The sequence below is a fragment of the Pongo abelii genome, chromosome 1, assembly GCF_028885655.2.
Source record: "Pongo abelii isolate AG06213 chromosome 1, NHGRI_mPonAbe1-v2.0_pri, whole genome shotgun sequence".
Lineage (NCBI taxonomy): Eukaryota > Metazoa > Chordata > Mammalia > Primates > Hominidae > Pongo > Pongo abelii.
This window is the reverse complement of record NC_071985.2, coordinates 14,912,514-15,489,229: the sequence shown is the minus strand read 5'-3', so window position 1 is coordinate 15,489,229 and position 576,716 is coordinate 14,912,514. Positions and strand designations below refer to the sequence as shown.

The following is a 576,716-nucleotide window of genomic DNA, read 5'->3' as shown; positions in this document are numbered from 1 at the left end:
AGGCGGGTGGATCACGGGGTCAGGAGATCGAAACCATCTGTCCAACATGGTGAAACCCCATCTCTATAAAAATATAAAAATCAGCTGGGCATGGTGGCGCTTGCCTGTAATCCCAGCTACTCAGGAGGCTGAGGCAGGAGAATCACTTTTATCCAGGAGGCAGAGATTGCAGTAAGGCCAGATCACGCCACAGCACTCCAGCCTGGCAATAGAGTGAGACTCTGTCTCAAAAAAAGAAAAAAAAAAAAGAAACTGGGCATAAGACAGAGTGCCAGGGAGGGACAGTTCAGTGTAGATAAAAGGACACTGGCAGTCTGGATGAGAGACCCTGTCTTCGTAAGTCCTGAAATGCTCAGAGCAGCGCCCCTTTCCTCACTGGTGACTCCAGAGCTCCCACACTCAGCTCTTCTCTAACGCAGGAAGTAAAATTAGGTCCGAACAGAAGACAGTGAGAGTTGCTTTATCTAATTATTCATCTTGTTCTCAACCAGTTTCTCCTCCCCTCCAACATTCACCTCCAATGTTGTTTCTGTTTTTTCTGTAAACCTCATTGGGGACATTGGGGACTGAGAGAGCCCAGGCACAGTCTAGGGAGTCCTAAGTCTATGGAAATGTTAAAAAATTTGTTAAAAGCTTTTATTTACAAAAAGTCAGTGACCTCAATAATTTCACAAAATATTTTGACAAAAAAAAAAAAACCCAAACTGGTGTTACTTTGTACAAGAGAAAGTTTTAGACTCACTTGGTTATGTTCTAAGAATTGCTAAGATCAGTGGTGTCAGTGCTCTCATATTCAAACCCATACATGAAGGTACTGAAGGAACATATCTCAAAATAATAAGAGCCATCTATGACAAACCCACAGCCAACATCATAGTGAACGGGCAAAAGCTGGAAGAATTCCCCTTGAAAATTGGCACAATAAATATGTCCTCACTCACCACTCCTATTCAACATAGTATTGGAAGTCCTGGTCAGGGCAATCAAGCAAGAGAAAGAAATAAAGGACATCTAAATGGAAAGAGAGGGAGTCAAACTATTCCTGTTTGCAGATGACATGATCCTATATCTAGAAAACCCCATAGTCTCAGCCCAAGAGCTTCTCAAGCTAATGAACAACTTCAGCAAAGTCTCAGGATACTAAAGCAAAGTGCAGAAATCACTAACATTCCCATACACCAACAATAGTCAAGCCGAGAGCCAGATAAATAATGCAGTCCCATTCACAATTGCCACAAAAAGAACAAATAACTAGAAATACAGCTATCCGGGGAGGTAAAAGATCTCTAGGAGAACTACAAAACACTGCTCAAAGAAATCAGAGATGACACAAACAAATGGAAATACATTTCATGCTCACAGATAGGAAGAATCAATATCTTAAAAATGGCCCTACAGCCCAAAGCAATTAATAAATTCAGTGCTATTCTTGTAAAACTATCATTGAGATTCTTCACAGAAGTAGAAAAAACTATTTTAAAATTCATATGGAACAAAAAAAAAGACCCCAAATAGCCAAGGCAATACTAATGAAAAAGAAAAAAGCTAGAGGCATCACCTTACCGAACTTCAAACTATATTACAGGGCTACGGTAAATAAAACAGCATGTACTGGTAGAAGAACAGATGCATAGACCAATGGAATAGAATAGAGAATCCAGAAATAAGGCCACACACCTACAACTATCTGATGTGACAAAAACAAGCAATGGGGAAAGGACTCCCTATTCAATAAATGGTGCTGGGATAGCTGGCTAGCCACATGTAGAAGATTGAAACTGCACCCCTTCCTTACACCATATACAAAAATTAACTCAAGATGGAATATAGACTTAAATGTAAAACCAAAACTGTAAAAACCCTGTAAGACAATCTAGGCAATACCATTCAGGGCATAGGAATGGGCAAAGATTTCATGACAAAGTTGCCAAAAGCAATTGCAACAAAAGCAAAAATTGACAAATGGGATCTAATTAAACTGAAGAGCCTCTGCACAGCAAATGAAACTATCAGCAGAGTAAAAAGACAACCTACAGAATGGGAGGAAATGTTTGCAAACTATGCATCTGACAGAGGTCTAATATCCAGCATCTAGAAGCAACTTAAACAAATTTACAAGAAAAAAAAACAACCTCATTAAAAAGTGGGCAAAAGATATGAACGAATGCTTTTCAAAAGAAGACATACATGTGGCCAAGAAGCATATGAAGAAAAGTTCAACATCACTGATCATTAGAGAAATGCAAATCAAAATCACAATGAGATACCATCTCACACCAGTCAGAATGGCAATTATTAAAAAGTAAATAAAACAACAGATGCTAGTGAGGTTGCAGAGAAAAAGGAATGCTTATTTACTGTTGTTTGGAGTGTAAATTAGTTCAACCATTGTGGAAGACAGTGTGGCAATTCCTCAAAGGCCTAAAGACAGAAATACCATTTGACCCAGCAATCCCATTACTGGGTATATACCCAAAGAAATATAAATCATTCTGTTGTAAAAACACATGCATGCATATGTTCATTGCAGCACTATTCACAATAGCAAAGACAGAATTAATATAAATGCCCATCAGTGATAAACTGGATAAAGAAAATGTGGTACATCAACACCATAGAATACTATGCAGCCATAAAAAAGAATGAGATAATGTCCTTTACAGGAACCTGGATGAAGCTGGAGGCCATTATCCTTCACAAACTAATGCAGGAATAGAAAACCAGATACCACATGTTCTCAATTATAACTGGGAGCTGAATGATTAGAACACATGGACACATAGAGGGAAAGAATACTGGGGATTACCAGAGAGTGGAGGGTGGGAGGAGGGAGAGGATCAGGAAAAAGAACTAATGGGTACTAGGCTTAATACCTGGGTGACAAAATTATCTGTAAAACAAACCCCCAGGACACAAGTTTACCTATATAACAAATCTGCATTTGTACCCCTGAACTTAAATAAAAGTTAAAAAACCCCACAAATCCCTACATGAAAAGACAGGCCTAATTAGCTAATTGGTAGTAATACTATTAGCAGTGTTTACTGAGTGCTTGTATCAGCCAGACACTGGTCTCAGAGCCTGAGATGCTTTAGCTCATTAAGTTAATTGGCCCATGAGTTGGGTACCATTACTGCCCTCCACCTTACGAACAGTGAACCTGAAGCAAAAAGAGTTTAAACTCAAGGTCACCCTAGTGGACATCTTGGATTTTGAATATAGGCTTTATGGTTCCATCTCATCAGCTTTGGACCAACCCACTGCCCCTCTCACATGATAAGACAGGAATCACCCCCTTTGGTGTTGTGAGGACACTCAGGCCAGCCTGTGTTGCTATAGAGAAGTACCTGAGGCTTCATGATTTATAAAGAAAATAGGTTGATTTTGTTCTTCAGGCTGTACATGAAGCTTGGCACCAGTCTCTGCTTCTTCTGAGGACCTCAGGAAGTTGTAGCAGAAAAGGCAGGGAAGCTGGTGGGCCACATGATGAAGGGAGCAAGAGAGAGGGGGACGGTCCCAGGCTGTTTTGAACAATCAGCTGTACCTTTTGGGGTGAACTGACTGCACAGAAATTTATAGATGATCTTTCTTACTGTGAGAGTGGTTATGCACAAGGACTCTGTTCCTAGCTGAGCCATCATAGTACTTGCAGAGAGGCCAAACACTGGTACTCAAGGTTGTGTCTTTTTAAATGTCACACAGTCTCTAGTGTGGGTGAGGACTTAGTTGCCAAAGAGAGAAAAATTTTGTTGAGTCTCTGATTGGCAGCTTTACCAATAAGGACACTTGAAAGCATGTTTTTTAACCCTGTGGTTGAAATGGCCTAGACACACCATGTTTGCCTCTGTCCAGGGACGTGATCTGTTGGGCAGGTTTCACGTTCTCCTTCACTGCCTTCCAGTTCTCTATCACCAGCCCATTAGCTTTTGTCAGCTGGAGGATCCCAGATGAGTTGCCTTCAAAGGCTGCTGCTGTTGCCTTTAGAAATGTATGAGTCCCTTCTGTCATCCTTCCCAAGATGGTGCATGGCAAGGCCTGTGGTTGTTGTGAAAGCAATACGTAGAATGAATGGTTGGCAAGGCAGCATTCCTTACTCTCTAACCAATTCCAATAAATCACATTCACAGGACAGTTTCCACAATGAGAAATGGGAAATCATAGTTTCTCCAGCTTGCTTTTCTGTCCTGAGGAATGTTAGAGAGATGCTACTTGCAAAATGAAGTCATCTCTCGGTGTCTACAGGGGATTGGTTCCAGGAGGAGGCTCAAGTCTCTTATGTAAAATGACATGGCATTTACATATAACCTACTCACATCCTTTTGTATACTTTAAATCATCTCTATATGACTTATAATACCAATACAATGTACATGCTATGTAAATACTTGTTATATTGCATTTTTAATTTGTATTATTTTTTATTGTTATTTTAAAATTTTTTTTTTTCTAATGTTTTTCACCTATGGTTGTTTGAATCCATGGCTGCAGAAACTGAGGATACCAAAGGCTGAGTATACTTAGGGTTACCTTAGGAAAATGTGCCTGGGGCACTTTCAACATGAGTGTTTATGATTTTGGACGATTTACTTTCACCAGGCAAATTTAAACTGATCCATATCCCAGAGCCAATCAGAAGTTAAAGGAGGCCCAGAGAAAATCATAAGAAGAAAATCATAAGAAAAATGTGGGCCCATTCCTGCGACATAACTCTTCTGCATACTTCTCCTAGGGCCACCATCAGTGGTGGCTGTACCCAGAGGTGGGCTCCCACCTGTGGCAGGGTCTTAAATCCCCTGCATCTGATGGCAGCCCTGTCCTGGGTTGCTTCATGGCGTTTGCCACCCTCCTTTCAAGACCTCATCTCACAGCTGGCATCAAAGAAAAGGTTTCCTTGCTTTTTTGGCCTTGCAAATGCTTCTCTCCCTGATATAGACACCCCTTCACTTTTCCTCACTGTTTCTAGGTTCTTTAGTCATCCCAAAGGGCAAGCCTGCTGTGTGTTCAGGTGTAGCTTTGCCAGGGAGGTGCCTTTAGTTTAAGGGTCAAAGGCATAAAGGTCTACAGTAGGAGTTAATCTGGAGAGGGCTTGGATGCTGGGCAAAATTTCTTCTTTTTTCTTTACTATTTTTTTCTTTTAAGTTCCAGGGTACATGTGTAGGATGTTCAGGTTTGTTACATAGGTAAACGTGTGCTATGGTGGTTTGCTGCACCTATCAACCTAGGCAAAATTTCATAGAGGGGCAATTTCTGGGTTTTCTAAAGCTGGCCAACTCTCCATGAATAGTTAAAGCTGGTTTAGGGTTCCAGACTCATTCCAAGGGCCTCCCTGTGGTGCATGGATTCCTAGAACTCTGTGATGTTCAACACTAAGTTCATACTTCAGGTTAATAACATTTTCTATTAACCATTATTGCATCATAAAACCATAATGGCCATGGGCTAAAAGAGTGTTGAATAGGTCTGTGCAACCTGGTGACACTAAGATGAGACTGAGACTTTTAAAAATATTTAATAAAAAAAGAATGAAAAATAATTGGTCTAAACAAGGTGAAGCCCAATCTGAACCCAGAGTGGAGCCTCTAAGGCTGTTTCTGGTTTGGGGGTATGTTCCAAGGCTTGGTTATTGCATGATTGTTTTGTTGGAACCACAAAGCCATTCCAGAGCCCCTGGGTGTAGGTTCAAGTTTCTTGGAGGGAATGATTTTATGCTATTAATCGTTCTGGAAAGAGATCATTCTTGTGCCAGAAAATGACTCTAGAGGCTGGTCTTAGACTAAAGGAAAGGAAAAATGTCCTTTTTCTATGGCAGATAGAGTCACTGCTACAAGGGACTCATCATGGATATACCAGCATGCTTTCTAGCAATGAAAGAGTGGGCTGCTTCCCAGCATTATGAAGAGAAAGTAGAACAAAGAGACAGGCCAAGGGGAGCTCTGAGATTGAGAGTCTTTGTTGCAAGTACAGACTTGTCTTTGTATCATGAACTTCCCTTCCATCAATTTTTGTTAGAGATTAAATCCAGGTCTCAGGCAGCTACAGTAGATGAAAGAGAAAACCTTAGTCTTCTGATTTGCTGCTAACCTGGCTCTCCCAATCTCCAGCACTTGCCAATTTCTGTGGTGTAAATACTCCCACTGCAGCCTATTTCAAGCTACCAATGGTTTAACATCTGGCTTCAGAATTCCTCATTACTTAACAATGTGTCCTTGTGAGCCAGCACATGCTGAGGAAACCACCTCCTCCTGACTCCTCCATCCAGGCCAGAATGGACACAGCAGGGGTGTAGGCAGGGGACAGCTGTGTCCAGAGGGGCAGCCCCTCATGAAGTTCATTACCAGAGGAGGTAGAAGAATTGGTGTGGGGTTATTATCAGGGGAACCTGCCCCGATAATTTAACGTTATTTCACGTAGGTTCTTTTCTATTTCCCTAAGTGTCGGCCGGTCTGAGAAATAAAGGGAAAGAGTACAAAAGACAGAAATTTTAAAGCTGGGTATCTGGGGGAGACATCACATGTCAGCAGATTCCATGATGCCCCCCAAGCTGCAGAAACAGCAAGTTTTTATTAGTGATTTTCAAAGGGAGGGAATGTGCAAATAGGGTGTGGGTCACAGAGGTCACATGCTTCACAAGGCAATAAAATATTACAAGGCAAATGGAGGCAGGGCAAGATCACAGGACCCGGGCGAAATTAAAAATACTAATGAAGTTTTATGTCCCACTGGGCACGCATTGTCATTGATAACATCTTATCAGGAGACAGGGTTTGAGAGCAGACAACTGGTCTGACCAAAATTTATTAGGCGGGAATTTCCTTGTCCTAATAAGCCTGAGAGCGCTACGGGAGACCAGGGCTTATTTCTTCCCTTATCTGCAACTGTAAAAGACAGACATTCCCAGAGTGGCCATTTCAGAGGCCTATCCCTAGGAACGCATTCTCTTTCTCAGGGCTGTTCCTTGCTGAGAAAAAGAATTCAGCGATATTTCTCCTCTTCGCTTTTGAAAGAAGAGAACTATGGCTCTGTTCTGCCTGGCTCTCAGGCAGCCAGACTTAATGGTTATCTCCCTTGTTCCCTGAACATCACTGTTATCCTGTTCTTTTTTCAAGGTGCCCAGATTTCATATTGTTTAAATACACATGCTTTATGAAAAATTTGTGCAGTTAACGCAATCATCACAGGGTCCTGAGGCAACATACATCCTCAGCTTATGAAGATGATGGGATTAAGAGATTAAAGTAAAGACAGGCATAGGAAATCACAAGAGTATTGATTGGGGGAAGTGATAAATGTCTATGAAATCTTCACAATTTATGCTCAGAGATTGCAGTAAAGACAGGCATAAGAAATTACAAAAGTATTAATTTGGAGAACTAATAAATGTCCATGAAATCTTCACAATTTATGTTCTTCTGCCATGGCTTCAGCTGGTCCCTCCATTCAGGGTCCCTGTCTTCCCACAACAGGTTAGGAAGCTGGAACAGGTCATGGTTTGGGCAGCAAAGCTGCCGTGTGCTGATAACCTTGAAATCTGGGCCATATTCAATGTTGAGCTAGAGTTGGCCCATACAGATTCCTGAGTGCTGCTTGGTAAGTATCTTCAGGGATTCTGCCAGCTTATGCATGGCACATGAATCACTTGAAATAAACCATGGTGGAAGTACTTACTTATACTGGGAAATGGTCAAAAGCTAGACATACAAGGCCTTTTATTTTTTTGGAAATAGCTTTTTTGTTGTTGTTGTTTTCCTATCAGGCTAGTTTTGGTTGCTGGAAAAGGTGACTTCACAGGTATCAGAGTGAGATAAATACAAGACAAACACAAGGAATCTCTCACACTTCCATTATCTCATTTAATCCTTGCAACAATCTTGTCAGATACCCAGAACAAATATTAACTTCCCCATTTTATCATACAAATTACTAAGGAACCGTGAAGGGGGAAAAAAGAGGAAAGAATACAGAAACTATTTGTAAAGATTACTATTTGTAAAGAACACAGAGACTATTATAAAGAAGGGTCAGTGATGAGTTCAAGCGATAGGAGGGAAACAGTTCCCACAGAGCTGGTGACATGCAATGAGAATGAGAGTGGTCTGAGATGTGAAGGGATGGAATGGGAAATGACTTACTGGGAACTATGTCAGCCTGAAAGCTCTGAAAGAAATTCTACAGCCTTGTTTGTGAAGCCCCATGGAATAGAAAGGTAGATTCATGCATTGGAGCTCTGCATTTCCAATATGTAGTACAAAATTGTGGAAATATACATGGTGCACAGCCTGGATGAATCAGGTGGTGGCCCAATGAGCTTAAAAAGTGAGGCAAGTCTCCCAGCAGTCTCCTTCCACCTTTTTTCACTTAAAGAGGGCTCTGTCTTGATTTCCTGGGAGCAGATCTTGTGTTCTCTGTGGTCTGCCCTGTCCATAGGAGACCAGAGGACAGCTTGAGGGAGAAGGGGAGGTGGGTATCTGCTTGCTTCATGACTGGGCCTGAGACCAGGCTGTCAGTCCATTGATTTTTGCAAATCGTTCTAAAGCTTCATTAATACAGAACCCAATTCTCTGGAATTGTAGGCTAATTCAGCCAGATTTACAGAGGTTTGCCTTTTTAACCATGTGACTCTACAGATGTAAGCAAGATTGTGATGGGAAAATTTTACATGAGAACATATTTTAAAGAACATCAGTGACTCATATTCCCATAAAAACAAGAGCGTGCTAACGACACCTTCATGAAAACAGGCTCAGCAACCTAGATAACTCGAAAGCTCCTGTTATTGTAAATACATGGAAGTAATAAAATGTCCATTAAAATTGGTCTGCAATTCAAATTCCCACAACTCTTAGCTGGTTCTTATCTTTTCAGACTCAGTTCAATTTAATAATTAGATATTGGAAACAAAAGAGCCATCCCCCCCACCACACACACACACACACACACACACACACACACACACGAGCTAACAAACAAATGATACTTATTTGACTCCTTTCCCTCAAGTGATGATGAACACGTCTTAAAACCGCTTCTCGTCTTTGATGTGGAATTACTGTTTTTCCCCAAGCATCTTTAATTCTTAATTTGTAAAATAGAAAAAACAATTTATGATTGCTCAGGAAACAATTATAATTTTTAAAAACTTGTACAGCATATCTGGAAGAGTATTTTAATCTATGAAAGTACTGACTCGTTATAGATAATGTCTGAGAAAACAAACACTTTTCTGCTTTTGAGGGAGAGTGTCTCACGATAAATAATCATGTTCCTGGCTAGGGTTTGATCTCATGTGTGCTCCTAAGGGAACTGAGAGAAAAAGAGAATTTAATCTTTATTCATGATCCTCTTTATTTCTCTGAGAGAAAAAAAAAAGTAAGATGAACTGAAATGGTTCCAGTCTTTTGGAAATGTTCCAATGAAATGAGTTAAGATAGCAACAATTATTTTGAGCACAGAGGCTTTTTTGCTTAAAAGTTCTATAATTTTCACCTGGAGGGGAACAGCGGGGTCAAACATCTATTGAAGCAATCTGTGATACTGTTTGTTCACAGAAGTTCAGAATTAGAGCAGTAGTGGGTAAACGGCCTCCCAGCATTAGAGACAAGAGGGATGACAGGCTGACTGTTCTGACAGACCCTCTCCAGGATTCATCTCATGCCCCAGTCCTCATACATGACAGTCCGCATCGGTGACGAAGCTGCCGTAATGGATGAATTGTCTACCACAGAATTTCTGGTCTCACAATCACTGGCATCACCAAAAACCTGGGAAAGGGCCAGACTCATTTCATTTCAGTTGGTAATATAGATAGAGCAGTGCTTATTTCTCCAGACACCAATACCATTATTATAAAATATTTCCTAAGGGCACAAGGACTTCCTGCCACTTTGCTAAATTATTTTCCAGCAGAGTTCCTTAAGATTTCTGTGTTCTGGCTATACTCTATTTTATGGGAGTTCATGTTCTACCAGAGTTTCTTGTCTTCTCCTAGAGAGTATTTCTCTCACAAAGATACTCACAGACTTGTTTTCTGATTTCAGTAGGAAACCTGGAACATAGTGCTAGGATTGGTAATGAGAACTGCTTGGCTCTGTTTGAGATGCACCCCTTCCTCCAGCACACTTGCTAACTAAATCAGTATCTGCTCTCATAGTGGCTTTCCTGACATCTCAGTAGAACAGCTGTTCTTCTTTCTGGGATCTTCCACATGATTCTGGAAAAGTGGAATCTGGGCACTTTGGCAGATCTGTCCCACTTCTCAGGTCTGATGGCCCAGTCTTGGGCTGTGAATGATGAGGACTCCACTAAGTTTCTCTTGTGTGTGTCCAGTCACTAGCTTATTTCAAACATTGCTTGGTCATCACATTCACCCAGTGGGAGAGGAGGAGAAGGGGAGCCAAGAACACCTGAGCTGAGCTGAAGTGCTTCCTGCTCCCGGGGGAAAGACCTTTCACTCTTGACACGACTGCTCCACTCCTCAGACTGTCAATAGTGTGCCTTAAAATACCTGTAGATTCAATGGGATTCGGATAGGAAGTGACAGTTGTTTCATTGAAGTAAATAAATTGTCTTTTCATCTCTTTTGTTGAAGGTAAGAATTAAAGGCAATTTGAAAAGGGATTTAGATTGAAAACAAGAAATCAATGAAGAAAAATCAACAAAACTAGAAGCTGGCTTTTGGAAAACATCTAATAAAATTGATAAAGTTTTAGCCAGGTAAGAAAAAAAGTGAGAAGGCACAAATTACTGATATTAGAAATGAAAGAGGCAGTAGCCACTGATTTCATGGACATTAAAAGGATAATAAAGGAATATTATTAAGGAAATCTATGTCCAATTTTAATCTAGATGAAGTGGGCTAATTACTTGAAAGACTTGAAAGGCAGAATCTACCAAAACACACACAACGATAAATAGATAATCTGAAGAGAGCCATATCTATTAAAGAAATTAAATCAATGATCAATTATATTTCAAAACAGAAAACACCAGGCCTGGATGGGTTCACTAACAAATTCCACGTTTAAGGAAAAATTAAAACCAACTCTCTATATTCTCTTCCTGAAAATAGAAGCAGAGGAAAACTTTAACTTATTCTATGAGGCCAGGCTTACCCTAATATCAAAACCAAATAAAACCATTACAAGAAAGAGAAACTAAAGACCAATATATCTCCTGAAAATGGATTCAAAATCCTCAACAAAATATTAGCAAATCAAATCCAATAATTTATTTTTCAAAATTATACATCATAACCAGTAGGATTTATTGTAGAAATACAAGGCTGGATCAATATTTGAATAGAAATTAATGTTATCAATCATATCAACAGATTAAAGAAGAAAAATTATATGATCATATTAATAGATGCAGAAAAAGCATTAGACAACATCAACACCCATTCATGATTTTAAAAACTTCCCAGTAAACTAACAATAGGGGAAAACTTCCTCAATTTGATAAAGAATATCTACAAAAAAATACCCTATAGCTAACATCATATTTAATGGTGAAAAACTCCAAGCTTTCATCTGGGCGCAGTGGCTCATGCCTGTAATCCCAGCACTTTGGGAGGCCGAGGAGGGTGGATCATGAGGTCAGGAGTTCAAGACCAGCCTGCCCAAGATGATGAAACCCTGTTTCTACTAAAAATACAAAAATTAGCTGGGCACAGTGGCATGCGCCTGTAATCCCAGCTACTCAGGAGGCTGAGGTGGGAGAATCGCTTGGACCCAGGAGGCAGAGGTTGCAGTGAGCCAAGATGGTGCCACTGCACTCCAGCCTGGGTGACAAAGTGAGACGCTGTCTCAAAACAGAAACAAAACAAAACAAAACTCCAAACTTTCCCTCTAAGATGGGAAACAAGGCAAGAATGTGCCCTCTCATCACTCCTTTTTAACACTGTACTGGAAGTACTAGCTAATGCAATAAGATAAGAAAAGGTATACTGATTGGGCAGGAGCAAATAAAACTATCTTTGTTTGCAGATGACATATTATGTAAAAAAAAAACTCTCAAAAATCAACCAGAAGTCTCCTAGAACTAATAAGAGATTATAGAAAATTTTCAGCATATGACATTATTATACAAAGGACAGTACTTTCTTATATACCAATGATGAACAACTGGAGTTTAAAATTAAAAATGTAATGACACTTACATTAGCAATAAGAAATTAAATATTTAAGTATAAATCTAACAAGATAGGTACTAGACCTATATGCGAAAAACTATAAATCTCTGATGAATGAAATCAAAGAAGAGCTAAATAAATGGAGAGTTATTCCATGTACACAGAAAAGAAGACTCAATATTGCCAAAATGTCACTTTTTCCCAACTTGATCTGTAGATTTAATGCAATCCCAATCAAAATCTCAGAAAATTAGTTTGTGAATATGAATAAAATGATTTTGAAGTTTATATGGAAAGGCAAAAGATTCAGAATAGACAACACAATATTGGAGGAGACAATCAAAGTTGGAAGACTGACATTATGAAATTTCCAGGCTTACTGTAAAGCTGTGATAATCAAGACCATACATGTTAGCAAAAGAATGCATGGACAGATCAATGGAGCCTGATAGTGAGCCCAGAAATAGGCCCATGCAAAAATATCTAGCTTATCTTTGACAGAGGAGCATAGGAAATTCAATGGAAAAAAATAGTCACTTCAACAAATGGTGCTGGAATAACTGGACTTTCACATGCAAAACCGAAAAAAAAAAAAAAAGAAGACACAGACCTTATACCTTTCACAAAAATGAACTGAAATAAATGTAAAATCCAAACCCATAAATCTCCTAGAAGATAAAATAGGAGAAAATAGGTGTCCTTGGGTTTGGCAATAACTTCTTAGAACACCAAAGACAAAATCCATGAAAGAAACAGTAAGTTGGAAATTATTAAAATTTAAAACTTCTACACTGTGAAAGATATTGTTAAGAATATGAAAAGACACACCATAGACTGAGAGAGAATATTTGCAAAACACATATCTGATAAAGGACATCTCTCTAAAATATGCAAAGGACTTTTAACACTCAACAATAAAGAAATAAACAATCCAATTTAAAAAACAGATGAAATATCTGAACAGACACCTCACCAAAGAAGATATATAGATGGCAAATAAGTATATGAAAAGATACTCAACATCTTATGTCATTACTGAATTACAAATTAAAACAGTAAAAGAATACTACACGCTTACCAGAAAAGATACTCAACATGTTATTTCATTACTGAATTGCAAATTAAAACAACAATAAAATACTACTACACACTTACCAGAATGGCCAAAATCCAAAACACTGACAACGTCCAATGCTGATGAAGATGTGAAACAACAGGAATTCTCTATTCTTTGCTGGTGGGAAAGTAAAGGCCGCTTTGGAAGAGAGTTTGGACATATCTTACAAAACAAAACATACCCTTATCATATGATCCAGCAATCATGCTCTTTGGTATTTACCCAAATTAGCTGAAAACTTATGTCCAGGCAAAATCATGCACATAAATGTTTATAGCAGCTTTATTCATAATTACCAAAATGTGAAAGTAACCAAGATGTTCTTCAGTATGTGGATGTATAAATAAAGTGATACATCCAGACAATAGAGTACACATGATTTTGTGCTAAAAAAGAAACGAATTATCAAGCCATGAAAAGACACGCAGACATCTAAAATGCAAAATGCTAAGTAAAAGAAGCCCATCTGAAAAGGCTTGTATGATTCCAACTATACAACATTCTGGAGAAAGCAAAGGTAGGGAGATAATAAAAAGATTAGTGGTTGCTGGGGTTGAAGGAGGGGGAGAAAGGGATGAATATGTAGAGCACAGAGGATTTCAGGGCAGTGAAATTATTCTGTATGATATTATATAATGGTGGATACATGTCATTATATATTTGTCAAAATCCATAAACTATACAACACAGTGAACCCTAATGTAAACTATGAACTTTAGTTAATTAATATTAATGTATTAATATTGGTTCATTCCTGGGAGACAGAGGTTGCAGTGAGCCAACATCACACACATATGTGTGTGTGTGTGTGTGTATATATATATGTGTGTGTGTGTGTATGTGTATGTGTATATATACACACATATTTTTGCATTGCATTGGCATATATATATATATATACGTTTATTAATTGTAACAAATATTCTACACCCATGCAAGATGTTAATAATAGGGGGAAATTACAGGGTGGGCAGAGGCAGTGTATGAGAACTCTCTGTACTTTCAACTGAATTTTTCTGGAAACCTAAAACTGCTAAAAAAAAAAATTAGTTTTTGAAGATTTTGTACTTATTCACATGTATGAATTACACATATCCTAGAATCCTTGAATGCTTAATTTTATTTCTTTTTCAATGTTTTCTGCAGACACAGGCACAATCCTTCTCACTGAAACCATGTTGCAGCTGCCAGTTTTTACAGAGTCTAAAGGCCTTTCCATAAAAATGGGTAGAGTAAGCCAGCAGAAATTCTTGTGATTTGTCATGGAGTAATCCTTGTGTACCTGCCACCACATATGTTTTCTGATCATCACTGCAAATTCTCCTTCCCAGGTGTCCAAGAAAAGGATTTCATTTCTGGGATGATGCTTCTGAACCTGCCCATTTAGCTAAGGTAAGAAGTATGAATGCTATCATTCTTTCTGCTAACAGGGACTTATGCATTTAGTCCAGGGAGTATGATTAGAGCGTGCTAATAGACAATCCTGTCCTTGTTCAAGTTCATTTCTTCATTCCCAAAAAAGTGATGAATTTTCGCCTTACTGTTTACATGCTTATGTGGTCTTTTTATCTATCTGCAGGCAGTTTTCAACCCTTATTAATAAACTTAACTAACTTCCTTTTTTCCTCTGCCAAAGAAGATCCTTTACTAAAGATCATTCCTAAAATGATTTGATCTTGCAGCTTTGCTAATGAAGACCTGAGATTCTTTTTATGAAGTCTCTTTCAAGAAATGAGACTCAGTTTTTTTGTCTTTTTGTTATTGCCCTTGCCTTCCCTTCCCTTAGAACTGAAGATAATAGATTGAGAATCTTCTTCGTCACCATATAGATGAACATTTGGAGGAATTTGATATCTAAAATGTTGAAGTGAGGTTCATTAGCGACACTTAGGAAGTACACATTCTGTGCAAAAGTTGTACTATTCACCCACTAATACAAATAGAAATATCAAGAAAAATCTTGTTCTTCTAAATATTATAATGAAAAGATAATGAATAGTAGAGAAAAAATGGGGAAAAATCAAATGTTTACAAAGGACCAAATAAACATAACTTGTAAATTACAGCTATTTGATTCTTTCTCCAAAATTCTACCATACGTATTTCTTCAGTCTAACGCTCTCCCAACCGAGCTATTTCGACAAAGACAACCATACATATTTCTATTCTGATTTTGAGGCTTAAAGTGTGCTATTTTATTTTTTAATTGTTTCATATGCAAAAGACATGAGCAGTACAGTTCTTCAATGAGAACCTTGTCCAGGCTTCCAGAGTATTCCCTGAAACACCTAGTAGGATGCTAAGCACATATAGACAGATTCTTGATTGACTAACACAATCTATTGAGTTTTAAAGCCAAATGGTGATTATCTTATTTAAAGAGGATTACAGCTCTGGAAAGGAAGCCTACCTCCCATTAAGAGCATTGGTAGGTAGTACAAAATGTTTCTCTTTTCTTTCTCCTTAAGGAAATCTTATACCTATTCTTCAAAATACAGTTCTACTGTCCCCTTCTTTGTGAAATCTTGCCAGATACTCCGGCAAAGAATTTTATGTACCTATTTTCTCAAATGCAGTTATATTCTAGCACATTTAACATTGCATTGAGATTATTTGTGCTCAAGTTCCTTGCTTTCAAAGACAAAGGCAGTGTACGTATTTTTCATCTTTATAGCCCTACCAGCTTGGCACAAGTAGAACCTCACTAAAAGTCTGTTAAATTCATGAATAAAATAATAATACAAGTTGAATTTCATCTTCATGTTGACCAATTCACTTTTCTCTTATCCTCAGTTACAGACTGTGCCTCTAATCCTAGTCCCATTTTGGATCTTAGTGAAGTAGCCAATATGCACATTATCATTCCTAAGGGATTGTGGACATTTCTCTGAGAATCTGTCATCATGGCTAAGCAATGGCAAAAGTGAACGGACAACGATAATAACCACAAAACCCAAAAACAACAGCAATGACAAAAAAATGCCAAATAAATATTCTCCTAATGTCAGATCAGTAGTGCCATCTTTATGTAGGTAGAACAGATTGTATTATTTATTTAAACGGACAAGTCATAACTTTTAAGCCTGAGTGATCCTAGTTTCCTTAGGACTTCCCAGCCTATGCGTACATTTTTTTTAAAATGTTACTACCTCCAGGCCCTGCCCACATACCATAGACACACCTCACCTCTTCTCAAAGTCCCTCAACTCAAAAGGAATTGCTTGAGGTCTCTAAATGCACGTCTTCCCTCAGGCCCCACATTGGTGTCCACACAGGTGCAGTCCATGATGCACACCAATGGTGGCTGTTCAAGCAGGCGGTGCTGATAGACTTGCACCAGCCCTTTGCTGGTCCTTTGAGGTCACCCAGTGCAAAGCCTCACAATGTCAAAGCAATATCACACTCAGAGCTGCGGCCAAGAGGAGAGAGTCTTCCTCCATCCTCCATGAACCATCTTGCTTTTGTTTCTGGTTTCACCAAGCTCCTGTGAAGACTCCTTGACTTTGCATGTTGCTTGCTCTCTACAGGGCTCATGAAATAGTTCAGGGAGTAGGGTTAGTCCAAACAGGAGAGAGAGAGGTGCCCTCTCCAGATCTCACCTCTCTTACCTGCCAGTAGGAACTCATGTACGATCTACCTTGATAAGACTTCTAACGCAAAAAAGAAAAAAAAAAGATTGATTTTGCCTTGTCCATGTCTGAATTACAGTCTAGTCTCCATGAGGACCGCTTTCGCAATCACAAAGCTTACTGTGTCTTTACATATGAATGTATGGATTTGATAGTCTTAGATATCCTAACAGCATGAAACTGGGCCTTCTGGGTCCAGCCTTGATGCCAGTCTCCCCATTGTGTAGCATCCAGACGAAATACAAAATAGACCTTCTAAAGATCATCAAGAACTCATCTTTTTCTAAGATTCTTTCATGAGGAGTGAAGAGAGTGTTTATGTTGTACATCACCCAGCAAGACTTTCAGGAAATACACTTTAGACATCTCTATCTGTTCCTAAGATCTAATCCTCAGAGAAGCAGTTGTCTTTCTCAAGTTTCTAACAAGTCCATGGCTGGGGCTGGAGTAGGTTGCACCCAGCACAGAAGTGGCTCTCTCAACAGCCTCATGTGCTTTTGGCATCAGGAAACTAAAGGTACCACATTTCTATTTGGAGAAAAACCTTGGTAAAAGTATCCCTCTCTTAAAATCATTGATTGTTTTCTTCTCAAAAACCCCACCAGCAAGTAGAAAGCTGTTAATTTTTTTAACTACTAAATTTTAAGGACAAAAATATGTGCATTTCATCCCAATCCAAGATATTCAAACAATTTTCACATTTAATAAATACAAATTTCGATAAGTTAACACACCAGCCTTGGATGGCTGTCCTGGGAAGGGCACCCTGTGGAAGGTTCCAGGACATGCTGTGCAGGTAATTCCCCTGGTCCCAGAGTCTAAGCCATCTGCTAGAGGAGAAAGATGGATTTTCACAGAGTTCTTTCCTCTTGAAGACAATCTGCCACCAGGTGTTTCTTTTCACCACAATCATGCCAGACTGCACGAGGATATATCCATTGTCCCAAGTCATGAGCAGTGCTGGGTTTCTTACTGAATATGTTCCCTGAAGTTCTAGAACATGAAGCAACAGGGACTTAGTGACCAGGTATTTATTATTACCCTTATTACCTGGAAGTGAATTAGAGGCACAGTGTATGATCCAAACCAGATGGCTTACGGGTGGAAGGCACTGATTTGGTCTGGGAGAGACACCCTTTTTTTTTTTTGAGACAGAGTTTTACTCTGTTGCCCAGGCTGGAGTGCGGTGGTGTGATCTCGGCTCACTGCAACCCCCGCCTCCTGGGTTCAAGTGATTCTTCTGCCTCAGCCTCCCAAGTAGCTGGGACTACAGGACCCCACCACCACGCCCAGCTAATTTTCATATTTTTAGTAGAGAATGGGTTTCATCATGTTGGTCAGGCTGGTCTCAAACTCCTGACCTCAGGTTATCTGCCCACCTCGGCCTCCCAAAGTGCTAGTATTACAGGCGTGAGCCACCGTGGGAGACACGCCTTTTACCATTTGTTAAGTCTTTGTCTGTCAAAAGTTTGCCTTCAGCAGGCTGTGTCACACATATGACACTTTCCCACCAGGTCTACTCTAGCAATTTTGATCCCAGTGCTGTCATTTGCTCTTGTTTTCTGAATACAGCCATTATCATCTTTGTCTAAATTAGCTTTGGAAGTGTTCAGAATTCATACAGCTTTTGGAGAAGAATAAGTGTTTAATGTAACTCCCAGCTATAAACTGCTCCTGCAGTGACCTGATGCAGCTATGTGTAATCTTCCAAACCTCGCTCCAACACAGGAGTTCTAAACCTACTGGAGTCCATGCCCTCATGGCAGCTCAGCAGTGGTCTCAGCCAGGATACTGGGCAATGGATCCAAAGGCAATCAAACACCTATTCCCTTCCTATGATGAATCCAAATCTACAGAATCATCCACTCCCCCAGAATTCTGGACAAATACTAATTTCCAGCCTGCATTCTTGTGAAGAATTTTCATAGACTTTCCTAATTTTGGAGTGATAAGTTACACGTCCAAGCAAAGAAATATTTGCTTCTCATAACATACATGCAGGCACTCACCATGCATTCTCCCAAAAATGCCATTCTGAATTCAGATTAGTTTCCTCGCTTCCCCTTGTACTTTGAGGGGGACTCCAAGGGATATCCCAAATTGTGCTTGTTACTGCCCAAGCCTTCACACTGTAGGTCCAACAGTTATGGTGAAATTGCTCTCTTGACCCAGTTCTAGGTTGACGATTTAAACAAAGGTATGGTTGGGTACTTAGGTTCCAATTCCTGGTTGACAGTCCACACAAAAACAAACAGGCTCTTTCCTCCTGCCTTGAAGGTAGGAGCACAGCATGGCACAGCATCTAAGGAGACAAAATCCAATACAAGAAAAGCACTGAAAAACAATGTAGGTTTTTTGTGGAAGTGTCCTGGGAGCTGTGGAGTGTAGGTGAGGTGGAACTTACTTCCTATAACATAGAGACACTTCCAGAAAGCCTGCTTAGATATCTCTCTCCCTGCAAAATATTGTATAGCAGCTGTCCCCAACTCCTCCTGCCCTCTGCCTCCAAACATTCCCAAGCCAAGTCACCGTTTTCTACTCTCTCTTACTTTGGCCAACCTTCTCTAAGTCTCTCCCTGCCTTTCAAATTATTGTCGTGGTTGCTGTTGTTATTGCTCCAGGTATCTGTCTTGATGACCTCTCTTATGTAGATCAGTTCAATCTTTCTCATCTTCTCCAAGCCTGTATCTCCAGCTCTCACCCTATTCAGGGGAAACAAGACCTAGTGTGTGAGACATGAAAAAGTGGTTTCCTCTGAAGGGATTCGAGGCTACACACAGTCAGAATTTCTGTCCCAATCATGCTGAGTTAAACTGCACTTTGAAAGGCTAGGTGAGGGCTGGTAAAAATGTTCACAAGCTTTTCTTGCCTATGGACTGCTTAAAACTCTCTCGCTCTATTTAGCTGATGAGAAACAACTTTTCCCTCCCACCGATGAAAGAAATCTGCCCAAGCACTGCTACACTTCTTGGCTCTCAGCTTGCTTTCTGTTTCACACCTTTGCTACAGTTGAAGGATGTGATGAAGTATTTTGGTTGAGAGATGTACTCCCCCAAAACTCCTTCCTTTCTACTTTTAACAGAGTGGAGGCATCATAAATAGTGTTACTTGAGAAGTGGAATTAATAATGCCACACAGGAGTTGAAAATAATGGGTACAGTCACTAGGCCAGAGTGGAGGTAAGAAATTGCCAGAATATGAGGAGTTCCATATGTCAGTTTGAGTGCAGCAGAGATACTCGAAAGACCCTTTAATAAGGGCCGACTGAGATTTGTTTGGGAGAGCTTCATGGAGGTATGGTTTGATCAGTATTTCAAAGAAAACAAGGTGGTGTTTTAAAAGAAAGAGGTGGAAAGCAGATTTCAGTGATAGATGCATCGCCCCATAGAATTCTTTATCTAAAATCTTTGTACCTTACAGAATGATTGACATACAGCAGGTATCAGGAGATGATCATGAAGTGAATTGGTTAGTAACTGAGATTGCATGCTGCCTAATTAGTGTTCTAACCTGTGCCCAGAACTGGGTCACATGAGGAGAATGAGACTAACCAGGTACAGGGACAAATGAAGAGACATTTAATGAGGGTCTTTGGATAACATTTGCTGGTTCCACTCCAATGTCAAAGGAACTTCAATGTCAAACATATTTCCTATTTATCTCACCTTAGACAGATGCCCTAGGATGTAACCACTGAATTCTTAATTTTCTGGACATCAAGACAAGAATTGTTAAAAGAATGCTGTTTGAATTGTAAATGACAGAGATGGAACTGAGTGAAAAATTGCTGAGGCTGGTGGGCTGGGGTGGGCAGGAGAGTAGTGTTTGGTGGGAGTTAGTTGAGAAAGACCATATGGCCCCTCTCGAAACTCAGTATTACAGCAAGCTTCTTCCAAGTTTCCTCCTGGCTCTCCCTAGAATTTTGGTGTTAGTGCCATATGAATACAACTACTACTTTACGAAGGGTATAAGAATAGAGTGTTGATTTAGATTATTTTGGTCAGTATTCGTCAGTTCCCCCACTGCTATAAAGAAATACCTGGAACTGGGTAATTTATAAAGAAAAGAGGTTTCCTGGGCTCACAGTTCCACAGGCTGCACAGGAAGCATGGCTGGGGAGGTCTCAGGAGACTTACAATCACAGCAGAAGGTGAACGAGAAGCAGGCACATCTTACACGGCAGGAGCAAGAGGCAGAGAGAGAGAGAAGGGGGAAATGCTGCACATTTTCAAACAACCAGATCTTGTGAGAACTCTATAACAAGACAGCACTAGGGGATGGTGCTAAACCATTAGAAACCATCCCCATGATCTAGTCATCTCCCACCAGGCCCCATCTCCGGCAATAGGGATTATAATTCCACATGAGATTTGGGTGGGAATACAGAGCCAACCCGTATCAGTCAGTCTTTGTCTCCTTTGCCATATTTAGAATATTCTAAGGATTAATAGTGTGTGTGATAATATTAATATCTCATTGCCTATAATAATTTTAGATGCAATTATGAAGGATAATGGGATTGCCTCTGGATAAGGAAGAGGAAAAGTAAGGGGCATATTGCTGGATGTTAAGATGGAATCTGTGTGTGTCTAGGGGAGTGGGAGGGCAGTCTGTAAATGCATACACAAGTCAGCTGACCTGTGGCCAATTTTCAAAGAGAAATTTTGCTGCTATGGTTAGAGTGGTTAGTTACCAACTTTCCTTTTCTTTCTACTTTCTTATTCACTTATTGTCTAATTGGGGTAAAACTCTTTCCCCTCGATGTGATCTTTCTTTCACCTTATCCTTTGGATTAGAGGAAAATATATCTATCTCTACATCTATCTTTGCTACTGTGCTTCACAATAAAGACTTTTTTCAAAGATTAAAAAAAGCTACTTTTGTCTTCTCACACATTTCTAGAAAATTATCCAAAATCAATCATCTTGTCCTACCTCATTCCTTTCAAATAAATTTAGATTTTTACTGTTCATTCTCACCTGCATACTCATAAAATAACTAAAGTGGCATAGCCTGGAGGTGAGAGCTTGAAGCTGCTGGCCAAAGCCAGTGGGTGTGAATGGCATTGTGGAAATAAATGGAGACCCACCAAATGAGAACAAACAAAGGCTGTTATTATTCAGAGCTTGCTACAGCAAGGGAGTCAGCCATCATCACGTGTGTTTTAGCAGAGGCTAAAAAACTGGCAGAGGACTAGGAGAGCTTCATTGGAAACATCCTTCGGTGGAAGGCTTCAGGTGTGCCCTGATTGGAGGCTGCTGGGAGAGGGAAGCTGGAGGTGGCTGGCTAGAAGCAGGCAACCTATGTGATTGGTTGGGGGAGTGTATTCTACATTCTCTGGTCAGTCCTAAATTAGAAGTGGAAACTCAAATTAGGGAATTTGTCAATCAGGAATCACATTAAAATGGTCAATAAGTATTTGAGAAAATGCTCAACATCACGAATCATCAGGGAAATGCAAATCAAAACCACAATGAGGTATCATCTCACCCCAGTTAGAATGACTATTATCAAAAAGCCCCGAAATAACAAATGCTGGCATAGATGTGGAGAAAGGGAACTTTTAAAAAATTTTTTATTTATATTTATATATTTTTAAGAGACAGGGTCTTGCTCAGAAGTGCAGTAGTGCAATGATACATATCTCACTGTAACCTTGAACTCATGGCCTCAAGTGATCCTCCCTCGGCCTCCCAAAAGTGCTAGGATTAAAGGCACAAGCCACTATGCCCAGCCCCAAAGGAAGATACACAGTTGGTGGGAATGTAAATTAGTGCAGCTACTGCGGAAAATAGTATGGATGTTTCTCAAAAAACTGAAAATAGAACTACCATACAATCTGTCAATTCCACTATGGATATTTATTATCCAAAGAAAAGGAAATCAGTATATATCACAAGGATACCCGAACCTCCATGTTTATTGCAGCACTATTAGATATAGCATAGATATGGAATCAACTTGTGTCCATCCACAAATGAACGGCTTTTTAAAAAATATGGCATGTAAGGAGGAGCCAAGATGGCCGAATAGGAACAGCTCTGGTCTACAGCTCCCAGCGTGAGTGACACAGAAGACGGGTGATTTCTGCATTTCCATCTGAGGTACCGTGTTCATCTCACTAGGGAGTGCCAGACAGTGGGCGCAGGTCAGTGGGTGAGCGCACCGTGCGGCAGCCGAAGCAGGGGCGAGGCATTGCCTCACTCGGGAAGCGCAAGGGGTCAGGGAGTTCCCTTTCCAGGGGTGAGAGACGGCACCTGGAAAATCAGGCCACTTCCACCCGAATACTGTGCTTTTCCGACGGTCTTACGAAACGGTGCCCCAGGAGAGTATAGCCCGCACCTGGCTCAGAGGGTCCTACACCCACGGAGTCTCGCTGATTGCTAGCACAGCAGTCTGAGATCAAACAGCAAGTCGGCAGCGAGGCTGGGGGAGGGGCGCCCGCCATTGCCCGGGCTCGCTTAGGTAAACAAAGCAGCCGGGAAGCTTGAACTGGGTGGAGCCCACCACAGCTCAAGGAGGCCTGCCTGCCTCTGTAGGCTCCACCTCTGGGGGCAGGGCACAGACAAACAAAAAGACAGCAGTAACCTCTGCAGACTTAAATGTCCCTGTCTGACAGCTTTGAGGAGAGCAGTGGTTCTCCCAGCACGCAGCTGGAGATCTGAGAACGGGCAGACTGCCTCCTCAAGTGGGTCCCTGACCCCTGACCCCCGAGCAGCCTAACTGGGAGGCACCCCCCAGCAGGGGCAGACTGACACCTCACACGGCCGGCCAGGTACTCCAACAGACCTGCAGCTGAAGGTCCTGTCTGTTAGAAGGAAAACTAACAGAAAGGACATCCACACCAAAAACCCATCTGTACATCACCATCATCAAAGACCAAAAGTAGATAAAACCACAAAGATGGGGAAAAAACAGAGCAGAAAAACTGGAAACTCTAAAAAGCAGAGTACCTCTCCTCCTCCAAAGGAACGCAGTTCCTCACCAGCAACGGAACAAAGCTGGGTGGAGAATGACTTTGACGAGCTGAGAGAAGAAGGCTTCAGACGATCAAATTACTCTGAGCTACGGGAGGATATTCAAACCAAAGGCAAAGAAGTTGAAAACTTTGAAAAAAATTTAGAAGAATGTATAACTACAATAACCAATACAGAGAAGTGCTTAAAGGAGCTGATGGAGCTGAAAACCAAGGCTTGAGAACTACGTGAAGAATGCAGAAGCCTCAGGAGCCGATGCGATCAAATGGAAGAAAGGGTGTCAGCCCTGGAAGATGAAATGAATGAAATGAAGCGAGAAGGGAAGTTTAGAGAAAAAAGAATAAAAAGAAACGAGCAAAGCCTCCAAGAAATGTGGGACTATGTGAAAAGACCAAATCTACGTCTGATTGGTGTACCTGAAAGAGAATGGAACCAAGTTGGAAAACACTCTGCAGGATATTATCCAGGAGAACTTCCCCAATCTAGCAAGGCAGGCCAACATTCAGATTCAGGAAATACAGAGAACGCCACAAAGATACTCCTCAAGAAGAGCAACTCCAAGACACATAATTGTCAGATTCACCAAAGCTGAAATGAAGGAAAAAATGTTAAGGGCAGCCAGAGAGAAAGGTCGGGTTACCATCAAAGGGAAGCCCATCAGAATAACAGCAGATCTCTTGGCAGAAACCCTACAAGCCAGAAGAGAGTGGGGGCCAATATTCAACATTCTTAAAGAAAAGAATTTTCAACCCAGAATTTCATATCCAGCCAAACTAAGCTTCATAAGTGAAAGAGAAATAAAATACTTTACAGATAAACAAATGCTGAGAGATTTTGTCACCACCAGGCCTGCCCTAAAAGAGCTCCTGAAGGAAGCGCTAAACATGGAAAGGCACAACCGGTACCAGCCACTGCAAAATCATGCCAAAATGTAAAGACCATCGAGACTAGGAAGAGACTGCATCAACTAACGAGCAAAATAACCAGCTAACATCATAATGACAGGATCAAATTCACACATAACAATATTAACTTTAAATGTAAATGGACTAAATGCTCCAATTAAAAGACACAGACTGGCAAATTGGATAAAGACTCAAGACCCATCAGTGTGCTGTATTCAGGAAATCCATCTCACGTGCAGAGACACACATAGGCTCAAAATAAAAGGATGGAGGAAGATCTACCAAGCAAATGGAAAACAAAAAAAGGCAGGGGTTGCAATCCTGGTCTCTGATAAGACAGACTTTAAACCAACAAAGATCAAAAGAGACAAAGAAGGCCATTACATAATGGGAAAGGGATTAATTCAACAAGAAGAGCTAACTATCCTAAATATATATGCACCCAATACAGGAGCACCCAGATTCATAAAGCAAGTCCTGAGTGACCTACAAAGAGACTTAGACTCCCACACATTAATAATGGGAGACTTTAACACCCCACTGTCAACATTAGACAGATCAACGAGACAGAAAGTCAACAAGGATACCCAGGAATTGAACTCAGCTCTGCACCAAGCAGACCTAATAGACATCTACAGAACTCTCCACCCCAAATCAACAGAATATACATTTTTTTCAGCACGACACCACACCTATTCCAAAATTGACCACATACTTGGAAGTAAAGCTCTCCTCAATAAATGTAAAAGAACAGAAATTATAACAAACTATCTCTCAGATCACAGTGCAATCAAGCTAGAACTCAGGATTAAGAATCTCACTCAAAACCGCTCAACTACATGGAAACTGAACAACCTGCTCCTGAATGACTACTGGGTACATAACGAAATGAAGGCAGAAATAAAGATGTTCTTTGAAACCAACAAGAACCAAGACACAACATACCAGAATCTCTGGGATGCATTCAAAGCAGTGTGTAGAGGGAAATTTATAGCACTAAATGCCCACAAGAGAAAGCAGGAAAGATCCAAAATCGACACCCTAACATCACAATTAAAAGAACTAGAAAAGCAAGAGCAAACACATTCAAAAGCTAGCAGAAGGCAAGAAATAACTAAAATCAGAGCAGAACTGAAGGAAATAGAGACACAAAAAACCCTTCAAAAAATTAATGAATCCAGGAGCTGGTTTTTTGAAAGGATCAACAAAATTGATAGACCGCTAGCAAGATTAATAAAGAAAAAAAGAGAGAAGAATCAAATAGATGCAATAAAAAATGATAAAAGGGATATCACCACCGATCCCACAGAAATACGAACTACCATCAGAGAATATTACAAACACCTCTACACAAATAAACTAGAAAATCTAGAAGAAATGGATAAATTCCTCAACACATACACCCTCCCAAGACTAAACCAGGAAGAAGTTGAATCTCTGAATAGACCAATAACAGGAGCTGAAATTGTGGCAATAATCAATAGATTACCAACCAAAAAAAGTCTAGGACCAGATGGGTTCACAGCCGAATTCTACCAGAGGTACAAGGAGGAGCTGGTACCATTCCTTCTGAAACTATTCCAATCAATAGAAAAAGAGGGAATCCTCCCTAACTCATTTTATGAGGCCAGCATCATCCTGATACCAAAGCCTGGCAGAGACACAACCAAAAAAGAATTTTAGACCAATATCCTTGATGAACATTGATGCAAAAATCCTCAATAAAATACTGGCAAACAGAATCCAGCAGCACATCAAAAAGCTTATCCACCATGATCAAGTGGGCTTCATCCCTGGGATGCAAGGCTGGTTCAATATATGCAAATCAATAAATGTAATCCAGCATATAAACAGAACCAAAGACAAAAACCACATGATTATCTCAATAGATGCAGAAAAGGCCTTTGACAAAATTCAACAACCTTCATGCTAAAAACTCTCCATAAATTAGGTATTGATGGGACGTATCTCAAAATAATAAGAGCTATCTATGACAAACCCACAGCCAATATCATACTGAATGGGCAAAAACTGGAAGCATTCCCTTTGAAAACTGGCACAAGACAGGGATGCCCTCTCTCACCAATTCTATTCAACATAGTGTTGGAAGTTCTGGCCAGGGCAATTAGGCAGGAGAAGGAAATCAAGGGTATTCAATTAGGAAAAGAGGAAGTCAAATTGTCCCTGTTTGCAGATGACATGATTGTATATCTAGACAACCCCATTTTCTCAGCCCAAAATCTCCTTAAGCTGATAAGCAACTTCAGCAAAGTCTCAGGATACAAAATCAATGTACAAAAATCACAAGCATTCTTATACGTCAATAACAGACAAACAGAGAGCCAAATCATGAGTGAACTCCCATTCACAATTGCTTCAAAGAGAATAAAATACCTAGGAATCCAACTTAAAAGGGATGTGAAGGACCTCTTCAAGGAGAACTACAAACCACTGCTCAAGGAAATAAAAGAGGATACAAACAAATGGAAGAACATTCCATGCTCATGGGTAGGAAGAATCAATATCGTGAAAATGGCCATCCTTCCCAAGGTAATTTACAGATTCAATGCCATCCCCATCAAGCTACCAATGACTTTCTTCACAGAATTGGAAAAAACTACTTTAAAGTTCATATGGAACCGAAAAAGAGCCCGCATCGCCAAGTCAATCCTAAGCCAAAAGAACAAAGCTGGAGGCATCACACTACCTGACTTCAAACTATACTACAAGGCTACAGTAACCAAAACAGCATGGTACTGGTACCAAAATAGAGATATAGATCAATGGAACAGAACAGAGCCATCAGAAATAATGCCACATATCTACAACTATCTGATCTTTGACAAACCTGAGAAAAACAAGAAATGGGGAAAGGATTCCCTATTTAATAAATGGTGCTGGGAAAACTGGCTAGCCATATGTAGAAAGCTGAAACTGGATCCTTTCCTTACACCATATACAAAAATCAATTCAAGATGGATTAAAGACTTAAATGTTAGACCTAAAACCATAAAAACCCTAAAAGAAAACCTAGGCATTACCATTCAGGACATAGGCATGGGCAAGGACTTCATGTCTAAAACACCAAAAGCAATGGCAACAAAAGCCAAAATTGACAAATGGGATCTAATTAAACTAAAGAGCTTCTGCACAGCAAAAGAAACTACCATCAGAGTGAACAGGCAACCTACAAAATGGGAGAAAATTTTCACAACCTACTCATCTGACAAAGGGCTAATATCCAGAATCTACAATGAACTCCAACAAATTTACAAGAAAAAAACAAACAACCCCATCAAAAAGTGGGCAAAGGACATGAACAGACACTTCTCAAAAGAAGACATTTATGCAGCCAAAAAACACATGAAAAAAATGCTCACCATCACTGGCCATCAGAGAAATGCAAATCAAAACTACAATGAGATACCATCTCACACCAGTTAGAATGGCAATCATTAAAAAGTCAGGAAACAACAGGTGCTGGAGAGGATGTGGAGAAATAGGAACACTTTTACACTGTTGGTGGGACTGTAAACTAGTTCAACCCTTGTGGAAGTCAGTGTGGCGATTCCTCAGGGATCTAGAACTAGAAATTCCATTCGACCCAGCCATCCCATTACTGGGTATATACCCAAAGGACTATAAATCATGCTGCTATAAAGACACATGCACACGTATGTTTATTGTGGCATTATTCACAATAGCAAAGACTTGGAACCAACCCAAATGTCCAACAATGATAGACTGGATTAAGAAAATGTGGCACATATACACCATGGAATACTATGCAGCCATAAAAAATGATGAGTTCATGTCCTTTGTAGGGACATGGATGAAATTGGAAATCATCATTCTCAGTAAACTATCGCAAGAACAAAAAACCAAACACCGCATATTCTCACTCATAGGTGGGAATTGAACAATGAGAACACATGGACACAAGAAGGGGAACATCACACTTCGGGGACTGTTGTGGGGTGGGGGGAGGGGGGAGGGATAGCATTGGGAGATATACCTAATGCCAGATGACAAGTTAGTGGGTGCAGTGCACCAGCATGGCACATGTATACGTATGTAACTTACCTGCACATTGCGCACATGTACCATAAAACCTAAAGTATAATAATAATAATAATTAAAAAATAAATAAATAAATAAAAAATTCAAGCAGAAAAAATAAATAAATAAATAAATAAATATGGCATGTATACACAATGGAATACTATTCAGCCATAAAAAAGAATAAAATTATGTCATTTGTAGCAACATGGATGGAACCAAAGGTCATTATGTTAAGTGAAATAAGCCAGGCACAAAGAGAAAAATATTGAATGTTCTCACTCACATATGGAAGCTAAAAAATGTTGACCTCGTGGAGACAGAGAGTAAAATGATAGATACCAGAGGCTGGGAAAGATGATGTGGGGGCAGGGAAAAAGAGAGGTTGATTAATGAATACAAAAATACAGTTAGATAGGAGGAATAAGTTCTAGTGTTTGATAGCACAATAGGGTAACTATAGTTAACAAAAATAGATTGTATATTTCAATAGCTAGAAGAGAAGATTTGGAATGTTTCGAATGCAAACAAATAACAAATGTTTGAGCCAATGGATGTCCTAAATACCCTGATTTGATCATTACACATTGTATGCATGTATCAAAATATCACATGTATGTACAATTATTATGTATCAAAAATTAGTAAGTTTTAAAAAAAGACTTATAAAGCAAAAAAAGATTAGTCATGGCTTTTTGGGGCCAATTGTTACAGGGGTTCTTGTTTGGCTTCCTGGACTGTTGCTAGACAAAGCAACCTGACTTCCCACAAATCTGACACAGCCGGCTGGCTTCCTGGGCTGGCTACTGTGTTGGCTTCCTGGGCAGGTTGCTGCAGGATGTAGGTCAGAGTTCTGTCTTTTAGGCATGGTCTGGCTGTTTTCTGTTTATCTATTCAGTCTCTCATTAGTGTTGCCAGAACCAGGAGGTAGAGCTTTGCCCTACCAGGAAAGGCTAAAATTCCTGAAGGCACAGAAGCTCGGACTGGATTATTCATCTCTTTACATCACTTCATGTGTCAGCCATCAAAGCGAAGTTGATGCTTGAGTCTTGGGATCAAGCCCTCACTGACTCACCCCACCCCAGGCTATTGGTGGTAGGTTAGGAAGGGCAGTTATTCTCTCTGAGACCCACTCACACTGTGACTTAAGTAGCTTCTGAGCCACAGCAGTGCTCAGCAAGGTAGTGGGAAAACTCCTATCCCTTAGGCTGTAATTGCTCTGTAATTTATTCAGAAGGAGGGCACAGTGTATTCGCAATGACAGGCAGCAGTATCGAAAAGCTATCAGCAGACCATGAGCATGTTGAATGCAGCTCCTAATCTCCTTTTCCATCTGCCTGGGTTGGCCTGACAGTCTGACTCCCTGAAAATAAGAGAGCATACTGGGGAAGCTGTTTTTCTTCTTAATTTCTTAATTTGATCTGGCCTGCATCATCTCCTTTCTGTGTCAAACTCTGGGATTCTGAGGTTTTAAAAAATAACAGCAAAGATTTGCTTGGTGCTAGAGATTTAGTATCTGATCAGATGGCTAAAGAGCAATTGTGAAGCAATTAATGTAAATATTCATTTAATAAATGACAATAAAAAATGAACTGAATAAATGACTGAATTCAGCACTCATCTTAGATTTCACCGCACCTCTGGGAAGTCTGTCACACCTTGCTGGTCGGAGGGGTGCCCTGTGGTCCCCCTGGCTTCTGTACCTTAGTGTTGAAAGACAGCGCTGTTGAGTGGCTATGGTGTTCCTACCACTCTCCTCCTTTACTCTGTAAGCTACTTTTTTGGAACAAGTATTCGTATTTTGTTTCTGCATCCCCAGCACTTGTCAGTGAAACTGCACAGAGCAGGAATGAGTCTAGTGTTCATGAAAGGAACATGGAAACAGTACAAGAAAAAAGTTTGGCAATTTGGTAATACTGAAGAGAATTTTCCTAGTATCATCACCATTCCTTTCTTCACTGCCTTTAAGGATTAGCCACTTTTTTTTGTAAAATTTCAGTCTGCAGCACATGAATCATTTATAAAAGGCTACCAAATGATAAAATACTATCTTATCTCTGTGAGGTAATTGGATCTGAGCAGGAAAGTAGGCTCTGTCGATAGATTCAGGTAAACAGAATTAGTGCCAAATGAAATGTCTATATGAAGAAGTGGTTGCTGGGGTGTGAGGCGTTTGGGTAGGCAAGTAAGAGAGAAGGTTTCCAGCTGGGCCATCATGGTGCCATCTGGAGAAAGAGGAACGCAGGAAGTTGGGGAGACCAGGACAAAATCGATCCTGGACATGGTGAGTTGGAGGTACTTATCAGACATCAAAGCAGAGTGCAGAAGAAAGATTGTGCTGGAGTTATTGATTTGGGAGTCAGTAGCACTGAAGAGACCATTGAAGCCTCAGAGTGAGTGCTTTTGTCCATGTACAGTGAAAACTGGTAAAGAAGAAAGAGCAGAAAGCCCAAGGCTGTGCCCTGAGAAATACCTGTTTCAGGGACAAGAAGAGGGACCTGCTACGGATACAGAAAAGCATCCAGAAAAGGAGAGGCCAGATATAGGAAACCAGGAGACATAATGTTTGGAGATTGTGAAGGAGAAGGCTTGGAACTGTAATTGCCCCCAAACAAAGAGGCTGAGGGTCAATCCTGACCTTTATGATAAGAGTTGCTTATACTGATCAGTAATTTCTGCAGGAAAGAGAAAGACATGAACATCTATTTCTAACTCAGATGACTCTTCTAAAAGCCCAGCTGGCTAAAAATATAGAAGGTAGTTGAAAAAAATACAAATAGGCAATATGTAAGTTTTCTTTGCCTGTGAAATTCTAATATATGCAATCACCTACTGTTCCTAGATAACCTGTCAGTGAAGTAACATGTTGTTTCCTTTCATTTTATTTTATTTTTTTGTATTGATGGGGTCTTGCTATGTTGCCCAGGCTGGTCTCAAACTCCTGACCTCAAGAAATCTTCCTGCCACAGCCTTCCAACTTGCTGGGATTACAGGCATGAGCCACTGTGCCCAGCCCTGTTTCTTTTAAAACCAGAGAAAATAGTACAAAATAACTCACATAATTCCTATAAAACATAAGATCAATCCAGACATTTTATAAGATTCCAGTGGCCCATAATGAAACCAACATTGTCTATACAAATTGTGTTCCCTTGGTACAGATCAGAAACTGAGCTATATTTGCACAGTAAAAGACTGTCCTAGAATAAACCCTATGGCCTGATGTTTCCTGTTATTTGACAAGATGGTGAGCTAGGAGAGATATAATAGATAGATATATATAATATAGTAGATAGAATGCAGTATTGGTGGAGGCAGAGAGTCCTCTACTGTGGCCAGGGACATGGAGGAAAGTGTGTGAGAAGGTGCAGAAAAGATGATTGGTTTGGTAGTAGGAATTTCAAGGACATTTTTTCTGATAGCTGCTATTTTCTTTGAAGTAGGAGGTGAGGTAATTTGTTGAGAGTGAGCAGAGTGGGAGTAAAGATGTATGTATGCAGAAAATGCAAACGGTTTCAATTTTTGGTTTAGTTTTTTTGTTTTTTTGTTTTTTTTTTTGGTGGAGATCAGAAGAGGAAGATGACTTAGGAAAACTTAGGATGGGTAGGTAGTTAATTTAGAGGGGCACCAGCCTTAGACTTTCCTCTTCAACCAATACAATTTTAAGTCCTTCTGTCTACCTCCACAACAACTGAGTTTAACCTCCTTTTCTTACAAATAATACTTACGTGTGTTTCTGAAGAATTGCCCTTCTGCCAAGGCACCTGTGGTTTAAAGCAGCTACCTTCCTTCTGATGGTTCATGATGCTTCTCTTTGTGTAACTACTCAGATGTATAGGCTCTCCTTGCCTTCCATCATGAGTAAAAGCCTCCTGAGGCCCTCATCAGAAACTAGGCAGATACTGATGCCATGCTTCTTATACAGCCTGCAGAACTGTGAGCCAAATAAACCTCTTTTCTTTATAAATTACCCAATCTCAGGTATTCCTCTATAGCATGTAAAATGAATGAAGTAACATATTACTCCTGTCTAGTTAGTATCACAGATGACAGTTATACATATTTATGGGGTACAATGTGATGTTTCAATGAATGTACACATAGTATAATGATCAGAGTAATTTCCATATTCATCATTTTAGACATTTATCCTTTCCTGGCAGTGATGACATTCAAAATCTCTTCTAGCTGCCTTGAAATACATACTACATTGTTATTTGCTATAGTCACCCTGCTGTGTAGTTGTGGATATTTTTAGTGATATTGAATTTCCTGATGGAATAGGAATAAAGCTTTATATTTCTTTCCTACTGATTTCTTCTACCATGTTGCACTAGAGAACACGAAGTGCAAATGATGATGATAATAATGACGCTCTTGCTATTTTGAAAACCATCCAAAATACAGGCAATATCAACTGTGAATGCAAAGAACTTTCACTTTTAAACAGTATCTAACTGGTAAACCCTTTGCAACCTCTCTCATAGACACACTAAAATATTTGTAAAAATAAAAAAAGAGATAACATTCTTTTTTATTGCTGTAAGAACACTTAACATACAATCTACCCTCTTAGCAAATGTTTAGGTGTTATAATATATTATTGTTAACTATAAGCCCAATATTGTACAGCAGATCTCTAGAGCTTAATCATCTTGCATAGCTGAAATGTTACACCCATTGAATAGCAGCTGTTCATTTCTTCCTCCTCCCTGCCCCAGAAATCATCATTCTTGGTGCCCACTTTATATATCTCATAAATATTGCTATCATGCTTATTTCACTTAGCATAAAGTCCTCAAGGTTTATTCATGTTGTCACATATGCCTCAAGGTTTATTTATGTTGTCACATATGACAGAATTTCCTTCATTTTTTAAGGCTGAAAGATATTTCATTATATGTGTATACCACATTAATATGGTTTGGGTCTGTGTCCCCAAATCTCATGTCAAATTGTAATCTTCAGTGTTGGAGGTGGGGCCTGGTGGGAGGTGATTGGATCGTGGGGGTAGATTTCCCCTTTGGTGCTGTTCTTGTGATAGTGAGTGAAAGATTGTGAGATCTGGTTGTTTAAAAGGACGAATAGGCACATTTTCTTTATCTGCTCATCCATTAATGAAGATTTAGTTGTTTTTACAACTTGATTACTGTGAATAATGCTGTAATGAACATGGGAGTGCAAATATCTCCTCAAGTTCTTTTGGATAAATACCCAAAAGTAAGACTGATCATGTGGTGTTGCTATTTTTAATCTTTTGAAAAACCTCCATATTGTTTCCCATAGGGGCTGCACAATTTTACATTCCTACCAACAGTGCACAAAGGTTCCAATTTCTCCACATCCTCATCAACACTTACAATTTTTTCTTTTTTTTTTTGACAATAGCCGTCCTGACAGGTGTGAGGTTATATCTCATTGTAGTTTTTCTTTATATTCCCTTGATGGTTAGTGATATTGAGCACCTTTTCTGTTCATTTGATTCTTGGTCGGTTTGTTTGTTTTGAAACAGAGTCTTGCTTTGTCATCCAGGTTGACTGCAGTGGTGCAAACATGCCCACTACAACCACGACCTCTTGGGCTCAAGTGATCCTCCTGTCACAGCCTCCCAAGTAACTGAGACTACAGGTATGATGACCACACCAGGCTAATTAAAAACAAATTGTAGAGCTGGGATCTTACTATGTTGCCCAGGCTGGTCTCAAACTCCTGGGCACACACAATCCTCCTGCCTCAGCCTCCCAAAGTGCTGGGTTTACAGGCAAGAGCAAGTGTGCCTGGCTGAGCATCTTTTCATGAACCTCTTAGTCATTTGTATTCTTTGGAGAAATGTCTATCAAGTCTTTTGCCCATTTTTTAATTGGGTAATTCATTCTTTTGCCATTGAGTTGAAGAATTTCTTATGTATTTTGAATATTAACTATTTATCAAATATATGATTTGCAAATATTTTCTCCCATTCTGTAGTTTGCTTTTTCACTCCGTCAGTTGTTTCTTTTGCTATGCAGGCACTTTTTAGTTTGATCTAGTCCCAAATGTCTATTTTTGCTTTCATTGCCTGTGCTTTTGGTATCATATCCAAGAAGTCATTGGATGAAGCTTTCCTTTATGTTTTCTTCTAGAAGTTTTAGTTTTAGGTCTTATATTTAAGTCTTTAATCTATTTTGGGTTTTGAGTATAAAGTTTAAGTTTAAATTTCATTCTTCTGCATGTGGCTATCCAGTTTTCAAACACCATTTGTTGAAGAGACTTTCCTTTCCCCATTGTCTATCTTTGGCATCCTTCTCAAAGGTAAGTTGACAAAGGTAAGTTTCTGGGCCCTTTATTCTGTTCCGTTGATTTATATGTCTGTCTTTATGCAAATACCAATTTATTTTAATTATTGTAGGAAGCCTGATACCTCCAGGCTTTGTTCTTATTTCTCAAGACTGTTCTGGCTATTTGTGGTCCTTTGTGATTCAATATGAATTTTAGGATTCTATTTCTGTAGAAAAATGTCACTGAAATTTTGTTGGGAATACATTAAACCTGTAAATCACTTTGGGTACTATGGACACCTTAACAAACATAAGTCTTCCAATCCATAAGCACAATATGTCTTTCCATTTATTTGTATCTTCTTTAATTTCATCAATTTTTAAAATAGTTTCTGATGTACAATTTTTTTTCACCTTCGTGATTACATGTATTTTAAATATTATATTTTTCTTAATGGAAATGGAATTATTTTCTTAATTTTTATTTTAGATAGTTTCTTTCTAGTGTATAGAAATTGAACTGATTTTTGATATACACTGTGGTGGCTGGCAAGATGGCCAAATAGGAAGAGCTCTGGTCTGCAGCTCCCAGCGAGGTTAATGTGGAAGGCAGGTGATTTTTGCATTTCCAACTGAGGTACCTGACTCATCTCTTTGGGACTAGTTAGACAGTGGGTGCAGCCCATGGAGGGCAAGCTGAAGCAGGGTGGTGCATCACCTCACTCGGGAAGCACAAGGGGTCAGGGAATTCCCTCCCCTAGCCAAGGGAAGCCGTGAGGGACTGTGCCGTGAGGAATGGTGCACTCCAGCCCAGATACTATGCTTTTCCCACGGTCTTCACAACTTGCAGGCCAGGAGATGCCCTCAGGTGCCTACACCACCAGGGCCCTGGGTTTCAAGCACAAAACTGGGCGGCCATTTGGGCAGATACCAAGCTAGCTGCAGGGGTTTTTTTGTTTTTGTTTTTTTCTCATATCCCAGTGGCGCCTGGAACACCAGTGAGACAGAAAGCCTCACTCCCCCAGAAAGGGGGCTGAAACCAGGGAATCAAGTGGTCTAGCTCGGTGGATCCCACCCCCATGGAGCCCAGCAAGCTAAGATCCACTGGCTTGAAATTCTCACTACCAGCACAGCAGTCTGAAGTCAACCTGGGATGCTCGAACTTGGTGTGGGGAGGGGCATCCAGGATTACTGAGGCTTGAGTAAGTCATTTTCCCCTCACAGTGTAAACAAAGCCGCTGGGAAGTTTGAACTGAGTGGATCCCATCGCAGCTTGGCAAAGCCGCTGTAGCCAGACTGCCTCTCTAGGTTCCTCCTGTCTGGGCAGGGCATCTCTGAAAGAAAGGCAGCAGCCCCAGTCAGGGGCTTCTAGATAAAACTTCTATCTCCCTGGGACAGAGCACCTGGGGGAAGGGGCAGCTGTGGGCACAGCTTCAGCAGACTTAAACTGCCAGCTCTGAAGAGAGCAGTGGATCTCCCAGCACACCACTCAAATTCTGCTAAGGGACAAACTGCCTCCTCAAGTGAGTTCCCAACTCCCATGCCTCCTGGCTGGGAGACACCTCCCAGCAGGGGCCAACAGACACCTAATACAGGAGAGCTCCAGCTGGCATCTAGCAGGTGCCCTTCTGGGATGAAGCTTCCAGAGGAAAGAACAGGTAGCAATCTTTGCTGTTCTGCAGCCTCTGCTGGTGATACCCAGGCAAACAGGGTCTGGAATGGCCCTCCAGCAAACTCCAGCAGACCTGCAGCAGAAGGGCCTGACTGTTAAAAGGAAAACTAACAAACAGAAAGGAATTGCATCAACATCAACAAAAAGGATGTCCACATAGAAACCCCATCCAAAAGGTCAGCAACATCAAAGACCAAAGGTGGATAAATCCACGAAGATGAGGAAAAACCAGCACAAAAAGGCTGAAAATTCCAAAATCCAGAATGCCTCTTCTTCTCCAGAGGATCACAACTCCTCACCAGCAGGGGAACAAAACTGGACACAGAATGAGTTTGATGAATTGACAGAAGTAGGCTTCAGAAGGTGGGTAATAACAAACTCCTCCGAGCTAAAGGAGCATGTTCTAACCCAATGCAAGGAAGCTAAGAAACTTGAAAAATAGTTTAGAGGAATTGCTAACTAGAATAATCAGTTTAGAGAAGAAAATAAATGTCCTGATGGAGCTGAAAAACATAGCATGAGAACTTCGTGAAGCATACACAAGAATCAATAGATGAACTGATCAAGCAGAAGAAAGGATAACAGAGACTGAAGATCAACTTAGTGAAATAAAGCATGAAAACAAGATTAGAGATAAAAGAATGAAAAAAAAAAATGAAAAAAGCCTCCAAGAAATATGGGACTATGTGAAAAGACCAAACCTGTGTTGGATTGGTGTACCTGAAAGTGACAGGGAGAATGGAACCAAGTTGGGAAACACTCTTCAGGATATTATCCAGGAGAGCTTCCTCAATCTAGCAAGACAGGCCAACATTCAAATTCAGGAAATACAGAGAACACCACAAAGATACTCCTCGAGAAGAGCAACCCTAAGACACACAATCGTCAGATTCACCAATATTGAAATGAAGGAAAAAATGTTAAGGGAAGCCAGAGAGAAAGGTCAGGTTATGCGCAAAGGGAAGCCCATCAAACTAACAGATCTCTCTGCAGAAACCCTACAAGCCAGAAAAGAGTGGGGGCCAATATTCAACATTCTTAAAGAAAATAATTTTGAACCCAGAATTTCATATCCAGCCAAACTAAGCTTCATAAGCAAAGGAGAAATAAAATCCTTTACAGACATGCAAATACTGAGAGATTTTGTTACCACCAGGCCTACATTACAAGAGCTCCTGAAGGAAACACTAAATATGGAAAGAAAAAACCGGTACCAGCCACTGCAAAAACATACAAACTAATGCACAAAATAATCAGTTAACATCATAATGACAGGATCAAATTCATACACATAATATTAACCTTAAATATAAATGTAAATGGGCTAATCCTCCAATGAAAAGACACAGACTGTCAAATTGGATAAAGAGTCAAGACACATCGGTGTGCTGTATACAGGGGACCCAACTCACATGCAAAGACACACATAGGCTCAAAATAAAGGGAGAGAGGAATATTTACCAAGCAAATGGAAAGCAAAAAAAGCAAGAGTTGCAATCCTAGTCTCTGATAAAACAGATTTTAAATCAACAAAGATCAAAACAGACAAAGAAGGGCATTACATAATGGTAAAGGGATCAACACAACAAGAAGAGCTAACTATCCTAAATATATTTGCACCCAATACAGGAGCACCCAGATTCACAAAGCAAGTTCTTAGAGACATACAAAGAGACTTAGACTCCCACACAATAACAGTGGGAGACTTTAACACCCCACTGTCGATATTAGATCAACAAGACAGAAAATTAACAAGGACATTCAGGACTTGAATTCATCTCTGGACCACGTGGACCTAATAGACATCTACAGAACTCTCCACCCCAAATCAAAAGAATATACATTCTTCTCAGCCCCACATTGCACTTATTCTAAAATTGACCACATAATTGGAGGTAAAACACTCCTCAGCAAATGCAAAAGAATGGAAATCATAACAAACAGTCTTTCAGACCACAGTGCAAACAAATTAGAACTCAGAATTAAGAAACTTACTCAAAACCTCACAACTACATGGAAACTGAACAACCTGCTCCTGAATGACTACTGGGTACATAATGAAATTAAGGCAGATATAAATAATTTGAAACCAATGAGAACAAAGACACAACATACCAGAATCTCTGGGACACAGCTAAAGCAGTGTTTGTAGGGAAATTTATAGCAATAAATGCCCACAGGAGAGAGCAGGAAAGATCTAAAATCGACACCCTAACATCACAATTAAAAGAACCAGAGAAGCAAGAGCAAACAAATCCAAAAGCTAGCAGAAGACAAGAAATAACTAAGATCAGAGCAGAACTGAAGGAGATAGAGACACAAAAAACCCTTCAAAAACTTCGAATCTAGGAGCTGGTTTTATGAAAAGATTAACAAAATAGATAGACTGCTAGTGAGACTAATAAAGAAGAAAAAAGAGAAGAATCAGATAGATACAATAAAAAATGATAAAGGGGATATCACCACTACCCCACAGAAATACAAACTACCATCAGAGAATAATATAAACACCTCCATGCAAATAAACTAGAAAATCTAAGGAAATGGATAAATTCCTGGACACATACACCCTCCCAAGACGAAAGCAGAAAGAAGTCGAATCCCTGAATAGACCAATAACACATTCTGAAATTGAGGCAGTAATTAATAGCCTACAAACCCAAAAAAAGTCCAGGACCAGATGGATTCACAGCCAAATTCTATGCGAGGTACAAAGAAGAGCTGGTACCATTCCTTCTGAAACTACTCCAATCAATAGAAAAAGAGGGACCCCTCCTTAATGCATTTTATGAGGCCAGCATCACCCTTACACCAAAACCTGGCAGAGACATAACAGAAAAAGAAAATTTCAGGCCAATATCCCTGATGAACATCAATGCAAAAATCCTCAATAAAATACTGGCAAACCGAATGCAGCAGCACCTCAAAAAGCTTATCCACCATGATCAAGTGGGCTTCATCCCTGGGATGCAAGGCTGGTTCAGCATATGCAAATCAATAAACATAATCCATCTGGTAAACAGAACCAATGACAAAAATCACATGATTATCTCAATAGATGCAGAAAAGGCTTTTGATAAAATTCAACACCCCTTCATGCTAAAAATTCAATCAACTAGGTATTGATGGAACATATCCCAAAATAATAAGAGCTATTTATGACAAACCCATAGCCTATATTGTACTGAATGGGCAAAAGCTGAAAGCATTCCCTTTGAAAACTGGCACAGGACAAGGATGCCCTCTCTCACCACTCCTATTCAACATAGTATTGGAAGTTCTGGCCAGGGCAATCAGGCAAGAGAAAGAAATAAAGATTATTCAAATAGAAAAAGAGGAAGTCAAATTGTCTGTGTTTGCAGATGGCATGATTGTATATTTAGAAAACCCCATCATCTCAGCCCAAAATCTCCTTATGCTAATAAGCAACTTCAGCAAAGTCTCAGGATAAAAAATCAATGTGCAAACCTCACAAGCATTCCTATACACCAATAATAGACAGAGAGCCAAATCATGAGTGAACTCCCATTCACAATTGCTACAAAGAGAATAAAATACCTAGGAATACAACTTACGAGGAATATGAAGGACCTCTTCAAGGAGAACTACAAACCACTGCTCAAGGAAATAAGAGAGGACACAAATAAATGGGAAAACATTTCATGCTTATCGATAGGAATAATCAATATTGTGAAAATGGCCATACTGCCCAAAGTAATTTATAAATTCAATGCTATCCGCATCAAGCTACCATTGATTTTCTTCACAGAGTTGGAAAAAACTACTTTAAATTTCATATGGAATCAAAAAAAGGCCCACATAGCCAAGACAATACTAAGCAAAAAGAACAAAGCTGGAGGCATCATGCTACCTGACTTCAAACTATACTGCAAGGCTAAAGTAACCAAAACAGCTTGGTACTGGTACCAAAACAGATATATAGACCAATGGAACACAACACAGACCTCAGAAATAACACCACATGTCTACAACCATCTGATCTTTGACAAACCTGACGAAAACAAGCGTTGGGGAAAAGATTCCCTATTTAATAAATGGTGTTGGGAAAACTGGCTAGCCATATGCGGAAAACTGAAACTGGACCCCTTCCTTAAACCTTACACAAAAATTAACTCAAGATGGATTAAAGATTTAGATGTTAGACCTAAAACCATAAAAACCCAAGAAGAAAACCTAGGCAATACCATTCAGGACATAGGCATGGGCAAAGACCTCATGACTAAAACACCAAAAGCAATGGCAACAAAAGCCAAAATAGACAAATGGGAACTAATTAAACTAGAGAGCTTCTGCACAGCAAAAGAAACTATCATCAGAGTGAACAGGCAACTTACAGAATGGGAGAAAATTTTTGCAATCTATCCATCCGACAAAGGGCTAATATCCAGAATCTACAAAGAACTTACACAAATTTACAAGAAAAAACAAACAACCCCATCAAAAAGTGGGCAAAAGATATGAGCAGACACTCCTCAAAAGAAGACATTTATACAGCCCACAAACATATGAAAAAAACTCATCATCACTGGCCATTAGAGAAAGGCAAATCAAAATCACAATGAGATACCATCTCACACCAGTTAGAATGACAGTCATTAAAAAATCAGGAAACAACAGATGCTGGAGAGGATGTGGAGAAAGAGGAATGTTTTTACACTGTTGGTGGGAGTGTAAATTAGTTCAACCATTGTGGAAGACAGTGTAGTGATTCCTCAAGGATCTAGAACCAGAAATACCATTTGACCCAGCAATCCCATTACTGGGTATATACCCAAAGGATTATAAATCATTCTACTATAAAGACACATGCACACGTATATTTATTGCCACACTGTTCACAATAACAAAGACTTGGAACCAACCCAAATGCCCATCAATGATAGACTGGAAAAAGAAAATGTGGCACATATATACAATGGAATACTATGCAGCCATAAAAAAGGATGAGTTCATGTCCTTTGCAGGGACATGGATGAAGCTGGAAACCATCATTCTCAGCAAACTAACACAGGAATAGAAAACCAAACACCGCATGTTCTCACTCAGAAGTGGGAGTTGAACAATGAAAACACATGGACACAGGGAGGGTAACATCACACACCAGGGCCTGTCGGGGGATGGGAAGCTAGGGGAGGGATAGCATTAGGAAAAATGCCTGTAGATGACGGGTTGATGGGTGCAGGAAACCACCATGGCAGGTGTATACCTATGTAACAAACCTGCATGCTCTGCATATGTATCCCATAACTTAAAGTATAACAATAAAAAGAAGATAAATATTTAAAAAGAAATTGAAGTGATTTTGGTATGTTGATTTTATATTCCACAATTTTATTGAATTAATTTATTACCTTTAGCAGTTCCTTGTTTTCTTTTTTGTTTGTTTGTAGCCTTTAGGATTTTCTACATAGAATATTATGTCATCTGCAAATAAGATAATTTCATTTCTTCCTTTCTGATATGTATGTCTTTTATTTCTTTTTCTTGCCTAATTGCTCTGGTTAGGACTTTCAGTACTGTTTTGAATAGAAGTGATAAGAACGGGCATCCTTGCCTTGTTCCTAAATGAGAGAAAAAAATTTTCAGTTTTTAGTCACTGAGTATGATGTTATCTGTGAGTTTTTTATATAAGACCTTTATTATGTTAAAGTATTTCCTTCTATTCCTGGTTGTTAAGCCTTTTTATTATAAAATAATGTTGAATTTTATCAAATGCTGTTTCTGATGTGGGTTTTATCCTTCATTCTTTCAATGTGGTGTATCACATGAATTAAGTTTTGTTTGTTGAAACAGTCTTGCATTCAAGGGATAAATCTCATTTGAGAATTGGATAATATTGTAAGATACTTTTTAATGTGCTGTTGAATTTGTTTTGTCAGTATTTTGTTCAGGATTTTTGTATCTATGCTCACTAAGGATATTGGCTTGTAATTGTCTTTCTTGTAGCATCTTTGTCTGAAATTGATATTAAGGTAATGATTTCTTTATAAAATGAGTTTGGAGGTGTTCTCTCTTCAGTTTTTTGGAAGAGTTTGAGAAGGATTGGTATTAATTCTTCTATAAATGTTTGGTAGAATTTGCCAGTGAAGCTATCAGGTCCTGAGCTTTTCTTTGTAGGAAGGTTTTTGACTATTGATCCAATATTGTTACTCATTATCATCTGTTCAGACTTTCTACTTTTCCATGATTCAGTCTCAGTAGATTGCATGTTTCTAGAAATTTATCTATTTCTTCTAGGTTATTTTTTTTTTGGTGTAGAACTATTTATAGTAGTCTCTTATCATCTTTGGTATTTCTGTGGTATCAGTTAAAATACCTCCTCCTTAATTTATGATTTTATTTATTTTTGTCTTCTCTTAGTTGAGCTAAAGGTTTGTCAATTTTACTTATCTTTTAAAAAATCAACTCTTACTGTTGTTGATTTTTTTCTTTTGATTTTCTATTCTCTGTTTAGTTTCTCTGCTCTATTCTTTATTATTTTCCTTCTACTAACTTTGGTCTTAGTTTGTTTTTCTTTTTGTAGTTCTTTGAGGTATAAAGTTAAGTTGTTGGAGATCATTTCCAATGCAAATATTTATTGCTATAAGCAGTCCTCCTATTTCTGCTTTTGTTGCATCTCATAAGTTTTGACATTTGTGTTTTTGTTTTTATTTGTCTGGAGACATTTTTCTAATTTCTCTTTTGGTTTCCTTTGGCCTATTTGTTGTTTAAACATGTTTAATATCAACATATTTGTGTATTTTACAGTTTTTCATTTGCTATTGATTTCTACTTTTATCCCATTATGGTTGGGAAAATTAATTTGTACAAATTTAGTCTTTGTAAATTTGTTAAGACTTGTTTTATGACCTAACATAGAATCTATTTTGGGGACTATTCCATGAGCACCTGAGAGTATATTTTGTGTTGCTGTTGGGTGAAATGTTCTGTTTATATCTGCTAGATTCATTTGGTCTATAGTGTTATTCAAGTCTGCTGTTTCATATTTATTTTCTGTCTAGATGCTTTATCCATTATTGAAAGTGGGTGCATTAATCTGTTCTCACACTGCTATAAAGAAATACCTGAGGCTGGGTAATTTATAAAGAAAAGAGGTTTAATTGGCTCACGGTTCTGCAGTCTGAACACGAACTATGACTGGGGAAGCCTCAGCACATTTACAATCATGATGGAAGGTGAAGGGGAAGCAGGCACATCTTACATGGCAGGAGCAGGAGAAAGAGAAAAAGGGGAGGTGCGTCACACTTTTTAAACAACGAGCTCTTGTGAGAATTCAGTCACTATCACAAGAACAGCAAGGGAGAAATCTGCCTCCATGATCCTGTCATCTCCCACTAGGCCCTTCATAAAACATTGGGGATTACAATTAGACATGAAACTTGTGTGGGGACACAAATCCAAGCCATGTCAATGAGATATTGAAGTCTCCTAGTATTATTGTGCTGCCAGTTCTCCCTTCAATTTTATCAACATTTGCTTTATGTGTTTAGGTGCTTTAATGTTGAGTGCATATATATTTATAATTGTTATATCTTTCTGGTGAATTGATTCTCTTGTCATTATATAATGTCCTTCTTTGTCTCTTGTGGCAGTTTTTGACCAACAGTCTGTTTTGTCTAAGTATAGCTACCTCTGCTTTTTTTTGGTCACTGTTTGTATGGAATATCTTTTTCTGTCTCTTCACTTTCAGCTTACGTATGTTCTTAAATCTAAAGTGAGTCTCTTGTACACAGTATATAACTGAATGTGAGTTTTTAAAATTTATTCAGCTATTCTGTGTCTTTTGATTGTGGAGCTTAATTCACATGCGTTCAAAATAATTATTGTTAGAAAAGGACTTACTACTGTCATTTTGTTAATTGTTTTCTGTTTGTCTTGTAGTTCGTTTTTCTTTACCTCTCTTGATATCTTCTTTTGTGTTTTGTTTATTTTTTATTGATATGGTTTGATTTCTTTCCATTTTTTTGTTTATCTTTTATAGGTTATTTTCTATGTGGTCACCGTCAGCTTTACATGAAACAACTTATAGTTGTAAAAGTCTATTTCAAGCTGATAACTTCAACAAATGCAAAAATTCTATGTTTTTACTCCTCCTCCCCCCACACTTTGTTGTTGATTTCATAATTTTTATCTTTTTCTGTTGTGTATCTACTAACATATAGTTTTAATTTTTGATACTTTTATATTTAAACATTTACACCAGATTTAAAAGTGACTTACCTACCACTAGTACAGTATCACAGTATTCTGTATTTGTCTTTATATTAACCATTACCAGACAGTGTTGTACTTTTACATGCATTTTTATTACTATTTAGCATCATTTTGTTTCAATGTAAAGAACTCCTTTTATTATTCTTATAAGGCAGGGCTTGTGGTGATAAACTCCTTCAGCTTTTTCTTACTGGGAAAGCCTATCTTTTCATTTTTTAAGGGCAGTACTGCCAGGTATTATGTTTTCGGTTAGCAGTTGTTTATTTATTTCAGCACTTTGAATATATCTTCTATTGTTTTCTGGCCTACAATATTTCTACTGAGAAATCCACTGGTAGTCTTACTTGTACTTGGTATGTCACTTTTCTCTGGCTTCTTTTAAAATTCTCTCTTTGTCTTTGACTTTGGACAATTTGATTATAATGTTTCTCATTGATGGTTTTTTTTAATTTTACCTCATTTGGATTTCACTGGGCTGCTTGGATCTGGATGTCTATGTCCTTCTTAATATTTGGGATGTTTATTATCACTATTTATTTGAATAAGCTCTCTTTCTCTTTCTCTCTCTCTCTTCTCCTTCCTAGATGGCTATAATGAGTATATTGGTCAGCTTGAAGGTATCGCATAACTTCCTTGCTTCACTTTTTTCTTTTTTTTTTTTTGCCTCCTCTGACTGAATAATTTTTTTCAATAATCTTTTTGAGTTATCTGATATTTTCTTCTACTTTATCTAGCCTGCTATTGAATTTTTAGGTTCAGTTATTGTATTCTTCACCTCTATAATTTCTGTTTTTTAATATACTTTTTTTACACTCTCACTTTTGTTTATGCATTGTTCTCCTGACATCATTAAGCATCTTATGGTTGTTTTCAGTTATCTATTAAATATATCATATATCTCTGTTTCATTAGGGTCAGTTTCTGGAGATTCATTTTATTATTTTGTTTGGACCATATATTCCTGTTTCTTCAATTTTTTTGACTCTTAGTGTGGCTCTGCCTGTTAGACAAAACAGCCAACTCTCTCAACCTTCATGCATTTTTCTCATATGCAAAAGACCCTTAATAATCAGCCCAGTCAGAGATTCTTGGGGCCTCTTAAACCTTTGTGCTAGTTCAAACCACCATCTTTATTCTCAGTGCCCCTCAAGTGTCTAGAATATGCTGAGTCCTGTAAGCACTCTAAGACAGGTAAGATGAAAGGCAGTGCCTTGGGTAAACTTTATTTAAAAAATAAATATATGGTTTCTTCCTTTTTTTCCATCCCCTGAGAGTAGCCAAAGAGCTGTCATTTTTTTCACTTGCTTGCTTAACACTGAGCTAGGGGGTGAGACTGTGGCACCTGCTGGCTTGCTACTTCAATTTATGGTCTTTATTCTTAGTGGTCCCCAGGTGACTAGAGTTTGCCAGGTCTCTTAAGTGCTCTGAGACAGGTGAGACAAATTCCAGTGCTTCAAGTAGCTTCTCAAAAATGAGAATATTGGACATATGGTCCAGCTTTTGCCTTCCCTCTCCCATGGAGAAGTTGGAAGCTGGGGATTCCCTTCTGGTCATATGGTACCATGTTGCGAGAAAGGCTTATGGCAAAAGGGTGTCTCAGATACTCCCACCAGCTTTGGTGTTGCTGGTTTCACATTTGCCTGGGATGCAGGAGCCTCTCAACTAGTTTCTTGATTTCTCACTCTGTATATTTTTGCTAAATTGACATATCTTGAGGGAGAAGGAAGGGTCAGGATTTCCTATTTTGCCATCTTGCTGACATCACTCCAGAAACATATTTTTATCAAAACTGAAGTTTAATACATACAGTTAAGCTATTGCCATTGTATTTGATGTGGCCAAAGCCTGTAATCAGAGACAAATTCATAGCCTTGAACACTTTCGTTATTTAAAAAAACAAACAAGGAAAGAAAGAAAAAGTGATGACAGAGGTATGAACTACCCATTCTATGCAAAATGATAGGAAAAGGATAATAAATATGACAATAGTAGGGAAAATGTGTCAATAAAGGTAAAATGAGAAATTAATTCATCAAAAATGTTCAAAATAATTGTTCAATATAATTGTTATAATAAAAAACCTTTCCAGGAATTGAGTATATTCTTAAAAATATGATTTGGCTGAATTGACTCCAAATAAAGCTGAAAACCTAAACAGAGAAAAATCTATGGAAGATTTTGGGGAGAACCTTGAGAAAGTTTTTTCTCTGCTGATCTTTTTGGTATTTAATATTTCATATGTACTTTGAATCTCTCTGGATGGGTTAGTACATAGAATTCACAGGGTTATTTGATTTTGAGAATTTACTGTAGAAGCTGTGTTCATGAAACAAATTGGGAAATGCTGCTATCGATAGACTTCACTATGAATGTAGAAAGGGTGATTACAAAGTACTAGAAAATTAAATTCAATGGTATATTAAAAGAATTCAATGGCTGTTTAATATTAGGCAATCTATTAAATCATCACTTTAATACCACCATATGCTAATCTTAATATATTGCCTAAAAGTGAGTAAAATTTCTTTATTTATACACTTATTTAAGATTTCTTAAAGCTTTTAGAAAATAAAGAATATAATATACTCTTCATGTGATTCTCTTTTTTTTGAGATGGAGTTTTGCTCTTGTTGCCCAGGCTGGAGTATAATGGCGCGATCTTGGCTTACTGCAACCTCTGCGCCCCGGGTTCAAGCGATTCTCCTGCCTCAGCCTCCCGAGTAGCTGGGATTACAGGCATGAGCCACCACGCCCGGCTAATTTTGTATTTTTAGTAGAGACGGGGTTTCTCCATGTTGGTCAGGCTGTTCTTGAACTCCCGACCTCAGGTGATCCACCCACCTCGGCTTCCCAAAGTGCTAGGATTACAGGCATGAGCCACCACGCCTAGCCTTCTTCATGTGAGTCTTAATCCAACAAACAACAACATACTGAATAGTAAAGAACACTTTAGAGCATAATTTTCATGTAATATTTTGGGAAGTTCTGGCCAATGAAATATACATGAAATGAAATGAATGCTTCTGAAAATAAGGCAGAAAATTTTAATTTGCTTATGTTTTGTGGGATAATATATCTAAAAACAGAAAGTCAATTAAAAAATGCTTACAAGCTTAAGTTTAAGGGGCAAAACATGAGATAGATATGTAAACAGTAGTAGTTTCTTATGTTAGTAATAAGTTATTAGATGGCATAATAGGAATAGATTTCTTTTATCAAAGCTACAATGAAAAAAATTTATAAAATACCTGGGAATGATCTTGAAAAGCATAGGGTTTAAAAGCAATGAGTGGATAAAGAAACTGAGGAAGAGAGAGAGAGAGAATTATGTATTATATATTCCATCCAATATATTATATATAATATATATTTATATTCAATTATATATTTATATAAATATTAATATATTATATATTATATATAATACATTTATATTCCATTTTATATGTAATATTTATATATGATATATATTTATATTTACCCTTTCCGCCAAGTTCCCAAAGTCCATTGTATCATTCCTATGCCTTCGCATACTCATAGCTTAGCTCCCACTTATGAGTGAGAATGTACAATGTTTGGTTTTCCATTCCCGAGTTACATCACTTAGAATGATAGTCTCCAATCCCATCCAGGTTGCTGTGAATGCCACTGATTCATTCCTTTTTAGGACTGAATAGTATTCCATTTTATTTTATTTTTAAAATATCTCTAGTTGTATTTTTATAACTCCCCAGTTTATTTTGAGATATATGATTTTGACATTATCTCAAAATACACATAAATTACCTATATCTGCCTATACATTTATTAAAAACTGATGAAGAATACTTAATCAATATTTAAGCATGCCAAATAATAAAACTATTCCCAACTTTTTAAATTTAAATTATTTTAAAAAATAAACCAATTTATATTGGACATTTGGGTTACATGTGCATATAAAAACAGTCATATTCCTCAACTGACCATAGATAGACTAGCATACAAGTGTCCTTCTTTCTGGATGTAATTAAGTTTCAGAGGCAAAGTGGTTCGGATGGAAGCCAATGAGCTGACTTCCTCATGAAGTAAACTCAACAAAAATCATGAAGTATTGAAGATGCTAATGAGTGATTCCATAAATGTTTCCCTCTTCCCTATCTTTTCAATATACAAGTGTGCACTATGGGTGTGTATAAATTAAAACACTTCTAATCTAGACTGAGAGCTCCTACCGAGGGGACTACTGTCAATCCATAAAAGGCCCTGGGGAAGAAAGAGGTAGCATACGGGAGCAGAGGGCACCTGCCCTCCATCAGGCCATCCACACAAACCTACTGAAGAGGTAGACTCGATTATCTAAGTCTCAATGGACTTAGATGTTGACTTGGGCCTTCAAGTGAGGTTTTCCTTCATTGTGTTTTATGTTGCTTTTTCTACTGTTTTTGTAATTGGGGCAAGTGAGATGTTCAACTAGTCTAAGAATGCTTAATATATCCCATAAACTGTCTGAATCAAAGATTTTTATTTACTCTTCTGCCAAACACAACTGATTTCCATCTACAATTATTTTTTAAGGTAAGAAACAGTAAGTCAACTGAACAAAGAGCTGGGGCTTTGGGCTCTGGAACATGATTACACACTGACTGAGAAATGCAGCACCTCAGGGTTGGGTCTAGTCAGGCTGGCCGCAGCAGGGCACAAACCTGCCTCAGTGGGCCTTCTCCAGGAACGCTCTGCAGCACCTGACACACTGCTGGTACACCATCTCAAACTGAGAGTCATTCCCATAATAGGGATCTTCAATAATAAGTTGTTTTTCTGGATCATAGCTCCCAAGTAGTTCAATTTTAGCTTTGCAGGTTTTAACTTGATTACTTTTTCTATTCAAATCTCTCAGATTGCTGTCATCCATACATGGTATATAATCAAATGTGGCAAAATCTCCTTTGGTAATCTGCTGGGCAACGTGGCTCATGGGAATGCCGTGCCTCTCCGTGAAGCTCTGCCCTCGGGAGTCAGGAGGGGTTCCCTGTCTCCTACCCAGAAGTCGCTGGGTAAGAGATAGGGAATTATAATTACATATAATATAAACATATATTATATATGATAATATAATATATTATATATAAATATAATATAATATATTATATATAAATATAATAATTTACATAAATATAATATATCTAAATATAATATGTTATATATAAATATAATAATATAGTATATATAAATATATACTATATTATCTATAAATATATAAATATAATAACATATATAAATGTAGTAATATATTATATATAAATATATAAATATAATAATATATATAAAAGAATAATATATTATATATGAATATAATATATTATATTTATATTGTATTATATAAATATAATATATTATATATAAATATAATATAATATGTTATATATAATATCATGTATTATACAAATATAATATAATATATAAATATAATATATTACATATAATTGTATATACATATAATTATATATTATACATATTATACATATATATTATAATATATACATATACATATATACATATGTATATGTATATATACACATATAATACATATGTATGTATACATACGTATATACGTATGCATATGCATACGTATATACATACATATGTATATATACATACGTATATACGTATGTATATACGTATGTATATACACATACATATATATACATATATGCATACATATATACATACGTATATGCATACATATATACATACGTATATGCATACATATATACATACGTATATGCATACATATATACATACGTATACACACGTATATATACATATATACATACATATATACACACATGTATATATACATACATATATACACACATATATACATACATATACACACATGTATATACATACATATACACACACATGCATATATACATACATATACACACACATGCATGTATACATACATATACACACACATGCATATATACATACATATACACACACATGCATATATACATACATATACACACACATGCGTGTATACATACATATACACACACGTATGTATACATACATATATACACACGTATGTATACATACATATATACACACGTATGTATACATATATACACACTTATGTATACATACATATATACACACATGTATACATACATATATACATACATGTATACATACGTGTATATACATATGTATGTATATATACATACGTGTGTATATATACACATACGTATATACACATACATGTGTATATATACACACACGTATATACATATGTATTATGTGTGTGTATATGTATATACGTATATACGTATATGTATATATACACATACATATAGACATATATACATATATGTATATACGTATAGACATATATACACATACATATAGACATATATACATATATGTATATATACACATACATATAGACATATATACATATATGTATATATACACATACATATAGACATATATACATATATGTATATATACACATACATATAGACATATATACATATATACATATATACATGTATTATATATACATATAATACGTATATAATATATGTATATATAATACATATTATAAATATGTATAATTTATATTATATGTATTATGTATATAAATATACATATAATATATAATATATAAATATGATATATATAATACTATATATAAGAAATATGATATATAATGTAAAATTATATAATATATAATATATAATTATATAATATATAATATATAATATATACTTATATATAGTATATAATATATAATATATAATATATACTTATATATAGTATATAATATATAATATATAATATATACTTATATATAGTATATAATATATAATATATACTTACATATAGTATATAATATATAATATATACTTATATATAGTATATAATATATAATATATAATATATAATATATACTTATATATAGTATATAATATATAATATATGCTTATATATAATATATAATATATAATATATGCTTATATATAATATATAATATATAATATATGCTTATATATAATATATAATATATAATATATGCTTATATATAATATATAATATATAATATATGCTTATATATAGTATATAGATGTACAATATATATTTAGATATTTTATATAATATATAATAAATATAAAAATATGTATAATGTGTAATATAAAAATATTATTATATAATATAGAATATATTATATTTATATTTATTATATATAACATATATTGTATATAATAAATGTAAATACATATTGTTTATATATTGTTATATGTAACTATATATAAATATTATATATAACATGGAATATAAATATAAAAAAGGAAAGAAAATAAATATATATTATATATATAAAATGGAATACTACTCTGCCATAAAAAGGAATGAATCAATGGCATTCACAGCAACCTGGATGGGATTGGAGACTATCATTCTAAGTGATGTAACTCAGAAATGGAAAACCAAACGTTGTACATTCTCACTCATAAGTGGGAGCTAAGCTATGAGTATGCGAAGGCATAGGAATGATACAATGGACTTTGGGGACTTGGGGGAAGGCTATGGAGGGGTAAAGGATAAAAGACTACAAACTGGGTTCAGTGTATACCACTTGGGTGATGCATGCACCAAAATCTCACAAATCACCACTAAAGAACTTACTCGTGTAACCAAATACCCTGTTTCCCAAAAATCTATGAAAATAATTTTTTTTAAAAAAAGCAAATAAAAGTTACTAAAGCTATTAAAAAATTGAATGTCTCCCATTGCAGATGAAAATCTTTGGTAAATACATAAAAAGATTTATGCCACAGTGGAAAAAAATGGACAAAAGCCATTTAAAAATAATTCCCTGAAGGAATACAAATGGTCAATCAATATAATGAAAATATTCAACCTCTTAATCAGAAAAATAAGAAGTAAAATAAAATGGCTATAAATTGCTAAAATTAGATAATTTAAAGTATAATACTCAGTACTGATGAAGATTAAGAGAGAGGAGCATTCCACTATACTGCCAATGGAATTACAAATCGGGACAGTTTCTCAGGAAAAATAAATTGGCCATATAAGTGAAGAATCTTCAAAATGTTCCTAGCCTTTGATCAGTAATAACATTCCTAACAATCTAACTCAAAGAAATAGTGAGAGATGAGGTCAAAGAGTTATGTGCAAGGTTTTAACTGCAATATTTATGACAGGGAAAAGCAGAGCTAATAAATTATACAACAATGGAGAAATTATATAATAAATTGAAATACATTCAAAAATGAAAAATTGCATAGTCATTATAATTTCATTTTTAGGGAATATCAATAGAAATGGAAATTAACCATCATATAATTAAACTAAAAAGTGCTCTATATAATTAAATATATATTATGCATATTATATAATAAATACATAAAATTAAAGTTTTGTTCAAAAATTGTATGTGTGATTAAAATTTTAACCCTTTAATTAAGATACAAAAAGAGGCTTAAATTATATTTTTATTTTATTATTTATACTTGTCCTGCTCTATAAATGTCTAGAATGAGCATGTAATACTTCTAAAGGAAGAATCATGCTATAAATTTTTTAAGTATCTATAATCTATTAAAAATAAAATTGGGGATAATGAAGATGGCTATAATGTATAAAATAACTGAAAAACAAGCATTTGCAAAATGAAAAGACAGTAAGATGGAAGGAAATTAGCTTAAAGACTTTTAAACATGAACATTGGGTATAATAGTACAATGAAATATAATTTGACTCAGCAATCCCATTTTTGGGTATACACCCAAAGGATTACAAATCATTCTTCTATGAAGACATATGCACACATATGTTTATTGCAGCACTGTTCACAATAGCAAAGACTTGAAACCAACCCAAATGCCCATCAATGATAGACTGGATAAAGAAAATTTGGCACGTATACACCATGGAATACCATGCAGCCATGAAAAAGGATGAGTTCATGTCTTCTACAGGGACATGGATAAAGCTGGAAACCATAGTTCTCAGCAAACTAACACAGGAACAGAAAACCAAACACTGCATGTTCTCACTCGGAACTGGGAGTTGAACAATAAGAACACATGGACACAGGGAGGGGAACATCACACACGTGGGCCTGTTGAGGGCAAGGGCCCTAGAGGAGGGATAGCATTAGGAGAAATACCTAATGTAGACAACAGGGTTGATGGGTGCAGCAAACCATCATGGCACGTATATACTATGTAACAAACCTGCACGTTCTGCACATGTATCCCAGAACTTAAAGTAAAAAAAAAAAAAAAAAAAAAGCAAAAATGTTTCACAGTAATACAGTATAAAAACATCTAATAAAAAACCTTTAATACACATATGAGAGTCTTGTGAGAAAATACCAAAAATGTATCAACACTAAAAGCTTTGAAGGACTGACAACCCACAAGAAATACCGCCATTCTGTACAAAAAGCACAAGAACTTTTTCTTAATTAATAATTCTTTATCAACTACTCTGACTATATGTATGTGTATTGTAACTCTGAAAGCCTGATTCAGTCTTTATAAATACATTCATATTGCTACTTAAGGACAAAAGTTCTCCGTGATGCACTTAATATTTCTCCTTCTTTAGGGTCAGCAATCCCAGATATGACAGAAAATCCATGCAGTGGAAAATATTATATGAAAACAGCATTGTAAAGCTTTATTTGTTTATGTATTTTTATAAGAGATAAGTTCCCATGAACTTATCTATTCATTAAAAGACCTATTCATTAAAAGACCAATTTTAAATATGGTAGCTATGTATTATATTCATGTTTTACCTTTAAGGTGAGCATGTGTGGATAAGGAACTGGGAACTAACCCAAGAAAGAACACACCACATCTCTCTGCCTGGGACCTGAAGAGACAACAATCATAGTGATTCATATTTATTTCATATGTTTATTCACATTTTTCCTATTTGTTGTTTTTAGGCTAGAATATAGAATAAGTAATTCCATCTACAGGCAGACCAAAATTGCATTAACTTTAAAAAACTACATAAAATGTTTATTCACATAGACAAAATCACTTTAAATATTTCAGACACTCAGCTCCACTAAACCGTGTCTAAGTGATGATCAGTCTAATGATATCAGGAAGACTGTGGCACAAGTCAAGTAAATGACTTGCTCCACCCTAAAACAAAGTAGCAATATGGAAAGCAAATAAAAGAATTGTAAATAATATTTTCAGATGCCTTCAACTCAGTATAGTTAATGATAAAACGGTTGTCTAAGTCAGTCTTTTCCCCCTTCTCCTCTTGTAAGTTACACAAAAGCAACAAGGAGGAAAAAGTAACCCTCCAAATTGTATTTTTCCAAGCTGAGGAAGATGTAATTTACAGATTCAAAATTATATGTATGGGCTACAAAAGGCTGACATTGGGCCAAATCTATGCAGAGAGAAAGAAAGAGAAATAATGTAAAAAGTAGCAAGAGGAATCAGAGGAAGATCGTCCATAGCACACAGGGTGATCAAAGACAAAAAAAAAAAAAAAAAAAAAGCCACCTTCTCATCAGAAATAATAGATGAGAGAAAACAACAGCAAAAAGTGAATGACATTTTTAGAGTGCTGAAAGTAAAAATCAGCCAACCTAGAATACCAGTGAGAATATTTTACAAAAATGAAGGTAAACTAAAAATTCACAGTAAACAAAACCTGAGAGAATTCTTTCCCATCAGATCCACCTTGAAGCAAATGCTAGAGGACATATTTCAGGCTAAAAGAAAAGGATGTCAGTTGGGAACTCCTGCCAAAAAACAGATCCAAAAGAAGAATGAATCATTGATACGGTAAATTATTTGTGAATATATGAGAAAGATGTCTTCTTTACTTAATTTATTTAAAAGAAAATTGATTATTAAAAGCAAAAGTATTAGTAATGTGTTGTAGAATAATTAGAAGTAAAAATATGACAGCAATAGCACAAAGGGATTCTACATATCCTACATTATGTAATGTTCTTGTGATATATGAGAGGTAGTTTAATATTATTTCAACTTGAACTATAATAAGTTACAGGTAAAAATTGCAATCACTAGAGCAATCAATAAAAAATACAAATAGTTATAGGTGAAATACCAATAGATGAGATAAAATAAAATATTAAAAAGTTCTTGATTATCTCCCAAGAAACCATGACAAAGCAGAGGGGGAAGTAGGAAACAAAAAGAAGATGATAAACCTAAACCCAGCATATGAATAATTATATTAAATGTAAATGGAATAAATACTCAAACTAAAAGGAGGATTTGTTGGATACAAATTTTTGAATTTGTTGAATAATAATGTAAGTTACAAATATATACTGTCTATAAGAAATACACTTCAAATATAAAGACACAGTCAGATTGAAAGTAATATGTGAGAAAAAATATACCACACAAACACCAACCAAAAGAAATCTGGGATATTAACAATTGACCAAAGTAGTCCTTAAGAAAGGGAGCATTACCAGATATTAAAAATTTCATAATCATAAAAGGGTCAATTAATCAAAAAGTTGTAACAATTTTAACCGTATAGAAAATCCTAAAATCCTAAAAAATTTATGAAAAATCCTATTATAGCTAACGTATTAATTCAGCAAATATACAGGATACAAGGTCAACACATAGAAGTCAGTTATATTTCCATGTACTAACAGGAAATGATGCTAACAGGAAATTAAGAAAAAAAATCAATTCACAAAGAGAATCCAAAGAATAAAACACTTAGGAAAACATTTAAATAAGAAGGTGCAAGACTTGAATACTGAAAACTATAAAACTGCTGAAAAAAAATAATAAAATCTAAGTAAATGGAAAAACATCCCATGTTCATGAAATGGACAGCTTAATATTATTCAGATGGCAGTACTATCCAAAGTGATCTACAGATTCTATGCAATCCCAATAAAAATCCCAATGGCCTTTTTTCTTGCATTAATGGAAAAGCTGATTCTAAAATTCATGTGGAATTGCATATGACTTCAAAAAGCCAAAATAATCTTGAAAAAGAAAAAGAAAAATTTGGAGGACTCATAGATTCTGATTTCAAAACCTACTACAAATCTACAACAATCAGTACAGTGTGGTACTAGCATAAAAATAAACCTATAGGTCAGTATAATAGAACTGAGAGTCCAGAAATAAACCCACACATTTATGGTTAATTGGTTTTTGACAAAGATGATAAAGCCATTCAACAGGGAAAATATAGTCTCTTTAACAAATGGTCCTGGGGCAACTGGGTATCCACATGTGCGAGAGTGAAGTTGGTTCCCTACTTTACAACTTCAAAAAATCACCTATAAAACCGTAAAACTCTTAGAAAAAAACATAGGAGTAAATCTTCATGACCTTAGGTTTGGCAATAGTTTTCTAGAAATGATACCCAAAGCACAAGCCACAAATGAAAAAAAAAATAGGTAAGTTGGACTTTATCCAAATTAGAAGCTGTTGCGCATCAAAGGACACTGTCAGGAATGTGAAAAACAAAATAAAACAACAGAAAAATAAAACCACCTAAAGGGTAGGAAAAAGCATTTACAGATCACTTGTCTGATAACAAATGAGATTCTAGTATACAGAATGTATAAAGAACTCTTACAACTTGACAACAAAAAGACAACTTTATGCCTTGTATGATGGCTAAAATAGAATAAAGTACAAATGGAAAGCAAAAGCTGATAAAGATGTGGAGAAATTGGAACCATCATACATTACTTGGAATGTAAAATGATGCAGCCATAGTTTGGCAGTTTCTTAAATATTTAGCCATTAATTTATCATACAATTCAGTAATTCTTAGATATCTATCTAAAAGAAATGAAAACAAATGTCCATACGAAGACTTTCACGCAAATCTTCTTAGCAGCTTTTCAAAGACAGTGATGCAGAGAGAGCACATGCAAGATTGCTAGCTAGATGGAGGCTCATGTAAGGTAAAGTAATCATGGGATGACAACCTCCCATAGCCTTTGTTGTACTCCATCAGTTAGAGGTAAGTTGCAGGAAAGGGTGTGAACACTAGACGGTAGAATGATTAGGGGGTCACATTTGTGCCTATCTGCCAGTTTCCTTCTCAGTAAAGGATTCCCTTATTATCATTCCACCCCCATCTACTCTCATCCCTATTACTCTATGTCCTCTCTCCTGTTTTATTTCTTCTCAATAGTACTTATAAGTCCCTATCTGACATCACTGTACATATTTGTTTGCTCATTGTCTTTTTCCTATGCTAGAATACAAACACCATAGGGCAAGGATCTTCTCAGTTTACTATTATATATTCCAACCCCTAGAAATGTGCCTGATGCATAACAGGTACTTAATAGTTGAGAATGAATGAATGCATGACTTTAAAGCAAGGTATTTTTTTAAAGCAGGGCATTATGTAAACTGTATTCAGGAAAATTATTCTGGCTACTTGGGCAGGAAAGAAGAAAGGCTAAAGGCAGAGAGATCAGTCATGTGGCCATCACAGCAGTCCAAATGCCTAAAAACAGGGATTTGAAGGGAGCTGAAGCCTAGGCGATGGCAATGGACCTGAGACATAGCAGGGGAAACGAGTTTGGTGGGTGTGTGAATAGAGGTGACCAGCTGCATCAGGGCATGGGGGAGAAGGTCTAGAACTCTGAGAGGCTACCTCTTTCCCTCTCTACTACCCACTTCTGCCCCAGCTTCATCCCCATTTCCCAAGTCATGGCAGCTGTTTGGGCTGACACACTCTGCTGTAGTGAGAGGGAAACTAGCTGTGTTAAGTGAGGGCCAAGTTCTGTCCACACACTGCCCCTCTGAAGACAGGGTGGGCCTGTGATGGGTTAGGGAATTGCATCTCTTTACAGGGGAGACTTGCTGAGGCAGACAAAACCTCCCTCAAAGCGAATGTTTTTAAATTTTTTAAATGAATCTTTTAGATACAGAGTCTCACTCTTTTGCCCAGGCTGGAGTGCAGTGGCACGATCCTAGCTCACTGCACCCTCAAACTCCTGGGCTCAAGTGATCCCCCTGCCTCAGCTTCCTGAGTAGCTGGGACTACAGGTGTGTACCAACATGCCTAACTAATGTTTAAAGTTGTTTATAGAGATGAGGTCTTGCCATGTTGCTCAGGCTGGTATTAAATTCCTAGCTTCAAGTGATCCTCTTGCCTCAGCCTCCCAAAATGATGGGATTACAGGCATGAGCCACCACACTCAGCCAAAGTAAATTTTGACTGATGTCTGCAACCACCACCTAGGGAGCTTTCCAGCTTAATTACGTCATCAGATCTGGAAGCGTGATTTAGTCATGGTTCACAGGCTGTCTGCAGTCAGCAGTGAGCATCTGTCGTATTTACGGAAGAGAGCTGGAAGCACCATAAATTCACTAGCAAGACTTGATTTTGTACCAGTGGACATGTAGAAACCCCAAAGTTTAAACTCAAGGTGGTTTTTGGCACTCAGCAGCCTCAAAGATGCTTGGAGCCACTTCCTCATGAGGTCTAGCCATGCCCAGAGAAGTAGGTAAATATGCCCTGGTGCACTGACCTGGCAGAGAGAAAAGAGATGTGAGTGGAAGGTGGTGAAGTGCCGAACACAGCTTCCAGACTCTGACATTCAAAAGCTACACTGTTTAGGACTGAGACTCTTCTGAGCCAAGTGACCCTTTCACATGATGACTGTCCCCATAGTATCTCCACATTATCCAGCAGTGGCCAGAGGTGATGGAGGAGGAACCACAGATCAAAGTGCTATTCAAGTGTTGCAAGCACTTTCCCCCTGCAAAAGATTCAGTGTACTTTAAAATGTACGAGCCCATATCCAAGGCCTTTTTGTACCTACCTGCCTATTTACCTGTAGCTAAAGGCAAATATATGGACAAGCTAAGGCTCCTACTGGAAAACGGTATAATGAAGTGGTCGAAAGGATCAGGTTTTTGGAGTCAGCCTACCTGGGTCTCAGCTCTGCTATTTATTGGTTGCATGACCTTGGACAAGTTACTTAATTTTCCTCTCACTCAGCAATTTTTTAAACTTCAAACTGGGACTGATAATAATAATAGCAACTTCATAGCATTGTGGTGAGGAGTGAAAGCTTAGAAATACTGTACTTACCTTCTTTAGAACAGTCTTTAAGTGGTTAGAACCATGTCTGACAAATGAATAAAACAACAGACGTTAGTTATTTATTAAATGTTCAAGTCACTTAAACATTTAATTCCAGAATTGAAAAGAAAGAGATAAATTAGGCAGTATACCAACTTTACAGCATTCACACAAATTTGTAGGAATGAGAGGCTATGCTCACTCCTTCCTGGTCCCTTAAAAATAGATTCAGATCATACACGTGTAGGAAACCCCAAATCCCAGTCTTGGCCACAGCCATGTCTTTTGCCCTGACAAATGCATTCTCACTGTCCTTTCCTGTCTGCTGTGCTGTCTGCTGTCCCTGCCTCTTTCCTGACCTTCCTAGATGTGGCTTTGCAAACTACCTCCTGATGCAGCCTTTCCTCTGACTCTCCTCTGATTTACTGGTTTTTCCTTCCTGAGAGTTGACGTATGGGCCTCTGCTGCTCCATCCATCATAGTGTCAGCAGAGAGCTGCTTGGGTCCCATAGAACAGGGAATGCAGCCAGTCTCTCTCTGATGGGAGAGGGATTAGACAGGTAGAAGTTTCTCATGTTATGAAGAAACTGAAAGGTAACTTCTCATTGTCTTCTATTTTTTAAGATATTGAAAGACAACCAGCATATATCAATAAAAAGGGAGATGTATAAACCATGTGATAAAGATTGTACTAAAGAAGGTACATACAGTGCTTGCAAGCCTAAAAGTTTTAAAGGATGCATTATTAATTATTTCAAACCCTCAATTTTCTTATTCACTTTTTGAACTAGAGTTGTCAAAGACTGATAATGCTTAGATGTACCCTTAACATTTTTAAGTTGGAACAAAACTACAATATCAGACCCTCCTAAATATTTGAAATGTTACAGGTCAAGTTAACCAACTGTTAAATATGTTTCATGCTTCTGCATTGACAAATATATCTTTCTAATTTTTGGAAGGTCCAACTTCAAATAGAGTTTCTTTATTCCTTATATTCCACACTTGAACATGGGCATGATGAAAGGGCTGTTCCCCACCCTTTCCCTACTGAAGCTCAGACTTGCACCACAAAGAAATTTACAAGCATGCAGACCTAGAGACACCCATTCCACTCATCTAAATGTCATCCACAATGTCCCAAGGCAGCCCCCAATTAGCCACAGTCCTAGGTAGACAGAGTCTATCCTCAGGAGAACCAAGCTGGGAGAAGAGACCTGTACCGGTTCTGAAAATGTGATTGGAGCCAATTGAGCAGGAAATTCCTGGGTCCTAAGTACACAGTGAGTGACCTGGGTCTGGACCTTGGGTAGTCCTGCTCCTTCAGCTTGGTTTTCTTTTTATCCCCAGCCTGAAGGGGTCAGATGGTGGAAGACAAGAGCAGAGCCTGCTTAGCCCTGGTCTAAAACCAATGCAAGGGTAGTATATTAACCACTCTGCATGTTTTTCTTTCCAGTTGCTCTTAAGTCCCAAAAATGTTGTGTTATGTAATTTGAGTTATGGTTTTAATGTTTAACATTTATTGCAATTATGTCATACTTTTAATCTAAATGACAGGGTATTCTGTTTCATGAAAAAGAAAAACAGTAAGTAAATTGGTTTTGAAATCCCAAATCTGAAAGGGCGGAAGGGCTGGCCTTCTAATTTTATACAGAAGCTACCTATTTTGGTTTATTAATAGTATTATTACTGGCAAATGCTACATAATGTTGCATCTTTATCATCTAGAGTTATGGAGTAGACTTAGAGGTAATCGCTTGCATGGAGCCTGAGGCCATCAAACCCAGCATTTTATATTTTTTTCTCTCATAGAAAGAACATGGAATTAGAAATCCTGTCTGTTTTCTTTTAGTTTTTTCTTTATAAAATAGAAAAGGTGGATTGAAGAAGCCTACTCCTCCCTTTACAAAATGAGGTCAGAGAGTTGTGATTGTGTATCACAGAGGCCCACAATTTGTATTCCAAAGAAAGTAGCATAGGTTGTAGAATGTGGCTTTTTTCTTTTTTTAAACTAGTGCCACTGAAGCCATCGCCCTGTTGTTCTCACAGGGGCTCAACTGTACACTCCAGTGAAAACTCCTCTGTTATCCACATCCAACCAACCACGTGAACAGCATCAGCTCTGAGTGAGGCTCAGGACTTGCCAGGAGGTTGAAGAATATGGTGTCAGTGTTGCCTGTGTATTTATTCTACATTGGATGATTATGAGACAAAATTGGACCAGTTTGTACCTCTTGGTTTTTTTTTTTTTTTTGGTTTTCACTGACTAATATTTTAAAAATATTATTGAAATATCCTCTACAGTCTAGACTTCTACTTCTGGGAAAATAGATTTGGTATAACCTTCTCTATTATCCCCACTAAGTATAACTATAAATCCTGGTCATGATATACAAAGCAAATATAACAAGGTGCAGAAAGTCAAGGGGAACTATCAAGAAAATGAAAAGGCAACTCACAGAATAGAAGAAAGTAGTTGAAGTTCATGTAACTGATAAGGATCTCATATCCAAAATATATAAACAACTCTTACAACTTAACAATAAAAAGACAAATAATCCAATTTAAAAATGAGGAAAGGGTTTGAACAGACATTTCTCCAAAGAAGATATACAAATGGCCACATAAAAAGATGCTCAACTTTCTTAGTCATTAGGAGAATGCAACTAAAAAACACAATGAGGTTTAACTCCACACCCGCTAGGATAGCTAAAATTAAAAAGATAGGCAATAGCAAGTGTTGACAAGGATATGAAGTAATTGGAACCCTCATGCATTGCTATTAAGAGTGTCGAATAGTACAGTGACCTTGGAAAATAGTTTGACAGTTCCTCAAAAATATAAAAATAAAGTTACCATATGACCCAGCAATTCCTTTCCTAGGTTTATACCCAAAATAATTGAAAACATATGTTCATAGAAAAACTTGCATGTGAATGCACGTAGTAGCATTATTCACATTAGTGAAAAAGTTAAACTGAATGCCCATCAGCTGATGAGTGGATAAATAAAATGTGGTATATGCCTACAGTGGAATATTATTTAGTCATGAAAATGAAATACTGATTCATGCTACAACACGGATGAACTTTTAAAACATTATGCTAAGTAAAAAAAGTCAGACACAAAAGGCAACAAATTTTATGCTTCTATTCAAATGAAATGTCCAGAATAAGGCTGGCAGTGGGGTGCGAGGCAATAGGAAGTGATGGATAAGATACAGGTTTTCTTCTGGGGGTAAGAAAAAAGAATAGAACAGAACAAAACAGAACGGAACAGAACAGAACAGAACAGAACAGAAGTGTTCTGGGATTAGATCATGGTAATGGTTGCACCTTGTGAATATACTAAAAACCACTGAATTGTACACTTTTAAATGGTGAGTTCTGTGGTATATAAATTATATCCTAATTTAGAACAACAACAGTAATAACAAAGACTGAAAGGTAGAAGAAGGCAGACTGGCCAGTGACACTGGGAGCAGAGGAACAACAGGGTGGTGAGTTCTCTGCTGTTGTTTCTTCCTCATAGATGCCAGATCTTGAGCTGGAGAGGCTGACAACCCAGAAATGCCAATAGACAGACGAAAAATAAGCCCAACAACAGCCAACTCTCTCCAACTGAAGGATCACAGCCTAACACAACAAAAAAATAAGATAATATTAGTCCTACTCCAGTCAAACATCACTGAAAAAATTTATGGTCCCACCACCACCCATATCAGCAAAAGCCTCATAAAAAGAACAGACTTCCAGCCATTCCTAGGCTGTAACAATTTGTTTCAATACCCTCTCAGGTGTATTCAAAAAACACCAAGTAGGAAGTAGGGACTTTTATCTGCCCTGGTTTATAATGAAACCACTAGCCCCTCTCTTCTCACCAACGTGGTGTCAGTGGAGACCACATGGGAAGCCTGTCATCCGGCACCCTACTCCCACTCAGCAGTCATCAGGCACCCCTTCCCTCACTGCTGAGGTGGGTGTCAGAGGAAGCCTACTAGAAAATTAGGGCTTTCACCATCACAAAGTGGTAATGAGGCCAACTCCACTGTAGAGGCCATGTGAGGAGCCAAAACTCTCATTCTTACTCAGCAGAAATGAAGAGAGCCCACTTCATACCCGTGTGCTAACTGAGGCCAACTTCTACCTCAACTTAGCAGTAATGAGGTAGAAGCTCCCTTTCCCCTATTGGAATGGTGTCAGAAAAAGTGAGATAAATGATATTTAAATAAAATTCAGACTCTCAGGGCATAATATAGAGAATGTCGGGGTTTCAATAGAAAATTTCCCACACAAAGAATCAGAGAAGTCTCAGGCTGAATGAAAAAAGATGAACCAAAAGACAAAGATTGATAAAGTGGATTAAAAAAGCATAACCTAATTATATGCTGTCTACCAGAAACTCACTTCAAATATAATAATACAGGCAAATTGAAAACAAAAGAATACTAAAAGATATACAAGCATTAATCAAAACAAAGCAGAAGTGACAACATAAATAGCACATAAAGTAGACTTCAGACCAAAGAAAATTACCCGAAACTGAGAGGTACATTACATAAAGATAAAAGGGGCAATCCACCAAGGACACAGAGCAATCTAAATGTGTATACACCAAGCCATCAAGCTGTAAAATGCATGAAGTGAAAACTAATAGAATTGCAAGGAGAAATAGACAAATCTAAATTATAGTTGTAGGCTTCAACACCCTTTCTCAACAACTGACAGAACAACTAGAAGAAAATCAGCGAGGATATAAAAGAACACAACACCCTCAACCAACAGGATGTAATTGCCATTTATGGAATCTTCTTCCCAACAACAGCTGAATTCACATTCTTTTCAGGCACCCTGTTAATAGGATAAAAAGATGGCTAGAGAAAGAGTGAAAATATTTTCAAACCACATATCCAGCAAAGGGCTATATCTAGAATATATAAAGAACTCTCAAAAATTAAGTAACACAAGAACAATTCAATTAGACAATGGGTAAAAGTTTCAAAAAGACATATCACTGAGGAGATGTTAAATAAGCACATGAAAAGATACTCAATATCACTAGCCTTAGGATTAAGTATGGTTAAAATCACATGAGATATTAACACACACTTATCAAAATGGCTAAAATAAAAAATAGTAAAATTCCAAATGTTGGCAAGGATGTAGAGAAACTTGATTATTCATATGTTGTTGGTGGGGATGTTAAAATGGTACACCAGTCTAGAAAATAGTTTGGTAGTTTCTTAGAAAGCTAAACATGCAATTATATACTAGCCAGTAGTTGCTTTTCTGAGAGTTAATTCCAGAGAAATGAAGCCTTATGTTCACGTAATAATGTGTAGACAAATGACTATAGCAGCTTTATTTATAATAAGTATAGAAAAAACCTGATGTCCTTCAACATTTGAGTGGTAAAACAAACTGTGGTATGTCCATACCATGGAATTCTATGCAGCATAAAAAGTGATGAGCTATTAATACACACAACAACTCAGATGAATCTCCAGAAAATTACACGGAGTGGGAAAAAAAGCTAAGCCCAAAAAGTTATGTACCTACTTATATACATTTATGAAATGGCAAAATATAGAAATGGAGAATAGATTAGTGGTTGCAGAGGAATAAGAAGGGGGATATGAAGGATCCTAGTGTTGATGGTAATGTTTTGCATCTCCACTATATCAATGTCTATATGCTGGTGTGAAAATTGTATTATAGTTCTTCAAGATGTTACCAGTAGGGGAAATTATGTGAAAGAGACATGGGATCTCTCTATATTATTTTTGACAACTGCATGTGAATCTACCATTATTTCAAAATAAAATATTTAATTTAAAAAATATGATCTGATCTAGCAAGACCCAGCCCAAATTTCATAGACCCTAGAAAAATGCACCTGGAAATGCAGGCATGAGATTGAAATGAGAGGAGTGATGGAAATTTTTGATAATGATTTTAATAATTTTTAAAACAATTCTTAAAAAGTCAAAAGAGCTTCACAAATATGGACAGCCCACTCTAACCCTCATATTAGGAAATTGTCCTGGAAATCTTGTCCTTATATCCTAAGCAATGTTTTGCATCCTTTGGTTTTCATCATGTAGCAATATAAATGATGTGTAAAATCATCTGTGCATGCATTTTAGAAATAGATTTTAAAAACTCAAAGCTAGACATCTTTTTCTTCTGACTTTAGTACTCTGGACATGAAAATAAACCTAGATGTTCTGGCAAATATTAAGTGATTCCTTGGGATATAAGTTTTAAAAGTCTTGCATTTCATTCTTCTATCACATCGTGGTCATTTATAAAGACCATCAAAGGCAACATTTTCGTTTATCTTGCTCATTGAACATTTTCATACCTATGCTTGGCCCTTTGCTGGCTCAAATTAAATGATTGACCTAATTTTTCCCATACCAGTTGAAACCTTGCTAAAATTGCTTATAGTTAATCAGCCATAATGATGAAGAAATTTTTTTTTTTTTTTTTTTTTTTTTTGAGACGGAGTCTCTCTCTGTCGCCCAGGCTGGAGTGCAGGTGACGCGATCTCGGCTCACTGCAAGCTCCGCCTCCCGGGTTCACGCCATTCTCCTGCCTCAGCCTCCCAAGTAGCTGGGGCTACAGGTGCCCACCAGCGCACCTGGCTGATTTTTTTTGTATTTTTAGTAGAGACGGGGTTTCGCCATGGTCTCGATCTCCTGACCTTGTGATCCGCCCGCCTCAGCCTCCCAAAGTGCTAGGAGTACAGGCATGAGCCACCGCGCCCGGACATTATGGAGAAATTTTATCTTGGATCCAGAAGCTGGAGAAAAGATCTTGTATACCAACCAAGTTTTATCTTCCTCGTTCTTCCATATATTCAGTAACAATTGTAGTTTTCTGCAGTTTATGTCATTATTTTACTGCCCAGTTTGTGGCCATTAAAAAGGTCATCAAATTGAGATAAATTAGTGAAACTCAGGAAGGAATGACTTCTGGTTCATATTTCTTTGTAGGCGCCTACTGAAAAAAGACATTGAAAAATTGATAAGTTGTGTGTCTGGCAGAAAAGAAGCTTTGTCCTCTAGGATCAGAGCTTTTCATATGCAGCTTTTCAAGTTCTGCCTGAAACTCAGAACAGAAAATATTGCAAAGGCATATATACATATTACTAATTTAATAAAAATTATATGCAGAAAAACCCTAGACCCCTTTCTTCATCCTCACAGTTAGAAAGCTCTTTACTTCATAAGTGATTGATAAGGCTTTGCATCACAAAAGAGAGAGTTTTAGAATTAGTACTTCTCTATACGATCAATTATAAATAAGTAAATTGCAAATATATGGCTGGCTTCCCAGATATTTCAGAGTATTTTTCAAATTTGTGGTTTCAACATGGCCTTGGGCATATATACATATATGTGCAAGTGCATATGTGTGTGCACACACATTGTGTAAGTGTGTAATATTGAACAAAGCTTGTCATGTAATTCTTTCTTTCTGTGGGTACATAGTTGTTATATACATTTATGGAGTACATGAAATATTTTGATACAGGCATGCAATGTGTAATAATCCCATCATCTCATGTAATTCTGATTCCCAAACTTTCTTATTGACAACCAGTGTTCTGAAATATATCACAAAATATTCAAAAGTGTATCCTTGGAAAACATCTTGAATATTAAATATCAGTCACACATGCACTGAAGTCCCTCAAATAAATGGTTATTGATTAAAGTGCCGAGTAAATGTAATGACACAGAAAATAATTTCAGTGTTCACGACATTTATTTTTCTATAGGTCCTTCCATCAGGAGTTTACATAATGCGTATAACACACTTGGCACTTGCTGAACTCCACAACACAAGGGACTAGATCTGTTTATTGATAAATATGTAGCCAGAGCCTAGCACTGTGTAAGGTACATAGTGGGCACTCAGCAAATATTTGTGGAAAATGAATAAGGGAAGAGTCCAGTATGACTCCTGGTTTCTGGTTTGGGAGCCTAATTGGATGGCAAGGACATTAACGGATAGAAAGTGTAGAATAGGCACAGAAAGGGAAAAAAGAAAATGAATTGGTATAGCCACTTTGGAAGACAGTTTGGTGTTTCTCTAAACTAGACATACTTTCACCATGCAATTCAACAATCACCCTCCTTGATATTTACCCAAAGGAGCTGAAAATTTAGGTCCACACAAACACCTGCACACAGATGTTTATAGTAGTTTTATTCATAGTTACCAAATTACCAAAACTTGGAAATGACCAAGATTTTCTTCAGTAGGTGAATGGATAAATAAACCATGATACATCTAGACAATGGAATATTAATCAACACTCAAAAAAAATCAGCTTTCATCTATGAAAAGACATGGATGAACCTTAAATGCCTATTTCTAAGAGAAAGGAGCCAATCTGAAAAGGCTACATGCTGTATGAATCCAACTATGTAACATTCTGGAAAGGCAAAAGTAGGAAGACAATAAAAAGATCAGGGGTTGCCAGAGGTCAGTGGGGAAAGAGGAATGGCTAGGTAGAGTAAGAGGACGTTTAGCACCGTGAAACTATTCTGTGTGGTACTATTAATATAATGGTGGACACATGTCACACATTTATCAAAGCCTACATAATGTGCAACACAGAGAGAAGCCTAATGTAAACTATGGATGGTGGGTAACAATGATGTGTCAATGGAGATTCATCAGTTATAACAAATGTAGCATTCTGGTGGAGAGGTTATGCACATGGGAAGGGCAGGGACTATATGGAAAATCTCTGTACCTTTTGCTCAGTTTTGCTCTGAACCTAAAACTGCTCTAAAAAAATAAGGTTCGCTGGGCGTAGTGGTTCATGCCTGTAATCCCAGCACTTTGGGAGGCTGAAGTGGGTGAATCACTTGAGGCCGGGAGTTCGAGACCAACTTGGCCCACATGGCGAAACCCCATCTCTACTGAAAATACAAAAATTAGCCAGGCTTGTCGCTCATGCCTGTAATCCCAGCTATTCAGGAGGCTGAGGCATGAGAATCGCTTGAACCCAGGAGGCAGAGGTTGCAGTGAGCCAAGATCACACCACTGCACTCCAGCGTGGGTGACAGAGGGAGACTCTGTCTCAAAATAAAATATAAAATAAAATGTAATAAAATAAAATAAAAGTCTATTAAAATGAATTTGAGATCATCATGGAAATTTAAAGAGAAATGGTGTGTTCCACAGGGTTGAATGCTGCAGAGAGAGGAAACATGGTCTAAGGAGCCAAAGTCATCACTGGTGATTAGAATATTGTTGGTGGCAGGGGGGACATGCCTCATGTCTGTAATCCCAGCACTTTGGGAGGCTGAGGCAGGCAGATTGCTTGAGTGCAGGAGAGTAAGACAAGCCTGGGAAACATGGCAAGACCCCATCTTTACAAAAAATAAAAAAACTTATCCAGGAGTGGTAGTATACACCTGTAGTCCCAGTTACTCTGGAAGCTGAGGTGGGAGGATCACTTGAACCTGGGAGGCAGAGATTGCAGGGAGCCAAAATCATTGGTGTTTCTCTAAACTAGACATACTTTCACCATGCAATTCAACAATCACCCTCCTTGATATTTACCCAAAGGAGCTGAAAATTTAGGTCCACACAAACACCTGCACACAGATGTTTATAGTAGTTTTATTCATAGTTACCAAATTACCAAAACTTGGAAATGACCAAGATTTTCTTCAGTAGGTGAATGGATAAATAAACCATGATACATCTAGACAATGGAATATTAATCAACACTCAAAAAAAATCAGCTTTCATCTATGAAAAGACATGGATGAACCTTAAATGCCTATTTCTAAGAGAAAGGAGCCACCTTACTCCAGCCTAGGTGACAGAGTGAGACCCTCTCTCAAAAAAAAAAAGAAAAAAAAAAGATTGTTGGTGAAATGATTTGGAGATTTAAGCCCCTCCAAACCTCATGTTGAAATTTGATTCTCATTGTTGAGGTGGGACCTAGTGGGAGGTGTGTGTGTTATGGGGGTGGATCACTCAGGAATGGCTTAGTGCCATCCTGCTGATAATGAGGAGTTCTCACTCTATTAGTTCCCGTAAGAAGTGGTTGTCAAAAAGGCCACGGCACCTCCCTGCTCTCTCTGGCTTCCTTTCTTACCATGTGATCTGCATACACTGGCTCTCCTTCACCTTTTGCTACTGAGGCCTCACCAGTAGCAGATGCTGGCACCATGCATCTAGTACAGCCTGCAGAACCATGAGCCAAATCAACCTCTTTTCTTAATAAATTACCCAACCTCAGGTGTTTATAGCTACTAAGAATTTAAAGACAAGCTCATATTCACTAGAAGTTAGAGATGCAAAAAGTTTTAAAAATATGCAATACCACTCTACTCAATATTTTTAAGGTTAGATGATATCAATTTCTAGAGACATCAGAAGATACAAGGATCCTTATGCACTGCTGGAGAGAATGTAAATGGATATAGCCTTGATATGGTTTGGATCTGTGTCCTCACCCAAATCTCATATCGAATTGTAATTCTCAGTGTTGGAGGTGGGGCTTGTGGTAGGTAATTGGATCATGGGAGTGGATCCTTCACGAATGGTTTAGAACTATCCCTTTGGTGCTGGTCTTGTGATGGCGAGTGAGTTATTATGAGATTTGTTTGTTTAAAAGTGTATAGCACCTCCTCTCTGTTTCTCTTTCTCCTGCTCTGACCATAACGTGCTTGCTTCCCGTTCGCCTTCTGCCATGATTGTAGGTCTTCCTAAGGCCTCCCCAGAAGCCAAGCAGATGCCAGCATCATGCTTCCTGTGCAAACTGTGGGACTTTGAGCCAACTAAACCTCTTTCCTTTATAAATGACACACTCTCAGGACCCTCAGGTATTTCTTTATAGCAATGTGAGAATGAACTAACACAAGCCTTTATAGAGAACGATCTATAATATATGATAATACATAATGAAACTACCACTAAAGCCAAAATCAGGTGGATCCCTTGGAAATATCAATGCAACAGATTTTCCATGGAAAATGAAGCTATGATGACAACGAGGTTGACCAAGTAGTAGGGACAAACGTACCTTGCCTATGCATTGAATTGAGTGCTGGAGAATTGGAGTTCACCATATGCACAAGGGGGAGGCTTCCATGAAGTCTCAACTACATGGTGAATCCCACTCACACCCCCTATTAAGCCTACACCAGGTGATACCCCAGTATTTACCCTGTACCTGCTGCATGACATTCAATGAGAACCCCAGCTTCAGAACAACAGCAGGGGGCTTCATTTCTTTTTCCCTGCTATATCTCCAGTGCCTAGAATAGCTTCTGGCACATAGTGGCTGGGCAATAGTTGTTGGATGGATGAATAGATGGGTGGGTGGATAGATGGATGAATGAAAGCATTTTTGAATTAAACAACAAATAAGGATTGGAGAAGTAAAGTTATAGGAACAGTCACCTTCTGTGGAAGAAAACCGACACATTTTTTGATGCTAGCTCTTTTCTTGGTTTGGTAATTGGGCTTTAAAGATATAGAGTGTGTGTGTGTGTGTGTGTGTGTGTGTGTGTGTGTGTACATTGTTCTACAATGTTACATTGTGATTCCTCCCTCTCCTTTTCTTGACCTTGCCTTACAGAATCGATTATGCCCCTTTCTTCATGCAAGGCCCTCATTTTCTTTTTTATTACCTTTCAGCTCTCATTCTTTCCCCAGCACAGACTCGCTCTGTTGCACTGCATCTACAGCCTCACCATGCACATTCTAGGTGTTTATTTGCATGTGTATGCAGGCCAATATCCAATTGGCACACTGGGCACAGCCTCCCAGGAGGAGCCCATTGTGATAGGTTGACGCTCACACCACACTTATTTTTAACTATTTTAAATATTGGCCTGTACATAGCCTAATGTTCATCTAAATACAGTTGACCCCTGAACAACATGGGTTTGAACTGAGCAAGTCCACTTATATGCAGATTGTTTTCAATCAAATGAGGATAGAAAATACAGTATTGGAGGGATGCACAACCCCCGTATATGAAGGGCAGAATTTTCTCCTATGAGGGTTCCGCAGGGCCAACTGTGGTACTTGAGTATGCTTAGATTTTGGCATATGCAGGGGGCCTGGAACCAATTTCCCACTTATACTGAAGGACAACTGTATATTCTTAATATATCTAACACTCATTTAACATATTATAATGGTTATTTTAAATATATTTTAATAGTAGTGCTCATTTAATTGGAAAACATATATCTTTGTTTCTGTTTTCTTCTTTCTACTTTGTTTTCGCAAACCATCCACATTGCCTTCATTTCTTCTGACTGCTACAAAATGTTCCATTGCATGCAGCCAACATTTTACTTATTCACTCTAAGGACAGACATAAAGGTTACCACCTGTTCTTTGCTGCCATCGTTGCCAATATAGTTGGAAATTCCTAATATATCTTTCTTTATGGAGCTGTGTGCTAATTTTTCTGAGGTATGTACCCAGGATGGAATTGCTAGAGTAGTACACATGTCTGATTTCATTATGTATTATCATACATTAAAAATTGTTCTCCACAAAGGCCATATCTATTTACCTTCTCTCTAGAAGTGCATGAGGATCCCTGTATCTTCTGATGTCTCTAGAAATGGATATCATCTAACCTTAAAAATATCGACTAGAGTGTTATTGCATTTTTTAAAATAAATTTTATATCTCTAACTTCTAGCAAATATGAGGTTGTCTTTAAATTCTCATTAGCTAGTCAGCTTTTCACTTCTGTTAATGGCTAATTCATATTCTTTCCCCATATTCTAGTGAATTTTCTGATTTTTTTCTCATTTATTTTCATGAGTTTCTTCAGCGTGCCAGACATGAATCCTTGTAAGGTTTTGGAGACTGGAAATTTCTTTTCCCACCTCTTAATACTGCTTTCTCAGGATTTCTACAGAGTGGGAGCAACTGTATATCCTGATCTAAACTATAAGTAGTTTTCCTTTGTCTGCCAGGGATACATTCTAAGACTTTCAGTGTGTAAAGCAAAAAGTGTCTGAGACAGATCTCAACTGATATAGAGGTTTATTTTGCCAAGGTTGAGGGTGCACCCAGGAACAAGAGACACAAGTTACAATAAGATCTGTGTTCGGCACTTTTTCCAAAAATGGTTTTGAGAACTTCAGTATTTAAAGGGGAAAGAGCAGGCAGCAGAGGAAGAAGGAAAGAAAACAAAAGGGAGGGTAGGTAGTGAGATAAGTGATTACATTTTTGTAAGGCTTTGATCAGCACTTACTGAATCCATATGTTAAATATGAAAGGAGTGGGATAGAGAAACAGTCAATTACACATTCGTCTCATACTTAGTAGATCTGTATTTTACACAGGATAAAGTAAACAGAGAGTAGAGGAAGAAATCAAATATGCACTTATCTTGAAGGTAGGTGGAGGGATGATTTCTAGTCTTGTCTTTGTCCTGTACCTTTGAAGATAAGCTGTTGATTCACATTGTCAGGGTGAGGGAGACCACTTGGTGAGCTATGTGGCCTTCTATCTTGCAGCTGTTTAGAACCAAAAGGAAGGCAGTATTTTTGTTGTTTGTCTGTTTGTTTTGTGTGCCTCAGCTCCCAAGCTTAACTTTCCCCTTTGGCATAGTGAGCCTAGAGATTTTATTTTGCTTTCACATGTGGATGTCTGAAACCTCAGATAGAACCAAACCCCATATGTACCATGTTATTTTGACCTGAACATATACTGTGTTTTTTCTATGTAATATCTCACACGTCTGCTAACGGGTGGGTAGCATACACAGTATGGGTACATGGGACAAATGGATGATCCATGTCTTGGATAGGAGGGAGCAGAATGGCATGAGATTTCATCATGCAAGTCTGAGGGTGCACAATTTAAAACTTAGAAATTATTTATTTCTCAAATTTTTCCATTTAAAATGTTTGGACTGTGGTTGACTGCAAGTAACTGAAACCAAGAAAACAAAACCATGGATAAGGGGCACTACTGTACTCACAGCATTTGTGACACCAATTGTGTGTAGGTTTCCTTCCCCACACCAACAAATTCCCTATCTGGGTATCCTGCAATTGAATTCAATTCTGACAAGAACTACCTGGAATCGGTATCAGACTCCACAGGCTTAAGGGCTCAGTCCCACAAAACTGCCCTCACTTTGGAGGCTACTTGCAAATAGAGGGTCCCCAGGTTACTCACACTTCTGTCTGACTTGGCTACAAATCAGGGGTTCCCATGACTCCCCTTCAGTTTCAGTAATTTGCTAGAATGGCTCACAAACACAGAAAAATTATTTACTTTCTCTCACTGGTTTACTATACACAACACACCTCAGGAACAGCCAAATGGAAGAAGAGGCATAGATGAAGGTATGGAGTGGAGGTTGCACAGAGTTTCCCTTCCCTCTCCCGACACTGCCGTCCCAGCACCTCCATGTGTTCAACCCAGAAGCTCTCCAAACCCTGTCGTTTAGGGGTTTTTATGGTGGCTTGATCGATTAAATCAATGGTCATTAGTAATTGAACTTAATCTCCAGCCCCTTCCTAGAGGTTGGTGGGGAGTCTGGACATCCAACCACCTAACCACATGGTTGGTTCTTTTGGCAAGCAACCTTCATCCTAAAACCCTCTAGAGGCTTTTCCAGAGTCACTTTATTGGCATAAACTCAGGTGTGATTGAAAGGGCTTATTATGAATAACAAAAGACTCTCCTCTCATTCCTATCACTCAGAGAATTCTAAGGGTTTTAGTAGCTCTGTGCCAGGAACCAGGGACAAAAACCAAATATGTATTTCTTATTATCATACCTGGTATTTGCCAAAATGTGGGTCCAGGTACAAAATTGATGTTGATGTCTGGAACTTCCATCACTCTGGGGAAGGTGGCATCTTAAAAATGGGGACCCCTGAGAATACTCATTCATTGAGTATTCATTATTTACCTGACACCAAGGCTCCTACTTGTGATCAGCTGATAGTCTAATGGGGGAGGCACATAACAAGGAAGGAATCATCCAGGCAATGGAAAGGTATAGAAGAATAACCAGGGCAAAGTAACATGGTCACATGAAACTCCTCTTTCTGCAATGGACCTAGTAGGTCTCTGAAACAAACACATCATTTACCAGCACTACCCCTTTAATAAGTGTCTGCAGATACTGTGGTTCAGGATTGAACGGCTAGAATCTCGTGTTGCTCTAGAATATGTCGTAAAGCATCAGGTTCTACAGGCCTTCATACTCGAGGGTGGAAATCACCCCTCCAAGCACGGAGTCATACCTGGTGCCCTTGGTTCCACAACCTTAAAGGAGACATTGCTTGCTGGAAACCAGTTCTACTGTGGCTATGGCTGTTCTTCACAGTTCTTAAGGAAGGAAGCCTAGTGAGATTCATTGCAAAATCAGCCCAGCAGTTGCCTAATCCTCAGCAGCCTCCAAGCAGGAATCCATGTGCCAGGAACTATCACTTCGTTGTGTTTTCCATCAGGTTTCTTCTAAGCAGGGAGCTCAGAGACAATTATCTTGCTTCAGCTCCCAGCCTGACAGGTAATCAAAGCCCCCTGGGCTGAAATAAAGGACTAGTATACATTCTTGCTGGCTTGTACTGTAACATTTTGCCAATTCCTTTGTACACATCCACACTTTCTGTTAAATATTTTAAGTGAAGGTAGCAGCTCAAAGAGATTTTCTGTTTCTTTATGATTTCCTTTGTACATGGCCTTCTACCTTCCTTTCTCTTTTGCTCTCCCCAAGGGCACATAGGCAACTCCAATTTTTAAAGAAATAAATGTGGAGTATGTGAATTATCCAGACCTCTTACTTTTTCTCCCTGTCCTCTGCCTGATGACCTCCCCATTGTTAGTCAGGGTCCTGTTGCCTACAAATACAGGCAGAGGGAAAGCGTGAAAATGGGTTCATTGCATTATGTTTTTATATCTTTGGTTTAACAATAAATGGGGAAAAGGCAAGTTAAATCTACTAACAAGTAATGCTTGAGGTTATCTGTGGATTACAAATAAAATGGTAAATGTCTCACCCTCTCTTTTCTTCTCAGCGATGTGTATTTCTTATCCCTTTTTTGTGAGACTTTCCTGAGGATTCCAGGCTGGAACTAATTCTAAGAGACTGATGCATATGTGTAGGTGGGAAAGTTACAGTGCATGGGACAAATCTGATCAGACCCAGAATAGAATTTTTTAAGCTCTTTTAGCTCTTGGCAAAGCTAAATTGGATCTAAATTCTTTATGGTTGTCTTGTTTCTGGGTTTTTTTGTTTTTGCTTTTGTTTTTGTTTTTTGTGATGGGGTCTCGCTCTGTCACTCAGGCTGGAGTGCAGTGGCGCCATCTTAGCTCACTGCAACCTCTGCCTCGTGGGTTCAAGCAATTCTCCTGGCTTAGCCTCCTGAGTAACTGGGATTACAGGTATGCACCACCATGCTTGGCTAATTTTTTGTATTTTTAGTAGAGATGGGGTTTTGCCATGTTGGCCAGGTTGGTTTTGAACTCCTGGTCTCAAGTGATCCGCCCACCTCAGCCTCCCAAAGTGCTGGGATTACAGGCATGAGCCACTGAGCTTGGCCTTAAACTGGATCTAATTTATTGATAATGTTATCAATATCCTAAAGACATTTTGAATTTCCAAAAGTGTCAAACAAAGGGGACTCACCTTCTCCAAGCTATGGTCTAAAATCTCTTTTTGCTTTCTTCATTTGGCCATTGTCATGGGGTAATGCAAGAAGAGCAAGACAAAATAAAAATCTTCCACAGTGTTTGACTAATCTAAGGCCAATAGCAAGCCATCGTATAAGAAGGAATCACTCTTTAGTTATGGAGTAAAAAGAGTAAAATGAATCCTATCTTGGGAGAAAAAAAATCATAAACTTAAAATTTTACTTTTCCTCATTAAGAAAGTGCAAAGACTTTAGGATTTTAGAGTTGATCAAATGATTGACCACTTTGTTACACCAGAATATGACAAACTCGTTCACTACTGAAATTTTCTTTCTTATTTTGTTTGTCCAATGTATTTTAAGGAGCTAGAACTCAGTTTCTCAACCCTGAGTCTACATTATGTAGCATTGCTTGTCAGGTCATGTATATTTTTCTTGACTAGTGTTTATTTAATTCTCATTTAATAATCCCCATAGCAAAGAAAGCAAAAGGAGTGTTGAAATGATTCTTCCTTTCAATCAGAACATGGTAAAATGAACAATGTTCTCCAGATCCACTCCGAGTAGGGTTGGCAGATAAAATATAGGCTTCCCAGTTAAATTTGGAGTTCAGATAGATGATGAATTATTTTTGAAGTGTAGGTATTTCCCAAAAACTGCAAAGGATATTTTTATACTAAAAAACTCTCTTGTGTATCTGAATTTTTTTTTTTTTTTTTTTTTTTGGATGAAGTCCTACTTTGTTGCCCAGGCTGGAATGCAGTGGTGCGATCTCGGCTCACTGCAACCTCTGCCTCCCGGGTTCAAGCAATTCTCTGCCTCAGCCTCCAAAGCAGCTGGGATTACAGGTGCCCACCACCACTCCTGGCTAATTTTTGTATTTTTAGTGGAAATGGGCTTTCACCATCTTGGCCAGGCCGGTCTTGAACTCCTGACCTCGTGATCCACCCACCTTGGCCTCCTCTGAAATTTAAATTTAACTAGTTGTCCTATAATTTTATGTGCTAACTCTAGAAAGCTAGCTCCAGGAGCATATTTAGTAAGCTATGAATTAGAACCAGAGTAGTCTTTTATTATAGTTTTAAAATGATTCTATTCCAGTCGATGAGGTCTGAGTGTCCCCATGAAGGAGGAAAACAGTTTGGTGACATAGAAGTCACAGGGGCTGAGGACCTGGGAGCAATGCTGGCTTGGGTTGTTTACTGGTTGTTTGTCTTTGGGCAAAATGCTCCAAGCTCTTTTAGCCTCAACATCTTCATCTGCAAACTAGGGGTTTGAACTGTTTTCTAGCTGCTCTTGGGGGCCCTAGATTTTCTTGGCACACTCTCTAGAGTTCTCTGGATTGAGGAAGACGAGCACAAAGAGCTGAACTCCAGACCTCGATTCTGCTTCAACACGAGAAGCTACATTTTGGGTTCCCTTAGCATTAGATGTTGCTAAGATATAGTGTTTGGAGGCTTAAATTAAAGAACGAAAGATAGCAAACCATCAGTGTAGATATTTCCAAGGGTTCTCCCAGTTCTAAGTGTCACAGAGGTCTTTAAGGGACACTGCAGGGAGAAGAAAAGAGTGAGACTCAATCGCCTGAGAAACTGAAAAAGAAGCATGCATTGACTTTGACCATCATGTCTGCAAAGGAGACCATATTTGCTCCTATTTTCTGTGAGCTTTATTTTCCTCCTGTGGGTATAATAGTATGTGTTTCCTTTCCCTGTGCTGAAATACTCTGCCAAAGGAAAGTGCTCTGGGAACGCTAATGAAGTTTTATGGACAGTAGATTTGAGGATAGAAGCTGCGCAGAGAGAAAAGAGAATTTACAGGCATCCCAGGATAGAGCTTAACTGGAGACTGAGAGGAGTTTTCTAAGAAACATCTCTATGTCCAGGTTATTGAGTGCATTGCTACACCAAAGGATGACAAATTCATTCACTACCACAATTTTCCTTCTTGTTTTATTTGTTGAATACATTTTCAGAAGCTGTAACTCCATTTTTCAACCCCAGATGCACATTACAATTTCCTGGGAAGTTTTTAAATAATATTGATGCCAAGGCCTTGTTCTTGGGGGTTATTCTTTGATTAGTTTAAGTTGGGGCCCAGGTGTTAGGCATTTTTTAAAAGCTTCTATTGTAGCCTAATGTTTAGCCACAGCTGAGAACCACTCAGAATATGTGCAGATCTCCCTCTCATCGGTGCCATTAACTGGTTCGTCCCTCCTGAGGTTGGGGTAAATGGCCTCTGCTCAGCTCTAAGACTGACTGCAATGGTGTGCAGTAGGTCCCATCCACTCCGCGTGTTAACCTCAAGTTGTCCCCCACTCTCCTGTAGCATCATATTTTCTCCCTGACCTTTCTCTTCTATAGGCAAGCATGCCAATAATCATCCCCATGCTTACAGTAATCTCTCTTGATCCCACATCAAACTTCAACCTCTGCCTAAATACTCTGCCTTTCTTAGATCAAAGTTCTTTAAGAGTTTTCTGCACTAAAGGTTTACATGTTTTTGCCTCCCAGTCTCTTATTTCATTTTTGTTGCATTTTATACTTAGAATAGATGCAACACGTATGTAATTTATGAAGCCTCATAATAAAACAAATTTCTGTGACCTCTGCATCAAATTTCAGATGTAATGTTACTAGCACCATGTTTGCCCCCAATACACTTTTTAAAAATTTTATAGTTATTTTTAAAGGTGTTGAATGAGGACAAAAGATTGTCTATAACGTTTGTGCAGGTAAAAAGTGAGAAAGAATAAAAAGAAAGTGAACACTCATGTATGCACCACAGCCTGTAATACAACATTGTTAGTCTGTTGACCCCCTTCTGTGACTTTCCTATCCCACCACCTTTCCCCCATCCCAAGTAAATATTCCACTAAATTTTGTATTCAGCGTGCATTTGCTTTTCATAATAATTTACCACGGTTACATCCTTCAGCAATGTTTAGTTTGGCCTGTTTTTGTACTTTATCCAAGTTTTTCTTATCTCCCTCCAATTGAGTGTTCATTCCAACCACGAACCTGACAAATACAAGGCTAACCCTCTGGCCTTGTATTATCAGCCCCCAGCTCCAGTGGACACTCTTGATTTCTCTCTCCTTCTTGATCACATTGGATGGGGCACTCTCAGAGCCTCCCACCCACCTCACACAAGTTCCTTTTTTCTCAGTTCCCTATATTGGATGCTTCTCTTCTTGCCATATTCTATGTATTAGAATACCCAGAACTCAGTCCTCTACCTCTTGCCTGTCTAAGCTCACTTTTTGGCCAAGAAACATGTGAAAAAAAATGCTCAACATCATTAATTATCACAGAAATGCAAATCAAAACCACAATGAGATACCATCTCACACCAGTAGGAATGGCTATTCTTAAAAAGTCAAAAAATAACAGATGCTGATGAGGCTGTGGAAAAAGGGAACACTTAGACACTCTTGGTGGGAGTGTAAATTAGTTTATCTACTGTGGAAAGCACTTTGGAGATTTCTCAAAGAAATTAAAACAGAACTGCCATTCGACTCAGCAATCCTATGACTGGGTGTGTACCCAGAGAAAAATAAATCATTCTACCAAAAAGACACATGCACTCACATGTTCATCGCAGTACTGTTCACAATAGCAAAGACATGGAATCTACCTAGATGCCCATCATCATTGGATTGGATAAAGAAAATGTGGTACATGTGCACCATGGAATACTATGCAGCCATAAAAAAGAATGAATTATGTCCTTTGCAGCAACATGAATGCAGCGGGAGGCCATTATTCTAAGTGAATTAGTGCAGGTACAGAAAACCAAATACCGTGTGTTCTCATGCGTAAGTGGGAGCTTAACAATGGGTACACATAGGCATAAAGATGGCAACAATAGACACTGGGAACTCCCTGTCTATTGTTCAGGGAGTGGGGCAAGGACTGAAAAACTGCCTATTAGGTACTATGCTCACTATCTGGGTGACAGGATCATTTATACCCCAAACCTCAGCATCACACAATATACTCATGTAACAAACCTGCCCATGTACCCCCTGAATCTAAAATAAAAGTTGAAAGTAAATAAATAAATAACTCACTCACTTTTCCAGGTGACCTTATTAGTCCAGTAGTTATAAGGGACATAGATCTGCTGAAAAGACTCTCGGAATCTACTCCCTTCTGAGCTCCAATTGGTATATTCAACAGCTTCCTTGAAATCTCCACTTAGATACCTAATATCCGTTCTCAAATGCAGCATGTGGAAAATATAATTCTTTGTTTTCCTTACCAAACTGCTTCTCTCCAAGTCTTTCTCATCTCAGTAAATGGCAATTGCATTCTACCAGTTACTTGGGCCAAAATTTGAAATTCTTGGAGTCATTTTCAAATCCTTTTTTTCTCTCTCTCTCTCACAAATAGCACATCCAATCCATGGCAAATCCTGTAAGCTCTATCTTTGGAACCCATCCTGAATCCACCCACTCCTTACTTCCTTCACCACTATCATCTTAGCGAGAGCTTGATTATGTCTTGCCTGGATCCTGTGAGATCAGCCAATCTGGTCTCTCTTCTTCCATCTTGCTTGCCCTCTGCCCATCCCCACTCCAGCTAATCAGCCAGAATGATCTTTCTGAAACCTTAATCAGACATTACCCCATCCTTCTCCAAGCCCTCTAGAGGCTCCCTGGCACACTGAAGTCCAGACGCAAGGCCTTACAGGATATGGCTCCTGGATTCCTTTTCAGCTTCACATCCTACCTCCTTTTCCTTGCTCACCCACCTTAACTACTCCAGCTTCTGTTCCTCAAATGCCAAGTGCATTACCATAGCCTTTGCATTTATTATTGCTTCTACCTACAACATCAATATCTATTCTGCTGCCTCTCTCAGGTTTCTGCTCAAACATCTACTTCCCAGAGAGGCCTTCCCTGACCACTCTACCTATAGCAGCACTTCCTAATGTAAGCATTTTAGAAATCTGGCTCACTGTTGTATTCTAGGCTTCCAGCAACAGAACTGGGTGTGTAATAAGTGCTTCATAAATATTAGTTGAATGAGAATGATGTGATTCTGCTGTGGAGGTTTTACAATGGAGTTAGAGGGAATTAGTTATGCACTTACTCTATTAGTTGGGGATTTTGTTTCCAAGTAACAAACAAATTAGAGCCAATCTACATAGAAAGGGGGAATTTATCACAGAATGTAGGAATGTATTATTGAAGCCAATGATAAAAGTACAAATGAGTCTCTGAGAGAGAGAGAGAGAGAGAGACTGAGTCTAGGGGTTGAGGGACTCAAGAGCTGTCCCATTCTCTCCGTCTCTCATCTCTTCCCTTATCTCTGTGTCTGCCTCACCCACTCTGTCCCTATTGAACAATTCCCACAAGTGAGTGGATGATGTTCAGCCTGCAGTTTCCAAGCAAGTCTAATCATTTGCAGAGAGACTGACTTCTGAAATCCAAGCCTGTTAAGAAGAAATTCTTGCTTGGCCAGTGGGCATTAATTAGTGCCCCAATGTGGCTGGAAGAACAGTACCATTTTGTACTAAGAAGCTGCCCTGGGGTGTGTCACAATTAGTGGGGAAACCATGTAGGAGTTCATGAGGACTTGGGCAAACATTTTGAAAAGATGTCCATGATCTGTTTAAACTACAATCACAAGCATCAAATGACATGGGTTACATTTCTTTATTCCCCTCTGTTAGACTGTGAAATACCTCTTGTCTCCATATCCTAGAATCAAGGACTCCAAATTTAAAGAAAGTTTCCTCACTACTCCACATCTGAAGCTATCACTATGACATGGTTTCTACTACAATGAGGTAGCTAAAGCAGAAAGGCTAAGCACTAAGAATGTTTGATTGACATCAAGATCAACAGCCATTTTTCTTTCCTTTCTTTATAACAATGCTTAACAGGAGCAAACATTAAGGAGCATTATACTTAGAAGTGATGCACTCGGGCAACTATTAAAATGATTTTTTTTTTTTAGATGGAGTCTCGCTCTGTCACCCAGCCTGCAGTGCAGTGGCACGATAAAATGATCTGTATTTTTAAAAGCCATTTGTTTTCCAGAGTCAAGAAAACCTTTTTTTGCTTTTTGAGACATTTATAGCTTACCACAAATTAGGTAAAGTATACTTTTGCAAAGTACATTTTTGTGAACAAAAATTTGAAGGATTTATCTTTCTCTTTCCCTGATTTCTCCAGAACCTGGAAAGTATTCGTGAGTATTCTTAATTTATAGCAACATAGTTATTTGCATAAGTTCAATAAGAATGTTTTCTTTTGTAACAGGATATTGGGGACACCTTATTTTACCAAAGCTTTATATTTTTTCAGGTAAAGTTCCAGCAAAGCTAACTTTAAAAGAGCCTATGTGGCTAATCACTCTTCTTGCAGTACTTTATGCAAATAATCAGGCTAAATATGATAATCCTAAAACATATTTTTTACACAAATTGGTCTTACTATAATTACTCTTTGATAAGAAAGGGGAACTAGAGGAAGAAAAATAATATTTCAAAGGAAATCTATAACACACCTATTACTGGGATCAGTAAAGAAAAAACAGATTATAATATTCTTCACAGTGTTTTTAGTTGACTCCCTGATGAAATAGCGGTCTTCATTCCTATATTTCAATAATTTTGTATTTCTAGGTTGTTTTTTGTTTTGTTTTGTTTTTTGTTTTTTTGAGTCAGAGTCTCTGTCGCCCATGCTAGAGTGCAGTGGTGTGATCTTGCCTCACTGCAACCTCCACCTCCCGGGTTCAAGCGATTCTCCCACCTCAGCCTCCAGAGTAGCTGGGATTACAGGCACCCACCATCATGCCCAGCTAACAGTTTTGTGTTTTTGTAGAGACAGGGTTTCACCATGTTGGCCAGGCTGGTCTTGAACTCCAGACCTCATGTGATCCGCCCACCTTGGCCTCCCAAAGTGCTGGGATTACAGGCATGAGCCACTGTGCCTGGCCTATAGATTTTTAAAAGTATGTTTGCTTTGACATATCTCTTGTAAATAGAGTATACCTGGATTTTAAAACCTTTTTAACCCTATTTTTAATATGTAATTTTAATTTCTTTATATTTATTTTCATTACTGATATGCTTAACTTATTCCTTTTATTTTTTCTATCTAACATTGCAATATTTTATCTCTTTTTGTTCCTCTTCTACCTTTTAAAAGTATTTTATTTAATTGTAATTTCATTGTTTTATTCCTTTCACTCCCTGTAATAGTTTAAAAGATATGCTTTTTATTTCTAATGTTCTTAACTTCAATATACACATATTTAGATATGATGTCCTTTCAATAACTAAATGAGTTATTATCTACATCCTGCCTATTAATGAGAATCATAGCAGGATTTAACTTACCTTTTTCTCCCTCTCTTCTTCTGCCACTTCTATGAGATCATCTCTGATTTTAATATCAGATTATGGTTAATTTGTTTTTACCTGGTGATTGATTCTTATTTTAACTCAGCTTTGGCTGTTCACTACTGCTTCCTATATTCCACAACTTCCTCCTCTTGAAAACATTCATTTAACTGGACTACATTTTCAGTAACATTTCAGAGTGATTCTGCGGTTAGCAAACTTCATTCTTTCCATGTGCGATGTCATCTTTATTTCAGCCTCACACTTGAATAATAACTTCGCTGGTTATAGAAGTCTAGGTTCAGAGTGTCTTTCTGCAGACCTTTGAAATGATTTCTCCCATCACACTGTATTGCCCATACAAGCCTGGTGTCAGTCTAATTGCTGTCCTTCTGCGGGTATGATATGCAGCACTGTTTGCCGGCCAACATCCTGTCTACCCAGCCTACCTCTCATCACCAGACTTTCTTGTGAGTGACTATCAGTCCCCTTCATACTCCATTACTTTGGAGAAGGCTGGATATTACTCGCAGTCCCATCCACCATCACATCTTCAGGGTCTTAGGTTGGCTTAAGCCAGTCAGCCCAATGCATATCTGCAGATCCATTGGTTCAAGGGTGGGCATGTGTTTTAAATAAATGTACTAGGGTCAATTCCAGAATTCTTGTTATAATACTGAGACAAAAGCTTGCTCTCTCTCTCCTTTTATGGAAAAAAGAATGTAGCTCCAACTGAGACTGGCAGTCTGTATATAAGCCAGTCTTAGGTTAGAAAACCTAACTCTGTATAGCAGAACAGAGATGGAAAGAAAATGGGTCCTTGATGACATCATTGAATTACGGAATCAATCAATGCTTGAATGCTGCCCTACCTCTGGACTTTTCTTATATATGCCAATGCATCCTCTTTGTTCCTTAAGTCTGTTGATTGTATTTTCTATTATTTTTCAGTAGATAAAGTGAACAACATGTTCCAAGAAAGTAGTTTGTTTTCTTCTCCCTGGAAGTTTTAAAAATATCTCTTTATCTTTAATGTTACGACTCACTAACATGTAATGACTAGATCTCTTTATTTCATCTAGCTAAAATTTATGAAGCTTTTTATTCTCGTGATTCACTCCTTCATTTATTTATTAAACAAGGTTTTTAAACACTATGTGCTAGAGCATTTTATAATATACAAAGGATACATCAGTGAATATAACGAAGATACAACAAAGTCCCCATCCTCTTGGCAAGACAATACACAAATGAATATATATTATATATATGGATAGACAGATAGAATTTCAGATATTCAAAAGCTATGTGAATTTAAATAAAGCAAAGTAGAAAAATAGAGATGATTGTGACTGGGGGAAGGGCATTGCTATTTGCGTCATCAGAGAAGACCTCTCCTAAGAGGTGACATTTAAGCTGAAGGATATGAGAGTGAGTCATATCAGTTATCTAAAAAATGTGGCCTTAGTAGAGTAACTAGCAAAGCCTTAAGGCTAGAATCAATTTTGTGTATTCAAGGAATAAAAAGAGAACTATTAATAGTATGATGGGAACAAAGGTGATGAAGTGAAAGCAGTAGGAGATGTTGAACAGGTAACTGGAGGTCAGATTATTAAAGGCATGTAAGACATAGTGAGGAGTTTAAATCTTATCATGGGGGAAACCAGGAGAACATGAGACCCCAAAAGCAAAGTGACAACTTGTTCCGAGAAGGAGGGAGTAGCTAACTCTGCCATTGCTGCTGGTGTTCTGGAAAGGCAATGATGGCATATTGATCATGGGGTTTGGCAACACTGGTGTGATGGAGTATTGACCATAGAGTTTGGCAACACTGGTATTGAAGGGGTTTCCAAGGACATTGGGATGAAAGACAGATTGAATGCGTTAAAGAGAGGCCTTAAACTTGGGCCAGTCAACATACACAATTCATGCGAGAAGCTCTCTATAAAGGAAACAGAGAAATGAGAAATCCTTAAAATGGAGGATATTACAGGCCGGGCACGGTTGGCTCATGCCTGTAATCCCAGCACTTTGGGAAGCTGAGGCAGGCAGATCACCTGAGGTTGGGAGTTTGAGACCAGCCTGGCCAATATGGAGAAGCGCCATCTCTACTAAAAATACAAAATTAGCAGGGCATGGTGGTGGGCACCTGTAATCCCAGCTACTTGGAAGGCTGAGGAAGGAGATTTGCATGAAAAAAAAGGGGGGGGACATTACAGATGGTTTGTGTGCTGGTTTAGGTCTTTGTGAGAAAAATGATTCTGTTTCTCTTTTAAAAATTATTTCCTTCCCTTTCTCCCTTCAGTTCTCTCTGTTTTCTCAACTTCTACTTTCTATATCTGTCCTCCAGGTCTCCAAACTTTCTACGATAATTTGCATTGAAGAAACTTTCTACCAGATATTCAAAGAGACTCTTGAGCTCCATTTTCCATTTTATTACTCCACTCTTTGTTTCTATTTAGTTGTTCACACCATTTACTAAGGTAAATTTTTAAAAAGTCAACGCTTATATATACTTTTCTTTCTAAGATCTTTTAAAAATAGCAGTCTATTTTTGTTTATTGATGTAATGCCCTTTTGAGTCTCTCTGAGAATATTAATTATATCTGTTTACATCTTCTTTAATTGAATTATTAACTCAGTCTCTCTGCTTGTGTCTCAACCCCTGCTTTACATGGTAAATACACACACGTGAGAGACAGAGAGACAGAGGGAGGCAGGGAGAGAGATTTGAGGTTAGCATGGTACAACGCAAGCATTTTCCTAACAAAGACCCATGAGCGTTAAGCTGTGTGGCTGTCCCCACTCTCATGGAAGAGGTCTTCATAGTAAGAAAAACAAAAACAAAAACAAAAACAAAAACAGAAAGAATTGCCTAGTCCTCATGCCAGGAACAGGATCAAGCTGAAATCATTTCATTTTGCTCCTTTCTCAGGCTTCAGCAGAAGGATGTTTAGCTAATTTCTGTCTTAAAATTAATAGTATGAGCATTAGAGATATATCAGATAGGTCATTGAAGCAATGAGTTTATCAAGCAAATACATTTACACCTGGTGGGGAGGTGTAAAGCCCCATTACGAAAGACATGATATGTCTTTCGTAATGTTGGCTGAATAGGAAGCACATTGAATTCATTTTATCATTCAAGCCTCACTTAAAAGGCATAGTGACTCTGAACAGGCCTCAGTGTTCGATCTGCTCCCCTGGGCTCACAAACCAAAGACACAGCACATCCCATCTGGGAGTCCCCCTCACCTGCCCACACTCCACCCTGTACCTCTGACCACAGCAGAAGCTTTCTTTTCTCAAATACTTTTTCAATCACCTACAAAATATTAATAAAATAAAACACGTATTACATTCATGCACCACAAGTCAATGAGTTCCTCAGGTGAACATTATTTTTGTTGTCCTGCTGAAATTGCTACTTATTGTAAGTACTAGACTAAGGCACACGAGGTCTGGTAGGATTTGGTAAAATTTCAGTTGGAATGTTCCATGATGACATAGGTTCATCTGGGATGGGGAGGGTGAAGAAGAATGAAAAGATCACCTGCATGCAGCCTTGGAAAAGAGGCAACAGTTTTGTTTAACGTTGTGCCAGAGAGTGGCCGGATATAAGAAGGAAGCACAGGCAATCACTAAGAAGCATTTCTGCGGAGGCCTGAAGCCATGTCAATAAATTCTTTCCAGCGAAATCCCTTTTAATTACTTTTTCATTTAAATGCGTGTGATGCCCAGCAGCATTCATTCATGGCTGAGACTCTCTACTCACACTAAAGAAGACAAGAAGCCACAAGTCCGGGTACAGAACACTGGGCAGCCTGGTACCAAAGTACCTTTCAGGCAAGGACTGAGAGATTTGTCCCCAGGTCCCAAAGTATAAGATGTGGTTTGGGACTGGGTTGTTCATTACATTTAATTCAGCAAATATAACCATGTCTACCTGGTACCAGGCATGATGTGAGACATTTGGGATAGATTAGTGACCACAGCATACAAAATTCCTGCTGCTGCAGAGCTTACACTCCAGTAGTTAAGCAAAGTAACGAAGAAAAATATTATATTATATATTAAATGGGGGTGATTGCTGTGGAGATAAGAGATCAGAGAAGGGGGACAAGGAGTACCGAGGGGTCAACTTTAAACCTGGTGCTCAGAGACGGTGCCACTGAAGAGGGGGCATTTGAGCTAATACCCAGTGGAGGTGAGGGAGCAGGTGGGAGTTTTCAAGGGGAAACAAGGGGGTCATTGTGGCTGTAGACTGTAAACTAAGTGTAATGAGCATAAGCCAGCATAGGAGCAAGGTCAGAAAAAGCAAAGGGCTTTCTGGGCTGTTGTCAAGTCTTTGGCTTTTATGCCATCTGAGGTGGAAACCATTGGAGAATTCTGAGCAGGGAAGTAACATAATCTAACTTGTATTCTGATAAGATTACACTGAATGCCGAGTTAAGAATAGACTTTAAGTGGGCTGGGGAGGTAAAATCAGGGAGAATAATTAGTAGATTGTTGTGACTTGGACTAACTTGGGGTGGTGGTGGTAATCAAATAGTAAGAAGCTGAAGCTGATAGAACTTGCTGTTGGTTGGAACTGGGGAGTAAGAGAAAGAGAAGACTCAAGAGTGATTTCAGGCTGGGCACAGTGGCTGACACCTGTAATCCTAACACTTTGGGTGGCCGAGGCAGGTGGATCACCTGAGGTCAGGAGTTCAAGACCAGTCTGGCCAACATGGTGAAACCCCATCTCTACTAAAAATACAAAAATGAGCTGGGCATGGTGGCATGCACCTATAATCCCCAGCTACTCAGGAGGCTGAGGCAGGAGAATCACTTGAACCTTGAACCAGGAGGTGGAGGTTGCAGTGAACCCAGATCACACCATTGCACTCCAAGCTGGGTGACAGAGCGAGACACCATCTAAAAAAAAAAAAGAATGATTTCAAGGGTTTTTCCTGAGCCACTGAGAGGATAAAGTTGCTTTTGATTGGAGGGGGTGATAATTATGAGAAGAATAGATCTTATGGTGAAATGGGAAGAGCAAGGTTTTTTTTTTTTTTGACATGTTCAGCTTGTGATTCCCACTAGATACTCAGGTACAGATGCCCATTAGAGAAGTCTGGGCTGGAGATGCTTATGTTGGAAAGTCACATTGGGTAGAAAGATACTCTACCCTATGCCTACTCCTTTCAGAAGAGAAATGATGGTTTTTCCTTTTCACAAGTTCTTAAATCTACATGCCATCCACCACCACAGCCACCCCCAGGCTTAGGGTTCAGCTTTCCTATGATTAAGAAGAGTTAACAAGTTTTATCTTATGATACCACCTTTGTTCATCCTAAGTGTTGAGTGTTCCTTATTTCCTGCACCCGGGATGAGTGGCTAATCAAAATCTTTCTAGGACGTCATCATGTATGGATCTCTAATTAGTCATTTGATTTGCAGCAGCAGTAACTACAAGCAGACAATTTTCCCTTTGCAGCTTTGAGAAGCAGAGAGGGAGGGATAATAGTAGACATATGGTAACAATTAATTTTAAACTTTTGCTGATGGGAACATTGACTTTACAGTTTAGAAAATAGTATCTATTTCACAGTGAGCTTATGAAAGTTGAATGAGACAATGTATGTGAACACGTCTTTTAAACTATTCACACATGTGAAGGATAACATATTTTAAGATTCAAGTCCTGCAGGCATGGTGGCTCACTCTTGTAATCCCAACACTTTGGGAGGCTGAGGTGGTAGAATCAATTAAGCCCAGGAGGTTTAGACTGCAGTGAGCCAAGATCCACTGGGCAACAGAATAAGACCCTGTGAAAGAAAGAAAAGAAAAGAAAGAGAAAGAAAGAAAGAGAGAGAGAGAGAAAGAAAGAACAAAAGAAAGAAAGAAAGAAAAGAAAGAGAAAGAAAGAAAGAAAAGAAAAGAAAAGAAAAAAGAAAAGGAAGGGAGGGAAAGGAGGGAAGGGAGGGAAGGGAGGGAAGGGAGGGAAGGAAGGGAAGGAAGGGAAGAAGTTCCACTCCTTTCATTGATATTCCAAGAAATAAAAGGACTAGATCAAGGTCTCCAAGCAATTTAGTTGCAGTAAAATTTCAAAGTTAATGTCTTCTCACTTTTAGTTTGATACTCCTTCTCCAAGTTGAAATGGAAAATTTCAGCTTGCCCCAAATCAAAAGTACTTTTTTTACTTTTTCTTAGGGCAAACATGAGTGTATGTTGCTGTGTGGCAGGATACAAATGAGTAACCATTGATCAGAAGAAGGAATTAACATCAAATTTGTATAAAGTTAAGCCAACTTGCCAAGTAAACAGCTGGGATATTAAAAGAACTAAATGGTATAAAATGTCAAATGAGTGTTTTTGACTGGCACAGAGAGGTTTGAAGACATTTTGGAAAGATGCTATAATGACACACTGCTGCAAGTAAACATGAATCCTTATTGTTAAACTGGAACAAATGTCAAAATTTTGATTGGTTCAAATATCCTTCAAACCTTAACAATGACGGCTAAAGCAATAAAGTAAATAAAGATGCAGATCCATTACACAGGAAAGCATTGATGCCATAAAAAGGATAGTAGAATAGGATTATGAAAAGAATATGGCCATAAGAATTCAAAAACTTGGTTCTAAAACTAGGTTCTCCTCCTGAACAGTTGAGTGACTTGATTCTTCTCCATGTCTGGCTGTAACACAAAGAGTTGCATTAGCTTTGCAAATCTTGAACATTCTGTGATGCTCTGGGGACAATATTTATCAAGACTGTGCCATTCTTTTGGGTGATAATGAGAAAATGTGAAGACAGAATATTGTGATAGTTAATTTTATTTGTCAAGTTGGCTGGGCCATAGGGGACCCAGATATTTAATCCAACATTATTCTGGCTGTTTCTGTGAGGGTGTTTTTGGGTGGGATTAACATTTAAATTGGTAGACTGAGTATAGCAGATTGCACTCCATAATGTGGATGGGCGTCATCCAGTAAGGTGAGCTTCTGAGTAGAACAAAAGATTGACCTCCCCCAAACAAGCGAGAATTCTCCAGCCTGCCAGCCAGTGGACTCAAATATGGACATTGAATCTGCAGATTTTGAATTTGCCAGCCTCCATAATCACAGGAACCAACTTCATATAATAAATCTCTTAATATGTATCTTCTATTAGTTCTGTTTTTCTGAAAAAGTCTTACATACAGATTTTAGTACTGAGAGTGGTTGCAGAAAAACTGTACCTTAAAGATGAATTTTCTGAATTGCTTTTGAAGTTTCTGGAATTCGAGCTCTAATCTGATCACATTTAAAGACACTAATTATTCTATTTTCAGTAGTAAAGAAAAGCACTCATCGCCTATGGTGTGATCTGGCGATAGATATATACAAAATATCACAATTGGATATTCCTAATGAATCACTTATAAGAAGCAAGGATCTGGGAGACCATGTATATGATATTTTTGAAAATCTTTGTCAGACAAATGATTACAATGAAATTGGATGGTTGCTTTTAATGTTACTGGATGAAGTGGGGGAAGAAGATGAGCTCAGGAATACCATTCCCAGGTTAAGTGCCATATAAATGAATGGAAAGCTTCTATGTCTGCCTGAAAGAAACCCCTATCTCCTATAGCTGTAGGGCTGAGATTACTAAAAATGAAACCCAGAATCTCCTACTTTGAGTGGCTGAATTATAACAAAGATTGGCTTTGCAGTCGCTTTTCCCAGCCACTTTCGTCATTCCTCAGTGGGCTCATAAGCAAAGTAACCATGGTGGCAGGGGTGGGGGTTATGCATGAACTCAGCAACATACAGCTACTGTCCAATCTGCTAGCAGCAGAGACCAACACTGAATTCCCAATATGGCATTATTTCTGAGGTAATCTGCCAGCCACCTGGTGGCAGGTCAATTATATTGGACCACTTCCATCATGGAAGGGACTGTGTTTTGTTCTTATTGAAATAGACAGTTACTCTGGATATAGATTTGTCTTCTCTGCACACCACTTCTGCCAAAACTACCATCTGTGGACTTATGAAATGCCTTATCCACCATCCTAGATTACATACAGCATTGTTTCTGATCAAGAAACTCACTTCTCAGCAAATGAACTGTGGCAATGGGTCCATGATCATAGAATTCACTGGTCTTATAATGTTCCCCCCATCCTGAAACAGCAGTCTTGAAGTGGTGGAGTGGCGTTTTGAAGACTCAGCATAGTGTCAGCTAGGTAGCAACACCTGCACTGCTGGGACAAGGATCTCCAGCAGCATATGCTCTGAATCAGCATCTGCATATGCTGCTGCTTCTCTCATAGCCTGAATTCATGAGTCCAGGAATCAAGGGGGTAGAAATGGGAGTGGAACCACTCACTATTGGTCCTAGTGACCACTAACAAAATTTTTGCCTCCTATACCCATAATGATATACTCTGCTGGCCTTGACCTATTAGTTTCAAAGGGAGAAATGCTTTCACTAGAAGATTCAACAATGATTCTGTTGAACTGGAAGTTAAGACTGCCACAGGGTCACTTTGAGCTCATCATATCTGAATTAACAGGCAAGGAAGGAAGTTACTGTGGTGGTTCGAGTGATTGATCCTGACTACAAGGGAAAATTGGACTGCTATTTTGTAATGGAGGTAAGAAAGGGTATGTCTGAGATATAGGAAACCCTTTAGGGAGTTTTCTATTATTATCACGCTGTGTGATTAAAGTAAACGGGAAACTACAACAACCCAATCTGGGCAGGACTACTGGCCCCACCATATAAAGAACCATGACCAGCTGAGGTGCTTGCGGAAGGCAAAGGTAATATGTGATGAGTAGTGGAAGAAGATAGTTATGAATACCAGCTATGACCATGTGACTAGTTATAGAAACAAAGACTGTAATTGTCATGAGCATTTTTTCCTTATTTTTTATGAATATATGTGTGTATATAGCAAATAACTTTGTTTTCCTCCCTCTTTTATTCATTTTTCATGTAATATAAGAGGTATTTACTTTATATCATAGTATTTAAGTATTGTTAACTTTACCTTATAGTACTAAAGTGATGGAATATCAAAGAGAAGAGCAAACATTATCTAAGAACTTTGCATCCTCTTCAGGGGAAAGGACTGGTGCATTATTCACAAGGCAGTTTTAGAATGTTAGTTGGAAGTATGAACTTGTTATTGTCTTTTTTTGTTTGGAGATTAGCCTTAGTTTATGGAGATGTATATGGGCACCAAGTTGATAAGGGGTGTACTTATGATGGATAATTTTGTGTGTCAACTTGGAGGGTGTTTTTGGAAGAGATTAACATTTAGATTGATAAACTTTGTGTAAACAAATTGCCGTCCATACTGTGGGTGGGGCTCATCTAATCAGTGGAAGGCCTGAGTAGAACAATTGACCTCCTCCAAGTAAGGGAGAATTCTCCAGCCTACTGGCCTTCAAACTCAAACTGGTACATTGACTCTGCAGATTTTGGATTTGCTAGCATCCATAATAGCGTGATCCAATTTCTTATATTAAAACTAAATTAGTAATGGAAACATGGCATATCTCAGGGATCTCAGAAAGCCTATGTGGCAATATCATGAACTTAATCAACATTGATTTGTTTATTTGGCATAATGCATTGTTCATGTAGAGTTTACCCTCCATCATCAAACGGTCCAGCAGAGTTATGTAAAAACTGAAGATTCTGTGGGAAGAGAAAAGCCTGTGCCATCATTCACTGATTTCTTCTATCTTCTGAAAATTCTCCAAGAAAGTGGATATTTGTCAACTAAAGAAGGAAAAAAGAAAACCTCAACTGATTTTACTTCACCTTAATCAACCATATTTTAGCCAGAGTTTGCCCCAAATAACTTTTGTCTGTTTTCCATGAATGAAGATTGTCACCACAGAAGATGATGAAAAGTTTGTGCCATAGATTCTAAAAGACATTTTAACAGCCGAGTTCTGAAATTATTTCAAGCAATAGCAGTATGATTGAATGGAGGGAATGTCTTCCAGGCTGACATTGAAAAGAATAGCACTTACTTGGGTATATATGATATATATGATACATAGATGATATATCATATATACCCAAGTATGTGGAGATATATATATATAATGTGTGTTATATATCATATGTATACATATAACCTCTGACATAAATATGTGTGTGTATTTGTCCTTATGTACATATGCTTTCATTGTCATGGCTATTTTGTAGTGAAGTCAGACTTAAGACTCTAGAGCCACAAGTCAAAACAATGGAAGTAGGATGTTTGTGCAACATTCATCCCAGTGGGCAAGGAGCAGCAAAACCTCAGAAAGGCAATATGTGGAACACAGTCCCAGTGCCTTAGGATGGGACACTTAATCTTGCAGTAAGAATGGGAGTGACTTCTAAGTGAAGATGAAAATTTTTTCGGGTCCCACCCAGGTTACAAGCCTTTTCTACTAGCAGCCATGGGACTTCTATACTGCTTTCCATGGAGAAAGAGGAAAAGCCTGTTTTAGGGAACTGCATCAAATTATAGGCACAGAAATAGATGAGGATCTAGAAATGCAATTAAACCACTGTCAGCTGAATACTTGTAAGTCCAAGTTTCCAGCAACCGCACAAAAGCCCTTAGGAGTCTCCATAATGAACTAGCATATTGGCAATGATGACACGTGAGTGCTCAGATGCAGGTGGGCTAGTGAGGATTAACAGGCAACGTGGACAGGAGGGAGGTTCAGGAAGGAATTCTGGAGCCAGGTGGCAAAGAAGAGAAAGGCTGGGGCAGGATCACTTCCCTGGATGCTCTTGGCTAAGGGTTTCACCAGCTGGTAACACATCACACAGGGCTATAGCTTATAATATTTTATTTGTTGAGTAAGTACAGATATACATTGAAGGGTCTATGCATGTATTTTTATTTTATTTTATTTTAGATTCAGTGATAGATGTGCATGTTCGTTATATGGGTATATTGCTTGCTGATGGAGATTGGGCATCTAGTGTATTCATTACCCAAATAGTGAACATTGTACCCAATAGGTAATTTTTCAACATTCACCCCTCTCCCATCCTCTCCCCATTTGGAATTCCCATTATTTCCATCTTTATGTCCATGTGTACCAATTGTTTAGCTCCCATTTATAAGTGAGAATATACAGTATTTAACTGCCTCTTTCTGAATTAGTTTACTTAGGGTAATGTCCTCCAGCTCTATTTATGTTGTGGCAAATGACAGGATTTCACTCTTTTTTTTATGACCGTGTAGTACTCCATGGTATATATATACCACATTTTCTTTATCCAGTCAACCACTAATGAATATTTAGTTTGATTCCATGATTTTACTATTGTGAATAGTGCTGCAATGAACATATGGGTGCAGGTGTCTTTTTAATATAATGGTTTATTTTCCTTTGGGTAAATGCCCAGTGGTGGGATTGCTGGGTTGAATGGTAGTTCTATTTTTAGTTATTTGATAAATCATCATAATGTTTCCCATAAAGGTTGAACTAACTTACATTGCCACCAACAATGTTTAAGCATTCTCCTTTTTCTGCATCCACACAAACATCTGTTGTTTTCTGACTTTTATTAATAGCCATTCTGACTAATGTAAGATGATATCCAATTGTGGTTTTAATTTGTATTTCTCTGGTGACTAGTGATGTTGAGCATTTTTTCATGTATTTGTTGGCCGGTTGTATTTCTTCTTTTGAGAAATGTCTGTTCATGGACTTTGCCCAGTTTTTAATGGGGTTGTTTGTTTTTTCCTTGTTGAGTTGTTTGAGTTCCTTGTAGATTGTGGATATTAGTCCTTTGTTAGAGGCATAATTTGCAAATATTGTCTCCCATTCTGTAGGTTGTCTGTTTACTCTGTTATTTCTTTTGCTGTGCAGAAGATTTTTAGCTTAATTTAATCCCATTTGCCTGTTTTTGTTTTTGTTGCATTTCTATGCATGTATTTTTAACCTCAAATTAACGGTTTTGTTGATCATTCTCAAGTTATGCTTCTTTTTTTTGCCTTTATCATGTCTAGAACAACAAGAACCCTTTTTGCTATTATTAGGTATTCCAGGCTGCTTATGTTTCGCTTAAGCTGGGTCCTCAGGACTGTCAGGGGGATAGAGCTGCTAGAGCTAGCTGGTGGGATCCAGACATGAGTGATAAATTGCCGTCTTCGAAATTCTCTTTTATGTCTTCCCTTTTCAGAAGTCAGAGCCAAGCATTGCAGGATGTCTGTGGCTTTGAATAGATGCTTCCCTGCTTGGGTGATACTTTTGCTTGTGAAGTGATTTTAAGAAAAATTATCTGGGACAGTTCTCAATTGTAAATCCTCTTCACAGTTATCTTTCTTTCAGGAATTTGACCCACTCTTTTACCCTTTCTTCTTTGCACTCTAAGAATATGAAGGTAGAGCTTTCTTTCCAGCTGCCCTTTGGCAGGATGAATTTACCATTGCCAATTCTGTGCAATTCCAAGCAATGTCACCAAACGTCCTTGCCCTTTTATTAACTCTGGAAATAAGATCTACTTGAGCATTGGCTCTGCAGTTAAAGAGTCACCCAAATGCCATGTCATTGTTAGAGGAAAGTTACTCTGGGAATGACCTTCGAGCTCTGGTTTTGCGGAGCTGAGGGGACTACATGAGCTGGAGTGAAACACAATATTCCAACTGGTGCTAATTCACATTGGTTGATTTCTGGTCCTCAGCCTTTCCATCCAGATTATGGGCACAAGGACACAATACATAAAAAGCAATTAATTTTTGTGAAGATATTTAATGAGATTAATATTGAAAAGAAATTAAAGTGTGATGAATAAAAGAGTAAAATGAGATTAAAATTTAACAAAAGGACTCAATATCTGCAAAACCCACCTCCATCTCTGCATTTAGGGTGCAATTAAACTCAGTCCTTCAGAAATGAGTCTCTCTCTCTGTGTGTGAGAATAATGGGAAGTTCTGATTATCAAAAGATCTTAATTATTCAGAAGCTAATTATTCTGCCACTGCATTAGCTTAGTTATTCTTTCTTTCTGCTGCCTATCTCTGGATCTTTTTCCTGACGATTAGTAGATCATGACACACAAATTTTTCACTGTGCCTTCAGTTGTACAAATAAAATTGGCTTTTGTAATGATCTCCCCTCCTTTCCAACTCACTGGATAGTAGAGAAACTCAAACCTGGCCATTAACAATGTATCTGTCTTTTCCCATTTCATCAGTCTCCTTTCATGTTAAGAACAATTGCTTTCAGAGTTCTACACCCTCCCCCTTCTTCTCTTAGGAAGTACCTTGGTGTGTGAAGGAGTTGATAGGGTCCTTTGAATCTCTTTTAGTATCTTTTGCAGAATGGTGAGCTGGGCTTGGCTAGAACCAGCATCCTCTGAGGTGCAAATGGCCCCATCCAGCCTTTTGGAGTGTGATAGGGTTCATTGCTACTAACCACTGACTTTGCCATTCCCTCCAGTCATTGAGTGTCGTATCCTCAGGGACCTTCTCTTGCAGAACTTAGAACTATTCCAATCCCGTGGTTTTCTTAGCACTGGGACATGCTGCCAGCATTGGGAGACCAGGGGCTAGTCCTCCTTTGCCTTCTTTCTCTCTCTCTCTCTCTTTCTCTATCTCTCTCTCTCTCTGTTGCTTGCTTCATTATCTTTAAGTAGCTCCTAAGTCTAGAAGTAGCACACATAACTTCTACCTACATTCCCACTGGCTGCTGAAAGTACCTCAAACAGGTCATTTGCTATATTAGAAATCAACAGCCTTCCTCTGTTGTGCCTTGGGAAATAAGCCACTAACCCTGATGTTCTTGTTGTCCCCTATACTTTCTTGGAAGCTTCTATGGCACCTTGACCCTACTTCTGGAAATGTACACTCAAGTCTAGGTAGAAATGGGTTGATTCCTTATCTTGGCTATTGTGAATAGTGCTGCAATAAACATAAGAATACAGCTATCTCTTTGACATACTGATTTTCTTTCTTTTGGATATGTATCTGTCAGAGGGATTGCTGGATCATATGGTATTTTTATTTTTAGTTTTTTTTTTTTCTTTTTTTGAGGCAGAGTCTCGCTCTGTTGCCCATGCTGGAGTGCAGTGGCGCGATCTTAGCTCACTGCAACCTCCGCCTCCTGGGTTCATGCCATTCTTCTGCCTCAGCCTCCCAAGTAACTGGGACTACAGGTGCCCGCCACCACGCCTGGCTAATTTTTTGTATTTTTAGTAGAGACGGGGATTCACCGTGTTAGCCAGGATGGTCTCGATTTCCTGACCTCATGATCCACCCGCCTTGGCCTCCCAAAGTGCTGGGATTGCATGCATGAGCCACCGCGCCTGGCCTATTTTTAGTGTTTTAAAGAACTTCCATACTCTTTTCCACAGTGACTGCACTAATTGACTAGAAATGGGAATCTTGACCTTTGTCTTCTTTGTTCTACTTCTGTCTCTCTCTTGCTTCCCATAATTCATATGGGAAGCTCCCCTCTTCTTTCTGTTTGGGTAAGACTTCCCTAACAGCAGACTCTTCTTCTACTTCCCAAACTTAACTTGGCTCTTCGCCCTCCCCTAGAATTCTAGCAAAATGGCTGCCACAGAATACTGTTTACAGAGGACAGGAATGCAACACACGTTGACTTAGAAATATCAAATGATAATTCTTACTACATCTAATCTCTATCAGATTGCCAAGAGAAAAGAGAAGAGAAAAAGACAGAGAAGAGGCCATAAGATCCAAACCATTTGGTTATTAGATGGCAATCCCACTGAATGATTTGATGGGATATTAATTAAAACTGTTGGTTTAAATGGAAGTTTTAAATAATATGAGTATACCATTATATGTGTGTGCATATATATATGTACGTATGTATATGCATTTGTGTGTATATATATAGACATATATACACGTACACAAACATGCATGCATGCACACACACAGAGATACTCTTTCCTACTCCTCTGGATGACTGAGAGTTGGTTATAACTACCATTTAAAACAAATTGTTATTAAAAATAGATAATTGGGAGCCTAGTACATGGATGATTCATCAATAATGGTAGCAAGGATTTGGAAGCAAACATTAAAGAAGGGGTAGCAGAAACCACAGCAGAAATTGCGCTTACACTGATACATTCCCTGACCTCTATGTGGATTCATCCCACTGAGAACATGCTGCTGGAAGCACAGGGAAAGCCTGTCTTGGCAACAGCTCACGATTCCTGTTATTTACACAGACTCCCTCCTGCTTTTCTGTTTGAACCCACTGACTCCTGAATCTTTAATCTTCTGGTTCTGCATTCTGATTTCTGAAACCTGCTTCAACCCTCTTCATCTGAAGCTTCATTTGAATCCTCTTCTCTGACTCTGACCCTCAGAATCTTCTCTCTGTGAGCATGACATTGCTTTCATCCACCTAAACCTGTGTGCAAGAGCAAGCACCTCCTCTCCCTGCTTGCAGGAGGCATACCCGCTGGACCAGCCTGCCTGGATTTCTTGCAATTGGTGGGCTGGGAAGAACTGTGGAGTCAAGTGCTCATCAATTCTGGCAGTGACAAAATATCTCCAACAAAAAACACTGCACACATTCTTGCAAGACTTATCAACAGGCAAGTAGAAAACAAGTAGAATTGGCAAGTAGAAAACAGATGCAAAATTTAAATAACTTTGCATGGAGTCATAGAAAGAGAATTGGAATCAATCTTAGAAATCACCTAGTACAATGCTCGTTTTTCTTAAGAGTGCACTGAGGTATTTGAAAGTTGATGGAATTACTACTTAAGATTATATAGTTATTTGTTACCAACATTTACAATCCTACCATGTATGAATGTCATTAACATCATCACTTGGAGGGTGGCAAGAATGGAATGATGAATGACTGAATGTAATAGACTTACTATTGCAAGAGGCTGCCAAGTATGCCACAAATTACAACCAAATCCTTCATCTCATCTCACTAGTAGCACTGTATTCGTCAGTTCATGTTTCTTTATAGAAATACCTGAGGCCGGGTAATTTATAAAGGCTTATTTGGCTTACAGTTCTGCAAGCTGCACGTGAAGCATTGTGCCAGCGTCTGCTTCTGGTGAGGGCCTCAGGAAGTTTCCAATCATAGTAGAAGGCAAAGAGCCATCATGTCGCATAGCAGGAGAGGGCACAAGGGGGAGGGAGAAGGTTCCACACTCTTTTAAACAACCAGATCTTGCAAGAACTTACTCATTGCCACAAGGAGGGCACCAAGTCATTCATGAGGGATCTGCTCCTATGACCCAAACACCTCCCACCCACCGCCAACATTAAGGATCACATTTCAACATGTGATTTGGAGGGGATACACTCCAAGCCATATCAAAAACTTTCAGCCAAGGATAACACATAAGGGACTTCCCTATTAAGATTAAGTGTATGAACAACAAGCATGGCATATGTTCATTGCAGCATTATTCACTATAGCAAAGACATGGAATCAACCCAAATCCCCATCAATGATAGACTGGATAAAGAAAATATGGTTACATATACACCAGGGAATGCTATGCAACCATAAAAAGGAATGAGATCATGTCCTTTGCAGTGACATGGATGGAGTTGTCAGCCATTATGCTCAGCAAACTAACACAGAACAGAAAGCCAAACACCACATATTCTCACTTACAAGTGGGAGCTGAACAATGAGAACACATGGACACAAGGAGAGGAACAACACACACTGGGGCCTGTTGCGGGAGGGCGTAGATGGGGGGAGAGCATCAGGAAAAATAGCTAATGCATGCTGGGCTTACTACTAGGTGATGGGTTGATAGGTGCAGCAAACCACCATGGCACACGTTTGCCTATGTAACAAGCCTGCACATCCTGCACATGTATCCCAGAACTTAAAATTTAAGAAGAAAAAGATAAAGTGTATGTCTGTTTCCCCCTAGATGGTGTGTGTCCTTAGGGTTAGAGAGTATGCCTCATTCACATTTGCCTAAAGACTAATACTGTGTTTGACCAGAGTCAGTGTTTAGCAAATTCTCAGTAATTTAAATGGAATGAAAAGGGACCATTCCTCTGTTTTGCTGTAATGCGTGAATTCCTAATTTGAGGTCCATAGGTGATCTTCAGAATGTCTGTGAATTTCCTGAAATAACATTCTAAATTGTACATATGTGTGTGTGCACTTATACATCCCTGCTCACTCCAGGAGACATTATGGTTTTTGGCAGCAGCATCTCCAGGGGATTAAAAGATTAGTTTAGCAAAGGAAAGACTGACATGTTGAATGCATGTGTTGACTCGCTGAGTTCCCCTGCAGTCTTCGGAGGTCCTGGAGGGCACAGGGCCAAAACAGCTAGAAATGGGAATTCCTCCAAACAGAAGCTTCGGCATCACTGAAGAGAGGGAAATGGCTCAGAGTGATCATGATGGAGTGGTTGTAACTCTCCAGCACCTATTGGAGAACAAAACAAGATAAATCACAGTGAGCCTAAGGGCAAGAGGCACCAGAGTCTGACTCCACCTTTCTCCAACAGAAGAGCTGTGGACAAATATCTGTACCTTCTCTCATTCCTCTTTCTCCATACAGAGATTTGTTATTTCTCTCCACTCATATGACATTCCTGCCTCAATCAATCAATGAAGCATTATTAGAAAGAAACAAACAAACATTGAATAAAGTTCAAAATGGAAGTGATTCATGTGCTTAAGATATTTAAGCCAGATGCCACATAAAGTATTTCTCACTGAAAAAGGCCCCAGGATTAGCTGACTACTCAAGTCTTTTTTAGAAAACCTAATGTATTTAATTGTGAGGAATCTTATATTGGTTACTTGTCCATGTAGAGGGCAAAGTCACAAACACCTCCCCTAAGATGTATGATGCTTAAAGAACTTACATTTATTTGTAGACGTTCTGTTTGAAATTAGTTTCCTATTTCTACTGATATCTGTTCAGGTTAAAACTAAAATTAGTTTAATTCCCAGAGCCCATACACACTGACAAGAGTTGAAAATTTTGATACATGCTGGCAGGCAGGAATCGGCTTAGAATTTAAAATATGAAGTGGATATTTCACAAAGCAGATAAAGTGCATGTCTAGGTGATAAATTATTAGGAATGGAGGGAGGGGCAGAGTCAGAATTTTTTAAAATAATTTGGGCCATACATTTATTGCACTTAATTTGCAATATAGAAAGTAATCACTTCTTCCTCAGAATTCTTACAGAACTTTCTGTTTAACTTAAGCACCTGTACTTTTTTCACCTTTATTTTCATTATTTATGTTTGTGTCTTGTCTTCTACGGCCTTGTAATTCCTTGAGGACAGAGCTTTCAGCTTTTATAGTATTCAATGTGCCGGAAAATGTTGGAAAGATACAAGAGGATTGTTTTTTTCTGAATTAACTTTTTTTCTTTTTTGTTTTCTGTGAATCAACAAAAATGCCAGAAGCATGAACCATATAGATAAGCAGAAATACAGAGCCAAGTAAAAGGTGAGAGGAGAACCATAAAAAATTTGTGCTAGTACATTGTATTATTCAAGGTGAGCTAGATAATGCTTTTATCCTGCAGCAACAAAGAAACTTGAGAATGTCAGTGGCTTACCACCCATGAAAAGTTTTAGTTTTATATTTTAACACAATTAAAGTTTTGCTTTTTTATCGTGAAATATCCAAAGAGTTTGTTCCTGATTAGTTGGTTCTCCAAGGCAGCTCTCTTCCAGGTGAAGACTCAGGGACCCAGGTTCCTTCCTCCTAGTGGCTTCATCATTCTCAGCATCAAAACAGAGACAGCATGTAAAGTATTCCTCAAGAAGTTGCAGGGCACAAGTGTGCAAGTAGCACACATAACTTCCACACATGTTCCAGTGTCAATAATGCATTTCATGGCTTCACTTTTAAGGGACGATCAGATATGTAATCTTATGCCCAGGTTAGGGTATATAAGATGGGTGAAATAGGTTGAAAAATATGAAGCATTATCTGCCACAGTGACCAAATATTCATTTTATCACTATTTGAGCTTATATGCTCATTCCTCCCCTTAACAACAGCAACAACAAAAACTCCACATTCATTGAATCATTGTATCTATTTCAAAGTCCAGGATCTCTCAGTGATGTAAGTTTTTAACTTTCCTCTTCCTGGATTCAAATGTGACTTCTTAAAGCAATCTTCAGGAAAACGTACAAGTTATCTGGTTGTTTATACACACTCAAAACATAACATGGAATAATGACAGATGCCAGCAACAAGTACTCCCTGGTGAAAAGGGAAGGGAATAGATAGAAAACACTGGTCTAGAGCGTGATGAAATTCTGTAGAGAAGGCTTTGGAATGGCTCCCTACTGTCGGGATAGGCATAATTATTTAACTAAATCCTGCTCCTGATTTTAAGAAGAAATCTCTTGTCCACTTTTCCCCATGGCTCTTGGTTCAGTCCTTTGGGAAGTTTATTTTTTTTTTCCATTTTCCTCCTTGGCTACAACAGAAATCAGCGTTGAGGAGAATGCTCTCCATGAGATCTACAAAGCTTTTGCAGTCTGCTTCCTGTCCTAAGTCAGAGCCCAAAGATAGTATGAAGTGTCTAATAGTCAAAGGCATTTTTAGTTGGAACTTATGTTTCTATGGCTGTATATTTCTCTTAAAAATGTATCTTTTGGCTTCCAGTTGGTTCTACGTGCCATCAACTATGCCCCAATTTTTTTTGTTAGACATAGTTTTCATGTCTTACTTACTTCTTTGCCTTCTTTTCGAAAATTCTTGCCTTTTAATTTAAAGGCAGCTACACTGAAGCTAGTAGGATTGGGAAGACCATACAGGTTAATCTGAGAAGATTCACGTTTCATTTTTCAAAGCCTTCAAAGTCTCATCTCATACTCTTTGGAGTCTAGAAGCAAATGCATTTATCAGTCCTGCATGACTCTGAATTTCTAGACAGTATCTGCTTCTTTTCTTTTCTTTTCCTCTTACAAGTTGGCATTCTCTCTGGAACTCATCTCTTTCTTATAATGCCTTAATAAACACAGATGATAGTAGCCAATATGGTTTGGCTCTGTGTCCCCACCCAAATCTCACCTTGAATTGTAATAATCCCCATGTGTCATGGGAGGGACCGGGTGGGAGGTAATTGAATCATGAGGGCAGATTTTTCCCACGCTGTTCTCATGATAGTGAATAAGTCTCATGATATCTGATGGTTTTATAAAAGGGAGTTCCCCTGCACAAGCTCTCTTGCCTGCTGCCATGTAAGACATGACTTTCCTCTTCATTCACCTTCCACCATGATTATGAGGCCTCCCCAGTTATGTGGAACTGTGAGTTCATTAAACCTATTTTTCTTTATAAATTACTCAGTCTTGGGTATATCTTTATTAGCAGTGTAAGAACAGAATAATACAGTAGCCAACACAGAGGAATACTTTGAAACATGTAGCATTGTCTTTGCTACAATTATGTCACAGTCATATTTGAGGATATTGATCTTAACTGATCTGGTCAAATGTTTGCAGAATCTGAGTAAAGACTTTGTTTTCTAATGCACATTGTACAACATTAGAAATCTACTTTTCTTTCCATGATAGTGGTTAATCCACCAATAATATTTACTTAGTCATTGAGAATGGGAAGAGTTAGAAAAGATGAAAAACATGATGCTTAAATTAAAAGAGGCTGCCATTTATTGGGACATAATAAACAAAATGCAGTGCCTGTGGGCATATACCTTGTATCAGTTCATTTGCACGCTGCTGATAAAGACATACCCGAGACTGGGTAATTTACACAGGAAAAAGGGTTTAATGGACTTACAGTTCCATATGGCTGGGGAGGCCTCACAATCATGGTGGAAGGCAAGGAGGAGCAAGCCACATCTTACATGGATGGCAGAAGCCAAAGAGAGAGCGAGAGCTTGTGCAGGGGAACTCCTCTTATAAAACCATCAGATCTTGTGAGACTTATTCACTATCATGAGAACAGCATGAGAAAGACCTGCCCCCATAATTCAGTTACCTCCCACTAGGTCCCTCCCACAACACATGGGAATTCAAGATGAGATTTGGGTGGGGACACAGCCAAATATATCATACCTCTATCTATCTATCTATCTATCTATCTATCTATCTATCTATCTATCTACCTATCATAACCCATATACCTTACATAAGATATCAGAGAAATACATCACAGCAACTATATTTTCTGACCCAAAAATTGTGACATATTGTCTGACAAAGACTATACTCTTTGAAAACAATGGAACAGGGAATTTGAAATCATAACTGATTCAGAAAATTCAGGACAGTTGGTTGCTACACATACTGTCTGGGTTAAAGCCCCAGAAGAAATTGGCTGGGAAGACATTGGAAGTCTCCCCAATGCCAACCTTTTATAGAGAATTCAGTGTTAACCTAGAAGTGGATACTGACAATAGCAGATAGTCTAAATAAATTTTGTAAAGTTGCATGCAATTAATTCCTCACATAGCTTATTTTCCAATTACTGTCTCACTCCCTCAGTTTTACTCATTTCCTCATTTGTTTAACAAATAATTTTTTTAGCAGAACCTACACAGGTATTACATCAGATATGAAAGTCACAATGAAAGCAAAAGAATTTTTGCCTCATATAATTTTTAGCCTAGTGTGGGAATCAGGCACTAACCAAATAACCCTGTAACTTAATCTGTAATAATACTCTGAGAAGGGTTATAAAGGCAATTATAGAGTATCATAGGGTTATAAAGGGAAAACTTGGTCCAATTTGGGAAGGCTCAGGAAAGGCTTCCTGGAGAGAGGGAGTCTCAGCAGAAAATTCAAGGCAGGTGAAGGAGTTGACAAGGTATGGAGATGGGAGGTGGAAGGGCTTCCCAGGCAGGGAGGGTGTCTTGTGCACTACCCAGAAGGCAAGAGAAAGTAAAGCACATTCCATGGGCTCCAAGAGGCCGGTGTGGATAAAGAACAGCTACAGGGTGCAAGGCAGGGGGCAGCTCAGGAGAAGGATTGGGTCTTGATATGGTTTGGCTGTGTCCCCACCCAAATCTCATCTTGAATTGTAATTCCCGCAATCCTCACAAGTCATGGGAGGCACCCAAAGGGAGGTAATTGAATCATGGGGGCAGTTACTCCCATGCTGCTGTTCTCATGATAGTGGTGAGTTCTCATGAGATCTGATGGTTTTATAAGGGGGTTTCCCCCTTTCGCTAAGCACTTCTCCTTCCTGCCATCATGTGTAGAAGGACATGTTTGCTTCCCCTTCTACCATGATTGCAAGTTTCCTGAGGCCTCCCCAGCCCTGTGTAATTGTGAGTCAGTTAAACCTTTTTCCTTTATAAATTACCCAGTCTTGGGTATGTCTTTATTAGCAGCATGAGAACAGACTAATACAGTAAATTGGTATGGCAGAGAGTGGGGGTGCTGCTATAAGGATATCCAAAAATGTGGAAGTGACTCTGGAACTGGGTAACAGGCAGAGGTTGGAACAGTTTGGAGACTCAGAAGAAGACAGGAAAATGTGGAAAAGCTTGGAACTCTCTAGAGACTTGTTGAATGGCTTTGACCAAAATATTGATCATGATATGGACAATGAAGTCCAGGCTAAGGTGTCTCAGAGGGAGATGAGGAACTTGTTGGGAACCTCAGCAGAGGTGACTCTTGTTATGCTTTAGCAGAGAGATTGGTGGCATTTTGCCCCTGCCCTAGAGATTTGTGGAACTTTGAACTTAAGTGAGATGATTTAGGGTAACTGGTGGAAGAAATTTCTAAGCAGCAAAGCATTCAAGAGGGAGCAGAACATAACAGTTTGGAAAATTTGCAGCCCAATGATACAGCAGAAAAGAAAAACTCATTTTCTGAGGATAAATTCAAGCCTAGTGCAGAAATTAGCATAACAAACGAGGAGCCAAATATTAATCACCAAGACAATGGGGAAAATGTCTCCAGGGCATGTTAGAGGTCTTCACAGCAGCCCCTCCCATTACAAGCCCAGAGGCCTAGGAGGAAAAAATGATTTTTGGACTGGTCCCAGGGCCCCTCTGCTGCTCTGTGCAGCCTTAGGACTTGGTGCCCTGTGTCCTATCTATAGCTAAAAGGGGCCAATGTATAGCTCAGGCCATTGCTTCGGAGAGTGCAAGCGCAAGGCCTTGGCAGCTTCCACGTATTGTTAAGCCTGTGGGTGCACAGAAGTCAAGAATTGAGGTTTGGAAACCACCACCTAGATTTCAGAGGATGTATAGAAACACCTGGATGTCCAAGCAGAAGTCTGCTGCAGGGGCGGAGCCTTCATTGAGAACCTCTGCTAGGGCAGTGCAAAAGGGAAATGTGCAATTGGAGTCCCCGCACAGAGTCTCCACTGGGGCACTGCCTGGTGGAGCTGTGAGAAGATGGCCATCATCCTCCAGACCCCAGAATGATAGATCCACTAACAGCTTGTAGCTTGCACCATGTGTCCGGAAAAGCCATAGGCACTCAACACCAGCTCATGAAAGCAGCCTGGAGGGGGGCTGTACCCTGCAAAGCTATAGGGGCAGAGCTACCCAAGGCCATGGGAGCCCACCTCTTGCATCAGTGTTACCTGAATGTGAGACATGGAATCAAAGGAGATCATTTCAGAGCTTTAAGATTTGACTGCCCCGCTGGATTTTGGACTTGCGTGAGACCTGTAGCCCCTTTGTTTTGGCCAATTTCTTCCATTTGGAATAGGTGTTTTTACCCAATGCCTTTACCCCCATTGTGTCTAGAAAGTAACTGATTTGCTTTTGATTTTACAGGCTCATAGGCAGAAGTGACTTGTCTTGTCTCAGGTGGACTTTGGACTTGGACTTTTGGGTTAACGCTGGAATGAATTAAGACTTTGGGTGACTGTTGGGATGGCATGATTGTGTTTTGAAATGTGAGAACATGATATTTGGGAGGGGCCAGGGGCAGAATGATATGGTTTGGCTGTGTCCCCACCCAAATTTCATCTTGAATTGTAGCTCTCATAATCCCCACATGTCCTGGGAGGGACCTAGTGGGAGGTAATTGAATCACAGGGATGGAAACACCCATGCTGCTATTCTCATGATAGTGAGTGGGTTCTCATGAGATCTGATGGTTTTATAAAGGACTTTTCCCCCTTTTTCTCGGCACTTCTTCTTGCCATCATGTGAAGAAGGATTTATTTGCTTCCCCATCACCATGATTGTAAATTTCCTGAGGCCTCCCCAGCCCTGTGGAACTGTGAGTCAATTAAACATCTTTCCTTTATAAATTACCCAGTCTTGGGTATGTCTTTATCAGCAGCATGAGAAGGGACTAATACAGGTCTCTTGCTTAAATAAATGAGATACCATTGAAAGAGCTTTACATGGGAAAGTGACATGATCAAATGGCCTTTGCAAGGATTGCTCTGGCAAAGGAGGTAGAGGGAGTGGATGTGGGAGGGAGCCAGTTAGGATTCTACTTCAGTATTCCAAGAAGTAATAATGGTGGCTTTATTTACAAAGCTCTTTGTGGCTTCTCCACTCTCCACCTATTACAGCCTCCCCATCCATACTGTACCCTCTAAACAGGTTGCTGTCTTACACCTCCAGGCCTTTGTACCTATTACCTATTGCTTTTTCCTTCTTTAACTCCTTCTTCTTGTTTTCCTGGCTAATTTCTATTTATTTTTCAAAACTAATTTGTGTCATTGTATTAGTCCATTTTCATGCTGTTATAAGTAACTATGTGAGACTGGGTAATTTTTGAAGAAAGGAGGTTTAATTGGCTCACAGTTCTGCAGGCTACAAAGGAAGCATGACTGGGAGGCCTCAGGAAACTTACAGTCATGGTAGAAGGTGAAAGGGAAGCAAGCAGCTTCTTCACAGGGCAACAGGAGAGCGAGAGAGAGTGAGGGGGGAAGTGTCACACCTTTAAGCCGTCAGATGAGAACTCACTCACTGTTATGAGAACAGCATGGGAGAAGTCCACCCCCATGATCCAGTTGCCTTCCATCAGGTCCCTCCCCTGACACATGGGGATTACAATTCGACATGAGATTTGTGTGGGGACACAGAGCCAAACCATATCAGTCATCTAATCTAGGAAGCTTTATCTGACATCTCTCTGGTGCCCCATCTTCTTCACTGTTCCTCCAGTACTGACTTGTAAATCCCTCCTGCATGCTTCCCTAGTGTCATTTGCATGCATCCACCATGGCCCATGTTGCACTACATTGCAATTGTTTGTCTGTTTATTTATTATATTATGGGTTTGTTAAGGGCAGAAAATGACTGTCTTATTTGTATTACTAGCCTCCATCTTAGAACCTAGCACACAGCATGTACTCAATAAATTTTTATTTAATTAATTTAAAAATAGACGTATATGTAAATATCCTAAATATTTCAGGAAACTTGGACCTTTTGTAAAAAATAAATCATTCTCATGTCAAAAAACACATTTTTAATAAAGTTATTTTTAAAAGTTAATGAGTTAAACTTTCATTTGGTGATTTAAAAAATACAGTTATTATCCATGGGGGATTGATTCCAGGACAACCCTTTATCCCCCAACCCCACCAAAATCTGCAGATGCTCATGTCTGCTCAAATAATTTGCATATAAACTACACACATTCTCCTGAATATTTTAAATCATCCATAGATTACTTATAATACCTAATGCAATGTAAATGCTGTGTAAACAGTTGTTGTAATGTACTGGGGTTTTTTTGTTGTTATTTTTATTTTTATAATTTCAACTTTTATTTTAGATTCAGGGGGTACATGTGCAGGTTTGTTATCTGGGTATATTGTGTGTTATGTGTTGACTTTTAAATTTGTATTCTTTTGTATTGTGTTTTTTCCAAATATTTTTTGTCTGAGGCTGGTTGACTCCAACAATGTAGAACTCAGAAATACAGAGGGCTGACTGTAAGCTATAGAAACATATATGCAGAATATATTCCTTATTTAAAAGTAGCATATGATTAGCTCGGCTTTCAACCCAGGACTCATTGGAAGAAATTTACTCATTGAGGTTTTATTATGGGAAGAAAATGAAAAGCACATAACTTCGTTCAGGCAGTGAGTATAATTCCTTTAGACAGAGGATACAGATATATTGACTGGTTGCTATTGAAACCCTCATCTCAGAACTGAAATCAATCAAAAGTGAATACAGTGCCAGCTAAGCAAAATGAAGCCAGTGCATTATCATTTCTATCCTTGACCCCTTTCCTTCAAATTAACCCAGGGACCATGGGGAAGACAGAAGGGGAAAAGCATCTTTACATGTTACATTTCCGAATATAGCCTGATAAATGTGTTAGCCTTGATATAATTACACAGATGTTTTGAAAAAGAAAAATAGATAAACATATATAAAATTGTGTATCAGGAATATATCTACATGCAGATAGGATGTAGCAAATTTTGGAATGCCAACAATTAGAAAAGCCAGTATATAATATTTTTAAAGACATCAGAAAGCTGTGGAAGGAACATGTATTAGGTGAATTAATAATCTAGAGAATTAATTATATTCTAAGGTGAGCTGATGGTTGCCAACAGCCATTTGTTTGTGTTTTGTTGGTTTGTTTTATACCTGGGAGCACTTGCCAATTTGGAGTGCAAGCCAAAAGTTGAAAAAGACCCTGGAAGAGGGCCTTTTCCCAAGATCAGTGAAATTAGTGAGGGTTTCAGTGATTAAACAGAGCTGGGGAATAAATTGGAAACTTAAAGGGCCCCAAGTTTTCCCCATGGAATATTTACTAAGTTCTGGGGTTGGATGAGAGGTGGAAGAAATAGGTCAAAACTTCTAAAGACAGAAGAAGCCATATCTTAGTGGTGATTAAGCAACAAAGACTCACTGAGAGAGGGCCTGACTAAAAAATGCCAACAGTCTGTCTCTTAAGCTATTTAGTGATTTTTAAAGCTATAAAGATAGGTGGCTGGAGACCTAGGTTGGGAATCTCTGAAGGGCAGAGATAGATTTCTTGCTGTGAAAGCCCTGGGAGGACAATAAGCAAAGAAAAAGGGAAAAGTAGAGCTAGAACCTTACTAAAACTGCAATTAAACCTCAAGCCAGTTTACTCTCTGATTAGGTTAAGATGATCTATTTGTCATGCTACCTGATTAACAGAAGAAAATATTCTCTTCTGGGGAATACAATCATCTGAAGGCTCTATAGTGTTTCAAATCAAAACATCTAGAATAGGAAAAAATTACTAGACATGCAAATAAGCAAGAAAATATGACCAAAAATCAACAGAAAAATAGACAATAGAAGCATATTCACATATGACCTCAATATTAGAGCTAACAGATAAGAACTTTAACATAACTAGGGTGAATATGTTAAAAGAACCACAGAGAAGCTCTTTGAAAAATGCTTAAATGCAGTCCATATACAGAAGTTTCTTACTGAGGGATCTGAAGAGCAGTCTGAAATTAGCGTGTAAAAATGCTTTCACGTGGTTTTGAGACACTCCTGTCTCTAAGGGGTGTCATTCACTAATTATCTACATCAGCCTCATCAAGGTTGCTTATTAAAATTTAGCTTATCAGGCCTACTTGGAGGGGGAAACCTTCCCTATAATTGGATAGGATATGAGAGCCTACATTTTGAAGTAGCATCTGAGGTGATTCTGGAGAACTATAAACTTTAAGAACCAGGAGCATAGAGAATTTCTGCTTTGTGATTCTGAGGATTCTGAATATCCCAGGCAGAGCTGGTCTCAAGATCTTATTGATATTCTTGAGGCACCCATAATGTCTACAGGTTATAATAAAATCAACTTACACCAAATTGTACCACACATGCACAGTTATTAAACAAACAGCATCTACTGGCAAGTGTTCAGAAAAATGTTTATATGGCCTGTTTCGTAGCTCACACAAAGGGCAGCATTCTGTTCTTATAGACCCTCTAACCACAAAAAAACATAAAAAGCTCACTCAGAAGCAACAATATTCTAGAGCAGGATTCTTTGCCCAGGCTGGAGTGCAGTGGCACGATGATCTAGGCTCACTGCAACCTCCGCCTCCCAGGTTCCAGTGATTCTCCTGCCTCAGCCTCCCAAGTAGCTGGGATTACAAGCACGCACCACCATGCCCAGCTAATTTTTGTATTTTTAGTAAAGACGGGTTTCTCCATAGTTGTCAGGCTGGTCTCAAACTCCTGACCTCAGGTGGTCCACCCACTTCAGCTTCCCAAAGTGCTGGAATTACAGGCATGAGCCACTGCATACTGCTCTACTACTCTTAGAGTTGGCATCAGGCAACTAAAATTATATAAATGTTGGCTGGAAAAACGATGGCAAATTTTGGGTACTATCCCTAAGAATAGAAGTTAAATCCTGGGTAACCTGATGGAGAGGGTCTCTGAAATATTGTATCCAATCCACATACCATGTACATCTGTAATTCCCCAAGGAAAACCCATTTCTTACACTTATAGATACCATTTAAAAAGCAAAATTTTCACCAGTGAGAGCCCACTTCTGATATTCACTGTGCCAAAATGCAAAGCATTAGGTGTTAATTGACATGTGGATAATAGAAGAACCTATGGTAGCTGTTCTGCAATGTGGCATTTATGGTATAACGCTGGCCGACCACAGCTGGTTGGAAGAGTAGTTTGCTGGCCTCAACTAGTGAATGCACACCTGGTATCACATGGTCCAAGCCAAAGTATTTAACTTAAGAGTTATAGCCATAAAGAGAACTGTCTGGAGAGGTGAGGGTACTGAGGGGTAAGGAGATAAAAGAGGTTCCCCTGTAGCACTTGGTGGGAGCAGCAGCAGTAATTGCAATGGCTGACAAAGTCCAGATCCAGAAACTTCCTGAGATGTTATGGAAATTGCTACATTTGACAAGTGGAAACGATATAGAAGTGACAATAATAATCATTGCAATATTTACTGAGCACTGAACTCAGGCTATGCACTGTGCTAACTTCTTAATTGTTCAATTCATTTAATCTTTATAATAACTATTTGAGATTGATGTGAAAAATGAGGATTGGAGGAGTTCAATACCTTTCCCAGTTTGTCCAGCTGGTGAGTGGAGAAGCCAGTATTTAAGCCATTGTATTTGATTCCAAACCCCAAGCTATTTACTTTTTAAAAGGGAGAGGAGAGTGATGTGGCTTAGCAACTGCACATGTAAAAATTAAACAGAGATTTTAGTCAACATGAAACTTGGGTATGAGTCAACAGTTTCATGTGGCTGTCAAAAAGCCAAAGTCAACCTTTAGCTGCACTGCTAATTATATTAGCTCAGATCTGTTGAGTACCGGGCATGTGCTAAGCACTTTACATGTATTAATTCATTGTATCTTTACAACAGTCTTACAAGCTCTTCCCTTTTATATTGATGAGGGAACTGATAGAAAGGTTAAAGACCTTACCCAGAGTTAGAGCAGCCTGAGAGAGAATGTGGTGATTAAATGGGGGAGAGGCCTATATTCTGGTTATGCTTGAATCTTACCCTTAGTTTACCCAACGTGATTTTAAAAGCAAGGGGAAGATTTTGAGCTAACAAAACTTTGGTCGTTGTTTACATTAGTGGTTGTCAAACATTAGTGCGCATAAAGTTTGTCTGGGGAATTCAGTGAAATTTTTTTTTTTATTATTATACTTTAGGTTTTAGGGTACATGTGTGCAATGTGCAGGTTAGTTACATATGTATACATGTGCCATGCTGGTGCACTGCACCCACTAACTCGTCATCTAGCATTAGGTATATCTCCCAATGCTATCCCTCCCCCCTCCCCCCACCCCACAACAGTCCCCAGAGTGTGATGATCCCCTTCCTGTGTCCATGTGTTCTCATTGTTCAATTCCCACCTATGAGTAAGAATATGCGATGTTTGGTTTTTTGTTCTTGCGGTATTTTACTGAGAATGATGATTTCCAATTTCATCCATGTCCCTACAAAGGACATGAACTCATCATTTTTTATGGCTGCATAGTATTCCATGGTGTATATGTGCCACATTTTCTTAATCCAGTCTATCATTGTTGGACATTTGGGTTGGTTCCAAGTCTTTGCGATTGTGAATACTGCCGCAATAAACATACGTGTGCATGTATCTTTATAGCAGCATGATTTATAGTCCTTTGGGTATATACCCAGTAATGGGATGGCTGGGCTGAATGGTATTTCTAGTTCTAGATCCCTGAGGAATCGCCACACTGACTTCCACAATGGTTGAACTAGTTTACAGTCCCACCAACAGTGTAAAAGTGTTCCTATTTCTCCACATCCTCTCCAGCACCTGTTGTTTCCTGACTTTTTAATGATTGCCATTCTAACTGGTGTGAGATGGTATCTCATGGTGGTTTTGATTTGCATTTCTCTGATGGCCAGTGATGGTGAGCATTTTTTCATGTGTTTTTTGGCTGCATAAATGTCTTCTTTTGAGGAGTGTCTGTTCATATCCTTCGCCCACTTTTTGATGGGGTTGTTTGTTTTTTTCTTGTAAATTTGTTGGAGTTCATTGTAGATCCAAAAAAGAGCCCGCATCACCAAGTCGATCCTAAGCCAAAAGAACAAAGCTGGAGGCATCACACTACCTGACTTCAAACTATACTACAAGGCTACAGTAACCAAAACAGCATGGTACTGGTACCAAAACAGAGATATAGATCAATGGAACAGAACAGAGCCCTCAGAAATAACGCCGCATATCTACAACTATCTTATCTTTGACAAACCTGAGAAAAACAAGCAACGGGGAAAGGATTCCCTATTTAATAAATGGTGCTGGGAAAACTTGCTAGCCATATGTAGAAAGCTGAAACTGGATCCCTTCCTTACACCGCATACAAAAATCAATTCAAGATGGATTAAAGACTTAAACATTAGACCTAAAACCATAAAAACCCTAGAAGAAAACCTAGGCATTACCATTCAGGACATAGGCATGGGCAAGGACTTCATGTCTAAAACACCAAAAGCAATGGCAACAAAAGACAAAATTGACAAATGGGATCTAATTAAACTAAAGAGCTTCTGCACAGCAAAAGAAACTACCATCAGAGTGAACAGGCAACCTACAAAATGGGAGAAAATTTTCGCAACCTACTCATCTGACAAAGGGCTAATATCCAGAATCTACAATGAATTCAGTGAAATTTACAACTCCTATGCCCACATTGAGAGGTGATGATTCAGAATTAGCATTTAAACAACTGTCATGAGTGATCTCATGTCAGGTTGTGCTCAATGATCCCCTAAGGATACTCTGAGAAACATTCGATGAGGTGTTCTTTGTAGTAGTTCAAGACTAGCTTAAGATGAAATACTTCAGGTATAAGGAAAAAAGGAGCCTTGTCCTACAGTCTCAGAAAAGGGATTAAAAGCTTTCTGGCACACGCGAAAGTGTGCATGCATTCACACACACACACAGAAAGAGAGAGAGAGAGCACCTTGTTTCTAAGGATCTCACAAAAAGAAGAGTCAAATTTATGTAGAATTATGAAGGATCTTATTTTTAATTTATACACCCAGGTATTACTTGTTACTTTTAAAATAATGGCTTTGTAGTTTTTATTATTATAACAGCTATACAATAACAATACAGCAAGTGAGAATAATATTTTATCCAAAAAATTACTGCCCAGAACAATGTCAAGATTTCTCCCTGTGCTTTCTTTATGAGTTTGATAGTATCAGGTCTTATGTTTAAGTCTTCAATCCATCTTGAGTTGATTTTTGTATATGGTTTGAAATAAGGGTCAAATGTCATTCTTCTGCATGTGGTTATCCAGTTTTCCCAATACCATTTATTAAAGAGACTTTTCTTTCCCCATTGTATGTTCTTAGCATCTTTGCCAAAGATCATTTGACTAAATGTGTGAATTTATCTCTGGGCTCTCACTTTTGTTCCATTAGGGTATAGGTCTGTTTCCATGGCAGTAACATGCTGTTTTGATTACTATAGCTTTGCAGTGCATTTTGAAATCATGTAGTGTGATGCTTCCACCTTCATTGTTTTTGCTCAAGATTGCTTTGACTATTCAGGGTCTTACATGGTTCCATACAAATTTCAAGATTGTTTTTCTATTTTTGTAAAAAAATGGCATTGGAATTTTGATAGGGATTGCATTGAATCTGTGGATAACTTGGGGTGCTATAGACATTTTAACAATACTAATCTTCCAATCCATGAACATGGGATATATTTCCATTTATTTGTGTCACCTTAAATTTCTTTCATCAATGTTTTAAAATCAATGAACAAATCTTTTACCTCTTTGGTTAAATTTACTCCTAAAATTTTAAATTTTTGGTAGCCGTTATAAATGGGATTTACTTCTTGAAATATTTTTTCAGATCTTTGTAGATAGTGTATAGTGTATAGTGTATAGGAAAGCAATTGATTTTTGTATTTTGATTTTGTATCCTGTAACTTTATTGAATTCATTAGTTCTAGCAGTTTTTTTTGGTTGGAGATTTTAGGGAGATATATATCACATATATATGATCTATTTTATGTATATATATATATATGAGATAATGTCATCTGCCAAAAAAAGACAATTTTATTTCATTCTTTCCAATTTGGATTTCTTTTATTTCTTTTCTTGTCCAGTTGATCTCACTAGGACTTCTAGTACTATATTGAATAAAAGTGATGAGAGTGACATCTTTGTCTTGTTCCAAACCTTATAGGAAACATTTTTAACTTTTCATCATTGAGTATAATGTTAGCTGTGGGTTTTTATACATGGATTTTATTATGTTGAGATATATTCCTTTTATGCCTAATTTGTTGAGAGCTTTTATCATGGAAGGATATTGAATTTTGTCAAGTGCTTTTTCTACATTTAATAAGATGATCATGTGGTTTTTTTATCCTTCACTCTATTGATGTGGTATATTACATTGATTTGTGTATATTAATCAATTCCTACATCCCAGGGATAAATCCCACTTGATCTTGGTGTATGATCCCTTTAATATGCTGTTGAATTTGGTTTGCCAGTATTTTGTTGAGGACTTTTGCATCTACGTTCATCAGGGATATTGGTCTATAGTTTTCCTTTTTTGTAGCCTTCTTCTCTGGCTTCAGTATTATGGTAAGCTGCCTTCTTCAGATAAATTGGAAAGTTTCCCTTCTCTTCAATTTTTTGGAAAAGTTTGAGAAGGATTGATATTAACTCATTCTTAAATGTTTTTTAGAATTCATCAGTGAAGCCATTAGGTCCTGGGCTTTTCTTTCTTGGGAGGATTTTAATTACTGGTTCAATCTTCTTACTAATTATAGGTCTATTCAAATTTTCTATGTCTTCATTAGTTAGTCTGGGTAGTTGCATGTTTCTAGGAATTTATCCATTTTTTTCTAGGTTATCCAGTTTGTTGGTGTATAGTTGTTCATAGTAGTTTCTTAAGATACTTCGTATTTCTGTGGTATCAGTTGCAATGTTTCCTTTTTCAGTTCTGATTTATTTGAGTCTTCTTTCTTTTTTCTAGTTTGTCTAGCTAAAGGTTTGTCAATTTTGCTTTTTTTAAAAAAAATTGACTCTTCACTTCACAATTTTTTTGATATGACCCCCGAAGCACACTCAACAAAAGCAAAAATAGATAAATACGGTTGCATCAAACTGAAAAGTTTCTGCACACCAAAGGAAATAATAAACAGAGTGAAGACACAACATAAGGAATGAAGGAAGATACTTGTAAACCATATATCTGATAAGAGGTTAATCACCAAAATACATAAGGAACACAAAAACTCAGTAGCAACAAAACAAATAACCCAATTAAAAAATGGACAAAAGACAGGAATAGACATTTCTCAAAAGAAGACACACAAATGGCCAACAAGTATATGAAAAAATGCTCAATGTCAATAATTATAAGAGAAATGCAAATTAAAATGACAATGAAATATCACCTTACACCTTTTAAAATGGCTTTCTTCAAAAAGACAAAAGAAAACAAGTATTGGTGAGGCTATGGAGAGAAGGGAACTCTTATAAACTGTTGGGGGGAATGTAAATTAATACAGCCATTATGGGAAAATGTATGCAGGTAACTGAGAAAACTAAAAATAGAACTACCATATGATCCAGCAAACCCATTTCTGGGAATATATCCACAGGAAATGAAATCAGTATATCAAAGAGATATCTGCACTCCTATGTTTATTGCAGCACTGTTCGCAATAGTCAAGTTATGAAATCATCCTAAGTGTCAATTGATGGATGAACAGATAAATAAAATATTATATATACACATATATTTATACAGACACATGCAATGAAATACTCTTCAGCCTCAAAAAGAAAAGACAATCCTGTCATTTGCAACAACATGGATAAGCCTGAAGGACATTGTGCTAAGTAAAGTAAGCCAGGTACGGAAAGACAAATACCACATGATCTCACTTACAAGTGGAACATTTTAAAAAGTTGAACTCATAGAAGCGGAGAGCAGAATGGTGATTGCTAAAAGCTATGACTATGGGGAGGAATGGGAAGATGTTGGTCAAAGTGTACAAGGTTTCAGTTAGACAGGGTGAATAAGATCTAGAGTTCTAACATACAGCATGGTGAGTATAGTTAACAATAATGTATGTATACTTGAAAACTGCTCACAGAGTAAATCTTACATGGTCTCTTAAAAAATATTAAGTATTTGGTGTGTCAGATATGATAATTAGTTTGGTTTAATCATTTTACTGTGTATCCATACATATATCAAAACATCATGTTTTACACTGTAAGCGTATATAATTTCTATTTGTCACTTAACCTTAATACAACTGGAAAATATTTTAGAAGAACATAGTGACATAGAAAAGCAGCATAATGAAATTTTTAAAATAGACTTTTTTTTAAGAATAATTTCAGGTTCACAGCAAATTTGAGGAGAAAGTACAGAAAGTTTTTAAATACCTTCCCCCTGTCACACACCCACAGCTTCTCTCCACCCACATCAACATCCTGCACCAGTGGTACATTTGTTACAAATAACGAACCAACATTGACACATCACTATCACCCAAAGTCTATAGTTTACATTAGGGTTAACTCTTAGGGTTGTGCATCCATTGAGTTTTGACAAATGTATAATGATATATATCTACCATTACAGTATTATACAAAATCAGTCCACTGCCCTAAAAATCCTCTGTGTTCTGCCTGTTCATCCCATCCTCTCCCCAACCGTTGGGAACCAATGATCTTTATACTATCTCCATAGTTTTGCCTCTCTCAGACTGGTTTCTTTCACTTAGCAATATGTTTTCAATTTCCTTCATGTCTTTTTGCAGCTTGATAGCTCATTTTATCACTGAATGGAGTATTCTTTTGTATGGATGTACCACAGTGTGTTTATTCATTCAGCTACTGAAGGACATCTTAGCAATTATGAAAAAAATTCCTATAAACATTTGTGTGCAGATTTTTGTGGGGACTTAAGTGTTGAACGCATCCAGGTAAATATCAAGGAGCATCACTGATGGGTTGCATGGTAACAGTATGCTTAATTTTGTAAGAAACTCAAACTGTCTACCAAAGTGCTGTACCATTTTGCATTCCCACCAGCAATGAATGAGAGACTTCTTGCTGTTCCACATCCTGCCAGCATTTGATGTTGTCAGTGTTTGGGATTTTATTCATTCTAGTAGGTGTATAGCAATACAACTTTTTTGTCTTAATTTGTGATTCCCTAATGATGTATGATGTGGAGCATCTTTTCATGTGCTGATTTACCATCTGTATATCATCTCTATTGATATGTTTGTTCAGCTATTTTGCCAATTTTTTAATTGGGATCATTTTCTTATTGTTGAGTTCTAATTATTCTTATTTTTTATAACAGTTCTTAATCATGTATATGATTTGACATACTTTCTAGTGGTCTGTAGCTTTTCTTCACATTGTTTTAACAGTGTCTTTTGCAGAGCAGAAGTTATTAATCTTAACGAAGTCCAATACCAATTTTTACTTTCATGGATCATGCCTTTGATGTTGTATCTAAAATGTCATTTACAAACCCAAGGTCACCTAGGTTTTCTCCTTTTTATCTTCTAAGAGTTTTACAGTTTTGCATTTTAGATTTAGGTCTATGATCTATTTTGAGTTCATTTTTGTGAAAGGTGTAAGGTCTGTATCTATGGATCCAGCTTCTTTTCTTTTTTTCTCTCTTTCTTTCTTTTTTTTTTTTGTGAGTGGATGTCTAGTTGTTCTAGCACCATTTGTTGAAAAGATGATCTTTTCTCCATTAGATTTCTTTTGCTCCTTTGTCAAAGATCACTTGACTCTATGTGTGGGTCTATCTTGGCCTCTCAATTCTGTTCCATTAATCTATTTGTCTGCTCTTTCACCAATACCACACTGTCTTGATTACTGTAACTATAGTAAGTCTTGAAGTTGGGCAATATCAGTCCTCAGACTTTGTTCTTCTCCTTTAATATTGTGTTGGCTATTATGGGTCTTTTGCCTTTTCATATAAACTTGAGAATCAGTTTGTGATATTCACCAAATAACTTCCTGGGATTCTGATTGGAATTACTTTGAATCTATAGATGAAGTTGGGAAGAACTGACATCTTAACAATATTAAATTTTTCCATCCATGAACATAAAATATCTATTTATTTAGTTCTTTGATTTCTTTCATCACAGTTTTGTAGTTTTTCTCATATATTGTACATATTTATTAGATTTGTACTTAAATATTTCATTTGAGTGGTGTGCTAATGTAAATAGTATTGTGGTTTTAATTTCAAATTCCCATTGTTCGTTGCTAGTATATAGAAAAGCAGTTGACTTTTGTACATTAATTTTGTATCCTTCAACCTTACCATAATTGCTTATTAGTAACAGGAGAGTTTGTGTTTTTTTTGTCAATTGAGATTTTTCTACATCAACAGTCGTGTCAGCTGCAAAGACAGTTTTCTTTTACCTTTTCCTTCACAATACGTATACTTTTAATTTCCTTTTCTTGTCTAATTTCATTAGCTGAGTCTTTCAGTATGATGCTGAAAAAGATTGCTGAGTAGAGACATACTTGCCCTGTTCCTTATTTTAACAAGAAAGCTTCTAGTTTCTCACCATTAAGCATGGTGTTAGCTGTACGCTTTTGTAAATGTTCTTTTTCAAGTTGAGAAAGTTCCCCTCTATTCATAGTTTGCTGCTACACAATATGATTTTAATATAAAAAAGCAGTACATAAAATAGTGTGTACAATTTCATTCCGATTTTTGTGACAACTGTATTTTGCATTGGAAAAAAAGCCTGGAAGAGAATACGTTTATAATTGAAAGTCGTTATTTTTGGCTGGATAATGGATATTTTCTTCTCCACATACTTCTATCTTTTCTAAATTTGCCCCGATGAAAAATAATATTATGAAAGGTGATTAGGTAGTCTGAAGAGAATGCCTTTCGGCCGTCGGGGGCAGTGGGGTGGTAAGGAAAAAGATGAGAAGCTTTTAAAATGGAAATCTATGAAGAGATAACTGATTTAGTAATTGCATCATCAGTGGGAAAGTAAGCTCTCTGAGGACCAGGTCTGACTGAGAGATCCCCACAGCGTAATAGATTAATACATTTTGTGTCTCAGCGTTGCCTATGAAACGCCATTTATTCACTTGGCATGCTGAGCATGGAACCAGGTTTCTTTCTTTCCAAGTAGTTTTGCTAATTTAGAGAAAGAGAGAGACAGATATATACATATATATAGAGAGAGAGAGAGAGAGAGAGTGAGAGAGAGAGAGAAAAAGTACTGAACTGGGAGCGGCAGGGTTTGAGTCAAAAGAGAAGGGTGGAGCAGCGCGTCCGGTGCCCCAAGGCTTCCAGGCGGAGCGCGGGCGCGAGGTGCGGGCTCCGGGGCGGAGCGCACGCCCTGGAGGCGGGAGGTGGGCAGCAGCGCCCCCGCCTGGCCCCTGTGCGCCCCGACCCGACGCCTCCCTGCCGGACCAGGTGCCTCGAGAGCTCACGGCTGGGAGGGCTCTCCCGGCCTCAGCGAGACTCACGCCTGCGGTGTGCTAGGGCGGCGGCGACGGTGACGGGCGTGGGGCGCGGCGCTGCCTCGGCTGCCGGGTCGTTGCGGCGAGCGCGCGGGCCGGCCTGGACTCACCGGGCTGAACCGCCGCGCCTGCATCGTGCCGCACGCCGCTGAGGCGCTCGGGGACAGACCGCGCGGGCGCGCACAAAGCGGCCCGGGGCTGCCGGCGCGGCGCAGACCCTCGGTGGGCAGCGCACCCCAGTCTTCCCCGGCTAGCGGCTGCAGGGAGCTCCGGCCCGCGGCCCCTCCGCCTCAAGTCTGGGAGCTGCCGGTCCCACTCTGTCTTTGCCTATGGGGATCCGAGAGTTTCCCAGCGGCGCACCCAGGGGCAAGAGCATCGCTGTGTGAGTAGCGCCCCGGGCGTGGGTGAGCGAGCTGGCGGGCGGGAGGCCGGAGCGCCGGGGTAGCCCTTTGCAGCTGGGACACTGGGCAGTCTGGGGCTCGGGGAAGGGCGGCGCGCGCGGCGGAGCTGCTCGGGAAGTTTCAGTCATTCTTTCCCTCGCCACTCGCCCCAACCCGCACTGCCCCGAGGCGCCCAGGATAGGGCACTGGGGACAGCTGCCCGGGGAAGTGGGTGAGTGGCGGCGGGAAGGGAGCAGCGCGGGCTCTGCCGCGGCGCTCGCCCCCGGAGGGCCCCGGCCGCGCTCTTGCTCTTGCCCTGGGATCTGCTCCTCACGAAACCCCTCCTCTCTGTCCATGCTCCCCCTGCCCACCCACCTGCCCGTGGCGCCTGCGACCTCAGTGGCATGAGGAGGTCACCGGACGTCAGCCCCCGGAGACTGTCCGACATCAGCCCCCAGCTCCGGCAGCTCAAGTACTTGGTGGTGGACGAGGCGATTAAGGAGGATCTGAAATGGTCGCGCTCCGTGGAGGATCTCACCAGCGGGCCCGTGGGGCTGACGTCCATCGAGGAGCGTATCCTGCGCATCACTGGCTACTATGGCTACCAGCCCTGGGCAGCGAGCTGCAAAAGTAAGACCCCCTCACGTCATTTTTCTCGTCCACTGGTCCGTCTTCTTACCATTGTCACAGCAGCCTCGGGGAGCGCACGCAGTGAGGCGTCCAGCCACCCCCTCCCGCCCTGCCTGCTGATACAGACCCAGGTTTGCAACTTCGAGGAAGAGGCCCGGAGACGGAGTTCTCCTGGACCTCTGAGGCTTTCTGATGCGTTCTCTTACACCCCTTCCTCTCCCACACACAGGATCTCTCTGTATCCTTATCACTCCACCGCCAAATATGGAGGACACTCCTATGTGGCAGACCGTGGGAAACATATCAGAAACTCAAAGTATCCCAGACAGTGTAGCTTCCCCGCGTATCTGAAAGTCTCACAGGGCCCTCGGTCAGGTCTCACCAGGCTCAGATGGAGATGCTGACTGACATAGCCAGGATTTTGACTCTTCCTTGCATCTCCTAGCCCTGATGATAGAGGACAATTCTTGGGGTCTTCATTTTAGATGCCATTCACGCCCTTCTCCCCTGGATTTTATCGGTCTTCAGTAAGGAGGTTCTATAGGGATCATTCTAGATAGTGATGTTGGTCCCCGCAAGATGAATGTTTGGTGTCAGGTGGAGAAGCTGAAATGTTTTTCTTTCCGTGGGTCCTAGCTAATGGCTTTGAGGATGCTGTGATCAATTAGACAGATATTATCTTATGTCACCAGGACTAATTAGGTGGACATTTCTTTTTCTCACTTTGTAAGAGAGAGGTTGATTATGATGAAATCCAGATATCTATAAATATAACCATAATTAGGTGGTCTCATCACTGTAGCTTGACATAAGAGATTGCCATTTGCCACCTCAGTCAGTATGAGAAATGGGCCTTGACGTCTTTCATTTGTAATAAAGACTAGATTAATAGCTTGTTGATTTTGAGGTTTTTTCGACCTTTTATTGCTTAAAATTGAAACCTTATTTATTGGTCTTTAAGGGGAAAACAGGCGTTTGTAATTTAATCATATTCATCACTAAAAAAAAGTCTATCTTTAGATTATTCCTAAAACCTTCGCGTCCAAGGCAAAGGTCAGTGGTATGCTAGCAGTTAGCTGGTTAGTTTTAAATTATTTGCAGTAAGAAACAGGATTCGAATGTTTTGTTTTCATGCAACTTGCTTTTAAAAGACTGTGTTTCATTGGGTATAAGCCTTTAAAAAAATTATCTGTATATCTTCCAATCTCTTGCCTCTGCTGCTAAAATCGTAGCTGATTACAAAAGGAAGACAAGGGGCCAAATTCTCTTTTTTGTTGAAAAACCCTGGGCGTGGGATAATAAAAATTAAACCCCATTGGAAACCATATTTCTTATGGGCATGGATAGAACGCTCAGTTTTTATTTCTGCTTTCTAAATTTCTATTAGAAAATAGCAATTTTCTATTCTTATTTCCATTTTCTGCTTCCTTAATAACAAAAGACAGTGGTATAAATGACGGCCTTCATAAAGTCATCTCTTTAGTGCTTGAAGTCATAAAAAGGTTTTATCTTTATAAATCTATTTGTGACTGGCCGTATATGCTTTGTGGAAGTTATCACCAAGGTTTGTGATTTGGGGGCTTGCCAGAGAGTTTACAGCAGTGATGACTGTTTGGTACAACATATTTTGTAATTAAGACAAGAGAAGGGCCGTGTGGAAATGGAGTCCCTTGCATCACTGGAGGTATTCTTAAATGCCTCTCTCTCAGGCTTCACTGGAAGAGTAAATAGTAGCAGGCAAGGCTACAGTGATCATTGAAATATGAATAAAATCAGCTCATTCCACTCTCTGTATTCCTGTGAGGATTCTTCTTTATTCCAAGGTATTTCCTTGTTACTATAACGCTTTAGGTGACAACTGACATTTTGGTGAATTAATTAGGTGTTATGTTTAAATTTAGAGAAGGTAATGTTTTATTAATGTATTAATGTAGCAAAAGAGGTTGTCTTTTTGGGTTTTTGTTTGTTTGTTTGTTTGTTTTTTGAGAGGGAGTCTCACTCTGTCACCCAGGCTGGAGTGTAGAGTGCAGTGGCATGATCTTGGCTCACTGCAACCTCCACCTCCTGAGTTCAAGCGATTCTCCTGCCTCAGCCTCCTGCGTAGCTGGGATTACAGGCGTGTGCCACCACATCCTGCTAATTTTTGTATTTTTAGTAGAGATGAGGTTTCACTATGTTGGCCAGGCTGGTCTCAAACTCCTGACCTCAGGTTATCCACCCACCTTGGCCTCCCAAAGTGCTGGGATTATAGGCGTGAGCCACCATGCCCGGCCCAGAAGAGGTTTTAAGGCAGAACTTTTGCTGTTTGCCATTTCTACTCAATTGATAATAATAAAGAGGCTTATCTATTACCTGTAGGTATCACCTAGTTGCTTTATTTGTTGGTTGGTAATTGTACTTTATAAATGGGGAGAGATGATGGTTACAAAACAAACAAACAAACAAATAAAAAACATTCTCATGATCTCCAGAGTGAGTTATGGAAGCTCCAAGCTATTATGTCACCTTTCAGTCATCTTTCAAAGTGATTTATCTATGTCCTAACTGAAGGAGTTGCCAGTGAAAGTTTCTGGATGTAAGTCATTTGCCCTTGTAGCAGAAGAAACCATTTGAATGACCCAGTATCCTCTTCATTCTTAGATTTTGTTTGGGTTGTTAAGATAAATGAGGTAATTGTGAACAGTACAGAAATTACCTTTGCTCAGTATTCTCAACTCAGTCATTTGGATTCGCAAGTTTCACCCTAGACAAGAGAATTTTGTAAAGGATTCTTTTTTTTTTTTTTTTTTTTTTTGACAGAGTCTTATTCTGTCACCCAGGCTGGAGTGCAATGGCGCAATCTCGGCTCACTGCAACTTCCGCCTCCCGGGTTCAAGCGATTCTCCTGCTTCAGCCTTCTGAGTAGCTAGGACTAGCACCAACATGCCTGGCTAACTTTTTGTATTTTTAGTAAAGATGGGGTTTCACCATGTTGGCCAGGCTGGTCTCGAACTCTTGATCTCATGATCTGCCCACCTCGGCCTCCCAAAGTGCTGGAATTACAGTCGTGAGCCACCGTGCCTGGCTTAAAATTTACCCAGCTCCCCCAAATAATAGTATTTTTTTTTAGAAGGAGTTTTGCTCTGTCGCCCAGGCTAGAGTGCAGCGGCACAATCTCAGCTCTCTGCAGCCTCTGCCTCACAGGTTCAAGCGAGTCTCCTACCTGAGCTTCCTCCTGAGTAGCTGGGACTACAGGCACCCACCACCATGCCTGGCTAATTTTTGTATTTTTAGTAGAGACGGGGCTTCACCATGTTGGTCAGGCTGGTCTCGAACTCCTGACCTCGTGATCTGCCCGCCTCAGCCTCCCAAAGTGCTGGGATTACAGGCGTGAGCCACCGCACCCAGCCTAGGATTCTTTTTTAAAAATCCCAAAGGCTCCTAGGTCTGAAAGGGATGGCTTTTGTGAAACATTCAACTGAGAATTAAACTGTAAACAAGTAAGTAGGAAGGGCCCAGTTCCTCTTCTCAGTGGCAAGAGTCCTCCAAGCTCCACATTCCATATTTTTGAACCAAACCACTTGGCAGTATTCCTGGGAATTCTTCAAATTATCATCTGTGAGTGGATCCAGGGCCCAGAAAGCACCTGGGCTACAGGAGGGGCTCAATAAATATTTGTTGAATGAATGGATGGCTGCTGCCTGAAATACTGACCTCTGGGACAAGGAGCTTTGAATATGCCTCTGTAGTGATTTGTATCATTTACCTCTTTATGCTGACTTCCTGTTATGTGAAATTGCTCTACTCTTTCCTAGTTCTTCCATCACAAGTGCTTCCTGAACCACAGACTGGACCAGAATTCTTGGTGATAAGCTTTGGTTTAGCCCAGGGTTTCTTGAGCTCAGCACTATTAACCCTTTGTGCTGTATAAGTGTTTGTTGTAGGGAGCTATCCTGTACATTGTAGGATGTTTAGCAGTATCTCTGACCTCTGCCTATTAGATGTCAGTAGCTTACTACTCTGCCCCCTAAGTTGTAGCAACCACAGTGTCCCATGGGGGGCAGCCTTTAGTTGAGACCCACTCATTTAGGGTAACCCCCAAATTTGTACTGCAATAGAACTCTCTTCTGTTGCCCAGTAATGCTAAACAAGCAGGCCTACCTTACAAATTCCTGACCCTCTCCTTCCTTCACCTTTCTTCCTGGACCACTTTTTAGGTTTTCAGAATGGCCAGATCGAGTAATCATCACCACTGGCAGTGCAAGTGTCTTCTGAAGATTTGAAAGAGCCTGTTCTTTCCGCAGCTGGCATGATTCCACAACCAATCATCATAAATTGACACCCTGTAGGAAGTGCTTTAGAATTCAGGAGACTCTGAACAGTTTCTTTTAATAACTTCCTTTTCTTTCCTACCTTTTGCCCCAGTAGAAGAGAAATGACTGATTAGAATATCTTCTGCTTCCTTTTCCTTTCTCATTTCTCTGGGATGGACACCAATTAGGGAGGAGATGGCTAGAGAAGGGAAGAGGAGAATCAAAGACCAGGAAAAATCTGTATAGTAGATGGCCAGCCCCAGGCATCTGATAGGGTGGGGCAGCTGGTAGCATTTCCACACAGGAATGATTGAAGGAACATATCTTGGAGTTTCCAGATAGAGGCTCTGCTGCAGGATGAAGGAACATCTACGAATACTCCTTTATTTTCATTTATTCATTTAAAACACCTTTTTTCAGCAGTCAGTGTATGTCAGAATAGAGAGAGAAGTGCTGGAAGAGGTAGCTCACTGTCCAGGTGTGCCTTCATCTAGAAATACAGGTCAGCACAAACCTGCATTAGAGCACAGACATTCTAAGGGTGGGCAGGATGTTTCCCTTTCCGAAAGGCTTCCCTAAAGGATGTTTTCAAATAGTGAACTCTTAAATCCTTTTCTGGGTAAAAAGACCCCAAAACATTTTAGGAATAGCTTTTTTGAAGGGGGTCATTCTTATTGCTTAACATGAAGTGCAATTATCATTTGAGTAGATTTTTGCACTATGTTGAGTATCAACTATTATTCACTACAGGTTCTGGTATGTTGAGATTTAAATGCTTTTTTTCAGAATGTGAATGGACTGAGTTTTAAGTCATTTGTAGAATGGAGAGAGGGTCAGTCTTAAAAGACCAACTGTCTCTAGCCCACTCCAGCCCGCCATTGGCAACGTGAACCTGGGACAGGAACATGCAGGTTAATGAACAAATCCCAGCTTATGTGGGTGGAGGTTTTCTAGTTCAAGCCGAAAAAATGTAGGGCACTGAATAACACACCTGGTGACAAGGAAATTGCATGTTTCAGGATTCTCCAGGTTTAAAAGTTGTAAAGGGTTTGTATGAGGTGAGGGGGAAGGGCTCATGGAAAGGCTGTCTTCCTAGTGTCCCTGTTAGTTCACCCTGAACTGTGAGTATATGTTGCTGGCGTAGATACCAGTGCTAAATGGAGCAGTGCCTTATAGTATTATTGAATTCATGGTGAGCAACTTCTGTTTGATCCTCCTAAAATAGTAAAGGTCAGGTCAGCAATTCAAAAATGACCCACTTGTAAGAGATGTATAATTTGGTTGTAAAAGTTTATTCTAGAATGGAGCTTGGCGTATGAAATATGAGATGGAAAAGATTTTAAAAGAAAAGAGTTAGAGGGCTTGAGGGGTGGTGAGTTGAGCATTAGAGCACTGCATTTTTTATTGGGTCAGAGAATTAATTTTATTCCTAAATATGCTAACAATTTAGTAAATAGTTTCTGAGTTTTGATGTAATGAAAATGCAGAACTATTATCTTTTAAGGAAACGAGGTGACCCCAGCTCACTTAGATCATTGCCATGGGGTTATAAACCCTTCGCATCTGCCATGGGTTTAGAAATCCTTTATGCCTATTAATGTGCCTTTATTTTCATTTGTTCATTTAGCAAACTTTTAAAGCATTTACTATGTGCCAGAATACAGAGATAAGTGATGGGAGACACAGTCCTCACCCTAAAAGCTTTCCAACTAGAGCAGGTGAAATCTGAAGTACGCATATGGTGGTGATGGGGAAATGGCCTCACCTCCAGGGAAGTGAAGTCTTCCAGGCTCTAGGGAGACATGAGCAAGGAGAGTTCTCCTTGCTCTTCAGAAGTCCCTCCTGGATCTCATTAAAAAGAGTCTAGTCTAGTCTAAAACTCTCCAGCTTTGAGCCTTGGTCCTTTCCTTAAGCAGCTGGAAACATTCAGGTTAGTTGCATCAAACATAAATCTGCATGCAAATGCACCATTGATGTTTGTTAAGCATTTTACTGTAAGCTGTTAGGGCTGCTCTGGCCCTGCATCCCTGAGGGGTGTCCACTCAGTTTTTTTAATGTCTGGAGGAACAGAGGAAATAGCATTCACATCCCAGCTTCATAGCTATATGACAAGTTCACTGCTACGAGCCTCTAGTTTTGCCGCGTGCGGTGGCTCATGCCTGTAATCCCAATGCTTTGGGAGGCCAAGGCGGGTGGATCACGAGGTCAGGAGTTCAATAGCAGCCTGGCCAAGATGGTGAAACCCCGTCTCTACTAAAAATATAAAAATTAGACTGGCGTGGTGGTGGGCACCTGTAATCCCAGCTTCTCAGGAGGCTGAGGCAGAGAATTGCTTGAATCCGGGAGGCGGAGGTTGCAGTGAGCTGAGATCGTGCCACTGCACTCCAGCCTGAGCGACAGAGTGAGAATCCATCTCAAAAAAAAAAAAAGAAAAGGAGATAATAAAACTACTTTCTAGGATTGTCGTGAAGATTAAATGAAATACAGTAGTCCCGCTTTATCGGAGGGAGAATGCATTCCAGGCCCCCCAGTGGATACTGTGGATAGTACTGAACCCAATATACACTATTTTTTCTTATATAGTAGTGAGCAGGTGGCGTACACAGCGTGGATACGCTGGACAAAGGGATGATTCACATCCTGGGTGGGATGAAGTGGGAAGGTTCAAGATTTCTTCATGCAACTCAAAATGGCACACAATTCAAAACTTGTGATATGTTTGTTTCTGGAATTTTCCTTTTAATATTTTCAGACCATAGTTAACCAAGGATAAGTGAAACCATGGGAAGCAAAACCATGGAAAAGGGAGGACTCTTCCAATGTCTGTACAGCTGGCATCTATTAATGCACATTTATATCCATTTAGCAAATCTTTTGAGCATTTACTTTCTGCCAGAATGCAGAGATTAGTGATGGCAGACAGTCCTTGCCCTAAAAGCTTACTTGCTGGAGTAGGTAAAATCTGAAGTGCTTATGTGGTGTGATAACGATCAGTTTGCAGTGCCTGGAGAGCCCTTTCTCATATCAGTGAGTTCATTCTTCAGCTGGAGGAGTCATTCACAACAGAAATAGAGGGGAGGTTTGCATTCCAAGCGAAGGGGCAACATATGCACGGGAATGTAGTCAGCTATTGCTAGATGGTAATTCCGCTTGATTGGAACGCCATGGGGCAGGAACATCATGGGGCATGTAGGAAGTTGGACTTGTGAGCAGAAACAGACCACAGTACATTACAGTACCAGTCATCTGATGCCTGTCACCTTCCTCATCCAGGTCCCAGCCTAAGTGTCACCTCCTCCCAAGAGCCTTTACTGATTACAGGAGGTGCTCTTGCATCTCCTATAGTGTTGTCACTTCTTTTACATAGTCATGACTAGTTTAAGAATGTGGCTGAAGCTCTTGCAGATAGAAAGCTCTCTAGGAGCAGGGCTTGTTATTGTGTCTCCACCCCTCACTGTGGTCTCGGCACATAGAACTCTGGTGGTTCTTCCACAGTGCACAGAGTATCTCAATCAATAAACATTTGTTAAATGTACTTATTAAAGGCCTAAGTGGCCGTTTCCTCATGCACATACACAAATGGCTCCTAAGTAAGCATCTACATTTCTGTAGTATCTTCCAGAATTATCCTGCATAGAAACACTTCTAATTGCATTCCTCTGTCAAGAAATGGGACTCCCGTTGCTGGTTCTCTTCAGTCTTCACTTTAACCCTGCTAAAAACACTGACAAGTAATCACACTCCTAGAACTTACATTATCCAGTCTTATGTTGGGGTGTTCTGTCCAGTTTTGATAACTTTAAAAATGATATGGAAAAAATGAACAGGGCCCAGGGAAATAAAGAAAATGTATTGATGGAATCAAATATGTGTTCTACAGGCAAGGTTAAAGGATTAGGGGAGGAAGAAATTAGGGAAGAATGTGACATGTCTTCATGAGAACCATCAGAGCAGGCACCTTTGGAATGGCTTCCTAGCTCAAGACCCCTTAACTGCCCTGCACTACATCCTCTGTTTGGGCCCTTAGCAGCCAGACTGACATCATCTTCCTCCTGGGCAGTGTAGATTAGACCAGGGGTAGACTCCTGATCCATGCTAACTCACTCAGCTCCTCTCTCCTCCAATTCGAGATTAACACCAGAAAGTTGGGGTCTAGTCTGACAGAGCAGTCTATTGAGTGGAGGGGGCTAGTCTGTCTCCCATAAGGGTAGAGAGGCAGAGAAAGCTAGTCTACATAAAAGAAGGCAGCGGCAGGTGTGTCAAGTAACCCAGAGAGAGCAGTGGTGGTTTCCAGGACTCCATGCTGGGGCCTGTTTCCCTCCTACATCAATGTCTTGCTGCAGCTCCTCCTCCAAGCCCCTGAGACAACACTGTTGCAAAGCAACAGCCTTTTTCCTGCTAAGTGAGCAGAAACCAGGTTCTGTTGTGTGCAACTACAGGCTCCTTTCTGGATAGGATTTCAGAGCCATTTCCATTCAAACTCATGCATGACAAAATAAGGATCTACATACCGATGAAGTTTCAACTGGAAATACAAAATCACTTTCTGACTACTAAGATCATAAAGAAGGTCAGGAAGCCTCAGTCACTGGAGAGATTCACAAAGATGTGGACACCCAGTCACTTGAGCTGGATTAAGTACTTACTTGTCCCATAGCAGGAGGATGAACAATATTTCTCTTTTTTTGTACATGATGTCTTTTGGTTCAAAGCAGTGGTGAATGTGCATTGATTAATAGAGCAGGGAACCAGTTTTGTTTCATTATCTTACCGCACAGCCTAGAAAGGGACTTGTGCAGTTAGGAACCTGGTAAATTCTTCTGGTGGATAATGGTGGCAAGCACTGAAACAATTGCCTAGGACATGGGCACAGATTTTTCTTTCATGCAGCTTAATTTATGGCAGCATTTGAGATTGGAGGAAACGAATTGCTCTCCTCAGGTGATTTGCAGTGTTAAAGGCTAGAGGTTGTTTTGGACTCCTCAGACAGAGATATTCAGTGCAACTGCTCAGAACACTTTTCTGGTTTTGACAAATGTTTTCTGTGACATTCAAATTTTCTCCTTGTCAATCTGCTATGTACCATTTCCAATACTTGACTAGATCAGGATCTATCAGGAAACTATTTTTATCCTTCTTCACCATCTGCTTGTAACAGTGTACTGTTATAAAAATTAAGGTCTATCCTCAAAGTTTTATTCAAAAGGGTCAGAAGAAAAATGTTTCTTAGTGTATGTCAATTTTGCTACCTTACTTTTCAGAAATTGAGTCAGCTCATTTTTGATGAATGTAGATTAAGATGTCCTGTTCTTAGCCAGCAATGGTGGTGCACGCGTGTAGTCCCAGCTACTCTGGAGGCTGAGGTGGGAGGATCGCTTGAGTCCAGGATCTCAAGACTGCAGTGATGTATGTATGATCGCACCACTGCATTCCAGCCTGGGTGACAGAGCAAATTCTTGTTTAAAAAAAAAAAAAAGTCCCTTTCTTCTAAAAAAAAAAAAAAAAGGAATAGAATGATGATGGTAGGTGTATTAGTCTGTTTCACGCTGCTAATAAAGACATATCTGAGATTGGGCAATTTACAAAAGAAAGAGGTTTAATTGGACTTACAGTTCCACGTGGCTGGGGAAGCCTCACAATCATGGTGGAAGGCAAGGAGGAGCAAGTCACGTCTTACATGGATGGCTGCAGGCAAAGAGAGAGAGAGAGCTTGTTCAGGGGAACTCCTCTTTTTAAAACCATCAGATCTTGTGAGACTTACTATCATGAGAACAACATGGGAAAGACCTGCCTCCATGATTCGTTATCTCCCACCAGGTACCTCCCACAACATGTGGGAATTCAAGATGAGATTTGGGTGAGGACACAGCCAAACCAGATTGGTAGGTATGGGACAGTTCAGTTTTGTGCAGCATTCTGTTCATGCTGTGCACGTGTGGGAGTTTAATAAACATTTTCCATGGCAAAAGTTCATTACACTGGTGTGAGTACCAAGGAAGAACTGAAGTCCCTTCCTATATACTTTCTTTTCTTTAAATAATTGGCCAGATAAATAGTTTGAAGACTTTTAAATGCCATATTCCAGAACAACTAATTTCAAAGGTTTATTCAAACACTTTTACTTTGTTGACATTTTGTTTTATTAACTATTAAATGTAAAAATCTTTCATTTACTTATTTATTTATTTTTATTTTTAGAGGCAAGGCCTTGCTCTGTTGCCCAGCCTGGAGTGCAGTGGCACAATCATCGCTCACTGCAGCCTCTAACTCCTGGGCTCAAGCAATCCTCCTGCCTCAGCCTCTTGAGTAGCTGGGACTATAGGCTTGCACCACCACATCTAGCTAACTTTTTAAAAAACCTTTGTACAGACCAGGGCCTCACTATGTTGCCCATGCTTATCTCAGACTCCTGGCCTCAAGCAGTCCTCTCACTTTAGCCTTCCGAAGTATAAACTTCTTTTATAGGTTTATCTGATTTAGCAGTGGGTACAATTTCAAAGTTACATGTAAATAAAGTATATGTAATTACAATTAATTGTAAAAATCCTCAGAAAACATAGTACTGGTGTATAAGAAAATGTGTTTGTTCTGTCTGCAACTGACATTGTATCTGGTGATTGTCTGTCAATACATTGGAGAGTTCCTATGTGGTGGCTGGAAGGTGGAAGAAGGAATATTTTTCAACAGGACACACCACCACCATGTGGTCCCTCTTGAGAAGCCCATGGATGAGGCCGAGGCTTCAGAAAATCACTACATGAAATTTCAGACACTATTCATGGAGGAATTCATTTGTGAATGGGTTGGAAGCAGATGAAACAAAGGAACCAACTGTTGAATGTAAATTCATTTATTTGTTAATCTATTTATTCAGTGATTCATTCATTCCTTCTTCATTCAGTCATCAAATAATCCATGACCTCTAAAACACAGTAAATGTATTAGCTCCTCAGGGAAGTATATACTAAATATATGGTATGGTTGTTATTTCCTAGAAAATAACAGTGGGATTACAAGACATACACAACTCGATCCATCAGTTGGATTGGATTGGCTCCATGCCATACTTTCTTTGTCTTGGAGCCCTCTCACAGGTGCAGTAAATGTCTCTTTTTGCTCCTTCTCTAAATATCTTGGGAGTATTTTCAACCAACAATGACCAGCCTTAAACTAAACTCTATATTGTGTAGATAATTTTGCATAATATTTTATTGTAGGGCACCATAAACAGCTTCTTAGCTACAGGGGGAGATACTTCAGGAAACTTCTTTTTCTCTTCCTTTGGAAACTTGAGCTCTGCTGCTGTAATCAGAGTTCTAATTTGTTCATTTGGTGTATCCCAGTCATTAAACATTTTTTTTCTCTTTCATGAAATCACTCAACAATGAAGATTTTTGACTGGGTTGATGAGATCAAGCTACTAAACCAGCACATTTCTTCTCTAATGTTTTATGCTGCCAGCATTCTCTTTCTTTCCAGCTCTAAAAAAGCTAGCCTGAGACATTTTTCTTCCTCTAACTAGAGGCCTAGCAGAACTAACATGAACTAGAATTTAAAGGAGCTGGGATATGCTCCCAGCTCTACCTTTTCTCTCTCACACTACTGTACGTTATGTTTGTAGAGTTTCTCCAATTCCTTTAGGAGAAAATTACCAAGTTCATAGAAATGATCTTTTAAAGCTGTTTTCTTGGCTGTTCCACTTCACAGTAATAGCACTATCCAATTCATATAGATGTGAATGGAGTGATGTTTCTAAGCGGAGTCTCTACTTTTATACACTAATAAAAACCAAAATGCCCTTGTGAATGTGACTGTTACTTTACATAATGTCGAGAACAGTAAGATCTGGAGTTTTATTCAGCAATTCCATGCTTGAGTTGATCCTAGAATCACTTCCCACAGTGGATACATGTAAGACTCAGGGATTTGGCTTAGCTGAAATACAGGGGAAGGTTGGGTTGTTAAAGGATTATCCCTCCTGCTCCTCTCTTCCTGACTTGCTTGCTTCTGATCTTGATCCCCACCTTTTCTTTGTGCTGAGCACATGGAAGTCTGAGTCCCAAAGGGAAGGCTGTGCCTCTTTGGAACAGATGACTCCTAATGGTCAGCAGGTGGTCTGAGGTAACTTGAATACCCAGGGCCATGCCCTGGATTTCTCAATGGTTTTTAGGCTGATGTGGCTTCTTTGTAGGGAGGGAGGTAGCTTAGGCTGCCAGAATCTCTTGGCCACCTGTGCCTGATAAGACGGCTGTGTGTGATAACAGTTATCTTCTGGTGGCTTGGATCTCTTGTCCCGAGACCTCAGCAGTGCACTGGGACTGCCTCATTGTCTATGTGGAGGTGTCTGTGTGATTTTGGGGGAAACATAGCTATAAAAGACATTTTGGAGTCAGTTGGGAAAATTTGAAGGTCTATTGCTTATTAAATTATTGTATGGGGGCCAGGCACTGTGGCTCACGCCTGTAATCCCAGCACTTTGGCCAGGAGTTTGAGACCAGCCTGGCCAATATGGCAAAACCCTGTCCTACTAAAAATACAAAAATTAGCCGGGTGTAGTGGCGGGCACGCACCTGTAATCCCAGCTACTTGGGAGGCTGAGGCAGGAGAAGTGCTTGAGCCTGGGAGGCGGAGGTTGCAGTGAGCCAAGATCACACCATTGCACTCCAGCCTGGGCGACAAGAGTGAGACTCCGTCTCTCTCTCTCTTTCTCTCTCTCTCTCTCTCTATATATATATATATATTTGTGTGTGTGTGTGTGTGTATTTCTTGTGCTTAATAGTACCAGTGTGGTTATAGAAGGTCCTTTTTCTTAACAGATGCTGAGATATTGTCATTTTGTCTGTAATGTACTTTAAGTAATTCAACAAAAGTACACACAGATACATCAAATGACAGATGAATAAAATGTGGCCAAATTTTAATATTTGATGAATCTAAATATATATATGTTCATGGGACCATTTTTTCAACCTTTCTGTAAATGTGAACATTTTCAAAATAAAAAATGTCATTGCTTCAGCCAATGGCCTTGCGTAATTCAGGCTTGAAAGGGAAATACTTTGCCTATTTACTTCAGTTATTACAAAATAAGTTAGCCAGAACAGGGAGAATGGTGTGAATTTTGGCAAGTTGTCCTGAGGGAAGGTGGAAATTCTTTGTGACAAAGGGCAGCACTTGTCGTTACTGGCTTCAGCCACACTCAGCGCCATCTTCCAGATAGAACTGTGCCTAGGACAGAGTCCACCTTGGTTGCAACCCCCCAACCTCTGGCCACATCACTGTCCCTCAGATATGCTCATTGGTGTGTGGTGACCAATAAACATGCTTGTCTCAGGCTCCAGAATTATTTTGATAAAGGAAGTCTATTTTTTCAGAGATTTAGGCTTCTAGTTCATTTCTTTAAATGGTCTAATGTTGCACCCTAAAAATAAACATATGTCCCGATTTGGGGACCACTTGCCTTACCCAGGAGTGGGCAGGTAGCGTAGAAACTTAGTCTGCAAAATAGACGGTTTTTAAAGGACTCATTGGCCTGTAGTGCAGATTGCATTTCGTGTACTTGGTCTTCTGAATGCTGGTGTCTTATCTTCCTATTATATTTTGCATCTTTCCCAACCAATTTTCATTTATGCTCAGGCGTTTTGTCCTTCCCCCCGGCTACCAAGACTTAGGGTGAGGTCGCAGGCGGGGGTTGGTGTGGGGACGGGGAAGCCTTTTTGAGGGCTTCTCTGGAGGAAGTTGCTCTATCACTGCTCCCTGGAGAAGGATGGGGTTGTGGCAAGAGAGAAAGAATCAAACAGGCTTCTCAGTCTCCTTCCTCACTCTGTACTCCGGCCTCAGACCACTGAGGATTTCCATTTGCTTTTCGCTGCTTAGAACCCTTGGTAGGATTCACCTCATGGGTGAGTCATCTCTAGGAGGGTGTTGTTATGCTGTTTGCGGATAGAGAGAGACCTGAAGTTACAGAGTAATAAAGAGATTACACAAGAGTTCAATCAGAAATAATACTGCTTTTGTCTCAAGGTGAATATATGAGAATTGGAGGCAATATTGTAAGTTACGGGGTTACCCTTATTAAAAAGGGGAAGATCTGCTTCTTAAGAATAAGAAAAAGGGAGGTCACAGAAAAAGCAGAAATGCTATAGTATTAAAGAGCAAGTATTCATTATTCTGGGAGTGGGAGCAATTGATTGGTTTCAGAATGAAATATGCACAAGGTCGGAGAAAGGAGTATTGAGTGGAAGGCAAGAGTGGAGTTTGAATTTCAAATAGTGTTTGTGAGAGGAAGCCTGTGTGATCATGCTAACCGTGAAGGAGGAGAGATGATGACTACTCATAAAGCTGCCATGAGCATGTCTGCAGTTGTGTGAAATGCATGGAAGCACTCATTTCTGCATACACACCCAGGAGTGGGATGTCAGGGTTGTAGTGTCCTGACGGACAAACTCTAAGGTGAGCACCAGGTACCCCCTCTGGTGTTCATACCCTTGAATAATCATCTCCCCTTGAGTGTGGGTGGGACCTGTGACTAACTTCTAAGCAAAAGTATATGGCACATAGTGGGATATCAATTATGGAATTGCGTTATGTTACATGAGATTCCGTCTTGCTAGCAAATTCACTTCAGAACTTCTCTCTCCCTCTCTTCAGCCTTGATGAAACAATGGCCATGTTGGGAGGCCCATGTGGCAAAGGATGGCAGGTGGCCTTTAAGAGTTGAAGGCAGCCTCTGACCAAGAGCTAGCAAAAAAAAAAAGCTCTCAGTCCTACAACCACAGTCAACAATGCTGTAGGCAGAAAAACAAATCCTTCCCTGATTGAGCCCCTGGATGGAGCAGCCCTGGCTGCTTTCTTGATGTCAGCTTTGTGATACCCTAAACAGAGGGCCAGCTAAGCTGTACCCAGATCCCTGATTCACAGAAACTGTGAGATAACACATGTGTCTTGTTGGGTTTGTGATAATTTGGTACATAGCAATGTATCACTAATAGAAGACAAATCAGAATTCAGAGAAGCAGAACCACAAGACATATATAACTCCCTTAACCAAAATAGACTTTCAAAGGAAATCAATAAATTCTCAAAAATAACATTGTATAATGGAACACTATGTAATTTTTTAATAGACTACTTTTCAGAGCTCTTTTAAGTTCATAGTAAAATTGAGCAGAAAGTACAGAGATTTCTCATATCCACCCCACCCTGACACGTGCATAGTACTCCCTCATCTTTAACATCACCCACTAGACGGGTCCATATGTTACGACTGATGAGCCTGTACTGACACATCATTATCACCCAGAGTCCATAGTTTACACCAGGGCTCACTCTTGGTGGCACACATTCTATGGGTTTCTACAAATGTCTAATGACATGTATCCACTATTACAGTATTATACCGAATAGTTTCACTGCCCTAAAAAATCCTCCATGCTCTGCCTATTCATCCCTCCCTCCCCTCAAACCCTCTCTGGCAATCACTAATCTTTTTCCATAGCATTGCCTTTTCTGGAATGTTAGGTAGTTGAAGTCACATAGTAGGCAGCTTTTTCTTTTTTTTTTTTAATTATACTGTAAGTTTCAGGATACATGTGCACAACGTGCAGGTATGTTACATATGTATACATGTGCTATATTGGTGTGCTGCACCCATTAACTCATCATTTACATTAGGTATTTCTCCTAATGCTATCCCTCCCCCCTCCCCCCACCCCACAACAAGCCCTGGTGTGTGATGTTTCCGACCCAGTGTCCAAGTGTCCATTGTTCAATTCCCAACTGTGAGTGAGAACATGTGGTGTTTGGTTTTCTGTCCTTGCGATAGGTTGCTGAGAATGATGGTTTCCAGCTTCATCCATGTCCCTACAAAGGACATGAACTCATCCTTTTTTATGGCTGCATAGTATTCCATGGTGTATATGTGCCAAATTTTCTTAATCCAGTCTATCATTGATGGACATTTGGGATGGTTCCAAGTCTTTGCTATTGTGAATAGTGCCGCAATAAACATACGTGTGCATGTGTCTTTACAGCAGCATGATTTATAATCCTTTGGGTATATACCAAGTAATGGTCTGGCTGGATCAAATGGTATTTCTAGTTCTAGATCCCTGAGGAATTTCCACCTGTCTTCCACAATGGTTGAAGTAGTTTACAGTCCCACCAACAGTGTAAAAGTGTTCCTATTTCTCCACATCCTCTCCAGCACCTGTTGTGTCCTGACTTTTTAATGATCACCATTCTAACTGGTGTGAGATGGTATCTCATTGTGGTTTTGATTTGCATTTCTCTGATGGCCAGTGATGGTGAACATTTTTTTATGTGTATGTTGGCTGCATAAATGTCTTCTTTTGAGAAGTGTCTGTTCATATCCTTTGCCCACTTTTTGATGGCTTTTTGTTTTTTTCTTGTAAATTTGTTTAAGTTCTTTGTAGATTCTGGATATTAGCCCTTTGTCAGATGGGTAGATTGCAAAAACTTTCTCCCATTCTGTAGGTTACCTCTTCACTCTGATGGTAGTTCCTTCTGCTGTGCAGAAACTCTTTAGTTTAATTAGATCCCATTTGTCAATTTTAGCTTTTGTTGCCATTGCCTTTGGTGTTTTAGGCATGAAGTCCTTGCCCATGCCTATAACCTGAATGGTATTGTCTAGGTTTTCTTCTTGGGTTTTTATAGTTTTAGGTCTAACATTTAAGTCTTTAGTCAATCTTGAATTAATTTTTGTATAAGGTGTAAGGAAGGGATCCAGTTTCAGCTTTCTACATATGGCTAGCCAGTTTTCCCAGCACCATTTATTAAACAGGGAATCCTTTCCCCATTTCTTGTTTTTGTCAGGTTTTTCAAAGATCAGATGATTGTAGATGTGTGGTATTATCTCTGAGGGCTCTGTTATGTTCCATTGGTCTATATCTGTGTTTTGGTACCAATACCATGCTGTTCTGGTTACTGTAGCCTTGTAGTATAGTTTGAAGTCAGGTAGCGTGATGCCTCCAGATTTGTTCTTTTGACTTAGGATTGTCTTGGCAACGCAGGCTCCTTTTTAGTTCCATATGAACTTTAAAGTAGTTTTTTCCAATTCTGTGAAGAAAGTCATTGGTAGCTTGATGGGGATGGCATTGAAACTACAAATTACCTTGGGCAGTATGGCCATTTTCACGATATTGATTCTTCCTATCCATGGGCATGGAATGTTCTTCCATTTGTTTGTGTCCTCTTTTATTTCATTGAGCAGTGCTTTGTAGTTCTCCTTGAAGAGGCCCTTCAGGTCCCTTTTAAGTTGGATTCCTAAGTATTTTACTCTCTTTGAAGCAATTGTGAATGGGAGTTCACTGATGATTTGGGTCTCTGTTTGCCTGTTATTGGTGTATAAGAATGCTTGTGATTTTTGCACATTGATTTTGTATCCTGAGACTTTGCTGAAGTTGCTTATCAGCTTAAGGAGATTTTGGGCTGAGATGATGAGGTTTTCTAAATATACAATCATGTCATCTGCAAACAGGGACAATTTGACTTCCTCTTTTCCTAATTGAATACCCTTTATTTCTTTTTCCTGCCTGATTGCCCTGGCCAGAACTTCCAGCACTATGTTGAAAAGGAGTGATGAGAGAGGGCATCCCTGTCCTGTGCCAGTTTTCAAAGGGAATGCTTCCAGTTTTTGCCGATTTAGTATGATATTGTCTGTGGGTTTGTCATAAATAGCTCTTATTATTTTGAGATACCTTCCATCAATACCTAGTTTATTGAGAGTTTTTAGCATGAAGGGCTGTTGAATTTTGTTGAAGGCCTTTTCTGCGTCTATTGAAATAATCATGTGGTTTTTGTCGATGGTTCTGTTAAACTGATGGATTACGTTTATTGATTTGTGTATGTTGAACAAGCCTTGCATCCCAGGGATGAAGCCAACTTGATCATGGTGGATAAGCTTTTTGATGTGCTGCTGGATTTGGTTTGCCAGTATTTTACTGAGGATTTTTGCATCAATGTTCATCAGGAATATTGGTCTAAAATTCTCTTTTTTAGTTGCGTCTCTGCCAGGCTTTGGTATCAGGATAATGCTGACCTCATAAAATCATTTATGGAAGATTCCCTTTTTTTCTATTGATTGGAATAGTTTTAGAAGGAATGGTACCAGCTCCTCTTTGTAACTCTGGTAGAATTCGGCTGTGAATCTGTCTGGTCCTGGAGTTTTTTTTGGTTACTATGCTATTAATTATTGCCTCAATTTCAGAGCCTGTTATTGGTCTATTCAGGGATTCAACTTCTTCCTGGTTTAGTCTTGGGAAGGTGTATGTGTCCAGGAATTTATCAATTTGTTGTAGATTTTCTAGTTTATTTGCGTAGAGGTGTTTATACTATTCTCTGATGGTAGTTTGTATTTCTGTGGGATCGGTGGTGATATTCCCTTTATCATTTTTTATTGCATCTATTTGATTCTTCTTTATTATTCTTGCTGGTGGTCTATCAATTTTGTTGATCCTTTCAAAAATCCAGCTCTTGGATTCATTAATTTTTTGAAGGGTTTTTTGTGTCTCTGTTTCCTTCAGTTCTGCTCTGATCTTAGTTATTTGTTGCCTTCTACTAGCTTTTGAATGTGTTTGCTCTTGCTTCTCTAGTTCTTTTAATTGTGATGTTACGGTGTCGATTTTAGGTCTTTCCTGCTTTCTCTTGTGGGCATTTAGTGCTATAAATTTCTCTCTACACACTGCTTTACATGTGTCCCAGAGATTCTGGTATGTTGTGTCTTTGTTCTCATTGGTTTCAAAGAACATCTTTATTTCTGCCTTCATTTTGTTATGTACCCAGTAGTCATTCAGGAGCAGGTTGTTCAGTTTCTGTGTAGTTGTGCAGTTTTGAGTCAGTTTCTTAATCCTGAGTTCAAATTTGATTGCACTGTGGTCTGAGAGACAGTTTGTTATAATTTCTGTTCTTTTACATTTGCTGAGGAGTGCTTTACTTCCAACTATGTGGTCAATTTTGGAATAAGTGCGATGTGGTGCTGAGAAGAATGTATATTCTGTTGATTTGGGGTGCAGAGTTCTGTAGATGTCTATTAGGTCTGCTTGGTGCAGAGCTGAGTTCAAGTCCTGGATATCCTTCTTAACTTTCTGTCTCATTGATCTGTCCAATGTTGACAGTGGGGTGTTAAAGTCTCCCATTATTATTGTGTGGGAGTCTAAGTCTCTTTGTAGGTCTCTAAGGACTTGCTTTATGAATCTGGGTGCTCCTGTATTGGGTGCATATATATTTATAATAGTTAGCTCTTCTTGTTGAATTGATTCCTTTACCATTATGTAATGGCCTTCTTTGTCTCTTTTGATCTTTGTTGCTTTCAAGTGTGTTTTATCAGAGACTAGGATTGCAACCCCTGCTTTTTTTTTGTTTTCCATTTGCTTGGTAGATCTTCCTCCATCCCTTTATTTTGAGCCTATGTGTGTCTCTGTATGTGAGATGGGTCTCCTGAATACAGCACACTGATAGGTCTTGACTCTTTATCCAGTTTGCCAGTCTGTGTCTTTTAATTGGAGCATTTAGCCCATTTACATTTAAGGTTAATATTGTTATGTGTGAATTTGATCCTGTCATTATGATGTTAGCTGGTTATTTTGCTCATTACTTGATGCAGTTTCTTCCTAGCATCGATGGTCTTTACAATTTGGCATGTTTTTGTGGTGGCTGGTACTGGTGGTTTCTTTCCACATTTAGTGCTTTCTTCGGGATCTCTTGTAAGGCCTGGTGGTGACAAAATCTCTCAGCATTTGCTTGTCTGTAAAGGATTTTATTTCTCCTTCACTTATGAAGCTTAGTTTGGCTGGATATGAAATTGCAGGTTGAAAATTCTTTACTTTCAGAATGTTGAGTATTGGCCCCCACTCTCTTCTGGCTTGTAGAGTTTTGCCAGGAGATCCACTGTTAGTCTGATGGGCTTCCCTTTGTGGGTAACCCGACCTTTCTCTCTGGCTGCCCTTAACATTTTTTCCTTCATTTCAACCTTGATGAATCTGACAGTTATGTGTCTTGGGATTGCTCTTCTCAAGCAGTATCTTTGTGGCATTCTCTGTATTTCCTGAATTTGAATGTTGGCCTGCCTTGCTAGGTTGGGGAAGTTTTCCTGGATAACATCCTGCAGAGTGTTTTCCACCTTGGTTCCATTCTCCCTGTCACTTTCTGTTACCCCAATCAGACGTAACTTTGGTCTTTTCACATAGTCTCATATTTCTTGGAGGCTTTGTTCATTTCTTTTTACTCTTTTTTCTCTAAACTTCTCTTCTCGCTTCATTTTATTTATTTGATCTTCAATCACTGATACCTTTCTTCCACTTGATCGAATCGGCTACTGAAGCTTTTCCATGTGTCACATAGTTCTCATGCCATAGTTTTCATTTCCATCAGGTCATTTAAGGTCTTCTCTATGCTGTTTATTCTAGTTAGCCATTCATCTAATCTTTTCTCAAGGTTTTTAGCTTCTTTGAGTTGAGTTCCTACATCCTCCTTTAGCTCAGAGAAGTTTGTTATTACTGATCTTCTGAAGCCTACTTCTGTCAACTCATCAAAGTCATTTTCCGTCCAGCTTTGTTCCGTTGCTGGCAAGGAGCTGTGTTCCTTTGAAGGAGAAGAGGTGCTCTGATTTTTAGAATTTTCAGCTTTTCTTCTCTGGTTTCTCCGCATCTTTGTGGTTTTATCTACCTTTGGTCTTTGATGATGGTGACCTACAGATGGGGTTTTGGTGTGGATGTCCTTTATGTTGATGTTGATGCTATTCCTTTCTGTTTGTTAGTTTTCCTTCTAACAGTCAGGACCTTCAGTTGCAGGTGTGTTGGAGTTTGCTGGAGGTCCACTCCAGACCCTGTTTGCCTGGGTATCACCAGCAGAGGCTGAAGAACAGCAAATATTGCAGAACAGCAATTGTTGCTGGTAGGCAGCTTTTTCAAATTGGCTTCTTTCACTTAGTAACATGTACTTAAGTTTCCTGCACATCTTTTCATAGCTTGATAGTTCATTTCTTTTCAGCATTGAATAGCATTGTATTGTCTAGCTGTATCACAGTTTATTCATCCATTTACCACTGGAAGACATCATGATTACTGCTGTGTTTTGGTAATTATGAATAAAGCTTCTGTAAACAAACGTGTAGATTTTGTGTGAACATAAGATTTCAACTCCTTTGGGTAAATGTTAAAGAGTTAGATTGCTGGATTGATCTCTGTAATTTCTGATATATAAGTAGGAATGAGCTTAACTCATTGAGTAATATTTATTTCCATAAGAAAATTTTTACATTTGTATCATCTAATTTACTTCAAAATGGTTTTTCAGAATTTATACCTATAACAACAAAAAAACCCAATAAGATTGATGCTAAACTCTCTCATTCTAGCAGTAATACTCATGTATGGGCATGTGAACTACCTAAAAAAATTTCCATCCATTTTACTAAGAGATGCATTCTAATAATTTTATGTTAAATAATTATCAAACTTGTGAGATGTTTACATAATTTTCATTTAAAGTACTAATAAAAACTGAAATTGTAACCCAATTCAGAAGACATTTTTGAACACTAAAATACTTATGGACACAGAAAATTAAATAACTGAATTTCCATTCTTATACTTAATTTTTGTCTCCCAGAGTATGATCTATGTCCATGATGCTTCACAGATAAATATATAAGGGAGAAAATGGAATGGTATAAAATTGCTTGCTGCTAAAGAAAATTATTATTTATGTATTTTAAAATAGATTATTATTGGTATCAAATAACTATGGTAGTTAGATTCCTTAAATAGATATAAAAAGTAATGTAGTGGCTTTATTTTAAAATATTAATATTTATAAATTCTGAAAATCGTATCTTATAACTTTCAAATTTATTATGGAAAAGATTCAGAATGAATGAAAACATTCACACATTATACATTGTTTTTCAGAAGTCTTTTATGGAGGGTACAGAAGCCAAAATGTTTGAAGACCTCTGATAAACCCTTCCAACTTCCCTGTTCTTGGCACTGTAAATTTTCTGCATAAGCCCTAGCCCTCTGCTTCCTCACATGTTGCCAGCATTAAACAATGGGCAGCAGCAATCATGGAAGTCAAGTCGACCCATAGTGAGCGAATTTTCTGGTAAAGCCAAGGAGAAATGGGATAATTTTCTGAGCACTGAGGTCACACTATGGGTTCTGTAAGAGGTAATTTATCAAATAGTTTTTTAGAAGAAACGTCAGCACACCACTGAGTGAGTCACTGTCTCTCCCTTTCCTTTACTCACAAATAATAATAATAATTGGAACCTGCAGTTTTACACATAACCTAAATCTACTGAGAGAGAATATAGTAGAGTGATTAAGATGATGGACTTAATTAGTCATTGCTGAGTTTGAATCCCGCTACCTACTTACTGCCTGGGCTCTGGGGAAACTAGTCAGCCTCTCTGAACCTACTTTTCCTTTTCTGTAAAATGACAGTTCCAGTTCAGATAGTTGTTGAAAATATTTTGAGATAATGCATCCAAAGGGCTGAATACAATCCTGGTGTTTGGAAGGTGGCTAGTTAGTGACAGCTTTGGTTAATATTAGATTATTATTGTTGAAAGTCTTGACTTACAAAAGGAATCTTATGAAAGGGGTTCATTATAGGGTCCTTTCAAAAGGAGAGCTTCTCTAATATATTTGAAATATAATTTGACTTCCTAAAATAATGCAGGGTAGTAAGTAGTATCAGTGAGCTGTTACTGTGTAATGCTTCCTGGCAACTTACCTTGATCTGATCTGTATGCCTTACATGTATTGAAACATGGCTATGCACTCCATGAATATGTACAAGTCTGATTTGTTAATTTAAAAAATTAAATTAAATTTAAATACAGTCTTAGTGGCTTAAAGCAATAGTACAAACATTTAAAGCCTGCGTTCTTCTCATGTCTGTTAATATGTAATACATTTGGCCAAAATAAGTCACATGGTCAACCCCAAGTCAAAGGGCAAGGCAGTACTCTGTCTACCATGAAACCATGGCAATGTGCAGATATATAGTGAGGAGCAAAGATTTGGCCCAATAATACAATCTACCACAAGGGTAGATAAACAGCATTAGCCCTTAGGGCACACTTGAATTCTAGTTTTGGGGCTGCCAGTTCCATTGGTGTCATATACCAAGTCTCTTATCCAGCTTGACCAACATTACCTTTTATGTTCAATTAAGGGATTCGGCAAGATTAGATCCTGAATCTCTTCCAGCACTAAACTTTTAATGCGTCTAAGATTTATTTACAATGTCTTAGGAAATGTACTACTCTGTAAGTGAGAGTTATTGAGAAAAGTAGCCTAATCTGACCTCTTCACTTTGTAGTGGAAAAAGCCCACTACTTTACCCTGATCCTAAATCATTGGAAATGGACACACATAATAAAATAGTTCCTTTTCTTCTTACCACTCTTTTTCCTTTTCATTTCTTTAAGTATATTGACTAAAAATATATTGACGAAATCTCTTTGGATTAGTTATGTTTAACACTACGACATGGTGGATTGAGTGTTTGCATTTCAAAGCTTTGGAAATGAGAGGAATAACCACTTGGATTTCTAATGCAACCCTTAAAAAGCCTGAGAATTTCTGTTGGCCCCAGGAGCACTTGGTTCTGGGGTAGCATTTTCCAGAGAGCAGAGGAAACAGAAGAAGCAACCAAGAGACCACTCTGGTTTTCACTGGTTTGTTTAATTATGACAACTACAGGAGTTAGAATAAGTTTCTTGTAAAGGATGTTGCACCACTGTTGAAGCCATTTCAAAGCTCACTGGGATCTTTGTGGAGAGTAGCTCGCTAGAGATAGAGCAGATGCAATCAATCTGGCTGAGACCTATTCCTGGAGGTGAGGAAGATGGCAGAAATAGAGAAATTTTAAGAGCCAGGTGCAGTGGTTCACGACTCTAGTCCCAGCTACTCAGGAGACTGAGGTGGGAAGATCTCTTGAGTTTATGAGTTTGAAGCCATGATGAGCTATGATTCTGCTGTTGCACTCCAGCCTGGCTGCCAGAGTGAGACCCCATTTCTTAAAAAAAAAAAAAAAGGAAGAGAGAGAGAGAGAAACTTTGAAAGGTTCTTGAGAGGTGCAGCTCCTGAGAGTTGTCACTTTGAGAACAATTGATAAGGGAAGCTACCGCAGCTCTGGATGTAGAGTTATTTATTCTACCACTGGAGATTCCTAATGAACAGAATTGTCTCTGCCATTGCAATATGAGCTCCCTTTAATTGGGTGCTCATCAAAAATCTTTTGATTTTCTTTCTTACTGCAAAGAGGTATTATAATTTCCCACCTGGCAATCTATAGATGTTAAAAGGTGAGATGAGAACTATTGAACAATTTATTCATAGGACTCTTATATTTTTGTGTGGTTCTCAGAGTGCCATTGAAGTTTGTGAACTTTGAAAAAAGGTCTTATCTCAACATATCTCAACAGGTGACCCTTGAAAAACATGGGGGTTGGTGCACACATTCTTTACATAGTAAAAAACTGCATGTGATGTTTGACTTCCTTGAAACTTAACTACCAGTAGCCTACTGTTGACTGGGAGTCTTACTGATAGCATAAACAGTCAATTAACACATATTTCATATGTCATGTTTATTATAGTTTATTGTATACTGTGTTCTTACAATAAATTAAGCTGGAGAAAAGAAAATGTTATTAAGAGAATCTCAAGGAAAAGAAAATATATTTACTATTCATTAAATGGAAGTGGATCATCATAAAATTCTTCATCCTTGTCATCTTCACCTTGAGTAGGCTGACGAGTGGGAGGAAAATAAGGGGCTGGTCCAAAACAGCATGGTACTGGTACCAAAACAGATATATAGACCAATGGAACAGAACAGAGGCCTCAGAAATAAAACCACACATCCACAACCATCTGATCTTTGACAAACTTGACAAAAACAAGAAATGGGGAAAGGATTCCCTATTTAATAAATGGTGTTGGGAAAACTGGCTAGCCATATGCAGAAACTAAAACTGGACCCCTTTCTTACACCTTATACAAAAATCAACTCAAGATGGATTAAATACTTAAACATAGGACCTAAAACTATAAAAATCCTAGAAGAAAACCTGGGCAATACCATTCAGGACATAGTCATGAGCAAAGACTTAATGTCTAAAACACCAAAAGCAATGGCAACAAAAGCCAAAATTGACAAATGAGATCTAATTAAACTAAAGAGCTTCTGCACAGCAAAAGAAACTATCATCAGAGTGAACAGGCAACCTACAGAATGGGAGAAAATTTTTACAATCCACCCATCTGACAAAGGGCAAATATCCAGAATCTACAAATAACTTAAACAAATTTACAAGAAGAAACAACAAAAAAAAAACCATCAAAAAGTGGGCAAAGGTTATGAACCGACACTTCTCAAAAGAAGACATTTATGCAGCCAACAAACATGAAAAAATGCTCATCATCACTGATCATCAGAGAAATGCAAATCAAAACCACAATGAGATACCATCTCATGCCAGTTAGAATGGCGATCATTAAAAAGGCAGGAAACAACAGATGCTGGAGAGGATGTGGAGAAATAGGAACACTTTTACACTGTTGGTGGGACTGTAAACTAGTTCTCCCATTGTGGAAGACAGTGTGGCGATTCCTCAAGGATTTAGAACTAGAAATACCATTTGACCCAGCGACCCATTACTGGGTATATACCCAAAGGATTATAAATCATGCTACTATAAAGACACATGTACACGTATGTTTATTGTGGCACTATTCACAATAGCAAAGACTTGGAACCAACCCAAATGTCCATCAGTGGTAGACTGGATAATGAAAATGTGGCACATATACACTGTGGAATACTATGCAGCCATAAAAGAGGGTGAGTTCATGTCCTTTGCAGGGATATGGATGAAGCTGGAAGCTATCATTCTGAGCAAACTACTACAAGAACAGAAAACCAAACTCTACATGTTCTCACTCATAAGTGGAGTTGAACAATGAGAACACATGGACACAGGGAGGAGAACATCACACACCGGGGCCTGTCTGGGGGTGGCGGTCTAGAGGAGGGAGAGCATTAGGAGAAATACCTAATGTAGATGACAGGTTGATGAGTGCAGCAAACCACCATGGCATTTCTATACTTATGTAACAAAACCGCACATTCTGTACATGTACCCCAGAACTTAAAGTATAACAAAAAAAAGAAGGGGTTGGTCTTGCTGTCTCAGGGGTGGCAGAGGCATAAATAAAACTGTGTATAAGTGGACCCTTGCAGTTCAAATCTGTGTTGTTCGAAGGTCACCTGCATAATATGCTGACTATATAAAGTCCAAAAACTAGCAAAACCAATCTCTGGTGATAATGATCCGAAGAGTGGATACACTTAGATGTATGGACTGGGAAGAGGTGTGTGGAAGCCTTCTTTCTGGGGTGGCAGAAATTCTATCATCTTCTGGGTGGCAATGTATGTGTATGTAAAGGGGTATGCGTGTATGTAAGAATTCATCAAGTGCTTTGCTAGCTATGTTATACCACAATTTAAAAATCTCTTAAAAAGGTGGTATTTAGGGAAAGGGAGCCGCTCCACATACAGACATTGATCCTTGATGGATCAGTTGTTTATACAGGATGATGACCACCTAGGACCTATGGAAATCGGAACCAGAAAATGAGAACTCTGTTTCCTTTGTTAGTGGTGTTGTTCCATTAGTCTTGAATAGTGAGATAACTCTTAAACATAATCCCATTTGTTTTGGACATCTAGATGTTTGTAAATGGAAGCACATCTTATTTTCCCTTTTAAAATAAATGCTGCCTTTCTTAACTTTCTGGAAATTACACTTACTGATTTAGGTGCTGCTTTATTGCAACGTAATTTCTGAAGAGCATATGCTTAGAGAAAACCATAGGTTTGGGCTATTTAAGTAAAAAAAAACCACTATGGCCATGTAAAAATAATCAGGACTTTGTATATGCTATACCATTCCTTGCCATTATTTTACTACTTATTAGTTTTCCCCCAAAAGATGACAAAGGAGGCAGAAGAATAGTGAAGCACAGTCGGTTCATTTAAAAGTTTTATCTATGTTGATTGCAAGTTTTTATGAAAGAAGCAGCTTAAACTAAGGTTTGAGGGGTTTTCCCTATTTATATTTCCATGCTTTAATTCCAAATAGTCCAACCAAATTATTATTGTATACCATTATTTTTTTTTTTACTAAAAAGTTATTTTTTAATTTTTTTTTCTTTTTTTTTTTTTTTGGGTATAAAATTTTATTTATTTTTTTTTCTTTTATTATTATTATTATTATTATCATTATTATACTTTAGGTTTTATGGTACATGTGCGCAATGTGCAGGTAAGTTACATATGTATACATGTGCCATGCTGGTGCGCTGCACCCACCAACTTGTCATCTAGCATTAGGTATATCTCCCAATGCTATCCCTCCCCCCTCCCCCCACCCCACAACAGTCCCCGAAGTGTGATGTTCCCCTTCCTGTGTCCATGTGTTCTCATTGTTCAATTCCCACCTATGAGTGAGAATATGCGGTGTTTGGTTTTTTGTTCTTGCGATAGTTTACTGAGAATGATGATTTCCAGTTTCATCCATGTCCCTACAAAGGACGTGAACTCATCATTTTTTATGGCTGCATAGTATTCCATGGTGTATATGTGCCACATTTTCTTAATCCAGTCTATCATTGTTGGACATTTGGGTTGGTTCCAAGTCTTTGCTATTGTGAATAATGCCGCAATAAACATACGTGTGCATGTGTCTTTATAGCAGCATGATTTATAGTCCTTTGGGTATATACCCAGTAATGGGATGGCTGGGTCGAATGGAATTTCTAGTTCTAGATCCCTGAGGAATCGCCACACTGACTTCCACAAGGGTTGAACTAGTTTACAGTCCCACCAACAGTGTAAAAGTGTTCCTATTTCTCCACATCCTCTCCAGCACCTGTTGTTTCCTGACTTTTTAATGATTGCCATTCTAACTGGTGTGAGATGGTATCTCATTGTGGTTTTGATTTGCATTTCTCTGATGGCCAGTGATGGTGAGCATTTTTTCATGTGTTTTTTGGCTGCATAAATGTCTTCTTTTGAGAAGTGTCTGTTCATGTCCTTCGCCCACTTTTTGATGGGGTTGTTTGTTTTTTTCTTGTAAATTTGTTGGAGTTCATTGTAGATTCTGGATATTAGCCCTTTGTCAGATGAGTTGGTTGCGAAAATTTTCTCCAAATAAACTAGAAAATCTAGAAGAAATGGATAAATTCCTCAACACATACACCCTCCCAAGACTAAACCAGGAAGAAGTTGAATCTCTGAATAGACCAATAACAGGAGCTGAAATTGTGGCAATAATCAATAGCTTACCAACCAAAAAAAGTCCAGGACCAGATGGGTTCACAGCCGAATTCTACCAGAGGTATAAGGAGGAGCTGGTACCATTCCTTCTGAAACTATTCCAATCAATAGAAAAAGAGGGAATCCTCCCTAACTCATTTTATGAGGCCAGCATCATCCTGATACCAAAGCCTGGCAGAGACACAACAAAAAAAGAGAATTTTAGACCAATATCCTTGATGAACATTGATGCAAAAATCCTCAATAAGATACTGGCAAACAGAATCCAGCAGCACATCAAAAAGCTTATCCACCATGATCAAGTGGGCTTCATCCCTGGGATGCAAGGCTGGTTCAATATACGCAAATCAATAAATGTAATCCAGCATATAAACAGAACCAAAGACAAAAACCACATGATTATCTCAATAGATGCAGAAAAGGCCTTTGACAAAATTCAACAACGCTTCATGCTAAAAACTCTCAATAAATTAGGAATTGATGGGACGTATCTCAAAATAATAAGAGCTATTTATGACAAACCCACAGCCAATATCATACTGAATGGGCAAAAACTGGAAGCATTCCCTTTGAAAACTGGCACAAGACAAGGATGCCCTCTCTCGCCACTTCTATTCAACATAGTGTTGGAAGTTCTGGCCAGGGCAATTAGGCAGGAGAAGGAAATAAAGGGTATTCAATTAGGAAAAGAGGAAGTCAAATTGTCCTTGTTTGCAGATGACATGATAGTATATCTAGAAAACCCCATTGTCTCAGCCCAAAATCTCCTTAAGCTGATAAGCAACTTCAGCAAAGTCTCAGGATACAAAATCAATGTGCAAAAATCACAAGCATTCTTATACATCAATAACAGACAAACAGAGAGCCAAATCATGAGTGAACTCCCATTCACAATTGCTTCAAAGAGAATAAAATACCTAGGAATCCAACTTACAAGGGATGTGAAAGACCTCTTCAAGGAGAACTACAAACCACTGCTCAAGGAAATAAAAGAGGATACAAACAAATGGAAGAACATTCCATGCTCATGGGTAGGAAGAATCAATATCATGAAAATGGCCATCCTTCCCAAGGTAATTTACAGATTCAATGCCATCCCCATCAAGCTACCAATGACTTTCTTCACAGAATTGGAAAAAACTACTTTAAAGTTCATATGGAGCCAAAAAAGAGCCCGCATCGCCAAGTCAATCCTAAGCCAAAAGAACAAAGCTGGAGGCATCACACTACCTGACTTCAAACTATACTACAAGGCTACAGTAACCAAAACAGCATGGTACTGGTACCAAAACAGAGATATAGATCAATGGAACAGAACAGAGCCGTCAGAAATAATGCCACATATCTACAAGTATCTGATCTTTGACAAACCTGAGAAAAACAAGAAATGGGGAAAGGATTCCCTATTTAATAAATGGTGCTGGGAAAACTGGCTAGCCATATGTAGAAAGCTGAAACTGGATCCCTTCCTTACACCTTATACAAAAATCAATTCAAGATGGATTAAAGACTTAAATGTTAGACCTAAAACCATAAAAACCCTAGAAGAAAACCTAGGCATTACCATTCAGGACATAGGCATGGGCAAGGACTTCATGTCTAAAACACCAAAAGCAATGGCAACAAAAGCCAAAATTGACAAATGGGATCTAATTAAACTAAAGAGCTTCTGCACAGCAAAGGAAACTACCATCAGAGTGAACAGGCAACCTACAAAATGGGAGAAAATTTTCGCAATTTTTTTTTCTTAAAGACAGGGTCTCCCTCTGCCATCCTGGCTGGAGTGCAGTGGTGCAATTCTAGCTCACTGCAACCTTGAACTCCTGGACTCAAGCAATCCTCCTGCTACAGGCGCACATTACCATGCCCAGTTAATTATTTATTTTTGTGTAGAGAACTCAGATGAGGACTCTGGAACTGGAGGTGAAGAGCATTTCAGGGGTTGAGAAATAAGAAAAGGGAACTGGGCTGGGTGTGGTGGCTCAGTGTTTGGGGAGGCCGAGGCGGGCAGATGACTTGAGGTCAGGAGTTCAAGACTAGCCTGTCCAACATGGCAAAAACCTGTTTTTAATAAGTTAGCCGGGCGTGGTGACATGCGCCTGTAATCCCAACTACTGAGGAGGCTGAGGCAGGAGAATCGCTTGAACCCGGGAGGCGGAGGCGTAGGCAGAGGCTGCAGTGGGTGGAGATGGTGCCACTGCATTGTAACTTGAATGACAGTGAGACTCCATCTCAAAAAAGGAAAAGGAAGCACATGGAAGAGGAAGAAAAGGAGAGTGTCTCAGGAAGGATGTTGCAGAGGAGAGAATCTTACTTTATTTCCAAAGCACATAGAGATCATCTAATGTTTTGAGGTTATTCACTCCTCTGTTTTCTACTCTATTAGCACAAATAGTCTAGAGTTTAGCAGCAAATGCTTTATTCCATTTGAAACACGATTGCATAACTTGCTCAGCGTTTTTCACATGCTGCTAAGGATAGCATAGGATATCAGTTATTCTTCAAAGTGAATTCAGAGTATGTCTTTAGGTTCAGAAGTATGCAGGCGATGAACCGGATGCATACTTTATCCTACACATTAAAAGTGGCCTTTATTCAGGTAAGCTTCCTTAAGTGAGATTTCAGGGGAAACTGAGTGCCCCCAGGGGTTAATATTCAGTTCATTTTCTAAGACAGTTCCCCCACTTTCTAAGACATTAATTTGCTGCTTGAGTTGCCGTTACATTTGTTTCTAGGTTTTTTCTATATGTATGAATTCCTTATTCTTAAAATCAACCTTCACGAATACACCCATGTAATGCAAATAATTTCCCTGATAATAACTAGTCAGCTAGATGGGTTATACTATTGAGTTACATGTGCATTTATGTTGTTTTACAAATTACCATTAGACAAGAAAAAAATCAATTATTACAGAGATATTTTAATGAGCTGTCTTAAAAACACAGTTCTCGTTGAAGTAAAATATCCAAAATGAAATGAATGTTAATTATAAGTGTACAGCTTAATGAATTATTACAAAATGAATATACCTTTGTTTACTGCATCTAGAGCAAGAAACAGAATATTACTGGCGTGTAAGTGATTTTTTTAGATACCACTATACAGGAGATCTTACTAATTTTAAAGTAATCAAAAAAGCCACTGGCTTTCCCTCTGAAGCAAAGGTAGCTCCCTACACAGATAAACAATGTTTCAATGAAAATCTAAGTGTATCCTGTCTTTTACAAAGAAGCTGTGTCTAGCCTGGTATTTTGTCAGGGTGATCAGGATAGCTTACATACATTCTAATCAGTGTATCATGTGAAAAATGGGATCTTATCATGCTTCTTGGAAGCTTTAGGTTTACTTTGTAATTTTAATATCCCTTTGCAAGAGCTGACTTCCAGGCAAGATCTCTGTGCTGAAATTCCCATATGTTATGTATGTTTACTTGCTTTTCCACTAGATATCTTAACATTTCAGTCGTGATTATTTTAAAGTTTCTGTCTGGTAAAACCAGGTTGTCTCTTCCTCTGGTTCTATTGATGGGTTTATTTCTTCACAATGAGCTGGGTTTTCCTTTCCTTTTTTTTTTTTTTTTTTTTTGCATACCTGAAAATACATGATTGAATACTGGCTATTGTGTGTAAAAGAACAGAAGAGACTGAGCCATACATTATTGATATCCAAAAGTGGACACACATCTTTTTGTGTCAGGCCATTAGTGGAGGATTGAGTCAGTCTAGCTGGGAATTGATTTAGGTTTGAGTGTGTTGGACTGCCTCTTCTAACTTTCCCCCAGCAGCAATTGACCTTTGCCTGTATCCTGGAGGCAGGGCACTTCCTACGTCATCCTCAGAGTGAGCTGAAGTTTATCCTACTCCTAACCCAGAAGCAACAGATTTTTTTTTTCCTTGGCCCTAGGTTGAGGGAGTTTGCTGTCCAGTGACTTAAGACTTTTGCTTTCTGTAAGGGTTGAGAAAGTAGGCAGGGCTTTATGCCTGTCCCCAGCAGCAGCTATCTGATCACCTCCCACAAGCTTATGTTGCCCTGAGAGTCTCTTTCTGTCTCTTGCCCTGCCACAGTTCCTCTCATGAGCTACTTGGTGGAGGCTTAGGGGTAAGAACTTGAGCATGAGTGCAAGCTTCCCTGTGGCTGAGACATCCACCTATTCCAAATTGACACGTTACTCTACGTTTTGCCTGTAAGGATTCGTTTAAAATGTAGCTGATTCCTTGTTACTCATTGGTATGGATGCCTCCTTTTTCATTCATCGTCTGCTAAAGGTAAAGCAGACGGTGTGTTTCATATTAACTCAGGAGTGCTTGGCACTTGAATTCAGTTTGTTTGCCTTTCAACAACCTCAGCTCTTGATGGGCTCAATAAATAACATAATTTTGTTGACTGTCCAGCTTTCTCTTGTAATTTTCTCTTGGGTCTTTCTGCATCCTAAGCAGAAGTAGAACTTGGTTGTAGGTTTTAAGTAGTGTTAACTATGTGTTTGTTTTTGGTGTTGGTAAGAAGACCAGAGAAGAAGAGCTAAATATTATTACCTACCTGAGATCATTCCTTTTCAGTAGCCATGGCCCCCCCGGGGTTGCAGATTAGCCTAGTGAAGATAGAAAAGGAAGATAGGAAGAAAGGAGACGTTATTGATATTTGGTAATTGTTTATAAAAGGGGAGCAGCAGACAGAGTGACATCTCCAGCTCAGTTCAACGAGTAAACTTTTACTGGATAAGTTTTTCTAGGATACTGTCCTGTCTGTATCATAATATCATCTCTCTGTTTCTTATAGCCTGTGCCTGTCGTTATAAAAACCTACATCTCAGAACAAGAAGGGAGTGGGGAACATTTGATGCTTCCCTTCTTGAATCCTATCCAGTGCCTCTTTCACCTTCTTGTTCTCCTCCTCCTCCTTCTTTCTCTTCCTCTTCTTCTTCTTCCTCTCCTCCTCCTCCTCCTCTTCCTCCTCCTCCTCCTTCTTCTTCTTGCTCCTCCTCCTCCTCCTCTTCTTCCTTGTCTTCTTCCTCTCCTCGTCCTCCTCCTTCTTCTTCTTCTTCCTCTTCTCCTCCTTCTTTATTCCTCTTCTTTTTTTTCTCCATCTCCTTCTCCTTCTTCGTTTTTTTGAGACAGAGTCTTGCTATGTTGCCCAAGCTGAAGTGCAGTGGTGTGATCATGGTTCACTGCAGCCTTGACCTCTCAGGCATAAGAAATCTTCCCACCTCAGCTTCTCAAGTACTTGGGACTGCAGGTGTGTGCCACCATGCTGGGCTGATTTTTCAAAAATGTTTTGTAGAGACGGGGCCTCCTTGTGTTGCCTAGGCTGGTCTCGAACTCCTGAACTTAAGTGATCTTCCTGCCTTGGACTCCCAAAGTGTTGAGATTACAGGCATGACCACTGCATCTGGCCACCTCTGTCTTCTTACAGGCTCTGACATTTTGTGATAACAAGACTTGCCAGTCAGCATTTTACCATCCCTGCTTCCACTCCCATCTACCCCCATGAATCTAGCAATTCACAACACCTGGCACCAACATCAAAATAAGATACTTCCTCAAGTTTCATAGAAAGGGGAAAATCAAGAAAAACCGAACCTTAATGTAATGAAAGACAGAAAAAAAGCCTCATGGTGAATTAGGGTGCTGCTCATGTGAGAACCTAGATTTTAAAAAGGAGATTAAGGGCAATTTAGAAAATGATATCTTTGATAAAGATCAGGAAACAAAAAGTAGCTGAATGCAGATTAAATGGATGAAGAGTATTTGGGATATCCATTCTGTTAAAATCAAGATGTGATACACCTTTTGTTTTAAAGTCAAGAGAAAAATTGTTCAAGGCTGCCTGTCTGAAGACTTCTGCCCCTGCAGAGACCAGTAAAGATAATCCAGCCATCTGATTATCCTTCTGTTTATGCTTGCCCAAAATGAGCAAAATGAGGATTTTTCCTATGAATCCTGAGACATCAGTTATTTTATTTTAGTACTAAAGTGCCCCATTGGAGTTGTTTGATGTTTTGGAAGGGCAAATTTATAGACAAAGAAGAACCTTTGAAATATTTGAAAAAGGCAAGTGATGGGATTGAATTTTCATTTTGAAAAATATACTCTGAAACAAAGTGGAGAAGGGACTGAAAGCATTGCCTGGTTAGGAAGCTAATGCTATAATTTGGCAAAAGAAGATGAAGGTCATAACTAAGGCTGGGTCAGTGGGGATGTAGAAGGTGAGACAGAAGTGAGGATAGTCAGGGGGCAAGGATGGGAGACAGAGTTTGATAGTGTTGGTGAGTGCGGGAGAGGGATGAGTGGAGGATGATGTTCAAATTTCTGACTCAAGTGACTTGGTAATGTTCAAGTAGTGATGTCCATTAATTAGTTGGAAGTAGTTTGCAGAATTCAGGAGAGAAGTTTGGGTTGACAACAGTCATTAAATTATAGGTGACAGGAGATAGGTGAAGCCTTGAATCAATGCCATTGCCCACATTGATTAGTTGGGGTTCTTGGTTGAAAGCAACAGACATTCAATGTTTTCATCATAGGCAAAAAAAATAAATTTTTGGAAGTATACTAAAAATTCGCAGAAACAATAGGAGAATAGATGGCCAGACCTAAAAAGTGGGCATGATGTGGGGGCCCCAGATACTAGTGAGCAGAGAATACAATAAAGCTCATCCCTCAAAAGAAAGCCTGCAGCTGTCAAAGCTAGTCTTCAATTTGTCCCTCTGTCTTCATTGTACTGGCTTAACATTTACAGGAATCTGATTGGCTGAACCCGGGTTATATGGTCTTTCTATGGCTCTCCTAGGAGGTAGAATGTTGAAGAATCATGTACCCTTGGCTTAGGAAGCTGCAGTGAGAGGCAACCTAAGAATATTGCCTTCTGACATTGTACACAGTGGAAATTTCCTTTCAAATGGATTTTGGGATTCTAATATCAAAGGGAGGGATGCTGGAGAACAACATAAGGGTCATTATACCTAAGGAAAAAGGTAATTATACCTAAGGTCAGTGAGAAGACGAAGAGCTAACAATGGATGGATGGATGGTTGGATGGATGGATGGTTGGATGGATGGATGGATGGATGGATGGATGGATGGATGGATGGATGGATGGATGGAAGGATGGATGGATGGATGGATTGGTGGATGGATGGATGGCTGGATGGATGGAAGTATAGGTGAATGGATGGAAAGATGGGTGGATGGATAGACACAGAGGAACTAGTCTAGGGAAATGAATGATCGGAAAGGAAAACAAATACAAGAAATTGAGTCACAGAAGTGAGGAAAGGAAAAACTTATCAGAAAGCAGTATTGGTTAACAATGTCAAACTGCAACACTGCAGTCAAGGAAAATGAGGACTAAAAAGCATCCGTTTGGCTTAACTATAAGTAGATTACTGGGTCCCTGAGCACCCACTCTCCATTATCCACCATAGGGTTTGGAACTGCAAGCATATCCATTCTTCCCAATCCTTGTTATGATGCTTCTGGTTCTTTCAGGTTGCCAAGATCTGCAAGTGGTAGTCAGCTCTTAGAACACTAACTTAAATAAATAAATACCACTTCTTGTCTAATTGACATAGATACTGGTATAATTAAGTATTGTTGGCCAGGTGCAGTGGCTTACTCCTGTAATCCAGCACTTTGGGAGGCCTGGGCAAGTGGATCTCTCGAGGCCAAGAGTTCAAGACCAGCCTGGGCAACAAAACAATACCCTGTCTGTGCAAAAAAATTTAAAAAATTGGTTGGGTATGGAGGCACATGCCTGTAGTCCCAGCTACTCAGGAGCCTGAGGTGAGAGGATTGCTTGAACCCAGGAGGTTGAGGCTGCAGTGAGCTGTGATGGTGCCACTCCACTCCAGCCTGGATGACAGAGCAATATCCTGTCTCCGAAAAGAAAAAAAAATTGAAAGCATTCCTCTTGTAAAGAAGAGGCTAAATCTCAGCTTATATTAGAACTGTGTTCTTTACATGATTATGAACGGGTGTGTTCCAGAGAGTTGAGAAGAGGCTAAATCTCAGCTTATATTAGAGCTGTGTTCTTTACATGATTATGAACGGCTGTGTTCCAGAGAGTTGAGAAGAGTCATTGCTATAGCTGAGAGATGTCAGAGTGCCTTAACCATGGACAGTGCTGATCCCTGCTCCTGGCACTTATGGGCTCACTTGGGGAAGAACCACTTACAGAAGTCAGCGTGAAGCCTGTTTAAGAGAATGGTTCACTTAAGCTTTCCTGGGACTGAACATGTCCTGAATCAAGGCAGCACACAACTTCAAAGAGGATGGAGCATGAGAAACTATGGAAACCATTAAAAATTCAAAGATCAAAGGTCACAGTGGGTCCTTTATTCCATCTTTTAAGACTTTTTTCTCCTTGTCAAATTATATTAAACTTAATAATACACACGATAAATAACATCCAATAATTACTCCTGCTCAGTTTTCTAAAACCACTCCCTAGAGGTGACCACTATTTATATATTGGGATGAGCCTAATTAATTTTATTATGGGCATCCACACTCAGACACATACATTTGCATGTGCAGTTTTTGCTAGAATGGGATCATAATCTGCACTTTGTTCTGCAGTTTGCCTTTTTCACTTAATATGTGTATACACACACACACGTATAAAATATTGTTGATGTCTTTCAGTGCTGGTACCTCTCAATCACAGAGGGAAAAAAAGCAGCATATAAATATTGAACTTATTTCTATTTAACTATTTGGGTTTTAGAGGAAGAGATCCAGAAAAAGGCCAAGGGATACAGACACACACACACACACACACACACACACACACACACACAGAGAGAGAGAGAGAGGGAGAGAGAGAATAGGAATAAAACAATTGAAGTGGTTCTGCAGCCCCTGCTTGCCATTATGTTCCATCTGCTCTTTCCTTAGTAGGTCTCAATCCCTGCCTAACTCTGTGCAAAGTATGTGCACCTTGCCACAATCAACATGATTCTCCCATTCAAAGATAGATTTCTAAGCAAGGTTCCTAAACAGAAGCCAATCCCTGACGATACAGCAGTCAGGTATAATTTTGACCAAAGTAAACCTAACTCTCAAATAAGATATATTGCCTTGTGCTCCTCTATTTGCATTATGCTGTCATTTATTTAAGTCTTTCCCTATTGAGAGACAAGTAGATTGTTTCCAGTTTTTCACTGTTGCTAAAAATTTCTGCACTAACTAGCCTTATGCATTCCTTGTGTAGATTTCTCTTTGGTTTTCTGTGTGATGGATTCTTAGACATGCAATTACTGGGTCAAAGAGAATGCGCATTAATATTATTGATCAGATACTATTACTACAAAATGTCTTTCAAAAAGGGTATACTGATTTACAGCACTCACCCAACTGCCCGTGAAGATACCTACCTACTTCCTCATGTAGTGGATAGGCCATGAACTTATTTTTCATTATTTTTCCCCCGTTGTCACCACTAAGAATCCCTTGACTAACTGCTGCATCATGCTTGCATTTAGTGTAGGCAGTTGGAACAGTAAGGGAAATGAACTGCTGTCTTTCCATACACCGTATATGCTTATAACTAAGGTGCCGAGTCTCTGTGAGCATGCCTTCCTGCCTTCCTCTCGTTTTTGTAACTATGGTATTTCCACCTCTCAGTCATTCTACTGGTATTTCAGTTATTTTTCATAGCACATTAAGACCCTTTTCTAGATACCCAATTTCTCTGAGCTGATTTAACCTTGCATTATGACATTTTACTGGAATAAGTGTACAGATTTATCTTACACCTTGTAACTAAATTTTCTAGGATGCAGTAAGGGATATGTCTTTAAAGCTACTATATAACAATTGTCACTAAATATTTACTGATTTCATGTGAATCTCTCACATTAGAACAACCACAGTTAGAGGAACCTCCAGGAAGGCAGGGGTCATCTTGCTGTGCCCAATGGTACCTGGGCATCTAAAACAGTGGCTGATACACAGTTTGTGTCCAAAACACATTTGTGAAGTAAATTAACCAATTGGTTAAAGTTTTGTGGGGTTCAAAAAACCAATTATACCAAACTGAAACACACAAATGATTGTCATAACTCCCCGATGATCAGGGAGCTCTGTACTTAATGACACCAATCCTGCAATTGCTCAGAGCATTTATATATTGCACCAAAAAATAGTTTTCATTTGATTATCCCTGGGGTGGAAAATCACTAACCTTTAGGACTAGATTTTTTAACAGCTTTATTGAGATATGGTTCATATACAGAAAACTGCACCCCTTTAATGTACACAATCTGATGAGTTTGGATGTATGCATACACCCATGGAACCATCACCAAGTAAGGTAATAGACATATTCATCATCTCAAAAGTTTCCTTGTGCCTCTTGGGGTTTTTTTGTTTGTTTGTTTGTTTTAAACGGTGTCTCGCTCTGTCTCCAGGCTGGAGTTCAGTGGCACGATCTCGGCTCACTGCAACCTCCACCTCCCAGGTTGAAGCGATTCTCCTGCCTCAGCCTCCCAAGTAGCTGGGATTACAGGCGCCTGCCACCACACCCAGCTAATTTTTTGTATTTTTTAGTAGAGATGGAGTTTCACTGTGTTGGCCAGGCTGGTCTCGAACTCCTGACCTTGTGAGCCACCCGCCTCAGCCTCCCAAAGTGCTGGGATTACAGGTGTGAGCCACCGTGCCCGGCATACAGCCTCTTTTAAAGAAAGACATTGAGCTTGTGACAAAATAGAGAATGCCAGAAAGGGGGAGGGGGAGAGGCCAAATGCCTCTTGGGGTTTTTGATGTTGTTTTGTGTGTCTTATGATATGAGCACTTAATATGACATATACTCTTTATTCATTTATTTATTTTATATATTTATTTTGAGACAGGGTTTTGCTCTGTCACCTGGGCTAGAGTGCAATGGCACAATCATGGCTCACTGCAGGCTTGACCTCCTGGGCTCAAATAATTCAGCCTCCCAAATAGATGAGACTACAGGTGTGCTGCCAGCACACCTGACTAATTATTGTAATTTTTGTAGAGATAGAGTTTCACCATATTGCCCAAGCTGGTCTCAAACTCCCAGGCTCAAGCAATCTGCCCACTTTGGCCTCCAAAGCGTTAGGACTACAGACATGAGACACTGAGCCCAGACAACATCTACCCTTTTAACAAATGTTTAAGTGCAAATGCAGTACTGTTAACTCTAGGCTCTATGTTGTACAGCAGATCTAGAACTTACTTGTCTTGCATGACTGGAACTTTAATGACTGAAACCCATGGAATAACAACTCTCCATTTCTCCGTCTCCCCAGCCCCTGGCAACCACCATTCTACTCTCTGCTTCTGTAAATATGACTGTTTTAGACTCCTCTTATAAGTGGAATCAGGCAGTATTTGTCCTTTTATGCCTGGCTTACTTCACTTAGCATAATGTCCTCCAGACTCATTCATGCTGTTGCAAATGGCAGGATTTCTTGTTATTCTCAATACCCAAGATATGAAACCAACCCAATGTTCATTGACAAATGAGTGGAGGCTAGATTTTATTGTAGGAAATAGCCAAACATCATTTCCAGGGTAATTCTGGTGATGAAAATGGTGATCATAATGGATAATGCTCTGTGACATTCATTTCCTATGAAACAAGATGATTCACCTTATTTGGCTTATAAGCTAATTCGAAGAGTAGTCTATAGGTGTCCATCAATTATCAGTAATTCAAAGGGAATTTGGTAATTTTCTGCAGGGAAAGTGGTGAAATAATCTTGTTCACAGATATTTCCCTAATTTTAAAGTAAGATTCCACAATTTTGTTCTGTATAACTCAGTTAGTCAATACACAAATCATGTTTTGTTAACAAGATGCAAGTAGCTTTGCCCAGTATGTTTATGTGTCATGTTCCAGTTATTACATCTACTAAGTTTACACTTTTCATTGTTTCTGTTGTGTGATATTACATTCCTGGTATAAGAAATGGATGAGTGTTGTAAATCTGATTCATCAAAGTGTAGGCACAGGAATAAAACAGTAATAAAAATATTGCTGTCTAGAACAACCCATTGAATTTAAAAATGCAAAGGACTCCAGTGTAAATGTGGAATAAATCCATATGGGCTTGGCTGTATATATTTGGTAATGTGATCACTTTGAATAAGGAAATGAAAGGAAAGGTGTAGAAAGATAAACCTTGATGAAGATGTTTGAAATGGAAAGTTATTGTATAACACATCCATTTGCCTGTAGCCACAAGTGTGTTGTGATGCAACTTTATCAAATATTGAGGTTTAAGAAAATAATCAGCTCTCATTTTTTATTTTTATTCCTTCATTCTTCTTTGAGGTTTCCTTACATGGAAATTGAATAACCTGCTCCTGAATGACTTTTGGGTAAAAAATGGAATTAAGGCAGAAATCAAGAAGTTCTTTGAAACTAATGAGAACAAAGATACAACGTACCAGAATCTCTGGGACACAGCTAAGTCAGTGTTAAGAGGGAAATTTATAGCACTAAATGCCCTATCCAAAAGCTGGAAAGATCTCAATTTAACAACCTAACCTCATAACTAAAAGAACTAGAAAGCCAAGAGAAAACCAACCTGAAAGCTAGCAGTAGATAAGAAATAACCAAAATCAGAGCTGAACTGAAGGAGATTGAGACACAAAAAAACATCCAGTAGATCAACAAATCCAGGAGTTGTTTTTTTGAAAAAAGTAATAAAATAGACTGCTAGCTATAATGTTTTAAAGCCTTCTCAGTTGAACACTTGCTTCATTTGTTTATAAATTTTATTGTTTAATATATGTATATAAGGCTGTCAGTACCAGTTTAATTGTATTCCAAGTTTTGATGTGTAGTGCTTGTATATGCATACAATTCTCAATATTTTCCAATCATTTTAGTTTTCAGTTTTCATTTTAGTTTCTGGGTCAGAGCTTCTACATCTAGTAGAGGGTGTGACAACTGCAGCTCAAATCCATTGAAGGTGCAGCTTGGGAGTTCCCGTTCCTCCAGATTGACTGTGTTTTTACCCATTGGCTGAGGCAGACATGCAAAGCCTGTTTTGGTCAGTTTCATAGAAAGCACACTGACTTCTAGTAAGCCAGGTATTTCTAGAGGAACACAGGATAAATGTTTCCGGTATGAAAGGGTTGGATTTTGTTGCTAACAGCAGAGAAGAAACAAAAAACTATAGAAGTATTTAAAGTGCCCTGCTTGTTGCAGAAACTGGTACAAGTCTATTGCCAAGAAGCTTGTAAAACCAGCTGCAAAGTTAATGATAAACGATGCTCTTATGATTGTAGAGGGGACGGAAGGGACCACGGCAACATTCCTTAGTTAAATGACACCGATGGAACCTGCGTGATATCTGTAGCATATAATTGGAAGAACAATTGCCATTGGTTGTGCATCCTAGGAGGTATTTTGTTTTGCACTTGGATGAAACCACTGGTGTGCAAAGTGTGAATTAGTATACCTGTGAGCATATATGAGAGGCTAAGGCTTGGTGGATTTTTGTTGTTCTGTTCATAATTGAAAATCCATATAAGGAGAAGAGAATTTTCATTTGGTTAGTGATCATGTTGTGAGCCCTGACGTCAACCAGAAAAGGTGATTCAAAATCAATATTGATGGAGCACCAGTGAAATGTACAAGCAGAAAGAGCACTGCTATTTGAATAAAAGCCTTTGCTCCTGAAGGCCAGGCGGCATGCAGCCTCACTTACGGAGCACAGTTGGAAGTCCCCAGTATGCCTCCAATTGTAATTCAGCACTAAAGAAATAGTGGAAATTATTAATTCAGCAACATTATAACAATAAGTGTACTTCTTTTCAGAGGATGTTTAAGAAGCAATAAGCTGCAGGTACAAAACTGTTCTTCCACAAGGATGTCTCTGGTTATTGAAGGAAAGATGTTTTGTAATGGGGATGAAATGAAATGTTTATTCATGGTACCCATAGCATCTGGAAAAGGTTCCTATGATTTTGAGCGAATTGTTCAGGTCGCATATCTCAGGGATGTTGATACAGTTTGGCTGTGTCCTCACCCAGCTCTCATCTTGAATTATAATAATCCCCATGTGTCGAAGGCACAGCCAGGTGGAAATAATTGAATCATGGAGGCGATTTCCCCCATACTGTTCTTGTGGTAATGAGTAAGTCTCACGAGATCTGATGGTTTTATAAACGGGAGTTCCCCTGCAAAGGCTCTCTGGCCTGCTGCCACATAAGATGTGACTTTGCTTCTCATTCACCTTCCATCATGATTGTGAGGGCTCCCCAGCCATGTGTGACTGTGAGTCAACTAAACCTCAGCAATCTCAGGTATGTCTTTATTAGCACAATGAGAACAGACTAATACAGATATATTCAATGTTTTAAATAGCCGAAAGCTACCACTTTGGGGCCAAACTATGATAACTTTTAAAGTGGAAGATAGACTTTCAGAAATTCTTGAGGATACCAAGCTGGTACATACAATTTGATTGCTAAATATTTGACTCTTTCCCAGCAGTCACTGGTTTTCTTTAGTAGTTGAAGTAAGAAATTTTTGACTGTACAAATACTGCAACTGACCTGGAAGAAATACTTGGCAGAGCCCAGTGCAGAAAAGAGTTCTGGAGCAGTCATGGTGTACAACTGCTCAAGCTTTAGCACTTGAAGGGCACTGAAGATGCTGTTGATGTAGCATCTACTGAAGCAAAGATTTCTTCAACAAGATTCTTTTATCTCCCTACAAATTCAGGATCCATGTTTCATCTGAACATCCAGAACTCAGACAAAGCCAGCCAACACTGGCTCATGTTCCAAATGGCCTATAATTTTGTTTGTACTTACTAATAGAATACAAAAAAAAATTAAGAAGAGATATCGAATGAATATAATCCAAGCTCTCTGTCTTGGAACCAGATATAGTTGTAAACAATTGAAAACTATCCCATTGCTGTGAAACAATTACTATTGTCATTTATAGCGTTTTCTTATTAAATTTTTTTTTCTTATTTAAATTTTTTGGATGAACTTTTAAAGACAATTTATGTAAGACCAGTGGTGTACATGCCAATGCTTGTTATGGTCAGTGGATGTTGAGAATTTGGAAAGCATTGCTCCGAGGCACTTCATGGAGGAGAAACGTGTGTTGGACAATGGTAACCACTGAACTGACTGTGCGTGCACCTGAGGTGAAACGGGCACTGCATTTGGTAGTGCAAGTTTATGTGTAAGTGGTGAAGATGACTGAGGAAATACAGCAGGAGAACCTGTGTTCTAGTCATTTCTGCCACTGCCTGGCAGACAGGAATGTCACCTAGGAGTGTGTGTGTGACCCAGGAATGTCACTCATCCCTTCTGGTCTCAATTTTACCATCTGTGAAATGGGAGAGCTGGATTAAATTTTGGGCAAAATATTCAAATGTCATTGATAGATAAGCAAGTAAAATAAATGACTGAAGTGGGTCATTTGGGAGCAGTGGGTCACCTGCTTCTGCCATCTGTTACCGTGGATAGATCTTGGACTTTTTCAAGAGAAACTTAAAATTAGGATTTCTGGGTAAAAACTCTTAAATTTTAATATTTGCAACTAATTCAAGTTTTTAAAAGCTACTTTTAAAAACCCACTGGGCCAGAAAGAATACTTCTGTGGGCTCAAGGCTGCTTGAGATTCACCAACTTCTGATTTCTGATATATAATCCTAAAAGTCTGTGCCAACTTGAAAATATTTAACTTATAAATATTTTTCTTATTAGTTAGCTGTGCCTCGTGTGGGAACCAGGATGATCTGAATTTTAGCAAGCATCCCACAGGGCATGTGTCCATACTCCCTGGGGACAGTAAGAGGGAGGAGAGAGAAAGAGAGAGAGAGAAAGAGAGAGAGAGAGAGAGGAAGAAAGAGAATGTGTGAATGTGTACCAAGATGATTTATTCTCAAGGCTGAGAACCAAAAAAAGAGAAGTCTTAGTGGGCATTATCAAAGTTTGTTCTTCCTCCAGCCCCGTCTTTGATCCTGCTGGGACTCCCAGGAGGGATTTCCATGTCAATCTCAGTGGTTTGCATTGAGGTCAGTGTCTTCCCAAGTGAAGGGCTCAAATGGGTACCACTACAGTTAAACCACAAGGCTAGATAATTAGGAAAAATTATTTAAAAACGAGGCTGGAAACAGGCGTTTCTATGATAGACTTGCTTGCACCTCATGTGGGAACCAGGATGATCTGAATTTTATCAAGCATCCCACAGGACATGTGTCCATACTCCCTGGGACAGTAAGAGGAGGGGAGAGAGAGAGAAAGGGAGAGAGAGGGAGAGAGAGAGAGAGAATGTGTGAATGTGTAGCAAGATGATTTATTCTCAAGGCTGGGAGCCAAAGGGAAGTCTTAGTGGGTATTATCAAAGTTTGTTCTTCCTCCAGCCACATCTTTGATCCTGCTGGGACTCCCAGGAGGGATTTCCATGTCAATCTCAGTGGTTTGTAATTGAGGTCAGCGTCTTCCCAAGTGAAGGGCTCAAATGGGTACCACTACAGTTAAACCACAAGGCTAGGTAATTAGGAAAAATTATTTTAAAAAGAGGCTGGAAACAGGTGGAAAATTAGGTAAGGCATTTCTATGATAGACTTGCTTGCACCTCATGTGGGAACCAGGATGATCTGAATTTTATCAAGCATCCCACAGGGCATGCGTCCATACTCCTTGGAACAGTAAGAGGCAGGAGAGAGAGAGAGATAGAGAGAGAAAGAGAGAGAGAGAGAGAATGTGTGAATGTGTAGCAAGATGATTTATTCTCAAGGCTGAGAGCCAAAAAAAGAGAAGTCTTAGTGGGCATTATCAAAGTTTGTTCTTCCTCCAGCCCCATCTTTGATCCTGCTGGGACTCCCAGGAGGGATTTCCGTGTCAGTCTCAGTGGTTTGCAATTAAGGTCAGCGTCTTCCCAAGTGAAGGGCTCAAATGGGTACCACAACAGTTAAAACACAAGGCTAGATAATTAGGAAAAATTATTAAAAACAAGGCTGGAAACTGGTGGAAAGTTAGGTAAGGCATTTCTATGATAGACTTGCTTGCACCAATGCAAACAAGCCTGGCACAAGCATTTTCTAAGCTGGGAGGCTGGTTCTCCCTCACAGCCTTGCAGGGGGCCAGGAAGAACTTGCTGAGCTGGCATGAGGACACACAGCTGGTGGTGGAACCAGCACTAGAGCCCCCAACCTTCCATTCCAGAGCACCTTCCATCAGTAGTTCACACATAGTCTCGTCTGAAAGTTCTGTCCATTCTGTCATGTAGGATCAAGCCCATGGATCACTGGGCTTGTTCTCCCGTAATCTCACATTCAGTCCTTGGAAGAGAGATGTCTGCCATTCTTCACACTCCTAACTTTTCCTCGAAGGCCTCATTTTCGTTCCCTTTTCTCATGTCAGCCTCCACGTCACCTGATTTATATTAGTGGGGTCCTTGAGCACATGAAGCAAGTGAGCCAAGGCTCCTACATCCTCCCTGGTATGCCGGGGAGTGCTGGGCCTGATGATAGATATGGCAAGTGCTTTAAACATCTTGATGTTCATGGATAGTATTCCATGAATGTACTGCCTAGAGGGAGAGGAAGACCAATGAAAAACAGTATATTTGCTCAAGGAGCCAGGTGGGGCGATGTTATAAAAGAGAGAAAATGCAAAGATGGAGGGAATTAACCAAAAGTCAGTTCTGTTTCCAGCCTGGAGATCACCATGGCTGGTGGATGGATCAAGTGGCTGGTGAGAATTTCCCCAGGACCATGCTGTTTACAGAGTACTTGAGAAGAGTGCCGTCCAGAGAGACCTTAGCCCTTTTACAGCATTCACTGGGGCTTGTCATGTTAGGATCGCTAGGCAGGTTAATTAGTGTCGCTAGCAGCCCGAGTGAGGCTCTGACAGACTTGGATGTTTAGACCGTCTGCTGTACCGCTAAATTAAACGAGCACAGAGAATGTAAGACATCAGGGAACCCAAGCTGCTGCTCTTGGTGGGGCAGTCCCAAAGCAGAATGTTAGCAAGAAGCCAAAGTGAGAGACCCAAAAGTCGTACTTTAGACCCTGGGCAGAGATGCCCTGGGCACAGCAGACAGTTAAGATGTTCGTTGCTGGTTAAGGCAGCCTCTAGTCAGGCCTGGTGGGGAACAGCCTATTAGTCCCCAGTTTTTTTCAGACACCTCTGCACACAAGGTGAGAAAACCTGTGGGCACCAGCACTTTTGGACACAAAGGACAGCCTTCTATTTCCATTGTATTGATTGGTTCTCAAAGAGAACACTCTCTGGAGGAAAAAGAGAAAATCAGGTATTTAGGAGGCTGAGGCGGGTGGATCACAAGGTCAGGAGATTGAGACCATCCTGGCTAACATGGTGAAACCCCGTCTTTACTAAAAATACAAAAAATTAGCCTGGCATGGTGGCAGGTGCCTATAGTCCCAGCTACTCGGGAGGCTGAGGCAGGAGAATGACATGGACCCAGGAGGCGGAGCTTGCAGTGAGCCAAGATTGCGCCACTGCACTCCAGCCTGGGTGACAGAGCGAGAGACTCCGTCTCAAAAAAAAAAAGAAAATAAGGTAGAAAATGGTCAGCAAAGAATTGTTTCCTTCCTTCTTTCCTTCCTTCTTTCCTTCCTCCGTCCCTCCCTCCCCACTTCCTCCCTTCCTTCCTTTTTCCTTCCTTCCTTCCTTCCCTCCTTCACTCTTTCCTCCTTCTCCCCTGCTTCTTTCCTCCATACCTCCTTCCTCCTTCCCTCCTCCCTCCATCCCTCCATCCCTCCACCCTTTCTCCCTCCATGTGTTGAGTGCCACCTCAAACCAAAAATGTCAGAGAAAAACAAATCAGAGAGACTAGGAAAAAAATCTAAAAGAACATCTCCTATCACGCTTTATCCCTTTCCTTTGCTTTATTTTTTCTCATCAGAGTTTTAACTCCCTTGACATCTGTATTTTTATTAATTTATCTGCTTGTTTTCTGTCTTCCCTCACTAACATGGAAACTTTTGTTGGTTTTTTTTTTCCCCCTGCAATATCCCTGCAATATCCCCAGTGTCTGACTTTAAGGTTTGACTGAACAAACCTTCTAGCTTTTAGAGTAACAAGCTCTGATGACAGTAACCATAAGTAAAGAAATAGGAAAGATTTCTAATCAACACACTTCTCCCTGGACAGTTTGAGAAGGAAGGAGAAATGAAGAGTGGGGTCCAATTTATTGGCCAGAAATGCTTTTCATGTCCAGCTTCATGCTCTGTAATATATGATAACATGTCTCTTGGATCAAGTATGCCTGGACATGGTAAATCAGGGTTTTGAAAGAACATCGAGTCATGCACGATGTAACAATGTTTTGTTCCATAATGGACTGCATATGCAATGGTGCTGCCATAAGATTATACTGAAGCTGAAACATTTCTATCACCTAGTGACATCATAACTGTTGTAGCATGATTAGTTAGTGTAGCCTAAGTGTATAGTGTTTATAAAGTCTCCAGTAGTGTACAGTAATGTTCTAGGCCTTCACATTCACCCACCACCCACTCACTGACTCACCCAGAGCAACTTCTAGTCGTGCAATCTCCATTCATGGTAAGTGCCCTCTACAGGTGTACCTTTCTTTAAAAAAAAAATCCATTATACCATATTTTTTTCTGTACCTTTTCTTTGTTTAGATATGTTTAGATGCATAAATACTTTTGTGCTATAATTGCCTACAGCAGGGGTTCCCAACTCCTGGGCCATGGACCAGTTCATGGCCTGTTAGGAATGGGGGTGCACAGCAGGAGCAGTATTTAACTAGGATGTCTCAGAGCTGACTCTTCTGTGTCAGTTTCTCCTGGGATATTTTGTAAACTTTCCACATGTAGATGATTCTTCTTCTTCTTCTTTTATGTGTGTGTGTGTGTGTTTTGTTTTGCTTTTTGTTTTGAGAGAGAGATGGGGTCTCACTATGTTGCCCAGGCTGATTCCTGGGCTCAAGTGATCCTCTTCCTTGGGCCTCCCAAAGTGCTGAGATTATAGGCATGAACCACCATGCGCAGCTATCAAGACTTCTTTTATGTCAAATATATTTTAAAATATTTACTTTGTTCATTATTTGAGTTTCTGTCCTCTGGGATTTCAATTATATATATGTTGGTTCTCCTTTGCCTGTCTTTCACATCTATCATTTTTTTTTCTCTAATCCCAATAACTTTTCCTATACTTTCTTTTTATTTTGCTTGATTTTTCATTTCTAACCTCTGTCATTTATGATGTCAGCAGTGGTTATTCTTCCTTCTGTTTTTACAATTTCATTTTCTTTTTATGGTGCTTTTTTTTCTTCTACTTCTTTCATGAACTTGAAGATATAGCTTCTTCAGAGATGCTCCTACTTCATTATGCTTTGTTAAATGCTTAGGTCAATGGTCACAACTTTCATCTGCTCTGTGGGAACATTTTTTCTGTAACTATTCTTTATCTGCCATTTGCTTTTACCATGACTTTCCTCCTTTTTTGACTACTTATCTTGGAAGCAGGTGACTTTCTCTTAGAACAATTATTTGTGGGAAGCTGGGGTTGAGGTGGTGTGGGCTGTGCTCCAATATAGCTGGAAATTCCTTATAACCCAGGGATTTATGTTTAATTGTACCTAGATTTTATTTCTTCCTATCCAATGAAGATAAACTGTGTGGTTTTTCATAGGGCAAAGTCTCTTCCACACCATTGCTACAGAGATAGGCTGCTTCCTCCACACAGACTCCTACCTGTGTTTTGTCTGTGAGTCCTGTCTCCTTTTCTTCTTGCAACCAAATCACATCCAGTGTCTCCCACACACCACACCCCTGCTGTGGCAAACAAAGCATCTAGGTTTTGCAGCTCAGGATATGCCTGTCAACTTTGAGAACCATGCTTTCTTCACTCTGTTTGTAACCCTTGGCATCTGGTTTCTCTCTCCTGTCCCTCATACGTGCACTGCTGTCCATTTACCATTGACTCGGGTAGGCTTTCCACTCATTTTGGGAGTTGAGGATTTTAACTCTTAGTATCATCAAAAGATGGAATTCGCCCCCCTCCCCGCCCCGCAATTCTCTTTGTTGCTTTGGAATGATTTCCAAAAAGATGAGGGAGAAAATATTGATTTTATTCCACCATCTTTAAAATAGTAGTCCTCCCAAATGGAGGGCTCTGATCTTTAGCCTGTGAGAGATGGGTAGCCATTACAAACCTTTGAATAGTGAAACAATGTGAAGAAAGAGCTTGATAATTAATATTGTGGTTGTATTGGGAAGAATGAGCTCGAAATAGGAAAAGACTAGAGCCTGGGAGATCAGCTGGAAACCTAAAATAACATTGAGTTGTGAGAATAATGGCCAATAATAGCCTCAGATAAGCTAATAATGATAGGATTGCAAAGAAAAGATACAAAAACGTTAAGAAGGAAAAAAATCAGTAATACTTGAAGGTATATTCGATTTGATAGAGGAAAAAGAGTTAAGAATGTTTTAAATTTTGAGCCTAAGTGAGACATAATAAATGGGACTATGGAATTATAGCTGGGAATTCACTGAGGTTTGATATGTTTGATAAAATAAATGAGATTACTCTCTGAGACTGAACTTAAAAGTCAACACATCAGTAATGATTGTGGGTCTGCACAGTTAGGTTAGAATGAGAGACCAGGAGACACTTTGTAAAGGTATTGCAAGTGCCCTTCAAATCACATTCCAGAGGACAGTGATCTTTGTCAACTCTCCATCATAGTTCTGTTGGCACAGCCACCCTGTGGAGGAGATGGATGCACCTTGCTGCCTTGGCTGATGGCATCTGTTTAGCAGGCAGCTGGCTCTTCAAGAAGAAGATTTAGGAGAAAAGTGGTCACCTGCACAGATACATGCACATCCATGAAGTATCACAGGGTAGAATGTACAGAGAGAAAATCAGTGACTAAGGCTGGATCCTTTAGGAACAATGAGATTTATAGAATGGGAGGGGAAAAAAGACCTGGGTAAGTCAAAGAGGCAGGAACAGTATTGGAAGGTGCAGCATCAAAAAGGAAAAGAAATGTGTAGACCATGTGAGCAACAGTAAGATGTGGCCCAGGCTGCATTTCTGAAAAGAGCACTTCCTGACAATCATGATAGGCAATAGGCCCATTTCACTTCTTCAGTGATGGGCTGCATCCGAACACAAGTCCAAAACTAGAGCCTCTTTTTTTTTTTTTTTTTTTTTTTTTGAGACAGAGTCTCGCTCTGTCATCCAGGCTGCAGTGCAGTGGCACAATCTCGGCTCACTGCAACCTCCACCTCCCGGGTTCAAGCTATTCTCCTGCCTCAGCCTCCCGAGTAGCTGGGACTACAGGCATGTGCCACCACACCTGGGTAATTTTTTGTATTTTTAGTAGAGACGAGGTTTCGCCGTGTTAGCCAGGATGGTCTCCATCTCCTGACCTCATGATCCGCCCACCTTGCCCTCCCAAAGTGCTGGGATTACAGGCGTGAGCCACCGCTCCCAGCCTAGAGCCTCTTTTAAAGAAAGACACTGAGCTTCTGACAAAATAAGGAATGCCAGAAAGGGGTGGGGGTGTGGTGGGAGGGGCCAAATGCCCTGCACCATGTAGGAGTTAGGCCAGGGAAAGAGGATACCAAGGAGGAGGTGTTACAAGGAGCCTCAGAAAAGTAGAGTGCTTTTGTGGCTGGCTTCTCCTCCTTGTCACTCTAATGTGAAAGCTCTTCTGGCAAGCAACTCAATCCTAAGCATCCTTTGTAGCTAAGGGTGACCCATGCAGTGGTTTTGGACAATGAAATATATACAGAAGTACCTGGTATAGGAGTCGCTTTCTAAATAAAAGGGCAAAGCCTCCCAAAGATAAAGGGCTTTATCTTTTGCTCTTCCCTTTTCTCCCCTGCTGAGATTAGGACAGACATGGTACTGTAGCCTTCTTGCAGCCTTGAGGATGAAAGCTCCCTGATAAGGAAAGCAAACCACGAAGATAGAAGAAGGCTGGGTCTTTGCTGACATCCATACCAGCCTGGGACAAGGAATCCCCAGTCTCCTTCAATTTTTTTCTTTTTTTGAGATGGAGTCTCACTCTGTTGCCCAGCCTGGAGTGCAGTGGTGCGATCTTGGCTCACTGCAACCTCTGCTTCCCAGGTTCCAGCAATTCTCGTGCCTTGGCTTCCTGAGTAGCTGGGATTACAGGCACACACCACCATGCCCAGCTAATTTTTGTATTTTTAGTGGAGATGGGGTTTCACCATGTTGCCCAGGCTACTCTTGAGCTCCTGAACTCAGCTGATCCACCTGCCTCAGCCTCCCTAAGTGCTGGGATTACAGGCGTGAGCCACCGCACCCGGCCACTCTTCTTCTTATGTGAAAAAAATCAGCCTTACTGTTTCAGCCATTGTTGGCTGACTTCCTGTTATGTGCAACAGAATTGATTCTTAACTGAGACAGCTATACACTTCTGAGTTGTAGGAAGAAAGATTTAAATTCCACCAAGAAGGTCTTTCTATTGATTAGAGTAGTTCAGCAATAAAATGGACTTCCTTTATCTTTTTCTCTGAAACTGCTCTTCTTCCCTGCAACCCCCGGCGTATACCCCAATTTGATGAATGTCCCCACCAGCTGTCTGCTCATCTCGGCCAGGGACTAGTAGTCAGCCTTGATTCGTCCTCCTACAACCTGCATATCTAATTGGTGGACACTTCGGTTACTCCATTTCTGTGACATTTGTGGGCTTCGGATCCAGAGGACACGTATGAGGATGATGTGTGTGAAGAGGGTGATATTATTTTCAGGTCACCCTTCTGCCCCCCTGTCTTGCTGCTTTTGTTCAGGTTTTAAAACGTCTCTTACCTGCACTACCACAGAACACTTGCAACTGGTCTCCTAGCTTCTGATCGTTCACACTGATACTCAGTAATCCTTCCAAAATGCAAATCTGTTCCTGTGACTTCTCTACTTAAAAATCCCACAAACTGTTTTTTTTTTTTTTTTTTTTGAGACGGAGTTTCGCTCTTGTCTCCCACGCTGGTCTTTGATCAACTGTGTTTCCATTGCTGACCACAAGGGAGTCAGCAGAGGAGGTGTGGGTATCTTTTTTTTTTTTTTTGAGTCGGAGTCTCGCTCTCTAGCCCAGGCTGGAGTGCAATGGCGTGATCTCAGCTCACTGCAACTTGCACCTCCTGGGTTCAAGCGATTCTCCTGCCTCAGTCTCTCGAGTAGCTGGCATTATAGGCATGCGTCACCACGCTTGGCTAATTTTTGTATGTTTAGTAAAGACAGGGTTTCACCATGTTGGCCAGGCTAGTCTCAAACTCTTGACCTCAGGTGATCCTCCCGTCTCACCCTCCCAAAGTGCTGGGATTACAGGCATGAGCCACAGTGCCCAGCCCCGCAAACTATTAAGTTAGTTTAGAAGTTAAAAGTTGAGTGTGACTTCTCCTATTGTTCTAGAATTAGGAGCAGAGTTCATATTTTAAAGAAAGTCAGCAAATATTAGGGCCAGATCTTCCTGCACCCTCTTCATACACACACACACACACACACACACACACACAACTAACCAGGTATTAGTAGGAGGCAAAGGAGCTGGCCCCACTACAGTCTCTCACCACTCTAGTTTATATAAGGTAAGGGCCAGGGTATGGCCGTAAAACCATTTCTAGGTTCATTGCTGTTGCTGTGGTTGTGGGGGAAAGGCAATGTTTATGCTGAGACTTTTTCTCCCCTCTCCCTGGTTCTTTCTTCTTCCCCTATAGAAGAGTAGAGTGCACGTCTGCATAGGTACTAGGCCTATCTGAGCAGGAAAATGATTGGAAAGAGAGGCAGAGCAGAGGGAAAGAGGACAACAGGGGAGCAGCCTGCCAGCTGCCTTTTGAATGGCTGATGAAGTGTACCTTTTCCATGGAAGGCAACTGGGTGTGAGACATTTCCATTACCACTCCAAGGGGGCTGCCTGCCAGCAAGGGTACTGCAGCCTCAAGCAGCTGTGGATGAAACCTGGTGGGAGGTGGGAATGGCAGAGGCAAGTAAAGAACTGAAGCTGAACCCTAAACCCCTTTCCCATTAGTGGGGAAGCTTTCAAGGCCCCCCAGGAACCCACACAGGTGCCCCTGCCTAGTGGTGGAATGCCAGAAAAAGGATAGGGGTAGAGGCCAAATGGCAAGCCGTGACCATGCATCATGCAGGAGTTAGCACATGGAGGGCATTGACCACTTCTGCTAGCCACAGGAGCTAACCAGGACTGGATCACAACTGCTCCCAGTTAAGTGAAGAAGCCTTTGCCGGTTTTATTTTTCTTGGTATCCTCTCTCTTACCCTGAAGGTCCAGAAACCTAAGAAAGATGGGTAGGAGAAGAATAAAAGCTCTCACCCCTGTCCCAAGACCTGCTTCACAGTCTAGTTTCCAGAGTGGGAGGAGATTGTTTTATGTCAGTTATGAAATTGGATTTTTGAACTGGACTGAAATGTACTACTTAAAGAGGCTGAATATAAAGGAAGGTGAACCATAGCACAGGTAGGAGGAATGGCTGGAGGAAGCGATGCCACTCCATCTTCATTCTGCTAACTGGTGCGCTACTCAGTTCATCAGGGTGTGGGCTCTGTCACCTTTCTAGCTTCCTTTATTCCACTCCTTTCAGGATTCCCTGTATTCTAGCCTTACTAAATTCTGTGATGTTTTCTGAATGTTTCAGTTGGCTCTAGCTCCATAATTACATCAAAACTTAGTGGCATAAATACAATAACTGGCTGTGCATGGTGGCTTATGCCTGTAATCCCAGCACTTTGGGAGGCCGAGGCAGGTGGATCACCTGAAGTCAGGAGTTCGAGACCAGCCTGGCCAACATGGTGAAAGCTCGTCTCTAATTAAAGTACAAAAATTAGTTAGGCATGGTGGTGGGTGCCTGTAATCCCAGCTACTTGGGAGGCTGAGGCAGGAGAATCACTTGAACCCAAGAGGTGGAGGTTGCATTGAGCCGAGACTGCGTGATTGCACTCCACCTGGGGCAACAAAAGCGAAACTCCATCTCAAAAAAAAAAAAATACAATAATCATTTGATTATTGCTTGTGGTTTTATGAGATGGCTGGGCTCAGCTGGGCAGCTCTTCTGCTGGTAGTTCTTGAGGCCTTTTATATGTTTGTGGTCAAGTGGGTCTAGGGCTCAACTTTGCTGAGGCTCAACTAGGACTTGATGACTAGACCGCTTTTCCAAATGTTAGGACTTTTCACTCCATGCAGCCCTTTGTGTAGCTTCTCCATGTGCTTTCTTCACCATTCCAAAGGAATGACAGAGAACTTTCAGTCCTCTTAGAGACGAGGCAGGAAATGGACATGATGTCACCACTGCTGCCTTCATCACACTGAGGACTCTCTTCTATTTTATGATTCTAATTTTTTGATTATGATGACTCTTTTGATGATATGAACTACCTGCTCCTTAAGCCTTCTCTGAATAGCACTTATCAACTCAAGCTAGGTCTGATCACTCTCTTCTGTGTGCCCTGAACATAGGTTTTGGTTTAGTTGCCACTTTTTCCCCAGCTAGACTAGAACCTAACAAATGGTCATGCCTTTCTCACTCTTTTTCCTTAGGGCTAGCAAGAGGTATTGCTGGACACATAGTAGGCAAGTAGTAAGCATTTATTGAATCAATGAATGAATGAATGAATGAATGAACTTATTTATACCTATGAGGTCTATTCCAGCTGAGGTGATCACCATAAGGATTTTTGTAGAACACACTCCAGCAAGTTCAACCAAGTGACATCTGATATCTTTTCCAACTAAGAAATTTTATGAATCTTGGTCAAGAGAGGGGAGAGCTTTGAGGCAAGAGTGGAAGGATGTGTTGTGAGAGATAATGCATGAGGAAGTATTTTTAAAATTACAAAATGTAAGAGCAAGTATTATTAGTCTCTCAATTTCAAGATCCCAGTGGATAGCTATATCACAGGACTTAAATCCAAGATTACCTTGTGATGTTTGGAGAGGAGAGAGTTAAAGATTAGTTCCAAGTTACATAATATGAAATAAGAAAAAGACAAACAAGTTCTTTTGACCTCACTTAAGTTTTACTTGACCTTTGAATACAAAATAAACGCATGAGCAGCTGCCCCAAATGTTACCCTTTTTTCCATGATAGAAAATAGAAAAACATTTCCAACAATTGTTTATATTATGTTTTTCTTTTGGAACTGTGTGTATGATCAGGTGCCTCAGAAAACACCAAAGATAATGAAAAAGCCCTTGATTCCTGAAGGAGAAAGGTTAAGGGTCCATTTCCCTTTCATCGCTAGAGGCCATTGTAAAGTAATACATATTTAAATCGCTTATGGAATAATTTGTAATGACCTTTGTGTGTTTGAGTAACTCTAAAGCTTAGTCTCTTTTTCCTAATCACCTAATTTATTATCTTGTATAAAGTAGTGTACAGTAGTCATGCATTAAAGTTACTTATCACTGATTTAGGTGTTTTTTTTTAAAGGAGGCAGCTTAGTCTTATCTGCAGTTCCAGCAATGAATAATCTGACAGCCAGATATTTCAAAATACTTAACGACTTTTTGCCCTTAACTGCAGCTGCTACAGAAAAGAAAAAAGCAGTAAGTACACATAATGGAAATCTCTCCCCAGTGGCCTTTTCATTTCCTCCAAGCCCAGGGGAAAAGCATTTCATGGGGGAGCAGGCATACGGAGGGTTAGCAGCAAACAATATTAAGAGGTATGAAAGATATAATTTTTTTTCAGTAACAGTAGGTCACACCAGGAAACTAATGGAATTCTGTGGTTTGATCCTTGTGAGTACCGTGAATGTCAGTCAGGTTTTAAGACTAAATGGGTATAAATAACTAAAAGCTTTAAAAGTTTCATGGAACAATAAGACATGTATTGCTGAAGAAGACCTCAGCCATGGATCTTTCGTATCTTCTAAGTTTCAGCTGGACCCAAGGAGGTTAAGTGCCTTGGCCAGGATTTCTTGGTTGGTGGCAGAGTGGGGATTAGATTGATGCCTCTCAACCTGGGACTGTACCTTGAAATCACTTTGGAGTCTCAAAAATCTCAATGCCTGGATCCACCCCCAGATATCCTGATTGTAATCGGTCAGGTGTGACCTGGACATTGAGACCTGGAGTGCCCAACTTCTCTTTCAGGATGCTTTCCACATCCTCACGCACCTTGTGCAATGTTTTGTTGGGGACAGGACCTAGACATACTTGCCACAGTGTGTTTCCTCTTCAGCACATGTGCCTTTCTATCTTCCTGCCTCCTGCAGACTCATCTCTGAAGGCTAGGAACTGAGCAAGATTGTTGAAATCTAGATCCCAACCTGTCTGTCTAGGTGTGGGTTCCATTCTCATATAAACTGCATGTTTTTGTCTTTGCGCAATATGCTGATTGGTGTGCAGACCTCTGCTGTTAACGTGCCATCCGTTCTCCTTCCTTCACCTAAATGAGCAGCTGTACCCTCATTTCTGCCTTCCTGGGGAAGCAAGTCCCTCGTTTCCCCTCACCTATCACTTTGCCAGGAGAAGACACAGTGAGGAAGCTCCTCACTGGCCTTTAGGTGAGGAAATTAAACATGTCTTTTTCTCCCTTATCCTCCAATACAAGGGGCCACTTTTCTCCCCAAGCAGGTAACCGCGTGTCACTTTAAAACACAGAATTTAGAGTTGGAGAGGACCTTCAAGATAATCTGGCTCTGTGTCTCACTGGGCAGAAATCCTTTCTCTGTTCGCCTGGCAGATGGCTCTCTGGCTTTGACTTGGATGCCTACTGTGAAAGGAGCTCATTTTGTCCCATCCCAGCCCATGCAGCTGTTGAGTAATGCTAGTTATTAGCATAACTTTTTAAGTTAGATCATTTCTCATATTCCTCTGGCAGATTTCCCAATTATAAATGCCACCACTGGGTCCTAGTCAACTCTGTTTCATCACAGAAAATGGGTTTAGGAGAATGGCCAGAATGGAACCCCACTGCCAGCATTCCCCCTTGGAAGGACCAGTGAATGAGGCATGTCTGAAATGGGGTACCTAACAAGCTGTAAGTTCTTTCGACCTTGACCTTGCATAACTCATTTTCTCCATCAGCTGAGAGTATCAGCTGCATTCTGTGCAAGGGCAGGTTATTAGAGTGAGCCTGTGTCTCTCAGTGGCTCCACACACCTGCACCGCCATGCCAAGGTCCTAGCCCAGAACAAAACAACCTCACGGAGATGAGTGCATGCTTCCCCAGGAGGGTGCTATGTCTTGCTAGTGGTGCAGTTCCTCACACTGCCTATAAATCCCTGAGCTCCCCAGAAGGTTGTTTGTGAGAGAAGGATGTTGGATCAAATACGTCTTCAAAAAGCAACAAAATATTTGCAGTGGTGCCTGATTTTGCCTTAGCGATGGATGAAACTCCAGAAAGAATATAGATATAACCTACAGGTATCTGCTGAATGCTCGAACAGGTGGGGATTTTGAAAAAACCTGTGAAGGCACTCTCTCTGCCTTGCTACCCGGTGTGCGGTGGGCAGACTGGCAGCTTGTTAATCACCTGGGGGCTTGTTAGAAAGGCAAAATCTTGGGCCCCACCCAGAGCTACTGAGAAGAGCTGCTTCAGAGATCTTTCAGAACACTTGCCTTTCCACCTCCCAAATCCCGATTGACGTGTCCTCATTTCAGCTTCCTTTTTTTTCTCTCTCTCTTTTTTTTTTTTTTTTTTCTTGAGACGCAATCTCGCTTTGTCCCCCAGGCTGGAGGGCTATGGTGCGATCTCGGCTCACTGCGGCCTCTGCCTCCTGGGTTCCAGCAATTCTCCCACCTCAGCCTCCCGGGTAGCTGGGATTACAGGCGCACACCATCACACCTGGCTAATTTTGTGTTTTTAGTAGAGACAGGGTTTCACCATGTTGGCCGGGCTAGTCTTGAACTCCTGGCTTCAGATGATCCACCTGCTTTGGCCTCCCAAAGTGCTAGGATTATAGGCGTGAGCCACAGCGCCTGGCCTCTCATTTCAGCTTTTTTAGAGATCTACTGTCTGTCAGGTCATAGCTCTCTAGCTCATTATAATAATGGAAAATAGGTGCATTTCATGAAAATTAGGTGCATTTTAACTGGATGGAGACAGCATCTTAACCCAGAACAGTGGGCAATGTGGCAATGAAGTGAGTGGTAATTGGGGCAGAAGAACTTCTGGCGTGTTTTAATCCAAAGGCATAGGGATGAGGCTGCAAGATCGTGGGGGGATCATTCTTGAATTCTCATGGGGTCATTCGTTCATTCATTCGTTCATTCATTCTAAGAGTAGATGTGATCGTTGTAGCAACTTGACTAAATACAGAAGTGTATACATCAAAAATTAAAACCGTACATATTTCCACCACACCAGGAACTATTGTTAACATGTTATTTTGGTGCATATGCTTACAGATATTTTTCTATTAAAGACCTACCATTTATATAATATGGGTTTGTATGTTTGCTTAACTTTGACATAATATTATGAGCAGTTTCTATTTATCTGTATTCTTCAAGAATGTGATCCGATTTTAAATAGTTGCAATGTATATACTTATCAAACTATGCTTGTCCAAGTTCTTATTGCTGGAAATTTAGTGTGTTTTATTTACAGTTCATCTTCATTATAAGTAGCATTGGGACAAGGATCAGTGTGCATGAATCTCTGTGCACACATTGAACATTTATTGAATTCCATTGTGCCTTACACTAATTGCCAGGCAGGCAAAATTAAGTCCAATGGAATCTTGCTCTTTGTGAGGGGCTTATATGCACAGTTCGTAATAAAGTGAATCAAGGTCTTTAGTAATGTCTACAGAAAGTTAAAGTCAGTGTGTTCGTATTTTTATCCCGTGCATTTTTCTCCTTTGTTTTGTACCCTGAGGAGTTGCTTCATTCAACGTTTCACAGGTGACACACTTCTTAATTACTAAAGGAGACGGTACTGATAATAATTCCTAATTGAGCATATAGTGTTTAACATCTCAGGCAGAATCTAAACATGACATTTTCAAGATATTCTCAAAACCTCTACAGTTCGTTCCGTTTCAGACTTGAGCCTTGTGACTAGGATGGGACTGTAATGGGAATATTGCATTTTTTGGCATGGCAGTGATGAATTAATCCTCACACTTTGCACGGACCTCGTAATGAAGAAAGCCGTGACTTGCGTAGCAAAATGGCTTAGCATTCTGGAGGAGCAACAGTGAATTTTATGCATAGCTGCAATCTCTTTCAACCATGATGGGGATGTGTCCCAGACCCTCAGCTGCAGAGCCCTGCTGGAGTACAGAGACAAGCATTAGCCCTGTGACTCATTCCAGCCCTCAGTAGCTATCTTTACTTTTGCTCTTGCAGCCTTTCACTGGTAGCATTGAGGCTTTGTTTTGTACATCTTAAGTGATAGGTCACTGTCAATGTTGGGGGTGGGTACTTCTGCCTTTCACATATCTGAATCCCATTTCTCCAGTCTATTTCTCCCCATTGTGGAGAGGCTTTGGGGCAGGTCATAGCTTTCTTTTTTCTTTCTTTTTTTTTTTTTTTTGAGATGGATTCTCGCTCTGTCGCCCAGACTGGAGTGCAGTGGTGCGATCTCGGCTCACTGCAAGCTCCGCCTCCCAGGTTCACACCATTCTTCTGCCTCAGCCTCCCAAGTAGCTGGTACTACAGGCGCCTGCCACAACACCCAGCTAATTTTTTTGTATTTTTAGTAGAGACGGGGTTTCACCATGTTAGCCAGAATGGTCTCGATCTCCTGATTTCGTGATCTGCCCACCTCGGCCTCCCAAAGTGCTGGGATTACAGGCGTGAGCCACTGTGCCCAGCCAGGGCGGGTCATAGCTTTCTTTAGTGTTTGGGGCAGGTCAGTTCCATAAGAGGCAGGTGCCAGGGGTGAGGGCAGAGTTCCACAGGCAAACACAGAAGCCTGCATGCTCTTCAGCCTCTCAGATGTGGGGGAGGTGAAGGTCATGTTTCATCTTACACTGCTGACTAATCTAGAGCAGTGTCAGAGCATCTCATTGCACAGCCATAAGGGGGTCATTCACTATCACCCAATTATTGCCCCACATTTGCACTTATAGTTGGCTCTCCTTCTCAGCTGGAGTCACTTTGGGTTCTAGAGCCTAGTTTTTTTCTGGGATCAGGTTGGCCGATGCACCTGGGGGGCCCATACCCCAGATCTCAGCTTCTCCATAGCAGGTTGAAAGACTTATCATCATTTCTAAAGAGTTTAGCAGAAACTCAAGTTACTCTCTGTATAAACCTGGCAGTTCAAACTTTTCAGAGTGCCTCTGGATGGTCCTTGTCATTGGGACCTCCTAATACTCTGAGGAGTTGCCCCACTTTATGTCTGGCAGGCCAGGGCTCCAGCCTGTGAGCTCAGTGACTTGCTTTGGGCCCACACTTGCCCCACCCTGAATTCTTCCCAAGTGCGGAAGAGTGAAAATCCTGATTCTGAGCTCACAAAGGAGTGGACTGCTAGTTAGTGCCAAGAGGGGTAAATGTGAGGCGTGCTCAAAATGCACACAGCCATACGTAGAACCTGCCACCCACAGTCTCTTCTGAAGTGGCCTGGGGCTGAATGAAGGTTTCAGAGTGCACCCTCAGCTTCACTCTGCTTATTCCTTCACCTACAGATACTCAACTGGAGCTTTCCCAATGCCAGGCACCTTCACAGCATGGAGGACCTCACCATGAGGGAGGCAGATGTGGTATTTATAGAGGAATGAGATCAACAAACAAGAAGTTAAATATGGAGCAAGGTGGCTTCAGGAATCCAGTACATGCTGTAAAGAAGGCGAATCAGGGTGTTAAGACTATTCATGTGTCCAGTGAAGGCATGCGAGGAGCCAACATTCAAGCTAAGAGCTAAACAATGTGAGAAGTCAGTTGTTAGTGGATGAGTTACAGACAGAGGGACAAAGGAGTGACAGCAGAGAGCTGTGCAACAGAGAGAAATGCAATGCAATATGAGTTCTGGTGGTAGCACCTATGCCATGCTGACGAGTTCCTTTGAGGGCTGTGCCATCCTGGGTGTTATCATTGTCTGCCTGGCCATTTCCCCACTTGAGGACATGTTACCAACTGCTGTGATTGAGAATTCAGGGGACCACACTAACATCAGAGGAAACTAGTGCACACTAACCTCTTGCAGAAAGTGAAAGGAAATTGATCTACCACCAAGATTCTTATCAGTAATGTTTTTCCCAATCCCTGACCATGGCCAGTGTCATGAAGTTGTCATTGCAATTGGACTCAGAACATTAGGGGCCTGGAGAAAGAAATACAGGATTAGGTCTTCTAAGCCTTTGCTTATACCCTGGGTCCTTTTAAAATTCCTGTTTCAGACTCTGGGCCTGTGGTCCTTCCTAAAATGTACAAGTAAAGCAGTTCTCTAAGGGTTGAAGTTTTTTTAGAGGGACATTAAATGGTTGTTCTTCAAAAATTTGACTCAAAGAAGGGACCAAAGATATACACATATTCTTTGGTACTGTTACTTGCACTTAGAATCTGCCTGAAAATATTTAAATAGCTACCCCAGGCTTACAGCTTGTGGGCTGAGCTTTTTATCCCTATCTCCTGGTGCTCACCTCTTTGTCTAATTCCTTCCCCTTGAGTATGGGCAGGACCTGTGATTGCTTTTAACCAATAGAATATGGCAAAAAGGATGGGCCATTGTTCCCATGGTTCTATTATATAAGGTTTTGTTTTGGTAGCCAACATGAGAGACTCTCCTTGCTGGCTGGATGAGATAAGCAGGCATTTTGAGGAAGCCATGTGGCATGGGTTAACAGGCAGCCTCTAGGAGCTGAGGACAGCCTCCCAACAGTCAGAAAGAAGCCAAGGGCCTCATTCTCACAACCTCAAAGAAATAAATGCTGCCAATAACTGGACTGAGCTTGGAAGTGGATTCTTCCCCAGTCCAGCCTCCAGATGAGAACACAGCCAGTCAATACCTTGATTATAGCTCTGTAAGATCCTGAGCAGAGGACCCAGTAAGGTTGTGTCCAGATTCCTAACACCTGAAAACTGTGAAATAATTAATGTGTGCTGTCATAAACCTCTATGTAGGGGTAATTTGTTATGTAGCATAGCAAACTAATACATTTATGAATCTATTTAACCCAGGATTGATAAAAGCAGTGGCTTTGGCTAGGTTGGATATTTTAATGGGCAGGAGTTCTCTAAGAGACTTATGGGTCTGTGAGGTGAAATCTCCATGGTCTGGGGCTTGGCTGTGGGCAGGAGAGTGACCCAGAGTCAAGATAGAGAGTGGCCAAGACCAGCCCTTAGGCCAAACCCCAGCCTGCCTCCACCCACAAGAGGGAAATGGTCTTCCAGTAAGTTATTTATAGGTAACAGAGGCTGTTAGCAGCCAGCAGAAAAAGCTTACATTTGGGAAGAAAAAGTACCAAGATAGCAAAAGTGAAGAAAAGACTAGTAAAGAAAAAAGAGATAAGAAATGGTAGGAAAGATTTTCAATAAGAGGTGATGGGTCTGGGCTAATATGAATGGGATTACCCTACTCAGACCTAATCAGGATGGGGATACCCTAATCAGACTTAATCTCAATGGGAATACTTAAATCAGACCTAATCTAGATGGGGACACCCCCAGTGAGGGCCCATCTGGATGAGTACACCCCAATCAGACCCAGTCTGGATGGGAACACCCCAATCAGACCCGACCTGGATGCGAATGGCCAATCAGATTTCATCTGGATGGGGACACCCTAATCAGACCTAATCTGGATGGGGAAAGCCCAATCAGAACTAATCTGGATGGGAGATACCCACCAACTCCTGCTCCCTAGCCAGCTAAATTGCCCACTCCAAGAATTTATAAAGATCCTATTTAAAAATAATAAAATTAGGGAAGCAACCTCTGGCACTTACGGCAGAAAACTAGAACTCATTCATTTAAAGAACAGCTTTAGAATTTTCTAAATCATAGAAAGCCTTCCTTCTCTCACAAGCTAATTCTGCAAAGGGTCAAATACAGATTTATGGGGGTGGTTCTAGGAATTTAATTGAAAAGTAAAGGAAATTCATGACTGTGCTTCAGTTCCTTTATTTCCTTTGGAGACAAAGCATCAGTGCTGGCCCTGAATGAACAAGTATAACCAACTTCCAGCTCTGTGTGAGATATTACTGGTATTGTCTTTTTCTGCATCAAAAAGGTCCTTTGCATCTGTAGAACTTCTACAGGGTCATGAGTCAGCTTTCTACCTATACTTTTCGAGTAGGGTTGCCAGACTGAGCAAATAGAAATACAGAGCACTAAATTATATTTTGATTTCAGATCAACAAAAAATAATTTATCAGTATAATTCTTTGTCAAATATTGCTTGGGACATACTTATCCTAAAACCAAAATTCATTGTTAATCTGAAATTCACATTTTATTGGGCATGCTGTATTTTTATCTGCAATCCTATCATAGAGGCATTTCAATGAAAAATGCAAGCCCCCACCCCAGACATGTGTTTGAAATTTTCTTTTAGGAACATCATTCCACTATAAGAGCTTTAAAAAAGAAAAGCCAAGATTATTAGTAAGGATTCTAGGCATCTATATGTAGTTTTAAATTTACTTTATTAGATAAGAATTAATTTTTAGCTAGATTATCTGACTGATGAACTATGATGAATACAAACAATTGAGGATCTCATAGTACCTGTTCTTCAGTGTTTTATATAAAAAGGAAATGTAAAATTTGACTTTGAATGTCAGTATCTGCATTGCTACCTTCTATTCAACATGGTAACCGTGTTTTACTGATTATGTTTATGATAAACAGTCCATTATCATTTTATGAGTTGAGACCAATGTGGAACCCAGTAAGAAGAAATATTCCTCCAGAAACTACATGCAGGATGACTTCGCATTTAAATAATCTTTTAAAAGTAGATTTAATTTAGTCTGAGAAACAACAGCCCCATGTCTAAATAAATTTTTCCACTCCAGAGTATAGAAAGGCAAGTATTCATTCTGAGGCCTAAGACAGGTTTAATTGCTATTGAAAACAAAAACTAAGTTATTTGGTGTTTTCATTATAAATCTTGATTTTTGACTTAAAAAGGACAAACAGAAAAAACAACCCATGGCTCCAAACTGAAACTGCAATTTTACCACTGAATGGAAAGTTTTAGGAATATGCTGTGAATTGTTTCCCCAGGACTGCCATAAACCAAGTACCACAAACTGGATGGCTGAAAATAATAAACCGTGTTGTCGCATATATTTGGAGGCTAGAAGTCCCAGATGGAGGGATCTGCACAGTGGGTTCCTTCTAAGAGCTGTGAGGGAGAATCTGTCCCATGCCTCTCTCCCTCTCTCCTAGTTTCTGGGGGTTGCCAGCAGTCAATGGCATTTCTTAGCTTGTGGATCCATCACTCCAATTTCTGCCTCCATCCTCATATCTCCACAGTGCATTCTCCCTGAGTGTCTGAGTCTTCACATGGCTGACTTCTTATAAGGACACAAATCATTTTGGATTAGGGGCCCTTTCGACTCTAGTATGACCTCATCTTAACTAATGACATCTGAAATGACCCTATTTCTTTTTTTTTCCAACTTTTATTTTAGATTCAGAAGGCATATATGCAAGTTTGTTACATGGGTAAATTGTGTGTCACTGAAGTTTAGTATACAAATGTGAGCATAGTACTAAATAGGTAGTTTTTCTTTTTCTTTTTCTTTCTTTGTTTTTGAGACAGAGTTTCACTCTGTCACCTATGCTGGAGTGTGGTGGCATAATCTCGGCTCACTGCAACCTCCGTCTCCTGGGTTCAAGTGATTCTCCTGCCTCGGCCTCCCAAGTAGCTAGGATTACAGGTGCACACCACCACACCCTGCTAATTTTTGTATTTTCAGTAAACACGGGGTTTCACCATCTTGGCCAGGCTGGTCTTGAACTCCTTACCTCAAGTGATCCACCCATCTCGTCATCCCAAAGTGCTGGTATTATAGGCATGAGCCACTGCACCCAGCCAATAGGTAGTTTTTCAACCCTCATCCCCCTCCCACTCTCCCTCTTCTAGTAATCCCTAATTTCTATTATTCCCATCTTTATGATCACGTATACTTAATGTTTACCTCCCACTTATAAGTGAGAACATCCAGTATTTGGTTTTCTGTTCCTGCATTAATTTGCTTAGGTTACTGGCCTCTAGCTGCATCCGTGTTGTTGCAAAGGACACGATTTCAAAGACCCCATTTCTAAAGAAGATCCCACTATGAGGTACTAGGAGTTAGAATTTTGACGTATTTTTGGGGGGACACAATTCAACCCATAACAGAGTATACACATTGCAGCCAAGCAAAGTTTACAAAATGTTGCCTAATTTTTCCTCCTTTTTTGCAATTCTCATCTTCAGTTTTCAGACATCTGAAGGCTCCTCCATGCCGATTTTGATCTATTTCTCCTGGGATGTTTCCCCTTCCACGAAGGCCAGAGGATCTAAAGGGGCTATAGGAATGGCTGATTTTCAGTGGGCAGAGAGTTCCCTGCAGTGGCCGCATGTGCAGTCATCATGGGCACTGTCGGTGGAGAGCTGACATGGTGTGATCATCAGGAGGTGCAGCTCTGGGGACTGCCATCTGCGGTGCCTCCTCATCTTAGCGCCTCCCATCCTTTGCCCTTCCTCTTTCCTTTCTTCTCTCTGGTGCCCTTCCTGCCTTAGTGTGGCCACCTCCTGTCTTTTCTCCTGGTGTTCCTGGACCTCTGTTGGGCAGTGAGAGGAAGATTAGCTGTTTGAAATCTGTCTGTGTAGCTCCCCTGCTTCTTCAAAGAAAAACTGTCACATAAAAGTCACAAGTAATTAAGTCTGGAATGTAGACTGCAGCACAGGGCATTGGGCCTAGTGTTGGAAGACATGGCTCTTTTGAATGACTGCTAAGAAAGACCTGAAATAGTAATCGTATGAAAAGATAAGTCTCTGTTTTTCTCTCACTTCACGTGAGTTCCATAACTATGCAAGCCAAGGCTAGTAGGGTGGTGCCGTGAGATCCTGTGAGACGCAGGCCCCTTTTGTCTGTCTGCTCCACCATCGAGGATCCTGGATTCTGAGATCTGGTCATCACACCTTCCCTCCAGGCAGGAGAAATGGCTGGGGAAGGGGGAAGGATTCTCTCTCCTCTCTGAGTAAGGCTCCCTTCCAGAGCTTTCTGGGAGCCCTGACGAGTGACTTCTGCTCCTGCCTCATCGGATGCCCTCTAAGGGAGGCTTGGAAAAATACTTCTAGTGGGACAGTTTGCTACCTCTCAACAATGCAAGGGCCCTGTTTGAAAATAAAAGGAGGAAAGGAGATGATGGGCAAGCACTGGTGGCCTCTGCCACAGCCTGACCCAGCCTTATGGTGACACCTGGGCCTGGTGCACCACTAATTGTGTCTCCTTCTGTCTGCTGGATGGGCATCAGAGTTAGCACCCGGCCACCTTCTGGGGGTCTTGGGAAAGGGAACAGTGATGGGAATGCTCAGTGAGTTCTTCAGAAGAAGCCACCCCCTTCAAGGGTCTGTGATCCAAACAACGGCAAGACCCACAGCCTGAGGATGGATCAGACCTCGAGTCTCGCCTGTGCCTGATGCAGATGATATTACATGAGATTTTGGACTTAGAGTTGATGCCAGACTGGGTTAAGATTTGGGGGCTTTTGAATGAGGTGAATATATTTTGCATGAGGAAAAGGACATGAATTTAGGGGGCAGAGGGTGGAGTTTGATAGGCTGAAATGTGTTCCACCTCCCAAATTCACTTGCTGAAGTCCTAACCCCTAGTATCTCTGAACGTGGATATATTTGAAGACAGGGCCTTTAAAGAGGCAATTAAATTAAAATGAGGTCATTAGGGTGGGCCCCAATCCAATAGGCCTTGTGTCCTAATAAGAAGAGAAAATTTAGGGACAGAGACATCAAGGGAAGACCATATGAAGAGACAGAGAGCAGACGGCCGTCTAAAGGCTAAAGAGAGAGGCCTCAGAAGAGAACAATGCTGCAGACACCTGGATCTCAGCCTTCCAGCCTCCAGCACTGTGAGAGCACAAATTTCTATTGCTTAAGCTACTGTTTGTGTGGTTCTTTGTTATGGCAGTCCTAGCAAGCTAATAAGGATTTTAGACTGTGTTCAATTCCTAAACTTGCAGGATACTCTTTAGCTGGGCTTATTCAATGGCACTGAAAGAGAAGAATTGTTTTGTTTTTATCTTTATGTATGTGGCTAGCCTCTTCACTCATGTCTAGACCCTCACACAGAGGCAGAATGTTGAAAGCCAGGGACTTCCCTTCTGATCACAGGCACCATGAGCCAATGTGCAGAATTTGCTTCTGAATCTGAATGGCATTGATATACATCCGACTGGGGTGCACACATACCCTCTCCTCCAATTTCAGAGTCATCAGCCATGTAAAGGGAGCACTGGCTGCCCAGGAGGGAGAGGCCCCTTTCCAGACCCACTTCATCACAGTTCCCTCCGACTAAAACTGAACCTCATTACAAAGGAGAAGAACCACTTCTGAGAGCTGTTGGTAAACAAAATTTTAATGTAGTGTCTGGCGACAGCAAGGAAAGAGAGGAGAAAAAAACTGCTCTTCAGGTCACATCCTATGAAAATAAGGACAGTTATCAAAAGATACCCCAGCCAGGCATGGTGGCTCACGCCTGTAATCCCAGCACTTTGGGAGGCTGAGGCGGGTGGATCACAAAGTCAGGAGTTCAAGACCAGCCTGGCCAACATGGTGAAACCCCATCTTTACTAATAATACAAAAATTAGCCAGCGTGGTGGTGGTAGCCTGTAATCCCAGCTACTTGGGAGGCTGAGGCAGAGAATTGCTTGAACCTGGGAGACGGAGATTGCAGTGAGCCGAGATCACGCCACTGCACTCCAGCCTGGGTGACAGAGTGAGACTCTGACTCAAAAAAAAAAAAAAAAAAAAAGATACCCAGGCCTCCTCTGCTGACTCCCTTGTGGTCAGCAGTGGGACCACGGTCGACCGAAGACTAGTCCTCATTAGCTGGGCATCGGCTGCATGAGAGGGAGGCCGAGGCACATACTGGAAAGGATTGACCGTCCACTTACACCCTGCATGGCCCAGGCCTGTCACCCCTGAGGGGAAGGGACATCCCCCGCTGCCTGAGATCTCAGCCTAGAGCATGCTGGCCTGCACAGTGCCTCACCCTGTGCCAGTGCCGTGTGTGTGTCAGGGACCCTGGAGGTGAGGGAGCCCCAGCAGCTGGTGGCTGTCACTCCGCTTTCACCCATGGCTCCTTGGGTAACAGCATTTGAAACAATGCACAAAAGCTGTTTGGCCATGAACAACTAACGTTGCTAGCTGCAAATGCGTGATTGTCTGTTTGAAATGAGAACAGAGTGGTGGAATGTTTAAGCCCATGAGCTTTGGTGTTAGACTGCTGGCCTTCAAATCCTACCTCAGTGTCCCCAGGATTAAACAGGTGAATTGTGACATCTAGGTCAAAGGACTTATCTGAGCATTAAACGGCATAATATGTCAAGAAGCATCAAACATATTTTACATGATGGCTGAAACATCATGAACACTCAGTAAATGTGAGCTCTTTATGTTTTATGTATACGTATGGTATATTTCCCTGTTCCCAGATGGGTATAAACAGTGAAGAGTAATGATTAAGAGCACAGCTGGGATTGAGTCCTAGCTCCACCTCCTATAGTTGTGTGACTCCTCTCTGTGCCTCAGTTTCCTCATCTTGAAGATGTGGACAGTGCTGATATTACCTCATATGGCTGTTTTGAGGAGCAAATGGACAAAACCATGTACAGCATTTAGGATAGAGCCTGGCACATGGCGAGCCTGGTAAATCATGGTTATTATCATTATCATCATCATCATAATTATTACAACAGATTCAGAGGAGAGGTCAAGATGGACAATGAAGGCCTTTTTCTCATTTCTGTGTTCAAACATTACTTGGGTGAATGAGGCATCATGATGACTTACATACATTATATAATTTAATTGTCACTCAAGTCTGATAGTTGGCTGTTTTATTTATTTTAGAGATGAGAAAAGTAAGATTCAGCCATTGGGGCCATTTCACCATGTCATTAAGTAGCAAGGCTGGAAATCAATGGCAGACAGCCCTGACCCAGGGCCACCTGAGCCCACTGTGCCTTGCCCTTCCCCTGTCATCTTGGTCCCCACTGTGACTAAAAGAGGAGCCCCAGGCTCATCATAGCTCTGTGTCCTCATCTGACCACACTTCTTGTCTCTGGCAGTAAATATGCCTGAAGGCAAAAAGACACTGTCCCCTTGGGTCATGATAAAATCATGTGACTCAGCAGCCACATCTGCAGGGTGCATTAGTCATCAGAGGCACGTGGCTCCCATGTCCCCTGTAGAGTTGAGAATAATATATTTTGGTGCTGAACTCTAGGGTCTGTGAGAGTCACAGCTTGCAAAGCAGAGCCCCAGGACTTGACTTCACAGTCTGGGCACCTCTAGTGGTGAAAGGTGACATGGAAAGCTGAGCAGTTACAAGGAGGGGATGATAGATGCCCTGGGTCATTTCAAGCAGGGGTCCAGGAAGACCATGTCCAGGCACATGAGGTGGCCCAGTAATCCCGCAATCTTGAACAACTTGGGGATCGAGTATGATATTGCAAAATGGAGCCTGATGGCACTGACTGTAAACACAGATGAGCTTTCAGAAATACTCAGACATTAACGATGCTGCTGCTACTTCCCAGGTTCTTGGGAGGAATTGAGGATGCAGAGTCTTGTGAGACACAGTTCCTGTGGCTGAGAAGCTTGTGAGTTAGATGAGAGCCTGAAATCTGTAGGTACAATTTATAACCGATAGAAGGCTAAGCGAGATGTATGCACAGGTCTCTGGCCACGTGGGTGGGGAAGCAAGGCAGACGCTTCCACTGAGGTGTGGACAAAAGCACAAATGCACGTAGTCACATGGCAGAGATAGAGCAGCTTAACACTAATCTTAATGAAACTTTTATTAGCATTGTGAACAGGTTCAGCTTTTGCTGAAACTGGTAATTTCTAAGCATAAATTTTTTTTCTTTTCTTTTCTTTTTGAAACCAGTGCAGACTGTCCTTGTATTACATAGCTAGTCCAGAAGTCTGATTACAGACTTGGCTAGACAATTGATTCTGAAGAAATAATTTTAGCCTATCTAATACCTTCATACTGATTTTTGATTATTTCTTCAAGCCTCTGGCTACATGTAAATCCATACTGATGACTTGGTATGTTTGCTTATTGAATAGAAACTTTATCTGATGGCAGTGTTCTCTTTGTTCCCTGAAAACGTTAGTTTTCCAGGAAAAAGCTAAACCCACTCTTGGGCAGGAGACTATTACATTCCAGGATGTATTTCTTTTATTTCTTTTTTCTTTTCTTTTTTTTTTTTTTTGAGATGGAGTTTCACTCTTGGTGCCCAGGCTGGAGTGCAATGGCACAATCTCGGCTCACGGCAACCTCTGCCTCCTGGGTTCAAGCGATTCTCCTTCCTCCGCCTCCTGAGTGGCTGGGATTACAGGCACCCACCACCACCCCCGGCTAATTTTGTATTTTCAGTAGAGACATAGTTTCTCCATGTTGGTCAGGCTGATCTCCAACTCCCAACCTCAGGTGATCTGCCTGCCTCAGTCTCCCAAAGTGCTGGGATTACAGGTGTGAGCCACCGTGCCCGGCCTCTATTTGTTTTCTAATAAAACTAATTTGAGTGACTATACTGGAAACCAAGTTGTGTTCTTCCTCCTTGAGCAAAGTCAAGTTTTCTCATAGTGGCCCAGTTAGCACTTCCTTTCATTTTAACCTACTTTCTACCCATTTGCTGTTTCTTATGTCTTTGTTCTCATCAACTCTTGGGATTGATTTTCATAGTTTTGAAGCAGTGGCTTCATGCTCTCTACAAACATGTCAGTGACATGAATGTACTAAACGTGCAGCAAAGACATTTGCGTTTTCTCAGAAGTCAGAGTTTTGTTCATTTTTTGTCCCAGAGAAACCGATAAGAGGGATTTGGACATCTACTATGCACAAGAGATGTAGACCTTGATTATTCTGAGATCATAATGTTGGAGGGAAACGTACCACATAACATAATGTTAGAGAAGTAAATGGAATCAGATTCTAATCTGTGCATAACAAGGTGCAAAGCTTAGAAAGGCTTAGAGAGAAGACATCAAGATAAGCTATGTAGTTCAGGGACCCCCCCCTGCGGGCATGGAAGGTGAGCCAGGCTGCAAAGCAGAGGCTCTGAACAAGTGAAGACCATCATCTACAGAGAAGCCAGAATGAAGATTTCCAGGCCCCATTCCCAGAGAGTCAGAGTCAGGAAGTCAGGCCTGGCGCCTAGGAACCTGCATTTTAACAACTGCTCCATGCCCTTCTTACGTAGGTGGTCCATAGACCATATTTTGATAAATACAACCTTACAAGGTAGTTAAAGGGTTTCTGTAGATAAATAAAATAAGGGGCAGCATTTTGATGTTAAAAACAAGCACTCAGCTGGAAAGTCATAGACCCCTGTTAGTTGCTAATGGCAGAAAGTGCTCACTGATGGAACCCTCCAGATTACTGAGCCAGAGCCCTCAGGGGACCTTGGAAAAACAATTTTAGTATGCCATAACTGCGGAATACCTTTCTCCAAGAAGCTAAAATAACCTGTGTCAACCATGGCCCTGTGAGTCTGGCGGATTGTGTTTGGGGAGAGAATGAAGACAAGTTGCTCTTTCCCCATTTGACAAATGAGGAAATAATGGCAGCACCAGAGGAGCCGTCCTTGCCGACTGTTAGTGATAGACATGATATCCATGATGGGACTCCAAGGGCGCTTTGTGGCAGGAGAGGGCCACTGCTGTGGGCAGGGGCATGGTTGAACAGGGAGCAACAGGCCATCCAGTGAGGAAGTGGCTGGGAACTGCTGCCCAGGGCAGCATGCGTCGGCCAGCACCCAGAGCGGCCACGGAGGCTCAGGAAGTTCTTAGTACCCGGAGCACATGTGCAGCTCGGAGGTGCAGGTTGCCAGTGCAGCGGTGGAACTGGACAGCCCTTACACCTGCCTGTACTGGCTTTCTGCCCCTCTCATTCCAGAAAGGGCTTGAAGATGTGCTTTAATAAATGACCCAGAGGTGTACACACGTATGGTGTGTGTTTTATATGTGCGTGAGTTAGAGATGGCGTATCAGGGCCATGAGAAAGAGGAAGAAATAAGGTAATCCTGAAATGTAAGATCATTACCCTTAGTGAACCAGTGCAAAAAAGAAAATATGCTGGGTTATATAATTTTTGTTATGAAGAAGGCGAAGGAGGAGGAGGGAGGGAGAAAGGCAGAGGAGGAGAAGACAAATTTTTAAGAAAATCTACATTTTTATGGCACAATGTTTTTTAAGTAGCCTGGCTCTTTATCATAAAGATACTATAGTCTCCTTGTAGAAAATTTTAAGATGGCATGAAAAGATAAACAAGAAAAAGCAGAAATTGTCACTGATTCTACTATACAATATTAAACACAGTTCACATTTTATTCTAGTTTTAACAACTCCTTTCATTTTTCTTTTTTTATCCTTCTTACTATGGTAAATTGCAGGCTTACACAAAAGTAGAGAGCAGAGTAGAGATCTCCCATATATCCAGCACAACTTCAGCAATGGTCAGCGTTCTGCTGTACTTTAATAGCTTCTCGGCTTCAAACTATACATGAAGATGTACCTGTTGTTTTCTCAGTGCATGTCCTATTTTGAGTTTACTTTTATTGCTATGTCATTTAAAAGTATCTGTAAACAAAATCTGTAATGTTGTGCATAATTTCATAGATGGTTGGTACTCAATTTTTTTTTTTTCTTGAGATGGAGTTTCACTCTGTCACCCAGGCTGGAGTGCAGTGGCACCATCTCAGCTCACTGCAACCTCCACCTCCTGGGTTCAAGCGATTCTCCCGCCTCAGCCTCCCAAGTAGCTGGGATTACAGGTGTCCGCCACCACGCCCAGCTAATTTTTGTGTTTTTAGTAGAGACAGGGTTTCACCATGTTGGTAAGGCTGGTCTCAAACTCCTGACCTCAGGTGATCCACCCACCTCGGCCTCCCCAAGTGTTGGAATTACAGGCATGAGCCACCACACTTGGCTGGTACTCAATTTTAAAGAGAAGTTATCATCCAAATGTGATACTGGTAGCCTTTTGACAATTGCTCTCACAGTGGGTTTACAGCAAATACAGAAGCCAGTTCTGGGAGACCTTTCTGAAAGCATCCTTGTTAAAGTTAAAGAGTAGAACATTCAAATGTCACCTGGTGAAAGGGGCTCTGCGCATGCCCTTCAGGTTAGCTCAGCGGTGTCCAGTCCACCCACCTCCCCGTGGGTCTGAGAGTCAGGCTTCCATATCACAGCCCTGCACCTGCTTCTTTCTGCACTTGTGTTTTGGAGCCTGGTGCTTCCCTTAAGTAGTTGCAAAGATTCTTTGCTCTTCCTGCAATAGCTGTTTCTTGCAAGTAATTTTATTGAAGAGTTGAACAAGTCATCCACCTCCATATGCTTATGGGATTATAAAATTGCAGCTTTGTCTTTTAGAAGAGAAAATTCACGGAGAAGGCAGACGTTTGTAGTCACAGCTCTCATATTAAAGAAGCAAGGGCTCAGAGTTCAGCTCTCTCACCTCCCAATGTGCCAGAGTACCTGGTTCTGGTATCATCTGATAGAGTTAGAGGACAGGGAGCTGCCGTACAACAGTGGCCTTGCTGTTGGATTCTCTTTTTCAGGATTGCAATCATGAAGTATCTACTTCATAGTATTTCCTGAGGGCTACTCTATACTATATATTTTAAGTACTCTTGCTATGTGCTGATAAATTGTACTAATATCCTCATCATCCATGAAACATTTTGGCCACTTGCTTGCATAAATTATGGCATCAAGTCTGTCTTGGGACTGAAGCCCTCAACAGCAGTTCAGATATTTGCTTATTTAGTTGCCCATAGTATTGCAGGTGCTGCTCTGCGCTCAAGATGCAGATACAAGTCTTATAAGTCTACCAAGCAGCACTTCCAGCAAAGTAAGCAATTGTCAGGCCAGGGCGTTTGGACTTAGTGAGTGGATGCTTTTTGTTTGACATGGAAAATGAGGAGAACCCTGATGACCTCAAACAGAAAGTGGGAAAGAGCTGTACCTCTGCTTTATGCAGGTTCAGAGACAACAAGGGATGGCAACTCATAGGTTTCCTTCTAAGCCATACCATCAGGTGTCCGGAAGCTATCCCTGCATCCAGTAAAGTGTTTCTGCAGGTTGCTGGGATGTCCCACGTGCTTGACTCTGGGGAAGTTGATTGAGGTTGCTGGAGGCTAGCAGGTGTTTGCCACTGGAGGAGGCAAGGCTCTGAAGAAGGAAAAAAAAAAAGGTAGTAAAGGCAGACAGGACAGAGCAGAGAAACTGGGTTGGCAGAGGCTTGTTGAAGGTATCCAGCACACCACACTGTTTTTGACCACTATCAATCTACATTATTCATGCCACACTGAGGTTGTATGTGGAACCACTGCCTGATTGCATCAACGTGATGCGATTGCATTGATTTCTTATTTTACAAAGAAGCCGTCTTAAAGGCGTATGTAATGGTGAGGGTTTTATTGGTTCTTTTCTGCACAGACTTGCGTGCGGAATATATTTGTTTTCCAAAGAGCCTGGTTGTTACCTAAAGCCACCCCATATTATAAGGCACTAAAACGGATGATGACTATAATGACAATAAACAGCTGAAGTCTTCCTAGACAAAACCTGATGCGGGGACTGCGGCTGCAATCCAGGATCCCTGTGGGGAAGAAAGTGCACCCTTGTGTGGGTTTATGAATAATTTTCTATCAGAGAGCTCTGCTCCTGATGTCTTGCCACTGCATCATTCATGGTGTTTATAGGATGTCACCTCTGATCTCATCCAGAAAGTAAGAGAAAGTAGTTGTTAAGGATTAAATGAAGTCAGGTGCGGTGGCTCACGCCTGCAATCCCAGAACTTTAGGAGGCCAAGGCGGGTGGATCACCTGAGGTCAGGAGTTCAAGACCAGCCTGGCCAACATAGTTAAACCCCCATCTCTACTAAAAATACAAAAATTAGCCGGGCCTGGTGGTGGATGCCTGTAATCCCAGCTACTCGGGAGGCTGAGGCAGGAGAGTTGCTTGAGCCTGGGAGGCGGAGGTTGCAGTGAGCGGAGATCACACCATTGCACTCCAGCCTGGGTGACAGAGTGAAACTCCATCTCCAAAAAAAAAAAAAAAAAGAAAGAAAAGAAAGAAAAAGAAAAAGAATTAAATGAAGTCAACGGTGTGATTCAGGGCCAGCCCAGGTCCACAGAACATGGTCTACTTGAATTTCAATTCTTTCTTACACTGTTCCTTTCTGTGCTTCAGGAAGATATCTGGCCACTCAGCCTCAGTTTTCTCATCTGTAAAATGGGAGAGCTGATTCTATGTGGACATTCAAGTCTCTCTTCACATTAGGGGATTTTTAACTCTGCCAAAATGATTAGAAAAGCAATTTGAGTTTAAGGCCCTCAGGAATAATAAAAGCAAACATATGGTGAATTATTCGGGCCACACAGTACCCAAGCCTTTCAGACAGCATGATATGAAGAGAAAGGACATTTTGTCCTTATATTTGGCAGCCTAACTTCGTTCGCTCGCTTCTACGAATGACAGTAGGCTCATTCATCTTGCAGAGACCTTACCCAGGTGGACAGATGTTAAACAGTGTGTGCTCTGTGGATAGATATATTGCCTCGTCATTGGATAGGTTAGGTCAAAGCAATAAAATAGGTGGGAACTGCTTAGACTCCATGCACTGTTTAAAAAAACTTTCAGCAGCAGATAGCTGCTCTTCGTTCAGACTTTCACTTCTTGCTTCTGGGGTTAATGCAGTGGGGCCACCTGCTTCTGTAGGTGAGCGGTTATGGGTCCTGAACAGGCTGCACCAGTCTGATGCAGAAGGGTGATATGTAGCCACAGGCATATGAAAATTAAAGAAACTCCATGGGAACTCCATCTGGTTCCGTCGTTTGATAGGTGAGGGAGCCGTGGTGGTGATGGCCTCAGTCTTGTCACCATCAACTTCAGGTGACCTGGTGAGGCTGAGGTGGGTTTGGGCAACCTGAAAGCAGACAGGGCTGTCACCCCTGCACCTGATCTCCACCAGTTGTTCCCCTCTAAGATATAGCCAGGCTTCCTGGCAGGAGGTGGAGAGGACTGGTATGTTTGAGTTCCCACTATGCATGTTGTGTGCCAGCTCTGCCTTTGCAACCATTTCATTTAATCTTTACCACACACACAGCCTTGTGAAGAACATAGAATATGCCCTTGAAGGATGAGGAGGACTTTGGTGTTGGGAAGAATGAGAAGAAATTACAGATCCTCAATTCAGCAGATATTTATTTTGCAACTATTATGTACCAGACCCTGTATTAGGTCCTAGGGATTCAAGAGCAAGCAGCCTGGTTCTCAAAAGCCTCACAATACAGTGTTGACGACGATGATGACAACAACAATGATGGCCCATAAAAAGCCCAGGACTTAAAAGGCAGAATGAATTAGTGCCCAGCTGGGGCTTGGCCTTGGTCTCTTCCCCGCATCATGCTACTCCCACTGCAAGGCCTGTGTCTCCCCAGCCCACATCCTTTGCAGGGACTTTCTGACTCCCCCATGTTGAGCATGCTGAGGGTAATTGCTTTCTAGAAGCCTAAACTGCCAGAATTGGCTCTTCTTCTGGCCCTCGTGGGAGAAGGCAAGGTGTGTGACTAAAGACTGAGGGCACATCTCGGTCTTTAGTGGATTCTCAGCTTGAAATAAGCTGAGAATTTCCAAATGGAATGATGTTATATTTTCATCTTTGTACCTATGTGTAACTGAATTTTTAAAAGAATGACGATGATTTTGTTAATACACTGAAACAAGTGGGAAATTTGAGCTCCCTTCACATAGTACTGTCAACTATGATAATTGATAGTAATCATTACTATTATCAAGTAATAATAGGCAACATTCATTGGGCACTTGGTGACAAGCATTGTCTTAGCATGTTTATTGCATTAACAAATCTAATCCTCATGACAAATCTACTAGGTAATATTATTTCCTTCATTTTGAAAGTGAAGAAACTAAAGCATAGATTAGTTCATTTTTGTCCTCCTAACTCACACACATGGGAAGTGTCTGAGTTTTTATCTTTTAATTTTGAAATAATTAAAGATGGATGGAAAGATACAGAAAGAACAGAAAGAGATACTGTGTATGTCTCATTCAGTTTTCCCCGCTGGTAGCATTTTACATAACTATAGTACAATATCACAACCAGGAAATTGACTTGGGTACAATCCACAGACTTTATTAAGATTTCATCAGTTTTATGTGTACGTGTGTGTGTGTGTACTTCTATGCATTGCATAATCAAGACACAGAACAGATCCTTCATCACAAAGATCTACCTCATGCTGCCCCTTCACAGTCACGCTCACTCCTTTTTCTGCCGCCTCTAACCCTACACAATCACTTATCTCTTCCCCATCTCTATAATTCTGTTATTTCAAGAATGCTTTACACATGGAATCATACCGTATAATCTCATCTTCTGAGACTGGCTTCTTTCTCTCAGCAGAAGATCCTGGAGATTCATCCAAGTCACGTGGTGCAGGATCCTTGCTTTTTCTTGCTGAGCGGGATTCGACAGCATGGATATGTCACAATTTGTTTTACTGTCTATGCATTGCAGAACATCCATGTTGTCTTGAGTGTTTGGCTGGTGTGAATAAAGTTGCCATGAACATTCATGTACAGGTCTTTGTGTGGACAGAATTCCACTTTTCTCTGGAAAAAAAAAAAAAACCTCAGGAATGCAGTTTTTGGGTTGCGTAGTAGGTGTATGTTTAATTTTTTAAGAAACTGCCAAAGTGTTTTCCAAAGTGGTGGTACTATTTTACATTCCAAATAGCAGTGTGTGAATGACCTCATTTCTCTGCATCCTTGACAGCGTTTGATGTCATTGCTATTGTTTATTTTAATGTTCTAGTAGGTACGTAATAATATCTCACCATGTTTTTAATTTGCATTTTCCTAATAGCTAATGATGTTGGACTTTTTTTGTTGTTGTTGAGACAGAGTCTCCCTCTGTCGCCCAGGCTGCAGTGCAGTGGTGCAACCTCACTGCAACCTCCACCTTCCAGGTTCAAGTGATTCTCGTGCCTCAGCTGCCTGAGTGGTTGGGACCACAGGCTTGTGCCACCATGCCCAACTAATTTTTTAAAATTTTTAGTAGAGATGGGGTTTTGCCATGTTGGCCAGGCTGGTCTCAAACTCCTGGCCTCAAGCAATCTGCCCGCCTCGGCCTTCCAAAGTCTTGGGATTACAGGCATGAGCCATGATGCCCAGCTGTGATGTTGAACATACTTTTGTGTGCCCATTTGCCATTTAAATACCCTCTTTGGTGAACTGTACTATCAGTCCACGTCTTTTGTCCACTTTTAAATTGATTTTTAGATTTTTTTTAACTGTTCAGTTTGAGAGGTTTTTTTTAAATTATTTTTTTAATTTTATTTTTTTTTAACATAGTTTCGCTCTTGTTGCCCAGGCTGGAGTGCAATGGCGTGACTTTGGCTCACTGCAGCCTCTGCCTCCCGGGTTCAAGCGATTCTCCTGCCTCAGCCTCCTGGGTAGCCGGGTTTACAGGCATGCTCCACCATGCTCGGCTAATTTTGTATTTTTAATAGAGATGGGGTTTCTCCATGTTGGTCAGCCTGGTCTCGAACTCCTGACCTCAGGTGATCTGCCCACCTTGGCCTCCCAAAGTGCTGGGGAGAGTTCTTTATGTATTCTAGATATGAGTCTTTTGTCAGATACCCACATCTTTTTTTTTTTTTTTTTTTTTTTTGTTTACTGACTATATGCAAGGCACCGACACAGCACCTGAGGATTTGGCAATGAACAAACATCATTGTCCCTGCCTACACAAAGTTTATTCTCTGGTCGGGAGGGAGACGTTAACAACTACCCTGTTAGAAATTTTTAGCTGTGGTCATAAAGGACTCTGAGGGAGAACTGTGGGTGCTATGAGAACAGATGATGGCAAGAGGGACCATGCCTAACCAGGGGAGTTGGGAACCCTGGAGCTGAACCAAGATCTGAAAGAGCAGGATATGACCAGGAGCAGGCGCGTGCCAGGTGTGTGCCGGGGGCAGGTAGGAGTGCAGTTCCTGTAACCCTCCACATGGCTGCTTGTCATCCCCTGCTCTTACTAGAAGCTCATTTTTCATCCCTGATAAGAAAGTGCACAAAGAACGATAAAGAAACCACAGAACTTTGTATTCACCTCTGAGATCAAGTCCTCCCCCTGCCGCCCTCCCTCTCTATCTCTCAACAATCAGAAAATACATTTCAAATTTTTTGCCATCATGAAACTTGTTACATTAAGATTTAAAAAAATTAATTAAGCCAAAAGAAGGACTATTTGTTTCCTTTATTACACAATCCTTCATCGAGCTCAGGAACAAGTACCTTATTATAGGAGGAAGGTGGTAACTTCATTTACAACAGAATTGGATTCATAAATAATATCCTCCATACAAATTTAATTTTGAAAAATTGAGTAATTTCATAAAACATCTACAATCGATTTCTATTTGTGCAGTACCTCCACAGAAGCATACCAAAAGACAAGAGTATAAAACGTGAAAAATATGTCTTTGATGCTTTCGGTTTCTTAACTTTTATCCTATCTTTTACAGATAGAATTATTCCAAGTGTTTCCTCTATTATCAGTTTCTTAATTTGCATATGAAGTTTAAGGTTGCAGACTTCCTGCTTCCCTTGCTAGCCATCATTACCAGCTAGCTCCTTTGGAAACCACTTCATCAACAGAATTTAAGATGATCAGTGTCCAATATACATAACTTCAAATTAAAGTGAAATCTCCCACTGGTGTTCTCACTGTAAAAGCAATAAATAGGACCCATTTCTCTCAATCAAAATTTTAGAAGCAAATAAAAGAGCCCCACGAGGCGGCATATCTGAGCATGTGTGAGTTTCCTTTAGATTTGTAATCAATGCTTCCTGAACTGAACTAAGACCACATGGTCTGACACCAAGATACAATGTTCTAATCAAGACTATGCCGGAAAGCTCAGGAACTAGGATTATCATACCCAACGCATTTGATTTGCTAGTCACTGTTGCCCCAACCACATCGTGCGTTTTCCCTCCTCTCTGGCCTTGTTCAGGATACGTTTCTCCTCTATGCTGTCATCAGGAGAAATTAGATCAAGATGAAGTGCATAGGTGCTTGGTCCCAGCAAGGTATTCTCTTCCCTAATGTTGGGATTCAAAAAGCTACTCGGCTCTTCTCTTTTGTTCGCCTAAGCTCATCACGATATGAATATTCCGGCACTGCTGCCTCTGTAAGATTTGGGCTAAAACAACAAGTATTTTGAAAGTGTTATAGAACTGAACTGGGGTCCACTTAGTCCACGGAGTAGGACCAGATATCCACACCGAGGTTTGCAGCAGTAGAAAGGAAGGTGTTTCTTTGCAAAGTGCCAAGCAAGGAGGACCAGGCAGCTAATGCTCAATCCTGACCTCCCTGATGGCTTGCAAGTAAGAGTTTTTAAAGAGATGGGTAAGTTTTAGAAAAGCAGAAGCCACAAGCAAAATTGCAGATCAATACGCGGAGGTTACACATTGGCTGTGGCCTAAAAGAGCAGAATGACGAAGTGAGGGCTTACAGGTCAGATGTAGACTCAAAAGATCTTCTGATTTGCAATCGCTTAAGGAAGAGAAGCTTTGTTTAAAAATTTGGGGTCAGTAGAAAAGAATGTTATCTCTGGCTCATGAGTGTGACTCCCTCCAGGACCCTCAGGAAGAAATTCAGAACAAAGAATGGCAGTCAGAGTTCCGTCCTCAGTTCCCCCTTAGCTGAGGTCTACAGGCCAGTGGATGTCTTTGGTGGGGGTCTAGGATTCTGAAAAGCAACCCAGGGACATATGTTAAGATGTTATCCTTAATTTCTATAAGAAAACCAAACATCCCATGATCTAGCTTCCTTGGTTATTGTTTTAAGCTACTATTATCTTCTTGTTTATCAAGTTGCTTATTTATTTCTCAGGGCTAGCTAGGTGCCTGGAATTTCCTTTAAAGGAAATCAAGATTTTCCTTTATTTTCATGCAGGGGTGGGGGGCCCCCTAAGAGGGGTCCCTGCTCTATCTCAAAAGTGTAAAATGTCATATAAAAGGCTATTAATGATGCTGATGTTCTGGTGGTGAGGTCTGCTCAACGGCCCTTAAAGGACAGAAAGAATTCACTGTGAATTCATCAAAGTTTCTTTCCTAGAAAATCAGTGAGACCACTCAGTGGCATATGACGTCATATCTTCTGATTCCAGATGAGATTCTCCCTTCTGAAATAATAACATTTACCAAACAGCACACAGTAGAGTTTAAAGAGAAAAATTGAACAGAGCAAAACTTTTCATGTAGCTTCTATTTGTGCTCCATGCAGATTCTTTTTGTAGGGTGAATTAAATATTGCATAAATTGTGCAGTCATTTCTGCTTTTATCTGATCTTATTTTTATTGAATCTATAGTTGAAGAATCTATCAACTGTTTCCAAATTTAGAGATATGGAAGATTGATTTAAATCTTTGTTTTCTTAACATGCCATCTAAGTGGTAAGTGTGCAGTAGCCTTGTGACCATTAAGAAAAAAATTCCACTTTGATTCTTGGAGCCGCTTGAGACCCACACAGTTTTTTCTCCATCTAATTCTAATTACAATCATTGGTACATGATGTAAGTTAGTGAGAGTACATTTTCAGCACAGCCTTTCAGCAATCTGCCTTTCTTTAGACATTCTGGGGGTGCTTTATTGGAACTTTTTAAATGACCATGTTGGATAATTCTCTAAGCTAAAATCATACATAAAAGTATAAGACAGAGAATACTGGAACCATAGCTGTCCACCAATCTTTATGTGGGTGCAGACTTTGGGAAAGTTCCTGGCCCTGCCTGGAGAAACTTCTTGCAGAGGTTGATGAAATTTAATCAAACAAACGTTCTTGTTGTAGCTTTTAAGTGTCTTCCTTTGTAGTATAACAGAGAGTTGAAGATTGAAGGCTCTGGGGCCAGGCTGTGTGGGTTAAAATTCTGCTTTTACTGCTTCCTAGCTGTGCACCCTTGAGCAACTTACTTAAGGTCTCTGGACCTTAGTACCCTGGTCTTAAAAATGTGTATTATAACAATAGCACTTAGCTCATACAATTGCTGGGAAGAGAAAATGAGTTAAATCATGTAGAGTGCTTCAAACACAATATATATGCAGTAATGTTAGCTATTACTCTTACATTCTGCCCTTATTAGTCTGTTTTTATGTTTCTTTTAATTTTTATTTTTATAAAATAATACATATACCTGTCTTTTAAATTTTTCAAATAATTCTTTGAGGATTTTAGGTTTTACCCGACTTCTCTCCACCCCAGGTTCCCACTTACGTGAGGCTGCCACATTCAACTCTTCTTCTTTTTTCTACTTTCATAAATGTTTTTTCTGAATATTCTTCCAATTTTTAACATGGTGGTTTAGTTTCCAAATGTAGAAAATAAAGATTTATCTCTCACGATTTGTGCATCAACATCTAGACAGTTTATGAGCTTGGCTATAGCATATATGTATATGTATGTATTATATGTTGTTATATATTACATATTATTATAGCCAAGCTAATAAAATATACATATGTACATGTGTATCTGTTTGAGGCATTTTGTATATTTCTTCTCTTTGTTTAACTTTTTCCCTTGCAGTTCTTAATTGAATGATTTTAACATTTGCTTATTTTTGTATTTATATCTTCCTAACTTAGCCCATACCCTTCAACAGATGAAAATCTCCCCTTGATGGGTTCAACCATCTAGATCATCGATTTCTTTCACTTTTTTATTTCTTTGCAGACATTCCTTTTGGAGCCTTCTGTTCTGCTGCAACATGGATTGATTACTTCCTAGGCTTTCTGGGATCTTCCTTCATCATCCTCCTGGAAATTTCCTTCAGTTCTCTTCTGTACTGAGTCCTCTGTTTCCTCGTCTGGTTTTTTCTTTTTGTATGTGTGTTCTTTCTGATTTCATTGAGCCACATCTTTCATTAGCAGCTTAAGAAATGATGCAAGAGGCTGGGAGCATTCATGCTTGTAATTCCAGCACTTTGGGAGGCTGAGGCGGGCGGATCACCTGAGGCCAGGAGTTTGAGACCAGCCTGGCCAACATGGCAAAACCCCATCTCTACCAAAAATACAAAAAAATTAGCCAGGCATGGTGGCACATGCCTGTAATCTCAGCTACTCTGGAGGCTGAGGCACAAGAATCACTTGAGCTGGGAGACAGAGGTTGCAATGAGCCAAGATCACACCACTGCACTCCAGCCTGGGAGACAGAGTGAGACTCCATCTCGAAAAGAAAGAAAAAGAGATGATGCAAGATTGGCACAAATTTGTGACCTTGTATGTTTGAAAATGCCTGTCTACTGCCCTTTTCTTGATTGATATTTACTGAGTATGGAATTCTAAGTATCAATTTATTTCCTTTCTGGACTTTGAATGTACTTCTCCATTCCATTCTAGTTATATTGCAGTGTTGCTAAGGAGAAGTCTGAAGCTTTTTTGATTCCCCATCTTTTTATTTTGATCTACCTTTTCTCTTTGGAAGCTTTTAGTATATTGATTTTGCATCTGATATTTTGACATCTTACAATAACATGACTTGACCTTGTGACTTTTAAAATGATTTTTAATGGCTATCTGGTGGAATCTCTCAGTCCAAAAGTTCATGTTCTCTCAGCTTTGGGAATAATACTTCTTTGCTCATTCATTCCCTCCCATTTTCCCTCTTCTCTCTCTCTCTCTGTGGACCACCTGTTACTCAGATGTTGGACTTCCTAGACTAATCTTTTAATCTTCTTATATTTGATCTCATATTTTCCAAATGTCTACCTTTTACAGAGATTTCTCCAAATTTATGTTTTAACCCTTCTATTTATTTCTTCCCTCCTGTTACCATATTTTAATTTTAATGAGTTCTTTTATATTGTTATTTCAGTTTCTTCTCACTCCTCAAAGTCTTGAAGGTTAATAATTATTGCAATAGATTTTAAGTGGTCTTCTGCCTTCTTCATTGATTTTGTTTCTGTTTGCTTTTGTCTCAGTTTTATATGCTAGAATATTTCTGCTCATGTCTGTGATTTTTACTATTCGTTCATTTTTAAGCCAGAAATACACAAGGTCTGTGTGGGAGCTCTGAGAGCACAAGTGGTATTTATCAAGCGGTGAGCTTCATTTCAGGGTCACGGTCTAGGGATCAGATGGTTTCATTAAAAGACTCCAAAATGTTAGTAACTGGAAATCTTTTCTCTTGTGTTTCTCCAGAAAGCAATCATCCAGGCTCTTGCTTAAAAGGTATGAAGCTGGTTGCTACTTTTTAGGGAAATGAATGGGGACAGAGGCTCACCACTGGATATGTAAACTTGAACTTAATTCCCTACTTTCAGTTGAGCCAATTGTATATGGATATCCCAGAGCTCTTGCTTGTCTACACAGATTCAGAATCTAACTGCTTCTGAAACAGACTTGCTATCAGTTCCCCTATTTTCAACCCCACCTGTGCCTTTGCCTTCAGAAGTGCCTAGTGCTATTCGTGTCTGAGCTCTTTGAGGGTCCTGTGGCTCAAACATGCTTGCTTTCTGTCTTAATTCCCACCCTCCACATGCTCTTTCCATCCTCCACACAGGCACACTTTCAGCTTCCTTTGGGTGTCCTAAGTAAGCTGCCATTTGTCCATCTGTTGTTTACTTCTAAAATTATATTGACTTCTCTGTCTCTTATAACTTTTTCTCCCATTTTCTCTGTTCTTGTGCAGTTTTGTCCTCGTTATCGTTTACTATCATTTAAGTGAGATTTCCAGAGAATTGTAAAACTTCTGCCAAGCCTTACCAGATGTTTCTCCTTAAGTTTCAAAAGAAGATTCCAACCCTACTCCTGCCCATTTGATTGTCAAAGCAGTGCAGTAGAGTTGATTGAGAGGCAGCAGATCATGGTGGTGGAGCGCAAAGTTCTCCAAGAATGGACAGATGATCCACTGGCATTAGAAAACTATTAAAATTTCCATGTATAATTTAATCCAAAAATATAAATAATTTAGATTCACACTGTTAATATTCTAAATTTTCATGTTTGATGCTGGATTGATCCATTTGTCAAGATGGTCACAGATTACACATAGTGCCCAGGACTTCCTGGTACCAGAGGGGTATAGGGAACTCCCTGACATAGCAAGCTGGACAGTGGGGCTGCACGCATTCTCTTTCAGAATGTTTAAATACATCACCCTTTGATAGTGCTCCAAGTTAGCTTGATCTGGCTAGTTTCATTAAAACAAAACAAAACAAACAAACAAAAATACTAAATAATGTAATATTTACTAAGCTTTATAATGACAGAGAATTTCTATGAAAACTTTTTTGTTTCATAATGAAATTTTCTGTTTGTATTATAGCAAAATCCTCAGAAATGTTGACCTTAAGGATGTTATACATTTATATTTTTCTTTTGCAAAAAGTCAAGCAATATAAGCTGTGGCCTTCTCTGTTACAACAGAGGCTATCAGAATGTGGTACTAAGCAAATATTACACACAAAGAAACAAACAGATTCTATCCAATAAAGGGAAAGGTGATGTTTTCATGAGGGAGAAAATAACGTATTTTAAAAAGGAACTGGTGATTCATAGAGAACATTTTGAAACTACATGTTTTAAAATATTTCTAGTATTATATGAATATTTTCACTGAAAAAAAGTGCTACATGTTAAAACTCATACCTAAACTCTTCTTCAGAAATTAGAAACAAATTTTCTAACCAGTTTAAAGATATTCCTGAAATGAAGAGCTTTAGTAGCTTTTGAATCCATTCATGAAACATATATAAATATCTTAGCTTCTGTTTAGTTTGCAACTGAGTTCAAGAAAATTTGAAATTTACTAGCTAGGCTATCACAAAAATCTTTGACTAATGGGTGGATGAGATTAAAAAAATGATTATCATTATTTAATAAGAAACTCAGATATACATATTGCGTTTTGATCCCCATGTCTTTGTATAGAATATTTTTTAGTCATAAGTATCTGTGTCAAAGGAAACTTAAGTTATATCCAGATCTTTGGATCACTGTATCATAAACTAGCAAACCAAGGTTTTAAAAAATGATGTGTTATTCATAATATTAGTGACAGCAGAAGATTGTACTAGTAATAAAGAAAAAATTTAAATATTATTTTATTTCCTCTTTAGGTTTTTCATCCTTTAAAATATATGTTTTAGCAGTTTCACAATGGACATAATAGTATTTACTCATTAATATATAATTTATGTAAAAGTGACTTACATATACTAGAAGTGCATGCTCAAGTTTTATTTTAGTGTTTGGAGTGTATGAATTTAATAAAACACAAAAACTGAGTTTACAGCCAAGGATTTAGAGTAGACTGACCTTGATTCTAAGCTCAGCTTTGTTACTTATTAGCAATGTGAACATGGGAAAATTCACATCCAATTTTCTATTTTTTCCATTGTTTCTTTAACCTAAATAATATTCAGGAGGTGGAAAAAATGGGGCAAAGTTAGTCAAAGGGTACTCACTTTGAGTTGTAAAATCAGTAACTTCTAGAGACCTAATGTACAGCATGGTGACTGTACTTAATAACAATGTATTGCTTTCTTGGATTTTGCTAAAGGAGTAGATCTTAGGTATTCTCATCACACACACAGACACAAAGGTAACTCTGTGAGGTGATGGATATGTTAATTGACTTGATTGCAGTAATCATTTTACAATGTGTGCACATATCAGAACATTACATTGCATACCTTGAATACTCACATTTTAAAATTTGTCAATTACATCTCCATAAAGCTGAAAAAAATACTCAAGCATCACAAAATATATACAATATGTGTAAACTGTTTAATTAAATGCCTGGAAAATAGTAACTGCAAAATAACTAGCATCTACTGTAAAGTTATGTATGAAATGGTAATGAAGATTCTGTTGACAGTGATGATGGTGATGCAGCTTGCAAATCTGCCCTTATGTAATAGAAGAGTACATCTGTATTCCACATCCTTTCAAAAGCGAGCATTGTGAACTCTCCAAGGCCCCTCTTCTATTAAAATGATGTTCCTGGTAAATCTTCTAAAGAGAGACTGCAAATATGTGCGATGAGTCCCGCTTTCCATCGCTGCAGTGGTATCAGTAACTGTGCCCTTCTTCCTAAGGCTGGACCTCTGGCACAGCTCCAGCATCTTGCAGGTGGTACTCCAGAAAGCCACAGCCGTAGTGAGCAGAAGGCAGAGAAGACAGAAAGGGAAAGTGGGAGGGCAGCCTGTCTGGGCCCCTGTGGCAGCTCCCAAAAATCATCTCCTACAAATGCTTACCCTCTGTGCTGTAGATGCTTCCCAAATACACTTTGTCATTTGAATGTACTTGAAACGCCCGTACCTTGCCTAATGCTCCCTTTGCTCTTCATGTTGGGAATACTTAGCTCATCAAATCCTGCAAACTAACTTCCATGGAAGAAAAAAAAAGAAAAAGAAAAGAAAAGAAAAACAAAAAAAATAATCCAGAGGGTACAATCACCTGGCTGCTGATTCAGACTTAGAGAGTGTTCAATTTCTCCTTTGTTCTTGGATTACTCTCTCCTGTCCAAAAGTGTTGAACTTTGCCAGCTCATTGGGCCCCTTGTGCTATGGTGTTAAGGAAAACTTACCCTAATTTGTTTTTTACTTATGACCGCTACAAGTATTTTAACTAATTATTATCTCTTTTTTGCTCTGGCTACCAGGAAGCTCAACAACTAACAGTCTGTATTTTGCAACTCCAAAGGTACCTTTCATGCATTTAGAGGACTAAATTTTGCCTCCAGCTACTTTTCATCATCATCATCAGCATCATCATTATTTTGCCTATTTATTTAATTTTATATTATTACCTGTATATTACATATTTTTATGAAATACCCCAAAATCAAGTTGAATAAAACAAAATGAAAACATAAGCCTGTGAATTTTCCTAATACAAAGAAAAATAACTTCTCTTGAAATATTTAATGGAAAATTGCTCAAGCCTCCGTTGTGTTGTTAAGAAATGGGAACACTGTGGCGAGTAAATGCAGAAATTTGTGAGGTCAGTTGGAGAATAGAAGCAGACACCCAACCCACACGATGGTGAGCAACCTTCCAATCCCAGACGGCCATGGTGCTCTCTGGACAAGAATGTGAGAGGGCGGGATTGGTGGGCAAAGGGCAGGAGGGATGCCCCCCTCTGTTCATTTCTTTTGACATCATTTGTCCCATCACACTAAATAAATACAATAAGTGAATACTGTTTTATTTGGTAAAGGAACCCATCTGTCTTAGTCCATTTCTGTGTTCGTATTAAGAACACCTCAAGCTGGGTAACTTATAAAGAGGTTTATGTAGCTCACAATCTTGCAGGCAGGGAAGTTCAAGAGCGTGGCCTTGACTTTTGGCAAGGCGTTTCTTGCTGCATCACATCATCTCAGAGAAGGTCGACGGGGAAGTGGACACGTGAAGGGTGGAAATATTGAGGGGTGTCTTGGCTCTATAACAACCCACTCTCTTAGGAACTAATCTGTTCCCACGAGAACTAATGCAGTCTTGCAAAAGAGAGAACTCACTCACTACCTTGAGAATAGCACCAAACCATTCATGAGGGGTCTGTCCCATGACCCAAACACTTTTCACTGAGCCCCAGTTCTCAATGCCATCACACTGGGGATCAAATTTCAACATGAGTTTTGATGGGACAAACACACTATATCCAAACCATAGCACCATTGTTAACAATCCAAATACACAATGATTCTTACAAGAGTTCATCTCGATGGGCACTGTGGCAGGGACAGGGATTATTACAAGAGCATCTTAGAAAAGAGAGGGCATCTGGAATGAGATGTGAGGCAAAGGAGAGAAGACAGAAATGGAAAGTGGGAGGGCAGCCTGTCTGAAACGGAAAGTGGGAGGGCAGCCTGTCTGGGCCCCTGTGGCAGCTCCCAAAAATCATCTCCCACAAATGCTTACCCTCTGTGCTGTAGATGCTTCCCAAATACACTTTGTCATTTGAATGTACTTGAAATGCCCATGCCTTGCCTAATGCTCCCTTTGCTCTTCATGTTGCTCTTCAAACTCACTTCCATGGAAGAAAAAAAAAGTCCAGAGGGTACAATTAGCTGGCCACCACGCCCGGCTAATTTTGTATTTTTGGTAGAGACAGGGTTTCACCATGTTAGCCATGCTGGTCTCGAACTCCTGACCTCAAGTGATCCACCCAACTCAGCCTCCCAAAGTACTGGGATTACAGATGTGAGCCACCGTGACTGGACCAAACATTTTTACTGAGCTCTCAGTGAGCATGAGATGGTCAGTTTTACTGGGCTGGTGGTCCAGGGAAGTAGAACTCACCCTTGGAAGAGATAGTGATATGCCGAATGGGAAGATCTAACTTCCTTAACCTCGTGAGAAACTTGCTTGGAAGCCCCAACTCACTAGCTAAAAATCACAGCTTTGTTTATGATAGATTCATCAAAATTCTCTTTTAAATCTGAAAGGCATCATATAATAAATTTTTCTCATACAACTAGCCTTTCCTAGGTAATCAAAGACCTTCAGTGCTAAGGGCCCATTGAGGGGCTCTCTGCTCTAATACCCTCATTTTACAGCTAAGGAAGCAGAGATCCAGACCATTAAATGGTGCATCTAAGATCACACAGATCTTAGGTGCAGAGTAGAGCCCAGAGCTGGCCTTTTGAAGTCTAGTTCAGTCACTATTCTCAACAACACCTGACCTCCTGAAATCTCGAATCCTGGACCCGAGTCAGCATAGAGTTCATCTGCACTGGTGACTCTGTATCTGTTCTCAGCTCAGCTAATACCTGGGGAATGATTAATGGCTCTTCTCAAAACCGTGGTCCCTAATTGTACCTCTCAGGAAGTACAGATGACTCAGCTGCCCAACCTGCCGCATGCTCAGATGAATCAGAGTGAGGTCTTTTGAGCGGTTCCATTGTGTGAAAAGACTGTCAGTTGCCTGGTTACCAGAGTGAAAAATATAAAGTAATTGTGCTTCTCTGTAGCCATGGGGGAAAGGTATTTAATTGTCACCATGCAATCTGAGAATTAGAGTCAAAGGCCAAGTTCCTGACAGATAGATTTGAAACATTTGTTACTTTCTGCAGCTTTGTCTTGTCGTGTTATTGACATAGGTCGTGCAGAGACAGGCCAGTGGAGAGGAGAGTAGCAATTATATTAACGATAGATAGATAAAATTGTATGAGCCCTTACTATGGACTAGGTAGGATCTCAGTACATGATCTTTGAAACTTTATAAGAAGTTTTTGAGATAGGTGCTCTTATTATGCCCATTTTACAGATGAAGAAACTGAGGATGAGAAAGGTCATCCAAAATGGCAGACCTCATAAGAGTGCATAGGGTAGGAATTTATACTCAGGTTGCTACAACTCAAGAGTGCAGCTCCTAACTACAACCCTATTCAGCTTCTCTGTAAATGTCGAAGAGTGTTGTGTGTATCAGCCAATCCTCCTGTAGGAACACTGGCCTGTTTTCTAAATGCTGGATACTGGTTAAGTTGTGAATCAAAGCAGAAGCAGTCTGCCTTGTTTCTTCTTGACTTTCATTGGAAGAGCCTGCTCAGCCCAAGGGAGTTAATGAGGCTTCCCTACCCTTCTTTCTCCTTATTCCACAATGCAGCCAAATATTACATCTAGAGAGTTTTCCTGGTATAAAAGTATTTTATGGAATTAAGTGATTGGGTTGTAGCCCAGGCTCAACCACTGGCTCTCACATGACTTTGGAAAAGGCAGTTCCCCAGCCCTCAATTTCCTCATCTCTAGAATGGATTGTTGAATAGGCAGTTTCTAAGTTTTTCGAGCTCTTAAACAAACAAGAAAAAAAAAACCCAAACCAAAAGTACTCCAAAATTTCAAATTACATCATAACCTGATGGGAAGAATGAAGATTCTGGAGATAGCTCACCTTGGTTTGAGCCCCAGCACCTTCACATCTTGTGCGAATTTTATTAAGTTAATCTTCATAAACCTCAGATATTACATTTGTAAAAATAGAGTGATCTACCTCATAGAGTCATTAGGAGGATTAGACATGCTACCATGTGTGCAATGCACAGCACAATGCCAGCTACAAGTACATAAATGTCCAATAAATGTTAACCATCATCAACATCATCATTAATGGAAGATATGGGATTAAAACTAGTCTAGAACTCAATATTAAGTATATGTGTAAAACATATCCTTGATCAAATACTGACATACACATTTTTCCAGAGGACAGAGGCAGATATATAGGTCTGGAGGTTCATGGAGTGGGAATTTGCCATTAGTGCTTCTGAGTGAGGGCAGAGAATGGTTTGTTGTGAAGGAGATGGCAGGAGAGTCAGGCATGATTGCAAGCTATGGAGATAGAGGGTGGGAGCCCCTGGCCAGATGGATAAACCTGAGCCTGGCTGGCGTTTCTGCCTGCATATTCATGGGCGAGCATGTATTTTAAATGAAGTGTTAAGGAGGCCTGATCCCTCCACTTGTGTTAAGACTGATTGCTGATCTTTGATGGGAAAGCTGCTTTGATCTGTGATAAAGTCAGCCAGGCAGTCAGCATTCCAAATTGCTTCTACATATTTTCTGATGACTTCAAGTGGAGGCTCTTCTTGGACAAGTCTCAGTATAACAACAACAGCAGCGGAGAGGAAGGCAAAGATCCCTGCTTATCCCTGGTAAACAGCACGTGTCTCATGGCATGCATCTGGGCACCCCATTGTTACAAGTTCAGCAGCCTTCAAAAGTCGGTGAGTCTGTGACTACATCCCTTCTGCAGCAAGGAGGCAGGACTGTAACGGATGGGACCTGTGCCTACTGCTAAATCAAACATCTGCAGCCTCTTGGTTAACCCCCATTCTAGTATATTTTTCTAGCATTTCTTTCTGGCTCCTTTAGGATTAGCATAGCTTGAGAGAAGAGGAAAGCAAATAAAGTTTTTCTTATCTTTATTCTGAGTGCCTGGCAGACTTCTCAATTGAACTAAATTGAATTGTCCTCAACTGTGGGCATTTTATTGACATCTTTGAACAGTTGGAGCATTTTATTAGTATTTTATATATATACACAGTTGGCACTCCATATTTCTGGGTTTCACATTCATAGATTCAACCAATCAAGGATTGAAAATATTCAGAAAAAAAAGGTTCATTGTGTCTGTACTGAACTTGTACAGACTTAAAAAGTTATCATTATTCGCTAAACAATACAGTATAACAGCTATTTATATAGCATTTACATTGTGTTAGAGATTATAAGTAATCTAGAGATAACAAAGTATATAGGAGGATGTATGTAGGTTATATGCAAACACCATGCTACTTATCTATGGGAATGGAGCATCCTCGGATTTTGGTATTTGAGGAGGATCTCGGAACCAATCCGTCATGGATACTGAAGGGCAACTCTGTATGTGCATGTGTTATTCCTAGTGCTCGGCCCACCAGGTGTGAATTTGGAAGGGTTGCCAATTCAGGTGAGGAAAGGAGAGCTAAGAGACATCCTCAGGGGAGGATGAGGACTTGGGGGGGAATTTGTGGGTTCCCTGACAGCCTCACACTAGTTGCCAAATCCTTCCCTCTTTGGAATGTGCCATGGCAAGGCATTTATTTGCTCACATGGTGATCATTTTCACTCACACATAGGGTGTGTCCAAGGGTATTCCACTCTACAATGATTAATAATGATCAGCCATCATTGGGGGTTAGGAGGGACCAGGCTCTGTGCCGAATGGCACTTATTTGCACTCTCTCATTTGATACTCTCAGCAAGCAGGCAATCTCATCCCATTTTAAAAAGTGAGAAAACTGAAGTTCGACTTGGTTCAGAGGCTTGCTGAAATTTGAATAGCTGGCAACTGGCAGAATGGGATTTGACTCCATATTGGGTGACTCTGTGACCCCCCTCCCCTTACTCTTTGTAACCACCATTTTATATTTGACATTTTGGGGTGTTTTTAGATTTCACATATAAGTGAGATCATCTGGTATTTGTCTTTTTGTGTCTGGCTTATTTCATGTAGCATAATGTCCTTCAGGGTCATCTATCTTGTCACAAATGACAGGATTTCCATCTTTTTTCAGGCCGACTATTCCATTACATATATACACCACAATTTCCTTCTCCGCTCCCCAGTGGTTGGACACTTGCGTTGCTTCCACATCCTGGCTCTTCTGAATAGTGCTGCTGTGAACATGGGTGTGCAGACATCTGATGAGCTTCTGATTTCGTTTCCTTTGGGTATATACCCAGCAGAGGGATTGATGGGTCATAATGATCATTTGAGTTTTAATTTTGGGGGAATCGCCATACTGTTCTCCATAATAGCTGCACCAATTTACACTCCCCCCACAACAATGAAAAAAGGGTTTCCTTTTCTCTACCTCCTCACCAATACTGTCTTTTTGATGATAGTCACTCTAATGGGTGTGAGGTGATATCTCATTGTGGTTTTCATTTGCATTTCTCCAATGATGAGTGATGCTGAGCACCTGTGCGTATACCTGTTGGTCATTTGTATGTCTTCTTTGGAAAAACATGCGTTCAGATCCCACTTTCAGCCTTTCTTCATCCTCCTACCCTCATAATAAGCATCCTTCTCCCTGGGGGCACACCATTCCTTCTTGCACCACAATACTGATTCTTTTCTTTTCTATGCTCTTTCACTTCTTTTATTTTGAGAAATATAATATTCTGAGTGGGAATGAACAACTGCTAACATGTTCCTATTTTCTTTTTTTTTTTTTTTTTTTTTTTTGAGACAGAGTCTTACTCTGTCATCCAGGCTGGAGTGCAATGGCACAATCTTGGCTCACTGCAACCTCCACCTCCCAGGTTCAAGTAATTCTCCTTCCTCAGCTTCCCAAGTAGCTGGGATTACAGGCACCCACCACCACGCTTGGCTAATTTTTGTATTTTTAGTAGATATGGGGTTTCACTGTGTTGGTCAGGCTGGTCTCGAACTCCTGACCTCAGGCGATCCACCCGCCTCGGCCTCCCAAAGTGCTGGGATTATAGGAGTGAGCCACCGTGCCTGGCCCGTATTTTCTTCAAGTCTATTTTTAATTAAAAATGAAAGCATTATAGACAGATATGTGTGTATTCATATATAATATATACTATGGTTCTGTGTATTTAAATTTTAATGTCTCATACTATAAGCAAATAAAGTCTGGTTCAATCATTTAAACTGCCCCTGTGGTATTCTATCCTATGAGTATGCCCAATTCAATCATTTTCCTACCTAGCTAGCTTCTCATTGTTATATGCGTTGGATATCAGGGATTTGTCATATGTGTTGCAAATATGACAGCATCTAATTATATAATTAATATATCTCTTCTTCCTCTACGTAGCTATAAACTCTTTCGGGGCAAAAATCCTATCGGATTTTTCTCTGTGTTCCCAACACTTACTGAGTATTATACCAGATGTAGAATGACCATTTGTTGAAATGTAATGGAACAGGGCTGGAATGTGGAGGACTCTTCAGAGGAGATGCTATGCCTGACTAGCGTAGTGATTTTCCACTTAGGAAGGGATTTCTCTCAGGAAATCATACGAGATTATAAAAAAGCCCTATCAAAAAGAACAGTAATGGAGATGTTCTCTATCGAACTGTTCAACTCAGTAGACACTAGTCATATGGGACTGCTAAGCACCTAGAATGTGGCTAGTTTTATTAAGAAACTGAATTTTAAATTTTATCTAATGTTGATTAATTTAAATTTAAATAGCCACATGTGGCTTGTGACAGTTATAGCAGCAGGATTTAAAGGAACATCTAATATCTGATGATAGTGGGAAACAGAGGATTTTACTGATGTGCTCTTAAATGATCATTTTGGTACTTATTAATGATGAGTACTTTAATAAATATTTTGCAAGTATCAGCCTCTGGGTGCCAGACAGTTTCTTCACCTACAGAGTGCAGCCCTTGATGCTTACTTTATAGGATTATTGATGGAGTTAAATAGGGTAATTATGCAAAGCCCTTGAGCCTCATGCTCAATACAGACGGCAGCTGTCAGAGTTCTCATTCTTCCATTATTACTACATAGCAAGCATTAGAGATCTGGATATGACTGTCAGTTCCTGGCCTCAAGCTGGGAAGACAAGACAGGACAGATGCAACCCAGGGTATCACCTTTGTCTCAGCTGTGTTCCTAAGACAAGCTGAGGTCATCCCACGTTTTTTTCCACCGAGTCCCAATTACCCACTGACTTAGAATATAAACTCCAGGATATTTTAGCACCAATTCCGAGTGATCATTCATGGCAGAGCTTCTGAGCTCTTAATCCTTCTTGGCCTTGTCACCTTGTGTCCAGTGTCTCTCCTGTCCCCTCCATTCATTCAGCATGTCACAAGAGCAGTTTCCCGAAAGCACCACTCTTATCCTATTTCTCTGCCGCTCCATACCTTCCAAGGGTTCCTTATTTCCTGGAAGCCAAAGCCTAGGTTCGATGCCATCCAGGCTGATCTCTGCTGTTCCATGTGGGGATTCTGCTTTGCCGGCCTGTTTGCTGTCATTTCAGCACACATTCAGCTTTCCTGTATTGTGCCTTTGCTTGTTTCCTGTTTCGCTTACCATCTGCAGTGCCTCCACTTATCCCTTCCGGCCCTGCTCTCCTGCCTACTGAGACTCTATCCCCCAGTGTCAGTCAAAGGCTGCTTCTGCCTTGCAAGTGGCCAAGCCCATTTGTGCTCTGCACCACACTCTTTCATACCTCATATTTTCTGTTTGTGCTACCTTACAGTGTATTTATTTGCATTAATTTCCTTTCTAGACTTTAACATTTGTGAAAACAGGGATGGCATCTTTACCTCTCTGCATCCCTCACTGCATGACTATACCAAACATGGAAGACGATAAAGGTTTGTTAACGAGTGAATAAATAAATGAAAACCTTTCAACATTTAGGATATGATTTCTTCTTTGAAGCAAAGTCCTTTTATCATGAGAATGACCCCTGAACTCTCTCGCACAATATGACAATGTTCCTAGAAAAGGCCTTTAAAGGGCTATATAAAATCACAAAATGCATCGTCTTAATCACAAAAACTCTGATCTCTGTGTAACGAGGATATTCAAAGATTTTTAAAGTGAGTATGAATACTCACAGTGAATCACAAGGGTTCTAACTCAGCAAAGAATTAATATACGCAAAGAGTAGAAAACATGGGCTGCGTTCCATTTCATTGGTGAAAAACAACTCTCTATTCCTAGTTCAATAAGCATGTATGTAGTTAGTTAGGATTGCAGTCCAACTCAGAAACTAAAGATCTATTTGACTCCTTGCCTTTCACTTTGATTTTGCTTTCAATATAGGTTTGATATTGACATTACCATGAGAATAATTTACCTTTGTTCCCAATTTTACACAATGGCAGGGGACACATTGCTGACTAACAAGGCTCTCTGAAATCAGCAATGTATGTATTGGACATCTTGATGTGATTGGCCCAGTACTAGGTGCCATAGGAAATTATTAAGAAAGACATGGAGGTGCTCATCACATCAAACAGAGAGATGGTTTATAAACCATTGCTGCGTACAAGTAGTGCTACTGATTTCTGGATTAGGCTACAAAAGCGATTGTTGAGTGCCCCTCTGTGACCAAAAACTGGAATGGAACAGAAGCTAGGAAAGGGCTGAATTCACTGCAAATGGAAATGTAAAAATCCAGCTGTTTTTGATTTTTTTATAGTACAAATGAGAGTTAGCACATTGTCGAGCTTACAGAGGAAGTCACACAGCTACCCCTTTGTCAGGGCTTGTGGGGGACAGGCCAGAGTGGGTGTGGAGCTGTTGGGAAAGCTAATTTCTTTATTCAAGCTGAGCTCTGTTTCCTCTGGCTATTGTTGCTGTAATTGACATCAAGGGAGGATGGCTGCCACTGTTTGACAGTGACAATGACATTCTCCTCAAGGGCTAATACTTTAATTTATGAGAGACAAAGAGAAGGAGCAAGTCTTATGCCAAGAGGCAGGAGTACAAAGAGAACTTGATCTGTACAGATGTCAGCTTCTTGAAAAGAGAGTCCTGACAGGGAAGTTTGGCCTGTAACCTGTGCAGCCACATGACACATCTGGAAAAGCTCTTTTTTTGTGTGAGGGATGATGCCTATGGCTGGCCTGCTGGACCAAGATGGATGGCAAGGCAAACATCTGTGGACCTCAAAGTGTTCACACTTTCAGAGATTTTGTCATGCTTTATGACATATCAAGACCTTAAATTAACATGTGGACTTCTTTTTAATGTATCAAGGAAAGCCAGTAATGCAGGTGGCATCTTTCTTTTTAACCAGCTCTTGATCAACAAGCAACACTTACTTAAATAAGCTCTGGAAAATGCCAATGAGGCAATAGTGGTTGCTGTTCATTTACTCATATGACAAATATTGGAAATTGGATTTCTAATATTGAATGAATGGCTGTTGTCAGAATTGTTGTCAGTCATGCTAAGAAAAGTTTTCATTTATATTGTGCATTATAAGGCTCCAAGTGTTTTTGCCTAAGTATTCCCTCTGGATTCTCGTGATAATACTAGCAGGTAGACAAGGTAGGCGTCACTCCCATTATACATGCAAGAAAACTCTGAGGCTAACAGAAGTGACCAGGGGTATTACTGATGCAGTAGAGACATTATTACTGTTGGTAGTTGATTATTTACAGGTTCTGCAGTTTAAGAAATCTTTTTCTTATTCAGTGGGAAAGAAAAGAATTTAGCAAGGAAGAGGGCAAAACCATAAATTGATTTTACACTCTGCATCCTGCTGTATTTGAAATTTCTTGGATGAATCCGCTGTTCCCCCATCTTGGGGGGAAATAGGCACTGAATGATTTTCTATTTTGGCATATCCATCATCTTCTTTGCTGGCCCTCATCATCAAGCTGTCCTAAATTTCCAAAGGCTTACTATGAGCACTCAGTAACAGTGGCAAATCCATTTAAACAAGTGTGTTTGCTCCAATCGCTGAAAAGCACTCACCCTGTAGGAGGACTGGCCTCTGCCTGGGGGTGACTTGTGCTGCTAGCTGTAGGTAGGACTTTCAGCATGAACAGATAGTCTTGCACCTCTCTATTTTTTTTAAAATAAGTGTTTTCATTTTACAATACTTTTGGATTTATAGAACAGTTGTGAAGATAGTACAGAGTTCCTATACACCCAATACCCAGTTTTCCTATTATTAACCTCACACATTAGTACAAAACATTTGTCATAATTGAGGAACCAGTGTAGATGTACTATTGTTAATGTAAGGCCACATTTTATTTAGGTGTCCTGAGTTTTTCCCTAAGGTCCTTTTTCTGTTGTAGGATCCCATCCAGGACACCACATTGTCTTTATTTCCATCATGTCTCCTTAGATTCCTCTGGGCTGTGACAGCTTCTCAGACTTTCTTGATTTTGCAGACCTGGAAAGTTTTGAGAAATATTGGTTAAGTATTTTATAGACTGTCTCACAATAGGAATTTGTCTGATTTTTTTCTCATGATTAAACTAGTGTTAGGGTTTGGGGAGAAAGACCTCAAAGGCCACGTTTATGATGTTGTGTCCAGGGTACATGCTACCCACTTGACTTATACAGTTGATGTCGGCCTTGTTCACCTGGCTGAGGTTGTGTTAGTCAGATTCCCCCACTATAAAGTTACTCTTTGCTCCATTCCTTCATACTATACTCATTGGAAGGAAGTTGCTATACATAGCCCACCCTTAAAGAGTGTTGCGTCTACCTCCTTGAAGGTGGAGACTCTACATAAATCATTTGGATTTCTCCTACAAGGGAAAATTGTCTCATCCCCCATGTATTTATTCATTTACTTATGTCAATATGGACTCATGGATATTTATTTTATCCTTTGAGCTACAACCCGACACTATTTTCTTGTTTGCATTGTTCCAGATGTGCCCACTAGCAACTCTTTCAGTTGGGTACTGTGTTGCTTTGACATACCTCCATCATCGTGTCTGACATTTTTGTTGATCTTTTTGTTTTGAGCACTTTCTTAATTCCTGCCGCTACAAGATATTCCAGACACATTTTGTATGTTTCCTGCCCCAGTCCTAGAATCAGCCATTTCTCCAAGAAGCCCTGGTTCTTTTCATTGAAGAGTGGTGTTGGAAACCAAGATCTGTGTGAGTCTTTTCTTTCCATTTGTAACAATATTTTTAAATATTTGCGGCAAATGGATAAGAAATATATGAAATATTTTGCTTCTAGGGATGCTGGAGAATTAGTAATCAAGTCCAACTGTCTCCATATCAGAACCTGAGGCCTGCAGGTGTTATGTCACTTTTACAGATCACTCCCATAGTCAGTGGAAGAGCAGAAGACTCTTTATGTTTCACTATCAGAGACAATAATATGATATGTAATTGATGGTTTTTCCAACAGGAAAAAACAGATGATTCAATAAATGAGATTGCCCAATGGGTGAGCCATACAAAACAAAGTTAGGCTTCTACAACCAGCCGATTTAACCAATAAGTTAAAATCCAAACATTAAAAAATTAAACTTTATTAGAAAAAAATATGGCAGTATATTTGCACAAGCTTAGAGGAGGGACAGCTTCTTAAACAGACACACAGAAGAGGGCAAAATCCATAACAGGAAAATATTGTTAAATCTAACTACATTAGCATTTAAACCTTCTGGATTACAAAGGACAGCATGAAATCAGTTCCAGGGAAGTTGTCATGGAAGAATACAAAATGAACTCCTACACATAATAATCAAACGACAAACCAAGAAATGGTAAAATAAGAAATGCAAGCATTCGGTTCACAAAAAAAGGAAAATCAGAATGGCAATTAAATGATGCTCAGCCTCACCCCTAATTAGGAGAATGCATATTAAAGCACTAATGAAGTATAATTTTTCATTGATCAGATTGTCCAAGAATTTAGCAGTGTGATAATATGGACAGCTGGCAATGTTAAGAAAGGCAGTACTTATATATGACTGATGGGAGAATAAATGACTGCAGCCACCAGGGAGGGCAATTTGATAGAATCTAATAACACTGTCACCAAGCTTCCCCTATGCCTTAGAAAGTGAGTTTTAAAATATCTGCCCCAGAGAAATGCAAACATAGATCCACGTGGATACGACAAATGGGAATGTTCTCTACATCATTATAACAGCAAAAAATTAGAAACAATCTAATGCCTGTCAATAGAAAGATGTATAAACAAAATATACTAAATGATTACAATGGAAAACAAAACAAAACACATTCAGAAGGAATGAATGAGATCTGTCCTTTCATCCATTTTATCTATTTTCTGTCTGCATTTCAAAATGAATATATCTCAAGAATATTTCTCAGTTAAAAGGCAAACTGCAGAAGGAATCAATATTAACACACAGAATAGTGTAATATATTTTCTATGTTTATATCCATGTAGATATAAAAGTATTTTAGAGGTAGTTAATGACACTCAAAATATCATAATTTTGGTTATAATTGGGGGTGATAAGGGGAATGGGATTGGAAGTGTGGAACAAAATATATGCTGATGGTCTATTTTTAATAAGGAAAATAGACTCCTGTATTGAGTCAAATTAAAAACTAATTTTGAAAAGAAAAACTTGTACAGAAAGAAATTACAGAAAAGGAAAGATAATAAATTACAGCTCTTCATAAAGGCAAACTGCTTTTCTAACCATACTTACCAAAATTCCAAGAGCTGTCATTTATTTCTGAAGGGAAAATAGCTTTTCTTGGTTAGAAATCAGGTAATTTTCTGATAAATGCACCTGTATCATGCCCCCAGTACATGAGTCACTGTAATTTTCCTTTCTTCTTTATTTTCAAATGACTTTTCTACCTTAGAGGTTCTGAATCATCCTCTCACTTGCAAATTTACAACTCAGTCAATATGCATTAAGATGGAAATTCATTAATCATAGAAGCAATAATCTTTAGATAAAAGGCATTTATTTAACAGAATTTTAAGGGGAGAATCTTAAGCAGGAAACGAAAGAATTTTTTATTCTTGATTAAAATAATAAAATAGAAAAGCTGAAAATCTTTAAAGTCTTTTAAAAAAAATTTTAAAGACAAATTTTTATTACTTGTTGATTCCTTCAAGCCTGGATTGGAACCACAAGAGGTCAGCCACTTCAGTCTCCCGAAAAAACCTAACCTAAACCCTAGATGACATTTTGCAGATCTCTGGGAATGAAAATTTAGGTTATCAGAATGTTCTAACACTACACAGGACTAATAATAAGGAAGCAATTATTTTTTTCCTTAATTTTAATCTAAATTTTATGGTGAAACCATTTTCTTGAGCTCAGCTTCATATGAGTGACTTGTTCAATGTGGTACATATGACGTTGAGTCACCTTACAACCTGACTTTCCTTATTTCCTGATCATCATGTACTTGGAGGATTGTTTCCTTGCCTCCTGCAGATCTAATTCTTGTTAATTCACCAGGTGAAATGAAAATAAACCTCCACTAAAGCAATGGAGGCTGTTGCTGCTGCTGACAACAAATAGATAATATTGATAATGACAAATAGATAATATTGATCAGTGGTGATGTGTGGAGCCGATGGGATTTCTGTGGGGGATGACTATCTGGTGATACAAACATTTGTCTATATGCATATGCTAATTTGGATGCATATCTATGTTGTTGCTAAATGCCACAAAATTAGGGGCAGGAAGAGGCGGCCTAACCTGATTCTTGAAGTGAGAGTTACAGGAATGGCTCTTGCCATCTCTAAAGCCCAGAGCCAGACAAAGTGAGATTGAGACAGAGGTCACTAAATCAAGTTGGATGGTTTGTGTGGAAAGACTACGAAGCATTAGAGGCAGGACTCTGGCCACAGAGACAGAAGACTGGATCACCCATCCTGACTCTGCTGCCACCCCAATCTCTTAATTTTGGGCAAATTTTTGAACCATGCTTTTTTTCTCTGGGAGATGAGCACATTGACTTAGGTAATGTTTATGGTTCCTTCCTACTGATATATTCCAGGATGATGCATTGGTACTTCACTACCTCAATACTTCAGAAGAAACAGAATTAAAGAGTTTCCCTGGTTCTTCTTTTGGATCTGAGACATAGGAGAGGTTTGAATCTACTGGAGCCCGTCCTTTATCTCCTCCAGGCTGGAGACTGGGACTGGTGACATCCCTCTTCTCAAGACTCTGTTTCCCCTTATATATGACTGATGGGAGAATAAATGGCTGGTTCCTATTTGCAGTGAACCAGGCATTTTCTATGAACCAAGCCACGTAAGTTTTTAAGTACAACCCCAGGAACAAATGGACAGACTAAAATTAAGATTTTTCTGGAAAACCCAAGAGATAGAGTGATTTGTTTTGCTTCACCAATTTTATAGCCACCAAGAGCAATCTTTGGTTACCTGATCCACAGATCAAACTCCTTATCCCTATGCTTCTCAAACTGTGCAGATCCCTTTTAATGGGGAAAAAAATTCATAAACACCCAGTGTTTTTCAGTCAATATAAACACAAAAGTTTCTCACTGCCACTACACAGAGGTTTCTGTATTCCATGTGTGATACTAAAGTATATGGTGTGTGACTCAGTTTCTCCTGCTTTTCACAGGCTACACAAACAAAATAACTTTTACCTTGAAGGCACCATTCATCCATTCATTCCTTGTACAAATATTTATTTGGCACTTACTATGTTGCAGGCACTTGGGATACATCAGTGAACAAATCGATTTCCTGCCCATGTAGAGCCTTTATTCTAGACCAGCGGTTGGCAAACATTTCGTAAAGGAACATAGAGAAAATCTTTTCAGCTTTGCAGCCATTTTTTGTTCTTTGTCACAACTACTCAACTCTGCTGCTGTTGATCCAAAACAGCTATTGATAACTGCAGCCATAGACGGATGGACCTGGTTGTGTTCCAGTAAAACTTAATAAATAACAGATGGTGGGCTGGATTTGGCTCAAGCCTGTAGTTTTCTGATCCCTGTTCTAGACAATAAACAATAAACCTAATAAAAAAGCAAATTATTACTATATAATAGCTAGAAGGTAAGTGATATGGAAAAGGAAAACATTGAGCAGGGAAAGGTGATTTGGAGTGCTGAGTGAATGAGGATGCCGTTTTAATTAGGAGGGAAAGTGGTACTTGAGCAAAGCCTTGAAGAAGGAGAGGGAGCCCTGGAGCTCTCTGAGGGGAGCAAGTGCAAGTTGTAAGCAGAGGGAACACCCAGGGCCAAGTTCCTCCTGCGGAGAAGGGCCTGGTATGGGTGCAGAAGCCAGCATGGCTGCAGCAGCATGAGGGAGTGGAAGAAGAGATGAGAGCTGGGTACAAAGCATGAGGAGTGGAGGCCTGGTAAGGACTGTGCTTTTATGCTGAACGAAGTGGGGAGCTACCATAGCTGTCATTGGACCTTCCTCCTGTGACTATTCACTTGTATATTAAGTTTCCTTTGCTTCCTTTGCTCTTCAGCTACCAACCGTAAAAGTCACAGTACAGCTTGGAACCCACAGGATTGTAACCTCAGATGTAATGCTGCATGTTGAAATTTTTGGTTAATGGGCAGTCATTACAATGATCTCAATATACTTTTACTAACAGCCTTAAGATAATCATAAAAATAAAAGTGTAAAAATGCTTAGAATTGGTCATTAAAAATTCATGGATTTCCCAGGAATATGTACATGGATTCCTCTTGGATCTGCATTGTGCCATAGTCAGCTTTTTTACATGTTGCTTTATATGGAATTCAGGTTGGTGATGGGCGGCAAAGAGGAACATTACGAGACTAGGGCTAAATAGATGAATGCATTTAAGGAAAAATGAAGGTTCGTAATTAAAAATGATTAAGATTTATTTTTCTCTGTATTCCACATTCTAGAGTCCTAGGAACGGATTCCTTGGAGGCTCTGTGGTCCCAGATGCCTTTGCACTGGAACATACTCAGCATGTACCTTTCTTCTCTCCTTCCTTGTCTTCTCTCACTCATCTTTTCAGATTCTTCTAAAAACAGTTTTGGCCTCCAAAGATCCCATTATAATAGCTATTTAGTCAACACCAATGGAGGACACCATGATTGCTGGTATTAAAGTCAGGGAAGGCAAAAACATGCTGTCAGGAGCCAGGTTTTCTGAAGCTAAAATATTGTTTCAGATACTTGCTTATGATGCACCATCAATTGCCTTTCACTGTTATTTGCCTCTGTGTTAGGACTGTATGCTCTGAATGAAAGAGAACATAATTTCCTAGCCAGAAGTAGGTCCCTCTCTGGTCAGGGGTCTAAAGGTGTTCATTCTTTCATCCTTTTCTCTTCTTTTTGTCCTTGATGGTAAAGCCATTTGTTTATGAAGACTGCTATAGAGTCTCCTTTTTCTGCACTACAGAAAGTTCTTTCATAGCTTTATGTTGAAGTGTTTTATGCATCTCTACTGCTTTCTTCTACTGCTACCCTTGTTCAGGCTTAATGTTATACTTCATTAAACAGAAGCACTTGCTCTAGGAAGAGTTTCCAAGTACAGCCTGCCCTGGAGGAGTATCTGACAGTGCCATCTTTGCTCATTCCTGTTTGTGTTTCCTAAAATGGCACTTGCTTCTTCAACTAGTGTTGGCTGTCACCCAGCCCCTCAGGACCCCTTTTGTCATGACTGTTCTTGGTAGTCTCCAAGCTGAGACTCCAGATTCCTGGATGCTGCCTGGCTGATTTCTGTTCCAAGTTTTTGATGGACAAGATGAACTTCATTCAGTTCTCAGACTGATTCCTGGTGTTCCCTTTTCCTTTTTTCTGGAGATAAAGGGTAAACCTCATTTTTGGGATATCATATCACTCACCTACACAGATTACATAAAGTTAATATTCTAAAAGGCAAAGTTTGTTTGTTTTAACTAAACATAGTTTTGAGTGATGCTAAAAATCAGAGAAATGTGGATCTCTTTCTGTATGTTCCCCCAAAATTCCTACAATTTCCTGTCTATCGAAAAAAAGCAGACCAGAGCTATTCAATTTAATTTTTTAAATAAAGAGAGTAATTTAAGCAGAAAATGAATATAGGCTTTTTTCCCTCTATTTTTCAAATGTATTTTGCAAAACACTGCAGAATTCCATGCTAGGTGCCACTGGCAACTCTGTGTTTGAAGACACTTGTGGAATTTAATTTTCTTGGATATTTGTTATCAATTTATTTCACATTCAAGTTGATTCAAGTGCAATCCTCATAATTCCATTAACTTTGCGACTGTTCCCACATCAACTAGAAGGATGACATGTAATCACACAGGGCTCCTCTGAACCAGAATTTTCTTTTAATTTGCTTATCCCAGTCTAAGATTGTTTTCTGCCTTTTTGAATCAGGGCAAATAAATTACAACTCATTCCCCAGCTCTATCTCAGGGGGTTATAATGTACATCCCAACCACCCTACTCAGCTTTACTGCATAATAACATTCAGCTGAACACCAGAATTGTGTAGTTTACTGAACAGCCTTCATTTGTCAGAGTTCAGATACGTAAAGGATCTATGTTACTCTGTGAGATTTGTGTTAATTTCATATTTGTCAGCAGTCTACAAAAACTGTGATGCTTTAAAAAAAATCGGTCTTTATCACCTACAAGGGAATCCCAATATGACTATCAGCAGATTGCTCAGCAGAACCCCTTCTGGCCAAGAGAGAGTGGGATGTTATATTCAAAGTGCTGAGGGAATAAAATTAGCAACCAAGAATACTTTACCTGACAAAACTGTCTTTCCCCAGACAAACAAAAGCCAAGAGATTTATCATTACTAGGCCTGCCTTACAAGAATTGCTAAAGGGAGTTCTTCAACTTGAAATAAATTGAAATTAAAAGTAATAACATAAAACATACAAAAATATAAAACTCGATGGTATAAGTAATATAAAGTCATATTCAAAATACATTAGGACGGCAATGGTGACATGTAAAGCAATTTTATCGCTAGTACAAGGCTTAAAAGAAAAATTATTAAAGCAATTGTGGATAAAACAAATTGTCAAGATACAAATTACAAAATGATGAAAGTTTTGACATCAAAAACATTTAAGGGGGACACTAAAAGCAGAGAGTTGTTGTAGGCAATCAAAGTTATGTTGTTATCAGCTTGAAATACCTGGTTATAAGATGTTTTATGTAAGTCTCACAAAGCAAAGCTTTGTAGTAGATGCACAAAACAAATTGAAAGATTCAAAGCATATCACTATGGAAAACCATGAAACCACAAGGGAAGACAGCAGGAGAGAAAAAATGAAGCAAAGTATCTACAAAATAACCAGAAAACAAATTACAAATGACAGTAAAAAGTCCTTACCTATCAATAATTACTTTGAATGTAAATAGATTAAATTCTCCAATAAAAAGACAGAGTGGCTGGTTGAATTTTAAAAACAAATTAAAAGGACTCAACTTTATGCTGCCTGTAAGAGACTCACCTCACTTTTGAGGTGATATGTCCCTTGTTGAAAGGTGTTTGAGTCCCCTACTATTATAATATTGCAGTCTATCTCTTCCTTTAGATCCTTGAATATTTGCTTTGTATATTTAGGTGCTCCAATGTTAGAACACCTAAATATAGACTGTACGTGAAGGGATGGAAAGAGATGGAAAGAAAAGGAGAACAAGAGTAGCTATATTTACATCAGTCAAAATAGACTTTATGTCAAAAACTATAAAAAGAGACAGAAAAGGGCATTATATACTGATAAACGAGTCAATTCATCAAAAGGATATAACAATTGTTAATACATATACGGTAAGTTTTCCCTTGATGTCATCAGTAGGTTCTTGGAAACTGAGGTTTTAAGTGAAAATGTACAACCAAATCCATTTTACCATAGGCTAATTAATATAAGCAAAAGTTAAGTTCCTATGGCATATTTCTGGTCACAAAAACATCACTAAACTTCTAAACAAAGACCCCAAACACTTCTAATATTAACTATTGAAATAAATGTGAGCTACTATACATTTATGAAAGAGTAATAAAAACAAGAAAATTATCAAACTTTTTGTGAATCAGTGTAGGATGGTAGTCATCAAGGTGGTGGATTAAATCAAAGAATAATTGTTTACGAAGCAAAAATTACAAGGAATGCCTCCAACCAACATGCAGTTCAAAAATTATTACAAATATGACAGGATTGCAGAGTGCTTTCATACTGCATTGTTTATTCTTCTGCATTTGTATAATTATTGTATGCTTTGCAAATATTTATTTTACAATAATTTGTATGTATTTATTTATTCATTTTCCAATGTGTTTATTCCAGTTAAGGGTCACAAATGGCCAGAACCTATCCCAGCAGCCCAGGGCACAAGGTGGGAACCAACTGTGAACAGAACTCCATCACATTGCAAGGCATACTCACACACACCCACACCCAGACTCACTCACACTGAGACAATTTAGACATGCCAGGTAACCTAATGTGCTCATCTCAGGATGTGGGAGCAAGTGAGAGTACTTGAAGAAAATCCACATAGACATGGAGACAACATGCAAACTCTATGCGGACAGTGGCCCTACCCCAGAATTGATATTTTTCTTATCAATGTTATCATGAGATGACTTTGAATGCAACATCACTATTCAGGGACCTGCTGTACACCCAATATTGGAGCACTGAAGGGGTGGCCTGCCCCTCCACACCTGTGGATAGATCTCGTCAGGTGGGACGAGAGACTGAGAAAAGAAATAAGACACAGAGACAAAGTATGGAGAAAGAAAAGTGGGCCCAGGGGACCGGCGCTCAGCATACCAAGGACCTGCACGGGCCCCGGTCTCTGAGTTCCCTCAGTTTTTATTGATTATTATTTTCACTATCTCAGCAAGAAGAATGCGGTAGGAGAGCAGGGTGATAATAGGGAGAAGGTCAGTAAGAAAACATGTGAGCAAAAGAATCTGTGTCATAATTAAGTTCAAGGGGAGGTACTATGCCTGAATGTGCACGTAGGCCAGATTTATGTTTCTCTCTGCCCAAACATCTCAGTGGAGTAAAGAATGACAAAGCAGCATTGCTGCCAACATGTCTCGCCTGCCACCATAGGGCGGTTTTTCTCCTATCTTAGAATTGAACAAATGTACAATCGGGTTTTATACCGAGACATTCAGTTCCCAGGGCAGGCAGGAGACAGTGGCCTTCCTCTATCTCAACTGCAAGAGGCTTTCTCTTTTACTAATCCACCTCAGCACAGACCCTTTACGGGTGTCGGGCTGGGGGACATTCAGGTCTTTCTCATCCCACGAGGCCATATTTCAGACTATCACATGGGGAGAAACCTTGGACAATACCCGGCTTTCCAGGGCAGAGGTCCCTGCGGCTTTCCGCAGTGCATTGTGCCCCTAGTTTATCGAGACTAGAGAATGGCGATGACTTTTACCAAGCATACTGCTTGTAAACATTTTGTTAACAAGGCACGTCCTGCACAGCCCTAAATCCCTTAAACCTTAATTTCATACAACACATGTTTTTGTGAGCTCAAAATTGGGGCAAAGTGGCTAGGGCAAAGTGGCTGGGGCAAAGTTACAAATTAACAGCATCTCAGCAAAGCAATTGTTCAAGGTACAGGTCAAAATGGAATTTCTTGTGTCTTCCCTTTCTACATAGACACAGTAACAGTCTGATCTCTCTTTCTTTTCCCTACAAGCACCTAAATATACAAAACAAATATTAAAGGATCTGAAGGAAGAGATAGACTCAATATTATAATAGTATGGGACTCTAATACCCCATTTCCAACAATGGATATATCATCTAGACAGAAAATTAATAGGAAAATATTGGCCTTGATCTATAAAAGATCAAATAGAACTAAAAGACACATACAGAACATTTCGTCTAACAGCATCGGAATACTCATTCTTCTCAAGCATACATGAAACATCCTCCAGGATAGGCATATGTTAGACCACAAAACAAATCTGAATAAATTTAAGAGGATTCAAATTGTATCAGGTATCTTTTCTGATCACAGTAGTATCAAACTAGAAATCAATAACAGGAGAAATCTTGGAAAATTTACAAAGGAGTAAAAATTAAACAACATGCTCCTGAACAACCAATGAGTCAAAGAAGAAATCAAAAGGGAAATTTTTAAAATTTTTGAGACAAAATAGCAAAAACAACATGCAGGATGCGAAAACTTACAGGATGCATCAACAGGAATTCTAAGGAGAAATTTTTAGCAATAAGCACTTATGTCAAAAAAGAAGAAAGATCTCAAATAAACAACCTAATGTTATATCTCAAGGAACTAGAAAAAGAAGAACAAAGTCCAAAATTAGGAGAAGGAAGGAAATAACAAAAATCAAAGCAGAAATAAATGAAATAGAGACTAGAAAAACAATAGAAAAAAAAATGATGAGACTACAGAGCTGTGTTTTTTGAAAAGATAAGCAAAAGCAAAAAGCCCTTAGCTAGGCTAAAAAGAAAAGAGAGAAGACTCAAATAAAATCAGAACTCAGAGAGGAGACATTACAACTGATACCACAGAAACACAAAGGATTCTAAGACATTACTATGAATCATTATACGCCAACAACTTGAATAACCCAGAAGAAACTGATACATTCCTGGAACTATACAATTACCAAGACCGAATTGTGAAGAAACAGAAAATCTGAACTGATCAGTAACGAGTAAAGAGACTGAGTTAGTAATAAAAACTTTCCCATCAAAAAAAAAAAAAAAAAAAAAAGAGCCCAGAGCCTGATGTCTTCACTGCTACTGCTGAATTCTGTCAAATATTTTTAAAAATAATACCAATCTTTCTTAAACCCTTCAAAAATTATGAGGAAAGCCATACTTCTGATCATTTGATAAGAGGTGAACTCATTTTTTAAGGCCAGCATTACCCTGATACCAAAGCCAGACAAGGATATTACAAGAAAAGAAAATTATAGACCAATATTCCTGATTAATACAGTTGAAAAAATCCTCAATAAAATACCAGCAAACAGACTTCAACAGCACAGTGAAAGAATCACTCATGTAATCAAGTGGGATTTATTCCTGCGATGGAAGGACGGTTCCACATACACAAATCCATAAATGTGATGCACCACAATAACAGAATGAAGGACAAAAACCATATGATCATCTCATTAGATGCAGAGAAAGCATTTGACAGATTTAACATTTTTTATAATGAAACTCTCAACAAATTAGATATAGAAGAAATAATCTACTTTAGCACAATAGAGGCCGTATATGAAAAACTCACAGCTAACACTATACTAAAAGCTTTTCCTCTGAGATCAGGAACAAGATAAGAATGCCCACTCTAACCGCTTCTGTTCAACATTGCAGTGGAAGTACTACTAGCCAGAGCAATTAGACAAAAGAAAAAAATAAAGGGCATCCAGATAGGAAAAGAAGAAGTTAAATTGTGCCTGTTTGCAGATGACATGATCTTGTATGTATGTATAACTTTGACCACTCCACCCAAAAACTGTTAGAAGTAATAAACGCATAAGGTAAAGTTACAGATTACAAAATTAATACACAAAAATCAGTAGTATTTCTATATGCTAACAATGAACTATCTGAAAAAGAAATTAAGAAAAAATTCCATTTACGCTAACTAAAACAAAACAAAATAAAATGCATAGGAATAAATTTAAACAAAGAGGTGAAAGATCTGTACGTTGAAAACATAAAGATCATTGAAAAAAATTGTAAAAGGAACAAGTAAATGGAAAGGTATTCTGCATTCATGGATAAGAAGGATTAATATTGTTAAAATATCCATACTACCCAAAGCAATCTACAGATTCAATGCAATCCTTATCAGAACACTTTCAATAACACTTTTCAGAGAAATAGAAAAACAATCCTAAAATTAATATAGAATCACAAAAAATCCTGAAAGTCAAGATAATCTTGAACAAAAAGAACAAAGCTTAAATGGCCAAGTGTGGTGGTTAGCTGGGTGCAGTGGCTCATGCCTGTAATCCCAGCACTTTGGGAGGCCGAGGCGGGTGCATCACTTCAGGTCAGGAGTTTGAGACCAGCCTGGCCAACATGGTGAAACCCTGTCTCTACTAAAAATACAGAAGTTAGCCAGGCGCAGTGTGGTGTGCCCCTGTAATCCCAGTTACTTGAGAGGCTGAAACAGGAAAATCACTTGAACCCAAGAGGCAGAGTTTGCAGTGAGCTGATATTGTACTGCTGCACTCTAGCCTGGGCAACAGAGCAAGACTGTATATCAAAAAAAAAAAAAAAAACAAAAAACGCAAGAACAAAACTGGAAGCATCACACTACTTGATTTCTAACTATCTTATAAAGCTATAGATATTAGAACAGTGTGATACTGGCATAAAAATAGACACATCGACTTATGGAACAGAATAGAGAGCTCAGAAATGAACCTATGCATTTTTAGTCAATTGATTTTCAACAAAGGTGCCAAGAACACACTATGGGGGAAAGGTCAGTCTCTTCAATAAAGGGTGTTGGGAAAACTGGATATCTACATGCAGAAGAATGAAATTGGACCCTCATCTCACACCTTATACAAAAATAAACTCAAAATGGATTAAAGATTTAAATATAAGACCTGAAACTGTAAAACTATAAGAAGAAGACATAGGGGAAAGCTACACTTCTCTGGACAATGATGTTTTGAATTTGGCTCCAAATGCTCCAGTAACAAAAGCAAAAATAAATAAATGGGATTACAACAAACTAAAAATTTTCTGCACCTCAAAGGAAACAATAAAGTGAGGACACAGTCTACAGATTGGGAGAAAATATTTACAAGCCATACATCTGATAAGGGGTGAATATCCAAAATATATAAGGAACCCAAAAGAACTCAATAGCAAGAAAACAAACAAATTAAAAATGGGCAAAGAACTTGAGTAGACATTTCTCAAAAAAAGACATACAAATGCCCAAGAGATATGTTTTAAAAAATGCTCCACATCACTAATCATTAGGGAAATGCAAATTAAAACTACAGTGAAATATCACATCACACCTGTCAAAGTGACAATTATCAAAAAAATGAAACATAAGTGTTGGCGAGGATGTAGAGAAAAAGGAACCCTTGTGCACTGTTGATGGGAGTGTGAGTTAGTATAGCCACTATGGAAAACAGCCATTATGGAAAACTGAAAAAGTTAAAAATAGAATTACCAGCAATCTCACTTCTGAATATGTACCCTAAGGATTTGAAACCAGTATGTTGAAGAGCTATCTGCACTTTCACGTTCATTGTGTTATGGTTCACAATAACCAAATTCTGGAATCAACCTAAGGTTCCATCAATGGATTAATGGATAAAGAAAATGTAGTATATTATATATGCATGATGAGGTACTATTCAGTCTTTAAAAGGAAGGAAATTTTGTCATTTGTGACAGTGTAGATGAACGTGGAGGACACCATACTAAATGAAATAAGCCACACATGGAAAGACAAATGCAATGTGACCTCATACTTGTGTGTGGAATTCAGCGCATAGACGAAGAGTAGAATGATGGTTACCAGAGGCTGGAGTGTTGTGGGGAGAGGAGCACATATATTATTGTGCCACAAAACTTTTGCATAATTTGATGAATGTATTTCAATGCAATTGATTTCTTTTGTAATCCCATGTGCTTGATGTTAGGAGTTTACAAATACTATAGTCTATTTATAGACTTCACTAGTCTGCCAAGTAGTCTGTGGTACAAAGAATTTAAGAAGCCCCAGTCTAGGGTTTGTGCCTTTGTTCGCTTACACCCCTAACACCACTCCAGGAGGAAGGGGGAGGCAGATGGCAGGCAGTATAGCTCAGAGGGCACACGTGTGGGCTCTGGAGTCACACTTCCTGGATTTGAATTCTTGTCCCAAACAGTTACTGGCTCTGTTATTAACTTGGGCAATTCATTTAACCCCATTAAACATCATTTCCTCAATCTGCATGTCTTAGTAACAATAGTCCATACCTTATTGGGTTACCAATAAGAATTATACAAAATAATGTGTCCAGTACAATCAATTCTCATTTGCAGTAGTTATGCTCCACAAAGTTACCATGAAGAGCGAATTAGTGAATACTGAATAGTTTCTTTATAAGCTGCCAACATCAAAGCTAGGGTTGGAGTGCCAGAAAACTCAATGATCAAAAGAAATAATAATTCTCATTATTCAAGTGGTGATGTTCTATAAAGTCATCATGAACACTGAATTAAGGAATACTAAAGCATTGCTCCTGGGAAAAAGACAAGGTTAGGTTCCTGTGAGCTTCTGGTCACATTTTCATCAACTGACCAAATATAATTTTGTTTGATGTGTGTTTCTGTTTAAAGACACCTTGCGGCTGGGCACAATGGCTCATGCGTGTAATGCCAGCACTTTGGGAGGCTGAGGCGGGTGGATCACGAGGTTAGGAGATCAAAACCATCCTGGCTAACACTGTGAAACCCCGTCTCTACTAAAAAATACAAAAAATTAGCCTGGTGCAGTGGCGGGCGCCTGTAGTCCCAGCTACTCGGGAGGCTGAGGCAGGAGAATGGCATGAACCCATGAGGCGGAGCTTGCAGTGAGCCCAGATCGCACCACTATACTCCAGCCTGGGCGACAGAGCAAGACTTTGTCTCAAAAAAAAAAAAAAAAGACACCTTGCTTAGTATTGGTGCAAAAGTAATTGCTGTTTTTGCCATTACTTTCAATGGCAAAAACCATGTGATTACTTTTGCACCAAGCAAATATATGGTTGATTGATTAACATTGAACCCCTAGCCAACAGAACTACAACTCATGTCTCAAGGAAGCTTCTGTAAGGCACCTCAGAGCCTCCCTGTGCTTAGGAACAGGAGACAGCATTTCACCACTCAATTTGGGGGGTGTTTTAAACAGCAAAGTCACTGAAAAAAAAAAACTCCACAAAAATGAAAATCGTGACACTCAGTAGATTAGAAAAGGGCACTTGTTTACAATATGGGAGATGAAACAAGAAGGCAGAGGCCTTCTTTGGCTTCAGCTGGAAAAATACGTGTCAGGCAACTCTCTGCATATGTCCACAAACGTCTGTGAAAACGCCATGAATGTTGATCTGGGGATAGACATAAATTTTAGCAAGTAGGTGAACTTGCAAATACAGAATCCGTGAATAATGAGGATCCACTGTACCCAACATAATAATTTCTGGGAAATGGTCAGTTATTATTCTCATTACTTTACGCCCTAGAAGAAAGGCAATGATGGGCAAGGACACAGCCCTGCCCCACCTCCTCCATTCAGCTGGCTCTGAGGAATGTACAGCCAGGAATACAGGAAACAGTAGAGGAAGAGCACATCCCCTGATTTCTCTTTGCTGATTGTCCCCCAATTTTTCTTCTATATGTTCTCCTGCTTCTCCTTCCTTTTTTCCCTCCTTCCACACTTCTTAGCATGTGCAAGAGCCTAGCTTAGTACAGTAATGGATAAAAAGACCACAGGACATTGCCTCTTCCTTCAAGGGACTGCAGCACTGGGAAGACAAACATTTATATCACAAAATGCCAGACACCATGTAACCTCATGAACACACTGATGAATCCAATCAGAGGTGTCTAGATCCATTCTATTAACCTCCCTTCCTGTGCTTGATAAACATAACAAACACTGATTCAAGCATCTCTGCTAAAAATTCATTTAGATTGCCATTTCCTTGACACAGAACCCATCTTGGCAACATGGTCCAGGGTGTCATTTGGGAAGTTCTCTAATTTTCCTATACATTTGTTTAAGCATCTATTTTCTTTCGCTCTAATATAATTTTTTGGTTGGGTGTGCACACTGAGTACATGCTGCCTTTCTGGAGAGGAATTAATTGCGTGTTATGACTTGCATTGATAATTCAAGAAATAGCAGCTAGAGGTTTGAAGATAGAAGAGCAATGCTACCTTTGGCCAGGCACATGTCCCAACCTGACCAGGTGGAAGCAGGATTGACTTGGCCCAGAGGATGTGCCCAGCACATGTCTGCCAGAACCAGAGTCTAAAATGCAGAGAAGCGTATTCCAGCCAAGTCTAAGAGGAGACTTTCTGACAGCTCCTGCTGCCTTCTGAGGTAGTGAACTCACTATCACTAGGGTCTTCTGCCTGGTTGAGATGATCACATGTCAGGAAGCATGTCTCTCCTGAACCGTTGAGTTGCAGGCTGGAAGGGGTGAGGTCTGAGGTCACTCCCTATATTAGTCTGGTTCTCCAGAAAACAGAAACAAAACCAACAGGGTGTGTATGTGCATGTGTATGTGTATGTGTGTAATGAGAGAGAGAGACAGAGAGAGAAACAGAGAGAAATTTACTTTAAGGAACTGGCTCACCGATTGTGGAGGCTGGCAAATTCAAAAGTCCAGTGGGCTGGAAGCTCAAGAAAGAGTCGATGTTGCAGCTTGAGTCTGAAGGCCATCTGGAGATAGAATTCTCTCTTCCTTTGGAGACCTCAGGGGTTTTTTTCCTCAAGGCCTTCAACTGATTAGATGAGGCCCACCTACATTTTGGAAATCAATCTGCTTTCCTCAACATCCACAGATTTAAGTGTTAGTCACATCCAAAAAATAGCTTCACAGCAACATCTAGACTGGTGTTTGACCAAAAAACTGGGTTCCCCAGCCCAGTTAAATGTTCACATAGGCTCAACCATCCAACAGGACCCCTCCCTAGGTGTCTTCAGACTCAACATCTCTGGCGCAGTACATGTAATTAAAATTCAAGTCTCAGAAATAACACACATTTCCACTGTATTTAGCGTGTAAGGTCCCTTGCTATGTTGGCTAGTTAACATTACAAATGTGAAATTTGTCATTCTAAGAGTGAGGGTGTTACTCAGTTGACACATTCTGAAGGTTCACTCAAAGGCAAGTTGAGTTGCAATGTGGCCTGATAACTGTTGCTCCAGGAGGTGCTCCAGCAAGAAAAATACATGTTTAGCAAGGAGAGAATGAGTTAGACAACAGGGTTGAAAATGAGACTCTATGTTACTAGGGCATCCCCAAAGCCATGTGGGTAAGCTGCACGCCATTCCATCCCACACAAAAAAGGTTTGAAACAATGGTTTTGAGAGAGTGTCTACCTTATTGTTATCTTGGGGTTATTTCATTGTATTGTAGTTTTAGTCATTCTGACCTAATTTTAGCATTTCTTGTTTCTGTTGGTTTATTGGCTTTCAAATATTTCATGTGCCTCTATAGTTCTCATTTATTTGCCCTTGGATGAACTTCTTAAGAGGACATATTTCTGTCATAACAAAATTATTATCTTTGTACTTAGAAATTTAGATAAAAACATAGACAGAGGCAGGCTATTATTATAAAGTCCTTGTTCTTCCTGACATTAAAAATCTAATATGCAGGAAACACGCTACCTTTTATTTCTTTTTTCTTTTTTCTTCTTCCTCTCTGTCCCTCCCCCTTTCTTTGAAAATTATGATTTTTCTAGATACTTAACTGGCAGTGGGATAAATTAGATTGCTTAAAGTTTGCTTAAATTGAAATTACTCTTTTGAAGTTTGGTCCTTCTATTTCAATGACTCCTACGAACATTAGCTTGAGAAGATTGTAATTAGAAGCAATTCTTTCAGTGCTACAGAATTTGTGTGTGTGTGTGAATTATTATTTTTTTCTTCTGAATACAATAAGAGCCTGAGATTTTAGGCTGGAAAATGGCTTCAAAATCACAGATCTCTAGCAGCCATTCCTCTTCTAGCCCTGAGAATTTTCTCCAGTGTTCCTAGGCTTGTCCTTACACTGAACAAAGGCATTTCTCAGTTCATTCTTTAAAGGTACTATTTAGCAAATGGTTCAGAGCATTCAATTGCTACTTTGAGATGCTCGAAATGCAAAAGTGATGTGGGGAATGCACAGCTGGTTCTCAGAAGGCCGCATAAAGGCATAACTGCGGAGATTTTAGATTTTGGAAAGAACTTCTATCCAGCCTTTTCTTTTTCAAGGGAAGTTGAGGCTCAGGAAGCCCCCATGATGCATCAGACCACCTACCCTAAAAGGCAGAACAGATCTTGCACACATCTTTAATGCCAAGACAGAGCTTGTGACCCTAGGAGATATTGCCCCGCCCCCAGCAGGCTCCAGACCTTGCACAACCAGGTCACTGCTGAGGCTAGCAAATTGCTACAGGTTGGTGCTCTGGAAAAATGTGTTCTTGAAGCTGGGCAGTAATGGAAGGAAGACAGCAGGGGAAACCAAAGGGATTTTGATATTGGGTTCTAATGTAGACCGAGCATCCTCATGCTCCCTCATCATCAGAAACCCAAAGACCCCAATCAATGTCATATCATCATCCCTTCTTTGAAAGGAGAAAGCTGGAAAGTTTTCCCAATGGCCCTACCATTTAAAATATTTTATCAACCAACTGGACTTATTAAATGATTACTCATTGCTTCATTGTTTGTTCATCAAAGCCATGCATAACCACATGTGATAATCAGGCCTGATTATATTAATATCACCCAGGATCACCATTACATCACCCAAATGATATAACCCAGCCAAAGGCAGACAGCCAATGTTGAAATTAGACCATGTTGTGTATTAGGCTGTTGAAACTTGGGAAAGAGCTTAAGGACTTTCACGTTGCCTTTGGGAACCTGTAGGGTCTGGAACCTCCCTTTCCTTACCACTGGCTTTACTATTCCACGCACACCATTCAGGTTTTTATTCTTGGTTAATTTTCACCCATCTTAGGACCACCTATAACGTTCATTTTTTTCAAGCTTTTATCTACCAAAAATTTGTTCAAAGGATGGAGCAGTGACATGTACTGTGACTAGCCTGAGATTTGTACACTCCCTGTATTGTGCCCAGCTTCCCACCCATGAGATCACTCTGGTGAATGCAGACCTTGGTTTTTATGTTGAATGCATCTGTCAGTTCCAAGCTTGGGCATTTCTGAAAAGCAAGTCCAGGGATGATAGTGTTCATTATTCTCAAAAAGGTCAAAGGAGAGCATAAAACAATTTACAGGCAAGATATTTAGTTAATACATTTATTAATACAGGGTCTTCTTCCTGGTTGAGATGATCACATGTCAGGAAGCATGACTCCCCTGAACCGTTGAGTTGCAGGCTGGAAGGCTAAGGTCCGGGGTCACTCCCTATGTTAGTCTAGGTTCTCCAGAAAACAGAAACAAAACCAATAGGGTGTGTATGTGCATGTATATGCATGTGTGTAATGAGAGAGAAATAGAGAGAGAAATTTACTTTAAGGAACTGGCTCACCAATTGTGGAGGCTGGCAAATTCAAAAGTCCAGTGGGCTGGAGGCTCAAGAAAGAGTCAACGTTGCAGCTTGAGTCTGAAGGCCATATGGAGGCAGAATTCCCTCTTCCTTTGGGGACCTCACGGGTTTTTTCCTCAAGGCCTTCAACTGATTAGATGAGGCCCACCCACATTAGGAATGCAATCTGCTTTATTCAACATCCACAGATTTAAGTGTTAGTCACATCTAGAAAATATCTTCACAGGACATCTAGACTGGTGTTTGACCAAACAACTTGGTTCTCTAGCCCAGCCAAGTGTTCACGTAGGTTCAGTGATCCAACAGGGCCCCTCCCTAGGAGTCTTTAGATTCAACATCTCTGGCTCAGTACATGTAATTAAAATTTAAGTCTCCGAAAAAAAGGCATATTTCTACTGTATACAGCATGTTCCACTGTATTGAACCTTGCCACGTTGGCTATTCTTATTAATACTAATACTAATAAGATATATTTAGTGAGTTTTCTACCCTATGCCAATCCTGCCTCTGCCCAGTTTCTTTCTTAGAAGCTTAAAACACTGTCCCTGCACAGAGGTGGGTCAGTCTATTAGAGGTGTCAAACAAATGAACACTAGTACAGCAGTACAGTAAGGGGCTGTGGGATCACAGAACAGGGACTGACATCTAGGCTTGGAGAGAAATCAAAGAAGTTTCCCCAGAAAAAGAGGTGCCTGAGCTAAGGTTTGAATACATGAGGAATTATTTCAGTGAGGGAGAGGGGTGGAGGAGGAGAGGACGTTACAAGACTCGCAGCCCATGGAGGAAGAAAAAGGGAGAAGACCCAGGGCACACCCATTGCCATCTTGATTTCTAATACCTGCCCCAATAAGTGAACCAGGGCATTAGTCCTTGGAGAAACAGCTGATTTTAGAGCTGAGGAAGAAATATACAGATAAGCCTGGAGTATCTTGTTGCACCAGAAAGTAAGGAAGTACTGAAACAAAACAAACCATTGATGAGGGTATGTCGTGTTGTACAGGAGCCAACTGAAAGGGCTCCCAGTGGCCGAAGCTGCAACAATTTGAACAACAAAATAAAGAGAGTAGTATTTGATTATATGTATGAAATAAATATGCATGAGTACATACTGATGTAAAAAATAAGTGAATAAATTAAGAAATGGGGGAGAGGAGACAAATCTCCTTTGCAGCACAAGTACAAATAACTTAGATATACACTCCACTCTCAAGGAAGTGGAGCTGTGCATGGTGACTTCTTTCCAAAGAGTAGTGTACGGAAGGGATGTTAGTTGGAATTGTAACTTAACAGTGGAGAAACCTGGGCAATCACCACTTCAGGCAAGTCATCAGGGTCCACATCATGGTGGTAAGTCATGCTGATAATATGCACTCTTGACATGATGTGATGAAATGCCACTTTACCTCCATGGTCTTCTTCCCCAAGCCCAATAACGCCAATCTAGTTCTGAAAAAAAAATATATATATATATACAGAAAGCCCAGTTGAAAGCCATTCTATAAAATACCTGACCAATACTTCTCAACACTGTTAAGGTCCTCGAAACCAAAGAAAGTCTGAGAAACTGTCTCAACCAAGAGGAACCTAAGGAGTCCTAATGACTAAATGTAATACCATATCCTGGAAGGGATCCTGAAACAGAAAAAGGGCATTAGGTAAGGACAATCTGAATAATGTATGGACATGAATTAATACTAATGTATTTAATTGATTCACGACTTGTGACAAATGCATGCATCAAAGTAGTGTAAGATCGTCACAGTTGGGGGAAACTAGATGAGGGGTATATAGGAACCCTTTATGCTATCTTTTCAATTTTTCTATAAATCAAAACTATTCTAAAAATAAATGCTTCTGATAAAAAAAAAAAAAGCACTAGGCATTAGAGGAACTGAAGATAATTCAGTTTGGCTGGAGCAGAGAGAGTAAAGTGAGAAGTGGTGAGGGAAGATGCTGAGAACAGGGGTGGGACCAGGCCAGACAGCCTTCATGCCAAGCTCGGGGCTTCAGACTTCACCCAGTGGAGGTGTTTGGAAGCCATGGGAAAGTTCTGAGGAGAGCAGTGACATGATTAGTATCTTAGTCTGTTTTCTATTCCCTGAAACTGGGCAGTTTATAAAGAAAACAAATTTCTTTCTTACAGTTATGGAGGCTCAGAAGTCCAAGGTGGAGTGACTGCATCTGATGAAAGCCCTTTTGCTGTTGGGGACTCTGCTGAGTCACCAGGTCCCCAGGTGAAGGGCATCACATGATGAAGGAGCTGGGTGTGCATGTTCATATTCCTCTGCCTCTTCTTATAAAGCCCCGCTCCTGTGATAACCCATGATCCACTAACTCATTGATACATTAATCCATCAGTGGATTATTTCCTTCATGAGCGAAGAACCCTCGTGACCCAATCACCTCTTAAAGGCCCCACCTCTCAATACTGCCACATTGGGGATTTAGTTTCTTTTTTTCTTTCCAACTGTTAGGTTCGGGGGTACATGTGCAGGTTTGTTACATGGGTAAATTGAGTGTCATTGAGGTTTGCTCTACAAATGATTCCATCACCCAGGTAGTGAGCATACTACCTGATAGGTAATTTTCTAATCCTCATCCCATCCCACCCTCCCTCTTCTTGTAGTCCCCAGTGTCTATTGTTGCCATCTTTATGATCGTGTATACTCAGTTTTTAGCTTCCCGTTATAAGGAGAACATGTGGTATTTGATTTTCTGTTCCTGGATTAATTCACTTAGGATAACGGCCTCTGGCCACATTCATGTTGTTGCAAAATACATGATTTTGTTCTTTTTTATGGCTGTGTAGTATTCCATGGTGTATATGTACCACATTTTCTTTATCCAGTCCACCACTGATGGGCATCTAGGTTGATTCCATGTCTTTGTTATTGTAAATAGTGCTGCAAGGAACTTATAAGTGCATGTGTCCTTTTGACAGAATGATTTATTTTCCTTTGGGTATATACCCAGTAATGGGATTGCTGGGTTGAATGGTAATTCTGTTTTAAGTTCTTTGAGAAATCTCCAAACTACTTCTCACAGTGACTGAACTAGTTTACATTTTCATCATCAGTGTATAAGCATAGCCTTTCCTTGGCAAGCTCACCAATGTCTGTTGTTTTTTGACTTTTTAATAAAACCCATTCTGACTGGTTTGAGATGGTATCTCATTGTAGTTTTGATTTGCATTGCTCTAATGAATAGTGATGTTGAGCATTTTTTCATATATTTGTTGGCCACATGTATTTCTTCTTTTGGGAAATGTCTGTTCACGTCCTTTGCCTATTTTTTAATGGGATTATTTGGGTTTTGCTTGTTGATTTAAGTTTCTGATAGATTCTGGATGTTAGACCTTTGTAGGGTGCCGTTTGCAAATATTTTCTCCATTCTGTAGGTCGTCTGTTTACTCTGTTGATAGTTTCTTTTGCTGTGCAGAAGCTCTTTAGTTTAATTACTTCCCACTTGTCAATTTTTGTTTTGTTGCTTTTGGGAACTTAACCATAAATTATTTGCCAAAGCTGATGTCCAGAATGGTAGTTCCTGGGTTTTCTTCTAGGATTTTTATAGTTTTAGGTCTTACATTTAAGTCGTTAATTAATCGTGAGTTAATTTGAGGTGAAAGGTAGTGGTCCACTTTCATTCTTTTGCATATGGATAGCCAGTTATCCCAGCACCATTTATTGAATAGGGAGCCCTTTCCCCATTATTTATTGTTGACTTTATCAAAGATCAGATGGTTGTAGGTGTAGGGCTTTATTTCTGGGCTCTCTATTCTGCAATTGGTCTATGTGTCTATTTTTGTACCAGTACCGTGCTGTTTTGGTTTTTGGTAGCCCTATAGTATAGTTTTAAGTAGGGTAGTGTGATGCCTCCAGCTTTGTTGTGTTTGCTTAGAATTGTTTTGGCTATTTGGGCTCTTCTTTGGTTCAGTATGAATTTTAGAATAGTTTTTTACAGTTCTGTAATGAACAAAGGTTGATAAATTACTGGTGTGTTAAATGGCAATGTTTTGTTAAGGAAGCTGTTCTGCTTTACATATCTGAAAACTACTTAGAAAGTATCTGCATTTCCTAACTTCAGAAGCTACAGTCTTTTTAAAGACAAAGACCTTTATACAGTTTAGTGCTCAGTGTTTTTAGCACAACAACACAATTTAGTTCAGAAGGTAGTTTAGCAACTCTTAATCTAAACAAGAATAGGGGCTTTGAAAAATAAGGGTTTAAGAAGGCTTTTTAGCCAGGTGTGGTGGCTTACACCTATAATCCCCACATTCTGGGAGGCTACGGTGAGAGGATCACTTGAGACCAGGAGTTCAAGCCCAGCCTGGGCAACAGAGCAAGACCTTGTCTCAAAAAAAAAAAAAAAAAAAAAAAAAAAAGCTTGTCATTTTAGAGTCTAAACTCTTGTACCTTAAAATTACTGCTTGGTTCAAAATGGTTTTATGGGAAAATTAAATCTGTAGCAAAAACTTGGCATTGAGTATGAAGGTGCCACCATTTTCTCAGCAAAGTGTACAAAGGCTCCCTAACATCAAGTTCAATTCCCACAAGGATGACAAAAGTGTTTGGAAAGTAGTGGTGCCACACTTCAGGATACCACTTTGCACCAGCAGTTTCAAATGACATGGGACTCACAAGGGAAAAGCAAATTAAGAGCACATCTGTGTGCAGATAGGATAGGGGGCATAGTTTCTTGTCCAGTTGTATTCCATAAGCCCAGATACACTGATTTTCCAACTACCATAACATTGACAGAACAGCTGTCAAAGACAGTAGGGATATAGTCTCCAGGAAATGCATTGGTTGTATAACCAGTCAGTAGGCAAGTTTTACCTGCAGCTCTGTCTCCCACCACCACACACCTGATGGCCTGCATCTGGGCTGCTCACTGGGCCACAGAGGGCAGTGGCAGCTGGGTGCTGAGATGGGAAGCTGTGGACTTGGGGCACTGCACACAGGCAGGCAGCTTGCAGGCAGTGGAGTGTGGGGCACCAGGGCCGCTGTCCATGCCACCTCACCATCCACAGACTGGAAACTGAAGCCTGGCAGTGGCCACCACCCACAGCTGAGGAAAACTGCCTGGAGATTGAGTTTCGACTTGAGTTTTGGAGGGGACACACATTCAGACCATAGCAATTAACTTTCAATTTCAGTCCATTCGATAGTGGTTTAAAGAATGGAGAGTGGGGTCTTAGACTCGCAATAGGTAGGCTAGAAGGCTATTCTCTGATCTAAGCAAGACAAAAACGAGGGCCTAAACTAAACTGGTCACAGATAGTAGAAAGAAAGGAACAGATGTGAATGATAGTGAGAAAATAAAATTGATAAAAGTTGGTGACCAAACAAAAGTTATTTGGATGAAGAGAAGGTAATTTTATTTGTTTATTCCGTGTATTCATTCATTTAGTAAAAATTCACCGGGAGCCTGCACCGGTTTAGCACTGGGTATTTAGCAGGGAACACAGTGGACCATTTCCACACTCTCAGAGCTTTCATTCTAAGGAGGGGAGATGGATGATAAAGGAATAAGCCCGTGTAAAAGCGAGGTAATTTCAGCTGGTGATAGTAACCGTGTTGAGTAAGCAGTATTGATCAAAGGGGAAATTCAGGAGGGGAATCGATCGCACAGGAGTAAAGTATCAAATTTGGCCAGTAAGTAGAAGGAATTAAGTTAATAAATTCTGGTAAAACTATATAGGCCAACTAGATCTTATGGAAAAAGCCATGGAAAGGAGAGAAAGCAGGCCAACCTGTAGACTGGAGTGTGTTCTTCTGACTGCAAAAGTTAGTGCTAGAAGGAACATGGTAGGAATCCTGAGACCTACAAGCAGAGGGTCTTGGTCAAGGCTCCAGGGCCCATCTTCCACCTCTGTTTGCACTGGCTGTGCCCCCGATCCAGCTTCTGATCCTCAGATAAAACAGGTGAAGTAAGCTGTAATTGGAGGCGGAGCCACTGTGTGGTCTAAGTAGCTCTACCATTAGGTGATGATCTGGGGTAAAGTTGGGAAATGTTTCATGGATTTGAGCCTGTGAGGTTAAGAGAGTTTCTGGGTGCTGTCATGCTCCTGGGCTGTGGTCCAGTTGGTGATGAGTACCTGAATGCCCGCATGGCCTCACACATCTACTCACCAGCATCCCTGTCGGAAGAGACCCAAGGACTGGGTGAAAGAGGATGTTTGCTGTCCTGGTGTTCTGTGGAGGTAGGCTGGAGACTGGGGCAAGCATAGCTCCCCATCCATATCATCACTGAAGGACTGGGATTTTTGTTTTAAGAAAAGAAAGTCTTAAGAATGTTTATGCATTGAAGGGAAAGAAACGCAATACTAATACAGAGCAAGAGAGACTCTCTATAGAAAAGAGAGGTAACTGGCAAAGCTACAGGAGGTGGGATTCAGACTACAGGTGTAGAAAGTGGCATCTTTTCCTATAACAGTGCCTGCAGGTTCACACCAGGTCACCTCAATTTCCTCTGAGGTGGGCGGAGTTTGCTGAGAGAGAGGTGGGCGGGCTAGAATCAGGAGCTTAAGTAGCATGGTGATGGTTTGGATAAGCTGCTGTAGAGGGTGAGAGAGGAAATGTCTAGAAGCAAGCATGATGATTTCCATGCGGAGCTGAAGACCCAGCTAAAACTTGAATGAACTCAGGCGTGAGAGACTTAAATGGAAATATTGGAAGCATCTTACTTTTTATGATACATTGCTCCTGAAAATTTACTTATAAATAACATTTTGACAAATTCTTTCTGTTTCTTTCATTCGAAAAACATCAGTCATTTTCTGCCCAGTGAGCTTGCGGCTGGATGATAACATCGATTAAGAAACCAGACTCCAGGGCTCTTCGTCTACAGGAGAAACAGATAGGCAATACATAGACCCATGCCTCTGGGGGAGAAACAAGAGAGATGATGTAGACACTGGGTCTTGTGGCTGGGAGTGGGATCAGCTAAGGTGATAATTAAATTGGCAGCTAAAGGAATTCATCAAATGGAGGAGCATTCCAGCAGATGGCACAGGCTGTGAGACACAGCACCGTGAAAGGCCTCTACAAAGTGTTGAAGGATCTTGCTATTGAGGAGCAGTCAATGGTGACAGGTCTTACATGGCATTTGGATGTGGCAGGTGGAGACATGTGACTCATCTCGCCTGAAGCAACTGCTCTGAATCCAGGTGCCCTAGAACCATGATACTGGCCTTCCAGAAAGCTAGATGTGGTTTGGGGAGACTACCTTTACTGACAGAAGGAAACCACATTTCTTTATTTTAATGGAAAGAATGCAGCAATTGAGACCAGTCTGAAAAGAAAAAGTCGTTGATTTCTTCCTATTTTCCACCCTTTCCCAACTGTTTCCCTGTGTTGTACCACTCTTTAACAGTTTCAATTCTGGGCTGAGCATGGTAGCACATGCCTATGGTCCTGGCTACTTGAGAAGCGGAGGCAGGAGGATCGCTTGAACCCAGGAGGTCAAGACTGCTGTGAGCCATGATCATGCCACTGCACTCCAGCCTGGGCAATAGAGAGAGACTCTGTCTCAAATAATAATAATAATTAAAAGTTAAAAAAATAAGGATTTGATTCTGTACAGAATTTCTTCTTGTATCCCTTTCTTTCCATTGCCTCAGAATTAGTTTTTCTGCCATGCTTCCTGGCCAAAGAGACGTTGGGTTCCTAAAGACTAATAATATTCAAATAATGTTCAAATTATATCCAATCACTTAAATTAAATATGTATAATTAAATGTAGCACTCAGCTCTAATAATCATTATTCTTCTGAAATATGATTCACTCAGACAGAATACACTATTCCCAATATTATCTTTCACAAAAATTATTATACTTAATTAGTATAACCAAACCCAGTTTCCCACAGAAACTGTGACCCTTCCACTCCCACCTACGGCCACCACTTGGCTCCATCCTATGGATTAGCCTTCCACAGTGCTGTCTGTGCTGCTCACTGTTAGTCTGGATCTAGAGGAACAATGAACCTGTTTGCTGGGGATTTATGGCATCATTAGAGATCACCAGAGAAGAAGAATATGCCCACAGGTGCCCACAGCTCTTTCAGTACAGAGGACTGTCGTGGCTCTGAGTCTAACTAGAGACCCCAGTACCAGAGACTAGGAGAAGGGCTGACTGCTTCTGGGTCAAGTCTGAATATTCAAAACTCTTTTCATTGATTAGGGCCAGTTGATTATTTTACATTCCCCTGAGAAAGCACAGTTATAAAGCGTTAACTCCTCCGAGGCTCATTCATCTATTGTATGGGATTAAATACCTAACTTAGAGGGCAGGCACAAAAATAGGAGGAGATTAGGTTGGATAGCATGAAATTGCTGATATTTGACTACTTTTTGACCTACAAAAACAACTGTTTTTGTATATCATCTAATATATCAACATGATGTGAATTCACTTGGCACTATACAATTATAACACCTATAACATCATGTATCAATCCATAGATTTCTTGCATTTCAAGAGGGAAGATTGGGATAAACCAAGAGAAAAGATGATTCTAACAGTTACTCTCCTAATCGCCATTGCTTGTGAAGTCTGTGCCACTTTTAGGTCTCAGCTCAAATGGAGAACAAGGCAGACTAAATCTTATTACTCTGCCAGTTTTCTGCTTACGTGGAGGGAAACGGATTAAATCAGGGTTGTTGCTTTGTCAGCCTGTTACCATCATTCGTGTCAGGGGAGGCAGGAAGAGAGAAGAAAAGCCAAGATGTATAGAAGAGTTTGCTGGGAATTTACACCATTTGCACCTGAAAGATCCACAGCCAGGTGGCCTCTTGTGCCAGTCCCCTCTCTTGCTCCAGATGAGCTCTTTCTGACAAGCCCACCCACTTTCTGGGTGCAGATGGTCTTTCCAGTAGGATTCCACTCATGTTCTCAGTCATTCAGCAAAAACCCACTGTGTTCAAAGGACCATATTGTGGGTTTCATTGTTTCTTTGGAGACGATAAGTTAACCCTAGACCTTATCACCCATGTGTGAACTCAGAAGGGACCTGGTCCCCTCTACACCTGTTGGACCTCATTTTCAATTCCAGGCTGGGTATCAATGAAGGAGCACATGGCTACTGATGCCATAGAATGGTACCTTGGCAGAGTCACAGCTACCAGCTGCCATAATGAGCCTTGTATTGCTCCAACACTAACATTCGTGCTCTATCCAAGATAATGCATTTGCCATATTCTGAGTGTAACTCCTTTTTTGGGGGGCATGGGGGACAAGGCCTCACTCTGTCACCCAGGCTGGAGTGCAGTGGCGTGATCATAGCTCACTGCAATCTCAAACTCCTGGCCTCAAGCCATCCCCCTGCCTTGGCCTCCCATTTCATTGGTATTACAGGTGTGAGCCACTGCCCACAGCCCAACTCCTCTTCTTTGACTTGTAGATTCTACACTAGTCATATCCTGAAATTGGCTTTTGTCACAACTGTGCCCATTTCAAGGTCTCCTGCCTGTTATTCAGGTGCATTTCTTAACTCCTAGACCCACCTTCAACACCAAACATTATCTTTACCAACACTGTCTAGACACAGCCTGGAACCATTTCCTTGCTTCTTAAAATTTATGTATCATGGACAAATACATGAATCAAATAATTTTATAAGATGTGTAGACAAAAACAACAGCCCACTGCACCCCTCCCACCCATCCGTTTTCCCATCCCTGAAGGCAGCCTGTTTTAGTTTTTCAGTTGACCTCGTTGGTGTTTAATTCCATATTTCTAAATAGCATGTTTGCATTGATACTTCCTGATTGTTCTGCTGTTGGCATTCTCTATTGACTTTGTACTATAAAAAAATAAGAGTTGAGCTATCTTTTCTCTCTGTGTTCATATGATCCCCAAGCACCCTTCCCAGCCATCTAGTCTCCAGTTCATTTATATCATTATTTTTAAATATACTCATCATGTTTATATTATTTTAAATCAAATTCACCATTGAACTTGTGGTAAATTATTATTGCTATTCTTTCATGAGCAACCTTTCATCATTTTCTTAGATTCTTTTTATATATTTTTTTCTTTTTAAAAAATTTCAATAGATTTTTGGAGAGCAGGTGGTGTTTGGTAACATTAATAAGTTCTTTAGTGGTGATCTCTGAGATTTTGATGCACCCATCACCCAAGCAGTGTACACAGAGTACAGTTTTATTCCTCACTTCCCTTCCACACTTCCCCCCAATCCCCAAAGTCCATTGTATTATTCTTATGCCTTTATGTCCTCATAGATTAGCTCCCAATTACAAGTGAGAACATACAATGTTTGGTTTTCCATTCCTGGGTTACTTCACTTAGAATAATGGTCTCCAATTCCATCCAAGTTGCTGCAAATGCCATTATTTCATTCCTTTTTGTGGCTGAGTATTTTTTGTGGTGGAATATTCCATGGTATATGTATACCACATTTTCTTTATCCACTCATTGATTCATGGGCGTTTGTTCCATACTTTTGCAATTGCAAGTTGTACTGCTATAAACATGTGTGTGCAAGTGTCTTTTTTCATATAATGACTTATTTTCCTCTGAGTAGATACCCAGTAGTGGGATTACTGGATCGAATGTTAGATCGACTTTTATTTCTTTAAGGAATCCCCATACTGTTTTCCATAGTAGTTACGCTAGTTTATATTCCCACGAACAGTGTAAAAGTGTTCCCTTTTCACCACATTCATGCCAACATCGTTTTTTTTTTTTTTAATTATGGCCATTCTTGCAGGAGTAAGATGATATCCCATTGTGGCTTTGATTTGCATTTCGCTGATAATTAGTGATGTTGAGCATTTTCCCTTATGTTTGCTGGCCATTTGTATATCTTCTTTTGAGAATTGTCTATACATGTCGTTAGCCCACTTTTTGAGGGGATTTTTGTTTTTTTCTTGCAATTTGTTTGAGTTCTTTGTAGATTCTTGGTATTAGTCCTTTGTCAGATGCATAGTTTGTGAAGATTTTCTCCCACTCTGTGGGTTGTCCGTTTCCTCTGCTGATTATTTCTTTTGCTGTTCAGAAGCTTTTTAGTTTAATTAAGTCCCATCTATTTATCTTTGTTTTTGTTGCATTTGCTTTGGGATTCCTGGTAATGAATTCTTTGCCTAAGCCAATGTCTAGAAGGGTTTTTCCAATGTCACCTTCTAGAATTTTTATAGTTTCAGGTCTTAGATTTAAGTCTTTGATCCATCTTGAGTTGACTTTTGCATAGGGTGAGAGATGAAAATCCAGTTTCATTTTTCTACATGTGACTTGCCAACTATCCCAGCACCATTTGTTGAATAGGGTGTCTTTCCCCACTTGGTGTTTTTGTTCGCTTTGTCAAAGATCAGTTGGCTGTATTTGGCTTTATTTCCAGATTCTCTATTTGTTTCATTGGTCTGTGTGTCTATTTTTATACCAGTAGCATGCTGTTTCAGTGACTATAGTAGCCTTATAGTAGTTTGAAGTCGGGTAATGTGATGCGTCCGAATTTGTTCTTTTTGCTTAGTCTTGCTTTGGCTATGTGGACACTTTTTTGGTTCCATATGAATTTTAGGATTGTTTTTTCTAGTACTGCAAAGAATGACGATGGTGATTTGATGGGAATTGCATTAAATTTGTAGATTGCTTCTGGCAGTGTGGTAATTTTCACAACATTGAGTCTGTCCAGCCATAAACATGGAATGTTCTTCCATTTGTTTTTGTGGTCTGTGATTTCTTTCAGCAGTGTTTTATAGTTTTCCTTGTGGACATCTTTCACCACCTTGGTTAGGTATATTCCTAAGTATTTTATGTTTTTTGCAGCTGTAATAAAAGGGGTTGAGTTCTTGATTTGATTCTCAGCTTAGTCGCTGTCGATGTTTAGCAGTGCTACTCATTTGTGTACATTGATTTTGTATTCTGAAACTTTACTGAATTCATTTATCAGATTTAGGAGCTTTTTGGATGAGTCTTTAGGTATACAATTGTATCATCAGCGAACAGCAACAATTTGACTTCCTCTTTACCAATTTGGATGCCCTTTCTTTCTTTTGTCTGATTGTTCCGGCTAGGACTTCCAGTACTATGTTGAATACGAGTGGTGAAAGTGGGCATCCTTATCTTGTTCCAGGTCTCAGGTGGAATACTTTCACCTTTTCCCCATTCAGTATAAAGTTGGCTGTGGGTTTGTCATAGATGGTTTTTGTTTTTATTTATTTATTTATTCATTCATTCATTCATTTTTTGAGACAGAGTCATGCTGTATCACCTAGGCTGGAGTGCAGTGGCATGATCTCGGCTCACTGCAACCTCCGCCTCCCAGATTCAAGCAATTATCCTGCCTCAACCTCCCAAGTAGCTGGGATTATAGGCACGTGCCACCACACCCGGCTAATTTTTTTGTATTTTTGGTAGAGATGGGGTTTTGCCATGTTGGCCAGGCTAGTCTCGAACTCCTAGCCTCAAGTGTTCCACCTACCTTGGCTTCCCAAAGTGCTGGGATTATAGGCGTGAGCCACTGTGCCCAGCCCATAGATGGCTTTTATTACCTTAAGGTATGTCATGAGCAACCTTTTAATTCTCCATAAAATTAATTATTGTGTTTTTTGTTTGCTTGGTTTTCTATGACCCTATCTTAAATTCAACTCCAAACTCTGCACCAATTTTTTTTAAACTTTACTCAAGAATTTAGGCCACATAAACATTCCAACAAATTTGTCTTCTTAGATAAATCTTTTCCAGAGTTTTCCCACTATGCCTAATGCGCAGCTGTCATCCTGGCATCTCATTCTGGGTATTCACTCCCTGCCTTCCGATCCCTGCATCTTGTATCTTTGTTTCTGGGATTATTCCCTTATTTGGTAGAACACGTCATCTAGGAGCATACAGAGAAAGGGGTCATGAAAGTACATGTTTTGAGACCTTGCACATCTGAACCTTTCTTTAATCTATTTTTATACTTAACTGATAATTTGGCTAGAGTTGAAAATAATGATCCTAGAGAATTTTAAAGTTCTTGCTCTTCTGTCCTTTAACATCCGAAATTGTTATTGAGAAGTCGGAAGCCAAATTAATTCCTGACCTTTGAATATACCTTTTAAAAAAAATCTTCCCTGGAAGCATGTAGTAGCTTTTGTAATTTCAGAATTATATGCCTCAACGTGGGTTTATTTTCATCTATTAGAGCACTCAGAAACCCAGTTGTTTCAGTTTTAGTAAATCTTCTTGAATTGTATTATAAATAATTTGTTTCCTTCCATCTCTCTTTTCTAAACTGTGTATTATGTGCATGCTGAGTTTCATGGCCTGGCCCTGGCCCTCTAATTATCTTTGCTTTTCTCTTCTGTTTCCTACCTCTTTGTGCTTTTACTCCACTTTCTAAGCTCCTTAGATTTGTTTTCCAACCCTTCCCCTGAGTTATAAATTTCTGTTTTTATATGTTTAATTACCAGAGCTCTTTTTTGTTTGCCAATTTTTTTAATTTAACATTCTATCCTCATTTCGTGGATGCAATATTTTCTCTTGTCTCTTTGAACACATAACAGATCTTTTGGACTTTATTCTTGAAGAATCTGTTTCCACCAAAGTGGTTGTTTTTTCTGTTTGTTTCAGCTCCTATATTTCAAGTTAAAGAATAAAGACTTCCAGTGAGGCTTGGCTGTCCACTTATGAGCAGGGCACTATAAAGTTGATGGGAAGCTCTGAGCTCATGGGTTAGAATGGATGACTTTGAGTTTAACTCTAGGGTTATCTAGTTGTGGGTTTGTTTGTTCATTCGTTTTTAGAGGTGGGATCTCACTCTGTCACCCAGGTTGGAGTGCAGTGGCGTGATCGTAGCTCATTGCTACCTCAAGCAATCCTCCACCCTCAGCCTCCCAAGTAGCTGAGACTACAGGTGTGCACTACCATGCCCAGCTAATTTTTGTTTGTTTGTTTTTAGAGACAGGATCTCGTGATACTGCCCAGACTTGCCTCGAATTCTTGGGCTCAAGCAATCCTCCCAGCTCAGCCTCCCAAGTCACTGGGATTACAGGCATGAGCCACCATGCCCAGCTTAGTTGGGCTATTTAGTTGAGGAATATTGGTGTACATATCTTTGGATCTTTTTTCTTGGTCTTTCAGGTTTCCAAGATAAGACTCTTTCAGTCTCCCTCGTGGAGAGAAGTGGCATGACAGCCTCCTGGGAGCTTAGAAGGAGGAGGGCTATAGTATCAGCATCTGGCAGGTGTCCATATAATTAACTCCCTATTTTATCTGTGGCATCCCCATCTTCAATTTTGACATGTGTCCACTAGTCCAGAGATCCTGTTTTATCTTTTCTTGACTATTCAGCTCCAGTCTTTTGTCAGTGTCAGAAGGGACAGTACTCTTATTGCTGGGAATAGAGGAAGTTGGAGGGTATAACTGCTCAGTAAACAGACTTTCCACCAATGCTTCTTTATTTTAGTGCCACCTCATTTGCCCTCACCTCCAAAGGTATTCACTGCCATCAATTTCTGAGCCTTCTTGGGGTTCTGTAGTATAATTAGTTTGGTTCTCAGTTTTCCCCACTGCTGGGTCTAGGATTTAGTTTCTTCAGATCAACTAAGTCATTTATTATAAGTAAGTAGTTTTCCAATGTACAAAAACTTGTATTAATCAAACATCTCTTGGACACAATCTATAGAAAATGGTTTACAGTCTAAGGACTCATTAACTTCACAAATATTTATAGTAAGCCTACTCGATGTTAGATACTATTTGTCCTAGTCTGTTTTGTGTTGCTCTAAAGGAATACCTGAGGCTGGGTCATTTACTAACAAAAGAGATTTATTTGGTTCACAATTCTGTAGGCTGTACATAAAATGAGGCATAGTGCCAGCATCTGCTTATGATAAGGACCTCAGGAAGCTTCCAATTGTGGTGGAAGGTGGAGGGGAGCAGGCATCACATGGTAATAGGAAGGAAGCAAGAGAGAGAGGGGAGGGAGGTACCAGGCTGCTTTTGGCAATCAGTTCTTGCAGGAGCTAATAAAGCAAAAACTGCTCACTCATTGTCCCGAGAATGGCACAAAGCTATTCACGAGGGATCTGCCCCCATGACCCAAACACCTGCCACCAGGCCCCACTTCCAACATTGGTATCACATTTTAACATGAGATTTGGAGAGGACAAATATGCAAACTATATCACTATTCTGTTCATAAGAGGACAGTGAATAAAACAGAAAATAGCCCTACTTCATGGAGGTTACAATCTAGTGAGCTTGTATTTATATAGATTACATTCCAAACAACTAAATAAGTGGATGGATAATAGAATGTCAGGTAGGTATGGAAGAAAAAATAAAGCTAGGTAGCCATGCGAGAGCATGCTGTTTTAGAAGGATGCTCAGGGAATTCCTCTCTGATGAAGTGACATTTGACCAGACTTGAATGTGGCATGTAAATTAGTCATGCATGTGTCTGCTAAGAACTTTCAAAACATGGGCAACTTCAGGTGCAGAAGTCTTGAAACAGGTGTGTGCTTGGCCTGTTTGAGAAACAAGAAGGAAGCCCCTTTTCCTGGTAAGAGTAGTGAGGGTAAAGGCACAGAGCCAGCTGGGGTCAGCTCATGCAAAGGTGTAGACCAAGAGTCAGACTGCGTGTTTTATTCAAAATGCAGTGGGGAACCATTGAAGGGCTCAAGTAGGGAACTGATAAGCCAAATTTAAATTTTAAAAGGATCATCCTGGCTGCCCTCTGGAGTCCATTTTGAGGTTGTTATGGTGTCCAAATAAGAGATGGTGAGGAGTGGTTAGATTCAAGACATCACTGAAGATAACACCCATAGGATTTGATTCTGGGTTGGAAGTGGCATATGAAAGACCAGCATAGGTTTCTGGATGGGGAAAATAGAAAAGGAGAATTTCAATCCTGAGATGAGGAAGATTAAAAAAGGAGCAAGCTGTGAGGAAAGCATGGAGAAATGGAGTTCTATTTTCATTCTGAGATGCCCAATAGACATTTAAGAAGAGATGGATGGATATTGTGAATTTTGGAGCCTAGAGTTAAGGGAAGAAGTTTGTACCAGAGTTACACGTTTGAGAGTCATCAGTTTTTAGAAGGTATTCGAAGCTCTAAACAGGATGAAATCATCTGCAGAGTGAGTTTAGAGAGAAAAGAGAGGAGGCTAAATGAATGAGCCCTGGTGCACAGCAAAACCCACAAAGAGGACTGAAAGGAGCATACAGTGATAGAAAGAAAATCCAGACAGCAGAGTATCCTCGAAGTCAAGGAATGAAACCATTCAAAGAAGTTTCCCATAAGAAGTCCATCATCTGGTTGGAAAGATAGGCTTCTAAATCAATGCATAGAAGTACAAGCTTATAAACATTAAAATAGGGTATGAACCAAGTGCTGTGGGAGTCCCGAGGAAGAAGCTTTAACACCTCCCATGGAAGGTGAGGGAGGCTTCACTGAGCAACATTAAACTGTATTCATTGCTTAGTAGAAATTGCTGAGTGAGAAAGTGCAGGGAGGGCACGGCTCCCAGATGAAACAAGCATGCAGAGGCAGAGATACTGAGACATCCACACAGTCACGGAGCTGTGTTTCATCCTTGCTGGTGACTGCAGCATGACAGTTAGTGATGCAGGATATTTTCTTGACCCCTTCATGGAACCCGTGACAGGGGTGCTCCATTTACTCAGCCTGCCATGCTCAACCCCTCATGGGAGAGAGTGAGTAGACGAGAGACTACAGGAACCAGCCGGCCGCTTTGCGGCTGGCAGGAGCAAACTCGATGCATGCCCCGCAGCAGCATCCAGGTGGGGGTGCCTGCAACCCCAAGGCCCCAGAAGGCACCATTACAATGCCCTCTTAGTTCCGCCATCCACAGACAGCAGTGTGTTATCAGCTCAGTGGGCCCTTTGCCTCATCACGTGGGGTGGCTGCCCTCCACCAGTGAGGGCAAAGGACCAGTTTGACAGCCCCTTTGGGTACCAGCACTTGGTGGGTCCCAAATTCTTGTCCGGTGCCCAAGAAGAATGAGATGACATGGATGAATTGAATAATGGTGAATGGAGAATTTTACTGAGTGATGGAAGTGGCTCTCAGTGGAGAAGGCAGCTGGAAAGGGGACAATAAAGGCAGGTCACTCTGCCCTGAAGTCAAGTTGCCTCTCCGCCTCTCTCCTCTGAAGTCAAGTTGCCTCTCTCTGATGTCCAGCCATTGTCTCTGAAGTCAAGTTTCCTCTCCCTGACATCCAGCCACTTCTTTCCTCCACCGGCTGAATCGGGGGTCTTTATAGGCACAGAATGGGGGAGCAGGGTGGGCAACATTTGATTTGTAAAAAGACATTATTCAAAAAGAACCAATCAGGAGAGAGAGGGCAAATAGGGATAGAAGTTCTCGCTTTGGGCCACAGGTTTCAGGCTTTTTGACTTGAAGGCCGGGCTTCACCAGGGACCCACCCTTGTCTGCCTAGAGTTTCTCTGCCTCCTGCTTCTGTCATTCAGAATGTACGATTTAGCAGAAGAAAGTATGGTAAACCCACACACGCATCCACACTGACAGAGGAGGCACCTGGCTTTGAGACTTTCCTTTGTGGGTTAGCTGCATCAACTGCTTCCTGTCATGGATGAAACCACAGAGCCTCATGATTATGGTCCTGGCTCTCACCTGGATGACAAGGCTGCATAGGCACTCTGGCCTTTGATGCCTCTTGAGAATGGAGTAGGAGAGAATTACAAAGTGGTTAACAACTAAGAAGACCTAAGGAGGGTCCGGCATCCTAGGAAAATTTTGGGGACCAACTTTATTCTGGGATATGTCTGAAAAAAGATTCAAGAGAAATCATGTCTGGGCCTGACACATAGAAGGCACCCAAGTTATTAATTCAACCAGACTCTGCAGCTGCAAACAGATGAATAATGCTATGGATCATTTGCAGGGTCCTGCAGGAGAGTTGGCTGAACGTAAGACATTTTATGGTATGAATAACCTTTCATGGGTAGGAACACGTGCTATCTCTGCAGAGGTATATTCCTTTTTAACTTTCTTCTTAGCAGCACAGTAATGTAAAATCTCCTTCTTTGGTAATGATGTCATCAATATCATTACTCTAGGGCTAATCTGCTTCTACAGTTAATTGTGAAACACAGGATAATTAACACTACTACTGTAATAAATACCCTCAAATTCTCAATGGCTTAACACGTTAAATGTTTGTTTCTCACTCCTGTCACTGTGTGACAGTGGTCTGCTGGATCTTTCTCCTCCAAGTGGTGACTCAGGGATCCATGATTATTCTTTTTGTACTACGTCTAACTTCTGTACATAGTCGCTGTGATCTCCAGGAAGGGGGAAAAGGACTACGGAGAAATTTCTTTCCAGACCTGAAATTGATATACATCATTTCCACCTACATCCATTGACCAGAATCCAGTCACATGCACCCAATCTGACTGCAAAGGAAGTTGTGTCCAGGAAGAAAAAATGAAGTTTGAGAGCATACATGCAGCTATCCATCTAGTGTGTCTGCCTGTATGTATCTATATGCATTCACAGTGACACACACCTGTGGCAGATTTAAAAGAAAATAGCATAACCACAGCATGTTTTATAATTGTTCTTGCAAATACTCTTCTAATCACTTGCACATTTTATAACAAAGATTCTGTTTGCAAAGCAGAACTGCATCATAACTTACTTGAAGGTGAATGAGATTATATTCTATTACACCTGTGATTTTTATGGAGGCACAGTTTCTATTATACATGCATAGTACCCAGCACGGTGCAAAAGCATGTAGGTATTCAATAATCATACTGAGCAGATCCTTAGATGGGTGGATGATGGGTGGGCAGGTCAAATCAGAAATCATTTTTGTTGCGGTTCTGTGACACAGGGGAAGGAGTCCTGGATGATGCCCTCTGAGCTCATGCCACCATCTTTATGCATGTGCATGTCCCCCTTATGGCATCAGTGGGGCCTATGCATGTAGAAGTAGGCCAGCTGCCCAGTAAATCTCCCTCCTACTGCTAGACAGTAAAGGCAGGTCACTCTCCCCTGACGTCAAGTTGCCTCTCTGGCTTTCTCCTCCAAAGTCAAGTTGCCTTGGGGTTCTCTATCCAGCAAACAGCTGCCACTGACAGAGTCAGAGGAAATGGTACATAATAATGGTACATAATAAGCAGTATAATAAATAGTCCATTGGACCTTCCATGTGGATCATTATCAAGTCATTTGTATCAGAATTAATATTTCATATAGCATAGTTATATGAGAACACTGAAAGAAACGGGTATGATTAATACATTCTGATGATATGGTACCAATTTTATATTATTCAGTAAAGTTCATTCTGTCTGTAAAGAAAGGCTCCTATAATTTCAAGTTTAAAAAAGACTCTATGATCGTGGTCTTTAGGATATAAAAGGTTGGCAACTACTGATGTAAAAAGAACCAAAGAATAAAAAGAATCCAAATGACAGCCATAATCAATATCTTCCCCAAGAGGAAACAGATTCTTTTTTCTTTTGTTTTTTTCAACATCAATTAAATAGCATGCATCCGTCTTTTTTGATACATTGCTAATTTAAAAAATAATTTCAGGCTGTGTAAGTAATACAACCACAGAAGATATGGGAATGAAAGAAAGTTCCATAATCACAACATCCCGACACAATTATTTTATCACTTCATTTCCTTCCAGAGTTTATTTCCATCTGTATGTTCTGCATAGTTCTAAGCATGGTGTATGTAACCTTTTCCTTTTTTTCTTTCCTTGTGTTGAAGATCCTGTTTTTATGAAGTGTAGTAGGTGCACCTAGTAACAACTGAAATGGTGTCGAAGAGCCTGCTTTGACAAGCAGCCGTCTTCCGCCTTCGCTCACCCACCTCTAGTCTCACACCCCATGGAAAACTTCTTAACTATTTTGGTTATCAGTAGTTCTGCTAATTACTTCCGTAAGTCTAAGTAATATGCTTATAACTTTATTTCTTTATTATGAATTAAATACATTAAAAGGTACAAATGTATGATGTAACCACCATCTAGTTGTATTAAATGCAAATATTTTGTTGTATGTTCCTTCCATTTCTTAAGAAAAATATGTTGCAGATACATTTGAGCCCCTATCCCTACCTCCAGCCCTATCACTTTGTCTCTCCTCCCCCTCGTCACAGTGACCTTACACTTGATGTTCATCTTTCCTAGGTATGCTCTTACACTAGCAGTTGTCAAAATTTTGGTCTCAGAATCCCTTCACATTCTTAAAAATTATTCAAGACCTTAACATTGTTTCTGTTATGCTGATTATAACTATAGTTATTTACAGTGTTTGAAATAAAGGCTAAGACATTTTAGAAACATTCGTTAATTAATTTAAAATTATATTAAACTCATACATTAGTATAAATAATATGAAAAGTAAATATATTTTCTAAAGTTAAAGAAGAGTAGCATTGTTTTACGTTGTGTAAATTTCTTTAACGTCTGGCATGCTCAAAGATAGTGGGATTCTCAGATCTATTTCCACATTCAGCTGTTGTGTTATATGTTATGCAGCCTATGGAAAACTCTGGTACACTCGTGAGAATATAAGAGTAAAGGAAAAATTTAGTATTATTATGAAAATAGTTTTGACCTCACAGAATCTCTGAAAAGGTCTCCAGGACCCTTTCAGAATGATGTTTTATGACATCAGTAGATAAATATAATTGTAAACTATGTAAAATTATTTTGCTGGTTTTCAAATTCTGTTATGTAGTTTGTATTATTCTATACATAGCATTATGAAATTTGCTTTATTTACTCAATAGTGGTTTTTATATTTATAAACTTGCAACATGAGCTCAAATTACTTTCACTTTTGTATGGTACATAATTATATTATGATATCATACTTTTCCTAGTCTTTTTTTCATGGTGCTGTGGTTTGCATATGCTTTATCTCTCCCAAAACTTATGTTGAAATTTAGTTGCCAATGTAACAATGTTAAGAGGTAGAACCTTTACCAGGTAAGGCCTAATGGGAAGCTTTTATGTCCTGGTGGCTCCATCCTCATGAGTGGCTTGGTGACCTTCTCACGGTAGTAAGTTCTCACTCTCAAGAAACTGGAATAGTTCTCTTGGGAATGGATTAGTTTCTGCAAGATAGTGTTTGGCCTGTTTGCATGTGTCCACTTCGCCTTTGACCTTCTTCCATGCCCTGCTCAAGCAGGAAAGCCCTTTCCAAAAGTCAGTGCCATGCCCTTGAACTTCCCAGCCTGCCAAACTGTGAACCAAATAAATCTCTTTTCTTTGTAAATTACCCAGCCTCAGGGATTCTGTTATAGCAGCACAAAATGGGCTAGATTGATACTTGAAATTTTGAAACTTTTTCCCTGTTACCAACAAAGTTTTGAGCAATATTCTAGTCTTTGTCTACTCTCAAGATTTTGTAATAAACGGAGCTAGGTGGAAAATTGTCCTGTTGAAAGAAATATGGACCTTTGACTTTTCTAGATATTGCCAAATTGCTGTGCAGAGTAGCCTTGCCAGTTTATACATCCCCCAGATGTATGAGAATTCCTGTTGTTCTACAAGGTTGACATTTGTTACCATCAGATTTCCAATTTTTGGTCAATTTCAAGGGTATAAAATTATTTATTTTTATTGCTTCAATTTGGATTTCCTAGATTACCAATACATTTTTTAGCCATTAATGTTTCTTCATCACTGCATTTCCTGTGCATTTCCTTTGCCCATTTTTTCAGTTGGGTTATTTATCATAAATATGTCACAGCTCTTCCTAAGTTCTGATTTCCAATCCTGTGTTGGTCATATGGGTAGTAGTTATCATATGTTTTTCTAAATGAAGCATTTATTTATTTAGGAGGCACCTAGAGAGTCAGAGCCCAGTCTCTGGAGGCCAACTGGTTGAGTTCAAATCCTGATTTAGAATTGTTTATATATTCTGAATATTAAATCTATTGTCAGTTATCTGCATTGCAAAATCTTTACTCATGAGGAACCTTGAGTAAGTCTCCCTGTGCTTCAAGGTTGCTATGAGAGTTTAATTAATTAACATATGTAAAGCACTTAAATAGCACCTGTCAGTAGAAGGGGTTCTGTATGTGTCTCCTATAGCTGAAGTGCTTGTTGCCTGCCTTCTAGAACTCATTCTCCTTTCCCTCTCCAGACATAACCCATGTACTAAAAGGTGTGTAACCTCATAGTTTATGTTTTCCTATATTTATCTTAGGGGTATATTTTTATAATGAAGTTTTCACAGATAGAATCAGATTGTATTTACCATGCTTCAGCTTGTGTTTCTTAGTTAACATTTCCAATATAGTTTAAATCTTATAATTATAGCTAATGTTTATGGAGAGCTTGCTATATGAAAGCTATGTGATCTTTATATAGCAATCATTTAATGTTCACAGTGGTGCTCTGAAGTAGGTGTATTATTCTGTATAGTCCTTGCTTTGCAGGTGAAGAAACTGAAGAACAGTAATCTTAAGTAACTTGCCTAAGGTCACACAGCTATGAAGTGCAAGAGCCAGGATTCTCAACCAGGCAGTCTAGCTCTAGAACTTGCACTTGTAACCACATGCTGTATACCTAGAATAAGATACAAAGAAGAGTACACAATAACATATTACATGCACAAGAATCTACCACCTAGCTTAATCAAGACCTATTATTGTGTCATGTTCATTTTAAGGTTTTTTTTTAAAGAAATAGAATATTACAGATACAATTGTGACCTTCTTCATCCTCAGGGGGAATTACTATTGTAAATTGTGTGTTTATCATTTCCATGCATATTTTTATGCTTTACTGCGTATCTGTGGATTCATTTAAATTATATATTGTTGTGTATTTTTCAAAATTTATATAAGTGCCACGAAACTGGACTACCATTTAGCAATATCCTTGTCCAACTACTATTTATTATATTTATTCATGTTAATACATAGATATGCTAATATTCAACTACAATACTCCATCGTAGCTGAATAATATGCTATGTTTATCCTTTACCTGTTGGTGGACATTTAGTTTATTTCTCACATTTTGCTACCAAAAACAGCACTGCAGGAAACATTTTGTATAAGTTTCTTTGTGCATGTCTAACAGAGTTTCTCCAGAGTGTGTACAGCAAAGTAAAATTGTGAGGTCAGAGTTATGGGCATATTTGGCTTTTAAGAGCATGTTACACCAAATTAAATTTATTCTAGAAATGTGTAAGCAGTGTTTAAAGGCTCACTATTCTATATTCTTACTAACACCTGCTATTGAAGATTTTAAATACTTTTTCAATCTAATGCTTATGAAGTGGATGGTATCTTTTTATGGTTTTATTGAGTAATTTTCTGCTTTCTAGTGAGGGTGACCATATTTTCATATTGAAGTGTCCTCTTTGCTAAATTGCTGCTCATTGTGTTCACTGACTTTTCAATTGAATTGTCTTTTCTGTATTGATTTGTAATTCTTTATATAGTCTGGATAAATCCTTTGTCAGTTATCTACATTGCAAAATCTCCCTTGCTGTGGTTTTTATTTGCACTTTCGTTTATGAGGTCTTTTTTGTTTGTGCAAGTTAATATTTATGAATAATTTTACTCATGGTTTATACTTTTTCATATATACATATTTCTTGTCTAAGAACTACTTCTGTAGTCTGAGATTATAAAGATATTCTTCTACATATTTTGAAAATTTTAAACATTTCCTTTATGCATTTAGTTATTTAATCCCTGAAATTTGTCTGTACTGATAGTAGACCTCTAATGCTAATATGAAGTAGACCTCTAATTCTAGTTTTTTTTCGGTATTAAGTAATCTCATTAAGTGCAGTGCATCTTGTCAGTTTTCAGAATTTCACGTACACATAGGTGTGTTTGTTTTATTATCCACTGAATCTCCCTGTAATTAAGTGCCACACAACCTTAGTTACTCTAGCTGTACTATAAGTCTCACTTCCTAACAGGTCAAATCCTCTATTTGGCTTTCTTCTTAGTCATGTCAAATATACTTGTCCATAGTTCTTTTATATTAATTTTAAGATGAACTTGTCAAGTTTTGTAGAAACCCTTTTTGAGATTTTGATTAAACATAGCTTACTTTTTCATATTCTTCTGAGGGAAAAGTCAACAAATGTATCATAATGAGTTCTCTAATATGTGAACACGATATGTCTCTCCATTTATTCAGTTCCTCTTTTATGTCCCTTGTGATTGTTAATTATATGAGTCAACCTGACTGGGCCACAGGGTGCCTGGATATTTGCTCAAACATTATTCTGAGTGTGTCTCTGAGTGTGCTTTTGGATGAGATTATCATTTGACTTAGTAAAATAACAGTAGACTGAGTAGATTGCTTTATTCAGTGTGGGTGGACCCCATGCAATCAGTTGAAAGCCTGAATAGAAAGAAGGCTGACCCTTTTACAAGGAAGAGGGAATTCCTCTTGCCTGACTGCTTCAGCTGGGATAACAGCTTTCTTCCTGCCTTCAGATTAAAATTGAATCATTGGTTCTTCCTGCATCATGAACTTACTGGCCTTTGAACTATAATAGAACTACACCATCAGCTGTCCTGGGTCTCCAGCTTGTCAGCTGAAGATCTTGGGACTTGTCAGCCACTATAATCATGTGAGTCAATTTCTTATAAGAAATCATACACATACACACACACACATATGTATACACACACACACACACAGGATCTGTTACTCTGGAAAACTCTGACTAATATAGATTTTGGTGGAGATGGGGTGGTTGAAGGAGTTTTGAGGACCGTGCTAGTAAAACATTAGATTACTGTGAAGGGACTGTTGGTAGAAATATGGATGTTAACGATGATTCTGGTGAGGGCTCAGAAAGGTAAGAAGAGAACTGAAGAGAAAGCCTCCATCTTCTTAGAAAATAAGTGAATAATCATGAACAGAATGTTGTTATAGGTATGGACAATAGAAGCCACTCTGGTGGTCTCAGACAGAAATGGGGAACGAGTTATTGGAAATTGGAGGGAAGATGATTCTTCTTATAAAGTGGCAAAGAACTTGGCTGAATTGTGTTCTAGTGGAAGGTAGAACTTGCAAGCAACTAAGTTGGATATTTAGCTGAGGAATTTTCTAAACAAAGTGTTGAAAGAGCAGCTTAGTTTCTCCTTAGTGTTTATAGTAAAATCTGAGAGGAGAAAGATAAATTGAAAGAAGTGGTAAGCAAAAAGAAACCAGAACTTAAAAATTTGGAAATTTCTCAGCATTTGTATGTTATGAAAAATGAGGAAACATTCTGGAGAGAACAACAAAGATGTGGTTGGACAATCGCTCCATAAAGAGGTTATCCATGATGTTAATGAGCCATCTCAGTAAAAGCCAGGGATAGAGATGAGATTATACTGGCAGAGACACTGTCAGTATGGACCAAAGGGGACAGTGTTAAACAGTAGAACTGTTTGGTTGTGAACATGCTTCATCCTGCAAGAAAAGGGAAGAATGACCTGAAGGTGAGCCAGAGATTATCAGGGCTACCACTTCCACCATGGGATCATGGGTCAAAACTGCCTCTACCTCATTTTCAAAGGCTAGGGCCACTACCGCGGTTTCACTGGCCAGGCCACATCACCTGGAGCCTTGAAGGTAAGGAAGGCTCCCTAGAGCCTTGGGAGCAATGCCAGCTAGTAGCTTGGGGTTGGAACCACCTGGCATACATTCAGGGATGGGACCACTGCCCCAGTGGGTCTGAGAGGCAGGAGCAATTTCCCATTGGGTCCAGAAGGTGAAGGCAGAGCCCAGTGGGTTCAGAAGGCAGTGCATTGAGCCAAAGAGGTTTGTTCCTGAGCCTTAAGATTTAATGTAACTTGCCTTGATAGGTCTTCAACTTGCTTGGGACCAGTCATCCCTCCCTTCTTTTCTATCTCTGTCTTTTGAAATGGGAATGTCTATCCTGTGCCTGTTTCTTCATTGCATTTTTACACACATAAACTTGTCTTGTTCACAGGTTCACTACTGGATAGACATTTGCCTCAGCATGATTCACCTTGCGTCTCAACTATATCTGATTTAAATCATATTTATATGAAACTTTGGGCTTTAGACTTCAGAGTTGATGAGTTGATGCTGAAATTAGTTAAGACTTTGCAGGTTGTTGGGATGAAATGAAGGAATTTTGCATTCGAGAAGGACATGAATTCTGGAAGAGCTAGGGGTGGAATATCCTGGACTGAATATTTGTACCTCCTACCCCAATAAATATGTAAATAATTAAGGTTAAATTATGTCATAAGGGTGCTGCCCTGATCCAATAGGATTAGTGGCCTTTAAAGAAGAGATACCAGGGAGTGTGCTCACTCTCGCTCTCTCTCTGTCTCCTCTCTCTTCTCTCTGTCTCCTCTCTCTTCCTCCCCCTCTCCTGTGTGTGTGTGTGCACATTGGAAAGATCATTTAAGGACACAAAAAGAAGCCAGCCATTTCCAAGCTAGGAAGAGAATTCCCACCAGAAACCAAATTTGCTGGCACCTTGATCAGGACTTCTAGCCTCCAGAAATGTGAGAAAATGCATTTCTGTTGTTTAGGCCACTCAGTCTGTGGTATTTTATTAGGGAAGCCCAAGCTAATACATCCCTCAATACTAATTTTGTATTTTTTGTTTGTTTGTTTTATTATTATACTTTAAGTTCTAGGGTACATGTGCACAACGTGCGGGTTTGTTACATATGTATACATGTGCCATGTTGGTGTGCTGCACCCATTAACTCGTCATTTACATTAGGTGTATCTCCTAGTGCTATCCCTCCCCACTACCCCAACTGCACGACAGGCCCCGGTGTGTGATGTTCCCCTTCCTGTGTCCAAGTGTTCTCATTGTTCAATTCCCACCTATGAGTGAGAACATAAGGTGTTTGGTTTTCTGTCCTTGAGATAGGTTGCTGAGAATGATGGTTTCCAGCTTCATCCATGTCCCTACAAAGGACATGAACTCATCCTTTTTATGGCTGCATAGTATTCCATGGTGTATATGTGCCACAGTTTATTAATCCAGTCTATCATTGATGGACATTTGGGTTGGTTCCAAGTCTTTGCTATTGTGAATAGTGCCACAATAAACATACGTGTGCATGTGTCTTTATAGCAGCATGACTTATAATCCTTTGGGTATATGCCCAGTAATGGGATGGCTGGGTCAAATGGTATTTCTAGTTCTAGATCCTTGAGGAATCGCCACACTGTCTTCCACAATGGTTGAACTAGTTTACAGTCCCACCAACAGTGTAAAAGTGTTCCCATTTCTCCACATCCTCTCCAGCACCTGTTTTTTCCTGACTTTTTAATGATTGCCATTCTAACTGGTGTGAGATGGTATCTCATTGTGGTTTTGATTTGCATTTCTCTGATGGCCAGTGATGATGAGCATTTTTTCATGTGTCTTTTGGCTGCATAAATATCTTCTTTTGAGAAGTGTCTGTTCATATCTTTTGCCCACTTTTTGATGGGGTTGTTTGATTTTTTCATGTAAATTTGTTTAAGTTCTTTGTAGATTCTGGATATTAACCCTTTGTCAGATGAGTAGATTGCAAAAATTTTCTCCCATTCTGTAAGTTGCCTGTTCACTCTGATGGTAGTTTCTTTTGCTTTGCAGAAGCTCTTGAGTTTAATTAGATCCCATTTGTCAATTTTGGCTTTTGTTGCCATTGCTTTTGGTGTTTTAGTCATGAAGTCCTTGCCCATGCCTATGTCCTGAATGGTAATGCCTAGGTTTTCTTCTAGGGTTTTTATGGTTTTAGGTCTAACATTTAAGTCTTTAATCCATCTTGAATTAATTTTTGTATAAGGTGTAAGGAAGGGATCCAGTTTCAGCTTTCTACATATGGCTAGCCAGTTTTCCCAGAACCATTTATTAAATAGGGAATCTTTCCCCATTTCTTGTTTTTCTCAGGTTTGTCAAAGATAAGATGGTTGTAGATGTGTGGTATTATTTCTGAAGGCTCTGTTCTGTTCCATTGGTCTATATCTCTGTTTTGGTACTAGTGCCATGCTGTTTTGGTTACTGTAGCCTTGTAGTATAGTTTGAAGTCAGGTAGCGTGATGCCTCCAGCTTTGTTCTTTTGGCTTAGAATTGTCTTGGCAATGCAGGTTCTTTTTTTGGTTCCATATGAACTTTAAAGTAGTTTTTTCCAATTCTGTGAAGAAAGTAATTGGTAGCTTGATTGGGATGGCATTGAATCTGTAAATTACCTTGGGTGATATGGCCATTTTCACGATATTCATTCTTCCTGTCCATGAGCATGGAATGTTCTTCCATTTGTTTGTGTCCTCTTTTATTTCATTGAGCAGTGGTTTGTAGTTCTCCTTCAAGAGGTCCTTCACATCCCTTGTAAGTTGGATTCCTGGGTATTTTATTCTCTTTGAAGCAATTGTGAATGGGAGTTCACTCATGATTTGGCTCTCTGTTTGTCTGCTATTGGTGTACAGGAATGCTTGTGATTTTTGCACATTGATTTTGTATCCTGAGACTTTGCTGAAGTTGCTTATCAGCTTAAGGAGATTTTGGGCTGAGATGATGGGGTTTTCTAAATATACAATCATGTCATCTGCAAACAGAGACAATTTGACTTCTTCTTTTCCTAATTGAATACCCTTTATTTCTTTCTCCTGCCTGATTGCCCTGGCCAGAACTTCCAACACTATGTTGAATAGGAGTGGTGAGAGAGGGTATCCCTGTCTTTTGCCAGTTTTCAAAGGGAATGCTTCCAGTTTTTGCCCATTCAGTATGATATTGTCTGTGGGTTTGTCATAAATAGCTCTTATTATTTTGAGATACGTCCCATCAATACCTAGTTTATTGAGAGTTTTTAGCGTGAAGCACTGTTGAATTTTGTCAAAGGCCTTTTCTGCATCTATTGAGATAATCATGTGGTTTTTGTCTTTGGTTCCATTTAAGTGATGGATTACATTTATTGATTTGCATACGTTGAACCATCCTTGCATCCCAGGGATGAAGCCAACTTGTTCGTGGTGGATAAGCTTTTTGATGTGCTGCTGGATTCGGTTTGCCAGTATTTTATTGAGGATTTTTGCATGGATGTTCATCAGGGATATTGGTCTAAAATTCTCTTTTTTAGTTGTGTCTCTGCCAGGCTTTGGTATCAGGATGATGCTGGCCTCATAAAATGAGTTAGAGAGGATTCCCTCTTTTTCTATTGATTGGAAGTTTAGAAGGAATGGTACCAGCTCCTCTTTGTACCTCTGGTAGAATTCGGCTGTGAATCCGTCTGGTCCTGGACTTTTTTTGGTTGGTATGTTATTAATTATTGCCTCAATTTCAGAGCCTGTTATTGGTCTATTCAGGGATTCAACTTCTAACTGGTTTAGTCTTAGGAGGGTGTATGTGTCCAGGAATTTATCCATTTCTTCTAGATTTTCTAGTTTATTTGCGTAGAGGTGTTTATAGTATTCTCTGATGGTAGCTTGTATTTCTGTGGGATCAGTGGTGATATCCCCTTTATCATTTTTTATTGCATCTAGTTGATTCTTCTCTCTCTTCTTCTTTATTAGTCTTACTAGCATTCTATCAATTTTGTTGATCTTTTCAAAAAACCAGCTCCTGGATTCATTGATTTTTTTGAAGGGTTTTTTGTGTCTCTGTTTCCTTCAGTTCTGCTCTGATCTTAGTTATTTCTTGCCTTCTGCTAGCTTTTAATGTGCTTGCTCTTGCTTCTCTAGTTCTTTTAATTGTGATGTTAGGGTGTCAATTTTAGATCTTTCCTGCTTTCTCTTGTGGACATTTAGTGCTGTAAATTTCCCTCTACACACTGCTTTACATGTGTCCCAGAGATTCTGGTATGTTGTGTCTTTGTTCTCATTGGTTTCAAAGAACATCTTTATTTCTGCCTTCATTTTGTTATGTACCCAGTAGTCATTCAGGAGCAGGTTGTTCAGTTTCCATGTAGTTGAGCAGTTCTGAGTGAGTTTCTTAATCCTGAGTTCTAGTTTGATTGCACTGTGGTCTGAGAGACAGTTTGTTATAATTTCTGTTCTTTTACATTTGCTGAGGAGTGCTTTACTTCCAACTATGTGGTCAATTATGGAATAAGTACGATGTGGTGCTGAGAAGAATGTATATTCTGCTGATTTGGGGTGAAGAGTTCTGTAGACATCTATTAGGTCCACTTGGTGCAGAGCTGAGTTCAAGTCCCGGATATCCTTGTTAACTTTCTGTCTTGTTGATCTGTCTAATGTTGACAGTGGGGTGTTAAAGTCTCCTATTATTACTGTGTGGGAGTCTAAGTCTCTTTGTAGGTCTCTAAGGACTTGCTTTATAAATCTGGGTGCTCCTGTATTGGGTGCATATATATTTAGGATAGTTAGCTCTTTTTGTTTAATTGATTCCTTTACCATGTAATGGCCTTCTTTGTGTCTTTTGATCTTTGTTGGTTTAAAGTCTGTTTTATCAGGGACTAGGATTGCAACCCCTGCTTTTTTTTTGTTTTCTATTTGCTTGTTAGATCTTCCTCCATCCCTTTATTTTGAGCCTATGTGTGTCTCTGCACGTGAGATGGGTCTCCTGAATATAGCACACTGTTGGGTCTTGACTCTGTATCCAATTTGCCAGTCTGTGTCTTTTAATTGGAGCGTTTAGCCCATTTACATTTAAGATTAATATTGTTATGTGTGAATTTGATCCTGTCATTATGATGTTAGCTGGTTATTTTGCTCATTCGTTGATGCAGTTTCTTCCTAGCATTGATGGTCTTTACAATTTGGCATGTTTTTGCAGTGGCTGGTACCAATTGTTCCTTTCCATGTTTAGTGCTTCCTTCAGGAGCTCTTGTAAGGCAGGCCTGGTGATGACAGAATCTCTCAGCATTTGCTTGTCTGTAAAGGATTTTATTTCTCCTTCACTTATGAAGCTTAGTTTGTCTGGATATGAAATTCTGGGTTGAAAATTCTTTTCTTTAAGGATGTTGAATATTGGCCCCCATTCTCTTCTGGCTTGTAGAGTTTCTGCTGAGAGATTTGCTGTTAGTCTCATGGGCTTCCCTTTGTGGGCAACCCGACCTTTCTCTCTGGCTGCCCTTAACATTTTTTCCTTCATTTCCACTTTGGTGAATCTGACAATTATGTGTCTTGGAGTTGCTCTTCTCAAGGAGTATCTCTGTGGCATTGTCTGTATTTCCTGAATTTGAATGTTGGCCTGCCTTGCTAGGTTGGGGAAGTTCTCCTAGATAATATCCTGCAGAGTGTTTTCCACCTTGGTTCCATTCTCCCTGTCACTTTCAGGTACACCAATCAGACATAGATTTGGTGTTTTCACATGGTCCCATATTTCTTGGAGGCTTTGTTTGTTTCTTTTTACTCTTTTTTCTCTAAACTTCTCTTCTCGCTTCATTTCATTCATTTGATCTTCAATCACTGACTCTTTCTTCCACTTGATCAAATCGGTTACTGAAGCTTGTGCATGCATCATGTAGTTCTCGTGCCATAGTTTTCAGCTCCATCAGGTCATTTAAGGTCTTTTCTACATTGTTTATTCTAGTTAGCCATTCATCTAATCTTTTTTCAAGGTTTTTAGCTTCTTTGTGATGGGTTCGAACATTCTCCTTTAGCTCAGAGAATTTTGTTATTACCGATTGTCTGAGGCCTTCTTCTCTCAACTCTTCAAAGTCATTCTCCGTCCAGCTTTGTTCTGTTGTTGGCAAAGAGCTGCGTTCCTTTCGAGGAGAAGAGGCGCTCTGATTTTTAGAATTTTCAGCTTTTCTGCTCTGGTTTCTCCCCATCTTTGTGGTTTTATGTACCTTTGGTCTTTAATGATGGTAATATACAGATGGTGTTTTGGTGTGGACATCCTTTCTGTTTGTTAGTTTTCCTTCTAACAGTCAGGACCCTCAGCTGCAGGTCTGTTGGAGTTTGCTGGAGGTCCACTCCAGATGCTGTTTGCCTGAGTATCACCAGCCAAGGCTGCAGAACAGCAAATATTGCAGAACGGCAGATGTTGCTGCCTGATCATTCCTCTGGAAACTTCGTCCCAGAGGGGCACCCGGCCATATGAGGTGTCAGTCGGCCCCTACTGGGAGGTGCCTCCCAGTTAGACTACTCGGGGGTCAGGGACCCACTTGAGGAGGCAGTCTGTACGTTCTCAGATCTCAAACTCCATGCTGGGAGAAACACTACTCTCTTCAAAGCTGTCAGGCAGAGATGTTTAAGTCTGCAGAAGTTTCTGTTGCCTTTTGTTCAGCTATGCCCTGCCCCTAGAGGTCTACAGAGTCTATAGAGTCTACAGAGGCAGGCAGGCCTCCTTGAGCTGCAGTGGGCTCCACTCAGTTCAAGCTTCCCGGCCACTTTGTTTACCCACTCAAGCCTCAGCAATGGCGGACACACCTCCCCCAGACTTGCTGCCACCTTGCAGTTCGATTTCAGACTGCTGTGCTAGCAGTGAGCAAAGCTCCGTGGGGGTGGGACCCTCCTAGCCAGGCATGGGATATAATCTCCTGGTGAGCTGTTTGCTAAGACCATTGGAAAAGTGCAGTATTAGAGTGGGAGTTTCCCGATTTTCCAGGTACTGTCTGTCACGGCTTCCCTTGGCTAGGAAAGGGAATTCCCCAACCCCTTGTGCTTCCCAGGTGAAGTGATGCCCCGCCCTGCTTCAGCTCATGCTCCGTGGGCTGCACCCACTGTCTGACAAGCCCCAGTGAGATGAACCCAGTACCTCAGTTGGAAATGCAGAAATCACCCATCTTCTGCATTGCTCACACTGGGAGCTGTAGACTGGAGCTGTTCGTATTCGGCCATCTTGGAACCCTCTGTATTTTGTTTTTGATAGAGATTTTACTCATCTTTTACTAGGCTTCTTCTTAGATGCTTTTAGATTTTGTTACTATTGTGGATAATTTCTTTTAAAATATTTTGTAATTGGATATTACCAGCTCACAGAAATGCCTCTGAGTGTTTACACTTATTTTTGTATTCAGAAAACTTACTGAACTCTTAGATTTACCATATTGACAATTATATTGTCCTATAACTTTGTAGCTTGTTTTCTAGTTCTTCTAAGTCTTCATTAAATTTTTCTTGGTTACTGCATTAGCCAGAATCTCCTGAACTGATTTGAGTGTCTCTTTTACTTTTGTTTATGGTTTCTTACCTTTATATTTTGCCCAAGATTCTATAAGTGTTCCTCTCATTTATTCTTCAATCACTTTATTGGGTCATTTTTATTTTCTAAGATGCCCTTTTTCTTTATTTTTTATAAAATCATGCTCTTATTTTAAAGATATAATATCAATTAATCTCTGAGTTTATTTCTTACATGTCTTTGAGCACACTGACATCAATTTATTTTTTAATTTTCTTCTACATCTTGAAACATGTTTTTAATAGTTTTTTATGTATAACTCACATACTATACAATTCTTCTATTTAATATGTACAACTCAATGTTTATTAGTACGTGGTATCTGTGCAACTATCACCACAGTCAATTTTAGAACACTTTAATGACTTCAAAAGACATACCATACCCCTAGTTTTACTTGCTATTCCCCCCTCCACCCAGCACTATGCAACCACTAATCTACTTATTCTGTCTATAGATGTGCCTGTTCTGGACATTTCATATAAGTAAAAGAATACAATGTGTGGTCTTTTGTGAACATCTTCCTTGACTTGGCATAATGTTTTCAAGTTTCATCCAATTCATCTATTTTTTCTTTTGCTACTCATGCTTTTGATGTCATATCTACGAACCCATTGCCAAGTCTGAGGTCATGAAGATTTATCCTTGTGTTTTCTTCTAACAGTTTGGTAGCCTTAGACCTTATATTTTGGTCTCTGATCCATTTTGAGTTAATTTTTGTGTATGATGTGAGGAAAGGGTCTAACTCATCCTTTTTTGTGTGGATACCCAGTTGTGCCAGCATCATTTGTTGAAAAGACTATTCTTTCTGAATTGTATGGTATTGGCAACTTGTCAAAAATCAGTTAACCATAGATGTATGGGTTTATGTCTGGATTCTCAACTCTATTTTCTTGATCTACATATCTATTCTTGTGACAGCACCCAATGTATTGATTGCTGTTTTTTTCAAGTAAGCTTTGAAATCAGAAAGTGTGACTCATTCTATTTTGCTTTTCTTTTTGAAGATTGTTTTGGCTATCCAGGGATCTTTGTAATTCCATATGAATTTTAGAGTCTGTGTATTGATTTCTATAAAAACATCAGTGAGAATTCTGGTAGGAATTGCATTGACTAGGTAGATTAATTTGGAGAAGTATTGCCATTTAACAATGTTAAATTTTCTCATCTAGTAACATGGTATCCTTTTTCATTCATTTAAATCTTATTTAATTTCTCTCAGCATTTTAGTTTTCAGAATGTAACTTTTGCACTTCAGTTGTTGAATTTATTCCACAGTATTTTATTATTTTTTATGCTATTGTAAATGGAACTGTTTTCTTAATTTCATTTTCAGACTGGTCATTGCAAGTATATAGAAATGCAATTGATTTTTTATCCTGCTAGTTTGCTGAACCCATTTATTAGTTCTAATAGCTGTTTAGCAGATTTCTTAGGACTTTCTGTATACATGATTATGTATCTGTGAATAAAGATAGTTTTACTTCTTCCTTTCCAATTTGGATACCTTTTATTTCTGTTTCTGTTTCAATCGCTTTGGCTAGAACCTCCAGTCTAATGTTAAATGAAACTGATGAGAGCAGATATCTGTGTCTTTCTTTATTTTTGAGACAGAGTCTCACTCTGTTGCCCAGGCTGGAATGCAGTGATGTGATCTTGGCTCACTGCAACCTCCATCTCCCAGGTTGATGCAATTCTCCTGCCTCAGCCTTCTGAGTAGCTGGAATTATAGTTGTGCACTACCATGCCCAGCTAATTTTTGTGTTTTTAGTAGAGATGGGGATTTCACTATGTTGGCCAGGCTGGTCTCGGACTCTTGACCTCAGGTGATCCACCCGCCTTGGCTACCCAAAGTGCTGGGATTACAGGTATGAGACACTGCACCCGGCCATGTGTCTTTCTTCTTATTTGGGTGGGAAGGCATCCATTCTTTCACTGTTAAATATAATATTTGTTATGGGTTTGCATACATACCCTTATCAGGGTGATAAAGTTCACTTCTAGCCTTAGGTTTGTTGAGCACTTTAATATGAAAGAGTGTTACATATTGTCAATTTTTTTTGGTTTGCTTTGGGTTTTTTTTTGAGGATTTTTGCTTTATATTTCACTCACAATACCAATTTCTGAATGTTAAACCAACCTTGTATTCCTATAATAAGTCTCAGTCTCAGTTATGGTATATAATTGTCTTTATAAATGTTCCTGAATTTTGTTATTGTTCTGTTTTTTTGGTTTTTTTTTTTTTTTTTTTCAGGTAAACAGGGTCTCACCCTGTTGCCCAGGCTGGAGTGTAGTGACATGATGATGATTCACTGTAGCCTCGACCTTCCAGGATTAAGCAGGCCTCCTACCTTAGCTTCCTGAGTAGCTGAGACTATAGGCATGCACCACCATGCTCAGCTAATTTTAAATTTTTTGTAGAGACAGTGTCTCACTCTGTTTCCCAAGCTGGTCTCAGAACTTCTGACCTGAAATGATCCTCCCACCTCAGCCTCCCAAAGTGTTGGGATAACAGGCATGAGCCATTGTGCCCAGCCCCTGGATTTTGTTTGGTATTATTTTGTTGAGGATTTTTGCACCCATTTTTGTAAGAAGTATCATTCTATAGTTTTCTTGTGAATTACTTTGTCTGGTTTTCTTATCTGGGTAATGCTGCCCTCATAGAATGATTTGAGAAGTGTTCCTCTCTTTTTTGTTTTTTTTGGTTTATTGTTTGTTTGTTTGACTAGTAAAATCTCTTTACTCATTATGTATCTATTTAAATGGCCTATTTCTCTTGAATTAGTTTCAGTAGTTTGTGTCTTTCTGGCAATTTGTCCATTTCATCTAAGTTATCTGATTTATCTGCATACAATTGTTCTTAGTATTCCCTTATAATACTTTATATTTCTGTAAAGTTGGCCTTAATTTCTTTGTTTCATTTCTGATTCTACTCATTTGAGTTTTCTCTTTTTCTTCTTGGTCAGTCTAGCTACTAAAAGTTTGTTAATTGTATTGTTCTCTTCAAGTGAATAGCTTTTGGTTTCATCCATTTCTCGCTATTGTTTTTCTATACTGTATATCAGTAAATTCCACTGTAATCTTTATTATTTCCTCCTCCTTATTTTTTAGGTTTAGTTCTTTTCTCGGTGTCTTATGGTAGAAGCTTAGGTTTCTGATTTTATATGTGTTTTCTTTCTTAATGCAGGCATTTATGACTATAAACTTTGCTCCAACCACTGTTTTAGCTGCACTCCACATATTTTTTTTTTCATTTTTTTGTAAGTGTGTCTTCATTTTCATTCATCTTAAAGTATTTTCTAATTTCTCTTTGGTTTCTTCTTTAATCCGTTGGTTATTTAAGACTATTTTATTTAATTTACACATATTTATGAGTTTCCCAAAATTGTTTTTGTTATTGATTCCTAAATTCAGATCCTGTATTAGTCAGGGTTCTCTTAGAGGGACAGAACTAATAGGAGATAGAGGTAGAGCTAGAGCTAGAGCTAGAGGTAGAGACAGAGACAGAGACAGAGACAGAGACAGAGACAGAGACATAGACATAGACATAGATACAAATATAGGGGAGCTTACTTATCAACTTACATGATCACAAGATCCCACAATAGGCCATCTGCAAGCTGAGGAGCAAGGACAGCCAGTCCGAGTCCCAAAATTGAAGAACTTGGAGTCTGATGTTCGAGGGCAGGGAGCATCCAGCACGGGAGAAAGATGTAGGCTGGGAGGCTAGGCCCATCTCACCACTTCATGTTTTTCTGCCTGCTTTCTATTTGCTGATTAGATGGTACCCACTGAATTAAGGGTGGGTCTGCCTTCCCCAGCCCACTGACTCAAATGTTAATCTCCTTTGGCAACATCCTTACAGATACACCCAAGATCCATATTGCATCCTTCAATCCAATCAAGTTGACAGTATTAACCTTCACAGATCCAGTGAAATGAAATTAAGAATCAATAACAAAACATACTTAATGTTATTTCAGTACTTTAAACTTTAGTGAGGTTTATTTTATGGCCTAGCATGTGGTCTGTCCTGGAGATGTTTTGTGTGCACTTGAGAAGAAAGCATATTCTCCTACTGTTGTATAGAGTATCCTATAGATGTCTGTTAGGTCTAGCTGATTTTTAGTGTTATTGAAGTCTTCTACTTCTTTGTTGATCTTTTTCCTCATTGCTTATCTACTGTTGGAAATGAGGTATTGAAGTTTCTAACTATTATTGTTGAATTTTCTATTTCTTCTGTCATTTCTATCAGATTTGTGATAACTTAATTGCAGTGAGCGATAGGAATGTTACTCCTATTTATGTATTTATGTATTTATTTATTTATTTTGAGATAGGGTCTCACTCTGTCACCCAGGTTGAAGTGCAGTAGTAGCACAATCTCAGCTCACTGCAACTTCCACCTCCCAGGCTCAAGTGATCCTCCCACCTCAGCCTCCCAAATAGCTGGAACCACAGATACATGCCACCATGCCTGGCTAATTTTTTATGTTTATTTTTGGTAGAGACAGGGTTTTACCATGTTGCCCCGTCTGGTCTTGAACTTTTGAGTTCAGGTGGTCCACCTGCCTTGGCCTCCCAAAGTGCTAGGATTACAGGCATGAACCACTGTGCCTGACCCTACTCCTATTTATTTTTAATCACTTCCCCACCTTTAATCATTTCTGTTTCTCTCCATTTCTTCCTGTGTATTTGAGTTACAATCTGGAGTAATCTCTTTATCCCAATATAGCTTTGCTCCTACTCATTTCATCTTGTCCTGTTATTGGCAATATATTCTATTTCTATGTCTTATAGGGCATAGCATACATTATACACAGACTTTTTAATGTAATTGCTTTTTACATTACTTAAGAAAATAAGGGAGAAGAAATATGCATCTATACTGTCCTTTATAATTACATAATTACTTTTAATGGCATTTTGTGTGCAGGTATTTTTGTGTAAACTCAAATTACTCTCTAGACTTACTTGCTTTCAGCCTGAAGAATTTATTTTAGTACTTCTCGTAAGTCTTGTCTTCTAGCAACAAATTCTCAGTTTTTGTTTATCTCAAGGTGTCTTGTCTTTTCTTTTTTGTCATGATTTTTTGAATGATATCTTAACTAGTTGTAGGATTCTTTGCTGACAGGTTTTTTTAAATATGTTATCACACTGCCCTTTGGCTACTGTTGTTTCTATTGAGAAGTCAGCTTTTAATCTTATTGAGATTTTCTTTTAAATGATAAGCCAGTTTTCTCTTTCTGCTTTCAAAATTTTCTCTTTGTCTTAAGATTTTAGAATTTTACTGTCATGTGTCTGTGGATCTTTTTTGGTTATTCTACTTGACATTTGTTGAGTTTTCTGGGTGTGTAGATTATTGTTTTTTTACAAAATTTGGAAAATTTTAAGCCATTATTTCTCCAAATATTTTTTTCTGCTCCTTTCTCTCTTCTTTTGGTTTGCCCGTTATGTATATATTGGTAATTGGTGTGATTAGTAGTGTCACAACTTTTCTGAGTCTCTGCTAATTTTTTTTATTCTTTCGTTTCTGTTCTTCAGTTTACATAATCTTTGTCAATCTATCCCCAAGTTTGCTAATTTTTCTTCTGCCAGTCTAAATCCACTGTTGAGCCCCTCTACTAAATTTTTCTTTTAGTTATTATACTTTTCAACTCCAGAATTTATGTCTGGCTTTTTAAAAAAATAACATTTGTCTCTTTAGTGGTACTCTATTTGGTGCAACATTGTCATCATACCTTTATCTTTTAAAGCATGGTTTCTTTTAGTTTTTTTTTTAAATATTTATAACAGTTACTTGAAACTTTGCCTTTTAAATATGATATCTGGTCACTCTCACAGTCAGTTTCTGTTGTCTATTTTTTGGAGGTATGAGTCACAATTTCCTGTTTCTTGTATGTCTCACAATATTTTTTGTTGGATACTGGACAAAAATGTTACCTAAAACCCCACTGTAGAGAACATATTGTTGTAACTCTGAGTACTTCTCCCCATCCCTAGGACTTGTAATTGCTCTTTGCTTACTGACTACTTTTGTCACTGTCTGGATCATTTCATGAGGTTTATTTTCCTCTTGTTCTTTCTCGTTATAGCTCCATTGCCTGAAGTTTCTGATGTTATTCTTTGGTGGTAAGGCCTTGGGTATGTATACCCTGAGTCACCCTAGGATGACAGTGGTGTTGGCAAAGCTGTCTTTGACTTTTTCTTTCCCTGGTCACACCTAGCTGTTAAACACCACTACGCACAAACTGGTTACATCCTGGGGGCGTAACTTGTTCTACAGACTATTCCATCTATTGTGGCTCTTTTGAATAGTTTTCAGGTCAATGTTTGAGATTCTTGTGGCCCCCCGGAGGGCTTCTCCCAGCTGTCTCCTTCCTTGGACCTCTCTGGCAAACTAGTAAGCCTAAAGTTGTCTTTCACCACAATATCAACTGGTTTTGATTGTGCCCTTAGGCCTGAACTTTTCCTGGTTCTGTTGCAAATGAAGTCAATTTCTTTAGGAAGTAATTAAGAGATTTCTGTTTTCTGTTCTTTTCTTCCATCCACCAGCAAAGTCTCTTAATCAAGGTTCCAAGGGTGGAAACAATGACGTACTTCGTTCTGAGTTTAACCCCCACTTTAGGATCTGAGCAAGAGCAAGGGCCATCAGGGTCCCAGGATTCTCATCAATGTCATACCCAAAGTAGAGCCTCCATCCTGTTCCCGGACCAAATTGGGGGTCGGGCTGCTATTTCTCATCACCCAGTGAGGAGATACAGATGAACTGGGGAGGAAGAGAGCTTTTATTTCTGCAACCGGATACAGAAGGCCTGGAAATTATTACCAGACCAACTCAAAATTACAAAATTTTCCAGAGCTTGTATACCTTCTAAGCTATATGTCTATGTGTAAGTGTGAATGCATCTAAAGACATAACCGATTAACTTCTTTTAATCTATAACTAAGGTCTGAGTCCTGAAGACCTTCCTCTGGAGCCTCAGTAAATTTACTTAATCTAAATGGGTCCAGGTGCTGGGGTGATTACCCCTATCTTGTCTCCTGCTAAATCAGAGAGGTTTGGGGAGTTCCTCCAATAAGCTTGTTTATGGAGGCCTGGGGAGTTTCTTCAGATCCCCCCAATAAAACTTATTTAATCCTAAATGGGTCCTGTTAAGAATTCCTTTGTTATTTTGTCATGCTTTAAGGCCTAGAAAAGACCTAGGCAAAACTCTTGGTGGGCTTTTGTTATATTTCAGCCTTGGTATAAGGGCACTGGCTTTTGTTTAGCTTTTAATATTTAACTTAACCACTCAGTCAATACTGAAACAGTTGTTATGGAGGCCTGAATTACTGAGACCCAGCCTGCCACAATCCCACCATGGAGGACTAGGCAGAAAAAGGGAGCCTCCACTTTTTGGCATTCACCTAGAACTTGGCCTCATCAACAGGTAGCTAGGAACGATCTAAGACCTGCCAATGGCCGCTTCTTCTATGAGGATAGTCCTACATGTAGGATCTGAGGGTCCAGATAGTCCTGTATTGTTAATCACACCTGGAATGAAATCTCCATCTCACTGAACTGTTTGTTTTTATAATTTCACCAGTTTCACTGGGGAGCATGTCTGTGGAGCCCCTCATGGTGTCATGCTGGAAGTAGATATCTAAACATTTGGGTTTTTAGGGGGAGGACTATTTCCTTTGTCTGTTTTATACTTTTGCTTTCATAACCCTAGATTCCCTCAATTGCCTTGTGATCCTTGATCACATCTGAGAAAGGACTGTGTGTTTCCCTTGAATTTATTTTTCTGTTTTCCAGCTGTGTGTCTCGTGTGTGATCCTTTTGACTGGGAAATGGGCTGCTGGGCTTTTGATCTCCAAATGTTAGAATAAGAAGGACTTTATTCTATGGTTAATTTAATATTTAAGAGACCAAAATATATCTTATTATAATTTTCACTTATTTTTCAGGGTTATAGAAAATTCCTCTAAAACCTTCTACCATTATTTTTAGGATTCAGTGGAGTCACCAGAATTCCACTCCACCTCTGTAAGCAAGATGTTTTCCTAGATGTTTTCCTCCAGCAGGTTTCGGCTGTCACATAACACAACTGGAGATGCTACCCCCAGGGTCCTGTAGCTCACCCTGACACAATCACATGCAATCTCTTTCTTTATAGTTGCTGTGCTGTGGCTAATTGCATTCATTTTATGTAGTTAATTCCGTAGGATTTTAATGTGTGCTATTAAATCAAGTTAAAACATGATAATTGTTTGATTTAACTGCCTTAGAACACTGCGTTCAAACAGATCCCAGAGTAGACCAGATGTAGTTCAGGCATCATAGTACCTAGGGTCATAAATTGTTACTAAAGTTTCTTATCCTCTAACAGCAACCCAGGAAAAGTAAGGAACTCTAGTGCATTTACACCTGTCTGTATAGGAAGCAGATACTGAAAGCTGGCCAGAATAGGATATTCTGAAGGGTCATCATCAAAGTACTGAAGACTATTTTATTTTATAAGAGGTAAAAAGAAGACAGCGAAAAATAGTGCCAGTTGCCTTAAGTAACCTGGTTATAACAAAACATGGAGCATGACTATGATAAGAGAAAGAACAGTTGGTGTGCATCTGGGAAGTTTTTACTCTATACTTACAGTGCTCATGGTTGTAAGTGTGGAAAGGGAGACTGTGAAAAGTGATGTGAGATCTACTGATCAAACACTTTTTTTTTTTTTTTTTTTGAGACAAAGTCTCGCTCTGTCTCCAGACTGGAGAGCAGTAGCGCGATCTCGGCTTACTGCAACCTCCACCTCCTGGGTTGAAGGGATTCTCCTGCCTCAGCCTCCCGAGTAGCTGGGACTACAGACGCGTGCCACCACGCCCGGCTAATTTTTTGTACTTTTTAGTAGAAACACGGTTTCACTGTGTTAGCCAGGCTGTTCTGGATTTCCTGACCTCGTGATCTGCCCACTTCAGCCTCCCAAAGTGCTGGTATTACAGGCGTGAGCCACCACGCCAGGCCCAAAGTCTTATTTTTTAAAATAAATTGGCTTCTGGTTTGACATTTTTGTTTTCAGGTCTAGGGAGATTTAGGACTTAAGAATGCAAGATTTACTTTTATATATATATCCTTTTACTATTGTTGTGTTTAAAATAAAATTTCTATATCACAATATATGAGTCTGCCACGAGTGCTATGAGAAAAATAGATCATGTCCTACTTTGATGGGCATGTGATGTTAAAGTAAAGACTTAAAAACGGTATGTATGACCTTTTGAAAATAAAACATTTCTTGGTTGACTACACCTTAACCACAGTAATTTCTTGAAACTATATGAACACAACATTTATTTACAAAATTAACTATTTTTCTAGAACGAGTTTAGATGAGTGTACTTACATTTAAGAAAATAAAATGAATTAAAATTAAGATTAAAACAAGAAACTAATACAGTAAAAACTTGCCATATATGAGGTCCAGAAATTTCAGTTGCATTAAACACGGAGTGACGTTGTTTTGAGGTCAGTGAATGACTTGAGGGCCCTTCGGTGGTCCGGAGGCAAGAGCCAAATCAGTTCCATCCCGGTTGCATCTTGGCGCCACCTGGTGGCACGATTCTGCTCTGGTATCCGTATCAATGGGAATGGTTTGGGGTCCAGTAGCTCGCTGGAGAAAAAATAATTATCATTATTATATTAGGAATTCCAAGGAATTCGAGTTTCAACAGTTCTTTTTGTGAAGACTGATGAACAGAAACAATGAGTTACTAGGACCGTGGTTTTTTTCTTTGGCTGCCTGTTGCTCAAGCCTTTTGTCAGCACAGCAGCTGAAGTCAGGTGAGGTCCCTCCTCTGCTATAGCGGTTCCCATCTTACTCCCAGGAGAAATCTCCAAGGCCCCCAGATCTTCTCTTCCCCCACATCCTCCCCAACTCTCTGGCCTCATCTAGTACCACTCTCTCCTTGCTCATTCTGCCCCAACTACGCTGGCCTCATTGCTGTTTCTGGATCCCACCAGGGTTGTTAGCCGGAACTCCAGGCTGCAGCGGTGAGTCCAGGTTTCTTCACGGTTTTTAAGCAATCCATGAAGGTAGGAATGGGAAGACACCAGGAAGTCCATGTCCTTCTTACCTGTGGAAATAGGGTTGTCTTCCATTATGCTCCTGGTCTCTTCCTCTTCACTTCCCACTACCTTCTCCTTCCCAAAGATAAAAAGGGTTTCCCCTGCCCTGCTTCTCAAACAGAAGTTGGATAAGGGCAAAGAATAGAAGCCAACCTCTCTCTCTGTCTGTCTCTCTCTCCCCCTCCCTCCCTCTCTCTCTCTTTCTCTCCCCCTCTCTCTCTTTCTCTCCCTCTGTCTCTCTCTTTCTCTCCCTTTCTCTCTCTTTCTCTCTCTCTGTCTCTGTCTCTCTCTTTCTCACACACACACACACAATTATATTAAAATCTCTGTTATTGCAGGCTGTTTTTGTACCCACTTTCTGCAGATCATTAGGAAATACGTAATTCCATGACTTAATTTGTATATGAATAAAGCTAGTCACTTAAAGGATCAAACATTTTTACAAATAACTCTTATAATAAATAACTTTCTTAAATGTGTACTGTTCTACTCTGCTTTCTTAGTTCTGATTTGTCAAAGTTTATCACCACAATCATCATTTGTTATATCCCATTTTAATAAGGACATAAGTATATTGCAGAGGCAATTGTGATTTTTTTTTTCTGCCTACACACTGCAAATGACAACTGATTTGAGGCTTTTTGAGATCTCAATTTAGGGGTTTATGTTGCCTCAATTATTTTCCTATTTCTGAAGATTTCAACTGGCTGTTGTCGCTACCTTTGGCATACTCGCCTCTAGTAACCAATGTCTATTGACAATTCTAACTTACTATATTAGGATAATATCCCATGGGCTAAAAAGCCAAATAAAAATTTTATTAGAAAATATCTAAACACCGGTCCATGTTCTCTGAGCAAGGGTATGGTGGATCATTTGCAGCATGACTTCCGCATATCCACGGCTTATGTCCACATCCATGAGTGGTCTTCTTGACTCTGACTCTGGGCTTGATCAGATGACTTGCTTAGCCTAAGAAGCAACTTTTGAGCCCTGACATCTGGGAGCCTTACAGCTTCTTTTCTCAGAACCCTGAGACTACCTGGCGAAGAAGCTTGGGCTGTCCTCCTGGAGGATAAGAAATCACGTGTCAAAGAGAGTCCTAGCCAATAGCCAGCACCACCACACATGTGAGTGAGGACATTTAATACCACCTAGTCCCAGCTGAGCCTCCAGATGACTGCGGCCGCGTGCATGACCCCTGGCAAAACCAGCAGAACTGCTTGACTGAGTCCAGTCCTGATTGCTCACTCACAGAATTATGAGCAAATGAAGGGGTCATGGGTCATGGTGGTGGTGATTTGTTACACAGGAAAGGGTAATTCATGCACAAGGCCTCTGCCATTTACCTTCAAATAAAGTAGCTGGGTTTGGTGCAAGACTCTGAAATATCTGTTTGGCCTCCAGAGGTGGGCTTTACTTATTCCAAAATTCTGGGCTTGGTTTCAGGTAACCAAGAGCCTTCCAACTAAATGCCATTTACTCACATTATGAAAACCTCATGGCTCTCCTAGAGATGTTTAAGCAATTTAAGGATAATGAACCACTTATGAGATTGGAAGGGAGACAGATAAGCTTAAAAGTGTTAGGAGCCTCTGCCAACCGAAACTCCATCAGAAATGAAAATGAAGTGTCTCTAAATGTGTTAAGGAAGTGACTGTAAACGTGGGATTCAATGCGAAAAATTCCACGCACATCAAACTTTCAGAAAGTGAATGCACTCTGTCCCTGCCTTTTGGTTTATGGCTTCCTCTTGAAACTCATGTATTAAGAAAACTTCAACAACTGCTATCAGCCAGATGTAGTCAAGGGTGCTGTGAAAGATGCAAAGGTAAGTTAGCCCTGACTCTCATCTAATTCAGTCTGTAACAGAAGACTCACATGCCAACAGCTACAAGAAGCAGCTCAGCCTCCCAAGTAGCTGGGACTATAGGCGCGTGCCACCACGCCTTAGCTACAAGAGAGGCCATCATAGAAGCCATAATTGCTGTCCCTGAAACAGAAGTAGGCACAAATAGGAACTATAATAGAAGTAGGAACAAAGTACAGTAGGAGCAGGAAAAGCCAGTAAGCTGGGAGTCAGAGAGGTGTGTGTGTGAGCAAGCATGTGTGTGTGCATGTGTGCATGCAGTAAGAGGCAGGAGTGCGGACCATGTAGGCCTTGCAGACCACTGTAAATGCTTGGCTTTTGTTCTTTGTGAGACAGGAATAAAGAAATGTCCAAGCAGAGGAGTGACAGGATAAGATTTGAGGCATATATATATATATATATATATATATATATATATATATAAAGCATATTTATTTATTTTTATATATTTTTATATCTATATATTATATTATATATTTTAATATAATATATTATATATAATTTTATATATTATTATATATTATAATACATAATATATTGTACATTTTTATATATAAAATATATAATTTTATATATAATATATTTATATACAATAATATATATTATAATATATAATATAATATATAAAATTTTATATATAAATACATATTTATATATTTATATTATATATAATTTTATATAAAAATATATATTATATATATATAATACATATTTTTTTTTTTTTGAGAGGGAGTCTCACTCTGTCACCCAGGCTGGAGTGCAGTGGTGCAATCTCAGCTCATTGCAACCTCCACCTCCTGGGTTCAAGTGATTCTCCTGGCTCAGCCTCCTAAGTAGCTGGGACTACAGGCACATGCCACCACACCTGGCTAACTTTTTGTATTTTCAGTAGAGACGGAGTTTCACCGTGTTAGCCAGGATGGTCTTGGTCTTCTGATCTCATGATCCACCCGCCTTAGCCTCGCAAAGTACTGGGATTACCGGCATGAGCCACCGTGCCTGGCCGAGATTTATATTTTAAAAGCATCTCTCTGTCTGCAATGCTAAGAGCCAAAAGGTGGAGATCAAGTTGCCAGAACTTAAGAGTCTTCTTAGGCCTCACTCACAGGCTCATGGGAGCCCAGCCTCCCACAGGGTCCTCAGATCAGGGGTCCCAAGGTCCCTGAGGTAGTCCTCTCTTGGCTACCACCCCGGCACTCTTAACACAGTCTCGCATTTGCCTGCCATTTCTGTTGCTCTTCCTGTAGCTCAGGCATTCTCCCCTTGTCCCTGATGGGCGCCATGCTCAATTGTGTCTTGATTTCATTGCCACCAGTCTCGTACTGCCCAGACTGTGCTACATTCTGGCTGCCAGCTTCTGTGTGCCCGGAGGATACCCTTCATTCTTACTTGAGCTGGCCTTGGTTATACAGGAGTGGAGACAGCACCACCTTGTGCTCTAATCTCATACAGAGCTTTCAAACCCAAATCTTCTTCCAACCACCTCCTCCACCAGGAAGTTGGTTTAAATGGCTGGAAAGAACGTGCAGAGCCAAAGAAGTCTGAGCAGCACATACTCTGCGGGATTCAAGGCCATCCTTTCTGCCCATTCTAAACTGACCTTGCTCCTTAGAGCCCTGTACAAGCACAGCATCCCCTGGTGTGAAGATGAGCTTTCATGCATTCCCCAGAAGGTTCTGACCTTCCTTCATACAGCAGGTTCCTGGAAGGCCTACCTGCTGGCTCTAGTGGGTGAATATGATGAAGCCTGTAGGCTGCCTGGCCAATTACTTCACTAATGCTGACGTGAAAACACAGCACATCAAAATAGAAAACATGGTTTTTATGCCTTCATTTCCCAGTAGGCTTTTACATAATTTACTTTTCCTATACATGGAGGAATTTATTTATGCATATACCAACCAAACAGTCTTGATTTTTTAAAGTTTGTATTCCAAGTATTTTTATCCTGGTTTCAGGTCACCTTGACTAATTTCCGGTTTAGCAAATATGGTGACCATAGCCATATTATGCCTCTCTCCCATAGACAAATCTAACAGAATGTTGGGTGTGTCCGCAATTTGTTTTTAATTACCTTTATAAATAGTTTCCATGTGTATTATGTTTTAATCTTACCAGGTTCATAGAATTTTTCTAACAATTCATATTAGTTAACATGTTTTTCTGTTTTTCCATATTTTAAGAATTTGTCTATTTCCTGCAGTTTTTTTGTAATGTTATAATTGACATATTTTTATGCCACTCCATAACATGTCAGTTCATTTTAGTAATTTTCTATGATGGCCTCCTTAAAATAAATAATTAATGCTCTTCTCAACCTTCTAGATTTGTGCAGAGTTACAATTGGAGACTGTTAGAGCTAGGAAGAATCTGAGAGCTTACACTCAACTCCCATTTTGGGAGATGAGGAAATAGATGCAGAGCCATCCCCTGTCTCACCTGAAGCGCTGCCTCCAGGCAGCTGACAGACTCTCACGACTCTATCAGAGAAAGTTTGCCTTGTTAGGTATACAGTGAAGAGACTGTATACCTCTCAAAGGCATTGTCCCTCCTCTGGCCCTATATGTGGAGAGGACCCAAGAGCAGACACGGCAGAGTCTAGGGACCCGGCAAGTCAAGAATCCATCGATATCACTACAACACATGAGTACCTGCTGGGGGTCAGGTGCTGGTCAAATGCTTTCTTTATTTCCTTGACAATTACTTATTGAGAAACCATGGGCCAGGCACTGTTCAAAGTGCTTGGGACTCTCCAGAGAAGTAAAATGGTCAAACAGCTCCATCATCATATTGCTTCTTTTAGAACCATTTTCAGAAAGCTTGTTCCCATCCTGGTTTCATTAGGGCAAAGATGACGTTCTTCTCACTCCTGCTGGGTCCTCCACCCCTGGCAGACAGCCTGTAAGTTAATGGGTGAGTGGACAGTCCTTACGTGACCAAATTCATGTGCTTCCAAATCTTCGCCATTTCTCTCACCTCTGGTAAGAGTAGAGCGTTAACAGGTGAAACAGAAATTATCAGTTTAGTAGGCTCTCACCATGAAAGTTACAATAAATAACATTTTTAGGAATATTTAGTGAACATTATATGTTATTCAGATCTATGGGCATGCAATTTGTCATTGAAGAAGTGAGGCCTTGGGAAGAAAGCAGCAGAGTGCTTCAAAAGGTGTCTAATTTCCACCTACAAACCTATTAATAACAGCTCCTCCCAAACTCCGTACCTCCTATTGGCATGCCTCATTAAGATGTAATTAATGGCCAAGGACCACCCTTTTTAGTCCCCAAATTGTTGGCTAGTTGTTGAAGTTATGGGAATTAAGAAACTCCACTATCCCTTGTCAACAGTCTCATTATATCCCACAGGGCACAATTGGTACCATTTACAGGCCTGGACAGAAAAAGGAATCAGGGGACTCATGAGTGTGGTTGCTTGAATTGGGAATGAGAGAACTTATGACAATGTAGCTGAGTGGAAATAACTGTTTTTAGAGTCAGATTTATGTAAGTGACTACTGAAATTAATTCAACAACAGTAGATATTGTAGGCAGCATGACTGCTTTATGTGCTGTTGCTAACTCCAAGGATTTCTAGAATAATAGGACAATCCTAACAGTGCTAGTTTATTTTGGATATTTTTCTGTCTTGTCTAAGTAGCTGTGCCCTGGATTTACATTTATTTATCTGTGAAGAAGGTTGCACTTAATAAAAGGCACTTGCTACGGTCCTATGTTTCTTTCTGCCTTTATTCAGATGCAAACATAATTTCCTGTTAGTGACAATTGCCTGTGCCAGTCATTGGGCCCTTAATTCACTCAACAGATACTTCCTGAGCACTCATCAGACACTGACGGAGATAATGCAGTGAACAAAACAAAACCCCGGCCCCCCTTGGTAGAAAGAGAGAGACATGAAGCAAATATACAATTAAATATGTAACATGTTAGGTAGCATTTAATACGATGGAGAAAAATTAAGCCAGGAGGGCCTGGGACAGACAGGAGAACTTGCCATTTTCTATGCGGTGACCAGGGAATTATCTCTGATGTGAAGATAATTGAACAGAGAAAGGGATGGGGGGCTGTGGATCTCGGGAAGAACAGTGTTCCAGGCAGAAAAGAAAGCCAATGCAACCCCTTGCAATGAGGCTATACTTGAAGTGTTTGGGGAATAGGAGGAAGACAAAGTGGCCAAGGCCTATGAGTCAGCAAAGAGTGGTAGGACACAGGGGCAAGGAGGCAAGGGTCCCCATCACACCAGGCCTTAGAGGTCTTGTAAGGACCTTGGCATGGCAAGGAGAGATGGGAAGACCCTGGAAGGCTTTGATTAGAGGAGTGGCATGAACTAACTTCGGTTTGAAAAGAATCACTTTGGTTGTTATATGGCAAAGCAGATGCTGGGAGGACAGGCGTGGGCACTGGGAGACCTGGCGAGGGTGTTTGTGATAACCCAGTGGAGAGATGATGGAGGTGGCTGCAGAGGCAGTACAAAGTGATCCCATTGACTCATCTGTTCCCTGTGGATGTGTCTGTACCTTTCCCACAAGAACACAAATGCCAGATGGGCAGATATGCTAGCTTCTATTTCCTTTCGATTTTTATTTTACAGACAGGGTCTTGCTCTGTCACCCAGGCTGGAGTGCAGTGACATGATCATAGCACACTGCAGCCTTGAACTCCTGGGATCAAGCAATCCTCCCACCTCAGCTTTCCATGTATGTAGAACTATAGCCATGAGCCACCACGTCTGGCTAATTTTAAAAAATTTTTTGTAGGGATGGGATCACACTGTGTTACACAGACTGGTCCTGAAATCCTGGGCTCAAGAGATCCTCCTGCCTTGCCTTCCAAAGTGCTAGGATTACAGGCATGAACCATCATGCCCAGTCCCCTATCTTCTATTTCTTGAGTCCTTCCATAAGCACCTTGCATAGCTGGATAATCAAAACACAAAAGTCATCATGGAAAGAAGCAGCAGCCAGAGCTGTTGGAGACTGTGAAGAAACCATCAAGCCTATCCATCAGGATACCTGTCACCTACATCCCAGTTCCTTTAAAGGTACTGGGAAATCATTCTGAAATTCTGTGAATCAGATCAATTTAAATCACTTCTTCTGATATGATAAATATATGATACATACCACTCATTTCATTGTCGATATAAAATAAAAATCCAATATAAACTGTGAAACCACTGGACTTATATTCTGTTCTTTCCCTCATTTTTCCCATTTGCATGTGTGTGTCCCAGGAAAAAGTCCCAAGTTTGATGTCGTACTTGCTTTAGTTTCTTTTTTTATTATTAAATGTGGTAAAATATTTATAACATAAAATTACCATCTGGGCCATTTTTAAGTGTGCATTCGGTCGTGTTAAGTGTCTTTATATTGTGTATCATTGTCCAAGCTTTAGTTTCTTTTTCTGCTAGGTCTGGCAGGCCTGGAAGCCATATTGAGTTTAGCAAAATTCTCCATCTATTCTTCTACTGTTTTTCTATTAATGTGCTTGGTGCTACATTTTAAGAAACATCCCTCTTGTCTCACGATCTGAAAACTACCTTCTTTTCACAGGTGTCAGTTGTCGTCCTACTCTTCATAAGTTAAACACTCCCTTCAGCTTTCCCTTTAAAATGTACGTCAAGGTCACGGGTCACATGGCTGGTCAGTAGCAGAAGCTTCCATCCTGATTGCTGGTCCTTTTCTTTTTTCATTACCTGCTATTATCTCTTCTGGACCCACTTCTTTCTCTTTTGACTTTATCATCAGTTAACAATGATTGAACACTGGGCACTTCTAAAAGCAATGCGAGAGCAGGCAGCTGCCCTAAAGGAGTATGTCAAGTAATAGAGGCAACTAGCAAATAGACATAGATATTGAAAACACAAATGACAAAATCTGTAACCACAGCCATGACAGCTCAACCCATGCAGATATGTATATATGAGTTCCGAGTGCCCAAGTAGGTGGAAAGATGAAGTAGGGGAGGGTAGGATGACTTCTAGAGACACTGGAGCCCCAGTGGGCCCAGTCAGAAAAGGCAAGACAGGCAGGGGTGGAGCTCAAGCAGAATTTTAAAGGTTTCAAAGCTCATGATTTCCTAGAGGCAGGAGGTGATCTTTTCTCAGAGGCATAGAGAAGGTTCAGAAAGTCTGCAGAAAGCAATCAAAGTAGAGAGAGTGGAGTGGAATTTGTGGGAACTGAGTGAGGTTAGGGCAAAAATACTTCAAGTGCATGTTATTTTCATTTGGTAGGAAAAGCAACTGGTAGCCACTGTTGGCACTGAAGAAAGGAAATCCAGGTGACATTGATGAGAATCTGCTTTTTACCACATTTGAGATGTCTGGGGAGGAGCTGAGACTGAAATAAGGAAAGTCAACTAAAGGCGTTGATCAAGAGCCTGAGCTTGGGCTGTGACGTCTGAGTTTGTTGATGTTGGGACCAAAGGAAAATCATGGCAATGAGGACTTAGGAATCAAGGAGAAAATAAAGAACTCAGTCTGAAAAGTTAAATTTTACATGGTAGTGAGATACACCGATGAGAGAGTACTAACAATGTGGAAATCATACAGTGAAAGAGAAATTGAGAAGTTAGTGATATAAATCTGAGGGACATATGCTCCGTGTTACAACAAAGGACACAGATGATTTAGGCAAAATAATGAACCAAAAACGGACCTCGGGTGAAGAAACATCTCAGCAAAGGAAACAAACAAACTAGTAAGAGGAAAACTACTAGTCAACAGTAGTGGCGACCCCACATGCATGCCAAGCCCTTCACCTCATTATGGGGAGAGCCAACGGAAGTGGTCTCCATCAGGCTTGTGCCTTAGACAGAGCATATATTTTAATCTATGTACAAAAATATGGGAGTATTTGCAAAGAAACATGTCTTTAGTGCAAGCTAATAGCATGTGGACTAAGCACATTGTGCTGATAAAGTGATAGAATAAGAATAGTTATTTTGAGAAGATTCCAGATAAAATGTGTGGGAAGCACTTTCAGCAATTCATTCTGCACTGAGAAACAACTGAGGGCGTTAGAAAAGAGGACCAAGCTATGCACACTGTAGGGCAGTCAGGAGTAAATAAAATAGCTTATTATCTATGGCAGTGGTGTGAAATCTGGAGAATGTTAAGGAAAATAAAGACCCCAATTCTCTGCCCAAAAGGAAAAAAATAAGCTGAAAGCTGAGTCTTGCTAGAAGCTGCCTTTCCCTTTGTTCCTAAGCAGATAGCTACAGATAAGAGGTTAAACATCCCCACAGGTAGCTACTCTGTGTTCACCTTATCTTATGTAAAGTGCTGATATACTGAGTAATTGACTATTCCCCTACCTGCTCCTTTTCTCCTGCAACTTGTGGATTACCACACCCGCAGTTTTTTGCTCCAGACCACTTTTCCCATTTAAATATTGAAGCCCTCAAGTTCAGCTTTGGAGAAAGGCACAGACCGCAGACTGTTGTCTGTGATTCTGTGTTATTTTCTTCTGGGCATGTTCTTAACCTTCGCAAAATAAACTTCTGAAATGATTGAGTCCTGTCTCAGATACTTTTTGGTTTACAGTTGAAATATTGGAAAGGTAATAATGGCAATAATTCACTCCTTGGTTTTTTTCTTTGGTAAAGTTAAAAAGCTGTGAAATTGTGTCATGCATTGCCAGGTGGTGCCAATACATTTTAAATGTATTATCAAGGTGATAGCCCCATTAATTCTGAGAGGATAGTTTGGAACCCACAAAGTATTTTTTAAAAGAAAAAGGTAGTAGCTGGGTGTGGTGGCTCATGCCTGTAATCCCAACATTTTAAGAGGCTGAGGTGAGAGGATCACTTGAGCCCAAGAGTTTGAGACCCACCTGGGCAACATAGCGAGACCCTATCTCTCTCTACAAAAATGATAATAATCATCATAATTTTTTTTTTTTGGAGATGGAGTCTTGCTCTGTTGCCCAGGCTGGAGTGCAGTGACACAAACTTGGTTCACTGCAACCTCCACCTCCCAGGTTCAAGCAATTCTCCTGCCTCACCTTCCCGAGTAACTGGGATTATGGGTGCATGCCATCATGCCCAGCTAATTTTTGTATTTTAGTAGGGATGGGGTTTCACCATGTTGGCCAGGCTGATCTTGAACTCATGACCTCAGGTGATCCACCAGCCTCGCCCTCCCAAAGTGCTGGGATTACAGGCATGAGCCACCATGCCTAGCCACAAAAATAATATTAAATAAAAGATAAAGCTAGAATCTTAGCAGTTCTCTTCTGTAGATAAAGCGTGCCACCCAAGGGGAGAGAGCCTGGCAGGGGTGAGTCCTGCAATGGAAACATAGAGTTGCCAGTGAGCTACCAAAGCATCTTGCTAATGTATTAGTCCATTTTCACACTGCTAAAAAGAACAATCTGAGACTGGTTAATTTATAAAAGAAAGAGGTTTAATTGACTCACAGTTCAACATGTCTGGGGAGGCCTCAGGAAACTTACAATCATGGCAGAAGGTGAAGGGAAAGCAAGGCACCTTTTTCACAAGTCTGCAGGAAGGAGAAGTGCTGAATGAAGTGGGCAGAGCCCCTTATAAAATCATTAGATCTCCTGAAAACTCATTATCATGAGAACGGCATGGGGGAAGCCACCCCCATGATTCAATTACCTCCACCTTGTTTCTCCCTTGACACGTGGGGATTATGGGGATTGCAATTCAACATGAGATTTGGATGGGAACACAAAGCCTAACCATATCAGTGGGTGTGCAGTGTCATGCTGACTGGGAGGTTGGCTACCATGGATCAGCCACCCTTCAGAGATCCAGTAAGCTTTGGGCAGGAGATGGGTTGTCATAGCCTGCACCTCAGCTGTGGGGCTCAGCTCCAGAAAAATCTCACAGCACAGTGAACAGCGACCCCTCTCAATTCACACAATCTGCAGTGCTGCCTGGAACCCTCCAGGGTTTCTCAATTCAGTTGTGTGCCTCTTCTCTGGAGCCTCCACCCTCCACCTCCAAGGGCCTTCACGAACACTTTATTCCCAGCAGATGACATTGAGGGTTGCTCCCCAGAGAATATGAAAGCCGTCAGGGAGGAATTACTTCAGCTCTCCACCACTGAGTCTACAAACCTCTGTCATCACCCACCATTCTCTCCTAGACTCCTACTGCAGAGGAAGGTGTCCTCCAACTAAGGCCAGTCTCTTCACCTGTAGGTTGAATCCTGTCCCCTTCCAACTTTCAACAAGTCCTATGGCCTCCTTCATCTCTCTGCCCCTGTGCGTTCATCTTTTTCCTTTAGGTTCCTTTCCTCTACCATTTAAATGGGTCTTAAGTCTTTCTCATATTAAAAATCAAAACTACACAAAAACTGCCTCTCTTAAAGATTTGTCTTCCTCTTCTTCCTCCTCCTCCTCCTCCTTCAGCAACCACTGTTTCTCTCCAATTTTCTCAGAATAGTTATCCGCACTCACTGCTCCATTTCCTCACCTCCTACTCATTCCTCATTCCACTCCAGCTGGCTTCTGAGCATGTTATTCCACCAAATCTCACTTCACCAAGATCACCAGAGACCTCTACGTTAAGTTTAACCATAGGCATTTTTCAGTCTTCAGTGAACTCGTCTTCTGCAACAGTCAGCCCTGTTGATCCCCCTTGCTCCTTTCTGAAGGAATCCTCTCCATTGGTTTCTCTCCTTCCACAAGTCCCTGGTTTTCTTTGACCTCTCTAAAAGCTAAGCCTCAGGTTCCTTTGCAGGCCCTTTCTTCTGTATCTGGCCAATAGATGCTTGGATTCCTTGGGACTCTAAGCCCTTTTTGTACTTTGTGTTCTCTTTCTGACTAACTCTCAAATTAGGCAATTAAGTCCTTTTCTATAGCTAATTTTTTTTTGTAAGATGTTAGAATCAGATCTGGAACTTAAAAATTATCCAGTTCAATATCTTACTTTATACAAGGAAAAGCAGTCACTGAACAAGGACATGACTGACCTTGCAGGTCAGAACTGAGGTCTCTGTTTTTATTTAAATGTTCTTTCACCCTCACCACCCTATGCTCTGCAAAGAGAGAATTAAAAGAGCTTCAAATTTCAACTGCCTCTTTTCCAGAAAAAAATCAAAAGCGATTCTAAATTCATATAGAAAAGCAAGGGACACTGAAAAGCCTAAATAATCTTGAGAAAGAACAAAGTTGGAAGACTTGCACTTTCCAATTTCAAAAGGTACTACAAAGCAGCTGTAATCAAGACGGTGTGCTGCTGGTACAGGGATAGACATATAGATCAAGGGAATAGAATGACATAGTTCAGAAAGAAACCCATATATAAATAATCAATTGATTTTCAACAAGGGTACCAAGACTAGTCAATGGGGAAATAATAACCTTGTCAACAAGTGGTGCTGGGACATGAGTCCATTTTTGTATACAGTGTGAGATTAGGGGTCTAACTTCATTACTTTGAAGACCTAAACGTCAGAGCTAAAACAGTAAAGCTCTTAGAAGAAAACATAGGAGTAAATATTCATGATTTTAGATTAGGCATCAGTTTCTTAAATATCAAACAAAAAGCACAAGCCACTAAAGAAAAACAGATACTTTGGACTTCAGAGTAAAAAAACAACCTACAGAAAGGGACAACAATTTTGCAAATTATGTATTTTGAATTTAGCATTCAGGCAATGAACTCCTAAAACTCAACAATAAAAAAGTCATGAATGAAAAATGGACAATTTAAGCAAGCATTTCTCTCAAGAAGATACACAAATGATCAATAATCACCAATGAAATGTCTAACATCATTCATTATTAGGGAAATGCAATTTGAAACCACAGTGAAATATCATTTCCCACCCATTTATGATGACTAGAATAAAACTTTCTTTAAAAAACTGAAAATAAGAAATATTAACAAGGATATAGATAAATTGGAACCTTCATATATTGCTGGTGAGAAAGTAAAATGATGCAGCCACTATAAAAAACAGTTTGACAGTGTGATAGTGTGATATAAAAAGACACAATATATTTGGCTTTTGTCTCTGGTTTCTGTAACAGAGCTGCTAAAACCCTAGAGGTTTCTTGAGTGATGGGGTGAGACAGCATCTTTTGTTATTCTTAAAAAAACCCCTTTCAGCAATACCTGAGTGTGTGCTAATGAGGTGACTCTTGGAGGGTGAGGGCTGGTTGCCGGAGGTGATCAACAAGGTGATCAGAGGGATAGAACTTTCAGCCCCACCCCCGACCTCCAGGGAGAGGAGAGGCTGAGTGTTCACTTAACCACCCATGGCTAATGATTTAGTCACCCCTGCCTATAAAATGAAGCCTCCATTCAAACCCAAAAAGTTGGAGTTTGGGGGAGCTTCCAGGTTGGTGAGCAAATCAAGGTGCTGAGAGGTTGCTGTGCCTGGGAGGGCATGGAAGCTCCATGCCCCTTTATTATTATTATTTCTTATTACATTACAGTATCACAGGTGGTTCCTCAAAAAGTTAATTATGAAGTTACCATAGGACCCAGCAATTCCTCCCAGGTATATACCCAAGAGAATAGAAAACATATATTCACACAAAAACATGCAAATGAATGTTCCTAACATTATTCATTATTATAGCTAAAATATGGAAACAGCCCAACTGATGAATGAATAAACAAATTTGATATATTCATACAATGGAATATTATGCAACCATTAAAAGGAATGAAGTGCCGATGAATGCTTCAACATGGATGAATCATGAAAACATTATGATAAGTGAAAGAAGCGATACACACAAAGCTACAAATTGTACGATTCCATTTATAGGAAATGTCTAAAATAGACAAATCCATACAGAAAGAAAGTAGGTTAGTGGTTGCCAGGGAAGGGAAGTGGAAGGAACTAGGAATGGTTACTAACAGGTATAAGATTTCTTTCTGCGTCAGTGGAAATATTTCAGATAAGATAGTGGTGATGAGTATACCACATCATGAATATTCTACAAACCAGTGAATTGTATATTTTAAGATGGTGAATTTTATGTTATGTGGATTTTTGTCTCAATAAAAGATTGCAAAAAAAACCCTTCAAAGTAATATTTAATTCTTTTTCTTCTCTGTCCTCCCTACTTGCCACAATTATTCAACCATACAGCCCCAGGCCAACTTGGTAACCTCTTAAAAATTTCCTTTGCTTCTCATTCCTACTGCCATAATTCAACAATAGCCTCCCGCCTGGTCTTCCTTCTTCAATCTCTTCAGTCTTTCCCGAAGCTCTTGAATCCTACATGAACCCATGCCTTGGCCAAAATATTACAGGCTGCAGCCAATCTACAAGTGGCATACAGGCCAAACATCCATTTATAACATGGTTGGAATTCCTAACACATTTTATCATAGATCTAATGCCATATGATAGGTGGAGGTTAGATCCTCAGTCAACTCATGAAAGCATGTTTCATCTTCAAATAACTGAGAGCTAGTTCTAATAGTACTAGAGAATCTAATCATTGCAAACAATGTTTTTGTTGGAAAATAAGCTCAGAGTTCGAATCTGTACTCTCCTGAGCCAAGCTGCTGGTTCCTGTTTCCCAGAGTCAGGACCTGGGAGAGGGGCTACGGGAGGCAGGGGATTGAGTGGGCAGAAGTGGGTCACTGTGAGTGGGGTGAATATCCTTCCATTATAACCACAGAGCCCTGTCTCTAACTGGAGTTACCTATTCAACCCTATTCTTTGCCTTTCTTTACACTGCCTTTTCTTGATGCCTTTAACCAGGACTTCTGTCTTGTCCACTGTAAAAGAGAATACTCCATCAAAGCTTGTGTGCCTTCCAGGTGTGGACCCCTGGGGCAAGCTGGTAAACTGACACCTTTGTTTTTTTTTTTTTTTTGAGACAGAGTCTCACTCTGTTGCCCAAGCTGGAGTGCAGTGGCGAGATCTCGGCTCACTGCAAGCTCCGCCTCCCAGGTTCATGCCATTCTCCTGCCTCAGCCTTCAGAGTAGCTGGGACTACAGGTGCCCGCCACCACGCCTGGCTAATTTTTTTTTTTTTTTTTTGTATTTTTAGTAGAGACAGGGTTTCACCGTGTTAGCCAGGATGGTCTCCATCTCCTGAACTCGTGATCCACCCACCTCGGCCTCCCTAAGTGCTAGAATTACAGGTGTGAGCCACTGTGCCCGGCCCAAATTGGCATCTTTTCTAGCAATGCTTTCTGTACTCATTCACTGAGGTTAGAGAGGGACTGAATTTTATATTAATATACAAAACAGATTCCGTAATAATTCATGTTTGCCAGCAGAAGTGTTCTTATAAAATTCGGCAAATTGTACATCAGTTTTCTGCAGTTCATGTTATCTCCTCGGTTTCCTCTGTAATTTTATAAACAAGACAACTTCTCGGAGAAGTACATCAAATGGCTTTATGTATAAATAAGAGGAATCTCTGTAAATGCCACTACATCATGCGTTATTTGATTTCACAAATTCAATTCGCTGCCTGCCTGAAGCTAACTGTAACCATGTCACAAAAATTCTCAACCTAGACAGAGCAGTGTAATAAAGAGTGTTTGCTTGTTTCTTGGTTTTACATTCTGCTTGTTTTCATTCCCAAAGTTGCTGTCTCGTCATTTATGTAAAGACTGTGTCTGGAAACCTGAGTTAACTGGAGTCCTCCTTATAAAATCTGTGCCAGTGATAGTTGACACTGTAGTATCACAGGGACTGCCAAACTTATTTGTATTAGTACGTTTTCATGCTGCTGATGAAGACATACCCAAGACTGGGTAATTTATAAAGAAAAAGAGGTTTAATGGACTCACAGTTCCATGTGGCCGGGGAGGCCTCACAATCATGGCAGCAGGCGAGAGAGAAAATTGGAGCCACGTGAAAGGCAAAACCCTTTATAAAAACATCAGATCTCATGAGCCATATTCACCACCACGAGAACAGTATGGGGGAAACTGCCCCCATGATTCAGTTATCTCCCATTGGGTCCCTCCCACAACACCTGCGAATTATGGGAGCTGCATGGGAGCTGCAATTAAAGATGAAATTTGGGTGGGGACACAGCCAAACCATATCACAGTCCCACTTAATCTTTCCTTGCTTCCTAACTGTGAGCTATGCAACCTTTGGAATTTTATCTAAGTATTTCATTTTTGCTCAATTACCTATTAGACTGAAGGAGAATAAGAGAGAGAAGACATTTTTCCTCTTTCTGTTTCCTCCTTATTTTTTCTTTCTTAATTCTAGGCAAAGACATGTTAATGATAATGTTGGTTTGGGGCACACAGAAGTCTGTTGTCTTCAGAACTGCAACTATACTGGCAGCTAACTCCAGTGATTAGTACAATTGCTGCTAATTAAGGTTTAAGAAAAGCAAGCATGCTAATTCTCAGAGCAGTCTTTGATAGAGTGGATCAGGTCAGAGTATTCTGGTGTGGCTGTTTTCTTCTTTAGGCTCTTAGATACTGGTTTCCTATCACCTGCGCTACTTCATGCTTCTTAGTATCTTGTTTTTTCATTTTGTTTTCTGGCATACATTGCTCTGTTGTGCATTGGCATTTGACCTGGACTGCTTTCTGTTGAGTTGTTCCATTCTATAGTACCCATATACATCATACACAATCCCTGCACAGAATCATACACGTGGGGCTTCAATAATGACTGCTTCTCTGCTTTCTGAGTACCTTCTGCACCCTTGATGTCTTCATTCCAGAGTGCTTATGAAGCGGGGCTGCTGTCAGATCTCCAATCATTTCTTATGAAAGGCTGAATAAGCATTGGACTACTTCCTAGAAATGTCTCACTCATGTAGATTTTGTTCCCAAAGCACTGCAGTCTTGTCATCAGAATCACTGCCTACTCTGAGCTTGCTGTCAATTTACCACTTTGAGTGGGAAAAGCATTGTGAGGCAGGAGGCAATGAGCTTTCTAGTACAAACAACATTTGTTTTTGGTTTTGGCTTTTTTTTTTTTTTTTTTTTGAGATGGAGTTTCACTCTTGTTGCCCAGGCTGGAGTGCAATGGCGTGATCTCGGCTCACCACAACCTCTGCCTCCTGGGTTCAAGCGATTCTCCTGCCTCAGCCTCCTGAGTAGCTGGGATTACAGGCATGTGTCACCATGCCTGGCTAATTTTTTGTATTTTTAGTAGAGATGGGGTTTCTCCATGTTGGTCAGGCTGGTCTTGAACTCCCAACCTCAGGTGATCCGCCTGCCTCAGCCTGCCAAAGTGCTGGGATTACAGGTGTGAGCCACCACGCCTGGCCAACGACATTTGTTAAACAAGCAATTATCATTCTCATGAGGCATTTTCTCTAATTGTTGGTCACTGTTGGTGATAAGGAATAGACATGCACACACACACACACACACGCACACACACACACACAATTTTCTGGGTGGAGAGGAGGGCAAGTTATTTACAAATAGTTTTTGTCTTGGAGATATTATATGTGCCTGTGTGGATTATATCTACCTGTGAATCCCATTCAATTATTCGCATGTTGCCAAACAAATATGAGACATAAAATCCTCAACTGAATCAACCCATTTCAAAAGCCCAGTCTGCACAGTAAAAAACAACATGTTTTCCAAGCTCAGAACCAACTAACTTTTGCAGCCTAAAATGCACAGCATTAAGTCATTTATATACATATATATATATGCATATATTTTAAATAAATTATTCCAAAGTAATTATGTGCTATAAACAAATGTTAAAGAATATTTAAGTTTGTTTATGTCAGGAAAATTAGCAAAGAAGATCTTGATTGACTGAATGGAACCGCCCACTTCCAGACTCCTTTTAGCCCTCGCAACTCCAGGTGTTCTGTTATACTGAAGTATAAAATGGGTTATCATGTTTCTAGAGAATATCAAAGAAGTCAGGTGGGAAGTGGATTTCAGAAATGACATACTAACCAACCAGGATCTGGTTGTTCCTGACACTGACTGGATGTATTGTAGTATCTTCAGATTGGAGCACCTCCCTGGATTTGTTTTTGGGATTCTTCACTATTAGAAGGACTGAGGGGCCACATCAGAAGTGGATATTCTGAAGTCAGCCTAAATCCTATGTGGAAGTGGATTCAACCATTAAAAGGAATGAAGTACTGATGTGTGCTTTAACATGGATGAATCCTGAAAGCATTATGACAAGTGAAAGAAGCCATACACAAAAGGCTGTGTATTGTATGATTCTGTTTATGTGAAATGTCTAAAATAGGCAAATCCATACAGAAAGAAAGGAGGTTAGCCTGGAAGGGAGAGTCTAGAACACCAGTAAATGCTGGGTTTCTGGCTGTGTCTTGCAGAAGAGCCTCAGTTTTGTGCTTATACTGAAGGTATGTCTAAGCTGGGTCCAAGGTGATTGTTAGCTTCTCTCCATGAATCTTTGGCAGAGGAATGCTTCAGTGTCCCTGAGATATATTTGTGTGGAACAGAGGAAGGCAGCTATGGATATTTCCCCACCTATTGATGATAATTAAAAATCACCCATGCCTGGATCTTTATGATCAACTTGGGCCTTCAAAAATCGGTTTTTGTTTCCTAAGTCCTATTGGGATTTCTGCCCAGCCAGATTTGGAGATAAGTATTCCCCAATCATTGTGCTGTGATCCCTATTTCCCTCTGTCTGAATGGAATGGGATGTTATTATCTTGGCTTGCATTTGCACGAATATGGCAATCAATCTTGAGGTGTAATTTGTATCTGGGCTACCTTGTACCCAGACCTCAGTGTGCCCACCCTTTAGATATTTGCTTTTATTTGGGGGATATAAAGGTCATAAACCTTGAGCCCTATCAATGACATCACCTAGAGTCTCAGATCTTTTCTTCCCCTCCCCATACTTTAGAAAAGTCAGTGCTTATATTACTAGTAAATTCCATGTCCATGTTAGTGTGATGTCTTTGTCCTGTAAAGAGGTTGTCTGTGTGTGATATGGAACTCAATAAGCCCATTGTGATTCGGACTGCTCTTTGGGAAGTTTCAGTTGCTCTCTAATTCCAAGCAGGGACAATTTCTGGTCCTCAGTTGAGAAATCACCTGGCAATAGTTGATATTAGGCATAACTATTAGGTTGAACCATATACCCTGTCTTGTATGTCAAAAATAGTCAAACATCAGTAATATTGTGTATTTTCACCAAAGGGAGTGAGATCTCCTTGAGATTAGGATATATCTTGCTCATTTTTGTTCATACCCTTCCATCATACCGTCCTAACACAGTGCCTGATAAAATTATTGAAGAAATGAGTGAATGAATGAATGCATTAGTTCCCCATTTGAAGTGCTCATGTCTAACTCAGGATCTGGATGTACCCCTGTATGCTGCCATCATTCCCTTACTATCAGAGGACCATCCTGTATTACACAAGAACTGTGTTTGAAAACAACAAGCTGTCTTGCTTAATTCAAGCTTAAGGTGCATTCTGACGAATGGGAGAAATGAGTCAGGGGCTGAATGTTGGGTGAGACTATGAAGGGCTATGAGTGACATTCCTGGGACTTTGGATCTTATTCCATAGCCAACTGGGAGTTACTATTGGGTTTTGAAGCAGAAATCCAACTGTTTTTGCTTTAGTGGAACATGTCTGTATTTTAAAAGAAAACTATATTTATTCATCCTTTGATGGACAGAATGCTAATATTGAAAAGACAGATGTATTTACCTTGAGGAAAGGGATAATTTGTGTGCATTCAATCCTACAAAATCCTTCACATAGCACAGTATAAGACTGATTACACATGATTAATAATTGCACACGGGCTGATTGCTGGGCATTCTTGGCTGGGATGTTGTTGTAGATAATTAAAGATTTATTTGGCTGAAAATACCTACCCTAGCTAGAGAGTGGTTGGCTGTTGTTGCTAGAAAATCTTCACACATGCATGACAGTTCAGGAGGATGATGATGTTTTAGAAGCATCCACTTGGAGATGCCAGGAAATGGAAAGCCTGTGTGAAGGACACGTAGAGATTTACAGACGGCCCTAGCTGTGTCCACAGAGCAGTAAATTCAGACTTAATCGTCACTGCATTGACAACATGTGAATAAATTTCTGACAGGCGTTAGCAATTGAATTTCCCCAGGTATAATAAATTGCCTCTGTCTCTGATCATTTCATATCGTATGCTGAGTCTTTTCAAAGCTTTGAGCCTGAGCTATAAACCTGACATGACCTGTTTGAACTTCTAGGAAGGGCAGGTGCTTGGCAAAGATGTGGATAAGAGGAAGTGTCTCTCCTTTTCTGCCTACCTTTCTGGCCACCAGCAATACCCCCACCACCACTGCTTCCAAAGCTTTGGTGTGTGCCATGCTCATCTAGGGATGGGTAAAGGGATTCCTCTTCTAACAGTGTGTCATATAAAATAAACCATTCTTGCCCACCTTTAGAACCTTCATAAGTCTTTCATGCCACATGTCAGCCCAGCCATCTGTGACAATGATTAAATATTTGCTGTCACTGGTGGTGTATCTGTTAGGTGTGGTTAAATGCTCAATACCAAGATTCAGAATGTTGGAGCCGGTATTATCTGAAGATCCACAATCCAAGGTTGCTCCTTCATACTTACAGAGGGGCACAGAACTGCCCAGAGTTAAGTGTTCTGCCTAACGACACCCAACAAGCCAAGAGTTAAATGTCCTGTTCAACATCACCCAAGCAAGTTAGTGAACAAGTCAGGCCTGGCACCAAGGAAACTGGACTTTAGCCTAGGATCCTCCCACTGCACTGTGCTTTCTTCATTCCATTCATCAGACAACAGCTTTGGTGAGCCTTTCAAAGCATAAAACAAATTGTATTACTCTTCTGTAAAAAAAACCCCTCCAATGGCTTCTCAACCCACCCAGAAATAAATTCAAGGTCCTGAAGTGTGAAGTCCTGGGTGGTCTAACCTCATCCACATCTCCCAGCTCATTTCCCTCTGCCCTCTCTGTTACAGCCATGGGGCTTCCTTGATGATAGTGCATACACACCAGGGTTATCCCTGCCTCAAAACTTTAGCACAACATTCTTCTGCCTGCACTGCACCTCCCTCAGATAGTGACATGGCTCTTCTTTATTCATTGTTCATGGGTCCTTTTCTTGACCCTTCCTAAAACATCCCCTCCACACCCGCCTCCAGCTTAGTCTCCTCATTCTGATATATTCTTCTATATTTACTTCTTTGTGTTTTCATTCCTCCTTCCCAGGAGAATGTAAGCTCCATGAATGCAGGGGATTTCTCTCTTCTGTACGTTGTATTTCCAGCACCTACAGCAGTGATTTGCAGATAGAAGTTACTCAGTAAACAGTTTTGTTGTTGTTGTTGTTTTGAGACAGAGTCTCGCTCTGTTGTTTTGTTTTGATACAGAATCTTGCTCTGTTGTTTTGAGACAGAGTCTCGCCCAGGCTGCAGTACAGTAGCATGATCTCGGCTCACTACAACCTCCATCTCCCGGGTTCAAGCAATTCTCCTGCCTCAGCCTCCCAAGTAGCTGGGATTACAGGTGTGCACCACCATGCGCAGCTAATTTTTGTATTTTTAGTAGAGACGGATTTTTGCCATGTTGGCCAGGCTGGTCTTGAACTCCTGACCTCAGGTGATCCACCCACCTTGGCCTCCCAAAGTTCTGGGATTACAGGCGTGAGCCACTGTGCCCAGCCAGTAAACAGTTTTGAATCAATGAATGACTGGATTTATTTTCAGGTTTTTTCAAAATCTATTGTCATTTATTTGCTAACTCAATAGAAGTACTGGATTAAAATATTTTCAGTTTAGTTTGTCTAGTACTTTTTAAGCATGCATTTTGTGTTTTGCCATATTTTGTATGTTGTGGGGGCTGACAAAGAACTGCACACCACAGACTATTAGGCATTTTACACATGTCATAAGGAATGTTACAGAACACAGAAGATTTCTTTTTTTCTTTATTTTTGAGACAGAGTCTCTCTCTGTCATCCAGACTGGAGTTCAGTGGCACGATCTTGGCTTACTGCAACCTCCACCTCCCAGGTTCAAGCAATTCTGGTACCTCAGCCTCCTGAGTAGCTGGAACGACAGGCGCACACCACCACACCCAGCTAATTTTTGTATTTTTAGTAGAGAGGAGGTTTCGCCATGTTGCCCAGGCTGGTCTCCAACTACTGGGCTCAAGCAATCTGCCCACCTCTGCCCCCCAAAGTGCTGGGATTACAGGCATTAGCCATGGTGCCCGGCTGAAGATTCCAGGTAATTATTTATGCACAAAGAAAACTGGTGTTCCATGAGGCAGTGTTGGCATTAACAAGAACTTGGATTTAAGAGTCCTCACCCAGGGCACACAGTTTTCCACACAGCATAGTCCCAGCTCCTCCTTGTTGTGTAATGTCTGATAATTTCACTCATTAAATTACCCAGACAGACCATAAAGTCCTCTGAGTTTGCATCACCTGAAAGTCAGCCTGGGCTGTGAGGATTGTGAGGTGGAACTCACTGTGGAAGGACAGCATTAGGGAAGACTTTAGGAAAATGGAGAGAGAACCAAGGGGCTTTCTAATGGATGAAAGCAGCATGTGCCAAGCACAGGGAATAGGAATGATAGTGTTGGCCATTCAGGTGGTTGGATGGTGGGTGTTGAGTACAGCTGGGAGAAAAACAGATGAAGGACCCTGCAGTGTCTTCACATCAGTGTTCAGGCAGGCAGAGGGCAAATGCAGGACAGCAAAGCTGCATTTCAGTAGGTTCGTCTGCTGCCTCCAGTGGACAGAAAGCACACGAGCAGGGAGGGAGGTCAGGTGTACCCCAGGGTGGTCACATCTTAATATGCACAGGGCTTTTTAGAAGTTTCCACCTCATAGAAGACAGAAAATGAGTGTGTGCACCAGCTCACTGGGTAGGAGGAGAGGCAGTTTGCCACTGGAGGGGATAGGTTGGGGCTCTGTCCACCTATAAATATTGAGGCACCCTTGTCACCCATGGGGCAGAAAGTGAGAGAGAAGTGGCATAGAGTACAGAAATAAAGAAACAGACAGGGATGCACTGATGTACTAGATAAGATAGGAGAATGTGAAAGATAAAAAGATATACCAAGATAACTCCACAGGCCCAGGCCTTTGAAACCGGGAGAATTCCTTTTGAAAGAATACTTTCCTTCGCAGATCATATATATTTTTAAGTACATGGAAAGGTAGAGGGCTATCAAATCTTGTTTGAAGAGCCCAGATACCAAGCAATGATAAATTATAAACAAGGCTCTTTGGTGTGACAATTTGGCAATGTGCTGTCAATCACAGAGAGCCTTTTGAGGTTGGTGGCTCTCAGCCCTCAGTCCTTGAGGTTAGCATTGCTTCATGTCATTCACTCACTGAATCATCCTTAGTCAATGCTGAGCACTGTGTGCTATGTGCTAGAGGCACAACACACTCACAGCACAGCAAAGAGACAAAGCTTTGCCTTAGAATGGGTCAGAGCTATGAAAGATTTGCATACAGTCATGATACAATGGGAAGGTGCACATAGTGCTGTCACAGATTGTTACGGACCAGATTTGTTCTGCCAGCACACAGCGAGCCAATCACTGCAGCAACAGGTTTTGCAAAAGAGAAAATGTTTTTATTCACAAGGCTGCAGAGCAAGGAGACAGGAGAATAAATCTCAAATCCACCTCTCCAGAAATAAGGCTTGGAGGTACTTATGGGAAAGTAGGCAACATGGTCTAAAGTATGCGGAAAGTTAACTGGCAGGTACGAAAGGTGAGGTAATCAGGGTTTCTGTGCAAGCATCATCAAGCTACATGGCTCTTCTTAAGACCCATGTGCAGAAAATAGCAGGGTTAGCATGATCTAAGGGTGGAGTTTTTGGCTCTCTGACATCAAAAGGACACTCTTTGGGCACCTGCACAGGCCCAGTTGAAGGGTCAGTGGTCTCAACCGGCTTGAACTGGACAAGAGCTGCCCCCAGTTCCTGAAAAACAACTTTAAGCACCTGTTAAGTCAGTGACCCACAGTCAGAAATGTTATCTATAAGGAAGCTAGTGGGAGTTTTAAGATCAACTAGAAGTAAGCAATTATAGTAAGCAAGGCAGGTGAAGTTTGGCAGGCTCAATCTCATTAGCCCTCCGTTTCAACAAGGGGAGGAACATGTTTTCTTCCAAGGGTTCCTGACATGCCACTGAGTTGTTCAAGCACCAAAACTTCAGTGGTGCAATAATAACTTCACTTTAGCTTTGTTTATTTTGTTTTGCTTTTTAATTACACAAGTAATACATGAACATGTTTGCATATAAAAGATACACCCAATACAAAAATAGATATAATAAAAAGCAAAAGTTTCCTTCATTCATTCCCACTGACCGAACTCCTACACCTTCTTGGAAATAACTACTGTTAATAACTACGACGATAGCTTGACCTAGTCCTCACTCTATCCCCTAGCAGCTCTGAGGCACCATCACCCTACCTTGAGGCTTTTGTTCTCCAGCCATGCTATCTGTTTACTATCAGTCCTTTCATGGACAAAGACCAAGGCCCTTTCTTCCTGTAGGTTTTCTCCTAAAATTTCTTCAAGTTCAACTGGATATGCAGCAAACACTCACCCCTGCCTTATCAGCTTATTTGTGGGACCACGACCTGAGGAGGGGAACCCTTGGAGGAAATTGCAAGGTGCTCACTTCTCTGAGACCAGGGTGGAAAGTCTGTTCATGCGTCTCCAACCCTGCGCCCTGCCAGGTATTCTCTGCCCTGCTCAAAACGGAGAAGCAGTCAAGCCAAAAAGCCAAACTTCTACACCTTCTCAGAAATAACAACTCTTATTAATTTGGTTTGTGATCTTCTAAACCTTTTTTCTATACACCATTTAGGTACATCCAGAAATATATGGAAAGGATGGTATTTATATTTAAATGAGCCTCTTCCCTATGCATTATTTTATAACTTGCCTTTTTCACTCACTGTGTCATAGATTTCTGCACCTCTCTGTGTCTATCTTAAACTGTTGTTTTAGTATCCATGGAATGACTGAGCCGTATTTAGTTAAGTCTGCCTCACTTAGTATTGGCTGTTTTCCCCACGCAGTATTAATGCCTATCTTGTCCTCACGCTACCTGCTTGGAGGCAGAAGGGGAGCTTGCCCCACTGGGCTTTCTTTGGTTGTGACAAGCAAGCTTCCTGTCCCATGAAGGCCAAGCACAGCTGTTACTACACACCCCTGTGCCACCACCGAAGGGCTCAGCCATTTGGTTTTCAAATTTCACTTCTGGGAGCTGGAAGGCAGCCAACCCTGGAGAAAAGAGAACTTGGTGCCTACTGTGAGCTCAGAAGACACACCCAGAGGGAAGTTTCTCCTGGAGGTTTAAGTTCCAAAAACATTCTCCCAGGTTATAGGCTGCCTTTCCCTGAGTTTATCTCTGCCTGGCTTTATTATCAAGTTCCTTTACAGAAACTTGGGTAAGACTTTACCAAAGCAGTGAAGTAAAAAGTTATTAATAGGGAGTTGAATGTTATTCTATTCTTAGAGTCTTCGTTTCTCTCTTCCATTCCCTCAGGAGTTCTCTTAGACCAGGCTGTTATAAAAGTGAGAGGACCCCTCTGCCACCCCCTCCTACCCTTGCTCCAGAGTTTTTTGCCATTTCTGAACATGTAAGAGGACTGTATTGTTACAGAAATGGCATTGGAACCAACATGGTACTGGGAAAAGCCTTGGCTTGATGCTGAGACTACAGACCTGTTGTATTTGGATTGCAAAGTGCTGCAAATAAAAATGAATGTAGGAGGCTGGCTAGCATGGCAGTTCACAGCTGTAATCTCAGTATTTTGGGAGGCCAAGGCGGGAGGATCACTTGAGCCCAGGAATTTGAGACCAGCTTGGACAACATGGCAAGATCCCATTTCTACAAAAATTTAAAAATTAGCTGAACATGGTTGGTGCATGCCTGTAGTCCCAGCTACTCAGGAAGCTGAGACAGGAGCATCACTTGAGCCCAGGAGTTCGAGGCTGCAGTGACCCATAATTGCACCAGTGCACTTCAGCCTGGATGACAGAGCAAGACTCTGTCTCTAAAAAAGAAAATTAAATTAAAAGATAAATAAAATAAAAATGAATGTCAGTCACTGAAGAAACATCTCTACTCTCCAGTTGGCTGAGTCTCCACCACTCCCTGTTTCATTCATTTATGCTTCTAAACTAATCCTATAGGCACGAAGTGGGTGAAGTCTGACGTCTTGGCTTGGCTTTGCCACATAGAGTTTCTGGATTGTGAGACACTCATTTAACATCTTTGGGCCTCAATTTCCTAATTTGTGGAAAGTTATAGCATGAGCTAATTGTATATATCAGCTCTGGTAAACAATAAAGACTAACCCATGAGAACGTGCAGGACAATATTAATTACACTCACAGCATGCCTCCCAACATTGTCTCTTCGCCAGAATGTATATTTGAGAACAAAAGGCTTTATCTGGCTCAATTTTGAGCTTATCTACTCCCAGATAACTTTTCTGACATATTCCCACTGCATTCTGATAAGATAAAAACACTCTGCAAACAGAAAAGTACTACAAAATATCATCAATGATAGCCTCACCCTAACCTAGTCCTCACCGTATCTCCCAGTGCCTCTGAGGCACCATCACCCTACCTTGAGGCTTTTTTTTTTCCAGCCCTGCTCTCCGTTTACTATCAGTCCTTTCATGGACAAAGACCAAGGCCTTTTCTTCCTATAGGTTTTCTCCTAAAATTGCTTCAAGTCATGCAACAAACACTCACCCCTGCCTTATCAGTTTGTTTGTGGGACCACGACCCAAGGAGGGGAACCCTTGGAGGAAATTGCAAGATTCTCTCTTCTCTGAGACCAGGGTGGAAAGTCTGTTTGTGCGTCTCCAGCCCTGGGCCCTGCCAGGGCATTCTCTGCCCTGTTCAAAAGGGACAACCAGTCCAGCCAAGAGAGAAAAGAAATGCCAGCCTCCTAAATATGCTGTGGACAGAAACAAAGACAAGTTACCCTGTGTCTTGCCATTTCTCCTGTGCACGTGGTGACAAGATGATCCAAGTAGGATGGGCAAGAAAAACTGGAACACTCTTGGAGAGGGAGTCTGCAGCTGCCGGATGTTTTTGCCAGATGCAAACACGTTGGCCAAGAGCAGTGCTTGCTCTGCAGCCAGCTCTGTCCAAGCAGCAGACCACCCAGATGGCCAGGAAGCAGAGGCCCTGGAGCACATGGCCCACAGTCACTGTGCACTCAGGTGTCAGGTCAAACTTCCAGGAGGACTGGTGCAGACTACGGTCTCCTGTACCTACCTTCCTGGCAGAGTGAATTAGCCTTCACCTCTGGGGACTCAGCCGCTGCCCAGAATTTGATTCTCTTTCCACCAGTAACTTCAATTTAGAGAAAAACTTAGAAGCCTAATTTCATGAAGACAGATGAAGGAGTCTGTGCTGGTTCCTCTTCTGCTTCTGTTTCTGGAGGGAGACCAACTAAATGATATTCAGCAGCAGAATCCAACCGGAACTAGTAAGAAATTGATTTGCTTTTTAAATCCTCTAGCTTCGTGCAAATAAATTATCTGAAGTTCAGCTTCAGATAGCAAGAGCACTATATGCTCATGGCATTTTCTCCAGCCAGGGTCTGCTTCAGTGGAGTGACACATTGTTATCAGAGAGGCTGTCTTGGGTGCTACAGGCAATTCCCTGTTGGTGCCTGATTGTTTCCTGTAAATCTTTTAGTTAGTGGTGTCCATGGAAACAGCATGTGATTGATGGGCCATTATTAGGTTGGACACTAACCATTAGTGGAACTAGGAGCTGACCCTGAGCCCCAGGAATGAGGGCCTCTGATTTCCAAACCCCTCTCTATCTCTACAGTTTCTGAAGTACATGGCATTATAGGATTTGGCAGGGGGCGCTTTTATGAGGCATGAGGGAGGCTTGATAGGGGCTTTGAAGGCACTGATGGCAATTGGTGAAGTAGACTTTTATCTAAAGGGGCAGAGATGGCAGGTGATGGCTTAAAATGGCAGGAGAGATCAATGGTTCAGTCTGCCTATCTCTGTCTAGTACATGGGTAGACATATGCACACATACACATAACAAGGAAGGAAATTGCTTACCTGCTAGTTCTCATTTTTGTAACTGGTCATAAGCCATAGTTAGTACTTACTACTTCCTTTTGTCACTACACATTGCACTTTACATCCACCCTCCACTGGCAGGGGGGTTTATCTGATGACTTGACTCAACCTTCATTCCTGAGAAGTCTGAATCCTTAGTGGTTCTGCCTATTTTTGGTTGCTGTCATTGTCTATTAAATTTTACTATTAGATTGAAATTACTCCCAGAGAAGAAGACAGAAAATGATCTAGGCCTAGGAAACTTGTGAGATTGCTGAAGAGCACCAGGGGCCTCCATGAAGTTTATGGTCATTAATTTAAAATGGAGCCAGTCAGTATAACTGTGGGTGGTGAGCTGGATTTAAACAGATTTGGGCCTTTGCCAGGGGAGTAGGAAGGAGGGAGAGGGGCTCAGGGAGCTGAAGGTATATCCAGAAGCATGATTATAACAATGAACCATGAGGTTCTGGCTAAATGATGAGGAAAGAACAAGCATGAAAGGGAACCAGCACATGCAAAGGTGGGAAGAGGGATGGATTCAAAGTCAAGAGAAGTGATGTGGCTCCAGCCGGTTATTCCACACTTCAATTAGGCTTGTTTGTAAGTTCAATGCTAGTAATTTGGAGACTCTATAAACTTTTTAGAATTCCTGATAACTTTCTTAGAAATTTTATTTATGTGACATGATTTAATTCGTGAGAACATGGTATCATGAAGGGCAACAGATTGTCATCGTTGACTCAGGCACCCCAGGAGTCAACCTACTTGGGGTCTAATCATAGTTCTGCCACTTACTTGCTGGGGGAACTTCAGCAGGTTGTTCCACCTTTCTGTGCCTCAATTTTCTCATCTGTAAAATGGGAATAATAGTATCTATCGTAGGGAGATGGTGGGGATGAATGAGTTAATGTTCACTTAGCACTTGGAAATGTGCCTGGCACATCATAAAGGCTCATGACGTATTAGCTATTATTGTTGTAATCAGTGAGTGCTTTTATACTGTGCAGTGGGACATTTTCTAGTCTTAATTCCATCCTGAAATAGGTGAGAGATTTTGCTTACATTTCTTCTTTGTTTCATGTGTTTCTTACCTAAGCAAGAAAATAGTTTCTAGCCCAAACTGCACTTATGTTTATCAAAGCAGGCTTTCAAGCACCTTTTCTTCTTTCTGACATTTTGCTCTTTGACACTCCATGTGTTCTGTAAATATTTCCTTTTCTCCCCTCAGTGTCCTTTCCACGACTTGTAGTGTCCAGGGTTTTTCTGTACTCCTTTATCCCTGAAGGAATCCGGAAACATTAGCAAAATGTCTACCTCTCTTTCCCCACATCACCCTCTCTCTTTTTGCTCGGCTCTCCCAGCCTCCCTGAGAAAGCAGCCAGCTTCTCCCTCCGTTTGGCTACACAGGAAGGATCAGTTGTAAAGCTCTGCTTGGAGAGGGATTCCGTTAAATAGCTACACTCTGTAGCTCTGGCCAACCCATAGAAGGTGCTTCATCAATATTTATTTCATTGTCGATCTTCCATCAGCCAGCTCTTTATCACGTGTATAGCTACAAAGAATGTAGTCCATCTCTATCTTGACAGGTATGCCTCTCTCCACAGCAGAACATGAGTGTCTTTATTTGTGGGGCATTTGAGGAACTACAAATTGTTCTGCATAGCTGGAACAAAAAGCCCCAGATCCAGTGGTGAGAGGCAAGACTGGAGAAGGTCGGGGGAGCCAGATTGTTAGTCTGAAAAGATAGTACAGGCTTCACTGCAGCATTTTCTCACAATAATCTGGTAGATGGATTTGAGGGTGGGTAAGCCTGATTGGAGACAGGGAGACCAATTACAAGGCTATTTCAATCAATGACCTAATATTGCAGTGATAGAAAAGATGTCTTTCTTTGGGGGGTAGATACCCAGCAGTGGAATTGCTGGATCGAATGGTAAATCTACTTTGTTAAATCCCATTTTTTTTTTTACTCTTGTTGCCCAGGCTGGAGTGCAATGGTGTGGTCTCGGCTCACCGCAACTTCCACCTCCTGGGTTCAAGCGATTCTTCTGAGTAGCTGGGATTACAGGCCTCCTGAGTAGCTGGGATTACAGGCATGCGCCACCATGCCTGGCTAATTTTGTATTTTTAGTAGAGAGAGGGTTTTTCTCCATGTTGGTCAGGCTGGCCTTGAACTCCCGACCTCAGGTAATCTGCCCACCTCGGCCTCCCAAAGTGCTAGGATTACAGGCATGAGCCACTGGGCCCAGGCTACTTTGTTAAATTCTTTAAGAAATCTCCATACTATTTTCCATAGAGATTGTGTTAATTTACACTCCCACCAGCAGTGTCTAAGTGTTCTCTTTTCACCACTACACAATTCATCCATGTAACCAAAAATCACTTGTACCCCAAAAGCTATCAAAATTTTTAAAAAATTAAAAAAAGTCTTCCATTTATTGAGCACCTACCTTGTACAGCATGACCTCATTTCATCCTAACAACCACTGAGAGTTTTGGGTGTCACTGTGCCCCATTTAGAGAGGGAGCACCTGGGCTCAGGGAAGTTAAGAGATAGCAAAGTGTCAGAGCTGGAATTTGAACCAAAGTCTACACACACACACACATGCACACACACGCACACACGTATATGTACACATGCACATTATTTGTTTTTTTCTCACTGCATACTACCTAATACAAGTAGCCTCCCTCATCTGGGGCAGAAGTTATGGAATCTGAACTAAGATAATGGCTGTGGGAATTAAGAGGAGAAGGTAGAAGTGATAAGACCAGGTGACTGGATTTGAAGTAAAGGAGAAGAAGGAATCCAGGATGATTCCCACGGTTTGGGCTTGTCTGACTGGGAAATGGTGGTACAATTTACAAATGTAGGCCATGACAGAAAACACAGGTGTTGTAGAGATAATAATTTTGCATATATGAAAGAGATGAAGAGACATGTCAGTGTCTTGCACATTCAAGACACTTGCCTAGTGAAGGTGATGTGATGGTGGTAGTAGCGATGGTGTTATAGGGTGATGATGGAGGTGGTGATTGTGTTGGTGGTGGTGGTGGCAGTTCAGATGGTGGTGGTAGTGATGGTGTTATAGGGTGACGATGGAGGTGGTGATTGTGTTGGTGGTGGTGGTGGCAGTTCAGATGGTGGTGGTAGTGACGGTGTTATAGGGTGATGGAGGTGGTGACTGTGTTGGTGGTGGTGGCAGTTCAGATGGTGGTAGTGACAGTGTTATAGGGTGATGGTGGTGGTGATTGTGTTGGTGGTGGTGGTGGCAGTTCAGATGGTGGTGGTAGTGATGGTGTTATAGGGTGACGATGGAGGTGGTGATTGTGTTGGTGGTGGTGGTGGCAGTTCAGATGGTGGTAGTGACGGTGTTATAGGGTGATGATGGAGGTGGTGATTGTGTTGGTGGTGGTGGTGGCAGTTCAGATGGTGGTAGTGACGGTGTTATAGGGTGATGATGGAGGTGGTGACTGTGTTGGTGGTGGTGGTAGCAGTTCAGATGGTGGTAGTGACGGTGTTACAGGGTGATGATGGAGGTGGTGACTGTGTTGGTGGTGGTGGCAGTTCAGATAGTGGTGGTAGTCACGGTGTTACAGGGTGATGATGGTGGTGGTGACTGTGTTGTGGTGGTAGCAGTTCAGATGGTGCTGGTAGTGACAGTATTATAGGGTGATGATGGAGGTGGTGACTGTGTTGTGGTGGTGGCAGTTCAGATGGTGGTGGTAGTGACAGTGTTATAGGGTGATGATGGAGGTGGTGACTGTGTTGGTGGTGGTGGCAGTTCAGATGGTGGTGGTAGTGACAGTGTTATAGGGTGATGGTGGTGGTGATTGTGTTGATGGTGGTGGTGGCAGTTCAGATGGTGGTGGTAGTGATGGTGTTATAGGGTGATGATGGAGGTGTTTAGTCTGTTGATGGTGGGGGGGCAGTTCAGATGGTGGTAGTGACGGTGTTATAGGGTGATGATGGAGGTGGTGACTGTATTGGTGGTGGGGGGGCAGTTCAGATGGTGGTGGTAGTGACGGTGTTATAGGGTGATGATGGAGGTGGTGACTGTATTGGTGGTGGGGGGGCAGTTCAGATGGTGGTGGTAGTGATGGTGTTATAGGGTGATGATGGAGGTGGTGACTGTGTTGGTGGTGGTGGCAGTTCAGATGGTGGTGGTAGTGACGGTGTTATAGGGTGATGGTGGTGGTGATTGTGTTGGTGGTGGTGGTGGCAGTTCAGATGGTGGTGGTAGTGATGGTGTTATAGGGTGACGATGGAGGTGGTGATTGTGTTGGTGGTGGTGGTGGCAGTTCAGATGGTGGTAGTGACGGTGTTATAGGGTGATGGAGGTGGTGACTGTGTTGGTGGTGGTGGCAGTTCAGATGGTGGTGGTAGTGACAGTGTTATAGGGTGATGGTGGTGGTGATTGTGTTGGTGGTGGTGGTGGCAGTTCAGATGGTGGTGGTAGTGATGGTGTTATAGGGTGACAATGGAGGTGGTGATTGTGTTGGTGGTGGTGGTGGCAGTTCAGATGGTGGTAGTGACGGTGTTATAGGGTGATGATGGAGGTGGTGACTGTGTTGGTGGTGGTGGTAGCAGTTCAAATGGTGGTAGTGATGGTGTTATAGGGTGATGATGGAGGTGGTGATTGTGTTGGTGGTGGGGGGGCAGTTCAGATGGTGGTGGTAGTGATGGTGTTATAGGGTGATGATGGAGGTGTTGACTGTGTTGGTGGTGGGGGGGCAGTTCAGATGGTCGTGGTAGTGATGGTGTTATAGGGTGATGATGGAGGTGGTGACTGTGTTGCTGGTGGTGATAGCAGTGCAGATGGCAGTGGTAGTGATAGTGGTATCTGCATTGAAGCAACAGCAATACGAGTGCCAATAAATTGTTGTTTTCACCATAGTCCTTTCCTATATTCCACATGTTCTGGTACAGAGGGAGATAGATTTGCTAGAAAAGGCAGAAATCATATCATAACCACAATGATGGAGGTCCAAGTCTGTTATTGGCATGCTGAAACTTAAACTACCATAGTTTACTTAGCAGTGGTTTCTGGGGAGCAACAAAGTGCAGATAGAATAATATTTGGAATGATAATGTTTGGTTCTCCTTGAGAAAAACTTTTAGATACCTTAAAAAAAGATTTTGCCGGCTGTGTGCCGTGACTCACACCTGTAATCCCAGCACTTTGGGAGGCCAAGGCAGGCGAATCACGAGGTCAAGAGATCGAGACCATCCTGGCCAACATGGTGAAACCCCATCTCTACTAAAAATACAAAAATTAGCTGGGTGTGGTGGCGGGAGCCCGCAGTCCCAGCTACTCAGGTGGCTGAGGCAGAAGAATCGCTTGAACCCTGGAGGCAGAGGTTGCAGTGAGCTGAGATCGCGCCACTGCACTCCAGCCTGGCGACAGAGTGAGACTCTGTCTAAAAAAAAAAAAAAAAAGAAAAGAAAGAAAAAGAAAAAAAACAAACAAAAAAAGATTTTACCAACATGTACTGCATCTTAGTCAAGGAGCAATACAAGAGAACATAGAGTTGCATTCTCTTCTAACACAGCCACCTTCCTAAGCAATTTGTCTTCTCTCAGTGTGATGCACCCTGCACAATGAGGTTGAATAGCTACTGGATGACTGAAGGATCTAGTGGAGAAGAGTGAAAGATTGTGGAAAGCAAAATGAAAACATTCTACACTTTTGAGTTGATGTGAGTTTGATATTGGAAGCCTGCTTTAGAAATATTTGCTAAGTGCACAGAGCATTGTATAATTCTGTTAACAGTTAAGGAATAGGCTTGGAGTGTCAATGAGTCTTAAATAACAATTGCTTTATATAATCCACGTATTACTTTATATTAAACATGGCAGTAGCGGACATTAACACTCAAGGTGTTCTGAATGATTAGGTGTTGCGAATCTTAATTCTTAATCAAGTAAATATAAATTGGGGTTTGTGGTGCTTATTAAACATGACAGCTAAACTAACAAAAGAAGAGGAATAAACTAAATGAAAATGAAATTGTGAGTACCATTACCATCACTATTCCACCTCTGCTTTCTCCAATCCTACCTTTGAGTCAAGATTCTGAATGAAACCTTTGTGGAAAGAACCAGGCTCTGTCTGATATTTTAATTATTTCTCCAACATCTACCAAGAAACAGTCCCTCAGCCTTTGCTACAATATTTCCAATAACAGTTATTTTATTATTTAGATGCACCTATATCGACCTCTTTTAATGTCTATGTGTTGTTCCTCATGTGGTATTTTTGAGTGAAACTCACTAAAAAGGCAGAGAGGTAGCCAAGAAGCTGGTGTTGCCTTGTGGACAGATAATCAAAAAAGTGTGATGAGCATTCTCCCTTAGAATTCCTGGGAGATTTTGTTCAATGTATTTATTTCCCATAGAAATGTTTCTAAGTCTGTTTGTGGTTATAATCAGTCTAAATGGTCCTGGAACAACTTGGTGATCTAACTTGGAAATAAATAGATTAAAAGTGTGGATACACATATGCACATTAATACTCCGAGGGAGGGAGACTAAAAGGAAGAGAGGGACAGAGACACCCTTTCTATCTATACCTAAGCCAATGAGCTCAAACATGGCCTCCCCATGGAGCAAAAAAATGGGTGCCTCATGCAGGAGTATGCCTTTGCTTCCACAGAGCATATTACTTCTGCCAGAAAGTGCGATGCCAGGATGGGGCAGGAATCCTAACTAGGCTACTTTGTTATTCATGCCTCAATTGCATATACACAGTGTTTTCCGGAGCTCTTTTTGGTGGTGATCTACCTCACCAGCCTCCTCACCCATCACTCTTCATTTCACCAACCACACCTCAACCACTTGGGGCTTTTTCCAGTCCCTGGAACACAAGCCCCTTCCTACCAGATGGCCTCCTCCCATACCTTTCCCTCTGCTTGGAATGCTTTCAGATAACCCTCCTATTTCAAATTAGCTAACTCCTCCTTGCCCTTCAATTCTCAGAGAGGTGACCCTGTGCCACAAAAGTAGGTTGGGTGCCCTGCAGTATGGACTCAGCACTCACGGCAGTCAATGGTTATTCATTAAGTATAATAGTTGGGTCTGTTTTCCTTTACATACATAGGCTCCATGAGGGCAGAGAGCCTACCTTTCTTACTCAGTCAATATTTTTATTCAACAAATACTTCTGGTTGACTATTTATAAAAGAAACATGACACCATGTTCTTGCCCAGACACTCCTGAAGACTGGAAGAAGGTGGAGATAGTAACAGAACCAACACCTAGCAGATGTCATTTTCATACCAATGTTCTTCCCCTTATGTCTGTAGTTCCTCTACTATTAATACAAGTTAATCTGGGAAGTTAATAAACATGTTTTCTTCTTAGTATAGTTACTCTGAGTGTATATTGGATTGTCGTGAGGATTAAATAAGAAAGCATACGAAATGGTTCTTGGCTCACAGTAAGTGCTTAATAAATGTTGGTTATTTTCCTGAGCCCAGAAGAGCACTTACAGCACTTTTCTAGACCTTTCTATACCCAAGAATTCCCAGGCATAACAAGGGTTGAAAGCACTGTGTAAAAATTTAGCAAACAAATCAAGTACATTTTTCTTGACACATTCTTAGGACAGAAACAATATTGGAAGGGACCTGGGTCAAATAGTGGCTAGGAGAGAAGATAAATCAGAGATTCTACATCCTTAAGAATCAATTAGCTATCTGCAAAGTATTTTATTTTGCTGTAGCAATATCAGGATAAACTTAAAATAGGCCACAGGCATGTTCTGCCTCCGATTCAAGAAGCTGGAAGCATAGATTAGAGGATTCCCATTCCGCTCCATGGAGAAGACAATGTTCCTGACTCACACACCAGGTACCACTGCAGGAGCACAGGGCTGCCACAGCACACCTGACTGCTGAGGAAGTCACTGGATTTGGTTTACAGCTCTTCAGAAAGTATCACTACCCATGGTCACGTAGAAGGAATTTACTTTCCCCCTTTCCATGTGGAGAAAAAGAGGAACTCCATATCTTTCATCCCCTAGGACCTCTTTAGAGAAGAGATGCTCTGTTTGATAAAAGCAAAAGCTTGAATTTTAAATCCAGATCTGCCATTGCCCTCTTGAAACTTGAGAACAAGAGCTCATGATGGATTCAGACCTGGATCAGGTTTGTTTGGAATGGTTTTTTGGGGAGGTGTGTGTGTGTGTGTGTGTGTGTGTGTGTGTGTGTATTTTATCATGATTCCTTGTTTTGAAGAAGACAGAAAAGTGAGTTTGAGAAATGAGTGCTGAACCATCTGCTCAAGGAAAGAGACAGAAGTCCTTTTCCAGAAGAGCCCAGTCTTGTGCAAGATCTAACCTTTCAGTATCTGTGCTTTCTTAGTCTGTAAATTGTGAGCATTCTTTCTCCCTGTAGAGGGGAAGAGATGAATGAGTTAGTGCCTAAGCCTTGACGTGTTTCATTGCCCAGGAGGTGAGAATCAAACTGGGATGAAAAGCGTCAGAAACCCCAAATGTCATCCAAGCTGTGACTGCTGCCTGTGACGTAACAACTTCAGCTCTCCACGACTCCCCTCTTGCTCCTTCTGCAATTACAGACCCACTAAACAAGCACAAGAGTCTAGCTGCCCAAGCAGCTGCCGGCTTTCCACGCAAAGATTCCAAACCACAGCCACTAAAGTCGGAACTTCTGAAAAAGCACTTGGCAGGAAACACACACAGATGGCTAACCAAGTTCATTATCCACTTGTAACTGAAATAGAAGCCAAACAAACAAGGGAGAAGTAAAAGTGGGCAGGGTAGAGCATGGGAAAATTTACTGCCATCAGTATTAATCTGCCTGTCCAGTCAACATTATGCAAAGTTCATTGTCACTCTACACAGACGTTCAAGTGCTTTGGGAAAAAAACATAAAATATGTGTATAAGATTAGATTCACTCTAAAGAGATGAAAGTTGGTGAACAAGGCAAAAAAGACAATTGCAACATTGTGGGCAAAATTTGGAACCCAGCCTTCTGATCTACCTGTAAGAAAAAGAGTGTGAGCAGTGTGTTAAGGTGCAGCTGCCTGGTTATGAAAAGGTGACTAACAAATATTCCTTGATTAGTACCCACCCCTACCCTCTCTCAATGCTTCCCTGATGTTGCCTTGGCAATTTCATTATTATTCATAAGAAAAATTCACTGCATCTGAGCATCTGCCTTCAATCACAACTACATCTGGCCTTCAAGGCCACCCTTAGAGGCCAAGGGTCCCAGGGTGGGTGGGGAAGGGTGAGGTGGCCGGGTCCACAGGCTGTGCATGAGCAAGCGTTCTCCAAAACCCTGCCTGCTGAGTGATGGGGCCTCTGGGACAGCAAAGCATAAACCTCAGCAGCCTGAGTCTTGGCCACAGGTATGGTACCACATGGGACATCCAATGCCACTGCAACCAACTTCACATTTTGTGGGGGGTTGTATAGTAGCTCTTATAATGATTCAGATCTAAGCTGAAATAGTTGGCCCAGATCTCTAAGCAAGATCTTCCTGTCAGGGGCAGACTCTGCTTGCCCTACACAATAGCCGTATCCTCTTCTTCGGTGACAGAAACACCCTCCATTAGCCCGCATGATTGTTTCCAAATATTCATTGTCTCTTCTTGGGAAAGGATTATACTTCCCCACTTATTGACTTCAGCTTGGCCATAGACATGTTCCAGCCAATGAAATGGAAGTGGAAGTGATGGATGCCACTTCTGAGCAAAACCATTAAAAGCCTGCAAGTCGTCCACCGTGTTCTTTGCCCTTAGCCATGAGATTAGCGGCATTCCAAATAGAGAAGTTCCAGCAGCCTAGGTCTCAGAATGAGGTCAACGTGGGGCAAGTCAGCTGACCCACCACAAGTGTATAAAAATGGGTGAAAATCAAAACTTGTTTTTGTTAGTCATTGAGATTTGGGAATTTGTTATTACCTTAGTATAACCTTGCCTATTCCCCATAATTGGCACCAGCATATATGACATTGGCTTTGGTTCTGGGAAGTGAGCAAAGAAGAAACCTTATCCTAGGCTGGAAAGATAGCAGCCCATGCTATGCAGTGATGAAAGATTAGGTGAAATAGTCACCTACAATAACTTGGAAAGCAGATAATGTCACTAAAGTGTCTATAGCTTTAAGTAAAAAACTGGGAAAATATAATGTTCATAGCAAGATTTGGTTGCTCTTGAATGTAGTTAGCAAGGTATAAGAAAAAAAACTATAAAGAAAGAAAAATCAGCCCTGTTGAAAGGGAATAGAGAATGTCTAGAAGTTCAGACACCTGCATGATTAAAAGATGCAAAAGATAAAAGATTACACTGAGTAGGCCTTTAAATGACAACAGCCAATTACAAGTCAACCTTGTGCTAAGAGTCATATCAATGGCATGGCCATAATGCCTTTTCTTGAAACATCTGAATTCATTAAGATGACCTGTAGCAAATATTTTCTTTCAGGTAAAATGGTCCAAGAAAAGGAGCTAAAGATATAGTTGTACGAAGGATAGACTCAAAATACAATTGCCTAAGTCTAGAAAGAGTGGTGCATCTCAAAAAATGTAGATGTGGTCAATGGCCTATGGAACTGACTGAAAACAAATTAGTACAAATATGATTTAATTTTATGAGAGTGATAATGACAAATGGCCCACCAGTTCAGATGAAAGCAGACTGTGTCATTTGAGATTTAAAACAATCTTTGGGGCCGGGCGCGGTGGCTTATGCCTGTAATCCCAGCACTTTGGGAGGCCGAGGCAGGCGGATCACGGGGTCAGGTGTTTGAGACCAGCCTGGCCAACATGGTGAAACCCCGTCTCTACTAAAAATACAAAATTAGCTGGGCATGGTGGCGGGCACCTGTAGTCCCAGCTACTCTGGAGGCTGAGGCAGGAGAATGGCGTGAACCCAGGAGGCAAAGCTTGCAGTCAGCCGAGATCGCGCCACTGCACTCTGGCCTGGGCGACAGTGCGAGACTCCGTCAAAAAAAAAAAAAAAAAAATCTTTGGGCTCCAACCCTCTTTGAGTAGAAAGAAGGCCTTGAGAGATTGTGCTTCAGTTCCCACGAAAAGGAATATTCTCCAATGCTCTTTCCAATTTGTCCAAGGAGGATAACTGGGGAAAGAAGGGCCTCCCAGAGAATGGAGTCAATGATCAAGACGAACAATTGACTGGGGAAGCTGCTCCCAAGAAGTGAGACTAGAGCCTCATCAAAGAAGACCTTCTGTCCCCAGGGCAGGGGCTCTCCACATATCTGCTAAGTGGGACTTCAGAATCCCTATGGGTCAATAGGTGTTCTGTATATCCAGTTCTTTCTCTTTCAGATGGGGTTTTGTTGCAGATATCCTATTCCTATCCAGCAGGTATTCACCATTGCATATTGGGTTTGAGGAGTGGCTGGTAAGGGACAGCCTCCAAAGAAAGAGGAGCCATGTCTGCACCTCTTGCAAGATCCTACTAGGCACCACTCAGAGACTCTTGGACTTTGAGCTGGACAGTAACTGAATGGAACCATTGGGTTGTCTCTTTTCCAAAGGAAATGAAAGTGCTCTGTATATAGGAAGAGAAGAGAATATTTGTCATCAGAAAGGCAAACTGATTGTATTAATGTTCACAAAGCTCAGTTTCCCCTCCCTGGAGGAGTATTGTCCTTCCCTGCCCCATTGCTGTCAGGATTGGACAAGAGATTTACTCAGCTAATAAAACATAAATGGAGATGAGGCATGTTACTTCTGGGTAGAAGCTACAGAGCCAGCTCATAGCTGATCATGTTCCCTTTTCCCTGAACTACAATATCAGCCACGTTCCAGTTAGAGATGTTCTATTATTCCGGGTGTCAGAGCAAAGAAACTGTAGGGCAGAGCTGCAGCCAACCCACAGCAGACATGCCCTGTGAGTGTGAGACAAGCCTTTGTTCTTGTGAGCCACTGAAATTTATGACTACAGTTTATTATGGCTTATTCTGAAGGACATACTCCCGAAATTTGTTTGGGTGGCATTGTTCCCAGTCCAAGGTAGTTCACCATGATTGGTCTATGCCAATGCTGGCAATCCCATTCTTCTTTGCCAGCCATTGGTCTAGAGTGGTCATGTGGCCCAGTTCTGGGCAACAAGCCAAGGGTAAGTGTCTGCTGGGGACTTCTGGGAAGGATTTCTTCCATGATAAAAGAATGATAGAGCAATATAAAAGAAGCTCCTTTACCCTTCTGTCTTAGTCTGCTCAGGCTGCCATGAGGAAAGATCACAGGCTGGGTGGTTTAAACAACACACCTTTATATCTTCACAATTCTAGAGGCTGGAAGACCAAGGTCAAGGTGCCAGCAGGGTTGCCTTCTGGTGAGGCCTCTCTCTTTGGACTGCAGACAGCACCTCCTTGCTGTATCCTCACATAGCGTTTCCTCCATGCACACACAGAGCCAGCTCTAGTGTCTTCCTCTTTTTATAAGAACACTAGTGCTATTAGATAGGGCCCCATCTCAGTGACCTCACTTAATCTTAACCACCTTTTTAAAGGCCCTTTCTTCAAACACAGTCACATTGAGGGTTAAGGCTTCAATATATGAATTGTGGGGAGGGAGAGACAATTCAGTCCATAGCACCTGCCCCTTTACTTTCTCCTTGAAATGTTGTCATTTGAAGATACAATGTATGGAGCTATTGCAACCAACAGGGTTCCATGAGGGGGAACTTTGCTGAGACACAGAGGACGGCCAAGTGGCAGAATGAAGAAAAACATTGGTCTTTGATAACATTATGGATCCACCAAACCAACCCTGGAGCTACCATCCTCCATCCTTCTTGTCATTTGTAAAATTGTTTAAGTCACTTTTTAATCATCTCCATTGGCAATATTAACACAATAATGTTATGTAACAACCAAACTCAAAATCTCAGTGTCTTACAACAACAAAAACATTCTCTAGTGCATGGGTCTGCAGGTTGGCAGGTCTCTACTGAGCCGAGCTGAGCACCTCTGCATCAGGCCAGTCACCTGGGCAGGGCTCTAGGCTACGGTTTAGGCTTCAGGTGGTGCCACTTGCCTCCCAAATTCCTGGGACCAAGAGCTACCCACCCTGGGCTTGTTCTTAGGACAAAGCAAGTCAATGGCCAAACAACCATTTTAATGGGTTGGAAAAGTATACTCCACCTGCAGTGGGGAAGGCATTGCAAAGTTCAGTGACAAAAGGTGTGGCTGTATAATCCCATAACAGGGGAGTGAAGAATTGGCACCAGTAATTTAATCTACCATTTCAGCTATTATGTTAAGCAATAGACTTTTATTTCTTCATGATTCTGGAGCTGGAAGTCCAAGATCAAGGTGCCAGCAGGGTTGCTATTACAGGGGAGTAAAGAATTGGCACCAGTAATTTAATCTACCACTTCAGCTATTATAGTACCTACAGTGGAGAGCATCATGACTAGTTCAGTAACGTGTATGACTACTAGATGAAGCACCCTAGAGCAGAAAGGACACAGACCTTCTATTTACATAGAGCTCTGTTCAAACCCAGCTCCTGGCATTTCTAACTAAATGGCTTCAGTCCATTTATCTACATTCTCTGAGCCTTGGTTTCCTCAGCTATAAAACAAGTTTTACAAATCGAATGAGAAAGCATTAAAAGGCAGCTCGCAGAGGCCCTGATACACAGGAGGTAAATAATAAATCTGTTTCCCTTCCATTCTTTTATTCATGGAAGCACTCAATGTACACTTTATAGAAAAACATGGTTAGACTGACTGAGCAACTCCCTTTGTTTTCCCTCTATGCATTATTTGGAAAACCTGACTTGCTTACTTGGGCACTAGCCTCACAGAACTATTAGCAGTCAGCTATGTCTGTAATTCTTTATTTGTCTTCCAAGTATGAATGATGGGTAATGATAAGCATAAACCCCCTAAGGAAAAAAAAAGCACTGCTTAAGTGCTAGCATTTACTGAAACAAGCCACAGAAATGGTTGTTATTCCCAGTCTTCCATTAAAAATATAGTGACCAACCTTGTTCAACATAGCGAGATCCTGTTTCAAATGGAAGTGAGATATATGTATATATCCTTTTTGATTTCTTTAAATATCTTTCTCTCATAGCCCAGGTATAAATCTCCACAAGCAATTACTATAGCCATTACCAGATGTCTGGACACAGTCGTTCTGATCATTTATGGACTTTATTTCAGGTGGCAGGTGGTCTGAGAGTGCCTCTTGCTCTGGAAGGGTTTGAAATGCCTGCCACCAATCTCAGAGAGTGGAGTATTCTACTTGTGAAAGTCATTCTGCTCTGACCATCCTGATAGGCAGCCCCACACACCGAGACGTTTTGTTTTGAAGAAGTGGAGATGCTGCAAGCAGTCTTCTTTATATGTGCATCGCTTGCAGTAAGAGTGAGTCAAGCCACCAGTGGGTGGAGGCCAGGATCAAGAAATTTTCACTTTGCCTAGAGGCTTGTGAAAGAAACACTCCCTGCTAAAGTAACACTCCTTGCTAAAGATTTCTTTCTTCATAGTTTTAGGGCAGGAAGGAATTTTAGAAAAAGGCTAGGAACACGGAAGCCATTTCTAGAATTTTTGCTTTAGAGGCTAGCCTGTAGGTTACATGTGTGTCAAGTGGAGGTGAGAGTCTCAAAGACGAGGTACATGAAAGAAGGTGGAAGCAGATGCATCCTAAAGCCATAGGCAGCTCATCTCCTCTTGGTTGGAGGGAGGAAACCCCAGAAAACCCACATTGAATGTTTTTAGGAGTCTCCCTTTCCATCTCATCACTGTTTCTCTGTGCGGCTGCCTTCCTTCTTACACCTTGACTCCTCCACATGGTTGCTACACCTTTATCTATAATATGTATGTCCTCATTCATTCTTCAAGTCAATGAACACTTAGGGAGGGACTACTGTGTGCCAGGACTGTTCTAGGCAACAGGATGCAAAAGTGAGCTAGTACTGTCTGATCTCAAAGATGGTAGGGAGAGGAGGAGGACAAAGAAGTGACGGCCACCGGCAGGAGTGGACCATGCTCTGGGTGTTCCAGAGAGGGAGCAGTGGATGCCACCTGGGCTCTGAAGTCAGGAGGATCTGGCCCACAGTAATAGGGATACTTTCTTAGAGAACGAGGCATTTGAGCTGGACTTTGAAGATGGGTGTGGCAAGATGCCATGGCCAGGGGCACAGCTGCCAGAAAATGTAGCACCTGTTTAGAGAACAGCAACTAGCTCTGGTTGGCAGGGCTATGGTATGACTAGGAAAGTGAAGGATGGAAGCCTGGACAGGTAAGATGGGCCCAGAAGCTCAAAGGCCCTGGAGCTCAAGCTAGAGAATTGAGGAGAAGGTGGAGAAAAGGGAAGGTTTCTGATCAGAGGAAAGGTAGACTACTCCAGCATCAGTGTGTAGGTTGAATATGGAGGAGGAAGATCACTTTAGATCCTATATTCCTTGCAAGAGCTCTTGGATGCCTGGATAAGAGTTAGTGGTTGTGGAAATAAAAAAAAGAGGATGACACTTAGAGACATTTTCAAGGTGAGTTTCCTAGAATGTGTCAATTGATTGAAGATGGCAATGACACTCACACCCGGTTCTCAACTCAGCCGACAGGAGGCACTAACTGGAATGGCAGAGCCAGGAGGGGATGGTGTCCTGCAGCAGAGGCCATTAAGATTTTGGTTCAGGTGTGTGGTTTTAGCACAGTGTCTTATACACAGTAGGTGTTCAATAAACATTTGCTGAATGAGTGGACAGATGGATAAAATTGTGTTTTAAATACATATACAATTAATGCATGAAGAAAACCATACAATACAGCCAATCTTTTTAGTAAGCAAAAGAATGCAAAACACAATAGCCGTATTCCATGTTTTGGACAAATAACACAATTAGAATTACAATGCTAGCCAGGATGCTATGGAAAACAGTTTCATCCACAGCTGATGGGAATGTAAATTGGAAGGGTTTTTAGCCAGATAGATCTTATACCCTCAGACATAATAATTCACTTCTAGCAACTGGTCCTGAGAAAATAATACAAACTACAGAAAAATCTTTTGCTATAAAATGACAAAAATTTTAAACACTCTAAATAGGATGTCAAGCAAGTCTGTTAAGGTGGATCACATTATGGAATTGTGTAGCCTCATAAAACAAAATTTGAAAAGATGAGAAGACTCTTATTTTTGTAATTATGTGAAAAATCTAGTATAAGCTTTATTAAGTTCGTAGTGGCTATCTCTAGATGGTGAGATTTTAGAACATTGTTATAGGAAATGGGAAACAGAAAAGTTTAAGATGAGAAACAAGTTAAACATTTGTTTTATAATCAGAGGAAAGAAATCCATTGGATTTTCTGTAAGAGAGTGAATTTAATTTTTAATTATTTAATTAAAAATAAAAATAAAATTTTAATTTAATTTTCTTGTAAGAGAGTGAATTAATTTAATCTAGCTCCTGATCTGGGTTCATGTGGGCTTGTTTGACTTTGCTGGTGAAAAGGCCCCTGTATTTTTTGTTTTGTTTTGTTTCAGGAGATGGAGTTTCGCTCTTTTTGCCCAGGCTGGAGTGTAATGGCGCAATCTCAGCTCACTGCAACCTTCACCTCCCAGGTTCAAGCGATTCTCCTGCCTCAGCCTCCTGAGTAGCTAGGATTACAGGTGTGTACCACCATGCCTGGCTAATTTTCATATTTTTAGTAGAGACGGGGTCTCACCATGCTGGCCAGGCTGGTCTCGAACTCCTGACCTCAGGTGATCTGCCTGCCTCGGCCTCCCAAAGTGCTCGGATTACAGGCGTGAGCCACCGCGCCCGGTTGTCCTCTGTGCTTTCTGAAGACTCCGTGCTGAAGAGCCGGCAGCACAGTGGCCACATCGTGTGATACGTGCTCCCTCTGCTGACTCCAGCCAGCAGTGACGATCCAGTCCCAAGCTGCTGGGTACCACATTCCAGGCCGGCAGGAAGAGCTTCCCCAGGACAGCGGCCTCAGAGCTCAGGCCTGGAGAAAGCTGAGAATTACGCTAAGGAAAGAAAAGAAGACTTTTTTAAAAATAGGAGAAACAATGAGATGGGGCTTTCAGAACGTAGCAAGATGTTTAGGGTGAGGTTGGCCTTGTCCTTCTGTATCCTGTGTAGTCCTCATCAGGATCCTGGGGGAGACAAGTGCCTGAGACTAGCTCATCCTCCGAGTGGAGCAGCCTGAGATAAATGCAGGCCATGCTTTCTGCAGAACCTCAGATCTTTCTCATCCTTGCCATGGCTGTGCTGATTATTTCAGTGCTTAGACCAGGTGCAGTGGCTCATGCCTGTAAACCCAGCACTTTGGGAGGCAGAGGCAGGAGGATCACTTGAGCCCAGGAGTTCAAGACTAGCCTGTGCAGTGAGACGTCGTCTTTACAAAAAAATAAAAAGAAAAAAGAAAATAAAGGAGCCAGGCATGGTGTTGCATGCCTGTGACCCCAGCTGCTCAGGAGGCTGAGGTAGGAGGATTCCTTGAGCCTGGGAGTAGTTGGAGGCTGCAGTGAGCCGGGATTGCACCACTGCACTCCAGCATGGGTGATGGAATGAGAACCTGTCTCAAACAAAACAAAAAAATCTGTGCTTAGACACATCCTTTCCCTATAACGATGCACAGACCACCTTGCTGTCCTTTTCTCTCATGTGACTCATATCAGAGTTTATCTTCTACCCCTTATTTCCAAAAGTAATCCCAAATAGTTATTGTCTTGTATTGTGTTTGGAAATTTTACCCAATCTTTTGTGAAGTTTATAATTCACACTCTTTTGTTTTGTTTTGTTTTGTTTTTTGTTTTTGTTTGAGACGGAGTCTCGCTCTGTCACCCAGGCTGGAGTGCAGTGCCACTCTCTCGGCTCACTGCAAGCTCCACCTCCCGGGTTCACGCCATTCTCATGCCTCAGCCTCCCGAGTAGCTGGGACTGCAGGCGCCCGCCCCCATGCCTGGCTAATTTTTTTTTTCTTTTTTTGTATTTTTAGTAGAGACAGGGTTTCACCTGTTAGCCAGGAAGGTCTCGATCTCCTGACCTCATGATCCACCCTCCTCGGCCTCCCAAAGTGCTGGGATTACAGGCGTGAGCCACCGCGCCTGGCCTATAATTCACATTCTTAATGACTGGTTTCAGAAATAACTTTTACTTGAAGCTGGGCATGGTGGCATATGCCTGTAGTCCCAGCTACTCAGGAGGCTGAGGTGAAAAGATCGCTCAAGCCCAGTAGTTTGAGACCAATGAGCCCAGGAGTTCGAGATCAGCCTGGGCAAAAGAGCAAAACCTCATCCCCATTTTAAAAAAAGAAGAAAAAGAAAAAAAAGAAAATAAATAACAATTAATATATGTGCTGTGCTTAAAGTTTCTGACATAATCAAAGCACTCTTATGAGCCCCTGATAATTTCCACATTTGTCCTCTCCGTCCAACCACAGACTAAATTGCCATAATCATCAAAGCAAGCCCTTGGCCTTAGACCCCAGACATAATCAGGATGGAGCCAGGAGAAACCTGGCAGTTGTCTGGAGATCCCTTAAGCATTTGTTTTTTGTTTGCATTCCAGGAAAACTGTTTCATAAAGGAAGCTCTGAATATACTCACTACAGGCTAATACTTATTTTCTCTTGATTTATGAGAAATTTCAAGAAGCTAGAGGAGGAAGAAGCTGCTAAATGTAAATGTAATGTTGGAAGGTATAATTGGGATTTAAGATATTAAATTGTTTAATTATAGCCTGCCCTAAAATGAAGTCTTTCTTGTGTTCATAGATTTTAGTTCATGACCATTAAGATTTCAGTGACATGTAGGGCGGGCATGGTGGCTCACGCTTGTAATCCCAGCACTTTGGGAGGATGAAGTGGGCAGATCACCTGAGGTCAGGAGTTCAAGACCAGCCTGACCAATATGATGAAACCCGTCTCCACTAAAAATACAAAAATTAGCCAGGCATGATGGCATGTGCCTGTAATCCCAGCTACTCGGGAGGCTGAGGCAGGAGAATTGCTTGAACCCGGGAGGTGGATGTTGAAGCAAGCTGAGATCGTGCCATTGCACTCCAGCCTGGGCAACAAGAGCAAAACTCCATCTCAAAAATAAAAAAATAAGAAAAGATTTTGGTGACATGTAAGAGATTTCTCAGCAAAGCGCAAAGACTCGGATACAAGTGTTCTCTTGCCTCCCTTATGCAATGTGTGCTGGTAAGAGTTTAACAATCGGCTCTCCAGGAGGAGACTGGGGCAAGAGGGACCCTGATTTGCAGCATTTGACAATTCCGCAGCGTAAATGCTCCCACTATGGCTGATTTCAAACTACCAGTGTGACATCACAGACTGTGTTTGGAAGGAGATACACACGATAGTCTTATGAGCCCGTATGAGTTTGCTCCAGCACACCACTGCATGCCATTAATGGATTTCTGCTGTTCTTTGGAAATTTATATCATGGTATTTATTGCTGATGAGAAGATAATGAGTTTTTGCTTAAGTTTGGGAAAGGAAAACAAATTTGAAAAATGTGCACTGAAATTGTTATGAAAAGCTCGTAATTCTTGAGTTTTTGTTGTTATTGCTGTTTTTAAAAGATTGCTTGTTTGGTCCTTCAAATGTGAGTAAAGGGAAGAAGATAAAACTACATTTCCAATATGGCTGATTTGTTTTTAATTATAAACTGACATATTTATGAAAAGTTCTATTTTAATGGAGGACTATTAGTTTGAAGGGAGAATTGCGGAATACCGTGAGATAGTTAAGGGATTTGTGAGTCATGACTAATCTGTTTTTGCTGTTCTCCACTTGTGTTCATGTACACTTAACTTTGAAAAGAATGTCTTTGTTTGCTGTGAATTGAGGTTTAATTCTTTTAATGTATTTTTTAAAGTAATTTTAGCTCAGAAGAAGAAATTTTAAACCTAGCAAAATTTTAGGTTGGAATGAGGAGGGATTTCCCTTTCTTGGACATTGGGGAAGAGTTGGAAAGAGGCGTTTTTCATTGTGCAGACACAAGATGGCGCTAAAGGAGTATAATTTAAGCATGGCTTCCTTTATTTCAAAACAGTATTTGGAAACGGGTCATCTTGAGATGCGGCGTGCATTTGAGATGCGGCGTGCATTTTGCCACATGTTGGTGGGTTTTTTGTTTGTTTGTTGTGGCTGTCATTGTTTATAAAGAGACAGAGCTTTAAAGGAGAGCGGGTATTGAGTTGATATTAAAATGTGGTAGAAGGGTATCCATACGGTCTATAAAATAAAACGGGTCAACGTGATGAGGTCTTCTGGCTCTGCCTCTGGTGTTTTGGGTTCCTGTTCCTCCAAGGAAGCGCACTCATCTTGCCTGTACTTGCTTGTGGCTGCCAAAGTGTTCAGGTAGGTTTCTGCCCCAGTAAGGAAGTGTCTAAGAATCTCCTGGAAGAAGCTGAATGTGCAAGGTTTCTCTGCCTTTTGAGGGACCTCATAATTCACTTTCCAAGTACTCATCGACACCTTTTACTCTTTAATATTGCTGCCCCTTTTACTCCTGGCTGCCCACACATCTGCCCATGTGTGGACTTGTGGTGCTTTGGAATCTGTGGTTTTAATTTGGGTCCTTTGTCCTCTGGTCCTTCCCTTGTATGCACTTACATAATGAGCTGCTCTGAGGACCAATGCTTTGCCAACCCAAAGCATTTCCCCAGGAACATTCCACTGCCTTGTCTACCCTCAGCTTCCATTTTGGCCTCTTCTCTGGGCTTAGGACCACCCACTCTTGGAATCCAAATGCTAAGGAATAAAGTAAACCTAAGATCTACTCACTATCCCCACTTAACATGTTCAACTTTTTATTTTGAAATAATTTCAGACTTAGAGAAAAGTTGCAAAAATAGTAAAAGAATTTCCATATCCACTTGGATTCTCAAATGTTAACATTTGCTTTATTCTCTCTTCTGAACCATTTGAGAACAAACCATGGGTATAATGCTCCTTTTCCTTCACCTCGAAATATCTCAGTGTGTATTTTATAAAATCAAGGGCATTTTATTACATAACCATTGTAAACCAAAAAGTATCTGAGACATATCTCAATCAGTTTTGAGGTTAATTTTGCCATGGTTGAAGATGCACCTGGGAAAAAGAAACACGAACCTGCAGGAACAATCTGTGATCCAAGCTTTTGACAAAAAGGGTCTGGGAACTTCAATAATTAAGGGGAAAGGGTGAGCAGTAGGGGAAAGAGGAAGAAAGAAAAGGGGGAGATGGTAGATAAAAGGGGCAAGCAGTTGCATTCTTTCAAGTCTTTGATCAGCGTTCACCGAATCCACATTTCATATGTGAAAGGAGGGCATAAAGGAATAGTCAATTATGTATTTGTCTCATGCTTAGTAAATCTACACTTTACATAAAGTCAATATAAAGTAGCTACCTGTAGAGACATCTGGCCTCGGTCTATAGCTATCTGCTTAGGAGCAAAAGGAAAAGCAATTCCTTCCAAAAGATTTATGAGCTCTGTGTCAGGAACTGGGGTCAAAGAGACCAAATATTAGAACAAAAGACGCACCTATGGACCTTACAGCTCAGGAAATTCAAGGGCTTTAGAAGCTGTGTGCCAAGACTCAGTCAGGGGAAAAGACCAAATAAATATTTCTTATTAAATCACAAGATCACAGGGCTATGTTATTATCATTATTTATTTTGGTGCTCACATTGTCCCAAATTTAGCAGTAGAGCCACCCTCCCTCCCACCCCCAGTTATTTTTATTTTTATTTTTTATTTTTTTTGAGACAGAGTTTTGCTCTGTTGCCCAGGCTGGAGTGCAGTGGCGCAATCTTAGCTCACTGCAACCTCCGTCTCCCAGGTTCAAGCAATTCTCCTGCCTCAGCCTCCCAAGTAGCTGGGATTACAGACACACGCCACCATGCCCAGCTCATTTCTTTGTATTTTTAGTAGAGACGGGGTTTCACCATATTGGCCAGGCTGGTCAAGAACTCCTGACCTCAAGTGATCCACCCACCTTGGCCTCCCAAAGTGCTGGGATTACAGGCGTGAGCCACCGCGCCCGGCCTAGAGCCCCTTTTAAGCTGGGGGTTTTGTTCTTTTTACATACTCCCATCATTCTTTGAGCAATGATTTACTTTCCAGTGCAACAAGATGTCCCAGGCTTATTTTGTACTCTCTCAACCCCAGCCCTGGAATCAGCCATGTCTCCAAGGAGCCATGGTTTATCTTATGGAGGATGGTCTTTAAAAACAGAGATCTAGTGACTAATGGAATTACTTCAAGGTAGATTGCTTTTTTATTACCTATCTTTATTCTTGTCACCAAAAGCAAGCCAAGTTCAGTAAGAGAAAGTTAATATTTTTACCTCAGAGCATCTACGTAATCCAAGCTGTAGAATTTCTGGTGCTTCGAAAAGCGAGGACTAAGTATCTCTTTGTTGGGCCTGCCCCTGCTGACACTAAGCATGACTCTCAGCTCTGAGTGCTATATTCAGATGTTGACCCCAAACAGCTCTGGTTTGAAGGGTTTCATGCAAGATTCACCCTAATACAATACACAAGAGGCCAGGTGCGGTGGCTTACGCCTGTAATCCCAGCATTTTGGGAGGCTGAGGTGGGCGGATCACCTGAGGTCAGAGTTTCCAGACCAGCCTGGGCAACATGGTGAAACCCTGTCTCTACTAAAAATACAAAAATTAGCTGAGTGTGGTGGCACACCCTTGTAATCCCAGCTACTTGGGAGGCTGAGGCACGAGAATCACTTGAACCTGGGAGACAGAGGTTGCAGTGAGCCGAGATCGCGCCATTGTACTCCAGCCTGAGTGATAGAGTGAGACTCTGTCTAAAAAAAAAAACAGGCTGGGCGCAGTGGCTCACGCCTGTCATCCCAGAACTTTAGGAGGCTGAGGTTGGTGGATCACGAGATCAGGAGATACAGACCATCCTGGCTAACATGGTGAAACCCCGTCTCTACTAAAAATACAAAAAATTATCCAGGCGTGGTGGCGGGCTCTTGCAGTCCCAGCTACTCGGGAGGCTGAGGCAGGAGAATGGTGTGAACCCGGGAGGCGGAGCTTGCAGTGAGCCGAGATCGTGCCACTGCACTCCAGCCTGGGCGACAAAGCGAGACTCTGTCTCAAAAAAGAAAAAAAAAAAAGGCTATATATATATATATATGTGGTTATATATATATATATGTGGTTATAGATATATATGTAGTTATATATATATATGTAGTTATATATATATATATATATATATATATATATAACCACAGGAAACTGTGAGATACACAGAAAGAGCTCATAACCTTTAAGGCCAGAGTTAATTTCATTATGCCAGGATGTGATAAAACATGGCATATCCAGACTCAATTGGGATTGCTAGTTAACACTGTGCTTTGTTTTAATTTAAAAAATCTAGACTTCAGAAGACAAAATAATAGCAATGCCAAGATACTGCTTCCTGTGTCATTATGCAAAAACTTGAATACACTGTGGATGCTAAGTAACTGAATAGCATCCAGACTCCGTGTTACCCTGATCTGTTGTTGTAATGCACTTTTATCCCACCTGTCCACAGACATCAGGCAGGGACTGGGAACAAGCATTTTGTATGAAGAGTTTGTGTCGTAGGATTTCCATCTCCATTGACACACAACCCCCATCCCTAACTTTTTACCCTTTAATGATCCTTTCAAATTCAGGGGTCAGCAAACTTTGGCTGGAAGTTCAACTTTGTGCCAAGGCCTGTTTGCATATCGCCAGCGGGCTATGAATGGGTTTTACAGTTTTAGAGGATTGTAGAAGAAAGAGGAGGAGAGAGAGGAGAGGAAAAGGAGGAAGAGGGAAGAGTGACAGTGACCAGATATGGCTTACAAAGGCTCCAGCATTTACTCTCTGACCCTTTATAGAAAATGTTGGCCAATCCTGGCTCTGTGTGATTCATTTAGCCATGATGGCAGGTAAGCAGCAGCAGAATTCTTATTTCTCTTTTTAAAATGAGGAAACTGAGGCTCAGGGAGGTGAAATGACCTGCACAAGGTCACATGCTGATATTCAGAAGAACTAGAACTAGAACCAACTCTTCTGACTTAAAAAGGTCCATTTAATCTATTCGTTTGCTTCTCCTTTAGTGACAAATGAGCAAATTATTTTTTTCTTTTTATTTCTTTTCTTTTTTTTTTTTTTTTTTTTACAAAACCTCTTGCACAACCTGAATATTCTTAGAGTAAGGTACTAAAAATGGAGCTAAGTTGGAGTGAATCATCTAAATCATTCTGTATTAGCTGGCTTTGCTGCAGAGGGCAGATCAAGAGAGCTGGCAGGAACCCATCACACCTCTTGAAGTTTCTGCTCACACAAGGCACATGTTAGATCCCTGTACATCAATCAGCACATCCCACGACTGAGCTCTTTCCATAAGAGAGGCAGAAATCACATGGCAGGGGTGGGGTGTGTAAGGTTAAGAGAAGGGGAGTGAATACTTGTGAGCAGTCATGCCACCTACCACACACACAAATGCTTTGCTGCCTGGGCCTTTGCACACTAGCCTGAACCTTTTCCACAACCTTATAGGGCCTCTCAATTCATGGTGATTTTTTTTTTTTTTTTCTGAAAGCATTCAAACAAAAATCTCTTAACGGCCACAATGTCATGAAGACATCAGGGATGAACAAGCCAAATAAACCATGAAAAATCTGACTCGTGGCAAAGCTAATTCCCAATTATAGCTAATTTGTTATTAAAAAGTTTAAAATAGCATGATGGGTCCGCCGTTTGATAGATGTTTCCCATTCTTAACGGTAGCATCACAAAAGCTTCCAATGCAGGGAGGCGAGTCCTTTCTCGGTCATACGCTGAGCTGAAAGGAAAACGAAGCTCTGTTCCTTCCTTTGTGAACACTTCATCTAATCTAATCAGTAGATAATTGCTCCCATGCACCCCTGGTAGAAATAATCCTCTTTTAGATGCTTATATTAGATACTTAACCATTGCACTCTGTTTTATCTGAGCCAGCTAGTATTGGGGTGGGGAAATGAACAGGATAGTCAAAACAGCTAAAAGTAACAGATGAGAAGCTGAAAATAGCATAGTTGCCTATTATATAACAAATAGACTTCCATCACACAGCAATATGCACTATTTTCTTTTTCGCACACACACACTCAATTTACAGCCTCTAACACTTTTCTCCCATGGTTTAGGCTGTTTTTGGTGTGCTGCCATTGTCAGAGCACCAGCCCTGGACTGAGAAGGCCTTGCCAAGTAGAAGCCCCTTTGTGGCTTCATGGCACCTTCCACTGCACTGGCAGGGGCATGGGGAGCTGGAGGTGCAGGCTGCAGAAGGGACAGTTCATGCTTTGCCTCGCAGAACTTGGAAAACACTGGAATTCCATTTTTCCAGCAGTGGGCAAGGGGACCACTGCCAGAATGACATTAGGTAGCCTCTGTGTGTTTCTTAGAGATAAAATTGAGGCATCTCAAATGGCATAATTTCACGCAGCTTACATTCTTACCACTACTGAATCGAAGTTGGGATTTCCATTTTGCATGGAATGAAAATAAATGTGAAGTATCTTCTTAAGTTAAAGTATTGGGAGTCAGTGCTGACAGTGCTATAATATGAACTGCAGGACTTTTTATTGTTCTGGGAATAATAGTAATAATAGCAGATCAGCTAGCATTTGCTGGGCATCTGTTGTAATTCAGAAACCATGCTCAGCATGTCCATATATACATTTGAATCCTTTGAGAACCCCAGTTCCTCTGAGCCTCTAATGTACGTTGCACTGTTTCCCCTTTGATTGCCCAGTACGGCCAAGCATTCAAGTTCAAGGCACAAAGCTGTTGTTGCCGGAAGTAGCCAAGTTACTGTGTGCATCTGGGGCCATAATTACACAAAAGTACAAAAGATCACACCTGGCTTGACAGTCGTTATTAGCCTCATTTTGAGCAGCAAGAGCATGAAGCTCAAGACAGCCCTTGGTCTCCTTCTTCTCAGCCAAGGAGGGGCAGTTGGACCTACTTACATGAGTCACTGCCATGCTCTGCAGGATACCTCACTGCCAGACACTCCAGTCTATTTGCAGTTCTCCACTCAGTCCTACTTAAAATTCTGATCAACTTTATTTACAGTTGAGGGGTCTTTTAAGCATTCACTAAATCTAGCATTTGCTAAATCTAATCAATTCTCACTAATGCCTTAAAATGTTTTTTATGTGTCTTAGTATAATTTTCAAGCAGTTTTTTAGCATTTGGTCTCTTTTGGATTCAGGCATGGGATGCTGCCTATTTAAAAATCTTAGGAACAAACTTTTGAGTTTTAACCATTGTTTGCAACTCTTCAATAGAAAAAAAAAAAGCCCATGATAATTTTTTTTTCTGAGTTCTGGTCATTTTATTTTTATCAATTTGAAGATGAAAAATTACTTTCTTTTTTTTTGAGACAGAGTCTTGCTCTGTGGTCCAGGCTGGAGTGCAGTGGTGCAATCTTGGCTCACTGCAAGCTCCACCTCCTGGGTTCATGCCATTCTCCTGCCTCAGCCTCCTCAGTAGCTGGGATTACAGGCGCCCGCCACCATGCCTGGCTAATTTTTTTGTATTTTTTAGTACAGATGGGGTTTCACCGTGTTAGCCAGGATGGTCTTGATCTCCTGACCTCATGATCCTCCCGCCTCGGACTCCCAAAGAGTGGGATTATAGGCGTGAGCCACCGTGCCCGGCCAAAAAATGACTTTCTTAATGCAGAGTAAATGTAATATATTTTAGAAGAAAGACTTGGAAATGTCAGATGCTTAGTAAAGCTGAATAGTAATGAGAAGAGTTAATAATTAAAGAAGCCTTTTTTTTCTTTCTTTCTTTTTATTATACTTTAAGTTCTAGGGTACATGTGCACAACATGCAGGTTTGTTACATATGTATACATGTGCCATGTTGGCGTGCTGCACCCATTAACTCGTCATTTACATTAGGTATATCTCCTAATGCTATCCCTCCCCGCTCCTCCCACCCCCCCGACAGGCCCTGGTGTGTGAGTTTCCCTGCCCTGTGTCCAGGTGTTCTCATTGTTCAATTCCCACCTATGAGTGAGAACATGTGGTGTTTGGTTTTCTGTCCTTGTGATAGTTTGCTCAGAATGATGGTTTCCAGCTACATCCATGTCACTACAAAGGACATGAACTCATCCTTTTTTATGGCTGAATAGTATTCCATGGTGTATATGTGCCACATTTTCTTAATCCAGTCTGTCACTGATGGACATTTGGGTTGGTTCCAAGTCTTTGCTATTGTGAATAGTGCCGCAATAAACATATGTGTGCATGTGTCTTTATAGTAACATGATTTATAATCCTTTGGGTATATACCGAGCAATGGGATCGCTGGGTCAAATGGTATTTCTAGTTCTAGATCCTTGAGGAATCGCCACACTGTCTTCCACAATGGTTGAACTAGTTTACACTCCAACTAACCGTGTAAAAGCTTAATATTGACTTTAACATTATCCCTACAGTAATTAAGAATTCTGCAGGTTAATCAAAAGCATTCATGTGTTGTAATGATACATCTGAAAACCTTGACATCTGACCAGGCATTCTGTTTCTTCTTTTTTAAATCTGTATCTTCCACAACATGCTCACTAGAGATGAAAGGTACTTTTTAAATATATAGGCAAATAGCTATACCAATATTTGAGTAATGATTCTAGAAAATGACTTCAAATGGCATCATATTTGGGGCATTTTTTAAAAATTTTACTTTAAGTTCCAGGATACGTGTGCAGAATGTGCAGTTTTGTTACATAGGTATACATGTGCCATGGTGGTTTGCTGCACCTATCAACCCATCATCTAGGTTTTAAGCCCTGCATGCGTTAGGCATTTGTCCTAATGCTCTCCCTCCCCTTGTCCCCTATGGCCCAACAGGCTTCAGTATGTGTTTTTCCCTCCCTGTGTCCATGCGTTCTCATTGTTCAACTCCCACTTATGAGAACTTGTGGTGTTTGGTTTTCTGTTCCTGTGTTAGTCTGCTGAGAATGATGGCTTGCAGCTTCATCGTCCATGTCCCTGCAAAGGACATGATCTTATTCTTTTTTAATAGCTGTATAGTATTCCATGGTGAATACATGCCACATTTTCTTTATGCAGTCTATCATTGATGGGCATTTGGGTTGGTTGGGGCCATAACCAGTGTTAAGCATGTTTTGTTTTTTTGAGACACAGTCTCACTCTATCACTCAGGCTGGAGTACAGTGGTGTAATCATAGCTCACTGCAGCCTCGACCTCCCAGGCTTAAGTGATCCTCCCACTTCAGCCTCCCTAGTAGCTGGGACTACAGGCGTGTGCCACCATGCCTGGTTAATTTTTTTTTTTTTTTTTGTATTTTTAGTAGAGACAGGGTTTCACTATGTTGCCCAGGCTATTCTTGAACTCCTGGGCTCAAGAAAACTGCCTGCCTTAGCCTCGCAAAGTGCTGGGATTACAGGTATGAGCCACCATGCCCAGCTGAGCATTGATTTCTAATCCAACACTTCTTGCAATGATATTCCCTTTATCTGTGAAGAGGAATTTTTAAAAATCAAGCTGATGTGAGAAAAGAATCTGAAAGCCCATCTTCAGGCCTGTGGCTCTGGGGACAAAGAGTCCTGGTGGTAGTTTTAACAGCTGTGATTTAAGACAGCATTTGTTCTGGAAGAGTCAGTTCTTCATGTACTCGCCTTGGTGATTTGAGTTAGCCAAGCAACCAGCTCAGTCCCCATAATGCTCGCTCCTGTGAAGTTGATATCTCAGACACACTCTCTGAAGGCAGCCATCTGTGAGTTTGATGATGTCACAGGAAACAGAGCCAGAAGCAAAGATATGATATCATAGAGGACATGGAGTTTTCCCACTGAGAGTCTTCAGTGTTCATTTTACCAGCCAGAGACAAATAGTGTAGTGTCAGTGAGCAAGAAACCACCCAAAGAGCAGTGCTCTACTAGCCAGTTCCCAAATGCCTTCTAGGTAACTCAGTCCTGTTAAGTGGGACAGTAAAGGAGAGCATTTTGTCCAAGACTCAGAATTCACAATTATTCATCAAATGCCTTCTAATCAGTATTCCCGCTAAGCTTCACCCACAGCTCACATGTATACACATTCAAAGGTAAATAGAGAAGATTTAAGGAGAAACTGTCGAGTCTGACTTTCTTCTTCCTCTTCCTCCACCAACCCAAGATCATTTTCTTCCCCTAGGGGCTGAAATAAATTATTATCATTTAGCGCCATATATGTCCTGAAAACAGAGGCAAGGAAAACAGAGATGAGGGAGAATTCTAGGGAAAGAATGAAGCTAAAGAAACTGAATTCCAGCTGGGCACAGTGGCTCATGCCTGTAATCCCAGTACTTTGGGAGGCTGCAGTGGGAGGGTTACTTGAGGCCAGGAGTTCAGGATCAGCCTGGGCGACATAGCAAGACCCCATTTCTACAAAAAAATAAAAAAATTATCCAAGCATGGTACTGCATACCTGTAGCCCCAGCTACTCAGGAAGCTGAGGTGGGAGAATCACTTGAGCCTAGTAGTTTGAGGTTGCAGGGAGCTATGAGCAACAGAGAAAGACTCCATCTGTTTAAAAACGAGAGAAATTGTGAATTCCAAGGTTCACAATTCTGGTGATGGAGACTCTGTGTCTATGTGTGCATGCATGTGTCCGTGCATGCATTGCACACACTTGTGCTTTCTCAGCTTTCTTTTGGTTTGTAAATGATCACCTGGTGATCTTCAAGGTGGCAGTGCCTCGTGCCAGATTCTAGGCATTGTGTTTTATAGCCTGTCCATTCTACTGAAATTTGAATAGGGGAATGTCTCAGAAAATAATCCAGTATGGCTCCTTTGTGTCACCTTCTTATCCCACCTCATATCTCGGACCCAGTGTCAAGTGATGAGACCAACACTGCTCAGTTTAGAGCCTCACACCTGAGCCAGTCACTCACGTCCCTTCTCGCTACCTCAAATTATCCTGCTCGTATCAGCCAGATTGCCCAGTTCACACTGATGTAACAAACGACCCCCAAATCTCAACAATTAACAACAACATAAGCTTGTTTCTCAGTTAAGCTCCCTGTCCATTTTGAATGGGCTTCCTCCCTGCGCTACATCCAGGACCCGGGCTGACGGATCATCCCCTGTCACATTTCAATGTCCAAAGCAAATCACGTGGCTGCTCTTGAGTTCACGTACTCAAGTGTACTCCTCCCCCAGGGGGCGCTCTAAGTCCATGGCTTAGAGCACCTGCCGTCAGTGGGGCCGGGAGGTATAGCCCACCCCAGGCAGGGCCAGCTAATATTTGAGCAGCCAGACAGTCCACACGTTCCTCCAGCTCTTCCCAGCTCCTGGCTGGTCCGGGTTTGTGCTGACTGCCCTGTCCCTAACCCAGTCTCTGCTTCTCAATCCCCCTTCTAGAATGCCAAAAAAGTTATTTTCTTAAAGAACATCTCCAGAGAAATTTTTCGTCCTCTGCATTGTTCACATATTATAGTCAAAATTATTTGGCACGCCACTTCCCGCCTTCTCAACTCCGGCATATACCTGCCTCTCCATTTTCATCTTGCACCACAACCCTCGGACCCCTCGTTCCCTAGTGACTCAGAACCACTTAGCGCTGCTGGGTCGCGGGCCGTGCAGTGTGTGATGAAGAACAGTCTCTGCAGTTCTGTGCTTCCGCGTCCTAGCTCTGCGATCCTGAGCGAGGAGCTTCTCCGCTCTAGGGTCACGCTGTTGACTCTAAAGAAATTCAAGTCCCTGCTGAATGGGGATTTTAATAGTACCCAGTTCATGAGTTGTGATGGTAGTAAATGACTGGCTATGTGAAAAAGTTTATGTCCATTCTTTGTGCTCAATAAATAGGAACTATTATTTTCTGCTGCTGGGACTGACTATTTTCTAACTGCATCTTTCAGATTCACGCATCTCTACCCAAGCCACTCCAACCCCCTTGAAGCCTTCTCCTCTCCCCACCAGCCAAATCCAGCTCATCTCTACCTATTAAAGCCCTACTCATCTTTTGTTTTAGCTAAAGTTTTAACTGAAATCGTTGTAAATTCATATGTTGTTGTAAGAGGTAATACAGAGAGATCTCAGTTACCCTTACCCAGTTTCCACCAATGGTAACATCTTGCAAAAGTGTAGTACCATGTGACAACCAGGATATCGACATTGATACAATCCACTGATCTGCCCCAGTTTTACGTGTGTGTGTATGTGTGTGTATTTAGTTCTACATGATTTTATCACCTATGTAGGTTTATGTATCCATCCCTACAGTCAAGACCACACAGGTCCATGACCGCAGGCTCCCTCTTGCCCTTTCATAAGTGCACCCATCTTCCTCCTACCACATCACCCCCTTCTCCAACCACTGGAAGCCACCAGTGTGCTCTCCATTTCTATAATGTTTTCTTTTCTTTCTTTTTTGATACAGAGTCTTGCTCTGTCACCCAGGCTGGAGTGGAGTACAGAAGCACAATCATAGCTCACTGCAGCCTTGAACTGCTAGGCTCAAGTGATCTTCCCATCTCAGCCTCCCAGATAGCTGGGACTACAGGCATGTGCTACAGTGCTGGGCTAATTTTTTAATTTTTATGTAGAGATGGGGTCTCACTATGTTGCTCAAGCTGGTCTCAAACTCTTGACCTCAAGCAATCCTCCTACCTCTGCCTCCCAAGGCACTGGGATTACAGGCATGAACCACCCCACCCAAGCCTTCTTTGATTTTTCATTTTGGAAATGCTATATAAGTAAAATCCTACAACATGCAACTTTCTGGGCTTGGCTTTCTTCCCTCAGTATACTTCCCTGGAGAATCATCCATTTCGTGTGTATCAGTAGTTTATTCCTTTTTATTGCTGCCTACTCATCTTTTAAGGTCCTTTATGATACCTACTTGAATACCTGATGCCCCTGACTGGAATAATCAGTTTTTCTGTGCTCACTTACCAATCTTTAATAACTCTCTGTGATTCACAGCTATTTAATAACCAGGTTTTATATTTGCATAACTCTTCAGGGCTTATGAAGTACTCTTGCATTCATTATTTTATCTCATCTTATGTAAATGTCTCTCTCATGTCATTGCACCAATTTTGATGAAATAGACATGTACCCCCTCCCTTTGAGTTGGGGGCGTCAAGTTCAATGCCTCTCACATCATGTGCTGCCAGGAACTGCTGCATGGGTGAGATCCTTTTGTATAGAAAGTCATCTCCTGGGTGTGATTCAAGCCAGCTAAATAAGGCTGTCATTCAATGCAGCTCAAGGGGCAGATGTTCCTGGCTCTAGGTAAAATAGAAATTGTAGAACAAGGAGTGTTTTTTTAATGTAAGAGAATGTCATAATAGACTGATTTAAAAGCTTCCTTTGGGAGATGATAACTAAGGTATTTCAATATGCAAGTATTACCATAATAAAAGCTGAGTATTAAAAATATGATGAGATTTTCTTTGAAGGAAATAAATTAAACACGAGTTTACATTAGAATAGATTTATAAGCATGATAATGTTCCTCTTTAGCATAAATTGGGGAAGATTATGTGTTGCCTAGGAATGCACTAGAAGAGCCAAAGTAGTATTCTTTAAAAGTCAGACAGATATATATGAACATATGCACATGACATGAATCACCAATACCTGGTGATCTCCAATGTGTATTGAAAATTATCTGTCCATTGTTCCCTCCAGAGGACAAGGACACACGCTGAGGACCTGACATTGGGTTGGGAGCCCAGGGAGAGGACTCAGAGGGGCAAGATGATTATCAAGAGTGGGAAGAGCTGGAGTAAGTGCCGGCTGTGTCTTCAAAGTGGTGCCGACAAACGGGCATTAAGACCATAAGGAGGAGTAAAATCTAGAAAGGTCATGAACTGAGTATATTGAGAGACACAGTGGGAGCAGGAAGGAAGCAAGAAGGTCCAAGACACTTTCCAGAGAGCTGGTGTGTCTGGGGCATGTTTTGATTTGGCTTCCAGCTGTTTGGTGCATGTGTACAGCAGGGCCATGTTTTACCCTCTGCTGTCTCTGCATCACCTGGCGAAGGACAATAGAAGATTCAAGCACTGAAAGCCACAGTTAATGTGGAATGAGCTCTTCAGGGTGAGGCTGGCCAGGGGGGAAGCAGGGCTGAAGAGTCTCTGGGTTAGAAGGTGCTGGCCAATTGCATGCTTGCTCTGAAAGTTAGCATCTTGGACGGTGGATGAGGGATGAGAATGAGGTGAGGAATGGCGGAGGGTGGAGCATTCAGAGTGTTGAGAACTGGAAATGAGCAAAAACAGCATCAGAGACATAGCTGAGACTGAATTCAGTGAGGGAAATGCATGAAGAGGGGATGATAGTTTGAGTTAAATTTTGAAAAGTAAATAAAGATCAAGTAACAAAGGGCATTCCAGGCTGAGGAAAGAGCTTAAGAAAAGGCATGGGTATGCAAAAGCGTGTTATGTCCAGGGAATTATAGTAGTTCCTTGGTGCTATAATGTAGGATCTGTGGAGAGAGAAGGAAAAGGACATATCTCTCTTTGCTTACATTTTAAATGTCTGGAGAGCAAGCACTTTCCATCACATTTCTTTCACTCTATTGGAAAATCGGGGACGCCGCAGTAGATTCGTAACTTGGGGGCCAGGTTCTAAAGGTAATTGTGCAAGTTAAAAATCACCGTAATCAAAGTTGCTTTGAAAAATCAATTAAATTGTCCATAAAACACAGTAAATACACATCCAGCCTTGTGGTAAATTCCACACAAACATGTTTTCGTCCAGCACTAGAAGAGATTGATTTGTCGCAGTTGAACACAGAGTGAAGTCGTTGGTTTGCATTGATGTTTATCAAGACATCATTAATAGAGTAAGAAGGCAAACTAGAAGAAGGCAAGTAGAAGAAGATATTTAAAATACATACACCTCCAACAGGACTTAAAAACATAAATAGGCACTTTACAATAGAGGATATGCAGATGGCCAATACACATGAGAAGGTGCTTGACCTCATTGATCATCAAGGAAATATAAATTGAAGCCACAATGAGATGTGTATACCTTTACCAGAATGGTTACAATTTAAAAGAAAGTAATACTACAATAGACTCAAAAACACCAAATACCTAGCAATACATTACACAAAAAATATAGAAGATTTCTTGATGAGAACTACAAAACTACAAAAGATTGCAGAAAAATATTAGAGAAGACCTAAATAAATGAAAAGATATACCATGTTTATGGTTTGGAAGACTCAACATTTAGATGACACTTCCCCAACATTGATCCATAAAGTCAATGAAATCTCAATCAAAATCCTGGAGGGCTTTTTAGGAGATTAACAAACAGATTCTGAATTGAATGTGGAAATACAAAAGAACTCAGACTAGCTAAGAACAAAGTCAGATAGCTACATTACCAGATTCCAAAAATTATAAATTTACACTAATTAGGACAGTGTAGTATTGGTGTTAGGATAGACAGTTAATAGAAAAGAATATAGCGTTCATAAAAACATCCACACCTGCACTCACTTGATTTTTGACAAAGTCACCAATACAATGCAATACGGAAAGAATGTTTTTTTAATTAATGATGCTGAAACAAATGAATATCCATATGTAGGGGAACTAACCTTGACCTACACCTGACCATAAACAAAAATTAATTCTAAATGATTCACAAACCTAAACATAAAAGCTAATGCTATAAGACTTCCAGAAGAAAACATAGGAAAATATCTTTAATCTTCCTATGAAAGGACACAAACAGTGTAAGAAAGTAGTAAGTTGGTGTCATCAAATATAAAAACTGGAAGACACCATTTAGAAACACAAGCCATAAACTGCAAGAAAATATTTACAATGTATACATCTGATGAAGGACTTACCCAGAACACATAATTAATTCCTTCAAATTAACAATAAGAATTCAAAGAAGTTGATTTTAAAATGGACCAAACAACCAAACAGGTATTTTACAAAATAAGTTATCCAAATGGCCAATAAGCATATGAAAATTTGTTCAACATTGTTGCTATCAGGGAAATGCATACATAAATCACACTTTATACCACTACACGCCCACACAGTAATTTTAACTTTTAAAAAACTCTCGGCCAGGCACAGTGGCTCACGCCTGTAATCCCAGCACTTTGGGAGGCCAAGGTGGGCAGATCATGAGGTCAGGAGATCGAGGCCATCCTGGCTAACTCGGTGAAACCCCGTCTCTACTTAAAAAAAAAAAAAAAAAAATTAGCCACGCGTGGTGGTGAGCACCTGTAGTCCCAGCTACTCGGGAGGCTGAGGCAAGAACCTGATTTGAGTCTGAGGTCCAGGCCGGGTGCCTATGTGCAGATGCAGGCCAGCCTGTTGACCTGCAGCAGGTGTGTGCACAGCTTAGGCTCGAACAGAGCCCAGAGTGGATCTCAGAGATCAGTCTTCCAGTGCTTTAGTTGTCATGACCCTCACCACAGGGGCCACCTCTTTGGTAGTTGATTAAAATAATGCATGTATCTCTAAGCGTTCCTTTTGTAAACTTTCTTCAGCATTCATTCTGCAAATATTTATTTGGGCCCTACTGGATTCCCAGTTTGGTACTGCCTTTTGGAGTTGATGAAATGAATTTGTAGACATGGTTCCAGCTTTAGGGACTGGAAGCACCATGAATGAACTGGACAAGCTAACCAATCCAAATAACACAGGGCCATATAACAGATGCATGTACAGGTACCTGTCACAAAATTGGTGCTCAAGACATAGTCAATGAATGCTTTTGAATGAAGGTGTAACCTTGGGTAAAGTAGATGTTTTATAGGTTGGTGAGGAAAAGAAGCCTGCAAAGGAGGTTGAGAAAGAGCAGAGAGGTGGCAGAAAAACCAGGTGGCAGGAGGGCAATTCAAAGATCAACAGTGGGCAAGCCTGAGAGGCAAGGCGGTCAGGAATGTCAGGTGCTTTTGTGAGGCATGAGAGATAAGCACCAAAGAGCAAGCATTGACTTAGCAATCCCCAGAGCATCAGTGATCATGGGAAGAGCACATAGAGCTTGTGTTGGGGGCAGAAGCCAGTCTGTGGGGGTTGAGGAAGGAATGGGAAGTAAAGGACTTAAAGAGAGCTCATGGAACGCCTCCTCAAGAACCTTGGCTTTGAATGCAAGGGAAGAGAGAGAGACACAGCTTGAGGATTTGTCAGGTAAAGGTGGAAGGGGTCAACCCTGAGTAAGAGACATCTTCGTGTGGTTAGTTACATGCTCAGGGAAGACTTCTGGAGAGGAGAACCGAAGATGGGGCTGAAAGTATGCGTTGGAAAGAGACATCAAAGAAAGCTGGGGCACATTCACAGCAAGTAGCCTTCAGCAGGAGAGACAGTGTCTCCACTGAAGACAGCAGCAAGAGCTGGTGGGCATGAATTTAAGTATTTAGGTGGGAGGAAAGAGTAAGGGTCCCCATCTGACTGGCGAGGAAAAAGAAGGCTAGATGAGAGAGGGGTTGTAAAGGTTAGATTTGGGTTGGGGTGAGTGGAGCAGAGGGTGGTGATGGTCATTGTTTCTTTCAGTGTAAAGAATGGAAGAGACAGAGTTAATAAGAAAGTCACCAACAATGTGGCAAGCACTTTGAAAAAAGGAGTTGAAGCATTTGCTGCTTAGATATTCTTTACAGTAAGCAGGAGTAATACCATGTCTATGTACTCTGGAGTCAGACCTGAAGTTCAGTTTCAACATCTATCTTAAAAACAACTTTAGGTTACACTGTATAACATGGCCTCTTTTGTAGGTTAAAATAAATGCATATTGTCAATTTTATGTGGCTCTATCTCCATAATACTTATCTCAGAAGCTGTGGTGAGGATTAAATAAAACAATACACCTGAAACTACATTACTTTCCCTTTCAATGGATCTTCAGTTAATACTGGGGCTTCTGGGTTTCCACCAGCCTATTCTGGCAGAGGAGGAAAAGGGTCAGTGGTTCTCAGATACCTTCCAGCAAAGAAAGGGTAAATATATGCACACTCGAGACCAGCTTTTCCTCTTCCTCATTGAGAAAAACCAAGAGAAGAGGTGCTGAGGGCACAGTTTCAATTTATGTGGATTTGGCGGGGAGAGTTTATACCAAAATACACAGAATCAAGAAGTGAATTTGTTTTTCTTTTACAGACAGAGTCTTGCTCTGTCATCCAGGCTGGAGTGCCGTCATAGCTCACTGCAGCCTCCACCCCCTGTGCACAAATGATCCTCCCACCTCAGCCTTCCAAGTAGCTGTGACTATAGCTGTGCGCCACCATGCTTAGCTAATTTTTTATTTTTACTTTTATAGAGATGGGTGTCACTATGCTGCACAGGCTGGTCTTGAACTCCTGGCATCAAGTGATTCTTCCTCCTCAGCCTCCCAAAGTGTTGGAATTATACAGGTGTGAGCCACTGCCCCTGGCCTTGTTGCTTTGGGAGAAAGAATATAGCCATTGTTTAAGAGCCTTGACTCAAGCCAAATAGATCCTACTCTTCTCCATCTTCATCTCAGTTTTGTCATCTTTCTGGTGTGATGCTACCTGTTTCATGAGGCTGTTGTGAGGATTAAAGAGTTTTGCAAAGCATTTTTGGTAGTGACTGTACAGTGAGCACTTATATACAGTACCTCTTGACTGTGGCTACTGTTGACTTTTGTTTAGGCAAAGTGGCACTGAGGTCAGACAGATTGAGGAAGACAACCTCTTTATGTCCTTCTAACAACCCTATGTGATTCCCAAAGTGGCCATTTCTTCTAAGGTGGGTAGAAGTTGGTGGTCACAAGACTAAACTATTACTTTATTATTAGATGTAGTTGCATGTAGTTGTTCCTTTCTTGAGACATTAGGAAAAAATGTTTAAGAAATGTAGTATGTCATCACTGATATCTCTTCCAGGACATGGTGGGATAGGTGTAGAAGGCTCAAATGGACAATGCAAATTGTAGCTCTGCTTCTTCCTGAAATAATACTGTAGATCCCAAAAAGATAGACACATTATACTTTTGAAAAATCCTCTAAGTAAAGGCACTCTACAATAGTCTATGAAAATGTAATATGGGACACACTATAGTTTTTATATCATCCTTTTACATAAAATTGTTCCTTTCCCATACGTAAAAAAGAATACAGTCGTCCCCACTTATCCTTGGTTTCACTTTCCATGGTTTTAGTTGCTCGTGGTCAAGTGCGGTCACTACAAGACATCACTAGTCTTGTAAAATAAGGGTGACTTGGCCCAGTGCGGTGGCTCACGCCTGTAATCCCAGCATTTTGGGAGGCCATTGTGGGCGGATCATGAGGTCAGGAGTTTGAGACCATCCTGGCCAACAAGGTGAAACTCCGTCTCTACTAAAAATACAAAAATTAGCCAGGCGTGGTGGCACATGTCTGTAGTCCCAACTACTCAGGAGGCTGAGGCAGGAGAATCGCTTGAACCCAGGAGGCAGAGGTTGCAATGAGCCGAGATCGTGTCCCTGCACTCCAGCCTGGCAACAGAGCGAGACTCCATCATAAAATAAAATAATAAAATAAAATAAATAAAATAAATAAAATAAAATAAAAATAAAATAAAATAAATAAAATAAAATAAAGTAAATATAAAAATAAGGGTGACTTGAACACAAGTACTGAGATACTGCAACTGTCTATCTGATAGCAGATCTGGCTTCTAAGTGACTAATGGGCAGGTAGTGTATACAGCATGGATATGCCGGACAAAGGGGTGATTCACATCCTGGGCAGGATGGCAAAGATCTTCTCGCACTACTCAGAACAGAGCACAATTTTAAACCTATGAGCTGTTTCTGGAATTTTCCATTTACATCACAATGCCTACGTTATTTATCTCATCTCATTTCATCTCATCACATAGGCATTTAATAATCTCGCATCATCACATGGAAGAAGGGTGAGTACAGTACAATTAGATATTTTGAGAGAGAGAATATATTCACATAAATTTTATTATACGATATTGTTATATTTGTTCTATTTTACTATTAGTTCTTGTTAATCTCTTTCTGTGCCTAGTGAATAAATTAAACTTTATTATAGGTAGGTATGTATGGGGGGAAAAAAACATAGTATTTGTAGGATTCGGTACTGGCCAGTTTCACCCATCCACTGGGGGGTCTTGGAACATATCCCCGTAGATAAGGGGGTCTACCGTGGTGGAATAATACCCTCTGATCTGCTTCTCCCCATTCTTTCTAGAAGCTCAGGCTTTGGTAAATCACACAAAAGTTCAGAAATGGCAGATGAACACTCAGGGGGATGCTCATAATAAAAATTCGGCAATGGAAACTATGCGATGTATTGTCTTACTCACCCCTCCTTTGTATATCTCGAAGTCAGGTTCAAGGCAAGCTACGGAACCTCCTTGCTTCATCTAAAAAATAAAAAGAGGCTGACCCTGTTTATCTCACAGGCCTACCCTGGTAAATTTTGCCCAAATGAAATTTGATTTAAGCCTCAAGTTGCCAAGGAGTCACCATTCCCCTGGGTTGGCAAAAGGGTTTACTTATAGAATCCTTGATGAGTGTGCTTGAAAATTTCAAAGAGAGAAGAATGACAAGGGTCATGGCAGCTATTAATTGGACTAGATTAAATTTATCACTAGGCATTTTCCACAGGGTATCAATTTAATTATGGAGCGACCATGTGGTGGAACAAAGATCATTTTTCAAAGCAGTCACTAAGGATGGGCCCTGCAGAATGACAGTCAGCCTCTTCTTTTTTGACATGCGGATGGTGACCTCCCTGGCATTTTTATTGGGTAATATATTACCATAAGAAGGTGTATGATAGGTGAAAAAGTAAAACTTGGGATAATTAGGGAGTTTTATAAGCTAATGAGTCATGTCCTTTCAATAGCTTCTTGGAATGTTCAGTATGGCTCCAGCTCTAGATGGTGTATGTGGAGACCCGGGCCCTAGACCCTGCCCCTCACAGGTCCTGCATGGTGAACAACTCACCTTTCTCCCCGTTTTTTAAAACTTTATTAAGGGTTAATTGGTATACAAAAAGTTTCACATATTTCGTACATACTTCTTGATGAGTTTGGATATATACATACATCTGTATGTAGACATCACCACAATCAAGGTACTAAACATGTCCACCACCTCCAAAAATTTCCTTGTGTTCTTTTGCACGTTTTGTTTTATGCTAAGAACACTTAGCCTGAGATCTATCCTCCTAACAGTGGCTTCACATTGCCTTTTCAGAGAAATTCCAAGCTACTTCACAGAGGCCTCCTGGTCTACTCAGCTCACCATGTTAGCTTATCTTTGGAGAACTCTCCTCAGCTCACATCAGAGTTCTGCCCATCGGACCACTTGCTAAGTCCTCTCTACCTCCCACACCTCTGCCCATGTTAAGCCTTTTGCCTAAAATACTCCTCTGGCTCCTTCTGTATGCCCTTAGCCCTAACTCTTTTGCTTAGATAACACCTACTCATCCTAGGATCTTTTCCTCAAGGCAGCCAGCCCTCCTCACTCACGCCATCCACCGAGAGCACCCAAAGTGCCTTACTGACATATCACTTATTGCACTGTATTGTAATTATCCTTTGTCCCCCATTAGATGCAGCAAAGCGTGCATCTCTCTTCTTCACCACTGTCTCCCCCTCTGCCTGGTAGATGGTAGCCCCTTGGTAAATATTTATTAAATGAAAGAAGGAAGATCATCAAAAGACTAAGCTCATGCTACTAGAAGGCAGAGTAAAGAGAGGATTACAACCTAGGACATGGTTCTGAGTGCCTGTAAGGGGTGTAGGAGGACATCAACATGACATCGCACTTAACACCTCTGTTCTTGCAGAATTCGTTTAAAGCAGGAACTGTTTGCAGGGAGAATAATAAATAAAGCTTACGAAAAAAAAAGATGTTTAGACCATGGAACTAATCAGTGGACTCTTGGACCCTTTGCACTAAAGGTTGGCTTCCCCAGGCTCTGGTGAGATGCTGTTTATGAACAAGAAAGGAGTTCATGCCCACAGCCCTGAGCAGCTGGGAGACTAGGAATAGAGCCGCTTTGTCCACTGTGGTGGAGAGGGCTGCTGCGGTGAATGACTGAGACCTCTGGAAAGGGTTTCAGGGTGCAAAGCAACCTGTTGGAATTAGACATGATGCTTGCTCAAAAAAAGGAGTTTCATTTTCATTAAATGGAAATATTTACTGCCCAGGGGCATTTGGTGAAAAACAGTTTGGTCTTGGGAAGTGGGGTCAGGCTCTGTGCCTTTGATGAAACTCATGCCAGCCTCAAAAAAAAAAAGCATGATGTGTCACTATATGGGACCGTATGGTTGGAGGTCTTACAAATCCGATGGGGCCAGTGTATTAAATATGGCCCTTTTCCCATAGAGCTGGTCATCATGATGTTTATCATGTTTCAGATTCAAGATCTCTGATCTCACCAGGGTCACATGGCCAAATATGTAACTCTCATTGAAAGATTGAGTTATATATTCAGTATGGGGAAATCTCTATTCACTCTAGTGAACTGTGACGTATTTTATTTATCATTTTTAATTATATATATTTAAGGTGTACAACATGATGTTTTGATATGCATATACATAGTGAAATGATTATTACAGTCAAGCAAATTAACATATCCATCACCTCACTCAGTTACCTTTTCTTATGGTCAGAGCACCTAAAATCTACTTTCTTAGAACCTGTTCAGTATAGGCACAATATTACTAACTATCATCCTCATACTGTACTTTAGACCTCTAGATTTCTTCATCCTATCTAACTGCAACTCTGTACCCTTTAAGCCACGTCCCCACTCTTTGTACCCTTTGTCCCTACTCTCCTTGACTCGACCTCTGGGAACCACTGTTCTCTCTGCTTCTATGAGTTTGACTCTTTTCTTTTCTTTTCTTTTTTTTTTTTTTTTTGAGATAAAGTCTCACTCTTGTGGCCCAGGCTGGAGTGCAGTGGCGTGATCTTGGCTCATTGCAATCTCCGCCTTCCAGGTTCAAGCGATTCTCCTGCCTCAGCCTCCCAAGTAGCTGGGATTATAGGTGCACACCATCATGCCCAGCTAATTTTTTGTACTTTTAGTAGAGACGGGGATTCACCGAATTGGCCAGGCTGGTCTGAACTCCTGACCTCAGGTGATCCACCTGCCTCGGCCATGCCTCAGACTGCTGGGATTACAGACATGAGCCACCACGCCCAGCCGAGTTTGACTCTTTTTGATTCCATGTATAAGTGACAACATCTGGTATTTGCTGTTCTGTGCCTGGCTTATTTCACTTAGCACAATGTCCTCCAGGTATATCCATGTTGACATGGATGGCAGGACTTCCTTCTTTTATATGGTGAATGATATTCCATCATGTATATATGACACAATTTCTTTATCCATTCATCATGTATTGATAAACATTTAGGTTTATTCCATATCTTGGCTATTGTAAATGATGTTGCAATGAACATGGGGGTTGCAGACATTGCTATGAGTTGCTGACTTCATTTCCTTTAGGATAAATACCCAGAAGTGGGATGGCTGGGTCATATGATGGAGGGATCTCTTGTTTACAGGGGTCACAGGGTAACTTGAGCAGTGCCCCTAGGGATATAGGAATGGCTTAGCAGCTCAGTCTAAGGTAGCCAAGAGAGCACAAGAAAGAAGGTGTCTCACTGCCTTCCACTGCGCAGTGAAGGATGAATGTTGGTACTCCAGGGAAAGAGATTCTGAAAAGTGAGACGGGGTGTAGCAGGGGAGATGGCACCACGCAGTGTGAAGCACATGCCCATTCTTGAATGAAGCTATAAGCTTCCTGTGTACTAAATACCCCTCCCAGTGCTTCTCAGTTCTAACACCCTGCACAGGAAACACAGAGATGCTCCATAGTTGCCTGTTGAGTGTCGGTGCTCTTGGGATGTGCAGGGCTGACTGCAGGGTGTCCTCAGTTTCCACAGGTAGGTGCACGATGCAGTTGTAAATGCAAGGGGATTAGGGAACATCTCTAAAGCCGCTAATAAACACACAACTCCTTCAAAGAAAAGGTCCTTCATAACTTCTCATGATGGAATGGTGGTTCCATTTGGTAATGCTTTGCAGCATATTATTTCTACCTCTGACTGATGGCTTTCGTCATTGAATCCTCCAGCCATGTGTGTCTTTGCTGTTTGTTTTTAGGTGAGTATTTATGGTCTATGGGTTGTTCAGACATATATTTTTATTTAGAAGTGAAATTAGCATCTGCTAGGCAACTATTTTAAATCTTGTAATTCTTGTAGCAGTTAAACATAGATTTTTTTCTTTCACGAGTTTCTGATTCACTTAATAAATATCTACTAAGATACTTTGCTAGACTGTGGGGATACAGAGATGAATAAATCAGGGGCCCCCTTCTCATGCATTTAGAGTCTAGTGGATGAGACTCATGTGAAAACAAATAAATATCATGCGGGGTGATAAGTATAAGGATAGAGAGGTGTCCAATAGACAGTATGATGAAGTTGCGCAGAGAACAGAGATGGTCAGCCAAGAGGACAAGGAATACGTGGTGTGGGAGCAGGGAGAGGAGTGTGCCAGCTGTAGGAAATAGCATGTGTAGTGCTGTGTCATTCTCTTGATAATAATCATCTTCTCCGCAGCACTGATCTTTCTGTGTGATATTCACTGTGTTCTTTTTGAACAATTGTAGTATCCTCCAGGTTAACAAAGGAAATATTAAACAGCACCAGGCTCAGGACTAACTTTCATCACAGCAGCCCTGAGGGTTTTCACTGTATCCTGAGGAAATTCCTTGGAACCTCAGGGTGACACCAGTTTTGATGTTTTTACTGCACTGTCGCGCTGTGAGAGGTACTGCATTATAATAGACTCTTCTAGTACTTTCAGGAACAAAATCCACCTTGGATGTCATCCTAGTCTCATATTGAAGTGAGTTTTGACCTAACTGGATCATGCTATTGGGGGAAGCTCTGGAGTATTTTGAATTTAACTGGTCATCCAACACAGTCTTCAGATCTTTAGTATATCTGCTTCTTTTTTTCTGCTTGATCAGTTTCTGAAAAAACTATTTTAATATCCATCTTCGGTTAGGAATCTTTTTTCTCCCTGTGGTTCAGTCTATTGCTTCTCTTCCTTTTCTGAGGCTGAGTTGTTAGAGACATGCAGTCAGCACTCCATATCCATGAGCCATGGACTCCAACAACCACAGATCAAAAATATTTGGGAAAAAAAAGGATGGTTGTCTCTATATTGAACATGTATAGACTTTTTTTCCTTGTCATTATTCCCTAAACAATACAGTACAACATTTAGACTCTATTAGGTATTATAAGTAATCTAGAGATTATTTACAGTATACAGAAGATATGCATGGGTTATATGCAAATACTACACCATTTTATACCAGGGGCTAAAGCATCTGTGATTTTGGTATCCTCAGTGGGTCCTGGAACCAATCCCCCAGGAATACCATGGGACAAGTGTATATGTTTATGACGATCATATCATCTTTCTCTTTTTTCCTTTATCATGTATACTGTCCTTTTTTTGTATTTACGATCATTGTATCTTGTCACCTATTAAGATTATACCCCAGCTTTCTAACTGTATTTGCATGCGGTATCTTTTTCAACTTTTAACTTCAACCTTTTTACATCATTTTTGTTTTCATTGAGCCTCTTTATAAACAACATGTAGGTGGATCTTTTTTTCTTCTTTTTGATCTGGTAATTTCTAGAGGTTTAAAATTTAATCATTTTAATTACTGGTGGCAACTGTAATTTTATAACTGGTTTCTGCAATTTTGTTTTCTATTTTTCATTTAATGTATTTTTTGTCTCTCCTGAATTCCACTGCATAAATTTTCTTCATATTCTTCTGATAGAATAATATAACTATCACTAAACTTAGAATCTCTATTCATTCTTTAAACTTATCAGTATCTATCTCTCTCACCTCACAAGACAAATATTTTAGCATGTTCTGACATCCTTTCAGTCTCTCCTATCCAGCTTCATTTCCATGATATTACTATTGCTCAATTTTTAGTTTTTAATTTTTATGGGTACACTCTCTTTTCTTTGAGCCTAGCCACCATTTTTTAATCTAAAATAAAAGTTACCAAGATATTTGCTTTTTTTTTTTTTTTTTTTTTTTTTTGGAGACGGAGTTTCGCGCTTGTTGCCCAGGCTGGAATAATGCAATGGCGTGATCTCTGCTCACTGCAACCTCCACCTTCTGGATTCAAGTGATTCTCCTGCCTCAGCCTCCCGAGTAGCTGGAATTACAGGCATGTGCCACCACACCCGGCTAATTTTGTATTTTTAGTAGAAACGGGGTTTCTGCATGTTTGTCAGGCTGGTCTCCAGCTCGCGACCTCAGGTGATCCACCCGCCTCGGCCTCCCAAAGTGCTGGGATTACAGGCGTGAGCCACCGTGCCCGGCCTCATCTTTCTTTCCATATGTCTTTCAGTATCAATCTGATTTTTCTGCTCTTTTTAATGAAGACATTTTTCTATGTGTTTTGGTGTCTTAGTGTGAAAAAACTGAGATCTTGTGGATGAGAGGTTTGCTTCAGATTCAGGTGACAATTTAGCTGAGTATAAAATTATAGGTTCAAAGATATTTGAAAATCTTACTTCACAGTCTTTTTTTACACCCAGTGCTGCTACTGTGACTTCTGATATCATTTCATTCTAGTTCCTTGGTGAGTAATCTGCTTCCTTTCTAAAGAGACTTTAGAATTTTCACTTTGTCTTTAATGTTGGTAAGTTTTACAGTGTTAAATGATGGAGTTACCTTATCTCTCTTATTTGACACCCTTTAATTCTGGGAAATTACATAGTTTGCCCTTTCTATTTTCTTTTTTTTTTTTTTGTCCTGTTGGAAATCATAGTATCAAATATTGGTAATTCTTCTCTCCCTCACATCTCTTAGCTTTTCTTTTATATTTTCTGCATCCAACTTGCTGTTTATCCAATTTACTGTGTTTTTTGTTTTACCTGTTATTGTATCCATATGTAATATTTGTACATAATTCTTTATGTTTCATATTGTTGCTTCATATTTATCTTTTTAAGTAGAGTTATACTTATTTTAAATCTTTTTGTGCTTCTGTTGTAATATCTCTGCTTTGGATGGTTCCGTTTTTTGTCTTTCATTTATAGTGTGTGTACTCCTCAGTTGTGAAGTTATTTTGACCTGTAAGCTCATGTTTCTTTGGGAGAATCGGTTACTCTGGTAATTTTTTTGGATAAAGGGCCAAAAGTCAGCTTAGTACCGGAGAATTTCAGGTTCAGGTTGAGGAATAAACTCTGAGGGCAGCCAGGAGCCTGTGCATCATAGACCCACTCTTGGTCCCTACCACTCTCCTGCTCAGGTTTTTACTTTCAGATCCTTAGAGGGGTGGTTTTCAAGCTTCATTGTGAATCTGAATCACCGGAGAGCTTATTACAGTACAGAGTGCTGGGTCCCACCCCCAGAGTCTCTTGCGTGACTTGTTCAGGATGGACCTGGTGACTGGCATCTCTAACAAGTCCACCGGTGATGCAGATGCTGCTGGTCTTGGGACCACATTTTGAGAAGTGCTGCCTTAGGGAGTGTCACAGTGGGAGGAGTCAGGTTCCCTGAACTGTAACTCACTGATTATAACGGCAAGAAGGGGAGAGAAAGAGAGAGTGATTGTCCAAAGAGGGGCTGATCAGCACTCACTGATGTTCAAAGATTCACCCCGGCAAAGTTTGGCACTGCCAAGTTATCCCTTCCTGTACACCTGGGGCTGGGCTCTTCCTGCAGACCTCCAGGTGGAAGGTATCTGCCTAAGACATGAAGGGAAAAGGCAAGAGCAGGGAGAGCTTTCCTCTGACCTCCTTCACTTTGTCTACAGCTGTCTTCTTGATGCTCATCCACATGCACTCAAGATGGACTTCAGACTTTTCAGCCATTTCTCACTGCTTTGTTTTCATTTTCATTTTTTCACTTCTTTACCTTCATTCTTCCAGAGCTGTTTTGCAGGGAAGGAGCAACAGTCTATGCTAGCTCACTAGCTTGAACTCTGAAGCTGTCATTATGAAACCTTGTTCAACAGTTTCCTCTTGATGTTAAACTAGAGACAGAAAATCCATACCTCAAAAGGACAGGAAGAGAACGGCATAGCACATCTAGAGAGGCAGAGAGAGCCGCGTCATGCTGGGCCCTGTAGGATAGGACAGAATTTTTACAACAGTGTATCAGGAAACACTGATGATTTATTTAGAAAAGAGACATCACTCGATTTACATTTTAAGATCACTCTGGCTGCTTTACAAAGTATAGATGGTGGTTTGACAAAAATGAAAGCAGGGAGACCAGTTATAAATTATCTAAGCAGATGATTTGAACTAAGATGGTGGCAATGGAGATGGGGAGAAGTGAATGGATTAAAGATATATCTTGGAGATAGATATGATAGAATGTGCTGATGAACTGGATATGAGGGAAGAGGAAAAAAAGGAAGTTGACTCCTAGTTTTTTAGCTTGAGCAACTGGATGGAGACTGGTGCCGTTTCCTGTGATAGGAAAACATGTAGGAGCATGAGGTGGGGGCAGAGGATGGAATGGGAGCAGAGATTAATGGTTCTATTTAGTATATGTGAAGTTTAAGACTTACTCATCCAAGTGGAGATGTCAAATCAGTGGTTGGCTCTACTGGAGCACACAGGAGAGTGCAGTTGGGAACACACATGTAGGAGTCATTGGCACATAAATGAATGAAACCAATGAAGGAACCTGTGTGGATGGAAAAGGGGAGAACCGAGTCCTGACACAGGGTTCCCTCTCTGCTGTTTGAGTGAAGATGGAACATTACAGTGCCCCTTGGGGACATAAAATACCCGTGGGGGACATTGTGAACAGGATTTCAACATGAGGTAGGAAATTAGACAAAGTGACTTCCCAGTCCTGAGCTTCTAAATTTCTTTCTTCCCAGAGTCCAATCTGGATGCTTAGTCTTTCTCACAGTGCTCACATTTTTAGTTATTATGAGTCACTAAAGACTTAGTAATGGTTTTAGAGCATGGTGGTGTGCCTGCTGACTGTTTGGGGATATTCCAAGTGGCTGTGATACTGTAACTATGACATTTAGATGAATGGCTTCAACGTAGTCCTGTGGTCTCCAGAATACCCTAACAGCCGTACTCCTATCCATCATTTCATCCCTGATGGCTTCCTCCATGAACAAAAGAGCAGCATCCCTAATCCTATGAATTCTCGGACATCCATTTCATGTGCTCTTTTCTTCCTGCCCTTAAAAAACGCCCTGAGAGCTATGTTTTCATGTTTGATATTTTCAAAGGAATATAAGCTGCCTTAGATCACTGGCCAAATCCTGTGGAATCAGGAGCATGCTTTTCTTGTGAATACATATTACTTTTAATTTTTCTATTGGAAGTCAGTTCAATAGAGAGAAACATGACAAAAATGTAAATAAGAAAATGCTTTGCCATTCAAAATGTATTGTAACTGCCCAGAACAGTCCAATCTCAGGCCAACCCAATGGTACCTGGAAACCAGATCCTTGCAGCAGGGCTGGTGATGAATGTGCTACAGGATGCATTTTGTGCTTTCTCCAGAGAGGTTTCTTATGTTGATCCTTTGCCATAGAAAGGTGCAAATCACCAGTGATTCCCACACATCCTTATCCCATGGACTTTGGCTCCAACCAGCAAGCAAAGCTGCCTTCTGAGAATTTTTGCTCATCCAATCCTAATACTCAAAATGAAAACTTCTAGGAAACTAGATTTATCCTGTAAAGGTTCAGCTAATTGTCTGCATTTAAATTTTGCTCAAATGGAAGGGGTAATTCTCTACACTTGCTGAGGCAGAATATGTATGAATGTAAACTCACTGTAAATAAAGCAACCAATTTTCTTTGAGCTTCTTAAGGAGAAGCCTAATTTGGTGACCCAAATTTTGAGGAAGAGTGTTGTTGGTTTGAAGACCTCAGAGTAGGAAGGCCTGGTGACTGTGTCTTTCTCTGGGCTTTTTTATTTCCAGCCAATGCTATACCATCATCTTATACATTTTTGTCAGGTCTGTGTGTCTGTACCTTTTCTAATTCTGTGCTAAGTATACCTAAGTAATCTCTATGTAATGCTAAGATTTTTAAAAAATGCTTGTTCCTTTTACTCTTCATCGCTTATCTTACCTCTCATATCTTATCTCATTGGATAAGCTCATCAAAATAGATTCCGTGTCCGCCGTACTACAGTCTACCTCTGGCTGCCAAAAGGTTAGACAGGTATGGAGAGGATTCTAGGAAGATGGTAGCAGAGGCAGTGTCATTCTTCCATTCTGTCTATATTCCCACATTAAAATAAAGCAACTGAATAGCAAAGACAAAAGCCCAGGAACATTTGTAACAAAACTCAATGAAAATATATTCCCGGCACCCCAGAATACAGACCACCAACAAGCTACAGGGCCTGCCTGGTGTCTGTAGGGGAAAGAAGCAATGATGGACCCAGTGTTGGCAGTGACTGAGGGAACTGAGAACAAAAGGACCCCAAATTGCTATCAGGAATTCCCAGGAAAGAACAGAGTACTTTAAGAAGCATGCTAAAACTGGATGGGGTTCTGCTGACTCCAATACCAGGTCAGTGTAAGAGGCTCAGGGCAAGAGGGACTGAAGGATCCAGAGCCTTCGAGCCCTATGGACACTAGAAACTGGCCCAGCAGAGCTCTCTCCTGGGATGGGGCCCACACTGAGGAGGGGCTGCTGGGATGAGGTCAGAATTGAGCAAGATGGGAACAAACAGAGAGGAAGAAAAAATAAATTCCAGACCAAAGCCAGGGAGGGAGATAGAGCCAGGAAATCCCAGAAAGCATGCTGCCATTTACATAAACTATTAGAAAAAAAAACAGAAGAGGAAGCGCAGTGGAGCTAGCATGACTTTCCTGAGCCCCACCTCATTCGAAAAGTTTAGAAAAATCAATTTCACAGGAAAATGACCATGAGAAAAATATTAAAGTCAAATCCCAAGCAAAGTTATTATAAGAAAAAGGAACCCAAGGGGCAGAATAAAAACTCTACACAGTGAAAGCGTGACGGAAAAATGTACCCACAAATTGAACAAAACTGAAACCTGGCATTTCAAAATGGTAGAAAATTATATAAGATGTGAAGAAAAACCATAAACCAGAATTAGCAAAACTCAGAAATGAGGAAAGAATTCAAAATAAAAGAAAAAGTCATTTCAAAAATTAAGATTAAACTAGAAGAAACTCAAGAGCATATAAACGTAGTGTCATGCCTTAAGAGAAATGAAAGGTAAAAAGGATTCTAAAAGTTGAAAGAAATGAAATGATTTTTACAAAGTGAGAGAAACTGACAAATATTGAAGATGGGCAAAAAGATCAAACATACAGCTCGTAGTAGTTCCTTACAGGATTAAAAACCCCACAAAATCCAAAGCAATGGAACAAAAAAAATACTGAAAACTACAAGAAAACTTTCCAGAAATAAAGAAAAATTGAAACTGCATATTTAAAGAGCATTTTATACCTTAAGGAATTTCTATTTGCCATATGGCTGATCGTTTTGCCCACCTTCAGTATTTGTCACAGTCCCTCACATTTTTTTATCATTTCATTTCATTTTAACTTTTAGAATATCTGAGAGTAATAACCCCCAAATGACCAACACCCAGATATTTTCTTGTAAAGTTATGGGAGTTTAGAGAAAAGAAAAAAATGTATTTGAGCACATGAAAAAAAAAGTGTATGATTTTTTTAAATGAAAGAAAAAAGATAATCAATTTTTTGACAGCAGTGCTAAAAGAAAATGGAGTAACATTATTATTATTATTATTATTATTATTATTATTATACTTTAAGTTCTGGGATACATGTGCAGAACATGCAGGTTTGTTACATAGGTATACACGTGCCATGGTGGTTTGCTGCACTCATCAACCCATCATCTACATTAGGTATTTCTCCTAATGCTGTCTCTCCCCTAGCCTCCCACCCACTGACAGGCCCCAGTGTGTGACGCTCCCCTCCCTGTGTCCATGTGTTCTCACTGTTCAGCTCCCACTTATGAGTGAGAACATGCAGTGTTTGGTTTTCTGTTCCTGTGTTAGTTTGCTGAGAATGATGGTTTCCAGCTTCATCCATGTCCCTGCAAAGGACATGAACTCATCCTTTTTTATGACTGCATAGTATTCCATGGTGTATATGTGCCACATTTTCTTTATCTAGTCTATCATTGATGGGCATTTGGGTTGGTTCCAAGCCTTTGCTATTGTGAATAGTGCTGCAGTAAACATACGTGTGCATGTGTCTTTATAGTAGAATGATTTATAATCCTTTGGGTATACACCAGTAAAGGAATTGCTGAATCAAATGGTATTTCTGGTTCTAGATCCTTGAAAAATCGCCACACTGTCTTCCACAATAGTTGAACTAATTTACACTCCCACCAACAGTGTAAAAGCGTTCCTATTTATCCACATCCTCTCCAGCATCTGTTGCTTCCTGACTTTTTAATGATCCCCATTCTAACTGGCATGAGATGGCATCTCATTGTGGTTTTGATTTGCATTTCTCTAATGACCAGTGATGATGAGCTTTTTTTCATATGTATGTTGGCAACGTAAAATTTCATGTTTGTTGGTCTTCTTTTGAGAAGAGTCTGTTTAACCTGCTCAAGTAAAGGAAGTGTCATCCTAGGATTTTATATCAAGTCTAAAGGACATCCACTCTTATCAACATGCAAAAACTCAAGGAATATTGTTCTCATGAACACTTCCTAAAGAATCTTCTGGAAACCAAGTTTCAGACAATCACATGACTAGAGAGACCCTAACAGTAAGAACTGCTGTGGAGCATTACAGTAAGTGGAGCAGGCTCAGAGAGTGTAATGTATCTGTGCTCTCACAATGTAGATACAGCCCAGTGATAAAAATGGAGGAACAGGTGGCTCGTGCCTATAATTCCAGCACTTAGGGAGGCCAAGTTGGGAGGACTGTTTGAGGCCAGGAGTTCAAGGCCAGCCTGGGCAACATAGCAAGACTCTCATCTCTACAAAAAATAATAAAATAAAATACAAATGGGGGAAGAACAAGGAAAGCACATACCAAAATGTGTTAATGCTTTCAGTTATCATGTAGCTGGTAGTATTATGGGTGTTATTCAGAGGCTCTTGAGTAATGTAACATAAAACAAATGAGCAATTATGATATATTGTATTTTAATTCTATTTTCCTGGTGTCTTTGAAAACTCACATTCTGGGTGGGCACAGTGGCTCACACCTGTAATCCCAGGATTTTGGGAGGCAGAGGTGGGCAGATCACTTGACCCTAGGAATTTGATACCAGCCATGGGCAATATGGCAAAACCCCATCTCCACTAAAAATACAAAAACTAGCTGGGTGGGGGCCGGGCACGGTGGCTCATGCCTGTAATCCCAGCACTTTGGGAGGCCAAGGTGGGTGGATCACGAGGTCGGGAGATCGAGACCATCCTGGCAAACATGGTGAAACCCCGTCTCTACTAAAAATACAAAAAATTAGCCGGGCGTGGTGGCAGGCACCTGTAGTCCCAGCTACTCGGGAGGCTGAGGCAGGAGAATGGCGTGAACCCAGGAGGCAGAGCTTGCAGTGAGCCGAGATCACGCCACTGCACTCCAGCCTGGGCAACAGAGCAAGACTCCGTCTCAAAAAAAGAAAAAAAAACTAGCTGGGTGGGGTGGTGTATGCCTGTAGTCCCAGCTACTTAGGAGGTTGAAGTGGGAAAAGTAAAGCAGAAAGTGACAAATGAGCTCAGGAAGTAGAAGCTGCAGTGAGCTGTGATTACGCCACAGCACTCCAGCCAGAGCGATAGAGTGAGACCCTGTCTCAAAAAATGAAAAGAAAACTCACATTCACGGGGCGCAAGAAAGGAGCTCAGATGTAATAGGGGATGTTAAGCACACACCCTAATGTCTTGGAATTGAATTGGAAATCTCAATATGAACTCATAAAATATTTTATGTATGTGTCCATCTATCTATTGGCATACAAATATTTCTTAGTTCAACTGCCAATCCAGTAGGAGTGAGCATGCCTCACTCACTAATAGAAACCAACCCTTCTTGGAGAAACAGTTGCTTCCAAGTCTAAGCCGGAAATGTGTAAGATGAGCCTGGGGTCTCTTATAGTACTAGAGAGCCAGGAAGTTATCAGAGACCACAGGGGTCAGGCAGGGGAGCACAAATTTGATGTCTGGCATTCTCCTTCCCCCAATAGTTTAAATAGTTATCATAATTAAAATTTTAAAAATCAAATACGTGTCAGAATTCCTTACATTTACTTTTGATCAGCAAATGTTAATAATGTAGGCATGGGATGCCACCATAATCTTTTTAGTAGTTAGTATTTCTAAAGGTTTTAGTCCAGCTTCCTTCAGGCCTACCCAAGAGCCCTCCTTGATCCAGAATTTAGAGGCTCCTGCCTGATGTAATGACAAAAGAAATCCACCAGGGGGAGAGATCAGCAAGTATGTAAATCATCCATCTATATCCGGGGATGTTTGACTCCAGGACTCCAGGACCAAAATTCCAAGATGCTCAAGTCTCTTAGGCAAAATGATGTGTTATTTGTATATAACCTATGCACATCCTCCATATACCTGAAACCATCTCTAAATTACTTATAAGACCTAACACAATGTAAATGCTATGTAAATAGTTGTTATGCTGTGTTTTTTACGCGTATTGTTTTTTATTTTTTTATTTTTTTCAAATATTTTCAATATGTAGCTTGTTGAATCTGTGGATGCAAACTCGTGGATACAAAGGGCTGATAACATAGGGGCAGAATTGATTTCTCTGCTTTTGTTTCATTGTTTTAAGACAATTTTATTTGAGAGAGAAATATTACTTTGGCACAGATTGTCTAATAAAGGTTTCTACTGGGACTGGTTTCTTAGCCCCTTCTTTTAAAGGATGTTGATAAACTTCCCTGTCCTTCTAAGTGAAAACTGTTATTCATTTGATTATCATTATTATTATAATTATTATTTTTGAGAGACAAAGTCTTGCTGTGTTGCCCAGGTTGGAGTACAGTGGTGTAACCTCAGCTCACTGCAACTTCTGACTCCTGGATTCAAGTGATTCTCTGCCTCAGTTTCTGAAATAGCTGGGACTACAGGCATGCCTTAAAAGATTTTATAATACCTACATTAAACTACAACAATTAAAATATTGTTAAAATAATGTTACTACCTAAATATACACAGTTTAATGGAAAGGAATAGAAAGTAAGGGATCCAATGACATATAAGAATTAAATGAATGCTAACAATTGCCTGAAAAATTATTGAGGAAAGGATATCAAATGTAGAAGCCATTAAAAATATACTGATAAATATATCTGTCTAAAAACTTGAACTTCTATTTGGTGAAGAATACCTTAAAGAAAATTAAAAGGTAAACAACAAATTGGAAAAATTATCTATAACATATACAATGAAAAGTTTCTACTTTTAATATATGAAAAGTTTTCAAAAATAAGACAAAGAACCACCCAATGAACACATTAAACGTATTTCAAGTTAACAATGTCATGGATAAAAAAAAAACAATGTCAAAGAAATAGAACAAAGGTGATAATTTTTTCCACATTGGATTGGAAAAGATTAAAAAGAACAATAATACTCGGAGTCTGTGAGAATGTGGTAAAGTTGAAAATCGTACACTATGGGTGCAATTACAAATTGGTACAACCTCTCTGGAAGATAATTTTGCGATACGGCTGCAGCCTTTGTAAAGTGCACACACTGTAATCCAGCAGTACCACTTCGAGAAATGTACCCGAAAGAGATCATCGAGTATGCGATATGGTGCACAAAAACGTTCAGGATTAAAAGACAGATAATGTTGGTGAGGATGAGGAGTCATTGTAACTGTCATGCATTGCTGATGGAAATGGAAAACGGTAAAGACACTTTGGGAAACAGTTGAGCAGTTCCTCAAAAAGTTACAGTTACTTAGAAAAAAGTTTAACTTAGAGTTAGGCTTGGGCCTTAGGTGTATATTCAACAGAAATGAAAACATATACCCACAAAACAATCTTGTATAGGAGTGTTCAGAGCAGCGTTATTCATCATAGCCAAAAAATAGAAATACCCCAGATCTCCATTAACTGATGAATAAACAAAATGTGATATATCCATACTTTTTATTAAGTAATAAAAAGATATGAAGTACCGATACATGCTACAACATGAATGAACCTTGAAAACACGATGAGAAGTGAAAGAAGTCTGTCACAAAAGGGCACATGTTGTATAACACCATTTAAATGAGGTGTCCAGATTAGGTAAGCACATAGAGACAGCAAGTAGATTAGTGGTTGCCTAGGGTTGAGGAGGGTGGGAAATAGAGAGTGAATGCTAACAGGTACAGAGATTTTGGGAGGAGATGATAAAAATGTTATAAAATTTATTATGGCGGTGATTGTACAACTCCATAATTATGCCAAAAACCGTTGAAGTGTGCACTTTAAGTGGATGAATTGTATGGTATGTATCTTATATCTCAGTAAAACTGTAATTTTTAAGATGTTCAGAATGATACTCTTACAATAGGGGAAAAATCTGTATGTTTTACCTCCTCCCTGCTACCACATAATCCAAGTCATCTTCATCTCATCCTTAGATTATTGCAATGACTTCTTACCTCGTTTTTCTTTTTTATATTCTCATCTCCTGCAGTCGACTTTCCACGCAGCAGTCGGAGTGACCCTTTTAAACATAAGCCAGATCACGCTGCTGCGCTGCTCAGAACCCTCCATGGACTCCTACCTCGTGCAATAGCCACTGGGCACTAGTGGCCTGGCGATTACCTCTCTGACATCATCTTCTACTTTGGTATATATTTAACATATTTCCATATTAGTAATTTAAAAAAAAAAACAAAGAAGGAAAGGACCCAATTTTGTTGAGTTAATTTACATGAGAACGCAATTCTGAAAACAAGGTGCAAGCATGGTTGTTTTCTCTCGGGAAAGATTCTGCTTTCAACGTCCGTGTCTTCACACAGCACCTGAGCAAGGTGGCGGGGCCCATTTCCTTTGCACATTGTATTCTCCTTGTACTCTGGGTTTTTGAGTCATTAACCTCATTGGCTGGCACGTACAGTACATGCAAAGCTGCTGGTGGCTCACCTGCAGAAACTTGATGAAGCACTTAATTCTTAATTTTATATAGTTCTGCATTCAGGATTGATCATGACATTTCTTCAACAGAAATAACTCTGTTGAAAGGAGGAAAAACAGGAAAGTATTTCAGGAAGCATGTTGTTTGACTTTTTTTTTCTTTTGGTGCATACGTCAATATTTTGTGATTTTTCCATACCTCCCAATAAAATGGCCTCTGACACCTTGCAGGTGTATTGACACTTAACTTGTTTCACAGCCATTTATGAGTCGATTCAGCCAGTCATCTACTTCCGGGACTCATCTTCACTAAATCATGACTTTAACTTTAGCCTCTCCTTTGTTTCTGGGGTTGAGAAGTGACGGTTCAGATTTCAAACAAGATTCTTGTTTCTTGCATTTTGACCAACATAAATTAATGTGGGTGAGGGAATAACTTCATTTTCTCCATTCCGTTGAATCGTGTTAGTCCTACAAGCCATCTGATTTCTTCTAACTAATCTGCATAATTATTTCTACTAACAAAATTACCTAAAAATAGCTTTAATTGCTTTCCTTGTTGCAAACTAACACATATCTATTGTAAAAAACTTTAGAAGATATGAATAAGCAAGGTTATCTATAACTTTACCCCAACAATGGGATAGTTGTCTATCCTTTCAATACTTATAGTTTTGCTTACATTAAAAATTGAGTTATTTTCTATAATATTTTATTATTTTTTCACTGAAAAATAAATACATATTGAATACTTTCTGCTACATATTTTTACATCATAGATATTTCTATATCATTTTTCATCACTGTCTAGTATTTGTTGGTGTGGACATACTATCATCTACTATAATTTCCTATCATTGGGTGTTTAGTTTCTAGTTTTTCATGATTATAAGGAAGCTTTGTTATAAACATTCTTCTGGTTTAATATTTGCATACCTTCATGATTTCCCTAGTATCACCTCCTAGACATGAATTGGTTGTCAAAAAGCCTGTGCATATTTAAGACTTTCCCTGTATTTTGCCAAATAATTCATTCTCTTTGTTTTTTGTCAAGTACATTACCTGTGGTGGACAAAAGCTCTGAGAACAGTGAACTAAGAAATATATGTAATCACTGCTTTATAAGATATTAGAAAAGAACCCTCCCTTTTTTGTGCTTTACAGATAAGAAAACTAATGAACAAAGATTTTTTTCCCCATAGTAGACCATACTTTTCTGAAATAAATAATAAAGATATTTAGAGTTTTTTTGTTGATCTGTTGAACTTTGGAACAATGTTTCACTATTTTTTTAATGGAACCCACTTTTGCTTCATACCAGGACTGCATGGTGTCTCTAATACCCAGAGCATTATAGATGTTATAGAATTTTCTCAGTGCAAGACTCTTCACACACATGAATGTGAAGTTTGTGGAAGATATGTGACATATTTAAGATGAACATTTACTAACTGAGACCTAAACCCACACATGCCATTCTCAGTATTTCTAAGAAACTAATCCTTGCCAAGGAAAACAAGCAGTGAGAAGAACTACTGGCACTTCAGACACTTAAGAACCTACATAGGCTGGGCACGGTGGCTCACGCCTGTATCCAGCACTTTGGGAGGCTGAGGTGGGTGGGTCACCTGAGGTCAGGAGTTTGAGACCAGCCTGGCCAACATGGTGAAACCCCATCTCTACCAAAAATACAAAAATTAGCTGGGCGTGGTGGCAGGTGCCTATAGCCCCAGCTACTCAGGAGGCCGAGGCAGGAGAATCACTTGAACCCGGGAGGCAGAGGTTGCAGTGAGCGGAGATCGTGCCACTGCACTCCGTCTCAAAAAAAAAAAAGAACCTATATGGAGAAGAAACTTTTGCCAATAAAAAAGTACTGAAGTAACATTGCCTTGGGAATTCTCAGATAGGCTTTACACACTGGAGCCATCAATGTCTCACCCCCTTTGGTCACCATCTTTGTAATCTCATAATCAAAATTTTGTTTCACATCTGGAATTTTCCTTCTAGAGTGTAATTTGTAGGCAAGGGATTCATCCATGCCTTCATTCCCTCACTCATTCAGTTGTGTATTTACCCTCATGGTCTAGGTGGGGATGTTAACAATAATCACTACACAATCATGGCAGAAATGACCTGAAAAGTATACCTTTGTCAGGCCCTTTGTGTCTGGACTGATTTCTCGTAAGATTTTAGACCTGTATATGTTGCAGGAATCATTGGTGCCAAAGACCTAGTTGAGGACAGTTGGGCATAGAGAAGTTAAAGAGACACAGAGGACATTTTTCATGCACTCAAACCTGCCTCCTTCATTTACTAGGATCATTCATATCTGTTGATAGGATTTGGATTCAAGGATAAAGTCCTATATTTCTCCATCAAGGGCCCAGCCTCACACCATATAGGCTAATGGCAATTGCCATGAAAACTCAAGATCCTCACTAAGCGTACATGATTATCTTTGAGGATAGAAATACATAGCAGGCCTACACATAACAATTTTAAAAATAGCACCCCTGCTCTTCTTCCACTGCCATTAATGTTGAAGTTTCAGACCAGCATCAACCCAGGAGCCATGAAGGACTCAGGGCTGTACCTGCAAGAAAGTTGGAGAAGACCCAGGCAGCACAACAGTGTTGTTGGAGACAAGGCTGTTCCAGGCTTTTGCTAGAGTAGCAACTGGCTCTGGAACTCAAGGCCTCAACTCCAAAGGTGAAGCTAATGGCTCCATCTCTGCCCAGGGAGAACCTAGAGACTTCACATGTGGACTTCCCCCTTTGAGTTGGGTTAAATATGGATCACCCAAGCCAGGGTACAAGAAGCGTGAGAAAGACACTATTCCTATTACACCAGGACAATAAGCACAGGCCAGGACTGTCCAGGGCAACCCAGGACATATGGTCACTCTACTTACAGTGGTCCCCAAGTCTTCTTGAGGCTCTTGGTCCCAGCTAACCAAGAGCATCAGGAAGCACTGAGCCCCTTGTTAACCCAAATGATTGACTAGCCAACAGCCCTAGTCCCATCTTCATGAGACTCTATGGCTTTCGCTGCAGCTGTTCTCTGCTCTGTGAGGCAACTTTAACCCAGTGTACATGTCATGCATATTGGACAGACATCAAAGCTGAAACACAGTTATCACTTATAAAATTGTGTATCTTTTCTCTTTGTGTGGATCAACATCTATCTTTGTCAACAATGCCATGTATGTCATCCATAAAATCCTAAATTAATAGGGTCAGGCTATTCCTCCATCTCTCTTGGATCCAGCCTTTCCTGCTTCTCTCCATTTCTGTGACCCTCAGTGACGGTGGCCCAGGCTCCAGACACTGCAGCTACTTTGTAGTGTCATCCTGCTCTCAGCACTCACCTTCCACTCATACTGTCATTCTGCACTCAACAGGAAGAATTACCAGCCTTGGTTCAGTTACTTTTTGCGATTTACTCTGTGCCAGCCACTAGGCTAAGTGTTTTCACTTGTTGTCTCATTTATCTCACAATGGCCTTCTGAGGTAGGCAGTATTATGATCCCAACTTTACAGATGGAGAAAAGAAGCATAGAAGTGTGAAGTACCTTGCTCGAGATCAAACTGGTAGTAGATTCTGGGGCGGGGATTTTAATCCAAATCTGTCTTTCTACAGAGGTTGATGCTACACTGCACTTAGAGCTACACTATGCTGCTTCCCATCTTTTTGGCAAATTATGCCTCTTCCTGGGCTCTTCTATTGACTATCCATCAAAACTCCTTGAGGCCAGGTGCGGTGACTCATGCCTGTAATCCCAGCTCTTTGTGAGGCCAAGGCAGGTGGATCATTTGAGCCCAGGAGTTTGAGACCAGCCTGGAGAAACCCCATCTCTACAAAAAACACAAAAATTTTCCAGTTGCTAGAAGCTGGAAAATGTAAAACAAAAAATATATATATATAAAACTTAGCCAGGTGTGTTGGCATGCACCTGTTTTCTCAGCTACTCAGGAGGCTGAGGTGAGAGGATCACTTGAGCCTGGGAGGTTGAGGCTGCAGCAAGCTGTGATCGTGCCACTGCACTACAGCTTGGGTGACAGAGTGAGACCTCACCTCAAAAAAATATATATCAAAATATTTTGGCTTGTGCATTAACTTCGGGGCCCAGCCACCTGGGCACCCTTTATGGATCTCCCACTGAGTGCAAGATTTGATGGGTACTTTCCTCCCCTCTCCCACCCATTTATGGCCTCAAAGAGATATTGCAGCCTAACCCACTGCCCCAGTTCGTATCTGAGCGCAGGTCTCTTGGGCCACCCTTGCTGCCACCCAGGTCTAACTGACCTGTGCTGTCTGGGGCTCACCCCTACCTCTTTACTGATTTACCCTGCAGCAGGGCTCACCATTGCTGGGAGAAACCCATAAGCTCTTGACCCTCCTGAGATGTGCTCCTTGGTGCCAGCCCAGGCTGTGGTGTAGATTCATGGTGAAATCCAACACAGAGAGGACGTGCCACTGGTCAGTAGCAGGGTGTCCCACGGAGTGTGGGACGTCTGTGGCTACGATGCTGTGTCCTCCCTCTTGGAGAAGCTCAGAGTGGCTTCTCTTCCCTGCCCCACTCTAACCCCCATACACTCAAGTGAAGAGGAGGATTTCATGGATTCCAGGAACACTAACTAAGCCTCTGTGCAAAAAAAAAAAGAGCACTCTTCAACAGAAGGAGGAGAGGGATTATAAGTGGAACCTGGGCAACACCTGCTTCAATTCTTTCCCCTTCTAAGAAAGGCTGTCTCTCCTGTGTAGCTGGTGTGACAGGGCAGGACTGGATCCAGACCACTTTCTCCTTGCCCCCCTCACCCCTCCCTCACCTGGCTCACCTCTGCTCTCCCCAGCCCAGCCCCTCACATACCAAAGCCCAGCAGAGCTTAGAGTGAGCAGATTTCTCTTTACTTGACCTGTGTAGCCATTGAAGCCTTAATACCTCAAAGCCTTAGAAAAAGGAACCAAGGATATCAGAGCAAAAAAGTCAAAGGGATGATTAAGACTCAGTCCAGCTTGCTGGCAGGATGGCAGATGATAAAGGGCCCAAGCCAGACAGTAATGAACCCTGTCTGTTTGCCTGGGGTTCCCTGTGCATATTTCTCTTGGGAATTCAAGGTGTGAAGATAGCTTAGTCATTGCCAAATTCTTCCTAATTCATACAGAGGGTACCCAGCATGCAGCTTCCCCTGGGTAGTAACACTCTGCCAAAAGTAGATGCTCTAAGAATGTCGATGGTAAAGAAGAATCATGACCTAGGTCCCACTCTGCCCATGTCTGTAAAGACTCCACTCTCCATCATAGCTCCCACAGCTCCTTGCACAGCCCGCTTTGCTCTTTAGGGAATTTCTCCCTCTCCCTTGAAGGTTGCTCAATGCCTGTACCCAGAAGGACTACCCCATTTCTAAGACATCACAAAATTTTGAACTTTTATCAGTTTTGGTTTTTTCTTGCAGTATTTGATATTTCCGCAAGGTGCATCATACAATACACCTTAGATGTTGATGTTAATACCTTCCTTCTGTCATAGGTACCCACATGCCTCGGTGATACAGTGCACCTCGTTTGCTGGATTCTGAGTGTTAGGGGGAAAGAGGAGGGAAGTTATGTGATAGACGGCACAGGGAAAGAGTTACACACAGAATGCGACAGAGGAAGGCAGAGACAAAGACAGACGTCCTGTAGAGCAAGATCTGGTTTGCTGAGACAAAGAGAGTGAGTGAGTGAGTAAGAGTGTAAATAGGTGACTCCAGCCCAGCCTGTTCAGTGATGGAGGGAGAAGGGCAAGGAAAACAAATGGTGAGTGAGAGGGCCCAGCTTGCCATGCCTGAGGGAACTGCAGACTGGGGCTGCTATGCCTGTCCATTTGATATGAAACACTTCCCTCTTGATAGACTTCCAAGAGCAAACGCTTTCTGTAGAGAAGAACATGCACCCAACAGATGGATGTTTCAGTGCCCATCAAACAGCCTTATTTTTAAACTCATAGGCTAAGTTTGGCAAAGCTCTTTCTCTCTCTCCAGAGCTACCTTGTGAACCTGACTTTGATTCTCTTCCAGATCTGCCATGCCCTCCTCCTACGGGGTTTCCCCTTTTGCTGCACCTCTCTCCGAGAAACATTTCACTTTTTGCTCAGTGCCGAGGAGTGAAAGAACTTAATTCAGTAACTGTCAGATTTCTTATCCCAATTTCAGGAATAAAAGGAATATTTCTTCTCAAAATAAAATAGAAGAAAAAAAATCTCCTTCCTAATGCAAAAAAAAAGCAAATTAGAATGTAGCAGAGACTGTGGAAGAAAAAGAAGAAATATGGATTGTAGAAATAGCTCTGTCTCTCTCCCTCTCTCTCTCTCTCTCTCCTCTACCTCTCTCTCCTTCTCTCTTTCTCTCTCTCTCCTCTACCTCTCTCTCCTTCTCTCTTTTTCTTTCTCTGCTTTCGCTCTTCCCCCTACCCTGCCTCCCTTGCTTTTCTCTTTCTCCTTTTCTCTTTCTATCTCTTTCTTTATCTTTTTCTGTCTCCTTTTCTCTTTCTCTTTCCCATCTCCCTCCCTTACTCCCTCCCATTCTCGCTCCCTTTCTTTTTCCCTCTCTTTCTCTCTCCCTATCTCTCTCCCTCTTTCTCTCTCCCCCCCTCCTTCTTTCCCCTCTCTCCTCAACTTCTTTCCCCTCTCTCTCCCCGCTCCCTCCCTCTTTCTTTTTCCTCTCCCTCTCTTCCTCTCTCCTCTCCTGTTTTCTCCTTCCACATACCCCAGGCTTGTGAGTAGCAGCTAAGCAAGTGCCATCCACCACCTTGCAGTCACTCCAGGCACAGTCGTTGGAAGGGCGGCCACGTGGCTTGCACAGACAGTGATACTTAAAATACAGACATCAAAGCTTGTTGGTTTGTTGTTTCTACCTTCTTGTCTAACAGTATGCAGGGTCACGTACCTCCTGCTGGCCCATCACAGCTGGCAGGAATGAAGAACAAGTCCTCCCATGTGAATGAGACATCAGGTAGGGCAATTTACCATGGCACTCTGTAAACATTGCTGGGACTTTTCTCAAGGACAGTTGTGTTTAGCCATTACTGAGACTGAGAAAGATATTTTTCTGACATTTTGAAAAATGATACTGTGATTTGGGTGGGGGTGGGGTTGGCACAGAGACATTATTTCCTGTGTTTTGGAAAAATCAAATATTATCTGTAAACAGACAAGTGTTTGAGCTGTTGACCAAACTCTACCATAAACAACTGTAGTACCAACATGCTATAGTTGGGACTGCTTTGGTGAAATGGCTGCTCAGTTGATTTCATGGTCAGCTTACCTCTAGTTTCAATTTGTGTGTGTGTGTGTGCGTGTGTGTGTGTGTAATAAAACTTTATTTACAAAAACAGGCTACTTGCCTGAGTAGCATTAGTATATAGTATATATAGCGTATATATAGCATTGAATATATAGTTACAGCTTGTTTAAATCTCAGAGTTGACTTTGTAGCATAGATTAAAGGAAAGCACTTAAATTTGCTTATGAGTAGATATTATTCCATGTCAGCAAAGGAGTTTATTTAACATGTCTGTTTCATTCTGTCATCATCTGGTTTTATCCTCTCTCTTATAATTCAGTCACTATTATGAAGGGCTCTGTGTGTCCTGCTCATTTGTTGGAGAGAGAGAATAAAGGCAAAAATCAAGTTTTTTGTAGAGAGAGAAGGTCTCTCCTTTCAGTTGAATACAAGTGAATTCAAAAGAATTCAACATGAACAAGTTATACATTAGAAAATATATTCATAAAATAGTGGATCTCAAAATGTTTGGTCTTGGAACCTCTTTACATTATTTTTTCTCCCTTTTTGTGGAGAATGGGATCTTGCTGTGTTGCCCCAGCTGATCTCAAATTCCTGGGCTCAAGCCATCCTCCCACCTCTGCCTCCCTATGTACTGGGATTACAGGCATGAGCCACCACACCTGGCTCATTCTTTTTTCCTTTTAATTTTGATTTTTTTATTTCAATAGCTTTAGGACTATGGACTAAATATGGAAAGTTTTATTTCAATAGCTTTAGGATGAAATTTGTGGTGGTGAAGTCTGGGATTTTAGTGTACCCCTCATCCAAGTCGTGTACATTGTACCCTGTGGGTAGTTTTTCATCCCTCATCCTCCCTTCCTTCTGAGTCTCCACTGTCCATTATACCACTCTAGCTGCCTTTGTGCACTCATAGCTTAGCTTCCACTTGTAAGTGAGAACATGCAGTATTTGGTTTTCCATTCCTGAGCTACTTTACTTAGAATAATTAATGGCCTCCAGTTCCATCCAAGTTGATGCAAAAAATATTATCTTGTTCTTTTTTATGTCTGAGTAGTATTCCATGATGTATATATAACCGCATTTTCTTTATCCACTCATCAGTTGATGGGCACTTAAGTTGATTCCATGTCTTTGCAACTGTGAACTGAATTTTTTAATAGACTTTAGAATAGTTTAAGGTTCAGAGAAAATTGAGCAGAAAGTACAGAGAGTTCCTATATACCTCCTGTCCCCACACAGACACAGCCTCCCACACTGTCAACATCCCCCATCAGAGCGGTCCATTTGTTACAACCAATGACCCTGCACTGACACATCATTATCACCCAGAGTCCATAGTTTATATTAAGGCTCACTCTTACTTGGTGTTGTACATTCTGTGAGTTTGGACAAATGTATAATGGCATTTATCCACCTTATAGCACCATACAAAAGCTTAATTTTAATAATAGAGAAAATAGATCATTTCATCTCCACTATCACCTCTCACCCTTGCAGGAAGGGCAGCAGCTGTCCTGTCTGGGTTGTGTTTGCCTGTCTGGAAGCCAAGCTGGGGCTTAGACTCTAGGGGTATGTTTGGCAGAGACAGGCTGAGGGTGTCCCAGGATTCTGAAGAGAGGATCAGGTGGCCCAAGGGCTGCATCCCCCAAACTTCTGTGTCCCTTGAAGTTCAACAGGATAGGAGGGAACAGGGAGGCCCTCTAACCTAGGTCAGACAGAATGCTGTGCGGATTGCACTAAAATTAAGGACTCTTGAACCATTCTGGATGCAGTAAAGCCCCTTGGCTTACACCAAGGCATTATTTATAAAGTTGAAAAATCTTATGGTTCCTTTCTCAGTTCATCGTTCTTCAGTAGCAGTTTCATGGGGTTAAATAATAGACCCAGACCACTAGAGAAAGCATAAACTCATGAGGCTTCCATTGTAATTCCACGCCCAAAGGGAATGGATTTGAAACGATTTTTTGCCTCAAGATAGTGGTGTCAGCCACTTGTAGGGTGTGCAAGTAGCCATTTGTCATTGCTCTGGGTCACTTAGGTTTTGCCCAGAAATGGAGAACTGCTCCCCTCTCTGGGGGCCAGATCTATTTCAGGAGCCAGGTTAGAAGCTATTACTACCTACCATTGCCTTCTTTTCATTTTCCTGTCTTTCCAGCTCAGACCCCTTGTGCAAGTCACTCATACCCTCTCAGCTGTTCATTCCAGCGGTAACTAGAATTGGGATGAAAATAAGAGCTCATATTTTTAGAGCCACCTTTCTAAGTCACCATGTCTCGTTACATCTTCACCACACTTCTATTGGCATTGCTGTTTTTCAAGTGGGGAAACTGAGGATCAGAGAAGCCAAGGAAATGCCTAAGGCCCCACAGCTCACATGGGCTGCAGCCCTGCTGGGAAAGCAGGCCACCATCCAGAGTGCCCAGTGGGGATGCACATGACTCACCACAAAGGGGCACCGGGTCCCCCCAAATCCATGGCTCTTCAGGCTTCCCCATGACAAGTCAATCAACATGGAGCTACTGTATTTTGATTTAACCTGGCTGGCAGCTCCAGATTTCTCATCTCAAGAGTAATATTTGTAGGAGAGTCTTACCACAACAGAGCATCTTTAACTTTTCAGAGTGCTCTCATATCTACTGTAAAATAATAACCACTTTTTGAAGCAGATAGGGCAACCATCACAAACCCCACTTCATAGCAAGCAGAGAGAGAAGAATTCATACTGAATAGGTCACATGTGCTGAGAAATCATATCATTTCATCCCCACCACCTCATGGTAGGGTAAATATCATTGATCCCATTCTACAGATAAGAAAGCTGAGGTGAGGCTAAAGAAAGCAGTGAGGCTAAATTGCCCCAGGTTCCCTAAGGGACCTGTCTTGCCTCCCAGCCCATGTTCTATCCCCTAGACCTGAGGTTGGCACACTTTCTGGAATAAGCGAGATTGTGAATCTTTTTCTTTGTGGGCCTATGGCCCCTGTTAGAACTACTTAGCTTTGCTGTGACGTTGTAGCACAAGAGTAGTCAGTGACAATTCCTGCACACTTGTGTGTCTGTATGCAGATGAAATCATATGTACAAAAACAAATGATGGGCCAGGTCAGGCCTGAGGTCCCTGCCCTGGACCTCACCATTCTCTGAAGTCAAGAACCTCCAAAGTGGCAAGCTGTGCTTCACTTCAGCCATGGTGCAGACTCAATGCCAGGGTCCTGTCTGCACCCTAGGGCTGGAATGTGACTTTCAGATGCTGTCTGAAGGCTCCTTAGAGATTTCCTGCCACATGCGCGGCACTGAGCTTCTCAGAGAAACTGTGATGGCCAGGGGTACTCCCCCAGGGGTCCATGCAGCTGGATGGCCTTCAGATCCCTGTTGACATGGCATATCACTCCACACAGCCCAGTCATTTGCAGGCACTTCTCCATTAACCTCTAGATCCCTTCCTCCTCTCTTTCTGTAATTAATAAAGTGGAGGTGCAGGACTGTGCTCAGACCATCCTGTAAGTGTCATTGCTATTCTGGCCATCATGCAGCAGAGCACCTCTCTGAGCCGCCGTTCCAAGTTGGACAGGACAAGACAGCTTGCCAGAAGGTCACCATTGTTTACAGCAGTGGCTGTTAATGCCTCTTGGCATGTGGAGCACAATGTCTATGATTCTGCTGCTGAGTGCCTGCCAGGAAATGCAGAGGTGAGGGTTCAAGACTGCATTTGCCATGCCCAGCGAGCAGCGAGGCTGGGCAGTGGCAGGGAGGCCTCTGGGATAGAAAAGTGGCTTTGTGGTCTCAGCAACCTAACCGTGAAGAGGGAAGCCACTGTGGGGACTCCCTCTAGGCAGGAGCAGACACACAGCGAAATGACCCCAGCCTTACCTGCTGAGAGCTGGGGGAGTCACACTCCTTCCTCTCTTGGAGAGAGATCTATAGAAGAGGGGATTTATTATGGGAATTGGCTTACATGGTTATGGAGGCCGAGAAAGCGAAGGATCTGTTGTTTGGAAGCTAGAGCACTAGGAAAGCTGGTGGTGAAATTCAGACCAAGTATAAAGGCCTGAGAACCAAGGGAACTGATGGTGTGACTCCCAATCAGAGTCCAAAGAGCCAAGAACCAGGACCCCCAGTGGCTAATGCCAGAAGATGGATGTCTCCACTCAAGAAGAGAGCAAATTTGTCCTTTCTGTGCCCTTTTCTTCTATTCCAGCCTTCAGTGGATTGGAGGATGCCCACCCGCATTGGCAAGGGCAGATCTTCTTTACTCAGCCTACTGTTTGAAATGCTCATCTCTTCCAGAAACACCCTCACAGATGCACCAGGAGTGTCTCACCAGCTGCCTGGGCATCCCTTAGCCCAGTCAACCTACACATAAGATTAATGATCTCAGTGTAGGAGTTATCATGAGAGGGCCTGGGTCCTCATCTCAGCCCAGCAGATAGTTAGCAACATGACAAGGACAAAGCATTCCTGGCTGTGGGCTCCCAGGCTCTAACATTCTGGGATTGTGTCACAACGGGCAGCCAGAGGGGCACTGGCCTCTGCCTGAAAACTTTGCTGGATTTCTGGGAGTTTCTGGCTGTGATGCTCTGGACAGGGACATACTGCCTGTCAGGGACATCTTGTTGACCATGGGGCCCACAGCTCCACTACGGGAGGAAGTCAAGTAACTGCTCCACAGGAAGTCCAGGCTTAGAGGCTGCTGACCTCACCATGGCCCAGTAGATGAATGTACAGCCCCCAGCTGTCCTGCTAGGAAGGAGATGCACATTCTTCCCAGGGGAACACATCTTTTTTTTTTTTTTTTTGAGTCAGAGTCTCACTCTGTCTCCCAGGCTGGAGTGCAGTAGTGTGATCTCAGCTCACTGCAAGCTCTGCCTCCCAAGTTCACGCCATTCTCCTGCCTCAGCCTCTGGAGTAGCTGCGACTATAGGCGCCCGCCACCACGCCAGGCAATTTTTTTGTATTTTTAGTGGAGACGGGGTTTCACCGTGTTAGCCAGGATGGTCTCGATCTCCTGACCTCATGATCCGCCTGCCTCGGCCTCCCAAAATGCTGGGATTACATTTAATCCTCACTGGAGCTTCACAGATGGCCTGACCCCATTATAGAGGGGGGCACTGCAGCTCATAGAGGTTAAACCACTTGCTCGTATGGAAAGGAGCTTGAGCTTGATCTAGCTGTTGCAGAAACAAAGTTATTTCTGTCTCACTGTGCTGTCTCCCAGGTAGGAGCTAAAGCCAAGTAGCCAGTACAGAAGTGAGAATTCTGCCACTGCAGCACACGTTTTGGCCAGATGTCCTTAGGCGGCTTCTTGGTGGTCAGGTCACCTGCTGGCAGGCAGACCCCAGGGTGTAGAGTACCCATTCCAACCCAAGACAACCCTGAGTAAGACCCGTCCCAGAAGCAAACGACTCATCTCTGTGAGGTATCCTACCCCTCACTACAGGCCTGAGCTTTTCCTAAGGCTCCAGGATTTGACTTTGTAAGTGCAGTGTTCACAACACAGACCAAAAGCTGCCTGAGGCCAGAGCTGAGAACAAGATTTGGTCCTCAAACAGCAGAAGAGGTGACCAGGTTACCTAACTTAACCTAAGGGTGAGCTTGAGGAGCGTTCAAGGAAGAACATTTACAAGAAGTGCTTACAGTTGCACTAACGCAATTTCCTTTCCTCCCAAGTCACTTTGATGTGGCCTTGCCTTGGGGACCGTCGGCCTCTCAGGATCTTGGCAAGCCAAAGCAGCCTTGATGGGTGAAGCCAAGAGCACAATTAAGAAATTTAATTTGCAGACTCACAGCTCACTTAAGAAAAGTTTCCATGGATCCTGTAATCATAGAAATAGGTTCAGTGTTTGTCAGCTATGGGGCTGTGTTCTGAATCTTCTCATCCTGCTCACTTCTCCCCAACCCAGGGGTTCCCCAAAGTTTGGTCCTGAAACCACCCGCAGCACCTGAGAACTTGTTAGAAATGCACATTCCCAGGCCTCATTCCAGAACCCCTGAATCAGAAACTGGAGTGGGGCAAGGTGACCTGAGTTGCAGCTAGCTCTCCAGGGGATTCTGCATACTGGGACCACTGAGGAAGCTTTGACGGGTACTGAAGCTCTGTCCCCAGCCCCAGAGGCCCTGGCTTAATTAGTCTGGGATGCGGCTGGGACACAGGGATTTTTCAAAGCTCCCATGATAATTCTAACATGTAGCTGGAGTGACAATGACTGCTTTTGAGGGCTTTGCACAGTGGGGGTGATGTGATCTGGCACATGTTGAGATAGATGTAAATTTCTTACACAGAGGTGGGTGTCTGTGCAGCGCCAATGTCTGCTTTAAGATTTACCTGGATAATTATTCAATACAAATTCCTGGCTTCCAAGCCCACCGAATCTAATCTTCAAGGAAAGAAGCTGAGAAATTACAGCTTTTTAAATTAAACTAGTGCCCCAAGACAGATGATACTTATCATCAGAGAGTTGGGGACACTGTGGTTCTCAACAGAGGATACTAGAGGCTGGGAAGGGTAGGAGGAAAGAGAGGATAGGGACGGATTTGTTAAAAGTTACAAAATTACAGCTAGACAGGAAGAATAATTTCTAGTGTTCTATATTACTGTAGGATAACTGTAGTTAAGAATAATATATAGTTGCAAAGAGCTAGAAGGAAGATGATAAATGTTTGAGATGATAGATATGCTAATTACCTTGATCTGATCACTTTACATTATATGTACTGGAACATCACTATGAACCCCATAAATGTATATAATTATTATATGGACTGTAGACTCAGTTATCCCCCTCACCCCCCACCGCCCTACTTCCCCAACCCCAGAAACTGATGACTGTTTCTACCCAGTGAAAAGTGAGAAGGAATGTCCAGCTCATCTTCTTTTTAGCACAGATTCACATCTGACCGTTACTTGCATGGATTTCTGTGTTCTCACCTTTCCTGGCCTCCAGCACCCAGTTGGACACCTCCAGTCCAGACCCCCACCTACCCTTCTAGCTAGTCCCTAAGCTGAAATCTCAGTGTGCCTTGCAATAGGGTCAGTGCCACAGCCCCAAGAACACATCAATTATTTTTTAACTATTTATTTATTTATGACAAAGTCTTGCTCTTTCACTCAGGCTGGAGTGCAGTGGCACAATCTTGGCTCACTGCAACCTCCACCTCACAGGTTCAAGGCTGACTCAGCCTCCCGAGTAGCTGGGACTACAGGTGCGTGCCACCACGCCCAGCTAATATTTGTATTTTTAGTAGAGATGGGGTTTCACTATGTTGGCCAGGCTGGTCTCGAACTCGTGACCTCAGGTGATCCACCCACCTCGGCCTCCCAAAGTGCTGGGATTACAGGTGTGAGCCACCGCACCTGGCCAAATTGTTTAGCTATTTATTCTTAAAATAGTTCAGTGTCACTTAATGGGGTTCATTCTGAGAAACGCATCCCTAGGCGACTTCATCATTGTGCAAACGTCATAGCGAGCACTCACAAACCTAGATGGTATAGCCTACTATACACCTAGGCTATATGCTATTTCCTCTTGCTCCTAGGCTACAAACTGGTACAGCATGTGACTGTTCTCAATACTATAGGCAATTGTAACACAATGGTAAGTATTTATGTGTGTAAACATATCTAAATGTAGAAAAGGTACAGTAAAAGTGCAGTATTGTAATCCGATGTGGCCACAGTCATATATGCTGTCTGTTGTTGACTGAAACATCACTATGCAGTGCATGGCTGTGATTTTCATCTCACAGGATGTTGCAAAAATAGTTGAGAGGCCCCATGTGTCCCTCTTCCAGCTTCCCCCAATGGTAACATCATCCCTGACCTTAGGGCAAAATTGAACCCAGGAAATTCTCATTGACACAACACTGTTGGCTAGATAACAGACCTATTCACATTTCACCAAACAATCATTTTTCATGCTTTTTAATGCCTGTGCTCCTTTAACTAGGGGCTCTGATAACCAGCTGACCAAGGGGTAGAGTCATTGTCCAGCATTTCACTAGGAGCAGGTGGAGGGGCTGGAATATGAACTGCTTTTCAGCTCCCTCATGGAAGCTCATAAATGATAATGATAAAAATACCAAATACTTATATAGGATTATTATATGCCAGATGTTGTTCTATGTACTTCAGGTACATTAACTCATTTAGTCCTTACAACAGCCCTAAAAGGTAGACACTCTTATTATCACCCTAGTACTACATGTGAGGAGCGAGAGGCCCAGAGAGGGTAAGTGGCTTACCCAAAATCACAGAGCTAGTTAGGAGTTCAGCCAGAATTCGAGCTAGGCAGCCTGGCTGCAGGGTCTTTGTCCTTCAACCCCATGCATTTCTACTTTCTGCAATGCTACACCCTTATCTCTCAAACTGGGGAACAAATAACCTCTGGGGTCACAGATTGGAGAACAGAGGTGGGGGGTGGAGCAAAAACACTGGCTAAGCATGGTTCCAGATTCAGGGAGCATAGAAGATTCATTATTAAAACAAAAGCAGCCATAATGTGGATTTGAATGCAAAATCCTTGGGAAGTTTTAGGATGGAATGTGGGGTTTTAAATACCTTTTGCCTTTGCAGTGGGACATTCTGACCACAGGCCCTGCCTCCAGGACCTAAAGCTACCCCAAGGCCATTTGGACTCCTTCGGTGGGAGAGAAGGGAAACATTGCCTTAAATTAAGAGTCCAGCCTCTGCTGAGGACGCGGGTTTCCTCTGCTCTCTGACAAATTAATCAGGTCTGAAAGTGAGAAGGTGGGCTTGGGAGCGATTTTCTCCTCTGGATCCTGGGGAATGTGCCCATGTGTGCCCCACAGGACCCCTGTGTACAGCAGAAAAGGGGCCACCTGGGGAATTAGAACCAGAGGCCTCTTCCAGGCCCCACTCACCCCTCACTCTGGTGCATCCTGGTACAAGCACGAGCTGGACAGCTCTACGTGGCAGTCCTGTGTTCCTGCGGCATGGTGCCACAGAGAATGTTTTGTCCTTGTGCTGGTGGCCTCTGTTGAACACTGGCTTTGCCACTTCATGGCAACTCTGTGCCAAAGATGTGAAATGAATGAAGGGAGGCACCAGAGCACCTGTTCACCTCATGTGTACCCTGAGAACAAGCAGACAGTGCCCCTAACAAAACCCACTGGAGACTGAGCCCATAGCCTCCCTGTCCCTTCACTCCAGCCTTCCATCTGTTAGTTTGCTACCACCTGGCCTTGCATTAGTGGATCCAAAAACTGGTTGTTTTACTCACTTTGAATAGATAATGAAAATCATAGCTTCTATTTGTTGAGGACCTACTATGTGCCAGGAACAATTTTATGCTTATGCATCACAGACACTGTCTTACTTAATCCCCCCGTCTCTGAGAGAACTGGTTATAATCCCCATTTTGCACACGAGGAATCTGAGATTCAGCGAAGTCAGTCACCTGCCCGAGGTCACACAGCTACCAGGTGCTGAAACAGGTTCCACTCCACTGCATGTATATGTATAAACATCTCTGTGTGTGCATAAACACGCTCTTCCCAACCAGAGATCCTGCAGAAAGCACATCCCTGGAGAAAACACAGAATAAATGTGAGCAGGAGGCTGGAAGGTCCTCTTTGTGAGTGGGCAATCTTGGAAAATGTTTGTGTGAAACATCGTCAACAAGGTGCCTATCAATTTCATTCAGGCAGTAGCCCAACAAGGGCACTGTTCTTTACCTAAGCCACAAAGAAAAAGCTTTCACCAAGGGACCGAGGGAATGTTAGGCAGGGAATGAAGGGGAGAAGGCTGAGATCTGCATCCAACAAAGAGTTCAGTCCTCCTGGGGACAGGAAGGGAGGTGGAAGGCGTCTTGTCATCTGAGATACTAGCAGACTCGTAGGCAGATTTTGCTGCTGATTCCCATCCTATATTTTTTAGAGATCTTCCGTGAATTTTAGAATTTGCTTAGGCTCAGAAAGACGCATACGGTTTTTGTATCTTGAGTGGGGCTGTCACCATAGTTACCCTGTCCAATAAACTTTCTCATTTAAATGCCTCTCACTTCAATGTACTATTTTATTCAGATCTCTATCTAATCAAGGAAGCTCTAGCAGTATCTGCCCTGGGAAAATCCTCTTCATTTTGGTCCAAAGAAGCAATCTTTATTAACTATTTTCTTCTCTCCCATTGTCCATAAGAAGTAGGACAATTAATTTTTTATCATTTTTCTTAAATGCTATCTGCATTTCCCCTTGTGCACAACAGGTAAGAACCATGTCTTCACCCTTTGATGAAGCAAGAGGAGGAGGTTATTTAGAACCATCCCAAAAACCTATTTAAATCATCCCATGTATTGGAAGAAATAGCAGCCCTACACCACCAACTGGCTAGGAGAGGGTCTGGGCTTCATGCCACGGCTCATGCCTTTAGTCCCAGCTATGTGGGAGGCTGAGCCAGGAGGAGCACTTGGGCTCAGGAGTTCAAGGTTACAGTGAGCTGTGATTGTACCACTGCACTCCAGCCTGGGCAATAGAGTGAGACCCTGTCTCAAAAAAAAAAAAAAAAAAAAGAAAAGAAAAAAAAAAGGAAGAGAGTCTAGATAAACCAATGGGTCTGAAGGACTGTCCATGGTTTCTAGACAGCAAAGACCAGGGCCAAGAGCTCAGCTCTCTGCAGAGGACAGAGGTAGCACTGAGTGTGGAACAGCTCTCAGAGCCAAGAGCCATCAGTGGGTTCCCAGTAGGAAGGCCAGGTCAGTGTAGAGGGAGGTCCACCATCAACACCCCTTGCTGCACTCTGCCATTTGTCTCCTTATGAGTGTTGGGTCCCTGGCCTCCAATCTTTCTCCAACCAAACCCTTTCTTTCTCAAGCATATCTCTGAGCCCACTCTCCCCTTCAAAGATTCCACCTGCCTTAAAAGTGCTTGCCAATATTAAGTGCCTGGGACTTGTCCCCACCCACTTTCAGCCCTTCTGCCCAAGGGGTTGGAGAGGATCAGAAGGCAGAGCATGGGACATCCCTTTTTTCTGAGACATAGATGATCTCCTACCTGAGCCATATGCTGGAGTTCCGCATGAAACAAATTCTGCCGCCAAGAAGCTCTGAAGCCATTCTCCACACTCTGCTGCACTTGGCAGCTCCCCATTCTTACCCAAAGAGGAAGAATCACACAGCAGTTGCGGATGGCTAGAGATTTCAAGTGTTTTAAGGCAGTTAATTTTGGGGGAAAAGAGAAAGCTGCTCAAAGAGAAAGCTACTCCATCTGTTCATAGAGTGGAAAAGCCTATTCCCAACCTGGACAAAGGAAGATCTTTGATGCGATGCTGTGAAGGGACTCAGCTGCAGTAACTCATGCTTGTTCCACTCACGGCACCTGGAGGACCCCAGAGGCCCCCTCAGCCATAAATGTGTGGGACAAGCTGGTTCCCCTGACTTTGACGTTCTATGAAGGAACAGCATTTCTATCAGAATCAACTGGGAAGCGCTTTGAGATGGTCACTAGACTCACACTCACAGCCCACCAGAAAAGAACCCAGCCAAGGTGGGCTGACAGGGAGCCGAGGGGGTAGCCTTCTCTGTCTGAAGCACTCTACTTCAGAACCACCATGGCTTCATCTGGGTGGTCATAAAAATGTAAGCCCCTGGGTTGTACCCCAGACAGACTGAACTTGAACATCTACAAGTGGAGATCAGGAGCCTACTTTAATTAAAAAACAATAACAACAAAACACCTCTCCTGGTTCTTATTGTGAAACTTTCTGGACTACTATAACCATGTGCCAGAAGCTCTAAGCAAGGTCTTTCCCTACACCCAAACAGCACCAGAACTGAAATTTCTTCTTTGGAGAATTATTCTTGTGAGGGCCCTGGAATGTTGTTTGAGTTGTGGTTGATATAGTTTGGCTGTGTCGCCACCCAAGTCTCATCTTGAGTTGTAACTCCCACAATTCCCACATGTCATAGGAGGAACCCAGCGGGAGGTGACTGAATCATGCAGGTAGGTCTTTCCTGCACTGTTCTCATGATAGTGAATGAGTCTCATGAGATCTGGTGGTTTTAAAAATGGGAGTTTCCCTGCACAAGCTCTCTCTCTTTGCCTGCCGCCATGCACGTAAGATGTGACTTGCTCCTCCTTGCCTTCTGCCATGATTGTGAGGCCTCCCCAGCCATGTGGAACTGTGAGTCCAATTAAACCTCTTTCTTTTGTAAATTGCCCAGTGTCAGGCATGTCTTTATCAGCAGCATAAAAATGGACTAATACAGTGGTCTTCTATGGCTTCAGGTTAAACCATAAATACTCCTAAGAGGGAAGCACCTCCAAGCCACTTGGATGAGAGAAGTACACAAGAACAGAGCTAAACTCTCTTTGTGAGTGAGGAAGCCAGAAAGGGGTAAAACAGCATGAAAAAGCCTAGGGGTTCATGGACAGGCTTGGACCCTGCCCAGTGTGGAAGCCCCCAATGCAAAGACCACACAAAGACGGCTTTACTACACTTACTGAGCAGGGAGAGCACTAACTTGTCAGAGTCTCAGTGTCTCTAAAGGAGGAACTTACAGAGTTGTAGGGGCTGAGTTAGTTATGGGGTACTGTTTAAGGTGGAAGTTAGGAAGCAGAGATTGGTAAGAATTTGCAAATCAGGTGGATTGCTGAACTCAGATGGTCTTTGAAATGCATGAGTCCATGAGAAGTTACTCTTAACTCAGTCTGTGGTCTTATATTGGAACGTATGGATTGGAACTTGACAAGCTGACATCAAAACAATTTGATCTTAGATAGTACAGGGCGTGTCATGGTTTAATACAATTTTCTGTTGTGTAATCATAGTACAGTTTTGCTCGGATGGCATCTCTATCATTTCTCACCACCAAACAAGAACATCAGCTCATCATTGCTTTATAATCACTTGAGGGCATGCTTTACTTATCACACTGTAACCCTTTCCAGAAACCAAATTCATAACTTCAGAATGCTAAAATGAGACTCTGGAAACTTGTTCCAAAAGAGGAATAAAAGTGTTAGAACAATGATAGCATTTTAGTAATAAGAGCACCATGCCCCAGTTGCCTCCTCTGAAAGACTATTATCATTCAGTTGTGGAAATTCCAGTGGGCCCATCACCCCACTATGTACTTGGGCTGTGTTGCTTCTCACATAAAGTCCTGAGGCATAGGTGGTAAGGAGATCACCTACCCCATGCCCCTTGCCACCGAACTCATCCCTCCAACGCTGTCAGTCAATTGGAATAAAACCTCTTACTATGACTTTTAAGAATAAGCACACTACGTGTATTTATCTGGCCATTTTCAGCTGCCATTTATATTGTTTCTCTCACTGACCTTCTCAGAAGTCTTAGGAGATAGGTCAGGAAGCTTCTACCCTTTCCTAAGGAAAAAAAAAAAAAGTCTTTTTAGAACAGTTTTAGGTTCACAGCAAAACTAAGCAGAAAGTTCCCATATAACCCCTTGCTCCCATACACGCACAGCCTGCCACGCTGTCAGCATCCCCCATTGGAGTGCTGCCTTTGCTACCATTCATGAACCCATACTGACACATCATCACCACCCAGAGCTCCTAGTTTACATTATGGTTCAGTCTTGATGTTGTACATTCTGTGGATCTTGACAAATGTCTAATGACATGTATCCATCATTACAGTATCAGGTAGAGCCATTTCATTGCCCTAAAAATCCTTCCCCCAACCCCTGAAAATTACTGATCTTATACTGTCTCCACAGTTTTTCCTTTTCCAACATATCATAAGCTGGACTCTCATCTCCTTTTAATGAACATGGAAACGTGCACAGAGAGGTGTGTGATAGCTCAGTGTGACACAGGCAGCCCCAGGTGTTCCATCTCCAGGCCCCACATTCCCTCCACTGAGCCTCCTTCACGACTCTGTTTCTTGACTCTGAACAGCTGAGAACTTCCTCAGCTGCGATCATTTCAGACCTGAGTAGAACAGGACTCCTACGCCGAGTGTTTCAGTGAACAGAGAATTTTAGGGAACGTTCCAATTCGGCTGAAGGTCCATCTTCTTGGTGAAGCTAATGGATGAAGCTAATGGAAAGCATTTAAGACAAAGACAATTAGGGGAGACTTTGTTTTATAAAACAAATCTGAATACTTGGGAGAGCAGGTTTAACTCAAATGTTCAAAAATTCCTTCACTAATACCCGGCTCTAAAAACATTTTCTTAGTTGACAAATAGTAATTGTATGTATTCGTGATGTACAATAATTGTACATCACGGTTCTATTTCAATACACATAAGATATAGTGATCAGTCCAGGGTAATTTGCATATTTATTATCTCAAACATTTATCATTTCTTTGTGTTGGGAACATTCAATATCCTCCTCCTAGCTATTTGAAACTAATAATATATCATTGTTAACTATAGTCATCCTACAGTTAATACCTAGCATTCTTATCAGCACTGAGTTGAAGCACATCTAAGGAAAAGCAAGGGTTTTATGAGCGAAGGACATGGCATTAACTCTCTTGAATTTTTACCAATTATGTTAAAAATAACCATGCAATTCAGGTTCAATTAAAGAGGAGAATAAAGGGAGTGGAGCAGCACATAGCAGAATGAAGCATTTAGCTGAGACTGACAGCAAAAGCCTCTTTGACTTCAGCAGTGGAATTCAGTATGCTTCTTTAGAACGAAAGAGCAAACGAAAAAAGGAAAAAAGCCTTTCCCCCGACTCTATCCTCTTCTCAAGTTCCATGACCTTGGGCTGTCAGACTTACTGCAGAAGGAAAATTTCAGCAGTTCAGCAGTATCACTCCTATAGCTCAATCCTAGAATTGTTTGGGCTTGATTTCCATAGACATTTTTTGTAACCCACTGCCAACCTCTAGGAAATGGGGATGAGTGACAACAGCACCTGGCTAGAAATGACAGTCTGTGGCTCCAGTTCTGGTAGTTTGTTGGTTCTACAGGTGAGCCTCAGGTGGTCATCTCCCCACTGTGGGGCTCTCTGACTTCCCTCTTTTTCAAAAGGATGTGGCTAATCCTTCACATTAGATCTTCCCAAAGATGCCTGATGATCTTAGGGTCAGTGCATGCCATGGTGTTTCCTTGGGTGCAAGTTTAGAGCTTACTGAAATAGGGACAGAGGGATGGCCGCCTTGACCTTCAGGTTTTCTTAAATCCCTTTCTTCAGAAGGAGGGGCTCAGGTAAAGGAAACACATCACTTCTGCATGGTGAATGCAGCTGAGAGCATGCTCCTCCCTGCTAAGTGGGACCTAGCTAGCAACTGAAGGAAGATGCTCATGTCCCACTAGGACTTTAGAACACACACAGGCACACACGTGTACACACATGCACCCCTTTATCTAACTCCAAGCATCTGGTTAGGAGAGATCATGTTGCTAAATTTAGAATTGTCAGGTCACTCTCTATTTAAAGTTCTAGTCTTGGAGACTTCATTCACCTCTCTTCCTTATTTCCCTCATTGGCCACCTCCTACTGCAAAGGCACCTGAGGGTGGATTTGAATCCCATAATATATAGAGGAGCCTTGGAGTAAAGTGTTCCAGAAATAAAAGTCATCACATACCCAGGCAGGGAAGGAGGGAAGATACAGGAGATTCCTATTCCTTTATTTAATTTTACATTTTGTCTTAGCTTTTTATTATCAAAAATTCAACATTTACAAAGTGGAAATCGTACAATGAACTGGCAGGTATCCATCACCCAGTTTCAACAATTAGCAACTCAAGACCAATCTCATTTCATCTATACCACCATCCATTCCCTCTTCCCATCAGATTGATTGAAGAAAATCCAGACATCATATAATTTCTTTTGAGGCATTTCTAAATGTATGTATTTCTTAAAAATGGCCAGGCGCAGTGGCTGGATTGTAATCCAGCACTTTGGGAAGCTGAGACGGGTGGATCACTTGCAGTCAGGAGTTGGAGACCAGCCTGGCCAACATGGCAAAATCCTCTGTCTACAAAAAAAAATACAAAAAATTAGCCAGCATGGTGGCATGTTCCTGTAATTCCAGCTACTTGGGAGACTGAGGCACAAGAATCACTTGAATCCAGGAGGTGGAGGTTGCAGTGAGTCGAGATTGTGTCACTGCACTCCAGACTGGGTGACGGAGTGAGACTCTGTCTCAAAAAAAAAAAAAAAAAAACAAGAAAGAAAAAGAAGAGAAAAAAGAATAAGCACTCTTTTTTTAAATGTTATCACAGTATTAGAAATTATCCACTGTTTGATCCCTCCAGTTATCTCAGAAATCCATTTTTAAATAGTTTGTTTGCATCAGGATCTAAATAATATCCATATCCACATGTTGCAATTAGTTGGCAGGTCTCTAAAATATCTTTTAATCTATAGGTGCCTCCTCCATTTTTTCCTTGCCTCTTCTAACTCATTTGTTGAAGAGAGCAGTTTGTCTTGAGAATTTTCCACAGTGTGAACGTTGCTGATTGCATCTCTGTGGTGTCATTTACCATGTTATTTTGTCCTCTGTATTTCCTGTAAGTTGATAATTGGATGTAATTAGATAAAAGCTTGCTTGCATTGTGATCTTATTCTGGTTTTTTCTTTATTTCTTTGTTTTTGGTTTCTTTTTTAGGATAATTAACATGTGGTTCTGTGAATTTTCATCAAAAGATACATATTGTCTGGTTATCTGTTTATCAATAGCAACTATTTATGAACTGCCTAAATTCATTAATTGATCAGAGATTGTGCAGTAGTTATATTCTATCATCTTCTTTTTACTAACTGGAAAACTTCTGTAAAGAGAAGCTTCCTCTCATCAATGATCTGATTTCCCTAAAGTACATTTCATATAGGAATGGCGAAAGGAATTAATTTTTTCCTTTTTTTAACTGATTTAAAAACAGTAAGTTGGATTTCTAATATCTCCTAAAGTTAACCAGTAAGGTTTTTTCCAAATATTTTTATAAATTCAGGGATTCAAGCATGTTCTGTGTGTTCAAGTCCATTACAGTTATTATCCTCAATGATATTCCAATTGTCCCTTCATTGGCCAGAGCGAGCTTCTAAAAGTTAGATCATTTCCTTTTGACCTGACCCTTTGAGAGCTAGATTGATTGATTGATTGATTGATTGATCTCTTCTATGACAACATGTTCTGGAATCCATCTTGCACATTTATTACTCCAGACCTGGAATTAGCCATTTTTTAAGGAGCCCTGTGTCTTTCAGTAAGAAACAGTATTTAGAGACCCTGATCTGGGCTCTAGGAGTGCTGTTGCTTTCTTCAGCTTCATTGTCTGGCCGTGTCCTGGTTTGTTCACCTTCTCCTATTGGTGGGCATTTGTGCTGCATGTAATACATATCCTGTGCATACATCTTTGGGTATCTTTCTTGAGATCGATTGCCAGAAGTGGGATAATTGGAGCAAAAGGTAAATTTATACATCATTTTGCTGGACAATGCCAAATTCCTCTTTATAGAGGTTGTACCATTTTATATTCCCACCAGCAATGACCGACAGCGCCCATTTCCCCACAGCATTGCTAATTACATGATATTGTCAAACTTTGGGATTTTTTCCAATTTGATAGATGAGAAATCATATTAGTGCAGTTTTAAATTTCATTTTTCTCTTATTAATGAGATTGAGCATATAGTGAAGTGCTATTTGCATTTCTCTTCCTGTGAACTCTGACCATATCTCTAGTCCATTTTCTATACAATCATTGGTCTTTTGTTTCTCTATTTTTCTAATCTTTTCTATATTAGGGATATTAATCCTTTGAGTTATAATTTACATTTTTAAAAATTTATTTGCCTTTTTACTTTGCTTAAGACTTTTTTTTTTTTTTTTTTTTTTTTTGAGACAGAGTCTCACTCTGTCACCCAGGCTAGAGTGCAGTGGCGCACTCTCGGCTCACTGCAACCTCCACCTTGCAGATTCAAGCAATTCTCATGTCTCAGCCTCCTGAGTAACCGAGATTACAGATGCACACCACCACACCCAGATAATTCTTGTATTTTTTTGTAGAGGCAGGGTTTCACCATGTTGCCCAGGCTGGTCTCGAACTCTTGACCTTAAGTGATCTGCCCACCTCAGCCTCCAAAGTGCTGGGATTACACGCGTGAGCCACTGCACCTGGCCAGATTTTCTTAATGATACAAAAGTTCTTATTTTTATAGAATCATCTTTATAAGTTTTTTCTGATTTCTTCTGGATTTTGAAAGAAACCATTTAAGAAAATGCATATGGTTGTTTTTTACAGATGTAAATATTTCAGAGTGATGTATTCCAATTTTTTAAAGCAAATGAATTCTTATTTTGTCATTGTGAAAACCTAAGGTACTCAGGACTTGACATGATATAGACCTTCAGTGAGTGTATATGCGTAAATACATAGCAGGCTAGATCCTTTTCCATTAAACAATACTGTGTCGCTGGCCTGGTCGACTGAGTCCTTGGTAGCTCTATATCCATATGTCATCAATGCCTGTATGCAGAGTTTATCTTTAGTCAGTTAAGGACAAGCTGTACAGTGTGGCCCCCATTATTTAATAATGGTGACTATGACCCTGTAAATGTTCGTGTCTCATTTTCATATGACTTCTGGTTCAAGTACAAAATACCACACTGTGGACCCATTCACAAAGCCATAGGGGTGCCTACCCCTGTCTTCCTCTCTCAATTCATTCATTTTTTGTTTAACAACATTCCTTTGTTGAATACCTGCTATGTGCTAGACACCGGCAGAGCAGTTTACAATTTATTCTATTTATCTGTTAACCTACACTCGTTGAGATCTTAAGAGACATATCAGCTACAACAAAAAAGGAGCATTCAATTCAAATTCACATTGGTTACTTTGTAGGGTATGTGTTAGATGTGCTGAAAATATGTCTAGCTGTTTTAAGGATATTGTTCTTTGCTAGTTTATTCTTTACTACCATGGAACACAGTTTTCTTAAAAAAAAAAACCTAAATGCACATGTTGCTATGTCATTTATCATCAGTAGTTGGATTACTTAGGAACCATAATGATCTTCCTTGCTGCTGTTGCTTACCTTGCTGACTTTTCTTCTTTCCCCAGGAAATAGGACCTTATTAAAAATATTCAGTCCCATAGCAAAATATCATTTCTCTGTGTAAGCTTGATGTTTTCAGTATTCAAACTATTTTATGTGGTTTGTAAAGTCAACAAAACAATGGCTTCTGTTATGAAGCATGTTTTGAGCCTACACACTGTGAGAACTATGACTTTAATATTTAGCAGTGATAGAGAAAACAACCCAAGGAATGCTTATTTAATGGGCAGGAAATTTTCGAGGCTATGAGACCTGACATTTTGTCTTTTTTGTCAGCGCCGTCCCATAGTGCCTGATGCATGTTGTTTTTCTCATAGAAGGAACGTGGGAATGCTGCTGCAGGCCTGAGCAGGTGGGAGGAGTGTGGAGCCCATCCTGGCTCTGGGATGACCAAAGGCCAGCACACAGTTCCCAGGGCCTCTACATATTTGTTCCTCAAAGGGGACTGAGGACTCAGCTCCGCAGGCCATGGTGGAGAATAAGTAAAAGAGCCCATGATGAATAACTATTTATTGAAAATCTACCACACACGTGATATTGTCCTAGATATGATAGCCCCTTGGTACTCAAAGTGTGGTCCCTAGACAGACCAGCTTTGACATTACCTGACAGCTTATTAGAAGTGCAGAATCTCAGGGCCTGCCCCCAGACAGACTCACTGAGTCAGACTGCATTTTAACAAGATCTTGGGCATTTGTACCACACACTGCGTCTGAGAAGCATTCTATGGAGAACACCAAGGTGGGCACAGTCCCTGTGAAAAAGCAACCCTGCAACAGGAGGGAAGCTACATAATCATAATGTTATGAATCTAAACAATACATCGAGGGAGAGTAAAAGACACAGGAATGATTATGAGACAAATACTTGCAGAAGGAGGAGGGAGCTCTACAAGATGGGGTGATCAGGAAAGGCATTCTGGGGTGGGGGTGTACGCTGGTTCTGGGAAGTTGGGTAGGATTAGAGCCAAGGAGAAGGAGAGGACACTTTGGGAGGCAAAACCATCACCGGAGGTGAGAAGGGACACCCGAGATGTGTCCTAGGATCGCTGAATATCCAAATGTGTCTGAAGCCAATCGCGTTGCTAAGCTCTTTGCTGGACTCTTCACTACGAGGAGTAGAAAGAGGCAGCCCTGCAGAAAAGTGAATGTTTTAGGAGACTAGCAAATACATTTCATTTTGTAATTTTAAGTTAGGCCATTCCAAAAGGTCTATTTATTATTCAATTAATTAGTAGCTTGTGTAGTATCTAAGGCATTAATGCTTCTTCTGGGGTGGAACCCTTAGCTAGCCTGCCTTCACATGGCTGGGGCACTCCAGTGACCTCTGTCCTGGATGCTGAGCTGACTGCTCCTCCCCTGGGGCCACTCTGAAAATACTTCTCTGCTTTACAGAATATCCAGGGGTGATGGCAGGGACTTGGAAGGGGATATTTAAGGAGTCCTCAAATGTGCACCTAAGGTATTGATTCTGAAGATACTCAGTGCTGTGTTACCATTCATCACATCACCATTTGGACACCCACTGAATTGCAGGTCTGTGCGAATAATGCATTGATTTTATAATTGTTTGCTCTGTTATTATCCCTGTGTGAAGAAGAGATTGTCCCCTTTTGTTTCAAATTCTAACCATTTTTTTATTATCACTCTCTTTGAGCAACTCATGATGTCCTCCTGGTTTTAACATTCACTGTCTGTAAAAAGATTCCTAGTTTACCTACTGACTGCCATAGGCTGAGTGCTGCGTAGACAGTTTGTCTGAAGGCAGCATTTTAAGGAGGTCCCCACTGACAGAGATAGAAACAGGCACCAGGGAAGGGTTGCTGGCAATATACTCAGCTGCAGCGAATGTTCTTACCTACAGGTGTTTGGAGTGTGATTCACCCAGCAGGGCACAGATTGACTAAGCAGTCTCATTGCATTAATATCCCTGGCACCTCATTTGAGGTGAGATATGACTTGCTTCAAAGCAGTGCTCAAGCATGCAATGGGCTCCGCTCTGCTGAGTCATCAGACTCATGATGTTGGCCAAATGCTCCTGGCTTTGGCTGTCAAGACCAAGTGAACTTTAACAACTGACCAGTATTTGTTTTTTAAGGCATGGCCAGCAAACAGAGATTCAGTGGAGGGACTGATGCCAAATTTCAGTGGATGCTTAGCAAACCCAGAGCAAAGGGCTGACTTTGCCCCTCTACTCTGAGAAGGAGACAAGCTGGGTGCCCTCTCCTAGCCCTGATCTCTCCCTCCCAGTCCTTCTGAATTCTTGCCGTAGGCCAACCTGGCACCTCATTTGAGGTGAGATATGACATGTGCCCTGAGACTCTGAAGTGTCAAGTGGTAGGTGGAGAGGGAGCACATGCCATCAGGATCTCAGATAGTCTGTTCTGTTGACACAATTTGGGTCTGTTCATGGGTCCACCATCTTAATCATTATTTTAAATAACATTGGTGGTTGTAGGGACTCCATAGAGTCAACATGCTGGACCAGGTATCCCATGTACATTAGCTCCTTTAAACCTCACAGCAACCTGCAGGGTAGGTATTATTGACATATTGATGGAATACTATGGGAAGAGGCCCCATAGTGAGCCTGAGACTTCAGAAATGCTCAGGGCTGTGGAGCTCCTTCCTTTTTGGTTATTGTTGTTTGGTTGGTTCTGATGTGCTCTCACTCTTTGCTTTCTAACCTGGCTCTGCATCCTGTGTGTCTGTCATTCCTCCTTCCCCATCTCAGGTACTCTAGCTTTTCCTGCCCTCCCTTGCACAGCCAGACCTCCTGGCTCTGTGGATCCAGGGGAATTGGCCTGAATCACAGAGAAACTCCCTTATCAGGAAGGGGAAACTGATGATGGGCTCTTGTCAGTGTTGATGCTTTCCATCTGCAACTCTTTAGGGATACCAGCTACTGCCTGCCAGCCCCAGGTGATGTGAAAGGAACAAGCAACCAACCACCACACAGCAGTTTGTAAATTGTATACTATACCTAAAGTTTCCAGCCTCCTAGGCAAATGGAAAACCCACCATTCTCACTTGTACAAATGCAAAGTTGTTCAAAAAGTGACTCAAATGGGGAAGAAGAGAGGATCCCAGTCACAGAAAGTATGAAAGATCAGCTCCAAGGAGAGGGGAGAAAATGGCGGATAGAAGGCAGGGCTAAATTGCAGCTTTCACTCGGATGGACAGAGCAGCATGTGGGGAGTCACATTGTGAACTTTTGCTCCAAGAATTACTGCAGGAATATACCAGGAAAGCCAAGAGAATCCACAGACCCTTTGAAGGAAGCAGATTACTCCTGCAGGACCCAGGAGACAGCCCAAATACTGTGCGTGCCCAAACTGTGAAAGTGGGAAAGGAGGATCATCTGCCTATGAATGCACACCCTCACTGGGGAATCTGAAAGTCCAGATCATGGGAGAAGGATTTGAGCTGAGACAATGTAGATACCTGAGTGAAATACAGAGGTAGAGGAAGCAGCAGGAAAAGCCCTGCAGTCTCTCTGGGTCCCCAGGGAAGCCATTTCTGACTTGTCTCACAGGTGTCCCTGGGGAGGACTGCCAGAGAAACTGGGAAAAGACCACAGGGAGAAGGAAACCTCCAGCTGAACTTTGTAACAATTACAACCAGAGTTTCCTAGCCAGAACTCTGGGGAGGGCATGAATCTGATGTGCAGACTCAACAGGTGGGGAGGCATGAAAGGCCAGGCGCGGTTTCTCACGCCCGTAATCCCAGCACTTTGGGAGGCCGAGGTGGGCGAATCATGAGGTCAGGAGATCGAGACCATCCTGGCTAACACAGTGAAACCCCGTCTCTACTAGAAATTAAAAAATTAGCCAGGCGTGGTGGCACATGCCTGTAATCCCAGCTACTCAGTAGGCCGAGGCAGGAGAATTGCTTGAACCCAGGAGGCGGAGGTTGCGGTGAGCCGAGATCGGGCCACTGCACTGCAGCCTGGGCAACAAGAGCGAAACTCCGCCTCAAAAAAAAAAAAAAAAAAGTCCTGCTTGCTTTCTCAGCAGGGAGGCTGGTAGCCTGGGGCAAGTTCTCAGCCCTGTTCACCCACTGCCTGGAAACAGACTCAGTGCTGGTGAGGTGGGGGGCGGGGGGCACGGTGGAAATGAGATTGGCCTTTTGGGTTGTGCGGGAGCTGGGTGAGGTCTGTAACTGCCAGCTTTCCCCCACTTCCCTGACAACCTGCATGACAGCACAGGCAGCCATAATCCTCTTGGGAACACAACTCTATTGACCTGGGAACCACACCCCCTATTCCCCAGAGCAGCCACAGCAAGCCCCTCCCAAGGAGAGTCTGAGCTCAGACATGCCTAGCCCTGCCCCCACCTGATGATCCTTCCCTACTCACCCTGGTAGCTGAAAACAAAGTGCATATTCTCTTGGGAGTCTAGGGCTCTGCCCACCACCTGATCCTCCCTTTACTACCGCAGCTGATGCTCTCTTGAAAGCGCCACCTCCTGGCAGGAGGCCAACCAGCACAGAACTACAATAAACAACAATACAATTAAGGACCCTCACAGAGTCCATTTCACTCCCCTGCCACCTCCACTGCAGCAAGTGCTGGTATCCGTGGCTGAGAGACCTAAAGACAGTTCATATCACAGGACTCTATGCAGACACCTCCTACTACCAGCCGAGAGCCTGGTAGCCCTTCTGGGTGGCTAGATCCAGAAGAGAAATAACAATTACTACTGTTCGGCTCTCAGGAAGCCACATCCCTAGGAAAAGGGGGAGAGGAGAGTACTACATCAAGGGAGCACCCCATGGGACAAAAGAATCTGAACAGCAGCCTTGAGCCCCAGATCTTCCCTCTGACATAGCCTACCCAAATGAGAAGGAACCAGAGATAATTCTGGCAATACGACAAATCAAGGTTCTTTAACACCTCAAAAACAAAACAAAACAAAAAAAAAACACTAGCTCACCAGCAGCAAATCCAAACCAAGAAGAAATGCTTGAATTGCCAGAACAAGAATTCAGAAGGTTGATTATTAGCTAATCAAGGAGGCACCAGAGAAAGGTGAAGTCCGACTTAAGGAAATTTTTAAAAATATACAAGATATAAAGGGAGAAATCTTCAGTGAAATAGATAGCATAAATAAAAAATAGTCACAACTTCAGGAAATAAAAGACACACTTAGAGAAATGCAAGATATACTGGAAAGTCTCAGCAATAGAATCAAACAAGCAGAAGAAAGAACTTCAGAGCTCAAAGACAAGGTTTTTGAAATAACTCAATCCAACAAAGACAAAGAAAAAAGAATTTTAAAAAAATCGGCAAAGCACCCAAGAAGTCTGAGATTATGTTAAATGACCAAACCTAAGAATTGGCATTCCTGAGGAAGAAGAGAAATCTAGAAATTTGGAAAACATATTTGGGGGAATAATTAAGGAGAACTTCCTCGTCCTTGCTAGAGAGCTAGACATCCAAATACAAGAAGCTCAAAGAACACCTGGGAAATTCATCACAAAAAGATCCTCACCTAGGCACATAGTTATCAAGTTATCCAAAGTCAAGACAAAGGAAAGAATCTTAAGAGCTGTGAGGCAAAAGCATCAGATACCTATAAAGGAAAACCTATCAGATTAACAGCAGATTTCTCAACAGAAACCATACAAGCTAGAAGGGATTGGGGCCCTATATTCAGCCTCCTTAAACAAAACAATTATCAGCCAAGAATTTTGTACCCAGTGAAACTAAGCTTCATAAATGAAGGAAAGATACAGCCTTTTTCAGACAAACACACACTAAGAGAATTCACCACTACCAAGCCAGCACTACAAGAACTGCTAAAAGGAGCTCTAAATCTTGAAACAAATCCTGGAAACACACCAAAACAGAACCTCTTTAAAGCATGAATCTCACAGGATCTATAAAACAAAAATACACACAAAAAAACAAGGTATTCAAGCAACAAATAGCATGATGAATTGAATAGTACCTCACATCTCAATACTAACATTGAATGTAAATGGTCTAAATGCTCTGCATAAAAGATACAGAATTGCAGAATGGATAAGAATTCACCAACCAAGTGTCTGCTACCTTTAAGAGACTCACCTAACACATAAGGACTCACATAAACTTAAAGGGGTGGAAAAAGATATTCTATGTAAATGGACACCAAAAGTGAGTAGGAGTAGCTATTCTTGTATCAGACAAAACAAACTTTAAAGCAACACAGTTAGAAAAGACAAAGAGGGACATTATATAATGATGAAAGGCCTTAACAGGAAAATGTCACAATCATCCTAAATATACATGCACCTAATGCTGGAGCTCCCAAATTTGTAAAAGAAATACTGCTAGACATAAGAAATGGGATAGCAACACAATAATAGTGGGGGACTTCAATATTCCACTGACAGCACTAGACAAATCATCAAGACAGAAAGTCAACAAAGAAACACTGGGTTTAAACTATACCCTAGAACAACTTGACTTAATGGATATTTTACAGAACATTCTACCCAACAACCACAGAATATACATTCTATTCATCAGTGTGGCTGACTGCCACAGCTACTACTTGAGACCCTCATTGCAGCAGTTATTACTGTTACTGCTTGAGACCGTCATTACAAGACTGAACAAAGGGATGAACGTAGAAATGGTAACAAAAAACAAAAGTAACTATTTTAAGGAAAGGCTAGCATGGGGAACAAGAAGAGAGACGAAAAGAAGAAAAGAAAAGGGCTCCCTGCTTCTAGTGAGCAAAGGCAGCCACCGAGCTTCCACAGCCCTTCTTATATATTAGGTAACAAGAGCAAGGAGGAGGAGGTAATGACTGGTTAGCTGTTTAATTGCTCACAGTTTCTCATTATTGCTAACAGGCTTCAATTATGCCTAATTGTAAGAAATACTTGTGCAGCCTCCAACACATCAGTGCATGGAATTTTCTCTACGATAGACCATATGATTGCCACAAAACAAGTCTCAATAAATTTAAGAAAACTGAAATTATGTCAAGTACTCTCTCAGACCACAGTGGAATAAAACTGGAAATGAACTCAAAAAGGAACCTTCAAAACCATGCAAATATATGAAAATTAAATAGCCTGCTCCTGAATGATCATTGGGTCAAAAATAAAATCAAGATGAAAATTTAAAACCTTTGAACTAAACTACAGTAATGACACAACTTATCAAAACCTCTGGGATACAAGCAAAGGCAGTGCTAAGAGGAAAATTCATAACCTTAAATGCCTACATCAAAAAGTCTGAAAAAGCACAAATAGGCCATCTAAGACCACACCTCAAGGAACTAGAGAAACAAGAACAAACCACATCCAAGCCCAGCAGAAGAAAAGACATAACCCAGATCAGAGAATAACTAAATGAAATTGAAACAAAAAAAATACAAAAGACAAGTGAAACAAAAAGCTGGTTCTTTGAAAAGATAAATAAAATTGATAGACCATTAGAAAGATTAACCAAGAAAAGAAGAGAGAAGATCCAAATAAGCACAACTGGAAATGAAATGGGAGATATTACAACCAACACCACAGAAATACAAAAGATCATTCAAGACTACTATGAACACCTTTACACACATAAACTAGAAAACCTAGAGGAGATGGATAAATTCCTGGAAATATACAACCCTCCTAGATTAAATCAGGAAGAATTAGAAACCCTGAACAGACCAATAACAAGCAGCGAGATTGAAATAATAATTTAAAAATTACCAACAAAAAAAAATGTCCAGGACCAGATGGGTTTACAGCTGAATTCTATCAGACATTCAAAGAAGAATTGGTACCAATCCTATTAACACTATTCCACAAGACAGAGAAAGAGGGAATCCTCCTAAATCAGTCTATGAAGTCAGTATCACCCTAATACCAAAACCAGGAAAGGACATAATAAAAAAAGAAAACTACAAACCAACATCTCTGATGAACATAGATGCAAAAATCATAAATGCTAGTGAACCAAATCCAACAGCATATCAGAAAGATAATCCACCATAATCAAGTGGGTTTCATACCAGGGATGCAGGGATGGTTTAACATATGCAAGTCAATAAATGTAATACCACATAAAGAGAATTAAAAACAAAAATCACATGATCATCTCAATAGATGCAGAAAAAGCATTTGACAAAATCCAGCATCCCTTTATAATTAAAACCCTCAGCAAAATCAGCATACAAAGGATATACCTCAGTGTAATAAAAACTGTCTATGACAAATCCACAGCCAACATAATACTGAATGGGGAAAAGTTGAAAGCATTCCTTCCGAGAACAAGACAAGGATGCTCACTCTTACTACTTCTATTCAACATAGTACTGGAAGCCCTAGCTAGAGCAATCAGACAAGAGAAACAAATAAAGGACATCCAAATCAGTAAAGAGGAAGGCAAACTCTTGCTGTTTGCTGATGATATAATCGTAAACCTAGAAAACCCTAAAGACTCCTCCAAAAAGCTCCTAGAACTGTTAAATAAATTCAGCAAATTTCAGGATACAAAGTTAATGTACACAAATCAGTAGCTGTGCTATACACCAACAGCGACCAAGTTGAAAATCAAATCAAGAACTCGACTCTTTTTACAAATGCTGCAAAAATAAAATAAAATAAAATACTTAGGAATATACCTAAACAAGGAGGTGAAAGCCATCTACAAGGGAGACTACAGAACACTGCTGAAAGAAATCATAGACAACACAAACAAATGGAAACACATCCCCTGCTTATGAATGGGTAGAATCAATATTGTGAAAATGACCATACTGCCAAAAGCAATCTACAAATTTAATGAAATTCCCATCAAAATGCTACCATCATTCTTCACAGAACTAGTAAAAACAATCCTAACATGTGGAACCAAAAAAGAGCTCACATAGCCAAAGCAAGACTAAGCAAAGAGAGCAAATCTAGAGGCATCACACTACCTGATTTCAAACTATACTATAGGGCCATAGTCACTAAAACAGCATGGTACTGGTATAAAAATAGGCACATAGACCAACGGAACAGAATACAGAACCCAGAAGTAAACCCAAATACTTACAGCCAACTGACCTTGGACAAAGCAAACAAAAACATAAAGTGTGGAAAGGCCACCCTATTCAACAAATGGTGTGGGGATAATTGGCAAGCTGCATATAGGAGAATAAAACTGGATCTTCATCTCTCACCTTACACAAAAATCAACTCAAAATGGATCAAGGAATTAAATCAAAGATCTAAAACTATAAAAATTCTAGAATATAACATCACAAAAACCCTTCTAGACATTGGCTTAGGCAAAGACTTCATGACCAAGAACCCAAAAGCAAATGCAACAAAAACAAAAATAAATAGGTGGGACTTAAATTAAACTAAAGAGCTTCTGCACAGCAAAAGGAAGAGTCAGCAGAATAAAGAGACAACCAACAGAGTGGGAGAAAAATCTTCACAACCTGTATATCCTACAAAGGACTAATATCCAGAATCTACAACAAACTCAAACAAATTAGCAAGCAAGAAAGAAACAGTCCCATCAAGAAGTGGGCTAAGGACATGAATAGACAGTTCTCAAAAGAAGACATACAAATTGCCAACAAACATGAAAAAATGCTCAACATCGCTAATGATAAAGGAAATGTAAATCAAAATGTCAATGCAATACCACCTTACTCCTGCAAGAATAGCCATAATCATAAAAGGAAAAATTAATAGATGTTGGCATGGATATGGTGAAAAATGAACACTTCTACACTGTTGGTGGGTATGTAAACTAGTACAACCACTGTGGAAAACAGTGTTTTATTTAAAGTTTAATAGTTAAAGAACTAAAAGTAGAACTTCCATTTGATCCAAAAGTCCCATTACTGGGTATCTACCCAGAGGAAAAGAAGTCATTATACAAAAAAGATACTTGCATACACAAGCTTTTAGCAGCACAATTTGCAACTGCAAAAAATATAGAACCAGACCTAATGCTCATCAATCAATGAGTGGATAAACAAATTGTTTATAGAATACTACTCAGCCATAAAAAGGAAAGAACTAATGGCATTTTCAGCTACCTGGATGGAACTGGTAACTATTATTCTAAGAGAAGTGACTCAGGAATGAAAAAAACAAACATCGCATGTTCTCACTCATAAGTGGGAGCTAAGCTATGAGGATGCAAAGGCATAAGAATAATGCAGTGGAATTTGGGGACTCAGGAGAGAGGGTGGGAGGAGGGTGAGGGATAAAAGACTACAAATTGGGTTCAGTGTTTACTGCTCGGGTGATGCATGCACCAAAATCTCACAAATCACCACTAAAGGACTTACTTATGTAACCAAATACCACCTGTTCCCCCACAAACCTATGGAAATTTTTTAAAAAATTAATGCAATAAAAAAAAATAAAGAGCAGCTTCAAGACCCACTGAGGTGTCCCCAAGACCCCTTAAAGGCTTAGAAACATATGTGGGTGCCAACATGAGAGACCCTCTAGGCATCTCCAGAATCTCTTCTACAGTGATATTAGAGGAGGTAATTCACTATTACCTCCAACACATCCTGGTCTTGGAATATTCCAATTCAAACATGGGTTTTTAACCCATGTTCCCGTTTCCTGTCCTGTTAGCCCACAATGCACCCAGTTATGCTGAGGAGCAATTAGGGTGACAGACAGATGATGGGTTTCTGTATGTTTGGAAAGAGCATATATTTTGGGAGCCACTCTTAACCACTATACTTTCAGCATCCTCCAGGCAGCTTTACTGTGGATACCCCCAGACACTTCTTTCTGAGCAGGGGACATAGCTGTGGCTCATCAAGACTGCACTCAGGCTCTGGGAGAAAAAGGGAAACCAATTGCACCCTGGAAGCAAATCAGCAAGTGGGAAGTACCCAAGGACACATGTGGACAGAACCCTTCCACTGTCTCCCATTTCTTTGCCCACTGCTCTCCAGGCTGTGCCTTCCTAGGAGCAAGTATGAAAGCCTTTGTCAAAAAAATCACAGACCATCCCAGCCTCCTGTGTGCTCCAGCCGCTCTGAGCCATGAAACCATCTGAGTACAGCATTGCCCTCATCTCTCGCCTCACTTTCATCCAATTCCACAGTCCAATTTCTTGATTCAAACTTGACTTTATTCAGGCTTATTTGCCCCCCTTCCAAATCACAAGCCTTACTCTGGCTTTTAAAATCTAAATGTATCAAGGCTCAAGGCATGTGGGGTGGATTCCTGCCTATTCCACTGGCCTTATCTATTGCTCTATTCTTATAGCATCAAGCTCCTTTTCATTGTGTCCCCTTTGACTGGAAGGCCCTTCTCCCCGCTCTTTAAAAGATTAGCTTATCTTCCTTTAGGTTTCGGTCTAATTTTACTTTCTCTAGAGACCATCCTGAAAACCCATGAATATCCCTCTGCAACCATGGACCTGCCACAGTGAGATAGAAGATATGATATGGTTTGGCTGCATCCTCACCCAAATCTTGTCTTGAATTGCAGCTCCCATAATTCCCATGTGTTGTGGGAGGAACCCAGTGGGAGACAACTGAATCATGGGGGCGGTTTCCCCCATACTCTTTTCGTGGTAGTGAATAAGTCTCACAATATCTGATGGTTTTATAAGGGGAAACCCCTTTCACCTGGCTCTCATTCTCTCTCTTGTCTGCCACCATGTAAGACATGCCTTTTGCCTTCCACCGTGATTGTGAGGCCTCCCCAGCCACGTGGAATTGTGAGTCCGTTAAACCTCTTTTTCTTTATAAATTACCCAGTCTTGGGGATGTTTTTATCAGCGGCGTGAAAACAGACTAATACAAGGTGGGACTGGACTCCCCAGAGGAGGGGCTCAGACACTGGACCAAACTGAGAACTAGGGATGGGGCAGAAGCAGCTTTCCATAGGACACGCCCACCAGTGTGTCATGTTAATTTACCATTGCCATGGCAACACCCAAAAGTTACTGCCCCCTTCCATGGCAACAACCTGATGACCCAGAGTTACTCCTCTTTTCCAAGAAATTTCTGCATAATCTTCCCCTTAATTTGCATGTAATTAAAAGTGGGTATAAATATGGCTGCAGAACTGCTTCCAAGCTGCTACTCTGGGCACACTGCCTGTGGGCCCTGCTCTGCAGTGAGCAGTACCTCTGCTGCTGCTGCTATACACTCTGCCACTAAAATAAAAGTTGCTGCCTAACACCACTGGCTCACCCTTGAATTCTTTCCTGAGTGAAGCCAAAAGCCCTCCTGGCACTAAGCCCCAATCTGGGGGCTCGCCTGCCCTGCATCTACATCACCCAACATCCTTCTTTTACTTGTTCACTGCCTGGCTTCCCACTAACATGTAATCCCGAGGAGGGCAGATTCTGGAAATGTTGTCTGTATTACTTTATCCTGTCAAAGAGAAACATAGGTCGGGCGTGGTGGCTCACACCTGTAATCCCAGCACTTTGGGAGGCCAAGGTGGGCAGATCACCTGAGGTTAGGAGTTTGAGACCAGCCTGGCCAAGATGGTGAAACCCCGTCTCTACTAAAAAAATACAAAAATTAGCCAGGCGTGGTGGCACGTGCCTGTAATCCCAGCTACTTGGGAGGCTGAGGCAGGAGAATTGCTTGAACCTGGGAGGCAGAGGTTGCAGTGAGCCAAGATAGCACCACTGCACTCCAGCCTGGGCAACACAGCAAGACTCCATCTTGGAAAAAAAAAAGAAAGAAAGAAAGATAAACGTAGCTGGACATTAGTTAAGGCAGTAAAAACAGATTTTATTCAATAACTGCTGTCAGTAAAGGAAAGAACTGAGCTTCAATCTGATTAATACAGAGGTGTCTGGGCATTTTAAAGGGTCTTGAGCAGAGTTAGGGAAATGAAAAATTATGAAAGTTATAAAAAGTGATAAGGGGAAGTTGATCCATGTGAAACTCATCTGGGTTTGCCAACTGGTGCATATCAAAGTTAGGCGCCTACCTACTACCACTGAGGCTGGGAGACAGGGACCCTATCATCAGGTGTTGCTGGAACATACAGTAAGCTCTTTGGGCAGCCTTGAGTTTTCTCAGACAGACATTTCAAGGGGGAGGGGAAGGCCATCTGGGGGATAAGGCTTTGTGCTGTTAGAAACTCTATTAGTGTTTGTTCAAGTCTTTCTAGGGCAAAGATGAGGGCTAGTGGAGAATAGGGCTCAGAGGAACCTGGTCAAGGTGAGAGTTCGGTCAAGGAGTGTCTATCAATCTCCAGCACAGTGCCTGGTACATAGTAAGTGCTCATAAAACATTTATTGGACCAATGAACAGATGAGTGAATGACTAACAGGAGGATGAACCCCCTCCATGATCACTCCCTCATGTGGAGAGAGAGCAGGGAGGGTGCTGGGGGAAGTGAGAGGGGCAGTTCTCCTGCCTGCAAGAACCCCAGGGTGGAGAGTGGCAGCTCAGCAGAGCTCGGCCCTCAAGCCTGCTCTCACTCCCCACAGAGGGCTGTGGTCCTTGCAAAGTGGAGCACAGCAGAGATGCTAGAATCTTCATTGACCTTAACTCAACAACATCAATTTGAAGGAAAAGACATTTCAAAAGCACCAGCATCAGGTTGTAATGTGAGCATGTTTGCAGCAATAACACACCTGTTGTGTTGAAAAACCGACAAGAAAAACAGAAACACCTGAACAATACCTACATTTTTTATTCTTGACAAGATCAAATAGGTTTATTCCTCCAATAAGCTACACAAACTCTGGTCATAATTAGCACTTGGCTGTGAGAAGCCTCTGCCAGATTTTTCCCTCACCTGTGATATGCTGTAAACATAAAACACAGGATGGTGTGCTGGCCTGGGCAAACTAACTTGTGCTCCAGGGCATCTGACAGATGGTTAACCTGTGAGTCTCAACTCTGCAGAGTGATTTTAGAGGAAAACGGAAGGAAATACCTAGCACAGCAGTTAATAGGTGTTCTTGATTAGCACCTTTTGCTCAAGTAAGAAATGATTTCCTGTGAAGGCTTTTTAGTCATTTTCATGTTGATTATATGGATTATGTACAGTATTTCTTGAAAAAGATGAAACAGTTCCTAGGAAAAGTGTGCTGGATGAGAGTGCAGAACATTGATGTTTTGGGGAGGATTTCACTTTGAGTTATTATGCATAATGCTGCTCTGAACATTTATGCACAAGTTTCTGTACAGACATATGTTTTCTTTTCTTATGGGTATATACCTAGAAGTGGAATTGCTGGGTAGTATAGTAATTCTGTTTACTCTTTTGAGGAAGTGCCAGGCCATTTTCCAAATTGGATTTCCACCAGCAGTGGATGAGGACTGTAATTTCTCTACATCCTCTCCAACAGTTGCTATTGTCTGCCTTTCTTATTCTAGCCATTCTAGCAGGTATGAAGTGGTACCTCATTGTGTTTTTTAAAATTAATTAGTTTTGTTCATCAACAATTAATAATTATATATATGTATGGGGTACAATGTGATGTTTTGATCTATGCATACATTGTTGAAAGATTAAGTCAAGATAGTTAACATGCCTCATTAACTTACCATTTTTTGTGGTGAGAATGTAAAGAATCTATTCTTTAGCAATTTTGAAATATATAATACATTAATATTTACTGTGGTCACCATTCCCTGAATAGCCAAAGATATCTTGAGCAAAAAGTACAAAGCTGGAGGTATCACACTACCTAATTTCAAAATATATTATAAAGCTATTGTAATCAAAACAGCATGGCAGCTGGGTGCAATGGCTCATGTCTATAATCCCGGCACTTTGGGAGACCAAGGCAGAAGGATACCTTGAGTCCAGGAGTTCAAGACTAGCTCGGGCAACATAGTGAGTCCTTATTTCTACAAAAAAAAAAATTAAAAATTGGCCAGATATGGTGGTGCATGCCTATAGTCCCAGCTACTCTGGAGGCTGAGATGGGAGGATTGCTTAAGCTCAGGTGTTTAAGGCTGCAACGAGCTATGATTGCACCACCACACTCCAGCCTGGGCAACAGAGTGAGACCCTGTCTCGAAAAAAAGAAAATGAAAAGAAAAAAAACAAAAGTCATAATGGCACTGGCATGACAACAGATGCATCAACCAATGGAACAGGATATAAAGCCCAGAAGTAAACCCAAGTATTTATGGGCAATTTATTTTCAACAAAAGTGCCAGGAAGACACAATGGGGAAAGAGCAGTCTCTTCAATAAATGGTGCTGGGAAAACTGTATATTCATTCACATGCAGAAGAATGAAATTGGACCTTATCTCAGACATTATATACAAAAAAATCAACTCAAAGTGGATTAAAGACAAATGTAAGACCTGCAACTGTAAAGCTTCTAGAGGAAAACATAGGAGAAAGACTTTGTGACATTGGTCTGGGCAATGATTTTTTGGTTGACTCCAAAAGCATAGGAAACAAAAGCAAGAACAGTCATATGGGATTATATCAACATAAAAATTTTCTGCACAGCCGAGGAAATGATTAACAAAATGAAGAGACAGTCCACAGATTTGAAGAAAATATTTGCAAACAATATATCTGATAAGGGGCTAATATACAAAAAAATAAGTAACTCAAACAACTCAATAGCAAGAAAACAAATAATCCAATTAAAAAATGGGCAAAGGACCTGAACAGGCATTTGTCAAAAGAAGAGATACAAATGGTCAACAGGTATATGAAAAAATGCTCAACATCTCTATCAGGTAAATGCAAATTAAAACCACAATGAGCTATTACCTCATACCTGTTAGAATGCAGTTACCAAAAAGGTGAATAATAGCACAAATTTGGTGAAGGTGCAGAGGAACAGGGACAACACACTGTTGGTAGGAATGCAAATTAATATCACCATTTCAGAAAAGAGTATGGAAGTTCCTTCAAATCTAAAAATAGAACTACCATATGATCCAGTAACCCCACTTCTGGGTATAGAGCCAAAGGAATTAAAATCACTATGTCAAAAAAATGTCTGCGTTCTCATGTTTATCGAGGTTTTGATTTGCATTTCTCTGATGGCTAATGACGTTAAGCATCTTTTCATGTGTTTATTGGCCTTGGTATATATTCTTTGGGGAAACACTTCTTCAGATTCTTTGCCCATTTTTTAATTGGGTTGTCTTTTTATTATTGAGTTGTAAGAGTTCTTCACATATTCTAGATGCTAATTTCTTATTAGATGTATAATTTGCAAATATTTCTCCTGTTCCATCGGTTGTCTTTTCAATTCTTTGATGGCGAGAAGCGTGAGTTTGCTGTTGTGCTTAATGCCTTCCTTTCTGACAAAACTGCCTGATAGCCTTACCAGATGCCCTAATTCACCCATCATCTCTCCCAGGAGCCTCACATTTTCCCAAAAACTTCCACTTGGATCTGGGAAGCACTTACATGGCCTTTTATTTCTTAAAATTAAGTATTTTTTTTTCCTAAAGGCACAATTTCCTTTCCCAAAAAGAGTCATTTCAAAGACACTATAAATTTCCTGAATCTTGTCCAAAGTTTAAAACTGATATCCAAGAAGGAGTGGCCTCTTTATTTTACCTCCAGAAATGTCTCTAAAATGCAGGCAGGTCCCATCAATCTAAAATACTCTCAGCTTCATTGCAGCTGCAGCTGCGAGACAGACCTCGTCATTTTGGCTGTTTGTGCACTTCTGGAGGTATATTTAGGTTGCTTCTATTTAGTGTTCCCAGAATAGCCATAGTTTTTTGTTTCTGTATCATCCTCTTAGTTTTATTCCTTCCTGTCCCAAACTGTGGGTGATATACAAGATGATTTCCAAAACCCTTTCTACCTCAGAGAGTCTATGCTCTTAAACAGTGTCCAGGCCCTCCTTGACAGGAGCACAGTATATTATCTGTAGCCATAACCCACAGTCCACTAGCAAGCAGCAGAGAACAGTCACCAAATGCAGGAGAGGCCCCATGGCTCATAACTGAATTGGGCTCATGTACTCCAAATCCCAGTGTGATTTGATCACTACTATTTAAATTCGTAGACAAGTATCCTATGAATTAATATGTAATGTGCTTGGATGAAGACAAACTTGGGTTTACCTATATCATTTCTGGGCAGGGTTGTAGCTAAATATTTTGCAGTGAAAGGGATTTTTTATTCCAGTTCATGCTAACAACTTAAGCTGACATATTTGATAGCTTCAACTAGCTCCATGGGTGGTCGAGTAAAATTTTTTGTGCTTCATGTTGTCCATCCCATTAATAAATCAAATAATGCTGTAGGTACCATGGTTACATGTGCCTTAAATTTTGAGAACGACACTGCCAGAGACAGATTTTCAAGTTACAAACATCCTTCATATCTTAGATGATGTATTAGGTTGCTACAAATCCCAAATTAGAATCCTGCTATCAATAGAGCATTTAATGCCCACTCACTTTAAATAAGCAATCAAAGTTAAAATAAAAATCAGTGAGCTTCTCCTATGAGTATTTCCCACAAATTCAGCTCTGCAGAGAGCTCTTCTGAGGACGGTCCCCACCCCCAGGAGTGAAATACAAGACTTGAATGGGTTGATGCCTGATAATTTTCTGCTGATGATGTTTTTGGTTTTGGGTGTGGTTTTTTTCCATCTTTGTAGTTTTACAAAAAGCAGTGGTTTAAAGAAGGGGTTAACAGGAGGCGGAGCTTGTAGTGAGCCGAGACTGCGCCACTGCACTCCAGCCTGGGCTACAGAGCTAGACTCCTTCTCAAAAAAAAAAAAGAAGGAGTTAAGGTGTGTGCAAATGCAAAAGCAAAGACATGGAATCAACCTAAATGCCCATCAATCCTAGACTGAATAAAGAAAATATAGTACATATACACCGTGGAATACTATGCATATAGTATAAAAGGAACAAGCTATAAAAAGGAAAAAGATCACATCCTTTGCAGGGACATAGATGGAGTTGGAAGCCATTATCCTCAGCAAACTGATGCAGGAACAGAAAACCAAACACCACATGTTTCACTTATAAGTCGGAACTGAATGATGAGAACACATGGACACGTGGTGCAGAACAACACATACTAGGGCCTGTCGGGCAGTGGGGGTGGGAAATAGAAATAAAATAAAATAAACCCTTTTTTAAGAAAGGTGTGTGCAAATGCACAGGGGCATGTTTTAAACAGTGGCAAAGAAAAAAAGTCAAGAGACAAGGGGGAGGTCTTGAATTGTGTCATAGTTTGTTCATTTGAACTTTAACATATCAAAGCCAAATAAATTTACACCAAGACGTATTTATATTGATAAACAACATGTAATGGGAAACTACAAAACCATGTGTAAACACCGTATCTAAATAATAATTTCTAACCAGTGTGCCCTGAAGCTGATGCCTGTGAATGACATGCTGAAAGGGATGAAAGCAATGCGTTGAGGGGCTGTTTTGCTGTTTTTCCCGCCACTGTGCCACAGCATAAGCCTCCTTCATGGGCGGGAGCCCTCGGCATTTCAGGCAGCTGCCATTCCAAGGTGCCAGGGCACCACAGAGATTGGCCAGGATGTGAGGAGATGGCCTGTGCTCCTGTCTAAGACAGATAACAATACAATAGCCTCTTCACTCACACATACTCAAAGGAAAAGTAAAAAACCTTACATCAGCTGAAATGAAGAGATTGGGGAGAGGGCTAGGAAAGGCTGCAATGAGGCTGGAGCAAAGACAGAAGCATCCTAAAGAAGCAGCAGGAAGAAAAGGGAACTAACTGCTCCTTGCTAAAACACCAATAGAGAGCTGCAGCTGGGTGGAAGAGCAACCAATGACTCTCCCTAGCTCAGAGCTCTAGCTATGGATTCCTTCATTCCTGAAGGAATGGTTGGAGAAAACCAATACTGTTATTAAAAGCATCTCTCGCCTTCTCCTTTCTCCATGTTTCATTACCAGCATGTTCTAAAAATTTATATTGCAAGAAAAAATAAAAAGGATGTGAGAAAACAAAATATTTAAAATATGGAAAATGGGAGTGATCATTTACTTTTGATGCTTTAATAAATATAAAAAGACAAAGGGACAATGACATTAAAAGCACAGACTTAAAAGAGTTTTACATTTTAAAAAACAGAAATTGTCAAAATATTTTAAAAGTGAAAAAAGTTTCCTTCTTCTCTTACACATTCTAGTTCATGAAGATGTTTCCCATTTTTATTCTCATTTGTACCTGTTTATAAGAGACTCATTTTTTAGCCCCCTTAAACTATTCTTAAGCATCAATAATGGTTTTGGCTGGGCGCAAGGGCTCATGCTTGTAATCCCAGCACTTTGGGAAGCCAAGGTGGAAGGATCATGAGGTCAGGAGTTCGAGACCAGCCTGACCAACATGGTGAAACCCTGTCTCTACTAAAAATAGAAAAATTAGCCAGGTGTGCTGGCATGTGCCTGTAATCCCAGCTTCTCGGGAGGCTGAGGCAGGAGAATCGCTTGAACCTGGGTGGCAGAGGTTGTGGTGAGCCGAGATCATGCCACTGCACTCCAGCCTGGTGACAGAGCAAGACTCCATCTCAAAAAAAAAAAAAAAAAGAATGGCTTCAACCCAATCCCCCAGTGAACTGAATTTTAAATTAAAAGTAGACAACCTTCTCTGTCAGAGAAGTCTCAAGGAAAGAATGACTCGTTGTTACTTATGGTAGTTAGAAAACATGAAAACTTTTAAAAAGTGGAAGTTTATTCAATTTTTTTCTGAATATATATGAGCTAGGTATAGATAATATGTAGATAACATACATACACATATATGTTGAGTGATATGATCTACATGAGGGAATATGTAGTATGCATAAGGATTATGTGGGCTGTCAGATGCATGCCTTTTTTCCTCTCTAGCATTTTCCCTGTGTTATTGAATAACTTATTTTCTTAGCTGTCTTATATTCTTTTGTGTAAATACACCATACTTTATTTCCCATTTCCCTCTGATGAACATTTAGGTTATTTCCAGTGTATTAATAGCAATAAAACTTGGATGAATATCTTTGTAGCGTATCTATATTCACATCAGATTATTTTTTAGAAAAAAAAAATTTAAAAATAGAAACAGTGAATAAGAGGCCAGAACTTTGATATCAATTATCAACCTTCTAAACAGATATATCAGTTTTTATTCTCATCAGCAGTACATGGAATTTCTAAAGATAATCATCTTAAAAGCAAAACAAAGATTGACAAAAACCCAAAAACAAATTTGGACTAATCATATTGAAAGGTTCCCATCAAGCTACAACATTATTATCTTGTTGATACACTCTGACATACACAAACCCAGTGTGATTCCCCTGCCAAGGACTCTGGGCTGGTCACAATTATGATGACCCTAAAGCTTCACCTCACATGCACCCGTGGAGCCCTGAGGAGCTCACCTTTGTCCTAATGCCTAAGGAGCTATCTGTTAGAAGGCAGTTTAGGAATCCACAGCCAGAAACACTGTGGCACCAACTAGATAATTTTAGGAACAAACCATGTATACATTTAGCCCTCCAAACCCTGCCGGGAACTCTAGGGAATTATTGGGGATTTAGCTGACTTTTTGCTGTACACTAACAAATCCATCTTTGGGAAAAGGCATGACTCACAGTGGCTCAATCAGGAGCAGGACACACCTCTACACCTCATCTCTTTTTGCTTTCATCCAGCTTTGGCAGGGCCTTCTCTTTCTGCTTCACAGCAAGGAACAGGCTTTTTGCCTTAAGCAGGATTTTGGGTTGTTTGCTTGCTTTTGCAAAAAGCAAGGTGTGTTGCCCAAATCTGATTAAATTTTGGAACATCTCTCTCCCTTTTTCCTGCAGCTACTCTTCTGGTGACTAGTGCAATTTCTTATGAATACAACTGACTCTAAATGCCCAGTGTAAGCCAACAAATATGTGAAAAACAAGGGAGAAAGAGCCACTCTCAGTGCTTATTGGTGGAAAGGCACAATTATTTCTTTGGAGCACTTTTATTTTTTTTGGCCAATAGGGTCATTTGGCAATCTGTGATGTGCAAAATTTTCACTCCCATTCAGTGAGTTCCCAGGACAGTTCTAGTGGACTTGGATGGACCACACTCTGAGGTAATGATCTCAGCATGTCCTGCCTTTGGGGAGTATTACTGATCACAGCTCACCTTCATGGTTACTAAGCAGAAACAGCGCCAGGAACAGAATGGCTTCTTTCAGTGAGGCGGTAGCCCAAGAGACAATGCTCAAAATTGCTTGAACCTGAGAGGCAGAGGTTGCAGTGAGCTGAGATCGCGCCACTGCACTCCAGCCTGGGCAACACAGTGAGACTCCATCTCAAAACAGAGACCATGCCTGAGAACAGCTAGCACCAGGAATGCTGGAGTTGTACTTGAACTCCCTCCCACTTGGAGAATCTAGGCTTGCTGGACTCCATTAGGACTCTGACCTTTCTCTGAAGCCAGTCTGAAGGGCAGAAACAGCTGGAAGCCTAGAGAAAGGCCTGAGGGCTTCCAATAAAAGAAACTCGGCCAAGAGTCAAACCCAGTGCTATGAGCGAGTTGTTCTTTGAGATAGATGGAGAGAAGCATGCACCAATATCCAGAAGAAAATTCCTCACTAGAGGCAAAGTAAGCCAGCACCAAGCCCTCAGGAAAGTAAACAGAGCAAGGAGGAGGGTTTTAGGAGCCAGAAATCCAGGGGCCTCCCCCTGCCTGAGCAGATAGCAGAAGACACTCCCCAAGAGGCTCCTCTTGCCTGAGATGACCAGGGGACCTGGGGGTGCAGGGGGTGGTGGGTGAGGGGTCCGTGTAGAGGAAGGAGGAGAAGAAAGCTATGTTGGGAGGAAGGACCTGCTGCTGAGGACATGCTGTGGATGAGGAGGAGGGTGTGGGGAGGGAGGACTTGCTGGTGGTGAGGATGTTATAGGGATGAGGGGCACGTGGCAGCTGGGGGAGCTAGGAAATGCGGAGAGGCAGGGAGATGTGACAAGTACTTTTCAGCACCTCTCTGTGTGACACTCCATAAACCCACTGCACCACTCCTACATGGAAAACACTGCAGAGTTTTTGTAATCTTTGCAGGCATCTGGTGTTTATATGATGAGTGGAGCGGCAGAGCTGGGTCAGGCATTAAGAGGGCCTGGTTATTTCCTAGATCCACTGGCCTAAGCACGCAGTCGGGGAGGAGAGCCAGTTTCTCAGGTAGCAGAAAAGAAGCCGGCGGAGGATGAGGGACTCTGTGAGGAGCAGGGTGCCCAGAGGCAGCCGGCACCCAAAGGGTTCTCACTGTGCGGGGCTCCTTTGAGTAATGGCAGGACTTTCCTGGTTCCTGGGGGCGGGGGGGGACTATTTCCAAGGGGAGCTATTTCCTGGGGGGCTATTTCCAGGGCTCACATTGCCTGCATCCAAAGACATGCCCACCTTGACCCCTGGAAAAGTCCTGCTTCTTTCTGCCCTAGTGACTTTCCACGCATTCGTTCACTCAACAATGATTATTGATACCCTGTTTACTACCAAGGTCCCTACCGTGGAGAGTTGGCAGCCCAGCAGGAAGCTGTAGCAAGTATACAAATAACTTCAAAGCAAGCCAGAACATGATGGCTGCCTTTGGAGAGAGGCAAAGGGCTTCGCAGTGCGCAGGCGAGCCCTATCTCAGAGATCAGGACTTCTGAAACTGGGTCTGCCCAACGTTGAGCCTCCGAGCACCTCATTGAACAAGACCTTGCCTGCAGGTCCCGGCCAGCCTGTGCTCAGGAATAACTAAGGAGTGGAGCCGCAGCAACATCGTTCCCAAATCCGGACGTCTTCCTCCGACTCAAGCCCAGCCTGAGGGCCAATCCCCTTGATTCACCCTTGGAAACAGACACCAGCCAAGGGAGCTGTCTCCTGGCGTTGACAAGGATCCGATTTAGGTCAGTATTCTAGTTCCCACTCCACAGAGGAATCTGACTGGAGGCCAGCTGTGGTCGATGAGTCATCCGGAACACAAGCAGGCAGCTATTTCCGAACTAAATGGCATCTGATCTCCCTCCTCACCTTGAGTCCAGTGCCCTGGTCTCCAAAAAAAGCTTCCTCTGAGATCAAGCCAGGGAGAGAGACACAGAGACCTGAGCAGAGGGGAGCCACCGTGGCTTCATCACTCCTGGTGCCATGCAGGCGGCAAAGGAACATGTGGAATAAAGCAGGCAATTCTAGAAGATTCTGGAATTCCAGGTCCTGTTAATAGACTGCCTCCATCCTTTACCTTTTTTACTTCCATCCTTCCTTCCTCCCTCCCTCCTTCCTTTCTCCCTCCCTCCTTCCTCCTTCCTTCCTTCTTTCTTCCTCCCTCCCTCCTTCCTCCTTCCTTCCTTCTTTCTTCCTCCCTCCCTCCTTCCTTCCTCCCTCCGTCCTTCCTTCCTCCCTCCCTCCTCCCTCCTTCCTCTTTTCTTCTTTCTTTCCTTCCTTCCTTCTTCCTTCCTCCCTCCCTCCTTCCTTCCTCCCTCCCTCTCTCCCTCCTCCTCCTTCCTTCCCCACTCCCTCCCTCCTTCCTTTCTTCTTTCCTCTCTTCCTCCTCCCTCTCTCCTCCTTCCTTCCTCCCTCCCTCCTTCCTCTCTCCCTCTTTCCTCCCTCCCTCCTTCTTCTTTTCTTCTTTCCTTCTTTCCTCCTCCCTCCTTCCTTCCTTCCTCCCTCCTTCTTCCTTTCTCCCTGACTCCTTCCTCTTTTTTCTTTATTTCCTTCCTTCCCTCCTTTCTTTCTTCCATCCTTCCTCCCTTCCTTCCCCGCTCCCTCTTTCCTCTTTTCTTCTTTCCTCCCTTCCTCCTCCCTCTTTCCTCCTTCCTTCCTCCCTCCCTCCTTCCTGTCTCCCTCCCTCCTTCCTCCCTCCCTCCTTCCTCTTTTCTTCTTTCCTTCCTTCTTCCTCCCTCCCTCCATCCTTCCTCCCTCCCTCTCTCCCTCCTCCTTCTTCTTTCCTTCCTGCCTCCCTCCCTCCCTCTTTCCTCTTTTCTTCTTTCCTTCCTTTCCCCTCCCTCCTTTCTTCCTTCCTCCCTCCTTCTTCCTTTCTCCCCGACTCCTTCCTGTTTTTTCTTTATTTCCTTCCTTCCCTCCTTCCTTTCTTCCGTCTTTCCTCCCTCCCTCCCGCCTCCTTCCTTTTTTCCTTCACACCCTCATTTCTTTGCTCCCTCCTTTTTTCCTTCTTCTCACTTGGAACACCTACTATATGAGCCATATACTGTTTTAGGCACCAAATCAGAGATGACCCTTTCCATTATGTAAGATACTGAAAATAAAGACTGATGTATATTGATTCTTACTATTTGCCAGGTACTATTATAACCACTTTACATATATTAATTCTTTTAATCTTCACAGCCAAATAAGGCAGATACTATTATTATCTCCATTTTCGAGATGAGACATCTGGCTGAGCATGGAGAGATGGAATAGCTTGCCCAAGTAAAACCATGTATAAGCAGTGCCCCCTTTCTGTACTGATTCACACTATTGGAAGAAGTTTCTGGAAGCTGGCATGACCACTTCCCAATGGGAAGGGAGTATCATTTCTTGAGTACCTACTGTGTGCTAGACACTGTGTTAGTCCCCCGACACCCCCACTCCCTGTGTTGGCCACCCAGCTGACCTCTGGAAGGTCCCAGGAAAGGAAGCCCCACTCTCCCCTAGGGGTCCAACCCAGGAGCTCCCTCCCAGCAGTGCCGCTGCGAGGGTGGTGCCCTGCTCAGCTTCCACTGTGCCATGGTGCACTTCTCCAGAAGCCACCATCTAGTGTCCACCGCTGAGCACAGGACAGGCCCTGACTTGGATTCACAAAGGAAGCAGGCAGACACCCTGCCCCCGTCTCCATGCCTCTGCTTTAGTCGTCGTGATCCTGACTCTGGACTCCAGCATCACCACAGGGTCAGCTGCTGTGTGTCACCCTGAGAGAGTCCAGAGGGGCCAGGGGATGTGTCTGGAAGCCCAGTGGTCTTACCTCTCAATGTCCTGTTCCCAGCTGAAGTTACTCAGCCTTGGTGTTCCTCCCTAGAGAAAGAGGAGAAAGGTTCATGGGACCCTAGTAGTTCTGAGTTTGTTGTACTGAGGCATGTTGCTGCCTGGGGAAGAAAAGAGACATGTGAGGTTTTTGTTTTCCTGCCCTTGCACGTGGAGTTATTGAAAAGGATGTCAATGATCCCTGCCAGGTGAGGGAAAAGAGCTGCCCAGTGCATGGGAGTCCATTACTTGGCCATATCATTAGGCTTTCTCTCTCTCCTGTTGGACACGCCAGTGCTTGCCCCACTCAGAAGGCTTCTGAATACTGTGGACTGATGTACTGGGGTGAAATTCCACATCTGGGTCCACTTTAAGTGATTATTTTTAAACGCTGGTAACCATAAAAATAGTTTGTTATTCTCACTATTTAATGCAGTGAAGGACTATTAAACGGTGTTGATATTTCAGAGTTAATTAATTAAAGTGGTCTGTTTTCTGACTATTGAAAACCATAGCTGGATTTAACATTTATGAATTTATTCTGAACACATTAAGTAAAGGTCTTCACATAACTTACATGTATATAATTTTAACAGTATTTTTCCTCCTCCCTCCTTCCTTCCTCCCTCCTTCTTCCTTTCTCCCTGCCTCCTTCCTCTTTTTTTATTTCCTTCCTTCCCTCCTTCCTTTCTTCTTCCTTCCTCCCTCTCTGCCTCCCTCCCTCCCTCCTTCCTCTTTTCTTCTTTCCTTCCTTCCTCCTCAAGAATCGATTTAATTAACTGGAGACATGAAAGATAATTGTTAATATCTTTGTAGGCAGTGACGATTGTAATACCTAGGACAATAATTTCATATACCCCAAACTTTAAAGGCTAACAAGACCTAGGAGATTATCTAGTTGATGGTTTTCTGAACTTTCTTTTAGCCATGACATCTCTTTTATAAACCAAATCTAACATAGGACCCCAACAAATAAAAGTAGAGTTGCTTTGCAGAGACCAAGAAACAGTTTGGGCTGGGCATGGTGGTCATGCCTATAATCCTAGTGCTTTGAGAGTCCAAGGTAGGGGGATTGCTTGAGACCAGGAGTTTGAGACAAGCCTGGGCAACATAGTAAGCTCACATCTCTACAAAAGAAATAATTTTTAAAAATTAGTCAGGTGTGATGGTGCACACCTGTAGTCCTAGCTGCTCAGGAGGCTTAGGTGGAAAGATTGCTTGAGCCTAGGAGTTCAAGGCTGCCGTGAGCTGTGATCACATCATGGCACCCCAGTCTGGGCAACAGAGCAAGATCCTGTCTCTTTTATAAAAGAAAAAAGAAAAGAAAAATATACAGCTGGAAAACTGCCAAAGGTGTCGAATTCTTTCAGGCCCATATCAGGAAACTGAGGCCAGAGGAGACTTGGTGACCACTCAAGGTTGGCTGCTTCTTCCTGGAAGAGCTGGAGTTCAAACTCAAGATGTTGGCTATACTTTAAGGCATTTTCCGTGCTCTGTTGGTCGGTCTCAAGGGAATCATAAGTATCACTTAACTCTAGCAAATGGATTGATGCCTTATTGGAATCATAAAGTGGGACCATAGATATTTACATACCCCTGCATGGGAGTGAATAGACCAGAGGCCCCTGTGGATGGCATACATGTGAACCAGTCCAAGTAGGGCAACAAGAGGCTATTTGTACAACCCAGGCTGGAATTCTGTACCAGGAAGAAGAGTAACAAACCTCCAGAATCTGAGGAATCAGGTGGGCCCAACATAGCTACCCTCTTCCTGATGATCAGCCCAGGCCTGTCTGCTTTCTCATTCTAAAGGGCCATGGCTGGGTCCTCACCCTGAGGGTCACAATTTCAATACAGCCCCTGGGTGGTCAGAGAAACTGGGCACTTTGACTCCTTTCTTATCTACGACTCCTTTTTTACTGCCTTTCGCTGTGGTTTGCATGTGAGGAGTTGGGAGGAGGCAGGGAGTATAAAACTTACACTCCTGGCGTGTGAGCTCTGCATCTGTTCGCTTCTATATCTACCCAGCACACCCACTTCAGTATCCAGACCTCTACTGAGATCACAAAACCCAGTCACTCTTTGTAAGTCTGCCATACCAGACTACCATAAATTGTCATTAAATACCCATCCAATTCCCAGCCATATCAATGAAAAACAAACAAGAGAGTGGGGCTAGTGATAAAGAACAGGCTTCTATCAGAATAGACACTATTACACATTGCTGAGGAGATCCTTGGCTTTGATGAGCAAACTGTTGCACAGTACATTCTTAGAAGATGACAAGGAAGACCTATTTAATGAGTAAAAGCTGAAAAAATCAGCCCAGTTCCTTTTCTCACCTCCTGTAATACTAAAGTCAAGACAGATAGGTGCCCAATGATCTCATCCAGATATTATCTCATGCTAACACCCTCAAAAGAGGAATAGGGGTCAGAGGTCAAATGACCCATCCTTTTGTCTGGATATTATTTATACAGTATTGTTGCCATTGATATGTCAGGGGTCTCAGCTCTGTTTGTTGGAAGAATTATTAACACTTTTTTTTCGGAATGTGAGATTTGAGTTTTTGTGAGATTTGAGTTTTTAAGTGGGGCTTGGGCAATTTTCTAAGCATCCTAGAATAGGTTATTATGGCCTAACTCCAGTTAGGCCATAATAAAAAAAGCTCCAGTGAAGCTTTAAATTGTTGGAATTCTCAAAACAGTAGTGCATGCTTATACACCAGTACACCATTAGCTTCCTGGATAATTTTGTTTATGTGAGTTTTTAAATAGGCATTCCCACCACATCCCACTCCCAAAAAGAAGTGTTCACTTAAGGAATATCCATACTCATATGGTCAAGCAGACAGAAAACTCCTGATTTGAAAAGGAGTATGGGAAGTTTGGTTTTTTGAGGGGTAGCAAGATAGGGTGGGGCAGCTGTTGAAACACAACAGAGCAGACAGAGCACATAGGACTGACAGGATTGAGTATGGAAAATGAAAAATAGAAACAGCATGGAGTGCTTAAAATTAAAGGGAAGAAGTTGAGATGGCAATTAGTAACTCCTCTTCAGTAAGCAGAAGTTAACAGACATGAGGAGGTGATGACCTCCCAAATATCAAAAACTCCTGGGGTAAGCTACATGTGACAAAAAAGGATTTAGTGATCTTTAACAATATTTGTTAACTATTTGACTCTGTACACAACATTGCATTAAACAGAAAGTAGATATTTTAAAAACAGACAAATATTTATTGAGCACTTATGATACGGTTTGGCTGTGTCCCCACCAAAATCTCATCTTGAATTTCCATGTGTTGTGGGAGGGACCCACTGGGAGGTAATTGAATCATAGGGGCAGGTCTTTCCCATGCTGTTCGCATGACAGTGAGTAAGTCTCATGAAAAATGATGGTTCTATAATGGAGAGTTTCCCTGCACAAGCTCTCTCTTTGCCTGCTGCCATCCACATAAGACATGACTTGCTGCTCCTTGCCTTCCAGCATGATTGTGAGGCCTCCCCAGCTACATGGAAATATAAATACATTAAACCTCTTTTTCTTCCCAGTCTTGGGTATGTCTTTATCAGCAGCATGAAGACGGGCTAATATAGTAAATTGATACCAGTAAAGTGAGGCATTGCTGAGAAGATACCCGAGAATATGGAAGTGACTTTGAAACTGGGCAATAGGCAGAGGTTGGGACAGTTTGGAGGGCTCAGAAGAAGATGAGAAAATGTGGGAAAGTTTGGAACTTCCTAGAGACTTGTTGAATGGCTTTGCCCAAAATGCTGATAGCGATATGGACAATGAAGTCCAAGCTGAGGTGGTCTCAGATGGAGATTAGGAACTTGTTGGGAACTGGAGCAAAGGTGACTCTTGGCATTTTGCCCCTGCCCTAGAGATTTGTGAAACTGAACTTGAGAGAGATGATTTAGGTTATCTGGCAGAAGAAATTTCTAAGCAGCAAAGCATTCAACAGGTGACTTGGGTGCTGTTAAAGGCATTCAGTTTTAAAAGGGAAGCAGAGCATAAAAGTTTGGAAAATTTGCAGCCTGATGCAATAGAAAATTTGCAGCCTCAATGCAATAGAAAGGAAAATCCCATTTTCCGGGGAGAAATTCAAGCCAACTGCAGAAATTTGCATATGTAACAAGGAGCTGAATGTTAATCACCAAGACAATGGGGAAAATGTCTCCAGGACATGACAGAGGTCTTCACAACAGCCCCTTCCATCACAGGCCTGGAAGCCTAGGAGGAAAAGATGGTTTCCTGGGCCAGGCCGGGGGTCCCCATTCTGTGTGCAGCCTAGGGACTTTGTGCCCTGCATCCGAGCTGCTCCAGCAGTAGCTGAAAGGGGCCAACATAGAGCTTGGGCTGTTGCTTCAGGAGGTGTAAACCCCAGGCCTTGGCAATTTCCATGTGGTGTTGAGCCTGCAAGTGCAGAGAAGTCAAGGATTGGGGTTTGGGAACCTTTACCTAGATTTCAGAGGATTATGAAAACACCTAGATGCCCAGACAGAAGTTTGCTGCAGGGGTGGGACCCTCATAGAGAACCTCTACTAGGTCAGTGCAAAGCGAAATTTGGGGTCAGAGCCCACACACAGAGTCCCTACTGGGGCACTGCCCAGTGGAGCTATGAGAAGAGGGCCACTGTCCTCCAGACCCCAGAATGGTAGATCCACAGACAGCTTGCACTCTGTGCCTGGAAAAGCCACAGACACTCAACACCAGCCCATGAAAGCAGCTGGGAGGGAGGCTGTACCCTGCAAAGCCACAGAGGCAGAGCTGCCCAAGAACATGGGAACCCCCCTCTTACATTGGCGTGACCCAGATGTGAGACATGGAGTCAAAGGAGAGCATTTCAAAGCTTTAAGATTCAACTGCCCTGCTAGATTTTGGACTTGCATGAGGCCTGTAGCCACTTCATTTTGGCCAATTCCTCCCATTTTGAACAGCTGTATTTACCCAATGCCTGTACCCCCATTGTATCCAGGAAGTAACTAACTTGCTTTTGATTTTACAGGCTCATAGGTGGAAGGGACTTCCCTTGTCTCAGATGAGGCTTTGGACTGTGGACTTTTGAGTTAATGCTGAAATGAATTAAGACTTTGGGGGATAGATGGGAAGGCAATATTGGTTGTGAAATATGATGATATGAGATTTGGGAGGGGCCAGGGGTAGAATGATATGGTTTGGCAGTGTCCCCACCCAAATCTCATCTTGAATTCCCATATATTGTGGGAGGCACCCACTGGGAGGTAATTGAATCATGGGGGCAGGTCTTTCCCATGCTGCTCTCATGATAGTGAATAAGTTTCACGAGATCTGATGATTCTATAAGGGGGAGTTTCCCTGCACAAGCACTCTCTTTGCCTGCTGCCATCCATGTAAGATGTGGCTTGCTCCTCCTTGCCTTCCACCATGATTGTGAGGCCTCCCCAGCCACATGGAAATATAGGTCCATTAAACCTCTTTTTCTTCCCAGTCTCGGGTATTTCTTTATCAGCAGGGTGAAAACAGACTAATACAGCTTGTCATTGTGACTTGCTCAGTAGCACATGTGTATAGAGGCCAATGTGAAGTGCTGGAGGAGACCCACATCAGCACAAGTATAAACCAGTTTCCCCAGGAGTGTACAGATGCTCAGGCATGGTGAAATCATGTATCATATATCAAAACCACATTCAAACTTGACACGTGTCTCTCAGCTGACTTGGAGTAGCTATGAGGAATTTTTGCATCTTATATATCTAACATGTAAGAGAATAACGTAGTGGTTATAAGTTCGGGCTTTTGAATAGTTCACAGTTGGATTTAAATCCCCACTTGGCCAGTTACTCCATCTGTGACCTGTGACATTATCCTCTCAGCCTCAGTTTCCCCATCTATGAAACGAGATAACAACAATCTTACAGAGCTTTTGAGAGTAGGAAATGAAATTATTTATGTAAAACAGTTAACATAAATAATACATAGCATGTGCTCAAAAACGTGTGCAATTATTATGTGATATTTGTTTTAGTTACTATATATAATAAATGTTATTGATGAACTTGATGAAACACATAGAAGTATTATTTTGTAGTAAAAATATCCTCTTTAATATACAATATGTAATTATTTTGCTGTAAGCTTATTTGAGTTTAAATTTTCCGAAGAAGGAAATGGCTTATTGGCTTATTGTAGTATCATCACTAGGAGTCTTGGAAGGTTTCCTGTAAGAGGCATATAATGTGGAGGGGTACCACTAGAGGGCTCTGCAGGGACCCTATATACCTTTTCCTTGGCTGTAGTGGTGGAGAAGCAACCCTGAGAAGCCCTGGCCTTTTGGAGATCAGAGCCATTCCATTCATGACAGCTGTTCAAGAGGGCAATTAATAACAAGAATCCAACAAGAGCAACTCCTAGGAGCCACTTCTGCCAGAGAGCTGGGGGTTGCAGGTGGATGTCACCAGAAACATCTGGTAGGTGCTGAGCTAGGAAACCCTATTGCTTGAGTTTCACTCTCCCCTGTACCACTCCACAGAGCTACCCTTGTGGGGACTTGAATGACATAATACAATGAAATTTTAACTTTGAGACAGGAAACGAGGTAGTATTGAAGGTTCTGAAATTCTGGGCAAAGACCTAACCAACAATAATAACAAAACCCACCTTGAATCTCAACTGATCCTTGAGGCTGGGACCCAAACTGATGGCCGGGCATCTGTAAAGGAGATGAACACAAGGCCCTGGGAGTTATGGGGCTGCATGAGCCCTGTGTGTCCTACCTGCAGGGATGATGGCAGGACACCTCTGATGATGCACTGTCATAGGATAAATGCCCCTCCGGACTCAGTGGTCACTCAGGGATTGTGCTGGCAAGTGATGCAATAGGTATATATCATAGCTTTTTAATGAGCACTATCAACCAGTAGCTTACAGTTGTCTGAGTGACAGCAGTGAAGCCGGTGCCTGCAGAGGCAAATGTCAGACGTGCAGCTGAAGCGAGAACCTGGGAGCTGGGCAGAAAAGGAGCTTTCCTGCTACCCAGGTGAGTTTGGATCTCCAGACTGAGGCAGTGGGGTGGGAGCAGAAATCACTTCAAGCCTTTGTTTTCTTGTGGCTGTTTTGCGTCTGTGGTGTTTGAACCACCCCCCACTCCACCCCGCGAAAAAACAGCTGTCCACGGGGCCAGACAAGATCATGTGCCTCTAGACTCAAGAAGTGAATGGCAGCCTTGGGAAGCTTTGCTTTTTTCTAACTCTCCCTGTGAAATAATTCAGGACTTCCGCACACTGAAGAGTCAACTCTCAATCCAATCAAGCACTTCCCTTTTTAAACTTGTGCAACTCTGAGGCTTAAGTTCTCAGGGTCTCCCCTCCGCAGGCGCTGGTCCTTTTAAATGGCTCCTCGGAGAGGTGGTGGCCAGAGGCTGCAGTCAGGACCTGGCTGAGAGGGATGAGGGCTGCGGGGCTGGGCGTCCCGGGCAGGAGGGCGGAGCAGGTGAGCTGCGGGGTGGGAGCAGGGAGTGCACTTGTACGTGACGTTGGAGTTTGCAGCAACCTCCAAGTAGGAGGCTGTGCGCGCGTGTGTGTGGAGTGGCTGCGCGGCCGGGGAGGATGTGCGCTGCAGGGCGGCCGCCGCAGTGAGCAACGCGGCGACCGGAGCCCGGCTGGCAGCCGGGGAGGCCGGGACTGAGAGGGGCGAGCCGCTGGTGCTCCCCGGCGGCAGAGGGTCGCGTCGGCCACGGGCCCGGGAGAGACGCGCTCCAGCCGGCCCCAGGATGTAGGCGATCAGCGGCAGCGCTCCTGCAGGCGGCCGGCTCATCATGAAGAAGCACTCGGCCCGGGTGGCCCCGCTCAGCGCCTGTAACAGTCCGGTCCTGACCCTCACCAAAGTGGAAGGTAATGCGAGGCCGCTTCGCCCCGGGAGTCCCTGCACCCTAGCCGGGGAATGCTGCCACCCTGAGGGGGGCTGCCTGGCTGCGAGGCGCCGGGGCTGGGGGTGCTGCTCCCCCAGGACGCGGCTCCGCAGTGCAGAGCGCCGCCGCCTGCGTGGGGGGACCTGGCAGCTTCGGGGGCTGCCCTGAGCTCCCTGGCGAGCAGGAGTGAGCTGCTGCGGCGAGCGAGCACCCGGCTCCCCAACCCTCTCCTTCCTGGGCAGCACCCAGCGCATCTGGCAGCAGCTGCACCCTCACCTCCATCCCAGTTTGTCCTGGGGCTCTTGTCTGTTCGGCAGGAGGGGGTCGTCCAGCCGCTCCCAGTGTCCCCTCACCACACACACACTTGAGTTGCCTGGATGTGGAGCTCTGTGCCTCACCCCCAGGCCGACCAAAGGTGCTGCCCGCGGTTGGTAGAGGCGGCAGAGGGCTGCAGTGGGCTAAGGAGACGTCTCTCCTGCGTGTTCCGAAGCCTTTCCGGCCACCAGCCAACTGACTGCCCTGCTCTTGGGGAATGGGCGGGGCGCACAGGTGAGTGAAGAGCCAGCACCAGTCTGTAAACAGGCTCTTTCCCAGGCCCTGGAGAGGGATCAGAAGGGCCATGAGAGGCCCCCAGAAGGTGTCCTCCTCCCCGTGTTGTCCTTTCTGCCTGGAACTGCTCCCACCCAGGAAATGTGAGCGAGAGGACAGGGGAAGAAGCAGCCCACCGAGGAGAGCTTCCTCAGACACAACTGGCTTCTGCTGGCCTAAGGGGCCTTGCTTTCCAATGGAGAAGGGGGCAGAGGGCCAGTCCCAGTTCTTAACTCCTCCTCCCAGGAGGCAGAGGTGGAATGACTAACTCCCTCTGCCAGGAGCAAGCCACCTTGGCCAGGTGAGGCAGACAGACCATCCCCTGGGTCCCAGGAGCTCCCTTCTAGGCTTTCGCTTGTGCTGAGCTAACAGAGCCCATGAGCACCAGCGGTGAATGAGGGGCAGCCATGGGCTCGGACAGAGCCTGGCTTCTGCCCTTCCCGGGAAGCCTGGACTTCTCTAGGCTACTGTGGACCCTGCTTCCCACTCGTGACTTCTTGTTTATTACAATAAATTTCAGAACCAGCAAGGACAAGACAGAGGCTGGCTTGGTAATTGTATATCCCAAGCTCAACTGTCCACACAGGCCTGCCTGCAGCTGCCCTAGTACTATGACCCCCATCCTACCGAGGAGCACTGTGAGGCCCAGCAAGGTGGGTTAACGTGTCGTAGACCCACAGTTGGTAGGTGGTGAAGCAGGAATGGAATCCTGGGCTGTCCGATCCAAAGCTCATGCTTTTTTTTTCAGAACATCAGTTTGCACTGAACTGCAACTACTTACCTATTTCTCATCATTTTCTATCTTTAGGAGGTTGGGTTTTTTTCCTCTTGTGGCTGTCTTCTTCTCTCCTCCATCCCAGCCTCAGGAATGACTTGATATCAGCCATCTACACCTGAGTTTAGTGCAAGTGCTACCTCTTCAGGGGTGTTTGTATTTCTAAGCCTACTCCCAGACATTGCCCACATGTATGTGTGAGTTGGGGAGGGAAGGATTGGCCATTTATTTCTCTGAGGGAAGCAGGGAGTGAGTGTCTGCTCACTCATAGGGTCCTCATGGGAAGCTGCGCCACTCCTACCTGCTAGTAGGACAGATTGGTTCTGCTCTCCAGCAGCAGGGGTGTCCCTGGGAAACTCCCAGCCCACCTTGGGCAGGACAGGTTTGAACTGCACTGAAAGTGGGGCAGGACGCGGATGGTGGGGCTACCTGAACTGGGTGCTGTGGCCTCAGAGGTGCTGCAGGAGGCAGTGAGTGGCAAGCGAGGCACAGGTACTTCCCTATAGCCAAGCCTGGAGGTTGCCTTCAGGGAATGAAAATGAGAATTATCTCCCACTAACCACCAACCCCCCAAAAAAATCCCTTAGGGCTGCTGCCAAAAGAGCTTTGAGTCTCCTGCACATACTAACGCCAGCAACTGCCTCACCATGGGCTTGGCTTTGGAACTAGCATTTCCTCATAAATGCCTGTGGATAATGGAAATGTATTGTGAACTAAGAAACGGTCCGATTGAGGATCAAGACTGGGCTCTGCCCCTTTTCCAGTTGGATTTGTGTAAATCATGAATGCAGCCTCAGTTTCCTCAAATGTAAAAGAGAAGGAACAACCTACTTCAGCAGGCTGTGAGGAAATGCAATAAGGTAGAGGTAGCTGAAAATGCCTAGCAAGCCCCCAGTTGCATTTTGACTGAAAAGTCTGCCCATCAGGGCCTGATAAAACCTGCCCTTGGTATGCCTGGCTCACATATAGCTCTTTCTCTCTGCCTGGTTTTTTTCCTTGGTGTTTTTATTCAGTTTGGCTTTTGGTCTATTTTTTGGAAGCCATTTGCATCTTATGTGCCGGTTTTGGAAGTGTTGAATCATTTTGTTTTAACTTGAAGGCACAGGGCAAGGTGGTCCCCATGCTGTGGGTGTTTCTGTATGGATGGCAGACAGGCTACAGGGAGGGAATGCAGCCAGCAAGGAATATTTATTAGCTTGCAGAGTGTGTCATCTAAGGGGAGGCAAGAAGGCACCAGCATGTGGTACATATAAAACCAAAATAGAAAAGGCAAAGCTTGGTTAAACTCAAACACAGGGAGATGGGCAAGATGACTTCATTTACTCACCAAATACTTCATCCAACCCTACTCTGTGTCCTGTGACCATTTAGCAAGGCCCTGGAAAGGCAAAAAGGAACAATTCTAGTTCATTCTCTTAAGGACGTTTTAGTCTAGAGGGGAAGAGACATATAGATAGATAGATAAATTATCAAATACAAAGTAGTAAGTTCTGGTATTGAACTGAAAAGCACGGTGTCACAGGGACACTGAGAGTTGAGCAATCTGAGGAGGTGTTCCTGAGGAGGAGGCCTTCATGAGGAGGAGGGTTTCTACAGAGGAAGCCTTTCTGAGGGGGAGGCCTTTCTGAGAAGGAGGCCTTTCTAAGAAGAGGCCTTTCTGAGGAGAAGATATTCCTAAGGAAAGGAGGCTTTTCTGAGAAGGAGGGCTTCTAAGGAGAAGGCCTTCCTGGGGAGGCCTCCTCAGAAAGGTCTCTGATGAGGAGGCCATTCTAACAAAAAGACCTTTTTGAGGAAGAGGCCATCTAAGAAGGAAGCCTTCCTCAGGAAGAGGCCTTTCTGAGGAGATATTCCTGAGGAACAGGCCTTTCTAAGAAGGAGCCATTCTAAGGAGGGGGCCTTCCTGAGGAGGAGGCCTTCCTGAGGAGGAGGCCTTATGAGGCATAGCAACTGAGGCTGGGGGGATATGAGAAAGCTTGTTGGTGCAGAGGGGAGGAGAGGCAATTTCAGGCAGAGAGAACACAGATGCTTGGGCTCAGCCCAGAAGCATGAGGAAAGTGGGGCTGGGCCTTAGATAGGGGTTAAGGCTTGAAAAGTGCGTTCTGGCGAGATTGATGGCATCTGTCATGTCTAAAAGCATACCTTGTTTTCACAGATCCTTTGCTTGGCTTTCCTTTCAGAAGCAGAGCATTGATCAGTAGGACATCTCTAATAGACTAGTGTTTACTAGGATCATCTCTACTCACAATCAGCTCATTCATGTTCAGTGAAATTACATTCAATAGGGATTAATCATTGAGAACAGTACAATGAATTCCCCCAAGAGGCCTGCAGCAAGTAGTGTTGTGGAAAGGGTGAGGGCTTTGGAATTAGATGGAATGGGTCTATCCAGCTGTCACACTAGGTGAGTGATTTCTGGCTAATGAATAAAGCTCTCCAGGAATCAGTTCCATCCTAGGAAAGGAGGGGTGATGACATCTTGCTCTTAATACTCAAATAATAGTTTTTGCTAATGAATGCCTACTATATTGCAGGTACTATGCTAGGAGAGATTGTTCCATTATCTCTATTTTTTCCCTAAGCGAAGGTAAGTATTGTTATCCCACTTTATAGATAAGGAAACTGAGGCTCAGAAAACTCATTCACAGAAGGAACTGTAATTAGAAAGCAAGGATCCCAGGCTTCAAATCTATATCTACGTGGCTGCAAATGTTGCAAGACCTTTGCACAACTGCATTTCATTTGAGTAGGAGAGAGAATTGTATCAGCTCATGGCACTTTGTAGATGCTCACTAAATGCTCCCTAAAGCTCCCATTGTATGTAATTCCAGCAGTTTGGGAGGCCGAGATGGGTGGATCATGAGGTCAAGAGAGCAAGACCATCCTAGCCAACATGGTGAAACCCTGTCACTACTAAAAATGCAAAAATTAGCTGGACGTGGTGGCGTGCACCTGCAGTCCCAGCTACTTGGGAGGCTGAGGCAGAAGAATCACTTGAACCCAGGAGGCGGAAGTTGCAGTGAGCCCAGATAGTGCCACTGCACGCCAGCCTGGTGACCTGGTGACATAGAGAGACTCCAGCTCAAAAAATAAAAAAAAAAGGCTCCCACTGTAATATAACTAATATAATTCAGTGGTTGGGACCCCCATGGGGGATTCACAGGCCCCATGGCTGTGTGCCATATTCTTAGTGCCTCTCCTTTGGGAGCGTTGGGTGATCTCAGCTGCCCCCAGAGTAGGTCTGACTACCTTGTTCCTGTCAACAGGATAAGACAGTTATCCTGGAATGCTCAATTAATAGTATATGAAGACCCAGGATGCTGGCCCAGTCCAAGAGGATTCTTGAGAAGTATACTGCCAAAGAGTTTCCCCCAACCCAAAATATTTCCCTAGTTGGCTAGCCCTAGGTCTGAAACTTCAGTGGCAAAAGTCATTCATGTAGTGATCAAATATTTTACCTAATATATGCAAGAGGATTCTAAGAGGAGTGAAACATAATCCTTGATCCAACAGAGCTTCCAATCAAGTGAGGAATGTCAGAAAGGCACACCAATAAAGAATACATGCTGAAATGTAATGTTTTTGATTCTATGGAAGAAGTATAAAGTAAATGCTGCATTTCAGCTGAGGGTGAACTCAGTTCTGGCTGGGACGCAGATGGCCCCTGCGCAGCACTCTTGCTTGCCATCATTACCCCCTTCTTTGCCAAAATAACCTAATCTGACAGGATACTCTTTCCTGCTGATCCTGGATGTGGCCTCAGAATTCTTCTTGTCACCACACTCCAGGTGACGGCCTAAACATTTATTGGAACTGCTTTTCCTGGAAGCACGGTCAGGACAGCATGGTAGAGGAGTTTGCCTCTGCCCTGGGCTGTCAGAGGTGGGAGGTGAGAACACAGCATTTCCTGACAGAGGGAGCCACAGACAAAGGCGCAGAGCTAGGAGAGGGTGGCGCTGGGAGACCAGCAGGCAGTCTACTGGGCCAGAGCGTAGTGATCAGAAGAAGCAGGAGGAGGGAAGGTTAAGCTAGACCATGGGCAGATGCTGAGGCATCCTGAATGCTGGACTCAGAAGAGAGGATTGAAACGGGGGAGCCAGAGAAAAGAAGAAAACACCATCTGAAACTGAGAAAAGAGACCGTCATGGGCAGCAGTGGTGTTCAAACTGGGTTATGAAATCTCTTTCATTAGTTGCAATAAGTATTTCTTATTAAAGGAATTAGAATAGAATAAAAACTGCCACTGTCTATCAAATGTAGTAAGAGTCAGAGTGGCTCCAAGACGCTTTCATTTCAGGGGCATGTGTGTGTGTGCTCATGTGTACATGCATGTATGTGTGTGTCATATTGAAGGTATAGCAAAAAATTTTTTAAACCCTGCTGGAAAGTATCCAATGGTGACAAGGAGACATGTTGGGGAGTGACAGCAGCAGTCCACACATGAGTTCATGGTAATAACCGTGGTAGTAACATTTGCTTCCTCCTTGCCATGAGCCCTTGACCTGGGTTGCCTCATTTAGTCCTCACAACATGCCTCTGCAGTAGCTCCTAACATAACTCGCACTGTGCAGTGAGGACTTGGATTGCAGGGTGATCAGGTAACCCACTCTTTGAGACAACTGCCATGTGGTATGCCCACGTCCTAACCACTGTACCATCTGATAGCAAGGACAAGGACAGACTAGAGGAGGAATCAACAGGCTGTGGTGAGAGTGTGAAGTAGGAAGGCTGAAAAGAGCCATGAAATATGGCTTTGAAGATTATGCCTGAACAATTCTGGGAATGGAGATGCCATTAGCAGTAACAGTGAAGATAGGAAGGGAAACTCATCTGGGAGGGAGAGGTGGGGGAGTCACATTTAGAAAAGTTGAGTTTGAGGCCAATGCCTGCAAACACAGGTATGTAGCAGGTAGGGAGTTGGCAGAAAGAGGTGGTGAAGCCTGAGGAACCAATCAGGTGATATGGTAATAAATGGGCAAGCACAGAATCCTGGTGACCATGCACATTTAGGACATAAGGGAGGCAGGAGAGAAGTTTGACCGGCCAGACCAGAGAACTCAGATAGTATGGAGACAACCAGAAGAAAACGGAGAAGAAAGAGAGAGAGTGATATGTCAGATGCAACCAAGAGAGGGTGATTTTGTGGAAACAGTTTTAAGCGGGAGCTGGTTTGCAAGGGTGGGTGGGGGCATTACTGGATACTTGGTTGAAGTGTTTGACAGTGAGGGAGGTTTGAGAAGCTATACTGTCTTAAGGGGGAGGGAGATAACTTTTGAGAGAGCCAGGCTGATTCCACGGCAGGTCTGAGGTTGCCCCAAAAGAAAGATGATTGATGCAACAATTAATGCAACAGTGGCCTAGAGGAGGCAGCATACCAGGGGAGGAAGCACAAGACAGAGAAAGGGAATGATCGGCTTTGAAAAGGAGCAGAGAAAGCTTAATGGGCAAAGACAAGAATCATGAAGATGCAGAAGAGGGAAGCTAACAGAGCTGTGCTGGTGACTTTGATCTTCTTTGTAATGTAGGAAGTGTCGTCGTTTGCCGCAAATGATGGATGGGGACTGAAGACTTGAAGAGGTGGGAAAGGGTTCAGAACAGCCCTATTGGGACATCCAAGAGGAGATTTAATTCTTAAAAGCCTTTTTGGCGCATAATACATTTCCATTGGTTAAGACATCGTGTAGCTCAGGAGAAGGGACTGGAGGGAAGAACACTGGATGAGGTGTCAGGACATTCAAGTGTCGTTTTCTGCTCCTCCATTAGCTAATTAATATATTGGACATGTCGCCTGGCCTCTTGCAGCCTGGGCTTCTCCTGCTGCAAAGAAAGAGGATTATAACAGATCTTCCATTGTCTTTTTAGGCAGGAACATTCTAAGAGTCTACTAAGTAGCTTAATCATTAGCAGAGATTGGTTTATCTGATTAAAACTCTTCATTAGCTATAGTCAGAGAGCAGAGCTTTGAGGAATTGAGACCAGGAACAATAAGGAATCTAGCATGTGCATGTATGTGAGCATATGTGTGCATGCAAACAGGTGCTCTTTCTGAGAGTAGATTTTGGTATTTGAGCAGGGGATGGAAAGACTAGCTACATGATTACAACTTGCTCCATGAGATGGAACCCCAGATGATGAGATGGCATAAAAAGAGGTACAGAAAGATGCCAAAGAGAAGCTGTGCATCTTCCAAGCTTTGTCTGGTGCTGGTCCCAGTCCCTGTGTTTCTGTGTTAAATCTCAATGCCCGGGAATGAGCTGAGCCATGTCACCCATTGTTGGTTCAGAATGTCTGTCCTTGGGTAGGAGATTAAGCCTGAGAGGTCATGTTTAATACCTTAAGACCAACCCCACCTTGGTCCTTGACCAAGCAAGTTTAGTCCTGCCTTGTTGATGCACAATGACTGCTGAGAACTGGAGTTATATTTGAGAAAACAGTGTTTTAATTTTGCTCTGTTCTGCTCATTTTCATCTAACACTCCATCCAACCAAAACCCACACCTCTTCTGATTAGAAGACCAGAGACGCCATACTCCCCCATCCCCCCATAGCTGCCCAGCACTGCCATGGTGAGTCTGGTGGGCCGGCCACTCCACAGGAGAAGGCTCCAGCATGCCCCTCTTCCTCAAGAGCCCTCAGGTTGCAGGAGAGGGCAGTGTCTTTGCCTGGAGGTACTGTCCTGCATATAACCTGCCCTCCTGTAAAACTGTGGTTCATCCTTTGCATTGCAACAGCCAAATTTCAGTCCACATAGAAGCCAAAGAATCTGGAGATGCTAACAATCTGATGAGGAAAAACACCAGCAAAGAGGAGTATGCATATTTGTCTGGGTTTTGTGTGCAGGTCATTAGCAGCATCAAAACATCACCAGGTTTCCCAGCTGGTGTATATGGAGGCATCATGTGCCCAGGCCACAGAAAATGGTGAAATTCCAGGAGGCTGCACAAGCCATAACTAGCAGTGCATATGGATTAAAACTGATGCCCTCAAGTTCAGATGCTTTCAGACCAAGTATTAAAACATAGTGCTCTGCTTCCTCCCAAGAGGAGGTATTGACTCACCCCAGGGCACAAACAGTATTATTTAAGGCTTACCCATACCCTGTCAGTTTCTTGAGAGTCATGATTCACCTTAGGCTGAGTACATTCCAGGACTGTCTTAAATCCACTGCATGAAATTATTCAGACCTTTGAGAGTTATTCAGGAACCTCTAAGGAAATGGAAGTGAGGTAGAAATGCCGATTTAGATATCTGATTACTGAGATGGTGATGATGGGTGGGAAAAGTGAGCTGGATCAAGACCTGACTCTTACCAGCTCTCAGACTGCTTCAGAGTAGATCAGACACATCTCAAAGAAGCCTCCACCACCCCATTCCAACCCCAAAAAGCAACTTTTGTTCACCTCCTGGTTCTTTATCCTGACCAGAGGAATAATTTCCCAGTGCAAAACACTAATTTTGTTTTTAAACACAACTTCACAACTCTCATGTTTTCTCCTAGCTCTACACACTGCCTCCAGAAATGACTTTACAACAAAGATTCAAGCAATTCACAGGAGGCAAACAAATATAAGATAGCATATAATATTTCTAATCCAATAAAGTTATTTATTCTCCTAACAGGTTATCAAAATAAATACTCTGCCATCTGTAGCATGTCATACACATTCTGCAGAGTGGTGGCTCTTGGTCCATGCCTTACACCTTCTCAAGCACAGTACACTCTCTACTGTAACCCCTTGTATTAGCTAGCACTGCCATAACAACATATCTTAGCTTTTAAAAAGGACATATTTTTACTCACAGTACTGGAGGCTGGAAATCTGAAATCAAGGTGCTGGCAAATTTAGTTTCTGGGGAGGGCTCTCTTCTTGGTTTGCAGACGGCCACCTTCTGTGTCCTCACATGACCCCTTCTCTTGATGTGTGTATGGAGAGAAAGAGATAATAAACAAACTCCCTAGTGTCTCTTCTTACAAGGACACTAATCCTACCAGATTAGAATTCCATCCTTATGACCTCATTTAACCTTTTTCGGTTTTTTGTTTGTTTGTTTGTTTGTTTCTTTTTTAAGACAGGGTCTCACTCCTACGCCCAGGCTGGAGTGCAGTGGCGCAATCACTGGTCATTGCAGCCTCAACTTTCTGGGCTCAGGCAATCCTCTCACCTCAGCCTCCCAGGTAGCTGGGACTATAGGCAAGCACCACCATGAGCAGCTAATTTTTTGTATTTTTTTGTAGAGATGGAGTTTTGCCATGTTGCCAACACTGGTCTTGAACCCCTGGGCTCAAGCAATCCAACTATCTCAGCCTCCCAAACCTCTGGGATTACAGGCGTGAGCCACTGCACACAGCCTCTTTAATTTTAATTACTTTCTTAGAGGCCCTGTCTCCAAACACAACCACACTGGATGTTAGGGCTTCAACACATGAATTTGGGAAGAACACAATCACTCAGTCCATAACACCCTCTTTCCAGAATAGCAAATCCTAGTGCAGGGTCCCATACACACTCAGTCTTTTCCATGTTACAAATGTGTTTCTGTCCTCTGCAAACCTGAAGTCCCTCTTTAGTGACATGCAGTTCTGAATGAGATGTTCAGCACCATCACCTTGGTCAACTTTCAAAGGGGAGAACGAGAGGAATGAGAACATTCCGTATTCCCGTTGATGCTCTGGAGTCAAACAGAAGCAAGTTAAAACAGTGCCTTAGCCGCTCACTGATTTGTACCCTTGGGATATTAACTCTCAGAACCTCAGCTGTCCAATATACAAAGGAGAAATAACCTTACTGCTCTCCACCATCATGATGGATATAAAAAGATATATAACATCTACTGGCAGAGAGTGTGGTGTATGTATTGGGTGTCTAACCATCACTTGCCCCTTTAATTCTCTATACTGTCTCCTTTTCCTTTACCCACAGTCAACATCTAACCAATTATCCATAGATTCTGTTCTTTCCCTGGAACCTATGCTAGTCAGGAGCATGACTGGGGCTTCGGCCACGTGTGAATGGTGGCAGTGTTTTCTGACCCAAAGTCCAGGAATCCATATGGATGACCTGGCAAGGGCAAGTGGGTTGGGACATGTGAAGTGCGAATTGTTTTGGGATGTTTGGGGCATGTAGTTGGCCTTATGTGTGTGAAAGCCTTTTCTGCAAGTCTCCTCCCCTTTCCTCTACATCACTGCCTAAAAATAATGTCACACATAAATTCACTGAGCAAGTATTTAATGAGTAGAAAAGATAAACAAAGCCTGAAATGGATTGTTTGGAAGACAAGTTACACTTGCAAATGGCCATAAACAAAAGCTTTCTTCTAAGCTCCTCATTTTGCAAAAGCTTTTTGGTTTGTTGGCCAGGTCCTGGGATGGTGTACTCATCAGTAATCAATAAATGGGAAAGTTTTCATCAGACCCTGTCTTTCATGCAGTCTAGGAAAAAGGGGCAGGGCTTGAGGGATGGGGGAAGGTGGAACTCTAGTTTCCAGAGCAGCTCTCAACTGTGTCCTCTTTGGATGCAATGAGATGCACTTACGCCTCTAAGATGTGGGTACTTTAAGCACTGCCACTTGGACTAAGCAAGCTCTATGAGGGAAAAGTTGTACCTGCCTTGTACCACAAAGTAGGTGGTCAATTAAGATTTGCTGAATGAGTGGCCTAAAAACTAGTCCACCCAAGAGAAATAAATATATATCCACACAAAGATTTACAGGTGAATGTTCATAGCAGCATTCTTCACAGCAGCCCCAAACTGGAAGCAGTCTGCATGTCCATCAATAGATGAATGGATAAGCCAAATTTGTTGTATCCATACAATGGAATTCTCTTCAGGCATCAAAAGAAGGAACTGCTGACAAATGCTACAACATGGATAAACCCCAAAGACATGATGTTAAATGAAAGAAGTCAGATGTGAAAGTCTGTTTATGTATATGAAATGTTCACGATATGCAAATTATTATAGAGACAGAAAACACATTCATGGTTACCTAGGGTTGAGGCTGGGAACAGGGAGAACTTCAAATGGGCACAAGAACTTGTTTCGGCATGATAGAAATGTTCCAAAATGATACTATGGTAATGGTTTCACAATTCGAATTTGCTAAAACTTACTGAGTTGTGTACTTAATTGAATTTTATAGTATGAGAATTATATCTCAATAAAGCTGTAAACAAATAAAATAACTCTATAGACCTTACTGAAATAGATGTCAGTTGCAAGGCATCGTCTCCCATTTCCTGTGCAATTCTATCTCCTTTACGTTTGAAAGGCTTGGGTCACACCAGCCAGCTGGTGGTCTTTGATCCCCGCTCTGGGTCCCTTACCCTAAAGAAAGGACTTGAGCACTTTCTAAGGGTAAACTCCCTGGAGACTTTTTCAGAAAGGACTCAACAAGGGTCCACTTATTCTCAGGAAGCTCATAAAAGAAACATTATTGGTCTCTTGAAAGTTCAAAAGGGCCATTTTATGAGATGAGAATGAATGACTTTCCAGTCTTTCTTGCTTTTCATTGTGGAAGTGACTTACATTAAGTTAAAAAAAAAAAAAGCACCCAATTCATCATTTTCTCAGGCCTAAGCAGTGGACAGCTCATGGGACTAAGGATGTACCTTGGTACTTGAATGAGTTGGTAGCCAACCTCGACCTTCAGCTCACCCATTGTGACCTGAGTTTCCTTCTGCTGTGCAGACATTGCCTCTAGGTACTACTTCTGCTTAACCAAAGAGTGTGAATCCTTTCTCTCTTTGGTCAAGAGTCTTTGGTCACAAGCCAAAAGTGTGATTTTGCAGGTGGTGGGGTTGATGCAGTTTTAATAAATTGCCTGACAGCCCTCAGGACACTAAGACAGGGCTAAAATGGAAGCTCACACACCGGCATGGTTACATGTCACCATGTCATGGAGTATACAAAGTGCACAAAAGAACACTCCCCCTGCACTCGTGCACGCACGCACACACACACACACACACGTGCTCAATGGAAGCAACTCAGGCAACAGAACTGGGATGAACCTACCTGTCCTCCAGCATTTATGGATGAATTAAGTAGCATAAACAGAATTTAGAGGTGACACAGCTTCAGGGAGATGCTTGAATCCACAATTACAGCATCTGTCAGCACGAGCATTGGGCCAGAGTGTATAATCTACTTTGCATTGCTCCCAGAACTGCTGGCTAAAGTACAAGATTAGCATTTAAGGCACAAGATGATCATAAACAGAGGGATTGTTAGTGGGGAAGGGGTGTTGGAGAGTGAAGGTGAGGGTGACATAAATAGTATTTCTAGTTGTGTGCTAATGGTCCCAGGAGCTGTGGCAGTAAACAGTGTGAGGCTAATTTTGGCATTGATTTCCTTGAGGCACTGCCTCTTTCTTTTTTTTTTTTTTTTTTTGTTTGTTTGTTTTGAGATGGATGTTTTGTTTTGAGATGGATGTTTTGTTTGTTTTGCTCTGTCGCCCAGGTTGGAGTGCAGTGGCGCAATCTCGGCTCACTACAAGCTCCACTTCCCGGGTTCACGCCATTCTCCTGCCTCAGGCTCCCGAGTAGCTGGGACTACAGGCGCCTGTCACCACGCCCGGCTAATTTTTCATATTTTTAGTAGAGACGGGGTTTCACCATGTTAGCCAGGATGGTCTCGATCTCCTGACCTCATGTTCTGCCTGCATCAGCCTCCCAAAGTGCTGGGATTACAGGTGTGAGCCACCGCGCCCAGCCGGCACTGCCTCTTTCAACTGTGATAAAGGAGTGAAATCAAACAAAGGCAACACTTTACCTGAAATTTTGGAGGTGGGAGGAAACAAAAGTTTCCTACACTTAGAAGATTTGAAAGGCTTCTAAAAAGAGATATAGCCTTCCTCATTGTAACTCCTTCTGTCTGAAATCTGTTTGAGCATCAGTTGGCCAGTTCATTGAAAATGACCCTGGAAATGATGTCAAGTGTGGGGTGCATTTGTTGCATTTCCAATAGTAGAAAATAAATGCATCTGCTAAGCAAAATTGTTGTGTCACTCTACATTTATTCTTCAACTGATTATATTACTTTGTTATGGATGTTGTGGCTTGCACTTCCTTAATAAAGTAGGATCAGTTGACATCTGAGTTTGCTCCAGTCCCTTCAGCAAACCTGGCAGTTTCTCCTGTGGCATGTCTAACCAAAGCAAGATGAGGCATTGCAGAGTGACGAGGTGGCAGTGAATTTCAGATCTCACCACCATCCTCACTGCCCCTCCAGGTCATGTGTATTCCCGACCCTGAACTTTACTCCTATTTTACTTACTTTCATGTTCTATCCTCCAAGGCCCAGGCCAACCACCTGCCTCTTCTGATTCTTTTCACTATTATCTCAATGCACAGTGGCCACGCTCTCTGCAGAATTCCTGTTATATAGTCAGAATCTCTATTTTACACATAATTGTTCTGTAATTCCTTCATGGATCTTTCATCACTCTGACATAGACTGTCCATTCCTGAAAGATGGTAATCATGCTTTACACTTATTTATAGACCACCCAAAGCTCTTGGCACAGGGCACATGTTTCACAGGGATTTCCTGTCTGATTGAAAGGCTCTGAGGATGCATTGCACCATACATAGCCCTGTGAGATGTAAAAAGTGCATGCCGTTCATTATAAGTTAGATTAAATAAATGAAAGATAAAAACACAGTGTGATCCCATTTTTTCAGTGTGTGTGTGGGGGGGTTTGTGTGTCCATTTGTGCTAGGGGCATGGTTCTGCTGAGAGGGGTGTGTGTATGTGTGTGTGTTGCACAGACACAAAAGACTAGGGAAAATACAGCAGCAAATGTCAATTGTGATATCTCTGAGTGCTAACATCACTAAAAATTGCTTTTTCTTTTTACTATTTAGCACTTTTGTGATGTATGTATAAAGAATACTTTTTATTTATACGAGGTGCGACATGTTTAGCAGTATGAAGAATGAGGTAATGAAATTGATGAGTGATTATTATTATTAAAAGAGACACAGTATAGTGAAGTGGGAGGTTTGCAATGAATGAGGTTTGGTTGTCTATTATTCTTTATGGGTATATTCCAGTGTTTCCCAAAGTATGTTCCAGAGTACAGTATTCCCTACCACAGGTGTTACACATTTAAATAATATGGGAAGCAGCCTCTTGAAAATTCACAATATCCATTGGCCCTGAGTATTCCTACAGCAAAGGAACCTGTCTGTTCTACTTGGTGTTTTTCAAATCTATCCAAGCATGGAATATTTTTTTCTTATAATGCCTGTTAACTGCATTACATTTTGGAAAACATTGTTCTATTTATATGTGGTTGTTTTCACATAACAGAGTAGTGAGTTTAGTTCTAAGTGTCTTAATTTTGTTTGTATTTTGTTCATATTCCTTTGGTTTGAAGATCCAGAGAGGTTACAAAGTTAAAGAACAACTTCTTTAATCCAAATCCATAGAAACATTTTAGCAATACCAAATTACATGATTTGATGATTTTCTCCTTCATTGTAAAAGCTATGCAGCATCACTGCCTAGTTTGCTAAGTTTTAAAGCTTAATTTGCTATATTGAAAACATTCGATGAAGAAACATGCTGTGAGCTGAATTTATTCAGCCTCTTTTGGAGTCCATTCTTTCACTGGAAGTTATTACTGTGAAGCTTCATTTTATTTTTGTGAACTTTTTTTTCATCTCTACTATCATCTTTTAAGGATGAGTTTTTGACAGTGATGCTAATAGTGACAAACCCCTCTAACCTCCAACACTCCTTGCAAATTATCCCGATAATGAACAGCTGCAGATGCTAATTCAAAATGGCAGGTAATCCGTGTGTAAATTGAAATGTGCATGCTTCTGTCTGAAACTGCAATTGCATTAAGTTATGGGAATTCACGGTGAGGAAAGTCAGGAGATCCTGGTAGGAGGGCATAAGCATGCAGATCCCCCAAAAGGCTGGAAATCAATCTTCCTTTTTGTCCTCCACATCTTTCTGCCCTGCAGCCCATGCAGGAACAGACGGCTTGTCAGAAGCTCAGAGGGTGGCGAGACATTTGGTTTTCCAGGGGCTTTTCAACTCGGATATGTGAGCACATTAAAAGTAAGAGGAGGGAGGTTATTAATAAAGCAAGTAATGAAGCACAATAGAGATGGTGTGAAACAGAATTTGGCCCAATAAAGTACATTATCTCTCTTTGACTAGCCATGTAATTCTTTGGTTTATCTTTGGCTAAAACAGATACAGCACAGCTGGTGGTTAACGATATTAGCTAACACCTGAAAAACAGGTTACATTGAATCACAATTTTGCCTCATAGACTCATAATGCTTCGGAAAGTATGATACACAAAACTCAGTTTGTTATTAAAGTTATTTAAGTTTAAACAATGTAGAGAAAGCACGTTTGACCCCAATATATTCAGGACTCATTTCCTCCCCTAGAGTGAAAATGGCCTCTTAGCACTAGTGTGCCTCCATTCAGCTAGGTGCCAGGCACAACATCATTATAAAAGGCAAGTACACTGCCTTCTGGAAATTTGCATCCATCCGTAGTTACACCCGACACAAGCTACAGCTTTGTTTGAATTTCCAGCTGACTGACACGCACACAATCGTGAATGAAAAAGCAAACAGTGGAAAATAACGCCTTTTCACCTTCCTCTGGTCTGTGGGAACAACACTGCCGCAGAGCCAAGCTTTGGGCTGCAGCCTGGTTTCCAGAAATCACACCGCTCTAGAATGGAGTGTCTGGGCCTTTCACACACCAGCTGCCAGAGGTTGTGGTTTTTAAGTAAAGCTTCGAAGTGGGACTGGAGGCTATCAGCAGGAAGCCAGTTAAAGCAGATAGAAAAGTAAGAGTGGCGAAGTCTATTTTTGCTGTACGTACAAAATAAGAGGAGACAGTCTTGGCCAACTGTGCCTTTAAGTAACAGGCCACCTCTGTCAAAGTACTGGGACCTTTTAGAGGTCAAGACCTCCCCCTGTAGGAATCTCCAGCCCCCAGTACTGCCCCGCACCCAGGAGCACGTGAGTACTCGTCAACTGACATAAATGAGAGTGGAGATATTTCAGCTGCTCTGTGTGTTCTGGAGAAGAGTTTCCCAAAGCACGCAGATCACCTGAGGAATGCAGGTTCTGATTTTGGAGTCTGGGGTGAGCCCTGAGATTCTGCATTTCCAACACGTTCCGGGGACGGACGGGGAAGGGTGTTGACACTGCCCGGCCCAGGGACCACACTTGGAGAGCCGCGGTTCTGAAGGATAGGAAAACCAGTGCAAACGTTTTCTATTGCAGCTTGGTGTCACACAGCCATCCTGGAAGCCGCCCCTGCGCCCGCTATCTCCCCCAGCCCCCAGGTAGCTGGTGGTGACAATGGCTGCAGGGCAGCGCCCTGCGAAGTGCAGGGGTGAAGGTCTGCAGGTCCCGCTAACCACGCCCTTCTCTTCCCCAGGGGAGGAGCGCCCCCGGGACTCCCCGGGCCCGGCGGAGGCCCAGGCACCTGCCGGGGTGGAGGCCGGCGGGAGAGCAAGCCGCCGTTGCTGGACGTGCTCCCGGGCGCAGCTCAAGAAGATCTTCTGGGGCGTGGCGGTCGTGCTGTGCGTGTGCTCCTCGTGGGCGGGCTCCACGCAGCTCGCCAAGCTGACCTTCAGGAAGTTCGACGCGCCCTTCACCCTCACGTGGTTTGCCACCAACTGGAACTTTTTATTCTTCCCGTTGTACTACGTGGGGCACGTCTGCAAGTCCACAGAGAAGCAGTCCGTGAAGCAGCGATACAGGTAGGCGCGTCCTGCATGAGGAGGCCTCCTGACCCGGGGCTGCTCCATCCAGCGGTGACTCTGCAGAGCTGCCCCTGGTGGCAGGCGCTGGATGAGCCGGTGGGAGCCTGTGGAGAGATGTTGCAGTGAATGCACGGGCTCTCTCAGTGGGGTCGGGAGCAGAATTCTCTCTATCCTGGGTAGTGAACGCCTCCTTCCTCTGCCTCCTGCCCCTCAGCCCTGGAAGCCCTTTTATATAAAAGCAGGCAGCAGCATCTTCCAGAGACGGCAAGTAGTAGGTCCCCAGAAAGCTTAGAAATGGGAGAACTGGGTAGCTCAGTTCATCCCCCAGCAAGCTAGGGTGAGGACCGCAAGGCCATGGAGCCAGGTCACTCGGACGCTTCCTGTAGCTGACTTCCCTCGCGGAGATGTTCGCTGCGGAGACTTCCTTACTCACCTTCTTTCTAATTCCAAGACATGCCCCGCCCCCCCTTCGGGTATGTAATTGCAGGAGTCTGAATATCTCCCAGTGTGATGGTCAAAACTAAAGCAGTGTCTGGACTTTGTTGACTATATTTTCTCAAATGAAGTCCATTGGAATGACGTCCCTTTCAAAAAGAGGCCAGAAACCCTGACCTCAACCCCTACCTCACGCAGCCTTCCCCGGGAGTCACATTGTAGGTGTTGACCCGTGGCGCTCATCTGCGCCAATAAGAGCATCTCGTGTTTCCCCAAAGTGGAGGCCTTCTGTGGGCCATGTCAAGGGCTGTCCCAAGTCAGGCCTAGTCAAAAAACAAAAACAACAAAACAAAAACAGAAATGAATGCTGGCCAAGGTGACACAGTAGGCCTTGGAAACTTGTCTTTTATCAGTCCCAGAGGTGAGGAGAAATTGAGGATTTAAGAGTCTTCATTCCTTCACCACTGCCTTCTTCCCCACCACACCCCACCCTGCCAAACACATACCCCCGTAAGATTGCTATGTCCTGAAGTTCCCCTTAGAAGATACAAGATAACTAAAAACATCATTGGGTCCAAGGAACAAAGAGGTTTGGAAATGAAGGTCTACCCCGGACCAGAATTTCTTTCTGGAAATCTACCATTTTGTCCCTGTAAACTTGTAGCTGGAAGTACAGGTGTGATACTTTTTTAATGTTCAGAGGGAATTTGGCCTGGCTCCTTTAAAAGACCCACTTGTAAATCAGAGCACGATTTCTGGAGGAGGGGGCTCTGATGGAGCTTGAATAGGATCACATGGCCAGTCTCACATGTCCTCTTAGTGAAACGGATTTGGTGCAAAGAATTCTGATCCTCAGGATTGACCTAAACCAGTGGCTCGTGGACCAGCCAGAAATTGCTAAAGAGGCACTTAATGCACCCTCTTCTGAATAGAAGCCAAAAACAGAAGGAAACAAATCATTAGGGCCTAAGATTGTCCCAAAGGCAAGAGTAAAATAGTCCCAGAGAAAAGCTAATATTTAGTAAATGATGTATTTAACAGTTAAGTATCCCTAAGTGTATTTAATTTGTAATTAGGCGTTAGCCTTTCATTAAAACTGATTAGGATGGTAGGCTACTGCCTCTAACGAAATGCTAAAAGTGAGCTTATATGCATGTTCTTGATCAAGAATTGTTGGGAGAGAAGATGAAATGCTTCTTTCCTGCTACCTTCAACCATACAGGCTGAAAGAGGCCCCCCAAGTGGTAACACTGGCTGTTGTCCCAAATGTGCTCCATGGCTACCACTTACCTGGAGAGAAGACTGTCACCGCCAGCCACTTAGGGCAGGCCTGGCACCATTAAACTATTGTGCTGAAAACCACACAGATGGAATCAAGATCAAGTGGTGCTTATACGGTCAAAGTAGGAAAAAATGAAAGGTTATTGAAGATTGGTTATATATAGAAAAACATCAGCACCTTGATTTCAACCTATTGTCTTCCTATAAAAAGTGCTCAAAAAGAATCATTTAAAAAATCTGGTGACTGCCCTGTTAACTGGCAAACAATGTAAAAGAGGGAGGATAATCCCAATTTTATTGGTGAACCTGGTTGAAAGCTTTCCCAATTTCTGTCATCACATTCTGCTCCAGCTCTTTAAAAAAGTTTTTTTGTTCTGTTTTGTTTTGTTTTGTTTTTTGTTTGTTGTTTTCTGATTGTAAGCTGTGTTAGCCCCGTGGCTAGGCAGAGCTGCTAATTTACCAGCCAATTATTAGGCATGTCAATCAAGCCATATACACCACTGGAGGGGTGAAGAGAGACCAAAGGAGAGAAAAATTTTAACATCACAGACCTTCCTTAGGAAATCACAATTCTGTCACAACTCATATTGGGAGTACTTTAAACAGACTTCAGGATTCTCAGAGATCAAGGAAGACTGAAATCACATCTTCCATCTTCATGCTTTATCAAAATTAATGCCAGAGAGAAGATTTTGAGTTGTCTGAGGAGATGAGTCTGTTGGCTAAAAGTGTTTAGCAGGGAGCTGGGAAGAAAAGGAGATGAACAGAGAGGGGAGCTAGATGGATACAGCTCACCAAGAGGGGAGCTGGATGGATACAGCAGCTTTTCTTGCAGTTATCAGGAGGCAATCAGATGGAAGCTTCTTTTCTCTAAACCCTCCTCAACTGAGCTGCTTCCCCAAGGTGAAGCTAGAGCAGAGAGAGGAAGGCATGTGTTCCCCAGCACAGAGCTCCGCAACCTGCAATGCCCTGTGAGGCTCCCTGGGGTCTTGTTGAAGGAAGACTCTGATTCAGTGGGTCTGGGTGGATCTGAGATTCCGCTTTTCTAGGGAACTTCCAGGGAATCCTAGTGCTGGTGGCCCACAGGCTGCACTTTAACTGTAAATGCCCTGGAGTTGTTGAGTTCCAGCTACAGATTTTTTTTTTAATGCTGCTGATTTTACCAAATGTTAGAACTAGGACTCACCTCACCATGTAGAACTGATGAGTGACTCCATTGAGCCCCAGAGGATGTTCGAGCCCTGGTCCTCTGCCACTCATGACGGGAGGCTCCGTGGGCAAGTCCTCAAAGCTCTCAGAGCCTCAGATGCCCATTTGTAAATGGGAGGTGATGATATATGCACTGTCTTGTACAAAAGACTGCTGTGTGATCAAATGACACGCTGTATATGAAAGCGCCCTATACACTGTAACATGTTGTGTAAATGCGAGGAACCAGTACTGTGTTGTAATAGCCTCTGTGGGTTATACTGAAGGCTGTTGCCCATGCTTTGTTCATTAGCTGCCTTGTGGTGGCCAATTTAAACTATGAGAGTGCCGACCCCTATGCTGCATGCAAGTGTCAGTCCTGAAGAAATCAACTTGTGGCCCTAGTGCCTTCACAGGGCACACAAGAACACTGATCGGGGCTTCTCATGATCAGATACTGTTGTCAGGAATTAGATGTGAATGGGCAAACCTCTCAGCCTAACTCATATGGGTTTTCAGCCCCTGCCTTAGTCTTCCCAGCAAGCACTCAACCATCTAGGAGTACAATGAGCTGCTTCCTTCTCCAATATGATAGGCAGCCCAACCCTTATCTTTCCTGTTTCTCAATGAAGCTGGCCACAGGGATGTTCTGAGGAAGCAATAGTGCCCAGAACTCAGAGAGGGCTTCAGTCATGAGATGCTTGAGGGTGCTTGGGAACCGCAGTCTCCTGGACCACCTAGCATCTAGGGGAGGCACAGGGAAGTGGCTGTATCAGGTCTGTGTTTGGGAGAGACTGTTGAGCACATGTGTGATGACACACAGCCTCCTGTCCCCTCTGACCCTGGAACACGAATGCAGCTTTTCAGATCTAAGAGGTCAGCAGAGCTGGAGCAGATCTGGGGCATTTTCAGTCTTGTTCAAAGGTCTTCCAGGAATTTGCAGCAGTAACGACCTGTTTTCAAAAGCAAATGCTGAGACCTTCTGCTATCATGAGGCTGCCAAAAAAAGTGAACGGTGCAGTGGTGACAGATGTTTTTCTCTGCCTTTTGTAGTTCCAGGCTTTTTGTAAGCCAGCCAATTGATTCTGCTTCAGATATTCTGAGCAACAGTAGAGCCAAGAAAGGGAAAAGGGCAGTTTAGATGCCTTTCATCTTAAACCCTGCAAGGGCCCGGTGTGTGTACCTTGCCACCCAGACTTACGCAGGAACCATATCGGGTCTTGCAGCTGTAACATTCATCGGCCATTTAAAATCTAAAGAGCAGAGTGGAGCAGTTGCAATCTGGAGCTTTGTTCTGAAAATAGTTACTGTGCATCTTCTCTAGGCAATGCACTAGAAATACAAGATAAATGGACTCTGTCCTCCAGGAGCCCAAAACCTGGAAAGGGAGTCAGATAGCCAAACAGGGTGGGGGTGTATGCAAGGGAGCTGAGAGTGGAGGAAGGCCCAGATACACCTGTCCTGGGGCAGGGTACAAAAGTTTCTTAGAAGAAGTTAGCTAGGGCCTGGCGTGGTGGCTCATGTCTGTAATCCCAGCACTTTGGGGGGCTGAGGCGGGCAGATTGATTGAGCCCAGGAGTTCAAGACCAGCCTTGGCAACATGGCAAAACCCTGTCTCTACTAAAAATACAAAAATTAGCCAGGCGTGATGGTGCACCTGTAGTCCCAGCTACTCAGGGGACTAGGCAGGAGGATCACCTGAGCCTTGGGAGGTTGAGGCTGCAATAAGCAGTGATCAAGCCACTACACTCCAGCCTGGGTAACAGCGTGAGACCCTGACTCAAAAAAAAAAAAAAAAAAAAAAAAAAAGCCAGAAACTATTTAAGGACAAGCAGATGGTTCTCTAGGTGCTGAAGGAGAAGGTCAAGAACGTTCTAAGCAGACAGTAGCCTGGGTAAAGGACACAGGCTGGACACAGAGCACGGAGCTCTTCTTAGGATGTGGGATGTAATTGGGGTAAGGTGAAAGAGAAGACCCAGCAGTTAGGCGGAGCAGATGCTGGCAAGCCTCCTACACTATGCTGAGGAGTTTCACTTGCAGTATGAATATCAGCAGGAGTCATGGAAGCAATGATCAGATTGGATCTTTCAAAATGCAGCTGCTGCCACTCTATAGAAAATGGAATGAAGGACAAGGCTGGAGGTCAATCCAGGTCAACAAATCCTTCTTTGATATCTATGTGGGCACGTGGACAGATGTGGATGACAGTTGTTGTTCTTGACCCTAAGGAACTCACAACTGGGTGGGAGACAGTCTCCTATTTAAAAATATATATATATATAAGGAGGAAGTGGGGCAAGAGCTGAGGGCAGACTGGCTTGGCTGTACTTTGGCTGTGAGGACAGGGCACAGTAGATCTTGGGACTCCAAATTCAGCTGAAGGCCAGATAGGAAGGACTTGGGGTGCCCGATCAAGGACTTGGGGCTTTATTTTCTAGGCAAGTGGAGCCTCCAGAAGTTTTTGGTATAATCAGAGCTGCTTTCAAAAGTAGGATTCATGGTACTAATTTTCTAACTGGCTACAGCATATGGTCCCATTTCACATAAGAGGTGGAATGACTGTCAGGTGTTTGTTTGTTGGGGGACAGGATGCCTAGTTCTGAGCAGTAGCAAGAACTTTAAGTGTGAATCCTGAAGTATTATAAAACTTGTTGAACTGTCAACTTTTTGAGACTACATCACACTCTTCTGTTGATAAAATGCATTTTAATTGTCATTTTCACCAAACTCAAGTGTTCTGAAAACATGGGGAATATCCTCTCCAGGAAATATTTGTACAATTTTTCAGGCACAGTGGTGAATGCTAAGGCATTGCCAAGAGAGCCCTAATTAGCGATGCCCAGCATCTCCCTGCCTTCCTGCTGTCAGGCCTCACATTTCAGAAAGCTGATGCATTTCTTACCCTGAGCCCCAGACACATTCCAGCCTGTTGTTCCTATCAACAGTTGTTCTTTATAGAGTAAGACCCCTTTGGAAACAAGGTGACAGGGCCCCTCATCCTAGGAGAGAGATAGTACTTCATTCACAAAATCTTTCCAGCACCTTCTCTGTCTCAGGTGCTGTTCTAGGAACTGAGGATACAGCAGTGACAAGAGCAAGTGGAAATGCCCTTTACCTTCAACCTTCCTCCCACCTCATAGCAGTCTCATTTCCTGTCTGATTTCTTCCTCGTTGTTGTTGTTGTGTTAAATAGTTTTTGTAGAGATGAGGTTTCGCCATGTTGCCCAGGCTAGTCTCATACTCCTGCTCTCAAGCGATCTGCCCACCTTGGCCTCCCAAAGTGCTTGGAATACAGGCATGAGCCACTGCACCCAGCCTTTCCTGTCTGATTTCTAAGAATTATCCACCCAGAAAATGATGAGCTACATTCGGAACTCTTACAGTTGATGTTTTTGTTGTTTGTTTGTGTGTTTATTTTTGTAACTGGTTTAGAAAAAATTGACAAAATATTGGAAGACTGCAGTTTGTAATTTGGCCCATGGCTTGAGTGTGGTGGTGAATAATGGCAATTATGCATACACATCCTCATGTATAGCCAGGAGATTTTGCTAGCCTAAGGCAAAATACCGTGCCCCATACACATACACACACACACACGTAGCCAGCCGAGTAGCAGATGTCTGGTACAGCCACAGGAAATCATGTAATCAATGCTCCAAGTATAAATGAGAAGTCATAATGGGCACCGGTGTCAGCAAAGGAAGAAATGAGATGGGGGAGGCTGAATAGGTTTGGGTTGTCTCTGCCTGTTTTAAGACAACACTTGCCATATTCAAGAATACGTCAGTGGTGAAATGAAACAGAACATTGTCCACGTGCCCCAGATTGAGACATCGCCTTCCTGAGTTTACACCAGGTCCCACCACTCTATAGAGTCTTCCCTTTCATCCTATCATTGTGGTATTCATAGATTAGCTCATTTATTTTTCCTCTGGCATCTCCCCCACCCCACCACCACATCTCAGTTAACATATGCTGGCTTCATCCAAGTGAAATTCAGTGACAGCCAAACACCCCTACAGACAAGTTCAGAATATTCTTTCTACAAGGATTTTTAGGCTTTCACTGAGGCAAGCAGAACATTTTCATTACCTCTTGATCTCCTTTTTTTCTATACTTCAGCCATCCCACATCCCAATTATCTGAGATTGCTATTCATCTTTGAACAGAAATCAAGGATATGGCTTTGAAGTTTAGCAGTTTAAGAAGGTTATCTGTCTTATAACCTTATAATTCCAGAGCTTGTCTTATTCAGCTATAGCAATGTTATTTCAATTTCACTGAAATTCTTTGAAAGGTCAGTTCCAATGCTCATGTTTGTGTTTAAAGTGTGGGTTTGAAGAATAACAGCCATTTAAATAACTGCCATGTGAGTGTAATTATGACTTTTGTGGGGTCATGATACCTGAGGCTGGAATTATCAACAAGGGATTTGGTAACATTTTTAGCTTAAGTGCCATGGTCCCTGTGAGTATTTGCAAGATCAGTGTGACAGTGAAATCAAAGGTGGGAAGCAATGAAGGATGGTCTCCCAGAGGGGCATCCTTCAACTGGTGGATTTTGAGGATCAGTTAATCTTTGTGCGGGTCAGATGAGGAGGAGGGCCAATGTAGGTGGCATACAAAAGTCACAAGTGTGTACGGATTTGCAGGATGTAACCAGTATGCTCAGGCACCACCCCATTCTATCCCAATGTAAGAAATGTGGAGCCATTTCTTATTTTCCATGTGATTTTTCATCATTGAGTCAAGACTAGTGAGCCAGCCGATAGGCACATTGAAACTTTAAAATCTCACCACATTTAGCAAAAGATCATCTGCACAGAGACCTAGAAAAATCAAAAAAGGACTTTGAGGATTCTCTGATCCAACTCATTGATATTATCAATGAGTCCAGAGATGCTCAGAGAAAGGGCAAGAGAGCCCTGTGCTCTGCAGCCTCAGACCTCTCCAGAAATACTAGCAGAAAAGAAGTGGGTCAGCACTATCTCTCCTTATAGGAAGGAACCTGGAAAAAGTGCCTGGGCAGGTTGGAGCAACAGAGGTAGGAGTGCTACTAGCTCATGCTGGAACATTGTGATAGATGATAATAACATATGCTTGCCATTAGATTGTTTGGGCAGGAAACTCAGCTCTTCCTTTATTTGGCAACATGGTCATAGGTAAGTCAACTGAAAGCTCTTAGTCTCAGCTCTTACCTGAGAAAAATGGATACTTTAATTCCCACTTCCAAAGGTTACTGTGGGATTGAGTGCCCCTCCTGTGGGCTCCCACAGCTCCTGTGTAGATCGTGTTTGAAATGAACAAAATTAAACATGACAGTGTGTATAAAGTTCCAAACTGTTCTTGGTCCAGGGATTTCCTAACCATCTTTGGTTGACTCTTGATGTGGCTACCAAAACTCATTCAAACCACGCCTACTGCTCTCTCTAAATCATAAAGTGACGATGATGATGTCATAAAATGATGTTGATGATGATAATGATAATGATTATGAGGTCATAAAATGATGAGGGGGAGGGCTGGGCTTGGTGGCTCATGCCTGTAATCCCAGCATTTTGGGAGGCTGAGTCAGGCAGATCACTTGAGCCCAGGAGTTCGAGACCAGCCTGGCCAACATGATGAAATCCCGTCTCCCACAAAAATTAGCTGGACGTGGTGGCACATGCCTGTAGTCCCAGCATTTTGGGGGGCTGAGTCAGTTGGATCACTTGAGCCCAGGAGTTCAAGACCAGTTCAAGACATGACAAAACCCTGTCTCTACAGAAAATACAAAAATTAGCTGGACATGGTGACATGTGCCTGTAGTCCCAGCTACTTGTGAGGCTAAAGTAGGAGAATCACTTGAATCCAAGAGGCAGAGGTTGCAGTGAGCCAAGATCATGCCACTGCACTCCAGCCTGGGTGACAGAGTGAGACCCTGTCTGAAAAAAAAAAAGAAAAGGTAATGACAAGGAAGAGGTCCTAAAATGATGATGATGATGATGATGATGAGGTCATAAAATAATAATGATGATGATGATAACATAGTAGAACCCCAGGTAACTGAGTCTTCTTCCTTATGAAGATTCAGTTCAGATTAACCAGGTAGCTGATTTGGAACCCACAGCAAGAAGGACAGCATTGTGCCCTGTCATTATTTTAGGCTGTTGCAGGAGAAAGGAGCCTTTCTTGGCAGAGATGAGATTTGAGACAAGTCCTAACAGGAGGGGCAGAGAACTGATGTGGAACTTATCATTGTCATGACCTTCCAGGATATGAGCTGAAAGCCAGATGGAAATGTGAGGTGATCCATTTGTCTAGAAAGCAATGTCCTGTCAAGCTCTTGATGCTTTTTATTTTTCAAAAGCTTAAAAGCAAAAAGGAGAAAACATGCTAGTGCCATGCAGAAGCTAAAGCAGATGTGTTTCTTTTCTTTCTTTTCTTTTCCACTGGCACCCCTTTTGCCTTTATTGTACACAAATCCTAGCTAAATTGGAACGACCACCCTGCCCTTCATAGAAACAGACATTATACGGCCTTCCCAAATAACTAGCCCACTTTCCTGCCACGTGCGGCACAGGAGTACCTACAAGTGTTGTACGCACAGGAGGCTCCAGGGATATAGAAAGGAATGAGACCACGTGTGGAGGGAAGGGACCTGAGCTTTGACTCAGGCTTGTTCCAGTTCTCAGATCCACTGTTTACACCCCACATGACTTTGGGTAAGTTACTTGTAAGGACTCCTGCAGCTTCCATTTTCTCATATTTAAAAATGGATCCAGGACAGCCGCGGTGGCTCACTTCTGTAATCCCAGCACTTTGGGAGGCAGAGGCAGGTGGATCACCTGAAGTCAGGAGTTCAAGACCAGCCTGACCAACATGGCAAAACCCCATTTCTACTAAAAATACAAAATTAGCTGGGCATGGTAGCGCATGCCTGTAATCCCAGCTACTTGGGAGGCTGAGGCAGGAGAATTGCTTGAATCTGGAAGGTGGAGGTTGCAGTGAGCTGAGATTGTACCATTGCACTCCAGCCTGGGCAACAAAATGACACTCTGTCTCAAAAAAAAAAAAAAAAAATGGAGCCAATAATGCCTGTTTACACGGTGGGCTTCAAGGTTTGGGGTGCAAGTCAGCTCGCCTGGAACATGGCCCTGGGTCAGTGCTGCAGTAACAGTGGTCACTGCTACCCCTGCTGCTGGTCAATGATTACCTGAGTGGTGGTTATTATTGTTGTTCATCATCCAGTCTTCCTTGATGGCCTTTCTGCACATGCCATATTTCTTTGGGTAATAATCCATTTCTAACTGAGCCACAGGATAAAGGCTTTTTGGCACTCGCATTCTCTCCCATATTATTTTGTGATATCACATTCCAGATAAGCTTTCCTTGGCTAGTGAACCAGGAGCCAGTGGGAACAGGAATCGCGGGAAATTGCTATGCTGGATTTTTAAACCAAAATCAAATCATATGCTTTTGGATAGCCAGTGTCTGTGCTAAGTGCTCCGTAGAGTCAGCCTCCACTTCACCAGAATGCAGCTGTGTCTACTTCAAGCATGAGCCAGAACAGATGGGGCCACATGCCTATCCCATCTTGGGCCAGGCCTGCCCTCCACCCACTTCCCAACCTGCTCTAGGTCTGGTCCTAAAAGAGAAGGGGGCTCCACAAGGAGGGTCCCTAGGAAACTTCCTCTGATGCGTTTTCCAGCCTGGGTCATCCCGTTCAAAGAGAAGTTCCGGCTGTGAGTGGGTTCACTGTGTCTTTCAGCTGGTGAACTTGTTCTTGGAAAGCTCTTAATTATTTAAAGTGCATATTGGTTTTTGTGGCCACGCCTCATACTGTCTAGCTGAGTTCATTAAAAAAAGACAAAAAATCCAATTGGACAGAGTAATTTCCCTTTTCTGATATTTGGGCAAGTTCTATTCATATGTTTCCTGGATCATTTAAAATACAACTATACTAATTACATTCACCTCCTAGGCTGGATTCTTTGTTGAGCAGAGAGAAAACAAAGATGATTTATGTACTTAATGTAACATTCACGAGTGCATCAGAAGCGTTTCACGCTTTTCTTACCTAAGTGCCGTATTTTATGACACTTACATTTAATGAGTTACTCTCAATCATATATACATTATTAATTTATAACAAAATAAATTAAAAGCACTGGATATTAAAGCTCCCTTGTTGCAGGAACACATCATTAGAAACACTAGATAGCATTATTTTGCTACATGTTTCTCCGAGGGAAAAACAGAGGAGAACTTTGTCAAAGAAAGACTAAGTGTTCCGCCAACAGAATGGAGACCGGCTTGTCAGTATTTTGCTATGAATTAGTTGGGGAGTGGGGGGAATGGGTCTTCCAAATGCTTATTGGTTAAAAGTGTTTTGTTTTGGCCAGGTGTGGTAGCTCGTGCCTGTAATCCCAGCACTTTGAGAGACCAAGGCAGGCAGATCATTTGAGGTCAGGAGTTCAAGACCAGCCTGTCCAACATGGTGAAACCTGTCTCTACTAACAATACAAAAAAATTAGCTGGGCATGGTGGCGCACACCTGTAATTCCAGCTACTCGAGAGGTTGAGGCATGAGAATCGCTTGAACCTGGAGACAGAGATTGCAGAGATCGCACCACTGCACTCTAGCCCGGGCGACAGAGTGAGACTCCGCCTCAGAAAAAAAAATAATAAAGTGTTACTGGGGGTATGCTTACCTGCGTATCCCCAATAACACTTTATTATTAGATAACCAACTGTTATTAAAGTTGGATGAAAGTTGGTGTATTTATGCCCAACTTAGAAAGTGCCTTTGTCTCTTGGTAAAGATGTTTTCTCCCACGTAGCAAGTGGAGGGAATTCACAAAGTAGATTGAGGGACACATGTAAACGTGCATTTTGCAGAATCCTTTTAGAGGATGTAGGAGGTGTAATAGATCTTCTCTAAAGAGGAAGGTTGGCACCTTCTAGGTTTCCTGGCCAAGCCCTCAGCTCTCAGGAGTCCTAAGCAAGCCACTGGTGTCCCGTTTGACTTTGCAAAGCCACATCATTCTGAGACAGAGATGGGTACCTCTGAAGCCAAGATCCATGCTCCTCCTGCTACAGTGCAGGGTTGCTGCAGGGAGGGCTGTGCAGCCAAAAACTACTACATCTGCCAGCCTCCCCTGGCATCTAACTTGGGCTAAGTGACTTCCCTCCAAATGGCTAGGAGTCAAGCAAGACAGATAAGAAGCAGATGGGCATTTTCCTCCACTTCCCCGTTCCACTGGCCACATCACAGAATCCCCAAGCTTCAAGGGATGGCATAGCTGCAAGGTGGGAGAAGGATCACCAACGGGTGAAATGACACCTGTCAACCAATAACATGAATCAAAACTAAACTTCTGTGTGCCAAGCCTCTGAACTGAAGAGTTTGGCGTAACAGCTAGCATGACGTTGATTAGTATGATCTCCGTCTCTCCCCACAAGCTCAGAGTTGGAGTCAGTCTGAGAGCCTACATCCTCCACCATGCATACTTAGATATCCTTATTGGCCAAAAGCTTCCATGTGGCTTTATTTTTATTCTGAATATAATAAAAATGTTTAAAGAGTATCTGGACAGAAAATGTCAATCTTTGAACACCACAAGGACAGGGATCATGTCTGTCTTGCTCACCTGCATATCCCCAGCACCTTGCACAGTGCCTGGTGGGGTGCTGGTAGAAAGGGGTCAGGGGAAGGAAGAAATTATCCATGAGCAATGGTGGTAATATCAATATCATGTTCACAGTCAGAGTAGACTTGCTAAGATCAGCTCTTGGCAGGCAATCTCCAAAGAGCAATGCAGGAATCATTTCCCTCTGTCCTTATAATAAGCTGTTCCTCTATCATCCAGAATGATAAACTAATCCTATTCAGAAAGAGCCCTTGAATGACAAAGTAAGTTTTAGAAAAAGAAGTGCTTGATTATCAGACTTTTTTTTTTTTTTTTTTTGGAAATTAGTCAGGTCTGAAATTAGTAGACTAGCACAAGGGAAGTTCCATTATGCCATCTGATTGAACTGAGTAAAAACCCATCTTCAGGAAGTTTCAATTCCACATTTATACTGGCTAGAATTTCACAAGTTCCTAAAACTCACTGAGTCCTGGAAGAGAAGAATTTAGAGGATTTGTGCATTTAGGGTCTTTAAAGTCCTGCTAACTTTTTTATCGATATAAAATATATATTATGTGTAAATGTGTTTTTTACATGCATAGACTACGTAATGATCAAGTCAGTATTCGGGGTTTCCATCACTTTGAGTATTTGTCATTTTTATGCATTGATATCGTTTCATGTCCTCTCTTCTCATTACTTTGAATATACAAAATATTGTTTGCTAAGCATAGTCACCCTAGTCTTTTTTCTTAGTACTTTTTTCGTCTATCTAACTGTATGTTTGTCCCCATTAACCAACTTCTCTTCACTCCTGCCCTCTACCACCACCTACCTTTCCCAGTCTCTGGTCCTATCATTCTGTTCTCTATGTCCTTGAGATCAAGTATTTTTAGCTCCTGCATGAGTGAGAACATGCAGTATTTCTCTTTCTGTGCCTGGATTATTTCAATTAACAGAATGACCTCTGGTTCCATCCATGTTGCTACAAATGACGTGATTTCATTCCTTTTTACAGCGGAATGGTATTCCATTGTGTATATATGCCACATTTTCTTTATCCATTTGTCCATTGATGGACACGTAAGTTGATTCCATATCTTGGCTGTTGTGAATAGTGCTGTGATAAACATGTGAGTGCAGGTATCCCTTTGAGATACTGATTTATGTTCCTTTGGATAAATATGCAGCAATGGGATTGCTTCCTGCTATGGGATTTGAGAACCTACATCTGTTTCAGTTACTATTAGTCTTTAACAAACTACTCTGAACTTTAATGGCATTAACAACTCCTTTGTTGGCATCAAGGGATGGCTTTTCCCCTGCTCCATGATGTTTAGAGTGTGTGCTGGAGGGGGCAACTCAACAGCTGGGGACTAGACACATCTATTGTCTTCCTCCAATGTGTGGAGGTTGATGCTGGTTGTCATGGGCCACCTAAGCTGGAGCTGTCAACCTGAGGGTATACACATGGCCTCTTATGGCCTGGGCTTCCTCACAGGAAGGGTGGTCCGTGGTAATCACACTGCATTCATGGTTGCAGCTCAGAGCCCCGGAGGCCTCAGTGGACACAGCAGAAACTCCATTCCTTTTAGGACCTAGCCTCGAAGTCACATAATGTCACTTCCACCATAGTTTATGTCAAGGCAGTTACGAGCCTGCCCAGTTTCAAGGGGGAGGGGGACATCAACTTTGCCTCTTGACTGGAGGGTGGCAAGATCATCTCGGGGAAGAGTACATGGAATGGGAGGTATTGCTGCTACCACCTTTGGAAAATATGATCTTCCACAGCATCTGAAGCAAAAGTGGTGTTTAGAGAGAGTAGTACACTGGCTTCTGTTAGGAAGATGTGTTACTGGGCTAGGAAAGGCTGCCAGTGGCAGAGGCTTGGGGTTTAGGAGGCAGGAGGAGTGGCCCAGATGGAGAATTCTACCAGGGAAGCAGTGGTTCACTTTCTCTAACCTGACCCCAGAGAGCAATCAGGACCCTGATTTACCCCCAAGCTTTTGGGTGCAGCTGGTCTAGCTTCAAGCCCTTCTAGACACCCTGGGACCTACCCAGGTTCCCCCAGACTTCAGCTGCAGCGTCTGCTGTCTCCTTTCTCTGAGAAGCAGGGCCTGTATCAGTAAAGCAGAAAATAATATCAACCTGGATAGAGAGGACTAATAAAAGTGATAATAAATTATTCAGAGAGTGGAAAACTACTCGAGCTGCCAAATGATAAGAGCAAACACACAATGTGTTTTCTGTCCACGAATCTTCTGGATTCCTTTTTCCATACTGATGTTTTCCCCTTCTGAACAGGTGAAGTATTTTTATGCAAATAGTGCCCAAGAAGTACAGTAATGCAGGCCACTGACAACACAGTCATGTATAACCCAAGTCATGTCCTTTTATGCACTGAACTGCCAGGGGACCTAGCGTTAATAAAAACCACACGTAAAACAGAAACAGCCATATGCTGAGTTAAGGCATGAATAAGAAATCACTCCCAGAAGTGGTGAGAACAGCAGAGCAGAGTGCTATTGTGGCTCTGTAGGTTGAGTGCTCTGAGAATTGGGAGGCCCTGTCAGCTGCTGTATGTGTTCAAGTCAGATGGTGTCAGTGGGGGTAAGGCCAGACCATGGTGCTGTCCTAGGAGTCAGGTACAGCATAGAGGAGGTGGCAGACTCTGCAGGGTGTGATGGTCTCAAAATAGCAGAAACCACAGCCAAGTTCAAGACCCAGTTACCAGTTCATGGGGCTGGAAACCTGGAACCAAGGTGTGAAACCAAACAGGTGGGAACTTGAGCACCAGCAATGGTGTCTTAAATAGTTCCAAGGCCAAGTTGTATGGGAAGGCTGGGTGCTAGGTGCTTGAAACAAAAAAAAGAGGAAGAGAAACTCTGTGTGGCAGGGAGTAGTGGAATTATGTGAATGTGTGGGTGCATGTATGCATGTGTCTGTGTGTGCATATGTGTATAATAGAGCAATGGTTTTAAACTTTGTCATTTGATTGTTGGGTTGGTCAGTTGATTGGCTGGTCCATTGTTTGATAGTTTGGTTGGCTGTTCCATTGTTCGTTTGGTGGGTTGGTTGGCTGGTCCATTGTTAGGTGGGTTGGTTGGCTGGTCCATTGTTTGGTGGGTTGGCTGGTTGGTCCATTGTTTGGTGGGTTGGTTGGTTGCTCCATTCCTTGGTGGATTGCTTGGCTGGTCCATCGTTCAGTAGGTTGGTTGGCTGGTCCGTTGTTCAGTGGGTTGGTTGACTGGTCCATTGTTCAGTGGGTTGATTGGCTGGTCCATTGTTTGGTGGGTTGAATGGCTGGTCTATTATTCAGTAGGTTGGTTGGCTCGTCCATTGTTTGGGGGGCTGGTTGTCTGGTCAGTTGTTCTGTGGGTCGGTTGGCTGGTCCATTGTTCAGTGCGTTGGTTGGCTGGTCCATTGTTTGATGGGTCAGTTGGCTGGTCCATTGTTTGGTGGGTTGGTTAGCTGGTTCATTTTTGGTTTCAGGGGTATTTAGCAGAGGAACACTTCCTTCTAATTGAAAAACATCACATAAAGAAATGCCATATGGAAAAGAGATTCAAGAAGAGCTGTTCTGGCTATATTCAAAAAGCACTCATATTTTTCCCAGGCTTATTTCAGATCCTCTTGATCAGAGGCTAAGCCCCAAGATACAAATCTGTTCCTGCCAGAAGCACCATGTCACCACACAGAAATCAAGCTCTGTTCCTTGTTGCCACTTAGGTGACCAAGGTGTCTTCCCACACTCCCTGCCCTTCCAGAGTCATGGACCCCTACTCAGAGTGAAAGCCAGGTGAAAACCTCACCTGCACAGCCACCAGGAAAACCTTCAGATATGTGTGAGGGATCCTCTAGGTTTCTTCTGTTGGAATCCCTTACTTGTACAGCAAATCCAGAGGGGGTAGATTTTGCAGGTGCTCTGAGTGAACCTTAGGGAATGCACCCCAGGAAGCAACCCGCTGGCCAGCGAGTAAGTCAGGATTTCCTGAATCTCTGCAGGGATTCACCAACTAATCGTAAATGGAAAACACAGTATCCTCCTGGGAGTGGCAGGGCTGGGGCTAGGAGCGAGGAAATTGTATCCTACCCACTCAGTAGGACGCTCACCTTGCATGGATGATCTCATCCTTATCACCAGCTCCAGGTGTGTATACTGTCATATTCTTCTGCTCAATTTCTGTCTACCCCTTTACACATATCTGGCTTCTTTCACAGATTTTTCCTCTATCCCATACGGAAGCTTCCATCCTCCCTAGTGAGAAAGAGGAATTCTTCATGGCCTTGCCTGAAGGAGGCCGGGCTGTGTGTGAACCCTCAGGCAGGAGAGGAAGCTCCCCCTTATCCCATGGGTCTGAACAGATTCCTTATGCCACTTCTTGTGGCACATTTGGTGGGCAAGTCAGTGAAGGTTTCTTGCCCACCTTCATCCAAGTACCACGTACATCTGGAGGAGAGGGGTGGTCACTGGTCTGCTGTGGGTTGGGGCAGGGGTCCTGTAGGAAGGTGAGATTGGCTGCCCCACCCCTGGTCAGGGCCCTGCATTTTTATTCTGTTGCAAGTAAAATTGGGTCCCCAAAATTATGTAGTCATCCTAAGGGTAAATAAGCCAATTTGAATTCAAATGGTCTCTTACCATTATCGTTCAAGGGTGAACTTGACACTTTAGCCCAAGTGGATGATTGACAGCACAGGTGTCTGGGGCATAATAACTCAGACCTCTGTGCTTCTAGCCCTGAGGCGGCATCCCCCAAAGTGTGTTCCACACAGTGTTAGTAATGCAGCATGTTAATTAAGCTTCTGTGGTCAAAGCAGTTTGTGGAATGTATAGTTTTTGACTGCAGAACTCCTTACTCTTTAAAGTGCTAATATGTACCGGAACCCTCCGAGGGAGTATACAGTATGCTGTGTCTCCCAGCATATTTTACCAAACTAGGAAAAAAGCTAGAAATATATATGGGAGGAGAAGGAAATTATAGGCCCTGTAATAGACCTTCTTTTCCACTGAATATAACACCTGTGCCAGCATTCTAAGAAGCACATTTTTGAAGATACTAAATATTCAAAATAAAATAAGAGATAGATGGAACTGTGAGCTAAAAAGAGATACAATATGTGGACATTGGTGACTATGATAGTTAGAAAACAGTAATTTGTTTAGGACGAAGCAAAGGCAAAGAGGAGGCTAAATGGAGTGGGGCAATGGCCCCTGTCTTCACCTGTTTGTGTTGCTATAAAGGAATACCTGAGGCTGGGTCACTTACAAAGAAAAGAAGTTCCTTTGATTCATCATTCTGCAGGATGTACAAGAAGCATGGTGCCAGCATTTGCATCTAGTCAGAACCTCAGACTGCTTCCACTCATGATGGAAGGTGAAGCAGAGATTATATGACAAGAGAAGAAGCAAAAAGAGAGAGGAGGGGGTACCACACTCTTTTTAACAACTGGCTGTCACAGGAACTAATAGAGTGAGAACTAACTCATTACTGCAAAGACTGCACCAAGCCATTCATGAGGGATTTGCCCCTGTGATACAAACACCTCCCATTAGGCCCCACCTCCAACACTGGGGATCAGATTTCAACCTGAGATTTGGAGGGACCGAACAAATGAAACCATAGCAATCCCCTAGCAAATGAAGGCTTGAGGTGCCTCCTGCTTGGAACAGATGACAATGCCAACAAAGTCTGAAAGGAACACCTAAGAGTAATGGGGTATTTCGACATCTTGACCAATGCTGGATGCCTCATTAAACTAGACTCTGGTCCTGTAATAAATCTCTGACCTCCTTTAGGATGATTTCATTGCTCAAGAGGTAAAGGAAATAGCAAGGACTGGTTTGACCAACAAGGAAAAACTGCTTAGTGAGTGAAGGTTACAGGGACAAAAGAGAAAGTAACCATGGCATCCTGAAGTTTATGAAAGGAAAGTGCATGGTGAGTGGATGTATGATTTTCAATTAGGAGATCATTTGAGTTTGACCCTTTCGCCCAATAGGATAATGATGGGAACAACAGCCAGGTAGAAACTATATGTATAGAAGAAAAGAGCCTATTTTCAAACTAAACCAAAAAAAAAAACAAAACAAAACAAAAAAAAAAACACCCACACACACACTTTTAAATCCCTGGTAGTAAATAATAAAAATTTATAGAACTGCATAAAGAAAGCTTTAAAACTCTCTCAAGAATCAACAACATAAAAATGTCCATCCTTCCTATGTTAATTTATAAACTGAGTGTTATCCCAATTAAAATGTCCAAATGTTTGTTTTAGGAAATGGACAAGAATACTCTGGAAAAGAAGAGCAATAGGGAGAACTAGCTGTTCTACAGGTTAAATATATACTCTGAAGCCTCAGTAATTAAAGCAATGTGGTACTGGTACATGTTCAGACAAATGTCCTGAAATAGACCTAAATACAGAAAGAACTTTAGTACATAATAAATTAATCTTGTATAAGTGAAGGAAAGATACGTTACTTAGTAATACTGGGGCAACTAAGAAACCACCTAGAAAAAAATTAATTTGATCGTACCTCCTACTGTAAGCCTAGATAAATTCCAAATGGAATTTAGATGTAAAACCTGAAATCTTATGAATACTAGATAAAGACATGGAGCGCTTATTTTATGACTTGTCTCACTGTGTTACAAAGTTTAGAAGTTATCAAAGAAAAGACTGATTATAAATTAAACTACTTTTTTTTTTTTTTTTTGAGACAGAGTCTCTCTGTCACCCAAGCTGGAGTGCAATGGCATGATCTCGGCTCACTGAAACCTCTGCCTCCTGGATTCAAGTGATTCTCCTGCCTCAGCCTCCAAAGTACTTGGGATTATAGGCCCACACCACTACGCCTGGCTAATTTTTGTATTTTTAGTAGAGACGGTGTTTCACCGTGTTGGTCAGGCTGGTCTCAAACTCCTGGCCTCGAGTGACCCGCCCACCTCAGCCTTCCAAAGTGTTGGGATTATAGGCGTGAGCTACCATGCTTGGCCCTAAACTATGTTTTTAAAAAATGCTTAAAGACTACTGCTTGGCAAAGAATAAAAATAAAAAATAATAATGAAATCACCATCAGCAAAGTGAAAATCCAAATTAGCAAACTGGAAAAAATATGTGTAACTCATATGATAAACAAAGGGCTAATCTCTGTTAACAATCAACAACTCAATAGAGAAATGTACAAAGGATATAAACAGATACTACATAGGAAAGGACATTGAAATGACTCAAATACATATAAAAAGATGCTTACTTTCACTCTTACAAGAAAAATGTGAATTAAAACATATTTTTACCTGTCAAATTAACAAATAAATTTAAAAAAGGAGACTTGATAATATGCCATGTTAGCAAAGCTGAGAGAAAACAAGTATTTAATACATTGCCAAGGCAGTACTCATGACACTGATAAGCCTTATGTGGAGTAATTTTTATAACAGTACCCATCAAAATCACAAAGGCATATCTGCTTTGAGCTCGTAGCTTTACTCCTAGGAATTTACATTAGAGGATGTACAAGCAAGCATGGACGATAAAGTTTGAACATGATATCATTGCAGCATTGTTTGTAATTAGCTAAAGATTAGAAACAACCTAAAATATTCAACAATCAGGAACTGGCTAAAGAGATTGTGGTATACAACCTTTGGTAGAATGCTGTTCAGCTGGCCAGGTGCAGTGGCTCACACCTGTAATCCCAGCACTTTGGGAGGCCAAGGCAGATGGATCACCTGAGGTCAGGAGTTCGAGACCAGCCTGGCCAACATGATGAAACCCCGTCTCTACTAAAAATACAAAAATTAACTGGGCATAGTGGGGCACACCTGTAATCCCAGCTACTCAGGAGGCTGAGGCAGGAGGATCACTTGAACCCAGAAGGCAGTGGTTGCAGTGAGCCAAAATGGCGCCGCTGCACTCCAGCCTGGGCAACAAGAGCAAAAAAACTTCATCTCAAAAAAAAAAACAGAATGCTGTTCACCTGTAAATAAAAGGGCTAGTGTTTATGCAATAAGGAAAGATCTCTAAGAAATATTGTTCAGTGAAAAAGCAACCATTTGAATTTAAAAAAAATAAAAGGGAGAATAGATATTTGTATTGCTTGAATATTCATTTAAAACCTCTAGAAGGATAAACAAGAAAACTAAAAACAGTGGTTTCCTGTTAGTAGGATGGGAAGAAGGCAAATGGTTAAATGCATTATGTTGTCAAAAAGAGGTACATAATTTAAAAAAAAGCAACAACTAAAAAGAGTGGGGGCAGTTCCAAAAAAATAAGAACCAAGAGCATCAGTATGACCACCCAGGGTGTTCTCTGATGAGCTCAGTTTTTAAAAGCATGTATAGAAAATGGACAGAGAGGCACATACCCAAGGCTGAATGCCAAATAAGCTCAAGAGCAGCCTTCAGATGAACTAAGCCTTGAACGATGTCAAGGGCAAGGACAATTTTTTTCAGTCATTGTGAGGGAGAATATAACAAGGAAGGTCAATGTCACTGCGGGGGTAAGGTGAGATGGCAGGATGCTAGCTGGTGACAGAGAGAAAGGAGAACCACTTCCCTATTATGATCCTACTGCTTCTCACATGGGGATCCTTTAAGTCCTGCTTATACTTGGTACTCTGAACTTCATCCATGTCCAAAACTAGGCAAAGGCTGCCCTCCCATGTGGGAAAAATTATTCTCTTGCTTGTGACTATCTGGATTCATTGACTTCCATGAAGACTGGCCTTGGTTTTCCTTTGGCTTAATGATCTAAGAGTACCATATTTGGCTTGTCTGTGTCCCTGTGGGCTGGTTCATTTTTTTATGCCTTTGGCTTCTTCAAAACTTCCCTATGCACTGGCTTTCTATATCCTTAGTAGTGTTCACACTCTTCTCTACGCTCAAAACCCAACCCATCTGGAACTCATTTCAGCCTCAACCAGTTACACCAGACCTAACAAGTCAACCAAGAAGGCTCCCGCCAGGCATTGGGCCTCTTCTTTCCAGAGATCACCAATGGTGCAGATGTGGGTTTTACTTTTTTGGTCAAACCATCGGAGAGAAATGTCACCATCTTCTCCCATCCAAGAATAATAATCTTTAAATAGGGTAAGGACAATGAAGCACAAACTTTATGAAGAAGGGGGTAAAATCTAAGAAAGGAGACAAGATATAAATACACTTAGTCACTTTAAAAAATCTTCAAGTCTTTAGGCCCAAGTTAATTCTATCCCAGGGTAATAAAACGGCTTGCAAACAGGATTATAAAAGATACTATAAAGAAAAGGAATGATTTTGGAAGATCATTTCTCAGTTTTCTAAATGGTGAGAAAAAATGTTCTTAACCAAACAGGCATACCACTCACTCATTGTAAAATTCACGAATAAATTATTTATTAACCAGTTTGTAAGCACTTAATAAACAAAGGTGTTACTAGAAGCAAGCATAATTTCTTTATAAAAATATGCCAAATCAGCTGAGAAATCTTTGTTAACATGTTTTAGTTCATCATTGCCAATCTGGAGGGAGACATCCAGATGTTCACCACTGATCCTGACTTATTTAGTACTTTTGTTAGTAACTAAGATGTACAGATATGACCAAGGTCTTTGTTATTACAAGATAATTTGTTTTGCATAATTTATTTTTAAATGTCATTATAATTACAAATGTCTGCTCTGTGAAAGACATTGTTAAGAACATCAAAAGATAAGCCACCGACTGGGAGAAAATATTTACAAAACATCTGATGAAAGACTGATATCTAAAATGTACAAAGAACCCTTAAAACTAAAGTACATGAAAACCCAATTCAAAAGTAGGCAAAAGATCAAAAAAGATACCTCACCAAAGATGATATACAGATAGCAAATTACTCTATGAAAAGATAATGTCATGTCATCAGAGAATTGCAGTTTAAAACAACAATGAGATACCACTACACACCTATTAAAATAGCCAAGATCTAGAACACTGACAACACCAAATATTGCTGAGAATGTGGAGCAACAGGAACTCTTCTTATTCATTGCTGGGGGAAATGCAAAATAGCACAGCCACTTTAGAAAACAGCTTGGTGTTTTCTTACAGAACTAAACATACCTGTATAAAAGATCCAGCAATTGTGCTTTTTGGTGTTTACCCAAATGAGCTGAAAACTTATATCCACACAAAAACCTGCACACAGATGTTTATAGCAGCTTTATTCTTAATTGCCAAAAATTGGAAGAACCAAGATGTCCCTTGGAAGACATTGAACAACCTTAAATGCATATTACTAAGTGAAAGAAGCCAGTCCGAAAAGGCTATAGACTGTTTGATTCCAGCTATGTAACATTCTGGAAAAGGCAAAATTATAGAGACAATAAAAATCAGTGATGATTTGAACCCTGGAAGGGTTGGGGATGGAGGGATGAATCAGTGGAGCTTGGGGGATTAAAACACTTAGAGCAGTGAAATAATTCTGTATGATACTGTAATGGTAGATACATGACATTATTGCATTTATTTAAAACAAAAACAAACCCAAAACCCTACAAATCCAAAACTACAACACAAAGAGTGAGCTCTAATTTAAACTACGGGCTTTAGTTAATAATAAAAAGTCATGACTAGTTCATCAATCGTAACAAATGTACATCAATGCAAGATATTAATAATGGGGAGGAGGGAGTATATGAGAACTCCCTCTAGTTTCTGCTCATTTTTTCTGTAAACCTAAAACTGCTCTGAAAAATAAAGTCTATTCATATTTTTAATATCATAAGAGTGGAAAAAACATTTGATTGGAACTTTTGAAAAATGAAGCTAAAAATGGTGAAAAGCATTTTCAAAATATAGTTTACAAATGCAATGATGAATTATTAGAATTAATAAAAAGTGAATTAAGTAAATTTTGGGGGTGATGGAAATATTCTATATCTTGATTGTGGCTGAGAAATAGAAATAAAATTTGAAGCTCCCCTGAATGATTGAACAGACCTCCTCTTGGCCAAGAGGACCCCAGAAGAAGCTTGGAAGCTGAATTTTCAGCTAAGATGGGATGGTCGGACAAGCCTCCTTATATCCTCTCCTTTGCTAACCGTCATTAGGCTCTTTTGCCTAAGGGCTTGCCAGAAACCAGCCCTTTCAAAAGACTTCATCAGTGATTTCACAGCCTCATGACTGCTCCTGTCTTTTGTGGTTTTGACAAAACAACCAACCAGCATTCCTTCCTGCTAAAAAACCACTGACCACGGAGTGGTTCTGGCCAGTCTATGAATGATGTGCATGAGGGTTTTTGTATCCTCTGCTTCACCTTTTGATGTCAGAGAACCAAAAACTCCACCGTCAGATTATGCTAATGCCACCCTTTGCCTAACATGGGACCCACAAAGGAGCATGAAGCTCAATTGTACATGTGCATGTTTCTCCTTCTGCAAATATTCATGACTGCTCCTATAGCTTATTGAATATGTATATTTGGCCACCCCATCCAGCATAAACCCCTGTCTTAGTCTTCTGACCCTTGAAGTGCTTGCTTCCAGCTTCCTGGCCAGAGGCTATGCTTCTCAGCTTGTCCGAGTGGCCGCCCTTTAGGCTTCAACTGTTTATGAGAAAGCTCTCCTTTCTAAATTTATGAACCTTGTCACTCTTCAGTTGATATGATAATAGTTTCATGGTAATAAAAATTTATCAAAACACATGGATACTTACAACTTAAAATGGGTGCATTTTATTGTATGCAAATTATACTTTAATAAGGTTAATATTTTTAAAGTGAGATAAGTAGCTTGGGGATATAATTTTATGACCAGACTATAATAGTGCAATATACTGTCTGTCACTTTGTGCTTGACTTTTACTCCATGGTCCTAAAGAAAATGATTTTTACATAAATATTCAAGTACTTTGTCAATTTTTCCAGTCTCCTCTAAATCCTTTAATATTCAAGTCATTCTCTTTTAAACCCTCTTTGAAGTTATTATCCTTGTTGAATTTCTCTTCTTTAGTTGTTAATTCTCCTAAATCTGCTGTTTCTAGTTGGTCAGTGGTTTTTTTGTATGATTTGAGTTGTTCTCTAACATCACTGCCATAGATTACTGATTTGGTTTTGTCTTTTTAAGATTTCCCATTTGCTTTGTAACAAATTGCCATGTATTTGCACACAGCAAAAGAAGACGGACAAGGATTTGAATCAAAGGATGGACGTAGATGCCAGTGTTTAAAAGGGAAAGATATTTGAATTGGAAATACTTTTATATTGCATTATAGCTGATTCATTAGGGAATAATTTTATGTTAGGGTGAATTTTGCTTTTCTATACAACTTCGTAACTACAGAGACTGCAATAAGAAAGTTGTAAAAGTGCCTTCAAGAAAGAGGATGCATTTTAAAAATCAAATGCTTAGATGAAATCAAGCAAAACTAATAGCTAATACAGTGGATGGCCCTATTGAGATTTACAAACATATTGACAGGTTGAAATGATCAGCCTAAGCCAGCAAGGGGAGATTTAACAGGCATTCCTTTTATAGGTGATTGCATTTAATAGGTATATGCATTACCTATTTAAATGTCCAGTGTAGGTTGGACCTGTGGCTTGTCTGTAGTGCTTACAGGAAACCCTTGGTTTTGTAATCACCTGACAGTGTAATTGCCTGCAGTTCTTGCCCACTGTACAGATAAAGCCAATTCACTGAGACAGTGATATTGCAGTAGAGAAAGTGTTTAATAATCATATGGTTCAGATGAATCCAATTCACTGAGACAGTGGTATTGCAGTAGAGAAAGTGTTTAATAATCATATGGTTCACCAAGTGAAAGAATGGGAGTTTATTACTCAAGTCAGCCTCCCCAAAAGCTTGGAGGCTATCTTCAATAATAATTTGGTGGGCAAGGGTTTAGGGAATGGGGAATGCTGATTTGTTGAGTTAAGGATGAAATCATAATGGGGGGTCAAAGCTGTCTTCTTGCATTGAGTCAGTTCCTGGGCGGGGGTTCACAGGACTGGTTGAATTAGTTCCTCAATACGAGTCACAGGTCCAGGTGGACTCCCTCAGTGAACAAATTGGAAAAGTCTGAAAAATGTCTCAAACACCAATCTTAGATTTTACAATAGTGATGTTATCTGTGGGAGCAATTAGAGAAGTTACAAATATTGTGACTATCCCTACATGACTCCTGAGCAGTAAACAATGACTAGTTATCATTTAACTATGCCTAGGTCTTAGTGGAATTCAGGCCCCTCCCATAATTCTAATCCTGTGACCTTTCATTAGTTTTACAAAGGCAGTTCCATCCTGAACAAGGAGCGAATAGTTTTGGGAAGAGGCTATTATCATCCTTGCTTTAAGGTTAAACTATCAACTAAATTCCTCCCATAACTATCTTGGTGTATGCCCAGGAATGAGCAAAGACAGTTAGCTTGTGAGGTTAGAAGCAAGATGGAGTCAGCTATGTCAGATTTCTCTCAGATTTCTCTTACTGTCCTAGTTTTGCAAAGGCATTTCAGTTTCAGATCATGTCTGGGTCAGGACAAGCCAACAGTGTCAGATAATGACAAAAGAAGCTAATGTCATTCTGTCTGGGTTAATTAAGGTACACCATCCAACTGGTGGAAATAAAAGTCATGCTGTGTTCTACACTGATGCAAACACGTGGAATAGTATGTCCTGTTCTGAGCTCCACCCTCTTAGAAAGGCGTTGATAAATTATTGAGTCCAGAGGAAGGTATATGGGGTATTTGGGGAAAGGAGAGAGTAAAAACCACTTCTTATGAAGAATGGTTGAGAGCAGCAGTGGGAATATTAATCCTGGATGAAGTAAGACTTTGGGAGAGCCTAATAGCTGTCTTCAGACCTTCAAACCAAAAAATAGAGAATTGTAGCATTTTGCTGTTGGACAAGATGACCTCTAAAAGTCCTTCTCCCTGGAAGATTCTTATTGCTATTGTGTTAAATCTTCACTTTAAAAGAACTTCTGCTCGTACATTCTACTTCCTCCAGTATATTGCATAAGCCGTAAACAAAAGCCTATCACTATCATTTGACAGCAAACTAATAGCTTCCCACCTCCCATTAGCTAGTTGAAATCAACAATAATAAGAAAGAAACAGGGTTTTTATTCAATCCAGGCAGCCGCACACATAACTGAGCTGCTAAGTAGAAAGTTCTAGGATGCTTCTCCAGATGCAGGCTGAGGGCTGCTCCAGTTCCTCTGGGGCAGGGTTGCTCAAACATAAAGAAGCCATCTTATTAGCCAGGCATGGTGGTGTGCGTACCAGTAGTCTCAGCTACTCAGGAGGCTGACACAGGAGAATTGCTTGAACCCAGGAGGCAGAGGTTGCAGTGAGCCGAGATCGTGCCACTGCACTCCAGCCTGGGTGACAAAGCGAGACTCCATCTCAAATAATAATAATAATAATTTATCTCCTGATTTATACTCACACCATTGTTTAGGCAGGGACAGGGTAATTTCTTTAGTGGACTGTTTTTGTTTTCTGGTGGTTGCCTATCTACAGATATCACTATATCTATAGATCAATATCTATAGGTATCACTATATTCAGTGATATCTTTGTTTTGATGCTCTTCCTTAAAGGGTGTAATCACAGCTTCAATATAATAAAATCAAATTCATTCAGGCCCCTTTCATTAAGAGTTAATTTTGATAGAGATTAAACTGCCCCTAGTAGTTTTCTGAGCTACTCCTGAACAAGAAGTTTGCTAAGGAAATGGATAGTGTAGGACAGGTGGGGAGAGGGTGTTTAACTTCTATGGCAAAAAAAATGAATAGGTTTTTAAATCTTTTGAAGCTTCCATCTACTTGAAATCAGTTGGTATGATAAGTGAATAATCTCTTTTCTGTACATCACACTCCTTAGTACTGGTTACTATGTCTCAAAACAGTTTTCAGGGTTTAGTGTGTAGAAGAATCACCCAGGAAGCTGGTTAAATGCTGATCCCAAGGCTCAGCCTCTAGACATTCTGCACTTCGTGAAAGGCTGCCATATGGACCCAAAAGCAAAAATATGCCCTTCTCTTCTTCTTCATTATGTTCTCACTTAAAAAAAAAGAAAAAACTACTTGTTTAGACCAAAGAAGTGAAATTTCACACTGTAATTCAGAAAAGAATTCAGCGATGGCCATCTGGAATTAAGGCAGAAGTCACCTGGGGAGCTTGAGGTTTCTCTATGTGAGTTCTGCTGAGGATCCCAGAGAGCCCTCTGGACAGAGATCGTGGTCTTCCATACTGGGTCCTCCTTCTTTGAGTTTTGAACGGTAAGACTAGCTTAGGCTGAGGGGTAACATTCTGGGGTCAGGACTTGGGATATGGAATTCAGTTATCTTAATACTATGGACAGCCTGCTTAGCTTTGCAGAGCCTCATGTTTTTCATCTATAGAAGGGAGGTAACAAATGATCTTAATGTAGTCAGGTTAGTATGAGGCTCAGGTGAGTCATTTCCTGATTAAGCACACGGCACCCGGGAGAAACTCCGCATACATTAGTGCCTCACGTCTCCCTCCATTTCCTCCACCAAAATTACCCAACAGCAAGAACAAGACACTTTACTGGATGGACTTCCTGTGTTCGCCTCCCTCTATTGTAACCTCCAAGTATGCACAGAGTTCCCATGAGAGGGAAATAGTTAAACATCAAAACAGGTATGAGCAACTTATGTTTTCTGCTTCACATGAAGCCAAACCTAGAAAAATGGAAGAGTTTAAGGACTGAAATTCTTTTTCCCTTAAAAATGAAAATAATTTTATTAAGTAAAATTTCAGCTAACACAATGCTAAGTGGGGCTTGCTGGTGGCAACCCATCCAGGATACCTCCCGAGAAAGCGTTACCAGAAAGGAGTCCTGATCCAGACCCCAAGAAAGCGTTCTTGGATCTCATGCAAGAAAGAATTAGAGGCGAGTTTAAAGAATAAAGTGAAAGCAAGTTTATTAAGCAAGTAAAGGAATAAAAGAATGGCCACTCCATAGGCAGAGAAGCCCTAAGGGCTGCTGGTTGTTTCTTGATCATATGCTAAACAAGGGGTGGTTTATTTGAGTTTTCTGGGAAAGGGGCAGGGAATTCCTGGAACTGAGGGAATTCCTGGATCTATAACTGATATAGTTATCCTATATCCATATAGGATAACTTCTGGATGTTGCCGTGGCATTTGTAAATGTTAATGGTGCTGGCGGGAGTGTCTTTTGGCATGCTAATGAATTATAATTAGTGTGTAATGAGCAGTGAGGATGATCAGCTGTCGCTTTTGTCACCATCTTGGTTTTGGTGGGTTTTGGCCAGCTTCTTTATTACATACATCCTGTTTTATCAGCAGGGTCTTTGTGACCTGTATCTTGTGCCTATCTCATCCTGTGACTAAGAATGCCTAACCTCCTGGGGATGCAGCCCAGCAGGTCTGAGCCTCATTTTACCCAGACTCTATTCAAAATGGAGTCACTCTTGTTCAAATGCCTCTGACAAAGGCGGTGTGACAAGCCTGGGATTCCCATAGTGATCATGCTGGTAGGAGTGAGGTGTTATTATTTAGAAACACTATTGCACCCACTAAGGATATGCATGGATAAGGTGAGTGAGAAAAATGAAAAGGCTTAACTAGTGTCGTACAGCCAGTGAACAGCAGGGCAGAGACTCAAACCTGGGTTTGCGGATGAGAAATCCTTCACCTTTCTGTCTCCACAGTATTGACATCTCCCCAGCCTCTAAGGCTCACCCCAGGACTGTTGCCTGGTTGGGTAGGAAGCTCTTGGTGTTCGTCTCAACAAATATTTACTGAGCACTTACAATGTGCCATGCTCCATATTAAATGCTGGAGGGTAAAGTGATGACTAAGAAAACCTCAACTTTCAAGGCATTCTATAATGTGCTACAAAGGGGAGGGAGTTACTTTAGGAAAGGGAGAAAGAGTGTGAAGCAATGTGCTAGTAATTATCAGTGAGAAGGATAACCTTGGACTAGCAGGGGGAGAGCCCTGCTGTGGCACTGACTTGCTTGCTGTGCATCTACGCGAGATATTTCTTCTTGTGAGCCTCTGTTTTCTCACCTGTGAGATGGGGTTAATAGACTGATGTAACAAGCTTGTTTGATATGACTATAAGAAATACGTTGAGAAAAAATGCATTAATAAAAGCCCTCGCCAGTGCCTGGCGTGTGGTTGGCACTCAGGAATAGTGGTGTCTGTCTTGGGAGTGGTGGTTGCAGTGGCTGCTTTAGGATCTGGCTCTTCTTACAGGAGAAAGAAACAGTTCCACTTCCTTCTAGGTAAGCTGTTTTTATTACTCCCTTCTGGTCCTCCGGAGGGCCTCTGGCATTTGACTTTGGCAGAATTAGGACCTGAGTATGCCAAATGAAGCCTCTCTGGTGCCCGTACTATCAGCCTGGATCCTGCAGGTAAGCTGCAATCTGCAACAGCTTCAGGCACTGGTACAGAATGTGGTTCTGGTTGTGGTCTGAGGGCAGGTGGTAAGACCCTCTGCACTACCAAGTCACAAGCTCTGTTCCCCACTTCTCCTTTCCAGCCCCAAGGTGCGGGTTATTGGAATTCAGCTAGCTTTAGGAAAACAGGACTGTTTGTATTCTAACACAGAGCTGAGTCTCTATTAGGCAAACAGCCCTTTGACTAATGGACTTGGCCTTGGAACAAGAGCAAGCTGCTTACATTCCCAGGTTGCCACAGTTCTGGGCTACAGTTCATATCCGGAGCAGATGTGCCAGTGATCATGCAGCTTTGCATTTGGGTACCCTGCTGATGGGATCAGACACATAAGTCACACTCAAGACTGCTGGTGAAAAAAAAGGAGTAGCTATGTACCTCAAATGGTTGATCCTGCTAATCCTGGTCTGGGTGCTACCTGCAGGGGCCAAAACTGAGAAGCTCTGTTCGAGAAAGGGAGAGACTAACAGAAGCATGATGAGAAAAATCTGGGAGTTGGGGACTAGGAGTTAAGGCATATTTAGGTTCTACTGAGGATGGGGGAACTTAAAAGAGATATGAATTTTAAAAGAACAAGAATTTTAAAGAGAGCTGAAAGAATGTTAAAGGAGTACAGGAATTTCTGATGAGAATTTTAATTGTTATTAAAATTATTATTTAGTATGCAAAATAAACCCTCTGTTCCACCTCCCTTGTGAAATCTTAGGTAAAATTCATCTTGCTTGCGTCTATATTTGTGGGCTTTGTTGACTCGGGAGAGTATGCAACAGCGTTTTGAGCCTTGATTTAAGGCTGGGAGGGTCTCAAAATGTGGTCCCCGGAGCAAGAACATGAGTACCACCGAGGAGCTTGCTGGAATTGTGGTCTCAGGTCCCACCCCAGACCTGAAACAGAAACTCTGGGGATGAGGCCCAATCCTCTGGGTAATTCTAATGCAGTTGAAGTTTAAGAACCACTGGGGCAGGGTGACATCCTAGAAGCAGCACTTAGAGACAGCCAACACTTGAGATTTACTAGTGTCACTCACGAGAAAGCTAGGACACTTGTGCTCAAGGCTGGCTGACATTAGAATCACCAGGGGAGCTTTTAAGAGTCCAGATGCTGGCCCGGCATGGTGGCTCACACTTGTAATCCAGCAATTTGGGAGGCCGAGGTGGGCAGATCACCTGAGGTCAGGAGTTTGAGACCAGCCTGGCCAACATGGTAAAACCCTGTCTCTACTAAAAATACAAAAATTAGCCAGGCATAGTGGCAGGCACCTGTAATCCCAGCTACTCAGGAGGCTGAGGCAGGAGAATCACTTGAACCCGGGAGGCGGAGGTTGCAGTGAGCTGAGATCACTCCACTGCGCTCCAGCCTGGGCGACAGAGCGAGACTCTGTCTTAACAACAACAAAAAAAAAGTGCCATAAATTGGGAGGAAATGTTAGCAATACAGAAATATTAGCAATACAAATAACTGAAAAAGGATTAATATCCAAATACCATTCACCATACCCTGAGACTAACCCACCAGGTGTGCACAAGGAACCTTCCACTTGGTGTCTATTCAAGGACCTCACTCCAGCAGTTGTTCCCACCTTCTGCTGGATCATGCTCATCTGCTTATTATAATATGATAGCTCTAAGAATTTACACCTGGCCAGGTGCCACCTTATTTATCTCTCTGAATCCAGCAAAACTTACCAGAAGAGTAGTCTGTACTCTGTCTCCCTTTCTCTCTTAAACCTACACCACTATGGATGAGCTCTTATCAGAGTCATATGTTGCCAAATCCAGTGGCCATTCTCAGTTGTCATCTTACCGTTATTTTTTTTTTTTATTTTTTCATCTTGTTGACAGAGGGTCTTGCTCTGTTACCCATGCTGGAGTGGAGTGGCATGATCATAGCTCCATCATTACTACAGCCTCAAACTCTGGGGCTGAAATGATCCTCCAACATCAGCTTCCTGAGTAGCTAGGACTGCAGGCACACACCATCATGCCTGCTAATTTCTAAATTTTTTGTAGAGATGGGGTCTTTCTGTGTTGCACAAGTTGGCTTCAATCTCCTGGGCTCAAGTGATCCTCCCACGTCAGCCTCCTGAGTAGCCAGGACTGCAGGCATGCTCCTCCATACCTGGCCAGTATTCCTTTTACCTAAGCTAACACTTGAACCCTCCTTATTGTTTACCTGGGACACTGAACTTTTTGTGTCATCTCCCTTCCTCTCTGGCTGTTCCGTCTCAGGCTGCTTTACTGGTTCCTCTGGCCTCCCTGACCTCTGAACAGTCCGGGGCCCCACGCTCAGTCCTTTGTCCTCTCCTCTGCAGTGTCTACACTTGCTCGCTAGGTGAACCCCTCCTGTCTCATGTCTCCCTGATGATGACCCCCAGATGCATGCCCTCAGCCTGGACCTCTTTCATTAATTCCAAGACCTATGACCAACAGCCTGTTCAACACCTGCCCTCGAATAGCAAATAGACATCTCAAATATAACATGTGAAAAACCCTTCATGTTCTATTCCTCTCACAATCCTCCCCACCTTGAATTACAGCAGCACCATTCTTGCAGTTGCACAGGCCAAAAATCTCAGCATTATTTCTTCTTTTTTTCTTTTTCTTTTTTTTTTTTTTTTTTTTTTTTTTTTGTAGAGATGGGGTCTTGCTATGTTACACAGGCTGGCCTCAACTCCTGGACTCAAGCGATCCTCCCGCTTCACCCTCCCTGAATGCTGGGATTATAGGTGTGAGCCACTGCATCCAGCCTCAGCATTATTTCTGATGCCTGTCTTTCCCTCATGCCCCTAGCCAAGCCAGCAGGGACCCCTTCTGACTGTACTTCCAGAACATATGTAGAAACTGACCACTTCTCACCAGCCACACCATGTCCCCCCCACAGACTAAGACATCATTCTCTCCCTTGTATCACAAGATTAGCCTCCCAAGCGTTCTCCATTCTTCTTTCCTTACCTCCCTGCAGTCTGTTCTCAACACAGAGCAGTCCTTGAGACAGAAGCCTCCTGTCACTCCCCTACTCAAACCCGTGTAGTGCCCCCACCACATCACTCAAAATGAAAGCCAGAGTCTGTGTACCCCACATGATGGAGGCCCTGATTCTTCTTCTCCCTTCTCAGCTGGGTCTCTCTCCCAGGCTCCACCCACACTCCAGCCTTTCCTCAGGTCCCCTGCCCTTTGTGTTTGCTCTTCCTCCAAGGCTCTTCCCATGATGTCTGCAGGCCTCACCCTCTTACTCTGTTCAGGCCTTTGCTCAAATATCACCCCTTCAGGCTTTTCCTGACCCTACAGCTCAGCAATCCCACTCCCTCTCTCCCGCCCAGCTCTGTTTTTCTCTACAAGGCATAGGAGCATTGACACACTATTTACTCTATATGTGTTTGTTTGCTCTCTGTACTAGGATACATGAGGAGAGGGACTTTGTTTTATTCACTGCTGTATCCCACAACCTAGAGTAGTGCCTGGTGTAGAATGAGCACTCTGTTTCTCAAACAACTTAAATAAATATTTTTAAAAGTTCTGCATATTATAAAAAAATACAGTAGAAAATGGGCATAAGATTTTGACCTGCATGTAGAAAAGACACAAATGGCCAACAAACATGAAAAAAAAAGCTCCACTTATTTAGGAGTCTTGGAACTCCAACTAAAACCAACAGTTTGTGCCTTTCGTGCCCACCAGAATGGCAGAACTAACAAAGCAGACAGAATCAGGCGAGGTGAGGATGTGCAACATCTGAACCTGTATTTATCTCAGTAGAAGGATATTTACTATTCCTTTTGAAAACATTTTTACATCATATCCATATAGTCTTCCATCATGTAACATTGGGGATGCACTCTGAGAAACATATCCTTAGGGATTTCGTTGTTGTGTGAACATCATATAGTGTACTTACATAAGCCTCGACGGTATAGCCTGCTGCACACCTAGGCTATAATGGGATAGCCTAATTGTTCCTAGGCTGCAAATCTATGCAGCATGTTACTGTACTGAATACTGTAGGCAACCATAACACAATGGTAAGTATTTGTATATCTAGACATATCTAAACATAGAAAAGGTACAGTAAAATATGGTATTATCATCTTATGAAACCACCGGTATATATGCAACCTATCATTGACCAAAATGTCCATATGAAGCACATGGTTATATACTTATGACCTAACAATTCCATCCTAGGCTTTTATGGATTGGAATCCAAAGAAACTGTACAAAAAAGAATCATAGCAGCAGCAGTGTTTTTAAAAACAAAACACCCAAAAGCAACCCAAATGTTCCAACAGAGGAATGGAAGTAATTAGACCACTTCCTACTAGCCCTACCATGTCCACCCCAGACTGAGACATCAACATGGGGATCTGATGTTGAAATTTGATCCTGATTGTTCCACGTGCCACACGATGGAATATCATACGGCAGTGAAAATCAGTGGACCTCGGCAGTAGACTTCTCCATGGAGGACTCTCTGCAACATAGTGTTAGACAAAAAAACTAAAGCAAATCACAGATTAATAGAGTGTGATTCCACTGATGTGATGTTTGAGACCTGCAGACCTAAACTATATGTTGATTACACACACACACACGCAGACACATATATAGTACATACCTATTATAAATACTATAAAACACATAAAAGGAATATAAGCCCATGATAATAGTAGTCTATTGGGGAAAAGGAAGGACTCATGGGGTCTTCAAAGTTACTGAAAATGTTCTAGTTTTTAAGCTTATTGTTGAGCATACTGTTATTTCACCTTTCATGTAGTGTAAATATTTTTACACATCCAATATTTAGTTTAATATGTTAAAGAATATTTCCTTTAATATTTTAAAGAAAATTTTAATTGGAGGAGGACCATTTCCTGGTATTGAACTGTTAACAGAAGCAAAAAAGGGGCCTCACCCTTCCCACAGCTGGTGAGATTATCAAACCGTGATTACTGAGACGGTGTCTAAAGGGCCTCCTATACAGGCAAGGTGGGAAGTGACCAGAATAGAACAGAATAGATCAATCAGGTGGTACATTTTCCAGTGATGCCCAGGATCAAATGCAGGGCTAATTTATGCTAAGTGGACAAAAGTACCTATTTTGTTCACTGTCCATCCTTCCTGCAGCCCAGTGTGTCCCAGCCCCCACCCACCCACCGAGGTATGCATGCTTCCCTCCCTTTGCACTCCAAAAACTGGCACCCCTTGGTGAGTTGCAGAGCATGCTATATTTCTAAGTGCCATAGTTTGGATGTTCGTCCCCTCTAAATCTGATGTTGAAATTCAATCCCCATTATTCGACGTGGGGCCTAATGGGAGATGTTTGGGTCATGGGGGCATGAATAGATTCTGGGGTGTGTGAGTTGTCACCCTATTAGTTCCCATGAATAGAACCCCTGGATTTGGGATGTGTGTGTTCTCACCCTATTAGTTCTCACAAGAGCTGGTTGTTTAAAAAATGGCTGGCACCCCACCCTTCTCTCTTGCTTCCCCTCTCGCCATGTGATCTCTGCACACGCTGGCTCCCCTTCTGCTTCTGCCATGAGTGGAAGCTCCCTGAGCCCTTGCCAGAAGCAGGTGCCAGTGCCATGCTTCTTGTACAGCCTGCAAACCATGAGCTAAACAAACCTTTTCTTTATAAATTCCCCAGCCTCAGGTATTCCTTTATAGCAACACTAAATGGACCAAAACACTAACCTTCACATCTTCATTAAAGCCCACAAACCCATGCCCATTTTTCACTTGCTCTTCTAGGACAAACTGAGTTACAAGGATTAAAAATTCTCACTAATGCGTGAAGACTAATACCTCCTGATTAATACCTTCGTTCTTACATGTGGATTTTGTTTTCGTTCATTTTGGCTGTGCACAATTTTTGGCACCTGCCCCCTGGCTCAATTCCTCCCACACCAAGAAACCATCTCAGAGTCATTTTGCTTCTGCCAGTGAGTCATAAAATCATCTTGGCTTCAGAAATGGAAGCCACCAGCCTCAAGGAGAGGGTCCATTCTACAAATTCTGTAAAGCAATTCTCAGGTTATCTTATCTTCTCAGAAATAAAACAGATAAATCTGTTGTTGTTTACATATTGAGGGGTATGTGGTTGAGGCATGGCCAGTGATACAGATAAATAATTTTAGGCTAAATTAAGCATTTCATCATGTTGATCTGTGGCAGAATGCAGCTTTTAGACCACAGTGCTACTGTTCCAATGACATTCACTTCACCCTCATCCTACAGAGCCCTTGGAGAAAGTGGTAATTGCCCACAAAACTCATTGCACATTCTGGAGGTCTGTGCTGGCCCAGCCCTGCTAATTGTGATGGATGGACATTCTAAGCTAAGATGAGAGCAAAGGCTTTTTGCAAGACAAAAAGACAACTGATTGTTTCAGGTGTCACTCTTGAAGGATGTTCTGTGTGACAACTTGTAAGGCCAAATTGGGATGATGCCTGCCTGACACAGGGCTTGTCAAGGTGGGAGGCAGCTGTTGCAGTGGCCCAGGAGAGGCAGGCTTGATGATGCTGCTCAGAAGCTGTCCTCATCATGCTTATAGGAGGTTTAGTGTTGACCAGTGCCAATTCCATGCATGTTGTGATATGGGAAAACATGGCCTCTTCTGGGAAGAAGGGATCGTCTTCTCTCCAGCAACACAACTCCAACAGCAGAATAATTTGATTGTAGGCAATAGCCTAAGTGTGCATTTCTTGGATTCTAAAGAACCCATTTCCTGTGGAATTTTATTGCAGTTAAAACTTGGATGAAGTTCAAATCATAGGCTTTCTAAAATAGTCCGAGGCTAGCTATAAATTTAAAGATGTGTGGGAAATATGAGTCAGTCGAGTCCACTCGGTTGCCCCAATCATTACTACTGAGATAGACTTTCTACGTAGGTTTATTCCTATTGTTGTCATGAGGGTCCGAGAAGGCACAAGAACTGAGGAAAAAACACACTTATTTTGAAGCACATACAGGGCACCTATAGTATGATGAGTCATTCATTATTTTCAGATCGTTAAAAAGAAAAGTCCTTGAAATCTTGTTGCTGAACTCTTGTGGAAACTAGTAATACAGAAACTGAAAACAGAATTATTAGTAAATGTCTCACCTTCTGTGGTTCAAAGTTTTTTCCTTTTGCGAAAGAGAAATAATGCTCTTTCTGTTATCTTTGATTGAAAAGGTGTCTGTGAGGTCCCTTGAGACCCATCAGGGAAAATGTAAAGGTACTATAAAATTTAAAATGTTATCTATTATGCATTGATGTTATTTAATAATAATACATTTGCCGAAAGCAAAAACTTCATTCATTGAGATTTTTGTCTCAGGTTTTATCATATCATGAATAGAGTTTGTACACAAAGAAAAACTAAAATATTGCTAGTAAATCAATCTGGTACCATGATCCCAGTGAATAATGATAATTCCTTGACCTTCAATTAATGAGTGCAGGGATTGAGCTCCGTTTAAGAAATGTGTGAAGAGAACAAGGCCAGATGCAGTGGCTCAGGTCTGTAATTCCAGCACTTTGGGAGGCGAAGGTGGGTGGATGGCTTGAGTCCAGGAGTTCAAGACCAGCCTGGACAACATGGCAAAACCCCGTCTCTACAAAAAAAATACAAAAATTAGCCAGGCATGGTGGAGCATGCCTGTAGTCCCAGCTACTTGATAGGCTGAGGCAGGAGGATCGTTTGAGCTCAGGATGCAGAGGTTGTAGTGAGCCAAGATCGTGCCATTGCACTCCAGCCTGGGCAACAGAGCGAGACTGTCTCAAAAAAAGAAAGAAACAAACGTGTGAAGACAACAGGCAGAGAGTGATAAAATCCATTCATATTTAAGAATCCTTACCTGGCCCTCCTAATGGAATATTCTAGAACTGTGTATACTTTCCAGGGTATGTAAAGTAGGAATAATAGAAAGGCAGCGAGTAATTATTAATAAAATTTTTCAAAGAGGACAGGAAACAAGACCTAAAGCATTCTAGAAGTGGAGAAACTCACTTCAACCACAGGCTATAAGACCAGACAGATTAAGAAGCAGCACTTCCAGAACGTCTTTGCATGTATACTGTTGGAGTAACGTCTTCATCTGTGATCCTCCCCTGCATTTGAAATTGTTCTGAGATAGGGTGGATTGGGATTGTGGGGTGAGGGTAGGGTACAGACATAGACCAATCCAGCCGCCTTCAGATGAGTCATGAAGGAAGTCGAGAGATGGATGAGGACTTGGCCTCGGTGCTCTTCAAGATCCCTTCCACCCTGGAGAGTCTGTGTCCTGTGACTTCCTCAAAGAAGCTTTATTGTTCTTTCTGAAGATGCTTCTAGAACAGCATTGGATCTTTCTTAAATCTCTTGTTTTCCCATTCTTTTTCCTTTCCATGATAGTGACCATTCCCATATAGACTTGCTTTCCAAATGGCGTGTTGCCTGGTTCCACATGTCCTCTTGGTGGGTGGCTGCCTGCCCCTGTTTGTTGTTCTCTTGCCTGGCTGCTGCTTCTCCCAGCCAGTATGGACAGCAGGCTTGCTGCCGCTGATGTGCCATGGGGTCAGCACAGCATCAGAACTCTCAGGTGGACTTGGAAGCCCTCGTAGGACAGTCACAGCCCCCGGGGGCTTTACTAATGAGGCTACATGAAGTGCCTCTCTGGTCAGCACTCCTCGGGTCCCTCTCTTGCTTTTCTGTCACCTTTTCCTTGTATTCCCTAATCCATTATTGACTCATGTGTGGATTATGTCATCATCTGACACCTGCTGCATTCAGGGAATTGCCAGCATGGGCTCACTCCAGCTGTCCCTGCCTAGTTCTCTGGAGTTGGCACTCCTACCTTCAATGCATCGATTTGAATCATTATTTCCAAACCCAGACGTCTGACTGCCAGCTGTGTCTACTTATTTTTACTATCCCTTATACAGGCTGTTGCCTATAAGTCTTCAGAACCTTGGCGATGGCTTTCTTTGACTTTCTTTATTGATGACTGCCCAGAAGGGCCCACACTGGTGTGAGTGGTACAGGGGATGCAGGGAATGCAAGCCCAGGCAACCCCCCTCCCACGGGCCTCCCTGCAATTCCAGCCATCCGTCCTGCCCCCTTGTCTGGAGTAGCCAAGAACCTAGGTTTGTGCTCAGCGTTTTTCAAGAGGCAGCAGGAAGGCCAGAAGCACATCCTGCTGTCACAAAATAATACTCCATCTTTCAGGATCGTGAAAATTTGAGTTATACATTATGTGATACAGATTCTAAATGATGCAAGACTTCACAAGAGGTCAGGTGAGGGCTGGATGCCTGGGAGGCCTTCAGAAGGATTGCTACAATTCATCATGCACAAGGTGTTGAGGGTCTGGAACAGGGAAGGAATGGGGGTCATCTGAACAGAGAAATGGGGACTTGATGGAGGATTCATGAAATTATTTTTAGGATACTTGGGGACTTGGGAGGAATACACACAGTCTGGGGAGTCCCCCTGCTTGAGGGTGCCACAGTCCAGCTCCTGGAGGCATCCAGATGAAGCAAAAGGTAAGACTGACCAACACGAATGACTGTGGACCTCGTACTCATTACATGCTGCACATGGTAGCATTTGTGTACAAAATAGGCCACATGCTAGGAGAGTGTTTTGGTTTAAAAAAACCATCACATGCATTGAACTCTACTTTTAAAAGGAAAAGCAGATACAAAGTAAGTTATCTGTGTTCTTCATAGCTTGATTCTTAACAATTGGGGTTAGCGAAATGTTGATAGTTCTCAGGGGGAAATGTGAACGTTGGTTCTAAGTAAAACTGTCTTATTGGAATTTCCAGGCAGCTGGAGAACAAATACAAAAATCTTAATTAAAAGACTGTTTTGTGAGGTCTTCAACTTCTTCTCCATTTTACCAACACACTGCACAGTCTGTGTATTCAGCGTCACCGAAGAGATTTTTAATTCATCAGCCTGGTTTTTGTGGATTGTTCGTTGCCTTCTCAGTGCTGTGACACATAGAGACACTGGTACAGGCATTAGGAAGGATGGGAGAAGATACCAAATGGTATAAGACATGGTCTGGTATTTCCAGGGATAGGATCATCCATTTAGGAAAACAACTACATAGAGACATGCAAAACATTACAAAGAAACTCGTGAAATTTCACAGAAAACAGCACATAATCAATTGTCAAGTGGGATCCCTGGATAGTAACTTCAGGAAAGAGGAATGTCTGTGAGTGAGCACACCAAGGCCAGGGCACGAGGCGCCAGGGTTCCCTGCTGACAGTAGGATAATGCACTTCTCTGCTCATCTCCTAACCACACTTGGAAAAGCCATCCAAGCCAAGGTGATTGTGATGGTGCAGATTCCAACTGCTGAGGAAGAACACCCCGACTGGTGACTTTGCCCCTAGTCCTTGTCTATCTAGTCCTCACAAACATTAATCTTCAATGTTGTATACAAAAGCAGACAGAATTCTGCATTTCAAGGACTCTATTTCTGTCTTTAAAATGGCATGCAGGCTTGAAGGATGCCAAAGAACAAAAAATGCCATGCAGAATACTAGAGAGGGATTTTATTTGCATTAAATGAAAAAGAATGAGTTCTCCATCAATGCCCTACTTCTTTCTTCATATACCGCATTCCCACCCACTCCTATTCTATTCCAGACCCTCACCACCTTGTGACATATATTGCAGCAACCCTTCTGAAAGCCTCCCTCATTGGAAAATCCAAAATCTGAAATGCTTCAAATCTGAAGGTTTTGGAGCACCGACAAGACCCAAGTGGAAAATTTCACACCTGACCTCATTTGATGGGTCACAGTCAAAATGTAGTCAAAGCTTTGTTACATGCACAAAATGATTTTAAATATTGTAGAAAATTACCCTCAGGCTATGTGTACAAGGTGTATCAGAAACATAAATGGTTTTTTTGTTTAGACTTGGTTTCTGTCCCCTGAGATAATATCATTGTGGGTATGCAAACATCCCAAAATCCAAAAAAAAAATTAGAAATTCTAAATACTTCTGGTCCCAAGCATTTTGGATAAGGGATACTTAGCCTATCTCGTTCATTAAGATATCAATTTAATTCCCCTGAATTTCTTATTTTATGTCACCCCTAGTTAAGAGAACACAGATTCTTTTCTCAATATTGCAGAGACAGAGGGATGCTCAAAACTCGTACATCAGCTGAGATAGATAGGTGGGTGGGTTGGCTTGTAGGTAGGTAGGTAGATAGACAGACAGACAGACACACACACACACGCACACACACACAACACATATCCTGAAACACACACACACGTCACTCAGGTCCTGACCTCAGATAGTCAATTTTCCTGCAGTATGTTCTCCGATCAGGTCAACTCTGATAAATGAAACATCATTGGTAAGTATTGAAAAAAAATATATATATATAGAGCACAGAAGATGCTGCTGCTAGCTAATATTTATTTAGTATTAATATGTGCCAGGTACTATTCTAAGCACTGTGCACATATTAAACAATGTAAACCGAATAAGAACTCAGTAGAGTAGGTACGTTTATTTTCCTCATTTCCATATAAGACTGAGGCACCAGCAGCTTTCATCCTTTGCACAATACAACACAGCTATGAAATGAAAGAGTCAGAAGATGAGCTCAGGTGGTCCAAGCCCAGAGCCCACACTTTTAATCATATATGAGGCAACATTGGGAGAGGGTGGGTAGTTGCTATGAGACCTAGTAATGGTCATCAACTCAGCATTTTATCACCCCTTTTTACAGTTAATTAAGTAGGATATTTTAATGCAACAGAAATCAGGACAAATTCTCATTATAGCCAGTCTGTAAAGAGAGAATGCTAAATTAAGCCTCTTCAATTTCAGAAATGCTGAAATCTAGTATATTTCCAGTCCTCCAACATGATGCGGCTATGGACCTGAGATAAGCTCTGAATGCCTGTCTTTTCTCATCCACAGTGAGACTCATTCACCAGAATCTGTGCGTGTTCAGAACAGAGAGACTTAGAAGCTAGAGGAGGTCATGCAAGGTCGTGTAGCAGAGGCAGCGCTGGGCAGCTCAGTGTGGGAGACCCTCCCGGTATCCCTCTACTGTGTATAAGGCAGAGTACACATTCTAGCTAACATTACAGCTTATTGTGCATGGATTCTAACTAACTCAGTAGAAAGCTTCATGAAGATGGGAGCTGTATCCTGTTGATCCATATCTATCACCAGGACTTGACCCAGTGCCTGAGACAGAAGAGATAACTGGAAATTAACAAGGAGGATTACACACAGAAGAGCAAACAGAACACACCTCTCTATTGTGACAACTCTCATTCAAGCAGACTTATTCTCCAGGCAGGTCACTTTCTATGCCTGTATTTCTGCTTTATAAATGGCTTGCAGGCCTGGCAGGCGCCAAAGAAAAAATAAAGTGTCATGCAGAAAAATAGGTAGCGATTTTATTAAATGAAAAATGAGGAAGACTCTTATTTGGATGTTAATGGAATCCAGCTAGGGCCTTGTTATAAATAACATTTGGTGCCCAGCATCTGGCCTCTTGCCACTGGCATCAACAGTGAAGGCAGGTGGAGGGCAAGAGGGGCTGATGTGGGCACCCAGGGGGAGTTTGGGGGTGTTCCTCTTCCCCTCACTGCTGGGCTTTCTCTGAACACTCATAACTTAAAATAGCAATTTCTCAATTGTTTAAGAGGAAAGGGGAAAGACCAGAGCTATTCTCACAGGAATGATGGCGCCCTTCTCTAATGTCATCCCAGCCCTTGGCTCTTCACAAAACTATCATCCACAGTCCAATGAGAGAAACTAAATCCAGCTACCAGGGCTCTGTGTGGCCGGCGGTAGGTGGGGGGTTGGGGGTAGTGTCCTCCCTGTCCCTGTGGATGAAGGTCATGGGGAGAGGCCATCAGGCAGTGAAATCAGTGAGGTAGAGACAGGATGGCGTCGTTTGGAGGCTGCTGGACCACACTTGTCAGATGTCATTGTTTTCTGGTTAGGAAGCTTTGGAAGAGAGGCAGCTCACCAAACAGCCGTGTGCTATAGCCAGAATCTCTAGCCCAAAGGGTAATCCCTTTACCCAGACACACTGGCCATCTCAGCGCGACTCAAAGGCATCTTTACATCAGTGCTGCATAGGTAGAAAAACGTTTTCTACATTTCTGGCCCTTTACTTTAGTACTCTTCTAAATTATTGGCATTGGAAGTGGGTTTGTGTTCTAGCCCAAAGTCTTATGAAATGCTAACTGAACTTTACTAAAGAAAATACACAACAAAGGGCGCCACTGTTTCCTCCCACCCTATCAACTTCAGTACAGATTCCTATTGTTCTCTCATCATAACCAAGTAGAAATGGTATGCCTGCAAGTACGCAACAATACACTGTGGATAGAAATTAGGACAAACAAGACTGATGGTTTTATATTTGTTTTCTGGAAGGCAAACGACACTGCGAAATGAGAGAGGAAATGGCTGACAAAGAAGTTATTAACTCTAAAAGGAGGACGTGCTGCATCACTTGGGAAAAAGAACGACTAAAACAGCTGGGTGCGGTGGCTCACGCCTATAATCTCAGTTGTTTGGGAAGCTGAGGAGGGAAGATGGCTTAAGCCCAGGAGTACACAACCAGCCTGGGCAACATGGTGAAACCCCATCTCTACAAAAAATACAAAATTAGCCAGGCATAGAGGCATGTGCCTGTGGTCTCACCTACTCAGGAGGCTAAGGTGGGAGGATTGCCTGAGCCTGGGGGTTGGAGGCTGCAGTGAGCCACGATCACACCACCGCACTCCAGTCTGGGCAATAAAGCAAGACCCCATCTCAAAAAAAAAATAAAAGGGCCGGGTGCGGTGGCTCATGCCTGTAATCCCCACACTTTGAGAGGCCAAGGCTGGTGACCACTTGAGGTCAGGATTTTGAGACCAGCCTGGCCAACGTAGTGAAACCCCATCTCTACCGAAAATACAAAAATTAGACTGGTGCAATGGCACAGGCCCGTAGTCCCAGCTACTCAGGAGGCTGAAGCACAAGAATTGCTTGAACCTGGGAGGCAGAGATTGCAGTAAGCCAAGATTGCACCACTGCACTCCAGCCCGGGCAACAGCGAGACTCTGTTTCAAAAGAAAAAAAAAAAAAACTAAAGCTGAGTTGTCATTTGCATTTCTTTCTCCTAAGATAACTTTTTGTGGGACTTGATTGGCCTCTTAGTCCTTTCAGGTTGCTGTAACAAATGACCATAGACTGGGTGGCTTTGACAACAAATATGTACTTCTCACAGTTCTGGAGGCTGGGAAGTTCAAGATCAAGGTGCTAGCAGATCCAGTGTCTGATGAGGACCTATTTCCTGGTTTGCAGAGGGCTGTCTTCTTGTTGTACCCTTACAAGGCAGAGAGAGCAAGCTCTCTTTTGTCTCTCTTACAAGGCCATTAATCCCACTGTGAGGGCCCCAACGCCATGACCTCATCACCTTCCAAAGGTGCCGTCTCTGATACCATCACACTGGGGGTTAGGATTCAACATATGAATTTTGGCGGTATGAACCCTGAATATCTGAGACAGGTATCAGTCAATTTAGGAAGTTTATTTTGCCAGAGTGAAGGATGCGCACTCCTAACACAGCCTCACGAGGTCCTGATGACATGTGCCCAAGGTGGTCCGAGCACAGCTTGGTTTTATGCATTTTAGAGAAACATGAGACATCAATCAATATATGTAAGATGAACATTGGTTTGGTCTGGAAAGGTGGGATGGCTCCAAGCAAAGGCAGGACAACTGGAAGTGGGGAGGGGACTTCCAGGTCATAGGCAGACAAGAGGCAAATGGTTACATTCTTTTGAGTTTCTGATGAGCCTCTCCAAAGGAGGCGATCAGGTATGCATCTATCTCAGGGAGCAAGGGGTGACTGAATAGAATAGGAGGCAGGTTTGCCCTAAGCATTTCCCAGCTTGACTTTTCCCTTTAGGTTAGTGATTTTGGGGCCCCAAGATTTATTGCCCTTTCACAGGGGGCACACAAATTTAGTCCATAACAGCTTTTAGGTGGGTTTTAAAACAGAAATCGGAAGACAGAGGGGAGACGAACATGAGGCTTACAATTTTTGATTCCCTGCTAGGCTGAGGGCCCAGAGAGTGAGGGACAGAGAGCCAGTAGCTGAGTGTGTCAGTAAGTCAGAGAAAAACATCTGCATGGTGTTCAAACAGACCTTCACAGATGGTGGGAAGTGGAGAACCTCACTGAAATGGTGGAGGGCTAGGAGTCCAGCACCCAAGTGAACATGGGCAAAATGTCTGGGAAATACCAGGCCGCCTGTGGAGTGGGCCTGGGTCGGCTGCTTACAGGGTGGGTCTAGAATAGAAAAAATGATTATGGCCAAAGACTGCCTCACAGTGGAGAATAAAAACTAAAAATGCTAATTTGTGAATTGGTCCCATTTAAGGTTCTTTTCTCAGACCTTGGCTTTGCTCCATTCATTATGATTTCTCCATCCCATCAAATTAGGGATGTGTTTTTCTTTCACAGGCACATTAGTTGGACTTTCCTAGACTGGCAGCATATCAGATAGGATAACTCAGTTCAGGTAACAAATGATCACACTTGGCAATGGCTACATAAATTGGAACCTGGCTCATTAAGTGACTCATGGTTCAACTAGCTAGAGAGGTCTCCTCTGTGGCCTTTGATCCTCACATAAGAGCCACACAGAGCCCTACCCTAACAGAACATTTGCCTTCCCTTCCCATACAGAACATATTAACTAATATTTCAATGGCAAAGATTCCTCATTGGCTTCAATCCATTGCACATTAAAGAACATTCCTGCTTCCTTCTCAGCCCATGGCTTCCCCCAAAACGAGGGGGCCTACCAAATCATTTTAGGCAACAAATAGGCTTCCTCCTAAACTTTGTCTTCTCCTTATTCTTGCTGACCATCTGCTCTCAGATGCCTAAGCACATTGGTGATACAGAGAAGGGGCTATAATTAGAGTAACTAATGGCTGTTTAAACCTTTCTATTGAGAATCATCATTAGATATATTCACTCTGTACCTGAAACCGGCTTTCTGTTTATTGGAAGCCAATGGAGAGAAGAATAACCCGAGTGACCAGGAAGTCTCAGCGCAATATTAATTGAGCTTGACAGCCTTCAGCAAGGAGTGTGGGTAGAACAAGAAAATGGCTGGGTAAAGCTGAATTAAAGACAGGAAGCATGGTGACGAGGCCCTTTCACAGCCTGGGATGATTCTCCCAAGGTCAAGACAGTCTTTACTTTACATGTCATTATGAAGAGCCACGTTTCTCAGCCCTCACCAGGTGCTGGTGTGGTGCTAAGCACATGTGCATACTCTATCTCACTTCCACCGCACAGTCATCCTGAGAGGTAAGTATAATGACTGTGTTCCTTTTGAAAATGGGGAAACTGAGGCTCAGAGAGATTGAACAACTTGTCATTTGTCACAGGCAGAATTTGAACCCAAGTATGACTCCAGATCCTGCCTGGCTTACTCACTACTCCACCCTCATCCCAACCAGAATGCTGAAGTTCTGTGTGCAGCAGCTGGGGCTCCAATATGAAGGGCTGCGGATCCTGCACAGCAGCTTGAGTTCCATGCTGCATGCCTTCCTAAAGGCGAGAGTCAGCCGAGGGCATGCCTTCCCAGCTTACTGTGTTCTTATGTGAGTGTTATGGGCTAAATTGTGTCCCCCCATGCTCAAATTCATATGCTGAAGCCCTAAACCCCAGTACTTCAGAATGTAACTGCATTTGGAGATAGGTCTTTACAGAAGTAATTAGGTAAAAGTGAGGTCCTTGGGCTCTGATCCAGTCTGACGGGTGTGCCTATAAGAAGAGGAGATGAAGACACAGAAGGGTGATGGTAGGAAGACACGGTGAGGAGATGGCCATCTACAAGCAAAGGAGAGAAACCCAGAAGAAACAGCACTGCCAACACCTTGATCTCAGACTTCTAGCTTCCAAATTGTGAGCAAATAAGAATGTGTTAAGCCTCCAGTCTGTGGTGCCTCCTTATGGCAGCCCAGGCAGACCCAGACATACAAGTTTCAGCCCTTGTTTGCTCTTTGTACCCATTTGGCAGAGCAGAGTGGATCAAAGTCAGTCTCCATCCATTATGAGCACTTTTTCATTGGAAACAGAGATGTAAGAAGATGTTAAAACAGACTTTTCAAAACATCTCAGAACAACAACAACAAAATAGTTGGTAGTTGAAAATAGAATCCTGAGACATACATCACGGGATAAATCTATGCAAATAAAGTAAGCAGCTCAGTTTTGTTCTTGAAAGGGGTCCATAATAAATGGTGACTAACCCACACCTCCAAGGTGACCTTCAAATGCCTCCACCTTTCACTTGGAAAGAGATGCCCTGTGCTGCCGGATCCTATGAATCAACCGTATTGAGCTTATGTGAAGACTTCTGTTTACTTTGTCTCGAGAGTAGAGTGCATTGTGAAGACCCAACCAACCACACGCTCATCTGTTCTTCATCATGTCAAATCACTGTCAGAGCTGCAGCCCTGGCCAGGGAGCAAGGAGCACGCCATGGCTGTGAGGCTGAGGCTCAGCTTAAGCTCTGTTTTTTTCCAAAGCACGCATGTCCCCTGGTACATCTTGCGAAGTGGGATCCTGTCTCACAGCCCTGTAGAGTGAGCTGCCAGATGGAACAAAGGCCTCTCTCAACACCCTCCGGCATCATTGTGCCCAGATGCACACAGCGCCTGTTAGTCACTCTCTGCAGGAAAGAAATAGCCATAATCCTTCACTAGACAGCTACTGCTGTGCTCAGTTTGGAGGAATAAATAAGTGTGCAGTGGACCCACCAGGCTGATACTCAGTCTCTATTGCCGGCCAGGACTAGAGTCTCCAGTGCTTATCTGATCTACAAGCCTGCTAATGGTGTGTGTGAGCTGTGTGAGCCTCTAGGCCCCTCCTATGTCCTTAGTACATGATACAGATGGGGCTGGACCCTGAACTTGGTGGTCTTCTCCCACCCCTGCTCTTGGTCTGGGTCTGACCTCAGAGGACAGCCCCACTCACAGTCCAGAGCAGGGTCTTCCCTTGCTGTCTAACCAGGCTTCCTATCCTGGAACCCAGCTGAACTTTCACTTAGCCTTGCTGGGGAGGGCCTTACCCATGTGGGAGATCCCCCAGCGACCAGGTGTGTCTCCCTCGACCAGCTGGGGGAGAATGAAAGATGGCAGAGCACCGCCAAAAGAAAACTGGTTCCATGCAAGTGTGAGCTGCTCTCGCCCTGTTCTTTTTGATGTTCTCTTTGCACTCCCCATTCAAAAGCTCCCCTCGCTTCTCTAAGGACCCCCATTTAGCTCCTGACCCAAATCCGAACTCTTCCTCTCTGGGCCTGACATTGGCATGGGTTGTTCTTGTACCCACATTGTGTTAACAGTTGCAGTGTGCCAGGCCACCATCCTTTCTGACAGGCTGTTTTAGTGCATAAACCAATAGTTGTGACAATGATCCTTGAGGAATGGGTTATTAAAGGTGATCGTGAAGTCTCCCCTTCTGAAGCTCTGTACAAACAAGACTAGAAAGAGAACCTGGAGAACTAGATTACTTCTTGAAGATTATGCCAAACCACGAGGTGCTGTTCTTTCTTAAAAGAAATAGAGAAAAATGCTTCCTGCCACCCAGAAACAGCCTTGGATGTTAGTCTTTGAGTGAGCACATGGGTAGCATCAGGGCCATGGGATTGGAGAAAATGTCCCACCTCCATCTCCATTTGGGGACAATGAGGGAATGCACCTCTTCATCCCGTTCAGGGCCCCGAAGCACACTTCCTGAGGGATGACAAATTCCATGGTCAACTCCCCTCAGGCTGGGCCAAGCCAATGTGCACATGAGCATAAGCCAAATTTTGATTTTGTAGGATTGATTTTTTAACTACCTTTCCCTCTTATGCTTTACCCAACAAGTATTCTTTAAACACAAAAGACAGGTATTTTGATTTTCTCCATCCACAAGTAACTAAGAATAAACAATTGTGCAACTCACTGCTAATTAGCAGCCCTGGGTTTAAGTCCACCTGATGCTTTGTTGAAGTTATTGTGGAATGCAAAATAGCACTGCAAACCAAAAGATACTTGGATTGGTCCAGTTGTTCCTAAGGCAGATGGATACTAACAAGAAGGAGATTTAATGGACTGCATAATGTTGGCTGCTATGGAAAGATAGCTGAATTCTAGAATCGTTGAGAGGGAAGAAATCATTAAAAGAGGGAGAATCCAGCATAACAGAGAATACGGGCCTGGATGATCAGTCATCACAACTCTTATCACCAGCAGACACCACGCAGGCACTCTGCAGTGGAAATGGTGACAGGGAATAAAAATTGCAGTGCCAAGACACTACAGCATGAGAATGATCAGCCTTGGTACATAGGAATTTTTAATTATCATAGTAAAGAGCACTTGCAGTACCAATACCCCTTTTGGAGCTCTTATTACATGTCAGGAATCTTTAGACGCAATATCAAATTAAATATTTTTTTGAGACAGGCTCTCACTGTGTCACCCAGGCTGGAGTGCAGTGATGCAATCATAGCTCATTGCAGCCTCAAACTCCTAGGCTCAAGCGATCCTCCCACCTCAGCGCCAGCAGTAGCTGGGACTACAGGTGCATACCACCACACCTAATTTTTTAATTTCTTGCAGACATGGGTCTCACTATGTTGCCCAGGCTGGTCTTGAACTCCTGGGCTCAAGCAATCCTCCCACCTTGGCCTCCCGAAGTGTTGGGATTATAGACGTGAGCTACTGTGCCTGCCCTGATAATAACTTTTTAAGATAGATTTTATTATCTCCATTTTGTAGATGACAAAATGGAGGCTCAGAGAAGAAAATTAACTTTCTCAAGATCTCACAGCTAGGAGGTGATAAGGGCAGAATTCAAGCCCAGATGTGTCTGACTTCTATGTCTATGCACAAGACAACTGTTTGCCACATAGCACGTGGCTGCCCCTCCACCTACTCCTGCTCATGTTCCACATAAATATTTCCTTCGCACTCTTCATCTCCCTGGGTGAGTGGTTACTGGAACTATCAGTTTGGTTTCAGATAGGATTCATGCATCGAGCAGATGTAAATGGAGCTCTTATTCTGTGTGCCTGGACTGTTGTAGCGGCCTGGACAATGTTGGAAGATGTAAAAGGGAAAGCAAAGTGCCTTTGATTGTGATCGTGCCTCTTGTGTCAAAGAATTCAAAAGACTAGGTGGGGAAAGAAGGGGTTACTGAAAGTCCAGACAGAGATGGGGGCGAAAGAATGCCTGGCCCTTCCAAATGCAGGCATCCAGGTAACTCGTTCTGAATGATGATGCTCCGGGGTATCAACAGAACTAGCAAGTGAGGCTACTGACTCACAGCTCTTTGAGGAGCTTTGTAGAGAAAGGAGAGCAGAATAGAGACAGGCAAGGGAAGAGGAATTCACACTTGTATGCATGATTTTGATCCCAGGTCAGGTACTAGAATGGTTCCAAAGGGAATGGTTTGTGAGCCTTTAAATTAACAAAAGTGGCTTTTGCCGTATCTACTGCAAGAATGGAGACCATTCTCAGAAATCAGACTGTAGATGTTCCAGAAATTGTCAACATCCCTCCAAAGAGATGCAGTTAATTTTATAGGGCCACAGGGGAACCCTGCAGAAGAGCTTCAGCTGCATCACTGTAGAACTCAGTCTCCTTGGAAAACAAAGAAGCAGCTCTGGGTTGACAAAATGGTAGGAAAATAGGAAGGAAGTGGCTACTCTTCACGCTACATGTACAGTCATGCACAGAACATGATCAAGGACATTTCACTGGGCTTCCCTCAGAAGATGCAGCTGCTCACTTCCCCCATCAACGTCCTTATCCAGGAGAATGGGTCTCTCGTTGAAATCTGAAATTTCTTGGGTGGAAAATACATCCTCAGGGTTCGGATGAGGCCAGGTGTTGCTTGTTCAGTATCTCAAGCCAAGAGAGATGAATTAATCCTTGAAGAAAATGACGCTGAGCTTGTTTCCAGTTCAGCAGGTCTGATTCAGCAAGTTGCAACAGTAAAAACAGAAACTTTAGAGGTGCCATCTATGTCTCTGAAACAGGACTATGTCTCTGAAACAGGATTATGCCATCTATGTCTCTGAAACAGTTCAGCAGGCTGATGAATATGATCTAAGAGTTGTCCAGCTACAGACACAGATGCCAGATGATTCCTAAGACTTATTTGTGATATTTTAATGATGCAATAACAGACCTATTAATTGGAGACTTTTTCTTAAACTGAAAAACATTAATTAGTTATTAACATAGGTGGTGATTAGTAGGAGGCAGCTCACGTTCTCTGAGGATACATCATGTCAATCAAGCGCCATTTCCTTTCTGGGTGAGGATTCCTGAGGGGTAGCGGGAGAATGTGTGGTGGACACTGTGTAACTGAACTCCAGCAAAGCAGCTGATCTCATCATGGAAGAGGCTTTAATGGAGAAAGAAGAGTTGAAAGTAAGGAAGGTAGGGGTTAGAATAACGGCCCCAAAGATGTGTGTCCCTTATCTTAGTCAACCCCAAGGGAAATTTCTCGGGACTTGTAACTGGGCTTAGTCCATCACCTTGTCTGGTTCAATATTTTTATCAATGACTTTGGTAAAATCATAAAACTTACATTTGTAAAAGTTATGAATGACACAAAATCAGAGAGCATAGTGATATCATATGTGTTAAAATCAGGATCCCAAAAGGTCTGATAATAACGTTTTAAGATAGGTGTTATTATCTCCATTTTGTAGATGACAAAATTGAGGCTCAGAGAGGAAAATTAACTTTCTCAAGATCTCACAGCTAGGAGGTGATAAACGCAGAATTCAAACCCAGATGCGTCTGACTTCCAAATCCACGCACAAGACAGCTATTGGCTGCAACTGGCTGGCTGGAAAGAAGGGCCAAGTAGAACAGAAAATGGAATAGGAATAAATGTAAGGTATCCATATGGATCTATAAGATACAGGAACAGTGGCTGGGGCCGGGGGCGGGGGCGGGAAGCCCGAATGCCACAGGCGGGAAAGGGATTTTGATTGATTATAACTTTACCGTGAGTTATGTGCATGATACAGCCACCCAAAAATCTAATGTAATCCAGTTATGTAACGAAGTATAGTAATTTGAATTAAGGATGTGACAGCATTGTTCTCTTCTGCAATGACTGGATAATACTAGTAATATTATGTGGGGCCACATTTTAAGAGAGACACAGGTGAGAGGCCTTGAGGGTGATGAGGGAGCTCAAAATGAACTCCTACAAGAAGCGACAAACATTTGGTTGTCTCTAAACAGAAAAGGTATTAGATGGGTTTTAAGAAGTAGAATTAGGAACAATACATAAAAGTGATATGGAGCTAGATAATAAAACAAGATAAAAGGGGAAACTTCTGTCACAACATGACAAAGGTGGATTTCCTCAAACGTTGTGAGTTTTGCGTTAGTACAAAAATAAATAAATAAATAAAAGTAACTATGGCTGGGCACAGTTGCTCATGCCTGTAATCCTAGCATTTTAGGAGGCCAAGGCAGGAGGATTGCTTCAGGCCAGGAATTTGAGACCAGCCTGGGCAACATAGCAGGCTGTGTTACCCAGCCTACAAAAGTTAAAATTTCTACAAAAAGTTAAAAAATTAGCTTGGCATGGTGGTGTGTACCTTTAGTCCCAGCTACTTGGGAGGCTGCGGTAGGAAGATCACGTGAGCCTGGGAGTTCCAGGCTCCAGGGAGCTATGATCAATTCACTGCACTCCAGCCTGGGCAACAGAGTGAGACCCTAAAAAATAAATAAATAAAAATTTAAAATCAACTAATGTTAATTATACACCAGCCAGACACTGCATTTTGCCACATACACTCTCATTTTACCTTCACAATAATTCCTTAAGATATGCCTTATACCCATATGAGACATAAACATTCATAGAGGTTAAATAATTTACACAAGTCACATAACAAATAAGTGAAAAAGTAGGGATTTGGTTCCACAACGGCCCACCACCAAAATCTGTGACCTACTAGGACAGGTTGACTATTGAGCCTTCCTAAGGAGGGGTATGTGTACTTCCAAAAAGATCACTAGTAATAATAGTAGCTAACATTTATTGAATACTTACTATATCCCAGGCACTAACCTAAGCACCTAACACAAAGCAGTTCATTTCATTCACCCAACAACCATATGGAGTGAATATTAGTATCCCATGTTGTAAATGATGAAGGTGAGACACAGAGAGGTTAAGGAAGCCGACTCAAGTCAGTATCCTACCCAGGATTTAAACCCAGGCAGTCTGGCTCTAGGGCCCATCAATGAAGGGCCACTGCAGTGTAGTGAAAACTTTTGCTTGAGGATGTGAGACTTCAATATGTGGATAACATCATTCACTTTGACTGTAAGCTTAATTTTACAATTCCTTCATTTGCATTTACTTTGGATTGAAAGACAATTGCCTTGAAGTTGGAGTTGGTGGCAAAATTTTTTTAGAGAGGTAGAGTCTTGCTCTGTCACCCAGGCTGGAGTGCAGTAGCACAATCATAGCTCACTGTAACCTTGAACTCCTGGGCTCAAGCAGTCCTCCTGCCTCAGCCCCCCAAGTATCTAGGACTACAGGTGTGCATCACCACACCTCACTAATTTTGTATTTTTTGTGGAGACTGGGGTCTTGCTATGTTGCCCAGCCTTGTCTTAAACTCCTGGCTTCAAGCAATCCTCCTGCCTCAGCCTCCCAAGGCACTAGGATTACAGGTGTAAGCCACCATGCCTAGCCTGCTGGGAAAACCTTTATGTAACCCAAACGTCAAGTGCAGCAACTACAGCATAATACAGACCCCCCCACTTTCCCCAAGCCAGGAGCAGCTGCGAAAAAAAAGAAGGCAGTAAAATTCACATCATTAGGAAATTGACGTGGCTGAATTCAATCTATAAAATCTATATAAAGCATTATGCATTTAGTGCTTTTCAAAATAACTCCTATAACTCTTATAGTTTAGAGACTATTAATAACATTTTCTGAAATGCAGTCAGACTAGTCGCTGTGTCCACTGTGATTTGGTAAAAAATATGAAGGATGTTTTTAGTCTATGTTGGCAGCATGAGAGATTAGACTCAAGCCTCAAAGGATTTCCCATAAACTGAAGTCTGTCCTTTTTGAAGGAAGGGTATGGCAAGGGAGCAAAGATAATCAAGGAGTTTCTATCATGCCAGCCTCTTTGCTGATTGCTCAACTCATATCATCTCATTTTCCTACTACCACCATAGTTTCACAAAGTTGCTATTCAAAGTCCATTTTCCTGATGAGGAAACTAAGGATCCCAAAGATTCCAGAAGATCCATATGGCTCCACTATTGATAAATAGTGGAAGCAAGGTTCAGACCCTTGTCTTTCTGGCTTCAAAAATTATTATGCCTTATTCACCGATCCACACTGCCTCCTGATCAAAGCAAGAGCAACTAGGGGCTGAGAGATCCAAAGGGTATAGCTTGAATGTTACCCATTTCAAATGGGATTATTTCCTCTGGGACTCATTCAGAAGCTCTGGCTTCCCCAATCACTTAGACAAGGAATAATAAGCATCACACTCACAGTAATCCAGGGGAAAAGAGGGGAAGAGAAAGCATAGCCATGATGAGCACAATTCTGAGGCAGAGGCAGAGGCAGTGCCCAGAGCCTTGAAAAGTGAATTAATTGATGTCCAATGACGTCATGGCATTTGAGCTTCCTTAGGAGAGGATCACCCCCCTGGGGTCCTGGGACATACAAGAAGCCTTTCTCTCCAAAACTTCCCATCACTATGTAGACCACATTGGCTTGAGAAATTCTGTCCCTGTTCTGCTCCAAATATGATAGGAATGCTGAATAAAATTCCACGCAAGTTTAAAGAAAATACATACTGTTCTTGAAAATAAGGAAGGGAAGGTGACAGGTGCCAGAAATGAAGAAGAACCAAACTTCCCACCAGGCTATCAGAAATAACTACATATCCTGGGGCTAGATTAAGTCTGTAGGCCTCCTACCTTACTGGAAATATGACTATACCTCTCTATATAAAGCTGGAAATCCAAGAAGGGCCTTCCCATGCATCAAAGGAGACTGGAGTAACTCTGCCTACCAGACCAGGGTTATGGCACAGAAATCACCCACCCTTGGGATATGAGTCACCTGTTAGAAATTGGAACCCCAAGTTCATGCTATGTGCAAGTATGGAGACCAAATTCACATTAGCCAAACAGAACCAAAACCGTGAGCTAAGAAATTAACAGAAAAGCCAACCTGAGACTGGGGAAACACATACAGTCCAGGCAGAAACAAACATGAAACTGTCCCATGGGAACATCTCTACAGTACCACACAGATAGTATTTTAAAAACAAAACAAACACCCACTAAAAGTGATCCCAAAGTCAAAACTTATAAATCACAAAGTAAACTAAAACATTTTGAGAGAGAAAGTTAGCAAACCACAACAAATGGTGGAACTTACATCCCAGAAACTGCTGCACAAACCAAAAGAGCTTTATTAATAGTATGTTTAAAGTTTTCAAAGAAAGAAGAGGGCATTGCACATGAAGAACAAAATTGGAAACTATAAGCACTCCAGAAGGAAAAAATAGTTATTTTTTCTAATGATGAGTTAAGCTATAAACCAGACACAGCTCAAAAGAGAATTAGTGAATTGGCAGATCATTCTGAAGAAATCATCCAAAATAAAGCACAGAGACATAAAGAGATGAGAAATACAAAAAATAAGTGAAGAGATATGGAATGACAAGACACAATGGAATGTTAAGAGATGATAAGAAGCTGTAACATTTACCTCATAGGAGCTTCAGAAGCAGAATGAAGAAAATGGGGAGAAGAAATTGTTTTAAAGAATAATCACGAGAAAAAAAATTCTCAAAAATGATATGATATAAATTTTTAGAGTATAAAACACAGTAAATTACAGGTAAGGGTGAATAAAATGTATCAGACTGAGACATATTGTAAGTCTCATATACTCCAGCACATATAAAAAGTATACTCCCACACATGCAGGGTAGACTCCATCACTCAAGAGAAGGGTTAGCCTTGGTGCACTTGCAGGAAAGTCTGAAGTGGAAGTGATGGCTTCACTGCCCCATGTCCTGGAGTCAGATGTCAGGGATGGGACACTCATCAACAGGGAGCTGCTGAGAATCCTACTCCATTTCCGTCCCTCACCCTGGATGGGCCCTAGAGGTCACAGCCTCTGACTGCAACAGCACTCATCAGGACCACTTAGAAAATTAATCAAACCAGCTCAAACTAGCTAAGCAAAGAGGCGATTTACTAGAAGAATATTATAGAGGTTGAGAGACTTGTTAGAGGAGTTGAGCACCTGGCCTTAGGATGGAATGAACCAGGACATTAAAGAACCTAAGGGTTCTTTCTACAACTAAAAACTTGAAAAGTAGTAGAACTCACCTTTTTTTTTTTTCCTCCCTTTCCTTCTTTGGTCCCTCTCAATTCTGCTACTCTCTGTGTACTGGCTTGATTCTCTCTTACTGAAAATTGGGGGTAAGGAGAGGCCACCAATAGATATGAACTTAAACTTCAGATTCACCATTAAAGAATAGGCTCTTCACTGGAGATGTGAAAAAGCCAAAGGCTGATTACTGTGGTTGCTGGAGATAGATTTGGGACCAGCTTGGGTCACATGCCTGCTCACCACCCCCCAAACCACCAACCCCTCCCCAACACATACATCGTGCGCATGTGCACACACACACACTGACTGACGCTAACCACTGTAGCCAAAAAAGCAACAGGCAATACCCATCATTCAATTCTGATTGCTAGAGCGGTGCTTATCAATGCTAATGTGCACACATTAGGGGAACTTGTTAAAATGCAGATTTTGATTTGAAGAAGGAAGTCTGGGTTGGGGCTTGGTATTCCTAACAAGTTCCCAGGCAGAGCTGATGCTGCTGGTCCCCAGACCACATGGTGAGGCCCTTGGCTAGAGCTTGGGGAGAGTCAGAGTAGAGCCAGAGGAGGAGCAGTTCCCCAGAAAAATGGAGCAGGGTAGCACAGAGCTGCACTAGAGGATATTTTTTTTAAGAGATGGAGTCTTGCTCTGTCACCCAGGCTGAAGTGCAGTGGTGCAATCATGGCTCACTGCAGTCTCTTCAGTCTCCCAAGTAGCTGAAACTACAGGCATGTACAACCACAAGTGGCTAAATTTTTTTAAGAGGTCTCACTCTGTTGCACAGGCTGGTCTCGAACTCCTGGGCTCAAGCCATCCTCCTGCCTTTGCCTCCCAAAGTGCTGGGATTACAGGTATGAGCCACCGTTCTAGGCCCCTAGTGGGGTTTTCGTGATGGAGAAGCCACCATAATTTGTATTTACACTAATTAGGGTAATCTTGCCTTCCAGAAGCAAAATTGACTGCAGTTGGTCCTTGTACTTTCCAAATACACTTTAAGGCAAAAGCCAAAAGTATCAGGAGCTAGTGATGTCCTTGGTGTGCAGAAGACAAAAAAGAAGCATAAGGCTTCGAGATGGGATGAGAGTGACAGGGGAACAAGAGGTCAAGAGTGGCAGTGGCAGATCCCTGACTGTCTTAGCTCCAGGGAAACCATAGCTCACCACGCCTGGACTGCACGTGTCTGGGTTTGGTTGCAGGACTGGTGGTAGCATGTGCTTCTGCATCTTGGAGTGAGGGAGCAGAGATTTGTAAGGCTTTGATGCATCCACTCCTATAAACACTGCTGCAGTGCCTACCTGCTGCCTTTTGTGCCAAGTTCTGGCAGCCCGGCACATTGAGAATCATGCAAGGAAAGCAATGTGTGAGGCAGTTGATCTCTTGCAAACCTGGCTAAGGACAGCAGGGAGGCCATCTGGCCTCTCAGCAGTGGCCCTCTACAGATCAGCAGGGTCTTGATTCTGGGCTTGCATAGACAACATGGTCAGGGAAGATTTTGACTCCCTTGACCCACTTATGCCTAGTGTTCCATTATTGGAACACCAAGCATGTGGGAGTTATTTATATCCTACTGCTCAAGGTCATCACCAATGTCTGATTTTTAAATTCAAATTAAATTCAAAAAGTCACAACCTCCGGCATAAATGGGTTAACCATCTGGCTCCAGAACTGTTACCATGAAATGACTAAAACAATTGTGGTGCCTGGCTTGGGGCATCCTAGGGTCTGGAATAAATGATAAATGTTAGAATCCCACCCATGGGTGTATGTCACCCCCAAATGTTCTGTCTTAGAATGGGAAAGGGCCCTGGGGCTAATACTAGGGTGGTTTTAATATGCTCAGTGAGAAGCTTTGCTGCTGTTTAGAGTTGCCCTTGTTCTTATGAACTGTCAGTTCCCTGCCATGAACAGAGAGGAAGCATAGTGCAGGCGGGGCCTGTCCTCCTGCCACCTCCCAAACCAGGGCCCTTCAACAGTGATGTTTTCTCCAGGCCTGGGCCTCTCCTCCAGAAAGTTACTTCCAGCTTTAGATTTTCAAGTTATCAGGATTTGAATCTCATATTCACTGATTTTTGACTGTGAAAGGATCCTAGAGGCCATTGGATCTGGCCCTTCATTTCACAAATGAAGAAAACAACTGACACCCAGAGATATACAGCTAATTCATTTTTAGACTTATGATGTCTAAGACTCATTATCAGCTTCCCAAAAGGGGCACTCAAGCAAGATCCTGCCTCCAGACCCCTCTGCTGCCATAGGCCGATGAGAGTAACTTTATTTTGAAAAGCTCCACTTTTTCTAGAAAAGGTAGACTACCTCTCTCACAGCTAGAGCTGACTGTCACTGGGGGTCCATAGACTCCAAGTGCACAGAAAGGAGCCATAAGCAAGAATCACAGCAAGATGGGAACTAGGAAGGCCTGTCGGGAAGCCTCTGGAGCAGGCAGGAGCCCTAAGGATGGCGGTTCCCGGGGTGCAAGCCTGAGTCTAGGAGGTGAGGAACCGAGAGCCAGAGCTCAGCAGTACCTGGGAGCTTTCTCTATGCTGGGAAAGCATCCAAAAACAAGGATAACCTTCTCTCAACCCATTTTGAATCCTTGAATCTCTGTGTCTTCAAGGGTGAACAATGCATGTCTCTGATCCACATCACATGCAGGGCCAGGAAACACATTTAAACGGTTAGTCAAATCTGAATTATATTTACAAGAAGCCGTCAGCATGTGCCATGGAAATCCATCCAGCTCTAAAGAAGTCTATGCTGTTGGTCTGGATGTAGGCAGTTCTGGCTGTGTGTGTGAGGAAGAGAGAAAGAGAGACAGACATACCCAAAGAGCACATCTGCCTTCAAAACCAGTGCACCCAGATACACCAGTCTCCTGGGGCTGGCCTTGAAAAGCTTTCCGATTAATAGAAATCAGTGTTATCCAAAAAAGGCACATTATGGAGTTGACCCCATCCGTAAGCATTCTTGCCCTTGAGATATAACAACCTTTAATTTCACCTTTCATAAAACTGTTGTCTTTAGGAATGATCCTGATTTTTCAAAAGCTGTTGAATTGGGGTCATCTTCGTCTTACTCTAGGTTTGAGACCAGGAAAACACAGCCTGTTCATTTGATGCTGAATTCCACAAGTCTTTACGTCTCTTCAGTTTGAAGGAAGCTGTTTTCTAAATGCATAAATCATAAGCCAGAGGGAGAGCCCTTGGGATAATTCCCCTGAATGTTTCTTTTCTAAAGACAAATCTATGCCCACGGCTTTAAATAGTTTTAACACAGCTCCTGAAAATAGCAAAGAGCATTGCCTACACATCTGCATAATTAGTTGCAGGGAATAAACCCCAAATCCACATACCCTTTCCTGCAAAACCCAGGGAGGCAGGTTCCTTAGGCTCAGCACTCCACACAGGTCTCTCGACAGCATTGAGCCGAAGCAGCGAAGGAACCACCATTGCAACAGGCTTGGCTCTGTTTCCTGGCTCTGTCTCGGCCAGCAGAGTAGGTGGGCAGCGACTCTCTTTCTGGTAAAGATTGTTCCACTTTACCGAGCACATCAGCCACAATTAAGACTTCACTAAAATAAATGCAGAGAGTGGGGAATTGAATCAGGAGCCCCTAGTTCTAGACTCAGCCCTGCTACTAACTAGCTCCCCATCACCCTGGGCAGAATGCATCACATCCATGCCAGAGCTTTCCTACATCTAAAGTACGGAAGTCGGAGCTCTGACGTCCCTGCCAACTGATCGTTCACAGTTTTAAGATACCCACTTGCTAAACTTTCTGGCAGTATAAATGTGCTGACGTTGGCAAAATCTGCCTAAACATCAAGCACTGAGTTCCGCTCATTTATTCACAAATATTTCCTGACTGCCACTTTTGGGTTGTGCACTATCCTAGATGCTGGAAGGTACAAAGGTGACTGAGACACAGGCTCCTTCATCCAGGAAGAGATCGTGCTCTGCTGGGAGAGACAGCTATGTAAACAGTCATGATAGAGCTCTGTGGAGGTGGGAGGGAGGTAAGCACAGAATATTATGGGGGCGGATTTACAGGGTGCCTGGGGGGAGCCCAAAGTCAAAGAGAAAGCCATAGAAGAGGAGAGAGCCAGTAACTCCATGAAGGAGACAGCAGCAAGGGAGTATCTGCAAATTTCTGAAGCCCACGGGGCCTGAGGCAGAAACTGAGTTCAGCCAGATGCAGAGAAATGTCGTGATTGTCTAGTGAGGAAGGTTGCCCATCTCAGTGCCTCGCTGTCCCAGCTGGGCCCTGTGATTGCAGCTCTGTGATCCTGCAGCCTGCGTTAGTGACAGATCACTAGGACAAAATATTGTTCCTGCTCCTCTGAGAAAGGCCAAGGACAGCAGATGACATTAACATGAGTGACGAAGGGACTAAAGTTGGGCTGAAGGCCTTTTGGAATCCCCATAGGATAATTAAACTATCCCATTACACGTTCTTGAATGTCTGTGGGGTAGCTCTGTGAGATATCTCATTGGATACTGCATTGCTCCCTTGCAAAGCTTGAGCTTTGAAGATTGCCATTCTGCCCACTGATGTGTACCCAATTTCCATTCCCTTTCATAGTGACAAATGCAGAGAGCACATTGGTCAGGCCAGTTCTCAAGTGTCGGTCTCTCGATTGCAAGCACGGGAGCCAGGCTGAGCTTGAGAGGGAGTGCCGCTCGGCCAAGGTCTTCAGGAAATCTCATCAAATGTTTGGAATTTTTGTTGGTTGTCTTTCCACACTAATGGAATCCTAGATCCCTGAAAGGTGGTGTGGGGGTACAAAAGCAAGCCCAGCTTTGAAATCTCAGCTGCTTGTCTTAAACAATTATTTGAAAATTCTTTTTCATGGTGAGCTAAATATACTCCTTTCTACCACTGCAAAGCCCCAAATAAATAACCACCCCTGGGGAAGAAAGCCAGGCCAGCCAGCAGATGAACACAGATACCTGCCACAGCTGTGGAGTCCCATTCTGGGACTCTGGCGGGCACCCTCAGATCTGGTGTTGCTCCACTGTTCCCACTGAGTCTGAGTTCCAACTTCTTTTAAAGGAGCCAAGTAAAGGTCCACACACTCTGCTGTGTCTTCTCCACTCTGGGATATAAATGCTGTTGGATCATGTGTTATACAAATGTATTCCTGGTTCATCTCTTGACAGTTTCGTGAAACTCAAACCAATCATTGCTGATGTGGAAGTTGTGAAAAAGCAGGAACATAAAAGTGAGAGCCCAGCAGCTGTTATCTTCTGGGACCTGTTGAACAAGAGCTGAGCACTGTTTCCCTCTGTTTTGTGGAGGGATGTGCTTTGTTAAAGCAGAAGGTTGACACTTTCCTGGGCCACCTATTCCATTTCAGTACTAACAGCTGTCATTAGAGCCCATCTCCAGCTTGTTCTTCATCTCCTACCTCCATCACAAAAAAATCACATTTTGCAAGGGATGGTCCTATGGGGTCTTTCTGCTTCAAAAAAAAAACCTAGTGTGTAACCTCATTGGGTTAAGTGGACTATCACAAACAAAAGTATTCAGAGTAGCTTTATTCCATGCAATATTTTAATGAACTCTTTAGAATAGGAAGAATGGTTTCTGATATGGAGAAGCTGTTTCAGGTTGGAAGGAAATGTGCAGCGGTTCAGAAGGTCCATCCTTCCTAAGTAGCCAGACTGCTTCACTTGCCATCTTAGTATCCAGACATAAATGGAGGCTGTCAGTCATCTCTGTCTTTGCCGCTTCCATCTTCACCTTTGTCATAGAGCACAGAATCACTTCACTGTGAATCTAGCAAGTTGGCCAGGGGCCCTGTGGACCAGCGATGCTTTGGGAACAGGCACACTCTCGGCACTTCTCAGATACCTCTGCTGTTTGATTGAGCATGCAAAATAACCAGCTGGTCCCCAAAGAACAGATTCCTGTGGAGGAGGCTGTAAAACTCCTAGTTAGTGAGACATATATGCAGTCTGAGCTTCTCCATGTTCCCTCTCCAAGACCTTATCGTTCAGGCTGGACCATTCCTCAAGGGAAAATCTCAGAAACTAAAATTTCTTGTAGGCTGCAAATGCCTTGAACTTACATTTTCTTTTAATGAAATATTTGCCTACAGTGGATGAACACAGACAATTAAAAAAAACATGTGGTCAAAGGACCTGAACAGACATTTCTCCAAAGAAGACATACAAACGGCCAATAGGTATATGAAAAGATGCTCAGCATCACTAATCATTAGTGAAATGCAAATCAAAACTACAGTGAGATACCACCTCACGTCTGTTAGAATGGCTACTATCATAAGCAAAAGACAACAAGTGTTAGTGATAATATGGAGAAAAGGGAACCCTTGTACACTGCTGTAGAAATGAAAATGGGTGCAGCCACCATGGAAAACAGTATGGAGATACCTCAAAAAATTAAAAATAGAACTACCATATGATCCAGAAATTCCATTACTGGGTATATATACAAAGGAACTGAAATCAGTATGTTAAAGAGATCATGTCTGCATTCCCATGTTACTGCAGCACGAGTCACAATAGCCAGCTTCAATGTTTATTGATGGACAAATGGATAAAGTGTGGTATGTATACAACATGTAATACTATTCAGCCTTACAAAAGAAGGAAATCCTGCCATCTGGGCAACATAGATGGACTTAGAGGACATTATGCTAAGTGAAATAAGCCAGACACAGAAGGACAAATACTATATGATCTCACTAATATAAGGGAATAGTTAAAATAGTTAAACTTGGCTGGGCACAGTGGCTCATGCCTGTAATCTTAGCACTTTGGGAGGCCAAGGTGGGAAGATTACTTGAGCCCTGGAGATTGAGGCTGCAGTGAGCCATGATCATGCCACTGCACTCCAGCCTGGGTGACAGAGCAATACCCTGTCTCAAAAAAAAAAAAAAAATAGTTCAACTCATAGAAGCAAAGAGTATAATGGTGGTTGCTAAAGGATAAGGGGGGCAGAAAACAAGGAAGAGTTAGAGTGCAAAGTTTCAGTTATGCAAGACGAATAAGTCCTAGAGCTCTTCTGTACAGCAGAGTGCCTATAGCTACTAATACTGTGGCATATACTTAAATATGTGCTAACAGGGTAAATCTTATGTTAAGTGTTCTTAACACACACAAAAAAAAGAGGGCTGGGGCAACTTTGGAGGTGATGGATATATTTGTGGCATTAATTGTGGAGTTCATGGGTGTGTACTTACTCCAAACTCATTAAGTTGTATACATTAAATATGCACTGCCTTTTTTAGGTCAATCATACCTCAATAAAGACAGGTTTTTTTTGAAAAATGTAAATATGTGACATCTCAGAGAAAGACAGTGCGAGTGATAAAGAAGTGAAGGATTAAGGTATGCTGAAAGGGACTGAGGTAGTGTAGTTACTGTTTTATAGAGGGTGTCTGGGAAGGTCTCTGAAGTTTGGTCAGAGATCTGAAGGGATGAGGAAAAGAACCATGTCCAAATCTTCCCCCATATTTACCTTTTTTACTCCAGATAAGATGGGAAGCCAGTGAAAGTTTTTGAGCAAGAAAATAACATGGCCTGATTTATGTTTAAAAGAAAGAGACAAAGGTATGAAAGAAGGATAATAATAATCTAGGTAAGAAATGATAGTGGCTTAGACAAAGCGTTAGCAAGTGCCCCAGGTGTTAATGGCACAAGTGTTCCTCAGATACATTTTCAGAGATCGTGATCTACCTGGATATGCATCAGAATCTCCTAAGTATATTTTAAAATACATAAATTTCTGTGCCCCATTCCAGACCTACTGAAACAGCATCTCTGGATTGGGGCCCAGGAATGATCAATTTGCCACTATTATAATTCTTCTCTGATCACCTACCCAGGGTCATTTCAGAACCTCCTTTGAGCCTCTAAAATTTAGCAGCTTAAATAAAGGTAGGCAATTCTCTGACAGAGTAAATCAGACTAACCCTCCCTTTGAGAAAAATTATAAAAGTTGGAGGAAATACTTTAAAAAATTGTTATGGGACATCAGAGAGCAACCATACAGCCAGGACTTAAAGTACCAGGATCCAGAGTGAAGGGACACAGAGGAGGGCAGCCGTACATTTGCTGGTGCTTTGCCTTCTTATAGAATTTTCCAGTTCACATTGTTTGTCATAGAAGCCAAACAGAAACCAGCAGCATGGAACTTATGGCACTCATTAGGCTGGGAGGACAAAAAGCTAGAAATTCAAGGCTGGTAGCCTAGCCAGGGATTGAGATTGATTCAGGATCACAGAAGAGAAGAACTCAACAGAAGTAAATCTAAATTCCATGTGCTGTTACCCCTCAAGGCATTGACTGATACCTAAACTGTGAATGTTTGGGATCAGACAAGGAGGAACCAAACAGAAAAAGCATCCACCAAGGCAAAGACTTTAGTAGTCTCATAGTCCTGGGGAGAAAAACCAGAGTTCAAACCCACCAAGTGGGAGAAGCCCTTGTAAACAACCAGTACTTTTAGTTGAGACCAACGAAAGTTCTATGACCTAAGAGTAAAGGGGGAAAAACAGAAATTGACTAGTATGAGCCAGTCAAGGTGATCTTCATGCCAGAAAAAATTAAATCTACACCAGAAGAAAATGACATCATTCAGAGCCCTACAATTTTCTTTACACAGACTATCATCAATAAAAAGTAACAAAGCAGGCCGGGCGTGGTAGCTCACACCTGTAATCCCAGTACTTTGGGAGGCTGAGGCGGGCAGATCACGAGGTCAGGAGATCGAGACCATCCTGGCTAACACGGTGAAACCCCCTCTCTACTAAAAATACAAAAAATTAGCCAGGCGTGGTGGCAGGTGCCTGTTGTCCCAGCTACCTGGGAGGCTGAGGCAGAAGAATGGCATGAACCTGGGAGGCGGAGTTTGCAGTGAGCTGAGATCACACCACTGCACTCCACCCTTAGCGATAGAGTGAGACTTCATCTCAAAAAAAAAGAAAAAAGAAATTGTTAAGATTGTAAATGTTATGTTATATGTAGTTTACCACAATTAAAAATTTAGAAGAACTTTTTAAAAGAGAGAAAGAAAGAAAATGGAGAAAGAGAGAGAAAAGAGCATGAACCTTTGAGTTCAAATTTGTTCATGAAAATAATCTGGAAATTTTAAAAAAATACAATGAAGTTCACATTTTAATGCAAATTTGCAGTAACAAAATATAACTATGACATGTTTTATGTATGCATAAAATTTCAAATAATGTGACTCTTCTGAGATTTTAAAAGCTAAACAAGAATCACAATACCAATTCTGGAAGGCCAAGTGAACTATAAATGCCAGGTAATGGTGTTAACGTTAACTGGCTGACGAACAGAAACACAGTGCTACTGGGGGAAAACTAGTCAAGATTTGTAAATTTTGAATGATGGCATGCTGTCAAGAATGCATCCCACATATAAACTGCACCATTCTCTACAAAATTCTCGGCCCCTCACTGGACAGTATGATTAAGTATGTCTGGGGTCAAATCCAAGCTATTGTATTTTTAACAGCTCCCTGGGATTTTTTAAGACAAATGGCCCCATGCTTCATTGTTTGAAAAATCTCTGGTCCTCCATAAAAGAGTAAGTGCATGCATTCTGTAAAAAAATTATTTGTGAACATGTATTATATGCTAGGCTATGAGGATATAATATGAAGCAAAAGTATAACAACCACACAGAGTGTACGTTCTAGTGAAGAAGTTGGACAATTAAATAAGCTGCTATTACAATAAAGTGCAGTTACAATAAGGGTCCTGTACACTGTGATGAGGAAGACAGGGCATTATGGGACGATGTGTCAGGAACACTTCACTGAAGGCGATATATGAGCTGATACGCAACTGATGGAAATTAACCAACCAAAGAGGTTGGCCATTATCCTAAGGGAAGGCCAGGGAAGAGGAGGCTCTCTCTGAGTGTAGTGTGGAAAATGGAACGAATTGGATTGGAGGAGGGACAGCAGTGAAGAGAGAAGCTTAACTAGTCTCCAGCAGCAGTAGTTGAAGTGAGAGAGAATAAGGGCATGAGCCAGGGTACTGACCATGAGAATAAAATATTTAGTAGAAATAATCTATAGGCTATGGTGATAAATTAGATGTGAAGACAAAAAAGGAGAAACTGAAAATGATTCTTAAGTATCTGGCCTGGGTAGAAACATGAATCATGGTAGCATCTCAGGATTGAGGATGCAGGGGAAAGACACTGAGTTTATTTGGGAAGGCTGAATTTGAGGCATCTGGGAATGTCCAGGCAAGGGTAGTATCAGATTTTTAAAAGTGTCCTGATTAAAGAGTCGTCAGCTGGGCTTTAAAACCATGACAATAGATGACATTGCTCAGTGACTATTTGTAGGTTGAAGAGAATCCTAAGAAATTATCAAAGAACAGACAAGATCGGGCGTGTTCAGGGTGGTATTGCAATCTACCCATCTGACAAAGGTCTAACATCCAGAATTTACAAGGAACTTAATATATGCACAAGAAAAAGACAACCCCATCAAAAAGTGGGCAAAGGATATGAACAGACACTTCTCAACAGAAGACATTTACACGGCCAACAAACATATGAAAAAAATGCTCAACATCACTGATCATCAGAGAAATGCAAATCAAAATCACAATGAGATACCATCTCATGCCAGTCAGAATGGCGATTATTAAAATGTCAGGAAACAATAGATGCTGGTGAGGCTGTGGAGAAATAGGAATACTTTTACACTCTTAGTGGGAATGTAAATTAGTTCAACTATTGTGGAAGACGGTGCAGTAATTCCTCAAGGATCTAGAACTAGAGATACTATTTGACCCAGCAATCCCATTACTGAGTATATACCCAAAGGAATCTAAATCATTCTACTATAAAGACACATGCACACGTATGTTTATTGTAGCACTATTTAAAATGGAAAGACATGGAACCAACCCAAATGTACATCAATGATAGACTGGATAAAGAAAATGCAGTACATATACACCATGGAATACTATGCAGCCATGAAAAGGAATAAGATCATGTCCTTTGCAGGAACATGGATGAAGCTGGAAGCCATCAGCCTCAGCAAACTAACACAGGAGCAGAAAACCAAACACCCCATGTTCTCACTCATAAGTGGGAGTTGAACATTGAGAACACATGGACACAGGGAGGGGAACAACACACACCAGGGCCTGTTGAAGGATGAGGGATGAGGGAAGGGAACTGAGAGGACAGGTCAATAGGTGCAGCAAACCACCATGGCACACATGTACCTATGTAACACACCTGCACATTCTGCACATGTATCCTGGGGTTTTTTTTTTTTTTTAAGAAGAAATTTTAAAAAAATACCAAAGAAGGCCTACAGAGGAAGTCTAAAAGGATGTGGAGAGGTCAAAGGAAACTTTGGGGACTGTGCTGAGTTGGAAGCTAAGAGGGTGTTTCAGGGAGAAACAGTCAACAATGTCAGAGGCTTCCCAGAGTAAGATGAACACCAAAAAGTGCCTTCTGGAATTGGCAATGTGAAGGTCATTCACAGTTGGTCCAGGGGTTTGAGTGAGTGTGGGGAGCAGGCATGGACTAGAGTAGCTGGACAGTGAGGAAGGCAAGGTCATGGAGAACATGAGAGTAGATGGCTATTCTGGAAAGTATGGCTATTCTGGAAAGTATGGCTATGAAAAAGGGGAACAAAGGAAAGGGGCTGGATGAGAGGCTTGCTTTTGTATAGGGGTATGTTAAAGTTGGAAAGGCTTAGACATGTTTAAATGGTGATGAAATGGGTATGGGAAAAAGAGAGGAACATAAGAGTGTTCACTGAGGAATAAGCCCAGGCTGCAGGTTTGGCTCCACTACTAACATCTGTTTGAACTTGAGTGGGTCTTTTCGTCTGTCTAGGCTGTGGCATCCTTCACTGTTAATTGCGGGGCTTCTCTCTCTGTGGTTTTCAAACTGCACCCCTCAAAGCTGTCTGAGTGCCCACGTTTCAGCTTCAACCACAGAAACTTTACCTCTCTCATGTGTTTTTAATTAACTTAATTTTAGCAATTTAATGCATGCACATACTTTGGAAAAGCAAAATAGTAGTAAAAGAATTATGGTAAAAAGGAGCAACTTCTTCCAGCTCCACATCTGCCTACTCTCAGCCACCCTCAATTCTTGCGGATACTTTTCTCTAGTATTTATACCAGTTTAGCTAAATTAAATTCTTATCTCAGTATTTCTTAAATATAGACATCCTCTGATTTCTATCTCACCCTACCCTTTCTTCCCTACCCCCCAACATAATAATATCCCAATTTTTAGTTAATAGTGTTTGCATTATCATAAGCACACATGTTGTTCACTGACTCTGCCTCCTTTTGTGAAAAACCTGTCATTTCTCCTGCCAACAATATTTCCCTCTTTTGTCTCATTCATCTTGATTTCCATGTAATGATTGCTATTTTTTCCCCTAAACGTTCTGCCACCTCAAAAGCCTACCACTATTTTCTCTGTTCTTGCTTAATCACAAGACTTCCTCAGAGAATCTCCTCCAGCAGCCTTCTGCGGTTCCCGGTCTGCAGCAGAGCACCCTGCTGATGCTGGGACCCACTTTCTCTGTTGCCCGTGTGGAGCTGGCCTGCTTCCAGCTGCCACGTCTTTCTCCTCCTTGGTCTAAACCCTTGCTTTGGTGCAGCCTGTCCTCCAGTGGCTTGGGAGGCACTGCTGTTGAGGACTGCATAGCTGAAAATGCCTTCAGTCTACCTCCACCTTTGATTGATAATTGGGGATAGAATTCTGGCTGGAAAAAAAAAATTTTCCTTCAAAAATGTGAATGCGTTGTGCCATGATTGTCTAGCTTCCATTTTGGTTGTGGTGGTGTCTGATGCAATTACAATTTCCTGTTTCTTGACCTTGTTTGTTTTATTTCTCTTGGGAGATTTTAGGTTTTCTCTTTATACCTTTATTTTACAAATAGGTGCCTTGTTGTGGTTCTTTCTTTATTTATTTTGTTGGTACTTGGTGGCCCCTTACATAATGAAGATTCATGTCTTTCAGTTCTGAGAAACTGTCTTAAATGATTTATTTTGTAATTTCCTCCACTTCATCTTTTCTGTTTGCTCCTTCTTGGGTTTCTTTTAGTTTGATATTGGACTTTCTGGTTTAATCTTCTAATTTTATCCTTCCTTCCTTCTTTCCTTCCTTCTTTCCTTCCTTCCTTCCTTCCTTCTTCCTCTCTCCCTCTCTCTCTCATTTTATGGGAGATTATTTCAACTTTATATTCCAACTTTTCTATTAATTATTTTTTTTGAGACAGAGTCTTGCTCTATTTCCCAGGCTGGAGTGCAGTGGCATGATCTCGGCTCACTGCAACCTCCACCTCCAAGGTTCAAGCGATTCTCATGCCTCAGCCTCCCAAGTAGCTGGGACTACAGGTGTGCACCACCACACCTGGCTAATTTTTATATTTTTTTAGTAGAGGCAGGGTTTCACCATATTGGCCAGGCTGGTCTCAAACTCCTGACCTCAAGTGATCTACCCGCCTTGGCCTCCCAAAATGTCTATTAATTTTTGAAATGTAGTTATATATTTAATTTCCAAGATTATATCCTTTTTAATAAATATTTGTTCTTGTTTCATAGATACAATATCTTCTCTTATCTCTGCAAGGATATTATCTCTCTGCCACCCCACACACACACCTATATAAATCCTTCCTGTCCTTTAGTCCTTCGGTTCAGCTCAAAATCCACATTTTTATGAGGACTTATCCAGTCAGCCCAACTCTCCACTGTAGCATCATTATATTCCACACCATCTATCTCCTATGTGAATATGTTAGGCTTGCATTGCCTCCTATTGAAGGATAAATGTTATCTCCCCAATTACACCTTCTCATGAGCAGGGGCTGCTCTTGAAAATTAAATGTAGGATACCAATATTTAAAATGTAATAGAAGAGTTGGAATGTAAAGTCAAGATAATCTCCCATAAAATAAGATAGAGAAAGCGAGAAGGAAAAAAGAAAATTAGGAGATCGAACCAAAAGATCCAATATCAAACTAAAAGAAGCACCAGAAAAACTGAAATAGAAAAAAACTAAATAGAAAAACTGAAGTGGAGGAAATTACAAAAGAAATAATTCATCTTAGTTTAAAAGAAAAGCTTCCTTAGCTTAAAAAGTTTACTTTTCTGTATCAGCCACAAGGCCTTGTCTAGAATTGTGGGAATGGCAAGTGCTAAACCAGTGTTTGTTGATATGAATTAAATGATAAGCCATCCTCATCCCTAAATATGTAATATAACCACATTTTAGAAATTCATAGAAAAGTTAGAATATCAAGTCAAGACAGGCTATCCCAGTTAGGATTCTTTAAAGAGTACTAAGAACATAAGTATATAAGTATTTGTCAAATAATATGAGTGCAGAACTTATAGATTTTTACAATTTTTTCTTTTACCATGTTTCTTTGAATAATTCTATTGAATAGTTAAATATTCAGTAGCAGTATTGCTTTTTTTTTTTTTTTTTTTTTTTTTTTGAGACAGAGTCTTGCTCTGTCACCAGGCTAGAATGCAGTGGCACCACCTTGGCTCACTGCAACCTCCGCCTCCCAGGTTCAAGTGATTCCCCTGCCTCAGTCTCCCAAGTAGCTGGGACTACAGGTGCGCACCACCATGCCTGGCTAATTTTTTTGTGTTTTTAGTAGAAATGGGGTTTCACCATGTTGGTCAGGCTGGTCTCGATCTCCAAAGACCCTGTGATCCACCCACCTCGGCCTCCCAAAGTGCTGGGATTATAGGCGTGAGCCACCGCACCCGGCCTAGTATTGCTTATTTTTATTAAGTCTTTCTTGAAGTTCTCAATTTAGATTTCACGGAAAAAAAGCTTTTGTTTCCCACTCATATTTCATTGGTTTATGAAATATTTAATTAAACCATGTAATTGAAATACCAAGAACAGCTAACTGGCACAAGCAGTATCAGAAGTAAATACATCTAATCTTTGTATGTGACTCAATCCGTAGGAACAGAAGGACTTGAGTGTTCTGGAAGTAACCTGCCACCCTCTAGTCTTTAGCCTGCCAGCAGCATCAGTGAGCAGAAGGAATGAAGGGCGTTAGACTGTCCCGTCAGTTATGTGGGCGTCAGTCAAGAGTGTTGACTGTGCTCCATTTGTATATCAAGAAGAGGGAGGTCTCTGGCAGAAATGGATTCATGTTCATCATCTGTCTTGGGTTCCCTTGCAATCAAGGACGCACATGGGCCAGCCAGATCCTGAGATACTGTGCTGGGTTTTTTTGTTTGTTTGTTTGTTTTTTGAGATGGAGTTTTGCTCTTGTCACTTAGGCTAGAGTGCAATGGTGCGATCTCAGCTCACTGCAACCTCCGCCTCCTGGGTTCGGGTGATTCTCCTGCCTCAGGCTTCCGAGTAGCTGGGATTACAGGTGCTCACCACCATGCCTGGCTAATTTTTGAATTTTTAGTAGAGACAGGGTTTCACCATGTTGGCCAGGCTTGTCTCAAACTCCTGACCTCAGCTGACCCACCTCAGCCTCTCAAAGTGCTAGGATTACAGGTGTGAGCCACCGTTGTGGGCCAATATTATGCTGTTTTAAGACTGAAGACTGTGCACTAATCTCTTAGCACTGAAGATTAGTGCATAGTCTTTGATCTCAAAATATCACAAGGCTCACCAGTCCAGGGGGCCAATTGTCTTGGTCTCATTAGAACCAAGACCCACCAACCTAAGCTGTGATCTCCTGGCCATGAGGCCTTAAAGGGCCAGCAGGACTCTGCCAGGCCTCAGAGTCTCACCTTTTTCATCTCCAGGATGGGATCCCCACTCTCTCCCCATTTCCAGCAACTTGGATCATCAATACCAAGCCCTATCTGTGCCCTACCTCCCTTCTCCATCCCACCTACAATGATCAGGCTTTGGAGGAGTCAAATATGGATTTTCAAAGAGGAAGTAGGTTGTCCAGTTAGCCTTGGATGGCCCCTTCCAGAACATGAATTGTTTTTCATGACAGTGAGCCAGGTGGAACTTGGAAATTCTGCTTGCATGATGTTCTTCTCTTAGAAAGGGAAACCTCTGAAGTATAGTGGAGTTAGATTGGCATTAATGGCTGGAAAGAATATTTGTATTTTATTTTGGTCATACTCAATGGACCAGCATCACTTTGTAGCCACCATAATCACAAACATACAGGAAACCATAATTCACGGTCACTGCCCCTGGGGGAACAGACTGTTCTGCAAACAGGGGCTTGGGAAAACCCCATAGAAAATGTAGCTGGAATACTGTGTGAAAATTACGTGGCAAACAGAAATATCAGCCTCTCAGTTAGATGAGGGTTGCAACTGTATAAAGCCAAAATGGAATCAATTCAGTTGAATCAGTTTCATGATAAATTTAGTGAAGTGAATGTTTTACCTGGCCCCGGTTTGTTCAGAAGCAACATAGGACTCTGTGTACAGAGAAAGGTGGCCAAACTGCACCAGACTCTACAAAACGGTAAGTGTGTTTCTCCTCTCTCAATATCCCAGGCTCTCATGCCTTTCTCTAAAGAGTTTTCTTGTTCCTGCTATGGACATCCCATAGTTGAGTCATGAACAAAGACAGATTTCCTTCTAGACTGATAGGAAGAATGGACAGTAAAATTAAATTTAAAATCTTACCCAATCCCCTTTGACTCTTGTTTTTAATTTTCCTCCTTTTTCTCTGCATTTTAATATTAAGTGGCACAGACCAGAGCTATTCCCCCAACCTAGTGCATTTGGTTTATTCTAGAGATGTCTTTTTCTTTTGCTCTCGTGGCAGTTCATTTGGGACTGAGTCTATTTCTAGATCACTAGCAGGCTGACTCCCTTCCTGGCTGGCAGGCCATCCCCAGCTGTGGCGGTGCTGCACCATGTCCATGAGCCTGGACAGGGACTTTCATGAAGCAGTGCCTCCTCACTCGTCCATCTGCTTGCCTGGCTCATCGGGCCCAATCCAGCAATGATCTTCACTCCCCAACAGTCAAGGAAACAGGCAGCTGTCAACCAAGCCTTCTCAGTGGCCTCTCTCCACACCCGAGCTCCCCACGGCCTCCTCCGCTTCCTTCTTCTGCATGTAGAAGACTGGCTTTAATTTTCTTGAAGATTTTTTGAACTGTCTGTGATCCTTCCCCCAGACTCTAGAATGGCATCAAAAGACTTTCTTCTACAGATGTTTCCTCATCTCATTCCCGCGTTAGACTCTGAACTTTTGGATCTGCTTATTCTTCCTGTGCTAGATAGTCTCTTAGAGAAGTGGGACTTCCACATGGTGGAATAAGTACCCTAAAAATGGCCTCAGGGAGAAAATAGGTCGCGAGTTAACACTATTTGTATCATAGCCAAAATGTATGAGATATACCCAAGAAGTGACTGCCCCTGCCTGATCACAAAGGTAATTCCAATTGAGGGCAACATTTTTTAAAACTATGTTTCAATGTGTTCTCTTAGAGCAAGCTTGTCCAACCCCTGTCCCACAGGCCACATGTGGTCCAGGCTGGCTTTGAATGAGGCCAAACACAAATTTGTAAACTTTCTTTAAACATTATGAGATTTTTTTTTTTTTGCGATTTCTTTTTGTAGCTCATCAGCTATCGTTAGTGTTAGTGTAGTTTATATGTGGCCTAAGACAACTCTTCTTCTAATGTGACCCAGAAAAGCCGAAAGATTAGACACCCTGTCTTAGAGTATCCATCCTCCTCCATTACCGTCCTTCTCCCACAACCCCCACCCCAAAAAAGGTTTAGTGACCCCCTTCTCTTACTCAGCAAGTGACAGAATCCCTCAGTCAATCACCATAGAATTAGGCCTTCGGGTCAGATAACACCAACATTACCTTCTGTATAGAACCATAAATTCCAAGCTTAACATGAACAGAAGGAAGAATCTGTGACATTAGATCACTGTGCAACATTTGTTTCAGTGGACTAAAGCAATAGGTTGAAGGGCTTTAATAGAAAGATGTTTATTAAAAATAATAAATTTTAAAACCCTGCCCCTTCCTGTATTTGCTTAAAAGAAAAAAAACTTGGTATAGGAAATAAATGGTCTGTCTGAACCCAGGAAAATAATAACAATGCCTCTCTTTCCTTGTTTTAGGGAATGCTGTCGATTTTTTGGAGACAATGGCTTGACTTTGAAGGTGTTTTTTACCAAGGCAGCACCCTTTGGTGTTCTTTGGACACTCACAAACTACCTGTACTTACATGCAATAAAGAAAATAAACACTACGGATGTCTCCGTGTTGTTCTGCTGCAACAAAGCTTTTGTGTTCTTGCTCTCATGGATCGTTCTCAGGGACAGGTTCATGGGAGTGAGGGTAAGTTCCTTATTATCTGTCTTCCTCCCTCACTCAGTCATGTCAACCAAAACCTGCCCATCGGCTTGCTTAGCTCCATGTGCTGGACCATGAGCATAAGCTGCTGACCACTTTCCTTCTGATTTGCAGCAGAAAATGAGCCCAGCAGAGGGCCCGGTTCTTGGTGTGCCTTGCCAACCTTCTTGCTTGCAAACCATACTAGACAAGCATTCATTAAAGCACCTTTCATTTCAAGCATTTCAACAAGCATTCCCTAAAGTGTGTGCCAGTCGGGGACCCAGCCTGGGAATGGCGATGTGCTCCGCTCTCTGCGTGCTCACCCCGTCTCTCATGGGCGGCTTTCCCTGCTGTAGGGCATGGCATGACCGTGCCCTGCAGCCTGGAGCTTTCTGCTAACACTGCCACTCTCGGGTGAGGATGTGCGTGAAACCCAAAGGATCCTTCGGCATCCATGTGTGCATGCAGTCTTGGCCCTTTGCCTAGGCCTTGTGTACACAGCCAGAGTGGGCCAGACACACTCATGCTGAGTCCCAACTGCGAAGGGCCAGCTTCACTTCCTTCTAACCAATGACGAAGGGGGAGTGAAATTATATCCCTTGAATTACCTCTCATTTTACAACCGAGACTCAGTCAATTACATTAGAAGCTAGTCAAAGTTAGCTCGTCGGATTTCATAACAGCTGTATGAAATAGGACACGTGCACTATCAAATATCAGCTGAAATAGAGATTCCCCCAAATAAAAGAAACAGGTGAGGTTTCGCACAGGGCAGAACCCTAGAGACTTCTGACTGGCTCCCTCTTGTGGCCAGGTGCTGTCACTGCCCCGTCATCACCTTGCTACAAACCAGCGCCGAGAGCATTTAGCCAGGCCACTAGTTCTCCTGTAGTTAGTGTACAGCTTTCCCCTTCAGCCACAAAGCTAAGAGCCGGTTTGAGGGGCAGTCCCATGAAAGTAAACCCTGCTGGCCACCAGTGCAGGGCCCTCTGCTTCCATCCTTCCCTCATTGTCCTGGGAACAATGACATCACCCTAATGGTGCATTCACACCCACCTAAGTTACCCAAACAGCAGTGGGGACGTGAGTCAACTTCTGAGTTATATTTTTAGCTTGCAGTAGGGGGAAAATTTGTTTTGAGGCTTAATGTTAATTTTGGAATAAAAACTGACTCTCTGTGCCACCAGAAAAGCTTTCAGCAAATAAATGATCTGCTGCATCTCTGCAAGAAATGCAGATACTTCTCACAATGAGCCACCCAGCTGGCTGCCTGACTCGATGCTGAAGACTTGAATGTCCTGGGCCCCCCGCCACCCACCCATGTCCTTCCTGACTTTATTTTGATGTAAAGAGCCAGGAGAATTTATGGAAATTTTTGGCATGACTCAGATGTCCCTAGAAAATTCCAAATGAGACCCTGTTCCTGGGAAGAGAAGCTTCAAGGTTAATTCTGCGTCTAGCAGAAGAAACCCATTTTTTTTTTTTTTTGAGGTTAAGAGAAGGAGGTGTGAACAACTTGAAAAATACTCCTAAATTCATAGAAAGCAATATGATGCTTCCAGATCTTTATTGCTATACATGGATAAGACCCCTCCAACCCCCCACCCAACAGTCATCCTCGGAATATGGCACATTCTGGCCATGCTGGCCACTTGATTGGTTTGGTCTGTTGCTGATCACTGTGTACCGAGCAAAGTTTTGTGTTGAAGGCCTTTGGTACTAGACTGTCACTGAACGAAGATCCCAGGAGCCAGTGTCGGTGATGGCATTGATGGCATTTTGTAACTTGCAAAGCACTGCGCAGTTATGAGTCTCTCTAATAATCATTATTCCTCTCAGAAGTGCATAACCAGTCATCTAAGAGCTTCCTCCCACAGGTTGTGTTGGAGCTCCCTCTTCTCTTCTTCAGGAGTTCAGAGAGCTAGCAAAATCCATCATGAGACACTGCCATGTGCCAAAGGGACTGAGAGATTCTTCTTGATAAACAGATGGAGATTTAGTTCCAAGATAATATCTAACTGGTGCATGGGACTGCTCAGACTTCACTCAGACCTGGGTTGGCTGGCACTGTCCATTAGGTAATTTCCAAAGACTGAAAAGAATTAACATAGTTCTCCATCCTGGAGGGCTGAGCATATGAGCTTGAGAGTCAAGCAGACATAAAAATCCATGTTGAAGGCACAGCCTTATGTTTGTGGAATTGGCTGCTAAGGAGACTTGTGTTATTAAGGCAATTGCTCAAACCACAAGGGCCACGGTTCCTGGAAACCATCAATAGGTCGAAGTCATGTGCACAGATCCAAAAGGAAGCAAATGTGTCTTATCATGCTGGGGAGATTCCTGGCCACGTATGGTATGAGAGGGTGAGAAGCCATTGGAGTGTCTGTTTGGAAGGAGCCAAGCTGGCTCCTTGTGTCGCCATCTGACTCTCTGCTTAGGTGTGCTTTCTGTATGTTCCCTGGTTCTCCAGGTCAGGGTTCTAGCTCAGGGATGGAGATGTCCTAGGCTAGAATCAAGTGACGAGGTCACAGATCTTGGCTCCACTGTTATAAGCTGTTTGGACCTTGAGCAGACTAGTAAATGTCTCTGAGCCTCTGTTAAATGGAGAGAATATTACTACTCATCTTAGAAAACAGTTGTGAGAATAAGATGATGCATGCCTCACACATAAAACTCAACAAATGGTATCTTTTCTCAATGGCATTATTATTATTCCTTCTCAATTGGAGGGAGTTGATGGATCAGCCCAATTCTCTTGTTGGTGGATGAACATCTAGAGAGGCAGTTTAATGTGGCAAAAGCAAGAGTAGGATGAGAGCAGGTAGAACCCTGGGCGCACACTGCCCCCTACCTGCAGCCAGGCTGAGTGAGACCACCCCCAGCCTCCATGTCAAGGGAAATGGGAGGTGAATTCTCCGATTGTTCATGGCTGTTTGGGACCACCCATCACAGTGAGGGTCTTTAAACCAGGAGGGATGGGGGAAGGAGCCAGAAGGTGAGCTAAGAGGTCATCCATGGGGTCCTCAAACCCCAGTGGCACATTCCTGGGGATCATGGACCTTTTTCCAAGATCAGTTCCCATCTCAATCAGATTCCAGCTGATGTTTCCAAAAATCAAAACTTATTTACAGTGTTTCAAAAGGGGCCATCCATTCCCAAACAGTATCTGGTATCTGGTCCTGACTCCCTTCTGTGTGGGGGGCTGCCCTCTGCTACCTGAGCCCAGCATGGGGGAAGACACAGTGGACAGGCAATGGTGGAGCTCACAGCCCAAGCCACTTTCTACTCTTGGACATAGGAGGGGTGGACTAGAGGATCCCCCAGTTCCCTCCAAACTCCAATATTCCTTGAGTCAATGAGAGCAGGCCAGGAGCTGGGAGGGAAAGAGTTGGGGGAAGAATGATTAAAAATCAGTCCATGTTTCCCTTTTGTAAAATTGCCTGAAGCTGTGCAAATCTAAAAAGCTTCCAAATGGGGTTCTGTTTGGCAGAGAACAGGCACCCCGCCACGTTTTGTGTTTTGGGTTTTTTTAGGTTTTTTTGTTTGTTTGTTTTTGTTTTGCAGAGACAGGATCTCACTATGTCACCCAGGCTGGATTGCAGTGGTGCTATCATAGCTCACTGCAGCCTCAACCTTCTGGGCTCAAGTGATCCTTTCACCTCAACCTCCTGAGTAGCTGGTAGTCAGAGGCATGCCACCACACCCAGCTAATTTTTTGTATATTTTGTAGAGACAGAGTCTCACCATGTTGCCCAGGCTGGTCTTGAACTCATGGGCCCAAGCAATCTGCCCGCCTCAGCCTCCCAAAGCACTGGGATTACAGGTGTGAACCACTGCACCAGGCCTTGCCACCTTTTAGCAAGACTAAGCAGGAAGAGCCCTAGTCTGAACAGTGATTAGACCTCACCTAGGGCACCACCAACCCTCCTCTCTCCTCTTTAAAGCTCAAAGGTTTCCGTTGCCTTCCCATTCAGCCCCACAGGGAGCAGGGAGCAGAACTGTCATGGAGATGAGCGGTGTGTCTGTGACTCAGGCCTGGGTGCGTGGGACTCAGATCTAGAGCTCTGGCAGCCGGGCAGGTTATGACAGTGGGTCACCATGCTGGATGAGGACATAAAGATGCTAAGCAGTAACCCCTGGCCTGTGTTTCTTCCTTACCTCCAGCCAACTGTTCCCTAGACAAAGAAGAGGTGGTGGCTCTTACCCGTCTCGGTCTTGGGCCACTGTGACCCATCAGTCTTTGTTTCAGGATTGTTCCGTGAGGAGCATTGAGGGCTGGGGGGACAGGAAAGTGTAAGGAAGGAGAGGCATGGGGAGGTCGGGGAAGCTCCGTTGTCATGATTCCACACCCGCCCTCAGCACCTGTCCAGGGGCCCCGGTAGGGAGAAGATGTACGTGGAGCACATGGAACCACAGGGCGGACTTGACTGGCCTTCCTAGAGAGTTTGTTTTAGTGCAAGAAATGGGCAGGAAAATATTGTCACATGAAAACCCAGAAACTCAGATGTGTCAGGGTGTCAAATGTAACATATGCACATACTTTTTAAAAGATAGAACTGGAAACATAACAGGAATTCCAGGCATCAGGAAGGAATCTTGAGCTCTGCTCCCAAAGGCACAGGACACGTTCCAACCCTGCTGTGCTCCACAGGGTATTGAGAGTGAGGTTCCAACCCTGCTGTGCTCCAGAGGGTATTGAGAGTGAGGTTCCAAACCTGCTGTGCTCCACAGGGTATTGAGAGTGAGGTAGGAACCCTAGTTCACATCCCAGCACATGGGTCCGGTCATAGCAGGGCTGCTGATGTCTGGAGAGTGGAAGGCCCACAGCCAGGGATGTCAACACTGTGCCTTGTGGGTGGGACCCCCAGGAGAAGGCTGGGAGGTGTGGAGGAGGAGATCAGATTCTCCTGCCTGCCTGTCAGAATGAACTGATGGGGTGGCACAGGCTCCTCTGATGTTTATCTCCTCAACAGACCAAAAGGTCAATAGCCAACCATGCTCTCATTTCCTACCTCCTTGTTCCTTCCCCCAGCTTAGCCGCACAGTGCAGCCCAGGCAGAAGCTTTTAGCTGTTTATTATTTAATCAATAGAGAAGAGGAAGAGGTTGGAAATGTGCCCTGCAAGTCTTCAGAAAAAATCACCCCTCACTGTCCTTCATTTCCTCCAACTTCAGCCGTAAGCCTGGAAAGGTAGCTCCAGGTAGCTCAATAAAAGGTAGCTCCAGGCCGGGCACAGTGGCTCATGCCTATAATCCCAACACTTTGGAAAGCCGAGGTGTGTGGATCACCTGAGGTCAGGAGTTTGAGACCAGCCTGGCCAATATGGTGAAACCCCGTCTCTACTAAAAATATAAAATTTAGCCAGGTGTGGTGGCGGGCACCTGTAGTCCCAAACTACTCAGGAGGCTGAGGCAGGAAAATCACTTGAACCCTGGAGGCAGAGGTTGCAGTGAGCCGAGATAGTGCCATTGCACTCCAACCTGGGCAACAGAGCAAGCATCCGTCTCAAAACAAACAAACAAACAAAAAAAGTTATCTCCAAAGGGGAGATGCGCCAAGCATCTGGAATTGGGCCATTTTCTTCTCTCTGTTCCTTTCTCCTGATGCCTGCCCGGGTTGGCGTGTTCCTGGAAGCACCCTTGCATTACATGTGTCCTCTGGAGCAGAAACCAACCCTTTCCCCACTTGCTTTCTCACTTTTCCCTTTTTTATTTTCTTGTGGGGAAAAAATCCCTTATGGTCTTGCTATCTCTGTTTCTTCCTCTTAATGAACACTTCTACACAGTACATGTAGCATTTGAATATGAGATGTAGGCATACATCTGATGCAAAATGGTGTGGCTGACTACAAGTGAATCCCCATACCAGAAAGAACACGCAGACAGATTGGGCCAGGCAGTGCTCTCTTACACGATAACTACCTGCTCTCTCAATGCCTCTGCATTAGGGATGGATACAGCATTCTATAGAAACATAGCGTATAAGGTATACCCTAAGAGAAGTATGTAACTCAGACATACTGCATGAGATTAAGCCACACTATGTTTCACTAACCTAAACATCTTATGTTTTAACTACTAAGGCAACCTCAATTTGAATCTAACAGTAGGTTGGCAGTACTTCCTATGTGAATCATGCGTTCCTGTTTATATATGTAAGCACCAACTTTGCAATTAGGCAGACCCGAAATCTGACTCTGCTCTTCCACATACCAGCTGTGTGGGTTTGGGCAAGTTACTTAACCTCTGTGAGCCTAGGTTTTCATGTCTACAAAATGAGGTGAATGATAATATCTACTGTGAGATTAAAATGAGAAAATACATAGAAACATATATCCTATGACCACTCAGTTAACCTTAGCTATTTGATATTGCTTTAGACACCTGAAGTTGATTTTGAATGATTCATAAGAGGGATAAAATTCTCAGTAAATCCAGGAGTGGAAACTTCTCCTGCACACATTTGTTCTACTGACGGCAACCCCCACTCCACCTCCCACCTGGTGACATTTCTGCAGCTTCATGGCTACCTCAGATCAGTCCTTGTATTGATTCTCTGTGCTGGTGCATTTTCTCCTTTGAGGAATATTGTCCCAGATGGTTTATCTCCTATTTACTCTGGCAATTTCACTTTGCACAAGAGTAATGTGTACATCTCCATGAAGCCTCCATCCCATCTGAGAAGTCAGTATCAGGACAATAACAGGATTGAGGGGAGCCTTGGTGGGTAGGGTGGAGGGGCCTATGGCCACGAAGGAAAGGAACTGCACCTCCAAGTTTAGGACATTATTTGTAGCCTTGATTGGCAGGTAACATTCTGTCAGGCCCCACTGCTGGGGTAGAAAATGGGGACAAGATCTGCTGTCCTCCTGGTGGCTTCCCTGTTGAGAGATGAAATACATAAAAGCAAGGTCACAGGAGGTACTTTCAGAAGGCTGGGAAGGAACTCAGGTCATCTCCAGGGGCTTCCCAGGGATTATCTACCAGGCTTGTCATGACCAAATAACCTGCCACTGCAACTATGACCACCTCCTTCTCAGGTCCCTAAGAATCACAGTGACTGGCCACCACCATGCCACCCATTCCTTGCTGCCAGCGGTTTCAGTTCTTTGGTCAAGCCAAGCTTTGCTAAGTGCCCTCTCTAAGCAGCAACAAAAATTTAGACAGGAGTCAGACTTCGCCTGTTGCTCCCCTGAGGAGGAACAAAAAGGAGACACCACTTTCCCCTCACGTGGCTGAACCCCACGCACATTTCCAGCTCTTTGGCGCTTGCATAGTCCCTCTGACTCCATCCCAACTTCCCTGACCAGCATTTTCTTCCATCCATCCAGATTGTGGCCGCCATCCTCGCCATCGCTGGCATTGTGATGATGACCTATGCTGATGGCTTCCACAGCCACTCCGTCATCGGCATCGCACTGGTGGTGGCCTCAGCATCCATGTCTGCCCTCTACAAGGTACGCCCGGGGAGTGAACTTTCTCAGCTAGCTGGGCTCTCCTCAGCCAGCACAGCCAGCTTTAGATGGCTAGTCCTTTACTTTTCAAGAGCTTCTGATGATACCTGTGCTTCAGGACAGGCAGCTCTAAATAGCTGGAGTCAACTGTGCAACAGGCAGACAGAGACTTCAGTCAAGGGCAAGGGGGAGGTGTGCCACTGCTCTTGGCTTTGGCTCTCTGGGCCTTCCTATCTATAGCCACTTCGTTGCAGCACCTGGGATAAAATGAGTGGTGCCCATCCACACAGTCAGATTCCTGACATCATTGATGGCAGTGAACAAGCTCAGTGTTTGCTTAGATCATTTGCCACCCTATGGGGTGGGAAGACTTGAATATCTGGTGCAGCTTTGTCATGTAAATCTTTGCCCACACGGTTTTTGCAGCCACCACTGCTCGCTATGAATCCATATGCATTTCAAGTACTACCTTGAAGGCTAAATAAATAGAAGTACAACGGTTGTAATATGGGGATAATAAAGTATTTTGATGAAATGTTGGGAACCATGGGAAAGCACTTGCCAACTTCAGGTCTAGAGGAAACAAATTTTTATTCCCACACTCAGGTCCCTTTCTCTGTGCACCTCCTACTTTATCAAGCCCCCTGGCTGCTCTCCCCCCTCACTTCTCTTCTCCTCCTCTCTCCTTCTCCTAAGATCCATAGCAGAGAATGCGAATATTTTCAGGACTCCAAGTTGGAGAACTGACCTAGAAGATTCAACGAGAAATGAGATTTTAGTTTTGAGACTTATCAGCCCTTTGTGGATCCAGACAATAGGACTGATATAATTAAGTACTGTAGAGAGTCATAAGAAAAGGCATTTTTTTCCCAGCTCTGTGAGTACCATGTGTTCTGGGTTTGGGAAAATGAAATAATTCGGCCTTATCCTTCATCACCTCCCTGCCCTCACCTCCCACACAGGAAGACACACATGTCATTTTCTTTCTCTGAACACCTCTCACTGAGGAGATGTGATAATCTAGCACCACTCTGAGACTCTAGCAACTGTCCAAATGCAGGAAATATTAGAAGGCTACCTACACTTTGCTAGACTCAAATAGCTGTGGACTAATGAGAAGCAAAAAACAGGGAGAAACACAATCCACAATGAACACAATATTCTGATTCAGATTCCAGTCTCCAACTCCTCTACCACCTGCAACTTGTCCATGGGGACTCCTAGGTGAGAGGCTGAAAGCCATTTACTACTTCCTGAAAGCCTTCCTACTTACTGTGTTTTTCAGGAAATACGTGAGGGAGTTGGAAAATGGCTGAACAAGGAGAAAGCAGGAAAAGTAAGAGAGACAACAATGCAGAGACTCAAATTAGACCACAGCTCACTCAGCACAGGAGCTGCCCTGGGGCCATCTGCATCTCTCAGTTCAGCTTCTGGCCACTCCCATCACATTCACCCTCTCCTCCTGGCCTTCCAAGCCCCTGAAATGATGTGCAAAAAAAGAACAGGTGCAAGAAAATAAAAGATTGGTGCATTCCACTATAACCCATGCCATTTTTGGAATGGACATAGTGGGATGGAGCAGAGATGAGCAAAATCCCTCTACCCTTGATTTACAGAAAATAGCTTTGCAGCCAGAGCACTCTTTCTTGGGAGCAGTGGTGTTCAACCTGCTTATACAGGGTCGAGGATCCCTTCTAGGAGTCTCTGAGAGGATGTGTAATCATGGCAGCTGTTTTTGACTGATGTAGTGTCAGGAACACAACACAGACAAATCAAATCTACTATGAAAACCCATGACTTCCAAGGAAGCTTTCTGTATAGCTAAAGAGCAACCCTCCGCTGCCATGTCGCTGGGATTTCAATATGTGAGCAAATGAGCACAGGCCAAACCCCAAGGAATTCACCTGGAATCTGGTTTCCATCCTGCAGTGCAACCCCAGCGTTGTGGAGTGAACTCTGCTTTGCTTACATCATGTTGGGGTCTGAGGTGAGCCTTCACCCCGTCCTCCTCTGCTTTCTCCTACAGGTTTTGTTCAAGCTCCTCCTGGGCAGTGCTAAGTTTGGAGAAGCCGCCTTATTTTTGTCCATCTTGGGTGTGTTTAACATCCTCTTCATCACCTGCATTCCTATTATCCTCTACTTTACCAAAGTGGAATACTGGAGCTCTTTTGATGACATTCCATGGGGAAACCTTTGTGGATTTTCAGTTCTCTTATTGAGTAAGTGGTAACCACCTGTCCAGAATTCCCAGAAAGCAACCACCCACAGAGGACCCTCAGGAGACATGTTCCCTGAAGGCAGAAAACAGTGCTCATTGCTATTCTTTAGTTCTCACTGGTTTTTAAGATCTTTCTGTTTCACAAATTAGTCTTTGAAATGATGACATTGGATTCGAATTCCAGAGCCAGAATCAATGTAGTAGTCACAGTGGTCACTGCTGCTCTGAATAATGAACTAATACCCCAGTGTGTTGCATGTTACCTACTAAGCACAGTACAGCAAGGAGCTGATAAATTAATACCTGCAGAGCTCTTAGAACATTGCCTGATAAATGTCAATATTCAATAAATACTATAGATTATCATTATTAATGTCATCATCATCGTCTCCATTACTTGATATAAGTCTAGAGCTAGGCAGGAATGCAACCAAGGACATGACTTACCTAGTTTCCATCTAAAAACACATATCCCAGCCAGGTACAGTGGCTCATGCCTGTAATCCCAGCACTTTGGGAGGCCAAGGTGGGAGGATCGCTTGAGCCCAGGAGTTCGAGACCAGCCTGAGAAACATAATGAGACCTCATCTCCATAAACATTTAAAAATTAGCCAGGTGCAGTGGTGTGCACCTGCAGTCCCAGCTACTCAGGAAGCTGAAGTGGGAGGATCACTTGAGCAGAGGGATTGAGGCTGCAGTGAGCTATGATTGTACCACTGTGCACTGCACTCCAGCCTGGGTGATAATGCAAGACCGTGCCTCAAAAAAAAAAAAAAAAAATTCCCAGAGCTCCTGTTCATGCAGTTATCCCAGAAGCATTGCCAGCAGCAGAGAAAAGCAAACTGGTAAGATGGTCCCAGTCACGTTCTCAGTGGTTACCGTTTCCCAACTTATTCCCCTTCTTCAAAACTCAGGGAACAGAGGGACTGAGTACCCAGAGTGTCTGCTCCTGGTTCCAAGTCCCGGAGCCCCCAGAGGAACTCTGAGTTCACTGAATCAGAGTAGAGGGTGATTGTAACTCCTATGACTCCAGCCTCATCAGCAAAACCTGGGTCAGATAGGCCAGCAGGGAGGTAAAGTACACAGCAGTCATGAATAACACTCGTTGTTTACATTCTTTATTTCAGCATTCAATATTGTATTAAATTTTGGAATCGCCGTTACATATCCCACTCTGATGTCTCTTGGAATCGTCCTCAGCGTACCTGTGAATGCAGGTAAACCTATGTGGCTTTCTATATCTGCACATAAGCACACACACTCAGTCACCTACTCACACACACATACACACACTCATGCATACATACACACACATACAGTCACACACACTCATGAATACACACACACACACACATACTCTCACATACACACTCACATATATTCTTGCTGTGCCTGCTATAGAATGCGTGTTTAACTGTCTGCCAAAAAAAAAAGCATTTAGGTGAAATGTTGATATTAGTTATATATGCAATATTTTCTCCATAATGGGCTGATTTTCACATACCACTTCAAGACACAGAAAGTCTAAAGGCATCTTGATTCGAACTGGTATGGGGAGCAGAAATGAATCTCATCAGTATTATTAACAAATGTAGGAAATTATGTAGCAGAAACAAATGTAACTTTTGCAGGTAACTTTCTGGGGGAGAAAATGTGCTCAAGGCATGAGGTAGAAACATGCTGACAAGCTGTCAAGAAGCGTGAACGTGATTTTCTCCGACCTCCGGGAAGACAGGGAGAGAACGCCCTTTGCCCAGGAACTCAGGACTGCCCTTTGTTTTCCCCTGGGGACTCGTTGCCAAGGCACACAGTTGACAGCTCTTTCAGAAGCTTGTCTTCCCCTGCCCCTCACCGCCTTCCTTTTCCTGGCTCGCACGGATAGGAATTTTGGATTTTCTTCCCAGAACCTCCTGGCCTCACACCTGACCTCCCTAGGCATCCTTCTCTCAGCCAGAAAAGGGCTGTGAATCTGTCCTCCCCAGAACACTCACTCCTTTGTCCCTGGCACAGCTTCCTCTAAAGCCATCTCCCAAATCCTGCCGCTTCCAGGCCATTAAAAGATTGCACCCCCCACCCCAAAGGAATGGCAAACCCTTATCCTGTTCAATGTGGTGGTGAATATGCCGCAGAAACCCAATTTCCCAAGCGTTTCCCCATGACTTGGTTTCCCACCACTCCCATTCTAAAGGCGCTGGACCTCTCTGCCCCACCATGGCCCAGACTCCCCTGGAAGGACTGCCTCACAGCGGTGGCAGTGTACCAGGCCTGGGGGAGGCGTCAGGAGACAGGGCTCAGGCCCAGCACCACCACAATCCACCTGGAGATCTGTGGCCCCAACTCATCTGCTCTCTGAGCCTTAGCTTGCCTCCCCTGCAAATGAAAAGTCATACCTACCGTTGCTACTTCGGTTGATGTGACAACCAGATGAAATAACCGATGAGACAGCATTTCAAAATGCAGAAAGCACCTGAGCTCTTGGACAGATGGTAAAAAAGAAAAATGGTCCAGATGCTGCAGGCTTCTGAAAAATCACTTGTCACCATCCTCCCCCTACATTCTTTGCATCTTTAGTTTGTAGTCACACCGTGTTCCTGTCTCCAGAAGGCATGTTCCAGTTGTCTTATATAGAAACTTACTTTGAGCGTATAATATGGCCAGGTGTTTGAGAGATTAATTAAAATCATTTTTCATTACTTACCTGCAACATAAAAGGTTTAATGATGAGTCCAGAAAAGGAATCCCAGGCCACTCTTGATTAGAAGAGAGAAGCCGGGGAACCTGCTGCGTATCTCACTTGTCAAGGCAGAGCCATTGCACAGCTTTTGGGTTCTCCCTGACATCTGCTCAAGGGACTGGCTGGTTGGCTCTCCTTATCTGCTGAATTAACAGAATGTTTTACCAATATTAAAAATTAAAATACAGGCCAGGCACGGGAGCTCACACCTGTAATCCCAGCACTCTGGGAGGCCAAGGTGAGAGGATCAGTTGAGCCCAGGAGTTCTAGACCAGTCTGAGCAACATGACAAAACCCCATTTCTACAAAAAAAAAAAAACCATAATAATAATAACAAAAATTAGCCGGGCATGGTGGCACCTATAGTCCCAGCTACTCAGGAGGCTGGATGGGAGATTCGCTTGAGCCCGGGAGGTGGAGGTTGCGGTGAGCCCTGATTGCACCACTGCACTCCAGCTTGCGTGACAGGGTGTGGCCCTGTCTCAAAAAAAAAAAAAAAATACAGTTGACCCTTGAACAATGTAGAGATTGGGGGCACCAACCCCTGAATAGTTGAAAATCCACATACAACTTTCAGATCCCCAAAAACTTAACTACTAATGGGGTACTGTTGACCAGAAGCCTTACTGATGAAAAGCAGTTGATTCACTTATATTGTGTGGGTTATTTGTATTATATATTGTACTCTTACAATAAAGCTAAAGAAAAGAAAATGTTATTAAGAAAATCGTAAGAAAGAGTAAATATATTTGCTACTCATTAAGTGGAAGTGGGCCATCATAAAGGTCTTCATCTTCACTGTCATCTTCACATTCAGTAGGCTGAGGAGGAGAAGGAAGAAGAGGGTTTGGTCTTGCTGTCTTGGTGTGGCAGAGGTGGAAGAAAATCCACATATAAGTGGATCCGTACAGTTCAAACCCCTGTTGTTCAAGGGTCAAATGTGTGTGTGTGTGTGTGTGTGTGTGTGTGTGTGTGTGTGTGTGTGTACTATCTATCTATCTATCTCTCATCTCCTCAATTGCCCTTCATTCACTTTTTTTAATCACATAAATCAATGTTTGAACTACCAAGTCAGTTTTGGGAGGTGACATACAAGTGCAAGGCTTCATACCAGAGAGGTTTGATAAAGTTAAGGGTGATTTACTAGAGGTAACCCCAGCCCACCTGGAACAAAATCATACTGAGGAGAATCCTGTGGTCCAGGGAAGACCACAACACTGCCAGACAGAGGAGGATGCCCCCAGGCCCTGCCCGCTCTCCAGGGACATGCCCCCAACCCTGCAGCTGAGTAACCTCCATGCTCTGTCTCCCACAGTGATTGATCACTACACCAGTCAGATCGTCTTCAATGGGGTCCGTGTCATCGCCATCATCATCATCGGCCTGGGTTTTCTCCTCCTGCTCCTGCCAGAGGAGTGGGATGTCTGGTTGATCAAGCTGCTCACCCGACTCAAAGTGAGGAAGAAGGAGGAGCCTGCAGAGGGCGCTGCCGACCTGAGCTCAGGACCTCAGAGCAAGAACAGAAGAGCCCGCCCTTCCTTTGCCCGCTAACACCATTCCTCTAGAACTCGGTGGTAATGACTGGGAGGTCTATTCCTGCCGGGAGGAACCTCAGTTGGGTAAGGTGTACATACCTGTACAGTTTTGGTCATCTGCGGTAAGTTCTATGGTATTTATTGGCATGTCCAATTTGCTTGCACTTTTCCACATCAGACCTTCCACTTAAGGGTACCAATTTAATACAAAAGAGAAAAGAAGAACCTCTCAGTGCTTTTCCAACGAATGTAAAGTGGGTTTAAAAGATCCCTGCGTAGATCGTTTTGGATGGCTGACGTTCTTGACAAGCCAGGGCAAGTGTTTTGAATCTTAGCAACTGAACATGACATTGTACACTGTGATTATTTTTCAGCTATGGTAGGTCATATTTTGTTTTATACCAGAGCTGTACTCTTAATTTTAAGGAATTTCAATGAACCAAAAGATAACTGTCAATTTATTTGGATGGATGGATGGAGGGATGGAAAGAGGGAGGGAAGGATGTCTGGGATGTGAAGAGGCAAGGCAGAAATGGATGATGAACATCAAAAACTGTCAGAGGACAGGTCTGTGCCAGGTACCAGGAAGGACAAGATAAGTCCAAGCCCCGGCTGGCCTGCTCTCACGTGTCTGTGTAAGATCATGCAAGAGAAATCACAGTGCCTTCTACAGAATTTTCGTCTTTACCTATGTGAAGCGAGGTGACGTGATACGTCACTGGCGCCGTCTTATAATTTAGATGTAAAAATCTTTAGAAACAAAACTCTCTATATATGTGTATGTCTGTGTACAAAAAATGACAGAGCTGATGGCCAGTGTATACAGAGTGTGGCCCGCGGTGTACAATACCCATATAAGGTACATTGTGCAGGAGGGGAATTGCTGGCTGCTTTTACTTCCTGACCAAGACTGAAAAATTATTTACTGAAATCTGTAAACCTTTTTATGAAACTTTTAAGCACCAGGCTGTTTACTTACACAATTTAGGTCTGCCAGAAAATTCTATCTGTGATAGATCTGTAAAGAGGGTCGGGTTAGAGTTTACTATTTTTGAAGTTTACATTGTTACATATGAAATGGAAACATTATTTTGAAACGTTGTCATAACCCAATGGTGCATTCTGTAACCATGGAGTCTTTTGTTTCCTGGGGGAAAGGGGCATTCATGACCTGAACTTTTTAGCAAATTATTATTCTCAGTTTCCATTACCTGTTTGGCCAAACAGATTAATAAAATATTTGAAAAAGAAGCGTTCAGTGCTGTCTCCGTGGCCATTCTGTTACTTTCCCACTGCACCAGTCCTGAAGCAGTCCTCACCACATTCTGGCTTTTCCTCAACTGCACTTGCCCCCAGGAACCTGCAAGGTGGGTAAGCCAGCCCGTCTGTCTCAAGGGAAGGAGACTGTAATATCGATAGAATTGACTTTTGCAAAAGTGAAATGCGGAAGCATCCCCAAAGCCTCACAGAAGCTCTAAGTCCTGGGGCAGCCTCTCCCTCCCCTCCTTCTCCCTGTTCCTCTCCCTCTCCCTCAAGGTACCTGCCCTCGGCTCAGCCCTGCCTGTGGCTTCCTTCTCACTTTTTCTTCCGAACGGGATCCGCAGCTCAGTTTACACTGGTCTCTAAGTGCCACCCAGAGCGGCAGCCCCAGTACATAAATCTACCCAGTCTTCCAGCTCAGCCCCCACAGCCGCCTGCCTGCCTTGGGCACCCTAACTTAATGCTGGCTTTTTGGATAATTTGATTGATCCACTTCAGTAACATTATGCCGCTGTTCCAAGCAGCTGCTATGCCAGGGGCTATGAGAGGCAGTGGGTCTCATTCTAGGGCCACAGAGGGCCAAGTACTCTAGGAAGGGGTGTGAGCCAAGGGGAAAAGAGAGCCTTTTTAGTACACCTCATCCCATCACCCACACCTAGAGCGTCTACACTCCATGCACCACACGTGCCACTTGACACATGGGCTCTAAACCTGGAGAATCTCGTTATCCAGAGCACAGAGCTCCCCTACCCCGTGTGTCCAAGCATGTCTGGGAGGGGGCAGCTGGGGCAGCAGGATGCTGGGCTAGTTACCTCCACTACCCTGTTGAGGCTCCAAATCCCAGGGAGACAAACAGATATTTCCTTTGTAAGCCAGGACATGAAAAAGTGGGGAAGCCCTGCCTTAGGGTAGATTTGTCTTATTCTCCCATTGGGCAAAAATGACCGTGAAAACCCAAAAGAGTTGAGACCATGGACTCAAAGCGATGTGTGCACACCCACTTTCATGGCAACACTATCCACAACCAAAAGGTGGAAGCGACCCAAGTGCCCACTGACAGATGAATGGATGAAGAAAATGGGGCATAGCCATACAGTGGAATATTATTCCACTTTAAAAAGAAAGAAAATCTGAGCCAGGTGTAGTGGCTCACACCCGTAATCCCAGCACTTTGGGAGGTGGAGGCAGGAGGGTCCCTTGAAGCCAAGTGTTCAAGACAAGCATGAGCAACATAGTGAGTCCCTCTCTTTACAAAAATAAAAATTCAAAAATTAGCTGTGCATGGTGGTGCATGCCTGTACCCTTGGTTATTCGGGAGGCAAGAGGATCCTTTGAGCCCAAGCCTTCAAGGCTGCAATGAGCTATGATCACACCACTGCACTCCAGCCTGGGCAACAAGGCAAGACCCTGTCTCAAAAAAAGAAGAAGAGAAGAAGAAGAAGGAGAAGGAAGGAGAAGAAGGAGAAGAGGAAGAGGAGGAAGAGGAGAAAGAGAAGGAGGAGGAAGGAGGAAGGGGGAGGGGAGGAAATTCTGATACATGCTACAATATGTTGAATCTTGAAGACATTCTACTGGGTGAGATAAGCCAGTCACAAAAGGACAAATGCTGTCTGATTCCACTTATATGAGTTTCCTGGAGACATAAGTAGAATGCTGGTTGCCAGTGGCTGGGAAGAGGGGAAATGGAGAGTTATTGTTTAGTGGGCATATAGTTTCAGTTTGCAAAGATGAAAAAAACCTGGTAGCGATTGTTGAACAATGTGAACGTACTTCATGCCACAGAACTGTACGCTTAAAAATAGTTTAAATGGTAAATTTTATGGCACGCGCATTTTATCGAAATTTTTAAAGGGACTATGAAGGGTAACGTGTATGAAATAAAATGGTTAGAACTCTCTTGCGGTCCTTTCGATACATTCTAAACCTGAGTTGGGGTGGGGGTAGGGGTGGGTTGAGAGATTTCTTTCCAGAAAGAAAACAGCCACAACCACAACACCTCCACTCCCCACCGCGCCAGAAGGTTGCCAGCACGGGGATGCGCTGCGGCAATCCTAGGAGGGACCTAAAAGCAGAAAATCCTAGAAAAGAGTTCCTGCGGATGCAACAGCGGGGCGGCTCAGAGATGCAGGCTCCGTTCCTGCTCAGCTGGGGAATTGTCTGCCCTCTAGAGGCGGGTCTGGGTAGCAATTAAAGAATGTTTCTCTTTGGGCACCTTTAAAGAGGAAAAGTGAAGCCAAGACGGAGGGTACAAGAGAGGAGACCAGGACTTCCGTCTGCTGCTGATGAAAGAGGCAAAAAGCTCTGGGAAGTCTCTGCTCTCTCCTTTCTTTCAGAATGTGATCGTTTGGAGCCAGAGGGCATGAAGTGACCTGCTGGCCGCCTTGCCACACCAAGTCAGAGCCGTCCCTAAGAACCCACACCTGCCGTACAGACCCTGAGCTCCTGCTCCTCTTGGGCCTTCAAGGATAAAGAGAGTTAGGCAGGAGGAATTCATGGCCAGAGACTTACCACCCCATACAACAGATGTGTTTCTAAATCTAGCCAAGGTTGCATAACATGGAATTCTTTATCTTCAATTTTGAAAACAAATGGTTTGTCCTAAAATTAGAATGTGGTGGTGGTTGCACCATTCTGTGAATATACTAAAACTCAATACACTGTATAATTAGATGAGTGAATTTTATGATGTGTGAATTATATCTCAATAAAGCAGTTTAATAAATAAATGGTTGCCCCACAAGCTGATTTTTTTTTTTTTTTAAGAGATAGGTTCTCACTGTCGCCCAGGCTGGAGTGCAGTGGCACTATCTCGGCTTGCTGCAGCCTCAACCTCCTGGGCTCAGGCAATCTGCCTGCCTCAGCCTCCCAAGTAGCTGGAACCATAGGCATGTGCCACCACACCTGGCTAATTTTTTAAATTTTTTTAGAGACAAGGTCTTGCTATGTCGCCCAGGCTGGTCTCAAACTCCTGCACTCAAGTGATCTTCCTCCTTGGCCTCCCAAAGCTCTGGGATCACAGGTGTGAGCCACCCAGCCCAACCTCCACAAAATGATTTAAAATTTCTTTATGGAAATCTCATAAGCAGAGAGGACATTTGTTGGGTTGTTTGTGTTCTTGACTGCCCAGCGCCTGATCCCTGTTTGAAATAGCACCTTGCTCTTGCTGTGGAAGCTGAAGGGAACAGAATCTCCATTTCGGATCCTCCCACAGCACAGGAGAGGCAAGGAGGGTGTGAACTGGACTTGACTCTGAAGCAAGATGCCAGACCCCCAAAGAACAGCCGAGAAGTTGATGCTGACTGGCCAGCTCCTGAGGGCCCCGCGGGGCCTCTGGCCTCTTCCCACCATAAAGGTCCATGGTTCCTGCCCTTTTGCAAACAAATCCTTTGGACTCACATAAGTCCCAACAGGCCTTCCAATCAATTCTCTTTTGTCGAAGACAGCAGGACACCATTTCTGTCGATTGAGTCCAAGAACTCTGAACAACATATGTGAGAGAACTGGGATGTTCAAAGAAAAGCTGAGCATTTGTTTATTTGAGGTTTGTTTGTGTGTTTTAACTATCTGGTACACTTCTTGAAACTGGGCTTATTATGGTCTAGCAGGACTCCTAGGTCAAACTGCTTTAAAGAATGGGTAAGAATAGCTTATAAGAAATGCATCAATGATATATACATAAGGAGAGCTTAAAAGCTCCTCACTGCTCTTAAAATATTTTAAAATAATTTTTTAAAAAATAATATTGTCTCATCCATATATTTTTGTGCACTCAGCATTGCCAAATTCTTGAGAACATCTTTTTCTTAAGTTAAAATAGTGGTAAACCAGCTGGTAAATTTCCTCCAAATTATCAAAAACTTTGGAGTTACTAGAATTATAGGAAATGAGATTTAATGTAAAGACAACTTAATGTGTTAAAAGTTTTAGCTCAAGCCTTGTTTTCTCCCTCTTACTGAAAAAGGTACATGCTTCCTGTAGAATATTGAGAAATACCTATAAACACACAATCTAGTAGTTGTCATTGTAACTGCAGGAGGGGTAGCAGTAGCCTGTGAAGATATGACAGGGGGGCGATCCCTCTGAGAAGGCCTTGAGGGGGCTCTCAGGCACGCTGTCTGGGAGAGAGGTAAGGGCAGGGAATGCCCGTGGGAAGCTAAGTGTACACACCTGCTTAGCTCTACACCTGCTCTTCTATCCCCACAGAAAAGACACTAAGGAGAGGCTCTTGCCAGAAGAAAAACATTAGAGGAAATTACAAACCTCCAGAAGGAAATTCCAGGAATCCCCGGAGTTTATTTCTTATTGGGAATAGAAGAGCATTTGGCCACCTAAGCCTTTTAATTTGTTCAGAATTTGTGGTATGCATGTCATAGGGGGATCTCAGAGGCTAGGGAGAGACAGCCACTGGAACCGCTGTTTCTAAGACCCTCTTCCTACCCGCCCACGGAAGTGGGAATGGGGATGGAAGGCCGCACCGGGGAACACTGGCTGAGACATGACTCAGGAACCCACGCTCCTCCTCCCTGCAGCTCTCCCATCCTCAACGTGCAGCTTTGCAGTGGCGAGCCAGAGAAGCAAGACGAGGAGGTGGCTCACATTACTGCTGCTCAGACTGGGAAGTGTTTGAACCCTGAGGGTTAGTTTAAACTTCCAGGCCAGCCTCCACACAGCAAGAGTGGGACCATATGGGGATTTAAAAAAGAAATCCAGCCGGGCGCAGTGGCTCACACCTATAATCCCAGAACTTTGGGAGGCCGAGGCAGGTGGATCATTTGAGGCTAGGAGTTCGAGACCAGCCTGGCCAACATGATGAAACTACGTCTCTACTAAAAATACAAAAATTAGCCAGGTATGGTGGTGGATGCCTGTAATCCCAGCTACTCGGGAGGCTGAGATGGGAAAATCACTTGAACCCGGGAGGCAGAGGTTGCAGTGAGCCGAGATCATGCCACTGCACTCCAGTCTGGGTGACAGAGTGAGACCCTGTCTCAAAAAAAATAAAACAAAGTAAAAAAAGAAACCCAGCTGGATGCAGTGGCTCACGCCTGTAATCCCAACAATTTGGGAGGCAGAGGTGGGTGGATCACTTGAGCTCAAGAGTTCAAGACCAGCCTGGGCAGCATGGCGAAACCCCTTCTCAATCAATCAATCAATCAATCAATCAATCAATAGAAGAAAACCTATCCGTGCATCACAGTGGTGCTCTTTTTAAAATTTACACCTGTTTATCAAGGATTAGAATATAACTTTTTAAACTAATTTTATTTTGTCCTCAGACCACTCTCTTTTGGCACCTTCATTGATGGGAACTGTAAACCCTATCACACCAACTAGATATAGCTATTCCCCCAGTGCTCCTGCTCTCCCTCTGCTATCTGCTTTCATTCACACAGTGAGAAATTGAATTTCCGGCATGTCTTCCTTGTGGGGAGGCTGGGAGTCTAGCACCTTTTTAGGATTTTGCAATTATGTGTGCAGTGTCGGTAGCTTGCTGTATGGTCCTGTCCCGTATGTTGAATTTCCTCAAAGATACCATGTGTGAGTATGTGTGTGCGTTTGCCAAATTTATTGTGTTGTTTTTGATTAGTATCTCTTTCCCACCAATTAGACTATTGTTGTTTGTTTAAAAAAATGATCCCTGTAAACTAATCACCATATAATAATCACTACCTCTTTTAAATGATATCATTTAGAACTAGACATATAATCATCAAGGTGCAATCTGGTGACTTTCTTCATTCCCCTATTGCAAGAGTTACCTCTTCCTTTTTTTTTTTTTTTTTTTTTTTTTTTTGAGATGGAGTCTTGCTCTGTCACCCAGGCTGGAGTGCAGTGGCACGATCTCGGCTCACTGCAAGCTCTGCCTCCTGGGTTCACGCCATGCTCCTGCCTCAGCCTCCAGAGTAGCTGGGACTACAGGCACCCGGACCACACCTGGCTAATTTTTTGTATTTTTAGTAGAGACAGGGTTTCACCATGTTAGCCAGGATGGTCTTGATCTCCTGACCTCGTGATCCGCCCGCCTCGGCCTCCCAAAGTGCTGGGATTACAGGCATGAGCCACCGCGCCCGGCCAAGAGTTACCTCTTAGGGTGACCCTGGTGTTTTTCTCCAAAGCTTAATTTAAAAAATTCAAATCTTACCACTAGCACCACTTTAAAGTCCAAAGTACATTTGGACATTTAACTGCCCCCCCCTAGATTTGACTCCCCTAAAGCCATTATTGCATCACAGGTTTTATGGGTTACTTTTATCTAAATTTTATCTCAATTTTCGGATAGCATTTAATTTCCTTTTTAGCTGAGAGAAAGTGCTTTCACACAGCCAGACAAAGTCCCGTCAGCTCCCCATGGACCCAATGACTCACCTCTCATCCTCTGCAGCGTTGACTGTGGGTCACGCACACTTGTCCATATTTCTAAATCCTAGGTCGACAAATAATGTACTCAGCCACCCTCACTCCCTGAACAATCAGAAATGGAGGTCTGGCCAGGCACATGGCTCATGCCTGTAATCCCAACACTTTGGGAGGCCAAGGAAGGTCCAGGAGATTGAGGCTGCAGTGAGCTAAGATTGTGCCACTGCACTCTAGCCTGGCAACAGAGTGAAACTCTGAGAAAGAAAGAGAAAGAGAACAGTGCATAGTATTTTCATTTAGAATGAATTTTCAACACCAAAAATATATCATTTGATCTCACACCTGTGAATTCAGCACACACTGATGCCCACTTTATCATCTATGTGTTTCTAGAAGTCAGTCTCTTTTCCTTAGTTGATAATCTTTGTTTTCAATTTCTTAAAAATAGAAATCTCTCCAGATTCAGGTGCAGTGGTATGACAGAACAGTGCAATGGTTAATAAAATGAAATTTGCAAGCAGAACTGGATTCAAAGCCCAGCTCTACCATTTATAGTTTTATCTCCTTGGTCAAGTCACTTGACATCTCTGAGTCTCAGTTTTCTCACCTGTAATATGAGGCTAATGATCAACTCTGCCTTACGAGGTTGTCAAAGTAAAACCAAGTAATACATATAGAAGCTTAGCACAATCCCTAGACATAAGTAGTTTCTCAATCAGTGATAGCATTTACATCATCATCACCAGCATCATCATCACGGCAGGGCTGCCAAGCTTGAGCAAGAGTGCGTCAGCCAGGGTTGTGGCTGTATTTCCCTGGTTCTCATTCTACAATATCTCTCCCACTATCCCTGTTTTCCCCTCTCCCAGTCTCTCCTTTGTCTACTCCCATCACATGGGGGTGCCCATCCCTTTCCATCCAAGGCCACATTCACCCTCATTTTCATGCAGTTTTGTGTCTTTAATTTTTACTTCTTTGAAAATCACTTTCAAATCTTCTCTGCCAAACTTCAAATCTGAGTTTTTCACTATCTTCTAGACATTTCTCCCAATGTATCCTAGCAACCCCTCCATCTTAACATGTCCAAAACTAAACACACAATTATCTCACTCAAAAACCTATTCCTCCTTCTTAACCTATTGATGTGAATTGGCATCATGATTATCTTCTTTTCCCAAGCATAAAATCTTAATACTGGTCTTTAACTTCTTCCTCACTGCTACACTAGCAATCACTGTGCTATACGCTCCAAGGCAGTTTCGTTATAACTGCAAAGCATCTGTAGAAGCCTCTCCTCCACCACCACCCTACTTTATACCCCAGGACACACCACCTAGGGCATAGTCAGTCTCCTGATCATTCTCTACACCCTGTTGAGCTGGGATTGCTTCACTTTCTTATGCAAAGATCTTGAGTAGCTTCCTATACTTTATCAAATAAACCTTCATTCCCTACCCTGGACTCAAGGCCCTCCATAATTTGGCAGTTGGTGACTTTTCCAACTCATGTGTCACTGCAACTACCACTGTCTCCTGCCATCCAACCACATAGGACTGTTCACTATTTCTCTAATATATCCTCTCCTCTCTTGTCCTGGTAACATTGTTCATTCCACATGGGATCCTTCCTCCCCTTCCCTCTCTTTCTGCCTAACCAAACCCTACATGTCCTGAAATATCTACTGTACATGTTTCCTCCTTAATGAAAGCTTCCTCATTCTCCCCACAAGAATTAATATTTCTACTTGGTGACACTCCCCACTGCCACAATTTCTCTGTCTCTTCTGCCTTACACTAGAGTGAAGACTTACCTCCCCTTCTAGATGTAAATATCCTTGAAAGGAGAAGAAAATCTTGCTTTGTGCTTCTTATTCTGTTTCCCTAGGCACACAGCAGAATCCCATACAAACAGTAAAATATAAATATTTATTGACTTTTTTAAACTTTCAAAATAATTAAACATAATTTGTACAGCGTTGTAGTCCTGTCAACGCTCCCTGACAGTGAAAAGTGAGCTGCTTAGGTATCAGCCATGGCCCATCATCAACCATCATAGAATCCTCCCAGGATCCTGTCAAATCATTATTCAGGTTACCTATCTCATCCAAAATGATCCCAGTATTTTGCCCCAAAATACTAAGATTCATGAAAGTGTTATCAAACAGCCAAGAATAGAGATTGTCCTTTTTAATGTGAACTCTGTATCCTCAGACTTCCAGAAACCAGGCCAAGAATAGAGATGGTCCTATTTAATGCGAGCTCTGTATCCTCAGACTTCCAGAAACCAGGCCAAGAATAGAGATGGTCCTATTTAATGTGAGCTCTGTATCCTCAGACTTCCAGAAACCAGCACATGGGTTCAGTTTCCCCATTTTCTATGGAAATCCTTGTCACACCTGTTGTCTATGTTGAATATTGCAAGGGGCCTGTTTGGTGTTTGAGTTTGCACTAGGGGCCCCGGAAAGACTGAATCTAAAGTGGTCCTTCCTGGATGGGCACGGTGGCTCACGCCTGTAATCCCAGCACTTTGGGAGGCCAAGGCGGGTGGATCACTTGAGTCCAGGAGTTCGAGACCAGCCTGGGCAACATGGTGAAACCCTGTCTCTACAAAAAATACAAAAATTAGGTGGGTGTGGTGGTGTGGCCTGTGGTCCCAGCTATTCAAGAGGCTAAGATGGGAGGATCACTGGAGTCCAGGAGGTGGAAGTTGCAGTAACCTGAGATTGTACCACTGCACTCCAGTCTGGGTGACAGAGTGAGACCCTATCTCAAAAAAAAAAAAAAAAAAAAAAGTCCTTCGTGAAATAGAGGGATATTTCTTGGCCCCTGATGTAACCCAAAACTCAGATTCTGGGAAAGGCCTTTGTTGTCAAATTTCCTTCAATGTCTCTGAGTCATTTCAATTATTTCCCCAACAAAGACACCAAAGCTCTATCCAAAAAAAAAAAAATCCCTGCACAACCCAAGCTCTGACTCCTAAACTGTCTGTGCACAAGCCTTTAGGGCAAGTCTATTGAGAGCTAAAAGCCCTCTGCTTTGGATTCAATGTTGAGTCTTGGCAAAATCTTTATTAGCCATCCTAGGCCAAGGCAACTTCAACCACTCCTGCCCTGAGTATCTCTAATTTTCCTCCCCTGGTTCTTGATCCACCACATGAAATAAATTTTCTTGAACATTAAGCATTTGCAAGTATAAAACAAAGAATGCTTTAAGTTGGAAATTTAAAATTCAAAAGTGAAACAGACAAAAAAGTGGAGCAATGTGTATAAGAGTTCACCAAACTCAGGAAATAAATTGAAGAAAAAACAAGATCATCTCAGAAATGTGGACTTTGTAAAGTACCTAGGGATAACTGATTTGACTGAAATTATAGAAATTTAAGTAGAAGAATGAGAAAAATCAAGAGAATTAAAATAAATAGATAAAAAGGAGCAAAAAGAAAAAAAAGTCTTTAGCTGTTTAACTTTAGCAAAGAAAATCCAACATTTTCAACAGATAAATCTTTGAAGTCCCCTACAAGGAAAACAAAGCAATGGAGCATCGTATTTAAATTAGTAATCCCAAAAAAATGTGTGAAAAAAAGAAGGCCTGAGTCTATCTAGAAAAGATTGAAAATATGACTGAGAAAACTGAACCAGAATGGTCAACCCCAAAATATACTCCTAGTAAAACCATTAGATTTTAAGAAATGGGAAAAATTTTCTCTCAGACTCCATCAAAGATCAAACCACTTAAAAAGTTTTTTAAAGAAAAGAAAAAAATCAGGTTGGCATTTGCTAGCCCAATAACAACATAAAAAGCAAGATAGCAGTGGAGAAATAGTTTCTAAAACTCAAGAGAAGAAAAGGTTGAGGCAAGGATGTTGTTTATGTCCTGCCAACTGTCCTAGAAGTATCATGCTATTGGGGAGGAGTCACAAATTTTTTTCTGTAAAGGACCAGAGAGTAAATATTTTAGGCTTTGCAAACCATGTGGTTTCTGTCACAATTATTCAACTCTGTTGTTGTAGTGCAAAAGTCACCAAAGACAACTACATAAATGGAGGAGAGTGGCTATGTTCCAATTATTAAACTTATTTATTAAAAACTTCTAGTAGGCCACAGTTGGCCCATGGGACAAGGTTTGTTGACCCTGTGTGTAGACTGTTGGGCTTGGCAATTGTATACCTTATGCATGCAAAGAATAAAAATTGGATTGTTCCACGAAAGCTACTTCTATCACTTATAGTGCTGCTTAAGCCATCCTGAAGGCTGGATGTAGATTATGGCTGACTGGTTTACCTACCTTCACACATTATCATGAACCATTTAAAAATGAATAATCACAAATAGAATACAACATACCATGTCTATACTCAACTTTCTGGCTTTGAGCACTTGTGGCTCTTCTGCTCAGCCATCCTGCCTGCACCCCCACCCCTACTTGCACCATTTGGTCTGCACCCCTAGAGTGCAACACTCACTCTTCACCACTCAGAAAGGTCAGGTCCTTCCAGAGCTTTGGGGTTCTCAGACAGCAGAATAAAGGCCTTGGACACTCACCCATCCACTGCTGTAAGCCGAGATGCTCACCAAGATTGATATGTTTATTCAATGTTTATTTGGCCCTTTTCCTGTGTTAAGCATAATGCTAGAGGTGAAAATTTAAAAATCACAGAATACGGCTTTCAAGAAGCATGCACTGGACTGACATCTGCAAAATGGTGAATTAGGCATTTCATTCCTCAAAAGAAACGTAGAAAAACAAGAAGGAACTGCTGGCACCAACTTTGTCAGAACTCTGGAAAACAGTCAAAAGTTTTCAGCATCCAAGTGAGCACTGAATAAAGAAAAAGGCATTTCAAAATGGCAGGAAAGTTTTATGACAATTTTACTTACCCTTTTCCAATGCCCTCCCCAGCATAGCAGTACTTAAAGGAGCAGCATCCTTTGTTCCTAGAGAGAAACCCTGGTCCCTGACTCCAGAGAGAGCAGAGTAGACCTTATTCGCTAATTATTGTATATATCCATTTTAACTTGCCTGGGGACTATGTAAAGGAATGATGGAAGGCACTCATCTCTGTTTTGCTTAACTGAGAACTCAGGCTAAAAGAGTGATAAACATTACCGAAAACACTGAAGAATGAACTAACAACCTGGGACAAAAAATTATAGTTGAAACATACATCTGACTGTATGGAACAAAAGATTAGAGATTAAACATATATCACATTGCCTAAAGCAAAAGCTGGGCTAAGTTTTGCTGTGAATGGAGAATATTCAAAAGCAGCCATGTATACTAGGGAATTTAGAAAGCCATGTGCAAGCCTACAACAGAACACATGCTCATAAAAGCCCTATACTTTAACATTGGGTCTTCTCACTAAGACCCTAAACTTTAGCCTGGGGCTGAGCTCTGAGCTCAGTGCAAGCTTAGCTAAATGTTGAAGGATGGCACTGGCACAGATCCGATCTGCAAAGACTATAAGAGGTATTGTTCTCTCTCTTGCTTTTTGAATGTTTATTTGTTGTTTTTGTGTTTAGCTGTCAAATTTTTTTTTAAATGGATCCAAAAAAATCTCTGTCAAAAAACTAGCTGAACACAAGCTAAGGAATAGAGACTTCAGTGACCACACATGACAAGGAATACAGTGTTTGCAATAGTATTTTGGGAAAGTCACTGGATAAATAGACTACTACAGCTTTCAACAATCAAAAACAAACAAACAGAGGAAAAACACAGAAAACCCTGGGGAAGGGAGACAGTCTGATTTCTGGAGTTATACATTATGATAGACAAATGTCCACTTTTTGAAAAAAAAATCACAAGAACAAGAAAAGTATGACCAATTCAAAAGAAACAAAATAAATCAACAGAAACTGTCCTCAAGAAACTCTGAACATCCTACTTACTAAATAAAAACTTCAGAACAACTGTGTTAAGGATGCTCAATGAGCTAAAGGAAAACTAAGTCAGTAAAAGAAAACTAAGTAAGAAAATTAAGTCAGTAACACTGTGTATGAACAAAATGTGAATATCAATAAAAAGATGTAAATTATAAAGAGGAAAGAACTGAAATTCTGAAGCTGAAAAGTATAATCACTAAAAAGAAAATTTTACTAGAGGAGTTCAGCAGCAGATTTAAGCAGAGGCATCAGCAAACATGAAGATATGACAATTGAATTGTCAAGTTTGAGGAGCAGAAAGAAAAAAGAATAAAGAAAAATTAACAGAGTCTAAGGGACCTGTGGGACACCATCAAGTAGACAAAAATACACATAATGGGAATCAAAAGAAAAAGAGATAGCGGCAGGTATAAATATTGTTTAAAGAAATTATGACTGAAAACTCCCCAAATTTGAAGACAAGAATCTAAAATCCAAAGCAGTTAATGAACTTCAAGTACAATAAACTTAAAGAGACCCACACTGACAAACATTATAATCAGCTGTCAAGAGCAAATGATAAAGAGAATCTTGAAAGAGACAAGAGAGAAATGACATGTCACATACAAAGAATTCTCAATAACATAACAGCTGATTTCTCATCAGAAACAGTGGAGGCTAGAAGACAGTGGGCTGACAAAAATCAAAAATTCCTCCCTTAAAATGAGGGAGAAATTAAGACATTCCTAGCTAAACAAATGCTGAGATAGTTTATTACCTGTACACCTGCCCTGCGAGAAATGCTAAATGGAGTTCTTCAGGTTGAAATGGAAACATGTTAGACAATAACTTGAAGGCATATGAAGAAATAAAGATCTCTGATAAGGATAAATACATAGGTAAATATAAAAGCAAATATTGTATTTTTGGCTTGTAACTTCACTTTCTATTTTCTACATGATTTGAAAGACAAATACATAAAAATTATAAATTTATGCTATTGGACACACAATGTGTAAAGATATAAGTTGAGACCAAAAAAATAAAATAAAATATAGAGGAGGATACTCTGGTGGTCTATTGGTTAGGGAAGAAAAGGAAAAAAAGAAAAAAGTAAGAAAGAGGGGGAAGGTGGAACTATACAGAAGGAGAGTTTGAGTATGCTATCTGAAGTTAAGCTGATATCAAATCAAAATATATTTTTATAAATTTATGATGTTAAGTGTAATATCCATGGTAAACACAAAGAAAATATAGAATATGTACAAAAGAAAATAAGGGAATAAAAATGGATTACTATAAAAAATCAACCCAATAAAATAGAATTCAGTGCTGAAAGAACTAAAACAGCAAACAAAAAGGTGGAAGACATACAGAAAACAACAAAATGGCAGAAACAAGTGCTTCCTCTTTTTTTTCCTTTTTTTTTTTTTTTTTTGAGACAGAGTCTCACTCTGTCAGCCAGGCTGAAGTGGAGTGGCACTATCTCTGCTCACTGCAACCTCCACTTCCCAGGTTCAAGCGATTCTTGTGCCTTAGCCTCCCAAGTAGCTGGGACTACAGGCACCTGCCACCAATGCCAGGCTAATTTTTGTAATTTAGGGTAGAGATGGAGTTTTGCCATATTGCTCTGGCTGGTATCGAACTCCCGAGCTCAAGTGATCCGCCCACCTTGGCCTCTCAAAGTGCTGGGATTACAGGCATGAGCCACCACACCCAGCCAGAAACAAGTACTTCCTAATGAGTAATTACTTTAAATGTAAATGGATTAAGCTCTCCAAAAAAGAAAAAAGAGGCAAATTCACAGAATGAATTTTTTGATTAAAAAAACCTGTGATCCATCTATCTGCCTACAAGAGACTCACTTTAGATCACCAAACACAAATAGATTGAAAGTGAAAAAAATGGGAAAAATATTCCATACAAAGAGTCAAAAGAAAGCTAGGGTGGCTATACTATCAGACAAAATAGTCTTTTAAGTAAAAAAATGTTAGAAGAGACAAAGAAGGACAATACATATTGATAGAAAGGTTAATTCATCAAGAAAGTATAACAATTATAAAGATATACACATCAAACAATATGTCCCCAAAAACATTTGAAGCAAATATTCATGGAATTGAAGAAATATATACATACAAGAATACTACAATAATAGTAGTAGACTTCAATACATCATCTTCAATGATACATAGAACATCTACGCAGAAGATCAATAAAAAAATAGAAGACTTGAACAACACTATTAACCAACTAGACCTAACAAACATATTTAAAACATTCCACCCAACAATAGCAGAATACACATTATTCTAACATGCTTGTGAAACACTCTCCAGGGTAGACCATATAGTAGGCCACAAAACAAGGTTCAATAAATTTTAAAAGATTGAAATTATCCAAACTATTCTTTCCAACCACAATGGAATGAAACTAGAAATCAATAACAGAAGGAAAACTGGAAAATTCACAAATTTGTAGAAATTAAACAACACACATTTAAACAACCAATGAGTCAAAGAAAAAAATACAATTGAAATTAGAGAATTACTGATTCAATAGTAAGAATTACTAATTCAGAAAATCTTCAAAGTACAAGATCAAGACACAAAAATAAATTATATTTTCATACACCTTCAGTGAACAATCCAAACTGGAAATTGAGAAGGCAATTCCATTTACAATAGCCATCTGAAAGAATAAAATACCTAGGAATAAATTTAACCAAGGTAGTGAAGGACTTGCACACTGAAAACTACAAAACATTGCTGAAAGAAATCACAGGAGAACTAAATAAATAGAAAGATGTCCAATGTTTATGCTTAGGAAGACTTAATATTGTTAAGATGTCAGCATTATGCAATGCAATCTACAGATTCAATTGAATCCGTAGTAAAATGTCAACAGCCTTTTCTGTAGCAGTGGAAAAGCTGATCCTCAAATTCACATTGCAGTACAAGAGGCCCAAATAATAAAAACAATCTTGAAAAACAAGAACAAAGCAAAAGGATTCACAATTTCAGATTTGAAAGTTTAATACAAAGCTATAGTAATCAAAACAGTGTGGTACTGGCATGCAGATAAACAGATAAACCAATGGAATACAATTGAGAGCCAGAAATAAGCCTATACAACTATGGTTGATTCATTTTTGGTAAGGGTGCCAAGCCCACTCAATGGCAAAAAAGCAGTCTCTCGAACAAATCGTATTAGGACAACTGCATTTTCATATGCATTAAGGAAGGCAGTTCAAACCCTACCTTATGCCATATAAAAAATTTAATTCAAAATAGCTCAAGAAAAAACCCTACACATGTGAACAAAAACCTTAAAACTCTTAGAAGAAAGAAGTAAATCTTCATGACTTTCGATTTGGCAATGGAATCTCAGATGATGTCAATAACATGAGCAACAAAAGAAAAAATAGATAAGCTGGATTTTATCAAAATTTAAAACATTTGTGCATCAAAAGATATGATCAAGAAAATAAAAATACATCTTAGAGAATGACAGAAAATATTTTCAAATCATATGTTTGGTAAGAGCTTAGTATCCAGAATATGTAAAGAGCTCTTAAAACTCAACAACATAAAGACAAACAGCTCAATTCAAAAACAAGCAAAGAATTTGAATAGACATTTTCTAATGAAGAGGTATAAATGGTAAATAAGCATAGGAGAAGAGGGCTCAACATCCTCAGTCATTAGGGAAATGAAAATCAGAAAGAAATACCAATTTATATTTACTAGGATGACTATAATAACCATCTTTCAAAAATAGAAAATAACAAATATGGGTGAGGATATGAAAAAATTGGAACACTTGTAAATTGCTGATGGGGATGTAACATGGTGCAGCCACTGTGGAAAAGCTCTGAACTTTGTCAAAAAGCTAAACACCAAATTACAATATGACCTAGCAATTCCCCTCCTAAATGTATACCCAGAAGAACTGAAAACAGGGATTCAAACAGATACTTGTACACCAATTTCATTGAAGCATTATTCACAATAGCCAAAAAGTAGGAACAATCTCAGTGTTCATCAACAGAAGAATGAATAAATCAAATGTGATATATCCACACAATGGAATATTATTCAACTATAAAAAGGGATGAAGTTCTAATACATACTACAACACGATGCATCTTGAAAACATCATGCTAGGTGACATATTGTCTGATTCCACTTATGGAAGTAACTAGAATGTGAGATACCCCTGGACTTTCTGTCATAATGACTGAAAGGAGATTAAAGTTTACCAGGACCCTGAGGGAGGGGTGAAAGGGAATCATTGCTTACTGGGTAGAGAATTTCTGCTTGGGATGAAAATTTTTAGAAACAGATAGTGGCAATAGTTATATAACAGTGTGAATGTAATTAATGCCACTAAACTGTACAGTTAAAAATGGTTAACATGGCAAATTTATATCTATTTTGCCACAATTAACAAAAAAAGCATGGGCTATTAGCAGAGACAGGTTAAAAAAATAAATTGTGATAAGTACTATGAAGGTTATGTATACAAGGATAAGTGGAGTAGGACTATAATTAACTAATGCCCCATAAAAAGAAAGAAACTGGGCAAGATTTTAAAGAGTAGATGCCATTTTGGTAGTAATAGTAGCGGTAATAGTAGTTTTCAAAGTAAATAGCATAGAAGAGGAGCACTAAAAACAGAGGGAATAGCATATATAAAAATAAGAAGGTGGCCAGGCGCGGTGGCTCACGCCTGTAATCCCAGCACTTTGGGAGGCCGAGGTGGGTGGATCACAAGGTCAGGAGATCGAGACCATCCTGGCTAACACAGTGAAACCCCGTCTCTACTAAAAATATAACAAATTAATCCAGTATGGTGGCGGGCGCCTGTAGTCCCAGCTACTTGGGAGGCTGAGGCAGGAGAATGGTGTGAACCCGGGAGGCGGAGCTTGCAGTGAGCCGAGATGGCACCACTGCACTCCAGCCTGGGCGACAGAGTGAGACTCCATCTCAAATAAATAAATAAATAAATAAATACAATAAGAAGGTAAGAAATAGTAAGCTGCAGTTGAAAATTATTGGCATGCAAGTTGGCTTTACATACAGTGATGACACAGAGTTGTTTTATTTGACTGCATTTTTAAACACATTTGAGCTAATATTTTTAAATTGGAAGATTTCACATAAGAATATGGATTTCTGGTTTCCCTTGAAAGATTTCTCTTGAATGAAGCTTCTAGCAATTTGAAGCCTGAATTTCACACCAAAAGTCTGCTGAGCCCTAGTTGTGGCTACACTCTTCAGCCAGAGCCATTCACAGGTATCTGCAGGTATATTTGCCCTGGCCTTTGCTCACTTGCACTATTTATCTGGTGCTATGGTCTGAATGTTTGTGTCTCTCCAAAATTCATATGTCAAAATCCTAACCCTAAAGGTGATGGTATTCGGAGACTAGGGAGCTTTTGGGAAGGTTATTAAGTCACCTAGGGCAGAAGCTTCATGAATGGGATTAGTGCCCCTACAAAGAGGCCCCAGACAGCTCCCTTGCTCCCGCCACCATGTGAGGACACAGTGATAAGAGGCCCTCTATGAATCAGGAAATAGATCCTCATCAGACACAGAATCTGCTGTTTGCCTTGATCTTGGACTTCCCAGCTTCCAGAACTGTGAGAAATATTTCTGTTGTTCATAGGATTATAAGGAATTTCACAAGTCTACAATATTTTGTTACAATAACCTCAACAGACCTAAGGTATCTTGGCTCTGTGGGTCTCTGAGATTGCTACGCTTGCCATAGGGAGTTTAGAGGTACAAGTGCATAAATTAGATAGATAGATAGATAGATAGATAATTGATTAGATGATTGATAGATGATAGGGAGATCAATAGAGACAGGTGAAAGCATATTTAGAAATATACTGAACAGTGCATAAAGTGTGTATGTATATCTATGACAAAACATGAAGCTGAAGAGCTATATAGCACCCAAATCATAAACACTCCTTTCAAATATCCACTTTTCTGACTGATGCATAAGCTGACTGTGACTAAAAGGAGTGTATGCCAAACATCCCATTGAAGTGCTGTCTCTCCTTCACAAAGCACCACGATGGGACTCTCAGGGAGCAGGCAGCAGACATCTGTCTAAACAGTTCACAGAGAGCAGCGCCAGGGGCAATTGCTCACCAGCAGAGCAGGTGGAGGCGGGTTGCTCCTAGAATCCCAGCTGGGACTGTCCATGGGCGCCACTGGTCATGTAATTAGCTAATGGAGCTGAGAGCAGGCTGCTTTCCAAAGAGAGATGTGACCAGATCAATCAAGCAAGCAACAACACAAATAGCAAAGAATCAATACGGAGGGCATTTTGCTTCCCTGGACAAGTTCTGGCAGAGAGAGTTCAGTGTGAATGTCTGATGAAAAGCCAGCAAGCAGAAAAGTCAAAACTAAAAATAGAAATTATTTTAACTTTTATGGGAACTCAGAAATGTATACTATATGGATGATTTTGTTAACACTAGAATTAATAATAGATGTTTGCAGGAAATGCTACATATTTCCTAACAACTCAACCATAGGGAATCCTACGATTCTTTAAGGCCATTGCCAGGTTATTTTCTACTTCACTAACAATGAACAAGTCAATTCTAAAAATTCTATGTGTATTTAAAAACATGTTAAGGACTCAATACATTTACCATTTCATCTGTAGCAGTCTGTCCCTCTCATGTATAAATCTGGGAGTTTTTCTAAATATTCAATACTGAAGTTGAGCATGGTCGCACATGTCTACAGTCTCAGCTATTGGGGAGGCAGAGGCGGGAAGATCACTTGAGCCCAGGACTTTGAGTCCAGCCTGGGCAACATACCGAGACTCCACCTCTAAAATAAACAAGCAAACATTTACTACTAAAAACTAAAGTGATTTCTTCATCATATATGATGTTTTGCCACAATTCATTACTTCTGAGGTTCTACTTATTAAACATTCAATACAGTTTCAGCTTTACAATAACAAGAAATAGCAGCAATTGTGATTCCATTGGCTTGTTCTTTCACTACAGTCTGTGTAGGCCTCTGAGCCTCTGACTGAGTGCGGAATAGAGAAGATAATTTAGAATTGCTTTGGAGTGCATGTCTGTATCTATTCACTTACCACCTTGGCCACTGGAAAACCCTGAGATAGTCACTCTTTTGAGGCATAGTACATCACCTCTGGAAAGCTCTATTTGAAATTCAAAACCAGTATCTGGAAAGAGCCGCACATTGAGTTAATATAGCCCATTAATTTATATAACCAGAATTAGCTTAAATGACTTCCTTGCAGCGTGCCCCTAAAAGAATGTTACATAGGAAAGCTACGCCTTTTTTTTTTTTTTTTTTTTTTCAGATGGAGTTGTCTTGCCCTGTTGCCCAGGCTGGAGGGCAATGGCGCGATCTCGGCTCACTGCAACCTCCGCCTCCTGGATTCAAGCGATTCTCCTGCCTCAGCTCCCCAAGTAGCTGGGATTATAAGCACATGCCACCATGCCTGGCTAATTTTTTGTATTTTTAGTAGAGACAGGGTTTCACCATGTTGGCCAGACTGGTCTCGAACTCCTGACTTCATGATCTGCTTGCCTCAGACTCCCAAAGTGCTGAGATTACAGGCATGAGCCACCACTCCCAGCCAAGCTAGTCTTTAAAAAAAAAAATTTTTTTTTTTTTTTTGAGACGGAGTCTTGCTGTGTCACCCAGGCTAGAGTGTAGTGGCATGATCTCAGCTCACTGCAAGCTCCACCTCCTGGGTTCACACCATTCTCCTGCCTCAGCTTCCCGAGTAGCTGGGACTACAGGCACCCCTCACCACTCCTGGCTAATTGTTGGTATTTCTATTAGAGAGGGGTTTCACCATGTTAGCCAGGATGGTCTTAATCTCCTGAACTCGTGATCCGCCCACCTCGGCCTACCAAAGTGCTGGGATTACAGGTGTGAGCCACCGCACCAGGACTTTTTAAAAAAATTTTTAGTCAGCTGTCTTAGTTCAAGCTGCTATAACAAACTTATTTTTCATAGTTCTGGAGGACAGAACTCCAAGATCAGGGTGCCAGCATGGTTGGGCTCTAACGAGGGTCTCTTCCAGGTTGCAGACGGCCATCTTCTGCAAGGTCTCACACCTATAATCTCAGCACTGTGGGAGGCAAAGGCAGGAGGATCACTTGAGCCCAGGAGTTTGAGACCAGCCTGGGCAATGTAGTGAGACCCCATCACTACAATACTTTTTATTTAAAAGATAAAAAATTAGCCGGGCATGATGGTGTGTGCCTGTGGTCCCAGCTGCTTGGCAGGCTGAGGTGGGAGGATCACCTGAGCGCAGGAGTTCGAGGCTTCAGTGATCCATGATTATGCCACTGCACTCCAGCCTAGGTGATAGAGTGAGACCCTACCACAAAGAAAACAACAATTACAACCAAACCCACCTCCCATTTGGTGGCTTACAAGAAAAGTCAAATGTTTGCTCGTTTTCACCGGTCTGCAGGCGATTGCACTTTGGCTGACTTAGGCTGGGCTCAGCTGAGTGGCTCTGCTGCAGATGAGGATCTGTCTGGATTTGGCACCAGGCTGAGGGTTGAGCTCAGGTCTGTCCATGTATATTTGTTCATGCAGCAGCTGTAGGGGAACTTTAAACAACAGAAGAGAGAAAGTACCCATGGAGAGGATGCCCAGTGAGGAGTGGGTCCTCTCAGGATTCCCCCTACCAGGGCAGCATCAGGCTCCAGAACCTGAGAGCATGTGTTGAGAATATGCCACCCTAAAATATGCTGCTCTGGCATATTGGCTATTTTGAGTAAAAGGCACTTGAAAAACAGTCAGTACAAAAAATTCACTCTGACCTTTCTTCCCATACTTGAACTCCCGGCCTTACACAGTCCTCCCGCCTTGGCCCCCAAAGTGCTGAGATTACAGGCAGGAGCCACCTCTCCTGGCCTGATCTTCCTTCTGTTTCTTAAAAACCAGAGATGAAATTACCATGCACAAGATGCCCTCCCCATACCAGAAGGAAAATGTCATTCTTATCATCAAGGGCAGAAAGTCAAGGCCAAGGGAATTCTGTACAGACCTTGTTAAAATAACTGTTAACTTCTTTTAGCCTCCCCATAGAATTTAGTTATTTTTCTACAACTTACTACTCTTTGTCCAACTCAGTATGTAAGTGTTCGACTCTAACCACATCTTTGGGTCTTCATTTCCTTTTAAAGGCTCCCATGTCATGTAAACCTTGTCTTAAATAAATGTGTCTGCTTTTCTCCTGTTGATCTGTCTTGTCGATTTAATTATAAGGCCCAGCTGAAAAACCCTAAGAGGATAAAGGTAAAATTTTGCCTCTCCTAAATGGGTGAGGGTGTTGGAGGCAGAAGCCCAGTGAAGACTAAAAGAGTGTTTTGTCTTCAGAGTTTTAAACACACATATATATAATAACATACACATATATACACACACACAATATAGATACACAATAGCTTATATAAACATATATATGCTTCAAATCAGCACATTTATTACTTAGTCTTTTTTTTTTTTTTTTGAAACAGAGTCTCACTCTGTTGCCCAGGCTGGAGTGCAGTGGCACTATCTGGGCTCACTGCCACCTCCACCTCCTGGATTCAAGCAATTCTCCTGCCTCAGCCTCCTGAGTAGCTGGGATTACAGGAGACCACCACCACGCCTGGCTAATTTTTTGTATTTTTAGTAGAGACAGGGTTTCACCGTGTTGACCAGCCTGGTCTCGAACTCCTGACCTCAGATGATCCACCCACCTCGGCCTCCCAATGTGCTGAGATTACAGGCAAGAGCCACCACGCCTGGCCTCCTTAGTCTTTAATAAGCCTTATATTCTATGCAGAGATGAATGCAGGGAACTCCCAGTTATCAAGCAGTCCCTGGCACACCCAGACACCACTGAGTCTCTTCTTTTTAGGTTGCATCAGAATCATTGTCACTGGCTTTCCACATACTTCCTGTCTTTCCAACACCTGTAGAACTACATAGTGCTACATTTAAACAATATACTAGAGCTAAAAAATGAAAGACAATGATAGCACAATGACAGTAAAGGCAAAAGAACAGAACTTGAGTTACTTCCATTCTTCTTTCGTTCTCTGTGACTGGTGAAGGCCTCTGTGTGTAAAATTAAACAGAGAGAAAATTACACAGTGTAATATTTTTCTTTGGTAAGTACAAACTTTGGTTTACACATGAAATAGTTTACTGATTACTGAATATTTAATAGTAAAATTTATTCTTTTGTTAATTGTCAAAATTAAAGAATCAAGAAAAAAATATCAGAGATATAATTTATTGGATTTTTGATTTTGGATGTGAACTTTTAGGTAGGATTAATTAAACACAAAAATATTTGCAAACAGCTACATTTCAGGCTTAAACAATGTACAGCAAAACATCAAGCTTTAAAGTTGTACCTTAAAAATCTAGGCAAAAAATTTGTGCAGGTTAGCAACTATGCAACATAAAGTGAGAAAATTTACATGTACATGGAAAAAATAATTACATTTCAGAGAAGAGTGCGAAGAGAAGTTACAAAAGCAGCTGCATTGCCAGAAAAAATCACAAGGGCAATGTCTCAAAACCTTGAGTATTTTCCCCAAGAACTGAATATCCACTGTAACGCAACAAATTAAATAATGATAATGTTCACTATGATTCAGTGATGTTTTCTGATTTTTTTTTTTTTTTTTTGAGACGGAGTCTCACTGTGTAGCCCAGACTGGAGTGCAATGGCGCGATCTCAGCTCACTGCAATCTCTGCCTCCCAGCTTCAAGTGATTCTCCTGCCTCAGCCTCCCAAGTAGCTGGGACTACAGGCCCCCACCACCACACCCGGCTAATTTTTTGTATTTTTAATAGAGACGGGGTTTCACCGTGTTAGCTAGGATGGTCTCGGTCTCCTGACTTCATTACCTGCCCGCCTCAGCCACCCAAAGTCCTGGGATTACAGGTGTGAGCCCCCGCGCCCGGCCCTTCTGATTTTTACAAAAGAAAACCTCTAGAAGTTCTTACAAATATAAGAAATTTATGATGAATTTTCAGATAGAAATAATCTAGTGAAATGATTTTTTGACTACAGAGATGTTTGAAAGTTGCTAGAATTGAGCCAGAAAGAAATGTGGACCATATTGCAGTTTCTGGAATTCATTGTGAAATGGGATTTTTGTGAATATCTACCAAACTTATACTTACTGAAGTCAAATAAAATATAGAGATGAATCTCTAAATTTAAAACATTTTATGTAGGACGTAATAATAGGAATTTGGGGCACACAGACCGGGTGGCCTTCAGTATATCTGAAGAAGAAAGAGAAGGTTGCACGTTTTATAAAAAGGGGAAATGTTACTTATTGTTTTTCCAGAAAGTTCACTGGTACCAGTAAAGTGTTGGGGAGCTGGCAAGCTCTGATTGGTGAGTGATGGTTGTGGAGAAAACGTGTCTAAGAGTCTTAGCAAGTTATTTCAGCAGCTATCAGATAAAGCCAGTTTCAGGGTACAGCGGGCAGTTACGGCAGCCAGACTTGCAGAGAATTACATTCTTGGATCAATTTCATGTGCCCTGAGTGCTTTTTCCCTTTAGCCTCGTGACTCTGATTTAGTTGAGTATGACAAGAATGACCCGATTTGTATGATCAACTTTCATATCCTTAAGCCTTTTTCTAAAGATTCATATATCTTTATATGAATATGAATCTAAAGATTCATATATCTTTATATGAATATGAATCTAAAGATTCATACATTCTTTTTAAAAGAATTATTTTAAGTTTATACTAATAAGAAGTATTTTTGTTAACTATGATTGAAGATAAAAGGATATATCTGGCTATACTATCTATAGATCATAAATATATATAGAAGAAAAATTTTTATAAGGTCACTGAAGAATCTGCAGGAGTTAAGGCATGAGAACATAAACATAATGGTTAATTCATTATTTTGATAGCTCAATATCTAGGAATACATTTGTTTGTTTTAAAAAATATATCTACATAATTAAAAGTGCTATCCATTGAGGTTTTTTCCCTTTTGTGTATTGTAATTATTTTACTTTCATTTTCTTGATTATATACAAAATTCAATAAAGAAAATATTCACTGTGTTTTTCTCATCATTATTATCATTTATCTCTATTATTATTACTGCAAGTAATTTTATTATACAGAGGAGGAGGGTTTTAAAAATGATCAACTCTGAGTGTCAAATATGTTAGGTACAGAACCTGGTGAGGCTGAGGGCTTGCAATGCAGCCAGGGAGAGTGGTGAAATTCTGTAAACAGAGTAACTGGAGGCCCCACTCCCCTCATCAGTACACACAGTGCTGCCCTTGCACGGGCAGACGTTCTCACCTTCGGGTCTTGCATTTGTGTTTCCTCCATCTGGAATACACTTCCACTAAATACTTCCATGACTTGTTCCCTTACTTCCTTTAGGTCTCCCATCAGAGAGATTTCCTATGCCTACAAAAAGACTACCCCCGTCACTCTCTATCCCCCGACCCTACTTTATTCCTCTTTAATTAGTTCCATGTGATACAGTATACATTAATTTGTTGATTTTGTTTTTGTTTGTCTCTCTCAAATGACATCCAAGCCCATGAGATCAAAGATGTTGTTTTGCTCACTGCTGTATACCCAGCACCTTGGACATCACCGGACATATAGTAGTCAATATTTTGGAGTGCATTAATGAATTCACTGGAGAAACAGAACCTGAGAAACTATGCACTTGGGGGTATGCTGAAAGACCAGAACAAGGCATGAATTTACACACGAGGAAATTCAATGAAAGTCTATCTGCTCACTTGTGTTACCTTCTGCCTCATTCTCCAGCCCTGACTCCATAAGGTCAGTGTCAGGCACCTACTCCCTCCTCGCTATTATACCCCGGGCAAGATGTTGAGAGATTCCATTTCAAAGAAACTGAGGGGCTAGGGAAGAGAAGTTTAGGTATTGATATGTGAGGTCCCCAAAAAAACCTAGTTTGCTTCTTGATCACTGTGTAATGAAGCCTACCAATGCATTGGCTCCACTTAAACATCTGCAGAACTAGAAACCAACCACCCAGCACCAGACTCTTCACAGCCAGCCAAGAATCACCCAATGTTTGAGTAAGACTGCTAGAAGAAAACAGAGATAAGAGTAAACAAACTAAAAATGGAAATAGACAACAGAAAGCAAAAGATGACAACAACAAAAACACACAATAATCAGTGTTCCCAGAGGGATAAAGAGACTACATCCAAAAAAGCAAGATGAGATGTTATATTTAAAAAGAAACAATCAGGGAATAAGAGCTTTCAGAGCAGAATAAATACATATCTTTTTAAAAATCAAAGAAGAAAGAAGAAAGAAGGCCGGGTGTGGCGTCTCACACATGTAATCCCAGCACTTCGGGAAGGAAAGGCGGGTGGATTGCTTGAGCTCAGGAGTTTGAGACCAGCCTGGGCAACATAGTGAAAAATATATTTGTGAATATCTGATACTATATTTGTGAATATATGCAAACTTATACTTACCGAAGTCAAATAAAATATAGAGATGAATCTCTAAATTGAAAATATTTTATTTGGGAAGGAATAACTGCAATTTGGTGCACATAGACTGGGTGGCGTTAGTATGTCTGAAGAACAAAGAGAAGGTTGTACATTTTATAAAAAGGGAGCTTACCATCATTAGTCACCAGAAAAAAATAAAAATTAAAACCACGGTAATATACTATTATCCTCCCAGAATGGCTGAATTAAAAAATACTGAGAATACCAAGTTTTGATAAGGATGTGAACTCTCCAATATCCACAGTATAAAATGATAAAACCATCTCAGAAAACTGTTTGGCAGTTTCTAATCAAGTTAGATACACACTTATTTATGACCTGGAAATTCTACTCCTAGGTATATATCTAGGAGAAAATGAATGCATATGTCTACAAAAAGGCCTATAGAAAAATGTTCATAGTAGCTTATTTACAAACGCTAAAGACGGAAAACAGCCCACATATTCATTATCGATAAACAGATACACATACTAAGGTGGATTCGTACAATGGGATATTACCAAACAATACAAAAGAATAAACTACTGATACATTTAACAACATAGATGACTTTCATAAGAATCATTATGAGCAAAAGAAGTCAGACATAAAATAGCACATACTGTATAATTCCATTTACGTGACCACTGATCAGGTCAAACTAAGGTTGTAAGGTTCTTATACTATACATGAATTGATGTAGGATTAATTAAAGATAGAATGTGGTAAATTAAAAAGGTATGCTATAATTTCTAAAGCAACCACTGAAATGAAAAAAAGAGCCAGTAAATGAGCAATAAATTATAAAATATTCAATAATCCAAAATAAGGCAAAAAGAGGTAAAAAACAAATGAGACAAACAAAAACCAAATTTTAAGATCATAGATTTAAACCTAACCATACTTATAATCAACATAAAGTATAAGTAGTCAAAGTAAAAGAGGTTTACCTCAAGTAAAAGAGGTTTTCAAATTGGATTAAAGATAAACCCAACTATACTTATCCTACAAGAAATGCATTTTAAATATAAACACATAAGTCAGTTAAAATAAAACAATATACTATGGTAATATTAATCAAAAGAAAGCTAGAGTGGGCCATATTAATATCAAAAAAGTTGATTTCGAAGCAAAGAATATTATCACAGATAAAGAAGGTAATTTCATAATTATAAAGTTGTTAATTAATCAAAAGAATGTAACAATCCTAAACACTTACGCTCCTAATGAGAGTTTAAAAATACAAGAAGTAAAAAATAATAGACCTACAAAGAAAAATAGACCAATACACAATTATAGTCAGAGATTTCAATACTACTCCATCAATAATTTAGAACCAATAGAAAATCAACAAGGATATAGAAAATTTGGCAACACTATCAGCCAACTTGAATTGCTTGATATTTAAAGAACACTTGACCCAACAACAGAAGAATAAACATTGCTTTCGAGTATACATGAAACATTTACCAGACCATATTCTGAGCTATAAAACAGAATGTAAGCATTCTACAATTGAATTTAATTAGAAATCAATAACATAATGATCTCTGGAAAATCCGCAAATATTTGGAACCTAAACAACACACTTCTAAGCAACCCATAAATCAAAGAAGAAATCAAAACAGAAATTAAAAAGCATTTTAACTGAATGAAAATAAAATACAGTATATCAAAATTTGAGAAATGCAACCGAAACGTAACTTAGAAAATGTTGGCACTAAAGTACTAGATTAGAAAAAGAAGACAGATCATTGACCACAGCTTCAATTTTTAAAAAACTACAAAACAAAAAATTAAACCCAAAGTAAGCAGAATAGGGAAATAATAAAGATCAAAGTGGAAATAAATAAAATAGAAAATCAGCTAAACCAAAAACTGGTCAGTGAGCAGGTCAATAAAATTGATAAACCTCTAGCCAGACTAATCAAAAAAAAGAGAGAAATTAGAAGTTGCCAATATCAGAAATGAGAGATGTGATATCACTATAGATTCCACAGATATTAAAATGGTGATAAGGGAGTATTATGAACAAACTTATGCCAATAAATTTGACAAGTTAGATGAAATAGACAAATTCCTTGAAAGACACAAACTGCAAAGCTCACCTAGGAGGGAATTCATAACCTGAATAGCACTATATCTATTAAAGAAATTAAATTTGTAATTAAAAGATTTCCCACAAAGAAAATTTCAGATTCAGAAGGCTTCACTGATAAATTCTACCAAATATTTAAGAAAGAAATAATACCAACTATACATAAACTCTTTCAGAAAACTGAAAAGGTGGAATAATTCTCAATTCATAAAGAGTCCAGCATTAACACTAGGCAAAGATATTGCAAGAAAAGAAACTACGAAACAATGTATCTCATGAAAGTGAATGCAAACATTCTAATAATTGTTTAGCAAACTGAATTCAAGAATATCTAAAATGGATAATATATCCTGACCAAATGGGGTTTATCTCAGGAATGCAAGGCTGGTGTAACATTTAAAAATCAATCAGGCCAGGCGCGGTAGCTCACTCCTGTAATCCCAGCACTTTGGGAGGCCAAGGTGGGCAGATCACTTGAGGTCAAGAGTTCGAGACCAGCCTAGCCAACATAGTCAAAGACTGTCTCTACCAAAAATTAGCTAGGCATGGTAGCACACACCTGTAGTCCCAGCTATTCGGGAGGCTGATGCAGGAGAATCACTTGAACCCAGGAGGCAGAGGTTGCAGTGAGCCAAGGTCACACCACTGCACTTTAGCCTGAGTGACAGAGCAAGACTCTGCCTCAAAAAATAAAAAAAAAATAAAATAAATTAATGTAACTCACTATATTACCAAACTAAAAAGAAAACCATATGATCAATAGACACACACACAAAATCTTTTGACAAAAGCCAATATCCATGTATGAAATCTCTCAGAAAAGTAAGAATAAAAGGATCAACCTAATAAATGGTATCTACAAAAAGCATATAATTAATATTGCTTAATGGTGAAAGACTGAATGCTTTCCACCAACAATCAGAAACAAGAATAGGATGACACTCAACACTCCTATTAGACATTGTACTAGAGGTTTTAGCCATTGCAATAAGCTAGGAAAAAGAAATAAAAAGTATCCACATTGAAAGGAAAAGTAAACCTGTCTATATTCTCGACAACATGATCATCACTGTAGAAAATATGACAGAATCAATGAGTAATGGCAGATCTGAGATATGCTCTTACCTTTTTCCAAGTAATCCTCCTTGAACTTTTTGCCAACCTCCTAGCTACCCAAAATAAAGGCTACATTTTCCACTCTCCTTGCAGCAAGGTGTGGCTTTGTGACTACTTCTTGAGATGTGAGTAAAAGTACTTTGTGGCAACTTGTAGAGACTTTCTTAAAAAGATAACTGGTGTACACCATGAGGTAAACTTGGAGATAAAAGGAGCCTGACTGAATCCCTTCATGGAGTAGAGTTGGCAAAGCAACAATGGGCAACCTACCTCTGAATTTTACATAAGGGAGAGATACAAACTTCTATCTTGCTTAACGCATGACATTCAGTCTTTGTCACTTGCAGCTGAAGAAATTTCAAATATTTATTTAAATCTCTTTGAAGACAAACAAAATTAGAAGAGATGGAATATAAGAAAAAAATAGTGGATCAATCCAATAAATCCAACATCCTACTAATAGTTCAAGAAATACAGAACAGAGAAAAGAGAGAGGAAGAAATTTCTCAGAACCAAATGACATGAGACTCTAGATTAAAAATATTCACCAATACTCACACTAGCTAAAGATATGGAAGAGACTCATATTAGGGGATGTCATTGTGAAGTTTCAGAATACCAAAGAAGATCCTGAAAACTTCCAGAAAGATAAGTAGAGAATACTTACAAATTATTAGTCAGAATGGCTTCATATTTCTCAATAGCAGCATCAGAAGCCAGAGGACAAATAATCAAATGCCTTCAAAATTCTGGGGGAAAATTATTTTCAGCTTAGAATTCTAGAGCCAGCTAAACTCTCAATCAAGCACAAGGACAGGATAAAGATGTTTTCAGATATTCAAGGGCTCAAATACCCGCTATGTACCCTTTCAAAAGAAGATTGGAAAATATGTTCTACCAAAACAATGAATTAAAACAAGAAAGAAGACGACACGGGATCCAGGAAAGAGGATATCTGACACAAAGGGAAGTCTCCCAGTGAAATTTTTACAAAGAGCAAGCGTTACATACTGAAGCAGAAGGAAGAAGTTTCCAGGAAATAAAGACATACAATTGCTATTTGACTGAATAGAAACATATTGTTAATATACACATGGGAGAAACAGTGAAATAATTGAAAACAATTAACAATAGGTGGATAAAAATTCAGGCCCTCAAAAAGGCTAGTATCAATCACAGGGAAAAGGAAGGAGAAAAAAGAAAGAAAACATAGAAGTAGTATATTACATGGCTCAGCAGTGCACTTCATTGGTATAACCATAATAATGTAAAGAATAACAATTAATTTAACCAAAAATCATACCAAAATTAAATTAGAGGAATGTAGGGAATGTAGTTAGGAAGAGAATGTAAACTGGAATGGGCAGGGCAGGTGCACAGAAAGATGGCTTAAAGTTTGGACTTCCTGGCCAAATTGCCTTGCTTCATATCCCAGGACACCTTCTACTAGCTGTACGATCTTAGGTAAGTTACTCAACTTCTTTGTACTTCAGTTTCTGCATCTGGAAAATGAAGATGATACTACTTACTTCAAAGAGTTATTGTAAAGATAAAATGAGTTTGTATATATATATATATATAAAAAATATACTGATAAAAATACTTGGTATAAAGTAAATACTCAATAAATGTGTATTTATCATATTATCATGAACATGGTAGGAAGTCAATATATGTTCTCTAAACTTGAAAAGTTAAGAAATATTCTATATAGAAATGTGGAGGTAAGGAAAATAGAAGAGTTGAAAATTGGGTGAAATAGGGGATAGACTATTGACTTTCATAAAATCCTCATAGATCTCTTTGATTTAAAATAAACTTTGTGGCCAGGCGTGGTGGCTCATGCCTGTAATCCCAACATTAGGGAGGCTGAGGCAGGTAGATCACTTGAGGCCAGGAGTTCGAGACCAGCCTGGCCAACATGGCAAAACCCCATCTCTACTAAAAATACAAATACAAAAATTAGCTAGGCGTGGTGGTGCAAGCCCATAGTCCCAGCTACTCAGGAGGCTGAGGCATGAGAATTGCTTGAACCCCAGATATGGAGGTTGCAGTGAGCCAAAATTGCACCACTGCACTCTAGCATGGGAGACAGAGTGAGACTGTCTCAAAAAATAAATAAATAAAAATAAAATAAAAAAATAAAAAATGAAATGAACTTTATACATAGACTACTATGATAAAAATAAAACTTAATTCCAAACAAGGTGGCCTTCTTTCCAAAAGCCCTCTGCCTATTGAAAGGTAGCTGAGTGAGACTTAATGAGCTCTTCCTTCATACAGTGACATTTGCTGTATTTGGCCAACTTTCTGCTCCACCATTAAGCCCGATTATCTTTGCTGACACTTAGAGCACATTTACTTTAGATAGGAAATTGAAGGCCAAACAGAAGAGACAAAGTCCCTACCAAGTAAACACGGCCTCTCCCCAGAGTACCACACAAGATAATATATCACATTTTCTATAATGGACCTTAGGGGTTCAAATCCTGGATCTGCCATTTAGTAGCAATGTAATTTTTGACAAGTAATTCACCTCTCTATGTTTATTTCCTGTGAATTGTACCAAGTCTGCGAGGAAATCTATAGGTCATGCCCTACCTTCTTAAGAATCAGCTCTTAAGGAATAGTCATTAGTATAATGTTAGGCAACAATTTCAGTGAACAGAAGTCCCCAGAGCAACCAGAGAAAGCAGAGCACACTCTGTTCTGAGAACTCTTCTGTAAAATAGAAAGCATGTCCTGAACCAGACCCCAGGCCCTTCATTACACTACCCATCTCTGGTACTTGGAAGAGCATGAGATAATAGCCTAGGGGCTATAATAGCCCCTGGCCAGAGGCCCATTTACTAACCCCACCGGTATAAATGGAAAAAGTTTTATAACTTAACTCATTAAACTTAATGCAAAAGTATAACAAAATTAGGAAACACACCTTTTATTTCTCTAAAGACGAAAATACATCTGGGGATTGAGAATCTATGAGGTGTGAAGGAAAGGAGACAGAATATTAGCTACCACACTTATTTGCATATCTTTTTTTTTTTGGAACCATGTGCGCCTTTATTAGCTGAGCCACTACTTGAGAGGGATGAAGCGGGAGGAGTGGGTGGCCCTGATGCCGGGCCGGCATTGCTTTACGGGCTTGTAGATGATGGAGAACTCGCCCAGGTAGTGGCCAATCATCTCGGGCTTGATCTCCACCTGGTTGAAGGTATTGCCGTTGTAGACGCCCACCATGCTGCCTACCATCTCGGGCTGGATGATCATGTCCCGCAGGTGCGTCTTCACCACTTCCGGCTTCTCCATGGGCGGTGCCTCCTTCTTGGCCTTGCGCAGGCGCTTCAGCAGGCAGTGCTGCTTCCGCCGCAGGCCCCGATTCAGCCGGCTCCGCTGGCGCGCACTGTACAGCTGCATCAGCTCCTCGTAGGACATGTCTAGCAGCTGGTCCAGGTCCACGCCGCGGTAGGTGAACTTGGGGAAGGTCCGCTTCTTCTTCTGCTCTGCTTCTGCCATCTTGCCGGATCCTCAGAAAAAGCTATTTGCATATCTAAAGGTTGTTTTCCTGATGAAAGCAATCACCACTATTAACAGATGTGAGCATAAATGGCTAACCATTATGATCAACAAAGTTTCAGCTGATAATAAGCTTCAGTATTACTTAGATAATGCTCTTTTATACTATTAATATTCAAGATATTTATTTAAAACAGACCAATGGATTTCCATGAAAACCTTCTCTATTGCCTAGGTGACTAAGGTTCATGCTGGCACTACTAGATTATTTTAAAATTTTCAGGAAATTCAGGTCTACTTCGATTTTTAAAATCATGCATCCTGGTTAAGTTAAAACTCAATTTCACTATTCTCCCATGTCACATTTAAAACGTTTCATATAACCTCAAAAAACACAAGCAAAAAATGAAGTCTCTAATTGATCTTGTGAATTCTACAACTCTTCCTATTAACCAAATGGATATTAAAGGGGGTACAAATACCTGAAGGTTTTATGAAGGATTTATTTGGTAAAATCCATAATGTATTTAGTTTTCAATCAAGCTTCAAAACATAGAATGATGATTCAAATGTCTGGGACAGGAAAGGCACTGCAATTTAAAGGAACTCACAGTAATTGTCAAGAGCCCCATCCCCGAGGCTTGGTGAAAGGTTTAAATAAGATAATGAATGTAAATCATGTGTACTGACTACATAGTAAGTAATCAATAATATCTGCTACTATCATTGAGAACTATGGACTGGATGCTATTATACATGGGAATTCTGTGGTTAGATAAGCATAGCCCAAAGTTTCTTAATAATCACCAACCTGGAGGGAAGTCACTGTTAGGGATATGATGAGGGCTATGAATTTTATATGCTTTGATAGTCTAGTTAGAAAAGCATAGTTGAAGATGTCTGTCAAACCTGCAGGGGGTGGCAGTGCTAGAAGAGATAATTCTGTAGTTTGAATGACAGACTCAAGATCAAAAGGAGCTCAGACTGAGATGATGGGCTATAATAAACAAGATATTTAAGCATGTTGTTCTCCTGCTTAATTACTTTCAGTGGCTCTCTGTTGCTGACCACTGAATGCCCTAATGTGTCAGCATGGCATTGAATACCCTCTACATTAGAACCTTGTCTGGATTTTTTTGGTATCTCCCACCACTCCCCTACAGATGCCCCTCTCTTTATCTGAGCTTCTTGTTGTTCCCAGATCTTGCCCCTACCGTACTACCTGTTTCTTCTTGCTATAGACTGAATGTTTGTGTTGCCCAGCCCCAAATTCATATACCCAATCTAATCCCCAATGTGAGGGTATTTGGATTGGAGGTAAAGCCTTTGGGAGATGATTAGTTCATGAGGGTGGAGTCCTCATGTATGGAATTCGTGCCCTTATACAGGAGACCCCAGAGAGCTCCCTTGCCTCTTCCACCTTCTGAGGACACAGGAACAAGGAAGCAGGCTCTCACCAGACACCAAATCTGCCAGCTCCTTGGCCTTGTACTTACCAGCCTCCAGAACTCTGAGAAATAATTTTTTAGTTTTTATAAGCCACCCAGTTTGTATTAATCTTTCCTACACTGCTATAAAGAGCTACCTAAGACTGGGTAATTTATAAAGAAAGAAAGGTTTAACTGACTCACAGTTTCCACAGGCTGTACAGGAGGCATGGCTAGGGGGGCCTCAGGAAACTTACAATCATGGCAGAAGGTAAAAGGGAAGCAAGTGTGTTTTTAGGTGGTGGCAGGAGAGAGAGAAAGAGGAAAGGGGGAAGTGCTACACACTTTTAAATAACCAGATCTTCTGAGAACTCTACACAAGATAGCACTAGGGGGATGGTACTAAACCATTAGAAACCATCGATCCAATCATCTCCCACCAGGCCCCACCTCCAACGTTCGGATCACAATTCAACAGGAGATTTGGGTGGAGACACAGAGCCAAATCATATCACAGTTTATGGTATTGTTATTGCAGCCTGAACAAGCTAAGATGGTGCCGGCCTGTCCCCCACCTGTTTCTGAAAATCCTATTCATCCTGTTTGGCTCAACTCAAAAGTTATTTCCTTCATGAAGCAGTTCCCAGTCCCCCAAAATCAAATAAGCACCAAGTCTGCCCTTGAGTGCCAACTATCTCACACCACTGCCTCATATTGGATGTCTTGGTGACCTTGGTCAGTCCTCTTATTAACTTCCAAGTCTCTTAAAGGCAGGAACTGTTTCAATTATGCAGACTACATTCTTAAAAGTATTCATGAAACAAATAAATAAGTGATATATGTGAAGTCCTCTGTTCGTGGCCAAACCAAAATCATTTCAGGGGAACACGATGAATGAAAAATCACATCTTAGGGTTGTAGCTGCTATAAGTAGAATAAGTGCAAATATCGTGGGCACTAAAAGCTAATAAAAACATAGGGTACACTATCCAGAGGACAGAATAACTCTCTGGTTACAGATGTGAGGCAATTAACATTCTATGTGGGTTCTGATTATTGAATGCTTAAAGAACTGCTCTGGTGTGGGCTAATGGTGGGAAGGGGCTTCACCTGTAGTGTGTTGAAGTATCATTTACTATGCCAGTAACAGCACATTGCTCACCCTGGAACTTAATTAATCTCTATACATCCTCAGACATAAAGAGACAAAAAAGCTCAAATCTTAGGTCTCTCATGGCTGGAAAGGGGACAAATTGGTCAAAAGTATGGCTTCATCTTATGTTATGGTGGGAAATAATAGAATATTGGCTGCTATGAGGGATAGGCTGGGAGTCAGGTGGGAGGTGAACATTAAGAAGGAGAGGGACTGACCTGAAGCCTACGGAGTGTCACTATCACTCATCACAGGGTTAATTTTGAGAGGCAGCTATGTTTGTGCAGTTGTGTTTTCTGTAAACATTATTGTTTTGCTTCACTATGGTATTTCTTAAAGTGTTTTGGAAAAGTAAGGAAAGAGGCCGGGCACAATGGCTCATGCCTATAATCCCAGCACTTTGGGAGGCTGAGGCAGGTGGATCACTTGAGGTCAGGAGTTCCAGACCAGCCTGGCCAACATAGTAAAACCCCATCTCTACTAAACATACTAAAATTAGCTGGGTATGGTGGCACACGCCTGTAGCCCCAGCTACTCAGGAGGCTGAGGCAGGAGAATCGTTTGAACCCGGTGGGTGGAGGTTGCAGTGAGCAGAGATAGCACCATTGCACTCCAGCATGGGTGACAGAGTGAGACTCTATTTCAAAAAAAAGAAAAGAAAAGAAAAGAAAAAAGAAAGAAAAGGAAAGAGATTAGATTAAGATTAAGTACCTACTTCCTCTCCCACTTCAAGTCCTGGAAATAGAGTATCAGAAATGTTGAGGAATTCTTTAGGATAGAAAGGAGACGAGATTTTACTTATGGGAAGACAGCAAATAAAAACTGCAACTTAACACATACACAGGTGAAAGTGTTAGCAGGAGTAGGAACCATTTGCTCTACATAACTCCAGAAAAAACTCATACTAAAATGAAAACATAAAGCAGGCAGTTCTGAGCAATTCCCATCCTTTCTCTACAAAAAGAGACAGGGTACTAAATAAAACATAATTTAGCAATCACAAGCATGAACAGATAGACCACAAAATTTACCGAGCATTTAAGCAAGATCAACAGTATGAATGAAGACATTAAACCAAAAAGTGAGAGGCACTACCATCTAGGGAAAAGGAATAAATTATAAATTAAAAGAACATAAGAGAACTAAAATAAGGTGTAATTAATGTTTTCAAAAGATAGCGTAAAACAAGAGCAAGAACAAGTTGCTTTATCATATGGGATCTAGCCTTCAGCTCTGAATGTGAGATCCTATTACTGACAAAGTCTGTCTTTCCAAAATGGGGTCTTTCTCTGTTCAGTTCAGAAGCCAGTAAACAAAAACAAAAGTGAGCATCAAGCAGTTCAGGTTTTGTTCGATGGCCGTAGAATTGAGAAGTGGGAGCTTGGCTCACAAATCAATTTCATAGCTCTTGCAAGTGTGTACATCACAAATATAGGGCATCTTTAATGAAGGAATTAAGCATTAAAAGCAAGAGGAGGAGTATTCATGTCTTTTATGGGAATGGGCAGAGAACCGCTCAAAACCAGAGTGCGCTTTCCTTTTTGTCCTTTCATGGTTTCCTCTGGCTGTTGTCATGGTGATTGTCAACTGTCATGGCACTGGTGGGAGAGTCATTTAGCATGGACATTAGACTATAATGAAGTTAGACGTTCTTCAGAGGTCAAGTGAGCTGCCATCTTGGATCCCACCAGTCTTAGTCAGTTAGGTCACAAGGGGGAAATTCAGACCTCAGGCATCCTGTTTCCTAAAGATAAGCAGGGTTAAGACAGGATAGAAATTCACCTAGGTCATGTAGGTATTACAATGTGTAACAATTCTAAATATCAGCTCTCATGACTGGCCTAGGACCTTGAAACAGCAGGAACTATGTCCAAATACCATGAAAGTTTCATGTAGTATCATTGTTAATGTCAGTATGTAGATTCTTTGGCTTGCAGGGAGGACTTGCGTGGCAGAATTGCTTTGGTAACAGAAAAGAAAATTTAACTTGTGAGCTCTTTCTTCTCAGGTAGCATGAATGTAACAGACTCCTGTATGACAAAATATATTTTCCCAGAAATGGCAAGCACCCATTTTTGTCCAATCCATGGTTCTGGAGGTACTTACAAATTAGTGTGATGTTCATAATAGTTGATCCCAGAAATTGCAGAACAGTTTGCAATTTTTTTTTTAAAAAAAGGGTCTTGCTGTCTTGCCCAGGGTGGCGTGCAGTGGCGTGATCTCAGCTCACTGCAACCTCTGCCTCCCAGGTTCAAGAGATTCTCCCACTTCAGCCTCCTGATTTGCTGGGACAACAGACATGCACGACCATGCACAACTAATTTTTGTATTCTTTTGGTAGAGACAGGGCTTCACGATGTTGGTCAGGCTGGTCTCGAACTCCTGACCTCAAGTGATCTGCCCGCCTTGACCTCCCAAGCGCTGGGATTAGAGGCATGAGCCACAGTGCCCAACCACATTTTTATTATTAAATAATTCATAATACTCTTAGAGATGTATGCTTAAAGGTCTAGAGTGAGACATGATACCAATTTGTTACATTGGCAGCCAAACTTTGTACACTAAACTTGTAAATATTTTTTACAAACGCATTTAGTAAGTATATAATTAAATGTTTAGAAAATTAAATAAAAACTCAACTCATTATAATAATAATGATTTATTGCTTCATAGACCTTGATTATCACTGGTTTTGCCTTATAGATTTTAATAGATAAGTTTGAATACTTTAGCATAACCACATCATGAAAATATGTAAAAATAACTTTTTAAAAATTCTTTACATTTACTTTAATTTACATTTTTTATAAATATATATTTGGTGTAATTTGAACACAATTATATTTACTTCTTAATTCTTTTAGATCTGTATACAAATTATGTGAAACTCCTTCTATTTTTTATATTTTATTTTTTACCTAAGTTCTACCTCAGGATCTAGAAACTCTTTCTTTTGACAACATAATTAACAATTCTGCTGAAACAAAGGCAAGAAAGATACATTTTACAGAATACATACTTTTGAATAGATTATTTTGTTGCTCAATCAAATATTGCTGACTCATCAACAGGACTCCCAGATAAGGGTAATAATAATTAAATTCAGCCATCTTTGACATTTTGGAAACTTTATAAAAACTATACCTTTATACATCTTTTTAAATGTTGCTGTTATGAAGGTACGCTTATCAAGGTACAGGAAAAATCATTTTATTTTCAGCTTGATTCATAACTTTTAAGTACCAAGCATATGAGGCATGGGTTCTCATTTATACTCTTTTCCCACCTACCAGAAACAGGCCTGGTCAGACTGGAATAATTTCGGATGCAATTGTAATCCTTGTAAATGAAAATAGGTTACAGTCATCCATTAAGAACAGAGATTCTCAGCTGGGCGCGCTGGCTCACGCCTGTAATCGCAGCACTTTGGGAGGCCAAGGTGGGTGGATCATGAGGTCAGGAGATCGAGACCATTTTGGCCAACGTGTTGAAACTCCGTCTCTACTAAAATACAAAATAAAAATTGGCCAGGCGTGGTGGCGTGTGCCTGTAGGCCTAGCTACATAGGAGGCTGAGGCTGGGGAATCACCTGAACCCGGAGGTGGAGGTTGCAGTGAGCCAAGATTGTGCCACTGCACTCCAGCCCGGCAACAGAGTAAGACTCTGTCTCAAAAAAAAAAAACCAGAGATTCTCACCGAAGAATTTTCAGTGTCACCGTATGCTCTGTACAAGAGGTGAAACTAAAACTAAAACAAAATGACGCAAAAAAGGATGCAAATAAATGATTTTTAAAAGATACGCTAAGGGGAAATGCTAGAAAAATGAAAGGAAATGAGGTAATATTAATATCAGTTAATAAAATTCAAGGCCAGAAATGTTAAATGAGTAAATAAGAAATGTATGTTGATGGTATATATAATCGTATATACCTAACAAGATAGCTGTGAGCTATAACTGTTAGAAATATAAACAAAGAGACAAATATATAATAATTGTGACATATTTTAATATACTTCTCTCAGTAATTAAGAAATCATTTAATAACAGCAACAGCAATGAAAATGTGTGGGTTTTGAGTGAATAGCACAATGCAAGCTTAGCTGTATAGATGGATGATGGATGGATGGGTGGATGAATACATACATACGGCTGGGCGCGGTGGCTCACGTCTGCAATCCTAGCACTTTGGGAGGCCAAGGCGGGTGGATCATCTGAGGTCAGGAGTTCGAGACCAGCCTGGCCAATATGGTGAAACCCCATCTCTACTAAAAATACAACAAATTAGCCGGGCGCAGTGGCGCATGTCTGTAATCCCAGCTACTCGGGAGGCTGAGGCATGAGAATCGCTTGAACGCAAGAGGCAGAGATTGCGGTGAGCTGAGATCGCGCCACTGCACTCCAGCCTGGGCGACAGAGCAAGACTCCGTCTCAAAAAAAGAAAAAGAATATATACCTACATACATATAGGTTGATAGCTAACTAGGTAGATGTATAGATACACAGATACATATATAGTTGATCAATAGATTTACTCAGCTATAATATTATAAACTATAAATATAAGCTCTCATGGATGAAATTGATATCTTAAATCAATGGAGAAAGAATGGAATATTCAAAACTGGTGTTGGGATATTGGCCAATGGAGGTGGGAGCAGGTTTTAATTTAAATAGGGAGAATTGCTTAGGACTTGATAAGCCAAAACTTGGAGGAGAAGAAGTGGTTGGAGAGACCACCTCAGGCAGAGGAACCCCAGGGGTCAGCCAATGCAAGGCTCTAAATTAGGAAGTACTCAGTGAGGCTGAGAACAATAAGGCACTAAGTTCTTTTAGGTTCTCAGGCCTTTGCACTTATCTCTGCTTCAAATGCCTCCTTTTCCCTTTCTATCTGGGAAACATTTCACTCTTTCTTCAGTGTAGCCTCCAAGTTCACTTGCTCAGTGAAGGCCCCTCTGATTCTCCCAGAAAGGATGTGCTATCCCATCCTCTGTGCTCACAATCCTCGGCCCACAGCTCAGGATTAGTTTTTATTACAGTGTGACTTTAGGTTTTCATATCTGACTTCCCCACCAGACTATGAACAAATCAAAGGCAAAGATTGCATTTCATTGAGCTGTGCTTCCCCGAACATCAGGCATAGTGCATAAGACACACTCACTCCATAAACCTTTGTGTGTCAAATGAGAGATATTATGTATTAAGCAGTCCAATTCCTCTTTTCACTGTGCATTCTTCATGCAAATGGCAGCTGTGTCTTAGGTGTTTCCCATATGTAGCGACAAGGTATTATGTACTATAAGGAATAAATGGGAAATTACCAAACCCCTTCTCTAAGCAGAACTGAGGGCAGGGATTTCACATCAAACAGACCATGAAATAAATGGAGAGGGCTAATTTGTATTTATTTATGTATTTATTTATTTATATTTATTTATTTATTGAGAGAAAGTCTCGCTCTGTCGCCCAGGCTGAGTGCAGCGGTGTGATCTCAGCTCACTGCAACCTCCGCCTCCCGGGTTCAAACGATTCCCATGCCTCAGCCTCCCGAGTAGCTGAGATTACAGGTGTGCGCCACCACACCCAGTTAATTTTTTGTATTTTTTAGTAGATACAGGGTTTCACCATGTTGGCCAGGCTTGTCTCGAACTCCTGACCTCAAATGATCCACCTGCCTCAGCCTCCCAAATTGCTGGGATTACAGGCGTGAGCCACTGTGCCTGGCTGTGGAGAGGGCTAATTCCAGAACGTGTTGTACTGGCTAGGAATACAAAAGCCATCAGGAAAAGGCCAAATGAGTGTGCTCTCCTGTCACTGAAAGTTTCTGAAAGGATATGGGCCAGTGCATCAGATTTCGTTGCTGAGCAGGTTGGAGAAGAGCATCAAAGGTGAGAGCAAAGGTAAGAACCAGCGTAGATGTGGGAATGAGTGGGTGGGTGCACCAGCCAAGAAGGGGCCTGACAGAAGGAGCAGGGAACAACCAACAGGCTATGGAAGGCTGGAGTCAGATTGCAGAGACTAGAGACTCCTAATATCAGGCTGAGAAATCAAATAGCTGTTCATCATTTATGCCTGAGGATGGATCAGAGCAATGTGATGAAAGTGGCACTTGTGTAAGACTTGCCCAGCAGAGTAGGGCAAGGATGGATGCAAGAGAAAGAATCTGGAGCCTCAGGCCAAGAAGAATCAGAATCTGTTATACAAGGACCCAGATATGGGGGGCTTGAAAGCAGCTTGGGGGCCAGGACTGTGTCTGGACCACCATGTGGCCAGGGACTGAGTAAGTGTCTGTTGAATACGTGAATGTTGTGAATTAAGAAGAAAAGAGTGAGATTTGTTTTTAATCAGGGGACAGTAGGCTCCAATGATAAAGAGACCTCCTCACCTCTTTCCCACAAACACCCATCCTGCACCCTATGTTCTAGGGATACTAAGCTGTTCACTGTTCTCAAGAAACGGGTTCTGCCCTATCTCTGGACATTCGTATTACTGCTTGCTTTGTCTGAAAG

General features: G+C 41.2%; 3 protein-coding genes and 2 long non-coding RNA genes across 6 annotated transcripts; 2 read left to right on the top strand and 3 right to left on the bottom strand.

Moving 5' to 3' along the window:
* The first annotated feature begins 122,085 nt into the window (after window positions 1–122,085).
* SLC35F3 (solute carrier family 35 member F3) lies at window positions 122,086–536,970 on the top strand. 2 transcript variants are annotated; one of them, XM_024252542.3, is made up of 8 exons: window positions 122,086–122,379; window positions 122,778–123,007; window positions 444,922–445,246; window positions 519,706–519,925; window positions 527,253–527,378; window positions 529,402–529,594; window positions 530,721–530,810; window positions 533,643–536,969. In XM_024252542.3, exons 1-8 carry the CDS (start codon window positions 122,327–122,329, stop codon window positions 533,876–533,878), a joined length of 1,473 nt encoding a protein of 490 aa, XP_024108310.1. In that variant the 5' UTR covers window positions 122,086–122,326; the 3' UTR covers window positions 533,879–536,969. The 2 variants fall into 2 exon arrangements, with proteins under 2 accessions (XP_024108310.1, XP_024108316.1); XM_024252548.2 differs by lacking the exons at window positions 122,086–122,379; window positions 122,778–123,007 and adding an exon at window positions 427,786–428,123 and having other exon boundaries at window positions 533,643–536,970.
* LOC129060920 (uncharacterized) lies at window positions 427,480–428,868 on the bottom strand. The gene is made up of 2 exons (XM_054561323.1): window positions 428,417–428,868; window positions 427,480–428,085 (listed from the first exon to the last, which is right to left on the bottom strand). The coding sequence occupies exons 1-2, from the start codon at window positions 428,759–428,761 to the stop codon at window positions 427,618–427,620; spliced, it is 813 nt and encodes a 270-aa protein (XP_054417298.1). The 5' UTR covers window positions 428,762–428,868; the 3' UTR covers window positions 427,480–427,617.
* LOC129060922 (uncharacterized) lies at window positions 440,771–454,154 on the bottom strand. The gene is made up of 3 exons (XR_008527815.2): window positions 453,351–454,154; window positions 445,874–446,007; window positions 440,771–445,353 (listed from the first exon to the last, which is right to left on the bottom strand). It is a non-coding gene; the product is annotated as an uncharacterized LOC129060922 (long non-coding RNA).
* On the top strand, window positions 464,519–489,329 carry LOC129060921 (uncharacterized). The gene is made up of 2 exons (XR_008527814.2): window positions 464,519–474,319; window positions 487,104–489,329. It is a non-coding gene; the product is annotated as an uncharacterized LOC129060921 (long non-coding RNA).
* Window positions 536,971–567,149: 30,179 nt separating the features above from the next.
* LOC100441553 (small ribosomal subunit protein uS19-like) lies at window positions 567,150–567,644 on the bottom strand. Its single transcript, XM_054561306.2, has one exon. It carries the CDS (start codon window positions 567,627–567,629, stop codon window positions 567,192–567,194), a length of 438 nt encoding a protein of 145 aa, XP_054417281.1. The 5' UTR covers window positions 567,630–567,644; the 3' UTR covers window positions 567,150–567,191.
* Window positions 567,645–576,716: the final 9,072 nt, after the last annotated feature.

Excerpts from the sequence above, each read along its gene's own strand:
- SLC35F3 (XM_024252542.3), top strand. The coding sequence starts at position 122,327 with ATGGGGATCCGAGAGTTTCCCAGCGGCGCACCCAGGGGCAAGAGCATC. Across the intron at positions 527,379-529,401 it reads CCATGTCTGCCCTCTACAAG|GTTTTGTTCAAGCTCCTCCT; the intron begins GTACGCCCGGGG and ends TTTCTCCTACAG. Across the intron at positions 530,811-533,642 it reads CAGCGTACCTGTGAATGCAG|TGATTGATCACTACACCAGT; the intron begins GTAAACCTATGT and ends TGTCTCCCACAG.
- LOC100441553 (XM_054561306.2), bottom strand. The coding sequence starts at position 567,629 with ATGGCAGAAGCAGAGCAGAAGAAGAAGCGGACCTTCCCCAAGTTCACC.
- LOC129060920 (XM_054561323.1), bottom strand. The coding sequence starts at position 428,761 with ATGGCCCTTCTGATCCCTCTCCAGGGCCTGGGAAAGAGCCTGTTTACA. Across the intron at positions 428,086-428,416 it reads CAGGACAAACTGGGATGGAG|GCGCTGAGCGGGGCCACCCG; the intron begins GTGAGGGTGCAG and ends GGACTGTTACAG.